Source organism: Apteryx mantelli, chromosome 3, assembly GCF_036417845.1.
Source record: "Apteryx mantelli isolate bAptMan1 chromosome 3, bAptMan1.hap1, whole genome shotgun sequence".
NCBI lineage: Eukaryota > Metazoa > Chordata > Aves > Apterygiformes > Apterygidae > Apteryx > Apteryx mantelli.
Window position 1 is genome coordinate 40,011,282 of NC_089980.1, and position 576,716 is coordinate 40,587,997.

Below are 576,716 nucleotides of genomic sequence, written 5' to 3' on the forward strand. Positions count from 1 at the left end.
ACTGTAAATACTGTGCCTTGGACTTAGTCTACACATCATGCTGTACATATCTTACATATCTAGTAAGATCAGAAAAAATGAGGTATGTGGCCCTCTGTACAGTTAGAGCCATACTGCTTTCACTTCACGTTTCTTACTTGGCTCGCAGATGATACTAGCCAGTATGTCACACTGAGGAAGATTCCAGTGCAAGGATGTGCCTCACTTCAAGTAAACCAGCAGCCTGAATTGAATTCAACATGCTTGCATACTTAGATATGCATAAATGCATTTTCTTAGTTTAGCACCTAATTTCTTTAAAACGTAGTTATTAGAAGATTGATGTATTGTAATAAAGGATACAAACCTTGCAGTCTTTGACTATGGATTTCAACAGTTCTGCTGAAAAATATTACAGGAGAAATAAGTGTTTTCCTGAATTAAAAACATTTCAATGTGACTCAAATACTCTGAGTATTTAAAAGGCTGTTATCCTGGCTATTAGAGAATATAAATGATTGTACACCACAATATATAATTTGATTAAAAAAGAATTTGATACCCAGGTGTATTTATAATATCTTAGATATTAGTTATCATTATTCTTTTTTGTAGAAGTCTCTTAAATTTTTTTTTTTAAATATTCAGCTGCTCTTACAGTCTATATTATGTGAATGTTATGGTGGTTTTGGGGTGCATTTAAAGAAGGCATTAGGGACCTATGCTCCCATTAGCATAAGCCAGTGAAGTACATACCTCACATCATGTGGTTCAGCTGTGGCTGAGCCACTTGCAACCCCTCCAAGCCCAGTCTTTATCAGACTGGAGTTGCATCAGCACCCACTTATTTTAATCCATGTAGTTTATATATATATTTACAATCTTCAGTAGTCAGCATATTAAAAACCCTGCTTTTCTGCTGAGATAACTGTCAACCCAAACAAAGATCATATTTAATCAGTATGATCAATTTTCAGTGGATTATCAGCCTTGCTACCACAAATATAAAGCAAGCTCCCATATCACAGTGTGCTGCAGTTCAGAATATACTAGGAATATAGGAAGGTCACTGACAAACATTTAATTATATTTGGCTCTATGGTATGTGGATTTTTTTTTTTCAAATAGGTGTAGCATCTTCATTATTTGATACCTTACAAACTAATCTGTCAAAAGTAGCAGATGACCAATAGGGCCATCGGTAGCTGCCAATAAGACATGTGTGTTTGGTGGTTAGCTCTTAACTGAACAGATAACAGAATATAGCCTTCATACAGACTTAGCTTCCTGTCAAGTCCCTCCCCCCATAGAAGTCTGGGCAATAGGAAAATATTTGCAGCATGTCTATGAGGCTATTTCTGTTCAGGGTGAGGAGCCAACTCCTCAATTAAGTGCCTCTCGCAGACAGCACTCTCCTGCCACCCCTTTTCTGCCTGCAGATGATGGCCAGTGTTTAGCATGCAGGCTTTCAAGAAATCTGATTAGGAAATGTTGTCAGAAAAGACAGTAATTCCATGACACAAAAGGGTCCTGCCACGAAAGAGCTGCAAACAACTATATAAACCATATAAAAATCATAATATGTAAACCCTAATTTCCGATTGAAAAAAAAATCTGAGATCACTGTCATAATCTTTGCTGTTGATTTAAACAAACAACAGATAATTTGTCTGCAACAGATAATTTGTTCCTGTTGTCTGTGAAAGATGTGCCTACTGTGAACGGGAGAAGGTATCCCAGGACTTGGGGTGGAGGGCGGTTTCCACCTGTGCACCTTGCAGCTGCTCCCTGCTGGGCTTTGCCCTGGTTAGGAGAGCAGGTACCACAGAGCTATCTGCCGCTTCCTCGTGGCTCAGAGGAAGCACAGCATTACTGCATTATCAAGACTTCAGTCCTGGCTGCCAATCCATCCCCTTGAGTGGTTTCATCACCACTTAGTCTCAGTTCTGAAAATCAGACTTGCCGCTTGCACCCTTACTATAGCACTCCACAGACTATTTGACTGTGAATATATATGTAGCTACTTTGTGAGTTCGCATAGGGCAATCACTTTCTTTCTTGGTAAGTTTTCAATGTGCATCTGAAAATAGAGCATAAATGCCGATTGATTGGTGGGAATGATCCTGGAAGGAAAGGTGAAGTCTAAATAAAGTAAGGACTGAAGAGGATTTCTGTGCCAAGTCTATGGGGCTGTCCATGGTCACAGCAGTGTAAGTACAAACCAGAAACTGTAAACACTGAGCTCTCAAACTGTGATTCTCAAGCTTGCATGTTTTCATATTAATACCAATAGAAAATTTAATACTGCATTGGAAATTCTGCAAAGGTCCTCAGAAAGTCAGATATAAAACATGCTAGTTGTAGAAGCAGACAGTACACATTTAGAGAGACTTTACAGCTGAGATGCTAAGCATCTGAGAAACTGCTTTGGAGTTGAAAATGTGGTCAACACTTGTGCTTCTCCCCCAGTTTCAGAATAAAAATCATCTTTCACATTTTGAAGGATGGAATGCCCGGAAACAATCATTCAGTTCATGAAGATAAGATGAGATTTTAAATAAAAATTTTGTTTTGACAAACCTTTTAATACCTATCTGGAAATTTAACCTGATTTTATTTAACTAATAAAATACAACTTTAAAATTCTGGATATTTGTATTATAGCTGGATTCCAATTTCCATCTAAATGTAGCTTAACACTAATCATGAGTAAAAAAATCAGCTCTAAAAAATCATTTGACCTTCTAACAAAATATAAACATTAGAAATCTGAATAAATACATGTCATGCTGAATAAGTGCTTGTATATGTAGAGAATGGGTCTTACTCATTAACAAAAAGAAGACACAGTTTAATGCAGAGGCTGTATTTTGCTATAAATCATCTTAAAGATTACCAATCAATGAGAATCAAACTTTTTTAGGGAAGTAACAAAAACATGGAAATGGAAAACAAGATAAAATGAACTATTCAAGTCAAGAATTTCCATTTGCTGAATTAGCAGGCAGCACTATCCTTGCACATTCCAAATTATATAAACTTACAAGGATTAGCCTGGTATAAGTACTAGGGGTATAAAAAGAGAAAGCTTTAGGTAAGTAGCACTTGTATAGACAAAGTGTATGGCAGAAGAAAAAAAAAGGAAGTTCTACAGGAGAGAAAAAGATCCACTGGTTTATTTAAATGTCACTTTAACAAATGACTGCAGTGGGAGTTTCAGCTGCAGAAGGATTTCAAGATTAAGCCAGTGAATGTAAAATTTCAATTAAATTTGTTGGCCATCAGCTTTCAGCTATCTAGCTGTAGAAGTAAATGTAAGTCTTAATCACTTTTGATGGATGTCTGCAGCAACCAGCTCTGGACTGCTTTACCATATAGTTACCCATGAATTCCCATTTCATGCTCCTCAAACTACCCACCTAGTAGACTATTGTTTTATATCTCTCTTTAAGAATGAGTATTTGGTATTCTGTTTTACTTTGCTGGGCATTAACAGCAGTACCACAGTAATAATTTTTCCTCCTTTATTCCCTTTACTATTATCTCCCATTTAATTCAACACAACATTCAAGACTCTGAAAAACACACCTTTACCATAAAATAGCTGGAGAATAACTAACTTGCCAAAGAAGAGTACTAAGCGGTGCTTATAAAGGAATAGCATGCCAATATCCTTGACAAATAGCATTTCATCATGACCTTCATCAAAGACAGAATCACTGAGTATACCTAAAAGGACAAAGATGAGCTCTCAGTGGAAAGGAAATATTTGACCTATAGAAAATTCTGCTCTAAAAGGATAGCATTTTGCCATAAGGTGGTATGGCAACAAATAAGCTGTACAGCCCAAAAAGCCAAAGAGAAATTTGCCTAATGGGAAATGCAGGCATACATTCCAACTCTTGAAAATAGCTTTAATAGAGATGTAATCCAAATGGAAGAAACCTGCAGTTAACCTGCAGAATAATAGGATTATTCTGAAGACTCAATAGTTCTAAGAAGAGGTAGAAGTTTGCATTCAAATCTGCCCTTTCCTCTTTCCATTCATTCAAGAAGGTGTGGATTCGAATGGGTTCAAATTCTTTGACTTGGGTGCATTTCCTGACTGGAACCATCCACCTGGATCTGAATTTTGCTGAGATTTGACCAAGTTTGAATTCTGACAAATTTCAATCCTAGTCACAATGTTTCTAGGATTAAGTATGTTTGCTTTACTGATTGCAAATCAAGGCACAGTGACATGTCCTTCTAAATGCAATGTCTTAAAATAGTCATAAAGTCATTTTTCAATATTTTGTCAAATGTCATGGATTTGTTATATAGAAAAAGCTTTTGAAAAATCAAACTAGAACCCCAAGTTTACAAGTAGTGAGAGTGCTGAGATGAGGGGATGAGAAAAAAGGTGTCCCACGCACACTGCAGCACTAGAGAAACCTTGTGCCAGACATTTGAATTACGATGAAAGGAAAATCCAGTTGACACAGAGAAGTCATGATCCCTGAATGAAATGAGAGTCATGGCAAAAGTACTGGATAAGTCATTACTTTCAGTCTCACAAATAAAAGACGGCAAACCAGAAAGCTGTGATAAAAAGAATGAGCATTTATTTGAGAGGTAGGAAGTGTTCCAGGATTAAGAGAAGCTGAGCAGAAGAAGAGGCAATTTATTTAAGTAGGTTTTGTGGGTAAAGCAATTTTCACATTTTCCATAGTGTAACTTTCTTTTGTGCGTAACTTCTTCCCTGCAGCTTGTCTGCCTTTTTCTTCATTTAAACCCTTCTTTAAGTCATTGCTGCAGTGTTGCCTAAAAATGCATTTAACGACTTTTAACAATGTTACACTGTCATCATAGCCTGAAACATACCAAAGAACTGTGCAGCTTGCCAGTGAAAACAGAGGAAAATGCCAGATCAGCTCAGGGAAAGAAAGGGAAGACAGAATCAGACTAAGTATAAGGGATAAGCACTGCAAATCTCTTTTCTCATCACCTGCTGAATGTTCATTTTTTTTTAAATTGCTCCTAGATACTCTTCTTGGTCTCAAGAGTGTGGGCAATGACTACTCTCTGAACTAATGTATGACCTGCTTCAGTGAACACTTAGACAGGAGTGTCACTTTACTCGTATTAGCTCAGGCAAACTCCACATGAACAGAGATAGTGCATATGTGTAACGGCTTTCAAGACCTGGCCTTTGTTTTTAGTATCAAATTATTGTACATAATTGCAGGGGAAGCCTATTAAAAGATGGCACTTGAAAGGATTCTCAGAATGGAAGTTATAAACAAAATAGTTTATGTGGCCGTTTGTTCTTATTCTCATTTCATTAATGACAAATATGTTTGTAACTACTTCTGATTTTTCTCTTTGCATGGAGATAGCACTTCTAGTTGGCCTTATCTAGACTGTCTCATAAAAAACCCTCCTAAAATCCCTGTCCTTGACATACTTTCACCAAAAGAAATTAACGGACCTTCTAACCTACTGTTACAGGTATATCCAGCATTGAAAACATAACAAGAGCAATGGTAGAAGTAATAATGCTTATAATGGATTTCTAAAGGAATATGAAGAGGATACTAGAGCATACAAATGTAATCTGTGGGAGTAAAATTCAGATTATTTATCATTCTTGTTATTAAAAATGGAGGAAAAGGAACTCTGGGCAGTTCTGGAAGCAAGATCTTTTCCTATTTTAAAAAAGAAACAACCTTTCCATTAAAAAGACACTTTACACATACATCTGATGGGGCAGACCCATCAGTTCAAATAGTTCATTATAGCAACAGGACATCTCATTAAGTAAAAATGATCTCTCAAGAACTAGAAATACGGTGCTGCTCAGAAAAGAAGACACCAGCCAGCACTTGGGCTGCATCCTTTGTATCAGGAATGTCTGTCTTTCCTGACCTTGGGAGGCACATACTAAAATCTTACTGTGGCTGAGATCTGTGAGGCATTTTTTGCATACCTTGGGAGCCCATGGGCAGGGAAGCTCCTGAAGTGGTTCATGGTTAGGAAATGACAATTACTGCCCAGGGGCTCTCCTGCCCTTTTGGAGGATGGGGATGTAGATGGTCTGAGTGTCCTGCTGAGCCCTCGAGTGACCCCAAGATATTAGCACCAGCAGCCCCAGTTGGCTCTCTCCCTTTTGCAGCTGGATCTTCAAGAGCCCCTGTGCCAGCACAGCTGGATGCCTACCACATGGCAGAGCTTTGGCATGTGCTATGCATAGCATAACATGCGAGAGCATATGCATGAGTGTTTTTGAGGTATATCTCAAAAGCTGTATGTTTGCCATTCCTGCTCAGCACCCTTCTCAATCCTCAAGCTGGAGACACGTGTTTAGAAGAAGTATAGATTTAACAGGGAATTTAGAAGCCACCTCCAAAAGGAAATTATAAAATGATATTACTGTCATGGACTAGCTGTTGCAAAGACATTTTTGGGTAATCAGACAATTAAGCAAGGTGTAATGGCTGTCTCTAGTCAGAGACCAGAGCATTGCTCTCTGCAAACAGACAGCAGGAGAGCAGAAAGAAGAGAGGCTCAGAGACAGACCCCACACTGTCCTAACGTTAGGACTGACCCACAAGGAGGCTCTGAGAGTCCTCCTCCACAACCCTGTCAGAAAGCATGTTTGTAGTTTTAGGACCTGACAGGGGAGAGGGACCTCTGTTCACAGCAACTTGACTAGCAAGGGAGTAGGTGGAAAAGAATCCAGTTATCTCAACTTTTGGGAATGCATCTCCTTGTTGACTAGTATTGAATTTTATCTTTTGGGGGGAAAGGATTTCTTTACACAAACTGTCAAAATGTTCCTTCAGAAGGTGCAGACCTTACTGGGTGAAGCATGACTCCATTTATTTGTAGTGGTGTGAGCCAGTAAAATGCAAACACTGATGAGCTGAACGATTAGTTTCCCATTACAGATGACAATTTCTACCAACACAGTCTAGGATGGAGAAATCAGGAAGAGGCAAGTCCAGAGGAGACATACTTGTCCACCAGTGGGCAAGCAAGACACAACAGAGGTAAGAGTGGTGTGGTGCCAGCAAGATGGGCTTGCCTGCAGCTGAGAAAAAGCCATGCTGTCCCGTAGTAGGTGCCTCTGCCTGGAGCATAGCCTGTCCTGCCTGGAGGATTTCCTGTCTGCCCCAGTGATCCCCCATCCTGTTAGTCAGATCTTGGGGGCTGTCAGCAGGGGCTCAGGCTGGCCCAGCATGACCCAGTATGCTGCGGCCTGGCACAGCACAGCATGGTGAGGTCTGATATGGCATGACCCAGCTCGGTATGGCCTGGCACAACGCAGTTTGGTTGCCTGCCCCTCAGCTCTGCTGCACACCACTTGGCACCTGCGGCCTCTGCGCGTCCCTCCCCACATCTCACATCCTGCTAAAGCTGCCTTTGGGCAATGGTAAACAGCCCGTCTTCATGAGTCTTGATTCATGTATCATGTCACTCCAACCATCCAGGCTTTTCCCAATGATGTGTTTGCACTTTACCTCATGTTATTAGGAAATCAGTTTTGCACTGTGTTTGGAAGATCTTCACTACAAAGTTTGTAAAGCTATCAAAGCAGACCCAGAACTGGTGTGGGCCTCCCAGTACTAGCAGGAGCTCTGCACACATCAGTAAGTAAAAGGCAGGTTTGCCTTCTCTGACAGCAGAGAGAAATGGCCAGGCTCTGTTCTGGTCAGATCAGAACAAGGTAAAGTCTGTTCATATATATTAATTTTGGGCAACATTGCATATACTTACAGCAGTGGATGTTCTGGATCAAAAGTAGATAATTTGGGGATGTGCTTTGATTTTGTTGTTCACCAGAAGTATGACATTATTTATTTTTGTTTTACTCAAGCCCATAGCTGAAATTAATCTCTGAACCATTGGCAATCTTCTCATGGAGGAAATGTGATATCTACAAGAGAGATAGTACCCATACCCTTCCAAAGAGGGGTCAGGAAATTATAGACCCATCAGCCTAACTTTGTGCCCAGGAGACTTATTGCATAAAACACAGAATAATGAATATGTGAGTATCTAGACTATAATAAGCTGATAAGCATGCATCCACAACACCCCTACATCAATCTGTCAACAGACAAACCAGCCTAATTTGCTTCTTTAGGAGGATAACTAGTCTAGCAAGGAAGGCAGAAACAGTAGATGTATATATAGAAAATAACCACCTATGTAGCAGTATGATAGAAAAGTATATGGGAACGGAAGTGGATTATAAACTACCTCTGAGTCAACTAAATAGTGTCATTCTAGGCTGAAAGGACAGGGCTGTCATATTTTAAACACAGGAAGTAATTATTCTGCTCTACTTGATCCTTTTAAAGACTCAGTGGGAGAACTTTGTCATGATGGCAGATTTTAGAAAACACAGTTAAAGGAAAAGCCTAAGGAATGGGTTTGTTTGCTTAAAAAAATGGAAGCTTATGGGTAGAGATTTCAACAGTTTTCCAGCACATGAATGGTTGTTATAAAAAAGGCCAACCTTGGCTGTTCTTCATCCTTACCATAGTAAAATATTTCCTTTATTAAGCATGTATCTTCTTTGCTGAAAATTACACCAATATATTTTCATCATCCTATGTTAAGTGCTAGAATGGATTGTATAGGAATGCTGTATAATTGCCTTTGTTGTAATTTGAAGAAAACAGACAAATATTTTTGCATCTAAGCATGCTTGAGCTGGCTTTAATGCATGGAGTTGGACTATACTGTTTCCTGGCCCTGCACTCTTATGGTTCAAAAATTCTGTTCTAGTTCATCTTTTAGACAAAAAACTCTTTCAGGCAAGGCATATCACTCATCATTATGTATGTGCAGTGCTTGAAACAATAATGTCCTGTATAGTCAGTACATCTGCCTGCATATTTATTTAGAGAGTAGTTGAGAATTAATGATTCAGATCACAAATGCTAAATCATCATTCAGCTAAAATATATACTATAAACAATGTTTTTACAAAGGTCTGTTTTTGGTGGCTATGCTATGGAAAAGAAAATTGGTCTAATTCTCCCAAAGTTTGCCTGCAGCCTTTAATCCACCCACATACGATTAGAGCTGGGTAGAGAAAATTTTCCTGTCTCACAGAACTTTCAAAACAATAGTCTTATTCCACACAGTGTGGAATTTTCACCAACTTTCACAGTTCTTCATAAAAAGCAGACCTAAAAACCCTACCGGTCACCCAACCACAGGCACCCTTAGTCCTAAAGGAAAAGAGAAGAACCCTTCCCAACCATCAAAGTGCTTTCTGCTCACAGCAGTCACCTGTGATGAAGGATGCTTATGCAGGGATGCCTGTTTTACTTGAATCGGACCAGCTCATTGAATTGCCCTTTATTGTACTTTAAAAGAGCCTGAGGGAGGAATGAGAATAAGAAGCATCCTTTCCCACCTCCAGCTGGGCTTCACAGAAACCATATGAATAAGAACTAAAAAAATGCTTAAGAGAAGAGCAATTGGAAAGAAAGATAGGGAGAGCCTAACAGTTCTTAAGAAGAGCAATCCTTCAAGAATTCATGTCATTAAATAAGCATGGCCTAATAGGCTTGCTAACCTAGGTTTTTTGCCTGTGAATCTAGGTTACCAGATACTGGTTTGTTTTAGAAAAGTTTTCATGCTTACCTCTTACTATTTCTGCTAAATCCCCATTTTAGTGCAGGTTTAGCTCATATAATTAAGCAGAGGTGTGGCTGTTTCCAAACTCAGAAATGAAAGGAGCCCATCTTTGCAAAAGTCACACTAAGAGCTAGATTCACAGGATACTTCCAGAGGTTTCATAAAGTCCTGGGCCTGCAGAAAAAAACTCTATTGACACAAACCTTGCCACTGACAGGCACATGAAGCCTGGACCTGAACATGGAGAAACCTCATTCAAGAGGCTCTGGCAGGCACATCTCCACCTCCTGGCGTAGACCCAGCTGAGAACAGCGCCTCTCTGCAGAGTTGGAATCTAGCCAGCCACTTGGAGAGGAAGTTGAGCCTGTTGAGAAAGGTAGGATGTATTTGATTAAATATAGATGTCAACATTGTAGGGGTCTACACATGAGCAAGTTAACCTAGGCTTCCTGTACATTCACTGGACTCTTACATTGCTGTCTTTTTTTCTCTTCCTTTGTGGTGATTCATCACACATAACCTAAAATTTAGATATTAAGTCTGAACTAATCACCTTGTGTTCTCCTTACTGTCCGTGGAGAGAAACAGTAATTTCCAGAGTGTGATTCATATCATCTTAGATGTGTATCTTATGTTCAAATACATCATCCTCTGGAATGACTACTGTAGGCTGGAAACACATGGTTTAAGCGTCCCTCTGAAAGTGACTGAAGATGGCTTTATACATGCCCAGTGCCTGAAACTTAGATGCCTAATACAGATGTAAATGAGGATCTCAGGGTCTCCGTGGAACCTTCATACTGAATTTTTAAGCCCCCTGTGAATTTAGTTCTCATTCCCTTCTCATTCCCTGCTTAGGTCGAGAGGTAAAACCAGATGGCTTTTAGTGTGTAGATGTTAGGGACAGATGTACAGAAAATGAAAATAAGTAATGGATGGACATTTAAATAATAATGTCAGACTCTGTGCATGTAAGCAGTGGTCAGTTAGCCAATGAAATCAGCTGGCAGTAGGCTGTAGGAATGGATTTCTGTTAAGTTGTCTATCATCTCTTCTGAACTTCAGAACCAAACATATTAATGAATATCCCTTAATTGCAAAACAGATCAGGTGCCATAAACAAAAGTTCTTTTTACTACTAGTGTTGTATCAATGTTTACTAGCAAAAATGAACCTAATGTTCTTGCCAAGAAGCAATGGGCACAAACTGAAACAAAGGAAATTCCACTTGAATATAAGAAAATGCTTTTTCACTGTGAGGGTGGTTGAACTCTGGAACAGGCTGCCCAGGGAGATTATGGAGTCTCCATCCTTGGAGTTATTCAAAACCCAACTGGACACAGTCCTGGGCAACGCGCTTGAGCTTACCCTGCTTGAGCAGGGGGGTTGGACTAGATGATCTCCAGAGGTCCCTGCCAAATCCAACTATTCTGTGATAATGTTATAGCATATAGATAACATGCAATAAGTTCCTAGAAATTCCATACATGATGCCTTGGTGGGGGGTTCTACATGCTCCTTATGGATCAGAATGCACTGGAAATGTACAGAAGTACAAATTCAGTCCTCTGAACACAGCAAGCACTTTTCTTATAAGAGTAGCATAAGACAACCAGGTATGTAGAGCTAATAAATTATTTAGATGTTTTTATGAGCAGTATATAATGTAGCTGTTCTTGAAATAGTCTCTAAATTGTAGAAATTTGGGTACAGTGGATGAGCAGTAGATCATATATGGAATTACATGGGACTGTCAGTAATCATTTTTGTAATACCAGTAACAGTGTCTTGGAATTTCAAATAGCTTTTCAAATATGGATAAGTGTTCACATATATGTTTGCCTAAGCTATATTGTATTTTATATATGACTCTAGAAAAAATAATGATGCATTCTTGTGCACTTTTGCAGAAGGTCTTCTAACATCTGTTTCAGTTCAATTTTGTACAAGGATCAAGGCAGACTACAAGGTTGTAGCTTAAACAGCAATTCTTTTATCCATTTGCATGTGCACTCTTGGTAAAATTAATTTTTCTAGCATGCTACTTGTCTTTTTCCCTTTTTGATTTTTGGCTTTTTGGACAGCCTCTGGTATGATGAGAGTGCTGATACTGTTGAGACTCTTTGGGAACTATTATGGCACAAAGAATAAATTATCTAGCATAGTGAGACTGAGGCATTAACGATACCAAACATTTAAAATCAGCCCTCCAAACTATGAAGCTGATTTAAAAATCATAGCATTTTGCCACAAATAATTTTGGGGCAAGGGGTTTGGCCTTTTTATATTTGAGCTCTTAGGATTTATATTTTTCCCCTTTCACTGTAGTCTTAAAAGCAGCTAACTTACTTTTCTACCTTTTTGTCCTTTTTTTTTTAATGAAAGCTGAGAGGTTTTTTTAATGAAAGCTGAGCTGGAAACCTTAAGTCAACAGATTACATTTCATGAAATTCGTGCAATAATTGCAAGAGTTTACAGCACTGGGATCCTACCTTCTATCCAACACGATAAAGACCCAGAAAGGGCAAAAACATCTGTTTTTTATATTAGGTTTTCACTTTCTGGAATAAATCTGGGAGTAAATGTAGCCCTGATGTTCAACTCCAGTTCAGCTTCCACTGCAGTAAATGAAATGGCTTTTATTGACTTCAGTGAAAACTGGAGAAGACTCTTATGAGCAATACTCTTTTTCATGTCTCCATGTTCAGAAAAAAAAATCAGTACTTTGTGAGTTTGCTAACCCATTTTAGATATGCGGAACCTAGTGGAAAAAAGAATTTTAATGTCAGATCAAACCAGGCACACAAACATGCCTTGATCTAAGTTCCTTTTAGGTCAATAGAAACTTTCCATTGGGCACTGGGCATTGAATCAAGCCAGATAAATCAAAGCCTAGCCATAAATTTAAAATATGAATGGACTCTAAATAAAACTGACAGCCTACAGGGAGATCCTGGGTAATAAGTTTAATACACTGCCAGACCAAAATTCAGAGGGCATGCGCACAGTATTATAACAAAATTTACGCAGACTGCATGGAAGTGGTGGGGTAGGGAGATTCCTTTGTTGTTAAAAGCATACGTGGGGAGATTTAAATATAGCAATAGGTCAAACCTAGATTAAATTATCAAAAAAATTTAAAGCTATTTAATGTGTAAGAAATTCTAGATGCATCTTTTGACCAGGTTATTGCTGAAAGAAGTAATTGTCCAGAAGCCTTATGGAAGTAATATTTGCAGATCTGGCTGTAGTCTTTATCAGCATATTCAATCAAAAGTGACTCAAAGCAGGACTTCTGTGATGTTGGTAATAGATGTGTCAAATCAGGGCCTGTGAATATCCTATGCAAAGGACATTCATTAATACTGGCCTCTGTTAAAGACACTGCATAGGGCTGTTATTTGGCAAGCAGGACAGATAAAATGTAGTAATTGTACGTTGACAGTTTGTCCACTTTTGTTGGGCTGTCATTCAGATATGCTCATGGCTTTCCTCATTTCAATCCTGACCCATGCTTTTGTGTTTCTTGTGTCTTTCCTTTTGAACACAGAGTTACTTGTGATGGTTTTAATAATGCCATATGGTTCTAGTGCAGAGGAGGTCTGAGTAACACTGAATTGTTAATCACAGTTCTTGCCTCCAACTCATCTCCGATTCCATCCAGAACACCCTCTAGCATGGCTTCGGTCCTCTCTTCTCCATTGAGACTTCTCTTGTTCTGCTCTCAAAACCCTCATGGCCATGTGTCATTGCCTTACTTCATCTTCAAATTCCTTGCCCTTTCTGCTGCTTCTGACGTGGCCCATCACCCTTTCACTGCAGTGCTCTCCCGGTGAACATTACTGAACTGATTGTCTCCTGCACTGCCAGAAAAATCAGTCCAGCAATTTAACTTTTGGGGATTCGTCTTCATGAACCTTCTACCCAAGCCTACTTTGGCTTTCCTGTCTTTTGGCCTTTACAGCCTTGTTTACGATACTACTACTTGCTTGTATAGATTCAGATACTGGCCCTTCCAGCCACCACAGGAGCAACCTTGGTTTCACAGGGCTAGGGATGCAGGAGTCCTCCACAGATCCTCCAGTCTGTCCCTCTTATCCCATTGAGGCAGGATAGGTGTACTGTAGGTCATTCCTAGTATATGTTTATCTCACCTGTTAGTGATAGAAGCCTTTGGTGTCTTCTTTCAGGGCTTCACTGTCCTTGTACTAGAACACTTATTATCTAGTATAAATCTCCCTTATTGAAAATGAAACCACTTACAAGTGATCCAATTCACAGTGGAAATGGAGAGCAGTTATTAAGTATCTTCTTATCCTCACTTTTGCATTCTAGAAAATTTATCCTATGCCCTACTCAGTTTTTGTCTTTTCTGAAATCTATTCTTTTAACCTTGCCTCACAGGTCACATTTTCCAAACTTCTTGTTACTCTTGTTGCTTCTTCTGTGGATTCCGTTGTTTCCCTGCATCTGTACTGAAGAGTGATACACAAAATAGAACATAGGATTCCAACTGAGACTTCATCTGTGCTGAGTATGGCAGATTAATTAGCTGTAGTCTTATATAAGGTATCTATTTCAATGCATCCCAGAGTGATGTTTGTCTCTTTTTTTCAGTACAATCATACCATCTTAGAATTAGTTTGGGGCAGAGGTCAAGATGTGCAAAGCTGTCAAGACCGCAGGGCTTCCATGCATGATCAGCAGCAGAAACATAGAGTCTTTACTAAGGTAAAGTTATTCTATGTCAGTTATTCTCCTGATCATTTGCAATGCTAGCTGCACTGCCTTCTTCTCCCCTCCATTCTGTGTTTGCCTTCATATATATTAAGCTTCAGGCTGACCAAGCTTATGGAGAAAGTTGCTTTGTCAGCTGTTTGGTATAAATGTAGGTGAGGACTCAGCGGGAGAGTGGTGGCAAGGAGGCTGTTGGTAATGCTACAAAGTCAAAGATCAAGGTGGCAGCCCCCATTTTTTATAAAGAACTGGTGGATAATGGCAGAAGTCAGGCAGTGCTCCTTCTGTTGGGCCAGGTAGTGGACACCAAGGTGTTCAGAGTAGTGGAAGGGCCTTGGCAGCATGCTGCATGAACTTGGGGTTGGTGCCCATGTTTCCACATGTACATTGTGGGAACTTGTGATTTGGTCTCTGAAACACTCAGAGAAACAATTGGAAGGGTCAGAATTAACCACAATTAGAATTTGCTGAGCAAATGAAGTTTTTCAGTGCAAAGTGAACTTTAGGAGAGTAAGTAGCACTCTGACACTCTAAATGAGAGAGAAAATCCAAAGTACTACAAAAAGATGACCCTAGTCCACAGAAAAAGAGGAAATGGAGTTTGCTGCCACCCCAAGCTGAGATACTGCTGTGTGTGGAGATAGATGCCAGCATTGCTACTGTCATTTTGCCAAAATCTCTAAGCACCAACAGAATGACTACATGTGACCAGAAAAGATGGAAATGGTATCACTAATCCACAGGGATCCTTTATAGAAAAAATGAATAACATTGCAGTAACAAACAAATATGCTGTTTGTACTGCAAACAAGTGGGATTCTTTGAGAAAAGTAGAAACCAACATGTTGCCATAAATGCCATCACTGCCAGAGTGCCAGAAGGAAAAAGAGGTAAAATTCAGGGCTGAACAGAAGTATTCTTATCCCTCCAAAGGGATAAAAAGATGTGAAACTTTGGTGAGGCCTAGGGATGGGGACAAATTACTAGGGAGCAGCAAGCTATTGTATGGTAGTCAGGATGCACCACAGTAGTTATTTGTATGCATTCACCCTATGGCAAATACCATGTTTTGTGGTACATTTGACATTTGATACACTTCTGCACAGCACAACAAATAGTTAAGTGTTGCACTGTACAGTGGTATTAGATATCAGAACATGAGTTTATATCATTTGTCAGGCAGCTGGCTTTGAGTGCTTGCTGAGTAAAGAGCTGGGAGTTTCAGTCAGTATTGTGAATGTTTATTTGGGTCTGCAAGTATTAATGAAGGTTTTAATATGAGTCATGAGAGCTCAGACTGTGATTCATCTAATCTCTGCTGAAAATTCTTTCCAGAGCCAGGTCTTCCCAGCTGAGAATGCTTTGTCCTAAGCTCTCGTGTGCTTCGTTCCTGCCTGTGTGATCTGGTTTATTCTCTTAGCAGAAGCCTTGAGCCATTTAGCTTGAATGGCTTTCACAATATTAAGATACAATTTACCTTTTATCTTAAAGTAGTTCTTCATGCGCTATTGCTATCATCTCAGTGTATTCCTGGTTATTTCTTCCTGCAGTTTATCCTTCAGATTACTATTCCCCTTTCTTTGGTGCTAGCCATGTCTTACAGTCAGAAAATAAAGTTCTCCTGTGACTCATATTCCAGGCAAAATGCCATTCATTCTAATAGAGAGAAGCAGTATCTATCTTCCTGCTATTAATTTACCCAATTCTGTTTTTTGTTGAGATCATTTTCTATACTTTTAAGTAGACCTTGTTTGTTCGCAACATCTTCTATCTGAGGATCTCACCACACTTTACAGTTTAATAAATTAGACCTTCTAACTTCACTATGAAGTACGTAAATCCTAAGATTTCTTTTCTGCAGATGAAAAATTCAGACATAGATAATTTAAGAAATTTGTTAATGGCCATAAACCATAACTGATAAATGAGCTGTGATCTGAATCAGTATGTCATGATTCCCTACTTGAGCTTAACTCTTATTTACTTTGTACAAAAACAGAGTTCCCTAGGCCAGCATGTGTGTAAAACTCCTTTTCACCCCCAAAACACTTTTGGGGGTGAAATATCTGGCATGATCTGTATCACAAAGTAAGTTTGGTTTTAATAAAAAAGAGAAGTTAGAAAATATAATTCTGCCATCCAAGGCCATTTTAAGGCTCTATGAACAATTCTATCTTGTAGGCTGAAAATTCTGATGTGGTCTGTACCGCAAAATGACTTAATTTTTTAAGCCAGCTGCCAATGTGCAAGAGAATGAGCATCCTCTTCATGGACTGCTCATAAACCAGCCCATCAGTTCATCTCTTTTGTGCCTGAACATCAAACTGTGAGTATAGTCACAGGAGAGTAGTGACTTGTTGTCTCAGCCAGCCCTGATAGCTTTTGGAGGAAGACTAGGATGGGTCTATTCCCAACATCATATTGGGAATGATGTGGTAGACCTGTGCATTATGTACTCCCCAGGCAGTCCAGGTCCTGGCAGTGGATATGGTGTTATTTTTCCTTTTCTCTTGTCTCCAGTAAAAAAGGGTTAAATTAAAATCATTTATTTGACTCTCTGCTTGTCAGTGAGGAAATCCACTTATTGAGCATTGCAGCAATATCTTTAGTTTTCAGATTTCTGGCTTTCAGCTTGAGCTGGTGCTGTGTAGGTGGTTTCGTAAGGACACTTAAAAATTGAAGTTGGCCTTTTGAAGGTAATCGGTCTTTGGCAGATGATCTGCAATTAAGATGTTGGGAAATGAAGCTCTGCTTATGAAGGACTGTTTAAGACAAGACTGTTCAACCTCTGGGCAAGAGGCTGCATTCAGCCCATGCGGGCAGTAGTACTCTTCAGCTTATGCTCATTCCTAGAGGCTGTGAATTCTAGTTGTGTGTCTGCAGCTTCCTCTGGGCAGCTGTTTTTTCACTCCCTGGCCCCATGGTGCCCCCACACACTAGTCATGGCGTTGCACACAGATTGAATGTCTGCAATGTGTATGCTCAATAAGCCACCCCATCATGGGCTATGTTGGGCTTATTGTGCACAAGGCACAATATCATGGGCACTTGCCTATGTGCTCAGGACTTCCCTGGGCTTGAGGTGCCATTATTGCAGAGTGTCAGTGACAAGGGCCACTCACATATGTGTGGGAAATGGGGACATGAATGTCCTGTTAGCAGTTTGAAGCTTCAGCACGGGTTTTTAGGCAAGATGGTGTCTATCCTGCAGATGGGAATATTTGGAACTGGGGCTATTAGTTTTGGCCTGCAAGCACAACTGATAATCAAACATAAAAACTAAACCCCAAACCCAGCAGCAAAATGCTATCTGCTTGCAACATTCCCTCTCACTGTCTAGATCATGTAACCAAGCTAGTAACAAACCCCAGCTTACTAGGCAGAAAATCATGTGGTGAAGGGATTGAAACAAGCCTCCGTATTGCAGCTCCTCCTTCAATAATCACAACCCTCTGCTTCAAGCCACCCACTTCCATACCTCTACTATCCTTCTGGCACAACAGCCCCCAACCCTCCCAAGCTGCATCACACCAGTCCCAGGCACCAGCTTTCCCACCATCATTCTCCCACATCACAGTACTGCCGGTTGCTCTATTTATCCGGGCTTCTCTGGGCAGTGGAGTCACGGCAATTAGCTGCTCAGCTTGAACCCCGAGGTGGCTGATTCTCAGAACAGGTTTTTTAACCAGTCTTTAGTTCCTTTAGATCCCTAATAAATGGGTAACAGACTCATTTGCTGTCACTGGCCCTCTATTCCTTTAACAATATTTAATCTGTCTTTGCAAAATGTGTGTGAAGTGGGGATTGAAAATGACCCATCCAAAGAACCTGATCTACCCAGGTACTGTAAGCTTGACACATTGGATTCAGTGGGCATATGAAATATAGCTGATCTGCAGAGCAATTGCACAGCATGTTATGGACTTATGCTTGTTTCAAAAGTAAAGCAAAGCACATTCCTGAAATTTTTGACTACAAAATATTTTTCATTTTTTAATGGCACTTGAGTGTCTTTTCTGAACCCTTTCAGTGTCTCAACACTGAATTAGTGGAGATCAATCACACAAATGTCAAATAGGGCTCTCCACTTTTGATCTATATGTACATTTATGGATTGCATTAGCTCTCTTGGCTACAGAATCGCATTAGAAGCTAATGCTTGGTAGACAATCCACATTATGCTCTGCCAAATCTTTTCTGGGTCACATCTTCTCAGGATAGGTCTTCCAGCTTCTACCTGTTCTTTGAATATGATCTGCATTCTTTCTTCCTAGACCTATAACATTATGGTTGACTATATTTTTCTGCTTGTGTCCAGTTTGCCATGCCACCCAGATTGTTCTGTATTATTGACCTGTTTTCATTCTTCACAGCTCCTATAATCTTTGTTGTATCTTTAAACATCATCATCAGTCAGGCCTAGGTGTACTAACGTTTTGCTGTCAGTATGTTTGTCTGTCCTATGCACCTTCCCACCCAAGCTTCTACACAGGAATTTGTTGAGGCAGCATAGTCCTGGTAAATGCAGGATGTACAAGCAATAGAGACACAGTGCCTTCTGTTTTGCTCAGTCTCCTTTATGGTGGCCTATATCACATCATTTCTGCTGCCTATGGACTGGGCCTTGCTTTTCATAAGCTAACAGTAGTCTTGCAGACTAGTCTTTTAAGAGAAACTTGATTTTTTTACACACATGCTGCTACCCCAAAAGACATGGAGACACAGCACTGTGCAGACATCGCAGCCCAATTCCAAGGGAACAATTCTATATCAAGGCTGGATACAAGAAACCTTCTGAAAGACTCAGGTTGGAAGGACTAAAAAATGGTACTCGCTTGTCCACTGAGAAAACAGACTCTCTGTGCCGCTACACTGACATGCATGAGATGTACCTTAAGATAACCCTTCTGATAGCAGGGCCATCTGTGCTGACAAATGAGTACATGAACTTCCCCAGAGACCCAGAAAAGCTAATTGCACCCTCTTGCATATTTGTGACAGGCAAAACTTCCTCTTTCCAAAGAACTTGAGTTGTGTACAAACAGGAAAATCTGTACCGGAAAAAGAGAACATTGTCAAGAACTTGAAACAATAGAATATCAGAATAGAAATGCTAATGAGGTATCAAATATTCATTCTCTCTCTGCCCTTTCCTGCTAGTAACTTAATAACAGTTTTCCTCCAAATTATCGGTGTGATTATCTCACAGATAATAGGAATTCCCTAATATGTGGTGGGCATTATGCACTTCTGATTTAAAATTATGGTAATTTGTTTCTCATTCACTAGTTAAAGAGTTTGGTCATGTAGTGAGACCAATAAGACTATTAGGTGAGCAAATATGATATTGCTATTCAAGAAAAAAGCAAATCTAGAAAAGGTTAAATATTTTTGTTTCTTTGATATTATGTGAGCACAGATCCTGTTTGCAGCCTTTTGAATTTTTAAACCTTGCAAACAGTATGTGTAGTTAAGTTATAAAAATGGTCACCTAGTATTTATATATCAAGCAAGAACATTCAATTTTTGAATTAGAAATACATTTTTGGAAAGTTTGGTTTCATATGCTAGCGCTCAAGCAAACCTCTAAGTGTTTGCTGCCAGGCTAAGACCTGAGGCTAAGACAGGGATCTGACTGTCTCCTTGCTACAGGAGCAAGCACTTTGTACTGGTCACTGTCAGAGACAGGGTTTTGGACTAGATGAATCTGGCCTATCTGCACTGGTAAGTAACATCCCTAAATTGAAACTTCATTTCTGAATTGCTGTACTCTCTGTAGACTTGGTTTACTAGCTCCCTGTATATAATTTTTTATGTCACTTCCTAGATAATGAGATATTTTAACAGTAGATTTTGAACTAATTCACAGAATCACACAGAAACCAAACTATGTCAATATTGCCATTAAATGGAACATTTTTGTTTTCTTTTTAAGTTAGCCTTTCTTTATATGTAGACTCTTGGCACCACCTAGTGTTTGAATATGCAGACCAACTCTGTAGATCTCTGGGCACAGAGTAGCTCTACAAAAGGGTTTAGTTAGCTATAGTAAAAACTAGTGGTGCTGGCAACCATCCCCTAATTAATTTCATGCAATTAAGCTTTTCCAGTTGCAGAATGCAAATATACCAGAGGAGAATATGCAAACTCCTTTCCATGGTTGTGGCTTCCAATCCCTCCTCTGTCTCATAATGAGAACTGGAACTAAAAAATCAGTTCAGGCTTCCTGAATTGAAATGGACATCTGTGTGTCCATTAATGACAAATGTACAACACTTATCATGGAAATAAGGAGGATGTTAGATGAAGCTTCAAGCACAGCTCAGATGGAGAAAATGATTTTGCTCCTCTTCTAGACTGGTGCCAGCTCCTCACCCAAGCCATAACAGCAGCTCTCTGCATCCTAAATTTAGCTGGTGTTTATCCCCCTTTCTAGGAGATGATGTTGACCTCCCAGTTCTTACATGGAGTTCTGCAGAAACAGAACCATAATTACAAATATATGTAATCTATAATTACATATGCTACTCTGCAGAAAATCTGCCAGCAAAGCTTTTCTGTCAAAAAAGTTTGGTTTGCTACCAAAGCATTGATTTTATTAAGATCAGTAAAAAAATGTATAGTTTAGTATAGAAATCTATGGCTTCTAATGAAGCTCAGAGAACGTAGTTTCTGATTTCTGATATATTGGGACCATAACTTGCAGCAGCTGAGTGAAAAGATCTGTGTGAAATGTACAGTGTAGTTAGCCAAGTGTGAAGGGGAAAAAATTGCTGTGATAACAAATTACGCTTCCTTCTATGTGCTGTGAGAAATGTGGTCAAGCAAGAAAATTACATCTCATTGTCAGTTTATGCCAGGCCTAATGAAAGGCAGGAGAGGCGATATCATTTTTAACTGATAGCTTTGCTTGTTTTTTGTGACTCCATGAATGTGACCCAGCTGCTGGTTATTGAGGTATTGACAGGAATGGCTGGGAAAAGACAATCTGCTATAGATAACTAGAGATAGAGGCAGAGGATGCGTAAAAGAAAGAACAGAGAGGATATTCAGCATTTAAACAAAACTTTATGGATTCTCCTACATACACTGAATTTGGCTATGCAAGGAACAGATTCTGAGTGCTTTCCTGGAAAGGTAATCAGCTGGACTAGAGAGCCTGACCCATTATTAAGGAAACAATTGTGATTTTTTTTCTGTGGCTGTGTTTTCTGAAAGAATTAAGCATCTGGTCTAAGGTTGTCCTTTATGCTCCCTCTCTAGTAAATGCAGAGAGAAAGCATTTTCAGAAGGTGATTCATTCTGTGTATCTGAAATTTATTTCAGCATAGATGAATCCAGAGCTCAAGGGGTAGTTTTTCCATTCCTGGATTGTAGAGGAGGCCTAAAGGACAAGCTTAGACATGATGCCAATTTTAGATGATTTAGGTGAGATGAATCCTGTACTAAGTCAGAGGTAAGAAGCAAGGTGAGGAGAAGACAAATGAAGAAAAATGCACCATTAATACTGTGAATCCCCCTTTCTCTCTCAGGTGCCTGTTATTTATTCAGCATATTGGAGGAAAAGGTGACAGGCCGGATAGTCTTGAGACCTATGTCCTGTGAGTGCATGAACTGATCTGCAGCACTTGGCATCTCTGTTCCTTGCTGCCCTCTGCCCATGGACTCCATCTATATCTGTTTTAGATCACTTTTTGTTGTATTAGATGATCTGATGAATGCATGAATCTACTCATAAAACAAATGGCAAGATTAAGCATTTCTCTGGGGGCTGATTCCACCCAGGTTTATGTTCAAACTAGTTGACAGAACCTTACTTGAGTTGTCTGCAGCTTGATTGTGGCTGGTGAATATAGGCCCTGAGGCTTTCCTCTCTCACAGCTGTCACAACATAATATCCTAGTCTGTCCTTTAGAGTGAGCACAAAATCCTTATGGAGGGTCCATATCAGCCATTTCCGTAGAAAAGAATCTGGGGTTACGTGGATCCATAAGCTGCATATGAATCAGGCATGTGATAGGATTGCAAAACAGACAAATGACATTCTGGGAAGTGTTAATAACAGGGTCATGCATAAGACAAAGAAGGTCATTTTTCTGGTCTGTTTGGCACTGGATTTTTATTCCTCAGCTGGAATAGAGTCTCTTATTTTGGACACTGTGTTTTAAAACAGACATAGAAAAAACAGAAAGAGTTGAGAGAAAAGCAATGGAAATGACAGACAGCTCAGAAAATCTAACCTCTGAGGAATGACAGAAGGAAGTTAGGCTAAAAAAAAAACAGAGAAAACTGAGGGAAGGGGAAATATAGCAATCTTTAAAGTATGTTTTCAGTTGTTACCCAGTAGATCATCTGTTGTCTGTGTTTGGTGCAGGTAAGAAGTTAAGAAGTTAAAAAGTAATTAGCTTAATTTACAACAAAAGAGATTTAGATTAGCAATTAAAAAATTTTTCTAGTTAGAAGGGCAATGAAATGGGGGTGAAGGAATGTTACCTGCAGTCGTTGTAGAATCACTTTCACTGGAAGCTGTTAAGAACAGAAGCATCGGTCAGGAATAGTCTGATATATTTCATTCTGTGTTGGTGCTGGGAATGGGCTAAATGATGGTAGGAAATCTCTTTCAGCTTTAGATTTCTAACTCTCTGTGGTACTGTCAAAATTCAGTAAAAGCTGTATTTATTTTGCTCAGATGGAGTGGCACATATACGTGACCTTCCCCATCAATTTAATCATATGCCTGCCTTTTATTCCTACAGCTTGCATTCCTTGGCTGTCTCTCTATGTCCAAATTGCAGTGGAGCCTGACTACCAGCCTGTCTTGGACCAGGACCTTGTTGCCTTCCTCCATGCGTTTTTCACTTCCATCCTGGATCACTGCACTCACTTTTATTAGAACAAAGGTAATCTGAATTAATACAAAAGAAGGCTGTACCTGTACTCAGTATTGTGTCATCCACAGAGCACATTTCATCTCTCTTATATAGACTGCATTGACTTCCACTTAATTTTCAGCTAAGTTAAAATGTTTATTTTGTCATCAAAAGCTCTATAAGGCTTGGGCTCTGTCTATCTAGGGGTATCTCTACATTAATCGTGCTAGGGTGACTGTCTTGTACCTGGGGTATTCCTGTTAGCTTTGGTGCTAACAGCAGTCTAAACAATAGCAACATGAACCTAAGTACAAGCTGTGGAATCTACCTAAGATGCTAATTACAAGTATGAGAGCAAGCTCCATGATGCTACAACTACACCTAGATGGAAATCCATACTATGCAGTTTACAGTCAATTTGAGTGTGTCTGTGACTGTACATAGATGTTTTTGAGGATTCTTTGAGGATTCTGCTCTTCTGGCTCTTTACATAAGCTGGTGAGATCAGCTCAGCTGGTTGCCTGAAACGTAAAGTTCTGGGGGCTAGCTGTTTTCAAAGGTGAGCTCTTGAATTTGAGTCTTTCCCTTAGTTTCCAAAACCTGTAAGACTTCCAGAACTGGTGGGAAGCTATTATTCAATTCTGATCTGGTCTAGAAAGATTTATCAACAGAAGATACCTTTTATCACCATTGGTTTGCATGTATTTGTATATGTTTGATGCTAGCCAGCAAAACCTATCCTTTCTGTCACCTAAATAAAACCATCTTCCTGAAAGACACCAATTCTTCACTAAAATTCAGCCCTTGGCAAAAGTCCAGCCTAGGTGTACTCTCAGGACACTCTAATGTCGGCCAGCATGAACCAGTGCAGGTTCTATGGGGCACAGGCTTCCAGTAAAGAAAGCCCGAGGCTTTCTCTGAGAGATGGATCAAGTAGGGAGGCTTTTGCTTTTCTTTTGTGGAATAGGGATTTCTATCATGGTCATTTTTTGACATCACATTAATGTCATTAGTTCATCTTCTGGGTGTTTGTGTTTTGTTGTATTGTACATGTCTGGAATGTCATAACAGGCAAAGTACAAACATCAGATAAATAATGGTGGGACTGAATAAGGATGTCAGACTACAGCTCTGTATAAATGAATGTTTGTTTGTAGTCCTAACTAAATTCTGATGGGTTATTTTTACTCTGTTTTGAGCTCTCTCTGAATATTTAAAGTTTGTACTATGTTCAATCTGATTAACTGTGCTCATTGCTACAATGTGAAGGATTAAATCTAGTGTTTCTAAATAACAGAAAAAAGATGTATTTTGAGAACTGCCTGGAAATAGGCCCAGACTGCCAACTTTAGCTCTGGACCCCATATTTTCATCATTTAATTGAATACATTTTGTTAATTGTCTGGAAAGTAGCTTTGATCTACTGTGTCTATGCACTTATTTACTTCCTTAGACTAAAAAAAAATCGTGTTTTCCTGCAGTTTATCTCCCTGTTAGAATAGGATTGAATGGTTTGAAAATATGAATGGACTGGCTCAGAGGAAGAGGGAGAAAGGTAGTTCTGAGCCTTTCTTCCACACTTTCCTCATTCTCAGGAACTGAAGGTTATTTAGAGAAAGATCATTTTCATACTGCTGAGTTTGAAAACAGCATATTCTGGTTATATTTCCTTGTGCTTACACTCATGACCAATCTAGGACAGGGCAGCAGATGGTGGAGAGGGGAAAGAAGGGGAAGCTGGTGGAATATGGCTGACTGAGCTGGCACTGTCAGGGAGCCCACAGCTCCTTCATTAGCATTGCTGTCCAGGGTCTTTATGTAGTATGGGGGCACCAGAGTGGATGAGACCCTGTGACCTCTGAAGCACTGGTGGTGAAGTCCTAGGTTCTGATTTTAAATTTAACACATGTTGGATTTCTAATGTTGCTGATTTCTAATGTGTAAGCATGCTGAAGGGCTTTTCTCTCTTCTTCTCCCTTAGGGTGTGCCTAAGAGGAGGTTGGAGATTGGTCACTCCAAAGCTCTTATTATCCCAAAAGGGGTTAATTAATGTATCTTGTCTCAGTCAAGAACCAGTAGAAGCTTCATGCAATGAACCTTTAAAAATGTTTATGTTGCATATATATTTTAATGTATAGACCAATATAGAATGTAAGATCCTGTGAAAGATACATTCCTCACTGAATTATGCCATGTAGCAACCACAGGGACAAGGGTTTACAGTTTATTGAAGCAAGTGCTTAGCAAGTGCTCCAGCTGTCCAGTATATCCTCCACTGTATCCGGAAGATAAAAATTAGCTTTTACGCTCAGATGCAGAAACAGAAGAGGAAAGAAACAGTGTGTAAAGGTAACTATCATTTGATAAGAGGAAGAGACAATGGAGCTGTAAGAATGAAACATGTCTCATGCTCCCATTCATCCATTCACACACCTGATGCCAGAGAGACCATGCCTCCAGAAGAATATAGAGATGAGAATCTGGTATTAAAAGGGATCTTTTGCCTCACTTCCTAAGGTGTTGACAACTGTGACTCATCCTGCAGATTTTAGTATCTGCAGGATACTAAAAAGAGATCAGTTTATTAACACATGTGACTTGAAGGTTATATATGCTTACACTTACACAATAATGACCTTGTCAGGTAACAACTGAACAAAGGGGGAAGACATAGTGGTTAAACTCATATTTCTTCCAATCTTGCTATATAGTATTTTAAATAGTAAGCTGTAATATTTAATAAACAGGCTTCCAGTTTGGCAGGAGGGATAAATAGTAGAAGAGCTAGAAGTTCATCCAGAAGGATACTTTCTTCTCTTTCTAATTGTCTTCTGCAAGGAATGTTCCTAAAACAATAAGCTCAGAATTCAATTGGGAAAATGGTAATTGTTTTCCACTCCTGTCATCAGGAAACTGAAGGCTGAGCAAAGCATTTAACTCTTGTTATTACAACCACAGATATCTGTAGAATTCTCCCTACTTCTCAAACCTCCTCAAATTGTTTGGAAACTGTTTGCATTCAATGAGTTTAACACTTCAGGATAGGTATGTGGACTGTACAATCAGTCTGAATGTGCATGTCTGAAAAAAACATATATGGAACTATTACAGGGGATTGTTTTTTCTGTAGCCGCATGGTACCTGCTAGCCACATTTACTTCAAGTTGTTCACTCAACAGGATTAGAGCTGGCAAAAAATCAGTTATGATCAAGAGGGATGTATTCAAAGTTCAGGACCAACTTTCTAACTTTAAATACTATTAATAGGTCAGGTTCTGGCTATTCCCTAAGTCATTACAAAGAAACAGAGACCCCTGCCTGAGCACCTGCTGCCAACTTCTGAGATACTGGAGTGATTTCCAGTCCCTCAGGACAAGAGTAGGTTGGGCTGGGAATGCAAAACTACTTCTTGGTTTCTCAAAGGATGAAACTTCTGTTCAGCTAAGTCAAAATGAGTTTCGCTATTGTTTTGAATCAAGACAAGAATTTAAACCTAGGAGTTTTATGTCTCTCTCAGTGGAGTTGGGGTCAGCAGGGAGTGATGTTGGCAGGGCAGTGTTTCTCCTAGCAGCGTCAGAGGAGGGACAGAGCCTGCCTTGCTGCAGCCATGCTGCATGCGGAGCAAGTTCAGGGGTCCCTCTGCGGCACCGCCCTGCCTGCTTCCATCTGGTCCCATGGCTTCAGCTCTGTCTCAAAGGCAAGAAGTGGAGAGGCTGCAGGTAGTCCTGCAAGGAACTTTCTCTGTCCTTTCATCCAGAGTATTAGGTTCAAGGAGGATCTTTAAGAAGTTCCTGCTGCTTCTCCTCTATGGTGGATTCCTTAGCTGGTATCCTATAACATCTTGCCTGGGTTTCTATACAGAGAAAAGAAGGACTGAATTCTTTGGGGGCATGCAGTAGCTTGCTGCAGAAGCCTGCCAAAGACTGGCTGAGCAGCTGCTTCCCTTTCATCTTCACGACCATACTGAGAATCAGCCTCACTGGCATGGGACATCCCAGAGAGGAAATGAGATTATTCCTGTAAGGACTTACCATCCTGCATCACTGCTTGTGTCTCCTAAGTAATCCTGTTCTGTCACATACCACCCTGCTCAGTGGGATGATATCTGAGCTACCTCAGTCGCTGGCTCCTGCCCGTGCCTTCTAACATCTTTGCAAGATTTCATGCACTATTGGTAGGAAAAATGTCAAGGACAGAGAGCCAACTGATCGACACTGGCTCCTGAACAAGACATGGTCCCTGAAATGTGTGTGTGCAAAATCAACAGCTCGTCTAAAAATGATTGCTTGCATATACAGATGCAGGAGTTGGTGAGCATCACAGATTGTATGCATTTTGTCAGCTATTCTGTTCAGGTGCACTTTTAAATGTTAGACATTAGGACTGGGATTCAATTGCTTGATCAGGGCATCTAGTGCTTTTTAGATCCTGCTTGGCCTCCTGCTGCCACTGCAGAAGGGCTCAGGTCTCCTGTAGATCCTTATCATATCTGCCAGCCCAGTGCCGGTGTCTTGGACGTCCTAGGGCATCTAAAATGGCACAGATCCCTAGTTGAGGCACCCTGATCACTACAAAAATGTCTGCCCCAGAGGGGAAGATGGAATATATTTGAAGTTCAAAGTCCATATTTTCTGGGTAGCATAAAAGGGTTTCCTTTGGAAGGAAGTAAGAACCATAATATATGGCTTAATTGTCTCAATTAAATGGATCATTAGGAGAACTACAAGCCCTTCAGGCTTTTGTAGGCAAAAGGAAAGCTGAAAGGTCATGAGCTGTCACATGCAACTAAAAACAGTGAGTACATAGTAAATGCATCTATAATTTGTATGTAAACTACAGTGAAGAATGCCTGTTTTGATGTCACTTGACTGTTTTCATGCAATCAAAGATTGTGTGGTCCTTTGATAAAGAATAATAATAAAAAAGAAATAAGATGTTGGGCTTTAGATTCTCAGGGATATGTCTTCAGCTTCTCATGGCTGTTCAAGCACGGCACACCGCATCTACACAGTAAACCTCAGTTTTTCCATTAGCACCAGGCCAAAGTTCAGCAGGCTCTGCTGTTCAGCAGTCACTCAACTGACGTTCACATCCATATTTACTGATCCGCAGAGCAATGTACATAGATGACAAAACTAGCAGCTCCGGGATTTATTGACTTCTTGTGCCTCAAGTCACACCAGTTAAACCAAACTAGCAGGGTCCTCTAAACTGGATGTTGAATTTGCAGTGTATGTAAATAAGTTATTGAACAGCTTCCTAATGGTCAGTCTTGTCTTTTTAAGATACGTATGCATTTTTTCTCTCTCAAAAAGCCCCATCACTCCTGATGAGAAAGAGAGAGGAGATCCTCCTAGCTCAGGTCTGGAGAGAGAAGGACCTGTGAAAAATCCCAGCAGTACTGAAAGAAAGGAGGGGCAGTAGAAGGAGTGAGGGGAGGACAGATAATGGAGAGCAGGACAGTAGGAAAGAAAGTTGCAGGTTGAGGCAGAATTGTGTATGTCAGAAATGGAAACTCAGAGCTTTGTTGTGGTCCCGTTTTAGTAAGAAGACTGACTCCACTGAAATCTGTGGAAAAAATTTCAAGGAGGTAAGAGCTAGGCCTGTAGTCTTTTTTTTTTTCCCCCTGCAGCTCTCCTACTTTATCTGTAGCTTTACTCTATATCTTTAGCTCTCCAAGGTGGAACTAGTTTGTTCAAAGCTTGTTCTATGTTACCATGAAGGTCAGATGTTCAAATACTGCAAAAATATCTTCTCATTTGTGCATGAAAAACTACTTCAGCGTTCATTGCCATCGCATGACCCCAGGTCTTTAGTTTGTTTTGTGGACAAACAGAGAGAGGAGGGATGGAGCATGCACTGAATGAGTGTGTTACACAAATGGAATGCACAATACCCGGAAGGTGAGCTTCAGCTATGTGCAACAAAGGTGCACTTGAAATGCTGCCACCAAGTCCTTCTCCAGGATCTGTACATCTAAAAGGAACTCTTAAATTTATATGGCAATTAAGCAGACGCACTTAGTTAAAACCTTGTTTTTTTCTGGAAAACAAAAGGGAAATTAACAAAACAAGCAAGCTAACCAATTATCTAAACAATTAGCTTTACTGCAAAAATATACACTGGGCCTCTAAGAGACAATTTCATATGGTGCCATTCTAAGTCCTAAAAGTAGTGTTAGAACATTGAAAAGCTGACTGGCATTTAACTGTAATGGAGCTGTAACACCGAGATAAGTTTATTTGAAGAAATATTAAAAGTGCCAGGATAATAAATGTACTTATAATGCTCTGTATGTTCTTGCAAAGCCCCATATTCTTCCCTGCTGATTTTTCCTCTAAAACAAAATAAATGTTAGCAATAATATTGGCTCATATCACCTTACAAAGCTGTAAAATCATATATCATAAGAAACAGGTTTTCTTTGCCAATGAAAATAGAAAAAGATTTTCACATTCTCCAATGTCTTGGCTTGTGGCATTCAGAGTAAAATCAGCCATTTTTGAAAAATAAAAGATTATTTTATGGAAAACTTATGTTCCTTAAGATGCTAAAAGCTATAAAAAGGGGCTTTCTTGAAATCATTGCAATTTTTAAAAACAATAATACAACTCACATCTTTTCTAAATCAAATATAATTAGTTTTAGTAAATATCTCACAAAAAGAATAAACTTTTCTAGCAAGCAAACATATCATACCAGACCTTGTTTTTTTTTTTTCAATGTCTCTTTTGTAGCATATTGATGAGATCAGTCAATAAAAGTTCAAGAAAATTTCAGAGGTGAAAAAATGTGTTATGACAGATTGAATGACACATGGGAATACTGCATCCGTACTGTCAGTACTGTTAGAGTTCTATGTCAGCACTACTCTGTCAGGAGGAGAATACAATTACTACATAAAAATAATAAATCTTAGCAGAGCATCAATCTAAATGTAGAGATAAAAGTGTCAGAAGTGTTCAAATTACAGATGAATTGCATGGGAAAGCCTTTACCTTAAAAGCGTATTAAGCAAAGTGTATGAAACTTAGGAAATAATATTTTGAAGGTCATCTAGGCCTCTCCAACTCTGTTTCCTGTGCATGTAAACATATATACTGTTCCTCACACGAGAGAGGACTCATCAGGAGCACAGGCTTCTCCCTCTATGCCTCTTCATCTCTTCATTTATTCATAAGCCCTGCAGCCAGACAGCACCATCGCGTGTCATCTTCTCTCACTCCAGCATAACATAGGCAGTTGAATTTAACAAATCAAGCCCATCATTTGTAGTAGAAAGATACCGAGTCTGGCTTTAGAAATGGCAAATGCCAAGGAGTTGACAATCCAGCCTTCTCCTATTTCCCTGCAGCCCAGGATCTGAGCCCAAGAATTCTGGCCCACAGAAGGGAGCTTATCTGTGTGGAAGGAGTTACTTGCAAAGCATAGGAAAGTAACAAGGATTCCCTCACAGACCCCCTTGTTGAAGGAAAGCTCCATTTATTGGGGCAGAATTTCCTTAAGTTGCATGCACAAGCAAAGACTGGAATATACAGCGTTGGATAGCTAGAAGGACAGACTGGTGAAAATTCCAGGAAAAGTGAAAACTCCTTTCCAAGCTTTTTAATTTTCACAATATTTACTGCAGATCACAGAAGTCACATCAGCAACCTGAGGACTAATTTTCTACCAGAAAATCTCAGATCACTCAGCAGTGCTAAATGAATAGAAAAGAAAAATAGTAATTTATTTTAAGTCCTTTTCTTGGCTTGCCTAAGTTTCAAACACAAGACATTTGTCTTGAACAGATACTACAAAAACCCTTTTTATGGAGTATGTATCTGCCAAATTTTAGCCCCAAGGAAGAGGAGAAGATGTTAAGAGATAAGAAATTAACAGATGACCTTTGAGATCACGAAGGGTTGTATTGCTGCAATATCAGGTATCACAGCTTGGTGCAGGAGCACTGTAATTCCATAGTGTGTGAAAGGAAGGCCAACAAAGTCAAAGAGATTTATAATGCATTCAGATTTGAAGGGAAAGTGAAAAAATCAGTTGTCTTTATTCATAGCATAATGAATTTCTGCAGTACTTTGAAAAGCACCCTTAATTACCAGCATAAGTTCAGAGCATGCTGAAAAAAGATATGACCATCGTCGTAACCATTCTGCAGTCAGTGTCTAAACACCCCTAGGAATGAACATCTTGCTGACAATGAGAGAACTGCAGTACTGGTTACACATTAAAGCACAAATTTTGTTCTCATTTGAACAGTTATTGGCAATAACTCCAGCAGTCAGCAGAGATCTTCCAGATTTACTTCTGTGAAAGAGAGGACAGAACCTGGTCCTGAATGACTTACTTTATTGGTTTCTGCTCTGCTTGCATAGAAATCATAAAGAGAAGAAGGATTTAGTTGATTTTATTTAAGCAGTTTGGTCACAAAACAAGTCTATTCTAACAGCTTTTTTAGAATTGTATGGATAAGTGGGAAAAGAATACTAGAATGAAACCAATCTTACAGTAAGACAAGTAAAGTTATATAAAAGTTCCCATGTTTGATATTAAGCACAAACATTTTGTGGGGATTAGTGAGACATGAAACTACAGAATCAAGGAAAAAAACAACCACTAAAATAGGCCTTCCACTACAAGGAAAGAATAACAGAGATTTAGAAGCACAACTGAACAGCTATGAAAGTTGATAACTAAACTGCCTATCTTGACAGTGTCTGTCACAAGGATACCACATAGCATTAGGAGGATGAAAGAGAAATTCATTACAAGCATTATTCTTGGTTGTTGAAAAACCTATGAAATCTCTTCTGTGGCACAACCTGTGAAGCTTTGGCACTTGGTACCTTAAAATCAGAATGAGAAGCTAGTGCAATACACTCAGAATCTCAGCTAACATTTTTCCAGCAACTCACCACCAAAATAAAAAAAAATTGAAGGCAGAGTTAAACAAACTGAAACACTGACAAAACTAAATGAATTCCCAGTAATATGAAAACTTTGGCTCTCTGAGCTGAAGTGATATTCCAGATGGAGATTATTTGGAGTTATGGTAATGAACTGTGTAAAGCTAAAGGAATAGTAATAAAGAATGAAAATGAATCTGATTATTAAATGGAGAGGACAAGAAAATGTACAATTGAAAGATGAGTGTGTTAGTCAGCAACATGAAACAGGATACTTTTTGCAAGAAATTGGCTCCAAATCCTGCAACATGTCAATTCTTTTTCAAAACAAAACCAGCAACTTTGAAACCTGACTTGTGCCTGCACCGTTATTTGACAACAGGAAACAGAGAAGGGGTAAAATAAGTCCATCCATCCTTCTCTTGCTCCTTAGGCTGGCTAGCAGAGCTGCTTTGAAGTATTTAGCCTGGGAGCCTAGTGCTGCGCTAGTGAAAGCTTACAGAGGACCCCATTGCTCAGGCAAATGGGCGCTGCAGCGCCTTTGCACTGGAGCCCTAAGTCCCTGAAGGTTAGTGATAGTGAACACTTACCACCTTCCTCTTCACTCTAAAGGGTGATGGGACAAGGGATAAAGAAGATATCTGGGGTGAGAGAGGGTTTGAAGGGGGCTCCCCAGTGCCATCAAAACTAGCCATAGTCAAGACCTCAGGGGCTAAGCAGGGTTTCTAAACTTTTATGCCCTGGTTGGGCGGCCAGTTCAGCACCGACGGCCTTCCTTCCTCTGGGGTAACAGTGATGGCAGCCCGGGAGAGGATGCCAGGGGCTCCTCTGCCACACTCCAGGGCATCAAGAAATCCAAATCTTTCTTAAAGCAGGAAGAGTTCCTTACAAATGCATTTTAATTCAATGTGATACAAGGCTACAGATGACATTCACACTTTTAAGCTCCTCACAGCTCAGTTTCCAGTTTGATCTCGCCTCTCTTTACCAGAGACCACCTCCCGCCCCTCCACTCCAGCTGGAGTCCTGCACTGTACTCACAGACATGCTCTGGCCAAGTTAAATATTTTAAACAGGGAAGCAGTGAAATCTTTTCCTTCTAAGGACTGAAAGCCTTCTGAACACCTTTAACAGGTCACAACCTGATGCACAACTTAATGTTATCTAATGATAACCAGAAAAATAAATAAACTATGTGTTGGCAAGTAGTATGAAATAAAATCACAAGCTAGGTTGGGGCCCAAACCCCTATTTCCTTCTCACTTGTTCTTCCTATCTCTATCCCTCACCAGTTTAAAATCTTAGTTTTCTTCCTTAAAGCAGCCATTTGGGGTTGAGAACAGGGAGTAAAAGCCACAGCCTTTGAACACTTCACTTTCTCTCAGCCTTTCAAGAGAAACACAGCAGCAGCGGGGAAGGGCCTCATCTTTCTGGACACTGTCATGCCCTGAACTCCGAAATCTGGACGTCTGTAATTTCTGCACCAGCCTCCCTTTGCTTAGTCCATTGCTGTTGTTTGCTGTTTCTCCTTCAGTTTATTCATCCTACTCTCACCAGAAGTCTGCCTTTACTCTCCATCCATTAGAGAATGCCCTTTCTGGATTTCACTCTTCACCCTCTTCTCTCCAGCCTCACGTGACATGTCCCAACACAGTTGCTCCCCTGTCCTCCTCTTCTTCATCCTCCTAAACCCCAAATGCCTCCTCCACAGCCCCCTCTAATATCCAACACTGTTATGTGCAATAACAGTATGTTCTGATCTCTCGCTTCATGCACATGTGCACACACTCACACACATTACATATAAAAAGATGTTCCTAATGCACAAGTCTATGATTAGTTGATCTGCATTCATTAGGTTTAGTAAAGAGATGATTTATACATATAGGTACCTGCACTTTTGAAAGGACTCACATCAGAGCAGTGGTTGGTTCCCAATTTTCTTGTTTGATTGCAAATTCAGGTTCATCCATGAAGGAGGGAACAGATTAGTTCAGGTCTGTCCTAAGAATAGCAAATTAAAAAAAAAAAGAAAAAAAAAGAAAAAGAAAGCAGAGTAGACTAAAGTTCTGACAGAAATTAGACCAGATTAAAGGTTTAGCAGTAGGAATGATATCAGAGAGGAGAACTTTGTATGCAAAATACCACTTTGTATGGGGTAAAAATGCAAAGTCAGATGTCACTGAATCTTTACAAGCCACTGAAATCTTTGGGGTAACATGTTCTGGTAGAACTCCTATGTGAAGAAAATATTTATATTTAAAGCCTTCTGTTTCTATATTGTTTATTACATTATATTTATTGCTTGACAGTGAAAAATTGATCTACACCTGTTATATCTAAATCTCTTAACGAGTTTGAAATATACCAGAGTGGAACATCTATTTGACATTTAAAAGAATGAGACAGTTGTGTACTGTATTTAACTGTGACACTGTCAGTCAGCTCATTTTTATGTATAATATGTTGTGCTCACAAAAATGTGTCAAATGTTTTCTAGACACAATGGAGAATGTAATCCTGAACTTTAAAAAAGAGTAAAATCTACATAGTTCACTTACATGTCTAGTATATTTGGCTGTTTAGACAGTATTATTTAGCACAATCCTAAAATGGAGACTTTTATCAGGGTAAACATAGAGTGGAAAGAAAAATTCATGCCCCTAATTTAAACAGTATCAGTCTTTTCCTCAGTTTCAGTGATATGTTCCAAATGGGTGGCAGAGAGATGGTAATTATAGATCATTGCTTTCAGTTCTCTAACTTGAGTGATATCCAAGAAAGATGGTGGACACCTCTGAAACAGCTTATACAGTCACCTCAAAGACTTCAACAAGACCTTAGAGTTGCTGTCATCCTATAGGACTTACATGGTAAAGTGTCTTCCCATATCAGTTTAAACTCTGCTCATTTTTCACTCCATTGCAACTTGAGAAGCCTTTGGACAGCAGCAGACATTGGAATTATCTTTTGCAGACTCAGGAAGATGGTATATATGTCATTCTCAAATCACATTTGTTTTTTTTCAGGAATAGTGCTAGAAAAATGAAAATTATTGGCATTCATGTGGGGACATCCTTACTCATGCTGAGTGAATTTTTAGACCCTCTTTATCAGATCCAATCTTTCTATCTGTCATTAACTTATGGAGATCTGTTAATATTGTTTTGAGGATAATGTATTGGAACTCTTGATCTCTGAAAACTACAGACTAGGTAGGTTTCTGGCTTGCAGTTTCTACTTGCACAGTTTACAGAATCCTGTGACATATTCCAGCAAATTCAGGCTGGAGTAATATTATAACAGCTACAGAAAGTGTTGGATACACAAAAACTGAACAGTGGGCTGTATTCACTGCATGGAAACAAAGGGTCCGTTAGAAAGCAAGGTTAAGAATACATAAGTGTATTTCAAACAAAAGTCCTAAATCTGGTGAAATTTGTGCAGATCCTGAATGTTCTGCACTGTGAGTAGCTCCATATAAATGAATGATGCTCTTCACAGCATGTAAAACTTCACACATGCATAAGTCTTTGCACAGTCAGGGCCAAAGTTTTTTCGGAGGAGTGTGACTTGCTTGGAAATATTCCAGAAGAAAAAAACATGTGGGGCTTTCTATAAAGTTGCTGGCACTGTTCTGCTTATCAAACAGACATGAATTCACTCATATAAGATAAGATCTAGACATTTATATCAAGTAGGTGGAAATTTGTACCTATTCCTAAATGAAAAAATTAGCAATAATACTTCTAGATTTGTATGCTGGGTTGATTTCTTGATACATATTGATTAACTTAAGAGTTTTATAATATTGCCTCTCTTACCTATTAGAGCCCTGCTACCAGGCAAAATTTGCTCTGTATTAGCCAATAAATTACAGTAACTTTCAAAGAGACTGCATGGAAAAGAGTTTCTATTATTTACTTTATGACCTTAGATGTGGCAAAAAGTAAATCTTTCTATCTTACCTCAAGCTAATTCAGCATGAAGTATATGAGACAAGAATTTATTGTTCAATTTGCAGCTTGCGGATTGAAGAACAACATATTCATTTCAGGAACAGAATCTAATTTTAGATCAGTATTGAAGGTGCTATGAAATGAGAATGCCGGGAGTGTCAGTAGGACTTTTCAAGAGCAATTCCAGTCTAGTTCTTGAACAACAATGACTGCAAGATGAAAGGAATCATGGAATAGTCTTCACAGGTCTAAATGGAAACTGCTATATCTGAAATTATTCACCCTCCTGTTGTTATCGTGGATGTGGCCTCAGACTATTTCAGATAAACATTTCAACATTAAAGCTCTCTTCAAGAAAACAAAAATAGTATTTGGCCCACTTGGTGCTGGACTGCTTAGTGATAGATGATGCCAGCATTTAAATAAGCAGTCTGGGAGACCCGTGGAACATCTGGCAAGAGCTGCTACTTTTAATCACACAGGCAAAGGTTCACATTGTATGACAGTGCACAAAGTCAGTGTCAGATTTAGCAAACCAGATTTACTTGACCACAAAATGTCTAGAGAGCAGATTTAAAAGTTTCTGGAGATGTAGACAGGAACCCAGTGGGATTTTCACAAGTGCCTAACTGCTTATTTCCCATTGGTTTCTTGCTAGGACCTTCTTTGTATTAGTACTTTAAAAATACTTAAAAAAATATGACATTAGGTGTCTCAAAGCACACTGCCTTGCCTCAGGTCACAGAAAGTTGGTAGCTGCCTGTCAGTAGCTGCCTGTTAGGTAACTCTCATTCCAGCTGTAGTTACTTTTAGGGCAGGTGCCCTATGTCTGTACCAAGTTCCTCTCAGGGCTCCTAGCCTAGGATTGCATGAGGCCTGGGTGAGATGACAGGGAGAATCACTACATGAATCAACTACATTTTAGTTAATCAAATTGCTTAAAGAGCCTTGAAGTCTTTTCCATCTCTCAGGGTGCAGTAATCTCTATGGATATTTCAACAGAGACTGCACCCCAGGTGTACAGGGAAAAGAATAGTTTCTTCACACTTTGGGCTGGTCTTCGTGCTTAGAAATCATCTTTGTATGCAAGGATACCTCCCCCTTCCTCTCCAGTACTCTCTGACCCCACACCCAGACTGGCCATGCCAGAACGCATCAGGTCCTGTCTCCAAGCATACTTTCCTGAGCAACTTCCTCATTCCTATTTTTAAAAGTCGCACATTTTGAAGATACTGAAACACATGCTCTTTGCGAGCCTACTCTCCAGTTCCTTCCCCATTCCACACAGTCACACTGCTTAGTGCCAATTTTTAGTGCATAGCATTGCTGGAAGGTCTGTTACAGAAATATATATAATCTATGCTATGACTTGCCTGAGAAAAAAAGGGTGGGGGGAATGTTCCTGACGAGACGGATTGCTGTTTCAGGATTTTGGAGGGTTTAGAGCTAGAAGTAATGAATACAAAGCAATGTCCTCAGAAAATTTTGTGCAGTGCATGCAAGGATCAGCAAAGTAGCACTAGATGGCACTACAGTAATTTTCAGTCAAAAAGAGTAGGCCAAAACCAGGGAAAGATGGACGTAGGTCCAGCTCCAAATGGGCACCTCTGAGTCACCTGGGCAGCCTAGGGAGATTCTGAAGAAGATGAGACACAGCGGTCTTTCCAAAGATTATACTATACCCTGCAGTAGGTCGATAAGTGATATATATGATGAAGAAAAGTGTCAAAATCTATCTGAATGCTTTCATTTCACAAAGACAGACAGACTACAAAGGCACCTGAAAAGCTGTTATGTTCTATTAGATCCAAGATAAGGATACTCAGATCCAATGGTAAGCCCGATATCTCTAAAATCATTTCACTCAAAAGCACACCAACAATTTTGTGTCATCCAGGTAATGAGATAGTTCAATGTCAGTCTGCACATATAAGCTGAGTGTTTATAACCACAGTATTTTGTGCCTAAAAATGAAAATTTGACTTAGTGGGCCAAAGCCAAATAGACTTTAGGGTCAGCCTCATGGGTTGCATCTTCTTTTCTTACAGAGTTAAATGCTGACTACTGCCAATTTCTTTTAATATTTCTCACAACTGTTAGCTAACATCAAAGCTTCATAAAAATCATGTTCATAACAATAGACAATGGTCTGTTCTCTCTATAAGCTCCTGAAATAAACTTATTTCTGAGTCTGATTTTAGAACTTTTCAGAGGTATAGTCTTTTATGATAACAAGTCAGTATTTCTGTGGCTTATATTATCAAATACATACGGGAGAAAATAGAGACTATTTAAAAATCATACCCATTCTTGTAAATAGCACTGATCTAAAATCAGTTCAGAAGGCTGTTGCTGTATAAATGACATGGTCTATCCCAGGTTTGAATTCTAAAATGTTGTAAAACCAGATTTATAAATCTTTTTAAAGGAAGCATTTAAGTATAGAGTATTCACTACAACAGCACTACAAGTTTTTTTATATCATCATCATTATTTTTCTATTATGCATTTCTGTGAGTTACATTTTGCCTTCTGTTATGCTCCAGGTTCAAATTCTCAAAGGGTAATTAGTATCTATTTCACTGTAGTCAGTGGGAGTTAGTTATCTTAGAGATATGCTATTCTGACATTTAAGTTTAAGGAGAGACTGGCATGAATGTTTAAGTTTCTAGAAGTAAATCCTGTTCTAGTCATATAGCTACATATTGCTTGGGAATATTTCCAGCTAAAAGGTTATCTACTTGTCAGTTATAGATAAAAAAAAATGAATAGTACCTTTCTTTACTATGAGAATGGTCTTTATTAATGTAAATAGCCTGACTGGAGACAATAGGATTGCTTAGGAAAATAAGCTCTAGAACCAGTATTATTATTGGCCATATGATGTGCTCCCACTCAGGCAATATGTGCAGGTTAACTTCCATGGGCCTTCAGTACATGGAGGGTGAAGGAGAAGGGTCATAGGGTCAGAACGTGAAAGTCTTGCATTGCACCATTGCTTCAAACAATGCCGACTTTTAAACAGCATAGTTTAACAGGAAATTAAACTCCTCTTGTGCTGAAATTGTACTGTTTGTCCATGCAAAGCTAAACCTGTGGTAAAGATGAGAGACACATGATGTCCAAAACCACTTTATACTGGCTCTTTTAGTCATATGCCACTGCTCTTTGAAATAACTCCTGTGAGCACATCCTGTGAAACAATTCCTGAGCACATCCTGAGAAAATGTTTTATTTGCCCTACTTCTTCTAATGTGTGCTCTAATAAGGACTCCTTTAATCTGTGCTTTAAATCTCCTTTAATCTGGTCACTGTTTTACACTTTGAGATGTACCCTTGAGGCCTTCTTTTGCCTCAAAACAGGCTTGAAAACAACCATAACTTGCTGCTTGCTTTTTCAGACATGTCTGTGTCTACATTCCTGAAGTCAATGTTGGTCCTGATAGACATATCACAAAAGCAGACTCTATCCTAGATGTAGAATTGGTCTGTGTAATTTGGAAGGAAGCATAGCACTCACAGAAATACTTGCTGCTGAAGGGAAGGTCTGATGAGACATGATGTTCAGCCCAATTTGCAGTCAGAGTGGCTTACCAAAAGGTGATCCTATCAACCCATTTGAAGTCCAGAAGAGCAGCTGGAGAGATTCCTGAAGAAGTTGTCATGACAGTGTGGTATGGCTGTGGAAAACAAGGGCCGTAGCCCAAAGCTCACTGTTTTCACTATCACTGCAACCGTACAGGGTGACATAGAAGTGGATGAAACAGTGCCTAGTCTTGCCTTCAGCAAGTACAGCCACAGCGGTGGTGTATTGCTGCCCAGCTGCTTAGGCTGGGGACAAGGTATGTGCTTGACAATGTGCTTGGTTCAGTGCTAACTACGCTGCCAAACCAAGGTGTGTGTGTACATGCGGGTGTGTGAGGAGGGGGATCAGGAAGTTTGCCTTGCCTAATTCTATTACCTGAGCACCAGATATCTTGTCTAAACTAGTCACCTATGCTCCCTTTCTGTCAATAGCAACGTAGGGTAATACATCCTGTTCTAAGGAGTTTAAGCTCAGAAAACTGATTTAGAAAATCATTACCTACTATTTAGTTAGCTAAACATGGATGTGACAAAAGTATCCCCATGTATTCAAAATATAACTCACATCATCAGGAAACAGTTTAAAAATATAACACATTTAAGACAGTTTACTTCCTTTCTAGTGTGTGAAATCCACATCCAAAACCTTTCTCAGCTTCTTTAGTTATTGCTATGAATTTACTTTAAAAAAAGAAAACTTCAGGTCTTTGTTGAGATGGTACTATAAGAACTATATCTTTTAATGTCCAGTCTGTAGTAAGTTCAGACAGTCCTGGTACATGAAACAAGTGCTAATTTTATCATAAACCTGGTTTACCCTGATGTAAATGACACCAAATTCAGATGAGTTGTATGATGACTAATATTCCATCCCTTTTATTCTCATTTGCCTTTAATTTTCATTTGCGCAGCTCTCTTCACTTATGTCTTTATTTGTATTTCTCAGTTTGCAGTTTTCCCCAACAGAAATATTCCTGATGGAGAGTTAAAATTCGAGACACACTCTTTCCTGTATTTACTATCTTCTTGCTATTGATTATTATCTATGCATACACACATGCACATGCTCACACACAGGATCATTTCATTTAAATCATTCAGGTGTTTTGATGTTGTATTGACTGTTTCAGTACTTCTTCCATTCTTTTAAGTTTAGCAGTTAGCCTTCAGAAATCACATTAGTAGACATTACCACAGAACATTACAAATTATAATCAGATTATTATATAGCCTAAATCCTCAGTCTGACATCAGTGACCTTCAGTGCTCTGAAACCACAGAGCAAGTTTAGAATTACTTTGCTGCAAGCACGGGAATCTCCAAGCAGCATGGAGCTGCAGCCAGGAGGTCTCCCATAGCACCTCCTGCCAGGTAGTGCAGCAGATTTAATGTGGCCTGGGCAAAGGGCTTTGGCTGCTTATGGCTTTCTGATTGCTGTCTTCCAGCGCAGACTCCTGGGGACTGACTGGCTGCTTCAATTTATGCTAACATTATGCTGACAGTCAAGTGACCCTAAGACCTGGGGAAAATAAAAATATTTTAAAGCAATTTTGTAGGTCTCCCATACCTAAATTATAAACCTTGGCCATCTCTTTTTCATTCATTCTTTACCTGTTTGCATCTAAATTTCATTCTACAACTCACAAAGTGAGTTATTTTGCATTATTTTTATACCATAGTTTGTAGCATCCATAGGTCAGGATCAGAAAAAAATGAAGAAGTCTCACAGTATAGGCTGTTGCCTAAAGACAAAGGCCAAACTTTAGTACCTATAGTTTTTTTTATATATATATATATATATACTTATATGTATGAACTTGCATACATATACACACAGATTCTCTTAGAACTCTATTTATTCTGGCGTAAGAATACGGCTTTTTAAAAACTGTATCAGTACTCCTAGGGTTATAGGACAATGTCTCCTGCAGATAGGAGAGATCTTTTTTGAGGATGTATGGGGCACCACAGGCACCTGAGCTCCACATCAGATTGCTTAGCCTCTTTCTAAAGAACTGGGGCACCTACAGATGCAGCGTGCTATGTCAGTGTTGAAAACTGGTCTTCCATGTTGAATATTGCCAGGCAGTGACTGCTAATCTTGCAGGATGTTGTAAAGTCACAGGGACCCAGTACTGAAAATACAAACCTAGCAGCATATTTGGGTAGCATTAACTAGGTTCCACCCAACATTCTCCTACTGTTATTGTAGCCTGAAAAACTATGCGAATGCATTGCTGCTGAAGAAAGGAGGAAAAACTAAACAAGTCCAGACAGCAGAACAGCCAGCTCACATTAGTATTCTGCCATGGTGAAATAAACCAGAACATTCAGACAAAATAGGCACAAATGAAGGTCTTATAGGGAATATAGCTAGTTGAATAGGAATAGCTCTAATCTCTCAGTGGTGCCACAAATCCCCTTTGAGAAAATGAATTTTGGAACACTTTAAATTTTTAACTGTTTTTCAGTTTCTCTGGAATAGTACAGTGCCTCAGGTCACTCTAATAACATTCCTGGCTTGCCTTGCTGTAACAATCTGTTTGTTAAAACTCATCCAGTCAGATGATTTGGGTTTTTATATCAAGTTGCTTTGGAGAACATCCGTAGTTGGAAGTGCATAATAATATGTTTTATTATTGCTGTAAAAAAAAGAAAAACTAGAAGAGAAGTAGTTCGCTTTTTCCCATTGGGGAGGTCTGGTTTGTTATTACATTCTACTCAATGAAAATTAATGACTCTGCAACCAGCATTGAAAAAGTGTTCCCTGGCTAAAATTTTCAAAAGTAATTAATGATTTGGGGTTTCTTTGCTTTTATGTGTTCAGTTTGAAATACCTTAAAAACAGACCTGGTTTTCAGAAAATGCAAAGCACTGACTTTCTGCAGATCATCTGCATTACTCCTAAAACCTTCAGCCTTTGTCATTTAAAGGTCATGGTAGATGTTGTTTACTGCTAACAAAATACAAGTATGTCATCCTGCTGATTAGTAATAGAACACTAGGGCAGACTTACATATCGCAAATAAATACATTTCAAAGGAAAATATTTTAAAATATAACTTCTTCCTTGCATCTGCAAGAACCAAGTTCTGTACTCTTGGGATGCTCTGCAGCATGAACAAGCATGTAAGAAAAGGAGGGTGGAGCAGGGACCAGTTCAAGTAGTCATTTCATATTGCTCAGTAAAGGAAAGATCAAGACCACATCCTGCAGTCCTGGGAGGTGCTTGGACATGGTGTAGTACTTTCGAATGTCTTTGATGGAGATGGAGCAAAATGCATCTTTATAAAATTTGTTTTGCCTCTCATTTTAGGATATTTTTAACTTTTCTTTTGCAAATGTTACCTGTAGCCTTGTGTGCTACTAGGCTCTCAAACAGAATCACAGAATAGTTGAGGTTAGCAGGGAGCTCTGGAGATCATCTGGTCTGACCCCCTTGCTCAAGTAGGATCAGCTCAAGAAGGTTGCTCAGGACCACGTCCAGTCAGGTTTTGAATATCGCCAAGGACAGAGTCTCCACAACCTCTCTGGGCAACCTGTTCCAGAGTTCAACCACCCTCACAGTGAAAAAGTGTTTTCTTATGTTCAAGTGGAATTTCCTGTTCTTCAGTTTTTGCCCGTTGCCTCCCATCCTGTCACTGGGCACCACTGAGAAGAGTCTGGCCCCATCCTCTTTACTTCCTCCCATCAGGTATTTATACACATTGATGAGATCCCCCTGAGCCGCCTCTTCTCCAGTCTGAACAGTCCCAACTCTCTCAGCCTCTCCTTGTACGAGACATGCCCCAATCCTTTAATCCTCTTTGTGGCCCTTCACTGGACTTGCTCCAGTATGTCCATGTCTTTCTTGTACTGGGGAGCCCAGAACTGGACACAGCGCTCCAGGTGTGGCCTCACCAGTGCTGAGCAGAGGGGGACGATCACCTCCCTTGATCTGCTGGCAACACTCTGCCTAATGCAGCCCAAGATACCATTGGCCTTCTTTGCTGCAAGTGCACATTGCTGGCCCATGTTCAACTTGGTGTCCACCAGGACCCCCAGGGCCCTCTCTGCAGAGCTGCTCTCCAGACGGTTGGCCCCCAGCCTGTACTCGTGCATGGGGTTACTCCTCCCCAGGTGCAGGACCTGCCAGTTGCCTGTATTGAACTGCGTGAGTTTCCTCTCTGCCCATTTCTACAGCCTGTCGAGTTTGCTCTGAATAGCAGCACAATCATCTGGTGCAACACCCACTCCTCCCAGTTTTGTATCATCTGCAAACTTTCTGAGGGTGCATTCAGTCCCATTATCCAGGTCACTAATGAAGATGTTAAACAGTATTGACTCCAGTATCAACACTTGGGGGACACCACTGGTGACTGGCCACAGCTGGACTTTGCACCACTGATCACAACCCTATGAGCCTGGAATGTCACTGCACTGGAAGGGCCCAAAGCTGTTCTGGAGCCTGACTGTCCTTTGCCCAGTGGGAGGAAAAGCTATTAAAACCTGTGCAGTGGGGGACCTACAACTGAATTGGAAAGCTGATGTTCCAGCTATGGTGTCAAGGCTTGTTCAAGTACGCAACAGTAGAGAAAGGAGCATTATAGCTGTTCTTATTTCGACCACTCCGATGACTCAACTTCAAGAAAATCCAGAAGGACATCTTGGTCCCCAGCTCAGCTGCACAGGAGCAGACAGAAAAAAGCAAGGGACTGAAGGAGAAAGCAAGTAAATGGCTTCCAGGCTCTTCCTCAGCCACAGTGATCAGACAGCAGTTCTGGATGTAAAACACACACTGATGTATAAGGTTATTTCACTCCCCTCTTTTCTGGAGATATACTCTACTTCTAGTCATGTCTAATTAGCCCAAATTAAAAACTTGCTTTGAATCTGTTTCTCCCCAGCTTGGTTCCACACAGTTAATGCAGCCTTGCCTTTTCTTTGAAGGGCAGTCCCCAGCCAGGTCAGCCATGCTGGATGCTCAGGTCAACATTTCAGAAAGTTCTTGTCTGATACCTGAGGCTTTCACATTTTTTAAGTGCAAATTTGCCTTCTATTCATTTGGGCAAGATTCAACTTTTGGTTCTGTAAAACTAATGATGAATACGTTTGCAAGCTACCAGATCACTATGCTGCAGTAGATTTTGCACTCAGGCAACGTTGTTAGTGGTCAGTGAAGGAAAGGCAGGGTACCACCTAGTAGTTTGAGGTGCCCAGCTACGTGGAGCTGACCGACCTGCTGATGAGAGTTTCACAGCTCTTTCTACTAAACCTGTGCAATGTTGGGATTATTTCTGTTGAATTAGCCACAGTGGCATCCAGAGACACCAGGCAAGGCTCAGCACTTGCTTCAGCTTGCTCTGCCTTCCCTGGGATTGTCCACTTTTGCTTTGCAGAAGTTTCTGTCACTGTTGCAAATCCCTCTTTCCAAATGCTATGGTCTATCTGGTACATGCTCATCATCCTTTTTGCTTCAGGGTATGCTTGGCTGACAGGATTTATCCATAGAAACCAAAAATTCCTCTGCAGCAGAATGAAAGTAGTTATTGTTTTCTCTCCAGCTATCTGTCCTTGCTATTACTTTAGAGTTTCCACCACCAATTCTTCTCTTCTGTCTGATTGAGGGAAAGAGGAGTGTTTTTCTAGCTCCAGTCTGAAGAGAAAAGGCCTGGACATAAGGAAGCAGCATCAGATGATCACACTGCTGATGACTACTCTGACTTTCATGGGCAATCCTTAGGCTAGAGGAAGCACTTCCTTATCCTCACCTGGGAAAGCCCTAATGCTATAAATGCATCATGGTACTCACAGACACACAGACTTTGGGATACAGGGCAGAGACACTTGGTCTGCAGAGAAGCCTGCTACTTCAGCCAAAATTGAAAGGGCACTTGCTATTTTGCTTTGCTGAACTGTGATTCTGTTTTATAACTCCTGACACACTAACTAAGGTTTGGTATGTGACTGATGATGTTGCTAGGAGTGAGGGGAGAACATGTGCACTGCCTAACTTTATCTCACTGTGTTAAGTTCTGTTTGGAATTTAAAAAAAAAGGTTGTTTTAACATCTATGCCTGCATTTGCTGTCTCAGAATTGCTGCTCCAGGGTGCAGACAGGAGAAACCCTGGATAGGGGAGTTGGATAAGGAACTAGGAGGCAGAGCTGCAGAGCTTGCAAGGGGCAGGTAGCTCCTCATGCAAAACCAGGATTAGTCAGGGGCACACTGAGAAGCAACAACCAGGGACAGGTGGACCAGGGAGAAGCAGTTAGTGTAGCAGCTCAGAGCAGGTTAAGCAGCCATGGTGGCTCATAGCACACAAAGTGGGCAGTCACCCAGGAGTGGCCAGCTGAGGGTACTGTGCAAGGCATGCCCAGCAGTGTTGGACGGCATTGTTGGCAGAACACACAGGAGCTGGCGGCAAGCCCAGGAAATAAACATCGAAAGATGAGAGCAGGCCAATGTGGGAGGTAGCAGCCCGCTCCAGACTGATCACCTTCTTCCAAGCCCTGTCTCCTCAGAGAGTTGTCCTCCAACAATGAATGGAACATTGTCCTCCTTCAGGAAAATGAATTGCCCTCTGAAAAAAAGGGATTCCCCATGCTTCCCCAGGGAACTGCTTTGCATTCAAGGGTGTATGCAGGACCTGAGAAAGGACGTGATCTGATTTCTTTTAATAGACTCAGAACATCCTCATAGTCTGGAGCATCTACTATTGTCCATGATGTTCTGGTATCCTGTCTAAAAGTCTTACTGATGCAGCTCTTTAAGATGTCCATACCAACAAAGCAATCCACAGCAAGCAGCATCATGCTTTGAGTTTTCAGTGTTGGCCCCTTGCACAAATATTTCTTCCTGGAATCTAAGTAGATCCCACATCTGCCTGCGTCAGGCAGGGTATAGGGTGGGTGATGCCTGAGGAACATAACCACCAGCCACACAGTCTCTGTCCTGCTGGGTTCTGGCTTATGACCTAATTTGGAGTCAGATTTTGATTTGATCTGAGGTACCCTGATGTTGTTCATATGAATATTTCCAGCTTATTGTTGAAAGGCTGGAGTTCAGGTGGTTTGGCAAGAGACAAAGAAGATCCAAGTCTGATATCTAAGTGACAGAGTGAGTGCATGAATTTACAAAGGAAGATATGGCATCCAGAGGACACCTGGAGTTTGGGACCTGGAGTTTTGAGAATGGAAGGAGGGCAAGAGACTGGTAAAAAGGCCTGGGAGGTCGTAGAGTGGGATCTGGTCCTACCAGAATACAGAAAAACTATGTGAAGTCTTACACAGTGCACAGAAGTCACATTACCCTTCTAAAAGATCTTGAACAGCTTTATACTGACATGTAATTTTGTCTGAAGTGGCGATGGCACTTCTGATCCATTTCTGCATGTCCTAGAACTGTATTTACTTTTTCAGGGAAATTAACATTTCTTCCCTGGACTTTAAAGATCTTTGTACTAGAAATACTATAGCAATGGAGAAATTGTATGCTTTTAGGAATGCTGCATATAGCAAAGTCTGACTCCATTTCACGAGCATCCTGAATAAAGGAGAATCAACTGTGCTAGTCAGAAAAAAATCTTCAGATTTTTTTCCATGTCAAATAAAAAACCTCCCAAAACTAATGAATCCTATTCTCTTGCAGACACAGGTGGGATTCTTTTCTATTACCCAATTCAATGAATGGCTCGAAAGAGTTATTTGGATTCCCAGTGTACATTGTTTGCTTTAGGAGTTATATATTTATCAACACTGCACTGCAATTCTCCCCCAGACATAGTAAAAATGCATCTCATGTTTCATTCTAATACAGCAGTAACTCTTCAATTTACAAATCAGCAGGCATATTCCTCTTTATTTTTCCTGACTTTAATAAGATGTTTGAAATACAAAAATGCTGAAAAGTAAATAAATGTGTGCAAGAGCACAACAAACAATAATATAATGTGAATATGAAAAAGCAAAAGTAAAAAAAGCACCATTATGTGGATTCAGAATTGTCAAAGAGACAATAAACTTTGACTTCAGCACTGCTATACAAGGAATGAAGCTGACAGATGCACAGAAAGCAGAGTGACAGCTGGTTAGAGAGTTCCCACACCATTCCCCTGCATGCCTCCACTTTGTGCACGCTAAGACCATCACAGTGGAAGGAACCAATTACCACCAGGCTTGGAAATACTAGAGCATATTAATTTAGAACATATAATACTGGGATTTTATATTTTGGTTTGACTGTTACTTTTCTGAAAAATACAGCAAGGGAATTCATTGGATATATCAAGCAGATGCTTTATTTATATATACTTGCAAAGTGTAAAGTGTTATTGAATAGAACAATCACAGTTTACACTTCCCTTCCAGATGTGTAAATAATTACACAGGACACAATGTACAAAATAATCAGGCTCTTCCTTTCATTCACTGAAGTCAGTCAATATGCTGTAATGAAAGGTTATAAAGTAAGACCTTGATCCTGCAAACACTTTCTCAAGTGAAAAGCTCTGTTTGTGTGAGCTGGCCCTGTTGACCAACACGTGGATCCAGCTACTCATGTGTATAAAGGCTTATATGATCACAGTCATGACAGAGCTCAACAAAGACAGCATGTAAAGGGTATCTTATGCAAATATAGTACACCACACATCTGTGCTGCCTTGCCAGTTGCCTGCTGCCTCTTGGAAACGAGAAAAGGTCTCAACTTTAACAGTTTCTGCCTCAGCATCAGTACTTGTTTGTCTCTTTCCTCTACGCAGCCACTAACTTCCGTGAACCCTACCGGAAACGTCACATCTCTGATACTTTTACCTGCATCAAATGCAGTTGAAACTGGCCCATTAGTTCAAAAGTTATCAGAGGGCAGCTGGCAGAGACACAAGCAGGACAGAACTGGGGACTCATTATGGCCATCCATGGCCCATGAGGGATGCAGGATTATGTCACTAGTCCTCCAAATGATAAAAGAATCAAGTTCCTTTGGTATAAAAATTCTTACAGGAGTGATTAAAAACTCAAGCATGTTCTTAGTCTTTGCCCTGACAGAGGAGATATAAGGAGAAAAGGGACAAATACCAACCTGCCTCCTTCCAGCACTTTATGGCACACAGCTTTATGGTTACCACTGGCCTCCTACCAACAACAGGTAACTCTCAGATTTCCAGCTCACTGTTGTCTAGTCCTTGTCCTCATTCCTTGTCCACAGTCGCCTCTCGGAGCACAAGGGGAGCTAAAAGCTGGGCAGTGCAAAGTCATGCTCTCTCTGTGAAACTATATTTTCTGTACTCTTTTTGTTATTGCTGATGAGAACTGCTTTTTACTCCTATTGATCAGAGAAGCTTTTTACTTTAAAGTTCACAAAGAAAGTTATGTACTTGATTTTCTTTGATAGCTGCAAAGTCAGGAAGGAATTTCCTATTCTTACGTTTGTCGCTTGGCAAGAGATGAAGAATGTTAAAGCTTCCGGGCGTGCCAGTCAAAGCTAGCCATAGTCTGGCCAACCCGTCCTAGTTGAAAATATTCAAAGATCAGAAGGGACCGTCTCAATAATCTGTAACACAGACCACAGGAGTGCCTTGAACTGATTCTTGCTTATACTGCAGCATATTTTTTAGAAAAACAATCTTGATTTTAGTGATGGAGAAAGATCACAAAATCCTTGTTGAACTGTTCCAAGTTGTTAAAAAAACTCTGGTTTTAATCTGAATTTAATGAGGTCCAAATTCCAGCTGGTCCTTCTTGTTATACCTTTCCATGAGAGATACTGAAGAGTCTTCATTATCTTAGTCTGCTCCCTGCATATTTACTTATACACTGTAATCAACTCATCTCATGACCTCTCCTTTGGTTAGGTAAATAGCTTGAGCTCCTGAAACCTCACAGTATAAAGCATATGTTCCCATCTCTAGGCATTTGAAGGCTCTTCTGTGAGCCTTCTCTAATTTGTCTTAGTCATTACCTCAGTCCAGTGGTCATTCTGCACTGTCCTGTTTGAGAAATTCATTGATTCAGGTTCACTTTGAATGCAATGATTTAAACAGAGGAGGAGGCAAACATAACTGCCATAAAAAAACATAAGTCTGACATGTAGACATGTGTGCAACCATGCAATACTACTGCCAGGCAGCAGGAGGAATACAATAAACCCTGCAAAGCCATGTATCCCTAATTATTCTAAGTAATATATATATATATATTTTTTTTTTTTGAACAAGCTTGTTCCCTTTCATTTCAATCTTTTTTTTTAAAGGAGTGAGAATATGTATATATATATTTGCCTTAGTGATGGTGTACCCCCTCTGGATATAAAAGTATACATATGATTAAAGTCGACATGTTTCCCTGTTTCTAGCCAAGATGGCAATGCCATGTTATTTTGAAAGAGAGGGAAGTGATTTCTACTGGTTTCTAGAGAATCTAATTTATTAACAACTGGCCAGACAAAAGGAGCTGTTCTTCATAGCCGTGATGTTTGCTAGCATGTGCAGGGAAGGATCCTGCTGTGATTTGGCTAGTGACAGCTCCACAGCTGCAGGGCCGGACCATCCCGTCCCGCGTGAGTCAGAGCATGCAGCAGCGCTAACAGGAAGCAGGGAAATGACAGGCCTTCCAGGTAAATCCATGACTGGCATATCTATGAACTCAGAATAAAAGTATAGTGCTCTGGTATGTGATGACTAGCTATATAAAAACTGGGGAAATGCTTGCTAAGATTTGATGTGTATTTGGTCTTCAAACTGATCCAGATTTAGGTAAACTTGCTCAGCTGCCAGTAACTTTCTAGCCATTGCACCCCCAGATCCATGCTGATTAGTTTATTCTGTTGGTCTTAAACATGATTCCATTAGCCTGAAGTCTAATATACCCTGATATACCCTAAATCATCACATGAGCAAACCCTGTCATGAATAATATCATAGAAAGGAAGAGCTCAATATATGTATTCTGCATGCTGTGTCTCAGGTGATTTTCTTGCCTACCTGTACTGCTAAATGCCTTTTTAGAAGCAGTGCCAAACACCATACCAAAATTCTCTAACTCAAACACTTTTATTTCTGTTAAAATTATATGAGAGAAATTTTACTTTTTTAAAAAACTTGATCCCAAGTTCATTACACATTTGGGACTTGGAGGCTGTGGCTTACTTTTGCCTTTTTTATTCTCAAAGCTAACACCGCAGGCAAGTGATTGTTTAATTAACTTTTATATGAACAATTTAAATTTGGGATAACATTTGACTGCCCCTTCTGCTGTCATTGGCAAGTAATGCGCAGATGTCTAGCTTAAGAACTAACAGAAATGATTATTAGTGAATGAAGAGTAATTGCAAGGAAATCACTGGACTTGAATCCTCTGAGGGAGCCAGTGCCATAATTTGATGGACAAACTGTCAAACCAAATAAAGACCTATTGCACATAATTGATTGGCAACAAGCAAAGGATTTTTATTGTAGAACGTCTGTGTGTTTAAACAAGAAATCGTAAAAGATGTTAGATTAGTTGCAGCAGAAATCCCTTGATGATAAATGCTTTTCAAGACTGTGCGCAGACACACAAAATTCATTCAAATGTAAAAAACTTCTTTTTTTAAAAAGGCCTGATCCTTTATTCTCTCCACTCTCTAAATTCTCTCTGAGACACGTTTAAGGATTAGATTTTGCAGAATAAACTCCATGTAAGTTTAATTTATATCTGCATTTTTGACCAGTTAGTGCTTAGTGCTAAAGAATGCTTTCTTGAAAAAATGAGAGTTTAATTAACTTCCATTCCAATGGATGGTGCAGATATTTTCGAATCTCCAACATGAATAATTAAAGCCATATAAGGAGATTTGGTACGTGGTATTTCCTTTATAGTAAGTAGCATCCTATTTTCTTTCTTTTCCTCCATCCCATCATCAGATCCCCAAAATGAAACACATGGTAAACAGAACAAAGCAGTTGATAATTTCCCTCTGTTTGGTTACTGGCTCTTTGGCTGAGTAGCAGACCAGAATAGAAGACCCTTGCTCCCAGGTTGCAAAATCACTATATATTTGAATTTCAGCTGTGATGGTGGAGGAGTAAAACAGGCCATGGAAAGAAATGGTGGGAGAGGCAGGCCCCAAGGGAAGGAGACTGCGTCACTCTGCTGTAGAATTCACTCGGAATAATCCTGTCACCAGTGCGGGAGTTCGCTGTCCTGTAAAAGCAAAACAGAGTCTGCTCCAATGTGCTTTCAAAGTCACAGGGGGCACGGAGCCATCCATTTGTAAGCCTTGTGTGCTTATGTCTCCTCTAGAAATAGCTGCCATCTCTCCAATTACTAGGCAAAGAAGCTGGAATGGGGGTCTGTTACTTGAGAATTGTGGAAAGAGTGGAAATCAAGGCCAAGGAGGAAGATTGGTAGAGAGAGGTTAACACCTTCTATTAGACCAAGTAACATAGCTGAGGAAACAAAACAAAACAAAACAAAGCAAAATAAACTGAAGACACAAAAGCCCTTCTGCAGGAAAGAGGGGGACATCATCCCCATGTGCAATGCTCTGCAATCAGAGAATGCCTAGTCCATTGCACAGATTTCCTCTGAATAACTGATTTTTTGATTTGTGCTTTTGGAAGGGAGAGGAGAAAGTGAGATAAACTTCTGACTGTCCCTTCTGTCCATGCACAGATCTCAAAATATGGAGTGAACACTCTGATGTCAGTAGGTTTGGCACAGAGGGCAGGTAAAATCTAAAAAGCAGCTTGCATGCTTAATACTCTTTCAGTTACACTTCTAGTTCTGACTGATAGATCTTTTTAAAATCAAAATTAAGTTTTTGGTGTGTTAAAAATGGGAAAAGAATCATAGAATAATTAAGGTTGAGAGGGTCCTCAGAAGATCATCTGGTCCAACTTTCTCTTCAGACAGTGGATTTATTTGAGATGCTCAGGGGGTTGTAGCTCCCCTAACTGCACTCTACAGTATGGTGCAGGCACTTCACATAGATCACATAATGTGGTAGCAGCTGCATATCTATCCTCTTCTGCCTGCTATCTAAAAAGCAACTGCATCTGACCATGGTCAGTCAATGGGAAGATTTGAAGTCATTAAGCTAGTCTTGCACTTTTTTTACTTATTAAGGATATGCTGAGGCTTTTTTTTTCTTCTTTTTTTTTAATGCAAATATATAAATGCAGTTGAGCTAAAACATTCCGAGGTGAACACTCATTTCTGGGTCCTCAGGATGAGACAGCAAGGCTCTGGTTTTTATAAGTGCTGAGCTTGAAATACAATTAAAGCAGTCAGACTGTATGCATGTGCCAAGACTTTACATTTGCTGATTTAGCTGTGTACTTGATGTGACAAAATCCAGAGTGTCTGGGAGAGCATGTGGAGGCAGCTGAGAATTTCTGAAAATCCCCATGGAACGGACAATCCCTTTTCTATATCCCAGAGTTGTTCTTTCCCTTGAGCCCTGAGGGGATTTGGGTGCAACTAATAAGGAATTCTACTAATTCCCCAAATGCTGATGCATGCACCAAATCACATTACATACCCTTGCCTGCTGTACTGTAAATGCAGCACAAATGAGTTTTCTAGGGTCACAGTGGAAGTCAGAGATCCCCAATTCCCAGTCCTGTAATCATACCCTTGCACCACATAGATCATTAGAGAATCAGAAATAAGAGAAACCTATCTATTTACTTTGTCAGAAGAGACTATTTAAAAAGCAAAATCAAAGAAAATCCTAACAGCTCTCAAAACTTCTGTGGCAGCAGTGAAACTCCCTTTCAGATGTTGTCTTCTGAACAGCAGTTTTCTGAAGCTTTAAAAGCTTTGGTTTTGTCAGAGTTTTTTTCTGACTATTGCCAACTTTAAGTAATGAACTATTCAGATAGATTTATAAAATGGAGCATAATGAAAGAACTCACTATACCCCCAGGAGTGCCACATTTAGGTTCACAAACAGTAAGTAACTTGATTGACCAAAGTTGAATAGAGGTTGTCAGTTAATAGTGGCTACGCTGCTAGCTCTGCATCCGTTCATTACAATCACATGGCATTTTGTTATTCATCTCTTTGCTCAGTTATATTGGCTTTCCTTTTTTTCTTCTGTGTTTCCATGAAGGAGTTAATCCAGCTAACAATTAAGAAAAGACCTGAAAATACTCCTGGCTGTGGAAATAAAAGGAAGAAAATAAGTGAGAAGGAGGTTCTTTAGACAAGCAGATTTGCAAAAGTAGAGTTGAAAGAAGTTGGGTTTTAGGAACAAGAAGTAATTATTAGACTGAAGGCCTTAATTCAGCTTGATAAACTGAAAAGGTCTGATAGTGAGTAGATGGGGGTTCCATTAAATGGATATAATCCTAACTGGGGGAATGTGATGCTCTTAGGAGTAATGATCTGTTTCACTGTAGTATATTAGTGCTTTGTTTTCTGCACAAATGGACTCACAAATGGACTTTGTTTTCTGCACAAATGGTCTTGAGATGCTCCTTTTTTTGACTAGGAAAGCATTGCTCCCGTGTTTGCATAAGGGAGGTAAGGTCCTCGTGAACTAAGGGGTTCCTTCTGGGTCATGTGAAAAGTTTGTAGAAGAGCAGCAAACACTGATTTCTGAGATGTTGGTCTGATGATCTTCCTACTGAACCATTGCTCCACACTCTATGAATAGCTTGAAATCTTTGGTCTACTTTATTAATCATTTCTGTCTCGGGCTGTCAAACTTTACACATGCACAAAAATATCTGCTCTATCAGATGAAAATATTTAATGGGGCTGAAGTGTGTGAATGATATTTTTGATGAATCTCTGGTTACAGTGACATGGCATTTGTGGGGATGCAGGATTAACTGATATTTTTCTAGCTGAAACTGAACCTTAATCCTGACAGAAACAGTAACATCAAGAGGATTTGCTCTATGAATAACAACAGATACAGCAAATCTGGGGGTTTATGTTAATAAAACTTCATTACTTCTGAGAAGTCTCTGTAACTATCTAGCATAAAAATATTTACTACAGGCTATGATTGGAAATGAATGCTAGTTTGCTACAGAAGTAATTACAAAGGGAAACAGTCTGAAAGTTGAAGTAAAAACTGGCTTATGCAACTGTCATACAAGTGAGTTCAATACTGCAGAAAAAGTAGGTTTAATCTTAAGTCATGCTTTTGAAGCAAAACCTCTCTGGTGATGTGGTGATGTTAACTGTTAGACTAACTAGATCCTGTCACAGGCTGGCTATATATGTATTTTATTTTGTCCATTGTTATTTGCAACCTCATTCTTTCTTGAATTGTTTACATAGGCCTGCCAGTGGCAATTCTAGCTGCATCTGAGCGGGGTGCACATGAATCCTCCATGAGTGCTATTCTATTCTAGAAATGTAAAATCACACATTGGCCTCATCAGTATCATTTTGAATGCAACTAACATCAATTATGTATGGCTCATTATAATTTTTATCCTCTTCCAAGGAGGAAGTGGATACTCATGCAGTGTACTGTTTCATCTTTGGGGTTTTTCCACTGGTAATGTATATACCAGACTGTGTTCTGTGTGCGGGAGGCAAGGTCAAAAAAGCACACTGTGTATTTAGAAGAGGTTGTTGTGAGGTGTGAAGTAGCCCTTGGTGTCCATGGGAGATTGTTCCACAGACTCAGACTGACCAAGAAACTTCTCCAGCACAGACTGTTCTCTTACCCCTCTAGAAAAGACAACACAATGCCTGAGGCAAGAAGTTGCAAACACTAGGTCTTTCCTAGATTTGGGGAATTTTTTTCATACTCAGCTGCTAGCACCTATAGGACTTTTACTTGCTGACAACTGTCAGTGCAGATTCTTCTCCCATCGCACTTCTGCTGGGTCCCAGTGAAGAAGTACAAGCTGTGAAGCAATTAGGAAGTAGCTAATGGAGAGAGATAGCTACAGTAACAAACAGTAGTGTGAGGCCAGGGATCTGTTATTTCCACTTAATTTCCTTTACCGCTTCCCACCATGAATTGTTCTGGGCTGTTGCAGCCACTTTCAACTAAACAAATGCTTCTAGGATTCATATCATCTGCCTAATGACCCAGAAGCCTACATTTGGTGACCATCTATTACCATCTTCAGATGTAAAGTAGCAACTTTTGGTGATGCCCCTGATCAGGAAGCAGTCTTGGTGATGGAAAGTAGATGGACTTCATCTAAAATATGGCTGTGACATTTTACACCCCTTAAGTCGGTGAAATTTTAATAACATGTTTGTATCATTATGTTTTAGGATCTTGCATTGGAAAGGACCTCAGAAGGGACTTCAGGAGTCACTCTAGCCCAACTTTCTGCTCAAAGCAGGGCAGCTGTGAGGCCACACCAGGTTACTCAGGGCTTTACCCAGTCGGGTCTTGAAAACCTCCAAGGACAGAGACTGCACACCCTCTTTGGGCAACCCATTTCACTGCCTGACTGTCCTCATGGGAAAAAAGGTTTTCCATATATCCAGCCTGAACCTCTCTTGTTTCAGTTTGTCTGTTGTCTCTCATTCTCCCACCATACAGCACTGTGAAGAGCCTGGCTCCATCTTCTCAATAACCTCCTCCTTGTAGGTACTAGGAGGCTGCTGTTAGTGCCCCCCAAACCGCCTCTTCTCCAGGCTGAACAAGCCCTGCTCCCTCAGCCTCTCCTCGCAGGGCAAGTGCTCCAGCCTCCACTCCCGCTTCAGCCATTGTGGTGCCACCTGTGGTGGCAGAGGGCCACCACGGCAACTTGCCCCTGTTTGCTGATGTCTTTCTTGTATTGGGGGACTCAAAACTGGCTGTAGTAGAGTAGATGTGGTCCTAGTAGAGGGGGATAATCACTTCTCTCAGCTTCCTGGCTATGCTCCTGGTGACACAGCCTGGGGTGCTGCTGGTCTCCCTTGCTGCCAGGGCACACCGCTGGCTCATGCCCAGCTTGCTGTCTGCCAACACCTGCAGGTCCTTTCCTGCAGAGCTGCTCCCCAGCCTGTTAGGTTCCAGCCTGTATCATTGCAGGAGCTCTTCCTTCCCAAGTGCAGGACTTTGCACTTGTCCTTGCTGAATTGCTCATCCTAAGGTTCCTGACAGCCCATTCCTCCATCCCGTCTAGGTCCCTTTGAATGGCAGCTCTGCCCTCAAGCATGTTGACTGGTCCCCCCATTTTGGTGTCACCTGCAAACTTGATGACCAAACAGTCCATTTCCTCCTCCAGGTCATCGATTAAGATGTTTAACAGAACCAGTCCCTATACAGACCCCTGTGATACCCCCTTGTTACCGGCTTCCAGGTAGAGTACAACCCATCAACCACTGCCTGCTGAGCCTGACTGTCCAAACAGTTTTTCCTGTCTAGTTGTCCACCCTCCACACTGAAATGTCCCAGTTTCTCTGATAGATGCAGAGGGAAGAGATGCACTCCATTATTTGGAATACTAAGTTGTCTTTTTGTACTGGAGTAGCAACAGGCAATTGTGTTGCTTGATGTGATTAGATGTACTTCATCTGTGCTTCAGCCAAGGAATGAATTTGTTCCCAGTTGTAGGGAGGGAGGGAAGGGAGGAGACTATTGTGAACATGGTGTTAATCCCTTCCAATAATAAACATCTTTCTTCAAGAATCTGAATTTGTAAGCATTTAGTAGTCCTTTCCGGTTACAAAGAAACTGTTTGACTTCTCCAAATACAACACTAGGGCAGCTGGAGGCATTACCTATATGAGAAGCAGGTATGTTTGCCAAGTAGCCATCTTTTTAAAAAGAAAAAAATCCTATAAATTATGCTGGGAACGCTTCTTAAAAGCTTTTGACCGGTGGCTGAGTGGGTAAGCATGGTAGCCTTGGGGAAAGCTGTCGGCATAAGGAGCGGGAGCCGAGCGGCACCACGGCCGGAGGACGGGCTGCGGGCCGGCAACACGGGTCACCAACACGGGTCGCCTCACGGCATGCGGCTAGCAGCCGCGGGAGCTGGCGGGAGGGCTCCTCTGCGGACAGGCGAGACCCCTCCTCAAGTCGCTCCGCAAGATGTCGTGAGCTGAGGGAGGGCCCATCCCCGGGGCCGGCGCGGAGGCCGGTGCGCGCTGACATGGGCTGGGGGCCGTCGGTGGGGAGCCGACCAGCCGTGACCCCCGCCATGGCCACAGCTCTACCCCGCTCGTGGCGCCTCTTTAAGCCGTGGTGACGGTGCACGACTTGCACTTACGCCGAGTTTCTAGGCCTAGAAAAGGCTTAGGAGGGAGAAAAAAGTTTCCAGCAGCACGCAGCTAACAACCGCAGTGTTTACTGTTTTTATGCCGGTCTCCGGCTGAGTTTTGGCCTGACCCGCGGCCTCCGAGCACCGGGGGCGGGCAAGGCCTCGGCTGCAGGCCCGTGCTGCCCACAGGAGCTGCCGCTGGGCCGGGCGGCCGGGCCGGGCCGGGCCCGGGCGGCTCGGCTCGGCTCGGCTCGGCCCCGCCGCCTCCTCTCCCTCCTCCCTCCCGCCGCCGCGGCCACGTGACCAGGCCCCTCCGCTGGGCTCCCCGCCCGAACCCAAAATGGCTGCTGGCGAGCCCCTTCCCAGACTGGGTATTGTGCCCGACTCCAAGATGGCCGTCAATGGAGGCTAGCAGGCGCCATCCTAGCGGGTCAGTCCGAACGCGGCGGCCCCATAGGTTGGGCGTGGCACCGCCCCAGCCGGGCTGCCGCTCCCATTGGCCCTGCGGCGGGCCAGGCCGGCTCCAATTGGCTGCCGAGGTGTCGCTCCCGCTCTTCCCGCTCCGGGGCCCGGGGAACTATTTTCCATTCGGCGGAGGGGGGCCAGGGAGGGGGCTTCGTCGGCTCGCACCGTCGGCGCGGCAGCGGTGGAGGATGCTGCGGCCGTTGGGGCCACCGCGACGGCGCTGAGGCGTCGCCGCCGCAGCAGAGCGGAGCGGTAGGTGGCTGCCAGCGGGGCTCGGTCCCGGTCCCGGTCTCGGCGGGGCGGGGGGACGGGAGCTGCGCCGCTCGCCCCCCGGTGGCCGCTGCCGCTGGCCCGCAGCGCGGCCCGGCCCCGCGCCCTGCCTGCCGAGGCCGCGGCCCCGGCGCCGGGGGGGAGGCGGCCACCGCCTCCCGGCCGCGGCAGCCGGCTACTGCTGGAGTCGGGGAAGGGCCGCGGCCGGGCGCGCGGGCGGGGGCGGGCTCGGCGCCCAACGGCCGCCGCGGGGGGGGAGGGGAGGGGAGGGGAGCGGGGCAGCTCTGCTCCGCCCGGCCCGGCCCGGCCGCTCCGCGCGGGGCGCCGCCGCCGAGCGCGGCTCTGGGCGGGAGCAACCCCGGCACCGGCGGGCGGCGGTGGCTCGGGTCCCCCCGGCGGGTCGCGGGGCTGGTGCCGGAGCGGTGGCTTGTGCGGCGGTGCCCCGCGGTGCGGGATGCTCGGCCGCCGGGAAGCTGCCCTTGCCGAACTGCCATTAAAGGCTCTTCGGGGCACAAACCCTACTCGTTAACCCCCTCTTTGTGGGGGTGGTGAATTAAAATGCCGTGCTTTTCCTCTCATAAGCAAGCGGATAACTAAAACTTTGGAAGACTTCTTTTTATGCCTCCAACTCAAAGTTGTGAACGGCTTCTTGGAACTGTGGAAGCTATAAATCATGTTATTTCTGCTGTTGTTAACTTTGTAATTCGGTGCTTGCGGGGAGTCACACTAGCTTAGTCCCGTGGAGCACGCTTGTGTCCCCGGTATGTTTGTTGCAGCAGGTCTGCCTTTCATCGGAGCGTGTACTCCCAGGAACACAGGATGTGCAATGGTTACAGTTTCATTCCCTGAATCGCTTACAGAATGCTTCTATGTTTCCCCTGTCTTCTCTAAAGGATCATTGAATTTTTATACGTTGTTTCATATGACTGTAAACTGTAAATCTTTGGCTGTGTTTACCCTAGAGGCTTAGATGGGGTATGATCCCTGGTCATGGGATGCTGCCATGCAAACCCTATTACAGATCTAGTGCTTTTGCTGCTGTAGCTAGTTGTGTTATGGTTTGTGACATAGCCTAATCTGGTAAAGGTACAGCTTTGCTTGCATAAATTGCAACAACTTCAAGAGTGCTTTTGCTGTAGTATACTTGTATAACAAGAGAACATTTTAGGATAGATGTAGCCCAAATGAACTGTTTGCAGGGAGATGATATGAATGGAAAGTACTGCTAAAGCTTGCATTTATATAACCTTATTTAAAAATAAATATGTTCCATAAAAATTGCACAGAAGATGACTGGATCTCATTTTAAATTGATCCGTCTCCGCTAGAAGACAGGTGAACTAGGTATGTGCACTGAATATTAAAATCAGAGTGAAAATCCTGGGAGTTTTTTCCTGACTTTAAAAGGTTGTGCAGAAGGCTGCAAACTACTTTCTTTCATGGTTATCTGAATACTACAAATGCTTCACATATATTGAAGTGTTCTGTATTCTTGAATTTTCATCTTATCATAACGTCTTTTGTGTAATTCTCTTTTTTTAAAGTTAAAATTCCCTTTGAGACAAGCAATTGCCTTTTATGGCACTTTTTTTTTTTTTGCCTTTATTTCTGAGACTGGCAATGAAGACCCTTCTGCAGTTGCAAGCAGCATGGTAAATATTTTAAAAGATTTTTAAGTACATTAGCATTTAAAAAGTAACTGTAGAATACTTTAGTTTTAATCTTGTTAATATCATGTGACTTATGTCCTGAGACTGGAAGGAGATTATTCCATTGGTAGACCCTTTTCTGTGAACTTCAGTATTGAATCAATGTCTGAACGTGACTTTCTGGAAGTGCTTTTATTTTTAACATAGAATCTTAGAATGATGATGTAGCTCCTAATTCTCTTTTATGTAGGCCTGGTTAATTTCAGTTTAGGGACATTATTCCAAGATATAGTACTCTTCCAAAAGAGTATTTCTAGCTCCATTCCTCCCCACAAAGTACATTTGTGCAACATTGAGATTGTGATTTATGTGCACCAGAAGTTTTGAGTCCTAACAAATTATCAAGGGGGATGGAATGTCCTTTCATAAGTCCATTTCTGGAAGGAAAATTGGGGTTGTGTCACTCAGTAATGACCATGCAGTACATCATATCCCCAAAATGCAATTTGTCTTATTGATTAAGATCTCATAACTTTTTTCTTCTGAGTTTCAATCTCTTGTTGTGCCACTGTGCATGCAGATGACATTAGGACAATTTCTTTGTTATGTCATAGGAATCTTGAGGCATGATTCATGTGATCTCACATCATTTTTGGAATGAGGCAAGTTTCCAAGTTGACAATCTCCTAATTCATTCAGTTGTTAATCTATAAACCCGTATATTCAAATACACCTGATATCAAAGCAACAGCACTAGTGATAGGGTCTACATAAGAATAGATTTGATTTTGTCTTTTGTGTCTTTTCATATGTTAATAGCTGTGGTAGAGTGAATTAACTATACTTTCAGGATGTATGGTTTGTCAGTCCAAAGAAAACTACAAAAAAAGAGAAGTTGAAGTCTCAAAACGGTTCTGAGACCTGTTAGACTGAGCTGCTAAAATTTGTTCTGATTTTTTAATTGGTCTAAATCTCTTGTGTCTACTCTGGTTTCAGAATTGTACTAGCAGTACAGTGAATTGGTGAATTCAGACAGCTGGGTAGCATGCAGTAGGTTGGCATGACTTCATATATGTGAGAGCTTTGAAAAAATGTCTGTTTTAGTCCTTGGAGGAATATCTGAATTTCTCCTCTGTAACTCTTTTTTTTTTTAATGGTAGCAGGTACATCTAAGAAAGAGAGAGAGAGCAGAGGGAAGGGATTAGAAAGGAACTGTGTTCTATTAGCAAGATTTTTTTAATCTTCTTTGTAACATGTGAAACCTGTCACTCTGAGGGCAAGGCTCTAGGTAAGTGACTGTTCTAGTTTGTTGTGGCAATCCACATGTTTTCCTAATGGACTAATTGTGCAAGGTGATATACCATGCATTTTTCTGATCTCATTCATTAGGTTTAAAGTTGAGTAGGAGATGAATTTTAGCCTAATCAAAGGAAAAATTAAGAATACTGATGATTGCTGTTAATAGTTGTAAACAACCTTGTCCTATGATACCCTGTTGCTAAATAGCTCAGTTTTTACTAGACGACTCCTGAGATTAAGATGACTTTCATACAATAGGCTTATCTATTTTTAAGATTCAGTTAAAGTGGTGATATTTCACTTCCTACTGTAAATGGTGAAGGCAAATGTAAAATCTAAGAAATACCCCTCTTTCTTCATTGGAAAGCTTAAATCACCTGATTTAATAAAGCCTATCTGACTTTGTAGAATGAAAAAGTAACCTTTGATGCAATGACTTCATCATAAACTCCTAAAACACTGATTCCTAAAATGGGATGCATAATTAAGTAATTCTTGAATAGCTGTCTATTCTAGGCTGATTTCCTTGCCTCGGTTTCCCCAAGAGCTATGCTTGGTAGTTTCTTCAAACTTAAGGGGAAATTAGAACTTAGTATTTATGCTGTGGTAGCGCCTAGAGGCTTCAATAAGGCCACTGTGCTCGTTTGTACTAAGCAACAGGCAATGCATCTCCTCCATGTGGTCATGGCATGCACTGTATTGAGATGCCTGCTCTCTTCTAAAATAACCTTCCTGGATTAAAAAGTGCATTTCAATTTGTGGGTTTTTAGGATCAGAAGGATCATCAACTTTTCTGGTACTGTTAACCTGTGTATTAGTCTGAAACAAACATGTAGTTGATCTAATAAATAGTGTCCTGAAACTATACATATTTATGTGGCTGGGTTGCTGGACAGCTTATTTTAATCTAAGCTATATCTAGTTAAAATATTATATTTAAAGTTTAGTAAATGTGTGCTATACCTTATGGAGCCCTTATACTTTGTCAGCTCTATAAATTAACTCTGACACACTGAATATTTTTCACCAACTAACATAGCTGTTACTTAAGTTAAATAAAAGAAAAAAAAAAAAACAAACCACATGCTCTTTCCATGCATACAGCTGGACATCTCTGTTAAACTTTTCAACAAAAATGAAATTTTGATCGCTTTTTAAAGCTTCATGAATACACTAATTGGTGAATCATCTAATGTGCAGTTTAGTTTCAGGAAATATGAAATGGCTCACTAACTTCATGGTTATAAGATTATGCAGACCTTCTGAAAATCTCAGTAAGAAAATGTGTGCAGTGCTGGTGGTTGATATTTTTGGCTGTGAGAGAGGTTGGCTAAAACTCAATGTAGTTATGCATAGTCTGTGATAGTTTATATAGTGGAAACTCCTTTGAAGAATTATCTGGAAAGAAAAAAAGAGTAATTTTACAGGTTTATCTGCTCTTGGAACCTTATCCATATTTTGTTAAAGTAACTTGCAGTCAGGAGCCTCTTCTGTGCCTCTAGCTGGTCGTGAATTCCTGGGTAACATGGTAGTAGATTCTTTCTTGCCTGTACTTTTACACAGCCGTGGTTGTTGAATTCTTTAGTCTTAATGTTGGACAGCTGCAAAACATTTAAAGCCTATCTTTGAAAGATTGGGATAAGCAGGGGGAGTTGGAGGCTGCCCAGATAGGTAATACTTCTTTGATGACTCTGTAGTATTTCTTTTATATTGCCATATAAGGTGTGTTCCTGGCTATCTGGATATTACTTGATTATGTACTGTGTTATCAGCTGATGTGTTATTATCATGTGAAGGTTTGGGTCTATGCAATAGTTGGTAAAGAATCAAACAATTCTGGACTTTGCTTTCCTTCTTGGTGCAGCATAATAAGAAGCTAAATTTCAGTGCACTACATAAGGTCTATATGTTAACACAAGGTTTTAATAACAAATATTCCTATCCCTTTTGAAGGTGCATGGAACATTCTTAGAATATTGTTATACTGCTTATTACTGCAATACTTATTATTGCAAGCACCAATTTCTTATAGCCTGAAGTTTTTGCTGTGTTTGGAAGTGCTTCAGAGATTTATGATTGGAGTATATTTACCAAGATGGTATTTCAAAGATTGTCAAAAAAATTTAAATACAGTAGGAGCAGTATAAAATAGTTCTCCTGTAATACTAAATCTGATTTAAAAAAAAATTTTTTTTTGCTCCTCCTCAGCAGAAAGAATTCTGGTAGTAATTCAAAAGTCATTCTGGTAGAGGAAATCATTTGGGCCTCATTGCTCAAAACCTACATGTTAATCATAGGATTAAGAATTGTAATTCTGGGATAAAAGGGCCTGGTACTTAGCACCTTGTAAATAATTCCATTAACTTAATAGGCGCTCAGGAGTGCAGTTGAATGAATTAGGTAGACTTGATGAAAACGACAATAAAAGCTAATCAAGATTGTCTCATAGAATATTTGGCCTTAAAAACAAATAGCAAAAATTAGATGGTAGAAATTGCTTATGCCAGTTTGACTTAATTTTCTTCAAGAAACTTGGCTAGCTAAGGATGAGACTTTTTGTATAAGAACATGTTTATTAGGACAGACCTCCAAGTACCCTACTTCTTGAACAGAAATTGAACACCATGAGTTCAATCTCTGAAATATCTTTAACTTTTTATACCTGGAATTACATATGCTTAGGTGCATCTGCTTCCATACCTATCTACATTAGGTTTTCATCTTTTACAATGTGGCTTTGAGGCAGAGCTTGATTCATTGACTGACTTGCTGATGGAAAAAGTACCCCATTACTAAATTTTTTTTTTTTTGGAGTACTTTTAAATTTGACTGGCCTTTATGGAGAAGGAAGTGTTTTAATCATTCCACTAGTGTAATAAGAGGTCTCTTATTCTTTTGAATAGCATATGGATAAAATGAATGAGCTTTGGATTGCAAATTATCTTTAATTTTCAGTCAGCTTTGGTGGTGTGGAATCTTTGTGTGATAGCTTTGGTTAAGCATTTATACTGCTTAATTCATGCTTTGTTTTGTTTCTCAGATCTTTAATTTTCACATTTCTGTTAGGGGATGATGAATTATGTCTTTTTTTAAAAAAAAAACTCGTGTTAAACCTCACTTGGATAGATATTATAATTCAATTAAATACACAAATAGCATTTTAAAATTGATGTGTACTTCAGATGTGCTGGATGAGTAGTAAACCCAGCGATTTTATCAAAACACATTTTCCATTTAAAATTTGCTCAGTAAGTAAAAAGCTCCATTCACTTGTATCCTGCAGTATTTTAGACTTGGGAGATCTCATTTCTCATTCATTATTCTTACTCATTCCTTGGAAGAGGAGAATAACTATGTATTTTTAAGCTGCCAAACAGTTTCTCAACTTATTCAACCACTTCATTTAACCCACTTAAGCAGCATTTAGACAAGATTGCTGAGATGATGTTTTCAGTAGAAGGGAGATATTACTCTTGTTTTCTCTGCTGGATTAACTGATGCTGGCTTGGTGAGCTAAATTGACATGCCAAGGAGATCAACTCTGAGGACTGAAGTCAGCTGGAGAGAGTGGGCTGGTGTGGGGTGTGTGTGTGTGGGGAAGGGGTGATGGAGCTGTGTTGTCCCTTCAGATTGCAGTGATTTGTTATTCCTTAAACCTGTCTCATCTAACCGCACCCTTAATGTAAGAAAATAGTCCCTTGGATCCAGCAAACAGTTTCTGCTGTTAGGATCTCATTGGCCATTTCAGTAAGCTCTAGCCAGTGCTTAGGCAGTGACTTTCACCCATTTGGTCATTTGACATTCTTTAAAACATTGGCAACAAATATGTTGGATTGGATTTGCAATTTCTGTATCAGACCAGTTTTATCTTTAAAAGTGTAGGTGTTTTATCTACCAAAGTAGTTGCTTATAATTATCTTGCCCGAAATCTGGATGCTTTGTCTCTGAAGGAAGACAAGAATTTGACGGCAGGGTCTCTCATTCTGGAAGTCACAGATGTAAGACAAATTATATATAACAATTTCAGTGAGGAGGGTTTTTTTATTGTTGTTGTTAATATGGTCTTGGAGAATGCAAAGGTACTTACCTCTGAAAGTCCCTGAATTGCAAAGTACTGGCACAGGGAGAGGATATTGGGCATGTATTATCAAATAGTTCACCTGTTCTTGTATTCTTTCCTATGCAGTATGTATTGGCCTGATAGGTTATTAACTTGGTGTGCCCTTTGACAGTCTGGGCCATTCTTGCGTTATATTCTGTTACTGTACTTCAGGAGTGCATTGTCTGCCAGGTTACTTACTGCTTGGTTACTTTATTAGCTTATAGGATGGTTTAACAAAACTTCAGTTGATTTAACAAAATTATCAAAATTCTGTCTTTTTAAAACCTGCCTTAGATATTAGAAGGCATGTTGGATTATGACATTGACTGTTGGTTTTCTTTGGTAAGCTACTTTACCTTTTGAAGAGAATATTTTATGAAACAGATTTTTGGAGAAAATCTGCATTTATTTTGGAAGTTTAATAGATTGTGCACTGGTAAAATCAGTGTAAAACTGAGTTTGTTATTTCTATCCAGTTTGGGGAGGATTCCCCCCCTCCCTTTATTATAAGGGTAACTTAGTAATTAATCCTCCCATATGACCATTTCAAAAAAAGTTATCTCTTGTGGTCTTCTGCAGTGGTTTCAGGTCTCAATTAAAATTTTTTTAAAGTTCAGTAAATCAACAAGGTAGTTGATAACCTAGCAGTATTTTTATGTTGGTTGAATTGGATTCTAGCAAAACTTATTTGAATAAATACAAGGGCTCTTGCAGACTGGACTGCTGAAATACTCCTTACTGAAGCTACAAAGAGAAAATCTGGGAATATGTCAGGTTAGAAGTTTTAATTTTTATAATGTTGAAATAATTGTGCTATAAGAAGGGAGAAAATTGCCTTCCCTCGGTCTGAATTGACCAGTGTCAATTTTTATGTGCAGATGATAAGGTTTTGTTCTCTCAAATTCCTTGGTGTCTGAAGCATCTGTTGGAGGATTTTAGCATTTTTGTCAGTAGGAGTATCAGTCCTATATGCATATGACGTGGTTTTGTTCTCTCAAACTCCTTTGGGAGTGAAGCATCTGTTAAAGGATTTTTAATGTTTTTGTCAGAAGGAGTGTGACTAAAATTCAAAGACTATCAAGTAATGTTCTCAGCTATATCTCAAAGTTGCCGAAATGGATGACTGATGACCACTGCATTGAACAAGTTTTTTATTTTGATATTTGCCTAGTGCACAGCCATGAACAGAATAAACAAGAAGTTAGGGCCTTAAGGTCCATACCAGTTAGTAATTTGTTTCTGAAAAGTAGTAGTCATCTTTTTATGTATTTTTGGTTAAGGTTTGGACTTGGATTCAGTATGGCATTTGGATTTGGAGCTGGAAGGACATTTTGTTCTGCTGTAGACCAGAGAAATGTATGTAAGTTGGGCAGAACTGACTTTTCATTGATTAAGCTTATAAACTTGTTTCCAGACTGAGTCTAGAAACTAGCTTCCAAAGGCTAAGTCTGGGCTAGCTTAAGTGGTCTGAAAGTTTGTAAACTCACTGTTCTTGTACTGTTTGGATCTTCCCTTCCCCAAGTCCACTGATCTCTGTATTTTTTTGTCGAGCGCTGCTTGGCTTTTTTGGAACTAGTTTTGATCAGGATTTTAAGAATGGAAGAAAACTAGCATAGCAGTGTATCACTAGTTGTCTTTTTCAGGCTGTTCATGTGTAGCTGATGTTTAGAAATCCTCATTGGTAATGAGCACTAGAGGAGCATTACATCCCTCTTTTCAGCAGTACAGTTGGCTTATTTGAAGAGAAAATACATTCTTGCTGAGCATTGTAGATGACCATACATAAGCTGAAGATTTGTAATGCTACTTCATTTGTTAGTTGATCTTAAGAAATAAATAACGGACTATGGTCTTAGTTCTGAAAGTTCTTGCTTACAGGCTCAAAAATTACAATATTATGAAATTGCAGTGTTTCAGTTATGTGGGTAATTGGCTTATTTTGTCTGGGCAGCAGTAGAAACAAAGAGACTGAAAAAGATCCATTTAGCCCAGGAATTAATTTTATAATTTTTAAAAACTTGCATCAAATTTGAGAGATTAATCAATTTTGTGATAAGCTAATCATTGTAACGCTACTAAAAAGTTAACATGGCATACTAATAGTACGTCTACATGTAGTCAGGAATCTATCAGCCCCTATATTTGCTTTAAAGCCTATAATAAGAGTTTCATAATTGACAGAAGCATGTATAATTTCACACAAATTTCTTAATGGAACATCTGTAATGACATTTTCTGTTTTGCCAAGAAATGTAAAGGCACTTAAGATTTTTCTTCTGTCCAAATCCCAAATAGCAAAAGTGAATAAAGTGAACCTGAAAATTGTGGAGAAAAGAGAACATTGTTATGTGAGTAGAAAAAATGCAGTGCAGCTGTAGTTTACAGTTTGTCCGTTACTACAAAATTTGATAAAATTATATCCCACAGCTTGAATACTATGCTCAATGTTTGACAAATCTTTGGCATAGCAAAGATGTAGAAAGAATTAGTTTTGCTTTTTTTGTCATTCAGTACAAATCTAGAAAGTGGTTACTCATGTTCAGGATACATTTTCAATTTTTTCCTGTAAATTCACTGCTCATGTCTCATTTTCTGAGTTTTCACAAATGTTGGGCTTCATTTGTTCTGTTACTCCCTAACTCACTTTTCTTTGTACGGTTAAGTTATAGCTTTAATGCCAAAAAAATCTACTTTGCAATTTAACATTGGCTGACTTGATGAGGGTCAGTAATTATAGTTCATGTTTCCAGCAATTTGAGTTTTTCCAGCAGTCTTTCTATGAAGAATGCAACTGTAGATTAATTTAAGAAAAAATGGAGTTGAAAAATGCATTTTCTGCCAAAGTCAAGCAGGAGTGTGCTAATAAGGTTTTCAAAACTCTTTGTTACTAGTTAATTTGTAGATCTACTGTGAGCTATTGCTCAAGGATATGCAAGACTGATTTAATATGGTGAGAAGGTTATTGGGATACAGCTAACTTGTAAAATTTGATAGTAGCAATTTTGTGGAAGTTTTTTAACTTCAAGCTTCCTGCCAACAGTGAGGATGTCATCTGTAAAGCATGGTACCTTGTCTTTTTCCGACTTATTCTGAATCCAGAGAGGACAGTAAGGTAACAGTTGTTGATTTAAGAATATGCCGACATCATAGATTACTTACCTGATAGAATTTTCTATTAGGTCTTGCTAGTTTGTGAACATTGCTTAGTACCCTGGAGAGGCTCAGGAGGTAACAGCAGTGCCCTGCAGCAGTAGGGAGACATACTTTACCCATGGAATAGCGTGCAGCAGTATTTAGGTGATGCCTCTGTTCTGAAGGGTATTTTCCTTCTGAAGTTTCATTAACCATAAGTTCTCCTAACACTCAGTGTGTGTTTTTTTTATAAAAACCCCGTAGTACTGGTATAAGAAATGATCTAGAGATAAACAGTTTGCAAATGTAGCCAAGTTTGTTATAGACATGGAAAAGTAGCCTTGATCTTAACGGTTGTTGTTATACTATCAGAAACCCTCATGGTTCAGTTGTAGCAGGCCATACAGTGGAGTTACAGATACAGTTATGCTGGCAAAAATTCTGGTGTTTTATTTGGGACAGTGATGGAAGCCAAACTGGGAACAGAACTTTGCACAAAGCTCTCCCTCTGTTACAAGATGCAGTATAGCCCCATTTGCAAATCCCTTAAGTATAGACCCATGCAGTGCTTATGCACTGTTACCTACTCAGTTAGTCGTGCATATATATTTGTTACCATCATCATTCCCTAATTTTGGAGTTGACCCATATATTTAGCTCTCTAATGGGAACGGATTGTACTTCAACAGGTTTTGGAAATTTTGGCCTGACCTCTGAGGGGTTATTGATAATGGATTCCTCTGTTAAAAGGAGGCACCATCTCCAAAATCCCACATAATCAAGCTCATATCCTCTAGCAGAGTTTTGCAGGCTATAATATGTGTATCACTAATGCCTTATGAAGCTTTCCCAAAAGATAGTCAGTGAATACTTCCTGACTCTGGAGATTTATACCTGAATCCTGGGATGTGTATTGCAGCATAGGTAGTGAAATGCAATCTGTAACTGCCTATATGCAGGAGCTAACCATGGGGCTCATCTACATGCGTATAGAGAATTACTGGTCAGAAGGGTTTGCAGGCATACCTTTAATGTAATATACGTGGGCAATATGTAGCTGGGACTAAGCTTTATCTTTATATGCTTAGGGTGGGAGCATGCAGCAAGCAGGTAGAGATGAGTGTTTGTGGTGAGGAGTAGCAGCAGCAAAGGAGTGTATTGTAAAATGGTGAGGGAGAAGGAGATAAAGTCCCATGTGTGTATGGAAGTCTCGTCCAGTACTGAAGCTTGCAGCTTGTCAGTAGTACCATAACCACTAATGGTGGTGGTACCAAAATTGTGTGCCATCCCTGGTCTGTAATGTATTGCCAGCAGGTGGTACTGTTAAGAGACTCATGCTGCTTTGCATCTTTCAGCCCTCTCCTCAGGTACAAAAGTCATATGAACATGGGGGGAAAAAATGCAGAAATAGCCTCAAAACCAAACCAAAAAACCCAACAAACCAGCCTACCAGTATTTGGAAGAAATTATAACTTTGGACCAGGCCTAGCTAAGTTCAAAGGTACTTCCAATTATAGCTTGGCTGCAAGTAGTGTATTCTCTTTTTTATTACCATGGTACTTCTCAAAGCTTTAAATTACCCGTTGTGGAAACTGAGCAATGGAAACTGGAAGTAAGAATCTGGTGGCTGTGGCTGTTCCTGTTTTTATTTATGTATGACTTGAAGTTAAATATGATATCCAGGTCTGCTTTGAAAAGTGTCAGAAAAATGAAGAAAACTCTCCTTTTTTTTTTTTTTTTTTTTAAACCATTGTGGTAGGGTTCTTTTTTTTCTCCAGACTCTCCAAGAAGTCTTACCTACTCTTTGTGGACTTTTGGAGCTTCTGCTTGCTGTGGGTCTAAAAGTCCTCTGTTTTCTGTAACAACTTCAGAGAATATTGTCTTCTGTGTATGTCTGTGTTGCTCAGTTCTTTTCCTTCCCCTCCACTACTCACTGCGCTTCCAATGGGCAAGATCATTGTACAAGATCAGTGCCATTAAGTCTTCAAATTCAGTGTAGTATCTCTGAGGCTCACTAAGGTCAGTATGATCTGTCCTTGTAATGAAGCTTGCTGGAGGAAAATGAGATGGCAAAAAGTGTTAGTGTTATTCGATCATTTATTATCTTTGTGTACGCAATAAACAAATGAATAGTTGGAATTTTTAGAGGGGAAGATAGACTGTTTTTTTCCCTTTGTTTGCTGGATCTGACTTCTCTGTCATTTCACTGAACCTGACATTGGCCATTATGCAGATCTCTGAAAGTATCTAGTTGCTTATCCATCAGTTTGCAAACTTTACATGGACTATTTGAATGGTAGTGATTCTGCATCACTGCCAAAGTGTTTCATTTTGTTGCACTGCTGTAAACCTCTGTAGCAAAGTGCATTGCTGCATAAGTGAGAATGGGGGTTCATACATGAATCCTTGTTCTCCTTGGTGATCTTCCTTCATCTTGTATTTCCGTTAAAAAATAGGAAGTGTTAGGAAATTTTAAAAGATGCTGTATTCAGTTGCTTACAGCTTTGCTGAACTCTAGTCTTTTGGGTCTGACATAATTTATGCTATTTCTTTGCCTTGGATTTAATTTTTTTTAAAACTTTCAGCCAAAATTGTTCATCTGTTTCCAGAAACAAAACTAGAATAATTGTCTGTTCCATTTTTTTATGGCAGTCTCTTCTTTGAAATATTCTAGTGTACCTCTGAACTGGAACATGGGTTTGAAATTTGTCAGTGGATGACCTCTGGCAGAGATGTAATGTTTTATTTTTATATGATAATCTGCCAAAATTCAGCCAGTTCCCATTTTGAAAATTTTTAATCTGCACATGCTGATATTTCTTTGTGGAATTCCCTGGAGACTGTCTGCACTCTGTGTGCGCAGCAGGATTTTCCTTGCAAGTACATCTCTGGACTGCAGTAAGCTGTGCAGGGCCTGGGAACCAGAACTGTAGGCGAGAAGTCAGTCCCCCTGAGCTAAAGGGGAACCGGAGGGGGGAGAGTAAAATGGCACAAAGCAAGGACAGAAGTCTCCTTGAGGCAGATCTGGCACACAGCAGCTCCAGACTCGTGGGCTCAACTTATTCCTCCTCCTTTCTTCTCCCTTCAGCTCCCCAATACCTCCAAATCCCAGCCAACACATGCACTTTTACAGTGATGGCTTCACATGTAGTATTGCCAATGTATCAGCTGAGATTTTTACTAAGGTTAACAAGGATTCTGCTCTTCATTCTAATGTGTAACGGTGGGTTGAAGATAGTGTACTCAGTTGCTCCATAAGAACAGGGTACATGCATTTGGACAGTACTGATTGCTATGACAGTCATCAAAAAGGCCCAATTCTGATTCTTTAGAGAACTTAGCAGGTAAAATCTGGAAACGCTAAGACAGTGAACCTGAAGTGTTTTGGTTTTTTTTCTCAGGGGTTCATAACTGGACTAAGTTTGTCTGTACTTCTGTAAGGATGGCAGAAGAACTTTTTTTTTTAAAGATAGGTGGAATATAACTTTTTTTGGACACTTTTCCTAGAACAGCCTCAACTTTGAAAAACTGTTTCAGGTAGCTACCCAGGCTGTAAAATCAGCCCAGATGGATAGGCTATCAAATGTGATCTGATAATGGGAAGCATTAGGTGATGTTAATAATTAATAAAAAAAAAAAAAGTTTTTTCAAGACATATGTCCATGTTGTTGGAAAGAATCCTTTGAGCCCAACCTGTAGCTTGAATTTCACTGTTGCTTTTGAGGTGTCTAGTTCAAGCTTTCATAAAGATGGCTTTGTCTGTTGATACTGTAGAACTTAAAGTACCCTTTTGTTTTTTTAAGGATTTCCCCTGTAAAGCAGATTTTTCTCCAAATTTAATTAGCAAAATCCATGCCAATTTTGTAGATGCCTGAAGTTGTTTGAAATAACCTTCCCTGAATCTTAATTGCTGTCCTTTCTACCACCCTTCCTTCCTCTGAACTAGAAGCAGAAGAACTCACTGCAGCAGTATGAATTTCATCAGAGATGTCGACCAGGAGTTCTTCTGTGTTCATTCAGCATAGCAGAAACCAGACAGATTTTGCTGAAAAAAGTTACACTCTGACAGGTTATCAGAGCTCTTACAAAGATGCGTCTTGATTTTTCTTAAAATCATGACTGATTTTTAAGTTACCTACCGGTTAGTGCTGTATGCCAATGTCACTGATATCAGTGCTATCAGAAATCTGCAATTTTATAAGACCAACTCAATTGTTAGTGTTCTTGGCTTTTCCTCTCCTTCTTCCCTTACCCCCACCCCAGCTCGACTGGTGGAATCTTTGGCCGATCTGTAGCAGACGAGTTTGAGATCTGTGCAAAGTTGCAAGACCTTTTTAGTTATTTGGACCCTTCAGCTTTATCTAACACTTTAGGATGTGCTCAACCTGTGGTTCATTAAAGGTATTACAAGAAAATTTCTTAGTTTTTGTCTACTACTAAGGAACAGATTTCTGCAATTGTCAGTATTGTGATGACCCTGTGCATTTTCCATTCAGGAATTTCTGTGTACTATATAACAATAGCTAGATGTGGAAACTGCTATATCTCGCCTAGTGATAAATTGAGGAAACTTGTATTTTCTAAACCAAGAACCAAATTCTTTTTCATCACACAGGGTGCTTAAGGATCTTAGCTTCCTGAAATCATTTACTGAAAAGTTTTTCCCTTTTTCCTTGAATATGCTTATGTAAGTGGCTTGGTTTCAAGTAACAGTTGAATCTTCCTTTTGGATAAATGAAAGGGAATAGTTCTTTCATTTTTATAGTAATTTTTCCTTTTAGCAGTTACATGGCTTATGGATCATTTGACCTTCTAAAATTTACGGTATTTTTCTAGATGAGCCTAGTCTCAAGGCTTCACTTCTACTTTTTGCTGCACAATTATGACTTTCATTTAATAAAACAAATGTTTCCTAGTATAAGGAGAACTTGGTTTCACATTGAGGGGTGAGGTTTCACGGAAGTGGCTGAACCCTTCTTAACAGCTCACTGTTAACAGCTCACTGGTAGAGATGGTTCTGCTTCCTCTTGCTCTTGATGGTAGACCCTGGAGTTTCTCCTACTCTGGCTCTGTCTCTTCTGGCTTCTCGTTCCTGGCTAAGGTTCTGTTTAGTGAGCCAATTCTACTTGAACACTGGGTAGTTTCATGGTGTTTAATGAAAATGAATCAGCATTAAGTGGTCAGATGAATTTTGGAATGGATGCAATGGGATGGGAATGGAAAGTAGAAATACCCCTTTCAATTAGCAGCAAAGTGATAGCAGGTTAGTTAAGGATTTTCAACCTTAGAGTACCCTATCTGTGTCTAACTTCTGCTAATGAGAAACAGCCCAAAACCTGTACTCTCTTGTTCATTTCACCTATATTCAGCTTGGGGTGATAGTTTACCATCCCTTTTGTGAAATGGCTCAGTCGCTCACTTTGCCTCTGTTGTGGTTTTGGGGGTTTTGGTTTTGGTTTTTGGCAGGGGGAGGGGAACACTTGCTCTCTGTCAAGTCCATCATCTGGTCATCAAGTTTAATTTAGTTAAGTTTGATGTTATGTTGCAGACTTTCTGCATGAAATGCAGTCTTCTAGCCCATCCATACAACTAAATCTCTGCTTTCACAAGTCTAATTTAGGGCCAAAAGAGAGGAAGTTTTACTAATCTTGCCCAGTTGGTAGTGCTATTGTAAAGACTCATTTTTCTAGTCCATTATTTCAGTGTACCTTTTTGGAGTTCCTGCAGCCTATAACTTATGCTTATCAGACATGAGACCATATCCATATCAAACATGAGATACTTCGTGCCTTCTCAGTACTGAATGAGCTGTTGCATCTGTTGGGCATTGAAGAGTTGTGTCACAAGCTAGTGTGTTGGACTTTTTTTCATGAGAAATGTACAGTAGCTAACCAATGAGTTACTGGTCTAGGACTAGGTCTTGGTGCAACAATATGAATAATCCTCCGGGAAGGTTGTTGGCAACTTTAAATAGATGACATCAAAAGGCAAAGCATTTATATAACTTATTTTCAGGAGAATATAGGAGCTAATCAAACCCATACACTTTTTTAAAAACTCTCATGCTGTGGGGGCTTACTCAGTTAACATACACAGATGTTTCTTTGCCAGAATAAGCATTTTATTCAAATAGTTTTGTTGCAACTGATTACATTATGTAAGGCCAAGAAGAAAGTTATATCTATGTCTTGACAAAAAATATTGCCTCTTTTGCATCCTATTATGAAATAGGAACCAGCTACCTACAGATAATGTAATAACATAATTGTGTTCTGGGTAACTCCTCAGTTGAAATGGATTATAAAGCAATAGATGCTCTTAAGATGAAGGGCAGATCTGACTTGCTTACCAATAATTGTTCTTTCTCTGATGTATTTCTTATGCACAGTGATAGTCTTACATTTTGGCTATGTGAAAAGTTAGGCTTTTTTACTTGAAGTTTTTATGGTGCACCCTGAGATTTAACCATTTTTATGTTTCGAGTCATGAGCATTCCTGCTTTGCATGGCGCAATAAAGTGTTGTATTTTATTTTCTGTTTAAAAATGTGGAAGTATCTTTAGTTGCTCATGAGCAACGACCAAAAGAGCCTCTAAATTTAATCACTGAAAAGTGTCTTGCTTATGCAAAGTTATAGAATACAAAAGGACAGCAAATACTGCAAAGAACGGTGGATTTTTTTGCCTTGCTGTCACTCTGAACAACACTTTTTGGTTAGAGCAGTAACTCTAAGCTTAGTAATTTATAATCTCATTACATTGAGCTTTTACCTTTTAAAGGCTACTAATAGATCTCTGTATTAGTACTGATTAACATCACTATCGGTTAAAGGAATGATGCAATTGTCTATATAATGTGCTCAATTGAAAACAGCTTCACTGCTATTTGGGAGGGTTTTTAGCAGTGATACTAGTGGTTTATTACTATAGAACAGTGCCATTATAACCTCTTGTTTTCACAAACTCTGTAATTCAGCATTAATACTTCTTGACTGAAACCTCTTTCAAACAAACTATGTACAAGCACTGACTTTTTCTTTTAACGCTTACAAATCTGCAATTATTTGAGTTATGGAAATATTCATCCTACTGTATACTGTTAGAATTCTTGACTAAAGTCAAAAGAAGTAAAACTGCTGAAATGTGAAACTTGGAAGAGGCATAGATATAGTCTCTGAGCACTTGCTTTAAGGAAATGCAATTTCAACTTTCTAATATTTATATTTAAATTGTCTTGCTGGCACAAAAAATGAAAAACTGAAATATATTGATGTGATGTATGTGTAATTAGACACTTGTTGGTTCAAAAATATAAAACTGCTGTTAAAGCTAACATACGTATTTTTTCCTTACTCCTTAAAAAAGGGGGGGAGTGGGAGAGAAAACTCCCTGCTTCAGAGGCTGAACCTGTAAGGTTCATGCCTTAAAACTTTTTGACTTGAGTTCTTGATCTTACAAAGAAATGGCAGGGCAGAATTTCAGAGAGCATCAGATTCACTGAAATCATGATTCCTATTGAAAGTCAAAATGCGTATCTTCACATTTCTGGAAGTCCCACTTGAGGTTGTTTATTCAGTCTTTTAGCTAGTTTCTGGAATGTTTAATTTTTTCTTCTCCTTAAAGATGCACTGTAATTTGCTTTGTATTTTAAAGATACACTGTGTTTGCACATATTTTATACATGTAATATACAGAATATCTTCTGTGCCAAAATCACTGCTTCCAGGACAGTCTCATTTTTGATTTCCTGAGATACAAGCCCTTAATTTTAAAGTCATAGTAATGCATTTAAACTAACTTTTGGTTTTCTTTGAAAACCTAAATTTCAATGCCATAACTATGTAATACTACCATTGATGTTGCAATTGGCTGTGCTGTAATGCGAACACGCACGGAAAGATTTTGGTGGTGCTCCATGGCAGAGCTCATGTGAACAGAACAATAAAGCGCAGGTTCCTTTCAGCTACAAAGCTTCAGAAAAATGTTTCTGATAGCTCTAACTGGGTCTAGTCCAGGATGAAGCTGCCTGTGGATCAAAGTGAAAACATGAAACAGCCTAGACCTACTGGCAGCCTTCCAGCTCCTTCCCTTTCTTTGCAGGGTTTATGTTCTTTTACTTACCCCTGCCCAGCCTAGGAAACCAGGTGCTTGCTGCCAATTAGTCTTGTCAAGACAGCCCAGAGCTTCTCTTGACAAGCCTGACTGCTGACAGCAGCTGTAGGGTGCTCTTAGACAGGACCTTAACTCCTTGCTTTCCAGCTATGTTGCAGGTTAACCCCCCCAGTTTCATACTGCAGTTATTCAAATATGCTTCTATTTTATGGAAGCATACATTTTATACAGAAATCGATCCAAGATTAGCAGCGGTACTATAGTGATAATGCTTACTTGTCTGGTTTCTGGCCTAAAAGAAAAATAAATGAGGAGTTAGATCACTGATTATGAAGGACATTTTCTATAGTTGTGGATACTTTCAGAACTATCCATCTCAGGCCACTTTTCTGCTTGATATCGAGTGTATCTGTAGCTGGATAAGATATCGGGCTTTTCCAGCACTTTTTTCCCCAACAGCTTAAAGTTTAATCTCATTTTAAGTGTTGCAGTGACACATGGGAGTTTGAACAAGTTTTTGAGGTCAGTCATTAATATAGTCATACTATAAATTACAGTTAAATGTCTTTCATATTTTTTCCAAGTCACTTGTGCTGCAGCAAAATAGAGCTCACTTTTAGCTGTGGAATTTTCTGAAGTTTCCTTATGTCTTAGATGCGCATATGACCTTGCTACTGTCAAATGCTTTGCTCCAGTAATGTTAACAGTGAACAAAAAATACAGATGCTATCCATAAAACCTCGTTGGATATGGACTTCTTGCAGCACAAATGTCAAATTTCTGAATCGAACAACTGAATTTCTGAATTGAAGTCATTGTGCAAGAGAATTTTTTTTTTAAGTGTATGCAGCAATTCTTCAGGAGAATGCAAACTTAATTTTTTAAATTTGTGATTCCTAATAAATCATAGCCTAGGCTGCCACTCTCTTTTCAGTTTCTGTGCTTCTAGAAAGTTTTGAACCTGTTGGTCCATTTCACTCAAATTTGAAAGGAAGACTTACCTTTTTTAAGAAATCTTGCAAATTGCATAAATGTCAGTGCTGCTTTGCTGCTTTTGCCTATTTAGTCACTACCGTAGATCTCCCACTAGAGAAAGAGAAGTAGAAATTTGTGTTTATCCATTTTAAGTGGTGGCAACTAGCTAGTCAGTGCATATTAGAAAATCTGTTTTTTTGCTTGGTTGGATAGAAAGTAAACATGAAAAGTAGCTGGGGGCATGGAAGAGCTCTGTGGGCAGGAGAGGTGCTTGTAGGTCTGAGGGGGAGTAAAGGGACTGTGATGAGGGAGAGGCATTAGGCAGGCTATTAAGGTTGTGAAAAATGTAGAATATTTGAGAAGAAATAAGACTGTTAAAACAGTGTGAGGTGATCCCTGAACAGAGGAACTAGCTGCTTGCAAAATAGCCCATTTGCAATTGAATGGAATGCTGTATTTATGAGGTATCTTAAATTAAATGTTTCTACTGAGCTAGTCAAGGACCTGCAATATGAAACTGGCACATTTTTTACTTCACTTCCGATTCCCTTTGCATTTAGTGAGGTGTAGTATATTAATGTCTGCTTTTCCTTAACTCGGAAAACTCCCCAGAATTATGTATGAGTAACAATTAGATCACTTTTTATACAAATTTCAGACCTATTTGTATTTTTTGAACTTGGTAGAGGAGGATACTCTTTAGTATTCCTAAAAGTAGAAACAAATTCTGTTCTGCTATGGGAGAACTCCTGTAGGCACTTTTCCTCAGAACAGTTATGGCTTTTGCAGAGGTCATCAAGAGGGCTGCCATGCTTAACTTGAACACTGACTGGAACTGTTTATTCTGCCCACATGAACTTAAAATATATTGGCAGCTTATGTTCTAGGAGACTTAAACAGAAGACATTATTTCAGTGAGTCATCTACAGTTCTCTTCCATAGCAGGTACCTTACTATGCTAACAATGCTTTTTCAGTTTTGGTTTTTTTATTTTTCATTTTTTATTCTGCACTGAGGGATGATTGTGGCAAAATTTCTGTTGTGTGATCTTATAGAAATTCTAAGTCATGCAATAATTGTTGTTCTACCATATTTAAAGGATGTGAATTTTTTTGTTAAGGTCCCTACTGGTCAAATGTCGTAAGTTCAGACTTGGCAATGTATTCTTATACAGCACTGAAGATTCAAAATTGGTTTAGCACTGTGAATACATATCGGAAATTTAATCTCAGTTCTCATAACACTGTTTTGTTCATTTGAATGCCTTTCTTTTCAATGACCTTTACAAGGAATTTCTTAAAAGTTTCTATTGAAACAAAGTATTTTTCTATATTAGAATTGCTAACTCTTTGAAAGAGTATCACTTTCAGACTCTTAACTTTCTAGCCTGACCTGAAGTCTAGGAGTTTTAGTAGTTCCTGTTTCTAGATGGAGTGCTAGATCTAAGAATTGTCTTTAGAGAGTAGCACAGGACTCAGGCCTCTTTCTGATATGTCAAAACAATTTAAATTATAAGATGAAGTTGTGCTCCATTTCCTACCTGACATCATTGTGAAAGAAACTCCATTTCCATTTAATGTTGCTCATGTGTATTTGTACATTACATCCAGTGGCCGTCAGGATACTGTCTAAATGACTGAGGGGTGGTGTCTTTCCCTGGAATTACTCTATGCCTTATTTACTTGAATTTATAGAGCTTCTACTGCAGATATCTACCAGTATGTGCAGTTCTCAGTAGATCTGTACAGCATTACTACTCTATTGTTATCTGGAACTTAGGCTTGCTGTGTGTTTCTTCAATCCTTATATAATTAGAAATACTAGCTCTGTTTCTGATAGTTATATTATCCACAAGGCTTGTATAAGTAAAGGGAAAAGAGTACTCCAGAAATAATTGTTCTCTATCTTGATATAATATTATTCATATTCCCTTCTTCATTTGAATTTTTCTCTTTTAGGGATTTTGGATTTTGTGAGCAGAAAAGAAATGGATAGCAACTGTATGATATTTTATAATCTTGTCTGTGAGCACATGTAAGTCCTGAAATCTTCCTTTTTAATCCCCAAAGCACAGCAATACTAACAAAGATGCATCCTGCTGTTTGGAATACTTCAGTATTTTTGAACTGAAGTTACCAGTGCATAGCTGGTTGGAAAGAAACTGGCAGAACATCAGCTGTCCAGGCTAGGACTGCTTTTTGTTCACTGTGAATCTGCAGCAAGGAGGGGGAGGAGATTACTTCCTACTTTCAGCTTGGAACAATGGCAAAATATCATTATTTTTCTTTGACTTGACAGTCTGCCAACTTTTAGTCCTTGAAACTTGTAGCTTTTAGTATGCTTTAGCAGGACACATCCAGCCAACTCAGCATTTTATTTTTGAAATAAACATTTTCAGTGGCTGAACTTTCAACATGAATGTTCAGAGAAATGGCTTAAATACAGTCCTAAACTTTCTTTGCAGCCAGAGCCACATATTTGATAAGTATATAGGTCTCAACTGAAATTCTCCTTTGAAGTAGCCATCTATAAGCCACCCTGAGCAGAACAAAACAGTACTGCTGTGGAAGGAAGAGGTCTTGCCCTGGCTGCTTCTTCCTACCTCCTCATCAGCTCCTCCCTTGTACTGGCATGAACGTTTGTATAGAAGTCATAAACCAGATTGAGCAAATGATTGACACTTGCACTTTTTCTGATAATTCATTTCAATCTGGATCAGTTCCTTGGTCTGGTTCCCTGAGCAGCCATACAGTGTACAGATACTGCCCTGCACCAGCAGGTGGTCATGAATGGGAAGAGGCTGAGACAATTTCTTTTGGCTGCAGTGCTGACTTATGTCAATTTTGTGTGTTGGTGGAATTATAGCACAGTGTCCTTTAATTCTTCTTGGCAAGTTTAAGTATATGAACTGTCAATGATCTGGAGCTTCAGATCTCCAAATATTCTTCCCGCACAACCATATTTCCAAGTTATCAGAGCCTGCTAGGAAAAAACAGTAGTACTTTCTGGCCCCAATAAGGCTTTCATGAAACCTTGAGAAACTTGTATACATCACCTTGTCTATTTAAAAAAACCAGCCAACTCTTCCTTCCAGCCCCCCAAATAAGTTCTTCAAATTGTGCATAGTGGCTACTTTTTTTGTGTATGCGTAGAGAAATGCATGTTCCATTTAAGCCAATCTATTCCTTGTGTGCATGTCTGTGGTTTCTTTGTTTTTTTTTGTTTTTTTTTTTAAGTTATCTCTAGTACTACAGTAGTAATTCATTATTTCTGGAATTGTGTATAGGAAGGAAGGAAACTGCTTTTTAAGCTTTAGTATTCCTCTTCTTTCCTCAAGTGGGTTACTTTAAATGAACAAACCTTGTTCATTTTGACTGAATAAGGTTGAGGAGTGCTTATGTGAGCAGCTCTGTTAGTGGATCTTCAGGAGCAGTAGCTGGTAGGCATTTGGCAATGTACAAATAGGACACTAACCTCGTCAGCCAGCGAACTTCAGTGGAAGAAAATGTCTTTAATAATTGAGTCTCTCTTGTCAGTGCTGAGTGAATCCTTTTAAAGTAAGGAACAATCCAAACAGTAGATGTGTAGAATCTCTCCATTCCTTTTACTTCTGCCTCCATGGTCCAAGGTGATATGCCATGGTGTTACTGAATGTGTTAGCCTGCTTGGCCTGTGTATGCTCATGCTAGCACTGAACTAAACATTTTGCAAGGAGCAGAGAGATTGTGATTTCCCTCCCCCTGTACCCCCCACTCCCTTCAGGTTATTGATTTTTTTGACTTATAAGAATTGTTTTTCCATGTTTTGAAGTGGTCATAATGTGAAAATACCTAAATAAAGAACTTCATAGACTCTTGTTTTTGCAATAAGCATGCTGTGCCTGTTTTTCTGGAGATGTAATATGTTTTACAGTATTTATGCCTCTATGAGGTAGATAGAAACTATTTTTAGTTGAAAACAGATTGTTTTGGGAATGTTAGCATAACTTTTTTCCTGGGGAAAAAAACAATCTACAAATGGATTAGTTCATTTTGGGGGTTTTGATGGAATCAAATTTCTTTTTTATTAAGATAAAATAACCACTGGCATTGCTGCTTCCTAAAATCAAGATGGCTTTAGGGCCATTTCAGAAGTAACTTGTATTTTGTCAACATTAGTGCTGCTACAAGAAATCCGTTAAAAGTGCAAGTTTGCTGTGCTTTGATTTAAACAAATATGAAATTATTAGATTGACTGTGAAAGACTTTAAGAATGACTGAAGTTTTATTCTGACATGGTACTGAGAGGTAACTCAGAGGTATTGAGAGGTAACTGAGACAGTCGCCCACATTCAAGAAAGCATTTTCCATTAGCATAGCCTGGTTCCTAAAGCAGCCGCTCCCTCAGGTGACCACCAGGCAGCCTGTCCAACAGGCCCTGTCAGCTAGCCAGCAAAGTTGATACAATGATAGACAGCATACTGACTGTTCACTTTTCTGAGCAGAACTGAGGAATAATGGAGTGACATGTGAAATTACAATAAGTACCATTAATTATGACATTGCAAGATAAGTGTCCATGTCCTTTTCAGACTTTCCTAGTCAAAATATAGTGTGCAGCCCCTTTGCCACCTGTGCTCGGTAAAACAAAGGCATTTTTGGTTTTGTTTGGAATGCAGGTGTGTCCTCTAAGCCTGAATGAACTAACATTTTAAGTAATGCTTATTGAAAAGTTTATAGTCCTTATCCTAGAAGCTTTACATCTCCTTTGCTCTGTTAAGACCCTTCCTCTGAATCAATTACAGTAGTGTTTGCTGTCTTGTATATTGTAGACTTGCTGGAAACATAATAGAAAAGAAGAAACTGATATACTGTAAATGTTAAAGTTGCAGAAGTGAAGTTCTTTTGCCTTTGGTTTAATCTTAGTTTTGTGTCAAGATTTTGTACTTGCAACTCTGCTCTCTGGAAGGGAACTTATCTTTATGGAGTTGTTCGATAGTAATCATAGGTGAGTGGAAACTGAAAATGCTTAGTGCTTTTCCGACATAATTTTGAAGTTTCTGCCTAGGAAAATTAACTTCTAATATTCACTAGTGACTGAATGTGACTAGTCATCTTCATAGTCTTTATCCCAGTAAGTATACATCATATTCAAATATTTTTCTTTCTGTTCTACATGTAAAGCAGCAGCATAACTTCTTAATGTTTTCTGTTAACTCTTACTATTGTCCTAGACTTGGTTCTAGGGTTGAGAAGCAAGTTATTCTTCTGTTCCTGCTATATTTCTAATACTGATGTGAGCAAGCTCTATTAAATCCTTCAACTGCTCTTGGATTTCTGAAAAACAATGCGATTATTTTAGGGAAGTGCTGACCTACTCTTTTTAATAAAGAACTTGTCTTGTATTCCACTTACTCTCCCATTTTTAGAATCCTGGTTCATATTCCTCTTGCTTCACAATCATATAACATCCTTGTGGCAAGTGCAGCAGTTGCTTACCTGGAAAAGTAATATTAGAAAAGTGTGTATTTTTAGCTGCCTTTTGATGTGAGGTAGCAGCTGGAAACAAGGAGGAGAGGCAGTGTGAGGTGATCTCATGGCACTGCCAACTGCAACTTGGGAACCACTGCTTTGGACTTGAGACCAAAATGTGTGGAAACCTTTTTTGCAGGCCTGAGTATGCCTGCTGTGTCTGTCACTTTAATGACCCAGATGCTGTGGCTTTGCTCTTCTTTCTCAAGAGCTTCATTTGAGGGTCCTCCCCTGGATTCTATTTCACAAATGTGGTTAGTGGAGCAGAAAAAGTTCCATGAAGCCTTTTGTTTATGTTAATAAGCAGAATAAATATAAAATGAGCAGGCTGTTGTATGTGCGTGTTTATAATTTATTTTAAAAAGCCCTTTGATATCAGTGACAAACTTAAAATATCTAAATGAAAAGGTATTCTAATAACTTACAAAAATCTTTTTTTTTTTTTTCTTGTTGTAGTAATCATGTCCGCAACTCAGAGAAGGAATCTAGCAAGCTCATGTTGAGGTATATTCTCAAGACAAGATACAGTGACTCTATATGCTTTTCTGGGTAAGAAGGGTATCTATATTCTCTTGAGTGTGACCAAAGAGTAGTTAACCTTTAAATTTAAACTTTTGGAAAGTGCAATCTGTGAAGTCAGTATCTGGGGGACAGGGAGGGAGGCGTTGGTGTGTATTTTGGATTTTTGGGTGAATTTGGGAAACTTTTAACCTGTATAACAGTCTAAAGACATTCTAGACTAATTGTTCAAAGTAAATGCAATAGTGAGCAATTTGAGAATAAATGTCATATTAAATAGAGTATGATTGTGTGGTCAGAAAAGCAGTTCTGGTTGATCGTCTCAAAGATATACACTTTCTAGCCTGATCATCCAAGGGGACAAAGGTTACATCATTGTTATCTATTATCTTTTCCCTTATGTCCCTCAGCCCCCAAATTCTAAACCTCTTTTCGTTTCAGCTGAATTTGACAAAGGGGATAGTAGGTGTCTCAAAGATAATTTAAATTTATACATCTTGGTGTCTGGATAGAGGAAAAGAAATAAACGGATATACCCCTTGAAAGAAAAGTAGATAGAACTCCACCTTATATATGTTGTGTGGACAGGCTGGTGGCCATCAAACATGTGCTGCCTCCCTGTCAGTGTTGATATTGTGTGAGACACCACAGCTACACAGTTATTGTGATGGGATGAAACACGGTTGTATGGTTCTTACAAATCTGCAGAAGATATGGCTTAATTCATTCTGCTACTCTGAGAACTATTCCTGCCCCCTCTCGCAGCTTGGCCTGGAGTTGCTAAAGAAAAGTCTAATTTAGGAATATTTCCTGATCAGGAGGACATTCCTTGCTTATGTCTTTACACGCTTTCACTTTTACATCTGCACAGCACTCTATAAGGTCTTTTAAATATAACGTTTCTTTTCTTTGCAGGTTTTTCTTTGTCTAAAACCTATTTTAAATATTGTCTCCCTCTTAAAAACTTCTTGTGTGTTGCTCAGATTATTATTAGCACTGTGTTCTAGGTAACTTGTACCAGCAATCTCCAGAGAATGTGAAGATTTGACTTTTCTTTTTTTTTTCCTCTCCTTTTATTCACTTCCCCAAGTCCACACTAAAGTCTTAAGGCTTTATTTTATGTTGTTGGATATAGATACCTGCCTTGCTGCTTTTGCTGGAGTATCTGGGGGGGGAGGGGTGGATTTTTTGCTCCTCTTGCTTTCTGCTCTCGTAACAGCTAGTGGGTGGTTCACATTCATTATCCTTTTATCAGGATTTTCATGTAAGCTATACCTCTGACTTTTTCTCAGTCTCGGTAGATATTGTTATAAAATCATAGGCCTATAGCTGTGCTTCTGTCTTAAGGGACTTCTAGACTGGATCTCTAGAGTATTGCGTACCTGTTTATCATCCGCCTGTTTATCTCATGAGACCCAGTGGGTTTGGTCACTGCTTTAGATTCCTTTCTAGCTGTGAACAGAAAAGTACTGCAGCAACAGAGGAATGCTTCTTTAAAATAATGGAAACTGTGTTCTATGGATATATATTAAGAGTTAAATTTAATAAGATGACGTGTTTTAATCCTTTATCAATTTATCACTTCTCTCAGAACTTAATTAGATCTAATTTAGCTTGGCACTGCCTGACTTTTTCTTAGTACAGAATTAGCCTGTTTCTGTGTGTCCTAGGGCAGTCCTGTGTTTTGGCAGTCTTGTTCCAATTATCAGACTTGGTTTCTAAAGTAGCAGTCGCAAAATACGCAGTGCTAATGTTTTTATCTTTTTACTGTATCTTCATGATTCACTGTCATCATGTCTCTGCTGCAGAGCTGCTCTCTTTTTAAAAGCTCTGGCTAAAAATAGAAGCTTCCTGGGCTTTTTCACTTGCATGACTAAGAAGTAATGCCAGACTGTGTTGTGTGTGTGTTTTTCTTCTTTTTTTCTTCTTCTTTCAGATGTTTTGTACCTATGGCTTTTACTAACGTATTATAAAGTTTTCCTGCTATCTTGCTGTCTGTCTTTGTTTTTTGGTGGACTACTCCCCCCCCCCCCAAAAAAAAAAAAAAAGTCTAACTTGTAGTACACTTTTTCCTCTTGTCAAGTATAGTTTGAAACTTATTTGACCTGTGGCTGGAGCTTTCACTTTTAGATTATGTATAGGGAAAAATTACAGTGGACTTTGGATTTCGCTAACTGCTCTCAGAGTTAGGAGTGACTTTAATTGTTCTTTTTCAGGGTTTGTTTTACTGCTGCTTATTGGAAGCTGATCAGGGAGTCGTACCATACGTATGACACCTAAAACGAAGAACTTGTGATTGCATAATTCCTAGTGTCCATCAAATACAACTGTGCAGTCCTACTTACATTTTTAATGATCCTATAGAATAATGGGAAGGCCTGTTCTTAAATAAGATGTTTGTAATCTCCCAAACATTTTCTTCATGCTGGTTTTCTAAATATCCAAATGATGTGATGCATGTTATATGCTACATAACTACACATACACTAGGGCACTTTTTCAAGTTCAATTAACAAAATTGTCTTTGTGTCAGTAACTTAATGGATAACTGAAGATGTATTCTTACTTTTAAAAACTGTATTTTAATATTTCTTCTCCTCTTGAATTTAGATAACGTAATCCATGGATAAAGTGGGAAAGATGTGGAACAACTTCAAATACAGGTGCCAGAATCTCTTCAGTCATGAAGGTGGAAGCCAAAATGAAAACGTAGTTGTGAACTCCAGTAGTTGTTCGTCTGCTAAAGAGAAAGCTATCCAGATAACTGATTTGACTCAACAACAACCCAGCAGCCCTTTGAGAGAAAACATTGCTTTGCAATTAGGTTTAAGTCCTTCAAAGAACTCAGCAAGGCGAAACCAAAACTGTGTCACTGAAATTCCTCAGATAGTTGAAATAAGCATTGAGAAAGAGAACGACTCATGTGTCACCACAGGAGCTAGACTTGCTCGAAGGGACTCTTATTCTCGGCATGCTCCTTGGGGGGGGAAGAAGAAACATTCCTGCTCTACCAAAACCCAGAGCTCCTTGGATACTGAAAAAAGATTTGGTAGAACACGAAGTGGTTTGCAAAGGAGGGAGAGAAGGTATGGGGTGAGTTCTGTCCATGATATGGATACAGTATCAAACAGGACAGTAGGTAGCCGTTCTCTACGACAGCGTCTACAAGATACTGTTGGGCTGTGTTTTCCCATGAGAACTTACAGCAAACAGTCCAAACCTCTGTTTTCTAACAAAAGAAAAATCCATCTCTCTGAACTAATGCTTGAGAAATGCCCTTTTCCTGCAGGCTCAGATCTGGCTCAGAAGTGGCATCTCATTAAGCAACACACAGCTCCTGTGAGTCCACATTCAACTTTTTTTGATACATTTGATCCTTCCTTGGTTTCTACAGAAGATGAAGAAGACAGACTCAGAGAGAGACGTAGACTTAGTATTGAAGAAGGGGTTGATCCCCCTCCCAATGCCCAAATACATACTTTTGAAGCTACAGCACAGGTTAATCCATTATATAAACTAGGACCAAAGTTAGCCCCTGGTATGACTGAGCTGACTGGGGACAAAAATGTGCCACCACCAGGAAATTGTGACTTGGAAGAGGACACGACAACACTTTGTCTGCAGTCACGCAGGCAGAAGCAGCGTCAGATGTCTGGAGAGAGCCATGGCCATATCAGCAGGCAAGGGGCTTGGAAAGTACACACTCAAATTGATTACATCCATTGCCTTGTGCCAGATTTGCTTCAGATCACAGGTAACCCATGTTACTGGGGCGTGATGGACCGTTATGAAGCAGAAGCACTTCTGGAGGGTAAACCCGAAGGCACTTTTTTGCTCAGGGATTCTGCGCAGGAGGACTACCTCTTCTCTGTGAGCTTCCGCCGTTATAACCGATCCCTACATGCACGCATTGAGCAGTGGAATCACAACTTTAGCTTTGATGCCCATGATCCCTGTGTGTTTCACTCCTCCACTGTTACAGGGCTTCTAGAGCACTACAAAGATCCTAGTTCTTGCATGTTCTTTGAACCGTTGCTTACTGTATCTCTGAACAGGACTTTTCCTTTTAGTCTGCAGTATATCTGCCGGGCAGTAATCTGCAGGTGCACTACATATGATGGAATTGATGACCTTCCTTTACCTTCAATGTTGCAAGACTTTCTAAAGGAGTATCACTATAAACAAAAAGTCAGGGTGCGATGGTTGGAGCGGGAACCGATTAAAACAAAGTAAATGGAATCCAGAGTCCCCAATAAGCTTATAGAATACGCTTTTTTGTGTGTTACAGTTTAACTGCAGCAAGTGCACCAACAACGTCTAGCTTTTTTGCAATATCCTATTTAAGCTCAGTGTTAGTATCCTGTCAGATGCTGCCTGCTGTTAATCAAACTAAATTGTGATGCCTCTTGGAAACAATAAGCAGACGCAATTCTGCACGTTTTTCATTTAGACCTAATTAAAATATTTTTGCTAATTTCTAAATATTTTGTTTCCCTTTTATAGCTGTAGTAATTGGATGAAGAAACTATGAGGCATTTTCCATGGGGCATTCATGCAATGCTAATAAAGACTTTATTAGAGGAGCATTTTTGCTAATATTTGAAGTATTTTTTTTTTAAAGTATCTTCTCACAAACTTTCCACTACTCAAAATACTAATTTAGCTCATAAACATAAAGTTTCCAAATACTAGAGGATAAGAGTATTTTCTTTTGAAAAATGAAGAGCAGTTCATTAGAAGCAGGGATGACCTGCAGTCCAGTAACAGTTAATGGTGTTTTGATGCTAACAAATGAATCATGCTTTTCTCAGTGTAGAAGGTTTCCTAATCATGAAGACTTGAATATGCCTGCTCAGTACTGTAATTCTGTTTAAAACACTTGGAGGTTTAAGTGGCATTGTTAGCAAAAATAATACTGTTGTGGACGGTTTAATACCTTCCAGTGTGAATTATTAATTTAAGTGGCAGAACACAGAATTAGATTATTGCCATGAAACAAAAGTTTGCAGCTTTTTATAAAAGAGAAATTGGTGGCCTGACTACTTGTAGTTTACGATGGAAGATAATAGTGAAGAGAGAAACTGTTTAATTACTTAAAGTTGTTTAATATTTTTATGGAGAAAGTTACCAGTGGTTGAATTATTATAATCAGAATACAAAACCTGATAGATATCTGAAATAAATGTCAGGTTTCAAAGGTACTGCTACACTTTATTTGTAAATATTTTTTCCATTAGCGCTTTTTAAAATATTTTTGAAATAATATGCACTGATTATAGTTTCAACAGATGACTTAGAAACAAAATTCTAAGTTCTATTTGCTTATTTAATCAGAGATGGGACTTAAAACAGTTCTGTCTTAGACATTTTTGCACTAAAATTTTGTTGGAATGCCCTGTCCCCTGTTAATGTTTTGTACCAATTATGAGTGCTCCCTAGTTTCTTTACCAGCTGCTACAGTATGTTATAACTTACTTCTCTATGGTGGTGACCTGTGCGAGGTAGGGAACACTTTGGCTGCAAGTACAATAAACGTTACTCTTGTATGCTACACTAACCCTTCTATTGATGTATTTTTCTGCTTGCTGTGCCTTGTTCTGGCTTTTTGTGCTAATAAAGTACAGTATGTTCAGTGTTATACTTGTATATCTGCTCTGTTTTTATATATTCACATAACTTGTAGCAGTTAACTGAATTTTTAATAGGCTTTCCTAGTACTTAGTATAGTTAATGCACAAATACTGTGCGGTAGAATATTGGTTGGTCAGCACACCGTATTCCTGATTTATGTTACATTGCTTATCAGAAACCTAACAATATACACAACTGAATAATGTTTCTGTGGTTGCTGCAAAACAATGGACTGTCTGCAGGCACAGAGCATTTTTAAGTTTTTGCAATGTAAAGGATAAATATTAGGAAAAAATGTTTCAAAATAATATTGACCCCCTATAGTGGCTGCTGAAGGTGTTTCAGCCAGTTATATAGCTGACTGGTAAGCTTAATATTTTGATACTCCCCACTGAGTTAGGAATGGTTATTAATTCCTGTAAATTGACAGTACAGCTGTGGCATTTGTTCACTTTTAGAATATTTTTAATAAATACATATATACAAATCGGTCAAATGTCCTGTTTTTACCAAAGAATATTGTCAATTTATGTTGGGGTATTTTTTTAGTGGAAAAGTTAGTGGAGAGGTGCAATTTCTGTTCTATCAAATGTTTATCCCAAATTATGATAAACCAAAGTATTTGAGAACTTCCTCTGAACCTAAGTAGTGTATTCATTTATGTTGGTAGGGCTGAAAACTTGTATGTCAACAATGTCATCGTTTTTCTTGAATTCACAGTGCACCTGAAGAAAAATGATTTAAATAATTCTGTAATGACTGGAACAGCACTACTACATAGAAGCTTATACTGAAAGGGGTTAATTTGAAGCACCCAGAAAGCACTTTAAAACATATGTTAATATGCTTGTGGAAAATCTGTGATCCCATTATGCATTCTTTGTAGTAGCTTTTCTTCTTCCATGTGTTAAAATACTTCAACTGTTAAATGAAACTTTGTTCGGAATATGTAAATACTTATCACCAAGTTTGTGTAAGTATGTGTACAAATGTGCTAACGGTCACTTAAGTTTTGAGTTGTGTGTGTTGTTGGATATGCAACTCCTGGTTTAAAATCTGCTCTAAGCATAGCTGCTTACATTAAAAAAGAAGAAAAAAAAATCACCAGCATGAAATTGCACCCAAGTGTACCTTCACTGTGTCGTTCTCACTGTTCCCTCAATTGGATTTCAATTCCAGATGAGTTTACTTTATAGCTTGCTTTTAATATTAGTATTTTACAGCCAACTTGCAGCCAAGCTTTGTCTCAATATAGGGATCTGGTTTTGTTTACACCTGTTGCAGTCGCTTGTCATAAACTAGCTGATGAGATTCTAGCTATAACAATACTAACATGGTCAGATTACACATTCAGTTAACTTTTTACCATGTGGCGAATCTTTGGGGGGAGGGGGGAACCATAATTTTAGAAAGATTGCTCTTGCATTTGTGTAAATAGTGTTTTTACAGAGAGGATCCCTTAAAATACAGAAACATTTCATACTGGCTTATTTTTGATGACTTTTTTGAAGCTTTGCTTCCCTGAAATATACAGGAGAATAACTTGCTAAAGTGATTATGCTAAAAATCCAGTCAAGCTTTCTTGATTATAGTAGACTTGAGTGCTGACTACTAGAGTTGCAGTGCATTTTTTAATCAAGGAGTTCATTCATCTTCAGTTTTAAAGGCACTAAAACTTTGGTAAGTTGAGAATGTAGATATTAAACTGCTTCCTTCTGTTTGTGGGGCATACTTCAGCGTTCTGATTTTCTTTAGAAAATCTCATAATTGTCCTCTTCCAAAGATGTGCACAAAACTGATTTTTTTTTTAACAGTAAGTTTCAATTTAATAAGGTTTGCTAGCATGATTCAAATCTAATCTGATTACGTAACAGATAGCTATTTGAGCCTTAATCTTAAAGTACTGTTTGGAGGTGATTCTCATTTCTGCAGCAATCTATAGAAAGGGCTTACTCTGTGGGATTGTTTTACAAGATCTTGCAAAGGTCTTTAACTGTATTTGAAAAAAGTGAAATCATAGTGCTGTGTAGGAATTAAGATCTTTGAATACCTAGCAGAACTCAGTTGTGGTGTTGCACATAAATACAAACATCATAATAGTTTAGGAAACCAGCAGCAGCTCTATACACTTTACCAAGAGATGGAAATTATAATAACTGTAATTTCCATATTACATGTTATCTAACATTGAAAAAATGTGTAAATAGAATAATGCCATGAATGCATTGAAATATAGTGCTTGGAGTTTATTTTTTACTATGTAACTGGATCATCATTTATAGAATACTGTTAAATAAAAATTAGGGCATTAAATCCTAATCTTTTTAGAAATACATTTTTTTTAGTCCTCTTGGAGTTAGGGAGAAATAGTCTTTTTATTATATGTGAGGGGTTATGTAGTTTCCCTTCCCTCCAATCAGTTTTAAAGGCATAACTTTTCTGAAAATACTCTTAAGGACATTTAGACACAAGTGGTCCAAATAACTTGCTTATCAGAATGAAATGTCTCATAGGAAAATAAGTTACAAAGCCATGTTTTGCATTTCTGTGCTTCAAATTTTGAATATACTGGAAGACTTATTTTTGCACTCCTTATGAAAGCAAGTGATAAATGTTAGAACCTTTATTAATTTATTGGATGGAAATGTAATGCTTCAATGCTTATTTCCCCAAGTTTCCATTAAATAACATACTTACTATATTTACTTCTTACTGCCTCCATAAATAGCTTTTCTTAAAATACAGTATTTGTTTTCTTATAGAAAATATCCATCACTTGCATTGTCAATAATAGCTCTTCAGCAGTGAAGTAAAATAAAACTCAAAGAGACTGAGTGTTGATTACAGTAGATGACAGATGAATCATGTCCAAGGGGAAGCTTAAAAAGCAATAGTCTTTAAATCAGAAGTGTGCAGTCTTTGAAAGACCTGTATCGTAGTGTTTGATAAGACCAGTTCAAGCCTTTGCTAGATGTTGTTCTGACATCATATCCACTAATGTCACGTCATTAAGTCCAACTTTGATTCTGCACTACTTGGAAACAAGCAAAAGATTCTGAACTTTGATCCAAAACTGGTTTGCTTTATTCTCCATATGCAAGCCAGATTTCCAAGAACTGTTTGCAGCATGCTTCAGAGCTTCATCTGCTGCAAAGTTGCATGTATATCTAAATCTGTAAAGCACTGAGCAATGCCAGAAGGTGCTGAGTGCCATACAGAGAGGAATCTGCAGGGAGGATGCTCCTTTTTTTTCCCCCCCAAAGCTAACTTGAAATACAATATTTAGCAGAAATATTAATGCAACAAGTTTGTGTCCATGAACATATTACTTGAATTTTCTGATTCTTTCTAAAATCACAAGATTTGATGTCTCATATTAAAACCATTCAAATTTAAAATAATGAAAGTGCTCTTTGAGTCTGGTTTTCCTAAAGTATTATGGTGAAATTACTGTATATGTGCCAAATCTGACAGTCTTCAAGAATCTACATAGTCCATATATATGTTAATAAGATGCCTCCAAGAACTTGTGCATTCATGGTTTTTTTTTGAAGCCAACTGAAGTACACCAATATGGTGGGCATTAATAAACTGCAATTTAAAAATCTTCTCTGAACTTTGTTCTATTTGCACATATTGCAGATAGAAGGACTATTTTCTTTGTATCTTAAGCTGTAGTTACATATTATCGCTAGTTGCTTGGTGTGTGTGTTTTCCTGCTATGGCCAAACTTACCTAAACAGCTATGTCTATTGACTCTGACTAGGGGAGTATTTTGTTTATAATGAATTTTTTTATATATATCTTACAATAGAAACCAAATCCATTGGGTTTTAAAGTGTTAACTCTTACAAAACATAGTATAACATTGCTAATTTCTCTCCCTTTTCACAATAATGGGGATATACAAAGAATCATTTGTCTTCTGACCATTGGTTGCATCTACCAAATACGGTTGACGTTAAAGGTCTGAATTTTATGTATTTTTTCTTTTGTTTTTATTAAAAATGCTACTGTTGAGGGCTCTGAAAAGAAAAAAGTTTAATGTTTTTGTAGAAAGATTTATAAAACACTTTTTGTGATGAGGCAAGGATTTTTTGAAGATTCTTTTCAAGAACAGTTTCTCCTTTCTTGCACAATTGCTATGTCTAAAAGACTCTTAAAAACAAAACAAAAACTCTTGATGACTTTAACCTTATAGTTGTTTCGGAATGCAAATTTTTAAAACCAAGTTATTTCAATGAACCATTGCCATTGTATAAAATATTCCTTTTACAAAAATTGTATATTTATTGGGTGTTAACCCCATAATGTCTCTAAATTCCTTGGAATCCAGGTAACTATTGTGTATATACTTTTCAAGCTGAATGAATGTTCACTTTGTAAACTTGCATAAAAATACAGCTGTTATCAGATAGGTTTCTTAGGGCCAACACAACGTATCTGTTATGAGCTGAAGCTCTTGGTGCTTGACTTTTTTTTTCTCTCCTGTCTTCAGTAGAAATAATACATGATTGTATGCCTGTGATGTATCTCTTGTTCCAAATTTGCATGTTAAGCACACAGTTACACTGACATGTATCTAAACTTCATTGTCTGAAGTAAAGCAAATTCTATGACTTCTCAACAAGAGTTACAACTTGGTGGCAAGTTGGGAAAGAGGAAGTAGTATTAAGGTTTGTTCTTCTGTGAGAAGTTGTTAAATCAAATGTTGTGTGTGCTTCCTGCGTGATAAGGTAGATTGAGTTTTAATGTCCTGAGAGTTTTAATAGCTTTTGAAAGGTACAAAAGTATTTGGCTGCTTCGTCACTTCTTGCTTTCCTACTTGTAGTTTTACGGAAGCATGTAGAGCTGTATTTATTAAAATCAACTATATGTAGTCACCGACTATACAAGCGCTGCTTTGTAAGACCTTTATAAAGATAGTAAATTCTTACATTATTATATTTAAACTGTTTTGGGAGAATGAGTAATGACACTGTGGGCACAAATTAATTCAGATTGCACTATAAACTTTCTTACCAGAAGCCTTCATTCTTACAAAACGATTTGATCACTGCTCAGAAAAAGTTGTAGCTTTGGTGATGCAGTCCTTGGTATGCATCCAAAAAAGTGGCGCCCAGACAGTCCTTGGACCTTTTCCCGACATTCCTTTTGAGCAGGCCCCTGGCAGTTCCACGGGGCACTCGAGGAGCTGGCTAACAAGTGTGTAACACAGAGCGCCGCGGGGCCGCCGGCGCTCCCCAGCACCCTGTGCTCAGCCCGTGATGGCACTTGCCGCACACCAGCACCTTGTGTAACTGTGCTTTGTTTTAGATCTTGCTGGCATAGATGGTTTTTAACCCGCTGCAGCTTAAATGTTTCTCCACCCTGCCTAATTTGTCTTTGTTAACTGGTTGCCAAACTGTCTTGCAACTTAATATAGTAAGAAAATAATGTGATTTATGGCTACCAAACCAGTGTATTAAGTAGTAGATGGCATCTGTCTTAATAAATGGGGTATAAACTACTGTATTGTTTTCTTTTTATGTTTGTTTGGGAGCAAAAAGTTGTGTTTTTAAGGAGTTCATTTTGAAGTCAAACTGTAACAATACATATTGTTACAGATATTTAGTTGTTGTACACATGAAAGGGAAAACTAACTGATGAAAATCATCAGTAGCTCTTATTTATTCCAGTCCATTTCTCTTGTATCTGAAATACATCAGCAGAGACCCAAAGACCGATAATTATCCTCTTTAGAAGTTTTATCACATTTTGAATTCCAACAGATTCTTAATTTAGTGAGTTTTCACTCGGATCTTAAGATTGCTGCTGCCCCCCCCCGATATGTGGGCTGAGCGCGCATGATTTTGTTACATGACATATGCGTGTGTTCTAGAGTACAACCCCAATTAGCACAAACTAAGGAACAGACATAGCTGTTTTTCAGAGAGGTTCTCCTTTACCCCTGCTGAGAGCTACTCCTAAAACAACTAGGTACAAACTCTATAGACTGTAAAAACTTAGCAAAATTCTCTTAGTAAACAGTTATAACTGGACACAAAGGCAATATAACATTCCAAAAAATATTGTGGGTTTTTCTGCTGAACTGTTTCAGTTTTCTTAATTTATTAATTATCTTTTTTCTAGAGTGTTCCTCCTGAAAATGCATTTAGTCTAGGCGCCTTTACACAAGCTTGGAGTCTTTTCCGTCTCCCATCACTAGTGAACTAATAAATTAAAAAATATAATTTGTCTCTCAGCATTTTATTTTCAGCTATTTGAGATTGCCTTTGTGTTTTTTAGCTTCATTGAAACATGCAGGTTAATTGTCTTGAACTCTACTAAAATAAATTCATAATTGATAATTTCCATAGCTTACATTTATTAAACTTACCTCTTACAAATTGTGTATTTGAAATATGAAGCTATAGTTCTGTTAAACTTATTACAGAGATCATTCATAATACTAATGATTAAATATTTAGAGTGTTTAGAGAAGTAAGGTGCAAGTGCTGCACTGAAAACAAATATCTCAAAATAGTTTCAAAGCACCTGGTGATCTGAAGTTAAATTTCTAGAATCAGTCTCTTATGTGTTGTCTTCTCTAGGGGTGAGTTTTGGGGGGAAAAAATCTATCCAGGAAAGCTATTGACTGTGCAGAATGTCAAAATGCCTAGTTAAACAAAATAAATACAGGAGAGCTCCTAGGATGAGCATGATTGTGTACAATAGCGCAAGTTGTGTAGAAGAGATGATGTACCTATACAGGATGTTTCTTAAGCTTCACAGAAGCATTCGTTTGATCACCCAAGTCAAACACTGAGAAGCAACATGCAGGTTTTTTCACAGTACAAAGATTCTTGAAGCAACATTATTTAACTGAACCCAGAAGACCTGGACAAATGAATTCATAAAAAGGGTTCTTGATGCCGTTTCACCTCAGAAGCAGCTGGTGGTGTGAGAAACATTAAAATGGTTCTGCATCTGAGCTCCCCAAAAGTTAATGGAATAGCTTAGGTGCAGGTGAAATAGCACTGACATGTCCTGTTGTGAGAGTGTTCTCACTTAGCTGTCAGAGAATTTAGTTGCAGTCTAGGGAATGAAAGTTTTGAAAAATACCCTTCTGTCCCATCAGATGTCCTGTGGAGTCAAGCAAGTCAGGTTACAAGACTTTAGTAGGATTCTCATCTTAAAACTTACTAAAATGATTAATAAATACTGCTTATAGGGTTTCTAATCTTTGGAATAGTTTTACTTATAGCTCTCATCTGTTAGGAGACATATGTAAATTTATCTTAATTTTAAGGGTGGGGGCAGATTTTGGTTAAAGGTCATAGAAGAAAGTTGCTTAGAACCAGAGCTGCTAGGTGAGGGTAAGTTAGATATGCTGCCACTTAGTATCTCAGGTTTCCCATTAGTAAAATAAGAATGATGCTGCTTGAACCCTTTGTGGAATACTTTGAGGTTTACTGATAAGTGGTATAATAGAAGAACTAGTTTGTATTATTTGGGAATGTCTGACTCCCTCCCTTCACTGAATGGTAAACCCAAGACAGACAGACATACACTGACAGTACTTATAATCAAACACTTTTTGCTGTGTGGACACAACCAGCTCTTCTTGCTCAGGATGTACACAGATGTGGAGTTTCGAGTGCCATATGCTCTTCATTTCCTAACCCAGCCTTTTTGTCAAGCCATAGTTTGGGTTCTTTCCATGCAAAGTGTTGTTTTCTCTTTGTAAGCTCTGTGTGGAGGCATTGTATTTGCCTCCTTACTTCTGTCATTTTATTTTTTGCATCCAGTCTGATAAAGTGGATAACCTGCGAGCAGTGTGCAAGGAGGATTTCTTGGCATGAACCAATGAATTGCTGAGATTATCATTCTGTACTACTGAAACACAGTTTTATTTACTCACCATTTGTCTTCAGTTTCATTATATGTCAAGAAGAAAAAAGCCAGACTTCTCCTTCAAGTGATTGCCCATATAACCATTCATGTTGTGGGTATGCATATGCCTGATACTTGAGCCAAATACTTTTATGCCTTAGTAATATTCATAAAGGTACTCTCCCTCCCTGTTCCCCAGTATGACATATGCACTTAGAGGATATCTTCACCCTTTGTTCTTTTAACTGTCCAGCTGAGTTGGAACTATTAATCTTTTTAATTGAAGATATGTTTTCTTCTCTTTGTGGGCATGACTTTGTACAAAGATGTAGCTTTAAACTGTCCTAATGTGTCAGAGCCGTGTCTGACCATCAGACTCATCACTATCACTAGTGTTTATTTTCTTAAGAAAAAAGCATGTGGGAAATGTTCTGCAAATAGGGAATTTTAAAGCCAAGAGCTTGTAAGAAGCATCAACAGCTTCAGCTGTTTTTCTCTAAGATCTTAGTTTCATCTTGATTCCAGACTTCAAAGTTTATTAATACTTATTCCAAGTAACCTCATCTAGATTCTTTTACATTGGAGGAGAAAGGAAAAGGTACTCCTAAATCATTCTAGCATAAACTTGGGAAAGAACCTTTTCCAAGATGGGTATCTGTATCACTTTAATACTGCCTAAATTTCTCAGATGTCTGGTATATCTTTCAGGAATTTAAACCTGGCAAGAACTCCAGAGCTACAGCTGCCAAAAAGGTTGAGTTGAAACACTACTTGGCTGCTCTTCTTGGTAGATGCCTTGGAAGCCAATTTCCAGCAGCTTGTCGCCTGTTGCACTACATACTTTGGTGCTCTCCAGAGCTTGCCTGGAGGTCTTCAGTAGTGTCAGGCGATTAAGACACTTTAACAAAGGTCCCATTTCTAATTCTTGCACTCCTCTCAAACCAATGCCACCTAATGAAACAAAATAAGATTGTCTGAGACTTTGAATGTGGCTGGACCTTCCTTTGCTTCTTGGGGAGACCCCATCATAGGTGGAAGCAGAAGGGCAGACACAAGAACTGATCCCCACCTCAGATCAGGCACGGAATGTACCTAGTGGCCAACCCTCCTTTTCCTCTGTAGTTATGGAGCTTTTACTACCTTCTGTAGCCGGAGGTTGCAGGCTCACAGGAGAAAATCTGGCTTGGCTCTATGTGGGCTTGCGGACCAGCTCCTTTGGTCCCAATAGGGCCATTCTGGTGGTGGGTTCTCCTCCATCATGTGTTCCTGCTAGTTGCAAGATAAGAGATTCTGCCCAGCTACCTTGTTTAACAGTGAGCGCAAGTACAGAGATAACATCTCTACACCCATGTCATCATCTATTGGCACTCTTTGAGCAGACAGCTGTCTTTAGCTTTACATAAGATGATTCTTTCTGTGATGTTATTGTTCCCTTAAGGTCATTTCAAAGGGCTTCTTTTGGGTTTCTCAAGAGAATGTCTAGCTCTCATCATGTCCATTGCAACCTGAGTCAATGATAGCTTATAGTTTCTTTGTTTTGCTACAGCAGGTTTTTTTGTGAATAGCTATGCAATTTACTAATCCATAACATTAATCAGGTAGGTACTGATGGACATTATGTTTTAGACATACTCTTGCAGGTTTTAAATCAGCTTCTCTGCTCAAAGCTTGATTCATTGCACTCAGTCCGGGTGGTGTATGGTTCTCAGCATTAGATCATGCCTTTTTCTCTCCATTGGGAAATTCTCTAATTAACAGTACAAATGAATGCCACAGTGTACAAAGCCAAGTAATCAGATTCTCCACTTGAAGTTTAGTCATCCCTTTCCCTAGGGAGGTGTTCCTCCCTTTTAATTCTGGCACACTGTCTAGTGTCTGAGCTTGACTTTGATAAAAGCTTGTCTACAGCCATCTTTGCTACTCAGACCCTATGAACTATTTTTTTTTCTGCTTTGCCTTCAGTGGTTAGAAATCTTAAAGGTTTAGAAACATTTCCTTTCATTCATTTTTCCTTTTCCCCTCCCCATATTAATTTAAAATCTGTTTTCTTAGGGGATATTTAAACTTGTTTAGATATGTGTGAAGATGGGGCCTTTGAATCCATACCTTTACATGTTGCTTCATTTTCTAATGAAGGCAAATCAATGAAAAGGGTAATGGGTACCCTTACAACTGACCTTCCCCATGCTCTGTCTGTCTTCACAAAGGTATCCTTTGCATTTGCTTTGCTTTTCTGTCTGAAATGAGGTGAGTTTTGACTGTGCTAATTACTCCTGTTTTTTCCCAAAACTACAGATGTTCAGAACTCGATTTTTCCATCATTATCTTGAATATTGAGGAACCTTTGGTTTTCTGTTTGAACACTATGAAACTGTTGGGAAGGACCTTCCACAATAGAAGTCCAGGGCTCAGCTACTTTATCTAAAGATAAACTAGCTCTGAAGAGCTAGTTGTGACACCAGCTATTATGAGAACGAGAAGATGGAAGTATCAAAGGTGGTTAAAATACCACTCACCAAAGCTTGGACAACTTAGATGTGACTGAGCGAGGAAAGCAGCTACCTGGAACTGTAGTTGCATCTTTACAAAGAGGGTACCATTGTGGAGGTTTCCAGGTAGGATGGGGTTTCAGCAGAGGGGTACTCTACTCACTGTGCTCATAAGGTTGCAAAATATTTAACTACATCATTTGTTCAGGTTCAGCAGAGACAGTAGTGTTATCTCCCATGTGAATGGCCAGTGTAAATAGACATTGTTCCCAGGAAAGTGACGCTTCTATGACTTGTTCTGAAGCATCAGAGTGACTTTAATGAGGGTTCAGTATGTGCACTACATCTGTTCTAGATGCAGGCCAAGCAAAGTGCATGCCCTGTGCATTCTGTAAAGGGTTGCAGTACTCTCATCCTTTTCAATATGGATGTAGGGAATACTGTCTTAAAAAGACTTTTTTTTTTTAAAATTTCAAGCTTACTGAAGTCATACTTGAGAAGATGCTTTTCTGTGAAAAAACAATTTCTTTGCATGGATGAGGAAATGGGTAGAAAATTTAAACAAAGTGCCTTTGCTTAAGCTTTTTAAATGTGTCAGTAAATATGAAAAAGGAGTTAAAACTCTTAAAATGCTTTCATGTACAGAATGATCTTCAAAAACTGCACCTTCATTCTAGGTCTTGCTTAATTTAATGCACTTGTGCATATATCTCTCTAGTCTTTTCCTTCCACCAACTTACTGTGCAATTATTGTTGGTTAACATATAGATCCCTCAAATTTGGAGAAGCTGCAAGATGTGCTAGGTATGTGCTTGATGGGTTAACAAGTATTAGAACTTGTTGGAAAAAAACTGACGTAATTGGAATTTCTTGTAAATTTTATAAAATTATGGAAGTGCCAATTAGGTCTGGAATGGCATGCTGCCTGCAGTTTTAAATGGGTATCTTTTAGGCCTAGAAATACATTATTTTAAACTGTAGATTTTAATTATTTGTGTATTGTAACAAGTGCTTTTTTTTACATTGATTAAATGTTGTTATTTGGGGTAAGAATCTAGGGTGAATTCACAATGGAACTTAAGGAAAAGTTTTGAGGGGATGTTTTGGTTTATTTTGGGAATGGGGGCAGTTACAGACTCAGAAAGAGTGGTCTACAGTGCTGCCTCTGTGTTTGAGGTTGGAAAGCTTTCATTGGTTACCCTCTTTGGTGCCCCCCATAGTCCTAGTTCCCTAATCATCCAGCCTGCAAAATTATTGCACTTTTTGACCTGCATGATGGGATTTTGTTTGCACAGAAGCCATGATGTGGGGAAGGAGACCACAGACGGTGCATGCTCACCTCCTTCCTCAAAATGCCCCACGAAATAGGAGTACTGCCCTGCACCCTCAGGCCATACGGTGCTTAAGGGACAGAGTTGAGCTTTGTGCTCTGTTAGCATTGAGTCACTCATCCAAATAAGAAATTTCTTGTTTTGCGCTCGCTGGAGAAAAGTCTGAGTCTCCATTATTCTCTGCTTACCACATCTGCCTTGGAACATCAGTGGTGCTTCATTGCCTGCTGCATTGCCTGTGTGTTCACTGTCTGTAATGTTATCATGTTACTGATTCAGTTCTTTCTGTGTCTTCAGCAAAACAATCCAGATTGCACTCCAGTGCTCCCTGTTGCTTGCAGGTCTTCCATGGGTTTTTATACTCAAACAAATGTTTTTAGAATGACACACAGTCATCCTGGAGCATGTTTGTCAAAAATAGTCATATTTGGCTACAGCAAAGGTCTCATGCTCAACTAATTCATTTTGGTATTGAGATGGCCAAGGGTTTAGTCTGACATCTTCCAATGAATGCAGTCTGAATCAGCTGTGGGGGACACTTTAGGTAATTGTTAATGGTATAGCTTTCTCCCTATGCACACACCCCTAAGGGTTTTGATTATGATCCCAGCTATCACTTGTGCAATAGAAAGGCTCTTGCGCAACACAAAGAATATTAAAACGGGTCATGTGAACATTAATCATTGTAACTCATCTACAGATGTTATCACTTGAATGAGGTCCTACATGTCTCTGTGCTTTATGTGTATGATTATGACTAAAAATGTAGGCATATTTAAGAATAAAGCTTTTTTTTTTGAAGCTGGCATGGAGACAAACAGTATAAGTAATTCATTTTGCTTCATTTCATGATCTGTTGAAATTTAAACTGACTAGACCTGCTCTTCTGGTGATGCTTGCTGGGATTTTTAGTTAAGATTTATGTAGAATTTACTTTGTCTGCCTAGATAATGTTGAATGGATACGCAAGAGAAATCCTTCAGAAATGGTGTGTTTTTTTAATTACAAATTAGTAGCTGTGACATCAGGGCTTTGCACTATAAACTGGGACGTACCCACATTTCCATTCATAATGAGACTACTCATGTTGGGACAAAACCTCTCCCTTAATGGCAAACACTTGAAAAGCTTAAACTGAGAGAAGGCACATTAAGATGAATGAGAGTGCTACAGTATTTTTTACTTAAAAAGGCAAAGAAAAAATGGATTAACCAAACAATCTTTCTATTAGCAGAGCTGGAAATAATAGTCTAAACATACCATCTTTACATCGTATTTTTGAAGCCTGTTTCTGATGATGAAGGAAGTCAGAATGTTTTAGCCTTGATTACTCCACAGAGTAGCTCCACAGAACCCTACTATGTTTTTCAGGTTTAAGTATTTTGAATTTATTTTTAGTTTTTTAAAGCAATCTGCATCATTTGGATGTTTTAAAGCCTCCTAAAGGCAGGAGGGACCAAAATTGACCACATAAAAATTACCTTAATCTCTAGGTTTGACTTTTTAAAGGGCAGAGTCTGGTTGGTTAAACTAGAAGATACTTATTTTAGAGAGACATACTGAATGATTTGATGCAGAGGAGAAAATATTTTCCTAAGTATAAGTGTGGAGATAGCAAAGACTTTATGTTGTTGTAGGAATAATTGCCTCAGCAATAGCTTACTTCCAAGTGACATGGCAGTCCCTCAAACCTCTATGCATCCTCGTATTCCTGACAATACCAGTCTCCTAGCACGTGCCTGGTTGCTCTCTGCTCAGGACCTTTGTTGTCTCAAACTATCCTGGTAGTCATCTATCTTAAATCCATGAGGGGAATCTCATCTCCTTCCCTCCAGGACCTTAGAGACGTGAGTTTTCAGGCAAGGGCTAGCAAGCAAGACCCATCCTCGTGACAGGGAAGGGAGCAGGGTTGGTAGAAGGTAAGAAGTGAGGAGCTGGTGTTTCTTACCCCACCAAGCCGTTGGTCCTTGATCAGAAAGTCACTGGAAAATGTCACATTGGCTTGTCTATAAGCAGGTGTCCCTGCAAGAAGAGACCAAAGTGCAAACACGGTGACTCTTCCATTTGGCTTGTGTTCCCTGTTATGGCAGCTAAATGAGCTGAATGCTGACAAAAAAACTTTTTTTTTTCCCCCTCAAAGCTTGGATAGAGTTCAAATCCCCACATGCCCAAGCCTCTCTGAGAAATTTTAACAGAAGCTAGGAACTGCCAAATGGGTGCAGAATATATTGCTCCAGCACAATTAATCTGTTATCAAGATGTTGAGAGGCAGTACACTGTGTATAAACACTGACTCTATGGAAACCTGCTGTGGATCCCTTGGAACAGCCTTTCTCCAAGTTTCAAGTTTTCTTTACCTGTCAGGTGTTTTATTCCAGCAAGTCAAAATCAGATTCTGGACTAATTTAACAGGCAAAAATGTCCCGCTGTGCAGCTGTTGTACCTACCTGGGTGGTTAAGCTAACAGGAAGCCCTCCGTAAGAGATCACTTTGCTCTTGGAGGAGACTGCAGAGCATGGTACACGCAGAACAGCTATTTCAGACGGCTCCTCCCTGCCCCACCCCGGTTTAATTGACTATTTAAAACTGCCAAAAAGCCAAAAGGATGGAGCAGTTATCAACTGGACAAGAGGCAGGTCAGCTCAGTGGGCCCAAGGTAATTGGATGCAATTGCTTCTTGATCTTGATTATCTCTCTTGATGTCTCTTCTTAACTGATAGTTCCATTTAATCAGCTGGATATGTATAGGACAACTTTTTTTCTCATAGGTGTGCCTGCTGGAAAGCACCTGAATGATAATCCTGCAATGAAGCTTTCATACTAGCCCCATCAAAGGAGTTTCCCAGATACATGTCTGGAAATGAGGCAGTTACAAGACTGTCTGCTTCACTTTGCTCCTCTTTGTTTTCTCAGAATTTGAAGCCACAATTGCTGTCAAAGGTTTCCTCTGATTCATCTGAGAATTTACTTCAGCTGCTATTTTCCTCAAAGTCATTGCTTTCCACCACTTTTATAACTTTCTAAGGAATAAAATTAATTCATAATTCTGCTAGGGAGGGAGTTTTATTCTCTCTGTATGTTAGAAAGCGGGGTAGATGGCTTCAGGGTTTGGTAGAGTGTACTTCATATAAGTATACAACTGGTCCAAAGCTTATGCTGACAGCTAGGGACTAAAATTGCATCTGTAATGCACGTTTCATAGCTCATGGATCTTCTAGTATGGATCAGATTTTTAATATCAGAAATGAAATTTGTCAGAAAACATAATTTCCCTTTTAGTTGAGCATATACAGCTGTTGCAAACACTGCTGCATGCTGATATCAAAAATACCACATTCTTCTTCTACAGTTTGAACGAGAAATAATTGTGGTTTCTCAGATCCCGCTTTGAAGCAGCAGTTGTTTAAAGCTGGCTGACTTTTAGTAACAGTAACTGGATGTGTAGTCTTATCTGACTGTTCACTGGGCACCATGAGTCACTGGCCTAAAACATCCGTTGGGTTCAATCCCCTATTAAAAGAGACCATTTTGAATTATTCTTAAATATCTTCTGCCCCTTTACTGGGGCGCCCAACGATGTTGTTACTCCTTCAGTGGCCGTTTTGATGGCTCTTGTGACATTTGCTACCCTGTGTCTGTGCTCCCAGGCAGCAGCCAGGGATGGAAGAGTGGGTGGCGTCCGAGGAGCGGCAGCTTGGCTGGCGTTGGGTGCGCAGTGGGCTCACGCCAGAGCACAATGGACAAATATCCGAGTCTCACAGGATCATCTTGGACCCTCTTCAGGGATGTCTCAGATGGGCCTGGAGAGCGACTGTTAAGTCCCCAGCTCTGCCCTGCACCCCTGTTTATGAGCTGACATGTGGTTGTGCAGAGCTACGTGCTCCTTCTGCCTCTTTGCTTTGCTCTTCATTGCTGTCACTCCAGCTTTTTTCATAGGAGATTAATTTACTATAAACACTGAACTAGAAATCCAGGGATCTTTATGCTTTGTCAGTAGAAATCAAAGTTTAAATACCCTTGTAGTTTATTGCTGTAAATCATACTAAGCTTTATAAATTCCTTTCCATCAACATATCTCAAATCAGTTTAGTAAACAGCAAAGTATTGCCTGGTGTAGCTGTAAAAATAAAGAAACTGAGGCAGAAAAATGGAGTTTGTCTCATGTTGCCATGTGGCCAGGAAGAAAGCTGAGGGAAGGAGGTTATCTAGCTCCCGTTCTCTTCCCAGTTGCTATTACCCTGCCTTAAATCAATTTAAATACTTAAATATTTTAAACATTCCTTTAAAATAATTATAATAAATGCCTTTTTATTTCATACATTTCCTGCCCACAGAATGTATTTACATACTGCATATAGTTAGGAGATATTATTAGAGAGCTCTGTTCTGGCACCTGAGTCATAGCACCTTTAACTTGACACCATAAATAGACATGCTGTTTGACTGAGCCTGCTTGGGATGTGATGCCTCGGGATGTGATGCCTCAGCCTGTGCGTCGAAGGCTCTGCCTCTTCCTGAGAGCCGAGGCAGACCTCACACTCAGAGTTATTTTCTACAACGAAATCCCCTGGGCCTGATCCCCAGCAGACGTTTGCATGAGCTGGGAGTGGAGCCTGGTGCTGGGAGCCTGCTGGGTGCCCTTATAGCCAGCCCCATGCGGACGCGGGTTCGGAGCCTGCCTTGCTGCCCTGGTCACGCTGGGAATATGTCCCCACGCCCAGGTGCATCTTCTGCCCTGGCTGCTGCTCTTCTGCCTGCCACTGTCATTGCTGCAGCTCTCGATGAGCCTTTAGACGGCTTTGCACAGTGCGGTCTGCCCAGGGACTGGGGTCTGGGCTCCAAGCTCGGTCACCCTAAGTGTCAAGGCGAAATGTCAGTGAGACACCCTCTAAGCGAAGGGTGGATGGACCCCAGGAATCTGTCACTGCGGTACGGACATAACTGCCTGCTCCGTCGCCTCTCGGGGATGCTGGAGGCTGAGACCTTGTTTTCCATCTGAACGAAAGTTTTAAGTGGGGGAAAAAGAGAATCATTTTTTTTCCTAGGGGATCCTGAATGTGTTTGCCCCGTAAACACACCCCTATGTCTGCTGTGGTTAAAAGGATAGTCTCAAACATTTTCCTGATTTTACAGATCATCAGATTTGACCCAACTGTTGGGACTGCAAAGAAATCTCTGCTATGGGCTCCAAGAGATCAGCAGACAGTCCTGGATGGTTGTTGAACTTGGGCTTTGTCTTTTGATAGAAAGCCATCTGAATACGACGCGGTATGGGATGTGGTTTCTCAAACAGAGTAGCCACATTCTTGCAGGAGACTACGGGCAGAGGGAATTTTAATTTTAGTTATTGAACATGGAATCACTTATGTTTATGTGCTTATGCAACCCTTAAATCAAAAGGGAATGAGAGCATGGGCACTCTACGCAGTCCTTTGTGGAAACGTTGTAATCAGCTTAGGTTATCCTTCAAATGGCTAAATGGGAAGGTGTATGTGACCTGGAAGAATTAAGTGCTGGGGAGACCTTATATTCAGAATTAGCCTGACCTCATGCCGCTGTCTCTCAAATTGCATATGGAAATCATAGGACTTTAATACCATTAGCACAGGCTCAACTGCATCTCAAATGATTATTTTCTATCAGGTTAGCAATCTATATAATGAATGACATAATAAAATTCTGTATAGCAAAAACAAGTGTGCTGCCACTGATTAATATTTTAAAATATCTACCAAGTCCTCTTCCCATTAAAACCATCTTGTTAAAGTTGCCTGCTCTAAAAGAAAAGATGTTTTATTGAAATCTTGGTTATGTGGTTTTCCTCCTCAGATTTCTGTGCGTGTGTTTCACAAGGTGTATTGAAGTTGTGTCACAGGCAAAAACATGCAAACAACAAATGTGTCATTTGCTAACTATCTCCTGTAAAATAGCGAGCAATGTTGCTTTAACCAAGCAGACAGTTTTCAGAGGTGTCTCAGAAAAGAAGAATTTTGCAGAGTCCCAGCCTGCGGCTAAGATCTAAGCTCTGACAGTGACGCTTTAGGTGACAATAGAGAAGTCACCTCAATTTTCCCATTTGTGAAACAGTGACTGTGTAAAGCATCAGGGGTTCTACTAATAGAAATTATAATACAAGGTCCACATATTGCTAGGCTGACTAGCTTGACATCTAGCTCTTAATAAGGGGAATGCAGGGAAGGAGAATAAGCTGTCTCATTTCTTGCCTTAATTTCCTGCCTGGTTGTTTAGGGTGAATCATTAACTAAGCACTTGTGTCCGTCAGAACAAAAATGTTTTTTGAGCTACTTTCGCAGACTGCCCCACTACATGGAGCCTTCTGCAGGAGAAACTGCTGTTCGTCCCAATGCAACAGCAGCAACGTGGGCTCTGTCTGCTTGCTGCCGTGCTCTGGCCAGACACTGCACTTCAAATGCATTTGTATACTGATGGATTGAGGATCTGGTCTTGCTTTTTGGGGTGAGAAAATGGGACAGTGGATGTACTTGGGGGAAAGGAGTAATGAAATATGTTAACTTTTCCTTTGATCCCTCCTTCATACTTACTTGTGAGTTTTTGGTAATAGGCATGGTGATCCTTTTCCCAGGGTCTACTAATGACCTGGAGCTGTTCTCTAAAGTGATGCCAATGTGCCAGTTCTCTGTACATGGAAAATTACTTCTGAAATCCCACAGGAGAGGACTGTATAGTCTGCAGAAGGCGACAGAAAAGATACCTTTCTGTGAAAGGTGGGATGGTTTTGCCAATAGCTGCTTCCCATATTTCCTCCACAGATCTTTCTGCTTGCGTTGAGACCATCGCCTTGCTGTGATGGGCTGTAATTCCTTGGGGTGGTGAGGAAGGAACAGCACGGTCTAGACAAACCTCTACTTAACATGCTTGTTCAGATAAAAGTTGCTTGCCTTTGTACTTTTTCCACTAGCCAATACTGAAGAATTACTGAAATGCTGCAACATTATCAAAAGGGTGAGTGCTCTCATTGTAAATCTGTAAGTCCTCTTAACCCTTATTTGTCAGAAACAAAGGGAAGCGGTGCAAGTGCACCTTCTCATAGAACATCAGTCCCATCCATACCACAGATAAAATGTAAATACTGATTTCTCCTTTTTAAATACAAGAGCATTTATCTGCCAGTCCTCAAGCCATATTTCCTTGGTAAGGAGAGTTGTCTGGATGTGTTACAGTTACAACTGCATCAGTGTGAACAAATGTTCTTGTCTGTGCTTTTAAAGTGAATGGCTTTGATTTTGCAGAAAAGTCAGTGAGATGTCATCAAAATGCAAGGGTTTGGGTGCGTGAAACTCATTGCAGAATGAGGGCCTATATTTATATTTCTCCCAGAAAGTCTTGCTATACTGCACACAACTCCATTTAGAGAGTTTTACTGAGACTGCAGATTCAAGCATTCAAAATTAGGAAATGCCAGCAATGAAATTGTCAGTTCAACGTTAATTCTTCCAGCTGTGTCTGTACATAAGATAAGTGTCCTGACTTACTTGATCACAGCTTATTTTTTGCAGTGGCCCCTTGCCTGCTCAGTGCTTGTGGCGCTGAGACCGCACGCAGGCTGTATAGCGAAGGGGACTGCGGTGTGCCAGACCCACACTTGGGCCGTCACGGGACCCGCAGCCGCCGGCTGAACCTGCCGCTCCTGTCGGCTCCCTGGTGGTGCCTGAATACACGTGTCTCAGAAATGTCAGCTCTAGTCCTGGCCCCTCCTGCCTTTCTGCCCTTCTCCTCAGTCCCTAGGAGCTCCTAAAAGCAAGCCCGTTTTCAAATAAGTATCCTGTCTGCTTTGCTCTCTCCTCTGCCACGTGCTCCTTTTGCTGAGGCTCCAGGCCATGCCTCATCCTTGCTCAAAACCTCCTTTTTTATCACTCCTGTCTCTTGCTGTTACGGGTCCATGTCTGTCCTCCCCCTCTGCAGCTCGAATCAAGCTGTGTCCCTGCAGCCATGTGGGAGATAAGGGGCTTCTTCCCCGCAGCACAAATAACAGGTAACTGCTGGTCTAAAAAGCCCTTGCTGAGCCCTTGAGTGCAGTTTTTCCTAGCTTTGTGATCTGGCCAAATTTGGGTAGATTTTAATAGGGATAGACGCACTTCTGTACAAAGGCCAGCTCTCTGCCAAATTTCAAGTTCCCCTTCTGAAGCTAGAACCCATATAAAAGGTTGTCTGGATTTATTTAACATGGGCCAAGCAATGTATGTTTCCCCGAATAATACTCCTGGAAATGGCTGAACCGTTTGGCTAGAGCAGATGCCTAACTGTTTGGAATCAAATTCTCAGTGCTAAAATTTGGCCACGCTTACTAGCGTGCCATTTGCTGCTGCTGCTGACAGTGGGGAAAGCTGAGGCACCTCGCTGGTGCAGAGGGAGGTGGCACTGTCAGAGGGGTCCAGCCAACAAGTGTCGCCTTTAAGAAGTGGGCAGCTTGAAGAAAGCAAGGGATCTCCCCGTGCTTGTACTCCTAATGAGCAGTGCAACTGCTGCCTTCATCCTAAGTAATGGACACAGCAACCCACTGCAGGAGTAGTCCCCAGCAGATGTTTTTTTGCATAGTTACAGCATTATGGTTACAGCTGGACAGGACTATGATGTGAGTGGGGACAACGTTCCTCCCTGGGGCATGGTGACACAAGGCTCCTGGTCTCATTCCTGGTGACGTATAAAGCCCTGGTACACAAACATGGCTCTGCAATGCTCTGGCACCCTTCACCAAATTGGCATTGCTACAAGGAGTATCATTATTTTGGGGGTAGAGATGAACTTCCTGTCTCTAAAATTGTGTTTTATTTTACAAAGAAAATGAATAAATAAATGAATGAATAAAGGAAATCAGTTCCACTCTTACACACTTGTTCTTACTGACCTTGGCATCCCAAGCAGGATAATTGTGCCTTTTCCAAGTTTGTGCTGTGAAAGTCTTTTGCATAACTTCACTTGCTGTTCAGCAAACAGTGCTGGTATCGTAGCATGGGCCCAACATTTTTATTAGCTGCAGAGCTGTGAGTATTTCCTTTTACATATACAGTGCTCATATAGTGTGGCTCTGGGCACAGAGTACCTCAGCCTTAGTGCAACTCTAGAAAGATAATTTCAGTAGTTGCTTACCTTTCTCCAGGGAGCAGGGAAAGCCTCTGTGATTTCCTAGCTTTAGATGCACAACCAGCTCATAGGTGTTACTACACAGTGAATGCAGTGTGAGACTCATCCTTGCTTATACTCTTTTTTTTTTTTTCTTTATGTTCTGCTTTGCCTGCTCAGTTGTTTTCTGCCTGTTTTCTCTGAGGCTGGTGAATTCAGTGTTGCATGTGACTGAGCTATATATTCTGCCAATCTGTGGCAAGTTATTGCTTCTAACCAAAGCAAGTAACAGTCAAACAGCGACTGCTGTGCTGGGTAGTCCAAGCTTACACTGCCGTTGCTTTGGTAGGAGGGAGAAAACCTTTCAGAAGAGCAGAGACTTTCTGAGTTGCCCTTGGGCTTGGTGTGCACAAGGCCTGGTCCAAAGAGCCCCTTGACCCTGAGCAGCTTCTGCAGCCTCTCCAGTTCTCACAAATACCAGTAACTGCAAAAATTGTGGAATAGTCCATGTTGGTGTATTATTCTCCATTCTCCAGAAAGAAAAATTAAGCTGCAGAATGACTAAGTGCCTTTTCAAAGGCCACATAATGAATCAGTGAATGAACAACAAAACCCAGCAGTCCTAGGCCCCCCTTCTCGCTGCAGAACAATGCCTCCTTCCCTATATTGAGATGTATACGTGTAGCATACATTGCATACAAAATTAATGTAGTTCAGAAGAAACTGGTATATTAATATTTATATTGTAACAATTCCACTGTCCTCCATGCTCTGTAAATAGCAGCACCACAACAATGTGAATTATTCCTTTTATGCAAAACCCTGTCCAGTGAAATAGCTTGTCAATGCAAAATAAAATTTCTGCACAAAAGTTTGACAGCTACATTCATTGTATATGTCAATCAAAGAGTCCTAAAGACTTTATTATCATTATACAATGTCTGAACAATCTGCTAGTCCAATATGCCACAAAGTTATTTTCTCACTACTTTTTTCATTTAAAAAATGTATAGCCACCAATAAGTTTTGTCAAACAGTCTGAGAGAACTTCATGAACAGCAAAGAAATCTTAGATTTTCTTGGGTGTCTGTGGTCTGGAAACTTTGCAGTCTTAACTTACCACGTTACACTAACGTATCACAACATGTATGGTAGATGAGAGCTGATCAGAAACACAGAACATACAAATTAAATTACTGCATACCAAACAGAGCAGGCTGAAGCTATAAAGATGGCATGGTAAGTTAGAAAAGAACAGGTTATGTTAAAAAGAAGTGAACTTAACCATTTAACCCTCTTTTTCTCTGATTTTTCCAAGTATCATACATTCCCCCTCTTTTGTCCCAGTTCTCCCATCAAGGTTAGGATTGGCCTTTTAAATGGTCATGTGTTATTTTCTGAAACGTGATTTCTTTGGTAAGGTCTTGCTCTAAATAGCCTGCCCTTAGAATTGGGTGGGGAGTTTTTAGTTTGATTTTTCCAGTACGGTCTCTTTACCGAACACATGCAAAACCAGATGCCTCTTATCACTTAAATTGTTGTAATTGGTGTGGTTGGAAGGACAAGAGCACGGCCATCTCTCCCGGTGGGAAAAGGGCTCCAGGTGCTGCTGCGGCCAGGCGTTGCGGCCCGGGCTGTGCTGGGCGGTGGGTGCCTGCTCTACGGCCAGGGTCAAGCACTGCTGCAGCGCGGGGTTCGCCCCTTTTTGAGGGCAGAAATAACAGCTGGGGAAGTCCTCTGCACCTTTCCAGCGAAAAGTCAAATAGCCACGAGAGGGAGCTTACACAGCTCCGGGAACCTCTGGAGCAGCAGCTGGTGCTGCACGAGTTAACTCCTCCCGCGCTGCCTGCTTTCTCCCGGCCTCTCTCACTCCTAGGGACCATCCCAGCATCACCAGTGACATGTTTCTGCTCGACAGCGCTGTCGCAAAAGACGACGGGAAAGTTAATGTGCAAGTTAATCAATCGGTGTCCCCCTCGCAGGCACATTACGGTATTGTGGTCTTGTGCCATTGCATGATAACTGGCCCTATCCAGTCTGATTTATGAGGGTTTTGTAACTTGAGCAACTTCAATTTATACTGGGCTGGAGCTTAAATTAAATTTCCCAGTTCTCAACGTATTTTGGAGGCTGGTTATTTCTTTTAAGTTGCCAGTTTTGCTCCTAGTGTGCATTTGTACATGTTTGGGCTTTCAGACATGGGTTACAGATACTGCAGGAGTAGTGAAATCTCAGAGTCGCGCTCCCTGAGCGCTCCTCTGGTTGCACCTGGCTTCACTGGCTTCTCGTGGGATGAGGTGCTGCTTCTGCCCTGTGCTAAAGCTTTTTCTGGGTGCTTTTCATCTGTTGACCTAAATAGGCTACAGGAGTTCTGCTCTCATGTTTGGGAACAAATCAAGGGGGTGTTCAGAAGTGATGCTCTTCTAGAGAGAATGTATACAACAGGAATGCTGGTCATGACAATTAATATTTATACAGAAAAAGCGTGGTGCAGAAATGGAAAAATGGAAACTATGGGAACTGTGTTGTTAATTCATGTGCTGAGGGAGCTGTGCTGTCCGGCCGAAAGCTCCGGGTCAGATCTCTGAGGCACGTTGTTTGCTGTTGCATCATAGGAATGTGCAGCACAGGCAGAGTTAAAGATGATTTTGTAGTCCACAAGCTCCACAAGCAATCCAACTACTTCAAGGCCAGATTTCTTCTTAGAAATCTGCTGAAAAAAGGAAGTTTATCAGTCCACATGTGAATTCTGAATTGGTGGGTCAAGCAGGGCTTATCTGAGAGAGAGGGCTGGGATCAAGTCCTTCTGGATGACAACCATGCTCAAGGGTCCTGGTACCATTTCTTTTTTGCAAGACCGTGATGCTAATGCATTTTTTGGTGGACACCAACCTGGGAGTTCTTCGTGGTACACAACTAAATAGAGCTAAATAGACCAACATTTTTGACAGGTGTGCTGAAGATGTTTGTAGTTTTTGGTGTGTTCTCGCCAAATACCATGTTACTCTCTTTTTGGGGCCTTGCTCAGAACCTTTTTTTTATGTTGTTAACAAGCAGTGCTGGTGTAGCAATGGAATAGAAATATTTCAGCACAATTGCTTTGTGGCAAGTGCCAAAAGTCATGCAACAGAGTGTCTGTCACCTGTGACAGTGCTGAGAGTCGAAACAGTGACTATCTTCCATTTCAGTTTTGCAAAACTGAAATCAATTGAGCCAAATTAAGTGATGTTGACAGGACATATTCTGTAAGCAGGATGGGCTGTGCTTGTCTGGTTCTTCTACCTCTGGCCAAGGACAGAGACTTCATAGTGTGTAGGTGCAACAGCAAAGACGTTGTGAACATTGTTCCTATAGCGGCAGGCCGATGAGCTCCAGTTACTATGCTTGGTGCTGTACAAACATAGGATGAACCTATTCCAGTTGAAAGTCTTCAGCTTGTACTTTCTGCCTCCAAAGTGAACCCTCCCAAAGGAAAGGAAGGGATGTGTCAAAGCACGCAAGGATGGAGGGAGGCAGAACTTTGGCCCCTCAGCTTTGGCATGTGCAGAGGGAGCTGTAACTCCCTGGGGCTGTACTCATTGCTTTGCTGTCTGGCTTCACTGCCTTCGTGGGAAAAAATGTTATCACACATTGCTCCGATAATTGCTCACACTTCCGCACATGAATACTTCAGCTGTAAACTTTTAACAGAAAGTAAGTACGGCTGCTTTTGCCAGCTAGGAGCTGTTTTCCGTTGTTGCTCACTTTTAGTTGTTGTGTGGAACTGTTGTGGCATTTTTTCAATGTTTAATGTGACCTAATTGTGCACTTCCACTGTCTGGGAGAATAAGCTGCTCTGGTGTGACTGTTGCACTGGAACTGGTGCCATTCTGGAGCCTTTCCTGCATGTGCAGCTGGATGCAAGACACAAGTTCCTTGATTTTGCTGTATCAGCCCAGCAAAACATTGCGTGGCTGTGTGTGCAGCCAACTGCTTTACATTATGCCTGGTAATGGGTTGTCAATTTTCAAAAGAAATATAACCTCCAGCTCTCTAATTTGCTCTAGAAAAAAAAAATAGAACTGTTTCTGATAATCCTCATTTTTACTTGGCACATTTAGTTTGAAGCAGATGGAGGTAATGGGTTGACCTAGAGGACAAATGACAAAGCAAGATGAGGAAAAGTGCACAAAGGCTGCAATGTTAAAGCAGGAACAGGAGTTTTTTGACACTGAGGCCTTGGTACTGGCCCCCTTCTAGCATTTTTTTTTTAAGTTGGCTTTGTGAAACTGCAACCTGCCAATTTGCCCCTTCCATGGGGAGCATGTAAGTCTGCACATCCTTTTGAAGCCTTCTTTAGCTTGCACTTGAAAACAGGCCTTCATAAATCACCTGTGTGGGCAATGGCACTGCACAGGCCTTTATCTTCCAGGCAAGTTGAAACTGAGCAGCTGCCATTGATTTCTGGAACATAAACGCTACAGCCCTGGAAGACAAATGCTAAGTTACAAAATAAAGATCAGGATAATTTTTATATTAACAGCTTATCCAGCTGTCCTGGAAAGGGTTAGAAAATAGTCCTAAAAAAGCAACTGCAATAGCTGTTAATGAAAGTTCTTCTGTCATATCCTTAAGTATTTATATGCGTCAGGAAAGAAGTGCATCATGTTCACTCTCTAGCAGGGTGAAAGAATGCAAATAATCTTATACAATCTGTACATATAAACTTGCACTTTGAGTAAGTTAAGCTGCAAATTCCAAGACTTAAAAGTTAGGAAATATCAGAAATGTGCTTCTTAACCTTCTGTATGTTCCTGATGACACTGTCTCCTGTTACAGGGTCACATACTTGCTTCCCACCTCCGCCTGGGGTACTCCCACTGCATTGCGCTGCACAGGTTGTTGCTCAGGGAATGAATCAGAGCTGTGTATGAGAGAGACATTGCTGCCGGCCGGCCCCCTGCCCCCAGGCCTCCGAGCGAGGCAGGGGCTGAGGGAGCATGGCAGAGGCCTCGCTAATGTAGGTGGCTGGATGGTGTCCAGAAGAGCAGGGTTCCCACCCTGCCACAGGTTTCCTGGGTGCTGCAGATTAAGTCACTTAAGCCAAACTTACTAGTTCAAAGTACAAATCACATTATGGAAGAAGCCAGGGCTCCCTCTTAGGCTCAGAAACCTCTATCGTGCGAGGTGTGCTAGAAGAAGTGGTCCCTGCCTGGAGGGGGATCTATGAAGAAACTTGGAGGAAAACATGACCTGCCATATCCACAGGGAAATGAGCCTTGTGGCAGCTCGTTGCATGGAAGGGGGTGTTGTCAGGCCACTTGCATGCATCCTCCCCCAGTCATGTGTCCTCAGAGTGTTGTGCACTGAATCATCGACATGTCCCTGGGACTCCTGTGCTCACCCAGAGTTCATCTACTGCGTCGTAGCAAAGCTTAGAGGCTGCGGCAGATATTGAAGTCCCATTGTATCAGGCATCATATACAAAAGAGCTAATCCCCACCTCAAAATAACTCCATCTAAACAAGCTGCTATTATGCTGTACCAGGGCATACTTTAAGATATTCATCAGACTCAAGCTGAATACGGAGTGCCAGGATACAGAACTCAGTGTTATCCATTTCAAAAGGCATCTGAATGTTGACAATCTACATGGTTTCACCTGAGGGTCTCGCAGTGCTCAAATCACTGTTTCCACCTTGGCAAACACATGTTTAAAATGTTTTTGAGATGGTCTAGTGCAGAGAGAAGACGGCTCCAGAATTCGCAGCTGCAGAGAGACAAACCCCAGAGGGAGATCCCTACTAGAGGATGCCAGTGCTCCCCATCACCAGTTGCCAGCGCTGCTGATCCAAGTGCGCTGTGAAGGCGAATGCTCCACTCTTTGCTGAGGTCAGAAGAGCAGCAAAAGGTAATTGCTAGCTAAGGTCACTAAGTGTTTCATTCTCAACTGAACCAAACGCTATCAGCTCCAAACTTACAGTGATAAAGACAGAAACTTCAGAACTAAAAATGTGCATTTCATAACTGAGATACCAAGTGGAGGAGATGGGCCTTTGGGGGATTAAAATAGAGATTAGTCCAACTCATCTTCGGAGCTGGATGCATGCCCATAGTTGTGGTTCTGAATTGTTTCTCAAGCTGGAAGGCATGTGGAAGGGAAATTGCAAAATATCAGATCTTGCAGGATTTCTGCCATTTGAAGCTAGTCATGTTGCAAGACTTTGGCACTGTCAAGACTTAGTCTTGTTTTTAAAGTGAAGACTAAGTGTTAGTTCTAAAATAAGCCTAACAATTAATTTGAACTGGATCTTTGCAAGCACCTCTCCCAGCCCTTACAGTAATGCCCTTTAGAACAGCTATAAATAAAAAGTATTGAGTATCATTTAAAAATTGCAAAAGCAATGTGCATCCCTAGTATTGAAGCACCGTATAGTCTCTCCATGCACTGTGTGTGCAAAGAGCTTATGGGAGCTTTGGAAGCATCTCTAATGCAGAGAAAGTGCCTGTTATGCAGGGATGCGATGAGGAAGGCTAAGGCCCGTTTGGAATTAAATCTGGCAAGGCTTGTCAAGGACAGCAAGAAGGGCTTCTTCAAATACATCAGCAGCAAGAGGAAGACTAGGGAAAATGTGGGCCCTTTGCTGAATGGGGTGGGTGCCCTGGTGACGAAGGATACAGAGAAGGCAGAGTTACTGAATGCCTTCTTTGCTTCAGTCTTTACTGCTCAGGCCAGCCCTCAGGAACCCCGGATCCTGGAGGCAAGAGAGAAAGTCTGGAGAGAGGAAGACTTTCCCTTGGTGGAGGAGGAGTGGGTTAGAGATCATTTAAGCAAACTTGACACCCACAAATCCATGGGCCCTGATGGGATGCACCCACAAGTGCTGAGGGAGCTGGCGGACATTATTGCTAAGCCACTCTCCATCATCTTTGAAAGGTCATGGAGAACAGGAGAGGTGCCTGAGGACTGGAAGAAAGCCAATGTCACCCCAGTCTTCAAAAAGGGCAAGAAGGAGGACCCAGGGAACTACAGGCCAGTCAGCCTCACCTGCATCCCTGGAAAGGTGATGGAGCAGCTCATCCTGGAGGCCATCTCCAAGCATGTGGAGGAAAAGAAGGTGATCAGGAGTAGTCAGCATGGCTTCACCAAGGGGAAATCATGCCTAACCAATCTGATAGCCTTCTATGATGGAATGACTGGCTGGGTAGATGAGGGGAGAGCAGTGGATGTTGTCTACCTAGACTTCAGCAAGGCTTTTGACACTGTCTCCCATAGCATCCTCATATACAAGCTCAGGAAGTGTGGGTTAGATGAGTGGACAGTGAGGTGGATTGAGAACTGGCTGAATGGCAGAGCTCAGAGGGTTGTGATCAGCGGCGCAGAGTCTAGTTGGAGGCCTGTAGCTAGCGGTGTCCCCCAGGGGTCAGTCCTGGGTCCAGTCTTGTTCAACTTCTTCATCAATGACCTGGATGAAGGCACAGAGTGCACCCTCAGCAAGTTTGCTGACGATACAAAACTGGGAGGAGTGGCTGATACGCCAGAGGGCTGTGCTGCCATTCAGAGAGACCTGGACAGGCTGGAGAGGTGGGCAGAGAGGAACCTCATGAAGTTCAACAAAGGCAAGTGCAGGGTCCTGCACCTGGGGAGGAATAACCCTAGGCACCAGTACAGGTTGGGGGCTGACCTGCTGGAAAGCAGCTCTGCGGAGAAGGACCTGGGAGTGCTGGTGGACACCAAGTTAAGCATGAGGCAGCAATGTGCCCTTGTGGCCAAGAAGGCCAATGGGATCCTGGGGTGCATCAGGAAGAGCGTTGCCAGCAGGTCGAGGGAGGTGATTCTCCCCCTCTACTCAGCCCTGGTGAGGCCCCGTCTGGAGTACTGCGTCCAGTTCTGGGCTCCCCAGTACAAGAGGGATGTGGCACTACTGGAGCAAGTCCAGCGAAGGGCTACAAAGATGATTAGGGGACTGGAGCATCTCTCTTATGAGGAAAGGCTGAGAGAGCTGGGCCTGTTTAGCCTGGAGAAGAGAAGGCTGAGAGGAGATCTTATCAACGTGTACAAGTATCTGAAGGGAGGGTGTTGAGAGGATGGGACCAGACTCTTTTCAGTGGTGCCGAGCGACAGAACGCGAGGCAACGGGCACAAACTGAAACACAGACACTTCCATCTGAACATGAGGAAAAACTTTTTCACTGTGAGGGTGACAGAGCACTGGAACAGGTTGCCCCGAGAGGTGGTGGAGTCTCCTTCTCTGGAGATATTCAAAACGCGCCTGGATGCAATCCTGTGCAATGTGCTCTAGGTGACCCTGCTTGAGCAGGGGGGTTGGACTAGATGATCTCCAGAGGTCCCTTCCAACCTCAGCGATTCTGTGATTCTGTGATTCTGTGATTCTGTTACACAAGTGTGAACCATGATCAAAGCGGGCTGTTCCTACATGTAGCTGCTTTGGCTGTTAATTACACAAGCAAATGGAATTCATATTTCCTAAAAGTTCTCTTTGTGGCATAGTTTTCCAAAGCTTGTATTTTATCCTGGTTCTAGTTAAAATACAGATATTTGCAGGAACATTTTGTTGGCATAGCGATTTTTTTTTTAAATACTTTTGTGAGAAGGCTCTGTTGGTGGCTTCATGTGATGTAGTTCATATCATGCCTGATTATAATTTAAAGTAAAAGAACTTGAAGATTGTGTAGTTAAGCATTCAAACATTAGGGAATATCAGACTGAAAGGAATCAGCTTAAGTTCTGACCTGTGTAAATTCACTCCCCTGTGTTGTGCCTTACAGTGCAGTCTGCAGCTGTGCAATGCACAGAGACCTGTGAAGTGTGTAGGTGTAGCCGCACTTCAGTGAACTTAGCCCCGCACCTTGTGGCAAGGGCCTGTTGAACATGTGCAAGCTGTGATTTCTTTTTTTAATTTTTTTTTTCATAAGGATCATAGCCTGATCAGACCTGGGAGGTTGTTTGTGGGGCTGCCAAAAAGCACTTTCCTCACTGTGGTAGCCTTTGCCAAATTCCAGTCCCAGACCGTTCGATATTCTGGAGGCAACAGAACTGCTTTTTCAATGAAATGAATTTGACTTCTTAAACCCTGGGCAAAACAGTGCATTTCAGAACCTCATTCTGGTGAGGACTGAGACCTCTTAGTTGATTATAAGGAAATATCTAATTGCATCAGACGGAGTATGAAAAAAAGCTGGTATATCTTGAGAAAGTTATGAGCAGCTGGAAATAAGATAATGTAACAGGATGTATCAGGCAACTTTTGATAATAGGTGGCCCTATCACTGTCTGTAATAATCCTTTCATTCAATCAGCTGGTTGAATGCTACCGTATCATCTCTCAGACGCTATTATATTTTAACTATTCAGCGCTCAGAAAATCAAATACTGAATGAGTTTAGAGGTGCAGATCTGGTGGTTGCAGCCTGCTCCCATCAATACTGTATGTTTTGCAGAGCCTCAGCTTTGTGTGTGTGTTAAGGCTTTGACTAAGATATTAATTTGGTTCAGAAAACCAGCCCTACTCAAGAAGGGCTTAAACACAAGCTTAAATTCTCATAGGTGTCTGGCTGACTTACCCTGTTAAGTCTTTAAGTTAAACCTGTGTTTCCTTGCATTCTTCAGTATATTTTAGCAGGTACTTACTAAATGTTCACATGCTGTAATATTAGAATGAAATTCAGAATTTTGCTGAACGTGGACACAAGTGTGGTTTTGCTTTGGTTTTCCTGCTTTGGGTATTTACAGCTTCTTGGGCCTTTTTGAACTAGGTGCTGTATACAAAATGATCATGTTCTATTTAATCTGTTTCTGTAGGAAAAAGAACATATTTTCCTACATATTATGGAGTGTTATAATGCAGAGGACAGTTTATTTCTAGATACACTTTTTCTGATTTTTTTTAGTGCCATCAGCCTTGTCCTGTGTTATTAGGACAGTAGTTTTCAACACTGCCCACTCTTAGCTGTAAAGCAGTGAGATCATTTCATTTTTCATTTTGTGGGAAGCTTTGCATTTGCAAATCTTTTCCTGATACAAGATGGAGCAAATCCCCCAAAACTTTCTAAATCCTGCTAATCAAATAATGCATAATGGAAATAGTTTCTTTTAGCAAAACTTGAAATACGTTTTTTTAATTTTCACTGTATTTCATAGAAATAAAAAAAAAAGTTTTCAGAATAGAAAATAGAATGTTCATTGTAGAAAGGTTGAAATGGAGCACATTAATCTTATTAAAATTCTCCTTTTTATCAACTTATAAACTGAATTTTTTCCCAAAGCTGTAATATTTCACTTTCAGCTGATCAGCATTTTCCAGCAATTTGCAACAACTCTAGTCCGTTACCATAGAAGTTTCTTGTCAAACAAATGAACCTGTAGAACTTCACAAACAGTAAGCTGTAAAAAATATTCTTCCTTCATCATTCATTCTCTTCTCTGTATGAGTGTTTCAGCCAATCAGTGTCTGTGTCCAAAATATGCTTTTTCAATAGTATAAGAAGCGTCCTGAAACAGGTGATTTTTTTCTGTCCCTCTTACCGCGGAATGGGCCTTATGTGAAATCTTGCTCAAACTTATTTTGAGCCACTATGGATAGAATGCAACATAGAGAAATGAGCTGCATTTTAACAAACAGTTATGTTTTATGAAAATAGTGCTGTCTGGAACTGGAAATTTAGGATAACAGATTCAGGAGCCTTCAATGAGTAGTCCACAGTACTACAGAGCACAGTTCTTGCATGCACAGCATCCAAGCAAGATGCAGCTTTGTCATTATAAAGAAACTGCTCAGGAATAATTTAGGACATTCTCTCAAAGCTTGGATAATATAACTATTGATTCCCAAAAGGGATAAAATTGTCTCTCTTCTGTGCTCTGACCATGTCTTTGAACCATTTAATAAAAATTCTTTACCTTACCCTGATATGTGTGTACATATTTTAAGAGTGAGATAGAAAGCACAGCAATTAGCTGACTAAATATGTAGGGCAATTAAGATCAGTCAAGACTGAGCACATCCCTAGATCCTACGTGTGCCTCATGGTTGCTTCTAGCTATTGCATGTCTTGAGTAGTGCTGTGGAATTATAGGGAAGGGGAAGAAAGGCAAGACACCTACTTCAGTTATGGTTTTTTTACAGCTGTCAGACTTTTTTCGTTTGTCTTAACTGCATTACTTACAAAGGTCTTCATTACCTAGTCGTTCTGGCTTCTAAGATAATGGTACTTTTAGTTCATTGATGAAGACCTTTTTTCAGCAAAGCCTTTCAGCATGTTTTACCACAAACCATGCAGACAGGTCATAGTCTGCAGTGACTGTCTAACCTGTATGGTGGAAGCCTTTTTTTTTTTTCGGCTGGGCCTCTTTTCCTGGAACTTCCATCTTTCACCATACTTTCCACACTGAAATCAAAGATGACTACTGGCATCACTGAAGTTTGTTTGAATCTGGACCAAGGAAGTTCCTGTAACATCAGAGATCTGGACCTTGTAGGAATGCCCCTCTGCACATAGGCCTGACTGAAACGCCCCAAAAATCATTCTCACCATTGAGCAAACCAAAAATGATACACTCTTCCACACTCCACACGAAATGTGTCATATCAAATGAGCGTGATCTTGGGTCTGAGCTTTGCCTGCATTTGTAGTAACCATGCAGGATGTATAGTGTTCCCACTTCTTGTCAAAAGAGCCCCTCATATAGGGGAAAACAGTCTTTCTTGCTCTGTAACCTTAACAAAGATTGCAGTATTCCTTCAGAGCAAAATATGCATGTCATCTGGAAGCAATTACTCCTTTAAAAATCATTTCTCTGAGTCAACATTGAAAATGCACTCAGCACTGAAAATGAAAACTAATAAACACTGAAGCTTCCAGTTATCCCACAGCCTGAATGACCTGCACTGGAACAAAGTCATTTCCAGAAAACCTGAGCAGAATAGGCACAAAGCCGGCCTTGGATCCCAAAGCTGTCCAAGCTGTGTTGAGACAAAGAAATAATGTTTGTGTGAAATCAGATGGCCAGGATGGATTTTGTTCTGGTATATTACAGGAATAGGAGTGACTACAAAAAAACAGTTCACACTAACAGACCTTGCACATCAAGAAAAATTGTGTTTGAAATAACTGAATACAGCGTTTGTTGATTTTGAGACAAATCTTACTTTTCAGTGATACGACACATGGCGATCTTGCCCTTTTAAAACAGCCTAATGCAGGATCGCCACAGAGGTGGAAATCCAGCAGTGGAAGCTTGTGTGTCTGGGGTCTACTGAGCTTGTGAGGGAGCCAGTGCTCTGGGGGTGCATTGTACTCTGCTGATTTTTGCCGATGGAGTGGGCCTCAGGGGGCTTCTGGAAAGGGCTGATGGCAAAGCAGAACTTGATTGTTTTAGGTGTCACCAGACGTTTCCTTCAGCCTTTCACCTGTAACATGGAAGGTGGCTGGGAGCTGTTTTCTCTTCCCCTGGGAGCACTGAGTTGTCCTCTCATACAGCTGCGCACCCCGAGGGTCTGCATGAGGAGACGGTGCTGGGAGCGCAGCTTGAGGCTGAGGTGGAGCACCCCCCCACTTAATGGCTGTAAATGCAAATTTTGTTCAGACTGGATTTTGTATCTCAAAAAGCAAAAGCACTTGTAGGAGTCTTTCCAAGACTTTGCATGATGTAATAATTCTGTTAAATTTAATACCAGCTGGAAATGCCTTAGGTGTGTTATGACAGATTCAGCAAAGTATGATGTACTAGAAAAATAGGGCAGCCTTCTCGACTCCTCTCTTGGGGCTGACCAGAAATCCCTAGGCAGTGTAAAACCAAAATAACCAGATCCGCACCAAGTCCTGTACCGCCACCCAAAAAGGGTAGAAAGGTGCTTTGGAGGTGCAATCCCACCTGGCATCACCATCAGGGGAGGCGGGAGAAGCCCTGTTCCTGCCCCGTGAGTGGCTCAACAGACCAGGGGGCACTCGTGGAGACCAAGCTTGTGCAGTTGCAGCCTGCCTTTAAGAAACACGATCTGGGCAGTTCTCATGCACGGACTGGGCTCCATGAGCAGCAGTTAGTGTGATTTCTAGATAGGTTATTTTATTTAATAACCAGGGAAGAATATGGGACCTTAGTGGGCCATCCTTAGCCTGGTTTCCTAAGGAAACATAGGTTTATCTGATTACACTGTGTCAGTCTGTCTTCTGGCCACACTTGAAACAAGAGGAAAATACTACATTCCTGTGAGTATTATGAAAACAAGTGGCTGAGTAGAGGAGAGAGATGCAAGTGTGAGCTCGGCAGTGTTCAAAGGCAGTAAGCTTTAAGTGCCTAATTTCCTGGTACCCTCTGCTAGCCAAAAACTAGCTGAAAGCAAAAGACATGCATGCGAACGTGCATCCTAAGCAGCAGCTGACTTGATATGGGGTATCCTAGATCAAAAAAGCACAAAAATATTGTCAGTAGACTGTGATTGGTAATACTTGGTAATTTGAGCGTGCTCTGTGTCCATTGTTTAGTCTCTGGATGCACAGATGCTAAGGCAATGCCAGCAGACTGAAAAGTTTTCCTGCCCTCCAACTGGAAGGGAAGATGGTGAAGGATACACAGGTACAGGAATGCTCCTTTGGGAAATGCAGCTACATCATGGCAAAAAGGAGCGAAACTATCCCACAGAGTAGCTGTCCCTGTAATTCCCAATGAGCAGGGTTTTCATGCATACAGCTCTTCTGAAATTTATTGGCTCTTGACCTTCTTTTTGCATGGTGTTTCTCTGACTCCTGGTCTTGATGCTTGCTGTGAGTAACCATCTGCCTTCACTCTTCCCCTTTCCCCCCCTGTTCACACCCCTGTTTCCCTCATAACGTGGTGCAAACCTCTCTTCACCTGTGCTTGTCGTCTCTGTAGGGCGTGTGCATCTGCTACCCACCATTGACAGCAAACTACTTCTCTCCCCAGTCCCTTTCAGCAGAGTCTTCTGCATATCAACATAGACATAATTACACGCCAACAGTAGAGGTATCAGAGGGTTCATTTGAATAGATTAGCTTGCATATTGTTTGTTTTTACGAGAAAGCTGTTGGGGATCAACAACCCCAAACCCGCTGTTGGCCCATCACTGTTCTCAGAGTGCATCTACTTGTCAGATGATTGTCTTGGGTATGTTTGTTTATGTGCAGATGTTACAGCGTGCCCCATCCAGCCTGAGACACGGTCTATGTTGAAACATGCCAGTGGGCCACAAAAGGGAAAAGGGAGAATTTTGCCTCTATACTGGGGCAAAGAATTGTTGATTAGCTAGTCAAATATGGGTGATGGCCCCTTGTCCAACCAAGAAATATTTTCATCTTGAAGGAAGTGGTGCACTTTTTCATTAGGAAGAATGGCCTGGATAAGGTGGGGGGATAGATTTGAGTTAAGTTAAATATGTCTGGATGTCCTAAAAAAAAACAACCCAAAACTTCAGAGGACAACAGACTATTAAAGCTAACATGCTGCACCACATGAACGGATAAGCTGAGAAAGGCTCCCGAGAGGTCGTAGGAGCTGTGATCTGAGATGGCAAATATGCAGAGGAATGGAGCTACATGATAGATGCTTAAACACTCTCTCTCATTTTACATAAGATGGGAATAATATTTATGTCAAGGGCTGCAGGAAACCCAACTGTTTAATGGTCAGGCAGGTCTTTGAGTACCTACAGTTCTCCAGAAGGACTAGGTGGTAATGCTGATGAACATATTTGTGCTGATAAACATTGTGCCCAATTTGCATGCCAGCTGGATCAGCTACTTACTTGCTATTCTTTTTGCAACCATAATTTTTATCATAAATATTTTCCAGACATACATCAGTAGCTCATATCGCTTGACTGGCAAGTCTAAGACAAGTCTGTCTTAGTAAGCCAGACGGTTTGTATAAAACAAGATGACTCTGTACCCTATAAAGTGGTCATTTCCTGTTTCTTTTGATTCTCTGATCTCTTTCTTACTACCTACCGTACATCTGCATGCAAATTACAGCAGGGCAAGAATGTTATCACTCCACAGTCATTAATAGAGGAAATGGTGTTTTGCTAGCTTGCAAGTATTTTCAGCATTGTACTTTTTTCTAGTGAAAAACTATTTTTAAAATAACTTCAGTCTTGCTGGGTTTTGAAGAGAAGGGTTTAGACCCCCGTTCTTAAGCTTTAAACTACAGTTTGCCGCTGTGGTAAAATGTGGTGTTGAAATGTAGGTGTCACTCTGCATTGCACTTTTATGTGGAGGTAATCCTTCAGTGAAGGGGAACTCCTGTGATTACAGGAGTGTCACTCATGCAGGCAAAGAGGACAAAAAGCAATATGGGGACTTGAGGGTAGGGGAAAGGTGATAAAGAAAGACAGAATTGTGAAGTGAAAAAAACACGGGGGAAGAAATGGAGCTGATGTGCAGAAAGAGGGAGGAGAAAGGAACAGAAGGATGTTAAAACAGCAGAAAAAGTACTGTACGCGTTGCAGTTCTCCAAGAGGCCAGAGCCAGGGCCCTGCTGGGCCAGGCACTGTCGAACATATTGCAAGTGACAGTCCTGGGGCGGAAGCTCGTGCTACAAGAAGTGAGGCAAAGGGATGTCAAGAAGGAACACTGTTCGTCCTCTTCAGGGGAAGGCTGAGGAAGAGATTGCAGGGGAAGGGCAGGGGAGGCATTTTGCCAGCTGGTCTTGTCAGACTGTCATGCTCACAGTGAAATTGGTGACCAGATCGTGAATCAGGATAGGATTTCTTCCTCACCTCAGGGTAGCAGGGAGCTTTTTTGTTGTTCTTAGCAGCCTGGAGCAAGGCTAGCTTCTTCAGATCATCTGAGCATTTCCACCTGATATTTGTTATATGCTGTTAAAGAGCACGTTGTGGCTTGGGATGAGAGCAGGAGGCACAGGTTTTTGGGGGATTTGCCTATATTTTCTGTCTGTTCGGTGGTTACCTGCAATGGTCCCCAATGGTCCCTTCGCACCCTGTACTGTGGCTTGTGTGAAGGTACCCTGAAGGACTGTGGTGGTTGTGTAGGAAAGGTAGGATTTCATTTCAGCCTTACTAAGCAGTGGGTTCACTGGCATATCTGAGACCCAGACTCCAAACTTTGGGATTTTTTTTTCCCTTTAAAACTTTAAGAAGTACAAAAAGAGTAGAGAAGTGGGAAGTATACTGAAGTCCTTGCAGATTCTTATCTGGTGGAGACTGGGCCAGATTACATTGTACCCCAGTTTCTTTTCATTGGGCATATTGCTGTAAAGTCATGTTGAGAAGTCCTCTAAGGGACAGAGTCTGCTGACATGAGTGCAGAGCATGGTCCTTAGTTTCACTGCCTTACTATCAACAGGGTGCAGCAGCCCTCCAACACCAAAAGGCTGTTAAACTCTACCTTTTGACTGCAGGGGGAGTCACAAATACAGAATCTCTCAAAAGACCTTCGGAGCCAGCACTGTGGTCCAAGCTATAACCCATGCAGGCAGTGCAGGGGCCATGTTTATTACACTACAGGCATTCTTCAAAGTTGCTCTTTGTGCTGTAGCCCAGGGCTCGGGGTCTGTAGTCAGCTACTCCCTGCCTTGCGTTAAGTGAAGGCTGGACACAGGTAGAATGAAGACCTTTGAACTACGGAGTCAAAAGAAAGGATCTGCAAAGGTGGTGGTCCCCTAAAATTAACTATCCTGGAAGAGACCATCAGTACTAGCCTTCCTTGCAGGTGATTAGTGGTTGCTGAGATGCAGAGTTCATGGCTTGCTTTCTTTGGAAGAGAGACAAAAGAGATGAACAGTTCTGCATTTCGGTTTGAGGACCGATGGCATCTGGTCATTATCTTTGGCATACGGTGGGTCCCAGAGAATGAGTATACTCTTATATGATGTGCAGTAATGGTATTTTTCCTTGTCTAGCTTTGGCATTCACAAGATGGATGTATAGCTTAAGCACAGGCTCAACGGTTGTCACTGAAGAGGGCTTTTTACCCCTATTCTGGTAGAGAAGAGAGGACTCACCTCCTAGACATACCCCTCTCCCTTCATTGACAGCAGAGGAAACCTAAAGGACTTTCTTAGAATAAGGAGATAGCTAAAGCTAGGTGAGATGAATTATTCCTCCTCCCCTTCCCCCCCTCCTTAGGATCTCTGAAGAAGCCTATCTTGGACTACAGATTCAGATGCAGACTAGTGAGCCTAGCTGGTAGGGGAAGCCTTAAAGCAACAAAAGTACCTCTGTTGTATAATTGCATTTGGCCACTATCTGAACAAGAAGGAGATGGGGGGAAGCTGTGCAAGCTTACAGCTCCAGGCAGTGCTACAAGGTGTATGACGTGCTGGGTGGTACCGAAGGGGTGACATTGCTGGTGTCTTTGACTAAGCTGGTTTGAACATGCTGGACAGTAACATCTTCATTCTTGAATCCCTTTGCTATACAGATGACTGATTAAAATGAAAGAAACTGCTTGCAGTCAAATGTTGTAGCAGCAATTTGTTTCTTGTAGCTAAATTCACTTGTTAGTGTTCTTGGCCAAGCTGATTTTTCTTATTGCCCCAGTCAGAACTGGACAACCCCCAGTCATCTCTGTTGACCCTTCACACTGCCAATGCTCACTAAGGATCCTATTTTCAAATCTGCTCCACTTTTCTTTCAACAGCTAAATACAAATCTGATTTTGAATGAAGACTGTCCCCCCACCCAGCTGTTCTCACCTTTGCCTTGTGGTAAGGACAGCTAGCATGGAGCCGAGCTCTTTTCAAAATCCTGCTGCTTATTTTGATGCCCAAACTAGGGGCTATGCTCTTCCAAAAATGTTGACAGTCTGCTGTGCAACTGCATTGTGTGGCTGGAAAGTGTTACCTTAAAGAAATTATTCTTTCTGGCCCAAGCTCTGTCTCAGTACAACAGGAGATCTTTTTTATACTGTTTACTGCCAATTTCTCCAAGATTATCACTTATATCACTTTCACATACGCTTTGCTCTGGACAGATGAGCAGTGATGAAAGAACTTGTTTTATTTTGGTGTCCTGACCTAAGTGATTCACCCAAATAATCTGATGATGCCTAGAGGACATGATTAAATATCTGTTATTGATTAAGCAATGATGACTCCAGCTATAAGTTATATGGACACTTCTTTACACTTTTTAAATCCTGGCCCTGTTGATAGCTGGTGTGTAATTTAAATTCTCTTTCACAGAGTTTGCCAAAGTGCAAAGGAGTCCATGTGAGAAATGCTGTGCTTGGTTCATTTTTTTAGATCATGGGTGCAGTGAAGAAACAGCTTGTCCAGTTCTAAATATACTGCCCTTGACAGACATGAAATAAGTCCACTGATTAAAATAGCTGCCTAGTTCCCAGTTGAAGATCTTACTGTATAACATCAGTGTTTGGCTGCCCTTCTGATAAACTTGGAGAAGAACCGATGTCCATTTTACTCCTTTCAAAATGAAAGACATTTGAGGATTGTCATTCAATAAGAATGTACCAATTCTAAGAATTTCTAAACAAGGCCTACTTTATAATGAGTGACAGCAGGAGCCTAGATTTATGGTAAGATTATTTGGTTAAATGTAGCCTGAAGGAATGAAAAATGAGCAGCTTAAAAAAGAAAGTTGCTGAATATCTTGGCAATGAAATCAAGTTGCCTGATTTATGAGAAATACTGAGTTATATCTCTGCAAACAAATTTCTGAGAGTGATTTTAGATCCATGCCCTTTGGAGGGGCAGTTCCTGACGAAATGAACATATGGTGCACCTACTCCTCAGGAAAGATGATGGGGCAGATCCTCTTTCTCTTTATACAGCTCTGAACCGCTAAGTGGATGTTAAGCTGCCTTAAAGGGGTGTCAGTGTTTCCCCTTTCTTAGCCTTGGACCTTTCTAGGTCAGTGGATGTGGAGAGAGGAAAGCAGGCTTGACTATGGGACTGCCGAGCCCCGGGGATCCCTGCTGCAGAAAGGTCTCTCAGGGGGGACAAGTTGCAGAGGGCTGGAGAAGCCCGAGGTCTGTGCTGAGGTGAAACGGGTGTCTGGTGGGTTCAGGGCTAGATGGTGAGATCAAAAGCCATTTTGGTCCCTTTGCCTTTGCATGCCCTGCCAGAGGGATGGTCCACCCCCTCATGCCTGGGGTGCCCCCTTGCCAGGTGCCCCTGTAGGCACACACACGGTTGGTGTCGGCTAGAACAAATGACCACAAGACTGCTGAAGTTAGAGGTGACGAGTCCCAGCTGACATTTATAACAGTTATGGATGAAATTATGGCTTCGTTGAAGTCTGTAAGAGTTTTGCTATTGACTTCAGTGGGATCCCTAATTTTCCTGCAATGATTTTTGCATATTTGTATGCACTGGCATACACATATATGTGAATTCAAGAGACGAACAGAACTGTTTTTTCATGGGCTAAGCATCCAGTGGGTGCCAGTTCTTACTAAATTTTCCATTCAGTTGTCTGCACAAAATTTATACTGTGTATGTCACCAGGAGTCTTGTTTTTGCCTACGAGCAGCTCGCTGTCTATACTGAAGTCATAATAGCTATTTGACTAAAATAGGAACTCAGACTTCAAAATAAGAAACCCAAAACCAAACCCACAGAAAATTTTTTCAAGATCTAAAAAAGCTGTATTTCCTTTTTAAATGAATCTCTCACCACTTACTCTGAACTTGCAGTCCTGCAAGACACCAAGCACTTTTTCAGCACATGCTAAACTTGAAGTCAGTGGAAGATCTAAGCAAGTGCTTAAAGCTAAGCATGTGCTCATGGACTTGCTGAACGGGGACAGAGCATTCAATGTTTTCCTCAATTGTATCTTATGTTTCAAAGGAAGGACCTTTGTTTTGCCAAATGGTTCATTTATATTTTGCTATGTGCTGAGAGCTCAGGATAATCCCATTTGGAGGGAAGCACAGAGCAGGGAATGCTACACTTGGGAAAAGCTATTTTCAGTAGCTCTGTTTTCTCTGACCCCATTTTCCTAATTATGATCAGCTAATGCTGACAGACTGGTTCACAGAAATTAAACCCCATTTTATGGTACAAACCCCATTTTATGGTACAAACAAATCAATGAGGCCTGGAGTTGGACCCTACTTTAGCATAAGTAAAATAAGGATCCCCTGCGGCTTTTAATTCCTTTTTATTTAGTTACTTAATTGAACCTGCACTGTTCTTCATTTGTAATTGATTACCACACAGAAAAGGTAATGAAACAGAAAACTCTATTTTCTCTCCAGTGATTTTTATAGTTATCATGGAAATGTTTTTAATGCTTCCTTTTGGGACATAAAAATTCTCAATATAGGCAAAGGAAAATCTATGTTAGTTAATTGAGGCTGTTTACATGGTTGGAAGATTAAAAGTTGTTTTTTTTTGCTGGTAACTCAGGTAAGGTTTTTCAGAATGAGAAATAATCTGGCATTTTATTTTTCCTTTATGTTTTCAAAGCTGGATCTGCAAAGTTTGGGAAATGAGGTCCAAAACCCACTGAAGCCAAATGGGAATCATTCCACCTATTTCAATGACTTTGGATCACGCTTTAGAAGCACATATTCAAGACATGTTTATATATGTATATATACACACACACGCACAGGTGCCTATCTGCTCCACATGCAATTCGTCACAACTTGGATTAATCTTTGAGCAAGATAAGGAAGGAAAAAATGATACCTTTAGCAGCTGTATTGTTTTTTTGGCTGGATTTAAAGAAAAACTGATGTAAATTCCCCAATTCTATTATTCCTTTTAAATCTCATTCCTCTCACACTTATCTCTGCTTTTTCAATTCATGAAGTTTGTCCTCCTTCATTTTGTATACATTCTTCCATTTCCTTTTCTCCCTTTTTATTTGTCGTATGCCTCAGCTACCTTCCACAGGGCAAGGACCCCTTGGGCTCAGTTTACTCAGTGCCAACAAGGTACTCAGCTTTTCTACCCTTCGTGAAGCTGTGGATATTTCTTCGTGATGCATAGAGCTGGCTGAAAGTTAAAGAACTCAAGTCTGAAAATCAAAATGAGTTGCCAATTTTCCCCACTCCTTGTCTTTGTGCATGCAGCTTTTTGCCTTGAAGCAATTTTAATAAAGACTGTGTAACAACATGGTGTTGGCATAGCATGAGCAACATTATTCCATCTGTTTCTAGGCAAATGTAAAAACATGTGTTAGTATAACATTAAGGTTCCAATTTTCAACAGTTAAAAATCAGGCAACAGTGAAGTTACAGACTGCTTTACAAAGTCATTTAGTGATTTTCATTGCCTTTGTTTTGGGGAACTCAGCTTCAGGCACCTTTAAAAAAGGTCTCACATTCAAAGAGTGCTGAGCACCCACCCTTGAAAGCTAAGGCTCTGTTAGCTATTTTGGTTTATGCAGCCAAAATCATTGCTTTTTGTTGACAGTGTTGCAAAGCTGATATGTTAAAGAGTCTATCCAGTCTCTCATTGTAGAGATGAATGAGGGCTGTAAAACTGTATTTGCAAACATTTATCTTAACTTTTATATGAATTAACTTTATACTATGCAGAGGCTCCAGCATACTCACTTCAGCACTTTGCCAAACCTAGATGGGTATAAAAAAGGAGTTTTAAAGGGAACATTCTGTGCTCTCCTGAATCAGGACCTTAACACCTATTTTTATTTGCTTTTTCATTAGTATTCAAGTGAATAATTATAAAGATACATCAAGCAGAGTTTTTACTAAACATCCCAATTTGAACAGTGATGATAGAATATTCTGTCAGTGCAATAATGACTATTTGTGCCAAAAGTCTCATTTTAAGAGTTATGCTGGTACAGTCAGGAAACAAAGCAATGTAGCATGTGGCTTGCTGGCATTCATACCTAGTGAGAACAGCTTTCACTGTCAGTGCTGCAAACTCAAAACAATGTTCATAGGGAGATATTCATCCACCCCGGGAAGTACGACCACATGAGATACCGAGCAAATAACGTTGAGCAAACATGTCCCTTGGTACAAATCATGCTCTCAGCTTCTGCAGTCAGAAATTCTGTCAATAAAGAATTAATAAATAATAAATAGTACAAAATTAGTAATAAATAATAAAACTGTTCTACCACTTCAGGGGAAGATAACTGGTACCAAACTCAGTTCAAGTAACAAAATCATCACTATGCTTTTATCCTATCCAAACCTAATCTGGTGGTTTGGGAACCATCTTTTGGAAATGTCATAGAGATACCATGGATGGCACTTGCGGAGTCAATTTTCAAAATAAAATTGCTTTCTGTATTTCTTCTTTCTTACATGGCCTTACCTCCATGCTAACTGAAGGACAGCCTGTGCCTGGAGTCACTGTAACACACAGTGGATCGCCCAGGCAGTTCCACGGTCAAAGATCCAAGCCTGGATATCTCCAGATGATCAGGCCTTTAACTTTCTCCTGCTGGCACCAAGGGCAAAAGTCAAATCTACGGACTGAGTCTGTAAGTAAGCACTTGACTCTGGGCACCTGCTTCAGTCTTGTTTATTCCTTTTGGAAAATCTTATTTTCAAAAGAAAGGGCTTCCTTTTTCAAAATGTCTGCCAAGCAAAGGGAAATGAAAAACAAGGAAAGGGAAAACATGAATAGATTCTGACTTTAAAAATCCCAGGCAACTCTGTAAATAATGAATAGTGACTTATCTGAAAGTTCCTAGAGAAAAGGTACAATCCTGTACAAGTGATCTGTTTCCTTCCTGTTTTAAATGATCATCAGTTCATGAAGCAGAAAAGGTACCATGCGATAGATGAGTGACCACGTAGCACAACTATTAAATATTTAACAGCAAAGTAGAGAACAACGGTAGTTTGAAAATTATTTTTGTGAAAGCTTTTTAGTAAATATTCATAAGCAAACACACATTAAGAGAATAAAGGTCAAACTATGAATGATCCATTAACTAATCTTAGATTAAATGTGTAATAATAATGATTCAAACAACCCTGCTACTGCTGACTTTGTGGGACTGCGTACCAGCACCCATGGCCTTTGGCTTGATACAGAATAACCAGCAGGAATTGGTTGTCTTCAAGTGACTGTCTCCTCTAAGATATTCAAAGTTTTGTGTAATAGTTAGAACAGTTCAAGGCCTTTTTGAGGTTCATCCTTCAAGTGACATTGTATTAAGTCCCCACTGAAAAATACACCTTTTTAATAGGTGTTACACAAAAGTAGTGGAGAAAGAAAATTCTTTATTTAGAAGAACTGCTGTGTATGCTAGATGTCAATACGACTCCATATCTGACGTGATAACAACTTCTATTTGTGGCTGCTCTATTTGGTGTTTGCAGTAAATTCAATGTTTGTCACTCTGCTTACACAAAACCTTTAGGCAGCCTGTCATTCGGAGAGGTTTGGTGGTGGTGGGGTGGGGAGGGAGGTTGTGGGTTCCTTTTGCTTTCTCTGTTTCCTCCTGGTGGCTAGGATAGTTTACTACGGATGCCATCATAAACTGTAGTAGGACACAGAAAAGCATAGTTTTAATATGGCTCCTGTGGTATCTGTTAAGCTTGTTTGCAAACAAATCCAAGCATATGCTGAGAAGCAGCCCCCCCTTTGTTGCTCTTCATCCTTTCTGTGTATATGGCTCCATCTGTGCTCTCTCCTCGTCACAAAGTACATCGGATTTACCCTTGAAGGGACCAGCATCCCCAGCAACTCTATACTGGTCTTCTGAGACTAGCGCAGACTTTACTTGCTGACCTTTTGCAGTGTTGTTCCATGAGGGAGGCCCCAGGAGACTGCTAATGTATAAAACATCCTGACCACTAGAACTAGCTGCTTTTGAATCTGCATTTTTTTCATGAGTTATGACTCATCAGAGTCATCAAGCTGCGCCCTCATAAAAATGGCTTTTCTAGAGCCATAGAAACCACAGGATCCCATTACAAGCCGTTTCATTTTCAGTGACTCCTAATAGAAGGTCAGCAGTAATCAGAATAAAGGAAATCTTAACTCTGTCTCAGATTCCCTTTTTCCTCTTTAGTAAAAACAAAACTCACTCACCAATAAATGCTCAGATGGGTATTCTTCATACACAAGGCACCCCTGCCTGGTTAGCTGGCAGAAGACTGCCAAATGTCCACTCAGGTTCCTTAGTTTTTCTTCCTGCAAAAACTATTTGCTGCTTGGAAGGTACATTTCAGCTGCTTCAGATGGCTCAGAACAGTTCTTTTTCATTCACATTTGTTATTTGATTTTGTGACTTTAATTATCAAGTGCTTTTTCTGTGCATTGGGGGTCACTTAGACTTTGGGACAAGGTATTGAATACAAATACAGATGTCTGGGGTGTAATGGCCTCTGTGTTGTGCTTAATGTTGAAGTAAGACTGTTGCTGGGGTCCGAGACCTATCCAGCCAGAGCTTGCTATATGACCTTGAAGTCAGCATGAGTATATGTAACATAATGCAAGGGATTACATGGGACAACTGGCAGAAAAATACAACGTATTGCTTTCTCTGCACTGTTGTAGTTGTTTTCAGCTCGATGGAGGCCTACAGGATAATGGCAGGTGACTCATGGCCTGGACACCCGCGGCAACACATTTGTTGGCTCAGTGCTACTGACTGAAATTACTGGCTCTGCCCCAATATGCAGCAGCAAAGTGTCTGGTCTTGCTTGGAGCTGCCTGAGAAATGCTACTTATTTTTCTCATCCACATTCTCACCTTATGAAATCTCCCAGTATGTGACTAACCCGCTCACAGCTTCCCTCCCCCACAAGGGTGAACACATTTGGGGACCCTCTAAGCAGCACACGTGAGAGGGCTGCTTCTGCTTTTTCTTTGAGCGTTTTATTTGCCTTTGTAAAGGAAAAATATCTAAAAATGGCTGGTAATTGCAGGTGAGGAGATAACTCTGAGACAAATGAGCGCCTCTGCAGTTCCTCTTGGGCACAGCCTGTGGGAGTTTAGGAAGTCGTGTAACCTCAGGGACGTTTCTTTCCCAGCTCAAGCAGCTGATGCCATTATAGGACTCTTTTTCTGGAAGCCAGAGTCAGCCAAAAATGTTCTAAAATCTTTCCTCATGGCAAGGACAAAGGGAAGAGAGGCTTTTAGTGCAGCCCTCTGCATCTCACAGTTGTTGAAATGGGAGAACCTCATAATTTAAAATGAAACATGGACTTAATGTTGCATGTCTGGTATTACGCCTGAGCTCTGGGTCGCTCCAAGATGTCCTCGCTTGGCAGAGCATGCCCCAGGCCCTAGCATGAACTCTCGCCTTCCAGGGCCTGTGCTGCGCCCAGCTGCGGTCACCAAACTGGCAAGACGTTACGGATACTACGGGAAAGCTGTGAACGGCTAACATCCCCCTGTGATGTCGCTTTCTGTGGGTGGCCACTGAGGAATGGATAAAAACACAGCCCCTGCTATCTCTGAGGACACGCATTGCGAAACTCAGGGGCTTCTTCCCAGGTGGCTGCATCTTCAAACCGGGTCACTAAATGAAAAGAGCATTACCAGAGGGCCTGAGTCTCGTGTTGTTTAGTAACCATGTACCTGTCACTTTCTTTTAGTCTCACCAAATAAAGAAAAGTGAAGAAGGAAAGGAAATAAGCCAAAGTGACTCCTTGCAGGATGAATTGAACATGGTGACAGACTAGAGGCAATGGCAGGCTCCCCTGACTAGAACAATACACAGCTGATGGATGATGCCTTGAATTACACAAATACTTCTGTCCTGTGGATTTTACTGGAGTTTAGATGTTTCCTGCCTGTGACAGGTGATGAGAAGAGATTTTCAGGTTTCTTATTAAAAAGTCTTTCAGAACGGCATCTTCTACAATGTTGTCAGTATCAACAGAATAGGTGTCTCTTAGAAGCCCTAAAGACAAGCGTAAGAACTTTTCAATGAAAAGAATACCAACTCCATTCACTTCTCTGTACATTGTTGTTGATCCTCTTCATGACCTTTATTTAATGACTTCCTTTTTGCAGTACCAAGGGATCACTAATGGGGTATTCCTTAATATTTAGGATCTAGAGTTTATTTGGCGAAAGCTGAAAGGAATTATACTTTCATTGGCTTATTTCTGTTGTTTTGCTTTCCACTGCTTGAATTTTCCCTAAAAGAAAATCACAAAAATAAATAATTCTGTCCCATACTATGGTGATGAGTCCTAAGGAGAAAAGCAGGCTGCCTCATTTTTAGAACAGAACTAAAACACTTAATCTGGGGACACCCAAAGGTATGCCAGGCTGCATCAGAGGTAGAATTAATCCATTCAAACTCAAGAGTGAAAAGGGTTTCATGTTGCTATTAAACAGAGCTTAGATATTGCAATCAGTGTTCTACCTGGCTTTAGAAGTAACTGCTGACAAAGCCAGTGCAACACATTCTACAATTAACTGTATATTAAAGTATCCTTCAAAATCCTAGAGCAAATACTGAGTATTTGAAGACTTAAAGTAACTGACACCCTGTCAGCTGCAGAAATGGGAACAGCATCAGCCTAGAGGATGTGAATTGTATCTTTTGTTGGGACATAGATTCATGAGCTTCAGTTTGGCACATCAATGAAAGTCACTCAAAAACAGTCTTACAGTGATGGGAGAATTTATGTTGGAACAATGTGTGTATGTAAGTGTATACAAAATGCATATAGTAGGTCACCTGAAGATAAGCAGATGAAAATATTCATAGAGATCAACTAAAAATTTTGCTTCTGGTCTAATCATCTTGCACAAATGAAGCACAACAATCAGAAATTGTTTTAAACAATTATTTCCTAAACTCCCACCTTGCCTTGACCTTTTCAAACTCACAGTTACAGGAAAAAGGTAGAGCTTGACTGATTAGGATTCTGCATATCAAGTTTTACCTTGGCTTTCCAGCTTCTGCAGGAAAATTGTACATGACCACTAAGAACCACTTGAATTAAATGTTACACAAATCCAGACTGAATACGTGGATCTTTGAGATATAATATTGTATGTCATGAGCTGCTATTGATTGGCAATCCTCAGAAGCTACCTAAAGAGATGGTTTGGTAGGCATTTGTTTAATATTCTAAGAGCTCTTTACTTTTTTTCAGTGTAAAAGTAAGCTCACAGTCTTCACTACTAAACCCATGAAAGCAGCTCCTTGAGTCCATTATGGCTTTGCTTTGCAGCTCTGGCATTTCAGAAGGGCCCTTGGCTGGTCCTTGGCTTCCTCCAACACAGCACAAATCCTGGGAAGCAAACGTTACGCACCTCTGGCTTGGTCCCATGTTGGATTTGTCTGGGAAAGGGGCAAGGCTGGCAAGCCAATGCATTTCAGCAAGTATCTTAGACATATGCACCAGACGTGGTTGCATCAAAGCTGGCCTAAGACATTCAAGGTTTAAAAACATTGAAGCTTGCAGGTGTGCTCTGTCTGTCTGTGCAGAATAGGTGATTCAACAACACCTGAAGCTGATATAGTGTAAGTACTCATTGGAAGGACTGGCATGTATGAGGTCATTTTGGCTTTCCCTGCAAACATCTGTCATACTTCATACATAACAAAATAGCCAGGGTTTTTTTTTGTCTTTGTGGAGTGCAAAAGGAGAACAGAAATAGAGGAGATGTATATGAGAAAGATATTTTTCACTCTGAATCAATGAGTGGTGGACAGGAAAGAACTTGAAAGTTATTGTTTATTGAGAAGTTGATATTCTGTGTGTTTTAGTGGGTACTGGAAAGGACAAAATCCTGCTCTCACCCTCCTTTCTTAAATGAGGATGATGGGATTCAGTTGCAGAAATTTTAGCATGGATTAAGTGCCAGGTGTCTGTAGCATACTTCTGCACTGAATCCCATTACCCCTGTTGCATTGGACAAACTGGGAGTTTACTTTCTATTTTTGCAGAGAGGCAACATGGTTACTCTCCTGCTTTTGCTTAACAGGCCAACAGATGAACTCAGAGTAAACAGGTCAGTTCAGGAATAAAATGGGCCTATGCAGATCAAAACAATGGTAAGTGTCAATGTGCACAACAGAGTTTTTCTCTACATAAAAGCAGCATATTATTCTCAGTGCTCTTGATTACTAAAAGCTCCATTTTATTATCGGACTGAAGTGGAATTTAGACTGCCTCTCTAGCCACAAACACGTATCTCCTTTGGAGATGGTGTAAACATGCACTGTCTCATGGAAACAGTGCAGAATTTTTTCCCACTCTTAACTTCATCTTGTGTGGAAAATTTGGATCTAAGAATTACATTAAAATTCAATTGATTTAAGAATATATAGAGATTTGAATCCTGATGTGAGTCATTTAAACAGATGCCACGTCATATTAAGTGCACAGAAGAAACTTGCTACACCACCTGTCTGGTTCTATTAATGGAATTTAACAAATTATTTATTTATTAAGACATGTCCTCTGGCATGTGCACATTCTGCTGGAAACTGTTCAGATGGCAGCTCAGAGCCACCAGCCCAGCAGAAGCAGTGTAACTCTGGCTAGAAAGTGTCTCATTGGTATCACTAATGGAGGTGGGAAACACAAGAGAAGTGTTCTGGGACAAGTTTGCTCTACTGCTGTTTGTCCAAACCTTGTAATTAATAATTTCCCTTTGTCTTGTACTGCGGCACTTTCTGATTAGTTTCCTGTGCCCTCCCTCTGTTACCTATGCAGCAGCACCTGAGGCTTTGCTGATCAACAGCTAGGGGCTTATTACCTTTACATCTGGTATACAATATAAAATATTTCTCTAGTTTACTGTGCACTTCTTTTGCATTTTTTGCTAAGTTACTTAATTTATGATCTTAATTTTAAGCATGTGCTTGAATTCCGGATTTTAGGCCATGCTTAGAGAAAGTGAAGAGGGAGAGATTATAGAATAGTCTTTAACACCTTTCTGAATTTGCCTTGCAATATTCTTGAAACCTATACACTTCTTTTCCAGGGCGTGTTTAACGCTAATATTAACAAAGCAAGTGAGTCTGTCCAGGTACACTGCTCTTTATAAAACTTCTGCTGTTTGTTGTTTATGCTTCCTTCAGTGTTTAACAGATTCCTGGATACCTTTTGCTATTTTCTGTCTCTTGTTTCCTTATGTGTCACTGGGACTGCAGGGGCAGAGCCCTCCTGTCCTAAAGCAGTTCTCCATCCTTATTGCGGAGAGGAAGAAAGGGGCAGAGCGAAGCATCTGGAGGGCATGAAAGTAGGATAATGAAACACATGGGAAGTAATTGCTAATCACTGGAGGCAGCCAGGGCACTTGGTGCCCTTATTACACCTGACTGTATCACTCCACCTTCTTCTCTGCCTGTGCGTTCCCTCAAGAGGAGTCTCCTGCATAACGACCAAGGTAAGGAGAGATACAGAAATGAGGCTTGTGCTCCGAGAGCTGAGCCTGGGCTCACAGCCGCCCTGCAGTACTGCTCTGCAGGCCTGACACAAGGAAGAGCAGCAAAACCAGGTTTTCTTACCAGAGTAAAGAGGCCTCCTGGCACAGAAAGAGCCACCCTGGTACATACAACCAGGACTGTTCGTAAGCAGTCCCTGTTCAGACTGAAGCTGTCACCTTGCAGACTGCCGAGCAGGGCAATGCCACCAGTCTGCTGTCCATGCGTGGCTGGTGCAGGTCCAAACCCATCACCCCTGCAGTGTGATACTGGTTTGCTCACTGTTGGCAGGTTGGTCCTGTCTCACCATCATTAATTTCTGTGAACGAACGTGGGCTACAAGGATATATGTGTGTATGTGGGTATACTTGTCTGTGTGTGCATGCATGAATACAAACAGGTGTATGTGCATGCAAACCACCTGCTGTGTTTTTGGTACACAACATCTTTTAAAAGGCAGGTCACATCTTAGAATAAGTATAGAAAATATTTATTGGTAGGAAGCTTAGAAAGTAATTAGAAGCATTTCTCAGTATAAATGCAGGGTTTTTTCCAGTAACTCACATCCCTAAAATTGCTTGATTCCTTAAGATTCGGCTTGCTCCATTTTGGATTTATAGTACTAACTAGAAATGCAAACTTTCTATCTCTCTTTCTTGGACATTTGCAATGCGACAGTCTAATTCTTCTAGATCAGCCTGGACAGCTGCATGCATCTCCTTTGCTCAGAGGTGTCCCACTGGCACGAGGGAAACTCAGACGCATGGCCTGTTCTCTCTGTGCCACCTGAGTTACTGCGGCCGCTGCCCGAGTGCCCCTTCCTGCACGGAGACTGGCTTTACCCCTCACCTTAGCAGAACTGCAGCATCGTGCAGGACAAGGCAGGTGGACGTTAGTGGATGAAGAAATAGGGATAGGAGGGAAGATGCAGGATATGAGCATTCCCTTGCCCAGGGCTCAAGCCCTTTACAGGCCTGGGGAGAGGCAAGCCCAACTCTGGTAAGACTGGGGCATTCAGCATGATGATAGAGGCTTTCATTTTCCAGCTCCAAGCTGCACATTTTATCATCATTTCTAGGACCACGGAGCTGATGATTCAGGCCATCCAAAATCACACAAAGATTTATCTTTTGTTGGAGCCCTTCAAGTGGCCCAAGGGCCACAGAAGTTGAAAACGATTGAATGAAGAGCTTGTCTTTCTTCTTTGAGTTTACCTGTTTCAAAAGAAGGATTTTTTTAATGTCTCTGAAATAGGAGTGTTCTGAGACTTCATTCACTAATGTTTCTAATATGGTTTTGATCTTCAGGTCAAAAGTCCAGTAGAAGGACAAGTCCCTGCAAATAATAAAGTAAAAACATCTCTAGTTTTAATGTTCAGCTCTTTTATATACATGATTATAAGAGCCAAATCATTCTCGCTTGTCTCTACCAATATCTAGTTTCAGAGGAGAAGGAAGCAGGCTGATGAGCAATGCAATGACTAGTTGCCATTTGGTTTCTTTACAGAGATTGGATGTGGCAGCATCTTGTTGTCATGATTATTGTATGAACTAGCTAAGAAGTTAAATATTTCATTATGGTGATTTTGTTATTTGTACTGATCTCCCATGGATTCATAATTGAAGACATCACAAAAAAAACTGAAACAAAACAACCCTCCCCCAAACAATTGTATATGTCTAGATGACCTACATATGTTTCTTGTTCCTAGTTATGAATGGGTTTCTTTTTAATATAACTCCTGGCACAACAGAAAACATACTACTGACATTACTGATACTATTGGCCTAGAATGTTTTTAATAACAGAGTTTTTTGGGACAGAGCATGAATTATTTGTCAGTTCTTGAAAAGTCAAAATTTAACTGCTGATCAAATGTTCCAAATATGACTTGTATTAATGATGGCCTTCCATATAAATTCTTTCTGTAACCATTAGGCTAGAAGCCAAAAACTGACAGTGTGGCAGCTCCGTTTAGTAGTTACAGTCTGGAATTCAGGCTCCAGGCTCCTATTCCTGACTGAATTTCTTATGTTTTTCAGAATTTTTAATTTTTTTCATTTTGGCAGGAAAAACTAAAAATAAGTTTAGGCTAGCCTGAAATAAATCCTCCTTCCATTCTATTTTCCTGGATAGCTGTCAGGCTGGCAAATCAGTTATTACATAGTTCTATCTATTATTCTTCTTATGCTTCTTATAAATCTAGAGTCCTACCAGAGTGTTCCTCATCACCCTGCCTTTTTCCACAGCCATCATAAAATGGGCATGGAATCAAAGCACTTCTTGTGGGCACCTCTGTGGATTCTACCTGTGAAACCAGAGAAGTAAGAGTAAACCAGAGGAGAAATTTTTACTGAGTTCAGCTCCAAATATGTTGCATTTTTACGGATAAATCTGTACTCCCTTGTCTGTTTGTGCTGGGATTATCAGCCCATCAGTACTGTTCTTCCTTCTTCTGACCTGCATATGACTCTTTTGACAATGTGGTGTGCAAACTGATTATTCACACGCCACTGAAGTACTGTTAATCTAACAGATAGGAAACTGGTAGGTCAGGGAGAGGGGAGGAGAAGCAGAGATTTGCTGTGGGAAGAAATAGTGGCTCTGAACAGGAGCCTGTGGCTGGTGGGGAGCCCAGGGCACCACTGCTTGCTACTCCATCAGCACTCCCAGGTCAGAGCTTTCCTTCTGCAGCTGTGGGAGGAAAAAAAAAAAAGGTTAATCCAGGATTAATGATGTCAAATTCCCTAAATGCAGAGTTATACATTCAGGATAGACATTCCAAGGATACCAAACCAAGTAGGTCATTTGTCTGTACTAGTATGGCAGTTCAAATGTCCAGACCTTCATGTCCAGCACCTTTTGCTTGCTCTAGAAGCAAAATGTGAAATCTCCTTGTTCCACTGACTGGCAAAGAAGTCTGACCTATCGCTACTATAACCTCCTGCCTCAGTGCTACACTTCTAACCGGATTTCCAGAAGTGTCTGTTAGAAGACATGCACAAGAGCTGATTTACCCTTGTGGATAACAGTATCTTTCTCCAGAGTAAATCCCTTTCTCCTTTTCCTGGCTCAATATTTCTCAATAGTCTTTTTTTTTAACCTATACTGTCATCATCTGGAATTTGCTTTCAAGTTAATCCTGTTAGTTAATGTTTGCACCATGCTTGAAAAGTCTGAAAGACTACAATTAATTATTATTTCATTTGTTTCCTTCCTGATACTCTTTCCAAGTCCAGATCACACACAGAAATATCACCCTCTAGCCTATGGTCTTACTTCTCACGGCTAATCCCTGTTTTCAGCTCAGCCCCTGTCTGTTTAATTCCTGTGTTGCTGGAAATCCATTGTGGAACTGGTGACAGTTAAGCACTGTTAATCACTTCATATTTTAATTATGATACTGGCTTTATGTGTCCTTGTAAAAGCCGGAGTACATCTAGTGCATTTCTAGTGTGTGTGTAACATCAAGAAGTTATTGTTACCTTGATGTTGAGAAGTGATTTGTATTGTCTTCGCCTTAAACAGTTTTCAAGGATTCCTTTTTTTTTTTTTTTTTAATCTGGAAGTAAGAACAAAACTAGTCTTTGGCCGGTGTGTGATATTCTGTGCTTGGACTTTTGCCAGGGGAGAAATGTCACCCTCACCTCTCCCCCTGCTCACTGTCACCACCCAGGCAGGTAACTCCCAAGCAGCTCTGCCCAGGGAGTCCTGAAGAGAAAATTCTGAATATTGTGATAAGCAAAACCTCCCTCTCTCTCTCTCTCTCTCTCTCTCTCTCATCTCTCTCTCTCTCTCTCTCTCTCTCTCTATTTTATTGGTCACAGACCTCCCAGGATCTTCTGCGTTTTTCACCAGAGTATCAAAAAGAGTGGAAAGATGTTGAGCGTGGGTGAAGTTCTGGAAGATGAATTTGTCCTGAGAATGTGTGAACTACTAGAGGAGGAAACTTGGTTTTGTAACTTCTTCCCCACCCACCCCCCAGCCCCCAAAGACTCATATTTAGAGGAGATTTTTATAGGAATAGAGAAATGTACTCTTCAGATACAAAGGCCATCACAGTGACAAATATCAGGTCCTTGATGCAGACCATGCAATTCAGAGTTGCTAATGCAAATATCTTATGGGGTAAAATCCCAGAACAACACCTTCTGCTTTGGAAACAACTATTTTGCTGGAAATATTCAAAAAAAGAAGAAATTCTAGCTGGACTTAGAGCCATTGGGTTAGATTCAGAATAAGTGGTTAAAGTTTGGAAAAAGTAACAAACTGAAAACAGGGCCCAAGAATAAGAAATGCTGAATACTGATGTCTATAATATGAAAAAAATTGGTTACAACAGTGCTTATTCTGGAGTGCATATAAGCATTCAAGAGTAGAGCTTAGCTAGGGCAGAGAGGCGAAAAAATACTCTTTAGTGGTAATTTTGCTTTCCGAGGGAAAGATCAGTTTCTAATCATGATGAGTTTAAGTAAGCTGTATCAGCATGTTCCAGCAGAAATGAACTGATTTCCGCTGAGTAACTCTTGATTTGCAGTGCTGTGAGATCTCTCAACAGTAAAAGTCAAAAGAGCTGGGGTATCAGCTGATCTTTTTCCAGCTGTCAACTCAGCTTTGCGTCTTGCTCTGATGAAAGAGAAAAAAAGCACATTACTGTAAAAATATGTAAAGCATTGCTGCTCTTGTTGTATCAGAGGTAGTATTTTTGGTGGGCACAAGTGAGACTGGTTGCAGCGGAAACAGCAGCCTTCCGGTTTTCTTTCTGTGTTCATTGCAGCTGGCGTTGGTGACACCCCGTGTTAAGTGGGAAGACCCAGTGGGGCATAGCATGGCATTGCTTGTTTTCTTCATCTCTCTCAATTTTCCAGGCTGATGAATGTGGTAGAGCAGATGCACACAACAATTAATCTTAAATTTTGCTGTTGCAACTGCTTAGCTACAGGATTTCCCTGCAGCCATGAGGACTCGGTTCAGCCAGGAAGCCTCAAGCCAGCCTCTGCATTGTGCTTTGCAGCCACACCAGCCCTCTCTGGGCACTGCATGGGCTGAGTTGACCCAGCTCCTAAACTTGGGGTCGAATGCCTGTTCCCCGGCACAGCTCTTGGCCATACTCTGCCAGGCCCATGGCCAGTGTATCCTGTGGGCCTCGGGGTACTCTTGTCCTGTCCAACAGCCTGTCCTTGCTCTGCCTCCTCTTTTCTTCCACTTCAAATCTTTCTTTTCACTGACCATCACATTTCTTGCTTCTCTCCAAGCTATCAAAGATCTGCATCTCACTTTCCCCTCTTTGTCCCTTTCCTTTCCCAGCTCCTACTTACGCTCATTTTGTTTCCGTACAGAGAAAGGCAACAAAGGAAAGGAGGCTCATTCAGCTGTGAGGATCACTGTCAAAGTTATTATTCAGGCCGTGAACTCACCAGGTTTCAGAAAATAATGAATGATTTCAAACATGATGCTTGGATAGATTGGGGGGAGGAACCACATAATGAAGGACTTTGACTTTATTCCAGGTAGTTTACTTAGTCCTCAGGTTTCACTTTTTACACTCCCCAGCAATCCCTACCTCTGACTTTATTCTCAAACTTTGGTATTTCACCTATGCTGTTGGCTTGCTGAGCTCCTTTGGTTGGGGAGAGGACCTGTTTATACTACGCCCATCAGATGAGTTTTCTTTTTCTGGGAGAATTGCCAGCTTTGGCTGAAATCTCTCAACCACTGTCCTACTGAACAAAAAGGGGTCAAAAGACGTTTGAAGCTGGTAAACACAATTACTTTAGTCTGTCCCTAGGATCTTCTGCACACATTGTACTTCAGCAAAATCGTCTTGTCAGACCAGAGCTTCAGCCCGCCCATGTTTCTGTTCTGCAAACACAACTTTGGGCCTTTTTCCATCACTTTAGAATCACAGACCCTCGCTGGCAGGATGCTTGTGCCACAGTGAATCCAGTCACACTTATGGGACCGGAGCCACTCAGAAATTCAGACTTCTGCTTTAATGAAAAATTTGAGTCAATTTCTGGTGGAGCAAAGCAGCTCATCAAAGCTACTGATCTTGGCTCAGTGACCTTTTTCCCCCCCTAAATGCAGTCTTGAACCTGAAACATTTCATGATACTTTCAGCACACACATGAGAGTGCTAGAGGCAATAAGGAATTTCCATGTATACTTTGAAAGAAAAAGGAAAACAGATCAGACTGTTCTTGAAATTGAAGGACTAACCAAAACATCCTGATGAGGCATGAAGGCACTAATGAGTCACATTGTGGGATGGGCTAAATAGTAATACAAAAAAGCTGCTTGTTTCAATTCCTTCTGGGGCCAGAAAGTTGATTCTTCACTACTGACTGGTTTCTTTTCCCTCTTCAATGAATTACTAGCTGCAATTTATGACAAAATAATTCCTTTGGGAAATGATTCCTTTTGGGGAAAGAAATAAAAAAAAGAAAAAGAGAACTTCCTCTACCTCGTATTCAGCAAACCAGAGAGAATAATATTCAGAAAGTTCTGATATCTTGGAATGGGCTAGCCTTTGCTTTGAATTTTATTTGACTGATATTCTGAAAATGGATGGAGCAGTGCCTGCAGGAGAAAGTTGTCTTAGGTTTTTTCCTTCCTTCCCTGATACATATTGGTGAAAAGCAAACTGTTTTACTATGAAAAACAGCTTACATTTCCCAGGTGTCCTATTGTCCTTGTCAAACATGATTTTGCCACATCTTTCTGCTCTTGCATTATTTTTGTTATGATAAGCAGTTTACCAGGACAACTCTGGATTAAATCAAATTCTAGCACAAGCGTCTGTCTTCTGCGATCTACATTCAGTGCTTCCATGGATGGATATGCCTTATTCAGGGCAGAGGATCAGGATTTTGGAACAAAATGTGCCAAAAGATGAGGTCATGGCAGAGTTCTGGCATCCACAGTCATGGTTTTCTACATAGTAAGAGGTATTGTGGGAGGAACTTGTTTGTTCCTAACACTGTCATGATTCTGCAAGTGTGTGAGTGCCTCTTCTGAGTGTCTCTCCTATACCCCCCCCCCCATCTAGGAAAGTCCAGAAAATACTGATGAAGGAATAAGGTCTTAATGTATTAATTTACACTGCATCTGAGAGCAACTAGGTCCTTGCCCTGTCTCCCTTCCCTTTTCCTTTCCTTTCCTTTCCTTTCCTTTCCTTTCCTTTCCTTTCCTTTCCTTTCCACAGGGACTGAGTAATGACATCTCTAAGACTTTCCTGACCACATTTGCCTTCCCCTTCAGCTCCAAGTTACTGAGTCCAAGCTGGGCTTGGAGAGGCCTATCCTCTAGAGATAGGGGTGGAGAGAGGGGCTGAGTTTTCCCAAAACTTCCCGACTGAAGACACGTCTGAGGGCCTCTCACTGTCCAGAGGAGTGTGGTCCCCAGGTGCATTGAGGTGCAGTGTTTGTCAGGCCACATGTAAAAGGCTAACATATCTGCAAAACCAGGGAAGGGACATATCAGAGTTAGCAGACACTGTCTGGGCAATAGGCTGAATGTTAAACTGTCAAGCAGAAGTAGGCAGCTCCTATAGATATACTACAAATTAGAACACCAGCGTGTACGTATGGTCATATTGAGGCACAAAGAGAGCAGAGTTAAGGCTGTATGGGTGAGTACTTTTTTCAAACTCAGCCTTTAGGAAAGACATATAACAGCAACCATAACTGTTGGAATTCAGGCTTTTGTCAGTGAATGCAAAGATATTTTGCTCTGAGACTGAGCTGTCTTACTAATATATAAATTGTTCCAGACTCCAAAAACATGTCTTGCTATGCAATAATATATTTGCGACTTTCATTAATATGTTCAGCAGTGAGTTTATCGTACCTGCAAGATAAATGAGATGTCTTCTTCCATCATCCACTGTTACGGTAAGCTGTTTTGCTGATACAACACAGAGAATGGAAACTTGGCTAACTCTAAATCTGAGGACCTAGACTACAGAGTCAGATTAGCAGTCCTGTAGCAGGCATGTTATTATATGGTATTAGAGAATATGAATGACGGCTATGTTTGGGAAAACTGTTTTCATAATTTAAGAGAGAGAGAATCAGGTCATTGTTGATCCAGATTTTGTCATAAGTAATTTGGAAGTTGTCTGTGGGTTCAGCTGAAAGCCATTTGGAGTCAATGAGAAAATGTATGTTGATGTGCATTGGATTTGAGTGAGCACCTACTTGAGAAAACAGTATTTTACGATCATCTTGGCTCTGTGGGCTTTCTGTATAAAGCAGTTCACAATTAATTTGCAAGTTCTGGGGAAGTTCAATTGCTCTTTTCTAGCTCATTTTTAAAAAAAACTGTGCTCCATGAATGCCATTAAGAGAAGTATCCTATCCAGATGCCGCCAGTGTTAGCTAAAACTTCAGAAGACTGAGCCAAACTAACAGACTTAATTTTTCCATCCTTCCTCCTTCTATTTTTCACTCTCTTTTCCTCACCACTGCAACTAAAAATAATGTGCCCTGCTTGCCTCATTTGCTAACTAAAACACATATACCTGCTTGTTAAACTGTAATTTTAGCTTCACTTTGATTGATGGCTCAAGTAGGAAAGGTTTGAATTTTTGTCTTGTACAGACACATTCAAATTACTTGGCAAGTCTGTTAGATGCATTGCCTTTGTAGTCATCACACAGACTAGAGCTTCCCAAGTGACTGAACAAAGTTTAAACGAATTCTGGAGTTTTTCTGGTTTGGGGTTTTTTATTTTTAGTTAATGCTTTAATAAGGTCAATAAAGCACTTGATGTTTTGGAAGCACGAACGCATACCTTCTGAGTGAAGTGCAGCCAAAGTCACAGCTGCAGCTCTCTTCCTATATGTGTCGTTCAATAGGCTTATGGGAACTGATGGAGCAGACTGCTAGGGTTGCCAGGCGGGAAGGTTAGACTGTTGTTATTGGCTCGGGCCCAGTTTAATACCTTATATGTGACTAAATGTAAGAGACATGTCAAAGTGGTGTTACTAGAAAAATGATGCTTTAAGATGGGTCCCCTAGAAAAACTTAATCATGTTAATGCTTGTTCTAATTGTGCATTCTGGAGCACCACGCTAATACCTGAGGAAGCAAAGACTGGTTGTTTTAATGGCTTCATGCCTAGTCGCAGTCAGTGGTTCAAGTGCTTTGCCTGTCTGTTAGTCCATGAGCGATCTGGATGTGTAGCTATGCACACGCATCCCGCATACTGCCCAGTGCGGGCTAGCACAGCAGGCCACTGAAAGTACAGATAGCGTATTGCTTCTCATACTTCTATAACTTACAGAGTTTCTTTTCAATACAAGTGGCAGGGACTGTTTTTTGGAGCCAAATGCTTTGAGCTGAACTCAGTCTGGAGAGGTACGGGGGACTCTTTCCGTATGAAGTCCTTCCTCTGTAAGAAGGCTAGAAAAAAGAAGAGAGAGAGAGAAAAGACAAAACCAAGTGGTCCAGAATGAGTCCAAAGCCACTATTCACTTACTATTACTTCTAAGTAACTAATGCAGAGCAACTCTGGCAAGGTAAAAATGACCCTGCTGCGTCAGGTTAATATGCTATAGGTGATTGTGGCTACTAGTGAATACTCAAAGAAGGTGTATCAAATATATGTCCTTTCAGCAATCAGAGGCTTTATCCTCGGTATCTGGACCATCATGGTCCAGCAACTAGGGACCTGCCCTCCATCAATGGTATTTCATCTCTTTCTGAACTCATGTAAACTTTTTGCTGCCACAACACGTTGTGTCAATGGTTACCAGGACCAATCCCATTCCCTTGGTCAGATACAGGAATGAGTTGCACATTTAATTCTTCATTGTACGAAAAGTTATTTTCTTTTGCCTTTTTTTTTTAAACTTGCTGCCAGAAAGTGTGCCTGGACACTCAGTGTTCATTTCACTAGAGGGGTGACTTTTTAAAAAATTGGTTTAGCTAAATCAGCTTGTCCATTTGAGGTAGACTTTCACCCAGCTCTGCTGATGAGAAAACTCCTTAATCCACTTGAGATAAAATTAGTTGGGAGATGTTAACCTCTCGTTAGAAATGTGGGTAGTAATATCTTCAGATGGTAAAACTAGATCTGGAAGAGAACATCTGTTCATGCCTCATACTGTGAAAAGCAGCTTTTAAAACACGTGAGGTAAGCGTTGAATGACTTTCACTGAACTGGTCCAGTTGAACCTGAGGGAGCATCTTTGTGTTGGCAAAGCTAGCTTGTTATATCTTATTTTGGATTTGGCTGGATTTTGCCCTCTTTGGGCACGCTTTTGTCTTCTTTGGGTACGCAGTCTATGTCTCCTTGTGTGTGTCTTTAACTGCAACAGTCATGCAAGTAAATAAATCCTAATAATAAATGTGTGAAATCACAAGTCAATTCATTTCCCTGCCCTCATTTCTTTGTAATCAGAAGATGAAATCACTCCTGAAAATGCAGAGGAGGCTATGCTATCCATGGTATGCCATGCTTGCAGTAAGCACACATTTTAAATCACAGTTCTAGAGCTTATTTATACAGCTAAATGTCATATGTTTAAAAATAATGAGTTTATTCAGCAAGAAAAATTCTCCCCGAAGTGATTAATTAATGGAGGGAGATTCATTCTCAGCATAACAGCCAGCTAGAACTATTCCAGGCATTCTCATGAAGTCAATTACCTGTTGGAAAATCTGTTCACTCCACCAAGTCAGTCCAAATTCAACAACTAGAAATAACAAAGCAATGCTATATAGCATGAAGCAGTAAATTTTTCATAATTGCTTGTGCATCTCTCATTGTAACATGTCAATCAGACTCTGAGACAACAAACTGCTTTTGAAATTTGAAGTTAAAAATAGTAGGGCTTAGGCAAACAGCGGCTTAACTGTTTTTCATATGGTTTGCTTTTTGCTAATGTATATATATCTCCCTGAAAAAGTGAATGACAGTAACATTCTTAACACCACATCTATGACTTAAGACTCAGTATCATAGTCACTGACTCTTTAGCATTTTACTTTATATTGAATTTAATGTGAAAGAAAACAGCTGTGTCATAGAGCATTATTACAAAATTGCAACTGCTACTTTTCAGGATCATCACCTCAGCTTGAGGGCATTTGCAGAGTACACACAGAAACCCATGGACAGTCTGGTCTCCCTTGAGCACTTTATTATTGTTGCTTTCTTGCTTGTTCTTTCAACTAACAGATTTGTGCAGGTTCCAACTGAGCAAAATCAGATGAACAACAAAGACGATGAACTAGTTTGCTGGACTCAATATCCCCTTTAGTTTCACTCTTTGCCCCCCGCTTTCAGAGTTTCATAATAGAATTATAAACACACATTTCGTAGTGAAACTTGGCAAAATGACAGCCAAGAAATGTTTTTTCCCCATTAATTCTACATGCATCAGTTTAGTCACACTTAAGATATTCTAAGAAACAGAGGATGGGGGTATAAAACTATTTGAAAAGCTTGATACCTCAATTTGATTCTGATAGGGAGATGTTATTTGTCTTGTCTTCATAAAAAGATCTGAGATCCAATAATTTCAAAATATTAATAGCATACCACATAAGTATTAAATGAATACATTGACTAGGGCTGGGACTGCCCTTTTCCACTGGATTCATAACATGTCTCATCTAGTAAAAAGAAAATTTCTAATTGCAGGTATTTATTCAGCTGACGGACCAGAAAGGCTCCAGTGGAATTGTTCTTGTCTCTGAAGTAAATTAAATGCACCTCGTAAAACTTTCTAATTACATATTTACCCGAGGAACTTTTCTGAAGTTTAGGCTAAATACTACAAGGCTTATAGGAAACTGGTTGAAAGGCATTTATTCTTTTTTTCCTTTTTGTTTACATAAGTACCAAACTTATGACACAACCTAAAAACAGTTCAGCCAGGATATTCAAAACTATGTTTGACCATGTGTTGTGGTATGTCTTTCCACTTAAAAAAGTAAAATCTCTGTCAGACATATAGTAGCTTCAAATTGCTTAGGTGGCAATTCTTGGGTTGGTATCATGAGGTTATTTGTAAGGTGCTTTCAATATTAAATTAAAAAAACTTTGTTTTGTTTTTCAAATATACCAGTTAGGTTTTCTAGCCCTTTGAGGATAGATCTTCTGCAGTTATATACAAATAAAGGTTCTGTCTGATCAAAAGTGTGTGTGTGGCCAGGGAAAATGAGATGGAAAGATGCCAATGAAGAGGTGGGGGTGGAGAGGCAGTTGTGGTTCGAAAAAGGGTGAAGCAGTAGCCGAGGGGATCTGGACTAGTGGTAGGGCAGTGCAGGGAAAGGATGGAGGTCAAGGGAAGTTTGTACATACTAAATATTTTTAGAGCACCAAAATCCTCAATTCTGCTAGGAGAAATACAGATAAAAAATCCTTATCTGCTGTGGAACTACTCCTATTAGTACTCCATGCTGTTTCTAAGATCCAGCCTTGTGCAGCAAAGAGGTTTTTTGGAGATATTTTTAACTTGTATAAAAAAATTGTGTCTTTTTTTGTTTTCTGATTGTGCCTGTAAAGGAAGAACCCTACTGATTCACATTGCTGTGATGAACAGCAGCATTTGTTTGTATTCTAGGCAGGGGGAGTGAAACAATCGTACATTCAGACGAAAACACACTTAATGAATCCACATACATAAATATGCCACCAAAAGAGATCCTTAGCAACAAAATGGATCATTACCCACACAAAGAAGAAAGACGACTGAAAACCATAAAATGCATACTACCTGCAGTAAGCATCAGATGAGACAATGCCATGCAGATTTCTGTGATTTATGGTGTTCCATTTTATTGTTTTCTAGGCTTGTACCTGATGAGAAAGGAAAGATCCAAGAGATGGCAAAGAGCTCTCTCAGTTTCATCTGCCCATTTTTTCAGTATTGTTTGAAAGAAGATTTCTCAGGCAGATGTTCTTTGTTTTGCAGCCGTGTTGTTCTTCAAATATACAAGAAATATACAGTGGAGACCAGCAAAGAAAAAAAGAGTAATTAATAATAAACTTGAATATATAACTTATTATTTTTAACTGCTTTTACAAAAGGATGTGCATTTAATAATAATCTGCTTTTGTAAAGCCTCTTTCATATGAAGACTTCAAAATGTGTAAACAAATTGTCTCAACATGTCTGTGGGGTAGGTAAGTACAATTAATCCCATTTTATAGAGGGAGAAATCTGAATATCAGAGATCTGAGAACACTGTTTTCCAGCTTTGGTGTTATAAAACAGCTGTCAGAGTTGAAAGTATTATGCTGCTCTTAAATTCCGCCCCTTAAGCCCAGTTTAGCCTTCTACTTTTCCATATTTGATTTGTCAGAACTTCAACTTTTCTACTCACAGATTATAAAATAGGCAAAGGTAGGGATGGGTGTGAGATATAGGCAGTCATTCCTGAGATGTACAACGTGTATCTGAAGTTAGTTGTAAGGTCCTAAATCAAACATTTCATAAATGTGTCAAAACGGACATAGACTTCTTTCTTAAAGTTCCTTTAAACCTGAAACTGTTTAACCTACCATTACACTGTTTGTCCAAGTTTACATAGCATGGGGCAGATTTCCCAAGAATTTATGTCCCTGATGACGTTAGTGTTTCTTCAGAAGTCACAGGTATGTTAAGTATTGATTACTAGGTACAAGTAGTCAGCAGCATCACTTCCAGTTTCTCTGATAGCTACTTCAGAGATATAAGGGACTATTAAGAAAATTACATTCATTATTAAAAGATGAACCTAGAAATGCAGCAGACTACAAGGGCTGAACATCAAAAAACAATTTTCAGTTCTCAGGACAAATGTCCTTCCTGCTGGAAGGGGATATATATTGAGGTAGACTTGCTTCATGGGTTGGAGACCTCAGCTCTTGGGCTGATCTGCACTTGACATTTTGTATGCAAGGGTTTGCCTTTGCCTTACCCATGCTAATACAAACCACACAACGCAACGTGTATTCATATAGTGATCATTCCACTTGCAGCCATTCCTGGGATAAGATGTTTACCATACCCTCAGATGCTGCTGTATACCACATGTGCTTTGGGTATGCTGCAACAACTAAACAGAATGGATTAAGATGAATAAATGGCATGTCATTTAAAGAAAGGGGTATGTTGCATGGAAAGGAAGAGGGCTGGAGCCCTCACTTGTTGTTTCATCAGTGCATGAGGCCTCTGAATGACACCCAATCACACGGCTGACAAATAATGGAAAAATGACAGCATGTCTTACATTGAGTTTGGACTCCTAAGTCCAAAGCTTTTAAAAAGACCTAGTGGTGCAGAGAGTTACCTGTGCAATTTTCTGAAAGAATCTGACTTTGGAAAAAGGCCTGTGAGAATATTTGAAAATCTCATTAGTCATCTGTTTATACTTTTGAGCACCAGCAATCTTCTGCTGACAATCTTCTTTACATTTGCACAACCCACAGAAGTTTAATGCAAAGGAGAATGCAGAACTTACTGTAGGATAGCTCAGATAGAAGTACTTCCCTAATTTGGTTAATAAGAGAGGAGGAACCCTATTGTTCCGGGCTGTGAGAAAGTGCAAACTTCAGCACACCACAGGTGAAAGAAAAAGAGAACAGGATGAAAAGCATCTGCAAAAAACTAAGCATTTGTAAAGACAGAGAAAATGGTAAAAATATTGACTGGTTCAATGCTAGATGAAGGTGAAGAAAAGAACTGTCCTGTATGTTTTGGATATCTAAGATTTTTGAAGTAAAAGTAAAAAAATAAACTGCAAAAAGCAGAAATTGTCCATAGAGCTACCAACAGAATGATGTCTGTTCGTGTGCTATTTGAGCTGGGCTCTGCACTTTCACTGAAAACTACTTCAAGTATCCTCAGTGATTATGCTTCAGAGAGGGGCAGAACTAGGGACAAGGACAAGAGCCCTTCTCTCCTCCATCTGTTTTACTTGTTCCTCACTTAAAATATGTAAATGAAAAGCTGGGAAGAGTCACCCTTTGGAGACAGGTTTTGATCTTGTGAGAACTACTAAATCTTAGTATTTGTATTAAAATGGGCTATACTAATAATTACTGTCTTTGCCCATACGCCACTCTTCAGTAGAGATGAACAGAGAAGCTGAGCAATAGGACATGGTAGTTCTGAGTGTTCTCCAACACTGGATGCCTAAAAAAGAAACTCAGCATATTACAAGTTATGGGAGGAGTTTCCTTGTCTTCAGGTGTAGTCAAAGAAGCTCTTAAGCAGAAAAATGAAAGAATAATTTGATTCTGAATGTATTATATTTTTAATGACTAATTTAGACCTCCACAGCACTTTCTAGGAGATGTGTAGTTCCTTGCAAAGTATGCTAATGCAAAAACACCAGAAAGACAAAGGTGAGCCATTAGCTTGAATTAATAGCACTAGGAGAAAAAAAAAAAAAAAGAATGAGCAAAGTTTATGATCAGCAGCCACAGCCAAAATAAATACCACCTCTGTGGAATTAGATATGCTGCTAACACCAAGAGCCTATGATAATATGACATTTTAAAAACATATGTTTCATAAATGGAAAAATGAACTAATGAGGCTGCTGGTGAAGCTTTTGAGAAGTTGAACTACTCATTTATCCATTAACATTGCAAAACCTTTGTCAGGTAAGCCAGGAGGCAGGGAGGACTAAAAGTTTTCCTTTTTATATAAACCTGTACAAAAGTTGATAGCAATGGGGACTGCTCACTGTAAGATGCAATGAGTGTACCTATCTGGTGCACAGTGTCAAAATTATTTCATAAAGTATTGCTGTTCATTGCCTTTGGTGCCAACTCCAGCTCTGTAGGTAGTGAGTCCGGTAGCAGTGCCAACGCTTGCCATCGCTGCTGCAGGGTATGGGAATCATAAGCCTGACACTCCTCCTACAGCAAGTGGAAAAAGCGCAACCGAGGAAATGGAGCTGTGCCTTGGAAAACGAGATGGATGAGAGGAAAACAGACTGCTGGCCTTTGCCATGAAGAGAGTTGTCTTAAGAACACATGACACACCAAAGCACATTGACAAGGGAAAGGAGGAAAAATGAAGGTAATGAGTTGGGGGGAAGAGGGAAATGCATAATGTGGCAATAACTGTGGTGGACCTGGGAGGAAATGGTGGGTGATGCAGAAGACTGAGAGGCTGAGCGTGTGCCTCGGAGACCTGCCAGCTCTGGCCAGGGCGGTGTGACTGCGGGAGGCTCCTGCTGTGCTCCTGCACCAGCCCCAGCACTCAAGGTACTTTGCACCTTTTGGGACAGGACATATTCGCAAGGTTTGGGGACACCATGGTGAGCAGGAGTTTCTTCCCATGACCTCCCTGCTGCACCTCACCCCAGGGCATGGCTGCGGGCTCGATGTGGGATGCACAGCCACGTCCTCCAGGCTACTGCAGCGAGCAGAAAAGGGGGGCGCCGGGCCCAAAGCCCGCAGGCAGCCCGTGTTCACAGTCACAGGGCCTGTGTGTGAGGCCATGAGCTTCAGATTCAAGAGCAGAGATTGCAAGCGCAGGGGCCAAGGCATCACTCTGACAAACAGTGATAAATGCCAGCTTTGTTAGTGTGCGTGGCAAGTTACCAAGAACTCAGCAAATTCCTGAGCGTGGGGAGCCTGGCATTGGGAATGAAAAATGAGCTGTGAAATAATAATGATAATAACAGGTTTCGATGAGGCAGATGCAATCCACTTTTCTTCCATTGATCCTGGCTTGTTGCACCAACACTGCTTGACAGACTTTTATCTGTAGTGATCTTTTCTATCATTTTCAGAAGTTGACACTCAAGTGGTGACTCAGGTTGATCTAGAGCTAAAATATAGCAATATTTTTTTCTTGGAAGCAATATTTACGCAGTATTTAAGTGAGGCAAGTACCTCAAAACAATTGCCCATGAGAATTAGTAGTTTTGGGAAAGGTTTCCTACTCATTTATAGTAAACTGAGTGTATTTGTGCTCTTCTGGCTTACTGTCAAGAAACCTTGGTGGTGCTGAGCTTCATGCAAACACATACTTGAGGCAAAACCATAAGATCTAGAGAACAGCAAATATTGACCCTGTTGTGTCAACAGAAAAGCAAGTGCAAAACTGGCTGTGGGCAGATCAAATTTCATTTTCAAAATAAATATTTGATGTATTCTTTCTGCTTTCAGCTCAGCTCTAGTTGTTGATGCTAAGAGGTTGAAATTCCTGCTCCTGTGGTTTGCCTCTATGTAAGACATACGTCAAATTCTCTGAGATTCTTGGGGTCCAGATGAGCCTCACACGTCTCTTCCTCTTCTGACCCCGATACCATATCTCATACTGTCTCATGCAGGTTTCTTGGGGCACATTGTTCTACCCTTTGGATACTCTGGAAAACAGCCTGGGGGGGGGGGTCTGGGCTCTTGTGCAGGTGATCTAGAGCACCAGCACACTGGTTCATGATACCTTACTACACCCTTTCGATGAGAAATGTCTGCAAGTTACTGTGAAATCACTCTTATTTCAGGTAGGTTAAGGTAAAATGCAAGTAAAAGTATTTGTTTACAACAGTAAGCAAAACAGTCACAGATATTCCTGGGAGGCTAAAATGGAAAAAAAGGCACATGGACCTTTCTGAATTCATCTTCATGTGCCATCTGGCTGGTGGTCTCCTGTCTCACACCTTGGTGAGGACTTTGACCTCCTTCCCCACTTTGGGTCCAGCTCTCCAACAGTTTTCCAGGGATTTAGCCAGTGCTGCTGCTGCAAGCATCCAACCTGCCACCCCACTGTCTGTGGCCATGTGGTCCTGCCCTGCCAGCTCCTCCATGGTGGCCTCAGACATCCTGATGGGGTCCTACAGTGACAGGGGCTAGAGCATCCCTCCGTGCCGAGACTCACCTCTATTTCCTGTTGCTGTCAGGTTACCTTTCACTGGATCATTTCTTTGACCTTGTAGCCCACGAGGCTGCACCAATGCTTGGGCCGACCCTGGCGAGAGGGCAGGTGAGGGGGAGGCAGGAGAGGAGGCAGCAAGACTGGGGCCACTGGCACGTGCTGGCTTGAAGTCTCTCTGCAAGCACAGCCTCGCTGTGTGCATGTCTGCCTGCAGCATCTCCACCTGCGGGGCCAAATACTCTGTGTCAGTCTGTTTATATCAACAATGATACTTGATACAACTGTCGAAATGAGTTAGCTGTGTGTAATCCCTGATGGGCTTTTCATTGAGACTTGACATGACAGTGATTAGGCACTTGGGGACAGCTTTTCTTCCAGGGATACTGCGATGGACAGAAATCTCTATGGTGCAAGCGTGAGTTCATAGGAGCCAGCTGCAGGACAAGGTTCAAACTAAGCATGGGGCTTGAGCTCTCTGCTCGCCCCAGAGACCTTCCCTTCCAAATAGATGTGAAGTGCGCTGGCAGCTGACACACAGTGAAGCTTGCGCAGAGTTTTAAACTGCCTACTGAGCGATTGAGGGGCATATATTTACAAACACAAGCATGAAATGGTAGCAAGATATAAATTACACTTCACCACATCACACATAATTTATTCAGCAGGCACCTAACCAGCTCATCTTTAAATGCTCATTTTGTTTTCCCACTGGACAAAAGCACTGAACTGGATTTTATTATTTAATTATAAAAGGCTTGGGCCTTATTATTATTGGTTATTTTTCTAGTTCTCCTTTTCATCTACACCTGAAGTCACATGGGTTCCTAAACTCTGTTCTTGGGAAAAGAGATGTCATGGTAAGTCTTTATTTTTGCCATCTAGGCAGTATCACTCAGCATCATATCCAACATTTTCCAATTAAGCCTATGAAACTATCAAAAAAACCCCAACAACAACAACAAGAAACAAAAGAAAGGAAGGGATGAAACAAAAGAGAAGAGACGAAGAGTTACTACTGCAGCACAGTGTTTGCTTTCTGTAATCAAATTGCATTCAGTGGAGATCTTTAAAATCCAGTTCTTTAACGTGGACCATGATTATCTTTTCTTCCAGGAAAACACGTATGTTGAACCTAAAAGGTGAAAAAATAGTAAAGGTACTATGAAGATCATAGTTTCATCTGGTTTCACATGGAATGACTGACCTCGACAAGTTTTGATCAAAAGCAGAAGTGCCCTAGCATTTTGTTTCAAATGTGTGGGATTCACAGAACCTGGCAGGAGAGATTTGGGGAGAGTTTTGCGAGAATCACAGCCCTCAGGAGAACCGCTCAGGTTCACAGCAGCTCAGCAGATGCACATATCCACTCCTTTCCCCAAATCAGGCAGCCTAGACGGCTAAAGGGGTGATAGCTATATAAGTCAATGTGAATCGGAGGTCTAAACCAACTACATGAGAAATAATCTCTCAGAAACGACAGAAGTTATATGCAAGGGGAGACAAACACATCTCTTGGTGACATATGTGTTGTCAGGGATTTGGAAAATAAATGTAGATGAGACGAGATGCACAGGCAAAGTGCACTGGAAGAAGGTGTTCCAAGAGAACCAATTTCACCTAAAATGCATCAGCCAGCAGCCCCAAACCCAAATCAGTTTGGTGGCATGGTTGTAAGGTAAGGCAGGCTCATTGCTGCCTGTCTGCAGAGCCCCGCTCTTGTGGGCCTTCTGCGATGCTCTGGCACCCTGTGTCTCCAGACGGGTTAGCTAATTTCCGGTTATGTAATTTTTTATATTTTCAATGAGTCAAAGTGAAAAGGCGAGTGTTGGCCCCAAGGATGCTGGTGGATAAATGAAATACAAAAAAATAGGGAAGTCATAGGGAATTAAGTCAAAATTCTGGTGAAGCCACAACCCATGTTGTTGTAATGGAGAGCTAAACAAAATCTGAAAAAAAAAAACTTTTCTTTTTCTTTGCAAAGGTTCAGCTAATGAGTGACTCAGCCTTATATAAGAAGAGAAGTCTGGATGGGCTTAATAAATGTGAATCACTACAATGAATTTAAAAATTTTCTGTGGGACTCTCTATTACAGGATCTTTGTTCTTTAAAAAGGGAAGGGAAAGGGAAAGGGAGAGGGAGAGGGAGAGGGAGAGGGAGAGGGAGAGGGAAAGGGAAGGAGGATTGCTTTAAAATTTATATAGCTATAAATACAGATGAGATTATGCAAAACACAAGTAAATGTCATTTGCCTCCCTTTGCATAAATACATGATAAGAAGTTGGTAAAAGCACATACGAGGCAATTTTCACAGGAGAAGCAAAGTGTAAGACTGGTAAAAAAAGACCAGACATACTACAGACTTGAGATACATGAAGATGTGGCAACTAGACCATGAATTTCATTGCTTTATCCTTTTGCAAAATGAGAGTTTCTAGTGTTGTTCAGCATGCAATGCCTGGGGCACACACAGATCACGCCTGTTTGAGGATATTATTCCCTATCCTGGGTACCCTTGCACTTTCAGACGTTACTTAGGCAGCCTTTGCAGTCTGCTGGAATAGCCACCCAAGTATGACAACTGGGTAGTACAACTATTGCTCCCAGTGCAGCCATATTTTATGGTGCCAGGACAGACACTGAATCTATCTTGCTTTTGGAGCTTGTCTACCTATCTAAAAGCTTTGGAGGGCGACAACCCTCTCTTCTCTTTCACTTTAGTCATCTCCAAAAGCCCTCTGATTAATCAGTTTTCCTTTCTCTTCCAGTTACCATGTTTGGAAGCTGGAATATTTCCTTATATTGGAAAATAAGCGTCAAGTTGCTTGGGCCACGTCTGAGTCATCCTGCAAAGTCCGTTGGCAAAGCAAGAAAAAAGAAAGAGGCGTTCAGGATCTAACCTGAATATCCAGCTATCACCAATCTGTTCTCCTTGAATCAGGTAATTCCCATTTGGTTTGATATGTATTTAATAAATTAATAAATGTTTGAGATTTTTCATGTCCCAAAGTCGATGTCAAGTTTTACCTGCTTTTCTTACTGAAAATCACAATCACTTAGGGGGTAAGTGGCTGGTGCTTTTGTCTTTGTCCCTCTCACAGATTGAAAATGATGGATCTGGTCTTGTTCTTAGAGAAAAGCCAAATATACCCTTACTGAGCACTCCTCAGATAAGGCCTACCAAAACCCTGCAGAGGCCACTTCAGAGAAAAACTGCAAGTCTGGAAACAACTTTGGAAAGGCAGTATCAAATCAACCAGTTATGAAGAAGACAATTGATTTAAATAACACCTGGCAACAAAATTAGACAGAAGTGAGAAGAAATATGAAGTGCCATTCAGAGGATCCAGGAATACACTTCATTCTTGGTTTTTGGTTGCTTTCTAACTCTGGAGAGCAAATGAAAATGTATCTCATAAAATGAGGTTCCTGGAAAGAAGCTCAAATTCCAGATGGCTGATACCATCCAGGCACCAGCTTTGAGTAGGTAGGAAAGTCTGCTTTTAAAAAGAAATAGGCAGTGCCAAGCTGCTAGTGCTGCACTTAGGGGTTTTGTTCTGCTGAATTCATCTAGTTTTAAGGGCCGTACGCATCCAGGGTTTGCACACAGCCCTTGGCGTGAGTCTCCTCTTTTTAATTGCCATTAGACTCTGTAGCATGTACCAAAAGAAATGTTATTTCAGTAGGAATGAAACCTTTGTCAAACCACATCAAGGAGCAGGCTGGATATATTTTCCATGAAGATGGAGCTCAGGATGCTTAGAGAGTCCACGGCAATCGCCAGAAGGTGAAAGATTTTTTATCTGGATTTTTTTTCATTGGCCAACATATACAGGGGCATGCTGTCCTCTGGATATTAATTTATGGGGGTAAAGAGAAGGGAAGGGGAGAAACAGGGAGGGGGAAGGAGCTGTTTTTGCAGAAGCTCCTGGCTCCTGCCCAAGGAGGTGCATGGGGAAGGAGGGAAGATGCTGTATGGTGAACCACACCAGCAGTGACACAGATGAGAGGAGAAAGCAGAAACTGAGGGCAAGGCACACCAAAGGTAGGCTGGACTGAAAGTGGCTGTGGTTTCAACAGCTGAACTTATTGAAAGGCCTCCTTGTATAGACAGTAGCTTTTCATGCCAGATCTCTGGCAGTCAGGTGTCAGAAACAGAGACTGAACCAGACTTCCAGACCCCTCTAAGCTAATAAAAGGGTTTTGGATAGCCTTTAGCTCATGGTGGACATAACGGTCTACTCTTGATGCTTGTGAACAGTAAGAAGTCTATGTTCTGATGCTGACTGGATTGGCACCTCCACATGACTTAGTCTGGAGAGCGTTATAGCTGCATGCTCATTGCCAGATGTGCGCCTGTGTGCTGAGACTCAGGTCCTGCAGTTGTGTTCAGAGCTGGGTGTGCAAACACCTGGGGACGCAACCAGCAGTGTATGAAACGAATGCAGCAACTAAGCACACACGCTTGTATCTATTTGCATGTGAAAGGGTCTCTCTCTCTTGTGTTTTTATCAAACGCAACTCAGCTACCGGGAAAATGGGTTATTTCTGAGTTATTATTGCAGCTAGGTTTCTACGGGACTATTTCGTGCTACAAAGGGGTCAGAGATGTGGGACAAACTCTTAGAGCAACTGAGATGAATGAAATTGTGAGGTTTTCTTGTTGTTGTTATTGTTGTCACAGAAAAATACAAACTAGATGTTGTTTGAATAAATGCGCATAACCCACCCACTCCCAAGTTAATACTAGATTGCCTGAAAAAAAAGAGTTTTTGAGGATCTGGAATTAAACAACACATAGAGTAGAACTCGGCCTGTTCTTCTGAAAAAAAGAAGTTTTCTCTGTTGTTCCCTAAATGGAATAATTCACTTCAATGTTTTCAAAATAAAACTTTACCTTTCCATTTTGTCACAGTACTGTTTGGCATAAAGATTTGCCTTTTTTTTTCTTTTTTTGAAGAGGGACATTAGAAATGTGTTGGGGCACATGTTGGGCCCCATGCACTCTTCCTAAATTTTGTTGTATCTGTAGCAGACGAGGCACTGAATGTATCATTTCGAGTTGGTGGTACTGGCGAGGATGGTTCTTGTCTGTTTGAATAGCACTAGCCTTTCTTTTGTTATAGCATTCAGCTATATCCTGAATTCAGCCTGTAGCATTCAGCCTTTTCTGAATTAACTGCAGTTATTTAAATGATTGAAATGATTTAAAATGACAAGCAGACTGGAAACTGCCTAAGGTTGATAATTTGCTGGGAATGATTTCAGATTATAGAAGAAAGTGAGGAATGAGGACTCCTGGCTGTAGTATCAGCTTGATCTCCATACATCTGTGTGAATTTCATGGGCAAATCCCTTCATAAAGACGAAGTCCTGTGATGTGCTGAGAATCGCTTGTCGCTTCCCCTCCAAGGAACATGGCAGAAGTCCTTTTAGCAGGATCACATGGAAACATCCCAGTGGTTTCAGGCATTCATGAAACAAGTGTAATCATGCTTATCTGCCTTGTGGGGAGGTGACAGCTGACGCTTCACTGGGGTTTTCAAGGTATTTAGGATCTTCACATGAAAATAAATAGCTAGCATGTTTATACAGAAAAGTGGGTGAGTACCTTTTGGACGCATTTATTTGAATATTTTGGAGATATATTGTTAGAACCAAGGACAAATTATTGAAGTGCTCAGCAAAAGCAAGAAGGATTTGAGGTTTTGTTGTTGTGGTTGTTGTTGCTGTTCCTGGAGTGCTTCTGCTTCCTCTCATTTCTAGGGAATGAGAGAACCAGCTGGCACAGAAATCTGTCTCACTCCTGCTTTCTCTATTTCTTTTCCATTTCTTTCTCTTTTCTCTGCACCAACTACGTGCAATTCTATTGAGTAAGCTGAGTAATGAGACTTTACCAAAAAAACAGGGAGTGAAAGGCAGCTTTGGGATCTATTTAATGTTAAGCTGTTATCAGGATATGCTTTTAAAAAAGAGTGTCTTCCTAACAGGCCTGGTACAGAAAGAATGTCTGAATCTGTGAATTCCTGCAGGCAGATTTTGATCCTTTATCTAATCATTGTTTTATCTGCTCACTACCAGACCATATTGCTGGTATGTAAGTGGATCGCTCTCATTTGGCCCTGGATAGTCGCTTCCTTGAGATCGACTGCTCCCTGACAGGATGGTACATGTTAATAGCTATCTCATCCACCTCTGGGTATTAGTTAAGAAACTCAGATGAAAACCATATTCATCTTAGGATGGTAAGGAGATATCATCTCCTTCTGTTCACATTTATTAGGAAATTGTATTTATTTGTTTCTAATAACACCTCTGCCCCTTGTAGTTTGTTTGCAGATGGTTGTTTTACCTGTAAGCCCACTTACGCAGGTACTGTTTTTCCACTTTCCAAATTCTTCAACTATATTAACAATACTAAGGGAGCCAAATATTCTCATATTCACTCTTTTCACTTAGATAAAACACTTGCTGAGATAAAGGAAACAATGATCTGAATCTGGAGTAAGTTTGGGGAGTTTTTTCATAGTTACACAAATTGGAGTAGTGGATATTAGAAATGTTACATTGCTCTGCCTTCTTTTTCATCTTGCTTGAACAATAACAATACTCTCGGAGGGGGAAGACTGGTTTCACCAGGATGGGGACCGAAAGTTTTCCAGTGTGTGGAAAAGTCTGGGTCTGCAGCACTAGCCTAGATATTGGATAAAACTGAATTTTAGTCAGTCTGGTAAATATGCTCATAATTCCTGCAACCCACATGGGTTGCATGACCCTGAATTTGGAAACTACTGGACTAGTACTCAGTGCCTGGGCAATGGAAGTGTCTTATGGAGGTGTGGTCCGGTCCTGCCAGTGACTTGAAGATGACCTGGCATAAGTCACAGGGACTTTTTGTTGTGATACAAACAGGGCTAGAAAGCTTTCATTGCTTTCCTTGCAGTGTTACAAAGCTTAACCTGCCCAAGAAAGCAGACAGCATGGGTGAAGGTGTTGCTCCTGACACAGACCCTTCGATTTTAGAAACTGCTGTTCTGCCCTTAATTGTGGTCAGAGCATTCCTCCGTGCCTATAGGATAAATAAGGTTTTTCTTAATTTTATCAGTTTACTGGCTATGCTCATGTTATGGTCTCTGCCTGGGGAGGGCTGTAGAGCCAGCAGCCAGGAGTATATCCTCAGAGGACTGACGTATCTGTACATCCCTAAGGAAAATTTTGAATGAGTGATGGCAGCCCACTTTCCAGTCTCATAGCCTATCCTTCATGCAAAGATCTTCAGGTGTGAATTTTCAGGTAAGAGACTGCCTTGTGGGATTTTTGGTGAATCAGACTTCAAGCAGAAAACATCAGAGTATGTGAGCACATGTAATACTTTGACAGCAAGAGAGACAAACAGGCAAAGACATCCTATAAAAACCCTGTGAAGTTGTCTGGTGGGAGCAAGATGATTCTTGCTTGATCCAAATGTTGTATTTTGCTAACTTCGCTAATCCACTTCTCTGCCTGCTGGCTCCCTGGGTCCCATGGGAAGTCATAGCAGTTGCAGGAGGTCCCCAACCCCCAGGCCTGGGCTGACCCTGCTTTGCTGCAGTGAGGGCAGCAGAAGGGCTCTTGATGACGGGCGTCCTCTGGGCTCAGTCCTGCTGAGCTCCATGGAAATTATGTCCTTGGCAGTAAGACTGGACCTTATTGCATTTCAGAAGTGACATCTTACTAGTGCAGTTGCCCCTTTACAGAAACCCTGGCCTTATTCAGTGCTCTGCTGTGTGTTCCAATGAACCTAAGGCTTTTGACAGAGGTTGCTTGCTTGTACAAGCCCTACTGCCTTTCTGCTCTAAATGGCTAATTTCTCACAGGAGAGCTTTTTAAGCATTAATAGCATTTTTTAAAGAAGATCTTGACAAAGAAACAAATGTCCCTTAAATGTCTGTCTTCCCAGCATCCTTCAGCGCTAAGGACATAACCTTGGGAGAGTTATTTAAAGTAATGTATTTTTAATTGCATCTTCTAACTAAGCAAAGCACCGGGACCTCAATACAATTCCTTTCAAGGTGACTTATGCACAGTTGCGTTGTCTGGACAAACCACGATGTCACTGCTAATAAGGGCAGTCATTGGCCAAATATTATCATCATGATATGTGTTATGGCTTCCTGTAAAACTGCGCAGTGTCTGGGAAGATGTTGGTATAGCCGTTCAATGAGATCTTGGTCCCATGGAAGCCACTGGTAAAGTTTCTGCTGGGCTTGTATTAGCCAGAACTTCTCTTTTTAGTCTTTAGTTGAGAAGCAGAAGAAATGAACTGTACAAGCGAGGGTTCCTGTTCTGCTGTTATGTCATGCAAGTGAAATACTGTGCTTATTAGTGTCCTACTGTCTTAGACAAGGGAATCACTTACAAAGTTCTTGGGTGTAAAACTGGTATATCTGTTGCTCAGGAGTCTATCACGGTATCTTAGAGACTGATATGGAGGCAGAATTAGCCTTTTCTATTAAGTGATTTTACATACCAAAAATCATAAAAAATATTTTACATACCTCAGAGCTGGTGTGTACCTGCTAGGAAGCCTAGTTTTCTTCAGCTGTTATTTTTGGCCAATCATTTACACTAGGTAAGGTCAGTGGCTATGGAGAGATTACTAAATCAGAACGGCACATTCCCAGGCTTTGTACACTCAGCTACAAAACAAAAGCCAGTATCAGGGAAAGTTTATGACCTCCAGGTTTCTGGCACCTGCCTGAAAACTGTCGCCAGCTGATGGCTGCTTCAGGAGGCTCTGTGGAAAGAGTTGGTGATTATGGTTCAGCTCCTGTTGACAGGCGTCCACCGTACAACCTCTGCAATTGGCAACCTTGGTGGCAGGCACAGCAGAGAGGTCCAGGACTGAATGAGCAGGAAAAATAAACAGTGCTCTCATAACAGGATGTGACTGCCTTGCTTCCATGATTCATATCCCGAGCAGCAATCCCCCGGGCCGGCGCAGCTCCATGACCAGATCCTTGGTCTACCGGCTGCTCTTCCAGTTCCAAGAAACTTTCTGATATTACTGCTATTTGTAAGGAAACTGCTCCGGGCCCATTTTTTCTGGAACTACCACTCCTGTCTGTCTTATGTCATGAAAATTTCTGGCTTCAGTGAGAGCTCTCAATGGGACTTTGTAGTGCTGCTGGTGCTACCTGCTACCTTTAGAGTTAACAGTCATTAAAAGTGGAGGCTGCCTCACCTTACAGCCCTTCCTCTGGATCTGGTCTGATCATTCATCAAGGAGAAAGATGGTGAGATTTTTGGTGAAATGTTCATCCAGTGTGCCTTTTCAAACATCTCCTCCCCACTACACCCTTTTCTCCCTCAGCTTTTCAGGCAAATTTGGCATTTTCTGGCTGCTGAACCATCTGGGAATTTTGTCAGTGTGCTTTTGGGATGGCCTCTGGGGACACCAGGCTCCCTTCTAGGCCTCTGAAATGCTCTGCTTTCCCTTACAGAGTCTAGGTGGCTTCCAGGTAAATTTAGATTTTTGAATTAGACTTTTGAACAACCAGAAAATTCCCAGCTGCTACTATACAAACTTGTCTGGCCTCTCCATGCCCTTCCTGAGGAGTTTTCATCACTATTTACACCCCAGAGAACATTCTGAGAAAGAGGAAGATGGAAGATACTTGTAACTGATGCCTGGGGAAAAAGAGTTTTTATGATATACTCACAGTGTCAGAAAAAAGCAACTTTCTCAGGTGCACACCTACCCAAACTCAAGTTCTGAAAGTGTACAGTTGTCTTCCCAGATCCCTGCAACCTGGAAAACTGAGAATTCTTCCATCTCCCTGAAAATAAACAATATTATGGCTATTTTCTAATTGCTTGCACTTCTCCTTTTAAAAAGACCAAACCCTGCAACTACCAAGAGGCTCCTCTGCACCTTACAACAAATTTTATAGCCTGTTTTCTATTTTCTAGCTAAGTTTATCTCCTGATTTGCCCTTTGTCTCATTCCTGAGGCAGATATCGCAAGTAGTTTCACTACTTATGTTTTATTTATGTCTTTATCAAGTAATTTTTGATAAAAAAGGGAAAGATGTTACACCATATTGGTGGGAAAAATATCAAAAGAGAACAGAAACCCAAACATCCGTTCTGAAGCTCTCATGTCATTGCAATACCTGCAACAAAGGAAGGCTTTGCTGAGGTTGAATTTATTCAGTACTATAGAAATGTTTCTGTGCAAGAATTTGAGTTTCTCACATGTCTCATGTAAGCTGTGTTCCCAACCAGTCCCTTAATACATAATGCATTGTTTAAAATGTAAGTCTTAATGTCCTTTTCCAGTCTGCAGGCGTCCAAGTTAAATATGAATAAACAGAGAGAGAGAAAAAAACCCACAAGATAAGTTTAAGAGATTTCTGCATGTCTGTTAGAGGGAAATCTTGACTAATGCCAAGAGGCAGTGGGAAAGGCTGTCTTTTGTCTAGGAATTTGGAGTCTGTGGCACCTCTCTGCAGCCAGAACACAGCACCACTGAGATATTTTCTATCAGAAAAGCAAACTGAACCTCTCATGCAGCAGTTAGACCAGTAAGAAGGTTAATGGACAAGTCTTTACAGTCAAGAAGCTTGTATGTTTATGTTAATTAAATCTGCCAGCCACTGTGTTTTCCTTCTATTTTTAGCCTGATTTTCTAAGGAAATGAGGCTTATTCAGTCACAGTGTCTGTCTGTCCATTTGTTGGTCTCCTCCCTTCCTCCCCATAACTTTCAAACTGTCAGCCAATTTCAGCCAATCTGGAAAGACAGGGAGATGCCCCAGAGACTTGACAATTTGCATGAATTTCTTGAAGACTGGTGGAAATTTTCCAAAGACTTGATAAATGCCCCATCAACGTAAAGCAATGTTCGTTAGGCTATTACCCTTTCCATTTGCCCTGGCCAGTCGACATACCAAAACCGCCTGCCCTGTCACCATGTGAGTGGTTTTAAAGCAGCTTCAGCATGTGCAGTCTCTTGCTCACACCAAAGCAATGCAGAAGTAAAGGTTTTGTGGCAGCCGGAGATTCCACAGGAGACCTGAAAAGGACTGGCGGGGAGCCGTAGGGAGTCAGATGGGAAATAGAAATAAGTGAGACTACTGTGGTGAATAGTGCTGGCAATATGGGAGGGAACTAGAAGGGACTGGGCACAGAGTTTTTCAGGGATTTGTCTGGTTTTGAGGGACTAGCAAACATCAGAGAACCTGGGAATTTGTGGTGGGCAGTGGGCTGAGGGATGCAGAGTGGACCCAGAGGTGCTCCTGGGAAGGGACACCGGGAAGGGAGCAGGCTAATTTCAGCAGTAATTTGAAGGGGACCATAGGAAACTGGGTTAGTTCATCTGCTCACAGAACAACTTGTTTTATTAAGCTCTTTGTTGGCAATGTTATGAGAGGGAATGATTGAAGTTATTCAGAAACTATGCTCTCATGGCTCCTTTGGGGCTGTACTGAAATTATACTGATACAGATAGCAACATTTTTTCATGATCAAGTATGGTCAGAAAGCATACCTACCTTCTGCCATCTGAGTTACTTAGAGCACCCACTGCTTTTCTTTGATTCCAGGACTTAGTTTTTCTTAAAAGGGTGATTGTTTTGCTGTGCCCACATCACTCAGATGAAGCCGAACTGATTAAATAGAGCCTTTGTGAGCAGTTCCTTGTACTATGTGAGGAGGATCCTTCTTCACAGCTATGTGAAAACTTATACTTACTTGGATGGTAACCAACATGCCTTGTTAGATGAAGCATAGGCCGTCTGTGTATCATTAAGGAGCTCGAAGAGTCAATTCAGTCCAGACAGTAAACAGTGAATCGCTGACACTTTCAGCTCTGCTGGGGCTAAAAATTACCAACACACACATCTGAGCCATATCAGTGGAAACACACAAGGATTAGATTCTTTTGGTGACGGTTGCATTTTTATTGTGAGTAATCTGATGGGAGCCTGATGGTGTCCAACACATCCATTCTTGCCTTGTGATTCTTTTGCCATCTGAAATGTTGTTAGTTTTAATGACATAATTATCCTTTATATATCCAGTTAGACATGTGGGTTTTTTTCTTTTTTCTTTTTTTTTTTTTTTTGGAGTTATAATTAGTTTCCCTGAGAGGCAGCAGCTTTAATGCTTGGGCAGTTTTCTGAGAAGCTGGGACTGAAAGAGGCTTTTGGGAAATGACAATTGTATGTCCATGGTTTTTATTTGCTATGCTTTATTTTAGTCTTTGTCTATGCTGAAAGCTCTTGTTGGCTGGCAGAAGATGGACTGAGTCAGTGAAATTAGGCAATTTCAGTACTCTCCCCTGCTCCCCAAACAAAAACATACAAAGAACTTGTATATTGACTGAAAGTAAAGTGGTTTTGCTGAATTTATACAGAGTACTGGCAGGACAAAATGAATACCCCCATTCCCTATACCCAGTGAGGGCACTGACTGGCCCTCACATGAACTTTTTTGCTGAACTTTTCTGAAAGTTTATCTCAACAGAAAAGTTTGTGATAGATGTGTATAGGTATGCGTCAACAATATCCTATAAATATCCTATAAAACAAGAACAGTATAGATTATTCATTATCAAGATAATTCTAACAAGATAAAAATGCTTAGTTATTATACATTGGAACCCCCCCTTCCAAAAAAATAGCTATTGGCTCCTAAATGACCTTATAACTATCTCCAGTTTTCTCCTTTCCATGGTCAGCCCAAGTTGCCACATGCCTGTTTCTGGGACCTTGGGGCAGCCTGCAAAATCCCCACCGGGATTTTGCATCCACAGGGAGGCACAAGAGCTGGGCAGGGGGTTAAGCATCAGTAGAAGAAAACATCTATGGAAACTTGTTACCAGTTGTACAGGTTGTCACATTTTGTGGCTTGATACAGGCTGTTAGTTACCTATTGCATTATGCCCTTGCTGCATGTCATGGTTGAGACAGAACAACGATTTTAAAGAGGTTTTTTGGGATGTGCCAAGGTAAAGGCTGCCCCAGCACCAACAGAAAAATCCTGTGGTTTGCCTATAGTTTATGGTGCTGTTTTGCAGCAAAAAATGTGAGCAAGATGATTCATACTGGGTTCGTCTGAAAGGTCTTGTATGTCCTGCCTGGGTGGGAAGTTGCTTTACTGAACATGGTCACTTGCCCAGCGTGCTGGGCTCTGCTCCCTGCACCAGTCTCCAGCTGTGTCCTGCTGGGGGGAGCAGCACGGCAGAAAGTCACCCACTTCCTGCTTGCAGGTGATGTCCCCGTACTGCGAGTGAGGAAGCTAGGCTCCTGCGGCAGAGCCCCTTCCCGGTCCCTGCCCAGCTTCTTCCCAGCTTCTTCCAGGACCCTTCCCAGCCCCTTCCTGGCTCCTTACCAGCCCCTTCCCAGCTCCACTGCCACTGCATACCCTGTGTCAGTGAAGCACCCAGCTGCCTCTCACCAGGCGGCATAGGTGGGAACCAGCGAGGCAGCTGGGGAGCACCTTACTTGGAATGAGGGAGGAGAGGAACCAGTTCTGCTTCTGAGTAATTTGCCCTTCCAGTTCCTCCCAGCAGCAAGCTACATCAGGGTGGGGGGAGAAACCAGGGCTTCCATCACTTATGGGAGACTGCAACTGGTTTCACTCCAAAAGAAAACCCATGGCAGCTAGAAATGGACACCCCCCCCCCTTATTTCTCTTGGTCTCTTTTTTTTCTTTTCTTATTTACAGTTTATCTGAGAATGATGTGACCATGCTAGTTTTGCCTGTCTCTTGCAAAGGGCTTGCAGTCTCTTAGTTCAAACAGATTCTTACTCCCAGATGGAAAAGCTCATCTACTGGCAAGGTCAGGGATATAATTTGTTTATATAGATTCAGTGCAACTTAAAAGGAAAATGAAAGGAGAAGGAGAAGAGAGAGAAAAAAATAATTCCTTCAGCATCTAGTACTTGTTACTTGTCAAGTTGTGTACCCTGTCAGAAAAGCTGTGGTCTTGAGCATTTGGGAATGGTGTGGCCCCAAATGACTGTTGGTGGGGAGGAGGAGACAGGGTGTCTGTCACTTGGGCTTGGAGGGAGCGTGCTACATAGTTTTCATTTTCTGCCTGCATGATTAAAATTAAAGACAAAAAAAATCTTGGCTCTAGCAGTGGGAACCACACAGATGTGGACTGAATGGAAAACTGATCTTTTTCTTTTCTTTTTTTTCTGCTATGTCACCCCTTCCTGTGACCTGAAGGATAGATTTGTCACATGGTTTTCTGCAGCACAGGCAAAGACATGAGTTACCCTTTTCAGAAATAACGGAGGAAGAGTACCATATTCGGTGTTTCGTGGTGTTCTTTCTGTGCTTTATTTTGGGTGAGTCTAGCAGCTTTTCAGAAGCCCTGTTCTGTAGGAGTTTTCCTCCATTCCTTTGTTTAAAGTTGGGGATCCCAGACTGACCTATACTGCCTTTCATAAAGCCCGTTGAGGCACACAGACGATGAAGCCTGTGTGGAAAAATACATACATGAGCCAGATGCGCGCTTGCACATGCTGTTTGGCAATCAGATCCACATATGCTGGCTGCCTCCTCAGTCATGGGACTCAGTGCACCTAGGCATATAGCCAGATGTATCTCTGTTGTGTGAGCAAATGTACATCAGCCATATGTATTTCCCGGAGAGGAGAGAGGGCAGCCTGGATGGGGCTCTGTGTCCCCAGGGGGATCCCATTGCCTGGCTGGCTCCCATTGCCTGGCCGCAGCGGGTGCCCAAGGGGTGTCCTGCCACTTGGCACTGCAGACTAGAGGCTGTGACCGCAGGAGGGTGTCTCCTGGCTGCCCACGTCTCATTGCACCGCGGCCCCTCAAGTGTGCTCAGGCTCCTGCTGCACTTACGTTGCACACATTTTCTTCTCTGCAAGGTGATGTGCTGCTCTTGCATCCGGTGCAGGTATGAGCATGCTGGTAGTGACCTCCTGTGCTGATCTCCCAGTTCATCTGCCCAAGCACCACCAGCACTGCAGCCTTCTGTCAACGGACACAGCAAACCTCTGGCTGCAAAGCCGAGCACTTCACGTGGTGCCTTAACACAAGGTTACCCAGGTGAGTAGAGTAGAGTTTCACTGCTACAGAACTAAGTTCAAATTCTGCTTTGGGTCATGAAGGGAGTTATGTTTAAAGATTTTTAATCCCTTGGGAAGCTTTCCAGTCCCTGGGGATATCTCTGCTTAATCACACCCTCCAGTACAGGGTCATTCTTGCTCAAGACACGGCTTGTTGAGGGACTTTTATGGATTTTTGTTCACTTGCTTGTTTTTAGAGTGAGACTATTTTCCCGTTTAATTTGGGGTTGTTTGTGAAAAGTGTCTCTTTTTGGATGGGTTTCTTTTTTTTTGGGGGGGGGGGCATGGAAAAACTGAACATCCTTCCATCTGACAGGACATCACAACACCTCCAGAAAATGTAACTTAGAGAGGGAGTAAGGTGTGCAAAGGAGTTATGGAAGCATGAGATACCTAAACCACAATTGTCATAACACACCCAGAGAAATTTCCAAATTGAAATAGTTCAGACCTTGCTTTTTCCATGAAATATCATTTTTTTCCTAGTGGAAGGACAGAGGAACATATCTGGGTCTGATGTAACTAACTCTTTGCTTGCCTATGCATATCAACTATACTCTGATGTACAATTATGCTTTGAAAGAGGAGTTCACCCAAATATGTAGGAAAGACAAATATATCAATCCTTGCCTGTACCTTTACATTTCAGTTTCAATCTCAACAAGCCTACATTTATGATACAACAGGAATATAATTTGTCCTGCTCCGATAGCAGCATTTGATTACATATTACTGGCTTGTTAGGAAATCTTATGATATGTCTAAAGTTTTAGGCAAGGGACACATTTTTTAAGCAAGTACAGAGTGTTCAAATGATACCAACAATAACAATCTGTAAACTACAGATGAGGTGAACTGAGTGAGCAGCACGTTATCTCTCTGAATGTTTAAATTTTTGCACATTTTGGCAACCTCCTTAAAGAAAGCAAGAGCTGGTCTGTCAGCACTGATTTCAGCTTTGCAGTGCTATGGCTTTCTATTTATAATAGACATGAAAGAGGTCCTGAAGACAGCATGTCTTGTCAGTGAATTAAAAATTCACTCATGTCTGCAGTGTTTGCTTTAATTTAAATATTTGTCATGTTTAATGAAAGATAGCCTGAGAAAGGGGGAGCAAAGCAAGTTTCCCAGGTCCCATCAGTTTGTTTGTGCCGCCTTCCTGTTTGTGGTCAAAAATAGAGTCTTGTGCAAATGGTTATGAAGCTCTGTGGATGGTGAAGTGGGCGATGGTCTGTGACTAAGGGGATTTGACTTCATGCAGTTATCCAGGAGCCTTGGATATTAATATGGAGAGTACCTGGCCTATCTTATTTATAGTGACTGTTAAAATGTAAAGGAAAGTGCCTACCTTGAGTGCTCTGCTTCTGTATTGAGACAGTTTCCTAAAGTTGTCTTTATGTGGCCTGAGAAACATGCACAAGGCAAAGAAACTCTGACCATATTTCCAGTTCCAAAACTGCCCACGGTTTCCTATTGCAGCAAGTGCGTCACTGTAAATAAAAACCAGACATGCTCATATCACTTAATAAGCATTACAGGACTCTCTTACTTCAATTCACAATGATAACTTTGGGCAAAATTCAGACTCTCCAGTGGCTGCTAATTAATTTGTTTTCTTTTACTTTACCAAGATCTGGATTGGCACCAAAGCCCAAAAGGGAAGAATCTAGCTGTCAAAAGTGAATGTCTATAATGAGCATAAGGTGTGGACAGAAACCACATAGTTGCCACACAGCAGCTATGACATGAAAGATGCTATTGTTTCTATACTGCTTCCCATAAGGGAGAAATATATTTTGGGAGGAGAGATGATTGTGATTAAGGGAGACAGCTACATGGAAAACTGTCATTGTATGCGCCACATACTGAAATGGAGTAGTGTGCAGGAACAAGGCTGTTAGAAATATTTTTAAAAATATGAAGTTCATGGACGAATAACAAAAATATCTAAGCATTAATTAAACACTGCTAATCTGTGCAGCCTTGTCCAGCAGGGAACACAGGATTCAGAGCAGAGAAGCTGAAGTTTTTTTCCTGACTCTGATACTAGTTTCTCTAGAACCTCAGCAAGGAATATTTTCCACTGATTTCATGTACTTTGGATCAGCTCTGTGCACCTCAGTTTCCTCATCTCTAAAATTCTGCTATTTGCTAGCATAAGTCCCAGATCATTGTCAGATATTGGCTGTAAATTATACTAGGACACTGGAGTGAATAGCTACAGAAGTGTGAGGTGTTTGTTAATCATTATTGTTTTTATGCACCTGGCCCTTTACTGAGGGACAATGGACTCTCTCTGCCTGTGCGCTTGTGCCAGGCTCCCGCAGACAATATCATCAGTTGAAATAGCTTGGGAATGAACTCTAGAGCAGTCACTCTTAAATTAGTCTTAATGCAGTCTAATGACCATAGAGAGTAATCCTAAAGCACAACATCTCTTTCCATACAGCACTGCACCATGCGTGCCTATATCTCAGGCAAATACTTAATGCTGCTTTTAGTCATTACATATGGTGAACTCTACTTGGTTGCTCTTGCAAAATCTTATTTTCCCTGTAACACTTCAGGGAATCTGTGACATCTTCAGAAGTATGCTTGAAAAGGTTCAAGATGAGGAAGTAAATTATGCTTTAAATAGGTTGCATCACTAGAAATGACTTGAATGGTGAAGCAAGAGAAGAGACTGTGCAAGTGACTAGTAGATGGCAAAGGATAAAAAATAGGAGGCTGATGTATGTCTCATTCGGCGACTGCAAGTCCCCTGCTTGCTTTCTGAGCAGAGGGCTATATTGTTCATTAAGCCTTACGAACCTTAGCAAGGCAGGCACAGAAACCAACAGCTCAAATGTTCTTGCAGCCGCTGGAGTCGCAGGGAGGTGGTAATGGTCATTCACAAACAGATTTTTCTTGTCCCCGTTGTGTAGCTGCAGAAATACCAAGCTGTAGTCTCTAGGCCTGCACCGGCAGTAGAGAGACAGCCCTTCCTCGGGATGCAGTGGGAGGTGTGGGGGCTGCCTCCTGCTTGTTTTTAGCAAGAGAACATCTCTACAGCTCCCCATACCACCTTCTGCAAAATGACAACCAACATATGACTTGGGTTTGAAATCCTTGCAGCTGATGGGAAAACAATTAAGATCTCATTAAAATTCTATGTAGAGAGCCAAGAAAAGGAAGATAATGTCAGAGGAAAGGTGATATGTAGGACAGTAAGGAGAATTCTCTTAAGTTAAGCCTGTCATTAGGCAGGAGCACAGAAGGTGCTAATTGTACAGTGCATTTCATTCATTCCACAAAGAATAATTAATGCTTTCCCTTCTGCCTTTCCTTTCACTCGCATGAATGGGTTCAATGCATATGCCTTCAGGCAGGAGTTGTCCTCTCCTGGATTCATATGTGCAGGAGAATTTTACTGCTGGATTTCTTCATCTGTTGACTGTTGAACAGGAATTGTTATTAGTCAGGTGAAGGAATGCTGTTTTCATTAATCCCTTTGTGTGTCTTCACCTCTGTTGCTGATACAGAAGTTATTGCCCCAAAATGAGGAAGCACTGCAAGAGCAAGCATGGACTTGCTTACAGGTAAGCACATGCTCAAATACTGCCCTGGATAGGGAAGGACATATCAGAAGGAGCTCATACCCTGAAAGTGTGCGCTGATGTGCTGATGGGAAGCGAGCACGGTATGAATGGGCACCACTTGGTCCCTGGCAGGGCTCTGAAGATTTTGCATGGAGATTGATTTCCTGCCTGGCTGATTGGGAACCAAAGCTCTTGCGAAGTGTGGACTCTGACCTGCCTTGCCTCTGTGAGACTTGCCCTGATCAGAATCAGCTCCCGAGCCATACTATTATGGTAGAGCTACCATTCTCTTGTAAAGCAGATCTTTGACGGGTTTGGATATTTGCCTGACCTCCCACATTCATCATGAAACTCATGAAAATCATGGAAAAAGCATGGATTCTTCACTTCACTTCTTCACAGAAGTCTTCACTTCCTTTTAAACCGGAGTGAGATATCACTGCATGTTGCTCTCTACCCCAATGGTAACTACACTTCAGGGTTGGGGTGAAGTGATCCGTATCCATTTGACAATTTCTATTCCATAGAAATAATTCAGCTTATTTAGTTAATGATTGTAAAGTCCTCTGACATTCCAGGTTGAAAATGCTATCTGCAAGAATAACAATAATACTTTCCACCTTTGATATTTTTCCAGGAATCTCTGTCAGAGAAGCTGTGCTTGTACAAGCTAATGTGCTTGGTATCGATTGAAGCACTCATCCAAATTCATGTTAGAGACAACCCAAAGAAACTCTCTTCCCCTCTCCCTCCATCTAGGCATCCTCAAAGCTTTGGGAAATTCGCATTAGGACACTACGTTCCTGATGCTTTAACATGGTGCAAGTAGGCAGCTGGCTCTGAGGCTGGCTACAGCTGTGGTGTGAGAGAGGGAGAAGTCCCGCTACAGAGCCACCCCCCTGCCCTGCTACCTAGACTGTGTGCATTGCACAGCGTGGCTAAGGGCATCCTTCCATCCCCGTGGTAAATTTGCCTCTTGTTGGCACTCTGGGAGAGTAGGCAGCTGCAAAATGCCAACTTATTTTCAGCATCCTAGACACCCGCTACCATTGTCATAGCACATGGACGCAAAGAGTACTCAGCTGAACTCCTTCCAAATTTCAGCATGGGTTCCAGAGACAAAGGTATAACATGTCCTTGAGGCTCTTAATCCTTTGACACAACCTGAGACTGTAGCAACCTGTTGTTGCCTCCAGCCCATTCCACCAAGGTGAGAACAGCCTTTGCTGCCAGCGGCCATGGGACATTTATGCACCCACATCTCACCAGGGCTCTCCTGCAGATTCCCTGGTCCACCCTCTAGCTCCATGGCTAGGCTACCTTATCCTCATGTCTTTCATGTATACGCTCTTCTGAATGCACCCAGTCCAAGTTTGCACTCCAGTGATCTCTGACTGAAATTGGGCTTGAGGGAGAAAGAATTGAGTTCTGGTGGGTAAAAGAGGATAAGTCAGGAACACATTCTCTCAAATTTCTATAGAGCACTGAGACTACTCCCCATCTAAGCACAACCAGCTGTATATGGAATCACTCATAAAGGGTGTTCTTCTTTGGGCCGGTCTACCTATGACTACAGTGTCATTACTTTGATTTTGCCCAGCTTTTGATTTCATTCACAGTCTTCACCATCCATCTGTGAAGCTTATGTTCCCCTGATATGAACCAAAAACCTAAAAGATCACTAAATGCAATATTCAAACAGGGGAAAGTAGGGAATGAGAATACTTTTGTGATTTGCTGACGGCTAAAATGGATATGGCTGCTGATAGCAACGTAACTGACGTACTGCTTGGTGCAGAGAGATGTGTGTGAGGTGAAAGCATGTGGAGTATTTGGGAATAAAAGGATGCAGGCTGCTGTTGTAGGTTAGGCTCTCTCTCCAGCAATGAAGAAATCATATTTTGTTAGAGTCAGGGAGCTGTTTGCTTATGGGATCAGTAATGCCTGTAGGTATAGATCATCATCTTACATGTCTCCAGACATTCATGCAGTGTGGTAAAAAAAGCTAGAGAAGCTGTCAGAATCCAGTACTCTCTGACCAGGTTCTTTTAGATATTCCACACACACAGAGCATAATGTTTAATATAAAAGTTTACTTGGAAGATATTTGATGCTACACAGGATTTTTGATTTAGCAGAGTAATATTGCAATATACTGAAATCACAATACAAGTGTATACACTTAGCAAAATATGACAATTGCAATATACAGTTCAATCACAATACCAATGTGATTTCCATTACTGGTCTCTATAATACACTCACCATCACAACACTGGGCATCACCAGGAAAGATTACATGGGTTGAAGCCAGCTCAAGCCTGTTGCTCTCTTCAAAATTCCTTTGGCAGTTGTTTAGGTTTTATACTCTGTGTTGGGCTGAGCCACATATACACCTCCCCCATGTTGGTTTGGCTATCTCCAGGAAAAACATTTACACCTGGTCCAATTAACAGCTATGGCCACTTATCTAAAACAAAGGTCACCCTCAGGTCCCCTTCGTGTTGAGATAAAGTCAGTTCTCTGTGCAACAGCTGTGATTAATGAGTCGCATCCTACACTGTTCCTGATCTTCATGGGGCACCTCTCCCTCTGAGCCTTCTGCCGTTGCAGGGGTCACTGGTCGGTCACAGAAGTTCCTGGACAGATAAGGAACAATTATCCATCCCAGCCTCTCCAGCTGGCTGAAGTGCCTGTCTTAGCTTCATTCCTTCATAAACTGAAATAGCAGATAAAATCTATCAAACTGAAAACTGCAAGTTAAGTGATACCAAAATAGCCATCCCCCTCATCCCCCCCGCCCTCTGGAAAGGTAGGCTATAACATTACAAAATCTATTGTGATTTTGACACAATTCCTTTGTTGCAACAAAGAGGCACTTGTGTAAGAGTTGTAAATGCAACTCAGAGTTGTCAGTGAAGGGGAAGGAAAATCTCTGTTGGTTCAGGAGACCATCAGCTTCCAAACTTTAGGAAACACTACTGATTTGGCATGTCTAAGAAGAAGATTCTCATGCTGGGCACCCAAATCTGGAGGCCGCTTTTAAACCTAGTTTTGGTTTTCCTAGTTGAAATGGAAGAAGCGTTTCTGATATGCAGTCCATTCTAACAGAGAAATTAACTTGAAAGTTAATCATAGTTCTGGCCCCAGATGGTTACAATGCATCTGCTTCTCCATCTGTGGGAGTCTTAAAGGATACTTGATAGCAGTCCAAATAAGTGTTTAAAAATTGTATCATATAAAGGCAAAATAACAAGACAGCATAATCCAGCCAGCCAAAGGAAACAAAGATGGGGTAAGTGTTCGAGGCCCTCAGCTACACTCCATAGAGCTCACCTGGCATACAGATTATTGTATGGCAGGCACAAGGTGTAACTCACAGTATTAGTACATTGAAAATGTTCTACCTATTCTTATTTTCAGCATGAAAATATTATAGAAATACACTCCCTGCTTTGCCATGGTCAGGAACCTTACAATTAGATAAAATGTAAGCAGATGTAAACAAAACATATTTCAGTCATATTATGTTATACTTTATTGCAACTTGGTGTGGCAGTCCGTAAGTAAGTTTGTTCTGCAATTTGATCTCAAAACAGCCAGCACTCTTTTCTGTACCAGAAGCCCTGGATAAGTCAAGAACTGCTTACAAACCAAGGCAAGATAAATATAGAAATCTCTAGGGCTGAGATGTGAGAGGCAGTATTGATGAGCAAATGTGTATCAGACCTCACTCAAAATGTCATTAGATCAACCGGTAAATTAAGATGGAGATGGAGCTAATTGAAATCCTGTTTGGAGCCTGCTGGGCCCCTTGGAGGCATGTAGAAACGCCAGTAATGATAAGACCTGAGAGTGTGGGAAGTTTAAGGTGCTATGAAGCTTGGTCCAAAGCTCAGTGAAGCTGAAGAAAGACTCCCACATTGTATGAATACTGCGTGTGCTATGGGACTTTTCTTTTTGCAGAACGGTTATCCCAAACACAGAGCCACAAGAAACCCACTAAGCCTCAGCCTTATTCTGTGCGACGGTTATGTGGGATAGCAGGGAGGAAGGAGCTTCCCACTCAAGCTGAGTGTGATGACAAAGTTAATTTCTGGACCATTTTCCAGAGCTACATTCAAGGGTATGGAGAAATAAGTACAGCTCTCTACACCGAGTGGTAAGACGTGAAGAAGATAGGGAGCCAGTACCGCACATCTTCCAAGAGCAAGCAGAGAAGGCTAGAGGGAAATGGGCATGACCCCTCTCCTCATCCTTGCTGGATCTGCTCATCAGAGCCAAGCCTGCGCGGGGCCGTGACAGCAAACTGCATCCCTGTCATGGATGCAGCAGCTTCCTTCTCTTCTGGAGCAAGCACTGAGCAGCAGACTATTGCACTGTAAGTAACACCTTTAATCAAGGCTGAGCTTTACAGCTACGCATATTAAGGCCCTATGATAATGGGTTACAAACAGGAATCATATATTTTGCTTTGTCATAATAATAATCAGCAGTACCTGGGAGCAGCTCTGCCATCACAGAGACTTCCTGCTGTAGCCTGAAAAAGCTTCTCTTTCTGGTATGAATCACACAAGGGCTGCTAATCATGTATGTGATTGCTCGTCAAATGATATGGCAGAAGTTCATTGAACAACAAGCAAAGTAGGTATATGTAAATCCAAAAATAATAACAACATGTTACCTTGGGAATAAATACCACAGTACGTAACACCACTGGGGACAAAATGTTAGTGCATGTTGCACTGTGTAAATAGTACTGCAAGCAATGCTAAGTACAAGCATCTGTATTTACAACACTCTTTACAATTACTAATGCCACACTCAGCAATTCTGTATTAAAACTTGTATTTGTTATTTAACACATTGCTTGGGCCTGATTTACAATTTAGTTCCAACTCCTAAGTGAATTGCAATTATTTTGGCAGTTATTAATTGTGTAAATTGATGTGCAGAAGTTTATCTCGTGGTATCCAATCTGTTTTTTATGGCTGCTATTTTATTGCTCTGTGATTGCTTTAGGGCTGGCTGTGCTTGCCAATCCTTACAAGTTAAAAACAAGTTTTAATATATTTGTTTGCTTAAATGTAAGGTTGTAATTTTCCCTGAATAAGTGACAAAAATTTGTGATGCATCTTCTATTTAGGCAGGAAGGAAGGACTCCAAGAAGGAACAGCGCTCTCCAGTGGGGGGGAGGCATGTCACCAATGCAACATCATAACACTGCTATGAGTTTCTCAGCCTAACAGGGTTATGGGATGGGGAGGCCTTGGCCTTTGCTAATACTGTATATCCTCCGCCCTCAAATCTCTTTTTCCTAGAGGGATGCCTCCTCTGCACAGGGCAGCAGTCAGAGCCAGAATCGATATCAGTGATCAAGGAAATCATGGGAACCAGGGTGTTCATAGCTGGGCCCCAGCAGAGTGAGAAGAAAGGGATTAGCTGGCCCAATTCTAGGTCAGGCGCTCTGTAAGAGACCATTAGATGGGCAATCCTCAGGGAGGGAAAAGACATTTTTAAGCTAAAAGCATGGCAAATGGTCATGACAAATGGTCATGAATATATGCACATTAGCAATTAGAAAGTTCCTAAATGTTACAGCAGTGACAGCCTAGAACAAACTACCAGTAAGAAAAATGAGAGGAAAGTTATGTGGCTTTAAAGTGAAGCTGTAACAGATGATCACAAATATTTCCAAACACTGCCTCTGACAGAGCCTGGACTATATGGCTTGTTCACACTCCTACATGAAGTTCATGCAGGTGCCATAAGGCCAAAGTAGCCACCTGTCTGTGTTGCCTAATCATAGGACTCTTAGCAATGGCTTTATGGTGACCGGGGATATTCTTAGAGGGAATCAGTGGGTGAGCTTACCGCAGTGTCCTCTCAGGGCACACTGACCTGCAGTGTGATGGGATCCTGTCACTTTGTGTAGTTTCCCGCTCTCCTGGTTGGTCTTGTGGTGACAATATCTGGCAGACAAGACTATCCAGATCCTACCTTTCAAGGATCCTGGGCCTCTCCAAAGGGCTTTGACGTTGCCTACTCAAGATCAGACTGAATTTATAGTCAGCCTGAACTCCAGCTGAGAAAACCTGGCTGTCAGATGCTGGAGATCTTCAGCTTCAAAGCACCCTCGGGAGCACTCTAGCAGGCACTGTGACCCCCAATCCCTTGTGAGCCCCTGCTTCTTTATGGGTAGTTATGGTGGGCTGATGTTTTGGGTCCTGCTGGTTTCCATGTACTGTGCTGCCTAAAGTCTCTGACCTCAGAGTGCTCAGGGAATCATGTAAAAGGCCCTGGGCTCCACTGAAGTGTAAGGTACTTCAGGTTTCTGCAAAGCCATGAGTGTCACATTACCCCTAGGTCTCCACACCAGTCACTAGCCACAGCTTTTGTGCAACAAAAGATCCTAATGTTACGTTAGAGGGGCTGGTCATTCCTTTATGATTTGGAGTGAGCTGGAGCTTTTGCCATGACGTCTGGTAGGTTTGAACTGCCAAGAAAGAAGGAAAACATGCTACCTTTTCTCAAAAGGTTGCAGAGTTTATCCTTAGTATCTGCTCCTTAGATACATGTGTAAATCTAGCTAAACTACCCACATCCTTTCCAGAGCTTCTGCAGCACTGAAGCACCCTCAAGGTTTTAATGCGGGCTTTGGCTTTTAGCCAAAATTACTGTTATTTCCAGTAATAATGAGCTGAATGATTACTACCATCAAGTCCTGGCTGCAACAGATAACAAAAAAAAATATTTCAATTATTTATCAAAAGAAACAATAGAAAACAAATAAGCCTTTCTGTTCTGGTCCCAAACTATGGGTAAGGCTAGTTCTGAAAACTAGAAAGTGGAAAATTCTACTTTTAGATCATGAAAATTTATTTTAAAAATATGTAGTGACTGTGTAAAATATGATAAAGTAGGTGAACATAATCTTAGTGGCTCAGAGATACAGAGCAAGCCTGTGATATAGTGATTAGTAGCAGCCCTTTGGGTAGATAGTGTTTATCTCACACCATATTGATATCTGCACTAGGTCTGAACTTGTTAGACATGACATCTAAGAGTAGATTAGTGCAGCAGCTTTTTACTGCAGGACATACGTACTCCATCCTACTAACACCATCACAGATAAATTTTCCTGATACCTATAAATTCCCTATCGTGTACATCAAAAACTGATCAAGCCTGGAATGGCAACAAGCAGAATGTGAGAACATTCAGTAATGCCTTCATATCTCTGGGCACGCTTTTGTTTCCCCACATTTATATACGCTTCTTATAAGGGGAGGAAACAGGAAGAGTTTCATCTTCGGCCGAAAGACAAGAAGACATGGGGATATTTATAAGTATTTGATCTAATGTGGTGCAGAATAGCCTTTCAGTCTTGAAGAGGGCCATACTCTTTTGTCTCAAGCAAAGGCAGACTCAACAAAGGAACTTTGACTTTGGGAGAGAATTCCTGCTGGTGGGAGCTGCACAGGAAACATAGGCTGAGGAGCTGTTTACAAAGTGAACAAGAGAGAAAAGAGTGAATTTGAAATGCCTGGAGGAGAGAACATCAAGAGGACAATATACCATCTTCTGCCGAAGAGTTTATTAAGTTTGGCCTGAACTTTCTGGCTTGAGGAACTTTGGATACTGTTGTCCAAAAGATTAGTCATGTTTGTTTGTTCAGAAAAGCTCACCTAGTTGTGGAGCACTGGTGATTGCCTGGTTTCTTTACAAGGGGAGGAAGACTGTTTCAGAGATGAACTAGGTAGCTTTTGTGATAAAGGCTAGTGAAGTGAGCATGGCTACGATGATAAGGGATAAGAGAAGAGTGCAAATCATGATGAAGGTTGGTAACAAGGAGGAATCTGGACATCCTGACTGAGCATTTTGGAGATGGAATAGTTTGTCTGACAAAGGAGAACATGAGAAGACTTAGGCTGGGAACAGGTAGTAACAGGAACAAACCTATATATAAGTATGGAGCCAGATCCTTCTCAGAGGTGCATACTGACAGGACAAGGGGCAAGAAGCACATGTTGCAATGCAGGAAATTGTGATTAGAAATTAGGATATTTTTTTTCTCACTGTGGGGGTGGAGCAGCACTGGACAGGTGCCTGGAGAAGGTGTGTGATCTCAGACCTTGGGGATACCCAAAACTTGACTGGACAAGGCCCTGAGCAACCTGACCTCAGTGGGCCCTGCTCTGGGCAAGTGGTTGGCCCAGATAACCTGCAGAGACCCCATCCAACCTGAATTATCCTGGTGATTCCTAAATTATTCCTGTGATTCTAATGAGTCAGACCCCATGGCTGGAGATGGAAGGACCTCATGCACGAAGATGGGGAAATGTAAGTGTCAGACTCATGACTAGGCTGGAGTCACTGATGAATTTAGTACATTTCATGACTGTATGTCAAATTTTATTGGGAACCTGACAGCTGCAAGCTTAATGACTGTGCAAGGCAAGAAATGATTTTCTGACTCTTATCACTAATAAATGCTGGTATTTATACTGTCCAGCACTGACAGCTGATCCCTTTGACCCTTTCGTAATGCTTTGAACCCCAGCAGAAGGTTAGTTCCCTTGAAAACTGCCTTTTTATGCATACTCTGACCCAAACTTCCAAAGCCTCCAGTCCCCCAGCCAAGACCTGGTCTGCAGAGGAGAAGCTTCAAGCAAATGGGCAGCCAGATGTATCAAGCAACTGCTTTGTGCTACTCCCTGTTGTTGAGGGATGCTCTGGTGAGAACATTCTTTGTTGGTTCTTCATCGCAATGGTAATGTTTTGACTTGCAGTAGATGAATTGCTGAATTACTGTTTATGTCAATATTCTCTGCTGGATAGCAAAATTCAAGGAACAGCTCTGGTACTTCATCTATTCTATGTGGAAACATGGCCACTGATGCCCATAATTCATATCATGTTATGACTGTGACGCTGGTATGTCACACAGCTTATCAAAATTGAGAGCAACAGCTCCAAACTTAGCTGTAGGCATGTGTTTCGGTAACCATCTGAAGTACATATAACAGCTTCTTATAAGAATAAGAAGTGGGCTTATTATTTAGCTGGAGAAATACCACTAACACAGGGGCAGGGGTACTTTAATTTGAACAAAAAGCCATGTTTCAGTCAGATATAAAGTACAGAATTTCATGGAGATGCATTTTCCTTTGCCCTTCCATAGCATGGAAAGGAGTCTGGAGGTACTAACAACAGTGCCTCAGATTCCTGCAGCAGCTGGTTGTATGTTTGTCCCCCAAAAGCACTTTCTTGTCTTGGCATGAGCAAGTGCATGTGTGTGTGCTGTGTGCAGTCTGTTTGATTACTCCTGTCAGGCATAGCCTGGCAAAGACGCGGTGTTTCCTACACGAACTGCCATCTCTTCCCAGCTCGGGAGTGAAAGGCTAAACATTAAGCAGAAACTAACAACATTCCAGTTCTACAGCACATTTTAATTTTCAGCAGTTTTTACTCTGCCATACACCCAACACTGTCTCTTAAGGGAAAAAAGCAACATAGTTAACATGGGATAGATTTGGTTCAATGTATTTTGTTTCCTTTCATTATTCCATTTGTCAGAGGAACTATTTAGAGAGAAGGATTTTCACAATATTGTGTATGGTCCAAGTTTTTGTTTTTTTTAAAGAAAGCACTACTTTAGAGGTTACATTTTCAGAAGCCATTGGATTTCAGCCATTTCGGATTCATAGTGAGAAGGGAGGAGACAGTAAGAACTAAAAAGAAAAAAGAGGATCATTTTCCCCGTTACCAGCAGGAACATCCTCTTCTGAGTCCCATTAGAGAGGTAACTGCCTCCATTAATAAAATAAACTGATACATAATCACTACAAGTCTTAATGCTGGGGCTGAATGACCCAATTTAGTACGCTCATCTATGCTATGTCCTAATCCTGCAGCCTCTCTGGTATTAGCTGGGTAAACAGACCAGATGCAGATGCTGGCCAGAGGTTCAGGTTCTCACAAACTTGTCTCTACAGAAGAGCCTGGATGTGCCTTATAAATCACTGATCTTCACTTCTTGGACTCAAGCTTCAAAGCAAGCATAAAAGTTGGCCATACAGTGTTTATACTTGGAGATCTAGTTGCTGTAACTCAGGTCAGTCAAACAGCAAGAATGACTTGGAGACGGAAACAAGAGTAGTACGTGAAGCACCTCTTTTATTAAAAATTTTCCATTGACTTTACTGAACCTGTCTTCCTTCAGTGTCTAAGACTTGGTGAAGACTGTCATTTTAGAGGTGTTTTCAGTCTCTTACAGATCTAATTATCTAGCTCAGTGACACCTGGTTTGGAGGTGAATAGGACCTTTTCTCTGTGGTTTGTCTTTCTTTCTGTGGTTGCCTCTTGGTTTTCCGTGTTTATTCCACATGGGTGAGTCCATTTCCAGTGAAAGACACCTGTGTGCTTTGGAGCGTGTTTGCTGAGGATGACGAGCAAAGTGTGTCAATAGCTGCAAATAAACGTGAATCCACAAGAAAATCCAGTTGTCCAAAAACAACTGATGAAAATAAACACGGTGAAGCATGTCACCCTTCTACCCCCGCACCAGGCATCAGGTTGGCCCAGCTCCTCTGAGGCTCGCGGGCACCCACCAGTCCCCGCGGGGAGCTGTGGCTGCCGTGGCTCTCTCCAGGCCCTGCTCACCAACCCTTTCCCCCAAAAGTGAGCTGCCGTCATCCCTTGGTGCCGTGTCCCTGCCAGCCAGGATTCACAAAGCTACTGGTGCCTGGGGCACCAGCCAAAGCCGGGACATGGGTGTCCCAGGTGAAGGCAGGCAGCACCTGTGTTTCTAGGAAAGCTCGCGTGGGTTGGTGGCTTGTCCGACTTGCGAGTTGGCATGGCACTGGCACGAAGGGCAGCTGGGGCACTGGGGGAGGCTGGGCGCCAGGGTGTCCTTGCATGCCTGCTGGTAGCAGGGAGACTCGCCGGGGAAGTGGGAATCACGACGGGGCTGCTCTAATTGCTGCTCTACACCATCCCTTCCCCAGTGGAAGAAATGACAGCGTCTGTCGCAAGACTTGTTTTTTGTTGTTGTTGTTGTTTTAACATTAACAATGTTATTTCTTCCTTTTCCAAAACAGATTGATCTGAAGCCCTGACTTTCAGTTGTTTTTCCATGAGCATATTAATTCTTTGAGAAAGAATTCAGTTCTTCCGGTTGCCTTCTTAATCTTACAAATCTTACTCTTTTTCTTCCCATCATCAAATACATTTTCTCAGATGATGGAGAGGTTCTTCTCTGGAGGAAGAGAGAGCATGGCTGACACGGAAAAAGATTTGCACCAAGGTTTTCAAGGTGCCTGGTGATTATGGGGTCCTCAGTGTTTCAAGCACTAAATATGAAACATTGTAAAGTGACAGAAAATGCTGCCCTCTAATCCTTGATACTATTTGAGGTATCCTAAATTGGCACACAAGATCACCACTCATTTTTGGTCTAAACCTTATCTCAGACCTACAAAAATCTTGTTGCCAAACTTCTGCTTCTTCTCCAGATCAGAAGATTAGCTCAAAAAGCATAAATATGAGATTTAAAACAAGCAAATAAATAAATACTTTGTTCTTTTTAATTGCCTTCTGCTTTTTTTTAACTTTTAGAGTTCATGTATTCAAGCATAATCATATGGAAATCTAATTGATCCTGGCTTTCAGAGGGAGAAATCTGCCTTCCTTCTTAACTAACTAATTAACTAGCTAAGTAAGGCTGAGGAGCTAAAAAAAATTGCACAGCTGAAGGAGCTTTCCCACAGGGGATATATCTACACTAATTTAGCCCAGGCCTGAGTAGAGAGGTTTGATTCTATATTTGTCTCGACTTTCTCTGTAAATTAGTGCTGTAAAGTCACTGCATAGACAGGGTTGCAGATCTTTTTCTGTACTTATCTAACATTGATCTTCTCCTTTTTGTCCTTCTGCACAATCTCTCCAGCCCTCATATGTGTGAACCTTGTGGCACCTGACTCCTGCTTTTCTGCTAGCTGCTCTGCTGTCTGTCTCAGCCTCCCCTTGGGAAAGGACTCAGGATGGTAACTGCCAGGCTTCACAGATGAGGTATGAACTGTGTTACTTGTGTCCTCTGCTGCTTGATGTAAGTCATGTATTTTCACTTTTTAGATTTACTGTTTAGTCTTGTTGGAAACTGAGGATGTTGGTGGAGACTTCCTCCCTCCCCAGACACGAACACCCAAAGGCACGACGGGTTTTTACTAAGCCTTAAAGAGTGGTTCAATATAGGGAATTCTCTCACAACTCCTGTGTGACTCCATGAAATCAGCCCTGCCAACTTTCTGAAGCCTGAAAACAGCTAAAGACAGGATTCCAAACAGTTAACTTCAAATAGCTCATTTTCTCTCAGCTCTGCACAAATTCCTGTCATGTTGCATTACATGTAAACAACTCAGAAACTTAATGACATGCCTTTCAGTCAAAAACTGATATGGCTTTTCAGTCTGAGCAGATTAATTGCAGTTTGTAACAATATGAAGTGTTGCAGTCTGATTAGAGTTTCTATTGCTTTTGGGGATAAAATATTTTATGTGAATGTAAAGCCAAGTTTTTTGCTGGCATGACTTTATTGACTTCTGCAGAAAAATAAAATACACATGTAAAATCCATAATACATTATTGTTTGCGTGCTGTTATAGTAAAGAAATGTTATGAGCTTCTGTAAATTAGATGTGTCAAATCAGATCCCAATCCCTATGGAAATGGAATTGCCAAAGAAGGGAGGCACTAGGAATACTTTATACTGGAGGAAACACTTGGGAATAAATCTTTTAGCATTTCATGGCTTTTTGAGGGGTTTCTTACCTTCATTTTCTCACTGTTCCCTGTTTTCTTTCTGAATATATTGCTCTTACAACCTGTGTCTTGCCATTCTCTTTGGTTTCATTCCCATGTACTCTAGTGCTGCTTGGCTATTCTGGCAACAGATATCGCATTTTGCAGCAACCCAATAGACCTCAGCTCAGGAGCCCTGTGACACAAGTCCTGTTAGCTACTAACAGGATTAATGTGAGGAACTTCCATGAAGCCTCTCTAAATATGTCCCTCTCTGAGAAGCTCCTCAGTACTTTAGGGCTGGGATTTTCACCTTTCTTCTCCCCTTTCCACTCCTTTCCCATCCCCCAACTCCTCCCCTCTTCTAAAGCAAATCATTCCAGAAAATAAATTCAAGTGGATAATTAACCCATGAGTTTTTCTTGGGGATCGGTGGGGGAGGAAGAGTGTTGGAAATCTCTCTGAGGCAGACATATTAACACGTAGCTGCTTGGCTTGATCTCTTCCTTTGTAAGATTTTGATTTGGTTGCATAAAGGCAATTTTCCTAAGTTGCTGTTTATTTTTTCCAGTTTGTAGAATGGTGTGACTGATTAGGGGCAATGATTGCTTGTCAAAGAGAGCACAGAAGTTTTTTGTGGTGTTCTGCATCCTATGTAACTGTACCAGTAGGGGTGACGTGTGTGTGTATATGAGCTTGCCAATGCAATTCCACCCTGTCCATGTTGCTGGACTAAAAATTGAAGGTCACAAACACTCTACAGAAAGTGCCAATGTATGGTTGTTTTGCCTCTTGCTGAGTTATTAGGATTCCAACAGTTTCACTTTTATAAGACTAGCCCATTTTATAGAACAGGAGACATTTAAAATGTAATATTTGCAATATTATGTTTCAATATTATGATACTGCCTGATGCTGGGGACCAAACCAAAGGTGCTAGATGGAAAAGTACAAGCTGCTGCACTTTGAAATAAAGCTGTGTGTATTGGCACAGGGGAGCATGTAATTAACATCACCAATGGGACATGTTACACATAGATCATTTTAAATCAGTCTACAGAACTGGAGATACTTAAATCAGCACTGTAAAAAACCCTCAAACGGTGTAAAAAATAAGGAAAAAATTAAGTTACCAAAATATTGAGTATTTTGTTTTATATGTGTAGGCTCACCTCCTACTTTTATAGAAGCAGACTCTTCATTCCTGCTCATTTCTACAAGGCATCCCATTTATTTTATGTGGTAGCAATACCCATGGTTTGTCACCTGAAAGTCTTTTTTTCTTGATTTATCCAGCCTATCCGTTGTCAACTATCACTTCTTAGGCAATACAGGGTGTTTCTATCTCGGGTTGTATGTTTATTTGTAACTTTTGCTTATTATGAACAACTTCTGATGAAATATTACTTAATTGTCCAATAATCGTATGCAATTGGAGGACCAATGAATTCCTTTTTGGGTGACATTAATTACTTTGTTATGAATATTGAGGCATGGTACAGTTGTTCCTCACATGAGAATGTTTACCTCTTTTTAAGACCCAGGCTGTTGGGAATATAACAAAGCATCTGACAGAATCAGATGTTTATTTAAAAAAACAAAACAAAACAAAAAACACATCCCTTATAAAGAATTTTTTTTAAGGGAAACATTAATGTCAGTTGGACATTACTGATCACTTGCGCAGCTGGATACCATCAATTCTTCTACAACTGTGGGCAGAGTGTCAGGGAACTGGCAGTACTGGAAAAGAATGTGAATCTTCCCTAGCTGAGCTTTCCCAAAGCAATGGGGGTTAACAGGTCACGTGGTGACTGCACGGGCAAAAAGGATATATAGCGTACACCAGAAAAAGATAGGAATCAAAACTAGGAAGGGTTTTAAAAACAACTGTGGTCATTTCCAGAGTTTGCCAGTTAAGAACTGTTCCTTGTAGTACAAACCAGATTTAATCAGAACATTTGTTGTAATTAGTAGTTGTGAGTATCAATAACTCTGAAAACAGGATTGTATTTCCTGCTTTCTTCAGACTCTATTCTGCACTGAGCCATAGCTATGCCCGGAGCCCCTCGCTGAGAGCGCACAAAGACTCTTTCATCTAGTGAAGGGGAAGTGGCATGTCTGTGAAGCATGGACACCTTGACCTCTAGTACACTCCTGCCTCCACCAGCAGTGGCCAAAAGCTGTGGCCACCTAACTGCTCTCTAATGTCCCAGATGAGGCACCTACTAGTACCTCTGCACTGTGAAATCCCCTGTGGCAAGCACTGCTCAGAGCTGCTGTCAGCCCCTTTGGACTTCTTCAGGCAAGCATGGTGAGGAAGGACGCCCATCCCTGCCTGTGCTATAGATGTAAGGTGGGTAAATGGGTCAGCTCAGTTACCCCATGTTTCTGGCCAACAAAAGCATTTAAGCAGCATCTGCAAAAGCGCACAACTTGGACCAAGCAGAGGTTGCTTTCCAGGAGATCAGATTTACTTTCTAATACTGGGAAAATTGGAATGTAATTTCCTTTTTCTCTTTTGTTTTCACCAGGCATTTTTCTTTAAAAGAGCTGACACTTTTTGTAAGAAACCTGTGAATTATTGCTTAAAATTAGGGTTATATCTAATACTTGCAAATCTCAGTATAAGCTGACATTGGACATGTTAATATATTTACCCCATTCTAGCATAGTAAAACATGGGGTTGCAATTCCCATGAATATTTAAAGGACATCTCTGGAGTAATTGGTTTTGTGCCCTCAAGGGAAAAGGTGAAGGAAGAAGGAAAAATAACCAGAAGAGTGTTACTGTTTCTGTACTGATTCATAGGGCAGTTTGCAATCAAATCTAGCATTGTAGTGATGACAAACTTATTAGAGCTAGAAGCAAAGAAGGCAGGAAAATAAGAGGCTTTTTTTTTTTTTTTTTAACCTTAAACCTTGAAATACTCAAGGTTCGTATTTTGAGTAAGGTGCTGATCCAAAACATGTAAAGGTGGTAGGAAAAAAAGCCTTTGACCTCAGTGGGCATTGAATCAGGCCTTCATGTGACTGGTAATCCATAGCCTTCAGCCTGTATAACTCTGTTTGAAAGAAGTGTTAGTTCTCTGAGGTACAGTCAGCCAAGGAGGTATAAGATGCTCTGTGCTGTGTGTTTGCAATTTATCCTTCTTGTCAGCCAACATCTCCACTGCTGAAGGCAATGGAGATGTTCCTACATGAGCGGTGGAAAGGCATCTAGCTGTGCTTTGCAACTGCTACTTCATGTTAAGCTGTTACCAGATAAAGAATTAACCCAGGCTCTGTTGTGACATACCCCAAATCTGAACCCAGGGTTACAGTGCTATGTTTAAACAAGCACAGGAAAGGATCTAAAGACTCAATGACCCCAGTGAATGGGGGATTATTTTTTTCCTAAATGGAAAGGGGAATGTCAGAAGATCAGGTTACTTGTGTCTATCAGCGTGTTTTTGCTGCCTGGTGGGTCAGCTGGAGTTCAGGCTCTCTGAACACCATGGAGGTGGCTCCAGAGCAGTTAGCACTTCAGCAGTTCGTAGCTCTGGTGGCCTGAACTTGGGATGGATTTCATAGCATGTGTGAAAGCCAAAAGCTTCTTTTACTGTTAATTCAATAAAGAAGAGTGAACCACTGGGTAAGTCTCTGGAAGGTAGACTAAATCAAGTTAATCTGTTATATAATAACTTTTCAATGTGGTGAATTAAGGTGACGGCAAGATGACTGTGTTTAATTCTCCAAATAATTACTGGTGGGTACTGACATTAAAGATGGGAGAGAGCAAGTTAATTTCTGTTTGTTGTTTTCAACATGTGCCAAACTCTTACTTCACACCAGTGAGGGAAGGCTAGAATTTGTGTATTCCATATGCATGAAGTAACAGTTGGCTCAAATCACTGAGGGGAGAAAAATAAAAACCACAAAAGCCCAGCAACCCAAACTGTCACTTGCTGACAATTTCTTGACTCTCACTGCTTAAATAAATTAGAGAGGCCTCACACAGGCTATTGCACCTGAATAAACTTTGGTTTCTGATCCTCTTTGAGGCAAATAATTTGCTGAGACAGCAATGCTAGCCTCAGTTTTCCAACCTACTCTTTTCTCCTTTTGGGGAGTGCCATCACGGACAGTCCCAGAGTGAGATGAGAAGGAAGAGAGCACCTGACTCAAGTTGGGCCCTTCTACTAAGGCTCTTGCTCATGAAAAAGCAGCTGTTCTTCTCCACTGCTAGAGCTGGAGGTGCTACAGGGACTCTGCATGGGTAACAATGTCTGTCCTGCTCGCGGCGACTCTCGCGTTGATCAGGGTAATGGAATTTATATCCTCCCTTCACCAGCATTAATGAATTTGCCCCAGAACAACTGGAGGAGTCTGTATCTGCACAGTCCACCTCTAACTCTACAAATCGTGCATGTTCAGGTTGTCCTGGGGTTTCTTTGGCATTTGGGCTACGGCCGTCCCTGAGGACACCACCAGCCCTCCCTGTCAGTGACCACAGGCCTAACTTCTTCCATAGGAATAGATACTTGCAGGCACCACTGCCCAAGTGAATATACACTATGTATAAAAATACTATGCGAGTAAATATGTATGTTTATTGAGAGTAGAAACATATATCTGATATAACACATGAAAGTGCTATATACTGCTCCTACATGATTTACCCTCTTGCTACTTGGTGATTGCCCTTTCTTTGTTTTCTCTAATTTGTGTACTGGAAAGAAGATGAGCTTAGGCTATAACTTTAGAGCCTAGAAAGCATGTAATGACACTGGGCAAGTTCATATCAAGAGTTAATTTCTGCATGTTTTCTATCAAATCACTCCAGAATCACACACAAATACTTTTCTTCTATTTTATTGTTGACTAGAATATTACTTGTAAGCCAAAGCTTGCTTGTTGAAATTACTTTCTCATTTTCTTTTTAAAGAAAGACATTGGTTTTGCAGTTTGACATGTTTCTTGTTTTCAGACTGTGTTGATTATCTGTATGGTTCACTCCAGGCTTCCTGTGACTGACAGCTTGTTATCTCACCTTATGAAAATCATGCATGACTTCTGGGAGCCATTGATCAAAAGGGGAAAATATACTGAGATACTGGTACTTTTTACCTAATTAACCGAGTTAATGGCTGTTCAATGAACCTATTAACCACTTGAAGTGACTTGCATCTTTACAGGTACAATACTGCATGGTCTTTCTCTGCAATATTTAAATGGCAAATGCTACCCCTGTGAGGTGTCCCAGCCTAGCTTCTCCTCTGGTTTCCTGTTTCCCAGGTACAGCTGGTCTCACTCATGTCCTGTGCCTCCAGAAGCAATGGCTGCAGGTGAACATGGCGGCCTCCTCTCATTTCCATCCTCTGACAATAGCTTCAGTTCAAGGTTCATGCTAGTCAGTACTTAAGCACACTCTTAGCTCTAAGCGCTTCATTCCTCTCATTTTATTGATTAAGGATGGATTTAAGTGCTTATTTGCAGTCCATGGCTAGCCAGCACTTCAACAGTTTCTTTTCCAGTAGCTAGATAAGAAAAAAAAATTAGGAGCCAGTCCTGACAGTCCTGCCCTTGGGGAATGGTTTGCTTTCTAGTAGTGATGGGCAACACCATTGAAACCTTTCGTGATGCCCTGAAGTGGCAGGGGGTATGGAGCATCCTGCTTCTTACTGGGAATGGAGGAAAAGTGCTCCCCAGAAGCCTGGCCCTGAGCTGCAGATAAAGGGGAGATGGAAAGCTTCCCCCCACTTTCTATGGTTGTGGCCCACAGGCAGCACCACACTCTGGGGCAGAACTCATGGTAGGAGCACAGCTGGGGAGTCTGGCCTTCCTGCCACAGCCACAAAATCTCACTTCCCCAGCACAGATCTGGTGGAGGCAGACCTGCCCTATATCTTCAAAATCCTGTATCATCACCCCCAGTCACCCACATGAATCTGTTCCCTGCTGTGCCTCCTTCCACGATCAGCTTACCCTTAAGAGTAAAGAATATGGATGCTTAAGGGCAGGTCAGGAAGCAAAAAGAGAGAGGAAGTACATCATTAGCTCATGCCCTTTGGGTTCTGACTGACTTATTAAATCTAAGCACTTTGTCCAGACTGGGACTCAGTAATAAGAAATAACCAATCACAAAAGTAAGAGAAAAATAAACAGGCCACATTCATCTGGATGGCAGAAACTCTCTGTGGGGATGGTGGCACAATGAAATGTGCTGAAGTGTGGCCAGTTAGACTCTGCTTTTTCACACCTGTTCCAGCACAGATGAGTATAGAAGCTATACTTGTCCTGGGAGGAGGGGTTGAAGGGTGGCGTGTAGTAATCTGTCTCAGACTGAGACTTTTCATAGAGCTTTTGGCTGGTATTTGGAAGTATTCTTGGAAGCTTACAATCGTCTCATTTTGCTTGTATTGGTGTGCATTATCATTTGTATTTATGGCAATGAAAAAGGAGGTTGGCTTAGGGCTAGCTGTCACTGGCTTCCTGAGAATTAGACAAGCCAAACTAGCAAATGACCTTGACCAGCTGGCAAACCTCAGTCTTGCCCCCTGTATTCCATAGCTGATTGAATCCAGCCAGTTTCTCTGCTGGGGGAGAGTGGACTACTATGTCCACCAGAGCCTTGGCAGAGCTTCAGCTGTAACCAGCTTTATTTAAAGGCTTATTTTGAACATACGATAGAGCATATTCTGCTCTCGGTTATACCAGGTGTAAATATGACATAAGTTTCTGGCCATGCTCCAGCCCTTTTGTGCTGCTGCAGCAACAAAGGCAGTGGAAAAACTCTGCTCACCGACCAAGTGTGAAGAGGTCCTTCTGCAAAGGAGTCATCTGGCTTGGGCAGCCCCTGCCCCTGCTCTACTCCTCATGCTGCCAGCGCAGCGGAGCATCCTTGGGACAGCAGTTGCTCAGAAACTCTGGGCTGCCAGCGTGGCCCCTGGCAGGCCTGAGTGGCACGGCTCTGCCGAGGAGCCCTGCGACTGCACTACCTTGTGCTGATAGCCACAGACGAGCTGTGTTCTTGCCTCTCTGCTTCTAAGAAGTGTGGCCAGCAGGCATGGCTGATTGCATGCCACCTGCTGTAACTGAGAGCAGAACTGAGCTCATCTGCTGATATGGGGCTTTTAAGTTGAGCATAGCTAAAAATTGTCAGGTTAAGTTGGGAGAAGGGACTCTAGTCGACCTTGGGAGACCCTCTTTCTGAACATAGATGGTATCTATTGTCATCCTGCTTCAGAAAGCCTTGTTGTGCAAACCCCTGGCTCTTTAGCGATCCAGTGAACTGTCAGACAAAAAAGAAAGCATCGTATGTCATTCTGGGTATGTACTTGCTGTGAATAAATACAAAGATCTATTCATTGCTCCTAGTGCTCACATAACTGACAGATTAAATCACTCTCTGGCTGTGAAGATGATGGTGGTCCAATAGCTAAGGCTGTCTAACACTTTCCATTAGATGGCCTAGTTTTTGATTGTTCATAATCTTGCCAGACTTTCGCTGTTTGAGCTGAAATTTCCCATGCCGTGTGTCACCACAGACTGAATTTTTGTGTGTGGAAGGACCTACATGAGCAGTCATGGCATTTCCAAGCTCGTGAGTCATCCTGTTCCCTGAAAAGTCACTTGAACACAAATTTTCAGAAACTAACTGTGTATATCTCCTTTTCTGAGTGACCAGGAAAGACATTCAGAGCTAGATGCTCCCCAAAGGTTAGCGCTCAAGCTGACGTTGGGCTCGTAGCTAAACTGAGTGCAAGGGAGTCCATATCTGAAACTCACAACCTGATAGATATTCTTGACAGTTTTAATCTTTTCCTTATCTTTTCCAGAGTGACAAAATCAGCGCTTGTCTTATAAGAGGCAGTACTTTGATCCTTTGATGTACCTAGTCCCCTATTAAAGCCTGTGTTGTTGACAAAGGTTGTTTTGAGCAGACTGAGATTACATTACCAGGGTGCAGTTTAGGAGGGTGGCTTTGATGGCTTAAGGCTGAGCATATCTCAGGTTTGACTGTGTATGACTACTTATAGCTCTCTTCAGTCTACCCTTTACCTTCTCCGCTACTGCCCATCTGCCATATCCTGGACCAATGTTCCCTGTTCAACAGCATCAGGACCAGATTTTTAGATCTCTGTGCTGCTCAGAGAAGCAGTCTGAAGTTGAAAGCTCCTGGGGTTGAATGAGCTCGGCAACCTTTAGAATGGCTTTTCTTTGGTCCGTTTAATCCACTTTTTTCCACTTCCCGCCCATATTGGAGAAGTCAACAGGAAGAGCTTTCAAGCTGAACTGAGTTGCCCCAGGTGGGGTGCTTGTGCTGGGAGCCCAATGGGAGGCCACTAGTTGACCAGAATTGGTGGCATGGGTGAGGGTCAGGAGTAGCATGGGGTTTAGCAGACAAAAGATAACTTTGAGGATGAATTGGTATTCATGGAAGTAGTATTCACCGATGACAATTCAACTGCAGATTAGAGGAACTGTGTTCAACGTAATGCAGCCTATATAACCCTTTTCCTACGAATATTTTTATTAGAGGGAGTTTTACAAGACCCTAGGAAGGACCTCCAACTGCCACAGGAATCTGAGAAGACTTGTGTTAAAGTCACTAGAGGAGTTTTGCTCTAACCATTACGCAAGCCAGAAAAAAAATCCAGATCTTAATAAAAATTCCCTTTGTACTATGTTTTCCAAAATGGGCATCAATGAGAGTGGCAGGATCTAGGAACTGTCTAGAGATAGACTTTACACTCGCCTAGGATAATTTTATTTAACTAGTCATGCTACAGAACCTTCAGATGAAAGGTACAATTAGAGCTTGCTTTGAAATACTTGAATTACGATTAAACTAGATAGCTTGGGTCCGGCTAGTAACATCATTCCAGGAGCACAGTGTTCAGCATAGCATGCAAAAAATACCTGTTTATTGTACTCAGCTTTTATGGTGGGTTTTACAGTTGTGCCATGTTTTGTAATGGCATTGCTATGGTATTAGCAGTACCTTAGCTGGCTAGTTCAAAGCTAGTCAGGTATGTCAATGCCATGCTGCAGTTTTAATAAGGTCTGTGGTAGAGATACACCTGCAGTCAGAAATCATCATCATCTTGCTCTGCCAACACCATGTAATATTCTGCATAAATCCTCAAGCCAGACCTTAGGAAATGAATCTGGCTCCTATAAACATTTTTAGGAGGAGGAAGCAAAAATATTTGTGTGACCTGCCAAGTCTTTTTCTCCCATAGGTAGGACTTCATATGTGGGTGTTTTTTTCCCTTTGTGATAGTAAAAGTCCTTTTATTTTTCTACAATGGAAAGACCATCCATTATATAGATCAAACTGAACAGTAAACTGCAGATGTCTAAGTTTCCATTATAAACATGATTTTATTCCTGTTCCTCGCTTTGCCGAAATTAGCCCAGTACATCTAAAACTTCACAGGCATAATCTTATTCTGGGATAGATTTTCTGGAAGAGTTGAAGGAAACTGGACAAGGTGTTTAAGAGATATGATGGCTAAAAAAATGAGATCATCTGCTTGAGATTTTCCTAAAGACTTTTTGGCTTGTCACATCCTGAAAATTCCTTTACCTAGAGATTCAAAAAATATTTTAAATCTGTTGGTCTTGGCTAGAATTGGTGCTTTTGAGTAGTTTTGGGCTGTCTGGTGACAGAATTATTTGGTTATTGAAAGCAGTTTCTGCCTCTGTGTGTGTGTGTCTTTATGCGCTTTGTGTACTTTGGAGATCTTAATTCCACTAGTCAATTCCAATGTGCTCATAAATTTGTAATGGCATATGTAAGGTTTCTAAACAACTCCACGTGCATCCTAAACATACACATTCCTTCTCTAAAACTAGTCCTATCTCCATGTTCTGCTGCCCAAAATTCTTACCTGGGTGTTTCCTAACTCCCAATCCAATCCATGCTGAGGCTGACAGTGTGGTTATAGGGTCACCTCCGCATGATCCCTGGAGACCTCTTCCAAAGGCAACAGCATTCAGATCTCATAGATCTCATTCTAGTGTTCTTTCTTCAGTCACAAAAATCATACCTGCCATGATCTGTGTCAATGTCACTCTCTGATGGCTGCGAGCCACAGACAATGATATTTAAGTCAATATTATTTTTCAGCATTTATGTTTTGTGGCTTATTTCTGCTTTTATGACAAAACAATTTCTGAGGCCGAATGTTGTTATTCTTAAAGAGGATTTATTTCAAAAGATATGCTTGAGGCTTTCTCAAAATTGAGTCATTTTTAAAATGTTTCTTGAAGTGTGACCAAAACCAGAGGCAAACAGAATCACTAGACAATTTTGAAAGTCTCTCATTAAATAAGAAGAATGTGACATCTGGAAATGGTATGGATGTGCTATACCGTGCACTAATGCAGCCTCCTGGGATAACTGCTTACATGCTGCATCATCCCCTTTGCTTATACAGAAAGTCATGGAGTAGCAATGTCAACAGTAATGTCCATATCAGTGACCGTAGGACATTGGCCATGTCCCGTAAGACCTGATTTTCAGTCAATAGTGTTACCAGGTCTTACCGTTTAAGTCTTGATCTTCCTCACTGCGTTCCTGACTCTAGCTGTTTTGTTGTTGTTGAAGTTAAGTCCCTGACCTACAAATTAGCTGAGCCTGTGAGTGTATTTGGGGGGAGTATGACAATATGTTTTCTTTGTTCTTTATTCTTCCCTCAGCATCTGTTCATGGCCACTATCTGAGACAAGCTGGAGGGCTAGATGGACCTTTGTTCTGACTCACTGTGGATGCTCTTACACTGTGTTCTCAGTGTCTACAAAAATAGCTCATTATTTGCTGAAAACAGGGCTAGATAGTCACTTGGTCATCTTAAAAAAAACTCTTAACAATCTTTTGTGTGTGTGTGTGTGTGTGTGTTTGTGTGTGTGAAGAAGCTCAGGTATCTCTGTGCTCCAGAGCTAGGACTTGAACCTTAGGGGAGACATTATCTTGGGGCCAGGGATATGCTTTTTTCCCCACTCTGGATCAAATCTGTTCACTTCTGGCCCTTAACAATCTCAGTTTGAACATGCTCAGTAGAAACGTGATAGGATTTTGCACTTGGACCCTATTGGCAGTGAGCATGCTTTGACAGGACTGAACAGGAGATGCCTGGTTGTAGATTGCTCTATCATGCAGCAGAGGAACTGAATGCAGCACCACTGTCCTCCTGGGAGTGCGAATGGCTATTGTCCTCTGGGATGGAAGCAGAAAGTCTGCCTGCCTGACTGGACAGCAGAAGTGAGAAACAAGTTTTTAGGGTGTTTCAAGAGGGAAGGTGGCTTATGATGGCAAGAAGCTGAGATGTAAAACTGATATCCAGATGGACTAGGGAAAACTGAAATGTGGCTGGGTCAAGAAGAGTCCAGGGAGATTACAATGAGAAGAGGAAAGGCTTATAATAGGGAGAAAGAAGGATGATTTGTGATCTCAGAGAAAACTTCCCTGAGGACCTGGAGCAGAGCTCAGGCTTTCTGTGTTTTAGCAGTCCTTGGCTCTTGGCTGTGCAACCCACTGGTGAGGAACCTCTCATCTCTGCACAGATACTGCATAGATTCATCAAGAGATTCATCAAGATTCATCATAGATTCATCAAGAGATAGGCTTTCACTGGAGGGGATCTGGAGAAGTCATTTACTCCACCCTTCTGCTTCAAAACCAAAGCCAGTTATAGTCATGTTAACCTGAGCTATGGTATCTTGCCTTTGACATTAAGATCCCATGTGTAATCTAAATCTCTCATGCTGTAATTCATATATGCTGGGTTATACTTCTTTATGTTTTAGTCTTTTTGATCCATCCACCAAGAACAGATTATTTTCCTACTCTTTGCAACAGCTTTTTACATGCTTGAAGACTATTATTAAACCTCTCTCCTCCTTTCTTCCCAAATGTCTCTTCTTTAGGCAAAAATATCCCAGTTCTTGCAGTCTTTCCTCATGTTTTCTGGACTCTGCCCATTCTTGTTGATCTCCTCTGGCCTCTTTCCAACCAGTCCACATCTTTCTTGAAGTGCAGGACATTGTCTACTAGGTGAGTCTTTACCAGTGGGGAGTGGACCAGAAGGCCTCTTTCAACTATCTTGAAGGCTCTTTAGACACCTCAACATGATATTTGCCTTTTCTGCAAAAAAACCATGGCTTTGCCATTCATGTTCAGCTTGTGATCTATTGCACTCCATCCATTTTCGATGACTTAATTTATCAAGACCATTTTAAATTCTGATCCTGTCATCCATCATATTTGCAGCCCTTTGTAGCTCCATCTGCAAGTTTAATTATCATCCTTCATATTACATCATCTATGCCTTCAATAAAAACGTCAAATATAACTAGATACATGCCCAAGACTCACAGAATTCCTTGCAGAATGTGTATTTTGATAATTATTATTGATAATTACTCTGTGGATACAATTATCTAACCAGACTTGACCCCCTGCCCCTTCCTACAGCAGTTTCATTTATATCATGATTCACTAGCTTGTTTACGAGGATATTATAGGAAATAACATTAAAGACCTTGCAAAAAAAAAAAAAAAAAAAAAAAAAAACAAGCTATATGATATCTGCGGCTTTCCCTGTATAACAAGATCATTTACCCTTTCATAGACAGAAATACTAGTGTGACTGAGTTTGTTCTTGGCAAATCCTTATTAGCTGCTACTCATTTCTTTCTTTTCTTCTAAAACAAACAGATAGTACACTAAAATTTTCCTGGAGATTGAAATTAGATTTACTAAATTATAAATCTCCTTTATAAAAAGGCAGGCATTAGGTTCATTTTGCCCAGTTTGTAATCCATCCTCCAGAAGATCTCAAAGATAAGCAAATGATATTCTGACATCACTTCATCTGCCCTTTAAGTCTCCTAAAGTGAAGGTGATCAGGCTCAGGCAATTTGAAAATATCTAAATTAGCTGGTTACTTTCTAAGCAGGTTTACTTATTTTAGGCTGAAATTTTAAACCTTTATCCCTGGTACTAATTGCACTGTCTGCTTGCTGTTGACTTTTTTAGTAAAGACTGATTAAAAAGAAAGAGAGATAGAGAGAAAAAGAAAAAAAAGGAGCATTAAACTCTTTGGCTATTTAATGTCCTCTGCTGATAGTGTCCACTATCTTTGAGTTGTGGTCCAAACTTTCCTTTGTTTCCTTCTTACAGCTGTACTCATTTCTCTTCCTTTTGCTAAGTAAGTGTTGCTAGTTGCAGCTTGTGCACTTTGTCTTTATGGCTGGTAGACAGACAGACAGACACACACACACACACACGAGTGGGGCATTGTGCTGGGTTCTCAATCATCTGACCTAGTCTCTGTTTAACAGACACAATTCTCTCTTACGCTCGAGAACAATTAAAAAAACTGTGAATTAGCAGACTTCTACTGAATTTCCTTGCCTTCCTCTGAACTGGTGTGGTTTTGCACTTGGTCTCTTAATAGCATTTCTTGAAGAAACTGACAGCTCTCCTTAGTTTGTTTTTCCCTTAGACTTGCCTCCTATGAGATATTCCCTACTCATTCTGAGTTTATTGACATCTGCCTTCTCAAAATCTAGTGCTGTCAGTCTCTCAGTTGGATCAAGTGGCAGAAGTTGACACTATATTCAGTGCAGCACCAATTTTTTATAAAATGTCATATCTGGCAGTATACTTTGAGTCATATGCTATGCTGACCTCTATTTAAGTGCAAAACTGCCACTCAGCTGAAGAAGATAGTGACAATTTGAATATGTATTAGCTGTTAAGGTTTAGGATGCAATTCAAAACTTAGAACAAAGAACAGGAAGAAAAACGTAACTGCAGAAAAACCTTCTGTAAGGCATTAACAGCTGCCCTTATAACAGACCTCATTCCACGTGAGCAGAGTTAACTGTGCTGATGAAATGTTTAGAACTCAAATTCTTTGTGGTAATAAATAATGTGTATGTAATGTGTAAATAATAAATAAATAAATAAAGGGACATAATGACCTGTGATCTAATTCATTTACTAAAAAACTAACAATTTTGTTGATAAGCAGCTGTTTCATGGGGCGATGGGCAGACAGCAAGACTGCAATGGGGGAGAGAAAGAAAAAAAGCACTAAGCTTTACTTGAAGCAAGAATTTCTGATCAGACCACACTGGGACTATGCCTTGTAAGAACAGTGACAGAAGCTCTTATCGGTATCTATACAAAAACAGTAAGACCTCAGGTTCTACAAAAAAAGTCTAATATTCCTTAGTGTTGGTTGTGAGCACTTAATGGATCCTCTCATGGCCTGACCTCTTGACATCAGTAGTTCAACCAAGTCTGGTACTCACACTGCAAAGCCTTCCTGTTACATAATTATTTTTACTGATAATATTAAAATGCAAGTTTCTTTACTATCACTTCAAGTACATTTGGACACCCTAAGCAATGAAAGTTAATTACCAGTAACCAAATCTCAACTATGATAAAATATTTTGAGAGTTGTAAACTAATCAAAATGCGGGCATCATAATGGGAACATGATATTGGAAGACAGAGGAGCAGGCGTTGGCCTATAATCAATGTACTGGTGATGCTATAGTGAAATCCACATTCTTCAATCACTCCAAGTTACATACTGCAGAGAATGAATGTGCAGTGTCAACACGCTATCTAGTGGTTGTATCAACTATGACATTAGTCCTGAATTCCTTTTACTGTTCTTGTGAATTGCTTGTATAAAAAAAATACCTCAGATGAAATCAAGACTTGTAAGTCTGTAACAATTCTGTAAAGAATCTAAGATATTTTGAGGTTATAGGTGATTAACAAAAATAATAAAAAAGTACTAAAATCTGTGTGAAGCTGCAGACAATCTTTTGCTGTGAAATTCTGGATAGTCATTCTTGTGATTAATAATATTCTGATGGCCACTGGATAAACAGTACAGATTTTTGTCTTTCATGTGCAGAGTATGTCCCAGATGACTAATAAACAAAGGTCCTGGTTCTCAATAGCTCAAGAAGCAGAGTCCTTTCAAATGTTTTCTTTAGTTGCTATATTATATGATATTTTGTGAGGTAAAAGATGACAATCTCGATACTTTACAAAACCACGTGTAGTTTACAGTAATGCAAGGCCAGATGTGTTCCACACTAATAGGGGGAAAAAAAATTCCAATGCTCCCCCTCACTCGCCCCCCCAGGATCATAGACTAGGAAGAAGAGGTGTAAATCATGCAACAGGCTTCTGGTTTTCTGTTTCTGCCAGGGATGCAGTTGACCTTCAGTAAATCATACCCCCTTCTGCTTAATTTTTCTTATCTGTTGAAACAGAGAAAGTATTACTCCACAGAAGCAAAAATAGTTTAGTTCATGAGTAATTCTGTTGCAAAGATCCACTTTTATATATATATTCACTATAATTATATAAAATATATATTTATATATGTGTATGGTATTTTCAATTTTATATGACTGGTACCAGTTTATTTAGGGTACTATGTGAGCTACAGATAGCACATAAACTTCTTATATTTTTAAAAATGAAAGTCTGCCTCACCAGGACTCTCAGAGATTTTGCCCTTTCCTACCTATTAATTGAGAAGTCTCTCTAGACAGCTTTCATCCCATTTACCTTTAAGTACACTTCAATTAAATATGTGTATTTGTTTTAGGAGGCTGAGTAAAGACATGATGCTGCAGGTTCCAGCTTGGACAGGATTTCTTGAACTGTTCTATCTTTCTAGGAAAGCAGAAATACTGATTTGGTATTTCTTCAAGCATTGTGAAATGAAAGGTCTTGAATTTGTTCTCCATTTTAGGTAAATAATTTCTGTATTTGATATTGTTCTGACTTGTTAAAAATTCAAAATAGTTGGAAAAAAATGTTGTCCACATTACCTATATTTATTGTAATTGTTTCTGATATAGAGCTTCTATTGTGCATGTCATTTACTACATAGTATAGTTTGAGAAAGTTGCTGGACTAAGTTTAAAGATTTATAGCTCAGTCTCTAAGACCAGGTCTGAGCCATCTCACGGCCATCTCTGAAAAACCATGATTTTTTCAGAACAGTGCAAAAATGTCAGTTTCTTGGTCTGGTTCTTTCAGCTGAAATAAATCCAAGGCTCAGAAGTTTATGGAATAAACGCATAATAGTTGTCAGGTTTATGGACAACCTGCTTTAAATGCTCAAAGCTGAGGAGCTTAACCTCCTTTTCCCTCCTACCCCCAAGCATTTTCTCTACTTACCTTTGATTCAACATTCACTCTGGACTAATTACCTGATAAATGGTATTACAAAAATGCTTTGAGAAAAACACTTAGCTGTTTGTTTTTAGATTACTGCCAGTAACAGAGCTAGGCTTAGAAACACGACAGAAAATTAGATACACTCCTTTCCAGAACTTCCTGCATTACACTTCCAGCTCCAAATTGCATGAATCCCAACTTTTTAATTGCTGTACAGCCAGCACAACCCTGACACAAAGTGTCAAAATAATTAGGTATTACAAGAAAAAAAGAATCAGACACTCAACATTCATTGCACAGACATTTAAACAAAAGAAATAATTTCTTTTACAAATGTATTTCTCTTGTATAAGAATAATTTTGTAAAGAAAATAGCTCTTTATACATTTTACAGAAATATGCTAACATTTAGATTCTCTATTCATGGATAATGATTGAATGTAATTTAAGATTTTGGTTATGCTTTATAGTTACCAAATATCAGTAAAGCAACAACACATCACTTTAATATCCTTAAGCTTCTGGACTTATCAAGTATTGAGTCAACACAGTGAAAACATTCCTAGGACCATGTTCATCTGTAGACATTCAAGTATCTTGAAACTGTTAGTTATGAAATACTTTTGTATTTTTCTAAAAGTAATACTGGAATTTAAGTGTCAAGGAATAGGAATGTAAACCTCAACAAGACAGCATTACTTTCTCACTTAGATTATCCTGCTGGCTAATACTGTAAGAACAAATTTGAACAGAAGGTTTTATACTAAACCAGTTTACTGTTAACATGACCTTCAAAACGAGATAGCATAAGCTACTCTAGTAAATGCTATAGAGCATTAACAAACATATAAATGTAATAAAAACATTTTAATTTTCTTTAAAAAAGACCATTCAAAGTAGAGAAAAATCCAGTAAAATACTACACTATAAAAAGTAAATCTGTGAAGGGTGGGAAGAAATTGAGAAACATGTACACATATTTATATATAAAATGTAAGGGTATGCTAGGAAGTACATAAATTTAAAAAAATACTCAATTTCTTCAAAGACAGTGTTGAAGTCCACATGGTATCATGTAGAGCTCAAGTATAAACCACATTCAACACATACTTTTCTCTACAAATGCTGTTTCAAGCACTTGTACTTATATGCAAATTTCCTTTGAAAATGTGTGTGAAATACAGAAATGTCTCATCACAATACAACTATATGTAGTCATGTTCTCTTGCTTTCCAGATATTTTGTACATTTAAATAAAAGATGCAAGCAAATATTATATAACCTAATGACAGAAAACTGAAATTTAGATTATATATGATCTATTAAGTATTCATACACAGCTACCTAAGAGTTTGCCAGCTGTAGCCTATGTGAGTACTGTTGATGTTTTCATGCTTCAAGATTCAAATTTGTAGCTACATTTAGTCAAACATGGCTCTCTCTCACTCTGAGTTAGCTAGTCTCCTAACACATACAATTTTTAAATAAATTCAGTTGGAATTGATGCACCTCTCCTTCTCAAAAGCATTGCAGCACAAAGGTTGATACATGAGACAGTAATGAATCACATTTTACTGGGTCACATTTCCACATAGCTAGAAGGAGAAACAACCTCCTTGAAAAACCTTATTCCAGTGATTTTGCAAATTCTGCATAGTCAATGTATCCATCATTGTTCTTATCATCATCTCTTAAAACATCATCTATTAGACTAATTAGTTCTTCTTCTTTCATTGCCTGGGTATGCTCACCACCTTCCTGGAAAAACAAAAACCACATTAAACAGTTTAGCAGTTTCCCACCTAGTGGCACATGAGAGATTACTGATAACTAGTTGCTTGCATTGCAAAACATTCTTGTTACTTAAATCTTGTTCCAGCTTACCATTCAACATCAGTTCACAAACATGTTGGCATATTACATAGATATATTATTGATACCAGAGGCATTTGCTATAGAAAAAGAAACTTAAGTTCAAAACTTACTAACTTCAGGTTGGCAGTCCCTCTACTGAAGGAAAACTGAGGTACAGCCAAGGGGCAAATTGTGGCTATGTAGAAAACAGTTGTCTTATTCTCTTTGACTGAAAACGTTCCCACATAGGAATGCATTATATAGTGCATGTTTTTAAAAGCAGTTAGGCTTTGGGGTGTAATCACCTTAACTCTCCTACTTTCCTAAATAGGAATTTCTTAAGCCTACAGAATGGTATAACTCTTTTCATAAAGCACAATTCTGCCTTCCACTGTATGCCTCAGACATCTTTAACTAGAAAATATGCTTTTGCTAAAGGCAAAAATTTGTTAAGCAGTTTGTATTAGGACAGTGCCAAATTAGGCACCAAAGTTTTGTGTAATTGTTTATACCAATATAAGGAACTTTACTAGATGCAAGCTATGAACCAAAGTTCTTTGGACTTCAAAACAAACACTCTGTATCCACTGAATTACAGTTTATATTCTTAGCCAAAAAGATCTAAAGGCTAAATAGCAGAGTGTAGTGATAGGTACTAATCTAACACATGTACTATTAATTTGGATCTTGATGTAGCACAGACCCTGTAGTTTCTACATAGTACAGAAACCTCTTCCTATGTGTCAGAACCTGCAACACAGAGTTTGACAGAAACAGACTAGTGGAAAAAAAAAGCAGGTTAGGTACACTGTAGCTTAACTTCAGCGTAATTCTTAGCATCATCTCTTAGGAATAAAGGGGTCAGCAGGTAATTATTCTTTTCTTGGCTTCATATCCTTTGACATGGATGGACACAAGAAGTTACATTACTTTGAACTTCCAAAAGCTCACCAGAAGATAACATGTTAATATTATTTTCCCAAGAATAGTATCTTCCCACTTTGTCTTTAAATGATCCTAGTTGTAGTGAGTATTTGTATTTACAAAAGGATAACAAAACAAAGGCAGACCGTGATCTGTTCTCCCAATACTAAGTGTGTGCAAGAAGTTTTTCACAGTTTGCGTATCCATTGCAGTGACATTTCTGAGTTGAAAGCAACATCCTTAGAACTAGGAGTGGCACTGTATTGTATGCTATTTCCATAAGCTCTTATCAGCAATACTCCATCTGGGCCACAGTTTTCAAACTTCCCTTTCTCCTCTCCCCATCCCTGGCTATCAAATCATCTTTACTCTACAGGATGTAAAGGATGTAAAGTTTAAACCAGGATGGAGTCATTTTGGAACACTGCAATGTGACATGAAAAGCCATGATAAAGCTAGTACATTTATAAATCGAACCAAAACTAACAGAGGAAAAGGTCTCATTTTCAGGCAAAACTGCTTCATTGTGACTGTATTGCAACTATATTGTAACTGTTCTATTGTAAGCTGTTTTTAGAAAGTCAGTACTGTTTCCAAAGACACATGCTGTTACAATGTTCCACTTACCTCTTTGTGGACATGTGATATAGCAGCAGCAAGCTCTAACCCATCTAGCAAATTATTGCCATCATAATCATGCATTTTGAAGTAATGAAGCTGCAACTCTTGTGGAGACATCTCAGACTCTGGTTTCTCAATAACACCTTCCAAATGTTCCATGATGTGGCTAAGGAAAAAAAAAAAATCAATCAGTTAATATTTAATGCATTATTTACATCAACTTTAGTCTTTGATCAGGTAGTCAAATACACAGGCAATGCTGTATTTCTAAAAGTACACTGGACAACCAGGAGGACTGAAAGCTACAACTTTAAACAACCTTTGTACCCCCTTCATCCTAGTACGTTACAGGTGCTGTACTGGCCTTTGGAATGATTTAGATAGCTATTCCTCTTTCTTCTTGCCTACTTATAGTGGGTTATCAAAACAACTGAAGTAGTGCCCCAGATCTCCTTTTGGCTGTCTTTCAAAGCAAAGGAACTGGAGGAAGATCTTTCCCAGTAAAACATGGAGTATACTAGGGATTCTGTTTACTGATAACACTCTTTTTGTGTGTATAAAGAAGTAAATGAAAACAAAGCTCTTACTCTAACTGTTCAGAATAAAATTTTGTCCAGAGTACGTTGATCGAGGTAAGCAGGATTCCTGTAAGAAATTCTATATAGTATAAGTAGGGCTCAAGGCTCCAGGGAGACCTTTCTAGATCCAGTATCTCTAGTAAACTTATTGAACAAACATAGCTTGGTATCTGATTCCAGCTACTCATACAACATCCTTAGATGAGAGGGTGCCCTGGGCTTAAGCCCAACTCACGTAACAAGACTTAGAAGATAAGCAAGTCACTGGGAAGTAAAGTTCACATTTTCAGAATACGAACACATACTCTTTATCTTGTACCAGGTTCTTATCAAGCCGAATATTTGCATGTTGACTTTCTCCTACAGACTCCTCAGCTAAAGCAGAGATGAAGAAAGCAGCCAGAAGGGAGAACAGCAGATGTTTTCTAAAATTCTGTAGGGCCATCGTGATCTCCTAGAAAAAGGGAAATGGATGAAAAATACAATCTATTTCCTGCAGACTTATAGTGCTTAGAAACAACCCTACTAAGTTCTAGGATGCAAGAACTTATTTTTCCCTCAACATTTCAACCATTTAAAGAGCAGAAATTGAGAGGGCTCCAATTAGGAATTTTTATGAGGTTCTGTACTTCAAGGGAACACACAGTAAGTAGTCTTCAAAGAATGACTCTTTTCACACTGTGAATGTGCAGTGCCTAGCTGTCGGGTCTTCAACTACTTTCTAGTCAACTTCATGCCCGTTTCCCTCAGACCTGCCTTACAGTTATGGGAACAAAGGTTGCTTAGAGTATCAAAGTGGCTGCTTCTAACTAGTGAATTTATTAAGATTTCACGCACTGAACAACCTTATTTATAAAACTTGCAGTATTTCACAGTCATTGCAGCTTTTACTTCACAGAGAAGTAAAGCGTTAAAACACCAGGATAAAAACGCGTAGCAGACTGCCATATTGAAACCAGCAAAACAGCTGTTAGTTTGGGGTGGGTTTTTTTCCTTTTAATTTTTGTTATTTCCTTTCCCCCCCCGCCCCGCAGCCTCCGGGGGAGCAAGCCCCGGCGCCGGGCCCGTCCCGGGGCGCAGCCTGACAGCTGGCAGCCTAGTCGCCTCAGCAGAGCCGTTAAACCGTCGCCCCGGAGCGCCCGTTACAGCGGTCCCAGGAAACCCCCACCGGCGGGCTAGGACGGAGCAGCCGCCGCCCCCTAGCCGGGCGCCGGCCCGAGAGCCCAGGGCGCCGGCACCGACCGCCGCCGCGCCACGCACCCGCCCGCGGATGGCCGCCGCCGCCGCGCCGTCCCTCCCCGCGGCTCCAGGTCACGAGCAGGCAGTGCGGCGTTTGGGCCAAGCTGGCCACCATCCCCAGAGTCACCTCTGACCCGGCGCACGCGCGCAGGCACGCCACACCTCCCCACGCCCGCCCCGCCTCTCCTGCCTGCCCATTGGCTGCGCTGTGCCCCAGAGCTGGCGACATCACCGCTCTTGGAATTCCACGTGTAGCAATAACAAAGGGACAGGTGGCGCGGCCACCCCCCCGGGGGCGGGGCCTGCGTGGGCGGGGCGGGGCGAGCACGTGCGGGCTGCGGCGGCGCAACGTGCGCGGGGCGGGGCGGCCATTGGCTCGCTTATACCGGCGGTTAACGGTTTTCCTGCCCTCGCCGCTGCCGCCCATGGAAATGCACCGTCGCGCTGGGTCAGGCGGCGAGGCCGAGGTGCGGGGGAGCCACTGGCGGGCACCTCTGAGCGGGGTCCGGGTTAACACTGAGACAGATAGGAAGGGGTAGCATATATCTTACCCTCAGTGAGGGTTTAGAGGTGTGATTAATACTGGTTAAAACGCCTGGGATTATGACTCTTTTCCTGTACCAGTTTAACCTGTTTACATTTTTAATGCTCTCTAATGGGTCTGCAAAAATGTTACTTTAAGTATGAGAGCTACTCGCAGGACTGGAAAGTATGTGGAATTTTGTGTGCTTAGTTTATGTTATCTCCCATTCTTTCCCTTTTTGTGTCTTATTTCTTGTGCAGCACTGAACAGTGCATTCCAAGACTGATTCACTTGTTTTTTCCCTACTCCACTGCTATTTTGTAAATTACTATGCTCCTATTACTGTTACGTTCAGTAATTCTCTTAACTGTTTGCTTATTTTCTTCTTTTCCCCTTTTAACCAAATGTTGACTATCTAGTTGCTTTTACATTATACTCTAAATAGCGGTTGCTCTCACCTGTCAAGGGTATAATCCTCAGAGTTTACTGACTTCAGGAAGTGGTTCAGACTTTTTGGCCTGTTCCTGCTTTAATAGGAAGTACTTTTGTTATTACTATGTTAAAATCATTGTTAAAGAATTATGGTGTTTTTCAGAAACAGCTGACAGAAAATATGTGGTTTTAACTGACAAAACACCTTAGAGGGAGTAGCTAAGTAATAACGAACAGTGTCTTTGGCTCTTCCTTCAGAGGTCTGGTGTTTCAGGGCTTAGGTGAATGATAAAGGGGAATCTTTCTTACGCTCCCAGTCTCTGCTTGCTGAGCCCAGGCAGTTGCTAGCCTTGCACAACATGGATGTTGCTCTTTGACAGATTAAGATGTAGTAAACTTCATGTAACAGAGATAATAGCAGTGTTTTTCAAGCTGTGGCTCGCAGAGGCCTGCAGGCCAAGCGTCTCACTGTGACAAGTCTGTGAAGACAGCTAAGAAAAGCACATCTGCTGTCAGGGCTGTGCATCTCTGCCAGACTGCTCTAGGGATCGGGAACTCAAAATGAATAAAACGGCTCCTGTTTAACAGCTCAGGCTCCATATCGATAAGAGGGGCTATAGTGGGAGACAGCGCAGACCAGCGCGGGAGGCAGAGCGCCCTTGGTGGGGTGGCGGAGGGCCGGGACAGCTTTCCAGCCCCCTGTGCCGCGGCGTGCGGCTTCCCAGCGGGAGCATCAAGCGGGAGGCAGTAGCGAGGGAGCGACGACTTGGGCTCTACTTGGCGGCGGGGCGGGGAAGCCGCCCCCGGGTCTCCCTTGCGCCTTCCGGGGGGCTCGGGGCCGGGGCCGGGCCTGGCTCCGGCTCCCCGCTGCCGGCTGCGCCGCCCCGCGGCGGCTGCCGGGCGCTGCCCGCCGGGCCGGGAGGGGCGCGGCGGGGCGGGGCGGGCGCCGCGCTAAGATGGCGGCCAAGGGCTCCCACTCCCACGTGAAGCTGGAGGGGGAGATCGAGCGGTGCCGGGCCGAGGGCCACTGGGGCCGGCTGCACCGCCTGGTGCGGCAGCTGCTGCCGGCGGCCGGGGCCCCGCGCAAGGCGGCGGCGGCGGCGGGCGCGCAGGACGCGGGTGAGCGGCCGCGGGGCGCGGGGGTGGCCAGGCCCGGGGCGGCGCGGCGCGGCGCGGGGGGCCCGGCGCTGCCTCCGGGCCGGGGCGGCGGGGAGCCGGCAGCCGGGCGCGGGCCCGGCGGGGCTGCTGCCGCTGCCCGCTCGCGGCGCCGGGACGGCCCGCCTGCAGGGGCGGGTCGGGTCGGGTGGGGTCTGTCCGCGGGAAGCCTGTCCGTGGCGCGGGGGAGCCGGCGCCCCGTCTGCTCCTGCCATCCCTGTGCGGGGCGGCGCGGTGTTTCTCCCCTGTGAGAGGGTCCGCGGGAGCCCGGGGGCAGGCACTCGAGGCTGGCTGCGGCTTCCTATTTGTTTCGGTATTTCCGAGCCCCCTCGGGCTGTAAAGAGGCATGCTCTCCTGGAGACTGTGAATGTGAGAGTAAGTGGTGGCAGTGCTTACTTGGTGCTCGCTCTGTTTTGGGGGTGCTGCCCTCATCCCAAGTCCGATTAGTACCTGAAGGCAGATAACGAGTAGGGTTGGTTACCGCTTTCTTTAACAAGCGAGCCTTGGTTGTGGCCGGGTTATGGTCTTCAGACTGGAATTTTCCGTGTCTGAAAACAAACCTAACTTCTCAAGGCATGTGACATTGCCTCTCACCCTCCTCTTCTGGACGCTCTTAAACTGTCTTGCTACATTTGTGGAGTACTTTATTTAAATGGCTTGTGCTCATTAAGTATCTTTTGACATGGAGGGCAGGTTTCATAAATAGCTAATGCAGTTCTCTGTTCTTATTATAACAGATTGCTTTGTTTTGTAATCAAATTGCTTGGTAGAAGGGAGGCACTCTAGTTTACAAATACTAAAAATCTTTGCAGTCATAATGTTAAGTTGTTCAGAGGACCTGATTCTAGCTGCCTTACTGATGCAAGAGGGTCTACCTTTAAAGTCAGGGGAGCTATTTCTATGAATAAAGCCACTTTTCTAGAGGAGTGTTTGTAGGAGTGGGCCCTGGAGTTAATCAAAGCTCGCTGGGATGCAAGAAGCTTTACGGGGCTTTCTCATAGCTGGGAAAGCGTGTGTGTGGGAGGAAGGGTTGATAGTTCAATATACATTTATTTACAAGGTTTTCTGAGTGCATACTTGAAGCTGACCTGAACCCTGTATTGAGAACCACACAGCCGATCTTTGAGCTTAGTTTGATTTCAGCAGCACTTCATAGAGGTGCGAAGAGCATCATGCAGTTTGGGGGCATTAATAGTGAATGAGTTCTTACTCATTTGCTTCCTTTTAATTAAGAGGAATAACAACAGTATGATTGCTCTAAAAACATTATTTGTTAATCTGTTGCTGTCATCATAATTTGCTAGTTATGAAAGAATCATGCTTTGTTACTGCTGCAGAACTTTTTACTCTGGAAGGAACTACCTAGTTTTGTGTTTCTAAAAACAGTAGTGTGTCTGGATGGGATTTTTTAATGATAATATTTCCTTTAGAGATCTTGTATGTGTGTGTATTTGTTTCTTTATTGTATGTGGTGTTCTTATGTAATTAAGTCTTGCAAAGATGTTAGTGATTTTACCTGAGTGCTCTTCAGCATTATGTAGTAATGATTGTATGCATAAAGAAAAACACCTTTCAGCATAGTGTGTGTGTCATTTTCTACTTTTCCTACCTCATCCTCAAAAATGTTTTCAGAGCCTACTTTATGTACATACTTTGTTCATAAAAGTTATTAGATGTATACCTGCAATTGAGCAGGTAGAAATATGGCTAGAATTTGATGCACAACTGAGCACTTTAGATTTTTTTGTTGTTGTTCTGGATTAAAAAACAAAACAAAGGTTGATTATTAATGCCTTATAAATATGTACATGGAATAACTGTGAATAAGTTGTCCCACAGACTGAAAATACAGAAATAGATAGACTATTGTTTTCTCTATGTTCTGGACTCTGAAAGAAGAAGTATATATAAAATGTAGCGCTTTGGTCTTTGATTTACAAACAAAGATTATTTGACTCTGCTTGACACACTAGGCAATTGATTGAGGTTCTAATTCTATGAATAAATGAACTGAATCGGACCCATCATACAAGGACTGCCAGTATACTGGCAGATGAAACACTTTACTTGCCTGAACCTTTGCACTGTATCCAGTGCTACTACCTGTGTTTGAATTACTCTCCTGTAGGACTGTGAACGGGCATGGATCTTAATGTAGAAAAAATTACATGCAGCGTATTAATTATTTTGCAGGGTCAAGCCTTAGGTTTGTCTTTAATAATGGATGTATAGGATATTTCTAAATAAAATCTTTATTTAATTCTTTCTGCAAACTCTTTCAACAAAATCCATATCCATAGTCCAAAGCATGCCTTTCATGCTTGTGCATTTGTAAATTTAAAGCATACACTTAAATGTTTGTTAAGAGTGGGCCTAGTTTTTAAACAGAATTTTGTGATGAAAATTCAGAACAGTTATATTGGTGATAACATGAGAATGAACTGTCCTGTCAAAATTAAAGGATCTGACCAGGGAAAAGGAAAGTCTTTTTATTTTTCATAGAAAATACAGTGTTTTCAATAGTTAGAAGTTAATGTAACTTCCTTTTTCTGTCCACTAGTTCTTCTTAGACCTTAGTTTGTGTTGCTGTTTGTCTCTAAAAGTTTTTTTTTTTAAATATTGTTTATTGGCAATACAACACTAAGTGATGTTTCTTCTTGATTGATGTGTGCTTTCAGAGGACTATGGGAGTATGCTGCTTGCAGAGGCTCTGCTGGAAGAATGCTTGAAGGAAAACTTTGCCAAATTGAAGGACTCTATTCCACTAGTAGAAAAGAATGAGCCAAAACTGAATGAAGCTAAACGGTATTTGACCAGTATCTTAAACAGAGGAAAACTACAGGTAAGTGTGCTATGTAGGTGTAATTCTTACCAAGCTGATGCTTCTGTTGTATGATTATTAGTCTGATACAAAGGTTCTGCATTGCTTGTTTGTGTTTCTCTGCTTTCTGTATGATGCTGTATTTATAAATATCAGTAACATACTGGTAATTCACTACCTCTTTGCAGTGTCATCTGTTGGGAAATTTGCTTTTTCATACTCAAAAAAAAAAAAATTATGTACTTGTTTTCTCTTACACATATATATATATATATATGTATATATATATATATATACACTCCTTTATTTTTGATTAGAAAGAAGTGGGCTAAATGTTCACTGTGGTGATAAGGCATGGCCCCATGACAGTGCAGTTGGGTTACCACAGCTGAGTGAGCTGCTGTTGTGCTGAGGGAATTACATACACCTGGCCAGCTCCAGGTCTCAAGCTGCTGTCAGGCTCTTGAGGTTGTGGTACAAGTCCAGGATTACAGCCTTGCATCATTTTTCATCCCTGCCAGAGAAGTTATGCGAAGGGTGGTTTAAATTGCTTCATTTTACTTTGCAGTCAGGGCACATAGTAGGTAGCTGCCCATCAACCAGGCTGCAGGGCTTTAGGGATGTTTTAAGACTCAGTGAATCAGTGACTATTGCTGTGTTGGTGTCCTTGGACACACTATTGCATAACTGTCTTTAAAGAGATTATGAATTACAAGAATCTCAAGTTCTAGATTTGCTATACTACTTTTGGACCTGAAACTTACTGGATAGTTAGCTTGGAAGCGTATGTTACACTTTCGTTCTGTTATTTTCTAGGGAGCATGTGTTTGACTGCTTTTCTAGGGGAGATCCTTGTTCTTAACTTATTGGAAGCTAGGTTTTTTTTTTTGTTTTTTTTTTGGTTGATTGGTTGTGGGTGTTTTTGTTTGTTTTTGAGGGGGAGGGGAGATTTGTCCAACCCCCCCCCCCCCCCCCCTTAGGCCCTGGGAGCAGTCAAAACCACTTTGAGTTCTTGCAGGTCTTGGTATTAGCAGTTGTCACAATCCATCCATCCAAACTTTTTTTTGTTAGTGGTGACTTGCCTACATGTGCAAGATTGACCCTGTGTTGTAGTCTATACTGCATGTATTGGAAAAAATGAGGGTGTAGGCTTTGGAGCCTTTTCATGCTTTCTGGGCTATGGGGAGGGTCTGAAAGGATTTATTTTACTGAGGTTTTTTTTTTTTTTTCTTATGGATTTGTCTGCATGCTTTCAATCCTTAAGAAACCAAACAAAATCTTAGAAGTAGCAGGAATACCTTCTGTTTTTCTGCTTTTGCCTGAGGATTCTTTGGGAACTTCAAGAAGATGACTTGGGAGCTTTCTCACTCATCGTTAAAAGTGCAGAGGAGAGGGGAACATTTGACTAGAAGACGATGCTTTCTGTCCAGTTCTTTAAAAACAGGGGAATTATATATGCATATGCAGGTAGTTCTGAGAAGAGTGGTCTTTTATGTGCAGTTCATGTTTGGTGAATCAATAGACTAGATCTGCTGAACCCAGTGAGGTGGCTTGTAAGCTGTGTGTTCCCAAACTGAGCTCCAGAGTAGTTGCTTGGTCCTTGTTACCTGCTGCTCTTGTGAGCATAGCACTAAGGTATCTAGACACTTAAGTCCTTCCTAATCTGGCCTGTGGAGTTGGCACGGTTCAGAATAAAGCATTTTGTGTCTGCGTAATGCACGGTTTGTTCTGAACTACCTCTTTTTTGCTCTTTGGTATCTTACCATGTAAACACTTTTTTTTTCTTTTTTTTTTTTTCTTCCCTCCCTCATTTCAGCCTAAGCATATGACAGAAGCTATGCTGATCCTAGGAAAGCTTCATTATGTGGAGGGATCCTACAGAGATGCCATCAGCATGTATGCAAGAGCTGGAATTGATGACCTCTCAATAGGAAATGAACCACTGTACATGCTACGTTTGGTGACAGAGGCTTTTGTTATTAAAGGTAAAGGACCATGTAAATATTTCTGAAATATGCTGTGTTTAGGTTGAAGATGAAGGTACTTCTCCAAGTGATTAGATTGGAGCGGAGTTAGGCCAATGCTGTAGCCTTTAGAAAATCCTACTAGTAAGGTCTGTGTAGTTTAAAAATAAAGGCATTATGGAGTCTTAGTCCATGGTTTTTAAACTTGGCTGACATTTAATGAAAAGTTTGAAAACGGTGGAAATCTCATAACTGTGGCTGTGAGTCGGCAACACACTTGAGCCTGTGTCCATTTCAGGAAAATCTAAATCAAGCACTGCTGAACTGGGGCTTATGCTTTTGCTTGGAAAGAGTTCATCTACCTGCAAATTTGAATGATTTCAATGAAATAAGCAGGTCTATGTTTCCAAGTTTTAAACTCTGGACTAACGGAATATGTGCTTTCAAAGCAGGTAGTATATCTTTGCAATGCATGTCACACAGTATTAGACACTATGTACAAACAGGAGTCTCTCCTACCTCTTTTAATTCTACAGACCTTGCACTGTTTGAGAGATCTTAGTGAAAGCTTCCTCTGTGAATAGTGAAATTGCATTTTGTTTTTGTCAGTGGGAAAGGAAGACCCCAGTCAGTTATTGACATGGGGGAAAAATGTCAGTAATCTTTTCCTTCGTTTGCTTTCAGTTCCTTTATAAATGCTGCTCAAGTACTGCTACCTATCTACTGCTTTCTACTCTTTTCAGCATGTCCACCAGCTAATTAGGTGAATGAGAACTCTGTGATGATCAGATACCTTCAACTGGTATGTAAAAAACTGAAACCAAATCAACCCCCAAAACTGTTTGACTGGGCTGTTAGTATTAATGATGATAATTTGGGTGTTTCATGATCTCACACAGTCATTCTGCTTTTTGAAAACCTGTTTGTGCTGCTTTGCTTGCTTTGGATTTGTTTTCTGTGGCACTGGATGGATCTGCTTTGTTAATAAGCTTTTGTGGAACAGAACTGATTAGTTGTAACTTGCACTAACACTTGGATGGGGCAGAGGCATGAGTGACTGCCAGTGCATTTTTACCTGTGCATTTGAGGGCAACTAATGGTGCACTCCAGAGTTTGCGGAGCTGCGCTAATTTCACTGGGTATTTGATAAGGCCCTAGATGAGGTGTGAGTGTAATGGTAAACTATGCATGAACACAAATGAAATAACACTGTTCCTGTAAGACTTCTTCTACGGGAGCTGACTTGCTTCACCTCCTTATGAAGCCATAGGAGTGAGGCATTTGCCTCAGAGGACTGGACCCCAATTTTTTTTTTTCCACATGGGTTAGCATGGAATATAAATACTCTTTTGCCACTGTGTGTGAAGTTTGAGGAATGCCTGTCATCCCAACATAACCTCTGTGCTGTTCCTGTTCCATACCCTTTATCTCTCATGATGATTATTTTCAGATTAGCCAAGATATCAAGAGCATGATAAGTCACAAAGTATTGCACCAAAGTCTCATAGAGAAAGAAGTCCAGCTGGGTGGAGCTTGACCAGCTGAGTTTGGAGAGAGAGCTCATTGCTGGGATCACTATAACCTTATTCCATGTGATGGAAGCAAGCCCCAAGTGCTAGAAGTTTGTACTGAGAACTATGGTGATAGTGAGGATTTAAATTTTCAATTCAAAATATGTCTACCCAGACTAGCTCTGTAGGGCAAATATCAGATCATCAGTTTGAACTACTTAAAATTTATTTATACAATAGTATATGCATGTTCTTAATCCACTTATCATTTGGTATCTATGTAGAAATTCTGTTGATTATCCATACTATTTTGTTGCCTGTTAACTTATGCAAGTTGAAACCAGCTCTAAAGAAATTCTTGAACATCACTGGTAGTAAATTTTGTGCAAGGATCATATATGCAATGATCCATAAAAGCCAGAGTTCTGCCTGTATTTCAAGGCAGAGCTTGGTTCTCCACTTAATTTCTTTTTCAGTTTTGGTAGTAGTGGGAGAAGGAAGTCTGTTCAATAGAATATTCTTGTTCATCCAGCATTAGTTACTTATTACAACTTCATAAAACTTTAGTGTGATCCTGAAACCACCTTGGTTTTGGGTAGCTAGTCTGTTACTACTGCTGAGTTGTGCCTATAGGATGAATGGCAGTGTAGGCTCTCCAGCATTCAAGATCATGCTGGAAAGGTAATGGAAGAAAGGAAAATCAAATCAAGAGTAGTCACCCAACTTTTTTCAGTTGGAAGCAAACTAAAATATAATGAGAAGGAGACGGATACCCTAGGAGGAACTGTGGAAGTGGAGAGTGTGGTAGAAATGAAATGAGAGCCAACAAAACTGAATTTGCTTTCATTATAGCACCTTTCACATTTAACGACACTGAAAGTCAGACATTGAGCTAAATCTCTATGGGCTCCTCTGAAGATCTCTAGCATGTAGTAGGTTAGTATTATGGTAACAAGCAGTCTGGATTAGAAGTTTTGTTATTGCACTGTAGAAGTTGCACAAGAAAAACAGTTTTCTTTCTGGCTTTGCTCAGACTTCCACATGAGATGAGTGTCGAGCAGTAAACATTTGAAGTTATTTATAAATGTTGGGACTTGACCAGCTAACAAGTTACAGGAGAAATAGCAGCAAGTGCAGGACCCTTCCACTATCTCGGCTGGCTGCTTCTGCCTGTCCTGTTTCTAAATCTCTAAGCTGTGGGGAGAAGAGAAGCATGTCATCTTTCTGTGGACACTGAGTGGAGCCCTGACAAAATTTGATTTTTAGCAATGACTAGTTCTAACCTCTATGGTTAGTTAATAGGTGGTTGGTCTGTACATGTCTCTCTCCGTCCTTCGTACCCGCCATGAGGTTAATTCTTAAAACCTATGCTCAATTTACTGTATTGCATATAGTCTCTGGTGCAAGCAATTCTGCCTGTTGCATAAAACAGAATTGAGTAAGCAAACTTGCTTGCATTTTGCTTCTGATGCACTTGGGACATGTGGCTTTGTTATCTGGTGTTATCCATTCAAAACAAGCAAAAAACCCAACCTCAGAACAACTGTCAGAGTCCACTGGTTTGTCTCTGGCCATGCTTGCTGCAGAAACTCTGTGGAGATCCCTGTCGGCTCTGGTGGATAGATCTTCCTGGAAGCGGAATAGGGCACAGCTTAACCCTTTACAAGACAAAGTACATCTCCAGCAGGACTTAAGCATGCCTAGATTCCAGGTTTGTAGTATGGCTGTGTGTAAATAATTTTCATAGCAATATAATGTTTAAAACCAAATACATCTCCATAAGATAAGTAGAGTTAAGGGCTCCTATCTTTGGTGTTTGTCTATGGCGCAAGAAGTTTGCATTCCCATCTCTGATCCCTACAGAAATGTGAGCAATGCGGTTTCTTTTCCTGGGTAGGTGGTGTTACTGCTGGTATTTGTCTTTTTAAAATGAATATCCTTGAAATAGACTTCATGTGGGCAAGTAAGATTCATTAGGTTAGTTGTACAGGTGGGAAGTCTGAGGTGCGGAGAACTAAAGAGAGTTGCTTCCAGTCATATTGTGAGTCTGTGGCGGGACTGAAGGAAACAAGGAATAAAAAAAGTCCTCCATGGGCAACTCATTTCTCGACTGAGTCCCTTTTTATATTCAGTTAGAGCCGTTGCAAACTGTTGGAGAGTATTTGCAAAATATATATATGACATGTTTGTATCTTAACCAGAGTAAGAAAAATCTTTTTGTTTGTCTTAATAATGGAGTTGTGCTCTGTCCTTGTTTGTTGTGCAGGCACTTGGTGTGAACGTAGGCAGGTGGGGCGCAGAGAGGTGCGAAAAGTCTCCTTTGTGCTACCCTGCTGTTTGGTGCGTGGCCATTCTTGCTGTGCAGTGTGAGAGCATGGCGAGAGCTGCTTTAGCCGAAGCTGCCTGTTGCCACGTCAGCCCTTCCCCAGCCTTCGTCGCTCAGGCTGGTGTGTGGGTGCCTTCCTTGTAATGACTGTGAGCCTCTCTGGCTTGCTGCAGTGCTTCCAGGCAGTATGTGTTGCGTTAGAGCTCCTGCGGTATGAGTCAGCCCCACACAGGGGAACACCCTGCACCCGGCAAATCAGCTCTGTGGCCGGGCACTGCTGACTGGACTTCACCCGTGTGGATGGGTGTGCCCAGAGATTGGTAACTATCTAAATCTGTGCGTGCAAATCAGTGATGACATAGGATTGCAAAGTTTTTAGCTGGTTTCCTAGGGAAACAGTCACGCTGCCTCTTTCTCTGCTTTTCCTCCCTGTCCATCCTCCAATAATTTTATTGTTGTTATTGGCCAATTTCAGCTCAGTGTAACAGAGAAGTAGGAATTTCAGAGGTACAGAAAGGATTTCATTTGTCCAGATGCAGTCTAAACTCTCTGCGCAGGCAGAAGTTGGCAGTTTTGGGGTGATTCATCGCCTCCTCAAATGGTGCCTGACATGAAGGAAGTGCATGGCGTTGGACAGTGCTGCCCCCTCTGCAGCACCTGGGAAAGGAGACTGAGCAGTAACTTGTTTGTGGGTGTCTAAAGTTGGGTGTGATGAATCCCTTGTAAATTTGTTTTTAAAAGTTTCGTGAAAATAGGTGGCAAAGCAGAGCAGAGATCCTCTCTTTTAAGATATCAAAAGGCTGCTGTGTCAGCTCAGCCTATGTTAGACACCAGAAAAATCCATGTGGAAGTGAATGTGATGTGATACTGTGACTGTGAGAAACTTTCATCAGAGATTGCATTTTGTTAATGATAAGTCCAACCACAAGTTGCATGGACAAGAAAATGGGCTTTATTAGTTTAGCAGCTTGGAGTGTTATTTATGTTGTTGTTCAACCCAGTCAAGTTGTTTAAAGATATTTAAAATCTGTAATTGACATTTTCTAAAAAACCTGTAAGACTGTGACACTAACTGCACTGGATTGGGAGTAGTGCATGTGCTTCAAGGGACAGCGCGAGTCCTCCTGGCAACTGTGGTTTGATGAAAGCAAAGCTCTGAAACCAGCATGGGAGGGTTATTCCTGAGCATGATAGTGCTGAACAACCTGGAGCCTAGATTCTGGGTTTGGTCTCTTTTTTTTTTTTTTCTTCCTTTCTTTTTTTTTCTTTTTTTTTTTTTTCTTCCCTTAAGCACAAACTACTGATCTTACATTTTTCCTGTTTCTCTGATTTTCTTTTTAAACTTCTATGATCATGAGGTCTTTATTGCTTGGAAGGATATTGCTCCTTCTGCTTTCTCCCCATGTGAAATCTTTGCCTTGGGTTTGTAATACTAGAAGTGGTTGTGTTGGAGGTAATATTAGTGACCTGAATGGAAAATGGTGGCATCTTATAGAAATAATAAACAGAAAAGTCGATCTTTTGCTCAGCTGACCTGAAAACTACCCACTTGGTTTTAATCGTAATTTAAATGGCCAACAAAAACCTCAATTTTGAATTAATGATTTTAAACTTACTTTGTGCTTGTGTTTCTTAATTTGCTTCTTACAAGGATGGTTTTTGTTGGTTTCCAGAACTATTAAAAACATGTGGGTTTGCATTCACTAAACGTAATCCTGGCATTAAATTGCTCTTTCTAGTTAATCAGCAAATATTTCTCCATTTAGTCACACACTTGACTAGTGTCTTAAATTTTAACATTTGTGTGTCATTCATTATTTTCTGATATGGTTTTCTGCAGAATGACTAGAAAAATGACTAGTTTTCCTGTGTATGATTTGTTCCAGGCTGTGTTTGTGTGCAAATTAGAATAAAATGTACAATGTTTAAAGATGTTTTTGTCATAAAGCCAAGTTCTGGGAAATGTACTTTTCTCCTCTGTCATTCAAGATTTTGATTAAACTAAGTAAATCTTTTCAGTTAAATGGATGTCACTTGCTACAGATAGTGCTTGAACTCGATCTTCACGGTCACTCTGTCCTTCAGCATTTTAGAACTAGTAAACTTCTAGTCATACCTGTTTTTGTTGCTTTCTTTAGTGTATGGATTAGAAGAGAAAAAACAGCTTGCTTGGGTGATTTTACTCAACCAAAACTTTGTTGGTTCATCATCTTTGGAAGTCTAATCATTGAACTAAATTGGTGGAGTGAACTGAAAGGGAAAAGCTTTCTCCCTTCCTCCTGGGGGAGGGATACTGTTATTTAAAAGACTGATTTCACCACTTCATCAAACTGGTTTCAGATCCTTAGCCAGTGACTTCTCCAGTTTAGTTTTTTACTGATTGGTAGTAATCCCATATTACTAGGATGTGTTCTGTTCACATAATGTTAAGGGTATATTCTGTGTTATGGGCTTAACTTAAGCAGCATTGCTTTTAAATAGAATTGCTCTAAAAACAGGATTTCTGGTTAGCTTATCTGACATAAAATTTTTGTCCACTCAGGTTTTTTTTGAATGCGATGCTAAAACTATTGAGTTTATTGGAATATAGACTGTGTGGAGTGAGTCTGAGTGCCAGCAGTTTGAACAATTTCAAGTACAGATAAACTGTTTCAAAACACTATGTAGCTTTGCAGGCTTATAATTTGTTTCATAATCCTCTTCATAATCCTCTTCAAAGTGAATTTACACTTTTAATTTCTTTTTGCAGGAAGCTATGTTTAGTCCACGTCATGATTTACAAATCTGTTGCAGACTATGTGTATTTTCTGAGCTGGCTCTCTATTTCGGAGGACAAGAGGTTTTGCAAGGTGCATTCTCCTTTTCCGGACTAGCACTTAGAATGCTGTTCTGACTGTTGGATGCCAGAAACCCCTATGGTTATGCATAGTCTTGTGCTTAGGATCTTTTCATAGGCTGATTTTCAGAGTTCTTGAAGTTCTCTAAGAAAAGCTTTGCTTAAAAAGAGATGATGTGGGGATCCTATTGCATAAAGGCATATCTGTCTTATCAGGAGAAGCAGGTGTAGGAAATGGATTAATGGCAGGTTGATGACATCTTTCAATGTTCAAATAAATCATTTCATTTATGTCCTCTCCTGGCACTAATAGGGGAAAGTAAAAGCATGCTGTAATTGCATATATCAAGATAACGATAATCCATTTCTGTGTTATTGTTCAGTAGTCACATGATTAAAATGAAGATTTCTGATTCTGCTAGTGCTAAAAAGAAGAAGGAACCCAGCTCTTCCTCCCTCCTTCCAGCACTCCCTCCCTCTTGTCCCCCTACCCCCTGCTCTCAGCTGGATTTGCATCCTCCCTGTGTTGCTGCTACTGACTGACCTGGGGACCACTTGCTATAATGCACCCATATAGCAGGAAGGAACAGTATGTTGTAAGGGGCTGGGAAAACCCTTAAGAGCCTGAATTTTTCCCTCCTTCTCCCCCCTTTTGGTTTCAGTGTCATGGTATGCTTACTGTAGACTTTTGCTTGGGGAATCTAAATCTTCTCTACCATAATCATCTGGTTTGGACTGGGAGGGTTGTTATCTTAAAGCTTGCTCCCTTAGCTGGGGCCCTGATACACCACTGCCTGCAACCTGCCAACCTGTGATGCTGTCTGATGCACCCTTGCACCTGTAGTGCTCAGGAGAGCATCTAGGACTTTTCTAAAGACTACAAGGAACAGTGATGGTGTCTATAGGAAGCTGCTGCTTTGTGACAAGCCAGAATTATATTGGGCACAAAGTTAAGAGAAAAGCATAGATAATGGTTAAAGGTGAAGAAAGATTAACTAAAACCTTGCTTTCAGTTTTTTAGTACAGATGTATCGAGAGCTTGGATGGTAATAAGCTTTTTGAGGAAGACTGACACTTGGCTGTATACAGCTGTGTTAACCTATATGTTTCTTTTGAGATGGTACACTGGCATGTAATATTCTCCGGCTAATCCTGCTCTTTCTCTCATTGAGGTTACTTTGGTCAGAATTTGCTGCTGCTGCTGTGACTAAATAGAACTGATAGAACAGTGGAGAAAAATAACTTGTCATTTGGTTTCTTGTTCTTAATAAAACTTTAAAAAAAAAAAAAAAAGGTTTGTTAGGGGCAGGAAACATTCCTTTTTGTTAGAATCCTTTCATTAGAAATTTGGCTTTTCTCTGTGATGGCAGTAAAAATGGGACAGACACATCTCTGAGCATTAAGGTATATGGGGAGATGGGTTCCTCTGAATAGAGCCTAGATAATAAAATTAGTTTTCTTTTCTTGCCTGACAGGAAAATTGAGTTGCAGCCACAAGGATGTATGATGCCATATGACACTGAAAACTGACTAACCAACAATAAGGCATTTTGTTGACAGAACTTATTTTCATTTTTGCTTGACAAAAACTGCATCTTTTAAATGTCAATCCACATCTGAGAAAGACTTTGTTCTACGCCTGGTATATACTTCAAAGTGCTGCTGTTTGTAATTATGCCAGCTAGACAGGAAGCATGCTGTTTATTCATGTTGGCATCAGAGTAGCTGTCTGATAGGCAAAAGCCCCGGTTTGTAGATGCTGATATCTTGATAAAAGGACCTTGTAGTAGTATAGCTTATTTCTAGTTTCAGAATAGACTTGAAATCCAAGTGATGTTGGAGTTGCTCTTACACTGTTATAGTGATGGCCTTGAGCTGTTGCATGTTGGTGAGCTGAGTGCCTTTGCTTTCCAGCTTGGATGTGAAATGTCAGTTTCCCAGGTCAGCCCTGACATTCTTGGTGTACTTAGGCTGCCTGTGGCAGTCAGCGAAGTTAGAATTCACTGCTGCGCTCCATGAACTTGTCTTGCTGTAGAATAGGCTAGTTCTGTTCCTTTTTTTTCCCTCTGTTTGCATTTTAGAAGTAGTTTAATATAGGAGCCATCAATGTTATATACAAATGCAGCATGGGGTATGATTTTTAGGCTTGTGAGCAAAGGCTCCCTGATGGCATCAAAGTGCAAATAACTGAATTTCAGGAAAAAGAAAATACCATGTTCTTCCTTTATTAATGCGTTTTGGTTTCTGTGATGGTAAGGTTTTGTGTCCTGTTATTCTTTCATGTCTTCCTACACATACATGCATACCTGCATGTGCTGGGCTCACACATGCATAAAACCTTCCTTACATCCTGTACTCTGGTGCCAGCAGCATCAGGAGGTAAAAGAACAGTCATAACTTGCTTTCCTGAGGAGTCAGAATAAGGAATGCACAATGTTTAAGTGCAGTAGCATGAGATAAAACGCTATGGTGTTATTTTCACTAAAATAAATGCAAATCTACTCTCTATTAGATGGCCTAAGCTAGAGGGAGCTTTTAGATGGCTCTGATGCTGTCCCTAGGCTGGGGCTGTGTAGCTGACAGTGGGGTGTCCGAATGTTGGGTATTACAGGTACTAGCTTTGGGAGTAAGTGAGCAGCAGTCACAGTAGCTGAGGCTGATGCTTTGTACCCTGTCATGGAGTGTTGTGGTCACTGGTGAGCTGTTCTCCTGTGGCTGTGAACTGCTTCCAGTTTTCTGCATCCTTCTGCTCTGTGAGGATGTGGTATGTGTCCTGTGGCTCTGTGGAGATTTCCATGTGTGGTTTACCCTTGAGTAAGTTCTGGATGCCTTTGACTGTCTTTTAAATGACAGGTGAACAAGCTTGTTAGTTGTCACCTAATAATTTTAAGTAGAACTAGCTTGAGAACTTGATGTGAATTAGCACAGTTTAATATGCATTGCCCTCCTCTTTGCTCCCTTCTGCTCCCAGAGTAGAAACACATAGTCTGTCTCGGTGGTTGTGATTGCAGCTACACTAGAATTTTCTCACAAATGATGCTGCCTGGCAGTGATACAGAGGAATTCAAACTGAATAAATCCTGATAACCATTCATCATCCGCTCCATCTCTCTCTTCCTTGCACTCCATACATCTTACTTTTATTCTCAACTTCTAGCCACTGAATTTAGACAAGGGGGAAAAAATGTGATTCTTGCAGCATGCCATGCAAGTGTATGGACATGGTTGGTGTTGACCAAGTCCTCTATGTGCAGGGTCATAAGAGGGAATGCCTCCTCCCCCATACCTGCTGTGGCCCAGAGCATCACTCCATCTGAGACATCTCTTTAACTGCTGTAAGGTATATCCTGGGAACAGAGGTGGCCTGTTATACCAAGCCACTTAATACATTGTGTGTTAAAGCCAAGGTACAAAGATCAGCCAGGAGGCTTAAGAGCAACCAGCTGATAGGTAAGAGGTTTTGATATGCTAATGAAAACAAGCATTTTGATACACTTGTGAAAATGAGCCTTTTGATTAAGATGGCTGAATTTTCCTACACAGTAAGATATGCAATGTGTTGCAGAGCCTACATAGAATTGATCAGGGACTGATGACTGAGATTGCATCTTGGAGTAGTGGTGGCCATCCTCTGGCTTCACAGGCGCTTGATCAAAAAGTTTTTCTAGCTTTAAAAATCATTTTTTTTATCTGTATCTACAAGTCTAAGCAGATAAGGTTCTCCACTACAAAATGCTACAAACACAATGAGAGTGACAGCATTAGGATTGGCTTGTAGGGCCTAGTTGGAAGGCTGGGAGTAGGCCTCCTGAAATGTTCGTTGATTTAACTAAGCAGCCATGCACACGTTATTTAAATTTTCAGGCTGTGTCTGCCCCTTAAAAGGGGGTGAGGGGAAAGGTCTTCAGATGAATGTTAGTTTGGGTTACTGGAGTTTTCTGCCCTTCCACCTTTGAGACTTTTAGATGAAAGCTACCCCAAGGTCATCATGGATTATTGTGATTATGTAGGGCTATTGTGATCATAAAGGACTATCTCTACAGAGGCAATGATGAAAGATCTTCTTGTGGCTTTCTCTTGCAAAACAAAACTTTTCTTTCTCCTCTCTTCCCCCTTCCAAAAGATATAGTATGAATGAATAGATGTCCTCAAAATCTAGGCATTCTAGGCCTTTTTTTTTTTTCCCCCGCCTTCTATTTGCATTGCAAGTATAGGCATACCTCGGAGATATTGCAGGTTTGGTTCCAGATCACCGCAATAAAGCAAGTATAACAATAAAGCGAGTCATATGAATTTTTTGGTTTCCCAGTGCATATGAAAGTTATGTTTACACTACACTGTAGTCTATTAAGTGTGCAGTAGCATTATGTCTAAAAAAACCAATGCACATACCTGAATTAAAGAATACTTTATTGATTAAAAAAAATGCTAATCGTGATCTGAGCCTTCAGCAAGTGGTAATCTTTTTGCTGATGGAAGGTCTTGCCTCAGTGTTGATGGCTGCTGACTGATCAGGGTGGTGGTTGCTGAAAGGCTGGGGCAGCTGTGGCAATTTCTTAAAATAAGACAGCAATGAAGTTTGCCCCATCGATTGACTCTTCCTTTCACAAAGGATTTCTCTGTAGCATGCAATGCTGTTTGAAAGCATTTTTACCCACAAGAAAACTTCTTTCAAAATTGGAGTCAGTCCTCACCAACCCTGCCGCTGCAGGGTACATTACAGTGTATGTAATATTCTAAATCCTTTGTCATTTCAACAATGTTCACAGCGTCTTCACCAGGAGTAGATTCCATCTCAAGAAACCACTTTCTTTGCTCGTCCCTAAGAAGCAACTCCTCATCCGTTAAAGGTTTATCAGGAGATTGCAGCAATTCAGTCCCATCTTCAGGCTCCACTCCCCATTCTAGTTCTCTTGCTACTTCCACCACATCTGCAGTTACTTCCTCCACTGAAGTCTTGAAGCCCTCAAAGTCCTCCATGAGGGCTGGAATCAACTTCTTCCAGACTCCTGTGAGTGTTGATATTTTGACCTCCTCCCATGAATCACAAATGTTCTTAATGGCATCTAGAATGGCGAATCCTTTCCAGAAGGTTTTCTATTTACTTTGCCCGGATCCATCAGAGGAATCGCTATCTATGGCAGCTCTAGCCTTACGAAATGTATTTCTTAAATAGTAAGACTTGAAAGTCAAAATGACTCCTTGATCCATGGGCTGCAGAATGGATGTTGTGTTAGCAGGCATGAAATGCGTATTGGCATGAAATGAGCATTGGCTTCAACTTCAAGTCACCAGCTGCATTAGCCCCAAGCAGGAGAGTCAGCCTGTCCTTTGAAGCTTTGAAGCCAGGCATTGACTTCTCCTCTCTAGCTATGAAAGTCCTAGGTGGCATCTTCTTCCAACAGAAGGCTGTTTTGTCTACATGAAAATCTGTTGTTTAGTGTAGCCGCCTTCATCAGTTCTCCTAGCTAGATCTTCTGGATAACTTGCTGCAGCTTCTGCATCAGCACTTGCTGCTTCACCTTGCCCTTTGATGTTATGGAGACGGCTTCTTTCCTGAAACCTCGTGAACCAACCTCTGCTAGCTTCACACTCTTCTTCTGCAGCTTCCTCCCCTCTCTCAGCCTTCCCAGAACTGAAGAGAGTTAGGGCCTTGCTCTGGATGAGGCTTTGGCTTAGGGGAATGTTGTGGCTGGTCTGATCTTCTATCCAGTCCACTAAAACTTTCTCCCTGTCAGCAAGAAGGCCGTTTTGCTTTCTTATCGCTCATGTGTTCACTGGAGTAGCACTTTGAATTTCCTTCAAGACCTTTTCCTTTGCATTCGCTACTTGGCGCAAGAGGCCCAGCTTTCGGCCTATCTCGGCTTTCAACATGCCTTCCTCACTAAGCTGAATCACTTCTAGCTTTTGATTTCAAGTGAGAGACGTGCAACTCTTCCTTTCGCTTGAACACTTAGAGGCCATTGTAGGGGTATTAACTGGCCTAATTTTAATACTGTTGTGTCTCAGGGAATAGGGAGGCCCGAGGAGAGGGAGAGAGACGGGGGAACGGCCGGTCGGTGGAGCAGGCAGAACACACGCAACATTTATTGATTAAGATTGCCATCTTATATGGGTGTGGTTTGTGGTGCCCCAAAACAATTACAATAGAAACATCCAAGATCACAGATCACCTTAACAGATATAATAATAATGAAAAAGTTTGAAATACCGAGGGAATTACCAAAATGCGATACAGAGACATGAAGTGAGCACATGCTGTTGGAAGAATGGTGCCAATAGACTTGCTCAGCACAGGGTTGCCACAAACCTTCAATTTGTTTAAAAAAACCCCAAAACACAGATATTGCATTTTTTTGAAGCGCAATAAAGAGAAGCAGAGTAAAACGAGGTATGCCTGTAAATGGTGCTGAAAGCTCTTTGCTCAGTAGCTGGGGAGAGGAGTATCAAGACCAATGATGTAAATTATTTAAGCAGCTGTGAATTCTGGCAGGAATAATACACAGTGCTGGGTCTTTCTTATGTCGAACTAATCCAGACTGCTACTTTGGCTTTTTGAAGTTCAGATTTTTGCTTTCTAAGACTCTATAATCTAAGAGCATAGTCCTCAAACAACCTATTTAGACACTGTTGGAGGTCTAAGATATGAACTTAGTACCACTTGTAAAATGGAAGTGATTTGGTTGTGCCTTTCAATTTTGTGGTCTTTGAGAAAGTTAAGTGTTTAGTATTCTGCTGAGCTTTGATGAGTCATTAAGTATGGATTATATTTACATATTAGTTTGAAGAGCTTGTCTTAAAAATAGTCTTGTTTCAATGCTAGCTGATTTCCTAGAGCCACACTTCTGAAGTAGGCTGCAGGCCATGTACTAGAAATGAAACATGCCCTTCCACTGGGGATAGCTACCTTGAATGACCTGACGTTCACCGGAGGATGAGCACGTGATCACAGTCAGTTTCCATGCAGTGGTTGCCATGCAATATATTCACACCCTGGTTTACCTCAAGATAAATTATTTATGTTCCTGTAGCTTGAATAAAGCCATCGCATACTCTCAGCGTAGCATCATACTCTGGCTTCTGGCCAGAGCTGCACATGAGCACAGACATCGTAACCTTGCTCTGTAGCCTGGGGCAGATGCTGTTGGTAGGACAGTAAGTTCCACCCTGAGCTGTCTCTCACTTTGAGTTCCCATGGCTGTGTTTGACACACATGTAACACCAGGACGCAGCATGCAGACTTCGCACTGTGCACTATGGAGTTTCTTTGGTTTCTTCCTTAGATTGCCAGATACCTCTGCTTCTGGGCTGTGGACATTTAGCAACTACTGGCTAACCCCGTGTGTGAAAGGGGTTTAAAGTAGTGTACTGCTGCTGACCCTGTCTTCTTGCACCTATAAATGCACTGTTTCCCAGTTGTTACATTAATGTAGCCACAAATGTGAAGCTAAGAGTCGATATTGACAGGAAAACGAAAAGAACTGGTGGGTGGATTGGTATCTCTCTCCTACTCAGAAGCAGCAATGCTGCTATTTGGTGAACTAGTTAATGAATTGGAGGAGAAAGAAGTAAGTTGCCTTAGCTTGCTGTTCTCCTTAGTGGTTATGCTGTCTCCATCCATGCTTAGAGGCTTTCAAGACCGGACTGGGTAAAGCCCTGACCAGCCTGATCTGACCTCATAGCTGACCTTGCTTTGAGCAGGAGGTTGGTCTACAGACATCCTGAGATTCCTTCCAACTTGAGTTTTTCTGTGATCCTATGTTGCTGAGAATCTAAGCCCCAATGTCCTGCAAGTGTGTGCTCCAGCTCTGGTAATAACTTCACCTCTGAGCATTAGAGCCAGATGATGTACTCTTGTCTCTTGGTGAGGACTGGGTGAAAGGGGATGAAAGCTGAAATAAGCTTTCATAAAATGTCCCCTTTCAGGTTTTCATGAATGCAAGCAGCACGTTTTAAGTGCAGGAAGAAACTTTTTCAGTCAATGTATGCTTCTTGTAAACCTTTTTGGTTTTATTTCTGGCATAAATGCAGATTAGCTTTAGAAGGAGAGAAGAAAGGAGGAAGATTATAGAGAGATCAAGGGAAAGAGATGAATCTATGGGAGAACTAGAGGAAGTGGATGGAAGCCTTATTTTTATTCAAGAAAGAGAACCATTATTTCTATACATAGAAGGCTACTGCCTCTGAAGTGGGTGGAAAGTAAAAGGGTTGAAAGAGCTTATTCTTTTAAAAGTATAACTGGGAAGCAAGTCTCTCATTAAGTCTTGAGCTTGGACCAAACCCCATTAGAAAGCTGTATCTTCACTATATAAAATATTTTTTATGGTATGTGTGTGTATGTATGTATATATATATAAAAAAAAATTTGGACATCTGATTCAATAAAAACTATATAAATGTAGGTAAGTTATAAATTAGTGTTATCTTAGCATAACTGACTGTGATATCTACTAAAGGACTCAGGTATTTACCCTAAGCAGCTACTGCAAGAGTGAATGGCTTTGCTTTACCCAGAGCTAACTCCATTGTAGACATGCTTTCTTGCTAAATCCAGCATGGCAGTATCATGTGCTTTGCAGGTTTCTGAGGCTTTTGGGGAACTGAGTTGAATTCAAAACATATTTTATGATGCAAAATATTTTTTGTACTGGTAACCAGAGGAGGGGGGCAGGGAAGAGTTTTTGCTCACAGGGCTGGACGGGCTAATAAACAGTGGTGTCCAGATAGACAATTGCCTACCAAGCAAATCTGTGGTTGCTGGGACTCTGTCTGCACTGTGAGAACTGAATTGGTGGCAACAAGAGTAGGGAACTCTTTATTCCTGTTATTCTTCTGTTCTTTACTTTGTTTGCTGGATTTGCAGTCTGCTTGCTCTAATTTCCCTTCTCATTATACTTCTGTGGTAGGGAAAAATGGCCCTGTCTGGGTTCTGTAGAGGATTTTATACTCTGACTGCATTGGCTCAGCACATATGGTATTAGTGGAAAGCACTATGACTAATGTTGCATCATGTGGGTAATTTTTCCTTTTTGCCCTTTACAAGTGGAAAAATGTGTGCAATGTAGCATAGTGTGTGTTTTAATATGTTATATACTGCTTGATGTTTACTGTGGCAAGGGTCTTAGTTGGAGGAAAAGTTGGTGATGCCAGCAGTGGTCTGTATTACCTTTTTGGAGCTATTTATTTCCCCATCTCTGATCAGCCCCAGCTATGTTCTGTGGCCCATGTGGATGGACATGTTTGCCATCAGTACTTGGGAATTTGAGCAAGGGTTGTTTACTTTTTCTCCCATATCGGAGCTTAGAGATAGTAGCTCCTGCAGTGGGCTGTAGCATGTATGTAAATGGCTTTTTATCAGGCTGTTCTCTCTGTGACATCTCCCACGATAACCACCCCCACACAGACTGTGCTAGGATGGCTCTTGCAGTCTGATTACATGCTGCATGTGTGTGAATGTCAGTGGGTTGTACTGGGTTTCTTTCAGGGTCCTCAGCCCTGCTTTGCACTGAAAGGGGTGGTGACTCTGACATAGACATGTTTTTGAATTTGTTTTCAATTGTGGGGGTTGATTAGAAGTTCAGAAGTAAATAAAACTGGGACAGATCAGAGAAGAATATTTGTAAGTTGATTGTTACAGCTTCAGCACTTGGTAGCTTCTTGTCTTTTTCTGTATAGAGGGTTAACATCCTCTTTTCCCCTTCATGACATAGCAACAGGGTGGGGAAATAGAAGCTTTGAAATAATAGAAAGAAACATAATCTAAAGCCCAAAACTTTGCAGATGGACTGGAAGACAAGGTCTGTTGGATGCCATTCCTCCAACACAAGATGGATATTGGTAGAAAGGTGAGAACATGGAATGGGGTGTTAGTTAAATTATCATCATACCCTCCCTCCTCCTTTTCATTTTGAAGTAAATCCATTCCCTCTGCTCCAGCCAGGTCAAAACTTACAAAAGTGCTAGGTGCTGACATGTATTCCTCCTAGATAGGTCCTTGGGGAATGTGCTTTGCACTTCTGGGGCATCTTACCTTCTCAACCCTCTGAATAAACTGCTTGTGTGTTGCTCAAATGCAAAACATTAAATTGGGTAACTCCAAGCACAGTTACCAAGGGGACAAAAACAGAAACTTACATTTGTTTACTTTTCAAGTTTAAGACTGCCTAGGAACCTCAAGCTCCTCCAGTGTGAGAGCTCTTACCACATCATTCATTGTGGGGAGATCTGGCATCTGTTTGCCACCTCATAGTAGCTTGTGATGAGACTGCTGAAGCGAGCTGTGCTGAGGTGCCTAGGATTACATGGGCTTAGGCAAGCATGGCTCCTGATGCATGTGGTAGCTCCTCACAAGAGGCAGAATCCTTTGGCTTATACTGCAGCAATCTAAATCACTTTTTTGGAGAGCCTGTTTAGACAGCTGAAATCTTTCTTCTTTTGCTGCATTTGTGGATCTGTGTCAAGAACAGTAGGATTTTGTCTTACACCTTGCAAGTTTTTCATTAGTTTTAGGGAGCGTTAATATATAGAGTCTATTGGGAAACATGTACTAGACTGTTTACAGCCTGTGTGGGCTACTGGGCATTTGTGCAGTTCCCTTTTGGTTTAAAAGGCCTGAGTTTCCAAGCAGAGGTATTGTGTGGATCCAGTATAACTTAAGAACCTGTGCAGATCAGAGTAAAATCAGTGTGGGAAATGTAGCCTCCCCAAGCAGGTTTGGAGATGTAAAGAATGTGGTAGCATGTTGCCAGATATGCCAGATGAGGATCTGGTGATAAAAGATTTTCATGTAGGGATAATAGCTGTGGGTCTCCAGTTAACATACTTTTTGTTTGCAAGAGGGGTTGGTGATGGAAGAAAGAGTTTGAGTAGTACAAAAAACAGTTCTTTTTTTTTCCTATGGAAAAGAGGGCAATTTGTAATTAAAGAGTCTCTTGTGTCCTGCCAAGAGCTTAGTGCATGTCCAGGTGCGATTCACTCGTGCTCAGATTTTCCAAAAGAGGCTTCAGATTTTCTGACTTAGATATCCAAGTTTGCTCTTAAACTGTTGAGCTTCAAAGCTTCACATGGAATAGTGGATGCTTAGAAAATCTCAAACGCAGTCCCAAGGTGTTTCAGGAATGGCACTTGTGTTGAAGCACCCAAAATCTATAGCTGTCTTTGGAAATATAGGCCTTAATTTCTCTGCTTACTTATTTGCACCAGAAGGATTGTATGTCCTTTCTTCATAAAGCCTTTGAAAGGTGCTATAGAAGTGTGCAGTGTCACTCTATGTTAGAGCAGCATGACATCAAATGCCTTGCATGTATAGGAATTTTATGTTCCTGGGGTTCCTGAAAGTCATTAAAACAAGGGGAAAATCCACATACCGAAAAGCTTTCCTGTTACTTGGTAAATGAAAGGAGAAAACAACAGTGTTGCTATTTGTGGACTCCAGTATGAGAAGGTGCTGCTATTTTGCAGGTCTGTCACTGGAGCGCTCAACCAACTCAGTTGCCTCACGTGCTCGACTGTGTGAAAGGGAGGAGGAAGTCATGACTTGTTTTGAGACAGCATGTGTCATTGCCCAAGTGTACTTGCAGGAGCTTGAAAAGGTAAGAAATGAGCTTGAGGTGTTTATTGATGAGCTACATGGAACTTCCAGGAATTTTGACAGCAAGAGTGGTAGGACAATGCCATGTCCTCATAGACAATAAAGAGTTTAAGAACAATTTTGCAAGAGTTAGGTGTCTTAGTATTTTCATGGGCTAAGTTTTTCTGTGTAAGCAGTTGTAAAACAGCTGTTTACCTTTGTCTCTGCCAGTTCCTCTGAGAATGAGGTATGGAAACCTGTTTTGTCTGCAGTAAAGCACTGAATGCCTCAGATATGCTTAGGTCTTATTTCAAGTTTAGCTCTTACTAAAGAGGAATCACTAACTTTATGTAGCAAATGCCACCTTGAAGAAACCCAGGACCTTTTACACATCTGCCATGTAAATGATACACAACAGTGGACACTGAGATCCCTAACAAGCTGATAATAAACTGCTATGGTTGACCCAAAGAATTAACTGCCAATGATTCAGCTTTAGCAGGTGAAACTGGAAGAACCTGGATCACTAGCAAGGAGTTGCTTACTCAGTGGTTGGCTAGGATGCTGAGTAAGCAGAGTGCTGTGGGCCCTTTGCTGAGTGATAATATGTGCCACTGATTAGCTAGAGTGTACATGCTTGATGGCCTCCATCTCTGTAACTTTGCCCAGCTATGTTTAATGGGTGCACACCATAAGCTCCCATGCCTTTCTTCTGCCACGTTTCATGCTTGGCATCAGCAGCATTGATGGTAATGCATGTTACCTACTGTTCTGTCAATTAACTGCCTTTAATCTTCTGACCAGCTGCTTTTGCTGTCATCAGCAACAAAGGTGCATGTCTGTTCCAGGTTTTGTTTTTAACTGCATTAAAACTAAAAAAACTGAGCTAAATATGTATATAGAAATCCATTAAGAAAACCAGCTAACAAGGTTTTGGTCTGTTCCTTTGCAAGAAAAAGCTAAATGACTTTTTTGTTTAGAATAATTTTAAGTACTGTCCTTTGCTTGCAGAAGGACCACCTCCTGCCAATAATGGGCTCAATAAATGTTTTTATTGATAGCTTGTGTCTGCCAAATACAAAAAGTTTGAATTGTAATTCATTCATCTTTTGGACCTGGAGAGACAAGGAGGCAAGATTCCTGACTGATGTACTCAAAGTCCATAGGTCTCTGGTCCTGGGTAAAAAAACCCCTGCTCTGAAGAGTCTATACAGGGCAACTTCCAGCAATGAAAGCTGTTTTCTACTAGCACTGGAAGACACAATATCTAAGGAAGCCAAAAGCAAGAAGGGTTTGATGGGAGAAGCAGAGGAAGAGCTAAGATTCTTCCATCAAGACTCCTTGTAAACATTAAGAGTCACTAAGCTGTATTATGTTAGCAAAACACGCTTACAAATTGCATTAATGCTTTGTGCGCAAGGTGCTGGGTCTATGTAGTTGGAGTAGTACTTCTGAGACACTCAGTGTTAATGTTTAGTTAATGTTAAGTGTTTGGTTTTCTATTTACTTTAATAAAGGTGCAAAGTAATAAGGAATGATGTTTCAAAACTCACATTGCATACAGATTGTGTAGTGGAAGTCATTGTATAGTTTCTTTTGAAGTTGCCTTGAAAGGTTTTTCAATAGCTAGTGAAGATAAAAAGTTGTCAGGTAGTCTAAAGAGGAATCTGATGATGGAAGATAACATTTTATTGTTTGAGTTAACTCTTTGGCTAATGAGGAAATGGCTAGTTCAAACAGTTATTCTGTAATTCCATTGGTTTCTTTCCTCCCCTCACAGACCTTAAACAACACGCATTCAAGGAGTATAAAGGGCAGCAACGTGACTTACTCTGAGTTTGAACTGTCCTACTTCCTGGAAGCAGCTCTCCAGAGTGCCTATGTGGCTCATTTAAAGAAGGGGTAGGTGAATGCAGATGTTTAATAAAAGTAGATAATAATAGATAGTATTGAATGTTTTGTCTTAGATCAAAGCTTATTTCTTTGTATCTGTATTGTGGTTTTCTTTCCTTCCCCCCCCCCCCCCAACTGGTTCAGCTCATGTTTCCTCAGTGTCCTTTCCTCCTTCCTATTTCTCTGTCTCTCTCCACCTTCAAGTAGGGTGGAGTAGAACAGTTTTGTTATTTTGGCTCAGCTCTGTTCCCTGTGGAGATGAAGAGAGTTTGACCACAGAGTTAGGAGAAGGTGGAATTTAATCACTGCTGAGTGCTTTTAGAAGTTTCAGCTAGAGGGCCTGGTTTAGAGCTCAGTAAGTTCTGGAGGGCTTTTTTGTTACCATTTGGTGTGGGTTTTTTTGTTTTTGGTGTCCCCCCCCCGAAGTTGTGATCAAACCCGAAAATCTGTGTGATTTTACTAGAGGGAATGCATCCAGGAAGAGCTCTACTCCAGAGTATTATGACCCTAAAATACAAGTCTCAGTGAACCTTAGAATGGCAAGAGGAGTTGGTATCTGCAGGCTTACAGCGAACTTCAGCTGAGAGAAACCTTTTCAAGAACAATAAAAAAGACTTAGTATGTGCCCGCTTCCAAATGACGTTGTCAAGGGTACCTCTGCCCCAAAAACAGAACATGTCTTTAAAACGTATCAGTTCTGTTTAGCTGATGAAGGGATTGCCGTGAGAGGAGAACATCCTTTTTACTATATGTGAATAGTACATGTAAGAATCCATCCTCCTTTAGTCCTGTGTTTATAGCATAGTATCTCATTTGATTCTTTGAGAATCAAATGCTGAATATTTTCACTCCTCTGTGTGTAGTGTCACTGGCCAAAGAGTTACAACCCCCCCCCTTTTTTTTATTATTAACAAACCATCTTTGAAAATACTTAATTTTGGTTGTGTATTCAGATTTTCTGATGAATGAAATGCAGAAGAAAGGGGAAAATAGGGGAGAATGAAAGGAGAAAACTGGAAAAAATCATAGCAAAAATCAGTTTAAATTCTTTTGTAGAAAATGATACCATTTTTGACTCATTTGGTAGGAAGGTTGCTCTTGTTTGAGGCTTTTTGTTTGAGTTTGTTTTTTTCCCAAGAATGATTTTAAATGCAATTATGAATATGCTTAGTAGTGCCCATTCTTTCATTTTAAGCCAAGATTAAAAGCCTGTATGTACAGTGAAGCTGTACTTGTAAACATATCCATGCAAGGTCCTTTCAAGTCATGTTTGATGCAAAGTAAGGCTCCATACCAAAGAAGCACAAACTTCATTAAATTACCCTTTCAGTCAAATGAGTACAAGTTCCTGTACAAAGATAGTATGAAGTTGTAAGTATGAGGTACAGTCTCAGTATCATCTGAATAATAGGGAACAGGTTATCTGAAATGGGGGTTGACCAGTGGCTGTATCACAGAAGTGTGCTTTACTAGCCTGTTGTCATTTCCATGGCAAACAAAAGGCTCAGGTCCTGCCAGTAAGCTCATTAGCTATGTAATAAAATAGAATCTCATTTAGAACATATGGCATTGAAGTCCTCTAGGCACCTTTTGAATAACAAACTCCCTTTCATTTTATTCAGCAACATTTTAAGTTCAGCCTTTATCAGTTCAATATATCCAGTGGGTTTTTTTTAGCTATTACTCTGGGCACTGCTTGCTCCCTTCCCACATTATTTTAATGACAGCCTTTAAAAAAGAGGAAAAAAAAAAACCCTGCAGTAAAGTAATTTGGAATAAAAATACATGTGTGAATTAAGCATCACTTTGATTGTAAGTTGAATTGCTGCAATAGCAACAAAACGTTCTCTGAATTTGTCTCCAGATGAAAGAACCGTCTCGTTATTGCCGTGGAACTAACTCGGATATGACAAGTGCAAAGTCTTATTCTCTTTCCACCTCTTCCGGCGCAGATCAGAAATCCAAGCCAATAAACTTAAAGGGTTGGTTGGGGGGGAAATGAATCAAGTGGAAATCTGCAGCTTGTCTCTGTGCTTCCGGCTTGTATTAGTGAGGCGTTTCTGCCACAAGAGGGCATAAGCGGCATTGGGATATATTAAGGGAAGAGGAGGGAAATGGGGGAAGGGGAGAAGAGGCTTTGTCAGATGTTTCATGTGTATGATGAATTTCTCTGCCTGATACTAAACAGCTCAAAGAAACACTTTTGTTCTCCTTGTTGCTTTCAGCATGTTCAGGTAGAAAATAGGCTCTTGATGGTGAATGCCCAGGCTGACAGGGGCAGGCCCTACAGGATGGGATGTTCCTTCTCAGTGGTACGTGTGTACAGAGAAATTGGAAGTGATTTGTTCTTTTTAGGAGAGCTGGTGTCAGGCAGATGAACTGAGGGATATCTGTGTTGTTCTGCTTTTGTGTTTGCTCCTGCTGGCAACCTTTCAGAGTGTGGCCAGGGATGCATTTTTCTCTTACAATTTTCAGTGAAAAAAGGCACCGCACCCCCTTCCTATGCATCCGTACAAAACAAAGGTCCCTTCTCCTCTGCAGATGTTAAGCCAGCTGTAAGGACCAGCAAGTTTTGCAACTGTGGAAATCCCCAACACTGTGGATACACATTTACTTAAAAATACTGTGTTGCTGAAGGCAAATCTGCAATTGTTTGCCCTGCTGCACCACAAAAAGGCTTTCTTTTATTCTTTCAGTGAGCAGTGTTGCTGCTGTGGATGCAGAATGTAGGCAAGCAGATGTTGTCTTTACTGTAGGAGGCAGCTTGCTGTTTTGTTAGCATCTGCACTGGGTTTGGTTTTTGCTTTTTTTGTTGTTGTTGTTTTTTTCCTCCTAATGTGAATGTCTGTGCAGAGATTAGGCTCATCTGTGACGGCCTTTCGTTTCAGAATATTGAACAGGTATTATTACCTTATACAGTTATGGGGGCTTTGCTCTACATGCTCTTAGTATTCTCTTGGGGCAAATAGAATTCACTTGTGTTGCTTCTATTTAACAACATTTGAAAGATGTATGGAGTTCACAGGCAAAAGAGAAAAGTCAGGGCTTTCCAGAGAAAGTAGTTAGTTTTGGAAGCTCTACATGGGACACTTCTAAAGAAACTGACTTTCTGAAAAACAAATATTAGGCATTTATAAGATACCAGATTTCTTTTTGGTCTCTCAAGTTAGGGACCTGAATTATGTTGGAAACCCCTGATCAAAATGCCTACTAAGGAAAGCTTATGCAATGCTGCTTCTTTCTTTTCCTTCTTCCTGTCAGTTGGCTAGCATCCTCTGTTTTGTTTTTGAAATCTTGTAGGCTTCTTTTTGTAGAGCGCTTGAAAAGAGCAACTCCACTTACGTGTTACTTTATAGTAGAATCTAATAAACAGGCAGGCAGGACAGTCTCTGCCAGACTATTCTCCTGAGAATCCTGCATGGGCTTTCTTGCCAGATTCCCTGTGTGGTTTATCCCTTCTTCAGTCCTCAGAAGCTAGCACCTTGTCTGGGACAATGCAGCTGGTAATTTGGGAGTGAGTCTTACCACTGGCTGGGTGGGTCTAGATAAGTGCTAAGCTTTGTCTTTTGAGAGCCTCACTTCTGTTAGACAAGCTGCCATCAGGAAACTCTACTGTGCATTGGTACAGTTATCTGACTTGTCTTGTATCTCTACTCATAGCAATATGAGGTCCACTTCTTTAGATGTGTTTTGTGCCTATATGTGAACAGCTGTTCAAGGAGAAAGTATGATTTTTTAGAAATCTGCTAAAGAGATGCAAAGATGCAAAGGCAACTGTGTAAAGGCAATGGTGCTGCTGCTGGCTGTGTGGTCTAGGTACAGCTTTCCTCTGGAGAGGTGGAGCTGCAAACTGTTTGTCAGGCAGTCATCTCAGGATAATCGCTTTCATCTGTTAGAGGCAACCTGTTTTCATGGCTAATGAACAGGGATTAAGGAAATGATCTCCTCATGCTGCTGTTGGGGGACTGTCTCTGCAGATCTGTGTTCCTAGGGTCCACTTTGGTTTATTACCAATAATTGTCTGGTAATTTGTACAAAAATGTGTTTAATCTTCCCATATTTTAAAATCAGAAGTGTAGTGTTAATCAAATGATATGACTTAAATGTGATATGACTGTTTTGATTCATGGACTGGTAATTAATTACCCTGTATTAATAGAGTACTTCTACAACCGAAACAGGTTCTCATGCTAAGGTGTTCCCTGACGTTACAGTTTTCACCTGCAATTTTCCTTGTTCCTCTTTATTAAATTGGCTATAATTGAATCCTAAGCCATATTTCATCATGGTTTTTCAAATGCTTTTTTTGCCACCTTTGTGGCTAAAACCAAGGCAGTTTTTTTTGCTGACCATGTGCTTTTCTCCTCTTGTTTTTCCTCATTTCTTTCTCTGGCATCTTAGCAGTGCAGTAGGGCCATATGGAGTCTTTCAGCTCATTTAATTTCTGTGGTCTGATGTTTGCTTATGATGCCCTGGCTTGCGCCTGCTGTACGTGGAATATCCACATAGTCCTCTATCCAAGTCCTGGGGAGGCTCAAGATTGCTTAGTTTCAGATCTAGATGAAATCAAATGGATTCATCACAGGTTGCCAAAGGTTATACATGCTCATCTACATCAACTTAGTTCTGTTCAAACTACCACTGTTCATGTACTTTTCTTTTTGTTAACTTCTTTAGATCCCATTTTCAAAAATCTCTTTAAGTGCATCTTTAACTTACGAATAGTCCCATGTGAGCAGAACAATTCACGTGTTTAAAATGAAATGTGTGCTCAGGTGGTCTCCTGGCTTGCAACACTGGAGCGTAGCAAGGTTTGTTTGCGGGCTCCTGGCGGTGTGCTCTGTCTCCTATCATGACTCAATAACGTTCAATGAAGTTCAAAATAAAAAGCTGCTAAACCGAATCCTTGGTCCTATAGAATCGCGTTGTTAAACGCTGTGCATGTTTCGAACTGTCCAAGTGCTCGGTGCCAGGAGCAGAGAGAGAATCTGACCGTGTCAGTGCCTGCCTGGGAGGTGCAGAGTGGTGGGTGCTTCTCCTGGGTTGCCAGTTTTGTCTTGCTACCTTCCTTTGAAGATGTGCCCAGGTATTTGCCATGTGGCTCATGTTTCAACCCTGACTAGTTGTGAAAGGGCAGCAACTTATTTATTTTTTTCATTCAGTTCAGTGTGTCTTATTTCCCTCCTTTTCCTTTCCCCTTCCCCACAGAGCAAACTGCTGCTTCTATGAAGCTTAGCTCAGTTTATGGCCTTGTCTAGAATGTGGAACTGTAAGGATCCCATAGTAATCAGAGAACAAACTGCTGCCTTTTTTTCTTGCCCGCATGTTCTTTAGGTTTTTCATCTCTATGTACTGTGCCAAATGTGGAATTAATTGGCTTTGCAAATGGTCACTAATCCTCTTTGTGACACTAGTTAATGGAATTCATCAACACCTTAAGACAAATACCATCACAACAAGAAATCTAAGCATACACGTCTTTGAAAATGTTGTAGGACAATATTACAGCATAACTGTTCTTTCCAGCCTCTTGTGCAGCCCTGGGATGTACAGGAAATGACAATATTTTTAAGTAACTGAGGGGAGTAATTGGGGAGCTGCTTTTTGCTTATTTGGGGGAATTTCTTGTTTTATTGCCAGATAGTGGAAATTGAAATATTCTGAGTGTTTGAATGGTTCTGTTGGCTTCAGTGTGACTACTCATGTGCGTAAAGATAACCATATGCTTAATTGCTTTCCTCAGTTTAAGGTTCACAATTGCATGTGTGTGTAAATATTCTATCTTCTACCCCCAAAAATGCACTTAAGGTCTTTGCCCTGTAATTGGAGAGCACTGAAACACTGAAGTCCAAATTATTTACAAAAACTTCCTCAAGCTTTTTATCTTTGATAAATCTCAAGTACATTTTTTACTTCAGATCAAGTGGAAGAAAAAAAAGAAAACAGATTTTCTCCAGAGGGGCAATGATTTTTTTTTCTTTCTTTCTTTTTTGTTGTTTGTAGACTATCCATGACTAAGTTATTGTGAGAATTCTTTATTCAAAGCTTAAAATTTTGTAATTAGTCTTGGTTGGAAGTAAGGCCAGACACATTTGCCTTCTGTGACTTGGTGACCGTAGTTTTTTGGATGACATTTTATGTAGCCAATACTCATGGTAAACATTATAAACTTTCAGTTTTTCCTGAAAAATAATTATATTTTTGTTGTTTCTTCAAAAGTTCACCATTAATTTTGGAATACATTTAGAGTACATCAAAGTGGGCATGAGCGCAGTCTGTACTGGTTATCTTCAAAATTTAATTAGATTCATGGAAATGGTCATCATTGTATGTGGCTTTTTTAAATGAAATCTAGATTTTGCCTACACAGAAAATTTTCCTGGAATGAGCTGAAGTGACAATTAATGTACCAGTACAACTCCCTATCTGGTTGTCATATCAGAAAATCAGGCTTTTCTGGTAGGTGGAAATTGCCCAAAGAAATACAAACTATCAATGAAAATGAGCAAAACCCTTTTGTAGCTACCCTGGTGTAAGGGCCAGGTCTTTATACTAGAAGAGCTTACAGGCTGCAAATGTGTTACCCAGTCTTTTCAGTGTTTATTTTTTCCTGTCCCTACCTCTTTTAGTGCTCAGGCATACGATTAAGATATCATTTGACAACAATGAGGCTGCTTTAACTGCTCATGGTGTATGCAAAGTAATGTGATTTTTAGTTTAACCCTCTTTTATTACAGGTTAAGCTATGCTTGCAGACAGTTACTACAGCTCAGCTGGCTGATCATAAACTGCTTAAACTACTGTAATTTCATCATGTATCTGGACCATCAGGCACAAAACGTTTAAGCACCACCTAAAAGGAATCATCATTTAAAAGCATCACATAAGCTCAGTATAATTCAAACAAGTACAATCTGTATGTATGACGAGGAGATGTGGATGCTTTTAAGAAGAAGCATCTGCTTTATAAATATGAACTATGAAAGGCTTCCAAATGTCCCCTCTGTTCCTCAAATGTGAATGTGATCTTCTCCTAGGAAGCCATCTGGAGTAGGCATGCTACAGTCGCTGCCTAACTCGCTGCCATTGTCCTATCAGTGCCTCCGAGTGACTTGTCTTGCTGCCGTGCACCCAGAGTGTTAGAGTAATTATGTTTCGTTGGTTTGTTTGTTTGAATGTCAAGTTTGTTGCCCAGCTTTGGCTCATTGTAAAAATATTTTGTCTCAAATGTGCTGGGTTTTTGTGTTCTTGTTTTTTTGTGCCTTCCCCTTAGAAATATTGTGAAAGGAATGAGGAGTCTGCGAGAAGTATTACGGACTGTGGAAACAAAAGCTACTCAGACCTTCAAAATGGTAAGAGGAGTGAATGGGAGATGGGAAGGTGGTGTAATCAGCTATGCAGGAGTTCTGTTTCTTAACCATTGCAGTAGGACAAAAACTTATTTTTCCTCCCTTGATTGATGCTTTTGTTGGTCTCCTGGGAGTGATGTGTGTAGTGATGCACTTAATTCAAAGAACTGTTCAACTGAAATCTCTGAGCCTTTGGACCTGGACATGTGGGTTGCTTTCTGTTGAAAACATTGTTGGTTTTCTCCAGTGCATTTCCTAGCCATGGTAGGAAGGGGGGTGTATTCAGTCTGACATTGCTGTCCCCAGGTGATAATGTCATATTTTTTCTCTCTTTTCAGTGCATGCATGCACACCTTTTCACATTAGCATATAGCAGCACTTAGTGCTTCTGCCTCTTGCAACAAGCCGGGTGTTTAGACTGATGTGCTTCAGTGTTCTTCTTGTAAAAGTCTTTTCAATACAGTGCAGTCCAGAATGATTTTTTTTTTTCCTTTCTTTCTTTTGGGGAGGGGAGTGGGCGGGCTTTGGCATTCTACCTCCTGTTGTTCTGAGTGCCTCTGGCAAAGAAATCTTAGAGAAAGTTATTTTTGTGCCTGTTTAACTACTTAGACCTTTAAGTGGATCTTCCGTGTCTCCCCTTTAAGAGATCTTGTCCTGAAGTTACTCAGGAGGTGACAAGATCAATAGCGCAGAGAATAGCTGTCTTAAGAACATGAATGAAAACTTTGCAACCTAAAAGGCATTGATATTGCTATATCAACTTTTGTGCTTGGTTCAGCTTTGTTTGTGGTTTATGTAATCCCAGAGAAGTTCTGAGAAGGAGGTAGGCATGGTTTTGCATAGCATTTTGGAGATGGAGAATGCCAGGTTCTAGTGGATGGACTGTCCTATGTGTGTCTAGTTCATATGCAAATCCAGTGCTAAAATGAGTAGTGAGCAAACAAGGTATGCTGGGTGCGTTTTTGCCTGGGTTTCTCGCATCTGTCATTTTTCTGTATTATTTTGGGGCTTCTATGCTGGAGGTGATTTTTCTTTTTGCCTTGGGATCACCTTATATGCCTAGTCAAGAATACAGATGCATGTGGAAGCTTGTGCAGGGAATTAGAAAAGGTAACTTAAATAATTGTCACATTCAGATGGTCACATCCTTTTCCAGATAGAGATCAGGGCTCAGGGGAATTTCTTGCTCGCCCGTTTTATTGTTCTGCTGAAGTGAATGTAACCATCTGCTGTTCCTGTACCATAACAGAATGTGGCACACAAATGCTCCTGTCCCTGTGCTGTTAGGGAGAGCTGTACAACATCCCTGAGGAGATTTATCCCTAAGGGGAAATTTGAAGGTGTTCATCCAATAGCTTTTCCTGCAGCCTCCGTTTTACTGGAAGTTGTATTTTCATTTACTTATTTATTTTTAAAGAGCTGTCAAGAGGGCAAAGGGAGGAACATGCTTAATTAAACAAGTTTTTTGAGCATGAAAGTGAAACGCACAATTTTTTTTCTTTTTTTTCTCATTTGCGGGATCACAGTGTACTCCAAGCATAATGATGCCTTTTTTTAGCCAAAGGCAGTAATAACATAAATCAGTCTTGGCTTGTTCTGGTTTGTTTGGTCTTATTCAGAACAAGAGCGAAGCTAATTTACAGGGCTGCCATGTTAAAGTGTATGTTAAAGTCAAAGACACTAAAAGTATTTGGTGCTTGTCTTGAAGGGTTGTTCCCAAATTGTACTCTTAGTTCTGTGCAAACCAGTAGAGATCTTTCTATTACTGCCACATTTTTTTCCCTTCCCTCTAAGGCTGTCGAAAAAAATATAGGAGAGTTGGCTCCTCAGGGTAAAAGTGACTAAATAATTACACATTGAGATGATAAAATGATATTGGCTAATGTTGCAGTGCCCAAGGCCATTTTGCTCATGGTTACTTGCTATAAAAAGCATAGAAAAGCCTAGTTAGAAACAAAGCTTTCTGTAACTTTCAGTTAACTGTCAGTAGGAGTACATGGAGGTCTCGGGATTTCCAGGGCCTGTGTGTGACAATATTTCTTTGAGGCACCACCAGACATTCAAAACAGTTTGCCATTTGCTAGGTGTATCAATGAAACCTCTCTTTCTGGTAGGTGCATTTTAGACTAACTTGGTGACTTCTTGGGTGAAGATGAAAATAAAGAACTTTGCATCAAAAGCAGTTATTTTTTCTGAATCTAATAACGGGAACTTTCTTTAACCTCAGTATGATTTATTTGGTCCTATAGATGTCACACGTCAAGTGATGTCACACTTGAGTTTATCAATCATACCCACCCTGGTTTTAAAAGGAAAGTCACTCTTGGTGGCTTCATGCCACATCTTTTATGTGTAGTTTTTCTTACAGGGTGTGTGTGTATGTAGTTCTCAAAGTGCAAATTGCAAATAAAATACATATACAGTAGTCAAAAGTGGGGTTCAGAAATAGTAAATATTAGGACAGAAAGTTTGTTTACCTCTGTTCTGGGCTATGTTTGGTTTACAGTAAAGTGTCATGATTTTTAGAATTCCCAAAAGATACCATCCATTTGACTTCTCCATGCATGTTTGCATACATGTCTATTTACGATGCAAAAAATTAGAAATCTGTTTGATGTGTCTAAACAGGGACAAATGCCAAAGATAAAGTTTTGCAAAGTCAGGTTAACTTTTGCTCCCTTTTTGAACCAAGCTTGTCAGCTTTGGAGTGTTATGTTATGGATATGAGCTGGAAAGCAGGTATTCAAGGACCCTTGGCCACTCACTGGTCAAGAAGGGGCATGTTGTATTGCTGTCTCAACACAAGGTTTCTAACCCTCTTCTCTCCTCCCTCTGTTATACTGAGGTGAAACTATAAAAGACTGCAGGAGAAGAGACACTAACAGCTAAAGGCTTGGTCTTTTAAGCCTAAGATAAAAAGTAGCCTCTGGGCAGAGACTTGCTTGCAAAATTCTGATGCTGAGAAAGCAACAGAGTGCCATCATACTCTAGCGTAATAACATTTGTGAGATAGTTTGAGCTGTCCATGTGGTGATCACTTGTCCACATTTGCTAATGTGTCCCTTACTCTCAGACCTTTTTTATATTGATATATATGTGTGTGTATACATATATATATATATATATATATATTTTTTTTTTTTTTTTCCCTACTGCATTGCAATAAGACTGCGTAAATGCAGAAGGCTAGCCTTTCCAGAGGATGGAAGCAACTGTGACTGCTGTTGACTTTTTATTTTTATCAGCAGTTTTAGCTACTCCATCCCTCTGAACTGAAGAGTGGTTCTGTAGTGTTATTGGTACATCTGCTTCCCAGGGTGTGAAGTGGGGAGAGGTTGTGTGTGTGTGAAAAGGCTTCACTGATATCTCTTTCATATGCTGTTCACTGATCTTTAGACTGCAGCCAAGCAGCTAGCCCAAGTGCTTCTTCATTCCTTAAGTGAAGACTGTTACTGGAGCCCTTTATCTGATCCTCTTCCTGAGTTCATGAACAAGGAAGATCAGTCTTATGTTAGCAATCTTCTTTGCCGGAGGCCCCAGCTATACACAGGAGATAAGTAAGTGTTCTTTTTTATTTTGTTTTATTGGCAGGAGGAAGAAGCATGTTTGAACACTCTTTGGTACTGCTAATTATGCTACCGATTTGTGTAGTTGTTTTGTGTGTTTTCATTTTTTAACTTCTCATCAAGAGGCCTACTGCAAAAATAAAGCATTAAACCTGGAGTGTTTGATTTTTTTCACAGGAAGGAAGAAAATCCAACCAAATAGCTGTCTTTGCTGTGAAATGGAAATAATCTATTTATGGTTCAGAATAACTCATCTAAGATATGTTGCAGAGCTTTTAATTGTGTGAACCTGCAAAAGAAGCTATTGCCTAGCAAATGAATCATGCATGAGATGTTTCAAGTTACTGCTGCTGTTGTGAAATGAGAAAGAGAGGCTGATAGGATAATTCTTGACCTCCTTCAAAAAAAATGTTCTGTCTTTCAGCCTGTACTGCCCTCAAGACAACGTAGAAGAGGCTCTTCTTCTCCTCTTAATCAGTGAATCTATGGTAAGCCAAAAATGAGTTTATAATAATAATGGCACAAAGGAATATCTAGCATTTCCATGTCAAGTCTTCTGGAGGGTTTTTGCACAGTACAAAGAATCCACGTTTACAAAATCTTCCCCAGATAGCCAGAAACGATAAGTTGCAGGACAGGAAATGCTATTTCTTCCTTATTAGTGATGCCATGTTTACTAAATGGAACTTCAGTGAAGGGTTATGGGAACTGTCAGGAAGAGCACATGACTTTTCCCATTTCTCTTGTGTTTCTGAAATAGTTTGTAGGGACTTAAGCTGGGGGGAAATTTTCTCTCTGAACTCCCATATACATTCTTTCTGCATGTCTTCTGCTTATAAATAATTACATTGCTTGTAACAAAAGAGCATTCGATTAATTAATAAGCTCCCTGTTGCTTCCTAACCCACAGAACATATTTGTTTAAAAAAAAAATGACAAAAAGGGAAGTATATCAGTTAAGATTATTTGTATGTAATCCTATGTTGCAATCTTTCATCATCTGTTTATTACACTCCTAAAAGTGTGTGTGTGTGTTTTTGGTTTTTTCCCTCAGATATGGTAGTGCTATTGGTAATTCTGTCTGATAGCTGTTAGAATGTGAATAGCTTCTTAGAGAAACTGTACAATAAAATGCTTTTGTCTTTTTGAAGGGGAAAATGTTACCAGGAAATGTAGAATTCAAAATGAAATAAGCTGTATGTCTTTAAGGATCTAAGAATGAGTAGTAAGAGAATGGAAGTGTACTACAGTCTTATGGATTTCTGTCTGAACATGATGAAATTATTCAGGGCTGATCCTGTAGTGTATCAACTGTTTTAGTTTGGCCTAGTCAGCCTCTCAAATATGTATTTAATTTTAAGAATCACAGTGGTGCTGTTTTCTTTGCTAGGACTGATGTACTTAAACGGAAATACATGCATACCTGGCCTTGCTGAATTTGGCCAGAATACTCTGAACCTTTTGAGATTCAACTCTGTAAGGGGAAATGTCTGCCTTCACCATAGTTGCATGTAACATCCAGATATATTGTCAGTAGACAGATGCTTCCATTCAAACATTCAAAACGTGTGGATTTATGCATCAAGAATGGGAGGAATTGGGAACCTTGGCTAATGCCAGGCATGATGGTGGTTCCTGCTATTTTGCATTTGTGATACAATAACCTGTTAATGTTCCTTAGTCTGCAGGGGTAACATTTTAGCTGTTTCAGTTCTGAGTGGCCTTTGCTATTTCTGGTGCTGATGATAAAGAGGGTCTTGACATGTGCAGGAACATCCATAATGAATTGCACTGAAACGAATAGATTTCTTCTATTTATAACATCAGTTGCTGAGAAAACTCTTTGAGAGGAAGGGGAAAAAGAGGGAAAAACACTTGTCCAGAAAACTACAAAGTAACCTTTGGTACCTTCCATGTTCTGAGAAGATGCAAATGTACAGGAAAACTGTAAGGATTTTTATTGGAAAATGTGTAAGGAATGTTGTTTTACTTTAAATCCTGGGTAGTCATTTGTAGTCAAAGTGAAGTTTGAAGATCCTGGAGCATCAACGACCCTGTTACTGAAATGCTTGCAGACAGCTTTTGGGCAAGGTGAAAGAGAGGATGTCATGCAAATACGACCTTTTCTTTTTTATTTTTGGCTTCTTTCAATCTGTCTCTTGTTTTTCTGGCTCAAAGCTTCTCCCTTACCTCCAAAATTCTGAAAAACTTAGCAATTTTAGTATAGTTTGTCTTTAGAATTAGGGAAGAAAATGAGAAGGCAAAACCCCACAAAACATTACACTGACTTAAAAATCACATTCATTTGAGCATTATTATACTTTGCACCTTTTTTTGCCTTCTGCTTTAAGCCTCTGCAGTACACTTGATTCATGTTTTCAAGGGCTTGTCTGCAGTTGGAAGGTCTTTCTGTAATTGGAAGTGGAGAATTTAATTTATTTCTTGGACTCTGGGAGCTGGGGCTTTTAGAATATCACAAGTAGTGTTAGACTTCTGATTAAAATCAGAAGAGCTCACGTCAGCATAGCTTGCCAGAGCTGATCCGAGCAGGAGGATGGTCAAGGATCTGGAGCAGTGACAGCACTGACTGCTCCAGCCTTCTCCAGCACTGGGCTCCCAGTCAGAAAGACCTTATGGGACCTTGAATGCTACAGTCTTGTTCTGCTGAGGGGAATAAGTTTTCCCTGTTTTATCCAATAGCATGTGAAATAGCAAACTGATCATAACTATGTTATGAAGAAGCAGCATAAAAATGCTGTTGCTAGAATCTGGACTGCTGTGCTCACTTCAAGGCTAAATAAGTAAGCTTGTGATTGCTTTAGTGTTGTCTTCTATATATAAGAACTTTCTGGAAGTAGATGCAAGGCATTTTGAACTGCAGCACATAAAGCAATAAATAATCAAAGATTCTATAGTGAAGTTCTGCAGGAACTATAAATAACTTTTCTGGGTTTTGGGAAATAGAACATCTGAGCCTTACTCTTGGATTAGCATTGTTTTTTGGCATTAGGCCTGCCATGAGTTTATTATTGTGTTAATGAAAGTACAGGACAAGTATATAGAAATACAGCTGCAACAGGAATGTGTTTCCTAGGTGAAGGAATAGAGGGAGCAGTCTGATTCTCAAATATATTTGCAATCCATAGACATTTGCCTGTAGCTCTGCCATTACAGTACCAAGAAGGGGAGATTTTTTTAGTTCATGACATAATGAGAGAACGTTTCCATGACGGCTTTGTTGTAGGCTAGTGAGTTTTCTCATGTATGGGTTTGTCGTTTGTTTGGGTTTTTTGTTTTGTTTTCCATAACCTTCAGAAGATTTAAAAAAAAAATAAGTTAACAAGAATCAGACTTCCAGTTCAGGTCTCCCTCATAATGTGATGTTAACAACTGAATAATACATATTTTCCATCCTGGAGAGAATATCAGTGGCAAGCAATAATGATATATTTCTGTAGGCCAGTAAGCAGCATGGCCAGTGTTCCTAGATTTTGGCTGGATTAGGCGCTCTTTCAATATTTGCAATAATGAAATCCTTAAAATTAAAGAAAAATATACGGTTAGGTTGACTTGCTGGGAACTATCCAGCTTCTCTGGCACTTTGATTGCCCTGTCCCCTCACTGCCATCTACTCAACAGAACAGTGGCTTTTTGGATGTGATTTCTAAAAAGACTAAAGAGCAACCATAGCATAGTCTCTTGCAGGACTGTAAGGCAAAACATCTGCTCTACATGCATATTTCTGACTTTCACCACTCCAAAAGGAGCTGAAGTGGAGCAAAATTGGAGGTGGTAGGGCACACAGAAGAACTGTCAGCACATGAGGGACAAGCAGAGCAAAGACCTGCTGGGGAAGAGCATAATCAAAGAACCACAAAGCAAATACAGGCATACCTTGTTTTAATGTGGTTTGCTTTATTGTGCTTTGCAGATATTGCGTTTTTTGCAAATTGAAGGTGTGTGGCAACCCTGCGTCACAACCCCCTGTTTCCAACAGCATGTGCTCACTTCATGTCTCTGTATCGCATTTTGGTAATTCCCTCGGTATTTCAAACTTTTTCATTATTATTATATCTGTTAAGGTGATCTGTGATCTTGGATGTTTCTATTGTAATTGTTTTGGGGCACCACAAACCACACCCATATAAGATGGCAATCTTAATCAATAAATGTTGCGTGTGTTCTGCCTGCTCCACCGACCGGCCGTTCCCCCGTCTCTCTCCCTCTCCTCGGGCCTCCCTATTCCCTGAGACACAACAGTATTAAAATTAGGCCAGTTAATACCCCTACAATGGCCTCTAAGTGTTCAAGCGAAAGGAAGAGTTGCACGTCTCTCACTTGAAATCAAAAGCTAGAAGTGATTCAGCTTAGTGAGGAAGGCATGTTGAAAGCCGAGATAGGCCGAAAGCTGGGCCTCTTGCGCCAAGTAGCGAATGCAAAGGAAAAGGTCTTGAAGGAAATTCAAAGTGCTACTCCAGTGAACACATGAGCGATAAGAAAGCAAAACGGCCTTCTTGCTGACAGGGAGAAAGTTTTAGTGGACTGGATAGAAGATCAGACCAGCCACAACATTCCCCTAAGCCAAAGCCTCATCCAGAGCAAGGCCCTAACTCTCTTCAGTTCTGGGAAGGCTGAGAGAGGGGAGGAAGCTGCAGAAGAAGAGTGTGAAGCTAGCAGAGGTTGGTTCACGAGGTTTCAGGAAAGAAGCCGTCTCCATAACATCAAAGGGCAAGGTGAAGCAGCAAGTGCTGATGCAGAAGCTGCAGCAAGTTATCCAGAAGATCTAGCTAGGAGAACTGATGAAGGCGGCTACACTAAACAACAGATTTTCATGTAGACAAAACAGCCTTCTGTTGGAAGAAGATGCCACCTAGGACTTTCATAGCTAGAGAGGAGAAGTCAATGCCTGGCTTCAAAGCTTCAAAGGACAGGCTGACTCTCCTGCTTGGGGCTAATGCAGCTGGTGACTTGAAGTTGAAGCCAATGCTCATTTCATGCCAATACGCATTTCATGCCTGCTAACACAACATCCATTCTGCAGCCCATGGATCAAGGAGTCATTTTGACTTTCAAGTCTTACTATTTAAGAAATACATTTCGTAAGGCTAGAGCTGCCATAGATAGCGATTCCTCTGATGGATCCGGGCAAAGTAAATAGAAAACCTTCTGGAAAGGATTCGCCATTCTAGATGCCATTAAGAACATTTGTGATTCATGGGAGGAGGTCAAAATATCAACACTCACAGGAGTCTGGAAGAAGTTGATTCCAGCCCTCATGGAGGACTTTGAGGGCTTCAAGACTTCAGTGGAGGAAGTAACTGCAGATGTGGTGGAAGTAGCAAGAGAACTAGAATGGGGAGTGGAGCCTGAAGATGGGACTGAATTGCTGCAATCTCCTGATAAACCTTTAACGGATGAGGAGTTGCTTCTTAGGGACGAGCAAAGAAAGTGGTTTCTTGAGATGGAATCTACTCCTGGTGAAGACGCTGTGAACATTGTTGAAATGACAAAGGATTTAGAATATTACATACACTGTAATGTACCCTGCAGCGGCAGGGTTGGTGAGGACTGACTCCAATTTTGAAAGAAGTTTTCTTGTGGGTAAAAATGCTTTCAAACAGCATTGCATGCTACAGAGAAATCCTTTGTGAAAGGAAGAGTCAATCGATGGGGCAAACTTCATTGCTGTCTTATTTTAAGAAATTGCCACAGCTGCCCCAGCCTTTCAGCAACCACCACCCTGATCAGTCAGCAGCCATCAACACTGAGGCAAGACCTTCCATCAGCAAAAAGATTACCACTTGCTGAAGGCTCAGATCACGATTAGCATTTTTTTTAATCAATAAAGTATTCTTTAATTCAGGTATGTGCATTGGTTTTTTTAGACATAATGCTACTGCACACTTAATAGACTACAGTGTAGTGTAAACATAACTTTCATATGCACTGGGAAACCAAAAAATTCATATGACTCGCTTTATTGTTATACTTGCTTTATTGCGGTGATCTGGAACCAAACCTGCAATATCTCCGAGGTATGCTTGTGTGAGAAATTTGATGAACATAGGAGAAGGAGACAGGACATGGTAGCTTTTTGAAGAAATATACAACTCAAATGTTTCCTCCATGACCACAACCAATCCAAGGAGGGAGCAGGAGTTTGCTGCATCAACTAAGACTTACTGTGCCTCTCTCTGTCTTGCTTTCCTAAGGTGAATCTACTGTCTGCTTCACCAGGACGTGTGTGACTCCCCAGATGATGTCACTGGGGTTACAAGAATCCTTCCTAAAAGGGGGAAGGGGAGAAGAGAAATCATATTGATGGTGTTGCGAGCCTGACCCTATGTTCCAGCAAACCTTCTTTGATTCTAGGTGAAGCTGGATTCTGCCTTGTGAAGCTGCCTTGACTCTTCTTTTTGTCCTCCTTTCCCTTGCATTTAAAGGGAGCCAGTTTGCATGTTTCAGTGGAATGAAATGAGTATCTTCTAAAGTGGTAATTAAAGGGTTCCTTCACTATTTCACTGACTCTGCCTCTGAGCCGAAGTGCATAAGGGGATTTTTTTTCAAATGGCCAAATGGCATAGTAGAATTCTTTGGTAGCTTTAAAAACATGTCTGTAGGTTCATATTAAAGAGGGCCTGTTTTCTCTCGGCAGTCTTCTGAGTTGTTTTCTTTATTCTTTCTGTCATGTTGAAAATGGGAACCTATTTTCATAAGCTAAGGCATCTCAGTAAACAATGAGAAGCATCCCAGTTGTTGTTTGGCAAGTGCTCCTGCTTAATGCCAGCTGTTATTTAGTTACCATGGTTGGCTATAGAGTCCTCATGAAGGAATCTAGTGAAACAAATCAGGCACCCTGTAGATTACCACAGTCGAGGTTGTGTTTAGGGGGTTTTGAGGCCTCCTGGCTAGATTCTCATTCCTTGTGCAGAGTCCAAATTACAATATGCATGTGGCTGTGTTTAAGGGGAGAAAATGCCTTTTCCTCAAACCCAGGCAGAGGCCAGTTTGTAACAGTCTTTATAAGCTCAGACTGTGGTAGAGTCCAGGATAGATGATATATTCCTATCAGGCATTGGCAAATGGACCAGCTTATTATTAAACTGCTAGTCCTGTTGCTTATTGCATTTAATCCATCAAAAGCAATGGCCCTGTGCATATGGCTGGCTGTGGTGTGGTTTCTCTGCATCATGGTACCAGTGGGAACGGCACTGGTTCTGCTGTCAGCGATTCTGGGTGCCTTGTGCTGCTGGGAGTAGGCAGGGGAAGTTTGACAGGACTTACCCTTAACTGCAGTTTTGTTTGTTTTGATAACCACTCTCAGAGGTGTTCTCAGAGTTGACTGCACTGCCCCTTTTAATCAGTCAGAAGTTTCTCAGAGCCTGGAATGGAACACTTGCTGTTAATTTCTGCATTTACTTTTGAGGTAAAAAAAAATATTCTTTATTTACGTTTGGAAATCTTTTGTTCTTGAGTTTGAGGTCTAAAGGACAGTCTAGAATTCCTTTACAGGCCTTGTCAATGCTGGCTCTTACAGCTAGGGGTTCTGGCTGGTGTGGATCCACCAAACATACGAGGTAATGCCGGTGGGTTTTTTTTTTCCTTTCTTTTTCTTTTTTTCCCAGCTCTGTCACTTAGGTCAAACTGAAAATGAAGCTTCTTTTGTCCAAAACTAAGAAATTCTGTGCCTGTGCAACAAAGATTAGAAATGTCATCCCCATCTTATCTCCGATTTGAATCCCTAAAGGCGATTTGACCTTAGAGAGCCCAAGAGCATAGAACAGATGGTGAAGGGGAAACTAAGATACTAGGACTTGTCCTATTCTTTTTACTAATGAGAGCAAACTCATGGTTGTGAAACTGCTCTTAAGGGAACAAGATTCAACCCCATTATTTTTAAACACAGAAATAAGTAAACCCCATCACCTGTACAGTTTCTAACTTTATAAGATCACACTGTCCAACAAATGGGTTGTGGAGGAAGAAAGAATCTTGTGTTGCTTCTGTAAGTCTCTTCTGGTTTTGTTTTTCTTAACAAGACCAAGCCTAGTGATGATACTCGTGATGGTTGTCTAGCTGTTTTATTTCTTTGAGGGTTATCAGATGATGGTAGCTGAAAAAGATGACTGGGAACAGGATTGCTTGCTCTTCAGGTTCCTGTCTTGATCTAGGCAAATTGTTGTGTTGCACTTCCAATAGCAAACCAAACTGTCTCCCTGACTGGTCTGCAAGGCAAAGCTATGCTTTTCAGGCCTGCAAAGATGATGGACTGCAGAATGTTTCCAGTGGGAAATACATCACCTCTATTAGTTTCCTCTTGAATAAATAGTTCTAATCTGAGTTTCTGTGATAGGGTAGAGAGCTTTTTTTCCCCTCTGCTTTGCATTAGTGAGTCTTGTTTCCAAACTTGCAAGGAGTATCCAAATACTTGAAAGATAACAACTTCCTAAATGCAGATTACTGATAGAAAATATTTGACTTGGGTACCCGAGACAGTACCCATATACCTGTCTTACTCTGCTTGTTACATTACTTTCTCCCTTCCCTCTCCCTTTTGTGTAGTTGTTTTTTTGTTTTGTTTCTGGTTTGTGGGTTTTTTGCTGTTTTTTTTGGGGGGGGGGGGGAGCAAATGGGTCTGGTCTGCTTTCAGTGATGCTTTCAGAATTAGTTCTGCTGCAATAGAAGCCATGAAAAAATACCCAGTGAAAGATAAGATAGTCATTTTTTTATTACCAAGTGTCAGAACAAGGGGAAAACTTAAGAGTATTCACATGCTGTTAACTTTTCAAGGATAATTCAAGTCTCTGATATGTTTTTGCAAAATGGCTACATTGTGGGAGTGGAAAATAGCCCCCCTTTTTTTTTTTTATTTGGGTTGTAATTCTCCAGTGACTTATAGTAGATATCTTTCTAATTCTGTTGTGTGTAAACTACTGATGCATTTTGTTCAAAAGAAAGCACTTACATTGAGTGAAAGAAGGAAAAATAACAAGATTTAGAATTAATACCCTCACACATGGGCCAAGCCCCCAGTAGGTTAGCCAGCCAGTGATTTCTTTTGAGGATATGGCTTGCTTATTTGCTTTGGTTTCATGAATTTGTTTGCCACCTTGATGTCTGTAGAAGCAGAGTTGCTTTCTCATTCTAAACGAGGTGCTGCTGACACAGGCAAAACCCTCTGCCATGCTCTGCTGTGTTTGTGCTGGAGGTGAGAGAGTAATTTGGCCTCCCAGCCTCTTTGTATCTATTAGCTGTTTTGCTGAGATATCTAAATGGGGTATGAGTCATTTGTGAGCTTTTGTCTACCAGAAATGAGACAGGTGCCACGTATTTCACAGTTTTCATTTTCTGTATTTCTGGCCTGAAATGGAGCCAGCTGTGATCCGTAAGAGCAATTTTCGGAGTGGTCAAGAGTGTACTTCCTGCCTGTTCCACCTGCTTCCCATTTTCATAGCAGCACAGCAGTCAGCCCTGAGTATTTTCTGTGTGTATATTAGTGAGGGAAGCCTTCAAGTGCTGTGTAGAGACCGTCAGTAACTTAGACAAAAAGCCTATAGCTTCTGCCTTGTGAATGGAGGCATGCCATTGCGAAGACCTCATTCATTTCATTGGCAGTACAGGCAAAACAGCTGGCAGAATGGAGAACCTATAGGGATATGGGCTAGATATTTCCCAGCCCTCAGCAGTACAGATGTGAATTGCATGATTTCAAAGGCTTGTTGTCAGTCTTACATACATGACATTTGTTTTCCCTCTCTTAACATTAGTATTGAACCACACCAATTATGTTATTACAGTACACTGTATAAAACATGCTGCTGTTCTATATATATGGTTGCAGTGGATGTGGCAATTATGTCCGTTATGAAAAGGCACATGTTGAACACTAGAATGCCCATGAGTTAGGGAGCAGGCAGCAGGCCCTCATTAAAGATTTTAATAGCTTTCTTAAAAAAAAAAAAAAAAAAAAAAGGGGGGGGGTGCCCTGTTTAAAAGTGAGCGGTTAAAGATACTTCATAACTAATTGTTTTGAGAACAGGCTGCTGCATGGAATATGCTCTATTGTAATTCATATGATTGCTTGATGTTGTATTAAGAAGCACATCTCTGCTGTGGTAAAATTTAATTTTCTGCAGTGTAACTGCATGCATAATAACTGCTGAGGTAATGGCTGTTTGGATTTGCTGCAGCTCTTTTCCTTTCTACAGATACATGTAATAAACATGCCATAAACTGTAATTGTCATGTGACTGGCATAGGAGTGTCAGTGATGTACAGTGAATCCTCCATGGATAGGTGGCTTATCTGGTTTGCAGGTAAGTATATCATATATGAAGACACAAGCTATGTGTAGTTCAGCAGGGCTGTTCGTTGTGTTGCAGGACTACATAAAGGCAGGCATCTTTCCTGCTCTCACAGCCAGCGTGGGTCTGAAAGTCCCATAGTGCTGCGTTGCCTGAGCCCGCCCTGAAAAGCCCTGCTGAACCTGGTCAGCTTGAGCACCTGTGTGTTGTGAGTTGGGACTGAAGCAGGAGATGGACAGCAGTATGGCTCTGCACGGCCATGGGTCAGCTCGGGGCCAGCAATCTGTGCTGGAGCCTTCTGGGTGCATGCCGCCTGCAGGCGGGCTGTGGCTCCTGGCTGGGCAAGAGGTGGCAGAGAGCTGAATGAAGGTGCTCGTGGTCCATGTGCTGCTTGGTGGGACTGACTGCTGTGTCCTCCCAGAATAGGTTTGATGTCATGTCTGACCCACCTCTGTGCAGAGCCACTTGAGTGTCTAATGCATCCCAAAATATGAAATGTGATGTGTGTCTGGGTTGCTTTATTACCTGGAAATACTCAAAATAAAGGAGAATTAACTGTATATTTTTCTCTGTGTAATGTAGGTTACACTAACTCCTGGTGCTGAAGCTCCTGTTGGTAATATTAGTGACCTTGTCTGTCCCATACAATAGGCCTTGAACAGAGGTTCTCTTTTTAATAGTGGTGTGACTCGCCATCTCTCTTAATCCCACTTGTGTACAGATAAGGCATGTCCATGTGACAATGGTAACAGCTTAAAGGGAAAAATCATATTGGTAGTGTTGCAAATGTATTTGTAGCTATATTTTGATGCTGCTTAGTAGTTGAAAAGGAGGAGGAAATAATGCAATGGGAAAAATTAGGAATTGCTACTTATGTTATTGATACACTGTTTGGAGACCACTGTTCTAGAAACAGGGCTTTTTGCATTTGTGTTCAGAAAAATTAGTGGCCTGAAAGAATAGAAATGCATAGATGTGGAAAAAATGTTGATGTAGATGGCTTATATGTTTGCATTCTCAAATGCAAAATGAAATTTCTCTCTGGTGATGTATCTGGCAACGTATACAATTTAGTCTCCATGAATACCAAAGGGAAATTTTCCCAAAAGATAAATAATGAGGCCAGAAATCCAGTTCTTATGATTTGTTTTCTGCAGTGAGGAGGTGTTGGTTTCATTGTATTATGCAGTATGCATTTCTTTTTCAGGTGAAATTAAATTTTGCTGTTAATGGAAAATAATTCTCATAATAGTAGGAGTTACTGTCCCTGTTGTGTAGCTGAAAGTAGGTAAGCCTAGATGCTATCACTAATGAGCACCTGGGTATAACAACTACATGCTTTATTGACAAATTTGATAAGTGAGGACAAAGAGGGAAGTTAGCTCCTGAAAGGTTTAGTGTCTAAAGACAGCTGAAGATGTGTGAGTGTTGGTAGATGCTGTAAGTACAAATGGAAAAAGCACAGTATCATCTGCATCTCTCTTTTTGTGTGTGCTTTTCAATATGTAAAGTTCCCTGTCGGACAGAATCTGTATACGTCATGTTGCAGTTGCTCTACAACTACTTAGCACCTGTACTTGCCAGCAGTTGTCAGGATTTTTCACTGCCCCCTTGAAATTAGCAAAAATGCAAATAAACAGAGGTTGGCTAATGATAATCCAGATCACAGTACCCTTCATTCTGTGAGAGACCATAGATACATTTTGATTTTTCCTGAGTGGATTTCCAGAAACAATGATTCAGATTTCCTTCCTCCACCCTCCTATATGTAACATTACAGTAGTAAATGGTCCCTTGAGCCTTGGGATGATGGCTGTTATTGCGGCCTACATGCTCCGCATTCTTGTTAATGTTCAGTGAGTTTATTAGGAGATTTGCACTCTTTGGCTCTTTTTCTTACAGCCCTGTCACCTGGAATTCTGTGCTAATGCAAGAACTTCTTGATTCTGAGCAGCTGCGATTAGCAATTGGAAGTAGGGTCAGTAATTGCATAACCATAAGAGCAATTGTCGGGATACAAATGACTTGGCGAGTTTGCTCAATGGCAACTTCTACATGTGCAAGTGGAGAGAGAGAGAGATAGAATACAGACCAGCTCGGGCTTTGAGATTTGAAAGCTTGAACAAAATAAGCAGGTTTATGATTTTTTTATTGGAATATTAGTCCTTCCTAGGAGCATGTTGTTAAGTGCTGTCTATCTAGGAAAAGTACAGTACGTTCCATATAACGGTCAATTTTAGCGTGTTGCATCCTTGCAATATGTGATGTGTTCCTGCTTATTGCAGAATATGGATGTGTTAGTGCATATAGTACCAATATTTGTTAGCAGAAATTAATGAACACTCATCAATTCAGACTGATTTTCTATCTTTGCAAATGCATCAACTTAAAAATCACAGTTTGATGCTAGATGGATGCCCAAAAAAGCATGAGGCTATAACTGACTGATACGAAGTTGATTATCAGATTACAGAGCATGGGGGTGCTATCTCAGTAGCTATTTTCTACAAACAATTGTCATAACAATAACTGGTGCAGAAAATTTGTTAATGCTGTTTTATATACGTAGGAGGATTCACTTAGCAATAAGGATCATTCTAAATATGCTTTTTCTTTAACTTCTTACTTTCTTTTTAGAGGAGCAATCTCAAGATTATTCTGTATATGCTTTTTCTTTAACTCCTTACTTTCTTTTATGGTAGCAATCTCAGATTAAGTCTGAACAAAGCACAAGCAAATTTTTTGTAAAGACAAATAAATTGTGTTTGTGTTCTGATTGCAAGATTTTTCTGTCTGAAGTTGGTTTCATTTTTTCATGCAACCTATTGTTCTGATTCATTTTTTTTAAATTATAAATTATGCCTTTTACAGTAACATGGAAAAATATTTTTGTTGCTACAAGAGTTGGGTATAAGTTTATTTGTATGCAGTCTAAACACTGGACTGAACTTGATCTGTTTGCCTTTAACTGTAGTCGCCATTTAGCTCTTGGTTGTGATTGTGTTAGTTGTCAGTAATTGTGTTTGCTGTCTCGGCTGAAGGCTGTGATGAAGAATGCTTGGAACTGGGGCATTACACAGATAATATCATGATGAAACAGCTGCAGCTTAATCATAATGAAATATGCGTGGGCCTTAAGAGCTACATATTCTGGAAATTTTTATTACACTTAATTCCCGTGTTTAACCGTTTTAGGAAAAAGAAAATCTCTCTGCAATTAAAAGAAATAGACATAAGATTATAGTAGTAAGTATTATGAAACAAGTCTTATAGCCTCCCTGCTTTAGGGAGGAAGCAATTTTTTGTTTGTTTTTGCCCTAGGTGAAACTCTTGGCAATCTCTTAATTTTTCTGATCTTTTAGATGTCTAGACCTGAATGTCTTGTGTTGCAGCCTTTTCAGCTGGGTAGCCCAGGGCAGTGTATCAGTGCTATCAATCAGTGCTGCTGCTCAGCAGCATAGAGCACTGCCCTTCTCAGAGGTTAAGTGGTCTGGGTGAGGTCCTGGGTGCTCTGAAACCAGAGGGACTTTTCTGATGGCTCTGGGATCAAGATTTCCCCCTTTGTCCTCAGAAAACAGAGGCTGGGGTCTTGACATGAATTTCAGTCTATGGCATGATATCTTGGAACATTTCTTGAAAAATGCTAAACTAATAACTTTCTGTGAAAAGTATTGTTTATTTTAAATTGATCTAGACTGAGCAATGCAGTGATAAATTTTGCGTAATAAATACTTACACAATAGGATATTTTAAAAATAATTGTTTACTATTGCTTTGGCCAGACCTCTAATTGCATTAACTGATGGCGAGAAGATCTGATTATTAAGGTAACCTTCTTAAATTAGAAAATAAAAAGCGAGTAGCAGAAAGGATTAAAACAACACGCTATTGGGAAGTAACCAAGGGCAGACACGGAAGACAAATATATATCAACTGTGGATGCAGTTATCACAGTTGCAGGCAATTATAATAATAAAGAACATGGTATAAGGATGGGCTTAGGCTTCTGCTTGTTGGAGAATCTTATATGGTAGGTTTGCTCTAATTGCTTTCATTCTGTGAAATAAATCAAGATGAGGTTATTCCCAGCAGTTCCTTTCTGTATGTACAGCTGTCTTCCTGAGTTTGCCTCTTGTAGGCAAATAAGTCTACTTTCATAGGGAAACATTTTCCTTATTTGGGGATTAAAAAAAAAAAAAAAACTTGATGATTTTAAACAGTATGCTGTGGATGACAGGTAGGACTTTCTGTGGAGGCGTTGGCTCTCTTGCCTTGCTCTTGTGAGGTTCTGATGCCCCAATTGTGTCTGTGCCCAGGCAAACCGGGATGCAGTAATCAGCCGTGCCCCTGACCAGCAGGACGACCGAGCTGTCAGCCTCCAGGATGCCTCTGCAGTCTATGACCTCCTCAGTATCACACTGGGCAGAAGAGGGCAGTATGTCATGCTTTCTGAGGTACCTCCTCCTGGTTTTTGCTGAAACTTCCACCCAAGTTTTGCAAGCAAAACCTGTCTTTTCGATAACAATTGTTGGCCCTTGGTAGGGGAAGTGAAAAAGAAGCGTAGTACATGGAGATTAGTAGAAATAGCTACTGACCTACGGAAGCACAAGCAAAAAATATACACAGAAATGTTAGAGGCACTACACTAATTTATATGTAGGCACTTGAACAGAGTGACTCTGATTTGAAGTGATGCTGTATACTAGCAGAGTCCGTTAACTGAGGAGAGGAAAACGGTCTTGTTTAAAAAAACAAAACAAAACAAAAAAAACCCACCTTTGTCACAACACGTCACTCCTCGTTTGATTGCTGAGCTATGCTAAGGCAGCAGTCTTGACAAAAGATGTCAAAAAGAAAAGAGTCTGACACTTCTTTCAACATCTACTTCTCAGTGCTTGGAGAGAGCCATGAAGTTTGCATTTGATGAATTCCACCTCTGGTACCAGCTTGCCCTGTCCATGGTTGCTTGTGGAAAGGTAAGATTCAAACCAAAAGAGCTAAAAAAGCGCATGTTTTCCTCTGCCAGAGTGTATCTGGTTTATTTGGATGTGCAGTCTTGTACGTTGTGTGGATAAGTGCCTTCAGACAGCCTACGTGAAAGGTCAGTCCTTTTAGACTGCAATTGCACTTGGTGGTCAGTTTTGCATGTGGTATTCTGTGTATCAGTTTTTCCACATCGTGTTTGCTCCTCATTATCAAGTGGAAAACAAACTTTGTGCATAGGTGTGGATTGCAAAGCAGTATGCAGTTGTCCGGTTTCTCTTCAGATTTATTGTAAATGTGCTTAGAATAAGAAAGATACTGTGTTTAAGAAAGTCTGTCATCAGCTTGCTCTGTGGCTTTGGGCAGTCGACTCAACCTCTCTCTAAGCTGTGGTTTCTCTATCTGATAAAGGAAATTTTAATGTATTTTTTTCATAGAGGGATTGTGAGGATTAATGTTTTTTTAAGTGCTTTAATCTTGGTACAAAAGATACTATAGAAAAACAAAGGCTAAGTGAATGCATGCACAGGCATGTGTTTTAACATGTATGTGTTTTTTGTTTTTTTTTTAATTAATATAATATTTCTTAAAGCTGCCACTGAGATGAGTAAAGTCTTCTTGCAAAAGACAGGCTGAGGAAGCATGAGCTTTTCTTTAACTGCCTTAAAAATGGTGACTTCTTGCAGGATAAGTAAGTAATGTTTTTAGCCTGTTCATTCTGGGAGTCTCCAACTACAATCTTTAGGATTTGTGAGCAAATTAATGCTGTGCAGTAGCAGAACACTTAACGTGCCCTCGTACTCTATGCCCATGGAATATAAGGGATGGGCAGAGACTGCCAATTACTTTAGTCAAGGGACCAGTTGTCTGCCAAATGATAACTACTTTTGACCTTTTATGGATCTAAGCTGAATTGGAAACAGTGGCTTTGGAGTGAAAGCTGGAGATGAATATACAATGTCATGCTTTTGGGAAGTCGTTGTCATCTTGTAATGTAAAAGTGGCAGCACAGCTTGCAAGAGGTCTGAAGGGATTCCTTTGCTTTTACAAGCACAGACAAAACCTTATCTGGAGCACTGCCTGTTGCTGTGCTTCATACTTCAAGAAAATAGCCAACCATTGAGAGGAAGTCTAAAAAAGGAGAGTGTAAAGGATGGCTACAGGTATAGGAGACAGAACTGGGGAAAGATTGAAAGGAATGGATTTTTTTTCCCTGAAGCAGGGGAAAAAAGGGTCCAAGACAGAAACAAGTCTTCAAATGCTATTGCAAAGGGGTTAATAATCTTGTCTGTGATGGATAGAACAAGATGTGATGGCTTTCAGTTGTGGCAAGATGAGTTCATGTTAACTATTAGGAGGCAAAAAAACCAGTAGTGGTACACTGGAGAAGGATCACCTGGGGAGGTTGTGTGGAGCCTGTGTTGCTGGGGGTCTGTGGAACACCGTAGACAAATATCAGTCAGCAATGATCCCCCTGTAAGGCGCCCCTGTAAGGGTGGACACGTGAGCCTGGACTGGGACCTTGTGAGCTCTGACTCTGTGTTGTGACTCCATGATTATTTCATAAATCAGCTATATCTGTTACAAGCAGAAAAGAGATACAAACCTCTGACAAAGCATAGTAGATACAGGAAGAGCAGGGAGCTGAAAGGGAATGTTTTGTAAGAGAGCCTCACAAATTCCTGTAGGAATTCAGGACAAGCATTTTGAAACTCAATTATAAATACAAAAATGATAGCTAGGCTCAATCACATACAGGGAAACCTGAAGCTACTGCTGGTATAGCTGAACAATGAGCTTGGTGCCATGGTGCTAATACCTTACACTGGCCTATGTCAGGTGCTGGGTTTAGAAGTCAGGTCCAACTCCCCTTGGCATTCAGCTGCAGTTAGCACGTAGCTGCCCTCTGGACCTTTGCAAATCCTCTGGATACCCGATCTCTTGGTCCTCAGGACAACAATGACAAGATCGGCTATGAAGGAAAGGCACTGTATCTTCCCTTAACACTGGCTTATTGGCCTTTCTGGTTGTATAACCTGTTTCTCAAGAGCAGACAAAGCTGTAGCTCCACTAATCTGCTGGAGAACAAATCTGGATATAACTGTTGATGTTAATCTTAGACTAGCGTGGATGAGAGAGATGGGGCATGATATTTAGCCTCTAACAATTACTGTGAGAACTGTCCTCTCCCTGTATGATTGCATACCTCTTCTGCTTCCCTAGTAGATATTGTATTTGTGGTATTAAAAAAAAAGGGGGGGGGGGGAGAGGGGAGAAGAACCACAAAGAGCAACACAAGTAACTGTCTCTATAACTGTCCCTTCTTTTTAGTTTTTCAAATGTCGTATCTCTCTGCCTGAACTTTAAATATTTAGGAGGTAAAATGGCCCAATCTTGCCAATTGATGTAACAGCTCTAAATGTTCTAAGTCTTATATGGGGCAGAGGGAATTCCCTTACCCAACAATCCGATCTGTGCAGCGTTTCATTTCTAATCCCAAAGTATTCCCTGAGGATTCCTGTCATATACTCTGCAATGCCTCATCTTGCTAATGGGAGATGTGGCATACATTTTTATACTGTTTTGCAGCTTGATAGCAGGACAGAGTTCATTTCAGTGTAAGTGCTCCAGTGCAGCGGGAAGAACTGATGAGGAAACAGTGTGGTTGGTCTAGGCCATGAAATGCAGAGCACACTTGCGCTTTTAAAAGATCTGTTTTCACCTGTCGCTCAGTCACAGACAATTCCTGATCTCATTTCTTGGTAATGAGATCTCACATCCTGCAGTGTTACTTGTTCTGCAGTACAGCAAATCATGCTCATAAATCTTGAGTATGACAGGAACCCTTTTATCAACCTGTAAATGCTGGAAACTTCACTTTTTTTTTTACATTTTTTTTTTAGTATTTTCAAAGTCTGCCCTTTAAAAAAGTGCTCCAAAGCCTATCTGCCCTCTCTTCCACACTACATTTGACTAGTTTTACTTTGCATATTGATCTTCTTCAGGTCAAGTCAACTGAATTGTACTTCAAACTATTTTCTCTCTCTGCCAGCCAACAAATTGCCAAATGGTGGCTGTCATTTTTCACAAGTGATCAGTCTGAATATCAAGTCAGCCACCTAGGCTCATTACTATACGTGTGCTTGAGTTTACACATTATTTTAAAAAGCACGTCTCTTAACAAAAATAGGCACATCACTTCAGAAAGTTCTTACAGAGCAAGTGATGCCTTAGGGCTTCATAAAACAGTGAATGAGAAAGCTCAGAGAAGCGTAGCCTTCCTATCTGTCTTCTATCCACTTAAGCAATAGAAATAATGGAGTGACAGTGATTTTGCTTTCCTATGCTTCTCCATGCTTTGCATACTGAGAAAGATAGTGTGACTTAGTTGTTTTTTAATCCTTGAGTAGGGGGGTATTCTTGGCAATGCATGTATACTGAACTGTGTATTTTCTGAACAAAAGGAGTATGTTTTCTTCAAAAGATTTAAAATCCAGCATGAAATTTGAAAGACTTTTATAGGCAGTTTTAGATAAAACATTGGGAAAGCCTAGGCAATGGCAAAGATGTCTGCTGTAAGAAAGAGTATCCTGAGAGACCCTTTATGGCCAAGTGCAATTCTTGATAGTCAAGGAAAAGGTTTAAATCAATCTAATGCAGCACCCTGTTCTTCTGCACTGATTCTGGAAACCTGGAGGCTGAACTTCACAGCTGCTTTAAGTTGCTCCTACTGGTAATAACCATCAGGATTTGGTAATATGACAGGCAGAGGTTGGGTGGATGTAACAGTTCCTTGGCTCTGCCATGTGCAGACAGGCTGGAGTCTGAGGGGTGAGCGGTGCGAGAACCCAAAGCTGTCCAGCAGAGTCCTCGGGCACTGAGACGAGCCACTGTCCTGTTGCCAAATGAGTGCAGCAGGGTTGAATCTGCTTCTCTCAGGACTTTCAGAAAGTAAAACTGACCTGTATTCAGCAGAGTGGGGGAAGGAAGGAACAAACTTTTACAGAGTGGAGAAGACCATGTGAAGAGAAAGATGGCAGTTTGGGGCAGGCTTGTTCTCTGCTGCTGCTTGTCAGCTAAGCAGCTTCGACTGGAAGTGGTGGAGGTTACCGGCACATGGCACTTCTGCAGACTTGGGCAGCTCTATTGAGGTATCTGAAGTTTGAGACAAAATTGTCAAATCAGAGTGTCTAGATGATGTATCACAAGGGATGCGAATAGAGTCCCTATGTGCTTGTGAGCACTTCCCTGGCCTCGAACCAGTTGGATCAGTTACATGTCCTGCCCCCTTTCACACCTAGCAGCCCCGCGTGGGATGCAACCGAGGTGTCCCGAAGTATCACTGGAGCCCTTTGGGAGCAGAGACTCAGAAGCACATCATGGGACTGGACTCCAACTTGAACAAATCAACAGTTCTTCAGAAAGTCTTCTGTACCTGCATCTGTAGCTGTCTTTTTATTTGTGATGCTGCTTAAGGAAAAGATGAACCGATAATGCAAATGACATGCCTTGAGCAATATAAAGCAATGTTAATGCCTCTCTTCTAACTGCCAATCCAAGGAGACAGGATTTGTGTTTAATGACAATGATGTGCAATTTTTCTGGGGTAGGGGAAGTGTCTTTAGGGGTATATGTGAAATTATTCTGTGAATGCTGAGTGTACCTGTTCTAAAAGCTCTGGGTACCAAAACTGAGTTAGTCAACTCACAACAGTCTTACAGTGATCTTTCATGTCCAGTGGGTGTTTATTAAGGCTTTTAGAATATTCAGTGAATAGAAGCATTTTTCATGCACAAATTTAATATTTCTGCCCTAAAAAAGGCTTGATTAGCGAGTTATAAGCTGTAAGATTGATTGTATCTGCTCTGTTGAGAGGAGGGGTGGGGCGCGATGCAGTTTGCGGCCAGATGTGGGAAGCCCAAAGTATCCGCTGGGAGGGGATGGACCTGCTCTCGTACTGGTGTGGGGGATGAGGAGCAGAGAGACGTGCATAAGGGAAGAGCTCCAGAGCAGCTGAAAGGGCTGTGGGGAAGAGTCTCTGCGAGAGGCCAGTGGAGCTGCAAGTGGTTACCTGGAGGCAGGGACAAAGCTCAGCAGGCCTTGTGATAGGATTGCAGACTGTGGTTGTGTGCTTATGGGGCACCTGGCACACCACTTCGGCCTCTTGTCCAGTGTGCACAGAAGACCATCAGCCTAGCGCTTGCCTTTAGGACAGCAATTGCATGAGTTAGGAAATGATTGCATCACTGCTGATCCTCCCTGGCCCCTGCTAGTCTGTACTGGGGACACTCTAGGGACAATGAGCAACATTACCGTATAAATAAGATAGGCTGGTAGCAGGAGGATTAAACTCTAAGCATGGCACCTTGCAAAGTCAGGCAAATAAAGCTGCTTTTAACTCCAGGAAATGCTCCTCTCTGCTCTTAATCTTCCTATGTTCCTTCATGTTTAAGGGAAGGAGGGAGTAAGAGCCACGCTCATCTACCTGGACGGTTTTCTTAACATAATGCTTCAGGAGGTGTCTCGTGCAATGCAAAGGGAAATAATCATATCCTTCCTGGCCTTGTCATTCAGTTGTTTTGCTGGAGGACTGGACTCCTGCTCTCCCAGAGTCAGCCTTGCAGTGTCACTGTGCTCCCCTTGGCTGGTTGGACATAATGCAGGCTTACCCAGGGCTTGTGCTGGCAGCATTTTTAGGATTTTGAAACCAGTCTTACACAGGCATGAACTTTGATTTTTGGAGCCCTTTGAATTGCTGATACATACCAGCTGCAGCCTAATAATGGAAAGCTAATATCTGAACTGCTCTCATCTGTGTTGCACCCAGAAAAAGGAATACTTCCCCTTATTTAAAACAGTGCAGCAAAAGCAGATGTATTTAACAGCTTCCAAGGAGCTTCAAGTTTGACTCAGACATGCCTATAATGCCAACATACAGCTTTCCAGAAGGTTAGAAGGAAAGTTATAAATATATTTGATACATAATTCTGCAGCAGCAGCAGACAAATTTTATGATTTAGGCTGTTCCTTCTGCTGGTTTCTTTGCAAAAGCTTAGGCTGGTTGCTAGGCAACTGGCATTAAAAAAAAAGTACATTTCTCTTTGCATTGCAGGCAAGAACCTTGGGAGCAACAGAGGCCTCAGATGGCTCCTTAAATAGCATTGCTAGGGAATGGAAGTTAAAATATTGAACCTTCATTGGTTAAAGATCTTGTTACAAAGGTCAGCCATCTAGGGGATGCTCAATAGTTTGGTTTCTTTTGGTGCAAAGGAAAGATTAGAAGGAGTGTGTGCATGTGCTGTAGATAGTACAACAAATGGAAATTTCCAAGGATTCCTGACTGTCAAGCAGATTACATAGGTGGGCTGTATAACTGCCTTCAGACTTAATTCTCTTGTCTTGACAAAAGTGTAAAGGGTGATGTTGCTCACATCAGGGACAAATTTAAGGTTTTTAAATCCTAGAATTTAGCAGGTACTTCTAAAAGTGAATATTTGAAGCTGCTTAACTCTAATGCTCCTATTAGCTAAACACAGGCTAAAAGAAAAGGGATGAATTGATCCCTGTGTTGAGAGAAGTAAATGCTATAGGGGAATCATGTTCATGCTGAGGGCTTCACAGAAATGTAGAAATTCAATGGGAAGTTATCGTCGGAACAAGTAATTCAGAAGTTCTCAATTGCTGGCTCACTCACTCATGTTGTCTTCCCTTGTCGGTCCAAGGCCATTATAGCTAGATGGCTGTGAATCTCAGGATGCAGGGAATACTAATTAATACTAATCTTGCATATTGATGAAAGATTCTCCCTGCTTCCCCATGATCCCTTTGAGATAGTGCAGCTTGTAAGATAGGACTATTCTGGAAATAAAGCAATTTTAGTTGTGGAGACTCATCTGTACCCTGAATTGCAAGGTGAATTGGGACTTAGGCTACTAAGTCCACATTCTTGTGGAAACTTTTCCCCTCTGGCTGAAGGTGTTGCCAAAAAAGCAAAAGGGCAGAAAGGTTTTGGGGACCTCTGCAAAAGTTAAGCAGCTGTTTGTGGTGTGTCAGGTCTGCTTGACATGATTTACTGTCTAGAAATTCCTCCTCCCTTTAACAACATTCATGGTTTCTTTATCTTCTGAATATGAAATAATTTCTCTTACATCCTTATTTTCCTTTGTTGCTTTGGTAGGGGTGGGAGAGAAGAGTAGGGGAAAGACTGATTAATAAATAGTGTTGGAGTGAGCAAGGAATACCAGCATTTGGACAGCATCCATACATTTATGTAAATTGATGACAAAATCTCTTTAGCCTTTTGGAAGGGTAAGCAAAAAAACTCCCTGTAAGCTGTTCTTCTTTCTATGCTGGTCATAGGCAAGCATCTTTGAAGTGTATGCTTGCACACTTCATTATATAATTAGGAAATGAGGAAGGAGGATTGTGTTTAATACTTGGATAGAAGTTTTTCCTTACATTACAACTCCCTTGTAGGATTCAAAACCATGGGAGATGTAATTACTCAGGTGAAAGTGTCTTTTTCTCCACCCTTCTCCTCCCTTTGATTTCTCACTGCAGATTGACAGCCCTGCCCCCTCATAATGAATGTGGTACACAGAGCTCTTTCAAAAGTCTGTATTGAAAGCAGCCATTTATCGGTATTGCCCATTGCTTCTCAGCAACTGTCTTTACTAATTTTCTTTTCAGAAATTATTGTGGAACATGCTGTTATCTCTGCAGAAGGAAAATATTGTATGCAAGTAGATTGGGTTTGGGAAAAATGTGATAAACAGCCTCCTATAGATATTAGATTTAAACACAAAACAGTGGTGCCATGTCATTCCCATGTCTCCACTGCAAAAACCACAAGGTTGTTGGTAAAAGAAGGATGGAGATGCCCAAATGAGCTAATAAAGATTCTTAAGATTCCTTACACAGTTTACTTTTTTTAATTGCTGAATATTCCCATCAAGGCAGTATTTTCATTCCATAACCCTGATTTGAGCTCTGTTCCTTGTTGTCCATAACAAAAGGAGACTGCTTATGAATCTGCTTAAACTTGATGAGGATCCTGAAGCTGGAACTCCTACATTAGACCTCCCACAGAAAAAGCTGAACCCCCCATGAGGCAGCTATTGGCGAGCTTGTCATTTCTCTTTAAGCTGTGTCTGTTTAATGGGTATATGGGGGGGGGGGGGGGGAGGGAATGACAGACTTAAAAGCCTTTCTCCCAGAGAGAAGCCAAATGAGACCCAGAGGCAAATTCCTGACTTCCTAAAATTCTTGGGAACTGGTTCCAGTGCAATGTTTATAACCCAGCAATTAGAAAGCCAAACTGAAAGAACTTAAATCCTGGCCTGAATTTTGATGTGAGCCCCTCTGAAGCTCAGAATTATTAGTAAGAAGCATGAACTCCCTTGGAGTTCAAGCTCTGCTCAAAACATGCCTCACCAATAAATCTAATTATTATTGCCTTGCAGTGCTTCTCACAAACAATGCACTTGGCTGCCTGGTCCACCCACACTAAGTGAAAGAATATGAACATTTTAATTATCAGATTATTTCAATGTTATACAAACACTGCTTCATATTAAATATTTTTACAAACCAATGACACATCTGTATTCAGTTCTCTGAGTGAATGATATTTGCTCCCTGCCTACTAATGCCTGTAATTAATATCTCTAAAGCACCTTGATATTATATTTTACGCCAGTCTCCTCTAAGTAAGGTCACTGTGAGAGTGGGATATTCTTTCTACTGCCATTCCTTGGCTAACATTTTCATCTATATATAATTTCTGCTGAGTAAGCTCCCAAGGTGAAATTAATTTTTAAAATGCAGCTGGGGAGAAAGACTTCATACCACCCTGTTTCTGAAACCATTCCTGGTCCATATGTATAACTGCAAATTTTATGAACTTGTTTCAAGTGACATAGCTCCACAAATGTTTTAGAAACACTGTAGAAACTGTAGCTCTCGCTTTGTAAATTAATGTTCAGAAGATTGTGAGTGCATGTGGTAAAGTAACTCTGCTCATAAGACATTTGGGCATAGACACAGGGCTGGATTTTCTGCTTTGCTGCATTCAGTAGTCGCAGTTGTGCCGTTGCCTCCTGAAGAGATTCTGGACAGAACTGACAAGTGCTCCGCAGTTTAAGGCTAGCGGAGACTGCATAATTGGCCTGTGTCCTAAGGACCAGCCTTACTCAATGGACAGACTGCAAACAAGGAGGAAACAGAGTTCAAGAGGAACTGGCAAGGAGTCGGGTTTTATCACTTCTGTTCTGGTATAGACCCTGAAAGATCTTACAACTATGGCCTAAATTAAAACAGGCCACTGGTGGCTCTGGCTTGTGCTAGTGCTGGCTGTGCTGACCCAAGGGGCTGTAACTAGCTCCCAGGTGCCTCCTGCTTTCCCTGCCGTCAGGCTGCTTACGTAGAACTGAGAAACCACCACCAAGTTTGATTTGTATCCCTTTTTTAAAAGGCGCAACACTATGGACAGTACAGTCTTTTGTATACTCGGCCTTCGTAGTTCACTTTTACATGATGAGGTAACAGGGGCTGGGGGTGTCGTTCAGCTGCATATACACTGACTGAGTATGATGCACATAGTGCTGCTACACTGCTCAGGCTCTCTGAGCTGGCCTCAAAATACCTGTGGGGCTGGAATATAGGCAGGAGGGCAGGAAGGACATATGTCAGGCTAGGACCCTTCTGGGACTAGTCTAGCTTTTATAGCTCATCCAACAGTGGTACTGGGAACACCACTTCCCTACAGTGCAGGTAGCATCCTATAAAAGAGGAGTAAAATGCTGTTGAAACCTGAGACACTATTTCTTCTAAACAAAAGGTGTCAAGAAGTTTCATTCTTGGAGAGATACTAGTCATCTAGTAACAGCAGAGTGCAGTGATGAGTTTGCATTTCTTTCTCTGCCTTTTCCTTACTACCTCAGGACTCATATAGTGGCTTTGAGCGGTGTGAGGTAACAATGTGAGCTCTAGAACAGAGTATTGGGTCTCATCTTTGCCCTGAGACAGACTTTCCTTCTGGCTTTAGACAAATTGTTGAATCATGCATTTGCAATTATAAAACAGCAAATATTTTGATACTTTTCTTAGTCTTATGCTCTACGTAGAACAGCCTTGAGAATCTAGGACATGCTGTTGCTCTTCCTTAGACCAAGTAGCAGGTACCCAAGCTTTTGGAGGAGGGTGGTTTGAGTTCTGCTGCTGTGGGGCTCTTATGTGTATTGTGTTACAATACTCATCTCTCCCTTTGCATGTGCAGGGCTGCTGTACATCTGTTTTTCCCTTTTCCCAGTCTCCCTTCCAAGCAAATTCTTACCCAGGCTTTTGAATCCCTTAGCAAGAACTGGACCTTCAGTTCTGTGGAGAAATGAGGAGGCAGGCTCAGCCAGCTCTGGTATGGTGTGAGGGAGGGGAAGTGCTGATAACCAGTGGGAGTGTGAAGCTGCAGTTAGGACTACCAATTGTATGGGATTAGAGCAGGCTCCAAACTCAGCATCGTGTGCTGACAGGGACTCTGGTGGGGAGGGCCCTTGGGCATCAGAGAGATGGCCAGGAGCTGGTACGAGTGGCCATTCGTGTGGCTCTGCAGGCTTCTATTAATGCATTTACTGCTCTCCTGTAATATAGAAAGGCCATAACTACTTAATTTGCTTCTGAAAGCGAGCTCTCAGAGGGAGTGGGAGAGCCTTTGGGTCTTGGGACAGTGGGAAAGAGTTTAGGAGGAACTGGGAATGTAAGGAGAAATTCTGAGAAAAGAAAACTTCCCCTGGAGCTCATGAATGAGAGAATTTGGGGGGCTCTGGGTCCTGTAATGAGGGTGTTGGAAACTTCTAAGACTGTGGTCCAGGTGGAATGGGGTGGGCTAGAAAATAGTGGTAGGGCAACTTCTGTCAGATCCCCATCTGCTGATCACACCTTCTGATCAGCATCTCAGACTATACTTTTCCTCATTCCCCTTTAAACTTTCTGAAATATGGCAGTCCTGAGTATGTGCTATAAAGAGCAGTCAATGTTTGTAGAGCACATTAAATATCAAAAGGGCTATGTAACTGCTAAGCTTAGTAAGCATTACTCATTAATGGTAACCTAACATCAGCAAGACAGCAAGAGTTCAATGGGCTTTCTTTCCAATATGCTACATAAACTACCCGCATGAAATTCATTCTTCTCCCTGCTGAACAATATACTGCTCTGCAGTTGCCTCCTCCACCCTTTACATGGTGGGATCTCAGCTGTATTGTTGCATGTTCTGGAACTGGAGAGGGCAAAAACCAAAATCTACAGAACAGAGACTAATTTAGCTGCACAAACCTCTATTTAGTTGGCCCAAGTGCAATGTACTGAAGGATAATCTCTTTGTGATCTTTTTTTGGCTTACCGGAAGATGATTGTGTGGAAGGGACAACTGTTGCAGAATTCTTGTGCATTGGGAGAACACAGTTAAAATAATTAGTGTGTTAACATCTGAGGAAAACTGTTTTTTGTAAAGTGCACAACCAGGACTGGTTCTTTGGCATGTTTCCTCTGGGTGTAGGAAGAGTGTGTGTTTGTGTGTGCATGCATGCACGTGTGTACATGTATGTATGAAGGTGGGACTAAAGTTGCTAACTTGTTGCTGACACATTATTCTTTACTTCACATCACCATTTTGTGCGTTTCACTGAAATATCTTGCTTGGGCTCTGTAATAGCATTGTCTAATCAGCCTTTTTTATTTCTACTACCTCTCTCCTCCTCCTCTAGTCAGCATATGCTGTGTCAGTGCTCAAAGAGTGTGCTAAGCTGCGACCTACCGATCCCACTGTTCCTCTTCTGGCTGCCAAGGTCTGCATTGGGCCACTGCACTGGGTAAGCAAACTGATGCAATTCTTATGTAATGTATTAGGTACTGCAGTGACAGTGCCATAGTGTAGTTGAGGGGGGTGGGGGAAGGAGGAGAAGGGGAATTCCCATTAAAAATCTCATAAACATGCACATGTATGCATCTAAACAAACAGAAATTCAGCAAGAAATTTTGCAATGAGTCTGAACTGAACTGAGTTTTGCTGACACATTAAACAAAGGTTGTGTGTGGGGGAGAAGCCATAACAACAGCCTGGGGACCGCTTCTTCAAGCGAATATCCAGAGTTGAATTGGCCATCCTTGTAGCCCCTGGAAGACAAAAGTTAATCATTGTAAGTGGATCTGGTCGTTGGACTGCTAGACAGTTCAGCTCTGCTGAACGACTCAATCCTTTGTTCTTGAAGCTGCTGTGTCAGTGTTTTCTGTTCTGGATGTGTTAATGTATGCCCCAGAAGCAGAGTGGGAGTGGAAGTCTGTGCCGGTGAAATTTTGATTATTCCAAGGAGCAGAAACATCTGTCAGTCTTTTTGCTGCTTGGTTTAATTAATTGAATGACAGCCTGCTGTTTTCACCTCTGTCCTCACCACAAGGTGTCCCTGCAGTCAGTGAAGGATTATAGTTGCTAATGTAAGTAAAACAAAGATGCAGGAAAGCATGAAAGAAAATACCAGAAGAATCTGCCCAGATTTTGGGAAAAATTGTAGAGACTAAATTTGTTGTTCCCTACCCCCTTCCCCCACCAATCACCTACATCACTATTTGATGCAAGTCTATTATTCAGCTGAACTTAATTGTGTTAGATCAGTGAGGAGATCTGGTCATGTATGTTTTTGAATGAACTATGCTGTTCTGAATTATAATGATCATATGTGATCATTATAATGATCATTATAAGATCATATGTGATTCAGCAAAAATTGGTAAGCCTCTTGCTATAGGAAAAAATCTTTCAGGTCTGAGGGCCTTGAGAGAAGCCTTGCTGAATTTACCCAACCCATCTCTGTTCTTCAGTGCGATTTTGCTCTCCTGTACCTTTAGCTCGGTATCTCTGTTTTGAGGGCTGAAAGTTTTATACACAGTGAATCTCTTTTTTAATGAAACAAAAATGGTTTTCCTTATTCTTAGATTTCAAAACAGTATGTAAGTCAGACAGAAGATCTGTGTTGAACATTCTTATTATCTCAATTGATGCAGTTTTCAAAGCAAGGTTGGCTTGTCATTAGTCTAAAACATCATCAAGAATGTTTTTAAATATTTCTCTGTAGGCTCTGAAGCTAGAGGAGCTTCATGGGCTAAATGCCTGCACTCACACGGAGCCATAGTGCGGGACTGCAAGGCCATGATGCCCCCCTAGCAGTTCTACAGTCTCAACTCTTGTCAGGAGAAAAAAAACCCAGCAGAATAGTCGTTAAATTTAGGGAAAAATCTTTCTCTGAGATCAGGCTAATTTTTGCCTAGGAGCTTGAATTTTGATAAGGAAGACAAACTTGGGGTCTTTGTATTGCAAATGATCCTCCTACTCTTCTGCCTTTCTGCTTTGTGAACATGGATCTGACAAGGAGGAGGCACTGGAGCCGCAGTGTGAATGAGGGGAGGAGCTCTGCTGATACTTGCAACTAAAGAAGAACTGGTTGGGAACCTGAAGGCTGGGGCAGCCTTGGCTGCAGACCATGAGAGGGTAAAGTTTCAGGATCCTGAGAGGAGGGAACAAGCCAAATAGCAGAATCACAATCCTAGACTTCAGGAGAGCAAACTTTGGCCTCTTCAGGAATCTGCTTGGAAGAATCCCATGGTTTATGGTCCTGGGGAGAAGAGGGGTCCAGAAGAGCTGGCTGATTTTCAAGGATCACCTCCTCTAAGCTCAAGAAAGGTCCATCCTGGTGTACAGGAAGTTAAGCAAGTAGCTGCAGCAGGAGGCCTGCATAGATGAATGAGAAAATCCTAACTAAAGTCAAATGTAAAAGGGAGGATGCAAGAGGTGGAAGTAGGGACAGGGAACCTGGGAGGAATATAGAGACACTGTCCAAATGTGCAGGGGCAGTGTTAGGAAAGCCAAAGCTTGTCTGGAGTTGAATCTGGTAAGGATGTGAATGGCAAAAAGAAAGGCTTCTACAGGTATATCCACAGCAAGAGGAAAACTAGGGAAAATGTGGACCTGGTCCTGAATGGAACCTGGTGACAAAGAACACGCAGAAGGCTGAGGTACTCATTGCCTTCTTTGCCATAGTTTTTATTGGTAACATTTGCCCTCAGGTATCCCAGACCTCTGAAACCAGTGGGGAAAGTCTGGAGCAAGGAAGACTTGCCCTCAGTGAGGAAGACTTGCTCTCAGTGGAGGAGGATCAAGTTAGGGAACACTTAAGCAGATTGGATGAACACAAGTCTGTGGGACCTGATGGGATATACCCATGAGTGCCAAGGCACCTGACCGATGTCATTGTGAGGGCATTCTCAATAACCTTTGAAAAGTCATGGTGATCAGGGGAGATTCCTGAGGACTGGAAGAAAATAAGTGCTACTCCCCTCTTCAAGAGGGGCAAGGAGGAGAAAAATATTCCTTGGAAAAAACTTCTAAATCTTTTAAGGACAAGAAAGTGATTGGGAGTAGTCAGCATAGATTTACAAAGGGGAAATCATGCTTGATCCACCTCATACCCTTCTACAATGAGATGACTGGCTTAGTGGATGAAGGGAAAGCAGCAGATGTTGTTTTTCTGGACTTAGCAAAGCTTACAGCAGTCTACCATAACATTCTTTTAGACAAATGATGAAGTGTAGTCTAGATAAGTGGTCAGGGAGGTGGATTGAAAACTGGCTGATCTGCAGATCTCAACGGGTTGTGATCAGTGGCATGAAGTCCAGCTGGAGGTCAGTGACTAGTGGTGTACCCTGGGGGACTGATACTTGGGCCAATACTGCTTAAATACTTTATGGATAAAGGGGCAGAGTGCACCCTCAGTAAGCTTGCAGATGTTGCAAAATCAGGAGGAGCAGTTGATAAACAAGATGCTTGTGCTGCTACTCAGAGGGACCTCAGCAGGCTGGAGGATGTGGCCAACAGGAATCTCATGAAGTTCAGCAAAAGGAAATGCCAAGTCCTGCCCCTAGGAAGAAATAACCAAACACTGGGCTACCGATCAGCTGGAAGGGAGATTTGCAGAAAAGGACCTGGGAGTCCGGGTGGACACCAACTTGACCATGAGCCAGCAATGTGCCCTTGTGGCAAAGACTACCAACAGCATCCTGGGCTGCATTAGGCGGAGTGTCACCAGCAGGTCGAGGCTGATGATCCTTCCCCTCTAGTCAGTACTGGTGGGGCTGTATTTGGAGTGCTGTGTCCAGTGCTGGGCTCCCTGGTACAAGAGAGATGCAGATATAGGGGAGCGAGTCCAGTGAAGGGCTACAGAGATGATTAAAGGACTGGAGCACCTGACATACAAGGACAGTCTGAGAAAGTTGTGATTTGTTTAACCAGGCGAAGAGAAGGTTCAGAGGGGATCTTATTAATGTGTATAAACACATGATGGGGAGAAGATGATGGAGTCAGACTTTTCTTAGTGGTACCAAGTGACAGCGTGAGAGGTTACAGTCCCAAATTGGAATACAGGAAATTAAACTTACACATAAACAAAGAACTTTTTTTTACTGTAAGGGTGATTGAACACTGGAACAGGTTGCCGAGAGAGTTTGTGGAGTCTCCATTCTTGGATATATTCAAAACCCAAATGGGTGTCAGAAACCTCCTCTAGTGTACCCTGCCATGAGAAGGGGGCTGAACCAGATGACTTCCAGAGGTTCTTTCCAACCTCTGTAATTCCATGATCTATCATGAACACTAGAGTCTCTGTTCCAGCTATTAAACTTCACAACAGACAGCAAATAACAAATCTCTGACCTCAAAGCCAGTACTCTAACCACTTCTAAACATAAGCAGTGGTTTCAGGAAGGCTGTGGTCTCTTAATACTTGCTAAACACGTGGTCTCTGCTGTAACTAGCCTTCAGACAAAATTTAAATACAGTGAATGCATCTTTTAAGATTCAGTGCTAAAATCCATGGCATGATCTTTAACAAGATCAGTGAAGTTCTAGTGAAGACACTCTACCAGAGTCATTGGTATTCATTGAGGTGAAAGGACCAGGTTTCTGTACTGTGAGAAAAGAAATGGCATAGAATCCTTCTTTCGCATATGTTAGCTCAGCACTTATCCAGTTCTCAGTACTAAGGGCTGAATTTCAAATTGTGCCCTTATACTGTGTCTGCCACCTGTGATGGATGAAGAGTTGAATGTACAATTACAAGCCCAAATTTAAGGTATTTCCATGCCAGGTAACTTATGATTTGTCCTCCTCATTGCTGTTTCTCACAACATCCTTTTGGATCTGCTAGCACAGCCAGTATGTAAAGAATACATCTTCTTTTTAATTGTCCCTATAGCAAGGTAATTCAGCCACAACTCTGTCCTCAGGCAGTCCAGTATCTCCAGATTTCATATACATGCCAGGTGATAAAGCAACCATGTAACCCTAAATAAATAGGAGAAAGAAGGGAAAAAGTTCTCCAACTACTGTTTTGACTGTGTGAAACACTCTTCAGTAGTTTTGGATCAGACCCTTGCCCAGAACTGGGGTGCAGTCTGAAATGCAAATGTTATTTCACAAGAGCCTCATCTTACTGCAGTTGTCACCTCGAGTAGAGTCTTACGGACTAAAACTGAATGAAAAATCCCTCTGCCCTCTTCCTTTCACTTAGTGGTTTGTGCTCTACCCTTATGCCAAACTTTTGATGAGACTGTACAAGCCTTATAATTAGAGGTAGTGAGAGGGAAATTTGAGCATTTTTTTAAGAAAAAAATGAAATGGTAGGTTCCTACATCTAATAGTTAAAGAGGTGCTTGTAATATTACTGGCAAACTCCTTTGCCTAATAAAGACCTTCCTGCTTAGGAGAGCTGTTTTTCTAAATGTCATCCTTACAGTAATTATTTGCATTTAAATTACATGGCAATCAAATCAGAATTGAATCATTTAAACTGGAAGTGAACAAGTTAATGCCAGTATAAATAGAGAACAGGATAGACAGGGCACTGGAACAGTTTAACAGTTTATATATTACATATTAACAGTCAAACACTCAAACATACCTTGCTTTTCAGAACATAAAATATGATTTCTCAATTAGGAAATATATCTATGTACTTGATTGCTGGCTAGTCAGGAAAAGGGTGAAATCTGATCATGATTTATACAAATGAAACAGCTAATTTATATCTTCTGCATCTGCCTGCTATATGCTTTTGGTGCAGTATTGTACGCAATTTGTTTATAGTCCACAGAAGAGCAGTGTGGTGGGTTTGTTTGTTTTGTTTTGTTTTGTTTTGCTAGTAGCTGACATAATTTAATCATTTATTCTGCTGGTTAGTTGCAGAATGTCATGAGGAGCACAGAACAGTTTCTTTCCTGATGAATCAGACAGTCATTTAACTTGTATTGCTGGTTTGTTCATGGTATCTCAGCACGCTTTAAGAACCAAAAATAAATATTAATTGAAATGTACTTTAGTGACATACAACATTGAGGATGCCCAAATCAGATGAAATAATCTTTCAGTGCGGAATAAATCAAAATAAAAACATACTTTCATAATGTGTCATGCAAATCGATATGTAACAGATCCTGATGTGGAAAAGAGCTGAACACCCCCAGCTTCTATTGTGACAGTATAACCAAATTATTAGCTGATGTAAGTTGGCACTGCTTCACTGGTATATTGCTGGCACCATGCTGGTTTACACCAGCGGCTGATCTGCCCTCACCAGCCCTAGCTTTCAGGATTGGGCCTGCAATAAACAGCTGAGTGAGATAAGCAATGTTTTGATCATCTTGTTTTCAAATTACAGATTTTCACAAATAAAAACAATGCAGGTGGAACAGCAAATCAATATTCCATTAGTTCTAAAGCTTATGCCGGTTGTCCTAGAGAAGCAAAAAAACTCCAAAACATGTGCATCCATATAGATCATGCTTGTCTGGCCAAGATGCAGCTGGATCTGTACTTGATAAAGTCCATGAGATATGGAAGCTTTCAGCAAAATTGGAACTTTCATTTTATACCATATCTAGCACATTGCACAGGTGTATTGTAAATGTTTTAGTGTGTTCAACATCACTTTTAAGGCACTATGCTCCCTAGCACTCCTAGTTTGCCAGAGTTTCAGCACAACCATTTTCCTAACTCGTATGTGAATGATTCTAGCAAGTGAACAGAAAGCTCATTTGTCTTTAGCCATCTGTTTTTTAGCTTTCCAGAAAGTGCTGTGAAATGTTCGACTATGGAAGCTTGAAGCATCATTTTAAATTTTCACTGGAAAGTTGATGTGGCCTGCAGTAGAATGTCCAAACTGCAGTTGTTCTGCCTTGGTCCAGTATAAATTCAGAGTGCTACTTACTGAAAGACTTATTGCAGTTCCCTAATTCACTCAGCCTTCCTTGGCATGGCCTCAGCTGAATGCAGACTTGCCTATTTTGGGAATGATTTTGAGTTGCAGCATGAGTTGTTTTTCATAGCACAGTGCTGCTAATTTGCACCTGGAGAACCTGAATTACTTGTGATTCAGGACCCAGTTGGGGCAGATATTGTGAAAATACTAAAATGGATCTTCTGGCTGCAGACAAGTATTAAAGACTGGTTTTCCTCTGTTTTTTGAGTCTTATCTAAAGGTATTTAGGGTTACTAGGATGCTTTGTTGTGCAGGTGTGTGGATTTTTTTTGTTTTTTTGGTTTTTTTTTATACTCCATTGTGATTTCAGTGGAGGCACACTTAGAGCTTTGTAGATGCACATGGAGACAAATGGACTATACTTAGATTCTACTTAGTCCTGGGATTACCTCGAATGTTCTAGGACTCTGTCCTAACAGAGCAGGAAGACACAAGTCACAAGTCACGTTCTTAATATTTTCAGTGACTCACAGTTAATACCACAGAAATAGCCTTGTGGTCCTGAACTCGCATACTACTGAGCAATGCCAATGCTATCAGATAGTATGAATTTGCTCTCTGACTGATGCAATGTTTTGGAGGGACTTCATCCTGTGGCAAAAGCTGCAGCACAAGATGGTGCTGTGCCTTCTAGCAAAACTACTTCCCTCACTTCTTTTAATTAACTCTAGTGTGTACAACCAAGTGCTCTGCTCCAGCACTTTGCTGGGAAGACAGACTGCCATCAGTCAGGGCAAAGAGAGAATGAAGTGGGGCCAGGCCACACCATACAGGCAGTCATAAAGAGTCTGTAAGACATACCTTGAGGTCAATACATCATAATACGTGTGGGATTTGGCAGGATGTAGCTTTAGGACCGTAGTACTTATGAAGCAATAGTTTATCATCCACTACTTTCACAGGCCTCTTAATCTGACGGAGCTTTTTCTATCTGATGTTGACCCTGTCACTATAGAAAAGAAATGTGTGCATGTGCTGATACCTGGTCACCTAGGAGCCCTGGAGCTGCATGGAGATGCTTAGCTTTTACTGCAGTATGAATAATATCGAAAGATCAAATCTAGTCCCATTACCTGAATTATTTGACCTGCTGAGCAGACTCTCTAAAGGACTGACATCGCTAGGGAGAGAGGCTAGTGAGAAAGCAAGGATAAGGAGATTAGAGATTTCCTCAATCCTCTAAAAAGGTGTTCTTGCTCACATCACACATGCTTTTACTGGGTCAATTCCAAGGTTTTAGACATCAAAGATGGCCAAGAATCTTGTCTTCTATGCAACTCCCTTGTGAATAAACCACTCCTGCTACAGTGGAGGGAAAGGCCCAGATATTCCTAAAGGCAGGGGCTGAGCTTACATGCTGAGTTAAGTTGGCAGGCTTAGCAGTGGTGACACACAGAAAACGCTGAATAGTCCAACAACAGAAAGCACAGAGATTTTTGTTTCCTGACATACAAAACAAGTCACACATTGTGTATGCTGTAAACAGCTGTGGGACACAGCCTTTGCGTTATTTTACACCTTACTGACCACTTTCTTCCTATGCATTCCTCCTCTTTCTCCTCTTTGTCTCTTTTACCAATATTTCATTCTTTTTTTCTGTTTGTATTAGTGTCCATACCTACAATCCAGTATACCAAAAATGATAATAAAAGAGGTCAATCCTTCTAGTTAATTCAACGTCACATGCGGTTATAAGGTGATATTTTGTGTAGATCCCCTTTCCATAGGATTTGATCCTTTATTTACTCAGATATTGCTCAGTCTCAGTATTATCCAGACTCCCCTGTTTGACTAACCTTCTTGTCTGCTGTCCTAGTCCAGTGTCACATGATGTGTTTCCTGTTTCCTCCCTTGCACATTCCTTGTCTTCAGTGCAACAAGCTGCCATTTCCGTGCTGCTGTACATCATCAGTTTGCTTGTCCTCAGTTGTTCTAAATCCATGCTGGTGGGAACTGACTGCAGCTCCCACTTACAATCCTGGAGGGTGTTGATTCAATAGGGTTGGGCGTCAGCTTTTCTAAAAACAAGCTGGGTGGTGGTTGAGAACCAGTTGGGTGGCGATAGGCCAGAGGACAGCACCTGCTGTTCCCCACTCCCTTGTCAGTATGCCCACGGGCTTGGCTCAAGCATACACCAAAACCTCCGGTCAAATAACAAGGATTGCTGGAACAGCAACTCTCTGTTTCAGGGAAAACATCCCTCAGGGTTATGCAGCTAACAACTGTTCCGTTTCCATCAAAGGTGTTGGAGGGAGTGGGAGGAAAAAATAACCCACAATATTACAGTCTTATCAGCGTCACTTTGCAGTTTGGCAATGTGTTTCTCTGCAGGTGCCAGGTGTGCACTCCTCTCGTGTGAAGGAGAGGTTACTTAGCTGGGGCTTCTGAGTGCCTCCTCACAGGCTGTACAGCTTGAGTTCAAAATACAAAAAGTTTATTTTAGGTTGTTTTCCCCAACACCTGCTTTCTTCCACCCAGGGTCTCTGAGTGCAAGGAACCTCTTCACTCTCCCTGCAACCTGTAGTTCTGCCCCTTTCTCCATGATCTATTCAATGTGAAATATGCAGAATATAACAATAGTAAGGGGGAAATCAGAGATATATCTTTGTGGCTTTGAGACTTTGTTTTCACTTCCTTCTGAGAGAATAACAAATAGTGATTCTAAGGAAGCTGAATTCAAATTGTTACCTGCACATGGATGCCCAAAGAATTCTCTTTTCAGTAGTGCTGGGAACTGCTGTTGGCGCTGTTAGCAAGCAGATTCTGTGATGCTGTGTCAGCCGTGCTCGGGGGGATGTGCCATCCTGCGTCTCAGAGCTTGCTAGCAAGGGTCTATAAGCTGCATCAGAAAGTTTCAATCCGTGTTCCTTACCCTTCTAAGCCAGTGTTGCGTTGTCCTAAGGTCAGAGCCCTCCTTTGAAGTGAGTGAACCATTTAGCTTCCTTTTGTATGGAGGCTGGGCCCCTGGCTGTGCAGTAGGCATAGGAATGGCCGTCTTTTCTCCTGATATGCCTTCTCCAGCTCAGCTCAGTTGTGACCACTGAGACCTCACAACTTCTAGGAGTCCTGCTGGGTGAGACTCCATGTGCCTGACACCAGATGGGGAAAGGGGCAAGGGAGAGTGGCTCCTGCTGACTGTGGGTCACATAGCTCCATTTGAAAATCTGCCCCCCTTTTCTAGGGCTGCAGCGCAGTGGAGACATCTCTTACACTTAAGCTACCCTACGGGCACAGCTTGACTCGCGGATCAGGCTGACTACTGGTCCCTTAGTGAGATGCGTGGGGAGGGATTCTTCCACCCAGAATGCAGGCAGGTTAGGGACAGTTTGCATCAGAGAGTTGAAACCTCACAGTGGGTGATGCAAGTGAAAGGTTTGGCTTTTCACACTTGTCCAGAATGATTGAAGAGTAGGAGTATTGGAGAAGAGGGGGCAGATGGCAGTCACAGCAGGACTGGCAGGGGAAGTGGCAGAGTGCTATAAGAAAGAAAAGTAAATGTTCTTATAAACAGAACCAGCTGCCGAGCTGTACTGGGGTTTACAAGGCCATTTATTTTTGAAGTAGTCTTCAGCTGACCAAGCTTGCATTTGTGAGAATCTTTGTGGCTGGTCAAAGTGCCATTAGTGTTAGTATGAATAAATGTTTACAAGAATGGTTGCACTAGAAGTGCTCTTTCAGCCATTCTGAAAAGTTGTGTTTTTAATTATTCATACAATAGATTAATCTGATGCTCACAGGTGGCCCTGGATAACCGGCAGGCAAGAAAGCTGAATGGTGTGCTACTGATTTATGCAGCATAGGCCATCAATCGGGGACTGGAAACACCATCAGGTGACCATTCAGAGAAACAATGGAGCAAAATCTCTCCAATTTTAAATGTCTCCATTTCAACTCCAAACCTTTCATTTAATCTCCTTTTTCATACGCTCTACCCATCCCTACCCTTGTTTGCTAGCCATTAAAATTCCTCGTATAATGCTTTTCTTCATCTAGCGGAGACTTCTTGGAGTAAAATATATGTGGGGAGAAGAGAAAAGGAAGAAAGAGAGTAGGAATACAGCTGTCTGTGGTGGGAAAAGAGGTGCATAATTAATTTTCTGGCTGCGGAGATTTCATGTCTTACATAAAAGTTCCTGGGAGCTGAAGAATTCAGTCATTGTTTCATGGGAAGTTTTTTTTTTCTCCTCTATGCTGAGTTATAGGTCATTCTTTTCTTCCATTGCCCTAGGCTCCAGTCCAGAACACGCTGCAGTGTGTGGCAGCAAAGTCAGTAGGGCTGCAGGGCTGCTCATGGGATTAAGAATTCTCCTGGAACAAACCTTGATCTTCTTGGTGTGATTGGAGTTTAAAGGTCTCACCTGAGCATCGTGAAAGCCAGCAGGACTATTTCTGCTGTTTTCAGCAGCCTTTGGATTATGCCATTATAGAGGGTCCTTGCTGTTTAGCTGGTGATCTCAAGTACGCATGTGAAGGGGTTTCCCCGTTTCAGTTAGTAGTTCCCAGATTCACTGTAGACTAGGCAATCAGCAAGACTGTAATGCCTGCATAGTGCTTTCAGTGAATAGTTAGATGATAAACTGCATGTTGGTCCTTGGACCGACTGGTGTGAGGGTTCAGAAATTTGGAAACTGTTGGTCTAGATCTAGTTTGAAGTGGTGTGGTCTCAGGGATCTGTGCAAGTGAGGAAAAGGCACAAGCAGTGGCGATTGCTTCTTTGCTCACAGACTTCTCAGCCTGTCTTTGTGTTTGCACTTCTAGCTAATGAATACCAACCCTTTGTTCGTATGGCTATTAGTTAATATTGTCAGCTGAATGTCTTGAAGTGATGTAAGTAGGCAGCCCCTTGATAGGCTAGTATATTAGTAGATTTCTGTTCATAAATAGAGTATTAACGTATTGCTGCAGAGTGGAAATTCCTGGTCTGCTGCTACATTTTTGGCTTCACTTCATTATGAGTGACTCCTTTTAGATGTTAAGGAAATATTAGGCTCCAAAGTCTGACAAAGCTGAGTGTTAAGATAGTGCATTTCAGTTACGTCTGCAATACTTGCGTTTAAAACATCTGGATCCCAAACAAAACCACGCCTTCTCAAAACAAAATAACCCTATCCCCAGAAATGAATTGCCTTGTAACAAAAGTTTCCAAAAGTAGGGTTTTTCAGATAGCGTAATGCTGTCTGACTCTTAATCAGAGGTGACCGTTGATTATGGCTGACAGGATCTGCAGACTATCTTGTACACAAATGAGGCCTTCCTGTAGGCTCTGTATCTGTCAAGCGTTAGCTGCAGCTTTCATCTGCACCTGTGTGATTTAGACCCTTCCAGATATTTAAAGCCTACAGGTCTTATTTTTTTCTACTTACAGAGAGTGAGCAATGTTAATGAGAGTTTAAGTTAGAAATGAGAAGTCTATTCTATAATAGAAGAATTAACTTAATTTGGGTTAGAAATTGTAATTCAAGGTGATTTTAAAGGTGCTGAAGCTTATATTTTTATTAGGCTTAGGTCTGTCTGCTCAGTTGGAAAGGAAGATTGGGGGAACAACAGTCTGTTCTGTAGTAGGAGAGACAGACTTAATATATTTTGCCATTTTGGAGGCCCATTCTAAGATGTGGCAAATGCTTTTTGTTCCCATTAAGATTTGTGGTGCAAAGTGCTATGTACCTCTAACAGCATTGTATCCTTGCAAAAGATATGAAATATAGCACCAGCTATAAAGGTCATACAGTATTTTGGATCTGAATTTGGGTCCTGAATTTGCTGCCTCCTTCCTGTGACAGCAGAACTGCAGGTGACAGCTGAATTCAGCTTACAGTGAGGTTTTACTCTTTTAATGTTTTAAAAGGAAGTAAATTTTGCTAAGGTTTAAAAACATTGTATAGCAAAACCAGACAGTTGCAAATTCAAAGGAAGACATCTGTTAGACCTGTCAATGTACTGCCAGGATGGTATATAAGTAGTTAGTTGGTCCAACATGTGTATTTAAGATTGCATGATTGGGAGGGAAGATAAAGGGTCCTTCATTCACCTTAAACATCTGGAAATGGTTTGGGGTGTATGGCTAAACAAAAAGAAAACTTCTGAAAACCGTATGGGAACTAAGGTCTGATAATCTGGCCCTCTGTGTCCTCCCTTCTGTGAAAGTTTAGTGTGAAAGCCCTTTTATGAATGGCTCACTTACAGACAAGTATAACGGAGTTAACATTATTGAAGCAAGTATAGTGGAAATGCCTGTAATTCTCATCCTACCTTCTTTTGCAGCTGGAGGAAGGAGAACACTTTGCTAAAATGGTGATAGACCTGGGCGAGGATGCTGGAGAGTCCCTAGCAAAGGGTTACCTGGCACTGGGCCTGACATACAGTCTTCAGGCTACTGATGGTGAGTTACTGTGTTTATCAAATATGTTGTAGAAAGCATTTGTATTGAAGCAATGGAAATTTATTAGAAACTTCTATCAGTGACTGGGCAAGGAAAATAATCAGATTGCAAGGCAAATGGGGACTATTCACTTTCTTTCAGAAAACCATCTTCCTTAGTAATAAAAGTGAAGTCTTTACGTAAAGTGAAAGCCCAAATCTCTTCTTAGGAAATGTTAGTCTTACTATAGCCAGCTGTTCTTCGTATGCTTTACTTGAATGTTTTTAACATGTTTCTTTCACTTACCTACACAACTGTAAGTCGAACTTTCCATCTGTTTTTGTATTTTTGTTACCCACTCATAAATCACATAAGGAAATACAATCCAAGAACTGGAGTCAGATATGCCTGACTTCAGTTCTTGGCGTGATACTGATTCCCCACAGAGATCTAACCTCTCTGTGATGCAGTTTCTTTCTCTGCTTAGAAATAAACAAGATAAAAATATCTACCCCACTGGTACCCATGGATGTTGACTACATACAGACCGCTGAATGTAAAAATTATTTTTTTTAATGCTGACTGCTTGGGTTTTGAGCAACTGGACAATGGGTTCCTGCAGATTTGGTGTCTGGTAGCCCAAAGGTCTTGAAGTCCCAGTGTTTGGGAGAGTTCTAGATCTGGCTTTCATCAAGCTCACAGCTGACAACAGCCTTTATTTTCTCTGTGACTCTAAAACAGGCCTTCTAACATAATTTCTTTGAACAATGGCTGAACTAGTTTGTTCCTGATCAGTTTGGCAGTCCTTCCCCTGTGCAAAGCAATGGTTTCTCTGTCAAGTGTTTCCCACAGAAACAAACCAACTTCCTCCAGCTAATGAGCCTGAAACAAAGCTAAAGTGACGACTTGCATGGTATCATGGAAGTACACTGGCCTTGCAAGTTACAGCAAACATCTGCAAGGCATGTATTTGAGAAAGTGGCTTGTGCTCTTCAGTAGTGCAAGTCACTGTTTTTTTTCAGCCAGGCAGCTCTCTTTAATTCTCCATTTCACTGCCTCAGAATAGTTCCCCATAGGAAGTTCACATCAAGAAATGCATGTCCTTCCTAGCCTGGACTTTTTTTTTTTTTTTTCATATTCATTAAACACTGAGTTCTGCTTAACAGCTTAGTTCCTTAGGGCATTTTGCCTAGATTTTGTTTAAATTTTCTCTAAAGCTGTACAAAATCCCAGAGACTATTTTCAGAGATAGAAGGTTTTGTGTGTTAACCCCATTACAAATTATTTATTGTCCCTTGTAGGAAAATTTTTTTGGAGGGTTTCTAAAGAATGGAGTTGTAGAGGTATGTATTGTACTCTGGATCTCTAAGCACTTTGGCCAAGCAAAATGAGAGTCATAAACTTTTTTTCTTCTGGAAGAAAGAGTTTTCAAGAGATTGGTTGGATGTCATAAGAAGTGGTCTTTTTAATATGAAGTACCCAGCCTTCACAATAATTGCCTTGGATTTTTATCCAGATTAGTATCTGATTTATGTTGTGAAACAGTGGAATATCTGCTTCCTCTTTTTCCTATTGCTAGGCTTTGATTCAATATGTCCAGTCACTCAATTATTTAAGGAAAACCTAAAAAGTTTGTTTCCATCTTTCAAGTATATTTTAATAAAATAGATTAAGTCCTTCAAAAGCTTACTTGTGATGCTCATGAACGTGGAACAGCATTTTTGCCAGAGAGCATTTCACCAAATTTGCACTTACAAGATATTTTCATTAGTGTTGTTTAAAAGAAGTAGCTTATCACAGTAAAGAAGTGGGAGTTGAACATGTTGAAAGGAAGATGGCAAAACCCTATGTAATTCTACTTCATATTGTCAATATTATTTATACAAGTTTATTGTTACATATGCAGACACACAATCAGAAATCTATTTATATATGTAATTTCCATAACTTTACATTTAAACTGATTTTGAGCGAGTCAGCATTTTTAGTGGTGCTTATTTGTTTCAGTCATTTGACCAGTCTTCTTATAAAACTTATAAAAATATGTCAAGAGGCCTTTCAACTAAGGTTGTGCTTTCTCTTTTTAATATGTACTTTGAGTAAATATCTAGCATCATCCTGTGTGATAAAGGCATTGAAGTGTTGTATTAAAGTCTTTCCCTTGTGACCACTTTTTAGCAAGTGCTTTCTGCAAGATTCAGAAGAGAAAATCCTACTGAAGGACAATTTAAAGAACTTGTGGGTGCATTTGATTAAAAAAAAAAAAAAACCTCTTTACAACTGTTGGATTTATTCCTGGATGAAATAAGATTGCTTGAGACATGTTCTGTGTACTGATATGTAGCTTCCTTATTGTCAGTCGATGTCTACTTACATGTTTCTTGAAACAAGTCTTGCTGAAATAGCTGAAAGATGTGTCTTCAGATACTTCTGCTTTACTCCTAGAAGCAAAAATCTCATGTTGGTTCAGAATGTCCATCTATTGCTGTGCTAGATTTTCTGGACATGTCCCAAACCTGTTCCCAATGGGACAATGCAATGTGAAACCTTTCTTTTCTTCTTGTAGTTCCAATTTTGACACAAGCTGTATTGACATCTTTGCCTCCCTTAGGTGTCATGAAGACAGGGGAAGGTGAGATGAATTTAACAAAGGCTAAAGAGGAAAGACCAGATTCAGACTGCATTGTGAAATACAAGTGCTCTTCTTGTCTAACATCACCACCTCTCATCTAAATGTTAAATCTTTGTAGGTGTAATAGACCCTCATATTCTTTACAGAGGTGAGAGAGAGTGAGTACGCTTCATCTCTGTTTTGATTCAGACCATTGGTATACGAGAACAGATCAGAAACAGAACTGGAAACTTTTTCTAACAGTTCTTGTAGATTTTATATGTGATCAGTATACTGAGATCACCAGTTAATGTTACAAAAACTGTAGATGTAGCTCATTAGTGAACAAATCCATCATTTTTGCATCTGGAGATCAGCAGTCAACACGTGCAATTTCTAGTTGTAATTCAGGGTGCAAAACTGTAGGGCTGTAGTATTAGTCCTCTTAACTCAGGGCAATGGTTTTGAAACCCATTGTTAGGAGCTAAAGGGTACGTGTACATTAGTATTTTAGTTTGAATCAGGAATGTACTTTTGAAGCTCATTTCTCCATCTTCCCCACTTACTATGTTGTGATTCACATCACGGAACAGTCTGGAGTACATAAACTGAATTGTTTTTCATAACACTAAACCAGATGATGTGCTGCAAAGATACCCCTGATGTTCTGTAGCTGCTAAGAGGTATTCGGACCATGGGACAAGACTAGAACTAGTCTGAATTCACCCCTGTTCACATGTATGTAGTACTGATGCTGGTCCACAGCATTAACTGTTTCACTTCATGCATTAACTCCTACTGTGCTACAGTACTGACTGACACAAAGCTTACCTCCCTCTGTTTTCAAATATGACTTTAGGGCTTTGGGTTTTTTTGTACAAAAATATTGTTGAAAATTCTGTTGAATTTTGGTAAGGCTTAAGGTCCTTTAAAAACGCAGAGTGCTTTAGAAAATAAATCTTGGGCTCCAAAGGTGACATTTGCAGAAATACTGTGTTTTATAGAAGTATCAGCTGATGTTTCAGAAACTTTAACTCCCCCGTGCTCTCTGCCTTACTCGGCTCAGACTCTGCTGCACAGGTTATTTTAATCTAAGTAATAAGCAGTCATACTGCCTTTTAGTTGGTAGAATTGCAGTAGCCATGTTTATAGTAGGTAAAGAATTTGTTAGCACTGTCAACCTCAGAGAAGGGAGTACAACTTTGGAAGTTTAGTCAGATTTTTACTAAACCTGCCTGATTCTGTCTCCTTAGTGCAAGCTTTTCTTTGTCTGAAGTGAAAGCTTCTCAGTGATATAAGCAACTACTTAGGAAAAAAAAATCTCATTCTGGTGGGGAGAGAGAAAGAGCATGTGGGGAGGTGGAGGGAAGGAGGAATTGGCACAAGGTTTTATAAAGCAGAACACAAATACTAAACAAAATGAGTCATATCATTGCTATATTTATTCCTCAAACATATACATGTGTTACCTATGATAGAGACTTAGCAATTCTCAGGAGAAGAAAGCAGGGGGAAGAACCCGAATGACTGCAATAAATACAACTCCAGTCTATTAACTAGTTCGACTTACTACTCTTGATACACTTACAGATATACTCATTTTTTATTTGTTCACTTTCTTAGCACTTAACTTTTACAAAATTTCTGCCAAGCTAATCTAAGTGTGCTAAAAATGCACTCAGCTGTTGTTGAGCTAGATGTGCAAGGGTGCAGAGTTCTTCAAAAATGACATTCCTAATTCAGCTACCCTGTCTTTCAGCATTTCATTTTAGCACTTTTTTGCCATGTTGAGGCAATGAACCATGACACAGCCTCTCTTGCAGTCATAGATTTTGTATAGAAATATAGATTTTCCATTTTAAAATAGAGGGGAGAACTTAAGGATTACTCTCCATGAGCTACCTCTTCCCCTGTTCTATTTATGGCTTTGTACTTGGAATCTATCATGAAGACTGTGGCAGAAAATTACAAGAGGTCCTCTGAAACACATTTTGATCTCTCTCTCTTGCTCTCTCTTTTTTTTTTTTCTTTAATTACAATCAAGTCATGCATTCACTGAACCTTCTCAGTCATCTCCTTAGCCTGCAATCTCTTTAATTCTCTCCCAAAATCACATCTCATTGGGTTTTTTTTGTTTTTTTTTCCAATTTATCTCTTTTAGCTGGAAGGCCCTTACTGTACAAATGGCATGGTTAATTTGGAGCATAAGTCCCCAGTATTGTCAACTCAAATTTTAACATATTTATCCAAGTCAGATGCAAATCTAGAGACAGCTGGCAAGATTTCCCACCTAGCTGCAGCTGAAGATGTGGTTCATATTGTCCATAAGAGGTGGGACTCACTTGTTGTTTCCCAGTCATGTGGAGGCAAAGTTGACTGTAATCGTAGAATAATCACTGTGATTTCCACAACATATTTTGTGCTGTTACTCTCTGACTGCAAGTTGAACAGCCATCAGTCAGAACTCTTACTGGGCTGAAAGTTGTCCTAGCTTTTCCTTTTTTGCACAGGGACAGTGGGGAGACAGTAAAATCTCTTTCTGTCTTCCTCATTGTGTGGCATCTCCAAAACTGTTCTGTAACTTACATAAGGAATCTTGTAGTTCGCGTAAGATCAAAATCTGACATATTTCTCTGGATGAATGTTTATAGCTATGATCAAATCCTTTCCAATGTCTCCTCAAGCATTTTTATGTGAATGTCTATCTCGATTATTTTAATTTTTTCTGTAAGTTTTCCTCCTCTGATACTTCTTTTCAGTATTTGGCAGTGGACCTGAAGATTCAATTTAAGGCTACTGAGAGTGAAGTGCTACCAGCTACTTCTTTAAATGCTGCATTTTGCATGAAAGCCCATATTTTCAAATTTATTCTTTAAACTGCCTTTTTTTTTTTTTTTTTGCTTGCTTGCTTTTTACTATTTAGGATGGACTTTATGGCATAAGCAATTTTTGATCTTTGTGTTTCGGGAAATCATGAATATTGCTATTCCTCCCAAATGAAACTGGTGTTTTGAAAAGTTATTGGAAGGCTTAGCGATAAAAAAGGACTGATCACTTTGGCAAAAATAAATTAATTTCAAAGTTTCACTCACTACTGTGTTGGAAAATCCAAAGAAACTGATTCTGTGTATGACTTTTCCAGAAGGATACATCTCCGTCTTCTCAATAAATTATAAGAATGCTTGAATTTTACCAGGTTTTGTTGCTTTAGTATATACTACTCAGTCACTTTGTTTTCTGGGGCTTCCATTTACTTGAGACATGAAGTGAAATAAATTCATTGGTGGATGTTCTCTGGTGGTTTATCTACTCATTGCTTCTTTGTACTATTGATCAGTAGCTCTCAAATTTGGGATAGGGAGAACAAGAAACAACTGCTATGTAAAATCTGAAAACTAAGAAACAGAAGGAGCTAGCCCATGTACTTCTGAACAGTATTGGTAGCTTTCCAGAATATTTTAGAGCTGAGAAAAACATGCTCCTTGAAGCTCTTCCTCTATTTTCCTTGCTCTTAATGATGGTATCTTATGACACCCCTGTGCTGGCATATCAAGAGTTTGATGTGTCTTCTCATCAAGACTTTATGGTTTTGGCTAGGAATTATTTCACGTATTAAGAAGTGAGCCTAGTTGGCAGGATCCTTAGTTAAGGAATAGGAGATAGCAAAGCAGGCATTAGTGGCTAATGCTACACCTGAACCAGCCTAAAAGTTTGCTGTTATCTTAACAGAGGTGCTGTGTTGCAACAGGGTTTGCCATAGAGCGGTAAATTTGTCCCTCTTCAACCTGCTACACACTCCCACATGAAGATAGTGGTGGAGACAGCCTGTATCTGAGTCAGAATACACTGCTGGTTGCTGCCTTTAGCACATATACCAACTTGGCAGAGAGATTGTTATGTTCTTAGTGTATCCCCTTCTCTTCCCAGGCCCCTTCAGTGGCATATGTTAATAAAAAGATTTCAGCACATCAGGAAAGAGAATCAAGAGTTTTTAATAAGAAAAATAAAATTACTTGAACAATTGCAATAAAATATTGTTTTTGTGCTGTTTGGCATGTTCTCCAGCCGTGAATATAAATACCACCAGATTTCTCCTGTTTTTATGAACCCTGTTTGAAATGTTCTGCAGATGCGTAACTATTTTTTAATCTGAAACATTGAATTCAACTCTTAAATGACATTGAGTCTTGTCCTACAGCTACCCTGAAGGGCACTCAGGATGAATTAAACAAGAAAGCACTTCAGACTTTGGAGAGGTGAGTAGAAATCTTGCTGATACTTGCATTATTTATTTCTTTGGGTGAATCCAGGGTATTTATTTTCTAAATGTTTTATTTTCTGCACAAGCTTTCCTGCCTAAAATTTTAAAAACAGTTCCACAGATTCCAGCAATAGTCTGTCAAAACCATTCAATGGCTTTCATGTCAAAATGCAGTAATTCTTTGGTTTGAATGTCCAAAATAAGTTTTGGAAAGTACCTTATTTTGCTACTAAAGAAACAAAACTTAGCTGCAGTGAGATCTACAGTGCTGGGTGAAGCAGCTCCCCTACAAAGCATCAGCAGGAGAATGTGGACTACTGGTTTTGTTTCCACTCCTGCCTCAAGTAGGCTTGAACCCATATTTCCCTCATAGTGTGAGAATACCTTCACCACCAGGGTGTAGGCTGCTGTGGGGTGAAACAGACTCAGCTTCTCCTTTTGAAGGTATTGTATTTTGCCTCTAGATCAGTGAATCTGCTTTTTTTTTTTTTTTATGCCCTGAGCATTACTCTGTGACCTAGCATCAGTGCGCTTTCCTGGGAGGGGCGGAGGCCTGGGTCCTGATCTCTGTCCTAATGAGTATTTATATGAGCCCTCGTATGAGAAGGGAGCTAGCAGTAAAAGGAGTTACATTCTCTTGTTCTTTGCTGCTCTATGTTGTGAGGAATCTGATCCAGTAGTTATGCCCTGAAAGTATCTGTGAATTGAACTCCTCTGGTATTACAGTTACCTTGAGTAAAACTCCTTAGGTAATGTGAGGTTAAACACCTTGTCTGTGAATTCTGGTGTGTTAGGGAGGCGAGGTGGGAGCTTCCTAACCCTGTTGCGATTAAGTCCCACCAACCAAAACCCACTAGATGTTTGGGCAGTTAACGGTGTAAATGTAGGTGCCTATAGACTTCAGATGGCAACTAAGCAGAAGCTTTGATGGTCTAAGTCTTGGGCTGAGGTATCTAATTCTGTTTTCGGTATAGGCAAAAATGTGTTACCAAAAGTGAAGAAAATTTGAGATCCCTGGTATATCAAAATTTTAAGAAGAAGAATCTGTCATATTCAGTGGCTTTGTACCAATGTAGCAGGTTGAACATGTTACAGATGTGATTCTGGATATCTACCCCATGGGGATCTGAAGGATTAAAATACATATATATATATATATATATATATATATATATACACACACACAGTCACTTTTCAGAGCAGGAGTATACTTTAAGTAATGCAAGTTCTTGGAATCCAGTGTGATATGTTCATTACTGCATAATTTCAATGTAATTGCGGTGCTGCATTGCTTTTAGACTATATTTATTTTTATCCTTTGACCTTTCCCACTGTCTGTGACTTGTTTTCTTGGTATCTTAATTCTAGCCAGGAAGAAGGCAAGCTTCTAGTCAAACATTAGGTACTCAAACTTCAGCCAACAGGGATATCATGACACTGAGCTGGTTACTAGTGTCTTCCTATATTGTCTGGGTTTGGTTTGGTTTGGTTTTCTTTTTTCTTTCTTCTTTTTTTTTTTTTTTTTTTAAACCTCTTTTTAAAGTACACGTAGAATCTCTCAAGCCATGGTTTGGCCTGTAGCCATCCTTTATTAAAAGTGGCTGGCTTTTCAGCTGGAAGCCTGGCTCAAATATTTTTCTAAAGCCTTTTGAGGAAGCTGAACAGTAAAGCAACAACCCTTTGTCTCTTTTCAAAAGCACTGTTAATCTCAGCTCCCATACACCCTTGTGAACTTTCCCCTTTTATTTGTTGTTGGAAAGGCTACTGAAGGTTTCACAGGAGCTATTTCAAAGAGGCAGCTCACCTCACTCCAACAGTTTAGGGCAAAGCTGGGTTCCATCTTATGTTTTTTAAAAAAGAGAAGTGAAATCAGTGACTCGCCTATACTAATTGTATCTTGATGTCTTCAGTGTTGCTTCAAAATCCCTTGAGTGATATCTTGACTTGTAGAAATATAGGACACACTCAGTCCGTATTAAACTAATTAATTCTAGAGCCATTAATTATGAGCATCAACTCCAACAGCTTCTTGCTGAGATGACAAGATTACAGTTGAGAGGTGGCTGCCATTAAAATGTTTTGTGGTTTGTTTACTGAAGCAACTCTGATTTTTTTTATTAATTAGTGAATGAATAGTTTTGGCAGGATTTTTAAACACCAGCCTTGTCTACCTCTTACTTCTCCCTCATAAAGTCTTTAACTTTATGGTTTGGACAGGGCAATGCAGGTGCAGTCTTCTCTGTTGTCTTGGAACGCAGCCCAGAACAAGGTCAGGAACACCTCTTTGGTATGAGGAACCTTCCTCTTCCCCTCCTCCCGCTTGTGAAAAGGCTTTGCTGTGAGATGAAGCCAGAAATGAGCTCTCTGTGTCAGCAACTCACTCCATGCATCAGCAAGGGAATAGTCCTCTGCTCCATGAGCTAGGCTGCCAATGTGGCACTAGCAAGTGCCCTACAGAGCTCCTAGCTTAAGTCCCCAAAGCACAGTTTTTGTGTCAGCCTGGCTCAGGACTTCTGTGCAGGCTAGTTAGCTCAGGCTGCAGTTTCGTGCTTAACTTAGGCTGAGGTAAATGGGGGTTGCTGAGAGAAACAGCTCTGCCTTTGCTGTCCCTTCCTGCTCTGTGCCTTGTACTAGCCTTCGTGAAGGACTTTCGCATTTGGTTCTGGAGATACAGCAGTCTTCACTAGCCAGGGGATCTCTGCAGTGTTCACCACTGCCTGCTGTGGACTAGAAGGTAACATTTGAGAGGCCCAAGGACAGGTCTAAGGTGGTCTATTAGGAGAAGCAAGGGTCTGGCCCTTGTTCTGGTCCAGGCTCAGCTCCTGGCCATCAAGTCCTCACTCTTCTCTTGGCATCTGCCTCTTCCAAATTAGGAGTCTGTCATCAACGGTTAGACTAGATGCTGTGGGGTGGGGGATGTTTTACGTGTTTGGGCACAACTTGGCATCATGCACACTTGATCTTAATCCTCTAGATAGTTGTCATCACAATAACAGCAGAAATGATTACTTTTTCAGTCCTAATTGTTTGAAAAGTGCAATATAGAAATGGATCAGACAACTGTCATCTTTGTCCTAAATTACTTAAAACAATGCCTTCAATGGTTTGTATCATGAATTAAGAGCTACTTTCTCCCTATCAGAAATCTAAATCCCAAAACATTAAATGTGATTTAATGAATGAGCATCGAAGTTGTATGAAATCCTGACAGTTGTGTTTCTTATACCTGTTTCAGCTTTTGCGAGCCTGACTTAGCCAGCACAGTGTTGATGTTTTTCAGTGTGCTCTCTTACTACTGAGCTAGAATTCTGTATAAATGACTGGATTTAGTTCTGTGCTTGTGCATGACTCGTGGCAAAGGGGTTCTGGAAAGTACAATCTAACAGTCGCTTTTCTTTTTATTTTGTGTGGTTGTCTATAAAGAGCACATGACTTGGCCCCGGAAGATCATCAAATCATCCTCTATGTATCACTGCAGCTGGCTCTTGTCAGACAGGTATGTGCAAAAATTGGCGGCCACTAAGTCATTAGAGGGTGGGAGAATGACAGTCAAATTGAGCAAGACTCGGCTATGCTAAACAGGGTCCCTTCCTTTCTGCATTTAATTGATAACAATCAGAATATGTTCATGGAAGATTTTTATTTAAAGCAATAATTCTACAGCACATGTGGCCCTCATGGAGAATGGCCTTCCCCAGGGTATACATTCAGCTCTGACTCCTAAGCAGGGTTGTTCCCACTTTGAGCAATTTTGTCAGGGTAGGTTGAGTGAGAGCTGTTTGTTCTTGTTCACTGGGTATCATGCTGCGTCCTGTTGCGGGCTTCTCCAAAGGCTCTCTTGTTACTTCCCGGTTCTGTATCACACCAGATCTCACATTATCCACATTTGGGATTGGTATATTCCATACTTGGGTGTGTTCAGCGTTAGGCTTTGACAAGTGCTGAAACTGTCCAGGGAGTGGGATTAGTTGGCATTTGAATGCTGCTGCGGGTGGTAAGTCATAAAAATTAAACTGATTTGTAAATACACTGCACTTCATTTAAGAAAAAATTTGGGCTGTGTTTTATTTCTCTGTCCCTTCCTTTTAAAAGCTAGAGACTTTGTTAGAGTAGCCCCTATTTATTAACTGCTTCTCTAGCTAGATTTGAAATTTCATCATCTTGCTTTCCTTCTTTGGCAGGCTTTCTGCTCGCTGCAGTTTTCTCTCCTTAATCTACACCAGAGTCAAACAGTTGGATCCTTCTTACTTTCCTGAGCTAATTAGGGGATCTGTTTGTTCATTAGGCTAAAGTAATTGTTCCAAGAGAGCACATTCCTGATAATGTCACTTTTGTAACCCTTTCATAATTAGAGCAGCGTGTTGTGAGGAAGCCTGCAATAAGAAAGGATAATTAAAATGGCTTATTTAACTTTGTCATCAGCCTGCTGGCTGGTTTATGATGCAGAGTGCTCAGGGTCTTTCATTAAAAATATCCAGCTACCCCTCTTTCTTTCATAGCTTTTGCCTCTTTTGCTCATTGCTTGAGTAAAAGCATTACAGCTTTTTGACTGGTACTCTAAAAATAAAACAAAGATTTTTGTGGTCATCGCTTCTTTCACCTTTTCACTGTCATTGGTCCATTGCATTTTAATTCATTATCCTTTCTTTTTCTCCAGTTGTTGCCTGTCCTAACAGTGTTGTTTCATATGTCTCATTTCATCGTTTCCCTCCCCTCCTATTCTTTCCATTCAGTCTCTTGTCCTCATGTTCACTTTGTCCTTTGTCTCCTATCTCACCTGTATATTTTCATCCTTGACAATCTGCCACTCGCCCCTGCTTCCCTAGATGTGTGAACTCCGTGTGCTATGTAGAATCACTGACCCCTGCTATGCTGCTCCTCCTCTTCCCCATCTAGTAAGATATAAATCTTTAACGCATGCTTAGAGAGAGAGGAGATACCTGAGACATCTTTATTTTTAGACTGCTGTAAAATAGCCTACTCTTCTTTTGCCAGTTTAGTTAATGATAAACATTTGGTAATGCATTTTTAATATCCTTAATTATTTAAAGTATCAAACATATTCTCTTTCTGATTAACTGAAAGATAAATGAGGCTTTTTTTTTTTTTTCGATAGATTGCACTAACTATTGAATGTCACAGGGCTTTCATCAGGCTGTGCAGCAGTACTAACAAATCAGGCCATTTCTACGCAGTAGTCTATAATATAATACCTGAACGTTCTTCTCAACAACAGGCCTTTTTGTTTCCATAGTCAAGGTCAGCAGATGAGGTACCTTACCCAACACTGAAAAATCTAGGTATCAGCTTGCACAGATAAGAGAGCATTTTCACAGAACAAAGCAAGACAGGCAGCTGACCAGTATCGTGCCAAGCAGAGTTTGAGCAATTCTTCATTCTTGGAAGACTCTGTGAAATATTTCCGATAGCACTTGTCTCTGTCAACACTGGGCAAGGGAGAGGGGGGAAAGGAAAAGCATAAGCTTTCCTCTGACGCATGACAAGAACATGAAGAGAAGAGGGATGGATGGTTATAAAAGGTTTTCCCAGGGTAATGGCTGAATACTATCAACAACCAAAATGAGAGATGATGTTGTTATACTAGTTGCTTGTGTTTGTGTGTGTGGCTCTATGTCTAAAAGACTACTGAACTCACTGGAAGGACTCCTGTGACTCCCAGAGGGCCTGAGTCAGCGCCACAGCATTTTAGGGCGTTTTTTCCACCAAAATACAGAGGAGTGTAAAATACTCTCTTCTGTAAGAAGGGTCTCATTCTATTTTTCTCCCAAAGTTGAAGTGCCATCAGGCCAAGGTCGGTATCTGCTGTGGCGGTTATCTACACTTGGCAGCCAGCCAAGCTGATTGACAAATGAGACTTCCAGCTCCCAGCTGCTAGTTCTGCTGCTTCTCCTGTTTCTGTGGTAACAGCATTTAGATCAGCAAAAACAAGGTAGAATGAACATTTTAAAGCTCACTGCTCTTAATGTCTTTCCCTGTTTTTTAGCAGGCCAGTTTCTATGGAAATGACTCTAAAGAGTCAGAGCTCTTGTTAATTTTAAGTGCTGTTCCCTCCCCCCCTTTTTATTGACCTTGAATGCCATGTAAACTAGTATCAGATACGTGAAAGCAACATATGGCTTTTCTTACCATTTTAAAACTTGTGTCAATGTTGTTTGATTTGATTTGACCTTTCTTTGCGTGAAAATAGGAGGGGAAAGGCAGCCAGAGGCCAGCAGCTGAGAATTAGAGGTCTCACTTATCAATTTCATTTGTGGGCTGCCAACAGACCTGAAGTTTCAAGTGGCAATATCCAAAAAACATCTACTGTCTTCTAGAGTGTCTGGATGTAAAAATAAGATAAACATTGGTTAAGAACACTGGAGAAAATATTTCACCTTTTTTTCCCACAGTTTTTATTCTGGTTGCAAGGAGGAGAGACTATTGTCTTTTCTTTGCCCCAGCAGAGGAACTCTGTTTTAGCATGTATCAAGATGTGATCCTTTCGGTGACTGTTGAATGTGGATAGCTCTGTTTTGTGTTTCTTCCAGACCAACTAGTCCCTCTTCTGCTGAACATCAACATGCTGCTTTTCTGTCTAGGTCCTGGCCTAAATTTTTCTGGTGATCAAAAGCAACTTGTACTAGGAATTAAATAAGAACTTAAGTCACAAAAATGTCAGTGCTTGCTTTCCTGAAGTTCTGATGGTTGTTGCAAGTCTATTTCTAATGGAAGTTTTTGCCAGTTCATAAAACTTTCTCCTTTCTGTAATGCCCATGCTACAATGAGAGGTGGAGGGGATTACCTTAATAGTTTTTTACCTATAACTCACAACTGATATGAAAATTTGCTGGACTGAGCCATGCAGAATAAAAGGCTTGAAAACTCATCTAGATTCACTGCCTATGAAATATTATTTCATTTACTATTCTAAATTTGCAAATGTATTCTACTGTTGTGATTTTTTTTTTAGCGCTCATACAGTTTTCCTTTTTACATCTACAAAGGTAACATCCCAGCATTGTTTGTAAGGAAACATATAGCATTGTCAATATAATTTCTATTATAAGAGGCAGCATCCCAAACAATCCATAGTATGCCATTATTTTGGTAGTGCTGCAAGATGCTATTTCTGGCTTATTGTAATATCTTTGCTTCTTAATCCGTGTGATTCGAATAATATACCTGTGCGGCATGCAGACCATTTGTGGTACATTCATTAACAGAAAGATGAATCGGAGGAGGGTAGCATCTTCATACTGTAGGCCCTGCTAGGATTTGTGGTCCAGCTGAAATAAGATTAAAGCACTTGTAGGGAATTTAAGCTGGCAGCCTACCTCTGATACAACCCTGAAGTTTCAAAGTACCGTCTGGGCTGCCAGCATCCATCTTTCTCATGTTACATAGCTACTTAAATAAATAAACTGTGGCAATAGATTGTTGATCTCTGCTTTTCGAAAGAAGTTTGCATTAACTGCTGCGAAATATCTTGCTTTTATTGTTCTAGAAATTTAGTTTGTGTTTTGTTTCGTCTGGTCTGATGCAGGTTGATTTGTATAATGCTTCCAGTAAAGGGATAGAGTCTCTTGATGTTATTAAAGGGAATTTTTTCTCATCTGTGTTTTGTCCTCTGTTTCTAATTATGCAGCAGGAGGAGAACTCTGTGTAGGCTACTAATGGTGTTACAGCACTGAGGAATCTTTTGGGGCTCAAGTTAAGCAGTCAGGTGTCAGGGAAGAGTGATTAACTTCCCAAAACAGCCATTGCTTGTGACTCTGATAATCTGATGGTACTAGAGGGGAAGAGTTGTCTCCCAGCACTGAAATGAGATGTAACTATTGAAAGCCCTATGCTACAGTACAGGGAAAAATTAGTTTAGACTACATCCGTTTCAACAGCATATGACTGTCTCCTTAGCAGGCAGAGGTTTGCAGGAGTGACCACAATTGACTTTTTGTGCTATTTCACTTCATACACATTGCACCTCTATGAGAACCTGCTGCCAGCTGGTCTGTTAGGAATATGAACTTGCAGTCCTGTGATTATCAAACAGACATTTGCCTGTGTAAAGCAAAATCACAATAATATAGTTTGCACATTCATGTGCAAGTCAGGTCAAGTATCTTTACAGTTTTTAGGTCCCGCAGTAAAGGCACCAGTTGCAGATATTACTCTTCCATCTGATTTATACTAGCAAATTAGGATTAGCTCTCCAAGTCTTTGAATCATAGAACAATTGAGATTGGAAGGGACCTCTGGAAATCATTTGGTCTAACTCCTGCCCAAAGTAGGGTCAAGTAGAGCAAGTTGCTTAGGGCTCTGTCCAGTTTGCTTTACAGATTTTCTTTTTCTTCTAATAAACTTGTTCTTCCCCCAAACTTGGAATTTCTTAGTGACCACTTGTGCAAGCCTGAGACAGTGGAAGTAAACAGAAAAACTGAGAAGCGTTTGGATTGTTAATCTGGAGTGTAATAAAGGTAGCAGCTTTGTTTTAGCAAGTCTAGTTGATACACCTCTGGTGTACCTACAGAAAACTATATGGGCTGGCACATCTGGGCCCTCAACAGTCTCATATCTGTTGTCCTGATTCGGAGTTGTTCTTGTCAGTGCTTGTGTTTTTAGCATAGTAATAAAAGTACAGAAAGTATCCTAGGAAGCTGCTGAGGGAGCACTGGTGATTTAAGCCGATGTGCTTACTTTACCCTTGCAGTAGACTATAATAACACATGCAATTGATTCAAGTAGCTCAGCTGACAAGCAGTAATTCATTAAAGCTGAGAACTCGGTTGCATATCCTAACCTGAATTTCAGCCAGGATAACCAGCAGTTTTGAAGCTGTGGGCTAGATGTCAGCCTGGGGTTAGTCTATGGGTCAGTCGCATCTATCTCCAGACTTAGATGGAGTCAGCAGGAACAGTGTAATTAAGTACCTTGGTATGAGTGTGCACAATAAGAATTAAAAATCATTTGGACGTTAGAATTAAATTGTCCCATGAACAGCATATGGACCACACTCACAGAAGTATACCTGGGATCAGCAAACTCCATTGTAGCTGCAAGCAGTGTAATTGTTTCTCTCCTTTACAGTGTGCAATCCATTTTCCAGAGTGATCCGTGGAAGCCCTGGAAATTCCACATTAGTAGTATGCCAAGACAGGAAAACGTCTGCAGAGGAGAGTTTTGCTAGATGAGAAGTTCTCATAGCAGGAAAGAAGGAACTGCATTTTGCACCCCTTAAAGAAGGAAGGGGGGAGGAAGATATGAAAAAAAGAAAATTACACATTTTTTTTCTGTTTTGTTTGCTTCAGACTTCCAGGATCAAACGTAGATCTGGAATATTTTAAATAAGACTAATTTCAGATGCTGGAGGGTCTTAAAAAGAAAATTCTTCATATAAAACTGATAACCAAAGGAAAAAAAATCTATTAAGAACTTCTCTTTTGAATAGCTAGCCTAAAATAGGGTATCAGATCACAGACAGCATGTGATATATTTGCATTCATTATAGATGTTAAGTTTTCTGCCAAGTGGGACTTGATTCTAATGACATGCTGCTGCTGTGAGTCTCAGCACTGTTCTATAGCTAGCTGCTAGCAAAGACGTTTCTTTTTCTGACAGCATTCTGAATCCTGACTCTTTTACACTTTAACATTCATACTTAGTTTTTATTTTATTGATCCAAATCATGAAAAGCCCTGTACAGCCATCACAAGACACAAAATGCAGCAGAAATGTGTATTGCTGTCACCTGGGTGAAGAGGCAGCTGCCTATCCTAGAAAATGGAGTTGAGAACTGGGCTTGTGTAGTGGATCTGTTTACAGCATAGAAGCACCATGTCAAAGTAAGAGGGGGAAGAAGGGATCAGGTCTGCTGCTCCTGTTTATAAACTGTGATTTATTAATCCTGCAGACTCCTTTCTTTAGAATGTGTGTGTTATTTCAAGCAATGCAGACTTTTAATTTTTGCAAACTGTTCAAATACTAACAGAATTCTTTCCCGTAAGGTGTCTAAGTAAGATTTCTTCAGAATTTCTGTTGACTATATTTGCTTTTACCTTTGGGAACGGGGTCTGATGTAGGATTGAAAGAAGAATGATTCTCTCTCTCTATTTCTACCCCTTCTCCTCCCAGATTTCTGATGCTATAGAACATCTTCAGGAAGCACTGAAACTGTGCAAAGATGACATGAATTCACTTCATCTGCTGGCCCTCCTCTTTTCAGCTCAGAAACACTATCAGCATGCACTGGATGTCATCAATATGGCTGTTGCTGAATACCCAGAAAGCTTTAGGTAAGAGTTATTACACATTTTCTTATATGACTTGATACATCCAGGAATGATCTGTTCACTAGTTCTGTTGTCCTCGGTTGTACACAAGGAGCCTGATAAGCCAAGCGCGTTACAGGTGTGTTACTCCACTCTTAGGTGGACTATAAAACTAAAATGTGTGAGGGTCAGGCTATTCTTTTGTTTTCTGTCTTCATATCTTTCTGTTTTTAAAATTAATCATTCTGCTTGTTTGCTTTTCCAGTATTTATCTTTCTGTATTGTGCTGATGTTTTTTCTTATATGTATATCTATATATATATCTCCCTGTACTTTTTAGTATGTCACTTTACACATGTGGAAAAATGAAGATGGGACAACTATGATGTTGTTTGTCTGTATCACAAATCATTTTATAATTTGGAAAACTTCCTGGTTGAAGAGGAACTAATTTTTCATGTTTTGACCATTCCTTTGATGCTCATGTATTACACAGTTTGCTATGATAGCACGGCTGGAGAAAAAGATCAGTCAAAAATCACATATTGTAATGTATAGCTGAAAAGATGGTTTGGTTGTTTAAGACCAAGTTTGAACCAGCAAAGACTTCTTGGAGCCAGAGTTTTCCACTGCTCTATCTTTGATTCCGTCCTTCATCCTCTGAGGGAGATAAATTCAATTCCTTGCAATTTACTGTCATGACCTTTCAAAACAGCGACTATTGTCTATTCTGTAGAAACGTTAAAGCTACTGTAATATTTTCTGGTGATTGCATACTAGCTGAGTTTCTCAGCCAAACTGCAGAAGAAGCTGTTGCATTGCTGAATGCCCAACTTATCTTCAGAATTGCTTGTATTTAACTGAAGGTTTTAAACCGTGTAACTTAGTTTTCAGATAGCTTGTTTTCTCAGTGCGTCAGTGATGAGAGGGAGTGGTGTCCTGAGGTGTAATCTAGAAGCTGAGTGAGAAGTCATCTAGACCCAAGCAAAAGGCAGGTCATAAGTGAGACTGAGACTATCTGAATGTGTATCTAGTACTGTGATGCTATATCAGCATAAAATGCTTTTTGTTGTAAGCTGCATGTTGCCATTTCAAATTGCACTCCTGCCTGTGCCTCTGAGGTTGCTTACTTTGTGTATGTGAATAGCTAAGACTGTAAATACATATCTTTGAGAATGAAGTGAAAATTAGTAATGGAAAAGCTCTTGAAATTATATTCTTCCACCAACACCAGTTCAGTATGTGAACATGGGTATGACTAAGAGAGGGAATACTCCAGTGGCTGCTTTGCTGTATTTTGTAGTTTGAAGATAATAAACGTAGTAAAAGATTTCATGCCGTACAGTCAAAGGTCAAATGTTTCTCATGACTGCAAACACTCAAAGATAGGTAAGACTTAGGTAGAACAAGAAAATGGTTGTTTATATGAGGAACAGAGTATTTGCCATGTCAGATCAACCAACAGGTACATCAAGTTCAGGATTTTTCCTCCAGTACTGCGTAATAATTTATGCTTCGAGGTAGGACAAAACAAACAAAGGAAAGAGAATGTACAAAGGCAGCTGGGAGGGCTGCTGGGTGGGTTCCTTTGGGGTGTCTGGCAATCTGATTTCCCTGAAGCAGGAAATAATATTTTCTCCTGTGCTTCTCCCAGTGCCAATCTTTGTGTATGGAGAGACCTGGCAAGGAATAGCAAAATATGTTGTTTCTGGGAAAAGCAGATTAATATTGGTATTGAAAGCCACAGGTTCATGCTTGCTCCTAGACACATCACAGACATGCTATAATGTGAGCTCTTGGAAGAACCCCTCTTTGCTTCCTGCATGAGCTGTGATATGTAACACAGCTGGCAACAAGGCTCATCTACAGGTATGCAGTGGCACAGGAGTCTGGCTTCTTGCCTCTGCTGCTCTGGCTAGCCTGCGTCAGCGTGGGAGTTTCTCTAAACTAGACAGCAAAGGACTGGTAAGTGAGGGAAAGGAGAAAGGATGTCAGAGTTACAAGACAGAAAAAAAGAAGAGATCTTAAAGAAAATTAAGAACAGGAATTCAGTGGGGGAGGTGAGGGAGGAAGCAAGAATAAAAGAACACATCTACAGTTTGGACCAAATTCGAAACAGTTCCAGACTTTCTAGAGGTCTAAAGTACAGTTTATGCTAGGAGGGCTTTAATGCCTTGTAAAACTTCTCTGAAGGGAGAGACATGATGCTATTGTGCATTTCTAGTTATAATTGCCTTAAAGAAAAATCGTAGTAAATTTTACTACTGCATGGGATGACTACAAAATACCTCATATAATAGTATAGGCAAGTTCAACTGCAAGATTTTAAAGCTCTATTTAAAAGTAGTTGAGCATTTTTCCAAATTCCTATTGATATGAACCAGGCAACTGTGTAATGTGGTGCCTGGGGGCTCCCTTCCTAATGACAACTCTGTTTGGAAGTATAGTTTGATGGCATGTATCACAAAAAGAAGATGAAAGCTGCATTAAGGGACCTCAGGGCTCTGTAGATAGCGAAAAATGTGAGTATTACCTGGATGTGTATTCTAAACAAACAAAAGAATAATACATTAAAAATTAAGGTCTTAGTTGGCCCAAACTACTGGTGACATCTACTGCTTCCCTGTCTCTAGCTGTATATAATTAAGCTGAGTTTGTTCCTGCTTTTTTATTCTCATATTAAATTCTTTCATATATATTTTAAAGAAAGAATCGTTCAGGATGTCAGAGAGTTGGTTAGAGTGGTTCAAGCTACTGGGAAAATAGGCTGCATTTCAGCTAGCGTGCAATGTCCTTTGGTATGAGCCCCATAACACTGACCCAAATGTGCCCAGAGGTGCCCCTTGTGGGAATCTTTACATTTGTGCATTTACTTGATGGTTCAGTGCTCTGTGTGGTGCACAGTAAGTAGGGATACGAAGACTGGACACTGAAGACACTGAGAGATGGCCTGGAATGTTTTGAATCTAGATTTTGGAGAAGAATATTGAAGAACAGCTGAATATCCAAAAGAACAAATCATTCAGAAAAGTGAACTTAGGAAAAGCACTTCTGCTTGGAAAGCTACATATATAACAAATGCATTACATTACAGTCAGCAACTGACTTGATTTGAGTACTTGCATATACTGTCAAGCAAAGACAGGGGTGGACTGGGTAGAGGAAGAATGAGAGCTAGCTATGTTGGAAACATTGCAAGATGGAGTGAACCAGAAGAAATACACTGCCTTGCCATGACTATAAAAGATAGAAGTAATAACAACCTTCACGTGGGAGATACCACCTGAAAAAGTGCTGACTCCTATAGAAGCAGAGGGTCCAGGATAAAATTTAGTGTTTTTATGTCTTGTCAACATTGGTAAGCTTTTACAATAAATTAGTGGATGCAGAACCTCCAGTTGCTTTTGGTTTATTCTTCATGGCATTATCACAGGCATATCTCAATAGAAGCATGTAAAAATATTTGGGCTTGGAAGCCTATTATATTTAAGACCTAATAAGTAGATCTGTTTTGAATTAATTGGAAGGGAAGGCTCCTGATAGTTTAAGGTATCTCGCCTCTAGGTCAAAGATGCTCATCATAAGCCTTTCTTAAAGTGGAGTCCTTGCTTTTTCCAACTCCCAGGCCAGGCTTTGGACAGTGTTCTACCTAGGACCAGCTGTGATTACCTCCCCACATTTTCATCTTTATCTGAAAGCAATAATACTACTGAGCGCGCCCTCTACCCTCCAAACAGTCTTCTTAAAATAGTGCATTGTTTATTTAGAATGAAAGAATTTCCATTTGTAAAGCCTGTATTCACGTCTCACTTACAGGATGTTCCATGCAGAAGTCCCATAGGTCTGACATCCTGTAGAACCCACCACAGAGACTGACTGACATGGTCCCTCCTGCAGCTGGTGATACTTTGTTTTGCTAGTGTAAAAATGACTTTGTCCTTCTGATTTCCCCATCTTTTCAGAGACTGTTTGGCTCTCTGATCACCTTTTAGCTCTTAAATGGGTTAGTTCCCAGCACTGGGGGGAAAAAAAAAAAAAGGTTTGTACCTTGTTTGAGGTTGGAGATAGGATATCAAGTTTACGGATACTCTGTTGCTTTATAATTGCTCCCAGACTGCTTATCAGAACTGATTCCATTGTTTCCCAGCTTGTTTTTCTCTCCTGTACGCCCCCCTGTTAAGTTAGAACAATACCTTCTTAGGACCTAACAACTTACAACAGCAAAACAGCTGACAGTAAAAGTTTCGTTAAATGATCGCGTCTTTGTATCTGTAGCAGTTCTGCATCTGGCGCAAGAGTTGTAACTCTTTTAAATGAATAGCTGCTAATATTCCTTCTGCTCCCTAAACTGTAAGTCACTGATTTGTTGCTTTCCATTTCTCAAAACTAGTTTTAAAAAGAAATAGCAGAAAACTTTCAGGAAGCACTGCTATTCCACACACAAAGACTCAAAAAGAGGCAGGTGGATTGGTGTTTCAGACCAAAGTAGCTGTCAAATACAAATTCTTTTCTTTTATTGAGATATTTGCTATTCCAAAAGTAAGTATTGTAAATGCAGTGCAAAAAGCTCAGAAGGCCAAGAAGTATTAAATGTATATCTTGGAGACCATCAATAAAAAGGAAGTAAATTTTGCATGAAGTATGCATTGTATAGTATAGTATGCATTTTGTATGCACTGTATAGTAGTTCTGTTGCTGTGGTTTTAGCCAAAAGCTTTTTTTGCCCTCAGCCAGCCTTCAAAATACAAAATCCTCTTCTAGATTAGGAGGAGCTTACTGACAGCAAATGTCCTTGGCTTCATCACTACTACATTAATTTTATTAAGGACAGGTGAAGTAATCTTCTGGCAGGATTTATTTGTCGTAGTCTGGTGCGGACTGTTATTGTGGGGAGAATTGTTCTATAGTGTATAAGCAATGTCATTTATCAGGTGCTTCTACTCATTACAGAAAAAAAACAATGTAAAATCAGGATCTTCAAATGCATGATTAAGCTGGGATCTCCAGTTTGATTTCTTTCCCCATTACTTGTCAGGCTTTTTCTTGTAGATTGAAAATAGACAATTCATGCCTCCTTTGAGCAACAGCTTTATGGGCACTAGTGGCAGGCTACATATTGTTGACAATTGTAAATTAGAACTGTATTTTTGCCTTTAAACCTGCATGGGGGGAAGGAGGCATTTGTCCTTAAGCTACTGGTTTGCAAACCTTTTTGCTATGCCTAGTCTATACTAGATTTTTTTGTCAGCAAAGTTGTAACTCTTTCTTTTTTCTCCTCTATGGGCAATGTGATCGTCTATGCTATAGGAATATTTTATCACTTTACTCATAAAAGTGGTACTTGGCCTCACTTAGCTTTCAAAGTATGGCTTTAGAGAAGCAGATCAGTATGTTTATATGACTACAGTTCGTCATTATGCAAAAGACAGTGAAGCCTGGTACATCTTGTGAATGACCACGGTGATAAAACAGCTTGCTAAAATTCTCAGAATATTGTATTGTATTCTGAATTCCTCAAGGGTGCAAAACCTGAGGATCTAAGGCAGGGCTAAATTAGTATTTTCAGCTGTAGCATGTGATCATGGTAGACCTTTGAGGATAGGATAGGATATTCAGATAGGATAAGGCATAGGATATTCAAATCTGTTAAGGGCACAGTTTCTACAGGTTGACTTCTTATAGTGGTATGTTCACACCATAGCTTCTGCAGGTGACCTGCAGTTGTTTTTATCTCTGTATTGATTCCACAGACAACAATGTGAAGTAATAAAAAATGGGGTTTTGTACTTGGGGTGATATGATAGTACTGTGCTACAAGAATGTAAAAAATGAATTAGGCTTATATGATTCACTTAAACAAAAAAGAGCTGTATAATGTGGAGTCAGAAGGGTTGTTCTGAGTTTTGTTCTACTAACCATGAATGTTTGCTTTTGTTGGTATATTATAATCCATTAATGTTTTAATAAAATTAACCTGAAAAACCCAACTGATATATTGCCATAACCATGGGTATAATCAAGGGAACTAGTAACGATGTTGAGTATTTATATGTCAAATATATGAAGGGAAAGCTTTAAGCTAGTGTCCTGATTCTTTTTAATGATTATACAGGTACTTAAAATAATTATAGTTTTGAATTTTTTTCCCATTTGGGGCATTTTTTTGGCCTGGATTATTTTCTATTCCTGGATGAGGAAGAAACAAAATTAATTTTTGTGTTACAGTATCCAAGATCAGATTCCCATTTTGGCAGGTGCCAAACGGATGTATGGGTCCTTTCCTAAGGTTCACAATCTGATCCAAGACAAAACTTCAGCGGATGAGTGTGATACCCTTCTGTGCACCACCCTAGTACAGCAGGAATAAATACCTCCCTAGCTGGTACCTATCTGTATATGCCAGAAAGGAATGGGTGTTAGTGTACATCTGAATTCATCTTAAAATTCCATGGATGGATTCAGTGGTAATTGAAGACAATCCCATTCCAACATAGCATGAATTTCAAAATACGACTAAAAGGAGTTAAATAGTAGTTACATTGGAAACCTACTGCAGACTTAATTTTTGGTGTAGTATGAAAGGAAGAAAAAGTCGTGCTGTTTTCCGACCTTAACTGCAATAGTTTGGGTCTTTACTTTAGATTAAAACAAAGTTTTGTTTCATAATAACTTCTTTCCTGCTAAATGGCTGCGAATAAATGGCTACTGTCTCAGTTCATTTAAGACCTCTGTAGTGAGCAACCCTGCTTCTAGATGCTTTTTTTTGGCATTGGAAAGGTAATACAAGGTCTGCAAATTCATAGGCTTCACTGTAGAAACATAGAAATAAATACTAAAATGCAGGAATAACCATGGTTAATTTGAGACAGTTAACATCCATGAGATTCTCTACTTACAGGCAATTTATTTGTGTAAAAGCAAGAAATTTCTTAAGGGAATGTCAGTAACTTGATGTTTGAGATTTCAAGTTCAGATTTTGCAGGTTTTCCTGTAGATTCCGTATATGTGTTTTCGAGGCAGGGTTGTTAGCTTGTTTTTAACATTATTTTCGGTGTTTAGTGACTGTTTATTGGCTGGCTGAAAACTAAACCTGCAAACCACTTTGTGATAGTAATAAGTGGCAAAGGTACTTGTTGATCATTATAATTTCTTTGCGTTTCCTTGATGGGTCAGGCCTTAATTCTCAGAATAAATTCTGACCATTCAGCAGAGGTTTAAGAAGGGCTGTTTTCTGAAAAAGCAGAATGTCAGTTTTAGTTTCCTCCAGTCATGTGTCCTGTCTTGTGCGGTTCACTTCTTGCCAGTACTTTCCCACTTGGATGGAGAAAAGAGAGCTTTTCGGTTCCTGCTGGCTTTCTTTGGTGCATTGTGTATTTCTGTCACATCAGTGAGTTAGTCCCCACACACACATTTTTATTCCTGCTAAGTGCCATTTTCTCTTGAACAACTGCAGGTGTTCTGTTTTATATTCAAAGGAAGTGGTTAGGAGGCCTGACTGACTATGCTGAATGCCAAAATACATTGAAAAATAACTTGTGTGTATTGACTGGGCAGCAATGAGTTAAATCTCCCCTAGGAACTCTGCTGGTTGAAGGTTAGCCATAGTATGTCCATATCTAGGCTATCCTGGGTGAGCAGGGACTTGGGGAATGGGATCACTGTGTTTTCTCTAGGCATTTTTTGTGCACTCCAAAGGTAGACCTGAGTAATGGAGGTTAGAAGGAGGAGTTGAGGCATGTGTAGTGCCTGGAAATCAAAGAGAGAACCAAGGGAGATGGAGGTGTGTGTGAGGGAAGCTCAGTCCTCAACTCCTCCTTCCTGCTATGAGGCTACGCCCATGTGTAGAGGGACTGTATGCAGTGCCTCCATAGCTAGCAATCACCAGAGGAGCAGGGGAAGAGAGTAGGTATTTTTTTCTTGTCAGGCAATCCTGGATTTTCTGAAACTGTTAAAACAGCTTCACATGCAAGGTGGTCAAGAGTCTCATTTCTGGATTGGGAATTCATATTTCAGAATGAAGAATATCAGCTTTATTAGCAGTCACTGACTGTACAGTCATTGCAGGAAAATGCAGGTCCCCCAATACAGAGAGGCATGGATGTCATGCTTAGCAAATTGCTCTTCAGTGCAGTAAATGACTTTCCAAGAAGTCTGCAATGCAGTCAAGCCATGTTTCTCTCAGAGGAGTATCATGCCCTGATCCCTCAATGAAAGGTGTTTTCATTTCCATCTGGAAATTTTGGATTTGAGCAATTTCTACTCTAAGGTCCTGGAAGTATTTACCTAATGAGAAAAGCACAAATGCTTTGATTTTTATTGTTTTCTTCTTCAAAAAGAAGAGGGAGGGGGAAGTATTCAGGCTTTCCGAAGAATTCACCAGGGAAAAGAAACTAAACACAGTAATTTTTCAATCACAAAAGTGGTTTTTACCTTCTGAAAATAGGGAAAGCCTATGCTCCTCACTGTCTCAGAAATACTGCTTCTGCTGCCATTGTCAATAATGTCTGTACGGAACCAAATATTTAAACAGACATAGTCATATTATTCGGTATTAGTCAATATTCATATTACTTAGTACTTCAGTCTCTATTAGTAAAGGAAAGAGAAAGATGAATGGAAATGAAATCAAGCAAGAGACTGTAAAGTAGAACTTCTGCATTATCAACATGTCTTTGAAAATAAAGATATCCAGACTTATTCCTCAATATGTTAACATTTTTACAGCACAAAACAGATAACATGATTCATTTTTTATCTTTACCTGAAGTTTTCTTCTAGCTATATTCCTTAGCAGTAAGTTTGTGATAAGCCTCCATATTTAATGAAATCACTGCTGGGTGGAAAGGCGAAGATAAGGATGGAGGGCTAAATGATCTGATCCGATGTCATTGTCAGTAGCAGACTTTCTCCTACGTACATTGGCAAAATTTGACTGAGAATCACTTAAGTATAATGTGGAATTGCATTTTTAAGCACTGTGGCTGGAAGTATAAACTGATGGAGATCTAACAGGTTAGAAAATGAATGCAGTGACCTCTGCTCCCTATGTCTCTGTCAGCTGGAGAAGTGGCAGGAGGCAGGTAACCAGCATCTCAAATGAAGATCATGTGAGTAAGCAGTTACACTGATGAAATTTGTACTGAAAGGATTCATAGACCTCTCAATGCTTTTCACCTGGAATCTGGCCGTTTGCATCTGCCCTCTGAACACTTGTGATGAGTGCGGTTTATTCTGTTGTTCTTGTATTGTGTTTTCTCAGGGCAAGGTCAGTGTCTTTTTGGTGTTGGTGGAGTATGTAGCACAATGGGGCTCTGAACCCACCTGAGAATAGACCATGCCACTGCAATACATATAATGAACAAGAGAGATGGCCAGTTGGTTAGTCCTTTCACAGATGGGCAAGGGAGCTAGAAGGAACTGTGTTACTGAGTAAAAGAAGCAGCCTCTCACCCCGAGAGTTCCTGCAACCAGTCATTTGTCTGGTTCTTCAGAAATCAGGTATTTGCTGTGATGGGGCAAAGGAAAAAATCTTTTGTTCGGCTTAATAATTTTTAGTAATGTCGAAGTAAAAATTTAGGTGAATAGGAATAACATAGATCAGCATAAAACAACAGAATACAGTACCCATGCTAGGATTGTCTTTAAGGTTAGCAAGTCTTCTTCAGCCCTCTCCAGATCATTACAATGGAAGTGTTTGAAGAGTCAGCTATGACGCAGTGTTACAAAAATGGCACTTGAGGAGAGGCATGTGTGGCATCTGCCTACCCCCCAGGTGTGCATGCCAAGCATCGCGGGCCCAGTCAGGAGGGACAGTGCTCTCTGCCAAATAAGGATGCAGAATCAATACATGCCTGCTGCAAGCCTGTCCTCACTGGGAGTGAGAAGCAGCTGGTGCATACAAGAGAGCTCCATTTGCAATGGGTATGTCCACACTGCCGGGGCTGCTCCTCAAAGAGACAGAGCCAAGGCAGCCTCAGCGCAGCTCGCTGGGGCACTGCTGACAGAGTCACCATGGTGACATGGGTCTCTGCGGGCGAGCTGCCCAGCTGTTTGCATGCGCGATCCCGAGTCTGCTGGACCTTGTAGGCTGCTCTGAACTATGCAGCATTCCTTAAGCTAGATGGATTAACTAGCCCAAATGTATCTTCACAAGCCGCAGTGACTGCGAGCTAGATGGGTAAAATAGGCAATGGTAACTAGGACTAGGTGGCAGATAGAAGACCCTGAGAGTGAAAAGCTTAATTGTTTCCTCCTGGTTCCTGGGATTCTCCTGGATTGCACAAACCAAGCATGAGCTAATGCACAGAGCTGTCCCCAAGGCATAAAAGTCCCTCATAGTGGGTTAAAACAAAACAAAACTACCATTAAAATGCACCTCAGGAAACCACTGGTAAGTGGCCTGGAGGCAGCATTCATTTGGGGTAGTTCATGCCAGTGCCTACCAGCTGGCTGTGCTGTTCTCATTCTTGGGTGACTTTCAGTGTATGTGGGATTGCTTTAATCTCTGTTCTTCCTACACCCTTCAGAAAGAATGGTTCCTGCGAGGGAGAGCAGGGAGGTGTCCTCTGCGTTTGTGAGCTGTGGTTATGGGTCTGTTCTGCAGAAAAAGCTGTTCAGAGATGTGTGCTGTAGTATTGGGAGTTTATTGTTTGGGAATTTTTTTGCATCCCAAGTGCTTGTGTGAATTAAGACTTTTCCATATATAATTGCACGTAGGAGTCAGGGTACATATGTTGAATTATCTTTCAATCAAAAATGTTCTTCTGAAACTAAACAGGATAGTATTTTCCTGTTTATTACTCTAGTGTTAATGCAGATGGAAATGCTTGGAGTCTCCTTTGTTGCTGGGGTATAAACAAAGTCATATCTTAATCAAAGGGCTGCACGTTGACAGTTTGGAAATGCCAGTTTGAAGAAGGTTTTATTGTCTAGTCCATTTAAAAAAAAAAATCAATATAGATGCACTCTTTAGAGGCTTCACACCGGATGATTTTAAATTTTAACTCCTGAGAAGCGGACATTTGCTGTTCCTAGTATAGGAGAGCAAGGAATTCAGGGAAAGAGCATCACAGATGTAGTTGGGGGTGAAGCCTACTCTACCAGCTGCCTTGGAATTCTTTGTTATTTTCTCAGGGATAACCAGCAATTGCCTGCTCCTTCCCTGGTCACCTGCAAATGTCAAGGGTTTGCTTACCAGGGACATAGTCCTGAGCAAAAATATTTGTGGGGAAGAGGATGGGAGATCCTGTAGGGTAATGACATCCGTGTGGTCAAGTGGGTGTGGGTGTGCCACACGTGCATGTCCGCATCTGTGTGTTTTGTGTGCACCATCTGTGGTATTGCAGGGCAGGAAAACCTGCATCTGAAAACCTAAGGCCTTTGACGTAATTTCTCCCCTCCCTTCTTCCTGTCCTCCCATACAGTGTGTATTTCTTGGTTTTGGTAGCCATGGTTTGTCCTGCATATCTAAAGACTGCTTTTGAGCAAAGCCCAGTTACATTTCTTGCAATTTTGTTAAACTTTTTTTTGCAGACACTACCCATCCGAATCCAACCTTCATTGTTTTAAAAGTATTAAATTGCTGTAGAAAGGAAGAGAACAAAGCAAGCTTGACTTAGCTCCTGAATTTCCATACTAAGTAGAGAATAAAGACTCGTCCTTTCAGTCAGATTTTGGGGGGGGGGCTAGGGAAAAAAAAGGCATATTATAAACTTCTGCCATTTTAGTTTATTTCTTAAGCCCTATAATGATATTGTGAAGGACAGTATCTAAATGAGCTGCTGTGGGGATATTTTATTCAGCTAATTCAACTGCAGTAATAACATTAAAAAGCATGTAGATAATTCTAGTTCAGATTTTTGCCGCTATAGAAGTCTTCTTCAAATTCCTTAAAGACTCAAAACTAAAAACACATATAATCCTTGCAATGTGTCTTTTCATTCAAAAATGTGCATCAGGTATTAATTTAGACTTTACTCCTTTCTCCACCCAGATCTCTTGCAAATTTTTAAGGCAAAAACTATGTTTTAGGTATGCTGATGTCTGCTTTTGATCTGATCAAATTGGCTTCTGTACATAGCAGAGCCAGTGTCTGATTTTACAAGCTATGTGTGCCGAGTCTGGGAATTCTGGCTATAAGCAATATTGTAGCTGAATGATAATTTCTTTTTTCTCTAACATAGTATAAGCAAAGGTGCAGCATAAATGTTGCAGTGCCACAAAAAGCAAGAAGCAATATTCACAAATTATGTATTCCAGCAGGTACTCATTATTGCCTACATAGGCTAGGCCATTAGTCTGGAATTGCTTGCAAGACGTGGGAGAGTCAGAAATCACAGTTTTAGGTGTCACTGTGAGCGCTGTTATTACAGGGAAGAACCGATGAAGCAATTCTGTATCCAAACAGCACCTTAAGGAAATCATCTTTCTTATGGGATAAGGCAGATTTACTCTTCAGCACTTAGGAGGCTGTAATATACTGCAAGACTTCTTGCAAATAATGTCGTGGCTGAAAAAAAAATCTGTGTTGCTCTATCATTAAAGAAAAAGCCATATACAGGTTCTCACAAATGAATGAATAAATTCTAAATGCTCCCTCTGATGTGTGAACTCTGGAATTAATACCACTGCTTTCTGCACTCTAAGAATAGTACAAAATGTCAGCACCAGCACAGGAAGGAAAAGGAGAGTAAATAGAAAGATACCCTTTCAGTCTTGTGCAGTTTTTGAATTGATTAAAACTTAAGCTGTGTAGCATATATGGCCTACATCTGTCATTTGGGAAATTAAATAAATAGCCCTATATCAGCACTGTAGTAGAAAAATCACTAGTCATTGGTTTGCCCCCAACCTGAAAGAGATGCTTACTGCAGGAAGACTGCAAGTGTACAAATAGGAATGCATTTGCTGGCCTCAGCTCTTACAAATTCTTATCTTCACTTACAAGCAGATTCTGTTTGGACTCTTGGCCTTTTAAGAAAAAGCTTAGTGTCTAGATTTCAAGATGAAGAGAAGTAAAGTCACATTGGTCAAGCTCTGTTTTACTCTACCCAAGTAGGGGAAAAATACAGCTGAGAATTGTGCAGATGGCCTGAATCTGACTGGAACATAGTATGAATATCAGCATCAGATGATTACCTTAACAAGTGAGGTCCATCATCTCTGTGTGTCCACTGGGGATCTCATAGACCACTTTTCCAGGATTATGCATAATATCAGTTTGTCAGGCTGAAAATACCCCCCAGCAGAGCAAGAGAAAAAAATTGTGAAACCTGAATACGTTAAAGGCCAAGGGAGGGAGGATATTTTATGTTTCTTACTGATGTTAAACTTTGTCAAACTAAGTTGATAAAAATGTGATAAAGCAAAAAATTGCAATGCTGCAAGATATACTTTTTTCATATACTCTTCTAACTGGGTACATACATTTTTTTCCACCAAATTCAGTGGCCTCTGAACAAATTTTATTAAACTCGATCACCAGTTTCTCTTGTGCATGACAGCCACTGCTAACAGCATAATCGTCTGGGGAGGAAGTCACTGCTTGTCTCGTTCTGTGCACAGTCCATCTAAATTCCTTCCGGCACTGACTACAGTTTTAGTATATATTTTGAACATTGTTGATTATGCTTTCAGGACTTAAACAGTGCCATTAAACTGTTTCTCAAAAGTACACACTAATCAGTATTAAAGCATTTTGGGTTTGGTGTGTGAATAGAATAAGCAAGCAGGACTGAATGCAGAGCTGGTAGTTTCTGAAGTTTAAGGCTGCAGTTGCGTAGTGGTTTTATATAACAAATACCTCATGCCTTAGTCAGGGCCACTTGTAGTGAAAGTAACTATAGTAACAAAACAAAGTTTCTAGCTAATGAAGGAATATTTCCAATGAGCAGGACATCAGGGTCTGATCCAGCCCCTGAAATACACTTATTTATCAGTTTTGTGTGCATTGCTATTTTAATACTTACTACTGTATTTTCAAAGGTTTTTAGACATGTTTGTTTGTTTGCTTTGGGTGTTTTTATTTTCCTTATGCCTAAAACCTGTGGAGGGGCTTTCTTTTTTTTTTTTTTTTTTTTGCCTTCAAATGGAAATGTTCTAATTATATTGTTTATTTTTTAACCTGTTTCTTAAAGAAACAGGCTTTTTATACCTTGGACACTTTTGAACATGTTGGCCAATTTGAAACATATTTTGACATTGTGATAGAAGTCCCAAAGATAATTAAGTTCCTACAAGTTTCCTAAAAGTAAATGGCTGAGTAGAGGCCAGAGCCCCCAGCTGAGGAGGGTGCAGGTAGAGCCAAATCATTATATGCCTGGGTTGGCTGCAGCCATTAGGCCAGTGAGCGCACATGCAGCATATGGCTGGGTACAGCAGGCAGGGGGACCTGCCAGCAGCGCAGTCACAAGGATTAGAGTTGTGGAGGAAGGGCTGGGAGGGGGGAACAGAGAGGGATCGCACTGGGGTGTGGGGGCAGAGGATGCAAATCCTTAGAAAATTAGATAGCGCTTGGGAGGGGGCAGTTAATGGAATTTAAGTGAAGGCATATAAATAAATTCTGCTTGTATGTCTGTTTTGTATGCTCATTTGTATATGTTAGACGTGATAGCAAAATGAGTAAGGAAAGTAATGTAGGATACTCCAAGTGGTAATCGGCACAGCTAACCAAATTTGCACGTGCCAAGGGTGCAGTAAAAGGCTGAGGTCTCAGGGTGACCCAGAGAAATAGGCCTCCCTTGGAAATTGGGGAATCAGACCTTAGGTTTTCAGGGAGCCTAAAAGTGACAGCCTGGTTATATAATGGCAGAAAGAATTATTATTCCATAAATAAAAAGGTATCATAAAACTTCAGCTGAGAGCTTTTCTGTTGCCAAACCAATGTTACGAGGAGTAAGAAGACAGTTTAAAGGAAGAACGGCATTTGCTGAAACAAGCTGAATCCATAATACTGGCCCCTGGCCCTGTCTTCCCAAGGTTGTAACTACATTTGGACAGTCTACCTGTAAGTTTCCTTATCCTGACTTGAAAGAACAAAGTTTTTAAAGAGGATCCTGACCCTCTACTCTCTTGTTTGTTAATAATTGCCATTTGCTAAACTTGTTTTATTCAGTAATTAGAAAATGAAAATGGATGAGAGACCTAAATTAACTATATGAACCCCCAATACAACCAAATGCATTATTGCACTGGAGTGGATTCTCCCATCCCTTTCCTCTTTCAAGCAACAGCTTCTAGCCCCTACTAATTCACTTGCAAGTGAATATCAGTGTTATTTAGAGCACCAGAAGAAATGGAGATGAGGAAAATAGAAGGGAAATTAAAGTGAGAGAAAGCCAAAATCTGTTCTTTGGAGTTGTGAGAAAGGTAGAAGAGGTATCTGAAGCATTTATGTGGTTTTCTGAGGCCAAATCAGAAAATCTAATAATGTACTTTTTCTGAGTAGTAGGACTTTGTCCCCCAGTAAACAAGAAGGAAAAATCCATTTTCTTGCAAAAAACATGTTTCCTTGCTGCTGTATTACTATAATAAACCATATCAAAGGAACCTTGAGCTCCTTCCAAAGACATTCTGTTTGAACTTCCCAGCATCCCTGGGATGCATAAAATGTTTTGGGATGACTTTGTATACCAGTGAAATGAAATGCTACTGTGACTGAGGAAGAACAGAACAGCTGTTTAACAAGGAATAACAACAGCACATGCCAGATTAGGCTGGGAAGTTAAGAAGAATAATCTACCTATTTGAAGTTGTTGAGATGGTTGAAGCAAGGTAGAAGTAAAGACAAGAAATTTTACCGTATCATACGAGCTAACACCTGTGTTCATGCAAAATTGTGACTTAGGCTCTGTAATATCTTCAGTTAATTAGGACTTAGGTTCTACATTTCATTTAAAATGAATTAATAATGCTAAAAAGGGATGGGATGGGTATTAAAAAGGATGACTCTTAAGGGGACAAATGTAATCTTTAAGACCCAAATAAAAGTAATTTAGTTCTACATATTAAGAAAAGCTGGCCAGATATTACAGAATTCATCTCTTTCATTTGAAGGTTGGGAAGATTTTTTTTTCTGCCTAAATCAGCTACAGCAGTAAATCCCATAATAGAAATGTTCTAAAATTAGTAGGACTGCCTGGGTTTTCCATTTTTGCTGCACAATTCTAGTTAAAGTTATTAATGAAAAACTGAACTTTTGCCTTTCTTTCTGTTTTAATAAATTAATAATAGAATGAGTTAATGTGGGCATTAAGTTTAAGGCCTCTGTTTACAAAATATCATTTTGTTTAGTTTTCTGAAGAGTTTATTTAACTTTGTGTTGTTCTCTAGCAGCTGTAAGGGTAGAGCAGTTTCTCCATGGTGTCTTCTACATACATGTGCTCTTGATTTGTGATCCACAAATGAATGCTTGCAAATTGGACAGATTCATCCTTTGGATTCTCTAGAACAAAATTCTTAAAACTGTAGATTACAATTCCCTGTAGGATCATTGCTGGGTTCAAAACAGATTGCAAAGCAGCAGTCAGCAGTAGCTCAGTTCCTGGGATACATGGGACTGAGAAGCAGCTGTAATCACTGGTTCTAAGGTTGTCCCTTTCTTTTCTGACCAGCCCACCACACGCATAAAAATTAGTCTTAGGTGCTTCAGGGCTGGTCTGCGCTCTAAAACTTAAGAAAAAGTGGCTGAGGCCATGGGTGGAGGCACAGCTTAGAGTGGTCAAATATTTCTTTCACTCCTGTAATTTAGACCTCCTTCCTGGGTGATAATAAACCATCTAATGACTCATTTGATGAGATTGGTTGCATCTAAACTATTATTTATGGCAGGAAAATAAAAACTTGTCACATAGTTGTGTCCTGAGGCACAATACCCTGTGGGAGAAGAAGGGGAGGCATGAAGCCAGTGCTCTAACTGTGTTTTTTCACAGTTACACAGGGAGTTTCATGGCTACACAGTTTCCACAGGGAGGGCTGGGATATCTAAACAGAAACTCGCCTGTCTGCTGCTGCAGATGCTGCCGACGCTGCCAGGGAAGTGCGGCATCTCAAGTCAAGGTGCAGTGGTTCACAGGGGTGCAGTGATACTAAGCTGTGCCAAGCCCCCCCATCAATGCAATTAGCTGACTAAGCAAGAGAAAGACACAGCTTATGCACACAGAATAATGCTAAAATGCTAAATGCTTCGATGGTTCAACCATTTTCCTGAGTTAGTCTTTGCTAGGTTAACTTCTATGGCACTGTATTATGAATCAAATCAAATAGATTATGTGTTTCTCAACTTCAGTGGTGTCTAGATGGTAACTTTTATGAGCTTGGGAATTTATGTGCTAGGGTGCCTTGCAGTGGCTTTGCAAAGGTGATATTTTTGTACTTGGGGCTTCAGTTGTAATCCTGAATATAAAGATCAGAATTTGCATCCACTGGAAACAGCAAATTATGCTCAGAACAGATGGCAATCTGGAATATGTGGACCTGTAAGATTTACTGGAGCATAGCTCACCATATTTGAGTGAATGAAGTGCATTATGTTACTATTTACAGTATTCACTGGAGAAATGAAGCTGTTTGGGTAACTGGAATGACACTAAAAAACCTGCATTGAGACTGACTGAATGGCAGGCATTAACTAAAAAATAAATTTATATCTGAAGAGACCTGAGGAATAAAGCTGTAATCTTGGCATAAAGTGGGAGGACAAGGAGGAGGATGGGGAAAGTGTAATGGAAAGACCCTTGTATATGTATCAAATCTGCCAAATGCAGCTACCCTAGAAACTTATTGTAAGTAAGGAAAAAGCAAAAGGAAAATAAACAGGGAAAACATTAGTTGTGCCATAAGCAATCACAAATCTGATGCATTAAAGAATCTACATCAACTTCCACCAAAGCTGCTGGTTCTCCAAATTAATTCTTTCTGTGTCTAGTTCATGCTAAAAGTGCCCTGAAGTTCATGTGTCTGGCTTTTACTAACTTCTCTAGGGCCTCCAGATAAAAGATGCCAAAAAAGTTTATTGACTGCCTTTCTGAGTACTCAGTACAGAAATTTACCTCAAGGACACAATTCACAGTAGTCTTTAGTCAAGCATGTTAGGTTTAATGCTGCCGTTTCTGTTTGGGAGAATCAGCTATGCAAGCTGATGCAGGATTTCTGGAAGCACTGGGTGGCAAACACTAGATACCCTGAGTAAGGGGGAAAGTAGTATAGTCACACTGTCCTAGTACTGGACAAGTAAAATATTCTTGTGTACCTCCTAAGTCAGATTTAGCAATAAGCTATGCCATCTCTGTATCTCACCCACTAATTTTTCCTTCTCTATTAGTTCATGTCCCTCAGTAGCCACATACAGCAGCTCATGACTGAGTCAGAACCACAGGATATGTGAAAGCATTAATTCTCCGCTGTAGCTTTGAGGAACTGCCTCACTCCAGTCATCCCCTCACATCTTCCCCCCCCCCAAGACCCTTTTATATGGTAGATGGAATTGATGATACTTTTACATGCTCTTGCCCTGCCCTCACAGGGCCCTGTGGCTTTACAAAAGCCTGCAAAGAAGTGCTCTCATCACCATTCAGTTTGGTACATGTATCTGCTGAGGTTTTTGTAGCCAGTCTCCCCATTTCCATTCTGCTTGGAGTCATCTTGTGCTGAAGCCTGAGGAGCAGGGTAATTATTTGAAAAAGGATTACAGTTCTGAATCTTTTCCACTCACTAAGGTCAAAGGAAGCTATTATTTCATCTTACGTTAAATGGTACATGGTAATTTTAAAAACCTTCCGGATTTCTAATGAATTAAATCTTTTGAAGAACAAAGTACACTGATTTTATCTCTATGTTTCAACAGTTTTTAAGCCCTTCTCATACAACAGGATTTAGTTATGGCATGTATCTACTGTCGAGAAAAATATAAGTGTCAGATATCCGTGGGTGCATCTTGGTGTTGGAAGTCTGTTCCAAAATGTCAAATTTCAGGTGTACACTGCTTATTGAACTGTTCTTCCTCTGTATGTCATTCCCTGAGGGAATTAATTATGGTAGGAAATATCACATATATAATGACAGGCTCTGTTAAGCCTTCCTGAGGCAAAACTACCAATCAGGTTGGTAAAGAGCCTGATCCTAGGAGAGCTTGAATACTTTCAATTGCCTTGGAATAAATAAGGAATTCTGCACTGTGTCTTTGGATATCCTTTCAGTAAGATACTTCAGGAAAGGTGCAAGCATAGTAATGTGCCTTCAATTTAGTGGGATCAAAGAAGAATGGTGTATCTGTGGTTTGGATAAATCAGTTTAGAAAGTAAGGAAATAAAAATGAAATTGTGTGATCTGAATTACAGCTAGCTTGCATGCCAGCCTCATTTAAGAGGGAAAGCAGAGGCATATATCGAGGATCTTTTATGCCTAATGGTAAAACACAGGACAGTGACAATACTATTATGCTTTCAATTTGACATCTGTTCCTCCCCTTCAGACTTATTTCAAGGAAAAGATGGTCCATGCTGCTAAGCTATCAGAAGGCACAGATTATAAATATACGCTTCTGCTTTAGCCAAGTATGCTGTGTTCTCCTATTCTCCAGAGAGCTCTGTACTGAATTAACAGGGTGCATGAGACAGAATAAATATGAAGATTTCATTGTGTCATGTCAGCAGGGGCCGGTGTGAAAGGGGTCAGTCCGGCCTCTTTCCCTCTCCCTCCTTGGATTAGACATAGAGATGCAGAATTTGACCTCAGGCACCTTGCAGATCTGCTGCAGGGCTGCTCTGCCAATCAGAGTCGGCAGCCCCTCCGAATCGGCAGTCCCACAGAAACAAGGCGTTTTCTCACTGGATGTCTCTGTACAAAGAAAAAAAGGAAAGTATAAAGCTTTTCCATGTGAAAGGCTGGTGCTTGCTATTTGTCATCTGTTCTGTTCATTTCATTTTTTCATTTGCAGTATCCTTATGGAAGAACTTAACACTTTTATCTTTCTTTTTTTTTTTCGGTGAGTCACTGGCTATGTTTCAAGGAGCCCTCCCCCCCCTTTTTTTTTTAATTTGCAGGACAGAATTCTGAAAATGAATGGTTTATTTAAAGGGATCGCAGGGAGTCAGCTGGTATGAGCTGATCATACTGCCCTGACCCTGCACTTCATGTCTGGGTTTGTCTGACGCATGCTTGCTTTTGGGGAGTTGAAGACAGCCTGCCAGAGCTCTTCTTGAAGCTTGAGTGCCAGATCCCCAGCTGGCTTAAACTGATGAAAGTCTATTCATTTCAGCTGAACAGAGCTGCTTCCCTTCAGCTGCGCTTCTGGCCCTGAATGTTTAGGTCTTTGTACCTGTTTCATTGCAGCTGTTAGTTCTAAGCTTGGAAATTGGTAGAACTTGCAGTTTTATAAAGCACTGTGGTGTTAAAAAATACAATAAGGTCAGTGGCTGCTAAGTGCCTGTCCATTTCTCAACCCACCTCCAGTAATCTGTGGGTGAAGAACCCATAAGTAAATGCAAGAACACTAATCCTGTCACCTGGACTGTGCTGTATCAGCGAGACTGTTTTTAAATGAGAAAGCCTGTTTTGTTTTAGCTAACATTTAAATTGTATTTACAGTTTTCTGCTGAGGTATCTTTTCAGGCTATTCCTAATAGAAGGCCAAATATTGCCATTTTTGAAACTTTAAAATGTAATGTTTTCCCAAAGGATTTTCTTCATTACACTGGCAGTGCTTGGGATCTATAATACCGTGTCTTCTTTTCCCAGCATATCTGAAAGAGCTGTCATATTGTGCAGAGAATGGATGTTAACAGGAATTGCAGAAAACTAATCCATTAATCTGATTTTAGGCTAAATCCTCCATGGATTGCCTTTTCTTTTTTTTTTTAACCCGCGGTGTATTTCTCACCTTTCTCTGGAGTTTTTTGTTTTTGATGGCAGTCCTTACTGAAATATGTTAGGTGCTTCTGACAGGCTGAGAGACACTGCTGATTTTTCTTTGTTGCTAATGAGCAGTGACTCAGCTTAGCTGTACAGTGTAGCGTGCACCTGCTGGAGGCACACGTGCCACAGGGAGGTTCCCATTTCTAGAAAGCCTAAGAAATTAAGTCTCACCTTTAAAAAACAAACCTACACGATTCTAACCTATATTAGTGTTCAGCTGAACTGCGCATACCTGTCTGGTAAGAAAGCCTTGCACTGAAGTAGTGGTCGAGGACGCAAGCTAGGAACCGTATTCTGTAAGCAGGCAGTGTCCTTGGGTTGAGGTGTGTAGTTAGGAAATTTGTAGGAAGGAAATCTAGAGAACTGTTTTATGTTTAATTATATTTGTGCCAAGAAGACAAAGAAAAGTTAAATTGAAATGCTTAAATGGGTGCACACACACCTTAACTCAGAGAAGCGTGTTTGTACGTATACTGAAGAAATTGGATTTATTAAAAAAATACAGTCAGTTGGACTTTGGTTCTAGTGACCGCTTTCGATATGATTGAAAATATGCAGAACTATTCACTGCTATGGCTTGAGTTTGATTTTGTCCCATATTAATAGCTAAGGAGAGTAGTGAAGATATCAGTTCAGCCTGCTGGGCTGACACCTATGGGAAACCAGAGTGTGTGGGAAGGTATCAGCATGACAAGAAATGCCATCATTGGCAAGGTCAGTCTCCGTGGCCTCAAAGCTGACAAAGAGGTTAAGAGCTGCAAGTCCTGACTCTGCAGTTAGATTTCTACAGGATGAAGAAAAAATAGAAAGGAATTTCGGTAATTCTTGGTTTTGGTTCATCTTCAAAACCACTGTCTACAGTGAAAAAACAACCCAGCACTACCATAAATACAATTTTATCTGTCTGATTTTCTTAAGACAGTGTGCTGTACACAGCCAAATGGTAGGCACTGGTTTTGTTAGGCCAACTTAATCTTGCCAGTAGAGGTTTGGGAGAAATTGTAGCAGAACAATCTTTATTTTAGCACGGTCTAACTGTTGAAGTACAGACCTGGGTCTGTACACTGACTACCAACTTTGCGTTAAAGGTCACGCTCCTACATCTTTCTGCTGCTGTTACTGTGCTAACTGTTTTCAGCTGGTACCAGTGATAAATAGATTACAGTTACATCGTGGTTTTGCTTTGCAGACATAGACAAATATGATTCCTAATGGTAGCAAAATATACATTTCTTTCTCTAGAATTCTTTTTTCAGTGAAATCAGCAGTTTTGTAACTACTTAGCACAACACAGGTTACTTCTAGATTCCGTAGGTTTATTCCTGAAATCCAGGAGCTTTTGCCTGTGCTTTCTTCACTTCTGTCACTTCTTTCACCTTTTAAGCATGTCTTTCCCCATCTTTTTTTCAGACTAGCTTAGAAGCTTGCTCCTCCATTTCCTGCTGAACAAGCTTCTCATATAAAAAGCACTGCCTCTGAACTGTCATATACTATATGATGGTTTGTCTTAGCCAGAACATAGATTGAGACATTGGTTGCTCACATGCGCCTCAGAACTGATATCCTGTAGTGAAATTCAATGGCATTTGGCAGATTCATTTCCTTTTTTCTCACCTCCATTGTGACGTGCAGACTGTGAGGCCTAAATATTCACAGGCAGGTTCTGGCCTTTCTTGTGTTATTCACATTTACACTTTGTGCTCTGCAAAGTTAAGCAGTTAGAAAAGACTCTCATAATCTCTGTCCTCATAAAGAGCTTGATCTACCAAGGTTTTTAAATACATGCTTAATTTTAAGGAAAGAAATAATTGACTCCTTGTTGACTTCAGCAGGATTATTCACAGGCTTAAAGATGAGATCCTTCTGTAAGTGCTTTGCTGGAGTAGTGCCAAAGCGGTGTATAAATCATAGTGCCCCAAAATAAAATGATGGAAAGAGTGAGGTCTGTTTGACAATATTACATAATGCATTTCAAAAAAGAAAAGCTTATTTTAAACTAAACCTATTGTTTGTGTAGCAAAGCCAAATTTTGTGTGGTTCTAATTTACTAATATAGTGGGTATGTGATGCAGTTTCAGACTGGTAGCTCCAAGTATCAGTAATATGCAAGATTTCATAAATGTGTCAAGTTGGGTAGAAATGTTTTATTAATCCTACAGGGGCTTTTATGTGTTTTACTGTATTTTGTTGCATAATTTATACGACCATCTTATGAGTATATGATCACTTTTTATTACCTTAACACTAGGTTAATTAGAAGGTATTTTACTCTATTTTAACTATGTGAATCTGGATTCTGACTTATTTTCCCAGACCTGAAGTGTTCTTGGTTGCAGATTTAAGGTGACTTGGAGGTTGATGTTAAATGTTGTTTTATGAGCCAGAGTTCTAGTATCATTTCCTCCAAAAGCTGCCTAAACTACACATGTCCTAAAAGCTTTTCTGAAAAATACAGCAGCATTGTGAAGTATCCAATTCTGCAGTCTTTGGGAACAGTGAGTATTGGCAGCACATTAAGTACTCTAACTTTGTCTTGTTAATGCTCTTGTCTTGTCTGACAGGATCTCAGCTAAGCAATTAGAGACCCTAGGCCTGATTTCCTTTTCTACTTGTGTAAATCAAGAGTTATTCCAGTGATCATGACAGCATCATAGTTCTCAACTTTGCCCTTCCAGATGAATTCCCATTTAATCAGGGCTGGGTGGATTTACCCAAGGGTACATCTGGTGAAATTCTTAAGAATCAGGTCCAACAGATGAGAAAATACTGTAAAAGTGATGTCAGTTACAGGAGAACTTGACCTGCTTTCCTTCCTGTTTGCAAATAACAGCTCTGAAGTTGAGAGCACCAGTATTAAGAGATTAAATGTAAAAGATATGGGGAAGGTGACGACAAAGAACCTAGTTCTCTGAATGCTTTGGAAAGGTCATTGCCATCATCCCTGTTTTACAGTTAGAATTAAAGCATGGGGAGCTGAAGTGTCTTGCCCAAGGTTGGCAGAGAGGCCGTGCTAGAGCAAGAAACCGAATTTGTCTCTCCCGTGTTCCCAGTCCAGGCTAAATGATATTGGTCAAACTGCCACCCCTGAGTGAAATACAGTGGACCACAGTTTGCACTGTCTCTGAAGCTGCGCTGACATTTGCACATTTTTGTGTAGGTGTCAAGTTTTCACCCACAAACGAGATACTTGACCACATAGTCACCTGAATTTAAGTGTCAGGGATCAAATCTGCTGAAGAAGCTGTGCATCAAATTCCTAAGTAATTTATGGTTGAAATTAAATAGGAGGTAGACTTCTAAGTTCTCAGCCCTCAAATGCTTGCGACTTGGCCCCTAATTTCAAACATGCTCATGCAGTGTCTAGTGCAAAGGCGTGCTCCTTGTAGTTGGAGCCTATCAGAGAAAAAACAATTCACAGACAAACATGGGGAGACACTTGAAAATTAAACCTCAGTTTAAAACATACAGAACTGTTGCAAGGGAAACTCCACTGTACTGTCCTAAGCAGAGAAGTTACTTATAAAAAGTTGATGAAAACACTCTGCATGGCCAAACTGTAGACTGATTTTTCTGTTTAATGTGAATGCAGTGATTTGGCTGTATAATTAGTTAATGTGTAGTACAGTGTGATTGTAACTGCTTGATGGCAGCCTCTTCATGGTAGTGAGAATAAAAAGAAATAATGAGCAACTTAGACCTGGTAGCTGCATGTATGTAGGTAATCAAATAATCCTAGCAAATTCTGTCAAACTGTACATGTGAGTGAAGTGCAGATTGGTGGGGTCGAGGTTGATGTTCTTCATTGATGTGACAAAGTTAGCATTTCTCTTTAATGTTGTAACAGGCATTGACAGTATAAAGATTCTATAATAGCCTTGTTCTCTGCTGCTGTCTGTGCATTTGCGTCGCCCACACTTCTGGAAAACAGTTTATGTTTGGATGTGTCTTGTTTCCTGTTGAGAAGTTTTGTGGGGATAATGACAATGTCATGGGTTTTAGCAGTTGACCATTCCGCCAGCTGAGACATGTGCTTTCATTCACACAAAGTCATGTTGTTGCCAGTTCCTCATCAGGGCAAGAGGAAGGTGAAAACTCTTTTCAGGTGCATCACCCTAGGAATCCTATATAATACGGGATGAAAAAAAACTCAGAGTTTTTATCAGCTTTGCTGATGATTAGCTTCATTCCTACATTCTTAACAAAGGGCGAAATATGGCAACTCTGGGATTCCAAATGAATGATCCAATTGAAAGGAAAAAAGCATGCTGATCGCCTGCATTTTTGTGCCTTGTTTTTTTGCATATGATTAGGCATGGCTTAATTCTGAGGAAAGATGAAGAGAAGGAAGACTTTCAATGCTTTTTTTTCCCCAGCAGATCAATGTGCTTTTTCTTCAGCAAAGACTGTTAGTTCTTTGTTATTTTTCCTTTAAGTGCCAACCTGCCTGAATTTAGCAGATAAAGGGGATTTGTTACAAAATCATCTTTCAGTGTAAGTGACAGTCACTGGATGGGCCATATTAATGTTGAAACATATTTGCCCTCTGCATTGCTAGTGAGTCTTATGGAACCGAGTGCTAAAATGGGTATATTAGGTTACCAGACTGGCTGCAGACATGTTTGTCTTGAGAAGTGAAGTTTGGGTCCATGCAGAGTTATGCACCATAGCCCATCAACAGGACCTTCACCTGATTGACAGGAAGCCTGTCTGCTAGCAGGCACATGCCCACAGCTTACAAAAGGAGGCATTTCAAAAAACACCACCCAGGACTTGAGCTGTGCCAGTGACCGCTTGTTTGTTTTTGCTGTGGAGTCTCTGAAAGGTCAGTGCTGCAAATTATCTTTTCTGACCATCTCTTCTTCCATTTCCTTCCTACTCTATGTGCAGTAGCCTTCCAGATACTGTGTATCATGAGGGCAGGTCTAGAAAATTATCTTCATCCTGTGAACTTTTATATAGCCAAAATCTTCCTCTGGGAAAGCCGTTCTTACCCTATACAGTGGTGTCACAGTTGCAGCTCACAGAGCAACATTAGCTGAATTTCTGTTGCCAAGGAAGAGCTTGGCTCTGAGCGGGATGTTCTTCTAAAGGAGATGTCAGCTCTGAGTCTGCTGGTTTTCCTGGGCTGAAGCTTGTTGTTTTGTGGACATACTACCAAGCCTCTTGTTTTTATTTTATTTTTTATTCATATTTGTGAGGTAAATGGGCAGGGAGCTGTAAGAACGTGCTGTATGTCTTTAAGTATCTGATCAATTTATTTTTGTAGGGAAAGTAATAGATAACATGGCACAGCATGAAGTTATAAAAGGAGGTTGCAGTCAGTACTGCTGGCGTTAATTTAACTAGAGAATGTGCCCTTAAATGTCAGGAGACTCTGCAAGAAGCACAGAGTTATTTGAGAAGACAACAACTTTGATGTTGATGTTATCAACAAAAATGCAGAATATTAAAAGCAGTGTTCCAATTTTGCCATTTTTTTTTCTTATTGATAAAACAACTAGTGCTTTAGCAGGTGCTCTGGGAAGGCTAATGAAACTATAATGGTTATGGTGAAAGAGTATACCTGGAACTAATTGCCTCGTATAGGTGACTCGCCACTGAAGTTAGCTCACAACTGGTAAACTGAACAGCTAATTTGATGTGAAGATACCGCAGTTACATAGTACCTTGTCTTCTTGTACCGGCAGATGAAACGAGACCAGACAATCTGGGCTATAAAAAGAACATAGGCTGCAATCATATTTATGCTATATCAAAATATAAGAATGGCCATTCTTGATCTAGCTAAGAGCTTGTCTGTCTTCAGCAGGGCGACTGGTGGATGCACAGGGGAAAGCACAGAGAAACATGGCAGTAGGATGATCCTTCCCCTCATACGTCATCCCTGCTTCTGTCAGCTGAGTGGCTCAGAGGCTTTCGGAGCCAAAGGTTGCATTAGTTTGTGTTTAATACCCCTGATGGGCCTGTCATCCGTGAATTTATCTAATCCCTTTTTGAACCTATTTGTGTGTCTGCTCCCAGAACATCCTGTAGCAATGAGTTTCGCCCTTTACTTACACGTTGTATGAAAAAGCACTTCATTTGCTTATTTTAAACATGCTGCTTGATTGCTTTGCTGGGTATTCCTTAGTGCTTTCATTAAAACAACGCAGACCACTTTGATTTCATAATTTTCTTCACACTATTCATGATTTTATAAATCTCTGTCATCTCTTCTCTCAGCCTACTCTTTTCCAGGCTGAGAAGTCTATTTACTATCTTCATATATCAAAAGCATTCCATAACTTTGATCATTCTTCTTGTCTGCTCCATCCCCTTTCTAGTTCTGTTAGATCAGTCCATATCCTGTAACCATCTGTGTCCTCCTTTTGCAGCCATTCCCTTAAAGGGGAAAAAAACTGATTCAGGAGTGCTTCTCCCGGCTGTGGGATACCTGAGCTCTGCAGCCTCTCTTGTGAGTAGGGAGTTTGAATCCACCCTTCCCAGTTCCTCTGAGAGCACCCTCAGGCCATCTACCCATCCGGGTCAGGGCATTCCCCTGTTTTTATTGGAGCTGGCATAGAGTATTTATCAGGGCTCATAGGAGGCAGCCAGGGTGAGCTGGACTCGGCTGTGCTGTGGCACTACGATGCACTCATTCTGCTCCAGGACTCCACTGAGCAGTCACGGGGTAAACTGCGGTTGCTGTCCTCGGAGCTGTGACAGAGAGGACTCTGGTCTCTCTCTCTCTCTAGACACATGGCTTTAAACACGCACACACACACGAATGCATATCCTGTCATTTAATGAAAGAAAGAAACAAAATACGAATATTAGTTGCAAAAGTTCAGTGACTTCATTATAAGGTGTATAGTCATCTCCATGAGTTGGAACGTATTACTACTGTGGTGTTTTTTTTCCTTCAGTTTTCAAAATCCAAAATCAACACAGCAGTTGTGTGTGTAGGTTTAGGAGTTAAAGAATCTGAGTCAATAAAGAAAGGCCTTGGGAAATGATGGCACTGATCTGGTAAAGCTCAAAGAAATACAGATCTTTGAGCAGCTGCTGACAAGCTCTGGTAAACCAGGGGGTAGGAGGGTGTTAAAAGCAGCCAGTGAATGGCAAAACATACTGATAAATGACTACATAACACTCATTATTCCTAATTTAGTTTCTCAAACTCAAAACCAGTGGAATGTGTTATTGTTTATTATAATGTTATTATTATTTATTGCTTGTCATATAGTAGGGCTCAGAGGTCCCATGATGACGTTGTGTAAATGTATAGTTAAAGGGCTACATTTCTTACTTCCATTTTAAAGTAGCTTAGAAAGTCCTAATAATTTACTGCTTAATAAATCTTTATATATTCCTGTAGCATCAAAAACTTAATAGGTTATTACTAAACCTAGCAACTTATAACTTCTTCCATAGATGTGCTCATAAGCATTTATAGTACACAATATGCACATCTGAAACCTTCTGATAATAAGTATTAATCACTTATTAATTGTTCACAAATTATTAATAAATGAAAACTCAATAGATTTTCAATGTTACGAAAAAATTCACTGTTATATTTTCTTCAAGGGCAATATAAAAAGAACTTAACAGCTGAGCATTTAGCCATATAAAATTAGAAATCTTTCAGGAAGACTAGGTGTACTTGTTCAGTCCTTGAGACCTGTTGAATCTTAGCAGCTGAAATCATATTTATGAAAACAGATATTGAGTACCTCCTGAAATCAACCAATATAGCCTTATTATTGCTGAAAGTTTTCTTAGGCATTCCTATATTTCAGTCCCTGATTTTTTTGTTGGTGCTTGGCATATTATAGCAACTACTTATGTCATGCATACAACTGAAATAATGATATGTGTAAAACCTAATTTTGAATTTTCAGAGCTTCATACGAATTAATTTGTCTCAGCAAAGTCATCTATATAAAGATTTCAATTTGACAGAATTCACATAATGAAATGATAGATAGATATGTTTGCTTGTGACAGTAACATGAAGTTACATCAGGGATTAGAAGCCCTTTTTTCTAGGTACTGTCCACATACGCGATTAAAAAAAAACCTGTTTTGAGAGGGAGCTTAGAGTCCAGTATCAAGAGTAAGCACTGGTTATTTTCCATTGTAATTGTCTCTGAAATTATACACTTTAACAGGAATGATTTGTGGATTTTTTGCTCTCTTTTCCTACGCATATGTACTAACAATTTATACATTTGCTTTAGCCAAGAGCACTTTGTTTTCATTTTCAGGGGCTAACAGAATTACCAATGACTGTATTGATAATCTCAGGGCTATTTTTATATGTTGACTCTCTTACAAGCCTGCTCTGCTTAATATTAAAAGCATCCTGCAAAGGTACAGTAAAATGATATTAAGAAAATTTAATAAAGTGAGATCGGTGCATACATAATTTTTATGGGGAATTTTATGGGAGTTGTGTGCACACACTGATATGATAGTAGACCCATTAGATTTATTTGTAGCAAGAGTGCTGTCTCTGTAATAAAATCATGAGCTTGAGGTAAGAGTGATACTGCGTCACATGCTTCACTTGAGAGTTTTCCCTGTATTCTTCTTTATCTATTTTTATTGTTGCAAAACTTCTTAGAAGCTGTGGAATACATATAGCATGTACTGCCTAATGTACTGGCTTTATTTCCACCTTATAATTTTCATGTTTTATTGCATTACTTTTGTTGTCAGAATGTTTTGATTCCTTTTGCTGTTTATGCTCTTCCCATTTGCACTTTTGTCTGGTCTATTTATTATATATAAGAACATGAACAGCATCTTTCTGGAGGGGAGCTGCCGCAACATCCAACCACACCTGGTAGCTCAGAGATTTGGTAATGTCCCACTGCAGAGGCGATTGCTAAAGTTACGTGATTTCTTTTTTAACCTTTGTGTGCCTGTTTCTTACGACTGACGATAATGTCCTGCTGAGACATCATTATGTTTTTGCAAGGGATTTGTTTGTTTTCTGTATTTCGCTAATTATTCTCTCTCCTGAGACAGAGCATTGCATGTTCATCCAAAGAAGTTGTCATATACTCACTGTAAACAGTAGGCATTAGAATAATGGAAAGAAACATGTTTGTAATGTGTTTGTCTTTTTAATGTTTAACTGCACTATTTGAATTATTATGTAGTTATTTTAATCGCCCGCACATAACTAAGCCATCTATATCCATACAGATAGGAGAGGAAGGAGGAACACTGTTAATATATCCCTACTATATAGTAGTTGACTGTTACCCAGTTCTTCATTCTTATGTTCTTCTATTTCATTAATATTATCACTGGTATCTTACAATGTCCATTGGTGTGGAATTACTCAGGGATGTGTTATGACTGTTTTCTTCTCTAGGCCCTAGGCTCCTTGATCACCACTCTCCTGCCACAAGGGAGGTCATACAGTGGTTAAGAAGGCCTTTTGCTTTGAAAGCTCATAGTGATTTAAAAGATATTCAGTACACTTAAAATAGCATAGATCGTTCGATGTGGTAGTTTCATAAACTAGTAGAATATTTTTAATGGATTCATTGCCAGAAGGATGGTAGACAATCATGTACTTTCACCCACCTGCACAGCACAGTCCAAAGCATCTCATTTATGAACCTCTACATCAAACCTATAGCTTCTACTTGTGCGATATCAGAGCTCTTCAGAAGTTACCCTGTCTTGCTGAAAAGACTTTAAGGACTACAGAATTAACTGTACTCAGGGTAGTTGCTACAAAGGTTATTTGCTTTCATGGTTATGTCTTTGCATTTATTTATAATCTCCAGTTGACTAGTTTCAGCTTCCAACACATCCTTGGATCTTCTGATGCCTTTTCAGTTAGATCAGAGACTCACAATTAGGAATCTCTTCTCCATGTAGGTGTTTGCAGACTGGAGTAGAAAAATTTCTTTGCTGTTTCTTGGATAAACTAAATCAATTGAGCTTCTTAAGCCTCTTATGAAATATGTTGTTCTAGACTTCAGGTCATCAGCCTAACCTTTTACTGAACCTCATCCAATTTTTAGCCTCCTTTTAGAATTTAAAAACAAGAACTAGACTTTGGATTCCAGTGGGTCTCGCTGATGCTGCAAGCAGAAATAATCACATCTTCCAACTCCTACTTGATAGTGTTTCTGTATATAAGTACTAAGGATTGCTTGACCTCTTAACTATATCACTGTTCAGGAACTTCACGTTCATGAGACTGTCTTCAATAATACTATTGCACTCCAGGGTATAACCTCCCATCCTTGTAGCGTGACATATATTCTTTGCTCCTAAGTACATGAATCCTATGTTTTGTTGTATTAAATCAAGCCTCGTTCATACAGGCCCAGTTAACCAAGGGATACAGAACCACATGCATCACTGGCCAGTTTCCATCGTTAACAACTCTTTTGAGTTTTGTCCCATTTTTATTTTTTAGGAGAGCCTCCACGATCACATTTTTTGTTCAAACTATCCATGAATCTACCCCCCAAAATAAGTACCTGAACCTTAGTGAGAACACCTCATTTCAGGTAGAAGGCTCCGCATCTCCAAGAGCAGGGGCTGTTTTTAAAAGCTTTTTTTTTTTGCTCCTATCAGTAACAAAAAAGCAAAGGTAAACACTAGAGTAGGTGTATAAAATAGTAAAGGGGACAGACAAATTCCCTTGGTTCTGAATGTTTATCTTCCTTTTCTAGCTTCAGTGGTAAGTTGTGTCATTACCAAATCTGTCTCCTAACCTCTCCTTAACCTAACTGTGCTAAATTCCAGTGGTCTGTGAAAGTACATATTCTCTAGGTATAAGAATAGCAGCTGCAGTTACACTAGCCAGAACAAAAATGTGCAAGGGCTATCAGTTGTCTTGCCTGGAGGCATAAGATGATTGCCAGCTGGAGTTAGGAAGATGTGTTTCCTTCCTGTGAGGCATTACATAATTGTGCAGGTTTATTAAGTGTGTTGGGCTTTTTCCCCCATGTTTGTCCAAAATTTATTATACAAGCCAATGCCATAGGAAGATACCAAGCTAAAAAAGCAGTTTGGCTTGTGTATTATGGCAATTCCTTTTTATTTTATTTTTAATGCTGTCCAAAATAAAATGAGATTCACTGTGTGTTTTACCTTGTTAATTTTGTAATGTATTGCTTTTAACACTGCCCTGCCAACTTTGTGACGCAAATTTGACTGCAGCTGAGGAATATTGTTAATCCTCTCATTTCCTTGTGGGGAATCAAAGTTGAGCCAAATGAAATGTTTTGTGTTACGGTGTGGGGATTCTTGTTTTCTTGTAGCGTTGGACATAAAAAGCAAGTAAAAATGCTGGCTGCCAGGATCTCACTAGAGTGATACTGATTCTCCACATCCCATTTATGAGACACCAATAAAGCAAAGTTATTCTTTTTCATCTTGCAGCTTACTCTTCACCAAAGTAAAACTGGAATGGGTACATAAAGGACCTGAAGAGGCTCTGGTGACTTGCAGACATATGTTGCAGATGTGGCAGATGGTATATAATGTTTCACAGCACAGGTGGGCTTTCTCCATAGTCTAACAAGTTCAGATTTTATAATGAAAATGCATTTTTCTTCTTTAATTGTCCAGATACTGAAGTTACTTTGCAAAAAGGGTGATAAACAGAACTGTTTAAAAAAGAAACATGTAATATTTCCAGCCATGATTTAAAAAATAATAATAATAATAAAGCAAGATTTTAAGAAGCAGTTTGAACCAAGAGTTTCTGATCTGGATGTTTAAATTGAACATCTCTATCCTTATTCAGATGTCTAGAATGGAGGACTGATTTTCTTTTTTTTTCCAATAGTGCTGAGCATCTTTTTGCTGTTGTTCAGGTGAATGAGTCTGTAGTGCTTTTTACTACCCAGGAATGTGGAGGGGAGGCACAGTCCTGAGCTGAATAAGTTAAGATATGTGAAAGTTACCAAGCTGATTTTCCTTCCCACCCACTCTGGATGTTGCTCCAGTCATGGTACCACAGTACAACTATCTTGGGAAAGTTATCCTGACACTGTACTTACCTCTTACGTGTAATGTCCAGAGAGGTTGTGTCTGATGGGAAAGAACAGCATATTTGATGGCAACAGTCACGTCAGCAAGTTGCTGAAAGTTTGTAGTATTCCCCAATTTGTGTACGTATTTACATAGGCCTTATAAACACCAGAACTGTATGTACAGAATGATGCATATCTATGTCTGTGTTGACCTTGAGGTATTATTAGAAATTCCTTGTTGGTTCAGCTTATCAGCAGCAAACCAAGCACAAAAATCAAGACACTTACATAGCAGAAGAGAAATGGCCTCTTACAGGCTGGAATTGTTGATTTCCATAAGCCCTAGACTCTTTATGTAAGGATTCAGTCTTGTACCTCTCATGCGAATAATCTTTATGCTGTAAGTAGTCCTCATGATGCTGAGCAAATCCAAGCTGAACAGACAGGACTGAGTAAGACTTACTCTTGCAAGGGAGGACTGCAGACTGGAGAGTGAAGAGAGTAAGTTGGAGAACACACAAATAGTTCAGCCATTTGTACTGCATTTGGGTCCCAAGCTGTGTTTTGGCCCTTACAGTTAAAGAGCCAAGAGGCAACAGCTTTAGGCTTTTGATAAGCATCAGCCATACAAGCCTAAACAAAACAAAAATGAGGGTTGTTTTTAGGAACTCCAATGTATATTTCACTGTTATTCCCAGAGGGACTTTTTGGCTTTCTAAAAAAAATTCTTCACGCCACATTCTTTATTGGGAGGTACTGCTTGAAAAGTAACAAGAATGAAATTGGTACCTGCAATATTAAAGACTGAATTCAGTGACCCAGGAAGCCCCTTCTTTGAAGCAAACTGCAGCAGTATCAACTAACAGTTACAAAATACTCTGGGTTGGGTTTTCACAGGAAATTAAGGGAAATTTTTGTCAGTGGGACTTGGACGCGGACATTTTTTAGAGCCTCTTGAAAAAGAGAAGCCTGCATTTGTATAAAGAAATTGAGATCTGGTGTATACAACACTTCACTAGTTCAATCAGTAGCTAATCACCCATACTGTTAAGTTGCATTTTAGTTACATTTGGTTGCATTTGTATGACTTCAGTTTCCCAGCTTTGCAATCTTTATTATGACTTTCTCTGTTGGACTAAAGAGTCTTTCAGTGCCCAATATTTTCTCCCCAGGCAGGTATTCATATGCCATGCTCCAGTCCTCTCTTGTCTTCTTTCTGATAACTGAATAACAAACTAAATAACAATAACAATAAAGTGTTTCCTTCAGCTCTTCTTGTGACTCTTTTATTCACTTTCTCAACTACTTTTTAAAACATGGACATTGGAGCTGCATTTGGCATCCCACTATCAGCCTTTCCATTGTTGTATGCATGTGGCAAATGATTTGGCTACTGTCCCTTCTTTGGTGTGTGGAAAGGCATTCTTGGTTTAAGGCCTTGTGCTGCAGTTTTGAAGGAGGAGCTCATGTTCAGCCCTTTTCCAGGGATTATTAAAGCCTCTGGGAATTATTGTTTTGCAGGATATGCTCCATCTGCTTATTAGGCTGGGATTTCAGTCTGTTTTTCCAGTTAAAAGGCCATGTCATGGGCTGTATTAAGATGCATTTTGTTGACTGAGGCCATCTCATCAAGACTACTCTGAATGCTGATCTCCTGTTGTCAGTTTTTACTACTGCCAAACCTATGCTATCCACCAGTCTCCTCAGCTGTCCTTTATGTAGGCATATAATATATAATGTATATAGGCATATAAGTCAGTGTTCAGCCATGTGCCTACACACTGACATCTTGGTGCTGAACTAATGCGTCAAAACATGTTTTACCTCACGTTAGTTATATTTTTAAGTGCCTCTGCCATGTTCCTGTGTACATAATGCACCAGCAATAAGGGGATATTCCTGCAGTTCCACGAGTAGTCCCCAGCCAAGGCAATAACAGTTGTGCAAATTCTGGGTAGGCAAGACAGAGGTGCAGTACAGAGAATTTAGTTTTTCCTTACGTCTGCCACAGCAAGATAATTTCAAATGGCATGTCAATGTGTAAAACAGTACAGAAGTCAGGGAAGCCCAGTCAAGGCTAGAGGTTTGTGTGAACAAATCTGAATGGCCAAGAATTCAGGGCCCACTAACAGAAACTGTAATTTGGATTACAAAGCCCAAGTAAAAGGTTAATTAGCTATTGTAAATATGATTATGACTATGATGAATGACAATAAGTAGCTTTCAATCCTAGACTGTATAGCTGGTAAGGACAAGACTTGTTTGTTTTTTCTGTTGTTCTCTATGATAACAGAATAATCATGTTTAAAACCAACTAGCAGTCCCAAGCTAATTCTTTTGCTAGCTTAATGCAAATTCAAAGGGAATCTTGTACAATCCATACCAAAGGACTGATTAGACTAGAAAACTAGACATCAGAGCAATCATGAGTCTGTGATAACTTTTTTTCCTGGGGCAATATTGTCTAAAGGCTGAGCTGCACACTTGGTAGTGTGCCAGAAAAAAGTAGTGAGGACAGTCACTTCTCCTTTTGATATTTTGTCCCTTAATGGATGATGAGAGGAGATATCATCACCATCTGATCCTAGGGGAATGGCAGTCTATGTGGTGACAGGAAGGCTCAGGAGATCTGCATTAAGTGATTTTCATTTAGGCACCCGAGGTTTTATCAGAGTTTCCCTTTGGAAGACCTCTGCTGAGAACAGAAGTCAAGTCAAAGAGCAAACCAGATATTCTTCCTTTCATAATGCAGTACTATGTAGTAGCTTTTATTTTCCTCCTCCTCCTCTTACACAGGAGAAGATAATCCCTTTGAAATGAAGAAATTAGCACCTGTATGGAAGATGGTAATTGGTCTGTTTTGAAAGGATTAGCGTAGCAGACCTGTGAACAAATCCTTTTGCCGATAAACCCAAGGGACAGTGCTTCTTCCTGGTGTGTGTTGGGGGGGGCGCTGGTTGGCCTTCTCTGATCTGGCTCCCAGCTGGCAACATGGTCCTTGTGCAGTGGTTCATGAAGACCTCAACAATTACATAAATCAGTGGTGGCGCACCTCCTGGAGCCCTTGCTGGGCACTGTGTCTCTATTTGATTTCTGCTACATTTGGGGGGCTGGGGATGTTAAAATGACACATTCAAGAAGATGATTGCCTGCACCACGAAGGCTGAGTTTTCAGTTCCAGTAGAAGTTAGATGAGATTATTGCCTGCTCTGAGGAAAGCATGGTCTCTCTGCTGAAAGGTGACTAGATAACACGGGTTTGTTTCTTTACAGTGGCTCTGAGAAAGAAAGTAGTGTTACAGAAATGCCGATGATCAAAAAGCATAATGGAATGCATCTCTCACTCCCGGATGCTCATGACACTGATTCTGGTGAGGAAACAAGATTTTTGCTTTCCCATCCTAAGTATGTACTTTTGTGAGAGAAGAACGTGTTATTTTCTGGTGGGGAGTCAGAAGGTATGGACTCTGCTCTTGGACCTGTCTCCAGGGCCGCTTCTGTGCTGCTAAGTGTGTCACTATGGTTTATCTGTACCTCGGCTTCCCCATTTATAAAAACACAGACAGACATGGATTCCTACTTTCTTTTACAAAGCTCTCTGAGACAAGCATGAAATGTATTAGAAGAGAGTTTATTATACTTCTGCAATAACTAATTCAGTCCCCCCCCCCTTTTTTCCCCTCAAATTTAACACTTTTAAGTGTCCTGTTCATGCCAGCTAATAATATTCTTGTTTTGGAAAGCTGAATGTGAATGTCATTTTCTGTTAGAGGATGATTGGGTCTTGGATTTTTACATAAACTGTGTGATGCTTACTATATGGTAAATATATAGCAACAGTAACACATATTGTCGGATGTAAGTAACTGAGACATCAAAGCTAATCTTGGCAGGAAGGGTAAAGGAGACTTTCTAACAGTGCTTCTGACTTGTGATTTTATCATGAGTCTCATGATATTTGGTGTTTCCTTTAAAACCCCAACTCTCAAAATCAGATAATTATGTGAGAAACTTGCCTTTTATTTTATTTTATTTTTTTTTAGGGAAGCAACTTTCTACCCTTATGGATATAGAGAAACACTTGGGAAAAAAAAAGAACATTACTGGTTCAAAAAATGGACAAAAAATATATGAAAACTTATTTATTTTTAAAAACTTTTAAGCAAGCTTCATGCTTCAAGGTCAGGAGATTATGGTTTGTTCAGGTCTTAATCTTGAACATTTAGTACTGGCAAAACTGAAGTCACACACTCAGCATACATGGCTGAAGAGGAGCCAAGTTCCTCAGTGTTAAATGTATGACTTTTATTCAATTATATGTGTATAGCCCCCATTTACACTCCCCTAATGTTTAAAATGCATTACAAGGTTAGGTCTTGAGCACACCAACACTCAGGCACATTATTCACACATTATTCAGTGTGTCTGCTCTTACTTTTGTTTGCAGTGTTGAGCCCTTAGGGTCTGTATTTATGATATTGTAATCTTATTGATTCTATATACATATATTTATGTAATTTTTAATCTGCTTATGCCACTTCTCTTGTATTACCCTTTGCTGAGGTGAGTCTCTGTATTTTGTTTAAATCCTTTTTCTCATTGTTTGTATGTATCAGTGTTCTATAGTATTTGGCTTTTAAAGGGAACAGGACAAATACAGCACAGGTGAAGGACAAATACAGCACAGACAGGTAAAGGGGATATACTAAATAAATTACAGATGAATATGTGCAGTTTGGCATGTTAAGAATGATCTGGAAAAGTAAGTGAATGTGACAGGAAGACGTTTCCTGGTGATACAAAATCATTTGAAGGTAATTGTGAAGATTTGCAGAAATATCCCCTATCATCCCTGATACTGGTCAGTAAAATGGACTTTCAGTTTCAATGGATACATGCTGTGAAAATGGTTTGGAAGATACTGTAGGTAGTTTGCAGAAACATCTCACTAAGCATTACTGGAAAAGAAATAGAAGACAAAACAAAATATTATTATGCCACAGCACATATGTTATCCATCTAGTTCCTGGTCTGCTACTGAAACAGTGCTTGGCTTTTAGTGCTCAGACTGGTTGTATCCTGGATTCATCCCTGCTCCTTCAGCTCTAGCTAGTGTTTAATGCTATGTACAGGATACACTTGTTCTTCGAGGAATCCCTTGCCTTGCTTTGTAATTGTATGGAGAAAGGAGTGTGGCCAGGCTTGAGCTACACCCGTCTTGCAGCATGGTTTGAGTTTTTTGAGAATGCTTGTCACCAGCGGAGCCTGTAATATTTTGATGTTCTGGGGTGCCACCTTCCTAAGAGCTCACTCCCACGAGCATCTCCTCCCCAGTCCTCTTTTGTAGCTTCTTCCAGCTTTCCTGCCTCCTGCTCCCTCCTCTGCTGCAGACCTGTAGCACCTCCTCCTGAGCCAAAGAAGACAAAGCTCAGGCACGTTCGGTCTCCATGTCATGCCCTCTTCAAAAAAGCATCTAGGTTGAGTGTCTGTCCCAGCCTGCTCTTATCCCAGTTCTAGCAGCTAGCATGCAATGGAGCAGCTGTAACTCAGCACAGAGTGCTGTATGCCGTGGTGCTGCCTGCCAAAAAGAGCAAATAAATGTAAAGTACAAGCTTTAAAGCAGCTTTTCACACACATAAAGTGATTTGCACTGAATGCAGTTTATCTGTAGCCAAGAAAGGTTTTCCTTCCTTGTCCTTTGAGAATCTAGGTTTCAGTGCTAATGCACTTGCACCCACGATGGAGGTAAGGATGGCACGTGTCCCTAAATTATGCCATCCGCCATAGCTTACAAGTGGAGCTGGCTGCTGTAAGCCGAGGTGCGTGGCTTGCTGCTTTGCAGGCTCTGCTGCCACTGCTGTTCTCCATCTGCAGAAAGCAGGCAGCTGGATGTATTGTCCCGGTTGGGGCCCTCTTTGAACATAGTAGGAGGTAAGATCGGAGAGTGCAGCTCTAGCCCCCGGAGCTGCATCTGCTGCTTACTGCTTTGAAGGAGGGAGGAGATCTGATTTTTGCATCATCCTGGAACAGGCTGCAGTTTCCATCGTGAAATCCCCAGGGAGTGTGTGGCAGTATCACTGTAATGCACAGGCGCTCTGTGATCTCTGGGCTTGTCACTGAAGGGGGGGGATTACTGCGTCTGGGTTTGACACTGTCCTCTCCCTCAGTTAGACCACAATGAGATTATTTGCTGTGCTAGAATTTTAGTTTGGCTGCCAGGATGATTAATTCCTCTCTATTTTCTTCATCTCCTCCTGACTGAAGCAGCATTCCTAGCTAAATTCACTGATTGCAGGCAGCTGCTTTGCTCTTTCATTCTTTTTGTGATTTAGTCTTATCTTATAATGCTATTCCTGAATTGATTTAGACTAGGGAATTCTGTGTTTCTTATAAGCCTAGTAAATCTACTGAGGTTCATTTCTATTTTGATTTCCATTTTTTTCATAGATGTAAAATGTTAAACCTGGCTCTTCTTGGTCTTATAACAATCTTAAAACAATGTTTTAAAATTTTTAGATATATTTTTGTATAGCTTATACTCTGAGCTCATCACATCAAAAACAATTTTGTTATGTTTATGATTTTTTTTCCAAAATGTGTGGAGGACTTTATTGCAAAATGTGAAGTTTATACTTTGTCTAGTGGAGTTGTTAAAAAGAGAAAGAGACTATACTAAAATAACAAATTGATGTGATATCTTCTTATGCCAACATTTGTGTGTATTTTGAGACATGACATTAAAGTTCTGTGAGGCAGGTTTTGTGGGTTTTTTTAGCATAGAAAGATCCATATTTCTTTAGGAAGAGACATTTTGTAATGAGACATTCAGAGACGTTTTTTAATGTCGCTTGCTGTTTTTTTGCTCTCTCTCTCTTCCTTCCCCCCCTCCAGATCAAAGTGATATCAGTGTGATACATGCCTGCCTCCTCTCTGAGGAGACTGCGTGTTAGATGTATAATCTCTTTTGGCTCCAGCAGTGTTGTGTTGAAGAGGCTGCTGCCCGCAGTTTGCCCCCGGGGTCACCATATTGCCTTCCTGCCATTCAGATCTGTTGCTGTGCCACCTCCACTCAAAATAGGCCAGGCTGGCAAAGACCTTCTCTTAAAGTGTTTATTTGGGCAGACAAGCATTCAGGAGTGTTCCTGTGAGTGGTTCAGCAGGGATGGGGAAGAGGAGCAGTAACAAGCTTATGTGTGTAGGCTGGGATGGGGGGAGCCTTTTCAGCTGTCATATGTGCGACTGGAGCAAGGAGTGTATCTGTGTCTGATACCATGCAAGGATGGGAAGGGATCCCCTCATCTCTGCCTAGTGTGGTTACCTTCCTTGCTTCAGTTTGAATAGGAAAGAAAATAAACGTCAAAGGACTGGAATGCCAAAGGCTGTTAAATGCAAAGAGCCACCACTTTAAGTGCTGCATAACTTGGGTTCTCTCTTTATGGCTGTGCATTTTGAAGCACACAGCATTGAGCAAGATCATCCTCAAACTGCAGTCTTTCTGCTCTTGGAAACTACCTGAGTAATGAAGAGAAGGGAGGAGAGGAACAGCTAACTTGTATTTCTTGGAGGGCGACTAACTCAGTGATGGTCTTTTAAAAGCCTGCTTCATGCAGGAAGGATGCCTTGTTAGATCCTAAGTGGCTGTTCAGCCTCATGGTAATGTGTGAACTTCTCCAAAATGCACAAAGTTGCCTTATGGTGGCATAGTCTCCTTGGATTGACTTGGAAGGAGAAGAGGGTTTCCCTGAGCTCTAAGGGTGTAAATAAAACACCACCTCATCTGTCCATCTAATGCAGTCAGAATAATTCTCTACGTTATGTACAGGTACTTTGAAGAAACATGGCTCCAGAACGCCTCTCTGAAACAGGGCAGTCTTAGCAAGCTTTCAAAGCTTACTAACATGATGAGGAATGCTAATATGAGAATCTGGTTAGATTGGCTGCAAAATCCCAAAAGCCCATGTAATTTAAAGTTTGCCAATTTAGAATGCAGAAGGCCAGTTCTAACTTTGAAATGCTCCTAAACAACATCAGCAACCATTCACGTGGCAATTTTCATGTTGCATATCCAGTGGAAGAAATTCTGCTGGGGCTTTGGATTACTTGGGATGACTGCCTATTAGTTTTTCCTATATAAAACAACCCTTTTCTGACTTAGAATTCCTTGGAGTCATGTTTCAGTGAAATATCTCCTAAATGGAGGGAGGGAGAAGAGTATGTGTGGGACGGGCAGGGGGAGGAATTCCATACAGTGAAACAGGCTGAAGATTGATCTGTTAAATAAACTGTTAAATAAAATAAATTCTCTGTACAAAGCTGAACAGCTTTTACTGTACCATTAAAGCCATAATTACTACATTACTGCTTTGTCATCTCTTGGAACATTAGATCAGGCATGTCTTTGAAAACATGTAGGAATTTTAAAAATGCATCTAGGAAGAGCACATTTGCATTTTCCAAGTGAGCTGTGGGAGGCGCGTGCACTGAACACTGCAGGGCTGTTTTGAAGTTCTTCTGCTTAAAATGAATGGCATTAGTTAACAGTGAGATAATGGAACAACTATTTCCCATAGGCTGGGAGTTGCATTTGTGGCCTCTCCCTAGACGTTACTCTTTCTCACAGGCAGGCAGCATTGCCTTGGGTTACATAAAAGCTATGAGCTATATTCTGCCCTGCGCTGTGCAGGTGTCTTTGCAAACACGCGTGCACAGGAAACAAGCCTCCCCTCACGCCCAGCAGAAGGCTGGATTCTAGCTCAGCGCTCACACGAGTGCGGGCCAGGGGACTGAGCTGCTTTGCCTGCTGGCCCCCATGGGTGATCGTCTGCTGGCAAGGAGGTGTGGTCTGGCAACGTGTCTTCAGCGCTCTCCAGCTGGAAAAGCATACAGTTCCTTTTAAAAAGACCGTTTCGTGTGTGTGTCCCTTGACAGGTTTTTTGCCCTTCTGTCCCTTCCCTTTCCCAGAACCATCCCAACTTCTCCAAGTGCCTATTCCAGGATCTACTACTTCTTCAATGTTGGTTCTGCAAGAAAAAGTAGGATTTTAACTCCAGGATCTTGTGGTCTACAAGGTCAGCCTGTAAGAATAAATTGAAGAGTGATGCTAATCAGGGCTAGTGCTTCAGTCACAGTAACTCTCTAGAGAGAGCACTTGTCAACCTTAAAGTCATGTTAAACCTATGTATATTAAATTAATTATTTCCCAAAGCTGTAGAAAACAAACTCTGATATCTCATTTTGTAGCTTCTTGCTTTGTTGTTGCTCTCTTGGTCTTCCTTTGAGAGGCTGGCTCACCAACATGATCCTGCATGCTGTACTTGAGACTATGGTCTCTGTCCAGGCACTATTTCTGGGAGCAGCATTTGATGTGATGTTTTGTTCTCAGAGATGTGGGTGCCAAATATTTTATTCTTGCGTAAATGTTATAGCGCATAGTAAAGGTTAATATAGTCAAAGCACTGAGTTGCTCTGCTCCCCAAAGTTAAATGAAAAAACAAGCTGTCTCTAAACCAATATAACAATATTGATGTCACTTCAAATCTGTGCGCTGTGTGAATGGTACCTACCTACTTTGTAGTGTTTTACTAAGATTTTACATTAATGGGCCATATTTTGTAATTGTATGGTGACGGTGTGCTTATAAAACAGGTTATTAATAGGTATTCTTAGGATGTATTCAATGATAGAATTCTACTTTCCAAACAATAAAAATACGGTTGCTTTCCCAATGGATGTTAAGCAGACCTTTTTAAATTACTGTCTGTCTCTTAATTCAGTTGTTTGAGCTGCAGCCTTTGGGTAATTTAGCAGGGTTTTGGGTTTTGTTTTTTTTTTCAATAAATCTACCTTTTATAAAGCCAGGTTCTCCAACTGGTTACACCAAATGTCAGTGGAGTTCTTATGACACAAAACTGATGCAGTGGAGTGAAGAATCAGACCTGTTGTCTAATGAGCCAAAGAAATATTATAAAGTATAAAATGCACTGTTCTTTTGAATTTGTTTGGTCTGTAGGATCACAGCGAGCCTCTTCTGTTGCTGCATCAAGACTGGAGCAGGCTATGTCTGAAATAACCATGCAGAGCACTGCACTGAAACAAGGACCTATGCAGCTGTGGACAACTCTTGAACAAATTTGGCTACAAGCTGGTAAGTCCTGGTGTTTGTGTACAACCTGGAATTCCCTTCTCTCCATTCTCCAGTGGCAGAGACCATGCAAAAACTATTCTTATAATTGAGTTGCTTGACATCCTCAGCAAAGGCTGAGGAAGCTCTAATTCTGAAGAGGTTATCATTTTTTTTCTATTTTCTTCACACTTTAAAATACTGCTTTGTTGATACTGTCTGTATATCTCATATTCATGAAATTCGAAGGTGACAGTGTTTCCCACTGGGATTTTTGGAATCAGTTTGAATGACATGACATAAATATTAACGGAGTAGTTGAAATCAGGGCTGCTTCCCCGTTTTATACCAGCATAAAATCTGCCCGTCTAACCCAGTTGTTTTTGAAATAGCATTTATGTCATTCAATCTAACAAATATGTAATTGGGGTAGTGTGATTTTTCAGCTTCTTTCTGTTTTTTCTTAATACATGGAAAACTTCAGTCATCACTAAAATATGTTTTTAAAAGAAGAGGCTAGGCAGTTCTTCATTAGCAAATGGTAGTTGATAGGGGTACTTATTTTCATTTTGCTTCTTGCTTCCCCTTAATAGGAGTGGGCAAGCCATGTATTAAATGTTATTAGACTGGGAATGTTCCAGTCTTAGCTGAGTTTTAAGTGAAAATCAGTAAATAAGAAAATCCTCCACTCATTTTTTCCATGGCTGTTTGTTCCCAGGGACTTGTAGGTCATGACTTGCATGTCAGTTTGAGACAGTCTTGCAGGGATATCACAGCAGCGTTCATAAAGGAAAAGAGAACAGTGAGAAATAACTCTACCCAGGGGTGACCTCCAAACTTGTGAAAGGGTTTTATGTAGGACACTCGGTGAGGAACCAAGTTACACAGCATATTCTGCCATTTGCATTCCAGCATTTCAGGACTGATTAAATATTCTGACCCTGCAATTTTGCTCGTAGAGATGCAGCTTTTCTTCCACGACTGGGCCCACTGTTGTGTGATTGAAATTACGTTTGAGTGCTGTGATTACTTCTTAGATCTCTCTGCTACCATTTGCAACAAGAAAAGAGCAGAGCCTGCTAGGACCTTGCTGATAATTTGCTATTCTGTATGCAGGAGAACCTTTCAAATTCTCATTTAGCTAATCTGTACAATTGACAATTCTCACGTAAAACCTGGCAGTCTCGCCCTACTTCTCAGTAAAGATTTTTATAGCTGTTTTTGTGGGCCATTTTCTACCGATTAGACTTCACTTCTTGTACAAAATACATTACATTCTTTCTGTTATAATATGGCTAACTATTAAAGCCTATTTAAAGAACAAAAGAAATTACCTTATGGAATGAATCCTTTAAATTAATCACACTTGTTCACTTATTTGCTTGTGCACAAGCAAATTTCAGTGATGTGCTGTGGGCTTCAAAATCACTAGTAAGGCTTTGCTTTATTCAATCTATACTCCTGATTTAAGACTGGAGAGGAGGTGAGTGGGAGAAGAAAAGCTGAGTTTATTGTGCTGAGAAGTCAGTGTCTGTTGTCCATCATCCTGCAGATTGCTGTAGGCAGTTTACGTTTTTGCTGCAGAGTGAAAAGACAAAAGCAATAAAGACCCAGTGCTTGCTGTGACTTGGCTGTGAATTGCTACGGTTACTTTTCTCTGTGAATCTTTGAGTACCTTTCTCAAAGGTGTTAATTAAATTCTTTTAGTTCGGATTCTTTTTATCTATTGTAACTTTTCTGTCTTAGTCTATCATTTATTTAATCTTTGCTTTGTTTCATATTTACTCTTAACTGATCTTGAATCAGGATTGATGTTTTGAAAATATATACTGTAACTGCTGTGCGATTTCATTACTAAAGTCAGTTGTTTTTACGGATGCAGTTTAATGAGCTCTTCTGAGATACTGCCCATTTTCTTCTAACAGTACTGTGGAAGTCATTGCATTCTGATATTTGCAGGGGTGGGAAAAGAGGAAGGTATTTTTAGGTAGTTTTTACTCTGTCCAGAGAGGGGCAAAGCATCTGGATAATAAGATGGCTTCTTTAAAGCGAGTGGGATGTTATACTGGGTCTAGCGAACAGAATAGTCCAAGAGTATCATTGGCCCTGTCTGCTCATTGGCCCTCTCTACTAGAATCTCTCCCATCCGGAAGGAGGGGAGAGGAGGAACGTGTATGTTCATAAGAAGCTAATTAATTCCAAAATAGAAATACTTCATAACAAGTTAAAAAAATATATGTGAGTAAACACCAGTTGAGGTCACTAAATGCTTTTGTATTACAGCTCACCCAAAATGAAGAGCTATGTAAAGCAACAGGTGATTAGCATAACATTCTGACACCTGCATCCAGAGCCCCTTCATATTCATGAAAGATCCACACCAGTATGCTGGAAATTTCAATTGGATTTAGCTTGGACTTATCCTCTTTCGGTCAATGACTCATCCTATGACTTTAGGCAAGCTGCCTGACTTCATACCTCAGTTTCCTATCTCTAAAGGGAGGACAATGTTCATCTGCCTTTGGGAAATGACTTGTTTATTGTTTTTTTGTTGCTGTTGTTATTAATACTGTAACCTTTTTAGGATGAATCATAAATGTTTAGATAAAATCATTACAATTTCCTAACCTCGTACAGTAAATTTATACAAAGCATCCATCTTTTCTAGACACTAACAGGATGCAGCTGGCCATGCCTCTGTGTGTAGGTATGGATTTAGAGCACTGGGCTGTAATCCTCTCTGTGTTCCATTAAAGCCATTACAGTTCCTGTGCCTCTTCATATCCCAAGGCATGAAAACTAATGGTACCAACCGACTGATCCAGTTAGAGCTCTCTGTGCTTATGCTGGAAAGAGACATACCGAAAGAAAAACTATCCCATGGCTATATGAGGCTGTTCTTACAGCCCTCCAGCAGCCAATCCAGGCCACAGAGCCAGCACAGACAATTGCATGGGGACCGTTTGTGTGTGGTACGGTTGTTAGTTGGAGCTGACAGAGGATTGGTTACTGCATCACCCTCCACCTGCAGCTGGATTAGGAGTTCTGGGCTAACCTGCCTTAGGCATAAGCAATCCTCAGCTCTTGGAGCTGGAAAACCTTTATTGTGCTCTTAACGTGTTTCACAATTAGTGCCCAAGAGCTTGTGCATTCCTTTAACAGTGGCTGAAGGCTGAGCTTGTGAACTCTGTGCAAATAGTTATTCTCTTACATGCTGTGATAAGGATGCTTATCTTGCACATAAGTGGGCATAGACTTCATGTTTTAATCTGTAACTTTTCTGTGTTTACAACCAGCACAGTTATGTAGGAAAGATAAAGGATGTAGAACGATAAAGCAGTGGCTTTGGAAGTGTAGCTGTTATTCCAAATGTGCTGTGCCATAATGAACGTTGCCCCTTGGCTTTCACTACAGCAGTGCCTAGTGAACTTTGTCTTGGCTGTCTGCAAGCTAATATTTTTGTAGCTTCTAATAAGCAACCAAAGAGCTGCTTGATGCATCTTTGTTCTCTCGAAAGAGTCCTCTTCTCTTGCACACATCTAAACTAAGCTGAGTTCTCACTATTAATCGTATGTCTGCCCATCTCTTGTAAGACAAGCTTGGAGATGAGTCATCTGAAGGAGGGAACATAGCACATTTCACAGAATAGCTGGGGTTGAAAGGCACCTCTGGAGATCATCTGGTCCAACCTCCTGCTCAAGCAGGATCACCTAGAGCAGGTTGCCCAGGACTCTGTCCAGTCAGGTTTTGAGTATCTCCAAAGATGAAGACTCCACAACCTCTCTGCACAACCTGTTAATCACCCTTACAATAAAAAAGTGTTTTCTTTGTGTTCAAGTGGAATTTCCTGTATATCATTTTGTGCCCATTGCCTCTCATCTTGTCACTGGGCACCACTGAAAAGGCTGGTTCCATGCTCTTGACACCCTCCCATTGGATATTTATAAACATTGATAACATCTGCCCCAGCCTTCTCTTTTTGAGGCTGAACAGTCCTGGCTCTGGATCCCTCTATCATATCTTCAGTGGGCTTCCTTATCTACCTGTTCCCCTGGAAGTAGCTGTAATTAGCTTTGGAGGTGTAAGAGGTCTGCTATTCCCAGTGACCAGAGAGGTTGCCCAGTCTCTGCCCCAAGCATGCTTGGAGTGTTGCTAGCAGGCATAACCTGCCTGTTCTAAGTGTTTTGCCAGGAAGACTGTGTTAATGCCTGTCTCATCCCTTTTAACAATGTGCCCTCTTGTCCTTTTGAAATGAGATAGCTTCTTTAAAGGAGGGAATTATCTTATTAGGCTTTTGCATTAATAAGCCCCAACATTATTCTTGGCCCCAAGTCTGAGAAGCAGCCCTTTGTCAGGGCCCCATTTTGGGGGAGTATTCAGGAAGGGGGCTGCAGCACACATTCTGCTGTGGTGTGGCTCCAGGCCAGGTAGTCTTTATGTGATCCACGTGCCCATTTCTTCTCATTGTTCTGCTTTCCATGACTGATGGCTTGAACTCAACTTTGAGAGGAGATAAGGAACTTTCATGCCTTCAGTAAAGCTCACTAACACCTTCCACTTCTTGTTGCAGGAAGAGCTGCAAAAGAAATCTTGGAGATTACTGGTGACAATACTGCTAATGTTCTAAAGACAAATCTCTGACCTAGGAACTGCTTTTACCCCTTTTTTTTCCTGTTTGAAATCATTCCAGTTCTCCTCTTTTCTGTTTAGAAAAGACAGCCATGCTTTTCTGCTAAGGAGTATGTGTTTGTAATGGTTTGAATTTATGACCAAAATTTACCTTTAATCCACATTTTTACAAGATCACTTGTGACCCAGAGAGCAAAGCATGTCACTACTGAAAAAAAAGGTTTTAAGCTCTTTGGGTAACTAGAGTGATTTCTTATCTGAAGTAGGTGTGATTATATTTCCAGGCAGTAATAACTGTATATGCTATTTATACAGCATGTTTTAGAATGCTGCAAGCCAGTTTTAATAAGAGTTCTATTACTCCAGCTCCTGTTGCTATATTATTTTAAGCTTTACTTTTTACTACAATGTCCATTTTGTTTGTCTTTACCAGTACTTTATATCTGACAATTTAGCTTCTTGACTAACCCAATACTTTACCAAATATGGCCACTCACAGCAAAGTAGGTCTGGTAATTTGATCTAAGATTGGCTAACTGCCTGCTAAGCATAGTCTTGCAAACCTCACCAGGTAGACCTAAAGCTGATTTAGAGGTGCATTTAAAGAAAAATGACTAGGATAACTGTTCCATGTACTCACAGCAGGGGCTGGAGAGGGCTACCTGCTGTCTCAGTAACATGTTAGAAGTTTACCCTAGGAAAAAAATGTTATAATGAACATGCCATAAATGAGAAATGTAAAGAGATCCAATGTAGCAGAGAACAGTGAGCTAATGGAAAAACATCTGCTCCCCCGAGTTATGTACAGCAGGAACTTTTTTTTCCCCTTCACAAACCGCTTGCGATTTATTTATTTTATTCAGTATGGGCCAATTCCTGGGAAACAAGCTGTGTTAGAGGAGACGGGCTTTGTTCCACGAGAAAATGTCGTCAGGGCCAGTAGACTGGAATCTGCAACCCCAAGTGGTCTGTGTCCACACAGCCGCGCAGCGGACGCCTCGGCAGGGAACAGCCGGAGCAGCAAAGGGCAAGGCCTGTTCCTCCCCTGCTCTCCTTCAGCTTTAGGCTTCCCTTCAGCTCACCCAGCACAACTTACATTTGCACAATTTGCATGTGTGTATTTAAATGTTTTTCCCTCCCAATACTTTTAGCAACCTTGAGCCTCCTCAAATTATTAGCTCTGATACTAAAGGTGTTTATCAGGTTTGGGAGATGTCTTTACTGACATTGCTAGAATAGGGGTCGGATACTATCCCATGATGCAGCACTGGTTATTGAAGCAATTCAAATATATTTTTTTCTTTAAAAAAAAAAGTGCTTTCAAATTTTAGAATTCCCCATTCACTGCTTGAATGCTTTAGCTCCATAAGCGTGCTGATTTTTGTGGCTCTTTACGGTGATACAGAGCAGTGCAAGAAGGTGGAGCCTGGAGAGGGGAAAGAGGAGGGAGTGTTTTATTACAAAGCTAGTATTAAGGGGAATGAAGGTATACTATAAAGATGGCTGCCCTGCAGTATTTGTTTACTAGGAGGGGTTAGGAGCACTTCACACTGGAGGTAGAAATGATAAAGTGAGGTTAAATCGCTTTTGATATGTTATTGGTGAAGTTAATAAGCCAGCTGTGGTTCTGTTAAGCCTCCCAGTTTAGCAAGCTCTGTCCTAGTCTTTCTGGTGCAGGCTAAGGATGATCAAACTCCCCATTTCTCCTAATCTGACTGTCCTCAGGGGGATACTAGGTTTTCATCTACACTCTCCAGGTTGTATTTATTTTCTGTCAACACTGAACTAAAAAAGCCAAAATGATTATTTGCCTCATATCACTACTGGGCATTCTGGATTGCTTCCTGATTCCCCTGAGGCTTCTGGATATTTCTCATTGCTGGAGCAGGATGGGAAACTTTGTGGACTGATAATCTAATGGCCTGGATGATCTTCAAAGCCCATATGTGGTTTCTCAAGGTCTGGGGCATGCAAACATGCATGTGTGTATGAACACCCACATGTGAAGGAAACAGCTAGCAGTGCTCTGTTAAACAGTCTGTAGCTCCCATGCTGAAAGATGGAGAGGAATCTGTTTCACTGCTGGTGGTACCAGGGGGATAACAGAAGGTTCCAAATCCTACCGTTTCTCAGCTGCTCAGTAATTTTTGGGTGAGGGATAAGGTATACTCAGTCTTCAAGGAAGAAGCCAGACATCTATCAATACCAGGGACAATAAATGTCTCTGGAAGGAAAATGGGAATTTATACTTGACAGGGCTGATATGCGAAGACTCAGAAGACCTTTCTTTGACTATAGCCAGTAATAAATGTTTCAAGAGAGGATACAAAAAAATGCAAAAGACACACCCTTCCAACAGAAGCGTTTTTATGTTACCTGTATCAGTGGTAGCCTGATTCCCTAAAACATGGCAGTTTGCTCCTCTTGGTTTTTCTGAGCTTCCTCTTGTGAGCAGTTCTGCAAGCCAACCCTACCTTCCTAACTGAGAAACTGCTGTTTTGTCACAAGTGAGCAGCACCCCACTTTACTTAAAGGAACCAGGTATCTTGTGACAGGCTTTGTTGTATTTCAAATAATTTTTGACTGCACCATGTAGTAAGAAAGTAGCTTGTGGTAACTCTGTGCCACTTCTAAAGTCTTCGCTCTAATGCTGTGTTTGTAAATGTAGAAGCTCAGTTGCCATTTCAGCCCATTTGAGACCTGAAACTTGTAATTTTAAAGTAGGTCCCTGGATTCCAGTTAACTACCAGTAGTAGTTCTTGCCCTTTTGCTTTCAAAGACAGCCTCTGAGAAGGTAAATCTGTTGCCTTTTTCAAAAGAGCAAGTGGCTGAGCTCATGCGGGCAGGAACATACAGCAGTTTCTGTCCTCCACCTTTTCTGTATTGAAGGTATGTATCCAAGGAAGTGATTACAGTTGGGCTATAGCTTGAAGACTCCTCCATCTAATCTGCCTGCAGATTATCAAACTACTGCATGCAGAGTTGTGTCATAATAAGGGGCAATGACTAAACCTCATCTGACAGAAAGGAAAGACGGAGGGAGAACCCTTTGTCTTGGTAATAGCTCTGAATGCACTGATGAAATCTCAAAGGAATGGGCCTTTCTAGCTAGCTAAGGGCTGCTGCACTAACAAGAATTAATAGCTCCTGAATGCTGATGAATTCTGTGGAACAGAAAATACCTCTCCACACACCCTTGCGGGCTGTATCACCTTCTTAAAGGGTGAAGGGCTTCTCCCCAATGTATATTGCTGCTGGTCATTTGGCTACATGGCGTTTGCCATGTCATTATGCAGTAGCATTTTTGGGGTGGGTGAGAGCAGATCAGCACTTTAGATCCAGCTGACATACCGAATAGGATGATGTGAAGCAGTCTGCTTGTGGGAGTTAAGTGCTGCATCTTGGATAGCACTGAACGTGATTTGCAAGGAATGAGATTTTAACTCTTGGGTGGTTCACATCACAGAAATACACTTCAAAACCATTTGATTTTTTTGGCTAGAATTACAGTTGTTGCTGCTTCTGTGATGACAAGTGCAGTCACTCTTGACACCACTTTGAAACGCTTAGGAAACTGGGAATAGCGTCAGCATTTAAGGTGATGGCAGGCAAATCTACTCCTTTGACAAGCCCTGTGATGCAGACATGACTAGATTATATTGTTGTTACACCTCAGATGGACTCCTTAGCAGAGCTCTGTCAAATAATTTATCTTGGAGAAGGAAAAAGGAGTCTGTATGCAGGACACCCAGCTTTGTCAGAGTGCTCTGGGAAGTGCTCTTTGTCCGTGCATTTCCTGCTGATCTTTGGAGAGCAAATAGATAATACAATTCTGGCACTTCTCACTTGATTAAGGATCTTCACTGTAGATGAGCTTAAATGCCAACAGCAACACGTCTGGAAGAACTTGGAGCTAATATTAGGAGCTAATGATACATCTGAGTGGAAATGTGTGTCGCTGTCAGACACCGGGCCCCCCAGTATTAAGCCTGAAGTATCGGTGGGAGTGTAGCTGCAAGTCAGAGCAAAGGAGGCTATAACCACAGGAGGAGAGGACAGTTCTTTGGGAGAACTGCCGAGCAGGCTGGACAATATGCGTGAGAGGAAGCGTGAAGTGGATGAGGAAAAGAAGTGAATCACACTAAGGTGGGCCTTGGATTCAGATGGGTAGCTACTCTTGGTTTCAGTGGATGCAGGCCCATGTTTCAATTAAAGAATGAAAGGAGACAGTGCACAGTTCTTTCTGTGTCTGCCCATCCACAAGGTGCACTCTGTCTCAGCCCATACCTGTAGGTAAAAATGCTCAAATATTTCCTGCTAATCATCTGCATTCACAGTTTATAGCACTACTCCAGAAAGGCTACTAGAGGAGGTGGTACATCCAGGATGATCATCTTTCTTTGCTCTATAGCATTCAGAGAGCCTCTGGTAGTACCTAGTTCAAAATAGTTTGTAAATTGTTGAAGCTTTTATAAAGATGGTATAAGAGATCACAAGGAAGCCTGCAAATATGGCCTTTAGATTCAAAGCTGCAGAGAATGTTAGTATCAAGAACTATGTAGTCCAACAGTTTGAGGTTCATAAATGTTTTCCCTGAATCATTAAACCTTTCATAGAGTAAGAATTACAGATCCTATATACCTGTTTAACCCTGAGGAATTACCCCCTGCTTTGGTTGTCACATCTTCTCCTATCAGAACTTCCTTGTGTGGAAGAAAGACCAGAAGTTCATTTACAGCATGATTAGGGGATACAAGGAGATATCTAAAATAATCCAATGGACAGGGAGCTGCTAACACAGGTAATGCAAAGACAGGCATTTCAGTACAATGGTGAGGAGGAGTGAGTATTACCATGGTAGATTTAATTTTTTGGTTTTGATTTCTGCCTCTAGCTGTGTTTTTATTCCATGTTGCGTAAGCATATCTTGTTCATCTGTAAATAAAATGAGCATGTAATAGAAGTGAAAAATGAGTTTACAGAAAACCTATTTTAATGCAGGCCTAAATGATTTCCCTTAATGTCTATTTTTAGCTAGGTGGGTGTGCTCCTTTCCTTTCCTAACCCAAAGGCACCTCTCTCATTCTTTTTTATGCAAATTAGACCTCCCACACCATTAAATAATTTTTTATTGACTATTGAGTCTGCAAAGAAATGGACTGAACTTTAATATGCTACATTACCATACCATAAAATACAATTTGTAAATCTTATTTAGATTCTGTGTTGCTGCAGTTCTCTAAATAATTGTTATTACTGAAGAAGATATACAGGCACTGTTGAAAGAAAGAATAAGTACTCTCCATTTTGTATGCATTGAATCACAGGCTGTACGTGATTTCACATCTAAACCCCCTTGCTCCTGGTTCTTTTCTGAAATGAAACAAGTCACATTATGCTGTTAGTTGCTAATAGAGCTTTTAATATGGCAATATCCAGAAATTCTCTTGACTTCAAATAGTACCAGGATTTCACCCCTTCTTTTATGCTGCTATGTTTGTTCTAACTTTGCAAATGAAGTGTTTTTCTTCAGCCTGGGAATCGGCACTTTCCACATCCCCATCCTCATTATTACCACAAGCACAGCATCAGCTGCCATGCAGCACTTGGCAGGAAAATGCTCTATTCCTTGGGAAGTGCAAGCAAAATACTGTCCTCCCACAAACTTTCAAATAAGGCTCAGCACATACTCGACTTGACAAGATACATGGCCTTGCTTTCTGTTATTATAGATAACTGCACCCTCTTGGAGCCAAGGGAGGGGACACGTGCTGAGATTTTATTGTGATTAAGCAGACAGAAATCCATATGAGTCACTTTTAAAGAGTATAGCTCTTACTGAGGAACTAATGTTGTGCTCGTGTTGGCAACCTTAGAGAATGACATTAATCTGTAGCACAGCCTAGGGATGGCTAAGAATTATTTGAGCATATTCTTCATGTCTCACCCTTCTTCCAGAAGGACCACTTCAAATGTGGAAGGGTGTTTAGCCACAATGTCATTTCAGTACATGATCATTTTTAGTGTTCCAGTAGAAGTGCTGCTTGTGATCCCAGTCTCATGTCAGCCAGGCCAAGGAGCAGCCTTTACGTGATCAGTGCCGTTCAGGCAGGACTGTCTTTGAGATGCTCTCCTGCTCACCTCCACCCAGCAAGCTCCATGTCAGCATACCAAGTTCCCAAAGTCATCTGGGTCACCCAGCGTTTTGAAGCTGGCAGAGGTAGATAGCTACATAAGATGCCTAATTTTCAGACCAACTTTCTTACTCACAGAGGCTTTCCTAGGATACCCACCACCTTTAAAAGTCAGAGGATTTAAGCTTGTGCCAAATTCAGAATTATTTATCAAACTTTAGAGCCTGAATTTGTCATTTTGAATTGGATTCTTGAACCATCAATACTTGCTGCATTACCACATCAGAAAAAAAATGAGACTTTGAGCATTTTCAGTGATAGCATGTAGAGCACAAATAGGTTGTGGGCCAATGAGTAACAGCTGCTCTATGAAGAGAGAGAATTATTTTTTTAATGTACGTATAAAACAGTTTCCTGTTTCAGTTATGTGTCAGTGAAAATCGAATATCACTTCTGAAGCCTTTTGCAATAAGGATTAATAAATCCTGAGAAATGTTAGTGTTTAACAGTGAAGAATGTTATGAAATTTATGTTTAACATGAGAAAAGATTTGATAACAAACAAATTGACAAAGTCAGTTAGGCACATTAGTATGCCCATTACATTTTTTTCTTTGCAAGAAAACCACTGGGATAGTTGCTGCTAGTTCAAGAAAGTAAATGACTGAGTAGGTTCTTCCAAGAGCTCCCTTTTATTTTTCTGTAGAGTATATGTGAGGAAGTAAATGTATGTATACACAAAATAAATAAGCCTTTATAATGCAAGCCTTTTGATTTTAATAGAGATGCTAAAAACTTAAGAGACAGCCATCTCATAAACTAAGCACATGAGCAGAGAAGAACACTTTTGATCAGCTTTTAAAATGTGGAAATGCTCTTTTAAATAAGTTATTTAATATCCAGCTCAGTCAGATGTATCCTATTACTCTGACATGTTTAAACTTCTCAGTAGACAGTGATGGCTTATTGTGTTCTTTTTCCCCCCCCCAGATTATTTGGAAATATGTATGATGGCTCCAAGTAGCTACCAGCCCTGCTTCCTTAGGGATCGGTTCAGCACATGTTTACATCCGGATTGAAGAAGCACTCCGGTATATCTTCAAGGCTATCCTCTGTCAGGACAACACCTAAAAATGTGCATAAACATCTGTATAGAGCCCTTAACATTACAAAAAAATCCATTCAGTGAATTCACTTATAATAGTAAGCGCTATCCATAGTAGTAAGCACTTTACAGGATCATGCCCTTGCGATTTAATATGTTTAAGGAAGGAGTGTAATTAATGTTAAGAAAGGTGTCTGAATTACTTCAACTAATGGTAGGGTGGGGGTTTTTTTCTTTTTTCAGCTGAACTCTTCATGGAGCAGCAGCATCTCAAGGAAGCAGGCTATTGTATCCAGGAGGCAGCTAGTCTTTTCCCCACTTCTCATGCTGTACTGTACATGCGTGGGAGGCTTGCAGAGATGAAAGGCAATTTGGAGGAGGCTAAGCAATTGTATGATGAGGCACTCACAGTGAATCCAGCTGGAGTGGAAATTATGCACAGCCTGGTGAGTTTGCAGGGGCTCAGCTCCATTATAGTATTTATGTTCCTGATTAACTGTAATAAGAGGGGAGAGGGCTCATGCTTGCTCTGGATGCTATTGTCTTCCTAATCCTGAGAGCAAGTGACTTTGTTCCAAGAATAAAATGGGTAGCTTAAACCTCTATTTTAAGGCTGGATTGAATGTTTTTAACTAATTAGGATTTGTGTCAAAAGTAAATATTTTAATTGATGAATGCTGATAGTTTTGGAAGTCAATTCACTGCTTTATTATTGTCTTTGCTGCTTTTCCTGCTAACTGTTACACATTTTAAGTAATCAGTGCACTGATGTTTGTAAGAAGATCTGAACTAAATAGCTATAGAATAAAGATATATACAAGGTTTTTAAATCTTGGGCTGTTGTGTCTACCCAAAGCAAGCCAAACTGTTAGTTTATGATAAAATTCATCTCTTACTGTCTTAAGCTAAGGCTCTGCTCTAACCTTGTGTAGGGGCAGTGGCTCCACATTTGTTTTTTGGTAGCGCTCCTATCTAGCGAACACTTTTTCTGTTGCGCCATCCCCAAAATAAACTTCTTTACAAACACAGGGCCTATAGCTTTCAAACTGTATTGTACAGGGAGCTTGGTGGAAGGCCAAAACCCACTTCTGTTACAAAATCAGAACATTTAATCATATTTCATCAGTTATGTGTCTTGTTAACTCTAGCCTCTAGGTCTCTCTTGGATTTTAGAAGTCTCATAGACTTTCTCGACCAATTTAATTTTTACAAGAATTCTATATCCATATGACACTTTGTGTCTTTGCTAGCAGATCTGTATTCCCTGGCATAAATTTAGTCTGGATAAGATTGGCAGGCAGCTCCAGAACTGAAGGGGTATGAGTGCAGGACAAACACTATAAGAGGACAAACATAAGGTGAAGTGATAATTAAGAGAAAATAGTGGAACCTACAGGCAAGGAATGAGAGAAAAAGATTTGGTAATAATGAATGATCAGTGTTACACTGCAAGTGCAAAACCAGCAAATGAAGAGCTGGTGTCTGGGTTGGGAGGAGGTTACAAAACAGCTGTGCATGTGCCAGGCTTATATGCTTGATGGGGTGATAATATTACTTTGTTGCTGTGATCCAACCTGTACAAAATCAGTCTGCAAAAATCTGGAAAGATAGAATGATATGGTTTGTTTGGTTAGTGTCATGATTGCAGACAAGTCACCACTGTCAGAGTAGCCATCAAGTTAGATGCCGAGATAATACTAACAGTTTCAATTTTTGTCTTATTCTATGGGCAAAACCACATATTGTGTCTTCCCATTTCAGTTGCTTGTAATTGTCCCAAACTATAACCATTTGGAATAAAATTTTCTGAGATGCACATCTGTTCTGGCCCAATTTACTTCAGAAAATGCCACCCCTGACTTAACTGTTTCTGAAAATGAGGCTAGGAGACATGTTGTTTGGCCCAAGTGAAAAGATTTCTGTGGCATCCTCCTTAGTGTGCTTTACTGTCTCCAGGTTCTGTCAGGAAGGGGTGGTCTTTGTGACATTAATGTGCTTTTTACTATCCCTACGAAAATCCTTCCAAGGTTGTTCAAGTTACAACCTTTAAAAAAACATGCATGTTATACATGCCTAGTAGAGATGTATTTCTAAAACCTCCAAAGACTCTGAATGTTCATTCCCCTCAAACCCCAGTAAGCTCCATCATCTCTTAGTGACGAGATGGAAATAAGACCCAGGCAGAGGTAAGGAAGACAGTGAGATGGGGAGTTTTGGGGAGAGAGACTGAGTCCATGAGCAAGTAGGGAAAAGGAAAGACAAACTTGATAACAGAAAAATAAGAGCTGACTGGATGGTTCAGAAGAATGAGACTACGTTAAGGGATAAGGCTCAGGTTGGGAGGTGGGTGTGTTGGAAAGGATGAATTAGAAAGGGCCAGTATTACTTGAGATGCGAATAAGAGTGTGTACCTGTGAGAGTACTTTATAGCCTTCGATCTCCTTAAAATCCTGAGTCTACCCGTCCCTCTGGTGTCAGCAAGTATCAGTGAAAATCACTTGCTTAGGTGTGTACCTCATCTCCTTTAGCTTGGCCATGGTGGCAGCCTGTTGTTCCCACCTGTTAGCTAAGATAGCAAAGGTCTGTTCTATCCCTGCTGATATGATTCATGGCGGTACTTATAGGATGCCACACGATAGCATTCCTTTTTATGCTTTTCCAAAAGCTAGGAAATTGCACATAACAAGTTAGAAGCATCTGATGAGCACTACAGAAAAGCCTGTAAAGAAATTAATCATTCTGTCTTCAGAACAGAGTTTGAATAATGTGCAGTAAACAAGGCTTTTAGAGCTATGCATCAAATAAAAAGGGCAAAAATAAAATACTGAATGGCTGCTAGCTAAGCGAATCTGTCCTGTATACTGAATGAGTTAGGGTCCCCATTGGAGAACTTAGACTGGACTTATGCAATTGAAGGTATAGCATAACAAGTAGTATATTTTGCATCTCCTTGAGGCCATCAAAGGAAGACTGGGTGCCTTTCTGGAAAGTATATATTAGCCAAGTACAAGCCATATTGTTATTAAAAATACAAGTTCTTGAACACAGTTTGTTCAATTGCCCACCTGAGGGAAACGGTATATAAAATGGATTGTGCAAGATGCCAGACTGGATTATCAGCTGGTTCCAAGTGACTTGAAGAAAGCCATGTAAGACACATATAGAGGCAGCTGAAATTAAGTTCACACAAGCTGTTTCAATGCTGGTCTCCCCAAACATTTGAGCACTTAGTTTTCCCACTGTAATAATATTTTTGTGAATGTGTAATCATTTAGGGAAAAACGGTCTGCTTAGGAGAATTACTGTTTGACTTAGTGTAATTGCCATCCAACTGACCTAGTCCACTTTAAGGGAAAACTGCTGTAGACAGTGCTGATTCTCCCTGGTGTATCAGCACCAATTAGCAAAGTAGTTGTGTCTCTCCCCCTAGGCTCTCAGAACTAGGTTGTCAAGGCTATATTTGGAAAATTCCAACTTGAAGAGCATTGCTGGCTTTAAATGAAGGGCACAAATCTAGCAATGAATGAGTTCATCAGGTATCAATAACTTCACTTTGACACAGGGTAGAGCCATCATCATAATAAACACAAGTTCTTTCTCTGCATAACTGAAAAACAGTTGTGTTTTACTGTGATTGTGGGTGTTCACAATAGCTGTCAAATTTGAGTGCTTTCCATATAAAGCCCACTGCGGCACAGAAATACAGCACCATACAGCAGGTCTGCAATGCTGAGTGTGTCCGATGAGATAGGTAGCATACTGTGCTTCATAGCAGGGGGCTGTTGCTGGTGGGTGTCTGATACTGTGGTAAGCAAACCAGAGGCATGTAGAAAATACCAAATAATAGTTATATTGGTTTGTGTTGGCACTTGTATTTTGTGGCAATGCCACAGAATCCTTAAGCCTTTATTAAAAATCCACACATGATCTTTATAAAGTAAGTATTAATGGCTTTAAAACTAATCTGAGAAAGCATATTTGTAGAGGAGGGGCGTTCTATTTTCTTTTGGAAAAATGCGTAGAATCAGGTTGTGGGGCTACTGGAGAGCATACTTAATACCAAAGTATTCCTGGTGAGGTGTGTGGAGCTACTCCACTGGCTGAATAGCTGTTTGCTCTCAGAAATGACCAGCTTGGCTTGACCCTTAGAAACTGTGCATACTGTTAGACCCACAGCTCTCTTTTGGAAACATGACTCTTGCTAGGGCTTTTTTGACATTTCTGCTCACTCTGTCTCATGCATTTCTGTCTTCCCTCTCTCTATTAGAACAACCCAGTTCTTCTAGTCAAAATAAGGCTCCTTTCTGGGGCCTGCTTGCAAAGATCATAGAGCACTTTCCCCTCTGTTTGAGAGGGTTGATGGATCCTCAGCTGAGTAGGTATCTCTACTGGTCCAGAAACAAGAGCTTAACCCATATCCTCCCATTTCACACTGTGACTGAACAGCCATGTCAGATGCTAGTCTGTGTTTGCCAGCATGTTTCTAAATCTAATAACTAAGGCTTACTTCCTTTGGCATGTAACCAATTTTGTCACATAACTTTATGATATGTGGCTGTGATAACAAAACTGACATGTGCCCAACCAAGTCAGAAAATATGACGTAAGCCAGGGCAGATGATACCTCCTTGTAAAGTGTTGCACAAATCCACCTACCTGTATGTCACTGGAGAAAGAGGCTGAAATTTGCAGGTTCCCTACCACGGTGCATTCAGCACTATTCTCCCTTTTGATCTGGAGGAGGAGAAAATTCATGCCAGCATGTTGGATTTAGGTCCTGCAGCTCCATAAATAACACTGCAGGCTAAACTAAAAGCATATTGAGGTATTCAGAAGACTCCTGCCCAGCAGGCATCTCACAGCACTGTGTTGGACTAGACAAATTCTCAACATGTTTTAGTTCAGGAAAGGAGAGAGAGAATCATGCATTTAAAAGTAAGTGGGTACCCTCATCTTGAACATTGTGCCAGATTTAATGAAAACAACAAAAAATACCCAATAAACAAAGAAAAAGTAAACTATTTGCTTGACTCACACTTGAGTTTTATTGATTGCAATGAAAGATTGTAATGATTCTCTGCTTCTTCTGAAGCCTGAGGCAAGGGTGATAAGGTTGTTATCAGAGTGCCATATAGCACTCTTCACTGCATCATCCCCATGTTTGATAATGAAGCAAAGTGAAATATATATTGGGGTTTTTTTGGTGAATTGTAAAGGTTAAAATGAAAGCAGTCTTTATAATGTGTTCTGTTGTGACCACATAAACAGGTGGAAAACATAATTAGGGAAAATCCATTAGCTCTGTTCCACAATCAAGTCAAATAGAATATGACTTTACGTGTAACGCTGGTTGTGCTAAACATGAGAGTTCTGCTTCTTCCTAGAGGAACTGCCATCTGCACCATAAAACATAGATTGGCACCCCCACAAAATTGCTTTAGAGTCATAAAGTGCTCTCCAACTGAAGTTGGAAAAGCAAACATCCCACTTACCTCAGTATAAGTCAGCCAATCTGGGCGAACAAATTGACCATAAGCTGTTCTGTGACCCTTATTTTCTGAGATCAGCATAGATTTTGGTCTTTTTCCAGGAAGGCCTGATTATTTCCTGTGGAAGATCCCATGTTATATGGAGTTTGAGAGGTATCAGTCACATACCAGAATCACAGAATAGTTGAGGTTGGCAGGGAGCTCTGGAAATCATCTGGTCCAACCCCCCTGCTCAAGCAGAGTCACCTAGAGCAGGTTGCCCAGGACTGTGTCCAGTTGGGTTTTGAATATCTCCAGAGATGAAGACTCTGCAACCTCTCTGTGCAACGTGTTCCAGGGTTCAATCACCCTTCCAGTAAAAGGCTTTTTCTTATGTTTGAACAGAATTTCCTGTATTTCAGTTTGTGCCCATTGCCTCTTGTTCTTTCACTGGAGACTACTGAGAAGAGTCTGGTTCTGTCTTCTTTACGCCCTCCCATCAGATATTTACACACATTGACAATATCCACCTGAGCCATCCCTTCTGTAGTCTGAACAATCCCAGGTCTCTCAGCCTCTCCTTGTCAGGTGCCCCAATCCCTTAATCATCTTTGTGGCCCTTCACTGGACTTGCTCCAGTATGTCCATGTCTGTCTTGTACTGGGGAGCCTAGAACTGGATACAGCACTCCATATGTGATCTTGCCAGTGCTGAGCAGAGGGGAAGGATCACTTCCCTTGATCTGCTGGCAACACTCTGTCTAACACAGCCCGAGATACCATTGGCCTTCTTTGTCATGAGGGCACACTGCTTGCTCATGGTCAACTTGTGTCCAGCAGGACGCCTGGGTCCTTCTTTGCAAAGCTGCTTTCCAGCCAGTCAGCCCCTCAATGTGAATCTGAAGCTAATACCAGGAATTTGTTGTGCAAGTAGATACTAACCATAATGTTGCCATGGCTGTATTGGGTCACACTAAAGATCCATCTAGCCCATCTCTCCAACAGCAACTATAAGCTAATGCCTAGGAAAAAAGAGAGCAGGGTAAGCATATATAATACTTCCCCAGGTTTTGTCTTAGCTCAGAGATTTCCTGAAATAGATGCAGTTTTTACTTGCTTAGACATGCTCAGTGGATTTCTCCTTCATGAACTTGTCCTGTCTTCTCTTAAGCCCATGTTCATTTTCAGCAATCATGGTATCCTTTGGCAAGGAGACTCACAGGTCTGCTCAGTGCTTCACAAAGAACTGCCAATTTTTGTATGTTTTTGATGGAGCCGTTCCTAGCCACACTGATGCATTTGATGTTCCTCATTCTTCTTTTGGAAGAGACAGTACACCATTGATTTTTATTCACCCCTTCCTTCCCATTACTGATTTCATAGATATCTATGATATCCCCTTTCTCCCCAAAGTTGTCACTTTTCCCAGCAGAAATGTTCAGCTTGGCTGTTCCTTGTATAGAGCCTGTCTCATTCCTTTCATTATTGCTGTTGCGTTTCTCTGACCTTTTTACAGTTCTACCGTACCCTTTTAAAGATGAGAAAGCTAGAACTAATAATGCAGTTCTTACAAAGAATTAGCTTAGCTTCAAAGACAGCATTGTGGACTCAGTGCTAAAACACTTATTGTCCCATGGCCTTCTACTCATATAAATTATTACCTGTATACATTTTCATACAAATATAACAATCTATTTCAAATGTTTTATATTAACCTGATCTCATTACCATGGCTCTGTTTTCATCTCCTTGGGCCTATAGGGGCTGGACCTATTCTGAATGATTGGCAGCTCTGGTAAATAGATGAATGTGATTTATAAGAGCAGGCAGTGTAACAGTGTTATCTTGAGTCCTTACAGAGGTGTCAGTGTCCCAGTCTGTGAATACAACATAACCAGCAGGCATGCAATTATAGTCTTTGATATATATTCCTGATTTCATTCTGCTTGTCAGAGACATCTTTTTAGCTGATGGAACACGAACTTCTCTGCTGGTAATGCTAGAAGCTGAAGAGCTTGATTAAGAGCAAGTTTTTGTGTAGATTATGGTCCTTTTGCCTAAGATAAGTATATTCCTTTTGATTAGATTTGAGTGTTTAAGAACTATATGTTGCTTTGTTTCAATCTTACTCTCTTCTTAATTGTTCAGTTGGATGCAAGAACTGAAAAAAAAAACTTTATGAAGAGACTTGGAACTGTTTCATTTGGCCGTCATTGTGTGCTTAGGATGCAATTTCATGTTCATTTTAGTAGGAGAGTCGACCTATTGTCTCCAGACTCGCTTTTGGTAGCATCAGGATAATTTGAAGACTACAGTTTCCACTGATTAGAACATGGAAATGAATTATTTCTGTTCATTTATTTCATTTTAGCTCACAGCATGGATGCTTGTTTTCAAAGGCATCCATTCACATAATAAAAACATGGCTTGATTGCTTAATATTTTTAAGGATGACACGCGTTACTTCCTTGGGGATTTGTGTCGTGCTGGTATGAAGTAATCATATAAATCATGGGGCAGATTCTCAGCAAGGGTAAATTATCGTAGCTCCGTGATACCAAGGTCCGTATGTCTTGTAAAGTAGCTAGGCCACTAATTAGAAGCATTTTTTCCTTGAAACCTGAAGTTAGAATGCTTTCTATTCTTAAATGTGGGAACAAATGAGCATAGTTTTCACATTAATACAATTGTTTATCATCTAAGGAGTTGCTTTGTGCCCGTAGTTTATCCACTTTGCTTGCCGTTTTGTAGATAAGCATGCCACGGTCTGTTTCCATTTTCTAGTGACATGTCTTGCTCAGTACTTTATATTTGTGTACAGAGAATTGAACATCACAATTAAAATGCATCCCTCTGTAGTTAGGGCAACTATGTATTTGTCCTAATTGTGATTAGGTGGATAATTGTGTCTAAAGACACAAAGCGCTACCTGTTTTTATGTGTTCTGGATATAGCTCTTCCTAGTTGCATTTGATGCCCCCAGGCTCTCGTTTTGGGGAAGACAATAAGCCAATTAGACAATTAGAGAACTGTTAATTTTAATTAAGTAGGCAATTGTATTACTTTTGTGATAAATTCTGAGAATATTTTTTATTATCTTCTATGTAAACAAATACATAGAATCTTTAAGAAACTGCTGTCCTAAGAACTTGAATTTCAGTGGACAATGAATACAAAATGAATTTCTAGCTGTTCTTTGACATACAAAAAAATGAAGTTTTACCACTAAAATTATTTTTAAAAATTGGAGGGAGTACATGGATACATCTCACTTTCCCGAAGAGCACTGCATTTTAAAATTATATTAAGTACTTTTCAACATTACTATTATTTAAATATCTTGGGATGGTATAAAATGTGTTATTTATATTTATTTTCCAGAATTTCTGCATGTAAAATGTGTTTCAAGAGAGAGTTTTCTTTTCAGATTTTGATATATGTATTGCCTACAGTTTTTAATTACATTATGTCGATGTGATCCCTCACTGGTTGGTGTAGCTTCTGAATTGTAGTATAGTAAAATGCAGGTAAACAGAAAAATAAAAACTAACTTCACAAATTAAAGTACTTAAGATATTCCATATGCCATATCCTCCAAACCTGAGAAGTCATGAGCTGTGTTATTCCGATTGTTTGTGGGGAATCCGCACGAAGAGGCTCTCTCTTGCCGTTTCCGAAAGAGTGTGATAGAGCACTCAGAGCAAATGTCCCGAGAGTCAGAGCTCCTGGTTTCTATTCCCAAGCTGAGCACTATTCCTTTTTTTTTATCAAAACACTTAAGGCTAGGTCTTTGCTACTGTTATGCAACAGGGTGGGTCCTTCCTCTTCCAGAGAGCAAGGAACGGCAACTCAGTCATTTTCCATTGAAGGCAATTCACTGAACAGGGCTGGAGAGGAGGTGGAGCCCTGGCTCTCACCATCCCCTGTGCGGCCAGCTCTGCTGCAGATTCAGCTGTGATTATATGTCACAATTTACCCTGAATCTCTGTAAAACAGGGATGAAACTACTAATCTGTTTCATCTGGGGGTTGTGGAGCTTAATTAATATCTGTACATACTTTCAGATAACAGGCACTCTGTAAGCGCAAAATCTTATTTATTCTAATTATGTATCTTGACTCCTGTGGTGCTTCATTCATTTGGGCTTTTGGACCACAAATTATTTTGGGCAAAGTACTGCAACTGCTCAGCACAAATGATGTGCTTTACAGCTCTGGGTACCCTTATGTCCCTAAATGTAAGTAGTGATGAAAACATTATTGCAGTGGGAGTGGGATTTAGCAAGCAGATCTGTGAACTACTTCTTCCTCTCTCAAGGATTTGTTTTCATTAGAGGAGTCTGCCTTGCCTGTATGTTGTGACTTGCCCTCCATTGTATTGATAAATTGTTTCTGTGGTGCTGTGAAGGGCAGAGTAAAACAGGAGCAAATGTAATTCTGAAGACTTTCTAGCACAGACCTCTTCTCTTCCTGGGGATAAGACATGACAGCGCCTGCAAAAAATAGCTTTTTGCGGAGGGGGGGTTGGGGAGTACTTCCTTTCTGCTCTGACAGTGAATGTATCCTTCTGTTCTGCAAATTCAGTGCAAGCAGAACATCTTTGTACCAGTACAGTTCTGCAGTTTCCCCTGGTGAGAACAGTTTTGGATTTATAAGGCAGAGATGACAGAGCTAAAGGTAGAAAAAGCATTAGAGAAGACACTTAGTCACTCATTACAAGCCTTTCCAAAAATGGAGCAACCTGGAACAAAGTGCCTTTTTTTTTTTTAAAGTAAGTAAGTAATAGTGACAGAGTCAACAGGAGATTCTAGCAACCCAAAGGAAGACCAGTGACGTCTTCTGTGATGCAGCTTGGAGAGCTACAGACTCTGGGACTCTTTAGGTCTACCTAATATGGAGTGTAGAAGAAAACACTAGAAGGGTGAATTAAGAAACTGTTTGCTATATCCTAGGCTCCAGCAGGGTATTTTTTGGACTACTTTCCTAGTACAAAGCATTTAAGCAGTTTAGCCCACCCCGTGGGTATTCCCTGGATGTGGAAAAATCCCTCTGTGCTGTTACCGAGTTTTCCTATGACATTGTTTCTGTTCAACACACTGCATTTCTCCAGTGCATTTGGAGAACAGACAAATGGTGATATATATGTGTTTAAGAAGGGAAGGGATGGGAAAGAATTGAGGGGGGGAGTTATATAAGAAACAGCAAAAAAGCAAAGACTGATGCTTATTTTAAAATACTGAGGTAAAACATTGACTGCTCAGAGAGACTGCTTACGCCTTTTCCATTATATGCTTTCCACACAGCCCTTCAACAGCTTGGTTTTCTTCCTTTTCCATCCTTCTTTGCCTTGTAGGTTTCTGCAGGAGAGGAGCCCAGCCCTGATTTACTTCAGCAGGCTCCTTCAGTGCTCTTTATTTACTATTTTATCTAAGGTAAAATTCACTACAAAGAAACTGAGAGCATGCCTCGGTCAGAAGCTTATTCTAGTGGTGTTGAAAGAGTGTCTGAAAACACAAACAAACCAGGGCCAAGAATTGGGAGGAACTCCTCAGCACTTTGGAAAATAAAACTTGTTAGGAGGGACTTAATATAGGTTTCCTGTTTGTTCTTTGAGCCATCTAAACCTGTGCATTTTTTTTTAGGTGTTGAAAAGACTCCGCTTGCTTGCTCCTTGTTGCCATTTTCCTCTCTTCCTTCCCCATGCTGTTATAAAGTTCCAGTCTATCAGTGAGCTGCCCTTTGATATTGCTAATGTGACTTCTGCCAAAGTGCTCAAGAGTGAGAAACCCCAGCTGGAAAAAGCAGGAAGAAACCCTATGATGGTCAGGGACAGGAGAGAGTAGAAGAGCTTGACTTGTCAGGGTAGCAAAACAGAAACTGTGAAGGGATACATTTGCTCTCTGCAGGTACACATGGAAATAAATAGGAAATGCTGTGGAGACGGAGAGAAGCTGTGTGAACTAACGGATGATCCTTATAGTTATCTGCTATAAATTGGTCCTGGAGCTTGAAGAAGGTTCCTGGCCATCCATGCGGCGCAGTTCTGGGGCAGCCTCCCAGCAAGAGGCATGGGAAGGGCAGTCTGACTCCTCCTCTGATGGAGCCTGAAGCATTTTTGAGAGGGTTCTTGGGAGGGAGGGAGCAGGCCAGAAGGTCCCTGAGAGCAGGGTTTAACCAAACCCAAAATAGCGCTTGCCCACTCTGGCATGCAGTCTGGACTACCCAGACCTGGATTCATACTGTTCTCACATTTGACCTGAAACCTAAAGTGTCCAGCTAAAAATAAGATGTCTTGCAGGTCTACCTGCAGTGCTGTCTTCCTATTTCCTTTTTCTATTTCCAGAAGCATTTTGTAATGTATTATTTTGAGCTGCATTATTTTTTAATTAAATGTGGAGTTTGAATGTTAGTAGCACTTCCCTGGAACACAGCCCTGACCTCCATTTTTTATATATATATTTAATGAGTTGCCAAGCGGCTTGTGGGTATCATGGAGTGGAATGGTGGATGTAGCTGGAATCAGGAGAGTTGCATTAAAATTCTCTAAAAAAATAAAAAGCATTGTGGCAGCTCAACTCTCTTGACAATAATGTCAAGTCAGGTTTAACAGCATAGTTCCTTATTGAATGAATCCACCCTGTAGGAAGCAGTATGACCTTCCTGTGTGTGTACAAGATAAAAAATCAATATTAATCCCTTGGGAGGAAAAATATAAGATTAACAGAGCATTTGAGTGAGTCTAATGAGAATCAGATGGCAAGAATGTTAATTTGGAAAGAGATACTCATATAAGCTGTCTGAAGACACAATGTAGTAGTTTCCATATATCACCTATTGCCATGCATTCTCCTCAGTCATATCTGCAAGATGTAATTTAATGGATTTGCAAGTCTTTTCTATGGCTTCCTGACAGAACAACATGGGATTTTAATCACCTTTCAGTGGGGAGATCCATGACCAGCGTAGTTAGCTGAGCCTTTCCTCCAGGAGGGAGGGAGACAGACTGGAGTATTTGGGAGCCACATACCAACCAAATGTGGGAACTGCGTAATCAGAACCAGGCTCGAGCATCTCTGTCTTGCAGTTGCTCCCTGGAGTCATGCGGTTGGCAGGCATTGTCAAATATAATGTTTGCCTAAATCAGTTCTCATTACTAGTATTTTTGGAAGTTGTGTGGGTAGTAATTTTTCGGTCGTGCTTTACTCAATAGCCCTTGGCTTTATAAGAAATGAAATAAACAAAACAATGGTTTTCTGTGCTTCCCCTTTGCCTCTGAGACTCTGCCGTGGCAGATCCCTTTTAAGTCCTTTTAAGTAATAGGTAAAAATTCACATAACCCAGTTCTCAGCATTTAGCTTAGGTAAATGAGTTGGCTGCTGTCTGTCCAGCTGTTGCCCAGAGAGGGAATTCTCCAAGATTGATGCAGAGTCCCTTTTGGTAGGCTCCTGCTCTGCATTGCCTTGGGGAAGAATCTGTGTCTGTCTTTCCCCTGAAGATATAGGGAGACTGTGTAATTAAGGTGGACATCTGTGTCGGTGTAGCTCAAATACCTCTTTGAAGTAGTGACATGAAGCAGTTAAGTGTCTCCTAGTGCAAGGTCTAAGGCAGGAAAAGAGGTGAAATTACATTGACTTGTTGCAGAGAAGTTATTGCTTTGGTGTTTTCATATTTAGCCCAGTTCTCTCATTGCTTGCATTCCTCTGTTCAGCATTCATTTTAATACAAAGAGTAAGTTAATAAAAACATGTTTTCCAGTTGCATTACTTAACCAGAATGTATCTGATTTCTAAGCTTGTCTCCAACATAAGAGACAGAATAAAAATCAGCCAGAACACAAATGGCAGCATCTCAGTAGTGCGAGGCTGTACAGTGGAGATTATTTGTTTATGCTGTTTTGCCAGCATTGGCTAGACAAAGGTAAGACTATAAATGTTACAGTAGAGCTTCCCAAATAGGATTACAGGAGTGATATTGGAATGCTAAGTGCTAGCTCCTAATGGGGCCATTGTGGGAGAGATGTCATCTGCCCACTGTTCCTCTTGTATCCTAGGAGCAGAGCAATAAGAGAAGAGGGAGGGCTGGTGAGCTCTCTGTGAGGTTTGCTGCTTTATTCGGGGGCATTCATCTTTTAAGTTTTGATTCATTAGGTCTGTACTGTGTGAGCTTCACTTTGATTCTCCCCAAATCCAAATTGTGGCTGATGTGACTCTGAATGACGGACTTGCTTAGTGGGCCTTAGTAGGTTTTACAACAAACCAGGCAAGTCCAATATAAGCTCTGAATTGAGTGGGGAGCGGGTCTCCGAATCAGCTAATTCTGAATGCTAACATGCATGGTACAAGGCTGAGACACACAGAAACTACCATGTGCTTTTTTAATTGCATTCAGACAAGATGTACAGTATTTGAGTCAGCTCAGCAGTGTTCCAGCTGAAGAAAGTGTTGATGATAACTGACACAAGTGATGATATATTAAGTGTGCTTACTATCTTAGCATACATGTCATGAGGCATGTTAGAATCATAGAATTTAGGTGAGAAAGGACGTTTCCACTGGAGGTCATTTGGTCCAACCTCCCACTCACGGCAGGGCCAATTTCAAAGTTAGAGCAGGTTGCTCAGGGGCTTGAGTCAAGCATTGAATATCTCCAAGTATGAATATTCCACCACCTCTCTAGGCCCGTGTTCTGATGCTGTGCCATTCTTTATGAAGAATTTTTTCTTAATATCTAATCAATCAGAATTTCCCTTGCTGCAGCTTGTATCTGTTGCCACTGTGCACCTCTGAGAAAGTCTGGCCCAGCCTTTGCTGTAATCACCCATTAGGTAGTTGAAGACAGCAGTTACCCACTTAGCTTTTCTTCTGGAGAAGGCCAAATAAACATCTCCCCCACACACCCCGCAGCCTCTTTCCATAATATCTCTGACCATCTGTGTGGCACTCCACTGGCCCTTCTCCAATTTGTCAACAACTTTCTTATGCCAGGGAGCCCAAAACTGGACTCCAGGCCCAGTCTCACAAATGCCAAATAGAAGATCATGATTACTTACTTCAGTCTGCTGTGATGCTTTACCTAATGCAGCTCAGTACGCAATTAGCTTTCGTCCCTGCAAGGGTGCCCTGCTGACTCGTGCCCCAGCATCTCCGGATCCTTTTCTGCAGAGCTGTGCTCTCTCACTAGTTGGTGCCCAGCCCATACAGTTGCATGGGGTTACTCCATCCCAGGTGGGAGACTTCACTGTTCAGCAGATACACTTCCCTGTCAAGTGACAGCTCCAGAGAGACTTGGCTACAGAAGTAGCAGGCAAGCCCTGGGTCGCTAAGGGCCAGAGGCAAATCACACATACTGATCAGGTAGCACAAGCAAGACTTTTGTATTCAGAATAAGTAAAAGGCAAGTTTGATCAATGCTTAACTGAAATGAAATGTAGAGCTGCCATCTCTGAGTTATTCTGAGATTTTGGCATAGTACCAACGGTGAATTTTTCAGTATCCCACAGTGCCCCTTGTACAGAAAGGCACACACTGCTCTGTGGTTTGTTTTTCTTTTTTTTTCTTCCCACCTTGTAGGCAATAAGGAACGATGTTGCCCAAGGCAACATGAACAGAAGCAGAGAAGTGTGATAAAGTTATGCCTCTTGGGAAATCACTAGTCATTGGAAAGCTATTAGAGGAGGACACCTTCAGTAGGAGAGACCCTGAAGTGACCACATGATTTTTGTGCTTTCCGTGTTTGTTTGTAAACAGCCAGCCTGCTAGAATGGTTCTGGCATCCTCTCTAACCTACAACAGGAGTATGTGTGTGTGTTTGTACACATGTATATATCTCAGAGCTGCAAGAAATATAGCATCAGCTGATTTTAGCAGGCTCCAATTTGATTATGAAACCCCAGGCAGAAAGAGCATCTCATGCATCCATTGAACAGTCTCCCCTTGTGCTTTGGAAAGGGGACTGGTCCCCAACAACTTCTGCTAAGTGGGCCATGCCCCAGGACAGGGTAGAGTAAGGCAGTGAAGAGCCAATTCATGAGAGGACTTTCCTCGCAGAATTCACCAGGCAAGGGCAGGAGGGCTCCTCACTTGTTCAAACAGTGAAGCCTTGTTTGTAAGCAAACAGTTTGTGATCCTGAAGCTGGCAGAGCAGGAGGTTCAGTTGAAGGCCCTGCTGGATACCCAAAATGAAAAGCCACCAGCAAAACAGTAGCCATGCCTTGGTTGTGCCTGGGGTTGTTAGGCCTGGGGATCATGAGAAGCTGCTACGCCATTTATTAGTGTGTCAAACGCAGTTGCTGTTCTGTGGTAAACTTACCCTGTGGTCTCTGTCCCTCCCTGCATTACGAGCAACAGCTTCCTCTTCTTCTCCATGACTTGTCAAGCCCATCTGGGTATTGCAGCCTTCAACACCTGCATTGAACATGACATGAACCAGCACTAGAGAGGCTGTGCACTGCCAAAATATAGCACTTGTTCAGCACATCTACGCATAGCATACCAAGCAGGCCAAACTTAATTGGTAACAAAGGTTGAACTATGAATTGTGCTTAAAATACATTGTCAAGCAGCTCTGCGATTGTGATTATTTTTTTAAACAAGAAGAAGAAAGGTTCCTTATGTAAATATTCCCCTGTGCAGCGTTGCGCAAAGCAGCTAAAGGTGAACAGATTTGTTGATTCCATTTGTAGGGTTTTTAATAAGAGAGCAGTATTATTCCCTTGCATCTAAACAAAATCCCTAGAATTTCTGAACTTTTAGTTATAGTAATTTTTGTGCCAAATTGGCAGGCAGTGGTATTTTCCCTTTGAGGCTGTCACTTTCAGCTCTGCAGAGCACAGGAGTGAGTAATACAGACAAATGATGCTAGGTCAAATTAAAAAAATGCCACAGTAAAGCATTCTTAAAGTCAAATCTGAGCCCTTACTGCATCATGAGGCTCAAAGCCTGACACTGGAGGAGAGCTAATAGACTTGTTAACATACAGCCAGACCCCACAGCTTTTAAATCTTTTCTGAATGTAGATTATGCTAAGGATGATCATTAAGGACAGACTTTTGCAGGTAGAAGCAAATATCAATTCTCCTTTGGGCTTCAGTGAGAGTAAGAGATTCTGCACGTATTTCATGCACATTAAGAGCAAAATTGTCTACAGTACCTTCAACACCAGGTTTGTAAACTATTTGGTATCCTGTTTGCCTGAAAAGTTTCTTGCCTTGAGAGCAAGAGAAGTAAATAAATGTATGGAGAGACTGATTAAACCCACAAGCTCTGGAGATTCCCAGACTTCAGAAGTAGCAGAAACCCTCATTTCAGGATTTCTTGCTGTTGTTCCTAGAATACCGCAAATAGGTCAAACAAGCAATCTTGAAAGCGCAGAACTGCTGTTCACTAATAACAAATGGTTGTACAAGTATTTGGGATACGTATTAATTTCAAATTTATGCAGTTGGAAATTATTTTTCTTTAAATATCACCATAGTTACCAGTACTTAGAAGTGTCTCAGCTCTCAGATTTCTTAGGTTTCTCTGAGGAGGACTCTTATATTTACACATTATTGGTTGGCTGACACAGCAAATCAGTCAGATGGGAAAAACCACATACACCATTTTAAGCCAACCTCTTTAAATAATGAATGAGGAGCAATCAAAGGAAACAGTTTGGAAGTAAACCATTACTTGAAATTAATTTTTCCAAATTAGCAAAACCCTCAAAAATAGCAGCTTCACAAAGTAAAAATGGCATGTACGTGAGATCCCTGAGACAAAGAGCAGCCTTTCTTTTTTAAACTTGGTCAGCTATACTAAGTGATTTTTGTCAATGTAGCTATTCTCGGGAATAAGAATGGTTGCATAAAGTAGTGTTAGTGCAGGCAGCTGTGACAAGTCATGATATATCCATGTCGCACAAACCCTTTCAAGTCAAAGTCATGCAATTGGAATTCTGTAAATGGATTAAATCTCGATTTTCTTGCACCACTCCCTTTCACTCTCACAAGGTGGATCTGCTGGCATCAAAAAGGAACGGAAGAGGAGCCTTGTAGGAAGTGCAAACCTGCTATTTTTGCATTCTTTGATCTAGATGAGTGTTGCAAACTTTTTCCATCTCAGTGGTCACAGAGCCTGTCATAGTTTGAGAAGAACCAGAGGGACTGCTGCTCTGCATCTTTCTTTAGAAGAGAAGACCCTTTAGAAGACACTTCTCTAGCTCAGATACCACAGAGATGATGGTGAATAGGGAGAGAATTTCTAGACCATTACAAATTTCCTTGACTCTTTTTCTTTAGTATGCTCCAGCTTTCAAGACAGGCTGGGCACAGTGGCACAAAATATGAAAATACCTGAGGCAGGAAAGAGATCAAAATTAATCTGAAAAAACAGCAGGATAAATTATGATATATGTAGGTTACTGACCTCCATCCAGCATGTATTTATTGAAGCTGAAATGGCTACATCTTCATTTTCAGGAATATCGTTAAGGTTGGAGAAAGCGAGAGGAAAACTCAAGGGCAAAGAGATGAGGCAAAAAAATTTTGCATTGATCAGAAACATCTGACTTAGAAGGTGACAATTTCAGTAAATTTTTAGTGTGAGACAGATCTTTATCCAGGAAGCATATATGATGAAGTATTTGCAGAAACCTTTAAAAGTAAAAGGGATTGTAATGGCCTAGGTATCTATGCCAGCATATCCCGGTGCTTGGGACAGAGAGAAAGAAAAACCCCTCCTAGGCCTCTAACACTGCCCAGACTTTAGGAGATGTTAGGTAGGATTCATTAGTTAAAGGAAGGGGGTGGCGAAGTTAAGGAAGCAGTGGCGTAGGCACGTATGGGTTCCTCTTCCCCAAGTGGCTAGCACTGATACGCAGAGCTTTGACTAGCCCAAGCTGCTGTGCATTGCTCTCCCTCACTTACTGCACATAGCACAAGAACCTGATGCTTCCACAGCTGCTCCACAAGGTTGGGAAATCAGCACTTCGGGAGTTAAATCAGGGAAGAGGTGAAGTGTAACCATCCCAAACAAAGCTGGGGGCTTCCAGTAATTCCCATCTGCAGGAGCACAGGCAAAGATGGCACTGAAACAACTGGCTTTCTGCAATACTGCAAGCCCTAAGTACTGCCCCTAATGCTCTTACAGTATGAGCATCTAACAGCAATCTTGATCAGCAACCCCAGCCTCAACAGTGAAAGACAGGAGGTGGCAAAGGGTCACAAGGACAAAGTATTTGATAAGCAGCAAGTCTAATCCCTTAAAAAGGGTGGGGGAGGCTATGGTAGGAATATTTAGACACTGCTGTCCAAAAACCTGTAGGCAGTTTTTCAACACCCAGCCAGCATACAGACTTAAGGGCAAACAAACTTCAACTGCAGGAAGGCAGATGGGCATGGCATAGAAGGTGTAAAGTTAGTTTAAAAATAGAAGAGAGAGAGAGAGAGAGATTTTTTTAAAAAACAAAACAAAACTGAATGATGGAATGATTTTGATCTTGCTAAAGTGTCTTAAAATTCAAGTTGATGTGTCAATGGAACAAGCATCTCTTCTTTGAAAGGCAGCCAATGCAAGCTGCAAGGGCTGCGTTAAAAGTTGATGCCTGTTGGCTTTTCCTCTAGGATCTGCTCCCCCACTGCCATGTGATCTTTAGCCTCTCCAGCCACAGATTCAGGTCAATACTACCACAACTGTCACCTTGGGCTCCCTATTTTCTGCCCCTCCCCAGGCAGCAGCAAGTGGCAGAACATGATATTGGCATATTGCAGTTTAAAAAATAGTCAGTGGGGTCAAACTGTGCAGCAGCTACAATGTGAATGTGACCTACCATGGCTTCCTGTATATGCTTCAGATCCACTGCACCATGAGACTGTTTATGAGCAACACAGCATATTTATGTATTCAACACAGTCCCTGTTCTCCTCCCTGTCTTCACCACCCCTAAATCAATATTCTCATCGCATGTTTGGCACAAGCATCTTATGCTAGTTCTGTCTGGAGTTATTTAGGCTTGCAAGTGATCTTGTGAACAAGTTTGTCCAGCTTTTAAAAAACAAACCCCAGAAGTACACCTTTGCAGACTGTTTTTCAGACAGAGCAAAGCTAGTGCCTAAACAGAGGTGAAGAAAAAGAAAAAAGCCTATTTTCAGACTTCTCCAAAGTGCAGCCTGCACCCCTCCCGAGTGTTGCATAGATTTCTGCTTAAGAAACTCCTGCAACTGCCCATCAGAGTGAGCCAGCAGCGAATGCCAGAAGCAGAACAGAGATTGCGGGGAGGGATTTCATTCTCCTACTCGGCCAGATCCTCTCAACAATAAAGCAGAGTGGGTAAAAGCAAAAGACATGTTAACTGAAGCGAGCTGAACTGTTCCTTCATCAGTGCCTGAGGCTTATTCAGTTTATCCTGCATTAAATTCTGTCATTTTAGGCCCTGATCCTGCACTGATATATAGGAGGGTGACTTTCTCCATCCATGCCTTAGTCCGTCAAAAAAAAAAAGACGTAAACATCATGAAAACCAAACTAGCTACTCTGAAATTTTGTTTAACCCAACCCTGAACAAATGTGTTATTATTTAACTCGAATTTCCAGTTAAAAAAAAAAAAAAGTCCAGTACTGCACACAATCAACTTTAGACAGTTCAGATATACCCCCAAAAAACACAAAATGGAGATAGCATTCAGAATCCTCAACCAGCCTTACCCCTTAAAGCTGGTGAAGTTTTCCCAACATGTCCTAGCTGGAGCTCTAGCTAAGGATTTTAAAGATCCATGTTTGTTTAAAATTGTCTCCAGATTACCTGGAACTGAAAGGCCCAGGATCTCCACAGAGCCTTTGGGCATTGTTTTATTTGTTTTCTTTTGTGCATGAATTTGTTTGAAAATACCCAACCGAGCAATAAGAAGGGATTGTTTTTAATCTTTAGAGATGATAGCATGCTGTTTTGTATCAAGTACATGCAAAAATAAAGCATCAGATCTCTTTATGTGAGAGAGCAACTGGAATGTATTGAGCTGTGCCTAGGGGTGGATGAAGAGCGAGTCGAGAGCTTATGGGTAAGGATCAAAGGGCAGGCTAACAGAGGTGACACTGTTGTGGGTGTTTACTACAGGCCACCTGATCAGGATGAGGAAGTCGATGAGGCCTTCTACAGACAGCGGGAAGTAGCCTCACGATCCCAGGCCCTGGTTCTCGTGGGGGACTTCAACCACCCCGATATCTGCTGGAAAGACAACACAGCTAGGCACAAACAGTCCTGGAGGTTCCTGCAGAGCATTGGTGACAACTTCTTGACACAGGTGGTGGAGGAGCCAACAAGGAGAGGTGTGCTGCTGGACCTCGTACTAACAAACAAAGAAGGACTGGTGGAAGATGTGAAGGTTGGGGGCTGCCTTGGCTGCAGTGACCATGAGATGGTGGAGTTCAGGATCCTGCGAGGAGGCAGCAGGGCACCAAGTAGGATCGCAACCCTAGACTTCAGGAGAGCAAACTTTGGCCTCTTCAGGGACCTACTTGGAGGAATCCCATGGGTGAGGGCCCTAGAAGGAAGGAGTGTTCAAGAAAGCTGGTTAATATTCAAACATCACTTCCTCCAGGCTCAAGAGCGGTGCATCCCTATGAGTAGGAAGTCAAGCACAGGAGGCAGGAGACCTGCATGGATGAGCAAGGAGCTCCTGGCAAAACTCAACCAGAAGAAGGAAGTATACAGAAAGTGGAAAGGGGGACAGGCCACTTGGGAGGAATATAGGAATGTTGTCAGAGTATGCAGGGATGCAGCGAGGAAGGCTAAGGCCCGTTTGGAATTAAATCTGGCGAGAGATGTCAAGGACAGCAAGAAGGGCTTCTTCAAATACATCAGCAGTAAGAGGAAGACTAGGGAAAATGTGGGCCCTTTGCTGAATGGGGTGGGTGCCCTGGTGACGAAGGATGCAGAGAAGGCAGAGTTACTGAATGCCGCCTTTGCTTCAGTCTTTACTGCTCAGGCCAGCCCTCAGGAACCCCAGATCCTGGTGGCAAGAGAGAAAGTCTGGAGAGAGGAAGACTTTCCCTTGGTGGAGGAGGAGTGGGTTAGAGATCATTTAAGCAAACTTGACACCCACAAATCCATGGGCCCTGATGGGATGCACCCACGAGTGCTGAGGGAGCTGGCGGATGTCATTGCTAAGCCACTCTCCATCATCTTTGAAAGGTCCTGGAGAGCAGGAGAGGTGCCCGAGGACTGGAAGAAAGCCAATGTCACCCCAGTCTTCAGAAAGGGCAAGAAGGAGGACCCAGGGAACTACAGGCCAGTCAGCCTCACCTGCATCCCTGGAAAGGTGATGGAGCAGCTCATCCTGGAAGCCATCTCCACGCATGTGGAGGAAAAGAAGGTGATCAGGAGTAGTCAGCATGGCTTCACCAAGGGGAAATCATGCCTAACCAATCTGATAGCCTTCTATGATGGAATGACTGGCTGGGTAGATGAGGGGAGAGCGGTGGATGTTGTCTACCTAGACTTCAGCAAGGCTTTTGACACTGTCTCCCATAGCATCCTCATAGACAAGCTCAGGAAGTGTGGGTTAGATGAGTGGACAGTGAGGTGGATTGAGAACTGGCTGAATGGCAGAGCTCAGAGGGTTGTGATCAGCGGCGCAGAGTCTAGTTGGAGGCCTGTAGCTAGCGGTGTCCCCCAGGGGTCAGTCCTGGGTCCAGTCTTGTTCAACTTCTTCATCAATGACCTGGATGAAGGCACAGAGTGCACCCTCAGCAAGTTTGCTGACGATACAAAACCGGGAGGAGTGGCTGATACACCAGAGGGCTGTGCTGCCATTCAAAGAGACCTGGACAGGCTGGAGAGGTGGGCAGAGAGGAACCTCATGAAGTTCAACAAAGGCAAGTGCAGGGTCCTGCACCTGGGGAGGAATAACCCCATGCACCAGTACAGGTTGGGGGCTGACCTGCTGGAAAGCAGCTCTGCGGAGAAGGACCTGGGAGTGCTGGTGGACACCAAGTTAAGCATGAGGCAGCAATGTGCCCTTGTGGCCAAGAAGGCCAATGGTATCCTGGGGTGCATCAGGAAGAGTGTTGCCAGCAGGTCGAGGGAGGTGATCCTCCCCCTCTACTCAGCCCTGGTGAGGCCCCATCTGGAGTACTGCGTCCAGTTCTGGGCTCCCCAGTACAAGAGGGATGTGGCACTACTGGAGCAAGTCCAGCGAAGGGCTACTAAGATGATTAGGGGACTGGAACATCTCTCTTATGAGGAAAGGCTGAGAGAGCTTGGCCTGTTTAGCTTGGAGAAGAGAAGGCTGAGAGGAGATCTTATCAACGTGTACAAGTATCTGAAGGGAGGATGTTGAGAGGATGGGACCAGACTCTTTTCAGTGGTGCCCAGCGACAGGACGCGAGGCAACGGGCACAAACTGAAACACAGCAAGTTCCATCTGAACATGAGGAAAAACTTTTTCACTGTGAGGGTGACAGAGCACTGGAACAGGTTGCCCCGAGAGGTGGTGGAGTCTCCTTCTCTGGAGATATTCAAAATGCGCCTGGATGCAATCCTGTGCAATGTGCTCTAGGTGACCCTGCTTGAGCAGGGGGGTTGGACTAGATGATCTCCAGAGGTCCCTTCCAACCTCAGCGATTCTGTGATTCTGTGATAAACTGCATTAGGAGATTTTTTTTTTCCCTCAAGGCTTTTCCCAAAATAAAACCTATTCTGCATGGAGCTTGCTGTTGATAACACATCTGTATGTTTGGTTTGTCATCTCAGAAGCATTAACACCACCGTGCTTCAGCAATGTACATGCATGCAAGTGTGAAAATCTGGCTAAATTCTGCCCTTGCTCAGAACTGCAAGGGAGGGCACTCACAGTTACATTGACAGCTGGGACCTGGCCAGTGGTCACTTAACACCCGAACCAGAGAGGACCTGGCCTTGATTCAAGCCTTGTTTAATACAATCAAAAGATTTCAGTGCTACAGAGCAGATTTTACATCATGTTCTCTGAGGGAGTTGCTAAAGCCTGAGTTTTATGCTTCCCGTGCCCTGCTGCTGCCTGAGTAACTAGTTTAAAATTAGCTTGTGTATTTTTTAATATTACATTGGACAACATAGATACTGGAGAAAAGAACACCTTCTGCCATCCAAATTTCAATTAACATTAACAACAACTACTCCTGTGGCTGCAGATCTATCCCTTCTCTTGTTTTATGTCTCTTCAGCAATATCCTTCCCTGCCTGAGTGATTGAGGTTATAAAACACAGTAATTATAAATCTCATTGAGTGCCTTGCATTCAAGGGCATGTTCCCTCTGAGCACAGCTGTGAAGCATGTTACCCAGGAGACTGTCCTGCAGGATTCAAAACAGAATTATTCTGACCGAGCGAGCTTGTTGTAGGGGAGAACATTTGGGATGCTGACCTGCTGCCACAGCACAGTAAATGCATTTTTCTCATTTCATAGCAGGGCAACGCTGCAGTACAACAAGGCTGATACACTCAAGTATTCTTCTGAGGCATGACTTACATCTCACTGACAAGTGCTAGGTCATTAAGGATGTAGCAAGGGAGCCTGAGACAGGAATCGCAAACCAGAAGTCCTGCTGGCCAACCACGCAATTTCAGCAGCTCTCTCTGAACGTTTAGTTGTCTTAGACCTTGCTGGGCAAAACCGTAAATATCTCAGGCAGTATAACACAGTATCAATAAAACACCTTCTTAAAATGTTCAAGTCTGGTTGTGCTAGTCAGACAGACTAAAAAGCATTTTAATGAGTGACAGCTGAATGTTCTGCCTTGCACCACTAACCGTAGCACACTCCAATACCATCCTTTTCCCCAACGATCTGATTTTAGAGTCAGGATCTGTACGGGTACTCTCCTCAGTCCTGAGGTGTTTATTCTCAGTATCAATCATGATGCTCTACAATTGAGAAACTACGCAAAGCCCTGCCAATCCCCCAACCTCTCAAAGTCATTATAAAACCTGAGCAGTCTCTCTCATACTCCCAGAAAAAAAGAAAGAAAAAGAAAAGCTTCCTTGAACAATAGCAAACCCAAAGCGCTGCTGTTGCCATCCGTTTTATCAATTACTGTGAGTGCAAAAAAGGAATACTTAGTGCAACATGGTAGCCTCAGCAGTTGCCTCCTCTTTATGCTCAAGTTGGAGAGGGAATTGAGATGCAGAGCAGTCATTCCCAGCAGGTGTGCAAATCAGTTAAGTTTAATTGGAAACATCCTGCTGAAAATGTAAATGTTTTACAAGTACATCATCGCCATCAGGGTGCTGGAATGGGTGTTTTGTAAGAGGCTTTGACACAACAGCAGCTAAAGATGCCCCTCTCTCTCACTCTCTGTATCCAGTGATCCCCTGACACATAAGTGCTGGACTCCTGTCAAACTTTACTGCACTGCAGGTCTTTTCCACATTATTGCCTCCCTGGGCATCTGAGATACATGGGCAGGTAACCATGCCTTTCCCGCCTAGCACAGAGGCAGATCAACTCCATTAAAGTAAAAGCTTTACTAGAATGCAGTGCTAAGGCTTGGGCTGTTATGTAAATGGCCCCTCCACTCCATATGTATTAAAAAGACTTCACAATGCTGTGATTCGACCTTTTTTTTTTTTTTTTTTGTCTGTGAGCAGCACTGCAATGTATCTTAATTGCATATGCTTTTGTGTGATTGCAGGAGTTACTCAAGCAGTTGAGTTTTTCCACTGGTTTGCTGAAAATCCTGAGAGATTTATTTTACCCTCTTTCATGGTGATCTGCTGTTTTTCCTGCAGCGGTTCTCATCATTTGCCCTCCTCCAAAAACAAAAGCCATCATTAGACTACCACCAAACAATACCACCATGGTCTAATATAGTGTAACTGGTCTGCGGTGCCAGCATCTCTGGTTCTGTCTAAACAACAGTTACTCTGCAGAAGTTTCCAGTCAATTCAAATCTGATTCAGGTTACTAGTCATTAGGCTTCATCCCTTACCTGTTGTCTCTGGAGGGGTTGCAGCCATTTTTTCCACTCTCTTCAATTAAGTGAAGGGCTCTCTCCAATTAAGGGCTGATGAAGCCAGCTGATGAAGCCAAGCCTGCAAACGAGGTATTCAGATGCTTTCAGAAATCATGTTCACAATTTCTATAGATGGCAGGCTGTCTAGAGTCAGTCATTAAATAAAAAGTGAAGTAGCTATTCCTCCCTGCACATGGTTTTAGACAGCACTGTACTGCTTTAACATCTTTCAGAGCTCATGTAAAGTCATGTTCCTGCCAAACTGGCAGTTCTTGTGGTGCTTCCATAGGAATGAGGACTTCTCTGAATGGTGAAGTGCAACTAGATAGTTATGCTGTTTTAGACCAATTCTGCTACAAGTCTCATGTGCATATATTTATATAAGAATAACAGTACCTTTTCTCAGTATACGTATATTGCTTCTGAAACTAAAATGCAAGTATTATGGTATGCAGCTAGGTACCTTAACAACATTCCACCAAAAACAATTCCTGACTGCTATATTTTGGCTAAATATGTTGAGCTCAAGTTTCCATCTATAAAAGAGCATCACATCACTTTAGACTTTAGACTTTTAAACAGTCACAGAAACGCAGCCAGATCTGTACAAATTGTGCTTGTAGCTGGGATGAGTAACAAGTTTCTCATGCCTGACTTCCAGAAAGATAGCTGCTATAGAAGTGTCTGGTGTGGTTATTACAAGACAATTGGCAGTTGTTTCTCACCTGACACATCAAAAAAGCAGTAATTGTGTCTTACTAGCAGTCTGAGAGATGCTGTGATCAAGTAGTTTAGATCATCTCCAAGAGGCATGATCCTTTGCACCAAAAGCACAGGTTCATTGCCCAGGTTCACACTGGGGAAGGTCAGATTGTAAACTACTATAGCAGATAATTTATATTAAAATGTGAGTCCTTTCTCCCAGTACAGAATTCAAAAGTGCATAGGTCTCTTAGCCAGGATAGGTGTACAACTCGATTTCAGCATTTTGTTCATTAGTGAACTGTTTTAACAATGAAGCAATATATAGTACGCACATATACTGCAATGGTGACATTGCTTATCTGGGGCTTGGTAACAAGCTGAGTAGCAAGAGGAGAGAAATGAAAGATTTGTAAAGGGGAGAACTACAGAGAATAAAACTTCACCCGAACACATGGTGGTGAACAGTTATGGGCTTTTTTGACACCTGCAAGCAGAAGTCATTTGAATCAAAAGATTCCAGAAAGCAGGATGATTTCTCATGTCAAAGAAAGTTCGTGATTTCTCTTATTGCACAGCTATAGCAGAGAACATGTTTCTGAAAAACAAAACAAAAAAATTACCCTTCTTAAAATGTCAAAGATAAAATAGTTGTATCATTCAGATAATTCAGGGGAAAAAATACCTGTTTTGCACCAGTGCTGAAAAGAATGCAATGCAAACCATGACCTAAATGAATTTCTCTGCCTGTAATCCAGAGGCCTGTCCTCTAGCCTTTCTCTCCTGCACCCCACTGAAGTTACAGAGTCCTTGTATGAGGGTTTTTGCCTGAGGCAGGGTTGCAGAATGACGTGCTGTGGCTGGCAGGGTGATTTTGAAACATTTGCTAGCAGGCAAAGGTCTGTGGGAGCAGACATGAGACTGGCAGGTGGGATTTGATAGCAGAGATCTTGTGCAGCTGCCAGAAAATCACAACCCAGATGCTGGGGCTGAACACATGCTACCTGATAAGAATGATGTTCAGGGGAAACCAGGAAGCTGGCAAGTGTCTGACAGGAAAGAATTTGATTCTGATTCCCGTGCAGCCCTACCTATTCCTGCTCCTGTGGTCAAACAAGCCACAGGGTCTTCTATGGACGAGTAGCCACCTAGACATGGAGATGTACAGCACTTTTTAATTAGCCTGCCCCCCAGAAAGCACCTTACTGTATCAGGCTTCTCTTTGTCTCTCCAGAAGCTGTCTTAAATCCCTTGCTTATCATCTGCCTTTTTTTTCCCCCTCTCTCCTTTCCTCCTCTGCATGAGCTGTCTTCTTTGAGCTACCTTCTCCTCTCACACATTCATTCTGCAAGGAACATTTTTACTCAGCTCCTCAGAGACCATACTCTTCCTAGGGCATTGATCTTCCTTACTTTCCTCTCCACCCTTGCTGTGTTGGAGACAAGTTTCCTCTCTGAAAAGTGCCAGAACACAGAGTGAGCGTGGAAGCAAAGCAAAGAAGCAAAACAGCAGACCAGCCATCTTTTACCACCCTTCCACAACCACCCTGATCAGTAGGACACTAGGTCTAGCAGTGTATCCAGGCAGTGAGGATATTCACTGAACAGTGGCTGACACACTCCCATACTCCTGAGTAGGAGAGAGCTGAGCAAAACCAGCAGCCTGCAAACCAGGCTGAGTACTTCACCCTTTCTGCCCAAAGGACAAATTTCCTAAAAATACATGTCCTGACATACCACTGAACCGCATGGCACAGTGAGTGCAATCCTGTTTTCAGCCTGCTCAGCAGAGTGAGATAGCTCCTCCCAAAAACAGCACTTAGCAGCGCAACACTTGCTGGTGGACCACCAGTGCAGTCTCCTGTGGAACAGTATTCTTTGCTGGCATTCCCCATCAAGCGATCACATGCTCGTCGCACGTGACTCTGTGGTTACGGGACGCATCCACAATCCTGCTGAGCTTTATCAGGACAGCTGCTTTCTACCTGTTAGTACAGCAATAGCAGCATGGTGCTCTGCAAGACACAGACAGATGGGTTACTGGGCTTGGGGTGGGGGGAGTGGGAAGAACCACAATCAAAGCAAATTCTAATCTGACCCTAAGAAAAGCTCTCCCAATGGATATTATGTCTGTTTGGCACGTACCTTTTGCAGCCCCACCAAACAGGACAAGGGCAAACAACGTTTGGCCTTTGGAGAAGATGGGTAGTGTCCTTCCAAAACCACAGCTGGTTAGCAGATTCTGTTTTCCCAACTCAGAGGCTTATTGCAGAATCCCAGGAATGTTCCTGTGCTTCAGATATCCCAAAATAACTTCTCTAAGCTCTCCTTAGGGAAAAGCAATCCTTAGAACAGGCTCTTAACCCAAATTTTTTGTGTTGAAGCTGCTGAGCTTGAGGGAGAGAACTTATCTTTTCTTCTAGTCATTCTGGCTCCCACAGGATAAATGAGCATTTTGGATGCTCACATTAATAAGTTTGTGTGTCAGCTCAATTTACCATCCAAGGAATCGCAAGCACTTTGTTTCCTGGGTTCTGTTTGCCCCAAAAGAAACCCCCCATCACCACCTTCCTCACTGCAAATCCATTAGTTAACTGGCAGCTTCGGCAGCTGAGCCGTCAGAGCAAATCCCTGTCTGTGCAGCAGGATCACAGCTCCTCAGCAGCAGCTAAGGGTTGACAGAGTTGTTTTGCAAGCTTGTTGCCAGCTCTCTTCCTCTGCAGTTGCCAGGCTTCCTTCCTCAATCCAGAGGAGACAGTGGAGCCATCATAAACAAGGTGATAAGTGATTCTGTGAAACTGAAGCCATCATTTAGACACTTTTGGTAGCCATTTCCTCTTCTGGGGGAGTTGCGCATTTCCCTCATCATCTAGAGACCGGACCTGCTCAGATGTTTGGGGCCGCTGTAAGGAACAAAACTGATCTACTGTGCAAGCACAAAGATTTCAGTGAAGGTCCATTAGTGGGAGAACTGGTGCTCTGCTGGTCAGAGGTGGATTATCCTGATTTCCAAGGAATCTCTGTAGCTCTTGTTTATCCATGTCAATCACTTGCATTCCTTTGTTGTGGTAAGTTATCCTCTATGTCCATGTGGTGCTCATTACCAAATTATTTGGGCTCTGTTTACATAACTTTAGAAACCACAGTAAATTCCTGAAAGACAAAACTCCCCAGCTCTTCTCTGTTTCCTCCTCTAAAATGCTTGACAAAAGAAGAACCTGATGCATTTCTTAAAGCCCTCAAGTTCCTGGGGCCATTCAGTCACCTCTGGAGAATAAAACTTGCATCCAGGCCTAAAGACATTGTGCTTGGCCTGATCTCTCCCTAAGGCCAATTTTGTAGCAGACACCTCTCCCCTGAGATCCAGCCTGATCTTCCAATAAGTTATTAGCTTTAGTTGTAGTTTCCATGGACAGCCCTCTAGATACCATGCTGCTATACTAATCAGTATGGTCCTCATGCTGCACCTTGCTCTGAGATCAGATTAAAGTCTAGAAATTCTAGCAGGCAAGTTGCTTGTCTACAGCTGAACCCGTAAATGATATTTCAGAAGGTACCCAGGGAACTGTTGAAAGGGAGAAGGGATGGAATGATTACTCCTTTTATACTTCAACTTTCAAGCACTGCTTTTCACAAACAAGCAAACCAGTTAAAATTAGTTTAAGTTCTGTGCTATTTAGGCTGCCTGTTAACACTAAAGACAGAACACACTGATAGACTACAGCAATATAGTGTATAGAATAGTATATAATATAGTAACAGGATGTATTACCTTCTGGTACATAAGAGACAGCCTACCAATGGAGGGGACAGGAATTAGCAAGAATTCTAGATTTTCAGCAGACTGTCATGATGGATTGACCTGACCACACTCAGAGAAGGAAGCAGGAGTTCATTCTTGCCAGACAAATGGCAAGCCTGAAACATCACAGCTCGCCCGTATCTTTGGAACATGGACCACAGAGCACCGCTTCCATTAATGCATGTGCAGTACTTATCAGAAGGCTTTAATTCTTTATCTTCTCAGTGAGTTTATTCACTCATTCTCTTTTGTGCATGTAACAGAAAATACAGTGGTATCTATAATTCAGCAAAATCTCTTCATGTGTGGAGGTTCATGGTTTACGAGACGTTTTATGTTAAGAGAAGATAAGGAAACACGTTCCCTGTGGGTTCACAAGCGTTGGAGCCGGAGCAGGATGCACTAGCTGGAATGCAGTAGTGCGTCCCTGCCCAGCTCACTCTGCATTTCCTATGGCAGCTCAGCTAGCTTCGAGTAGAACTGAGACTGCACTCTGAGGCTCTGGTTGTAGCTGTGCAGAGGATGTCATTCATAACACACGCTATCCCAGAGACTGCTGGTAGTGGAAAACCAAGCAAGTTAAGATTTTTTAAATATCTCATCTCTCCTTTCAGGAGACATCTGCTGTAATCTAGATTGGCATGCTATGGGCTTCTGTCAGCCATGTCCTCACTGTGCTACACCCTTCCTCGGAGACATAAACGCTGTGCTTACTCTGGCGATTAATTCAGCCAAACCATTCTTTGGTACCAAGTTTTATAGAGAGCCTTGGCAGAGCTCAGGTTATTATTTATGAGAACCTGTTCATGACTCGTATGTTGAGACAAGATTTACTCTGTACATAGAGACAAAGATAACATGCATGGGAAATAAGCACATCGGCTCCTCCTTTCCTGTAAACAAGTGCATTGAAAATTGGGGAAAGGTCCAGCACTGTTGCTGGAGGAAATCTAAGCAGCCAGAAATTCCTTATTCATCAGCCACAACACACAGTGGTCACTCAAATTAATTGACTGTCTGAGTTTTAAGCCTGGACAGTCCCCAACTATATGCAGTAACATCTGGCTATGTGTGACAGCATAGGCACCTGCTTGTTGTCAGAATAGAGGCAGAGCCGCTCAGGTCTGCAGGGAAGGCTTCATCACTGCCGTCATTTTAAAATACTTTGCTAGAAGTTACAAGGGCTCACTGTGTACACAAGAAAGGCAAGTTCTAGACCTTCCTCAGCCTGAGGACATTAAACCTGGGGCTTCTCATCCCCAAGCTTGCACCTCATCCCCGCCCCTGCTCTCTGAGAAATAATAGATTGTTGAATGCAAAATGCATTCACAGCCTGTGAAGCACGGTCTAGAACAACCACTTTATAATCAAGTGCTCTAGCCATCAGGTTAGCACATTTAGCATTTTGTAAATACGTTGCATGCTTTTTCTCCCATGCTGAGGCTGTTCGGGATCAGTCTTGCACATACTTTGAAATACTTGGACATAGCTAGGCTGAATCTCACTAATTTCAACAGGGCTTTCTGCCAGGAAAGCTAGATATCACTGAGAATTGGAGCCTTGACTTATAAATTATGTATTATAAATTATTACAAATTACTGGGTTCGGACCTCTGAGTGTGTATTTTTACAGACAGCACTAGGAGCTTGAGTCCTAGTTGAAGCTACTGTGCACTCTGCTGCAACATTACTATGACAACTGTTAAGATATGGGCTTGGAGAAATCTTGCCTTCCCTAGTAAAACAGAGTGTGAAACAAATACTGCATTTTGTTAGTCTCAAACTTGTGGTCAAGACATCTTGCTAGGCTTCCTTGCTTGCTGCTTCATCTCCATGTAGGTCTCAGCAAAGGAAGAACTATCTGGAGAATATTTAGAGTGCTGCAAACAATTCAGCTTTGAATGAAGCTTAAGTGACAACAATCCAATGAGGCAGAAAAACATTATTCTTTTCATTCTTCCTGGGCTTATATGAGCCTCCGTATGAAGAGATCAGAGACTCTTGGTTTGAAATGCTGCCCTAGAGTTTGCTTTTTATGTCAATAAATGTTTTATCACATTTAAGCTTCAAACACACTACCAACGTCCCTGCTAACATTTGATGAACTGAAATAGATACAACAAGTTTGGGCACGGGGCAGTGTGCAGCGCAAGCCAGCACATCCCTTTTGCATAGAATGGGGCTTGCCTTGGATTCACAATATGGTCTCTTTGCAGTTATGCACTGACTCGAAAAGCACATCAGGCAAGCTAAGGAAATGGGCTGCTCCTCTCTTTGTCTCTTCAGCACGTTCCATCTTTCTTTCTTTTGCTTTTTACTCTCTCTCCAGTGATATTTCCCCAGCTGCCGCTATGTGGTTGGCAAATCATATCTGTATGGACAAGTCTGTGGTAGGCTTAAGGTATCTCTGATTCTTCAAACTCACCTAGTCTCTCTCCCATTATGGCTTTGCAGTTTCATTTCTTCTTTTTACCCCATGCTCATCCCTAGCACACAAAGAGGCTTAAGCAAAGTTTCAGCAGCTTTCCACTGCTAGGCTAATTCTGGTACCTGAAGTACCAGAGCTGAAATCTCTGAGTTGAATCTACTGAGCTGAAACCCTCAGAGAGAGCACAAGCGCTATGAATAGTGATGTAGCATCTTGGTGTTTGCTGCTTCCAGCACTTCCCAGCTCCCCTCCACCTCGTGCCATTCCTTCCTTCCTCCTTCCCCCATGCTGGAGTTGTCAGTGGCCCTGCCTGCCTGCCTGCCCTCTCCACCCCCTCCTCGGCTTTGGCAAATGCAGCACTTCAATGTCACTGACTGACAGGGCATGCAGCTTCAGCAAAGAAGTTGAAAGAAATCACAGAGAAATTAGGTCTCTTTTTTTACTCTAGGAGGCCTATGATTTCCAGACCTAATATCTCTGCTGTTTTCCAGAAGGTCTGTCTGATATATCGTGATTTGTGCAACAGCTTTTGCTTACAACTTACTCTGATTGCTAAATAATCACAGAAGTGTGTGTTGCCCTGTAGCAATGTGGATTTTTCCATTACATGAGACTGTTATCACCAAGTGCCAAATGCATCAGAAAGGCTTTTTGTAGGATTCTGCTGAATAAGCACACTTTTGAATGAGCACTTTTCTGCACTATGCCCTGCTCTTGCCAGTTCCTAATTACCCTTCTAGAAACCACTAGTGACATGTCCATCTTGCAGACTGTAATAGAGAGTAAGGATACCTGATTTACCTTGAAGTTAGTTAGTCAACTAATGCACTAGAAGTAACCCAGCAGCAAGAAGTCTGCATAATCTAATTTACTCTGGTTACTTCTTAGGGTATATTGGCAATAACGGGGCAAAATAGCTCTGCTCCATTGAGAAAAGTTGCAAAGAGGACCTCACTGTGCAGTTCATGTCTCATGCTGCAAAGAGAAGTTGCATTCAAAATACATATTAAAATCAATTTTAAAGGATAAAGAAAGATTCTAGTCTGTCTATAGAGGTTCTTCAAAAAGAGATGGTCATGCAGACAAAACAAAAAGCAGCCTTCTGGGAAGCAAAAATAAAATGTTTTTCTGGACATCTCTTTCCAACGCAAGTCACCAAGGAAAGAACAAATCTGTGCCACCTTAGTGCAAGGAGACAAGGATGCCAAGTCTATCAAAACAACACCCTGTTGCTTGTTAGGTGTCCAAACTAAACATTAGCAAAACAAGTTTTGATTTTCATTACTAAAAATAACCTCCCAGTTGTGCATGAAGCTTGTTTTATAGTCTTCCGTATTGTCTTTTCTGAACTATTTAATGAGAATTTTATGAACCAAAAAGCTTTAAGGAGGTTTATTCAAACTGTAAGGAAATACAGGCACAAATCAGGAATTTCAAGACCTCACAGTGTGAATTATGCTCACTTTTCTTGATGGAAATTGAAAACAAATCACTTTTTTGCCAATCTAACTTAAATTGAAATATAGTTCTTCTATTCAAAAACAAGAATAGCCTCACTTCCCTACCAGTTACTTAGTATCACACCACGAAAGCCAAGGGAGTCCAACCCAGTATCCTTATAGAAGTGGTTTTGGGTTTGTTTGTTTGTTTGTTTTACATGCAGAAAAGGGCTAAAATACCTTTGAAAAAACTTCCCATAAACACATCCCCTCCCCTCCTGTCAAATTAAAAAAAATACGTTTAGGAGTGCAGCTGCCAGTGTAAGGCTCCCTAAATCAGAAAACTAAATTCATTATCTCCACTCTGCCTTCATTCATGGCTAGACTGTTTCGGTTTCACTTTGCCACAATCTTTCATTATAAAAGTATTTTCTCTAATTGTTTCAGCTCCTTCTTTTACGGTCTGGATTGAAAGCCCAGCCTGCACTAGTCCGTCTCTGTTTGCAAGCTCTGAAGTTTATCTTCAGACCTGAAGAAGAAAATTAAATTAATCTGCACAAATTACCCTCAGTCCTCCTAGAGTGAATTAGCATCCAAGCTCTCTACAGATATATTGACACAGCTAGCACGTGAAAAGCATACATCTGGTTAGGAAGGCCTGGTGCGAGCCCTAGCAACATGCTGCCCACGGGAGCTCAAAAGCAAAATGACTCCCACCCACCTTTTGTTTTGGTTTTCCTTTTTTTCCTTTTTTTTTTTCCAACTATTTATACAATGCTTCAGTTTAAAAAGAAGCCTCTCCTCATAGCTTATTAGGGCCTGACGCAGTACGAGGAACACTGACAGAAAAGACTATGCTTAGGGGTACTCACCATCTTTGGGAGGAAAATAACCGGGCAAAAATAGAAGTGCCGGTGATAGCCAGGAGGTGGCAGAGGAGCGAGGCCACCTTGTTCACTGGTTTCTGCATTGCTTTGGCAAAAAAAACACTACAACCCAAAGACAACAAAACCCAGCCCCACCCTCCTTCTTCAAGAATAAGAGGATGAAACCCGTAATCACTTTCCTGCTTGTATTTATACTAATTGCTCATCTTCCTGAGATCTGACTTTATGAAATTATGCATGCACAGCAAGCAGATGAGTTTCCATAGAAACTCAGGAACTGAACTTTCATTAGAAAAATCTTTTTTAAAAAAAATCTTCCAGATAAAAATGCAAATTGCCTGTCAGTGGGTGGCTTTCTGAATTTATATGTAATTTTTTTCTTTTGCACTGTAGGCAGATTCCAGCTGGACCTACATAGCAACAACATGCAGGCATTGTTTATAGCAAGCCAGACTCCACGGGGAAATAAGAAATTCAGTAGCAAGGAGCAGCTCTCAAGTGCAAATACCTCGGGGAAACAAAAAACAAAGTGTTCAGTGCTGCATGTTCGCGTAGGCTTGGGGTTGCTGCAGCCTGCAGCTCTTAGAAAATGCTTGTGGTTGGCAGGGAGTGGGGGAAGGAAGGCAAGGGAGGAAACCCAAATCAAGAAGCCCTTCTGCGCACACAGAATTAATAATATTCAACCTGTCCTTTAAATATCTAGGGACATATTACTGCCCGGTCAAATAGGCTTCCCTGGGATGGCTGGCGCCACCTGCCCCAGCTTGCTGTGAGCCGATGAGCTGATCCAGACCCTGTGGCTGAGCACGTTTCCAGAGTCTGGGCTGTGTTGAGACCTGAAACCTGACTTCTTTTGCCGGCACCACACGGGCATGGTGCAGCCCTCGGCAGCAACGTGAGGGAAGCGGGGCTGCGGGCACCCCTGCAGAGGGCCTTGGCCACCGGTGTAGGTCGGCCCAAACAGCAGTGCACCTCAGCAAGTTGAAAACTTTAGCCCTTCAGTCGGCTGTTGCCAACCTTTCTGCCTGTGTTTCTCCTCCAAAGCATACCGCAGGTTTTTTTTCCCACTCATCCAATATATTGCAGTCTACGGAGTCTTTCCGCTGGCTTTGGGGCACACGAGCTAGCCTTTCTGAGGGTTCACAGATGCTTTTTCAGGTTAAACAGGCATGCTTGCAAGCACTCGATACCAACAACTTATTGGTGGGCTACACTTAGTACCTGCCCCGGGTGCGCAGGGTACCTGGGGTTTACATACCGCCACCTCCTCCCAGTGCTGCAAAACACCCACAGGGACCGTTAGACTAAAAGATGCTCTGCCCTCTTCAAGCACAGGCAGAAGAAGATGCAGCAGACCCACAGCGGGCAGTCGCAGAGAGAGGGAGCCAAGTCAGCCTCTCCACTCCTCGCCCAAGGGTGCAGGCACACCCGTGGGAGCCGTGCTGCGTGAGCGCCGCCGCAGCTTTCCGGAGAGGCGGATTTCATGCGAGCGTTGCCGAGAGGCGTGAGATTGCCAGGCGGGAAGGGAATCCCCGCCTCGGGCAGGAGGGATGACAGGCAGCAGCTGCAGGGGCTCGCTGGCCCGCCTGCCTCCGGGGCAAGCGGCCCGAGGAGGCTGCAGCACCCTCAGGACTCGATGTCACCTTGTGCCAGGGTGAGGCGGGCGCTGGGTCCCCAGCCACCAGGGAGCAGGATCGTCACTGCTCCATCAGAGCGACAGGAAGAATTTTTAGGAAGAGTGGTTTTGTGGTCGGGGACAAACATGAGCTGAGAGCGCTCTCGTCTATTCTTAGCTCTGCGGCAGACTTGCTATGGCCACATTACTTGCCCTTTCTGTACCTCATTATCCATGTCAAGCTAGTGACTCAAATTATAATTGCACAAATTCCTTCCAGTCTGTTATTACATGCTTGCATTCGTTTCCAAGCAGCTACCTCCACATCGACCAAACTCTCCCATTGGAGTACCTTTATACAACCTGCGTCTGATCGCAGGGGAAAAGCAAGGCTAGGCCTGTTTTCTCATCATTTTTCAACAGAAAGATAAACCTAAAGGAAAAACATCCTCACTAAATCTTTAAGTGATCAGATTTGATATTGAATTGATATTCAGGTCAAAGTTATGTGCAAGGAGGAGCCACCTTTATTTGATTAATCACATATTTCTTAACCCTTCTCTGGCGAAGTAACGTATTTTTATAGTTATTAGTAATATCTTGACTGCATGGTTTTAGTCGTGCTGATGCACCCTGCATCCAATGGCAGTTTAGGAAAAGCAAACAAAACAACACAAAGAAACATCTTTACTACTTGCAAAAATACTACCATTCTTTCATGAGAAAAATTACTTTAGGTTCTAGTTGCAAGAGCTTTAAGGTTTCATACATCTTTTGATATCAACTAAATGCAATTAGGCCCGTTAAAGACTAAGCTAATGCTTTTCTTCATATGTATGATTTCCTGAGACTATGTAGTTTGTGGATGCAAAGCATGAAGTCAGGCAGTCATCTCACTTTCTAATATTTCCATGTGTATCTGCTAAATTAAATTTTGGTATTTCCAATACGTGGCATGAATTTACTGTGGGCTGATATTATACTGTGGACTGTTCTAATATGGAAACCTTTGAATTGCTGAGCCCCTTGACTGAGAAGTCAGTGGAAACAGCACATTTATACACTGGGATCCCTCACCCAACATGGAGGAGGGCTGTTGGCTTTGTAAAGGACATGGACATCTTAGATGTGAGCTCATGCATTGCATAATCTTGATCCTAGGAGTGCAACCCTTATGAATTGCAAACCATCAGTTACTTGTATTGTGGTGGTGGTTCTGACAATGTAGCAGATATTTGATGGACCCTGCTGGGGCATCCCTCACCCAGCTCATACTGCCAAAAGGTCCCTAGAAAGGTCACCTGCCACTGGTGGTGGAATCTGTGAGATTTGGTACTGCAACATGCAAAAGGACTGGATGTAAGCAGAGGCCATGTAGGGCTCAGTAGGCAACATGAAAATATTGGCTGCTGCTTCCCGAGGCCACATCTGGATGATACTGGTGAGAAATGCAGTGCTGGCAAGAGGCTTATCCTGGTGCGTGCACCTCGAGGATGAAGCAGAAAATTGGCACTAATACCATGTGGCATGCAAAGCCCAGTGCAGTTGACTGCAGTGTAATTAAAAGGGAGCCTGGCTCATTAGATGCTGTATGGGTTCAAGCGCATCCATGCAAGCCCTATAGGAAAACATGTTCTTCCTACCACTTCTTTCATCCTCCCCCTCCTGTTCCTTCCAGATGGTTACACCCACTTGTGTCTTTTTTTACCCTAAGGACAGCTTTTTAAGCAAGAATTCTTCATCCCTCTCCTCCCTCACAATACTTTAGGATTTACATGGAGCGCAAATAGCACTTGGACAGAGTGCACTGATGCTGTTACATACGGTCAGCTCTAGAGGTCTGAAAGGGGACCTCATCCCCCTAACTACATTTTTTCGAAAGGAAAGGTCTTTCTATACGAATGTCAAGACCTAGGATCAGAGAGACAGACAAACAAACAAAAAACAAAAACTTCACAATTGCTCTTTTAAAATATATATCATAATCAAAAAAGCATAGCTTAATAGCCAATTGCTTCTCTTCTCCATGAATAGGGGGAGATCTACCTCATAGGACTATGACACCTGCCCTCTTTTGTCTACCTAGACCATTAGGAGCTTTCATTCTCCCGTTTTGTGCCGTTGTTAACTGCTCATCACTTGTTTATTGACAGGGCCCAGTGCTGAGCAGACTTGGGCGGAAGGACCTGGCCCAGAAGGTCCTCCGAGACGCCGTCTGGACGCAGAACACCAGTCACAGAGCCTGGAACAGCCTTGGGGAAGTCCTGCAAGCACAGGGGAAAAACGAAGCAGCCGTTGAATGCTTCCTCACTGCTCTAGACCTTGAATCCAGCAGCCCTGTCATCCCTTTCACTGTCATACCCCGGGAACTCTGAAGCTTTGCCCTTCAGCTAAGCATCTGCGTTCAATGGACAGGCACAAAAAAAAGAAACAAAAAACCCCCCAACAAACAACAAACAAAAACAAAAAAACACACACAACCACAGAGAAGAAACTCTGGATTCAACAGAAAAGTGCCATTGCAACCTGGAATTGGGCAAAACAATTCCAGGATGGGGCTCAGGTCTACATGATCTAGCTGAGAAAAGCCTAACTTTAGGACAATATGCAACAGGCGGGAGAGGAAAAAAAAAAAAAGCCTTTTTTCTTCACAGATGCCTGGCTAACCTCCTGTTCAAGTTAACAGCAAGACTTATTTCAAAGTGTTGGTTCAAGGTGACTGACTGTAGAATAGTTGATGCTAGAGCATAGCTGTTTGAAGCACTTGCACCGTTCAATTTTTATTAAAATTGAAATTCCCAAACCCTGAGTTAAAGCTCAGGCCTGCTCTAAGCAGGAGTAAATGTACCAACTAACTTGAACCAAGTTGTGCTTAAGTATGTGACTGTCCCCCCATGGGTCTGACAGGATAGGAATGACAATTAGACTATATAGACAAGTAATATATACTGTTTACAAAATTATTTCAGCTATTCTGATAATCCTTTTTCCTGCCTTGTTCGTATGTATTGCATATACTTGCTATATTTAGTGTGGCATTTGCCTAAACCAATTTAAGTTAAAAAATACCTTTTTTTTTTTTCCAAGCTGCTATTATAGCATGATTTGCAGGAGCAGAAAGACCAAAGACTGATCAGTTCATATTTGGACTAGTATTAAAAACACACACGTGTATGTATATCTCTCCAATTACATATTTATTGCAAGGACTTTCATGAACTAGCTAGTTACAAACTGTCTGAGCTTCATTCTTACTAATCACCTATTCCAGCATTTTTAGTAAGGAATATAGTGATTATCAGTATATACTGCCTGAACTCTGTGCTTTACTTCACTACTGTTCCTGACACAAAGCATTTTCATATCCATCTTCTCATGATGTAAAAGATGGCAGCAGTCTTCTAAGGCAAAATATGCTGAAAGCAGTATGTGTATATATGAATTACCTTTATTTTTACTGTACCTTGGATTTTCTATAGAAATTTTACATTCGCGGTACAGAGCTGGAGCCTTCAGTAGAGTGGGATCATTTTGTGTCATATCAGATGCAAGAGTGATCTCCAGAGCCATCTGAGGAGCTCCTAATCCACTCACCCTCCCACCTGCTGGCATTGCAGGCAGAGGGGACACAGCTGGCATGCCCCATGCTAAGCTGAACCTTAGCTGTATTTGACCTCCATGTGGCCTTTGCAGCAACTTAGAGCTGTAACATGACACACAAGAACCAGCCCTGTCCAGGGCAGGCCCAAGATGAAGATGGTGCAAAAGTGAGCTGTGGGCACTTTCTACAGAAGATGTTTGAGGCCATGTGCACATTTCTGTCCAGAGCAGATTTCTGTCAGTGCACTGTTTCTAACTATTTCATAAATAGATTTTTGCACTAAAATACGCTCAGCAGTATAATTCTACACAGGACTGTGATCAGCAACTAGATCATTCCAGAAATATCATCTTCAGGCAATGAGCAAATAAGGTTTTGCTTTGTTTTTTAAAGACCCTCAGGCTATGACGGCAGACTTGCAGTCAGTGTTGTTTACAGTTATTTGGATATCTACAGCCTACTTGAGATGTGGTTTCCACTCGGTCCCTCTCCTGCTGCTCCCAGACCGCACCAGTGCCGGGCCCTGCCCACATGCAGCTTTTGCTCCCGCTGCCCAGCTTCCCCACCAGGCGCCTGTGCCAGTCGTCTATGGCAAGTTTTCTGTCAACATGCTGTGGCACTCCCAAACCTTTTCTTTTTATTATTTTTAATTAGATGAGTGCAACAGCCCAGATTATTCCTCTATTCACCAAGGCATTTGGAGTGAAACCAGCATGGTCTGTGAAAGGTGGGCAGCCCGGGAGGGCTCCATCTTTTCAGCGACATACAAGCCTCAAGCTAGGCATCTTAGGCCAGAGCCCAGTTTCCAAGGAAACAGTGTTACCCAGCCACATTACTCATTTGCAATAGCACCAGCAGCCGAGGAAGGAGTAGGTGTTAAAGTACCAGAATTAAATGAGTTTCATGGAGATGAAAAGATGCAGCAGAGACCATTTTCCTATAAATGATTCTATGAAGTCGGCTGGCTCTGCAGTGCAGGTGGGAAAAGGAAAAGGAGGAAAAAAGATAGTATTTTTGACATAAGCTGTAAATTGTTATCCAGAGGTTTTGGACCCAGTTCCATTGTCAGATTTAATCTGGCAATAGACTTTATTCTGATACTTGTTCTGGCCCACAAGCACAGTTTCCAGCATAGCAGCAAGCCCTCTGTATAAAGCAGAAAAAAAAAAAAAAGAGTCACAGTGCCCCAACATCACCGTTTTCTTGTATTACTGGTGTCTATAAAGCACTGCCATAGTAACCTCCATGTACAGAGCAACTGTTCAAGCTATGCATCACTCTGACTGATTAACCACTGTAAGAGGTCGGTAACTCAGCTGGCTGATGACCTGGCAGGAAGGTACCCCATTCCCAAACAGCAAGTGAGAAGGGAACGCTTGCGCGCTTACTTACTTCTACGTGCCTGGCTTGTAAACAGCCACCAGCACATCACATTTGCTGCCGTCACGAGAACTAGACTTCACCTCAGTAACGCCAGAACTGGCGCAGCAGTCGCCTTTCCCAGGAGGGGGGAAAATGCACGTGGGTGCCTCGTGTGATCAACCAGCGAGATGATCCCAGGGTCGTACTAGATATACGTAGTATATACTACATATATATTGTAGATATTAAGGAATGTTACCGGCATTGGAATCACAGTCATAAGGGTCTCTGCTTCAGTTGCTGCAGAGAAGACAAACAAGTAATTCCCGTTAATGTCAACAGGAGTTACACACCGTAAGGTACTCACTCTGGCAGCACAGCACACCACAGCCCTTACATTAATTGCAGGCAAAGTTCTGTTTCAGTGATAAATTTGGACTCAATCCCAAGCATTTCCCAGCGGGCACGAAGCACCCGCTTGCTGGAGCGGTGTTAAGGGCACTGATATGTTTCTGTGTTCTCTTCTTAATGCTTAGGGGTTTATAGCCTGAGATTATATTGTCCTAAATACTCTGCACGGGGCAGAAAAGAGGGCAGTCATTACAGATTTGCAAGTATTCTTTCAGTAAATCCTCAGTCTGTATTTGTTACTAGTGTTACCCAAAACAAATCCTCCAAGGTTGCATGCTACCTGTGCTCTTAAGCATGTACTTTGTTTATCCTTCCAGATACAGAAAAACAAAAGACGACTACTACAAACTTGCAAGTCTAAGAAATGCAAGCATATGTATTCATATACATATGCTTCAAACAACAGAAAGTTTGTACACTGTAACAAAAACAAATCTGCCTCCAAGATAATATAGCGAGAAGGCCGACAGGCCGGGGATCAATCCCCCTCCCTGCCTTAGCCTGTGTGAAGTGTCATGAGCTCCAGTGAAGTTACTGGTATTTCTGACAACTTCCTCCAGCTGCGGATCTGCCCACTGGTGTACTCGCTCTGTACAGAGAGTACAACAGAGCTGCCCTGTTCCTGCCTTGCACAAGTACCCCAATCCGTTTCTATTGGTAACAGTTCATGCTACTGATTATCACAGCATTTCAGAAGTGCTAATTATCTTTTCTTGGTAATGACTAATAAATCCAAATGCAGAACAGTCCCGGAGGGTGTTTACTTTAAAATTCACTGGCTGGGTACCAAAGCAGGCACAGCACTGACTGCTGAGGTTTGAGTTACAGAATTATTTTATCCAAACAAAGTCCCATTTTCACCGAATCTTGGTGAAGACAGAGTTTGGCTATTTTATATTTCTTTTTAACGATGACAGAGTGGGAACCATAACCTTTTTTAGTGAAAAGGGATCACTGCCATGATCTTTTTTCAGCCAAACCAACTGAGATTTGATAGCTGCTGTTCGGCCTAGGAAAATAAGGCTTCTCAGAGCGGTCTCAGCACAGCGGTGATTGCTTTTGCTGCAGTTGTATTATAGGCACAATTGACAGGCAATGAGCATGTGAAGCTGAGACCTCTCTCCCTCCCCCAGTGCGGTACATGTTCAGCGAAGGTGAGCTGCTCGATATGCAGAGGGTCCCCGTCAGCGCTGCCCCAATGCCTGCTCCTCCCTACGCCATGGTTACCACCGCCATCTGCAGTCTGGTTCCTCAGCACCCCTTGGCTCTTGCTGCTATAACCCATCCTCTGACTGCTCCCCAAGTCCATCTCCAGAAGGTGATCTCCCCCACTGTTACGTTTTTGTTCTGTTTTGTAGAGTGTTAGCAAGTGGTCAGATAAACAGTTATTTTGTTAGAAATGAGAAGCAGCAACATTTGTCACTGGTAAGTGGGAAGTCACCACTTACCCAGCAGCAGCCAGGATCGTTCCTCTGACTTTTGCCTTCAGTGAACCAGCTCCTCCCTTCAGCTCCAGCAACCTAAGGCAAGGTCCCAAGTAGCTGGATACTAAAAGATCCAGCTCATTTCCCGTCTGAGTGCACCTCTTAGCAGAGAAACGTGCTAGTTTGCAGCTAAAATTGCCGAAAGGGATGGTGTCACCACACCATTGCAGAAGGGACTGTGACGGTGCAATCTTGCTCTCTCTGAGACATGGTATGCAGGCGGGCGCTCGTGACTTTGGCACTGTGTGAGTGTTTCCTACTCGACCATGCCATTCGAATATTGCTAACATAGGGTTAGTGGGATCATTTTTCTTTGTAACTTAACATATTTTTTCTTGTAAGATGTTTCCACCAGATGAATAAATTGACCCTGTGGAAGAAAAAAATGCTCTTCATACATAATTATTTCCTGCCAATTTCAGTACTTTTAATGTATTCATGCCACAGATATTTCAAGCATTATGAAACAATTATTTGTTATATTAATTGGAACCTAGTGTGCCTAGCAAGTTACCAGTTGCAAAGGGTATTTTGGCCTATACTCTTGTAGTTCATGGGAAAAAGCATGAGCGAGTATGCAAGCAGCATGCTTTCAAAGAGGAACAGAGCCAGGAAAAAGGAGTAAATGTAGCCTCAGATGTTTGGATTTATGGGGATTTAAGAAAGCATCCTACTTTTCTTGTGCTTCTTCCATTAAAAATAAACAAAGGTAGTGTGAGAAACTCTATCATCAAGTAATACGCAACTACTATGCCATCAAGTTTATGGACTCACCTTATTTTGTTCACAGTATCATTAATCATCTCTTTCTACAAACTGTTTAATTCCAAATAACCACAGGAGTAACTTTTTCATTCAAGAGCTTCCAGAGAATTCTTAGCATTTATACATGAATCTTTTGGGCAAGTTTCAATAGGGCCTTCTTAAAGAGCCAGACCCTTAGTTTCGTACTTGAATGAGACCAAGCAAAGGGTTTTTGAAGAGCATTTCTTCATAACTAACTGTTGTGGCTGGTCTGGGTTACAAGTGCATTCAGTATAACTCAAGCAGAACATGATTCCTCTGTAGCAACAGCAGAATTAAGTCCTTCAACTGATACTACAAAGTCTTAAAAGTTGGAAATCGAAGCAAACTAAAAACTAGCTAACTTCTCCCCCCCCCCCCCCCCCCCAATCCCCGCTCTCTCCCACAAGACACACAGGCAATGAACAGTGGTTGCTTTGGGGGCAGAGGGAGGAGGAGGGCTCTCAAGACCCTACTGAACAGAAGCACAACTGAACCCAGACTAAACCTGGAGAATTTCATTGTTCAATCCCCTCCTAGGAGTAACTTGCAGAGAAAAGAAAATACGCTTGACAGCTCCTCTTTGCTTCCATACTAACCACAGTACATTGCTTCTTATCCTCCCTGTGTCGCACAGATGTTTAATAGTCCCTGTGTGTTTAAATGGGAAGAAATAAGCCTTTTTTCTCATTCTTGTTGGAAGGCACTTTGGATGGCTAAGGTACTCTCAACCTTAAATCATAATCACTTCTTTCCTTGCTAGAAAACCTAGTTGTACTTTGTTAGTAATTTTGACATGATATTCTTACAAGTTAATTAGGAATATTTTTAGTAGCCTATTCAGATCACCACTTCTGTCTTTCTACTGCAGAATGGGGAAAACCAACTCAGATACCTACAATATATTCCTGTCCGGTGTGAAGCCCAGATATTTAGAAGTCCCTCAAACAACGAGGGAAGAGATGAAAAGCACTGCTGCTGCCCAGATACTCCCTTCCACACAGGTGGTCTTACAGACTCTGGCTATCAGGTTTTTCTGGAGTCACCACAGCAACAACATTGATTTTCTCTCTCTCTCTCTCTCTCTCTCTCTCTCTCTCTCTCTCTAACCACATCCCTTGGGAGATGTCAAATCCCAGGCAGTGATGCCTGAGACAGACTTTGGAACTAAGTAAAAAACACACATAGCCTACTAACCTTTAAAGACCAGTGTTAGAGAAAGTCAAAGTCAACATCACAAAACAAGTAAGTTTGTTTTGTTGCGAGTAGCAGTCACTATAGTATTAAACTGAGTCATGGCTGTCAAACCAGTTTCTTATGATGTATGTTGTCTCCAAAATGAAGAGCAATAGCTCACCGGCAAGAAAGTCCCTACAGGTCCACTGACTGAAGGGCAAAATCCAAAGGTTTACTCAGTGCTCCAGGTCAACAGAATAAAGTGTCAAAACACAGAGGGGGGAAAAAAACCCTGCAGGTCAGTCATCTGAATTTGCAGAACTGCCATTTTCAGATCTGATCCCATTTAAAGCTAATGCAGCAGCTGTGGCGATTTGGCTGATGAAGGTAAGCTAGACCTGCTCGACACACAGACGTGGCAGAACATATGGTTTTGTATACAGCAAAAACAGCAAGTGCTGCAAGCTGTCCTAAAGAAGCAAAAGAGCAGTCGTGAAGTTGCAAAATGGGAAAAAACATTTACCTTACTGAAAAGCTCTCAAGGAGGCAAAGGCCAGCTTTACCGGCATCGCTGACAAAAACATGCAAAAAAAACAGACTGGGAGAGTATCAGCAAGTGTAAAGCAGCCCCTCAGCAGACTCCTGGCTGCAAAAGCCTTTCTGAACCTTATACTGACACCACCCTGCACCACAGCTAGACAGCCAAATTCAGCATGACAGCACCGGGACCACACACTTTCACAGTGTATTTAAGGCAGATGCCAGTCCTGTGTCCAGCTCTCATTGACTTTCAAAGGACACCACAGTCCTTGAAGCAAAAGATCCATTACATTATGTATGACAAGTCAGACATCTTTTTTATAATGCAGTTGCTTACGATATCATAATTAGGTCTGGAAACTAGTATGTTTATAAATTAATCAGTAACAAGCATGCTTGTATTTTGTTGTCCGGTGAGAGAAGCCGACATATGCTCTCTGCATCTGCAATAACGGGTACTGTTTCAGAAGGATGGAAGTTCAAGGATATAATGATTATCTGGTCAGTATAGGTTAGAGGTGATTTTGTGATCAGTGTAAATGGCATTGTCTGGCAGAGACAATTAGCAAATGAGCCACTGCCTCACAAGCGGATTTACAGCCTTAGAGCCTCTTCTCCTAGGCTGACAACAAATAGGAATTTGAGATGATATCTCGGGTTTCCAAAACAGGAAGCCGCTAAATCCAGAAAGCAAGCAATGCATTTCCCAATTATAATGATGCTGCTCTTGTCTCTCCTTGGAGGATATTGAAGTGTTTTTAAAAGGGTAACAAGGGAGGCATTTCATCCCCATTTTCATTGCACAGAAAAATCAAGTCTGTCAGGAATTGAGACAAGAGAGGGCTTTTTGTGTGTGTGTGTGTGTGTGTGTGTGTGCGCGCGTAACCAGTTAAATTGCTATTACTGGATCCTCACTCTTTCCTCCAGTCCCAGGGCAATATTGCCTCTCTCCCTTGCCTACCATGCTCTAGTGGAAAAGTCCTTCAAACCCTACAAGGGGTTTGTGCCCTGCATTTTTCAGGTTTCTTCTGCAGAGGGGAGCTAAGGTAAATTCCCGCTCACTTGTTACATTAATGCAGTATATATGACTTCTTCCCCTGTAAAGCCATCCAGGTAGCCCATGTTAGACTCCTGCTGGTGGAGCTATGTGGGTACAGTTACCCAGCACAAGTAGTCCAGGTCTGGACTTTGAGCACCACTGTATCAAGGGGTTGACTTACCACAACTGAAATTTTTATTTTTTAATTTCTTCTGTTCTCAAATTTCCCATCATCCCCTCTTGTGTACTTGTAAAGAGTTTTCTGTTCAAACAGCTAACTGAAAACTAACAAAAGGAAAAAAAAATTGTTTCCAGTTGCATTCCAAAGGAAAACTTTGGAGATTCTCAATTAAATAAAGAGCTTAAAAAGAAACTTCCAATTAAATAAAATATTGTTCTGTCTGACAGAAGTCCTCAATAGTATCTTCAATAAGATTTGTGTGACCAGAAGTTTTGAGAGAACTGCCAGAAGGGAGAGCATTTTGAAAAAAAATTCAAGATGTTTAATCCTGAAACAATCTACACAGAACATTTAAATTTTCCATTTTGTCTTCCTGGCAAGAACTTCTCAAAGTTACCTCAAATTTTTACATGGCTCCAGTTTTCTAGAACTTTGCTTTTCAGCAAATAGCACTACCCTACACGTGTGCACACACACACAAGGATTGTTCCCACCAAAATAAATATCAGACCAATATCAAGTACTTCTGAAAAATCCCACCCGTGTACACTTCTACAGTTGGGGCAGCGGTGATGAAGTCCTGTGACTGGTTCAAACACACACTGGGTAAAAATGAGTTCTTAAATATTTGAATGTTACAGCTGCTACACAAGCAAGCACAATTGGATATACAGCAAAGCACCAGCTAAGTCCTGTGGCAGCGGCACACGCTACGAGTCCCCAGCACCCGCCGAGCTCTGCCGTGCCGCGGGTGGACTGGAGCGAGCTCAGAGCCAGCCTGAACACCTTGACACAAACTGCAGCTATCGCTTCACACGTAGACACTTCTGTAGACATGGTCCCGCTTTCAGCTCACTACTCCGCCTCATTACCCACTGCTTAACGGCAGCCTATTACAGAGTTTCTCAACTTTTTGTAGGAATTTTCTGGTGGATGTGTGGATCCATAAGAGGTACCTATACAGATTGCTGCATCAGATATGACCTTTCCGGAAAGGACATGTTTAGGGTCCCTTATGAGCCAGCCATAGACACCCAGGGATCTGTAGATCACACTTTGAAGACCAGCGATTTAGACATTTTCTCTTAGATTCTATTAATTAGAGCTTCTTAATTAAAAGTCCTCTTCAGGGACCTAAATTGAATTGGAAACCATGGTGATCACGTAGGTCAATTATGCACGGAGATGACTGTGTTTGAGAGAGTGAGGTGGAAGATGAGAGTGTGCGTGTGTGTGTCGAAGAGCTTTAAGAAAAAAGAAAAAACCCAAACATCTGTAAAAGCAAAGAGCATGCACATTTTGCAAAAGAACAATTATAGGATCTGCTTTATAGGGCCCATCTTCTGCTATTGAATTAGATCCACGTTTCACTGCTGAATTAGGCAAAAACAACTGTCTTAAAGTTGAACAATTTCTTCAACTTCCACCTCACTGAACATTTGATCAATTGGGTTGATAGTTTATCCAATTTCTCAAATCCTTGCGTGCACATTTTCACTCATGTTGATAACTGTACCAAGAATATCAAAATGCTAACTAAGCAGCTATGCTTCCTATCATCCCACATGAAAGAAAGAGGTTGGTACCAACCTAATATAAAAATAGAAAGATTCAATCAACATATAGTTGGCTTCATTACTTTATTGTTCAAAAACTAAGGTCTAAAGAGATGAACAGAAACAGTTCCCCGATACTAAACAAGAACTGAATTCCACTACTATTATTAGGAAATACTCATTTGTGATCTGAGAATGCTGATGAGATATACAGAGTTATGCTTTAATCTCAACTTACAAATCATTGTACTCTAGCTATAGGACAATAAAGTTAGTTTTAAAACCAAAACTGTTTTGGTTTCACTGAAAAGAACAGCTCTAAAAGTCATATTTTTCTTATAGATTATTAAATGCCATATGATGAGGAAGTAGTAAAAGATCACTTAACTCTAATCTACTATACTATAATCATCTTCTCTTTTTTTCCCATAAAAAAAAATCTAAATAGGTACAATATATGTTCTTCCTGTAAGTCTCCACCAGAAATAAATTATCTTGCTTCATTTGTCTTTGCAAATTACAGCTGTTGGACTGGGAGTTTTACAAACTCTACACTTCAGTTGTTCAAGCCCGTGTGTGAAACACTTCATATTGTTCCTGAGAAATCTTATGATCCTGATACGCAGGGTTAACCTGCTACAACCTCCAGCAATAAATAAGAATGTTCACATAATTCATAGGAGACTGGAGTCTGTTGATCCATAACCTCCCTAAATTAGCAGTTTCTTACAAGCTGCATCCTTTTTATATGCTGAAGATGAAACACCAGAGCATGGATGTTACAGGAATTTCAATCTTCTTTCCTCCATCATCTTGATTTCCACTCCCTTCCAGATCTCCTGCTTGCCTCATTGGTAGTACTTGTAACACCTTCCATGCTCAGTCTTGCTTTCCCAAGCCAGCAAGAATGCCATACCAAATTCACAAAACATAGATATCGTAGATAAAACAGTAGATGATGCTGAAGTGCAGAAGCAGGAGAAACTGGGTTTCTCCTTCCCCCCCACCTTCTTTCTCTACAGTTAACTAATTACAAAACTGATATATGCTGATGCCTAGGACATACTAGGCTTCAAGACCAACACAACCCAGATTCCAGCCTTTTCAACCAGCTCCAGTGCTTCAGTGCTGTAAGAAGGCTAAAATTTCAGTCAGGTTAATTTTGCTTGCTGTTTCATTTCAGGATGACAAGGCTTGTGTGTTAGGCTTAATTATTCCAAATAGCCTTTTACTGAAACTTTCCTCTCAAGGGCAAAACTTCATGCCATTTCTATTAATAGCACCTGGAATATATCAGTGGTCAATAGCCTTCACTCCCTACTAACTAGTCATAAATACAGCTAGATAAGATATAAGAATGATATAGAATCAAACCTGGGTAGCAATGGCATCTACTTTTCCAATAAAAGCAGAAACAGCTCAATGCACCAGGAAAGCAGAATCAAACCCCGCAGATCCTGAATACAACAGATGGGGGGGGGGGGACACCAGTCTGTTCCAGTGCTTACCAGAATCATTGCCTGCTTTTGTTTTGACTAGTGTGTCCCTGAAGTAAGTCTATGGACTTCAAACCTATTGAAGCAATTTTTTCCATTGCCTTCATTTCACAGTCCAATACCTCCATGCTAAGCAGTCAGCAGCATGATGGCAATTGAATCACAACAGTTTCCACCTGCAATAGCTTCTCCTCAGATACCAAGATCACAGCTCTTCCAACAATCAGTGTAGGCCATCATCTTGCCACAGAATGAGTCAAATCAGGTTAACAAGTTCACTTGAAAATGTTAATGATTAATTACTAGCTTTAGAACTGTTATCGCAAAGAAAAAAAAATATATGTAAGCTTCAGATGCTGTGGCAATGAAGATATCAACCAGTTTAGGTCTATACACACATGACTTCCTGTGGTAGTCCATTTATGTGTGGGCTACTCTGTACTGAGAGTGCTATTCCTGATGCGTCCTGTTTCCACTACTTGCAAAATTACTAGAGCTGCCATACTCCTGCTAGCAGTCTTCCGGACAGGAACATGTGCATACTGAGCACTGGTTTCCTAACTAAAGAAGACCTTTTGCCAGAGAAGTTACTCTTCTCATTTTCCTCATCTCAATTTACTGTTGGAGAAATAGTTTCCATGGCAAAATGTTAGTCCTGTAGGCAAATCTTGATAAAGCCTATTTGTTGAAGCTTTCCACTTGCAATCAACATTTGCCCACTGAAACCAAAGCCCTTCCTTTTCAACAAGAGTTTTGCCCTCCATCATTTGGTTCTGGTTTTGAAAGTCTTTGCACACAGGACACATCCTTACTCTTTTATAGGTAGATGTGTGAGAGCATCAAGAGAGCTCACTTTTTGCCATCTATATAATTAGTACGTTCAGTGGAAACGTAAATGTTGTACATTAATTCTCAGATCTGGAGCATGTTTTTAGATAACACAGAGATATTACTTCCAAACAAAGCAACAGCATTAATAAACACAGTACCAGGAAATCTACAAAGGTTAAGTGATTTTCTACAGAGTAATTCATTCTGCTAATGAGTTTGTTACGACAACGCTCTCTGTGTGCGGTTATTGCGTATGTATCTTTCATTTGTGTGTTCGTATAATTCATGGTGGTGCAAAATAAATTTCTGTGTGAAGTGTCCTAATAGATGAAGTGAGGCTATAATATTCTTCCAGAGCTTGTTCATTACCATATGCACTGGCACGGAGTCCAGAGGGAGAGGAAGACATTAAACATTAAGCAAAACAATTGCTGTCATCCTCCAGAGGGACTAGCTTTGTAAACTCTTGTGTTAACACTATACAAAAGACTTGAGTATTAGGGTAAAATTAGAACGATAAAGGGAGGCAAACATCTCATCCTCAACTTCATGAGATTTGGTTGGATAACTAACAATATGTGGATTTTCATCCTAAAAGGACAGAACTCGTCCTCGCACAGCTGCAGATTGTACACCCCTGAGAACTAATTGTCACTGGCAAACATAAAAGACGACAAAACAAAAAAACGTTTCCAGTGTTTTCTATCCACAAAGCTGAACCACTCCCCTGTGTGTGTTTTCAATTTAACTAAAATAGATCACTGTGTGTAAACAGCCACTCTATCTGCATCATTCATATTTGATGGACTAGTCAGTATAACAGATACTTTTATCCATCCCGTAAGCAATGAGAAACTAGACACTTCAGTGCCTTGTGCTCCTCTCAGTTAACATGAGTGGCAGCAGCTGTTATTCTAGGCTCCTTAGCATGTAATGTTTGATGGAAAGACAGGAAAATTGGAGATGTGTTTAGTGGAATCAGGTATAACAAAAGTAACTTCCATGACCAAACACTCCCAGGAGGGTACATAGGAAAGCTCTTGCCAGGTTTGTTAACAGCAGCCCAAGCATTTTTTTCTTAGGCTTTAGAGGCCATATGATAATAGTACTCCTATCAGGTTAAAAAGTAAATTACAGAAGAGATACCACATGATCTCAAGATGACTTCATTTATTTTGGCAGGGAAGCTCAAAGGTGGCCTAGAGCACTGTGACCAGAGATGATTGTAAAATATGTATTGGGTAGATGGGCTTGTGTTTCAGATTCGGTTTTACATGTATGACCTCACATGCCTATTAAAATAAGAGGTATGTGAGCAGACATTTTAACAGTTTAGAAGCCAAGAGGAGATATTGCCACTTCCTTCTGCTTGGAGGGCAAGAGTAGCTAATTGACATGAGAACAAACGTAGCATTTAAGAAATGGCAGGTGAAGGAAGGCAATCCCTCCTGATCTGTGCATGTACCAAAATAAAGGAACTCCTGGCATGACCTAGTTGAAGGGTTTGCTGGTGGTTGCAGTGCAGTATAAGAAATCCCATTAAACATAAGAAAAGTGTTTTTTTATAGTGAGGGTGGTCAAGCACTGGAACAGGTCACCCAGAGCGGCTGTGAAGTCTTCATCTTTGGAGATATCCAAAACCCAGCTGGGCAATGCCCTGAGCAACCTGCTGTAGCTGCCCCTGCTCTGAGCAGGGGATCAGACTGGACCATCTCCTGCCGTCTCTCCCGACTTCAACTGTTCTGTGAAAGGGAAGTTGGCAAGGCAAGGCCAGAGACAGGAAAGGATATCACTCAAGCGTCACAGGTGTCTGGCAGCAGGCTAGGGAGGGATCATGTAGACAGACCAGGAGAAAAGAGCTTCCTTTCCTTCTTTTGAGTTTCCCCCCTGACCACAGGCACCTTTGGTATTAGAGTTTGGGGATGGAGGGAAAGAGAAAGAGACTCCATGGCCAAAGTTTTGAAGGTCTGAGACGTAGAAGCAGCAGGTGAGAAGGAAGCCGCCTAGCCTGTTTTAGGACATACCCCAGGGAAGCTCACTAGACCTCCCACCAACTGGAGTTTTAGCGTGGCCCACCCTGAAGACTAAGGAGTTAATTCAGTTTCTTCATTTGTGGCCTTGCTAGAGAGGGCAGTTGCAGCCCGATTTTAAGTCTCTGTTCTGAAGCAAGAGCTGACAGAAAGAAAACTGTAACTTTTATCTTCTCCTTTGGGAAGAAACTGGAAAAGGTTTGCACGAAGGTCATTTTAATATTAAGCCAAAGCTCCAAGAGCCACCAGACAAACAGTTCTGTTTTTCCAAATAAAGAATTAGTAACTACATGGATATAAAACTTTCTCCTCTCATTTTAGCTAGCTGGTCCTTCCTTATTCCCAAGGGAATACAGTCATTTCTTGGGCATGTTTTTACACATGCCACTGAGATCGGAACAGCAAACAGCCTGTGCTCGCTTAGAGGTTTTACAGCATGGGGCCTCTGTAAGGACTGAAGGAGCAGAGGATGAAAATACCCAGTGCAGAGTGGGAATGGGCCTCAATTAAATCCACACCTTGAGGTATCCTGAAGCCAGGACTACCTTCAGCTTCTGAAAGTCTCTTTGGTGGGTGTTATAACTTGCTTACAGCTAAGGTGGGAAGATCACTTCTCTCAGTTACTAAAAATACAGTCAGGGAAACATTACCCTCCAAATCACTTTAATATGCATCACGCTGCCACATATACTTCATGACTCCATTTGCATCCTATGGGTCAATTCAGTTCAAATCTACTGCCACTGCCAAGTTCACGCAGCTAGTAGCTTTTCCCTCACACACCCCAGAGAAACAGGGAGAACAGAGGACAAGAAGGTTTTCCGTGAGGCTCCTATTGAAAAGCAAAGATGCAGCTCCTCTTCTGCCCAATATCATTGCTTGCAATCACTGAAGGCAGACCGTAAAGCAGAGAAAATTGCTCGGGAGGCACAATTACAAACTAGTCGACTTAAAGCTGCATTTTTAGATGAAATCAGCCCGATCTTGAGACATGATCCATGAGATGTAAGCAACATGGCACCACGTTGAAGGGTTCCCATTTTCTTGCAAAGTGAATCAGTAACTGATGATCACAAGGCAATATGGATTACAGAAATACCACTGAGGTGACCTCCAGCTATGAAGGCCACATGGAGGACATACACAGAAGCACCATGAGAGATAAGAAACAAGGGGCTCTGGCTCCTTCCCCTTCACCTCCACATGCAAAAGTCTGCCACAGATAGAGCCACAGGTAGAAGGAGTTGCCCTTTCTCTGTACCTTATCCCCTCCGATGGTAAGTACAGCTGGAAACTCATCCAAGCTGCACATTCTGCTGTGCACTACAGCTGGCTGGATACAGGAGGAGGAGTATACTGCAGATTCTTACAAATATGATGCTGTTCCCAGACTAACAAAGCTTAAAATTCCTTTTGGGTGCTCCAGAAAAAAGCAGGACCTTTCTATTCTATATGTCTCTCCTAAGAGTGTCTAAAGCCCTGAAAATTAAGCCTTCAAGGATTTGTATGTATTCCTTATCTTAAACTATTGCTTAGCAACAGACTTTAACCAAGGACTTGTCTGTGAAACTGCGAGGTATATCCACATATGCTAAGTGCAAAGCCATAAACACACCTTTCCAAATTATCTCTGCTAGGATCACATATGTAGCTGATGATCAAACTGAGCAGAAGGTTATCAGTGGTATATGCTCTCGGTGCTTTTGCAATGCTAATAAAGTGATCTTGACCCGAGTGAATCCAAGCCTGTTCACTGCAGAAAAGGTATCTGTGCATACCAAGTAGTCTGCACACAGAACAAGTGCACAGCAGGAGTCAATATGATGCTGTTTTGTGACTACTCCTCCCACATGGAGCAAGGCGATCTACGTGTTTATATAGTAAGCATTAGGTGTTCCACTGATAACATTAGTATGTGCACGCATAGCAAGAAGAACTCGGCTTTAAAAAAAAAAAAAAAAAAATCTGTCTTAAACATGACTTTAGATATCATCTAGGTAGCTATCAATCCAGCTATTCTATTAATCCATTAGTAGGGCAAAGCTTAATACCATTAGCATATCAGAAACTGGATTCATCAGATAGATAGTCCTGAGTTGTACTTTTCAGCCATGTTACACAGGAACTAATTTTCTCTTCCAGCTACCAGGCCATAATCTACCACTGTAAGCCACAACATAAATATAACCCACATCTATATGCAAGATTGGGCCTGGAAAGAAATGTGAGCACAGGGGGCCTTCTTACCTCTCTGCTAAAAGTTGTATCAAACTCAAGAGGTTGGCAATGTGCTTAAGCAAGGGTTGTACTGTGGAGAGCTCACAATCACCCCTGTAGTTAAAGGATCCTTTCCTTTGCATAGTTTTTTTTCCTATGACACAGGAAGAGGAGATGAATGTCACTTTATATTTAGGCTCAAGGGAGATGAACCACTTTCCTGCACTGAGCAGGGGTAAGAGGCATTGAATAAAGCAAGTGCAACAGCTGTGAAATAGCCAGTCCAGATATAGGGAGAGAGTCAGGTAGGGAGTCTGCAGCCCTCCTCCCACATGCACTAAGGAAATGCAGGTACAGGTGTGGCCCACCACACACTGTAGAAGCACACACTGCTGTCCTCCTCTCTCCAGTGGGTACCCACTGTCCCCAGTGCACCAGCATCACAGCTGCGTGTGCACATTTCAAAAGGGGAAAAGACATGCAAGGCAGAGTTTCAGAAGTAAAGAGGAAGTTCATCAGACTCTTGAAGTGGTTTTGTTCAGCACTGGCTCTCCCTCTAGTTTCACAGTAATTGCTAAACTACCTTTTACGTGACAATGTTATAACAGCCTACATCGTCAGAGTGCTTGGGGAGGCAGCAGGTAACCCCAGATGATCCTTATCTTTGCTGCCACATGCCTGTAACACCTTTGCCTAAGGCAAAGGCAAAAGCAAAACACACGACACTCCTGTTGGTGCGGTGCAATGTGTTGCTTGGGGTCCAGGGTATTTCCGAAGACACAGAGTAAAATCCTTAATGTCCAGTCAGAGCTACTGCAAAGGAAGAAAAGCCCTTCCAGTTGGAGGAAATGTGAAGCGCTGAACAGTAAAGAGCAGACAGCATATTACAGTAGTCCCCTGTGGGCAGCCCTGTTGTAAACAGTATCATCTCAGAGCTAACTTACAACTGAGCTGCACACTAGATTTGCGGCAGCTTTAGAAATTCCAGATTTTGAATGATTCATCTGAGACCCTTCATAGGCTCTAAGCACTGAGAGCAGAAGCTGCAGAAGTGCAACCCTTCTGCACTCAAGAACATAACAGCTTAAGACATGCCCATGTTCATGGCCATGTTTGCAAGAGTGAAACGGATACTCAGTTCTGAGATGCACTGAACACCCACATCTCATGCTGACGTCAAAATCGTAGGTGCTCCAGCTTTACTCAGTTTCTCACCAATTAAAAGGAGAACTGGGAATAAAGAGAGACAGGAGAAAGAGCAGGATACCCCTTCCATCCCCAAATCAAACCTCAGTGGTTGCGGCTTACAGCCCAGAAAATCAGATTTAGCCACATTTCCAAAACATAGATACTTTCCTGGTAGCCCACCCAATCTGGGAAGGAAGCGTATAGCCCTGCTTGGGATGGAGGGGAAGAAGAGATTGTCCTATGCCAGCAGGATCAAGCCACTCTTGTCAGTGCTCAGTAAACACAAGAAACAGAGGGGATTAAAATCCTTTCTGAAACTCTGATGACAAAAGGAAACAGCTATCCCATTATCCTTGTGCAGGTAAATATTTGAAAGCACCTATAAAGAAAACTCAGTCATGCGTCCCCTGCTACCTTGAAGGCAGCTGCATGAGTACAGTGGCAGCCACATTTATCCAAACAGCAACACAAGGAGGTTGAATACACCAAGTTTACAGGCAGCGATATCTGTTGATTCCTACTGAGTGCTACCATTTTATATAGATACCTGTTTTTTTAAATCCATGAAAGAATGTATTTTGCACTACAAGATGGGAATGCCAATATCACAGTGTCTGTCTTTTAAAGGGAGAAGAGGGAACAGCAAAGCCACCTACTCAGAGGGCAACCCCAGGGTTACATCAGCAGAAACATAATTAGTGGCAACAAAAATTACAAATGAGATATTGCTGGTTTTTTGAGTTATTCATCAGTCTTTTCCATCCATTCAGGGAAGAAAGAGAAGACAATGTAACTGCTTCTCACAGCAACTCATTAAACCAGGCACCACAGATCCACTTACAGAAAAGGCAATTTGAGAGCAAAGGCCAGCCCTTAAGCTGACAGAAGTCAAGAATTGTCTTCAGCGGACACTAGCTGAAGCGTTAATTGTAGGGCACAAGCACGTAAGCTGCTGACTTCTCCACACTGGAGCAAATGGGGTGGGGGGCAGGAGGGCTCCAGGATCAGGGTCTTGCTTTGAACCTTTCTCAGAGAGCTAAACTAAGCCAACGGACAAATACCAGGAGTGATAGCTGCTTGCTGGGCTGCCTGTCTCCCTTACGTGAGATGACACAACAAGCAGTAGGCAGAAAATGTGCTTTGGGGGCTCCTTTCTGCTCCTACTGGCTTTGCAATGGTAACACTGCTGACCACAGTGAATATGCACCTAATAATTACCACTATGGAAAGCGAGCAAAGGAGCAGGTCTGCTACAGCATTCAGAGAATGATAGTTTTACTTAGGAGTTAATTTCCTTTCCTGAACCAGTATTTCCAAATGCCTCTCAAAACCCCTTCCAGGTCCTTTCTGTGCTGAAGGGGGGGGTGGGGAAAGGTCTTCCCAACAGACCTGTGCTACCAGCAACTCTGTTTGGCAAGTCTGACACGGTCCAGTAAAACAGGCAAGAACCCTTTACACCTTCTCAAACTAGTAAATTGCACGTAATTCATCTGCCCAAAAGGGCACCTACGTATAATTAGACTCCTCAACGTGCACTTTATCACAGTCATTTAGATGGCGTACAGAGCAATCTATTCCTTACAGAGTTCTACAAAAATGTGGTATCAGACAACCTGCACATTATGGAGAGCTCACAACACAGAAACAGATGGCCACTTAAGCTCTCCTCTACCTTAGGATGCAAGTTTCATCCAATCTCTGCAGCAGCAACGACCTTTAGATTATTCAGATCGCAAGGGAGTCCGAAGTCTGATCTGAGATTGGATTTCATCTGTGCCAGGCACTGTAAAACTGCAGGGTCCTTCCCCGCAATGTTTACAGTTTAACTAGGTAATGGCTGGGATTACTAACACAGAATGGGGATGCAGCTTGTCCTTGGATGTGCAACAGGGCACAGAGGGGGACTAAAATAGAAGTTGCGCTTCCTTAATATCTCCACAGAACTGCAGGCAAGCTAGGAAGCATGCAGTCCCTAACAGCAGTCTCCTCCCTCACCCCTCAAGAGGCCTGTGCTGCAAAGATTGCAAGCAGGCCACTGGCAAAATTGGTTGATACCCACTAGATCACATTATTGCCAATATTTAAAATGATTCCCATGTGCCTAAGTGCAGTAAATCACTATTTTATCTCAGATCCTTAGCTAGTTACTGATTAGCAGAGCCTACAGCGTCACCACAAAGAGTTTACATGGATGGCGCTCACAAGATGATGCTCACCGCAGGCACAGGTAGCATGGGTACTCGAACGTTTACCAGTCCCACCTAACATGGAGGTCTCCTCCAGGTGGACGCAGCCCTTTGGTGACAGCCTAAAGTCTTCCTGTAGCAAGAAATACCGGAAGATATTGCAGCTTTCTGCTCTGATGTGTCTCAATCAAAGGGAGATTTATCATGCCTGACAAGGGTGTCTCTCCCACCCCTGCATTTCCCCATTTGTCTTTACCTCCTTTGAGGCAGCTACACCCATCTGCTCCACCCTCTTTCTGCCAATATCTTTCCATTACAAAAAGAAACAACACAAAATTAGTTTTCCCCTGGGTGTGTAGCAAGGTGGAAAGCACCACATGAGCCATGAGGAACTTCACAGAGAAAAAGACGTAGTTTTCCCCCAGTTTCCTTTGTTTCTCACAGCTCTCCTATTTCTGTTACGCCATATCTTGTTTGCAGGGCTCCTTGCACAGGGTGACTGCCGCAAACCGCTCCGCTCGCAGTGGCAGCTCGTCCTCCAGAAGGCGACCCGAGGGCAAGAGCACACCACAGCCACCACGTGCGCCTGCTTCGGCTCCCCTTCTTTCAGCGTTACCCAGGTACCAGGCCTGGTGCAGGCCCTCTTCTCATCTGCCAAGAAAGCAGCACCACACAAGACAGCTGTAAAGCAACAGCTGAGTCAAGACAGGATTTTCCCTCTCTTAGCAACCAGATGCTGCACTTACGCAGTACATCAGCATAAGCACACGCATTGGTAAGGCCAGTCAGCAGATGAGACCGTGATGTGCAGGACTCCAAAGCTACCATACATCTTCAACTCAAACTGAGAGGCAGCACATTTATTGCCTTTCAGAGCTAGTTCAGTGTTTCCCAAGCAAGTCTCAGCCACAAAACTTTGTGGAAAGCTTTTCTTGTCTGAGGAGCACCAGGAGCCATATGGATACAACACTACCAGGAAGGTCTCTGCTGATGACAAACAGCATGACATGCCCCCATTCTACCAATCCCTCTCCATTAACACAGCCCCAGATTTTCCACGACTTCTCTTTTTTCTCCTCTATGTCAGGCTGAGCAGTCAAAAAAGCATGTCACTTCCCTAATCTTGCCAAAAAGTTTCTGGTCCCTATAAATAGCCTCAGCAAGCTTTACTACCCAGTTCCTGACATATTTCTTGCAGAAGCTCAGTGCCACCGGACATGCCCAGTCATTGGCATTTGTTTCACAGCACACCTCCACCTGCGAGGTGCCCGAGTCCCACACCGTGCTGGGCAGCTGATGCCGTTTGCTCCAGCATCTCTCTCCTTCCTTCTGCCTTCCCTCTTCTGAACTGCACTACTGGCAGCAGGAAACAGCACAAACAAAACTAAAATACCCCCCCCACACACACCAATGCTTCAGACCAGCAACCCAGCAACCATTTGTTAGACTTCAGATCTAATCTTGAGCTTAGTGAAAGTTAGTAACGCTTCCAGAATGGTTACACACATTCAGCAAAGAGCAACAGTGACGAATTTAATACATTGTGGATTTATATACTTCCTTTAAACTTATTCCACACTTTCCTTTGACTGTGCCCTGCTTAACTTGTAGTATTAAGGCCCTATTATTTATTTCACTCATCTAAGCAGAAACATAAAACTTCAGCCCTCTCTGGGAACATACTCCAACATATCTACAGCACACATGCAGCATTTAATGAAGAAACTATCCTGTATTTTTAGAGCTACTTTAAGAAAATCATTAAAACCAAAAAAAGTAAACTTTGCATCCCTGTGAAGTGCTCAGTCTTAGAAGCCTCAGGAAGGAGGGTCCTTGCACCTTGCAAAGCAACTGTGTTGGTTAGAAAGCATTTCTGAAACATTTAAAAACAGAACAAGGAAATAATGGCCACTCCTGATTTAAAATGGCTGAACTGGTTTTCCTTGAGTCTACATGCATGAAGCCGATTTCAAAATGAAACTGTCTGGAAGAGTTCAGCTCAATATGTTGAGTTTCAAAAAGTTGTAAGCAATTGTAAGTGCCAGAGAAGGAGCAAAGATAGAATTAAAAACACTTTAGCAACCTTAACCAGTGCAGAGAGCGCTACTCCCATCAGATCCCCCAAATCCAAAAGGTGCTTAACACACACACATAGTGCTCACTACTTTACATTATTCATTGACCAAAGTACAATACTGAATTAGTGACATATAATACATTTCCATAGCTTGTTCCTTCTTTTATTGCTGTTAAATTAGGGTTTTCCTTTAGTTTTTAGAGCCTTCTTTTCAGATGAACATTTAGCTAATCATTGTTTGTTTGTTAATCAAGTTTGTTTCTACTTGCCCTGCCACAAGGTTGTTCAGCTTTGGGGTTTTTTTTTTTTAGAGCAATTCTTCAACCTCTCCCCCTCCCCAGTTCCTAAATGCTTGCCCTTCCCCTGAGCCTCCTGGCCTGTAACTCTCACTTCACTTTCCATTTCTCCCCAACTTCCTCTCAGATTTCCCCCCTTTCTAGTCCCTCCCCAGCTCCCTTATTTCCCTTCAACCCTCAATGCCGAGCAGCACAAACACTGGCAGAGCACTGGCCCGGGCTGCCCGCACCAGGACAGCCTCTCCAGGCAAACACCTGAAGCTGGCTGCCTCCCTGCTGCAGAGACAGCTCCTCTGACACATTATCACCACACAGGCCCTCTGCTTCATCCCTTGTGCACGGCACACACTGCCCAACCTCACAGCTACTCACCTTCTAACCACACACCTTGCTCTGAGCCATGACTCTTTACAGCCTCCTCTTGCCTTCAGGAAGGAGCTACCCACCAGAGCCTCACAATAAGAGCAAGCCCTCCCCCAGCCAGCTGAGAAAAACAGGCTTTTTTTCTTCTCCACTTGCTCCAGGCAGAAGGAGTCTCCCTTCATTAGGCTGAGCAGACCACACACCCCCCCCCCAGGTGCCTGGCTCCTGGCGAAGGCTGGATCTGGCCTGTTATGAACAGGAGGGTCTCCTACTGTCAATGTGTTATGTGGCACCACTTCTCACAGTATCCTTGCACCAAGTGTACTGTCCATTAAAAAGTCAGTTTTTGTCAACAATGGCCCCATTTTTCTCTGGATGGAGAGCAGGAAATAAATATGCTCTTTTGGGTATTCCTTGATTTTTTGGCAAAGGTAGATGGTATACAGCAAGTCCAACGTGATCAGAAAACGTGTCTGGAGAGAGGGGACATTGCCTTCCCTCAGAATCAGTAGTTTATAAATTGGCACACTGATGTTTTATTCTAAAACCCAGCTGTAGTGCTGAAGATGATGCTGTGCTCCTTACCCAAGCTAGCAATAGTTTGTGGCTGCTTTGGAAACTTTGTGGGCTCATAGGCTCCAGGTCCTGGTGTATCCTGTACAGATGGAAAAAACAAGAAACATCAAATAAATGAGGGAGGAACAAACAGCAAACTCCCAAATTAGGACTCTTAGAAAAGGACCTCATTTTTGAGTATTGTGTTGCAGAAGTGCCTGAAACCTCCAGAGAAGAACTGAGCCTCCATGCCATGTATCTTTGAATAGCCATTTTCACCCAGAAATCTCAAAAGTAGTCTTCAAAGGATGACAGTATCATTATTTCTACATATGAGCGGGGAAAATGAATTGCAGAAAGATGAAATGACTTGCCCGTGGTCAACACACCGTTTCCATTCGAGCGCACTACTGAGCCATGCTGCCTCCAGAGCCCAGAAACGATGTCCAGGAAGATCTCCAGAGCTCGCATATTTACAAGCATATACAATCCAACTGATTCAGTTCAGTGATTCATGCACTTAGAAGGAAGCACGGGCATAAATCTCTGAAAAATCAAAGTTACGTATAAGAGACAGGGTGAGAGTGAAGTGACCGTGGCCACTGATACACCCAGTGAGAGAAGAAAGAAGGTAGATGGGTTGAGAAGTCCAGAGAAACCAGAGAGACCCTTAACATCGTGGACCTCACTCCCCAATACTATCCCATCCAATTATCTGCTTTATCCCCTCTCGTTCCAGCCTGTTTCAGTCCCTTGCAACTGCCTTGGCCCAAATTTAGGTTTTAATAAACTTAAGGAGTGAGGAGAGAGGCCTCCAGAGAGAGGAAAAGGAAGGGAATGGCTGCAGACTGAGGAGGAGAAGGCTACTATGTCGTTTGCCCTGGGGCCTGAAAGAGCATTCGGCACGCCTGGTCACAGCACAGCTGCCTACTCATTGCCAGCATTTTATACAATGTTGCATGTATGTTATTGAAAATACAAGGCCCTGCTATTGATGGTATGTTAACCCAGAAAGAGAAATGGTGGAAAGGTGCAAAATCTGTTCCAGAAGTTAGTTAGTTAGTTAGTTAGTTTGTTTGTTTAAAAAGACCCACTATTTTCTTTCTTGTTCCTAACAGTTTCATTACATCAAGATTGCTATCCTGATATGCCTCTTCAAGCATCCAGTGCTTTTCACTGTCTCCCATAGGCTATCATGGTTTTTCTCAGCCCCTCCTGTTCCTGAAAAGCAACAAAACTGAGTTGCCTTCCTAAAAAGATAAATTTGTCTGCATGCCTCTCTCCTCCCCCTTTCTCACATATACCCAGACCAGAAAAATCTCTCAAGCTCAATTGTCACAGCCAACCTATTGCTATATACCATGCTGATAACCGTGACTAGGATGATTCGAGTGGTTGCCAGCCTCAGCTGGATTTACATAAATGGCTGAAATGCTTGCACCAATGCTCAAAAACCTCAGTGCCAAAAGCCCATTGTTTCTGCCCAGGTAACCTTCTTTAAAAGTATTTTCTTTCCACAGCCAAAGTCTCACCTTTCTCAGCCTCAGGAAATGTTTCCGAAACTGATTCTTCGTAATTGTTTCTTTTAGAGATGACCCTGAGTGATTAATTTCAGGCTGTTGAGACACACTATTTATCGGATAATATTTCAGATTACTCACTGAGTGTACTGGCAGCATCCTGGGTACTTTCAACTGGAAACATGAGCACAGAGCGCGAGATGGTTCTTTCTTTATTTCATAGTGACCTGGTCCTGGGCCTTCTTTCTACAATAACAAATAAAGACAGATTTCTTAAGCGGTAAATTCCTATTATGTCCCTTTCTCAAGTAACTCACAAAAATTTCTAGGTGGTCTCAAATTAGGGTGAAACATTTTGCTTAAAAATTTACCCAGTTATAGTAATGAGTGGTGCTGCATTACAGATACATACGCATCATCTATTCCACATCCTGATCCCTGCCACTGCTCACAAGGAGCCAGCCAGCACGAGGCAGGAGCAAGCCCCGCACTCAGCCGCACACGCAGCACTGAATGGCTCCTTGGGTACTTCTGCCCCAGGTCTCATCCAAGCTGTGTCAGCCACTGACTGGCCTCTCTTTGGTCAGCCAGTGAGTCAGGGGCAGAAATGGCACAAGTCCTCATTCCCAGCCCTGCAGACCACTGCAGTTTTGAAAAGAGGTCATGAATCACTATTTTGTAATTTTACAATATAATGAGTTCTGAGACAACAAACTGCAACCCCATGATCTGCACTCTGCTCTTAGTATCACTGTCGTCTTCTAGTAGCTAGCAACAGAAACAAGAGTAATACAATTGATTTTTATTTCCCACTTTTTTCAGGAATACTACTCTAAAAAAAAAGAGCAACCATCAGTCATCTCTTTTGCAGTGATGGTGACCAGAGTATGGAGCAGTGCGTGACTGAGGCCACACAGCAAGTCACTTTCTGTCCATGACTTACGCACCAGATGGGGCAGGATTTTGGTCATTCAGCAAGGCCAAATTCTCATTTCAGTTACTTATATTTTCTAACTTATTTTCTTTTACTCATTCCTCGCTCTTGGCAGTTAGCAGGGCCAGGATTTCATTCTTTGATATTGAAAGGGATTCCAAGCCAGAGCAGCAGTTTGCCCAGGCATCTATTACAATATCAGGGCCTACATGTTAATGGGTCTGTGATAAAGGCTAGGATCTATCAGCAGGCATGAGCAATTTAAACAAATTTCAAAAGAAACCCTGTCTTCCAAAAAAAAAAAAAAACTTTCTCCCTACAGGATTTGCAACCACTCAACCATTGAAGAGGTATGCTAGTGCAGAGGGAGCCTGGAGTGAAATTCAATATGAAGTAATCATAAACCATTTAATTGATATTATCCAAGCTGAAAAGTAATGCAAGTAAGCAAGTACAAATAAGTGACAGTGGATTTCTTTTTAAACTGTTTAGCTTTAAATGTGCAAAGTATTACCTATAAAACTTCCGTATCTATATAGGTATATAAGCGTTTTTCATGTTATTTTGAATTTTATAGGATTGTAAAACAGAATGTTTTAGGAATAGGATATTGAAATAAGATAATGATCTCCCGCAGCTATAGAAATTAAGAAAAAAAACAGAGATGTGTATACATATTCTTCTCCAAGGAACAGATAAATGTAGTGTGGTCATTGCTGTCTTCAGAGAAAGAATCATTGTGTTGCATTCTGTGGTTTTCTAAGTAACATTCATCAAATGGAGGGGATATGGACAGAGATGGAGTCAAGCATGTGCTAATTGGCCCCAGGGCTGGCTTGAATGTCCAGACACCTGTGACAATTTAAGTAATAGCTGATAAGGAACTCTTCATAGTACTTATTCTTAGGGAAACTGAAAACAGTCTCCCTTCTCATACATATTTCCTTTTCACCACTGTCTAAATAGACTGAAGACAATGGTCAGCAAGGTTTATTTTTGCTGGATGTAGATCATTATGATTATCATGTTAATCGGGTTGCTTGCATTTAAGATATTTTATATAGAAGATAAATTACATCAGACGAGTGATAATGAGTAGAAAGCAGAGGGAATAAAAATCTTTTTTCTCCAAATCTAGGCAGATGGGAATGACAGGTTAAATGAATGACAGGTGCCAACAGAGACACATACAGCTCTGGAATAGAAATTCCATGATCTTAGTGGGGAATTCTTGGTCAACTAAAGGCAATAAATTGACACCCTTGCATTTGTCAGAAAGACCCTACTTTCCTCACAGACAGAAATTTCAAGCTACCATTTCAAGTTTTTGTGATTTTTATAACCTAAGCCTATGAGATCCTTCCCTCATGAAATGAAGGTTGACGCATGCTTTGCCTTTGCAGCCTATGATAGGGGTCATTTCCCATTTTATCTCCCATAACTGCATGCTGGCTGTTTGCATCTTCTCATCTCTCCAGCCCTCTAGCTGTGTGTCTTCCACAATTTAGTTGTAGACCTGGAATATTACAATGATTTTGTTTCTACTCACTAATATATTATCAGGATAAAAACAGACCCATTTTAGAGAGCTATTATCTCCATTTAAGAGGCAACAAAACTGAAGCACCTAGATATTAAGCAATATACTCACCTTTACACATTTAGCCAAGAGGAAGAACAAAAGCCATTACTCAAATGAAGGAGCATATTTCCTACCCTCTCTATTCTGATGCCAACTGACCTTGACAACACAGAACAACATTTTCTCATATGTGGTTTTGCTCTTTACATTTCTTTTTTGTTTTGCTTACTACCATAATTGTTTACTTGAAGTGTTTGGTGTTAATTACAGTAAACATTTTTCCATTTCTGTGCAGATGGAAAATGCACTAGAATATAACTGCATGGTTCAAGTTTATCATCTGCTCATCTCTTGACAGAGATCAATATAGATTAGAGGTAAGTCTGTTTATCCATATTTATTTTCAAAAACCAAAATGATATGCAACAGATTTATAATTAAGCTGAAGTGATGATGTTTTTGTATAGCTTAGTTAAATGGATTTGCCACCATGCATTAGAGTAGAAGCTATAAAAGCAGACCAGATGTTGCACTTTTTTTTTCCCCTTCTGTGCTGCAGTTTGCGTGAGAATCCTACATCCTAAACAAAGCTTGAGGTCAAAGTTTTCAAACCTGGGGATCTAATATTAGTCTTCTAAAGTTAGGTGGCTTGATTTAGAAAAGGAATGAACAGCCCCAGCTAGCATTAAAATCTGAATTTACTCAGCGATTATGTGCCCAAACACAGTGGTATCTTTAAGTTCCCAAGCCTGTTGCACTCAAAGTTTCTCATGTAGCTTTTGACTTGTTGCTCAGACATTTACATTTAGCCATGAGTAAAATGAGCAGAGCTGTAATACTGTTAGGCCTATTTTACAGGTGAGCTGCAGCAGGACTCCTGCACAGTATGTTGCTCTACCAAACTAATGTAAGCCCTCCCAAGAATCCTCAGTATACACAGCCTCCCTTGCTACACACAGAAAAGTCAGCAAGGCACAGCTTGGCACTTGCACATACCTCAGTGCCGTGGCCTGCAAGCTGTGAGATATGCTTTCATATCCCCATACTGCCTGGTTTGAAGGAGGGACTGGAGCTCCCTAGCTACTTGCAGTGTGTACTAATGCTGCCTCCAAAATCATTTTCTCTTTCTTCTCTGTCACTCTCCCTCTCTCTGTCCTTAGAAACAAGCAAGCAACCAAGCAACCCCCAAAACCCAACAGCGCATTGGTAGCATCTTCAGGGGATCTCAACAGAATGGTCCCAGAGGTGGCTGGGAATGCTTTAAAGCTTTCCAGCTTGCTGAGATAATCTACCTCACCAGTTCCACTTGGAGATCGTGGCCTAAGCACAAAGATCAAGCAGGACACTTTTTACATCAGATGTCATAGGTCCAAACAGCTGAAGGCTGCTTTACTTCCTTGCATGGCAGCTAACGCTGACAGGATAAAAGCCCTACAGGCTCAGAAAATTCAGGAGATGATACTCAGAAAGTTTTGTAAGAAGTATCTCCTATATTCTTCCTTATTCTCTCCAGTATCAGCTCAGGGAAGGTCCCGCTGACTTTGCTGGAAATATTTTGGTGAAAGCAGGAGTCAGCCTGAGGTATAAAAAAGATAGATTGCATAAGACAATACAAAGCACCTGAGACTCAAAGACATAAACAAGTATCTTTGTGTTCAAGACTCTGGTATCAGCTGGTTTGGCAAGCATTTTACCCTGTTCACTTACTGAGGACATAAGAGTACACTGGGCCCATGATTCTCATCTTCTCACTTGCTAGAGTTGGACAGAGCTAGACTTTGCAGGTAAAATTTTGTCCTCACTGAACAGAAAGGGTGTTTTACCATTGTCTTTGGTGGAGTCAGGATTTCACAAAATTTCATATTCCATGCACAATGAAATCACTCTGGTTAGTCATGAGACAGAGACGCCAGGAGTGTAGTCCTCACATCATGGAAAAAAATAGACTTGGGCAAGGACGTATTAAAATCAAATTACACAATTGCTTCCACGCAGAGCTGTTTTCTCCAATTGCTAGCCACAGTCATTATGTGCCCTGGGTGACTCATGGACCTTACGTTGCCCATCAACAGCAAAAGCCATTTGGAGTTAGATAAAAGCCCTTAAAACGTATTCCTTAAAATGTATAGCTCACAATATTTTGAGCATCAGTAACTGTGATGTGAATCATCTGATGCATTGAAAGTTTGTTTATTGCTACTTCAGTTTTTAAACAAACAGTATGCCTAATAGCTCTTAGAAACTGCAAGATGGACCCAATCAAGCAATAAAGAATCTGCACTGATGTTGATTGAGAGTGTTTTTGCTCAGTGCATTCAGACTATAGCAGCCTGGCTTTGCAATATGCCACACATCCAGCACTTCCTCAGTTCAGCCAATAGAATGAGCATGTAACAAAGGAAAATGTTCTGCAGTGCTCATGTCAAATTATTATTTTTAGAATTAAAAGGAGATTATTTCTCAGTTCTGGGGTTTCTTTAATTTCAATTGGCTCTTTAAAACAATGACTTACATTTTGAGCTTCCATACTACTCATACTATTTTTGCTCATGCAAGCACTTTTAGGGAAGTTAATACACAACAAAGGAACTTCTTATGAGTAATGGTTTCAGAATAAGCAGGGATTTTTAAAGAAATGTAGTTGCTTGCTCTACACTAGGATTTTTTAAATTGCCTAAGGACATCATTAGCATCTTTAGGCAGTTATATATATATATATTTTAAAACTGTCCTTTAGTCTCTTGGACTGATTAATGGAACATTTCTTATGGTGAATAATTCAATGCCTTGGAACAGTATTCCAATCACAGCTGATTATAAATTAACACTCATTTTAACTGATGCAGATAATCATGCCAATGTCACAGCAAATACATTGTCAAGCATTACGTATGGATAGTATAATGTAAACAAGAAGCTGAGAACTCCATTATCTGCTGGTGCGTCACTATCAGTGATTTCTAAATATATCATCATTGTTTAGACCGCATTCAGACTGCCTAGAATAACGTGCTACTTATAAACAGCAGATGCAATTGTTTTCTTAGGTGGTGTAATTAGCAACAAAAAGTAGTAAGGTCTTCTTTACTACCAGTCTAAATGCTTGCTCAGGATATTGGAAAACAAAGTATCTTCCTTGGACTCCCATGATAGGCCATACTTCCCTTCCAACAAATAAAGAAATTTGATTAAGAGGAAAGAAACAGCACAAAACTAATAAATAAATTTGCATTTTTATACAGAATCAAAATAAAACATGAATTCTTGTAGCACTGTGGACCTTAGTTTTCCCTCCCTGCTGTTGTGAATGACCAGTAGAGATACAGGCCTTTTTGCACCACTTCCTTTCTTTTCCCCCTCCAAGGATTCACATCCATATTTTGTGAGATAACAAAGTCCCAGAGTAAGCAAATGCATGCTTGCATGTTCTTTCCAGTCTTCAGAGCAAAATGTTGCCTGTCATCTTTTTTTACCATAGTCCCCCTGTCTTTGTTCATAAATAGAGCTGCTGTGGGGCTCTGTGAGATTCTTCTTCTCATTTCTTTACAGCTTTTTAACTAGTAGCCTTTCAGCATACAAATGAGTTTAGACTTTTCAGAGCAGAATTACAAATGGATATTTCATTCCTGAGATACTCTGATTCCTGCTCTTCATTCATAGAAACAGATGCAAGGTAGTATTTTACTTGCTATGTATAAAATAAATACAGACTCACACTGCTGAGCTAAAGTACTGTAGTATATATAACATATAGTGGCCCCATTTTTTTTGTCAATGTCACATTAAAGGCTTATTTCTGATTAGACTTGTTAGAGACTCATGTAAGGCTCTTACATTATTTCAGGATCTCTGTTATTTCCAGGTGACAGGAGAGCTAACTAGGAGCACTAATTAGGAAATTCCCTTCTGATACGAAGCTCAAGTCCTATTTATTTCACTTGTTTGCAGGACATAGACCTCGCAGTGGACTATTCCGTGACTCAAGTTTTCCTCTACATATTCACATTTCACTTTAAGCCCAAACAACCAAAACCCTCACCACAATCAAAGCAATTCAGAAAAGACATTTCTAGTTATATTTGGATGCTGATCTCAGCCATTAAGAAAATATATAGCAACTCTGTGGAGAGGAAAAACACTGATGTTAAAATAGCCCTAGCATATTATGTAATGCATTTTCTTTGTATTTATATGTTTGTTTCTAATAGCCATTTTATTTTTACCAGGAAATGAGCTGGAGTCTATATTTTTGGACAGATTATTCGATCCTCAATTCTGTTCCAAACCAAAAATAAATAATATTTTTAGCCACATCAAATTCGGGTAATGTTGATTAATTATGACAGCTTTGCCTGCTTCTCCAGAAGTTTCAGGTTACAGGTCACATCTAGAATGAAAATGTACATTTTCCTGTACAAACCAAATGGATCTTGGAATACCCAAGTAAAAAAAACAACTTCCACTAGTCAATTTTGAATTATAATTTTCCATAAAAGCATCTTATATGTGTCTCCAGAAGTAAAACCATCGTCTTTAAAAGCTGTGGTCCTAAGTCTGTTTATAACCATGAGGTAGGTTAATGTATATCTATTTATTACTCTCACCCTCCCCCCAACCTTATTTTTGTTTGTTCTGTTTAGTCAGGCATAGAATGACATTTCTGTGCATTCAGAACATCTCAGGCTTTTTCATGTAGTACTTCTAACAGGTCATTTCACTCAGCGATCATATTTTGACATTTGATAAGTAATTAAGTAAAGGAAAGAACAGCTGTTAAGAAAATGCTTGGTGACAGTCTGTAGATGATTTAAGGCCAATTCACGAATCACATAATCCCCATTTAAATCTAAAATGTCATGAGATGAACAGCAAAAAATTGCATGATGCTTTTGTAGTCTAACAAAGAATTAGTCTTCATCAGCTTCAATATCTGAATGTGCCATCAAATACTCATGTGATCCTCTATGAGAAGCTTAGACTCCCATATCCTACAGAACACATAATAACCTTACGACAAACAGTAAATACAATAAACAATTACAAAAGAAGGAAGTTTACTGGATTTCTTTCTTAAACTCCAGCAGCGTTCTTCCTTAGCTTTCATGCTATTTATTTTTGCATGTCAATAACTTAGAACAAGAAATCAGATAGATCAAAGCTGGTATATTTGAGATAAAAATGATTGGTAAGCTAAGAATAATACTATGGTCAAGATAGAGAAGAGGAAAAAAGAATAAGCAACATGGAAAAAGCATGACAAAAGTGGCAGAAGACAAAGGAAAGCAGGTTTATGAATGAAAAGCATTCTGAAAAGTCAGCTGACCAGAGTTTTGGCAGATCTCATGTACACAGTAACTGTTACTTGCACAGCAGCTAAACCTTGCTGATACTGACCCAGTGATGATATAATGACCACCAATAAAAGTGGATTTTTGGTTTTCATAATATGGAAGGGAAATATACAATTTTACTCCTCTAAACATACCTTTTTGAAGATTTTCTTAACCGGGTCTTAGCCACAGTATTTAGAATGATATTAATAGATATCTCTTAGCTCTTCAAGAATTTTGACCTCAAATGGCTGTGGTAGTAGGTGGAATATGTGCCAACCCACATAATAGCCAGCACATGCCATACTGTCAGTACAAATACTGCCCTTCTACTGCTACAACTACTTCATTGAAGACTGATTATTCCAGGAGAAGGATTCAATTTGTGATAATTAATAATGGCTATAACATATGAGCCAAAAGAGAAATAAGAAACAAGGTACAAGCACCTAATACCATACCCAATAGACACTGACTGAAACAGAGTTGTAGCAGTCTCCCAGAGAAGTGGAAAGGCTTGCCATGTGTCTTCTGTGCTTGCAGATGCATTCCTGCCTACATTTGGCAAATTCAAATATCCTGGTCAGAGGAAGATATGAACAAGTCCATTTGGCTGGATGCTGTTACGCCACATGGGAATGCTTTTTAAATTATTGAGATGTTTTCCCCTTCCAAGCTTCCAAAAGGAAGCTTGCCATTGGGCAGGCATGGGCAAAAATTACATTATGCTTTTAGAACCAGGAAGAGTAGCATGGTTTTCCAGCACTGAGTACATGGACCATGTGGGGAAGTACCAAGACACCTGCTAAATACAGGGTCCTGGTGCACAGGGGAAAGAAAACAAGGGAACTAGTGAGGGAAGACAGACATGGGCATAATCCCACTCAGGCAAGCACATCGCTGAAGTGGTAGAACAAATGCTACAGTGTCAGAGCACTAGAAAAAGAAGTGTCAAAACTTCACTGAAGAGGACTGGAGTGCTCAAGGCAGAAGCCGCATAATGTCCATGTCATTATGACAACCACAACTGGATTACAGGGAAGGGCAGATGGGGACTTCATGCAAGGGACCATGTCTGCAGCCTGCTCGAGTGATGGAGAGGTTTCTCTGGGGCAGTGCCAGGTCTTACCCTCATCAGCAATTCCTCAGCTTTCCTGAAACTGTAATGCCGCTTCAGAGACCAAGTTAGGCTTTCAGTGTTAGCAGCAGAGAAGGGGAAAAGCATAACCAGACTATGTTTGGAGGCCTGTGCTTCCTCCCACTGTGCTAAAACAAAAAGTGTTGATACTTCCTTAAATAAGAGTTGGACTAATAAAAGACTGGGCCCCTAAATTATAAGCCTTAGCAAATTTGACTTGGGAGTGATTAGTTAAGCAAAGATGATTAATGGGGAAAGGCATTTCCCGGCATGTTCAGGAGATCTGAGGACACCAGGTAAAACCTGGAGCCCTTAATCCTGACAGTCATGAACCATCAAGATCACTGTTAAAGACTGTTTCTTTTTTTAGTGAAATGAATGTTGGAAATATGAAATGCAGAAGGTGACATACAGCAATAGACTGTTAATAGCAGCCTTCTCCTGGCAGTTAATACCAGGATTAAAAAATTAACTGGAAAGTAGGACTTGTGTATATTGTTATGTTTATAATTCAGAATTAATGCAGAACTCAGAGACATTGCTTTTACAAAATCCTTTTCCTGACCATAACTGTATTTCAAGCCATTCACAGGATGCTGATATGCATTTATGAAATTGAAAAGCTAGCCCCCATAGATAGTTTGTGTTGTTATTATTATGATGAGATTTAGAAGGAGAGCAATCGCTTTTGAGATTACATAGGGTATCTGGTATAAATATCAGCATGGACACCATTTATAACTATGTGTTAGCTTGAGGTTAAATGAGAAGGGTTTCTGGCACAGGACAATTATACAGTAAAATAAACAGGAAGTGTAAAGCCATTCTCCAAACCAGCAGCCAAACAGATCTAATCTGTCAATAAAACATACCAGATTTGGGCTGAAATTCCAAGGCTGGAAGTGCAATTTTAAAGGATGCTACAGCTCATTTGTTGCAAAATATTGTAAAGTGGCAGTATCAATAACTCATTTAAGAAGTTGCTGTTTACACAGAATGACTCTCCTATCAAAATAGGCTTCCTGGCATTGAGCAGCTAATGAGATCCTAGAGGATTTTCAAATAAAAGGTTAGCATTTATTTAACTGAGAAAGTCTGTCCCTTGATAATTTGTACTAACACAATCCTTTGCTATACTTTCAAATAAACACTGAGGAACTGTACTGATGTTTATTTTATTTCTTAAAGGTACTGTTCTTTCTAGAACTATGAATGTGACAGATACAACACAGATAATTTCTTTCACAGGATAAAGTCCTCCTCTCATTTCCATCAGACATCTAGAAATTAATGGTATCTTCAGATTGTTGATTGGCAAATAGATTCTCAAAGGAAAAAGGGTCTATCTACTGCGACAAATACAGCCAGGACCATGGCTGAGTTGAGCATGAATTCCTGACAGGGGAAGGACAAAATGTACACAAGCATTATCGCTGATAATTCTGGTTTTTAAAAAGTGAATTAGCAGCTATAATAAATTGCCTTTTCCAGTAGGAGCTTCTGTATATATATATTTGTGTATATATTTCCAGATTCATTGCCAAGTATACATCAAATGATCCCAGGAGACATGTTATTAACTACTCTGCTTATAAACTGATGAGAGGGGCTTTAGCTGGAGCTCACCCCATCTCCAGCTGCTGCAAACTTCTCCTAATCAAAGATGACAAATCCTCGGACCTCATAAAAAGCCTTGCAAGGAGCATGTTGTCCTTGAAATGCACCTGGTTATGCCAAACTTGAAGGTGGAGGGTAGGGGGGGGCAAAAATGCAGAAGTGTTGAGGGAAGTACCACCCACATTTTCATATTTCAGATGACATCCAGCGGAGTACTCTCAGCAGTGTTGTTTTCACTTTTCAGTTGTGCTGGGGGAAGAGCAATCTGCCAGGGCTCAGCCTACTCACTGCCTTCTTTCTACCAAGTGTGCTCCATGGGGAATATGTGGGCAGCAGCCCCTGAGCTCCCCAGAGCAGCAGGACTGCACTTCAGCCCTCCTTTACATGCCCTGTACTCAATGAGTGGCTGCCTAAGGGGCAGTGCTGCTATGGTTCAGGCAATAATAAATATAAATGATCAGTTCTTATTGGGCCATACTGATGTTTGAAACACAGTATGTGTTTCCAGTTTAAGAGTGAAGACTGTTGGTTCGGGCTGCCTGATTATAAAGTTAATCATGAGTAGATGTCCAGTAAGTTTTGACATTTCATCTGACTGTGAATTATCACCTTGCTTTGTTTCAAGCAGCCTGCCGGAATTGCTTGCTCTGAGACTGAAGGTTTTCCTTTTATGGCTTACAGATTTTGTGGCTAATTGTGAAGAAAGCCGTTTTTGGAATGCCTGGGCAATACATGCGTGAATCACAGCAGTAAGCCATTGCTTCTGTCTCCTAACATGTATCATGGAACTATTTTCTTCCATTCCTTTTGTAGTACAGTACATTCCACACTGTGAATCATTTTCATGCAAAAATAGAAGCCAGTGATGACTCTATGTTCACTTCATAACAGAAAATCAAGAAATGGCATCCCATAATTAAAGTGCCAGGTTTAGTGGAGTTGAAATGAACTGCTGTGCAGACGGGTTTGAGTGTCAGCTGCAGAGAGATTAATAGAGGCCTAAGCAAATGTTTCCTAATAAAATGTGATTTAAAAAAAAATCAAGTTCTGGTCCTTGAGCAAGATCTAAAATACCACATAAATGCTTAGTGCCAGGTCCAAAAAGGGGCTTGGATATTGTAACACTTAATAATGACATACCTAAAAGTAAAATGAAGTGCTGTCATTTACAATGCAGAGTTAGGTGCTTATGTTCCCTGTGCAGTGAAAGAGGGGAGCTAAACAGCTAAGAATTGGATATACAATCTAAAACATGCTGGGGTGGGGGAAGTGAAATGCTTAGGCCAGGCAATATTTTGGCTGTCTCTTCCACAGACCCTGTCTATTTTGCAAACTGGTTCTGCTGAGCTTTGCCTCCTGAACATGAGCCACTCTGAGTGTAGTCCTCAACAGTGGAGTGCCAAGCCTGAACTAGTAATCCTCCTGGGAGTCTGAGTATATTAACTCAGGCTCATTGCCACCCTAATATGGCTAGTCAGCTTCTGGTCAGCCTGGAGCTTGCACCTGCTTGGGATGAGAGCAGAGAAAGTCTACGCCTTCCTGCAAAAGATCATGTAGACATTCCCTTAGGTACCTAACTCAGGCCATGACAGATGATCATTTTGTAAAGACTGGCACTGACTGGAGACTTTACTGTTTTCCAGCTGCTCAGTGCGGGCCATTATTTAGTTCTGCTGGAGGAAGGGACTGCATTAATGCTTCCTTTTCCAATTCAGCAATTCAGTCAGGTCAACTTAGATACCGACTGTTTAAGCTCAGTGACTTTGTCCAAAGTAGTTGCCCCTGAGGTAATACTCTAGTGGTAGAATAACTTGGGTATTCTTCAGTGAAAATTCATCCAACTGGCTTTTTTTACAGGAAGTTCTGTAACTGGAGGGTTATTAAGTGAGGCACAGGTGTGAAATATAGCTAGCTCAGAGTTACACAGGTTGTCATTGTTACCATAGGTCTAGCTGGCAATTTAATAAACAGCATACTGAATATTTTGAGTGAAATGCTAAAATGGAGCTGCAGTGGCCTTGATTCTGATCTCTTGCACTAAAACAGGAATTGTATTACAGAAGCCAGAGAAGTCATGTGATAGAGTGCTATTACTGATGATCAGCCTCAATACTGCAAAGGCTGAAGGCATTTTAAGTTTTATGGAATTGCAATTTAAGCAAGAAAGGAATTTTAGCCAATCATTTTCCTGCCACATGGATATGACATGCATCTAGTCTACTCACTCCTGTCTTAAGCTGAAGAAATATTCATACTTTGAGTCATCTTTGATCTCAATTCATCTTAACCATATCTCCAAAATATACCTCCTCCTAAATCTGGTAGATGCTTAGATGCTGCTCAGTTCTTTTAAAACCTTACAAGGGAAGAAAAAAAACATTGTTTATCTTGTCTATTTTTTATAGGATGTTTAACAATAGCAACAACATACATTGCTTTTCAGTATGCACACCACAAAGGGCCTTCAAGATTGAATAGTCACAACAAGAAAGCTGAGGAGCTTTAATAGCTTTCCTGAGAGATTTTGGCCAAAATCCTGTAAACATAAGCCCATGTGTCACTCTTCTTCCATGAGCAGTCTCATTAACACTACAAAAACAATCACGCAACACAGTTCTTCACAAGCTTTGCTTAAAGGATCAATGCCCTAGTGTACTACAGAATACAAATTGTATATGCTGCAGGCATATGAACAAACTGTCATGAGGGTAACAGGATATCATGCATCAGCTGAGATGAAGTTACTATTGATTGTTATGGCATTAACAGATAAGCTTATTACATTTTTCTGTAATATTTTAAACAGTTACTAATGCCATATTTGTGGTTGTCACTCACACTGAAGTCAAAAGAAGGGAACATCATCAGTGCTTGAACAGCTTCTAAGTCCATCAGCTTAATTTAAACTCAGCTTCTCCTGCAGTTGAAATTAAGGAACTAGCTTTGGCAATGAAGCAGCTGCAGTGTGGGCACAGATTCTGTTCTGCTAGCCTTGCTGCAGGAAGGGGCAACCTCTGGGATAGGATTAGAATCAGTACCTGGGGCAGGTAGCTTCTTCAGCCACCACAGCTAGATTGACTTGTTGAGCTGATGTGGGGGCTAAGCTGATGTGAATTACTTTGCCTGTGCTCACACCATACATACAAAGTTCCTACACCTCAGCTGACACATGGCAATTTATGTACGTGACTTAAATGTAAGGTATTATTTTTGCATTTCAGATATCTGTGCATATTTTATTAGTAGGAATATTAATTTGCATAGTACTTACTGGAGTGAAGTAATTATTTGAGAACTTCTGGACAGCAGAATGAAACATAAACTGCCTAGGTTTTAAAAAAGAAGCAAGTATGGTCATTTGAGTAACCACTGTTACTGTCACTCTCAGTTCTTGCAATGGTTTCTACCATTTTTATATAACTATACAAAGTTATATGCATATGTATATATATACTATATATATAACAAAATGACTTTGTTTTTCATTCTGGATGCTGTCAGGCAATACAACAGAATTTACTGCAAACTGCCCACTCATGTACACAGACAAGCCTGAGGTTTTTTACCTTCAAAATGGATTTTAGCCAGCTCCGGTCTGAAAGTTGTGATCACTGTGATATCTACCTGAGCTATGTGCTCTGCAGAAGCAGAAGCCCTATTTTTTCATGGTGTTGATTGGAGACAGCCTCAAATGGAAACTACTATTTGAGTCCCAGTTCAGCAAAGCTCATGCTTGACTTTCAGCACAGGCTTCAACCTCTTACTTGAGTTAATCACACACTTAATTGTTTTATTGAATGAGTATGGACTTAAGCATGTGCTTAAAAATATGCTGAATCAGGACCTATCCCAGAGATGATCAAGATACTGGCTTAGGGCTTAATCCAGATACCACTGAAGTTAATGGGGGACTTCAGTGGGCTTTGGTTGAAGTGTACAAATGAGAGTCACAGGTGTGCTCTAATGTAGAAGTACACAAATCAGTTTTCCTGTCATGTAATTTGAATCTGATTTACTTACTTGGAAGCAAATGTGGAAACTGGAGGAGAGCTGATGTCATACTGTCCTGGTGCAGTGTTGATATCCTGGAAGAAAAAGTCAGTATAGAAAAGAAAATGATAGGACATGGAAGTCTGACTTTAAGCTACTGATTTCTTCCCCAAGTTCAGACTCACAAAGAAGGCCCATCATTTTGCACAGATATCTTTCAAAGTTCTGATCTTGCTTAAGCACAGTTCCCAATAAAGCTGAGATTCTAACACTTCCCTAAAATGTGTTAACACTAACTGAATAATTTCACAAAACTTTTCTGAACAGTGGAATAATGTTTATATTTATTTACCATAAGCATCCTTTATAGGACCAAGCTGGGGAAAAAGAACTTAGACAGAAAGTAGGTAACAGTCTTCTAAGGGTCACTGAGAAGAAGAAAAATAAGAACAAAACAAGGTGAATGAAGCAGCAGCAGCAGCTATGCTTTACACAGAAGGAAGTGCAGAAGTTGCATATGCATGAGTGTTTTGGGATTGCCTGTACGCACAAAGGGGAGGCTGGTGGTAAGGCCTGGTGAAATAGGGCAAGTAGACAACAAATGGGCCTTTGACTATGCCACCCAAAGCTCTACCTGGGGTGAATAAAAAATAATTTTATATAAAAAAAAAGTTAAAACATAGAAGCAAAATGTTGTAAGGAACACATTTTAAAACTCAGGTGTAGTAGACAATACAGGCCCTGTATTGTCTACTGAATAGTGATCCCTACAACCCTCACCCACTTACACTCTGAAACATATAAACATATACATCTATTTGTGTATATATCATATACATAAATATTTACCTTGTCTTTAAAACATAAGGTGCTGGGACATCTTCTTGGTAAGTTTTTAAATGAATATGTTGCTAGCTTTTTCCCTGCCAAATCTATAAAAGTAGGAGGAGCGTATGCAGAAACACTTGGTAGTGAGTTATCAGCTGTTCGTTCGTAGATGGGTATTCACCTTCTGCCTTCTCCTTTAAAACTGTATGTGGGCTTCATTGGGTTGAGCTGGGCTTCTTGAAGAAAATCTCGTACTGCATAAGTACCTTGTATTGGTGTTGGCTGGTTAGGACAAAAAGTAGGGGAGATTTTTGTGCAGCTTATTCTCCAAAGACATTGTAAATGTAAACTCTCATTTAAATTTTGTGTTTTAATTAAAACATTACTCAAAGACTGATGAAAACACATACTGATATTGGATCCTAATTGTTTCACTGGCGAATTTTTGAAAATGGAGGGGTGTGTCTTCTAATGAAAGTTACTGAAATAGCTAATCAGTCCAGAGCTATGGTGTGACATGTTTACAAGCTAAGAGAAGCCTCTTACCTGGAAAGACCTGAGCCTCTTCCCCAGAGCTGTATCAGGTCAACAATGAAATGTTGCCGTTCAGTGTCACTGGCCAGAGAAGGTCTGCCTCTCCGCTTTGCGGAAACAAAGTGCAATTAAAGCGGAGGACACTATCTGAACGACTCCTTTCATCCTACTTTGTTAATAGTGAATGAAACTATTGGGATTTTCAGTGAAAACTTCCTACTTTGATTAGGTACAGAAGAGAAGGCTGGGTAAGGGCTGAAGAAAATAAACAAGAGAGTTGAATATTGGATGCATTTTCCCCCTGCTTCTGATATAAAATGTAATTGTGCCAGATGTTCTCTGAAAACTACCAGTTTGCTTAAGACTACTCAGCAAATTACCTCAGCAGTTGCTTGCCTACACTCCACAGACACAGATTGCAAGGAGGCGCTGTTCTCTGAGTCAGCTGCAGCATGGGGGCTTTGGATAGACACTTCCAAGGTGTTTTGTTAGCCAACAAGTAAAAAAAAAAAAAAAAAATTTAACTGCTAATATAGGAGACAGCCTGATCTGTATGACGAGTAAGAACCACAGATATGAAACCTTCCCCTCAGACAATATACCCTAATTTCCCTGCTTTTGTAGCAAAGATTACTTTTCAACAAGGACATTTAATAATCATTTTATACCTCTCTTCAGTAGCCAAATAGAATTTATCAAAACCTTGTCAAAAAAACCCCCATCCTTAAGTGTAATTTATGTCACATAAATGTTAAGTCTACAGCATGGTAATTTGGGCCATTCTGTGGTGGACCTCCACCCTAGATCACATCGAGATTTCTTCAGAGTACATGGGTATGTTTCTCCTTACCTAAACCTTCCGTAGAGAGGGGGACGACACAGGCAAGTTCAAGGGAAAGGTGAGGGGAGGAAGCTACCAGAGGGAAAAGGAGATAGCAGTACATCAAGTCCTGCCTGTTCCCATCTTCAGAGTTTATAATACAATGCCACATTTCTGCAGCGTCTCTTCCAAAGCCCAGTCAAGAACCACAAAAGGGTTTTTAAAGGTTTTAGGGGAAGCCATTGTCTGCAGAAACCCCTCACAGCATCAGTGCAATTATGCTGAAGTTATGCTGCTATAGCATGAGTGTTCAAAGGGGATGGAAGAACTAGCACAAAGGCATAACTTTGCCTTGGCATTACATTCCATTTCAAAAATTAAGAAAATGTTTCCTGCTGCTGGAATAATGAATGATTAAAAGAACAGGGAGACTCACTTAAGGTGTTTGTTTGCCACTGCTTTCAGATGAACTTGCAAACTGGCCTGTAAATCTGGCTGGCAGGGATAGCTTCCTCATGGCAAAAGTCACCAGAAGACACCTTTAATTTTGGGTAGCTTTTTAAAATATAATGCATATATATCAACATTAATTCCAGGAAAATGCCTAGAATTCCCAGACTTGAAGAGGCAAATCAGTTATGCAGTTCATCTCAGTTCTACCACATTAAAAAAAGAAACTTCAAAAAATTCTTATGACGTAGGAATGCTTTGTGAATCAATCCCAAATATTATTGGAAATTTTCATACACCCTAACCCATTAAGAAGCTTTATTTTTAAGCATATTTGAGGACTTTTGAATCAATGGGAATACTTCACTGAATTTAGCACTTCAGGTTAGACTTTGAATGAGTGCCTAAATTATAATTTCCCTATTCTATGTGAATGATTATTGGTAACAGAAGCCTTTCCACTATGAATACAGAAAGCTTCAAAGGAATTTTTCCAAAGGAATCTTTCAAAGGCTTCAAGTTTGATTAATGCTAGAAAAACTAAAAGTGCCTTTTTTTTCTTTTTTAAGAGAAATGAACTTACTTGTAGTAGTTAGAGGTTTAAATAACTTAGAAATAGGAGAAAAACAAAAAAAACCCTGCAGCCTTCCTGGGTTTGCTAATGATCTAATGCTTCACACAGGGGAAAAGAAGATCTTAACAATTCTTTTTGCCTTATTTATTTCAGTTTACTGTAGCTGAGTGTGAAGAAGGCTTATTTTTTTATTATATAGTAGGAAAATAAAGGTCTCATTCCAGAAACAGCCTTTTCTTATAGAGTCCTACCCAAGGAGAAAGCTAGCAGAAATGCCTTCCCTTGAAGGCTGGTTAGTTGCATTTTTCTGATTGCTGAAAAGCAGCATATGACTTTTAAGATGGTACTATGGGACCAGGCATGTATTGTTGTAAAGACACGGCAAATTGGTGATCTGCACTCGGAGCTTCTCAGACAGGGAAGAGGAACACTTGGCTGAATGATGACCATGAGGTTGTCTATCATGCAAGTAACCAACCAGCACCATAAGAAGATGGCCAACTTAATGACTAAAGGGAATGAGGCTGTAGGTCATGCTGGGATTGTTTACTGATCAAGACGTCTGTTACTACTGACAAAAGTAGCAGTTACTGATAGAAAAGTTAATGTAATTTCTGAGTAAGTACTTGCCTACTCCAAGTCTCCAGCTCTTAGCTGCAACATGAGGATTGCACAATTGGAGCAATCGATATAAAGAGCAGATTCTATCCCAAATGCAGGGGGTACTAGAAATGTAATAACAAGCTTAACTAGCATCCTTTCAGTTTGAGACCATTAGGACTTCCACAGCAGGCAACCTTCAGGAACCAGCCAGGGACTCAGCGAGTAAGACTTCCATTAAAGATGGAAGTCTCAGTAATATTCAGAGAATGGTGTTGGATTTTGACTTGTAATGGTTATTAGATGTTTGCATCATTTTCTTTTCCTCCCAGATTCTTCTCCGAGCTTTATTTTATATTCATTCATCCTCCCTTTTCCCTGTCCCCTTTTCTTTCATTCTTATTTCCAGCTCAGCTCCTCCTAAGAAAAGCCAAACCACCATGTGCTGTCATTACATGATACTGCATGATATCCTGTGTCTGTTTGTATTATTTTATAGCAGGAACTATCTGCTACCACTAAACTGGAGACCCATTCTTGATTAGCCTATTCAAACTATGGCTAGTGCTTATTAATAACGTAGAAATTGTCTCTTCTTTAGGCTATTAGTGTTACAGCTGTTTTTACCAAATCTTTTAGGTCCTTCAAAAATCTGATCTTAAGGTATTCCCTTTGGACTAGATCTTTGTGCAATTTCCTTAAGTGTTATCTCAGGGCTCTCTCCAGTTCAAGGCACCAATATAAGTGTTCTGTTCTGCATAATTCATATTCAGAAAGCAATAGGAGGGTTTTTTTCTGTTTTTTTTTAAAGGAACAGCCAGAAAGGAAGCCTCGATTTCAAAATAAAAACAGCAATTTATATCACCTGAAGGTGATACTGTCTGCCATTAAAATTGCACTTAACGGAAACTGGAAATTCAGGGTTCCTCGATATCTCCTTGTGAATCTTAGTTCGCAAGTTTATTACAAGTCCTTAAAAATGCATTTATTTTAGTGTAGACATACCTATTTGAGACTCAGTTCTTCAAAAATACAGGGTAAATAACCTGACAAAGTGTGACTATTGTTGTGAATAATGATTAAGAACTTTTTTCAAAATCAGGAAATGAAGTAGTCGTGCGATGGTTGTTCTCATTCCAGTCACAAGTCTGTATTCATGATAAAATGATAGGTAAAAGTAGAAAAAGATAGCTGAAGAGATACATATGAGCTAAAAATTTACATACTTTGAGGTAAACTCTCCACCATCTCTCTCTCTGCCCCAAAGTTGATTTTCTCTCCTTTTCAGTGTTCTGTTAAGAAGCACAGATTTATTATGCAGCACTTACATTATTTCAACCACTATCCCTTTCGGCTGACAATTTCTTACTTAGACTGCACATCCCAGTGTATTTGTACCTCACTTGTCATGTCAAATATCTACTTTTCTCATTTGAAAAAGAGTATGCTTACTTTTAAAGATTCACTTTACAGAAGTTCTTTGGTAAACTGAACACTTAATTAAAAGTTTCTGTATTACTAAAATAATTTCACAGACTAACTTGGAATTAGAATTAAGCTTAAGTATCTATTAAGACATGAAGACTCTGATGAGAGAAAAAAAAATGCAGTATTTAAAGGAGAAATTTGACAGTATCCCTAGTCATTTTTTCCATCTTATACTGTCAATGCCTGGCAACGATGACTAATTCTGAGCCAAGGAAACTCTTAGTTATACAACAGATACTGTTTTAGTAACAGTTCACTATAGCTTGTCTCTTAATTGGACAGGATTACCTGAGAGACACAGTACAGCTATATCATAAAAGTATTACATATATCAGGGCAGTCACTTTGCTACTCCTTACATCCAACTTATTAACTAGCAACTCCTGAAAGGGACCACTGTGATGTAGCACAGATTTATCTACGTTACCCCTGCAGAGCCAAATCCTTAGAGATCAACAACTCTGAGACTAAACACCCAGTCAGCATTACTTCACACGGGTCCAAGCAGCTGTGCTCCTGTATTATGCTCTGCTACTTCCCAAGCTATGGTCTCCCTCAAATGGTTTGCCTTACCCTTACCTCATTGGTATGCTCTTAGCCTTCAACTTGCTTCTTCCCTGACCCATTGGCTGTCCCTAGTTTACTAGCTACATCTCAACAGGCTACCACAAGCTCATGAACTACTATTCCTCATACAGTAAAATATTTTCCACAGGAAATTCCACATAACCACAACTGATTAGGAAAGTACCTTTTCAAGAAAGCTCACAGACTCTGCTGCTGAAATAGACCTCAAGCTGAAACTTGGCTTGAGGTCCATAGTGTCCCAGCATCTCCTCTCATTGCTTCTTTACTATCTATAGTCCTGTTTGATGATTCCTATCACTACTTAGAGCAAGTTACAGGATCCTTGTTAAGACTTGTCAGGCTGAAGCAGCAGCTGCTTAGCTGCTTTTGCTGGAAAGGACAACCATATATAAGCACCCTACCACAGTCATCCTTCTATTACACTAGTAGGGGCATTGTGACTTAGCACACATCACACCATCACTTAAGGACAGTCCTTAGCCACAACATCTCACACAGCCTCACCCTCCAATTCAGAAAACAAGCTTAAACACCGCTGGGGGTTTTACCACAATGTTGTACAGGCACACCTCGTTTTATTGCGCTTCACTTTACCGCGCTTCGCAGATATGGCATTTTTTACAAACTGAAGGTTTGTGGCAACTCTGCATTGAGCAAGTCTATCAGTGCCATTTTTCCAACAGCAGGTGCTCACTTCATGTCTCTGTGTCATATTTTTGTAATTCTCACACTATTTTAAATTTTTTCATTATATCTGTTATGGTGATCTGTGATCAATGATCTTAGATGTTACTGTTGTAATTGTTTTGGGGTGCCATGAACCCACCCATATAAGACAGCAAACTTAATTAATAAACATTGCGTGTGTTCTGACTGTTCCACCAACTGGCCGTTCCCCTGTCTCTCTCCCTCTCCTCAGGCCTCCCTATTCCCTGAGACAGAACAGTATTGAATTTAGGCCAATTAATAACCTTACAATGGCCTCTAAGTGTTCAAGTGAAAGGAAGAGTTGCATGTCTCACATGAAATCAAAAGCTAGAAGTGATTCAGCTTAGTGAGGAAGGCATGCCAAAAGCCAAGACAGGCTGAAAGCTGGGCCTCTTGCGCCAAGCAGGTAAGTTGTGAAGGCAAAGCAAAAGGTCTTGAAGGAAATTCAAAGTGCTACTCCAGTGAACACACACATAAGAAAGCAAAACGGCCTTACTGCTGATATGGAGAAAGTTTTACCGGTCTGGATAGAAGATCAGACCAGCCACAACATTCCCCTAAGCCAAAGCCTCATCCAGAGCAAGGCCCTAACTCTCTTCAGTTCTGGGAAGGCTGAGAGAGGGGAGGAAGCTGCAGAAGAAAAGTGTGAAGCTAGCAGAGGTTGGTTCATGAGGTTTCAGGAAAGAAGCCGTCTCCATAACATCAAAGGGCAAGGTGAAGCAGCAAGTGCTGATGCAAAAGCTGCAGCAAGTTATCCAGAAGATCTAGCTAGGAGAACTGATGAAGGTGACTATGCTAAACAACAGATTTTCAAGGTAGACAAAACAGCCTTCTGTTGGAAGAAGATGCCACCTAGGACTTTCATAGCTAGAGAGGAGAAGTCAATGCCTGGCTTCAAAGCTTCAAAGGACAGGTTGACTCTCTTGTTTGGGGCTAATGCAGCTGGTGACTTTAAGCTGAAGTCAATGCTCATTTACCAATCTGAAAATCCTAGGGCCCTTAAGAATTGTGCTCAATCTACTCTGCCTGTGCTCTATAAATGGAACAACAAAGCCTGGATGACAACACATCTGTTTACAACATGGTTTACTGAATATTTTAAGCCCACTGTTGAGACCTACTGCTCAGAAAAAAGATTCCTTTCAAAACATTACTGCTCATTGACAAGGCACCTGGTCACCCAAGAGCTCCGATGGAGATGTATGAGATTCATGTTGTTTTCGTGCCTGCTAACACAACATCCATTCTGCAGCCCATGGATCAAGGAGTCATTTTGACTTTCAAGTCTTACTATTTAAGAAATACATTTCGTAAGGCTAGAGCTGCCATAGATAGCGATTCCTCTGATGGATCCAGGCAAAGTAAATAGAAAACCTTCTGGAAAGGATTCGCCATTCTAGATGCCATTAAGAACATTTGTGATTCATGGGAGGAGGTCAAAATATCAACACTCACAGGAGTCTGGAAGAAGTTGATTCCAGCCCTCATGGAGGACTTTGAGGGCTTCAAGACTTCAGTGGAGGAAGTAACTGCAGATGTGGTGGAAGTAGCAAGAGAACTAGAATGGGGAGTGGAGCCTGAAGATGGGACTGAATTGCTGCAATCTCCTGATAAAACCGATGAGGAGTTGCTTCTTAGGGAAGAGCAAAGAAAGTGGTTTCTTAAGATGGAATCTACTCCTGGTGAAGATGCTATGAACATTGTTGAAATGACAACAAAGAATTTAGAATATTACATACACTGAGTTGACAAAGCAGCGGCAGGGTTTGAGAGGACTGACTCCAATTTTGAAAGAAGTTTTCTTGTGGGTAAAAATGCTTTCAAACAGCATTGCATGCTACAGAGAAATCTTTCCTGAAAGGAAGAGTCAATCAATGCGGCAAACTTCATTGCTGTCTTATTTTAAGAAATTGCCACAGCCCCCCCAACCTTCAGCAACCACCACCCTGATCAGTCAGCAGCCATCAACATCAAGGCAAGACCTTCCATCAGCAAAAAGATTATGACTGGCTGAAGGCTCAGATGATTGTTATCATTTAAGCAATAAATTTTAATTAAGGTATGTACATTTTTAGACAATGCTATTGCACACTTAGACTACAGTATAAACAACTTTTATATGCACTGGGATACCAAAAAATTAGTGTGACTCACTTTGTTATACCTGCTTTATTGTGGTGGTCTGGAACTGAACCTGCAGTATCTGAGGTATGCCTATACTACACAAGTTTGTTCTTGCTGTTGTAGTAGGGAGCGTAAGAAGCTTCACCATGTTTAACAGAACTAGATCAGGGTTAGTATTTTAGCAAGCTGTCAGGAGCTGAATTTGCAATTTTAGAGCATTCCTACGCATCTAGAAGTTTGCCTAGAATGACTTAAGGACTGTAATACCTAGACTGTTTCACAGTATTGAAAATATCTTCAGATGTGCCTCCAAAGTATTCAAATATGAGATCAATGCCATTAGCTGCCACCATTTTACTAATGTATGCCTCAAGAGATATATTATTCTATTAACAGGAAGCACCAAAAAGTATTACCCCCATTCTGCAGTTAAAGTACTATGTAAAATAGGGCTAGAAGACTTCAATATTGACCCCCCCCCAAAAAAAATCAGCCATTGCATTATATCAGCAACACAGACATTAAACAAAGATAGCAACTTTGATTCTTGTGACCAAACACTGAATAGGGTGCAGCTAAAATGGGACAGTAAATAAAAGGTGCCTTCCTTCAAATAAGCTTCATTTATTCATCATGTGAAAGGCATCTGTCTTAGCCAAGGCAGTCTCTAACAGAACCCTCTCCCTCTCAACCCGTCAGACACTTTCAAATCATGCTGAATTGAAGGCAAGCAAATGCACCCTCTTGTCAGATCTTAGTTTGCATTACTTACCTCTAAAAAGGTAACATTCAGTACTCCCAAAATTTAGAATCTGAAGCGTTGGTTCTTGTACCCTGTCAAATCCTTCTCATCCTACGCTAGTTTAAAAGCAGATGTCATATGTCCAGCCTGCTAGGTTACAGGAGGAAGACTGGATAAGAAACAATTGGTCACTTGTTTGGTCACTCATTTTATAGGAGGCAAACCCTAACCGGTATTGTATTTAGATTACATGAACTTTCCGAATCCAACTGCCAATATGCAAGGTACTATTCTAAGAAACTGATGCTAGCAAATGAAATACTTTCAGCATGCATCCCCTGGAAGATCAGTAGATCTACTTATAGATGTTATAGAGCAGGGCTTTCCAGGCTCAGTGACCATAAATTCATTTTATCTAGTATCTCTGAAATCAGGGTTATCAGCTGCCCAATTTCACTATTAAGACCCCACAGATGTTATAAAAGCTGTAAAACATTAGCAAACTGCTCTGCTGGGACCAGTGAGGGCTACCAGAAAGCAGGGGCCAGTGCTTTGTTTAAAGGCAGCCAGAAGCCCCAATTAAAATAACAATATCATGTAAGATTAGCCAATTCTTGCACAGAGTAAAGAGAAGTGGCACAAGTCATATCTGGCATGCTGTTGAGGTCTTTGATTTGTCCTTGGTCAAAATAGGTTTGATTAAAAAAAAAAGTTCTGAAAGCTTTGACCACAAACTAGTGCTACAGGCACTAGCAGATCAGTAAGAGAAGGTTTTTCTAACATACTTTGAGCTGATCGCATCCTGAAAGGCAAAGCACTGACATAGTTTCAGAAGAGTCTAGATGTGATACTAAGTTACCCCAATGTACCAGATGATAGGGAATAAACTCCAAATAATTAAAAGAAAGCAAACAGGTTTAGTTGTCTGAACAAGGAATTTTAATTTTAGGTCAACTATTGAACTAGGTCAACATCCAGTTCACAATGTCTACAAATAGTGGGCATAACCAGTCACTACGGTAAGTTTATTGAAGCACCAAGCTCCACACAAGACTGTAAAATACATTTTAAACTACTAGTAAGAAAGCTTCTCCAAGTCAACAATACTATTAAGGGCCAGAGTTTAAGGTCTAAGTTTTCACCTTCCAAGCTATTTTAAGACAGCCAATCCATTGCATAAGCAAACCAAACTGCTACATACTGAAATATTAGAGCAGCAACTGTATTGAACAAATTCTGTAAATAATTCAAGGATACATTGAAACAGTATGGGTAAATTGTAATTTTTTATTGGAAAACAAATATACAACTTGGAATGGATCTGAGGCAAATCGTGCCATAAGCAGATTTTTGAAAATAAGTGGCTAAACAAAGTTTAAAAAGCATAGTAACAAGAGGAGAAAATGTTCTCTGGTATAGGACCAGCAGTACAAAAAAATTGTGTATGAGTACCTGGATAACACACCCGTTTTGCATTAGTGCAACTTTTAAGTTTCATATTGTTGACTGTCAATCGTCCACAAAGTTAAGACTCCACATTTCAACAACATGTTACAGGTATGGCCACAAACAAGTTACCATGAAGCAAGTTAGGAGAGATTTTTTTACAGTGCATTAGCTGTTTCACTATGTACTGTTCACATGGTTTTATCCTGCAGATGAGTGCAAGAGTCCTCATCCTCCATCACAGAAAGCAGAATAAACTATCTTGTATGTATGGGAGAACTAGAGCCAGCACGGTGCTTTAACTAAGGAATAGCTAATGCACAGTAAACCCTAACTTACTTTATGTAACTTGTTACATTAGTCATACCTAAGTCTCCTAAAGAAAGCTTTTTTTTTTTTAAACAGACAACCCAGATGTTCCCTCATTTAACCAACTCCATCTAACTTTAGATGTGCAGAAGGGCTTAAATATCCAGAGTAAGCCACATGCAACATTTGTTACTTTGATCAATTTTCCAAAAATCAGAACAATGACAGTAAGATAAAGGAGAAAAACATGGAGGAATGGCCTTCTAATTACTATACATGCATATTCTTTTGACAGTAAGGGAAAAACCTTTTACAGATAAGTTACAAACAGAGAAAAGGCAAATAAACAATTTTGTACAAGAAATTTAACACATTCTGTACATCTTCACTTCGCTGTCATCATTTGTACAAACTCTGTAAAAGGAAAGAGTTGCAAAAGAGTTATTCAAAGAAAAATCTGAATTGCAAGATTTAAGTGATCTGTCTTACCAATTTTGAGACAGTGTTTAGCACTATATTATCAGTTATATTCAAAAAAGCATCTTGAAGACATTCCCTTTTTCTACCAGCCATGCCTAAAAACCTTTAATTTTTTTTAAATGGTGAAAGGCCTCTACTTTTATCAGTAAAGTTGGTCCCCACTGAACTGGGGAATGGCCTTAGTGCCGAAACAAGTAAGACATTTGTGTCCTCTCCTGTTTCTCAATGAGCTACAAATAAACACTTCTGGTTGCCTTGCCTATAAGGGATCATGCTGACATCACCATCCATTAAATAAATGTTCAAGCAAGGCATTACCTTGGCTTGAATCTCTTCAAAGCAAAATAGTTTAATTATTACTATTTTGCTTAACTGGCTTTAAGTTTTTGAACCATCCCTATTTCACAGTACATGGGAAGTTAGTAAGTGAAGACTCATAGCTTGTGGGAACTGTGCCCAATATACTTAATCTATGGCTCAGCAAGTTAACATCCTTTCAGATTCCCAGATTCCTTTTAACTGGCTTGTTCACAAGCTCCAGAAGAGCTATTTGAAACAAGGGTTGCCTGCCCTCTTTAATGTCAGCTTCCTCACCTGTGTGTTTGTAAGTACAATTATGTAGAGGTGGTCTCATTTACAAAAATGCCTTTTTATCCTCAAATGAGGGGTCATCCTGAGGTCATAACCAAAAAGTTCTTAAATGAAGCTAGACTTACAGCCTGGGAACAGTAAGGGGATTATCTGAAAACACCCTAGCTCATGTTTCTACTCAAGTGTTTGGAAAGCTAAAATGAAAGCCAGCTTCATGCTTGAACTGCAAACAAATGTCTAACAGAAGCCCTTCTGCTTCCATGACTTAAGTTTTCAGTATCAGAAGAACAAAGCAAGTAAAAAATAAGTTATTGCTACAACTGACTGCAGCCAAATTCTCCATTTTAAAAAGGTCTTCTGAAGTTCTTGAAATTGCTAGGTATTTTAGAGGCTTCCTCCCCCTTTTACTGGTAAGTTTCATAGTATTCAAATTAAAGACTTGCTAGAGGTCAGTTGATTTCCTTTCCTAGTTTGCTTTCTGATCAACATTTCAGTGCAGTATGTGAACAGAATACACACATCATCTTAACTTCCTTATTCTAACAATCTTTACCACAGTTAGATTTAGAGAACTATTTCTTACATTACACAGTTCAATAGCCATTTTTGCCTTATGCACAAGGTAGCAATAACTCAATCTTATGTAGATGTACACAATGTATGCACTAAAAAAGTAAAATATTAGCTTAAAGGAACACTAACTGCTGAGAAAACCTCCCATCTGAACATTGCCCTATTTAAACTTGATATAAGTACCAAATACCATTACTGTGGTGTGGAAACTGCTACACAAAGAATCAGTTCATGGCTCCTTACCTTCATAGTTTACTTGACCATCACCATCAATGTCTGCTTCCCTAATCATTTCATCAACTTCTTCATCTGTTAGCTTCTCCCCAAGATTTGTCATCACATGGCGAAGTTCTGCAGCACTAATATAACCATTACCGTCCTGGGAGGGAGGGAAAAAAGGAAGTCTGGAATAGACTTGTCTAAGGCCAAATGATTTGCATAAACTTGCTCAGAAATATTCTTAAGCTGTAACATTAAGAGATTAGCATAGTTTTATCCACAAACATTTGCACAAGGCAAGTGAGAGCTGTAAGGCTATCTTCAGTATTGTCAGGTTCTTAGTCTTAAGACTAGACATTAAAAACAACTTATCCAATATAGTCCACTTTTGCTGTCCTATCCCAGGATGCATTTCTATTGCTGACAAAGCAATCCGCATTTTTTACAGCTTCTCAGGTGATGGATGCCACCAACCATGTGACAATCTGCTTCAATTGTCTATTCCTTAGATCAGAAGCTGCTTTATTTCACCTGCTTCATAAGTACAGCAAACAACTGAAAGGCCTTCACAGGCCACTGTTACATATTCTATTCTAGTTGATATGCTGGATACCAAAGTACTAGTGCGTACAGACCCAAAATTGACAGCCCCCCTGCAAGCTACTTAAAGCTACATATTCCGTTTAAAAAATGCATCTAGCTTAAGAAGCTGACTAACTGTAGACTCAACTAGCATTTTACATAGTAAACACTAAGACTTAAAGGATTACCATTTTTAAATATTTAAGCAGTTCCCCTGCTAACCTTGTATCAGAGTTTTAGTACCATAGCAGCGAGGCGATGTAAGAGCTTACTATTACCGAGGAAACTTAAGTGCTTATTTGACTTTCAGTTAGTCCCACAGTAGACTGAATTTTATGCTGACTAGTTAACCTAGAAATTCTAGATGGAAGGACTGCAAATATCCCTCAGTTCAGTGAGAAAGTTTATCAGAAGTCAGTTTGAGTTTTTGTAACATGAAGATTTGTTAAGGTAAGCATTTTAGTACCTTATCAAACACACGGAAGGCTTCTCTAATTTCTTCTTCACTATCTGTATCTTTCATTTTTCTCGCCATCATTGTCAGAAACTCTGGAAAGTCAATTGTGCCATTGCCTGCAAGATACTCAATTTGTTAGAAAATAAACATGGTTTTAGGTATTCTACCAAGTAATTACCCATTAGCAAAGTCTTACCATCAGCATCTACTTCGTTGATCATATCCTGCAGCTCTGCTTCTGTGGGGTTTTGACCAAGCGATCTCATCACCGTCCCCAACTCCTTTGTAGTTATAGTACCATCACCATCCTTGTCAAATAGTGAAAAAGCTTCTTTGAATTCTGTACAACAGTAAAAAGGAGTCAGTACCTTCAGCTCTGAAACATCAAGTTTACTTAACCTTATAAAAATCCAATGTGGTTTATAGTTCTAAATTACAAAACTTTTCCTACTCTTAAGAAAACTTCAATATGGAATTCAGTTTGCTACAATTGCAATGCCAGCATGCAAGCACCGGCATTTGGACAAACACCTGCCAGCCTACCAATAACAACATTTAGACCTAAAAAAAAACAAAACAAAAACACACACAGAAGGATCATCCACTTCAGAACTGCTTAGATGTCTGCAAGGTCTATCTAGAACCAGAATCCCTAGTAGAGAGCTGAAACAACTAGCTATCTGCAACTAGAATTACCCATATCATTGGTAGAAATCACTTCCTAAAGGCATTTCGCACTGGAAGAACATTACTGCACAGAATCAAGACCCAAATATTTCTGCGAATTTGAACATGATAGTGTTCATGCACTTAGGTTTATGCATCTTCAGTTCTCTAGTTTACTAGCAGCATATTCTGTACTCAAATTGAGTGTGCCCATTCTTGGTAACCTTCGTTTTAATACTGTTTCTGCTAAGCAAGTAGTTGAAGTGCTTGGAGAGAACACACTTTCATTTGTAAAGGAGAACCAAGTTCAGATTTTATGAGCAGCAGTCCTACAACCACAAAAATAGCGGTTCTTACTCAAGTTGCTCGTATGGATGCTTTTCTTATGAGAAAGCAGTAAGAAATTACTGTAAGAAAAAGCTGAAAAATGGTACCCAAATGCTACAGCTTAATAGCACTTCCATTGCTAAGAGCTCCTAACATTTGACCATACTAGCTAAAAAAGAACTTCTCCGTGTTCTTCCATCGGACTTCAGTCTAGGTATATACACAACACTTCAGTAATCATCCTTCAAGGGGGAATCATTGCCATCATACCCATTTCTGAAAAGCTGCTCAGAAAGTTGCTTCAGCCTTACTACATCCTGAAGCAGCCTTCACTAAAACTAGTCAAACACAGCTGTGGTAAGACTGCATGTTTCCATGTTACCTCTTAGTCCCCTACAATGGCTATATTGTCCCCAGCAGTATTAATACAAGCACAACATGTTTAATTGTGCAGTCCAAAAATGAAGATGATTTTAATCCATACCATCTGTTTGTCTTTGGCCACAGACACCCAAACCTAGTTGACTGACTGAAACAGTTCATGCAAAAAACACAGGTAATCATAAGTTTTTAAAACAAGAAATATATTTCATTGCATAGTTCAGATCCCTTTACAGCTTCCAGGACATCTGAGTTCACGCCTTTGGAGGATTAATTAGCTGAAGAGTACTTCTACATCAGTAACTCTTTCCACAAATTAAATCCTCAACAGTTCCAAGCAGCAGCCAGCTTTCCAGATGGTGGGTTTCCCAGCTCAGAATTAGTCATAGTAAAAGTTTTATTATTGTCACATGAACAGCTTCAAGTCTTACTTCATCCATTTCATACTCTAACACACTTGAGGTGAGTACAAGCTATCAAGTGTTAAAAATGCAACCACAAAAATTGTTTTTTTTGTTCATGGACATAGCTATAATAGCAGATCCATAGCTATAATAGCAGATCCACAGTTGAGTCTCATCAAAACAGAGGGGAAAAACCACACTTTTGTACCTAACATGCTTAGTGTCCTGAAAGACAACTCCTGCTGTTTAGTGCCTAAGAATTAGAACAAGGCTAAAGGACGAAAGGAAACAGTTTCAAGCCAGTGCAGTTTCCACACTATGCAGAAACAGGCCTAGCCAAACAGGCAGTCAAATCTTGTACCCAACATAACTTTTAAACATTCTTCAGAGCCAGTTTCAGTTAGCTTAGAGGCAAATAGGCTTGAAGGAAAGTTATTCACCAGAAAAAAGGCTTTTGGGTCAAGGCTACTAGAGATGATCATAGCCTGTTACGGAAGGACCTCAGAACAGGCAAACACTTGACTACTTGACTCTTGACAAGCACTTATTACAACCAATTGTCTGTTAACATTCAAGCTAAGGCTGAAGCTGTTAGCTGTCAGTAACCCCACCATAAAGCAGTACTGCAGCAACTCCACTTAAACATAGCACTTCTACCTTCACACAACTCAGACTTGCTTTCTAGAAAGCAGAACCATTGAGTAGCATATTCTGGATACTTGAAATGGATCATTCGGGGACAACTCTATCTTTGAATGAAAGATATCACAGGCTAAGAACGGACTGAAGTTAAGATGGGGATCAGCAGCATGTTCACATTTGAAATGCTGCACTCAGGGATATGATTAAAACACAATCAGTTAGCTCTTCAACCACTTCTAGTAACCACCTCCAGTAATTAAGAGCATAGGAATCATAACCTAAGCAGGTATAGTTTACCTCAGAACAAGAATATCCTAGCATAGCTCTGGAAGACTTGTGGTAACAACTAGCAGAGTAAAGGCATCTATGAAATGCTGAAATTTAAAGTGAGAAATTCAATTCTTGTTTAATAAACTTAATGTTGCAGAAACCATCTCCCATGCCTTGGAAACACCTTTGACTCCATGTTATGGACAAAGCAAATCCTCCTAGCTACTCAACACCCCATATCAAACTGCTAAAACTCTCTCCTGAATCCTAGATATGGCTAGTCTGTCAGAGGCATCTAAGGATGTAGTGCCAAGAACAGCCTCTTCAGGCCCACCTACAGTGGTTGAGCTTTTCCTTTCTTCATAAGGGAAGCAGTACATCAAGGGGAAAGTTTACTTCCAGGCTGCACAGGAGGGAGAAAGTAGCCCAACAGAACATTAATTCTGAAATACCCCAGCTCAAAATAAATCTAGTAACAATTGGTTCTGAGACATCTCAGCATCACATCTTACTAGATGAAGTGTCAGTCTTAAGTGACTTCATGTTCCAAGCTAGAACTACTATTCCTGCTCACAAGCAGTTTAGTCAACTACATCTAACTTTAGGAGAAGGTCAATTGTTCTCTTCACAGTCATCAGGAGCTTAAGATCTAAACACAACTACTTCTACTATGAAATAAATTCTAAGTAACTGCTGTGGTCAGATCCCCAGAGAACTACAATACACTAAGTGACAAGGCATAACAAAACACCCTGCACAAGCCTGCTAGTTCAGAAAGTTGCTTTAGTTTAGAGGCTTCTATTTGAAGTCTAGGGGAAGCTCACCAGACTAGTAGTTTTGAGATAAAAACACCCTTCAAATTTTCTTACCACCCACATTTACTAGTCCTGATCTATTTACCTTTTTTAATGGAAAGCTTAACCAAAGGGGCATCTATTTGTCTTGGTAACTTCAATCCTTACAGAATGTGAACATTAGTTGCAGCTTCATTCAGTACCTATCCAACTTTCAAAAGCAACATTTTCTATGAAAAAGAATAATCCTGGGAAGTCTTTCACCCTGACCTATAAAAACAAAAAACTTCAGTCTCATGACTAGTGAGTTCCAAAGTTAGCCTATGCAGCAGGAAATAAGAACAAACTTACTGGAATCTACCTGTATTCTGGTGCCTCAGAACAAAGGTAGAAGTAAAGGTGGTTCTTTTTTAAACCCAGGAGAAGCAGCAGCTTTAAATACTTAAGGAAGTGAATGTTGTCTCTACCTTATAGGTTGTTGGTTTTTTTTTTTTTTTTTTTTTAAAAAACTTAAGCCCACCTTCAAGTCAAAAGCTAAACTGCTTCAAAGAAGCTGCAATGGATTAGCAGGAGCTCAAGTCTTTACCACACAGCTAGGATCTGTGTCATACATCCAAACTACACCACTGACAGTTTGGATCTTTTTCCACATGAGACTCGGGCCTACAATAGCAAAACTAAGCAGAATGCTTAGACAGTTGCACCCATTCCTAAACAATACTGAGGAGTTCCCTAATAAACCTGCAGTGGGTTTACATCTTCACAACAGAGGTATGTGGTTTGCTTGCACACACACATTTGCTTAATGAAACTCTGTAGTTGAACTGAAAGTGGCAGACTATGCTACACCAGAGACTGACACTAAGTTATAATTCTTTTCACACAGATGAAAATTCTCTATTCAAGTATGAGAAGCTGATTTGTATTCACTGTCAGCTCTGAGAATTAACACTACTTCAGGGTTAGTCCAAACGTTAGCTAATCAATAATGACAGTATAAGCTTCCTGTTTATTATTCCATAATCAGCTACATTAATAAAGCTTCTACAGTTGAGAACTGAAACAATGAACTATCACTGAAAAGACAGCAGTGACAATCAATAAAGCCTGTTTCAACTAAACCGATCACAAAATCTGTAAGATATGTAAGGCACTTACAGAAAAATCTCAAATTGAACTAGATTTGGCTTGTGCTTACTCATAAGGCAGTACCATGGCAACAAGTAAATAGACTAAGGACTTTCCACACAACCATAATTAGTCTCTTATGAGTTAAAGCTACCTTCTAAAGTCCAAAAGCTAGAGAAGAATGTTCTTACACTTCAAATTTGGCTATTATGATAAAAACAAACCAGGTCATTATGACACATTATGACAGTGTTTAATACAGTGTTTAAGAGTTATACCATCATTAAATAGCAATATCTCTTAAAGTCTGTGATTTGTATACCTGGCTGGATAGTATTAGATTAGCTGAATCCTAACACCCTCTAAAGTCATTTCACATGACATTTATGCACACTAAGATTTGCCTGTATAACTACACACTTGTCAGATCAAAATCCACTGAAATGTATATATCAATCACAAGGCTGAGTTCTGCATCACCAATGTACTGCAGCTTTAAGTCACACCAATTATTGAAGTTGAAATCGACCTTTGAAAAGCAGTGACAGATACTAGTTTGTGCAGCCTGCATGGGCAGATGTGATAACCAGGTTTGAGCCACTAGTAGTACAGTTCTCTGTACACTAAAACCACTGTTTGGGGGGCAGGGGGAACAATACTAGAACTTGGGAGTTGCCTATTTCAGTAAGCATTTCAGAGCAGTATCAGGCCCTCAGAAGAATGTACAGGACATTTATGGCCAAGTACACAACACTTCTGATTATGGCCTATCAGCTGTTGGCCATCATGAAGCCAGTGTCTTTACTATCAGAAACAGCCAGAAGAGTCTGACACACCTCCATGGACAGGAGAGTGCAAAGCAAATTAGTTCCAGGGTTTTTGCCTTCTGCTAGAAAGAAGGCAGAGTACTTCAGATTCCAAATCTTCAACACAGATTTCCACCCTCCCACACACACTTAGTTATCACTTTAGCAAACTTTAGACCATTTTGTAGTTATGAAAAGAAAGAATCCCAAGAGTCCATAATCTATTGAAGCATTAGATATCCTTTACTAGAACAGTTCAAAAAGCAGTTTCATTAGATAAACTGCAATGTTAATAGCACCATCCAGTATAATCTTCACAGGAAAAAAAATTGTCTTCTCATGGCTGATAATAGCTAGCTATGAGGACCATCTAATTATTCTGGAGGACAAAACATCAGATTCACTGCATCCAAGGTTGTTTGATGAAGGCAAGCCTTTAAGATTTAGCTGATGAATTAAAACATTCTACACTAGTTCTTTAATTCTAAGAAAGCTAAATATCTTACAAACATGCACTGTCACTGGATTAAAAGATGTGCCAGGTCAAGCAGGACTATCAACACAGCATGTAAAAGCCTTACCTGCAATCTGCTCTTCTGTCAGTTGATCAGCCTGCAATAAGAAGAGAATATTATTACAGATGTGCAAAAGTTTGAGCCAAGACCAGATACAGATTTGTAGAGGCTTCCGAATAAGGTAGCTGCTCTTCAGACTTAATCTTTAACATTCAAAAATAGTCCTAACCAACAGAGCTCAAAAGTCATCAGGATTGCTTGCTAGGAACTGGCAACCTGTCCTCATTTACTGATCCTGTAAATATCAGGTACACCCAAATACTGAATTACCAAGAATATAAACAATTGCCCAACCAACACTACCAACTCCAAGGCATGCAAGTCCCTCTAGATAAGTTAAAAAACCCCAACAGAAAACATACCTCATCAACACATCAGACTAATACTTCAGTAAATAGTCTCAGCTTTAATATTAAACACTTCAGGTTTAAGCCCTTTGGCAGCAACCCCCAAAGCTGAGGGGGACTCTAGTCTACTCTGCCAAATTATAGAGCCATAATTATAAAAATATACTCTTCTCTAGAATGAGGTGATCCCTTGATTGACATGAAGCTTCCTGTTCAAGACCCAGCAGTAAGAACAGAGTCCATATAATCAGTGCCAACAGCTTCAGAACAATCTGGTAATTTTAATGCATTTTAGTTGTCTATACTACTTTTTTTTCATACCATCATAGACCTGACTAGTGTAAGGGAGTTTACAAAGCCACTGAGAGAGATTGAGTGGTATCAGATTTATCATTTTTGCATCAGTAATTGGGTAAGCACCAGCTCATACTGAAGACTTGAATCAACTGCATTTGTCAGCAATTAAAAAAAATTTTTTTTGAGACCAAATCCAAACCAACTCTTAGAGTATAAAACTGCTTGAGGAGAGTAGAAATATTTCTGTTTTCAAGTCAGATTTTCCAAGTCAGTTGATTCTTCAAGCAAATTCTAGATAGCCTCAGTTGAGTTACAATAAAGGTCACATGTTTCTTCAAGGAGGCACCTTTGAGCTTTCTACCCCACAGAACCCCACTGAAAGGTTAAAAGACTAAGGTGTAGAAAACACAAATGCACTCACTCAAACACTGGTATTTTAGTTGTTCTTATGACAACCACCTTACAGCAAGCTTTCAGTTATAATTACTGCAATATTGACAGTTGGCATTATTTTCAGTCATTAGTTTTGCCTATGGAAAGGTTTATCTACACATACCTTTTCTCAGTATTTCTTTAGCAGATGGCATAACTCATATATGCTCCATCTGTCAATTTTAACTTGACTAATTTCAATTTGGATTACATTTCTATATTGAATACAATCTTGGAAGTTACTAGCTTCTGGTCATTCTGCTCAACAGGAATGAGGTTAACACCTCAGGCAACCATAGAGGGCTAAACTGCTTAAAAAAAGCTATGCATACAATACAGTGACAACCCAAGATTAAGGCAATAATCAGCCATTTCTCAGACTGCCTATGGCTCACCTACTCTATAAGAATCCAGGCCATACTAGTGAGCAACTTCTAAGAGAGCAGTGAATGGTTATACCACAGCTATATACTCCATTCATTTTAATCTTTGCACCTGTAAGAAGTATTCACATACAGGTCCAACATCTTTTAAAGAGATATTCAAGAGTATCAGCAAGACTAGTCAGAATCAGTCATCAAATCAATATTAAGCTTTGAGATACAAGCATACAGCTGGTCACTCAAGAGAGGACTCGCATGTTGTTTGTCTGGAGTTATCATTAACACAGGCTCATACCTTTACATGCTATTTCATTTTTATTGCTCAAGTGAGGAGAATGGTGTACTACATTTCTATAGGATATTTATATCCACAGAAAGCTGTCAATCAGATTTAAGTAGCAAGAACCCAGTTTGTTCAGGTCAATACTTATGGGTTATCAAGCTGAGCCACATACTGCTTAATATAAACATTATATACAGAGACATGACATTATGCATTATTTAATCTGTTAAGGGTCCCCAAACTCTTCCTCTCTAACTCTTCCAGTGACTTAAAGCATCCTGTAGCCACTAACCATAAAAATGGATAAGCTTTGTCAGTACCTGTAAGGGGTACAGTGTTAGAGAAGAGCATGAAGACTCACTAGAAGCCACCGGTAAATGGCAGTTGAAAGATAAGCTAGGAGGTGGGGCAAGGTTGAACAAACACCATCTGTACTCTGCAGTGCTAGGCTCTGCAGGGACTGCTGCGCAACAGCAGTAAAAGGCGGAGCTAACAAGTCTGCTAGATAGCTGCCTTATCCATCCACCTGCATGGCATGCATCAGCCCTGATCCATGCATGGAAGTCACAGGCCTCTGTAGTCATTACAGGGGCCTTTACAACCTCCTTTTCCTGATTTTAACCTAGTTACTCACGCAACATATGTGATAATATACAGACATTCAATAATTCAACATAACTTAGAAACATACATTTAAACATCTAAGTTATAACCATAACCTATGCTGCCTTATTATAACCTTGCCTATGCTGCAAAAGCTTTGATAAGCACCTTCCTTTTGTCAAGATCCACCTGAAAACCTTCTCCTTTGACATCTTCTGAAGAGTCAAGTTGTAACTATTATTGCCAAAGTTTAAGTGTCCAAAAGGGTTTTTTCCCCCCCTCTTGATCTGGAATCAAGGAACCCATCACAGCTTTGACAAGACATTTTCTCACCTACTTTGCTGCAGTTTTGTTTTTACTAAAATAGCCCCCATTCCCTACACAGATTATGCTGAGTGCCTGACAAAGCTTCCTAGAAAAGGGAAGCTGTTACATGTGCAGCAATTTCAGCAGCATATGCAGCCTCTAGAGGAAGTGTTGCATTTAAGTCAAAACTGCTATGCAGTAGTCAGTTCAGAAGATCCTCAACAGACCCAAGTCCAACACTGCCCAATAGAGAACTACCAGCAAAGCACAGAACAGATGACACTGTTCTTTCCCCAAACTTGGGGTTTTGCTATATTTCACAGGTACTAAGATCTGAATGGACAGTTCTGTTCTGGCAAGATTAACTGAAGAATAGGAACTAGACAGACTAGCATATACAAACTAAAAATTATGCTTATGATATGCTGGCTTATTTTGAGTGCAAAGCTTTCTGCTCTGACTAGCATATGCAGCATTGGACAACATATATTCACAGGTTTAGCCAGTCTCATCTGTCAGGACTAACTAAAACCACATTCAAAATGCCACTCTGGCTTTGGACACACCCATTTCTATATAGATCTTGCTTGAAGATACTCCATTTTGGTTCTGTATAGATGACTAGATGACGACTAAAAGCAAAATGAAAGTCTTCTGCTGCTAGATTCACTGCTTTCTTTATAGATGGTTTGCTGTATAGGTTCATAATTCAAGATCAAATTCATGCTTCTGTTCACCTCTCCTCCTTACCCATCAAGGAGGATAGTTCAAAAAGAGCTTAAAATTTAAGGGCCCATCTTTCACATTAGACATTTTGAGTTCATGGTGATTTGATTCCTTAAAAAGAATGTAATGAATGAAAAGGCAATTCCACTATACTGCATCTTCCCTTATTGCTGGGATAGTACCAAGTGGTCACTAGTGTTGCTTTAGTTACAGAATTGCTCCTTTTTGTACGTTTCAGTGTCCACCTGTTTTAATCAAAAAAGCTAAACCCATATCCTTTAGACCAAACAAAAAAAAATCCTCCAATTCCACTCAATGTGTTCTAATTCGACAGAGTTGATCAAAATCCTAAACAAACATATTGCTATGAAAAATAAATCGGGCTTGATCAAGAAAATGCAGTACTGTCCATCGCAAAGGCCGAAACAGGAGACAAAAAAAAAGTTCAAAAGTCCCTTGTTCAATAGAACCACCGACAGCGAGGCAGTATCATAAAATCGGCAGGGGAGAGCGGCTCCAACGTGAGCTGACAACAGGTCTAGCAGGGAGGGAGATGGTGCAGTGAGGCAGCCAGCCCATCATCATGCTGCTTAGAAGCTGCAGGGCTCCGCACTGCATTATTACCAGGCGCAACACACCTCGCTAGCGAGCCAGACATCTTAAGCGCTCGCAGCACCAGTTGCCGCGACGCCGACTCCCCGGCCCCATTCAGCCGCACGCTCCGGCTCAGGGGAGCAGGGGGAAGGAAGCGATAAGAAAGTGGAGCTGGTGCCATCGTGGCAGGCTTCCTTCCCCCTCCCGGCACCCCCCACGCGGGTCCCCTCCCAGGAGGAACCGTTATCTGCCGCTCCCCACCCCCCCCCCCCGACACACACCCCGACAAAGCGTCATGGCGCTCCAACCGAGTGGCAGTTTGAATTTTGAATCCGCACCAACGCCCCAGGGCGGGAAAGGGACCCGGGCGGGACTCGTCCACCACCATCTCCTCCCACGCACACGGCGCCGCAGAGCGGGACCCCCCGCCCCAGCCTGCCCGCGCCGCCGGACTGAGCCCACCAGCCGCACAAGGGGGGCTTTCTCCCCTGCCCCTACCCCCACCCCGCCGCAGGCGACCTCGCCCCGCACCCGCTCAACGACATGCGCCTCTCCCCCCCTCCCGCAGCTCACCACAAGCGACCCCCGCCGCCACGCACCCGGCGGTGGCGGCACCCGCAGAGCCCTGCTGCTGCCTCATCCCCACACACTCACCATGGTGGCTCGGCCTGGCTGTGGGGTGTGGTGGAAACTAACGGCTGCACAGACCACAGCAGCTACCTGCCCGCTCTACGGCTCGCCTCACACTGAGCCCTGCCCGGCCGCCAGCAGTGCCTCATAAACCTCCTCACAGCCCGCCCGGATCGCTCCGCGGCGCTCCCTCCCCCTCCCCTTTCCCCCTCAGTGAACGGAGGTGCGAAAGAAGTCCCGGCTCGCCGCGCTCTCCACGGCAGAGCCTCCCGCACCCCGACTGTGCCCCCTTCCCGTCTCCAGGCCCCCGGGCCTCAGCAGAGGAGAGGGTGAGATGCGGGAAAGGGGCGGTTTTCACCCGCAAGGCGGCGCGGAGCGGGGGGGCAGAGGGCCGGTTGGGGGACTATTTCTCTGGGCGGAGGAGGATTTTAGAAAAAATGCCGAGGAGTGCAGAGACTCCAGAAGGAGGGCGCTGATTGGCGGGTTCGTACCTGCAATGCGTCACTTGGACATGCACGGTCTGGGCTGGGAAGCGGTTACCCCTCCCCCCGCCCGCAGTGCGCGAGGTCCGGCGCGGCAAGGCCGGGCCGGGCCAGGCCGGCGCCGTGCGGCGGCCCGGGGGTGCTCCCGCCTGCCCTGTCCCCCCCCCCCCCCCCCGCCCCTGCGAGCACACAGACGGGGGATGGTCCGGGCCAGAAATCCGCCCGTCCGCACCGGAAAGGCAGGCGTTGCAGCAGGGAGTGCCGGGGTGGGTAGAGCCCACAGTGCTCTGCTGCTGTTGACACACGTGTGATGAGCGGGAGTGGCGGCGGCCTTTGCAGAGTTGCGGGGCGGGGGACAGGGGCCTCGGCGGCGGCGCTGCCCAGGGCTTTCTGGAGCGTGACTGCCACACGAGGACGAGGACGAGGAGCCCTCCTGAGCCGCAGCGAATATAAACGCTGCGGCTGACGAAACGTGCGGGCTGCGCTCCAGCACGTCGCTCGAGGCGGCAGCGGCGAGTGTTGCCGCCGCTGTGGTGCGGTCCCACCGCTACCAAAGCGAGGAGAGGGGCTGAGCTTGGAGCAGACCCCCAGCGCAGGCCCTGCCAGCGCACCATCCGGAGCCGCCCGCCCTGACGGAGCCGTCCCAAGGCCTTGGCCCGCCCCGACGGGCAGAGGGACGAGGACCCAAAATTGGCTCGCGTCTCCCTTCGTGCTTTACCTTGAGACTTCACCAGAGTATATCTGAGAAATGTACCCCTGAGAGCACATTATCATAAAAAATTTCAAGTCTTACCTCACCATGCTCCAGAAAGCCTCACCCACAGAGTTACTAAATGAGACTCCCTCTGTATCCAGCATAGTCCAGAAAAATTCTCACCTCGCTCTCTAAGACAGAGATGCTTCATCACTAGTAGCATTGTTTAAAATAACAGATTCCCATATTACAGACCAGAGAGTCTCTTTGCACACGCACCGTGGTCTTGTGCCTGGGAACGACAGATGGCCAGCTACTTTCTCAGCTAAGATCTCGGGTCTTTGTAAGGGATTTCTCTAAGATATTTACTTACTTTTACTTACTTCAGCCAAAATTTCCAAACTGGCAAATAAATTTTCAAATGCATATAATGCAGCTAAAATCAACAGATAAGTCAACAAATAGCTGTCACTTTTGCTGAATTCAGTAAAACTAGGGCTACCCAGCATCTCTGAAGATCACAACACTTATTTTGGAATCATAAAATTTAAGTTTGAGGGCCCAAATCTGAATTTTATGAATTGTTGAGAACAAATTACCAATCACAGTATGATAAAAATGATCCCTTTCCATTCTATGGCTATTGCCATAGAATTGTCTAGCTGACATTTGTACAATACTTACAGATTTATTCTATACCTATCCATGCGTTATTACAAAAAACGAGCAATTGCTCTCACTTTATAAACTAAAGATGTTTCATTCATCACTGCTCTTTGTAGTCTTTATGGTTTATAGGCCATATAAATAGGATGCACTTGGGAGAGGACTAGCACAAACAAGCTCTTTGCAAAAAATTCTATGAGTTGTTCCTTCTGAATATTAACTGAAATTCTCAGGCCTGCTCTCTATTCAGAATTAATCTCATGTTCACTGAATTCAGGAACAAAGGAGAAAAACAGGACAAGGCCTTGTTTCTCAAAGTATTCAGAGACCCCTTGTTCAGTGTCAGAACCTCTCATCCTCACCATCCTACATTGTCATCACAGGGAACAGAGAAAACAACACAGTAAATTTTAAATTTGGCTTTCAGTCTTGAAATCTAAACTTACCATTTTGTGATACTTTTGCTTCTTAGCCCTCCTTTCCACTTAAACATATTTAGAGCTGTCCAAAAAACAAACACATCTAACTATTGTCTTTTCAGACTCTGATAACATTTTTAAATGTAAAATGTATGACTAGATAAAAAAATACTTTCTAGAGAAAGCAATAAATGCTAAAGTTAGTTACGTATGCCTCCTTATACATCTGCAATATAAAACAGTAGTAATTCCTTACCTATGGTCAGACTATTCTCAATGCAGCTAGATTAGGCATAAAGATAGTTTAAAGCTATTTTACTCCTCCCCATCCCCCCTTTTGTACAGCTTTACGGATTGCTCTGGTGTTCCCAACTTCCCTACAATCCCAGAGGCGTGAATCACTGCTGGCAAATTCTTGACCAAAAATTCATCACCCGCTCTAACTTTGGAGTAGGACTCAGGGGGCCTGTAAGCCACACAATCAAATCTAGAGCAGAATTTGCGCTAGCACGAGCCCAGAGAGTGCTGCTCTGTCTACGTGGAGCAGAACAATCCTGTGTGGAGACACTAGCTTGGGTCCGAGGAGCAATACAACCACATTTGCATAGTGCTGTGCCTGACTTATTAAGGTCTGCCTGGGTAAACCTAATTAGCCCCGCTGCAGCATTGCACTGACATAGCGGCAGTGGTTCCCATTCCAGAGCTACCCTTTGTTGTCTTTGTGCTTACAAGTTGCTCAGTATGGACATGTCTGCAGCCATTAGCACTCCACACTGAACACCTATTTATAAGCACGGTCCATAAGGCAGTGCGTGCACATAGCAGCACATAGGTTAATCTTAATATTTGGGGATAATTGTAAGTATCTTGGCAATAGAAAATCTCTCCCTTTATGGTACTCATTTGCTTTCCATTACTGTGTTAAATAACTGCCTTATTCTTATGTGCATTTATCCTCACAATATCTCAGAGTGACAAGATATTGTAGCACCCAGCTTTACAGGTGGGTTATTCAGGTACCACGACTCAACTCAGTGAATCAATAGAAATCAGGTATACACATATTTCTGCAGAGCAGGTCCTAAGACATTTGTCCAAAAGTAGATAGAAGGGCTGTACTGAGACCATATGTTCTGTCTAAGTCCTGTGCCTGGAATTTCCTATTGGCTGCCTCTGTGTCATCAGAAACACTGAGGCAATAGGAGACATGAGGCCTAAGGTTTAAATAAAATTTCTGCTCTCTAATTATGGCCTGGAGAGTCTGCAACAGAGCAAGGACTTGAGTACAAGTATTTCAGGTCTCAAAACCTGACCACCATACCTTTTTTTTCTGTCCATTAAACTATTGGATATGAGTCATTTATGAAATAATTCATACTTTTTTAGTTATATTCAGTTTGCTTTACAGGTTGAAGAAGTGGTCATTAAGATAATCCTCTTTCTGCCTTGTATTTCCTATGCCCTCTTCTTCCTTGATGTATTTCTTTCCCCTTTCCCTGTTCTTATGTGTCTCTTTTTTTCCATCTGCATTTTCCTTGAGCAGTACCCATTTCCTGTGGGTTTCATTACCACCCCCATCCTGATTCCATCTGTTGAAGAGATCAGCAGTGAAGTTAACTTGCAATTACACTAACAGTGATTTACACCAAGAGTTAAAGTGGCATCACTCGGTATTAACATGAACATCCCCATGAAATTAATGGGAGAGAGGAGAGCTTGTCCCTCTCACAAACAGGTTGTCACCAGTCTCAGGTAGATAAAGCAGCAGCTTCTCAGATATTGAAGGCCGTGTCCTTTCTCTGTAGCCACAAGGAGTTGAATTCCTTTAAAACAGCCTGGCTGACGTTCTGTAGAATCTGCATGTGCCATGTGAGGCACAGAAATACATCAAATGCCTGGATGCAGCTGCAGGCTAGAAGTTTGACACCTCTGACAGAGCAATAATGAGAACTGACTGTAATTTCTCTGTCACAATGGTCCAGTATAGCTCTACTGACTTGGACATTTTAATGTGATCATTTCTCTCTCAGGTACGTAATTTAATAGATTTGTCAATGCTTGTGTGGTGTACATTTTTTTCATGCAGAAATACAGTCTTATATAAGTCCAGTTCCAGGACTGTGGCAACAAATTAGAAAAGCAGGTTGAGGTACAAGGTTAGGTGAGCTGTATATGCCAGCAATTTTCGCAGTTACTTTATATGGTATATTTAATATTGTGTAAATTCAGTTTATTCTATAGTTTTAAAAATACTTTAATGGGTTATGTTTAATGACGTATATGGAGCACTGTGCAACAGTATAAAATGCTATATTTGCCTCCTCAAGTTTTGCTATGTCATTTTTATATAGATTATAGTAATAATCTGAACAACCTAATTAGAAATTATTTGCAAATTGTATATGTGAATTTCTCTGATAAGGAAAAAAAGGGTTCTTTACTTAGAGTGAGTGCTAAAACTTAACATTTAACTAACTTCTACATATAGAAGGAAAATAGCTCATGACTGATTTTGCATAATCAGTCTAATTTTTTTCAGCTTTGTCTATAATAGAGCTAGAGAACCTGCCACCCTGAGAAAGGGCTTTATCTCCCATTCCACTTTAAATCATACAGCCAATGCCTTATTTGCGTAAAACTAGGCTGTAAATCAATATATAACCACTCAGATGTACTTGGAAGGCCCGTTCAGTCTTCAACAAGGAAAAAGGTCTTTGCTATATTCAAAATTTTAAGGCACTAAACGAGAAGTTCTTATTTCCAGTATTCTGATAGCACATATTGATCATACACGATCCAGATTCTGAGAATTTGAAGGAATTGGGGCAACTGCTCGTCCAGCTAACCTTGCCTCACCTGGATGGTAGCAGCTATTCAGATAAAATACAGGTTTGTTGACTGTATTAAGTGGAAGACACCTCCTCTAATACAAACATGGTTGTGAGAATAGCTACACTTCCCGTATGTGTTTTAACACCTGGCTTTATCCATTGTGTATGATGAATGAACCATTCATACCTAGACTGCATAGTTTCTTCAAGCCACTGGGAATGCAGTCTTTTTAATATGCAATAGTGCAGAGGATTCCTCGCAACACTTTGACTTCAATAGGAAGCACATAGATAAGAGCACTGCATTTAATCTCAGGATGGTATGAGTCCCAAACAGAAGGGAATTCATCAAATGCCTTCAGAATATCATGGTGTATAGCTATGTCAATGCTGAAGGCAATGCAGACGTCCGAATTAGCATTTAACTAACTCAGGCATAGATAGCAAGGTAGCTCTAGCAATGTGCGGCTTAACGTGAACCCTCAGACCCACTCGAGAAGCCCTTCAGCTTTGCACTTGGTGAGTTCAGAGCCCTACTGTGGTGATTACATGGCTCCTCTACTCAAGGCTAGGTATTGTGAAGCTGATTTAGGAGGGTCTATAAGACTGAAGCTGTCCTTAACTATGAAGAAACCATTTGCTAACATGATACAGATACCAGCGTCCAAAAACATAGACAGGCGCACTTACACAAAACTGAGGGAGACTAAAGGGAGGTATGAGGAAAACGGCTAGTTGACTCCAGACTATGATTAAGAGTAGAAAGCTAGGGGGACTCAGACCCCCACCCCCGTCTTTTTTTTGAATGAGGATAAAAAACTGCTTCCATTTTATGAAGATTTCTGGTGGAACATGGTCCATTAGCCTACAGTATTCTATGGATTTCTGCAGGGAAAACATAACTCCAGGTTTTCATCTCACCAACATATAATTCTGGAAGCTGGTCCTCAGAGATGCAGAACGTGGGAAAGCAGGCTGGGCGGAGACCATAGGAGATCCCCTTTCAAAACCATGCCCTGAAGTGCAAAAATTGATGGCCGTCAACACAACTTATGAGCAGCATCTTGCCTTTCTCTTGTTTCAGACTGTAAAATACCTTAATAAGAGGGAAAGCATAAAAATTATATGTGCTCCAAGGTAACAGAAATGTGCCTACTAGAGATCCCACAGTTGTTATTTATGGGACAGTCCTGATTTCAGGGACTGAATAGCATAACAGTTACAAGAGGTAGTATAAAATGCAGCATATTCCAATTTCTTCAGTTTCTGCCAAGGCTTATTTTTCTTTTGTTTGAAGACATCTGAGAGAAAGTCTTCAAGTGCCACCTGCACTGCCACATGTGGGCCAGAAGCCTTCATCCTTGGCAACTGCTACACGGTTCCTATTGCCACAGAGCTTACAGCTGCGCTGACTGGGTCGTAAACTGTCTGAATTGTGTGCTGCATGTCCGCCGGCACAGTGACCAACCTTAGTATACAACGGACACTCTCTTCACTTTGGGGAATACAACTCACAAAGTACTTGCAAATGAGCAGTGGCTAGAATTTTGCCATTTTCTGGGGGAAAATGCATAAAATATGCTTATTCACTAGACAGACTATGCCATTGTTACAGATTGGTTTCAGTTTGCCTAAAGCTGAGCCCACAAAATACAGAATGAAGAAAGAATACAGTGGAATTAACGAACTTGACAAAATGCTTCCAAGTAAGTAGTGCTAAAAGTCTTACTTAAAACTTCCCACAGTGTGGAGAACTAGGAAGACAATGATTAAGGAAGAATGTGGTAATTCTCCATTTTGAAGGCAAGCAATAGCAGGAGAAAAAAAATGCTTTTCCAGGTCTGAAGACAGTTAGTTTTGGTTATTTTCTACATGGGAGTTTTTCATTCTACCATTTTTTTTCTTTACTAGCAAACAAAAATAACAAAATAATAGCTCACTCCTGTTAAAAAACTACTGGGGGAGGCAAAGCAGTGCTTATAAGAGAATTATTGCTATAACCTGAATTAGGCCATAGTGCCAAATACCTCTGTGATGAAAACCAATATAATAAATTAAATATGTAAAATATTATAAACATATATATAATATTTAAATACAACAAATCAATATAATAATGTTTTCTCATCACTTTTTGTTGGGGAAATGAAAACTCACAAAATATTTTGCACACTTCATATTAGAGACACATGACAGATTTACAGTAGAACATAAAAAAAATTTGCTTAAAACTGGTACAGCTATACAGACACTTGCTGGAACTGAAGGTTAGAAAATGTTTTCATTTCCTAACGACAACAATGAATGAAGCATTAATGCTTAGTGACTATGCACGTTTCAAATATAATAGAGTCTGACTAGACTAAACACAGTATATCTGCTTCCATTTTTCACCTAAATAGTCATTCTGTTTCACTAAACTGAAACTGCTCTAAAAATTCAAAACATGTCTTTTATTCTTGTGCTGTAACATCCTGCACTTTGGAAGTGATTTCTTCCAAGCGGTAACAGTTGTAGAACCCTACCTCTCTTGAAGTCGGTAGGAGTTTTGCCGGTTTTCTTTCAGTGGGTCACATCTTGAGCATCTTACTCAGTTTTTCCTTTATCTGTAATCAGGTATGCTTTCATAGGAGTTTATCCATTTAAGGACTGACTAAATGCTGAACAAACAGTTCAGAATTTGGCTGTCTTTTACGAATAATGATTCAAAGGTTTGGTTTAGCTACAGATGAGCCTGAGCCACAAAATCTGAATCAGGATCCTGCCTTTGGCAACTTTACATGGCAGAGATTTGTTTCCAACATCTTTTATTTCAGCCAAAGCTTGGCCTGAAAGTTCTTGCATAAGACAAACTGTGGAGCAGAAGCATATATCACTGCTCAGGATGAAGTGCGTACCAAGATAGTCTGCAGCCATATGCCAGCTTGCCATTGACCTTTATCTGCATAAATAGTCGTGACCTTTGGGCTGCTCAAATTAGTGCTAGCTGCTCTAGCAGTCAAGTATCACAGCCCTGCAGTGTTCAGACCACATCTCTTTCTCTCTAACCACTCACACTATTTCCTTCACTAGGAGATGGAGGTAGACAGGGGCACAAGGCAGCTTTCTTACTTCTGTGGACATCCTCTGTATCAAAGGAAGTCCACAAATGGCTGTCTAAGACCATGCTAAAGCCTCTGCATTGACTGAACAACATGGAGAAAACAGAGTGAAGGATCTGCCAAACAGCATTTAGACTCTCACTTTCCTGTAAAGCACAATAAGAGTTCACCCTCATTCTTGCTTAAAGTACTCATTTATCATGTCCTTTCATTATCTTATATTACTTCTAAAATAAGTCCTAAAAGAGTTTTAAAATCAAAAGAAATATAATAGTTTGCTTTAAAACTGTAATAGTTCACTGAAACACAGATCTCTATAACATTTAAAATCTACTTTTTATTCAGTGGACTGTGAGTTGTATATGTCTGATGCGCATTATTTACTCAGTAGACCAAAGCTAGAATGCTCTCTCACGTAAATAAACATTTAGTTCCATTTCAAAATACATCATTTGTATCCCTGAAACCATGGCAGTTTTAGTAATTCTTTTTTGAAATAAGTATTTGCACAGCTTTACAAGCACATTTTTTCACAGTGTTTAAAAGAGACCCTCTGGCTGCATAAATGACAACATTGACTAGGCCTGAAAAAAAAAAGAATGTGATACTTTTAAAGGTATGAAGCAGGAAAAAATACAAACACTTTCATGGCTCTTTAAAAAGAAGACTGCACAGACATTTCAAGGGGAGTTTTCTATGCCTAAAATTTGCTCCAAAGCTATTGTTTTCTGATTTCTTAACTAAAGATTTTTTTCTTTTTGGCTATTTTAGTCATGGGACAGCAGATTCGAAGCATATTTTTCAACATGATGTAAATTTTACTTGCATGATGCTGTAATAATTCAATCTGACTCATATTAAACATTCTAGAGACTTTTTTAATTGCACCAAGGAAAACTGCTAGGCAAGCACCAAGATAACGTATACGTAATCCCCCTGTTTCTGAAATTACATTTAAGGAAGCCATCCTGCAAATATGAGTGGGAGATGTGTGCTTAAGCACATGCTTGCATTCTTTGGCAAATGTGTTGAAAATTAACCACCAGTTTTGCTGCATCACGTCCTTCAACTCTGCATGAATGTCTAAACTAGAGTGGTGATTTGGGATGAACTGAATTTCAGTCCAGGTTTTAGGAATATCTTTCAGGAAGGGCTGTTATGCCATCTGCATGGTCCTTGGTCAGCCATCCAAAAAGCAAGTGTTCAGCCACTCTCCCAAGAGGATGATGTGGATGAAGGCCATTGAGACCTGGGGGGATGCAAGACCTGCAGTTATGTCTCTGTGCTGTGCGTTTGGAGTGGGCACAAGAGAGCATAAAGGCTTCTTGCTCCTACTCCTGTGAACAGTTGCATGGAAACAACTTTCAAAGTCTGTCTGCCAAACTAAGGTGTCTCCCTCTTTACTTATGCCTAAGATAGGGCATTTATGTTTCAACAAGGGAGCAAATCAGTAGAGGCCTGGTCTACAACCTTCTCCTCTACAGCCACAGAACCCTTTACCCACAAGCCGTGTTACAGCTGCAGAGAGGAAGAAACGTGGGCTACCCTGGTTGAAACACTGGCAGTACATCACTGCTTACAGCTGGAATTCTTGGTGCCAGCTTTCACCAATGACAATTTGGGACAGGAACAGGAAACCTCACATGATTATGAGATCAACTTTTTTTTTGCTTGTTTGGTGCCCCCAGACTAGCACAAAGCTGCTGAAGTTAAGATTTATGATTGCTTGCAAAAATTGAACTTGAGCCATGACTTTTAGCTGGTTCTTTTGTGTTATCTTTTATAGCAATTCCAATACCACATTCATTTGAATTTTTTTTAAAAGCAATTTGGTTTGCTTTCATTTGTTCTTCATTTCTTTCAGCTATCCCAGCTTGATTATCTGTGACTGTACCAGGAGCAATTTTAACTTGAGCCATTTTTGAGTAAATGAGAAGTCAATACATGTGTTTGCAAAGCAGGTTTAACATGTGTCTTTCATCTGTGATTAATATGAAATCTATTGAGCTACATAAATAAGTAATTCACTTACAAACTGTCAAACCAGTAGTAATTTCTTCCCCTCAGAATTTAGAGCACTGAGGTATCCATTTTTATTGTTTTATTTCCTTTTGTTTACTTGGAGATAAAAACAGACTGCTAAACAACTTTCTCTCATAGACAAGGAAGGGCTGCTTGGTTACTGTTCTCCTTTGTCCATAGGCCACTACGTACAATGTACATCTGCGCTGGATCTGCATAAAAATGTAGAGTGGGAATAAAAGAACCACTTTGCCTGTTACTTCTGTTGTGGTGGTTTATGCATGTGAAGTAGACTCCTGCTCGGCCTTCTGGTTTGGATCAGAGCCCTGTGAAATGTGCATCATTTCTACCGAGAGACTATGAATCTGTTTCTGCTCTCATGCAAATGAAATTAGCAGAGTTATATGAGCATAAAATCAGGGGCAAATGAGAGGAAACTTGTTCACTCTTTTGTGCTTTTATGGAGTTGTGCTCCTTAAATACTAACAAGGCAACGCTCTCATAAGAGATTGAAAGCATGTCATCAGGCACCTGGCCTTGAGAGAACTATCCACAGCACTTAAGACTTGTAAGCTTTCTGTGCAATGCACATGGATTGCTAGGTCTCAAAAGGATGGTTTAGAAGAAAATAAACTCCCCAAATTGGAAAGCCCCTTAGAGCTAAGAAAAAGCAAGCATTAAGCACAGGGGGTCTAGATGAAATCCCATCCCCTCTTCAGCTCACCCCAGGGGCCTAGATCAGTGCTGTAGGAAAGAGTCTCCTTATGACCAGGGATCCTTCCCTAAAAGTAATTACTCAGGACTTCTCTTTGGAAGAAATGATCAGAGTGCTTTTCCTCACAACCCACCCAGGCATCATTTTCAGGCTGTGTGCTATAGGTGGAGATGCTGGTACTGGGCTAAAGCTCTTTACCTGTGGGAATTTGCCTCCCTCCACCGTATGTAAAGCCCTGCAGAAGCCATTGTAGTCTCTGGGAACTGGGGGTGGAGAGAGAAATGGAAAAAATCTTGTAGCAGAATATATTTAGCTTCCATCTCTTCCAGAATGATCCTTCACACCTCTCAGTTAAGCTTATCCAGCCCTGTTTTGAGCAGTGGAAGTGTAGAAAGCTCTGCCGGGTTTGGTGCATTGGTGAAGGGGCCTGGATTTATATTTCAATAAAGCAGCCTCAATACTGAAAACATAAAAGGGACTCCCCAGTTATTTGATAAAAGACATTGTAAAAACAATCCATGTGAGAGAGGCTAAGTTAATTCCTAATATTATTTAGCTATACTGAAAGGAGAGTAAAATTTTATGGCTGTGCAGAAATCAAAAATGGGATCAAGATCACTGGCTAAAAGGGCAGAAATCACATTCACTAAGTGGCCTTTTGCCTGTGATGTTTGTTCTTTACTGTTTTTCACTTAACAAGACTGCAAAACACATTACTTAAAGAGTGCTGTTGTATGCAGAGAGTAACCAGATCGTGGTTATCTGCTGTAACCAAAATGCTGACATTTCTAAATGGACATTATTTATTTCAGCTACTTTGACTAAGGCCATTTCATATGGAAATAATTAAGAGGCAGAATGTATATCATAACAAAGGAATGAGAAGAAAGATCAGGAAATACAAGCAGATTCAATAATTCTCTAAAAGTGGGTACAGTATTTACTGTTAGTGATTTTAACAAATCTAAGACCTAAATTACCACAGGAAAGCAGACATGACTCTGAATAGCAAATAATCTTATGCAATCTAAGAGGAAACAGTTTACATTAATGTTTAATTTAAAATTTAGGTCCAGGATGAAAAAAAGATGCATCTTATTTCATATGCATACAAAATGGTAGGAATCTGAAAACAAAGAGTTTAAAAAGTGGCCAAAACTGAAAATTACAGAGAAATAAAACGCCAATAGGAAATCAAAACCATGTAGTCTGTATGGATTCCCTTAAAAGCAAGGGGAAAATATAAATGTGCATAGGAGAACTTTCACAGAGATTTTCACATTCTTCTTGAGATCAATTTAAATGCAATTGGAATATAAAAAAAGGGTAATGAACAAAATCTATTTCTAAAGCAGTCTTGCGTACAAGAAATATCGGAGTGGGGGAGGAAATTTTTGTCACTACTACCAGAGAATGAGTAAGGTAATTATCAGAATGCATATATTGTAATAAAGAATTCTGAAACACCATTTAATACTTTTTTCTGGTGAAGTAATTAAATGAATAGAATATCAGCACTAAACTATATGAGATAGACAAGACACTGCATCCATCATTACAGCTGAGGAGCCAAGATGTCCATGTCATTCAGTTCCTAAAATAGCTATCTGTATTTGCAAGAAAGCTTGGAAATCACTTTTAGTAGCTAACACTAGGTCTCTCAGCAGCATAACCACTATACATCAGTGCTCTATACATACGCACACACAGAATTTCAGTATGTCCCAAGACATGAGAAAATTTAACTTGAGCTTGTACCATTAAGTGACAGCAAACTGCCCTTAACTTCTCCCATTTGACCCCTGCCTAGGAAACTAAATTAGTCTATTGCCACTGAAGTCAGTTTGAGTTGTAAGACTGACCTCAGTGGAGCCAGGATTTGGCTTAATGTCTAGATATAAGCAGCTAATGGTTCAACTGACAAGAGCTTGGAGCTGGCATCAGTCAAGAGTAGAAATATTTAATGCCTTGAGACTGGGTGAAATATCACATTCATACTGTCAGTTTACCTGCAAAGGGACTATCAGGTGTTAATGCATTATTTCCTGTTAAATGGCCTGTTTTCCCCCTTAATAACAGTAATTTCTAAGGAGAAGGCATCTAACCTCTTCAGGAAGCTGAGAATTGTACAAATGCCAACTAAAATTGGCCCATATATACAGAACAGAGAAAAGGTAGAAGGTACTTCATCACCAACCTGTGAAAGGAGCACTGCAGACCTGGGATTTTACCTGTGATACCATCCTCTGCCATCCTGCCCTCTTCCCTTTCCATTGCACCTCAACTACCCTCAGAACTTGCAATATTTAGCAACGGCACTTGTCTGAAGATACCACGGCTTCAAGAAAGCTGTGCTGCCAGGGTGGGTGGTATTTGCCAACAGCACTGTCATTCCTGCTGCTTCTCTCTTTCTGGAGCTTCGCTCAGAGGCAGGGAGCTCAGCCTCAGCACAGCAGAGGGTCCTGAGCACTTTCTTTGCACCTCCAGTGCTTCCTCTTGAGGCCTCAATCTTCAGTCATGCAGGGCCACCGCTGAGGTTTCCAACTGGAAACACATGGAATTTCCATCCCATTCCCAACTTTGGGAAATACTTTTGCCTAAATAGTAGTAAAGTGGAGTATCACAGGAAACTAGGAGTTGGAAGAACAGGTAAACAAGCACAGGACATGAACTGTATTAATCTACTGACTGGCCACAAAAAATAGCATTGGTATAAAGAGTAATCTTGGGTGCCACTAACATTTTATAGAGCGCTGCACATTTGACATAGTTTCTACAGAAGATCCCTTTAAATAGCAAAACTTTCGCACATTTGTATCCAGAGCTCTTACAATTTTATTTTTAAAGGGAATGTAGGTGTTCATGAACAGTGGGTGTGAGACTGACAGCACTAGACCAGAGCTCTCTGTTGCAGAATAACTGCTGCATAGACTACTATATTGCAAACTCCTGAAATGAAAATATCGAGGACTGAGAGGGTCTTTCCATCCCTGTGTTTGTTTTGTTTTTGTCCTCACAGCTGAAGCTGCCCCAAAGGGAATCAGCTGCTGAGACAGGGTGTGTGTGTGTGTTCAAACACTTGCTCGAACACGCACAAGATTATCAAGCCTTCCAGACAGTAATTACTTTCAAGCTTTAGCAATGCATTTGGATTTTAAACTCCATTGCCACAGAAGTAGCTTTTTGCATGACGTCACAAGTTCTGTGACATGCACTTAAAAGCATGTTTGGTTTTATTTTTCCTTTATTTGCCTGTGGTTTGTTCTTAAAAATGAATAGCTTAGGCTCAGATACCTGTCCCCACGGTTGGAAATATAAAAGGTTCTTATCAGGTTTCTGAGTACTGGGGAAACACCTGAAAGCACAAATGTTGATCTTTTAAAGAGATCACCCTGCAATACCCTATTTTCCATAGCTGGGGATAGCTTATGCCTCTAAGCATCATTTAATAATGGACTCTGCAAATGAGAATGATCACGCTAGGCTTCTGAGCCTTTCTGGCACTCCAGCCGACACAGAAACAACTCGTGAAAAAAATTCCATAACTGAATTCCTCCAAACACTTTAAAAGCCTCTTTTTACTTCTTACCTGTTCCTTGAGCCATCTATTCCTCACATGCTAAGGTCAGTGGTGGTACCAGTACAGTGTAGAAACTTACTCTTCCTTTCAATATGCCAAGTATATCTTAAAACTAAATTAAGTGACTTCTCACATTTTCCTCCAAGAATATAGACATGCGATTTCCTTCGATCTGTTTCTCTGAATCTACCAGTCCTCAGATGTTAACCAAATGCTTTAGTTTTTGGTTCGAGTTATTACGAGGAATTCTTCTTTAGCCTACATTTTATTTCTTTGCTCCCTTTGAATAATTTAGGATCAAGTTATAATTTTTCTCTCACTGGCTCCATCTTGTACAGAGAAGAGCAAAATTTTTTTTGTGAGATCTTTCCCCAGCTAATTGGAGCAGTCTCATTAATATTCTATGTTTGTATGTTTAGCCCTCTGCTAACCATCTTAATAGTTTTCTTTTCCTTGCACATTCAATAGGTAAAATCATAGGTGGATCAAAGCACTGCACCAGCTCTGAATGCTAGAGAAGATATAGGCAGAAGCTCCCTGACACAGAGTCTCTTTGAAGGTGTCACCTGCCTGTCAGATTACACAGGGATATTTCCTTAGCAGGTCAATCAGGTAACACCAAGGAAAGGCCAATGCCTCATACAGAATCACAGAATGGTTGAGGTTGGAAGGGACCTCTGGAGATCGTCTAAGTCCAACCCCCCGCTCAAGCAGGGTCACCTAGAACATGTTGCACAGGATCACATCCAGGTGGGTTTTGAATATCTCCAGAGAAGGAGACTCCACAACCTCTCTGGGCAACCTGTTCCAGTGCTCTGTCACCCTCACAGTGAAAAAGTTTTTCCTCATGTTCAGATGGAACTTTCTGTCTTTCAGTTTGTGCCCATTGCCTCTTGTCCTGTTGCTGAGCACCACTGAAAAGAGTCTGGCTCCATCCTCTCAACACCCTCCCTTTAGATGTTTGTATACACTGATAAGATCCCCTCTCAGTCTTCTCTTCTCCAGGCTAAACCTTCTCCTGCCTTTTCACATTCCATGTGGAAAATGTGAAGACTTTTGGATTTAAATCTCCCAAGTTTGCCTGCTTTCAGTGGTAGAAAATTCTGGTAGACAGACCTTTACGCAAACAGATCAGACCTGAGGCAAGCTGAAGTACTAGACTGAGGATGATCTGAAGGCTGCCTCTGCACAGAAACCTTACACAAAATAGCAACACAGCCTCTTGTGCTGTGAGATCATCTAAGGCTCCTTGCTCATTCTCTAGAATTTATGGTAGCATCTTTTGTGATGAGCTTCAGCTTTGCCTTGCTTCTGTTCATTTTTCAAAGCACTTCTGATTTAGTCAGTTCTCTGAAGCACTATTCTTCTCTTTGAATTGACTGAGATTCTGGGTTAAAGTGACTGAGTGATGTGGCAACAAAGGAGTGATTGTCATCAGATCTAAAGGATTTGATGTGCTGTTGGTTATGAAATGTACTCGGAAAGCCCAAGTTCTGTGCCAGATTGATATTGGACGTCACTGGACTTGACTGGCTGTAACTGAAAGGGCTCAGGCCACTGTTGGGAAAATGGCCATCTCCCTTTCCCCGAGAAGTTAGAGCTCATAAAAGTTGACAGCCTGACAGTCTGATCATCCATTCACCCATAAGCGCTAGTCAGAGTGAGCACTGACGATGCAAGTTTCCCTGTATTTAATCACTAATAAGTCAAATTATCTTTTCAACCCCTAGGTACTGTGCAGACTTTATATTACCAGCAACAACTTTGTTTCTAACATTTCAGAAGATATCTCAGCCGTAGCTTTTCTCTCTCCCTCCCTCCCTCCTCCTGCCTCTCCTCATCCCCCTGGCACCAGCAGTCGCCCAGTTTCTCTAGGTAAGACAACGGCACTCATACAACCTGCCTCAGACTCCTTCTCTGCTCATCCAGCAGTGGCCTGTTTCTTTGTGGCAGACACTAATATTCAAGGTCACCGACTCACACACTGGATAAAGGCAAGCTGTTGGTGCAGGTGGAGTGTGTGGGTGCTTGTGCAATTGGTGAAGTGGCCCAAAACCAGAATCCAGTCCCAGTATCTGCCTTTCAACACAAGGAGAATTCCTGTGTGATGCCTTGCAACACTGTTATGGTCACCATGTAGTATTAGGAAAATACAGGGAGACTCACACTGGAAGACAGAATTTGTCCCAAATAGCATTCATTTATTTGTTAACATTATGGTGCTAAAAGTCATTAAATAACAACTAGGATACAGATGTTAAGCTCTGGCCTCAACCACATGTGTGTGACCTCCTTTCTTAGTCCATACAGCTATGTAGTAGTCCAATGTGCTCAGAAATCCTAAATTCTCTCACATATGTGTTGGAGTTAAATAAGAAGAAAACAATTTTGGGCTGCATCATCAAAACTGCTCCACACGGTACTGTTTTGTTCATCTTCTGATCCTTGTCTTAACTTACCTAAAATGTTGCTAGGATAATGAGGACCAAGTGCCAGTGACATTTCATTTAAAAAGAAAAAAAAGGAAGTTGGCACATAGATATTAAAAAAAAAAATCAAATAAAACTTGGCATTGTAAATTGAAATCAATGGACTGCAAAATTGTATTTGTTCTAGCTGGATAGAATACTTGCTGAGTTCCAAGCTGTTTATCCCTTTCTTAGAAGAGATAGAGTCTGCTCTGTTTGTACTGTAATTGCAAGGCAATTGTGAAATAAGACTTGGACCTTTTTATCTACAGAAGAATTTGTGCATACAAAAAAAAATTTAATCTCACAACATCCCAAGAGACACAAATATTGGCCTTCTTTTACAGAAAGAATGAAGGGGAAATGGATATTTTGTCCAAAGCCATGGAGCAAATCACTAATAGAGCTGAAATTTTTGGCCCTCAGTCTTATACTGAGAACATTTGACTATATCTGTCTTGAAACTCCTTTCAGTATCTATGAACTGCAGGCAGCATAGTATCTGAATAATAATAATACTTAATAATAAAGCAATGCAGTGGATTAGGATAGCAGGTATATAATTGCACTCTATTTCCGTGTGACATCTGACTAGCTGTAACTTCTGGCTGAAAGACTGAACATCACAGAGGACAGTATTGTTCTTCATCTGCACTACAATAAACTCTACTGCTTTTCTCCAAATCTGATTCTTGATCTTTCAATAAACCTTAAGAAAACAGTATATGACCTAGAACTCTGCTGAACTGAAATATTTGCATATTACAGTGTGGAACAAATAAAAATGTTACTATTCTGAATAGCCTCATCGACATGTAGACAATATCTGCTTTTTTGTCTTCTTACCCCCTACTCTGAAATGTTGATGATTAATCATATTACACATCTAAACAAATACCATTTCTTATACATTCTCATTGACTTACAGTGTGTGTAATTACCATATAAAAGCCAAATTGTTTTAAGGATTGTTATCACACAGAGTTGCATGGATCAAAAACCCTTCAATACTCTTTTCCCAGGATTTTCACAGGTACAGTACTGAGAACTAAAGTTTTCATTTCACCCTCTAAAGACCATGGGTTTTTGAACTCAGGACCTTGAGGATGGGTAGCCAGTCCAAAGTACCGTGAGAAGCTGAAGAAGATTGTTTTCAGTTTGGAGAAGGTACAGCTGGACAGGAAGCCTGGGAACCAGAATAAGACTGGCCAAGTTCTGACAACAGGATAAAGCGAAAGCTAGAAAGAGGAGAGAGCTAAAATGAGCACATTTTATTCTTTGAAGTTTGAACTGGTGATGCTTGAACTGAAAACAATGCAGTAAAAGATTTTTATAACTTAGTCACACCAAATATTTTGCTGACAAAAAGCCTGGAACTTGCAAGTTTTGGCTCTACGGCCTTGCAGTGTTCAGTTTGCAGCAGGTGCCTGTTCTAGCCACCAGGACTGGCCTACCACAGTGACATATCTTCTAAAACAGTTCTCCAAAAACTAACCATATGGAGTTATGCTATGCAAAGCAGTTATCAAAAAATAGATACCAGCTTTGTCCTTGATATTAACTAGGATCATTTGGATTACTGCAATCAAATATGAAAAAATAGCATTCATTATGAATGTGAATTTACATCCTCTCAATTGTTGAAATTATCAGAAGAATATCTTATTTAAATCAGCATTCTTTAAATAAGTCTTAAAAATTAAATTGATTGGAGAATAATAGCCTATCCAGCTCTTTGCTGGCTTGAACACTTGCATGTATTTCCAAGGTCTTTAAAATAAACCATTCTTCTTTTCAGCCCATATCAGCTACTCAGTTTGGGGCAAGAGTTAATTTGGGTTTGGTCCCTTAGGATGAGAATGCGGAGGGAGTCAGGTAATTCTTTAAATCTGTCCTCTTGATTAAGGAAGAATGCACAAAGCCCTTTTTCCTTGAACATTTCAAGCAAAGGTTGAACAAGAGGTGGGAGTTTTGCTTGCAATTCCAAGTGTCTTTCGTTTGAAAGCACTGTGCCCAATGCCGCCCTCTCAGCTTTTGTTCAGGGTGGGGCTGCCAGGGCTCCTGAGCCAGGGCTGAGACCTCTTGGCTCTCTGTCCTGTTTGTCTGTCTTCTATCCCACAAGGAAATTGCTGTGCTTAAGTTGATCTCTACGTTAATGGGTACATCAGCCCACAGTCAAACCACCCTGCTTGCTCAGTTCAGATCCCTAAAGAGCCTGTGTAGCTCCAATTGTTTCAGTTATCTGTAAACAAAAGAATGGTTAATTATTCTGTCTTCATGGGCATGGAAGTTCATCCCATACATCAGCCTCAGCAAGGCTGCCCCAGCCCAGAGGATATACTGAATACACTCTGAAGCACAGTAATATTCAATCATCATCATTTTAAGTGCTGCCCCACCGCTACTGCCACTTCCTGGGTTTGTAACCTGAAAGCTGAAACTCCAGAATCAATCACTTTTGTGCACTTTTATACACATGACTGTCATTTAGAATCACTACTTCTCAGAATGAGAAGTGTTAGGCCATGGGAAACTATTGGGAGCTTGACTTCACTGCTCACGCTGTTGTCTTGGCTATTAACTAGTATCACCTGTGATGGCTTTTTGTCTGTCTACGTCTCCCTGATGTGCATAGCTGATACCAAGGTGGAAACACTGGTAAATAGGAACTTGTCTCAGAGTCTTTCTACTTAGGCTGCATCAGGGCCAGATGCCATCTGCCATGAACTCATGCACTCCTGAATGCTGCCATCCTTGCCCAGTGCTGCCCAGCCTGGGGATAAAGCTCTTCATTTTCAGTTAGCCTGGGAACAAAAAATGAGTTTTTCTTTTTTAAAGGCTATGTGCAGGGAAATATGCATTATTATGTTAAAAAAAAAAGGTTTATCTACAAAGTATGGACAAGCTCTGGCAGTCAGCATGAAACATTCATAGAGTGTTTGTTGAATGGAAGGTAGATCATTTCTTAGCGATCGTGGTGCTTCCCCCCCAGTGGTTTCCTGTTCAGTTTCTTGTCCATTAACAAACTAATTTTTCTTATATATTTGGAGAAAATGTGCTGAATGACAGATTTCAGGCCAGTCACTCAGCTGATGGCAGCTGACATGGCTCCACTCTGCTTTCTCTATGTTAAGCCAAGCCAAGTGATCTTTGGCCCATATACAACCACATGTTGTATGTACACACACAGTGGCAGCAAAAAAAAAAAAAAAAAAAAGGAAAAAAAAGCAAACAAAGAGCCCTAAACTACAGTACTGCAAAGATGATAAGTAACTAAACAGAGCAAAGGTCTATCCCTAAGTGGTAAAGAGCAGTGTAACTTTTGCTTTTATAGCTGATAACATTCTGTCACCCATTGTTAGGCTGAAAACCTTTTCTAGCAGAACAAAAACTAACAATCAGCTTTTACGTAGCAAATTTGATGAAGAAAAGCCAGAAAGTGCTTTACAAAGAAGGTCAATATTGTTATCTCCATTTCACAGAAAGGAAAGCTGAGCAGCAGAGAGTTGAGGTGACTGGCTTAAGACGTCTTACTTAGAATTGTATAGCAGGAGTGTGGAAGAAGACTTAGGTCTTTTTAGACTTCCTGAGTTCCAGTTCAGAAATCAGAAATAACTATAAAAAGGCCAACCTTGCTTTACTCCAGCAGGTATGCACACAGCACTGTTTATAGTAGGAACATTTCCTAAATGCTGTGAACACTAATTCAGCTCCACTGACTATGTTAAAAGTGCTAGCAGCAGCCAGGATCATATCTACATTAAGGCAATGGGCACATGAACCAGTTACTGCACAGTCAGCTAGTGTATGAAATTACAGCACTTCAGCTGCTTTGCAGTAAGCGCCATGCGTGCACTCGTATGCCACAGCACCTGTGAGGCAGCACACCCTTCAATGAAAGTGATGCAAGCCACAAAGATGTTGAGGGGAGCTGCAGAAAGAACACGATATGAAGAAAGCCAGGAGAGGGAATTTACTGAATTTCTCCCTGTTCAACTATCCCAGCCAATGCTTGCTTATCACACTTCTTAAACTTTGTTATAAAGGTGGGAGTTGGTGCACTGCGGCCACCAGTGGGTAATGCAGATGCAGGGCAGCCTTTGTACAGGGTCAGTCCTTCTGCAGAGCAGCCCCAGGGGCAGAACCACTCTCCTGACCCCGCCATGGGGTTGCTGCCTAAATCAACGGGGCTTTGCTCAGTGACCCAAATCCTGCTCCTAGCTGCTCCGGGAACCAAGTAAGCCACACGGGGACATTTAGTGTCTGCTTTAACATGAAACTTACGGAGCAATTAAATACGGCACAATAAACACCAGGGACTATGAAAGAGGAGATAACCATACACACACAGAGTGAGTGGCAAGCTCCTTTTTTGGTCCTAGTCTGATTCCTTGCCTCTGAGGAATATAGAGCCCATTTGGAAAAAAAACTGTGAATATAGGTTGTATATGTTACTTGCTAGGCCTGCTGAACCTGATTTCCCATGCATTCTCGAGGAGCAGAAAACACATGTATTTCTATAAAGTTCTAGAGTTTCTATAGAGTTTCTATAGTGTTCGCTACGTGGAAGAGAAGACAGGATTGCCCTTGCCTTTGTTCTGCATGCATAGGGAAAAAACCTCAGCATAACTCATTAACCCAAATTATTGTCGGTTCTTATCTAACTCTGCTAGTAAGTCATACTAACAGCCTTTCAGGAAGACTTCGAGAACCCCGCAAATGTCCTCCATGTGACTGTTCAGACTCATTGGAGATGTGCCAATGCCTATTCCTTTATTTGACCAAGCAGCCTCAGCAAGGAAAGCTTTAGTGCAAGGCTCACCACTTTAATAAGGCTGCTTGAATTGCCTCCGGTTAACCCTACATGAATCATGAACTGCAGTTTCCACATTTAAATCCAAGCAACATTCACTGTAGCCAGATACCCTGTTGGTCTGCCTTTCAGCCCTAAATTGAAAAAAATCTAAGAGCAGTTAGTCTCCAGATCATGATGTATAGCAGAATGTGCATCTATATGTTGTCATGGAGATGCCATGGGATACATCTTAGGTTTTTGCTGGTTGGAGTTCTTCTGTATCACATATTCTAACAGAAATTTGGTTTTTACTGAAATATACTATTCAAGATTCTCCAGAGCATAAGTGGAACACAAATCTGTGTCAGATCAGATCAGGTCACCTTATTCACGACAACTTGCATGGGTCTTATTTTTTTATTTTCCATCTATGTCAATATAAAACCAGAAGCAACATAACATCATTGAGTTCAGAGAATTAAAATAGTCTAAAATGATTGAGACGGAGAAGAAACAGGCCACAGGTTTTAAAAGCAACAATTCAAAATGCTAGATAAGAGAATTTAATGGACTTCAGCAAATACAATGGGTCTGGAATAACCAACTGGAAAATTGCCTTTAGCAGTTAAACCAAGACAACTGAAGCCTCCTTAATTTTCTGTCTTTACCTGATGTTTTTAAGGGAAGCAGTTTTATTGCTTGTGTCCATCTTATCTTTCTATTAATAGCCTAACAAATTTAATAACAGGTATTTTCAGTGAAACTGATATTAACTTTAGAGAATATATGCTAATAATAATAAAAAATCTTTAAAAGGAGAAAGAATTATCCATTTCTAAATTACAAATTGTCCATGAAAATAAACCATATGGCCAATGAAAATCATTCTAAATAGTGCAGTAAATGCCTACAATCAAACAGGCCAAGGACCTATCTGGTAACTGCGTAATCATAAGCAAACTTCAAAAGCCACTGCCAGCTGACAACCTGAACACCATCTTCTATTTGAGCATTTTTTAAGAGATCATCTTAGTTTTTCTACATAACATGTTTATGGTACAGCCTTTTCTATCTATCCACACAGTTAAACCTCTCACCTATCCAAGCTCTTGTCTAATTGAGCTAGATAAATTTTCTAACTGAGCTTGGAAGTGACAGTCAGCCATTGGCCTCCTTCTGAAGTTATTCAGAAGATTTGAGATTACTCTAGAGAACCTGCTGCATTTTCATACCACTGCTACTGTAGATCCACTGGCTGAGAAAAGCTCCGTTGTCTCTGTTGACACGAATAATCCCCAACGTTTTTAATATAGGCTGTCTTTGCCAGTTGGCTGACACTTGTGCTATGCCATGAATAAAAGCTATTTGATGACAGTTGAAAAATGGAAGTGAGGCACTTGCTGCTATATTTCCTCTGCGACATGGGAGATACTCTCTATTGTTTGTTATGTGCAGGAATGTAAAGATGTTAAAGATTGCAGCCAATGATGATACGATGGTGCAAGGCAACAGAAAGAAGTGAGACTCAAATCCTATGCTAACAGTCTGCTTCTTATTTATATTCCTGGAATGGCTTTGTTGCATACAGGAACTTTAAGTATCTCTACATTTAAATAACATGCATTTTAATATCTTTACCTAGCTAAAGTGGCCAAGTTGTTCCCTAACATCAACACAGAAAAGATTCCTCTTATTGCCTGGCTAGAGGAAGTTCAGAGTGTTTGATGTATCATATAAACAACAGGATTAATAATGAATGATTACTTACTAGTGAAAGTTGCTCTTTGAAAAGGCCCTCATGTATTTGTATTCTGGGGCATGCACCATAAGAAAAATACAAATTCCTGAGATGAAGAAGGTAGAGTCTAGGAAAAATCACATGGGACAACAGCTCAGGCAACTCAGTGCAACTGTGAGAGTGTGTGTGTGAGAGAGAAAGTGTGTGGTGGAGGGTATTGTGGGTATTATTAGCAAGGAAGAAAAAATTAGGAGGGATTTAAGATGAATTTGACAGAATGAGAAAATGTTTGGCTAATAGGAAATGAGAGAAGGATCTAGGTGTCAGAGGAGCCTGAAGAAAAAAAAAAGTTGAACTATCCAAGAACCAGATAAAATGAGCACAAAGGAGGGATGACTGGGAAAATAAGGGCAGGAGAAGGACCAAGAGGAATGAGATCAAAGACCAAGTAGCATTATGGAGGGTGTTGAAGGGGAAGACAAGGAGATTTAACTGGATGTCAAGAGAGACGTGAAATTAGTGGGATTTGAGAGTGGCAGGGGATGGTGTGTCAGAGCTGTGGGATTTTAGCAGGAGAGTTCTGAGCAAACAGGAATGAAGAAAGTGAGAAGAGGGGAGGGAGGACACAGCATAAACATCTATGGCATGGATAAAAGTCTTCTGAAGATGGGTAGCAAGGAAAAGGTAAACTTTAAAGAAGATTTAATAAATCATAATATCTTAGGAGATAAAGTTTACAGATAACTAACTAAATCTCTTTTATAAAAAACACAGTCAAATTTAAAGGACTAACAAGAAGAGAGTGTGCATGGTATACTCAGCAGCCAAAAGTGCTGAAAAACATTTATCCAGTGGATTGCAGGGAGGGGGGGGGAGTAAGATAACACCTGTTATCTACAAACAGAGCATTCACTAACTAATTACAGTCCAAGCTGATCCTTGCCCTGGGTTTTGCATTTACTGATAACTTAAGTAAGAATAAGCAGATTTACAGGGTAGTCTAAGTTTCCTCTCCCACTTAAGTTGTTACCAGGGTTTTCTCCAAAAGACTCCCTCAGCCTTGAGAGGCACTCCAGGCTCTCTTATTGTTGGATGAGAGTTGGAGCTGACACACTGCACCTGCTGTAATGACTCACTAGTAATGACCCTGCACCTTCAATATAAAGTTTCAAGCACCTGATGTTAGAATGACACGGGCAAGCTCTGCAATATCTGCATATGGTCCTAGGGTTTTGCAGAGCATTAAGCAGGGCAGTTCCAACCTTAGTAGCATTGCTGTCTGAGGCTTCAAACAAGAAAAGATCAGATTATGATGCTTCCTAGCTACCTCTGAGAAATTAAGGCCTGTTTTCTCCAGGAAATGGTTGAGTCAAGCATCCCCAAGAAACCAGCTGAAGCAGTCTGATAAACATCAGAAGACAAAGAGAATTTGCTTCTCCCAAAAGAGAGGAAAAAATGGTGTGCATACATAAGCAGCGTCCTGGTGATTACAAGGGGAGACAGGGTGACAGAATGATGGCATAATTTCCAGATGACATGTCAAGCAAAAGATGTTTTGGAAAGCTCTGTTAGCCAGATGAGCTTTGGGGAAGTCTGACTAACAGAAATGGTCCATAATAATTATATTTACATGGCACTTTAAGTACAGTTTTCTCCTGATTATCACTAGAGCACATTTCTGGCACAAAGTACCTTTGTACAGTATATCTTCATAGTATCTGAGGCTAGCACTCAGCTCCAAGCAAAGATGTTAAAAAAACAGTATATCATTTTGCTGTTGCAAGGGAGAATCTAACAATTAGGCCATCTGCTACATTCTGCACCAGTGACAGCTCATGCTCGTATTTGGTGATAGATCTGGGGCTGGTGATTAAACAGCAGCCCTTCCTCCCCACCCTTCTCTAACCTCAACAAGCATATCCATTCCTGCTGCTCCGCAGCTCCCCTCAGGCAATTCCCACCACAGATTTCCTTCTTGGCCTGAAAATCAGCAAGCTACTCTGCTTCCTGACATGTATCTCCCTACAGTCTGTTTGCACCCCACAGCTGGTCTATGCCCCTCTCATTTTGCCCCCATGTTGTCTCACCTGGGCCCTTGCCCATGCCCCTGCCCTGGGTAGGGGTGGAAGGTGGGCTGATGTTGCTGAGGACTGAACTGGTGCTCCCTGTTAGCACCAGCAGGAAACGTTCAGTCCCACATCGTGTCAAGCAGCAACAGCCAGGCACTTGCCTGGCTTCCTCAGTCAGGAACTGCCTCTGCACTTGTCATGCCTACTTAAATGTAGGTTGAGCCTTCTTGGGACAAATCTTCCATTTCAAAGAAGACTGAGAAAGCAACTAATAGGCCACCCTGATTTCAGCCTTCCTGCATACTGGAAGAGAGGCTCTCATAATACTGCATCTCTACAAGTAATTGCACCCCTGTACAAAGACACCCACACTACCAGGAAATGCAGTGGTCAGCTGTGGGGGCATGGGGCTCAGCACAGCTGAACCTGAGCAGACCAGGTTCAGATCTCTGCAGGGCACCGCAGCCTGCAGTGCAGGTGTCACGAGTCCAGTAGCCCTGCTGCTCTTCCTTTGCCTGCTCCCTGCAGAGCAGCTAGCCCCATCACATGCCTACCATGGCTACTAAGGGGTTGCAGGTGGTTAGTCTTTCCTTCCCCTGCCCCGACTGAGTGCTCTGCCCTGTCGCACCTGAATACGCAGATATGCATCAGGCTTCTTCCCCATTCCTCCGATCCTCCACATCTCCACGAAAGACAGCTCTCTTTGGCAGGCTGCCGGAGGGTAATCTGCCTGACTCATAAGGCTTTTCTTTGTTTTAAGAAAGATGGATGTCTCTAGAATTCATAATTTTAATGTCACTAAAATTCATAATCCTGTGATCAGTGTGATAGTCATATTCAGCATTTGAGTTACTACATCATACAGATTCTATTCCGTGGCATTCTCCAAGGCTGAGTGCCAAACTGGAAGCAGATAAACACATTGCATACAGTTTATAAGCCACAGAGATCCAGAGCAGCTCTGTGCTCTCAGATATAACGATTTGCCGTCTTTTGGCACATCAGACATATTAGTACATTTCCAACAGGAAGTACAGACCCAGACACAAGAGCATAGACCTTGGGCTTAACTTCATAATTACTTTTCCTCTGATAATTTTGCAGAAAGCTAAATATTCATGTATGCTAATTAGCATGTGTTTCTTTAAAAGGGCTTGTTCTCTTAGTGCTAATCTGTGCTGAATTGCCAAGTACACTGGCATTTCACTTAACAGCACAGGATGAAAATCACCTGTGGGGCAGTTGCTTAGCACAAGAGTCTCTGCATCACTTAAACAATAAAAAAAAAAAACAAAAAAAACCATGGCTGCTCAGTTCATTTTAGCAAACTGCGTTTTCCATTACGGGCTCTCCAGGTTGGGCAGATATTTGAAATGGGAGGTGGTCCGGGTCGATGGAGATGATGTTTGTCATGGGGAAGAGGAAGCGTTTGTGCTGCCAGGCAACCGTCTCTGCAGCGCCAGTGCCAATGGCTGGAAACACCTCTGCAGAGGCAGGTCTTGCAAAGGAGTGGCCAACCCGGGGCGGCTTGCTGGTGGGGGGCCCTAATCACCACCTGGAGCCCAGGGAGAGATACAGCTCCTCCCGAGGGGCCCCCATGGAGGCAAAGGAGGGCTGCGGGAGCTGTGCCCCTTCCCCTGCCTGCCAGGGAGAGGGCAGGGAAAATGGATGCATTTCCAGGGACTGGAGCAGCGATGGCAGCCCGGCACGGGCTCTCTCTGGAGCCAGGTACCCGCTACCCTGCTGACAGACTTTCTCCTGTGCTTTGGTCAGTGTTGCTCACCGACAGCTGAGGAATATGCCCTTGCAGCCCAGATCTGGACTGCAGTCTGCCATTTTACCCTGCTTGAGCAGGGGGGTTGGACTAGATGATCTCCAGAGGTCCCTTCCAACCTCAGTGATTCTGTGATTCTGTGATTTGTGTAACCACGGTGTAGGGCCTGTAGGGGTGGGTGCCTGCAGAGACCCTGCCCTCCCTCAGCACACATCCTTGTGCACACAGGGCCATGTCACCAGGGGCTCTTCACACCCGCTCTGGAGGAAGCTGCAAGCTCACTAGCCCTATCTGCTCCTCCCTCTCCGTTATGTGGCACTGCTTTACTAGAGAGCTGGCACTATCCAGTCGCTCCTTCACTCGCCCATGTTTCACACTATATTTGTGCCCTGAAGAAACAAACCTCATCATCCTCTTTGCTCAAACTGCCAGATGTGTCTTCACTTTTCCACTTGCCCCAGGCAGGGTAAAAGGATGGGAAAGAAGAGGGCCAACAGACCTGTGTTTGTATTGGCATGGGGAGGAGCTGCAATTTCTATTTCAGCTCACGGGCTGCGAAGGGAAGTCCAGTGCTCTAGTCTTAGTCTGTAGAGACCCCGATCATTAATTTCTTCCTCCAAGCCCTGCTGCAATCCATCACATGCAGCTCGACAACTGAGGATAAAAAGGATTTTCCCATGACAGATATGTACCTATATGTATATATATACATGCACGAAAAATTCATTCAATAGGATTAGGTAATATTACCTTAGGGTGTGCAAAATAGCAGTGCCATCCACTGCAAGCATTCCCTGTGCTTACTCTTTATGATAAACTACGTTGATTTCTTCCAGTCTTTCACTCCAGGAATATTCTTGTAAAGACAATACGGAGGCCTTCAGATTAAGAGTTTAAAGAAGTTTTCATGCAGTGCTATAGTTAGCACTCTACTATTTTATATCTCCTGGGGAAGATTATTAAGATTTTTATTTATTTTTTATTTTACAGTTTAAGCGCAGATGCCTAGAATGCCAAGGAACAAATCTCGTTCCATCCTGCATTGTCCTTCATGGACAGGGGTTGGCCATAAGTACAGTGGGAGAGGCATAACTTATTCAGAGACATGCAGATGACATGTACTCTTGGCACTTCGCACAGCTCAAACCCGAGAAATGCCAATGCGAAGTGAGAGCAGGTGAAGAGAAAGGCAAGACTAGATAATTTATGGCAGCTCCCTCCTATGGCAGTTACAGATAACTCTTCAAGGATGAAATACTGTTTTCAGAAGAAGTTTGAAGCTGGGGGATAGGAATCATGTCCCTTCCTGATCCCAGGAGCAATTTAATTGCAGTGCAGGGGGTAGACCCAGGATGCAGAGAGCACAGGGAATGCTCCAGAGGCACAATGGCGGTAGCCAAGTGCTGTTCAGAAACAGCATTTGTCCCTGGAGCTGCTCCTAGTTTCCCTGGGTTTCATCACTTCTGCTTGTAGCTGAGCAGGTGGCATGTCTTCCCAATACAGATGGCTGCAGGAGGCACAGCACTGCCTCCTCCAGCGTCCACGGATGCAGACAACCAAGCCTTTACTGGCCTGAGCAGCCAGAGCTGGGAAGCAAACTTTGTCTCAGTCATGCAGAACACTGCCTGGTGATTCACTCCCACTAACTCTTTTCCCTTGGGAAAACAGGAGAGATGAGGAAACTGTATCAGCACCCCACAGGCACGATTTTCCTATACATAAGCTTACTCTTTTAGAGTCCCTATGCTCCTACTTAAGAGCGGCATGGAAAACCTGCCAGAATAAAAGCCTTTAAGGATTGGTGTTAGGAGGTGCAAAGCAAGGATTTAGATTCCTGCCTCTATCTCTTTGTCAGTCTTAATGGGAGGTGGGGGGTGAGCTTAAGGGCTGTAATGCAAACTGGGTCTTACCATGGCAATGCAGAATGCTACCAGTAGGCCACTGGGCTGGCCTGGAAATAGCTTTTTTAGCAGAGTAAAAATACCTGACTTTTTGACAGCCAGCATGCTGGTTTGTTTATGCATAATTTGCTGCGATCATGTTATAAATCAAGATGAGACTGCTAAAATTATGTATGACCTCATTTGATAGATTATCTAATAAGGAATTTGCTAATGCAGTTTATCACTTAAAAAGCCATACGACTGCTGAGGATGAGTACTTTGCTGCAGCACATTTAAACCTAATTGTCAGAGGAGAAAAGCAAGCGGATTTCAGAGGTGAGTTAGAAGAGCATCCTTATGAGGATGATGTCTTCACTAAATCAGTGGTGCAATGCAGCAAGCAGGGTGGAAAGGAGTCTCCTCTGGATAAAGGCACAGAAAGCTGCTAGACAAGGCTGTGCTGTGTGGGAATACTGCATGGAGTCACTGACCAGGAAAGCCTCCATAAGTGTAAATAGTTCTATCCTAATTGGCATGCTTGATTTTATTGTTTGATCTAATGTTGTATTTTATTATTACAACATTTCAGTTCTATATCACTGTCTTGAAAGCAGATCTAAAATCCCTGATACACTGAAAGAAACTATCAGCCTAGATCTCTAGCTCTAACTAGCTATTCTGCTTATCATGTCTGTCAGAATGAAAAGAGTAATTGTTTTGCTGCTGTATGTTACCATCAAATATTTTTGTTCCTCCAGTCCTGTGACTCATTTAAAAAAAGACTGAACATCAGTACCACATACACAAACAGAACTATAAAGCAGCTTAAGGCCAATGAAACAGAGCTTGTCTTGCTGGTTTGTTAACCAAGTATTCTGTTCCCACCTCAAATTTATGATTAATACAAATGCCTTTTTATTTACTGGTGATTCTATAAAGCTCATTCTCACGTCTGAATGCCTAGATACATTCCCTGGAAATTTGACACTATAACTGTTTAAAGCATCAGAGGTAAACATTAAACCATCTCACAACTCAGGGAAGGGGGGAGAGAGAGTTAGAAAAATGAAGATTTTGAACTTCAGTTTAGGTTTGAGCAAAATGAAATGGAAACATGAAGCAGTTTACAAAAGGCCACACTAAAAATCATTAACAGCTAAAACTCAGACTTCCCTGATTCCCGCCTAGTCTCCAGACCTCCCTAGAGCAAAACTGATGAACATCCTCTTTCTCCCCACCACTGCAGTACACACTGCTTCATTTGCAACCATGCCCAAAAGATATTGTTTGCTTTTTCATGGAAAATAATATTTTATGACAAAAATGGGGAAATTGGGCATTGCTTTACAGAAAATAGGACATGATCATTGGCATAATAAGGCAGTAGCTAATTTTACAAAGAGCTACTAGTAGATACACTAGGTTGACTTAAGTGAGTAAATAATGATTGGGGTTGTACAGGAACTACTGTTGTCAGAAGAAAAACAAGATAAAGATACTCATAAAGCACTGTAAATCCCAGAGACTGGGATCAAGGAGTTGAAGAAGCATATTTTGGTTGAGTTGTAAACTGAGTGTCACGTAGGGGGAATCCTCATGATATTTGCATAGGAGGCCCACCTAAATATTATTATGCCTATACTAATAACATAGTCCCAGTTGAGTAGCTGGGACTATTCCTGAGAGAACTGGAGTCTGCGTTTCTGCATGAACAAACAAAACACAGCTGTGTGTATACATCTGACTGGAATGATTTATCTACAGAAGAGGAAAATGCAAAGTAATGGCAATATCATCTGCCTCATTAAATGGCCCAGCTCTAAATTGGAGAAGCCACTTCAGGGGTAAGAGTGTAGTTCATCACCATGCCACATCACCATTTGTGGTTCTCCTCACTGACATTAATTGAAACAAACTGAGTTAGTGGATTTTACATTGAAGACACATCTCTTCAGTAAGCTGGACTCAGGGCACCTGCTTATTCACCCTAGACTGTCAAATAACCCTCCAAAGGTAATTTTCAGTCACACTTGACATAGTTTAGATAAGTTTCATCATAAAGCATTCATTAGTCGTTCCTTGAACCATCCAGTTTCATGAGTTCTTACTACTAACAAGATAAAATCTCTCAGTAACAGAGACCTACCAGCGGTTCTGTGACACAACCTGCAGCAGCCAGTGAGAATCTCCTCCTCTGCATTTCATTTCCTGACAGCCATCAGCAAGACAAAGTAGAAATGGCTGTTCTTAGCCCACATTATTCCTATCACAAATAGATTCCAAGGGATATGATGATGAACCTCACTGAAGACAAAGGAAGAGCTAAGAGAACAAATAAAGGTCCTAAGCTTATCTCTTTGAAGAATAACACATTTTTTTCCAGTACACACCTATATAAAATACTTGCTCTTCATTCATACTGGGCAATAAGCCTTGCCATGCACTATGCTTGGCCATATGGTTGGTGATGCATTACGAAGCTATACAAGTTGTAAAAATAGTACTTTGTTGAAGTCTCCTTAAAACATCGTTTATGGGCTAAAAATATTCTCTAGAAGAAACAGACTGTGAAAGTACATATTGAGGTTGCTATCTGGTACAGCAGGCAAGTTCTCCTGCTGTGCAAATCAGAAAGTGCATTGCTTTGAAAACATAAGGTAAACATTCCTAGAAGGACAGAACTAAAATGCATCACAGGAACTACAGCTAGCGTCCACTGATCTGCACTTAGAGGTTACTTAGAGAAGTCCAGGGACACAGGAGGAGGGCAAGGCCACACCTGAGGACCATGTTACACAATTTCAGAGGACGGCAATCCCACCCCACCATGCATTCTTCCAGATCATATGGGAGATCTGCAGCTGAGTCACCTTAGAATAGCAATGTAGAAATTTGCAAGGCTGTAAGCAGTGAGGTTTTACAGACATTCTATTATTCTTAACTTACATAATCTGGGTACTTAGCTGCTCAGATAATATAGTGATAGAGCTGTATGGAATTAAAAAATAAAACACTTCTCTCAGATGTATGGCAGGAATGGAATTAGATTGCTCCAAAAAATCCATAAAATAGCTCTCATTTTCTATTAGGCTTTATAGGACATTTCCAAGAGGGACTTGCTGCAGCAAAGATGACACCTCAGCCCCTATAGCAATGACACCATTTATAATGAACTTAGACTTCTCAAAACACTCTCTTGCTTTTGGAAAGAGAAGCCTCTAGTCACTCAGAGCCACAGAAAGGCAAGGGTCGGGGTTCAAATAGTGTTCTTAAGAGCTTGTTATTGTCCCGTTGAACTTCAAGATTTTTATTGACTTCAATGTGGATTCTTATTCTTGTCCATATGTTACATTAAAATTTTGCAAAAGACAAGCAAATCTTATCTCCACGTACCCTAAAGATAAACATGAAAGTCTTGCGCAAGTGTCTGCAGCAAGGAACTGCAACTAATGAGAAAGACTAATGATGTGAGCATGTAATATACAGAAATATTTTTTCTCTGATCACAAATTCTTGGGTTTATGTTTATGTTACATAAAATACCCAGGAGTTAGATCCTCCACTGACTTAAGTCATAGCTCTATCAAAGCATGTGGAATTATGCTGATTTGTATAAGATGATCACGTTTGAAAAACATATTTTAGCCTAGACGGCTGATGGACTCTCAGAGGGGCTCTCTAGAATAAGATAAAGGAAGCAGAACAAAATAAGCCCTTTTAGAAACTAATACTGGCATAGTTTAGTAAGAAAAATGTCTTACCCAGCGAAAAATGTACCCTATTTTTACTTGCACAAGCCACATGTTAGCCCTAACAAAATAACAACTTATCCAGAAACAGGATGTACATGTATTTGAATAATACAAGGAGGTATTTACCCCATAAATGTTCCCCCCCACACACTGCCTTTGATACATTGTCTGCTGCCTTTTCTGAATTAGCAGCACTGCTGGTTCAGATTGTCTGGAGGTTATCTGAGGACTCCTTTTAAAGTACCAGTATACTTACAGGGATGTGGTTTATCTGAAGGCCAGACTGCACAAACGAACATACAGTAAACTTTGCAGTTCCACAGTTTTTCCACTCTGAAGATTATTCTTCCATTGCCTGACCATTTGGTACAAAATGCATCAGCAGTCTTGAAGCTGGTATGTAAACTTAACATGCCAAACCAAGGGAAAGCTAAGGACATCTGTAGCTGAACAATTTCCATGTTGGTAGAAAAGTATATTTAAGTGAGGGTGGAAAACCTGGTTTACCAACAGTCAGGCCATTTGCTGTGTACTGGCAGTAGAGCAACGACTATGTGGTGCAACCGTTCTTTGAAAAGCATAGGTTTCCAGCTTCTGCAACCAAACACAGGACTGAAAATGGCAAGGAACGATAACAAAGCAGCTCAACCTGCCCACTACCAGAGGCAGACCTAACTTCCAACCAAATATCTGGCATTAAAAACTAGCTTACAACAAAGCCAGCATTTCCTCTGTGGAGTCTCATATCTAAGGCTAGCTAGGGATGAGAAGTGAAATACCAAACCATTTTGCTTATTGATAAGAAAGATCTGCCAGTTCTTTGCAGTGATAGTAACAAAAGACAGCTACCAGTGGTGCTACTATTGCATTATTTTGAGACTTTTGCTCAGGATATTGTATTAATTTTTGTATTTATTTCCAAATGCTATTTTTTTGGCAGTAGAACTCTTAGATTTTGTGATGTGTACCAATCCTTCCAGCATCTGTGTTTTCACAGTGATGTTAGTACTCAAGAACACTGGAATAGATCAAAGATAGATGTCCTACTGTCACCCTTGTTGTGTCCTACACATTAACTACTGTGTTAGGGTAAAGAAATGTTAGATATTCCACAATCAGATGGAGAGCAGGCAAGGGAGATCTCACAGTGAAATAGTGGGAGCTTGCTGTATACAAACAAAATGGAATATTAATCAAAGCTGCTCTTTAAGCCTGAAATTCTGGAGCACGTTCTGCTTGACTTTGCATCAGCAGACTCAATGAAAAAGCAGACACTTAGAATCACAGAACTGCTGAGGTTGAAAGGGACCTCTGAAGCTCATCTAGTCCAATGCCCTGATGAAGCAGGGTCATTGTCCAGGACCATGTCCAGTTGGGTTTTGAATATCTCCAAGGATGGAGACTCTATAACCTCTGTGGGCAACCTGTTCCAAGGTTCAACCACCCTCACAGTAAAAAAAGTGATTTTTAAGTTTAAACAGAATTTCCTGTGTTTCAGTCTGTGCCCATTGCCTTGTCCTGTCACTGGGCACCACTGAGAAGAGTTTGGCTCCTTCTTCATTACACCCCTCATCAGATATTTATACACATTGATGAGATCCCCCCCCCAAGCCTTCTCTCCTCCAGGTTGAACAGTCCCAGCTCTCTCAGCCTCTCCTCATATGAGAGGTGCTTCAATCCCTTAATCATCTTAGTGGCCATTTGCTGGACTCGCTCCAGTATGTCCATGCCTCTGGTCCCAGGTGCCTAAGACTTCTGAAGCTGGTCTTCCCAGTAAAGACTGAGGCGAAGAAGAGATTGAGTACCTCAGCCTTTTCCATGTCCTTTGTCACCAGGTCCCCTGCCCCATTTAGCAGCAGGCCCGCATTTTCCCTAGACTTCCTTTTGCTGCTTATGTACTTGTAGAAGCCTTTCTTGTTGTCCTTCACATCCCTCTCCAAATTCAGCTCCAAATGGGCTTTGGCTTTGCTAACCCCATCCCTGCACACTCAGACCAGTATTCCTCCTGGGTCACTGTCCCTGATTCCACTTCTTGTCACTTCCTTTTTACGTTTGAGTTTAGCCAAAAGCTCCTTGTTCATCCATGCAGGCCTCCTGTAGCCTTTGCTCTATTTCCTGCTTGCCAGGATGGACCATTCATGAGCTTGGAGGAGGTGATCTTTGAAGGGGGGGGGGGTGAGAAGAACACACACACACACACACACACACACACACTCTCTCTCTCTCTCTCTCTCTCTCTCTCTCTCCCCCTCTCTCTCTCTCTCTCTCCCCCTCTCTCTCTCTCTCCTCTTGGACCCCAGGGCCCTATCCCATGGGATTCTCCCAAGCAGATCCCTGAACTAGCCAAAGTCTGCACTGCTGAAGTCCAGGAGTGATATCCTGCTTTCTGCCTTGATTACTCCTTGCAGGATCCTGAACTCCACCATCTCATGGTCACTGTAGCCAAGGTGGCCCCTGACCTTCACATCCCTGACCAGTCCTTCCTTCTTTGGAAGTATGAAGTCCAGCAGAGCACCTCTCCTCAATCACCTGTGTTAGGAAGTTGCCATTGATACTCTCCAGAAACCTCCAGGATTGCTTGTGCCCTGCTGTATTGTCCCTCCAGCAGATATCAAGGTGGTTAGAGTCCCCCACGAGGCCCAGGGCCTGTAAACGTGAGGCTTCTTCCAGTCGTCTGAAGAAGACCTCATCTACTTCTTCCTAATCTGGTGGTCTATAGCAGACACCCACTCCAGTGTCACCCATGTTGGTTTGCCTGCTAATCCTGACCCATAAGCTCTCAGCTGGCCCCTCACCTGTTCCCAGTCAGAGCTCCATGCATTCCTGCTACTCTTTCACATAAGGGGCAAATCCCTCTCCTCACTTTCCCAGCCTGTCCCTCCTAAAATGCCTGTATCTATCCATCACAGAACTCCAGTCCTGTGAGCTATCCCACCATGTCTCCATGATCCCAATGAGATTGCAGTCCTGTAATTGCACACAGACTTATCATGCTGAATGCATTAGTGTACAGGCACTTCACAGAGGCACTATGGTGCACTGACTTTCTAGTAAAGACATGAGAGCTTTCCCCATAACGGTGTCCTGTAGCCACTTCCCTATTTACATGCATACACTTGGGGTGATTCCACTTCAGCCTTGTTTTGTTGATCACAGAATCACAGAATCGCTGAGGTTGGAAGGGACCTCTGGAGATCATCTAGTCCAACCCCCCTGCTCAAGCAGGGTCACCTAGAGCACATTGCACAGGATTGCATCCAGGCGCGTTTTGAATATCTCCAGAGAAGGAGACTCCACAACCTCTCTGGGCAACCTGTTCCAGTGCTCTGTCACCCTCACGGTGAAAAAGTTTTTCCTCATGTTCAGATGGAAGCGTCTGTGTTTCAGTTTGTGCCCGTTGCCTCGCGTCCTGTCGCTCGGCACCACTGAAAAGAGTCTGGTCCCATCCTCTCGACACCCTCCCTTCAGATACTTGTACACATTGATAAGATCTCCTCTCAGCCTTCTCTTCTCCAGGCTAAACAGGCCCAGCTCTCTCAGTCTTTCCTCATAAGAGAGATGTTCCAGTCCCCTAATCATCTTTGTGGCCCTTCGCTGGACTTGCTCCAGTAGTGCCACATCCCTCTTGTACTGGGGAGCCCAGAACTGGACACAGTACTCCAGATGTGGCCTCACCAGGGCTGAGTAGAGGGGGAGAATCACCTCCCTCGACCTGCTGGCAACACTCTTCCTGATGCACCCCAGGATACCATTGGCCTTCTTGGCCACAAGGGCACATTGCTGCCTCATGCTTAACTTGGTGTCCACCAGCACTCCCAGGTCCTTCTCCGCAGAGCTGCTTTCCAGCAGGTCAGCCCCCAACCTGTACTGGTGCATGGGGTTATTCCTCCCCAGGTGCAGGACCCTGCACTTGCCTTTGTTGAACTTCATGAGGTTCCTCTCTGCCCACCTCTCCAGCCTGTCCGGGTCTCTCTGAATGGCAGCACAGCCCTCTGGCGTATCCACCACTCCTCCCAGTTTGGTATCGTCAGCAAACTTGCTGAGGGTGCACTCTGTCCCTTCATCCTGGTCATTGATGAAGAAGTTGAACAAGACTGGACCCAGTACTGACCCCTGGGGGACACCGCTAGCTACAGGCCTCCAACTAGACTCTGCGCCGCTGATCACAACCCTCTGAGCTCTGCCATTCAGCCAGTTCTCAATCCACCTCACTGTCCACTCATCTAACCCACACTTCCTGAGCTTGTATATGAGGATGCTATGGGAGACAGTGTCAAAAGCCTTGCTGAAGTCTAGGTAGACAACATCCACTGCTCTCCCCTCGTCTACCCAGCCAGTCATTCCATCATAGAAGGCTATCAGATTGGTTAGGCATGATTTCCCCTTGGTGAAGCCATGCTGACTACTCCTGATCACCTTCTTTTCCTCCACATGCTTGGAGATGGCCTCCAGGATGAGCTGCTCCATCACCTTTCCAGGGATGCAGGTGAGGCTGACTGGCCTGTAGTTCCCTGGGTCCTCCTTCTTGCCCTTTTTGAAGACTGGGGTGACATTGGCTTTCTTCCAGTCCTCGGGCACCTCTCCTGCTCTCCAGGACCTTTCAAAGATGATGGAGAGTGGCTTAGCAATGACATCCACCAGCTCCCTCAGCACTTGTGGGTGCATCCCATCAGGGCCCATGGATTTGTGGGTGTCAAGTTTGCTTAAATGATCTCTAACCCACTCCTCCTCCACCAAGGGAAAGTCTTCCTTCCTCCAGCCTTTCTCTCTTGCCTCCAGGGTCTGGGGTTCCTGAGGGCTGGCCTGAGCAGTAAAGACTGAAGCAAAGAAGGCATTCAGTAATTCTGCTTTCTCTGCATCCTTCGTCACCAGGGCACCCACCCCATTCAGCAAAGGGCCCACATTTTCCCTAGTCTTCCTCTTGCTGCTGATGTATTTGAAGAAGCCCTTCTTGCTGTCCTTGACATCTCTCGCCAGATTTAATTCCAAACGGGCCTTAGCCTTCCTCGTCACATCCCTGCATACTCTGACAACATTCCTATATTCCTCCCAAGTGGCCTGTCCCCCTTTCCACTTTCTGTATACTTCCTTCTTCTGGTTGAGTTTTGCCAGGAGCTCCTTGCTCATCCATGCAGGTCTCCTACCTCCTTTGCTTGACTTCCTACTCATAGGGATGCACCGCTCTTGAGCCTGGAGGAGGTGATGTTTGAATATTAACCAGCTCTCTTGGACCCCCCCTTCCTTCCAGGGCCCTCACCCATGGGATTCCTCCAAGTAGGTCCCTGAAGAGGCCAAAGTTTGCTCTCCTGAAGTCCAGGGTTGCGATCCTACTTGGTGCCCTGCTGCCTCCTCGCAGGATCCTGAACTCCACCATCTCATGGTCACTGCAGCCAAGGCTGCCCCGACCTTCACATCTCCAACCAGTCCTTCTTTGTTTGTTAGCACGAGGTCCAGCAGCACACCTCTCCTTGTTGGCTCCTCCACCACCTGTGTCAAGAAGTTGTCACCAATGCTCTACAGGAACCTCCAGGACTGTTTGTGCCTAGCTGTGTTGTCTTTCCAGCAGATATCGGGGTGGTTGAAGTCCCCCATGAGACAGTGTGCCTTCTGTTCACATCACCCTGGACCCTTTACTTGCCAACCCCGCCCACCACTTCCTCACTTGATTGTTGGTCATTTTTTCCTTCCCTTGTCATTCCTAGTTGAAAGCTCTTCTTACCAGCCTGTTACCAGCTTTCTGCCCAACCTGTTGGCAAAGATACTTTTTCCCCACTTAGGTGGATCCCATCTCTTCCAACCAGTTGTTGATCCTCAAAGAGGGTTCCATGCTCTTAGAAACCAAAACTCAGTTGCTGACACCAACTATGCAACCAATTGTTGACCTGCAGTAGTTGTCCTTCTCAAGCTCTTCCTCCCCTCTGGCAAGATCAAGGAGAAAACCACCTGGGCCCCCATGCCCTTGGCCATCACACTGAGAGCCATGTAGTCACACTTGATACTTTCCAGGTCTCCTCTAGCAGTACCATTGGTGCCCACATGGAAGAGCAGCAGGGGGTAATAGTCTGAGGGCCAGATGAGCCTCAGCAGCCTCTCCACAGCATCCCATATGCAAGCCCCCAGCAAGCAACAAACCTCCATAAAGGTCTGGTCAGCACAGGGTCACACCCCCCCCACAGCAGGGAGTCCCCTACTACTAACACTCACCACTTTCTCCTGGTGTTCCTGCATGGCTGAGGCTCAGTCAGCATAGACACTGCATTCAACAGCGTTCCCAGCTCCCCCTCAGCTATGATGGCAGTGAACCTGTTCCACAGGAATAAGCCTTCCTCCCGCTGCCAGAAGCCACCAGCTTCCAGCCTTCATCATCACAGGAGTTTCCACTTTCCAACCTGATAGGCACAGACTCTGTTTGCCTCTCCAGTACTCAAGCCCCTTGTCTCATGCACTTACACAGGCATAAAGCGTTACCTAGCCTTCCTATGCAGCAAAGGGTTGTTACAGCATTAAATAGGTCAGGATGAACATGTGCAGGACAAATAGGATTGAAGCTGTTGTTCCATCCCAAGGAACAGCATAACAAACCGCTCCCACAGGAGCAGCCAGCCCTGCTGCTCCATATGCTTCTGATGACCCAGGTGCCTCAACTTCAGCACTCATCGTATTCCCCTTCTGCTGCTCCCAGAGGACGTAAAGGTGTTCCCTCAGATGCTATAATTTAGCTCTTTCAGGCCTCAGTCCCATTCACCCATGCGAGGACAATGGAGTATTTAAAGCTGAAGCAGCCAAAGAATATATTCAAGAATCTATGATAAAAGCTACAATTTTATGCACCAAGGAGCATCCATCAAGAAAATGCACAGAGCTAGTGCCACAAAATAATTACATGTGCAGAGTCCATTGTAAACACAGCTTTTATGTGCATCAGCACAGCTGGGGACAGTGTTTAAAAATATAATTATGTAATGCATTTATGTAGTCTGTGAGCCATTCAAGTGATACGATCAGTTCAGCAAAATTTCATGCAGCATTTCTGTATCTATTGGCCTAAGCAAAGAAATATTTTCTGAGCGTGTTATTTTTTTTTCCTGCCATGAAATAGATTTGTCTCTGCCTAAGGGGAAATTGTGTCTTTGTCATTGGCCACTTACTCTCCTCTTTTAACCAATGAAGGAGAAGAAGTGGGGAGTTATTTTTGGCCTTGTAACAGACTCAAGCATCTAAATCAGTTAGTTCTGAATCCACTTGGGCTGCTGTTGGTTCTGTTTAAACTGCTTTATAGATAAGGAGTTTGCACTGTTTGGCTGTTAGAGAAAGGGAACAAGAGGCTGTTGTTGGATAGAATAGCAAGGTAAGGTTAAGACATTGTATAATGAAGCAGGGACCAGCCTTTAATACGAGCTGTGCAACAAATAATGAGTCATGGCTAGGGCAACACAGACAAAAGAGGCTATTACTAAGCCACATATAGGCTTTAGTGTAATGGGTGACCTCTATTACCATGCACAGAGAAAACAGGCTTAGAGTTATACATATTTCTGAACCTCCCTATTTATTTTATATCCTTGTAATGCTTATAGTGTATTAGCCTCAGAAAATGTAGAGGAAGCTTTGCTTTTCTCCTTGTTTAATCAAGTTGCAGCTGAGTTGAGGGGATGAAACAGTAACATTTCTGAGACAATGCTCAAACCACTGCTGCTAAATGATAGCAGCAGCATGCACAGACATTTATCTGAGACAAAAACAGAGGTTCATAGATGCTATGTGATGGCCATTTTAAGGCCCCAAAGCTTTCACTGCTTCATACACAGTTGTTTACATGTCTTAGCCAAATCCCACCTGGAAAATTACATTTGACCTATCAAAATCTTCCTAGGAGACCCAGCAAATTGCTTTCTCTTATTTAAAGACACCATTAAAGAAATCTGGACCTAGCTTCATAATATGAGATCGATAGTTAGGAGTGGCTGGGATAGCTTCTTCAGCAGAAGAAGCAGAAGCGAGGAGATGCTTGGCACAGAATAGGACTTGATGCTCGTTTCTAACTATGGGATCTGATATTTGAAAAGGGATTTCATTTTCTCTGTCAGGTGCTGGGTCATGTGTAGCATGCTGGATCACATGAAAAGGAGAGTGGGGACCAAAACTCAAGTGTCAGTATTCCTGCCTGTGTGCTAGCATCATGGAGAAACACAGGCATAGCTCTTTGCTTGCTCTCTTCCTCCCTATGAATACTGTATTTCTTTTGCTTAGTGGCACAGCATCGATTGGAAGATGGAAGGTATCACAGCCAAAAAAGTCCATCACCCGTTATGGTATGGCAGTGTCCAGTGAAGCGAGAGCTGTGCATTTGTATCTTGTCAGGATGATCAGCAGTGCTCAATAGAATAGTGGCTTGTCTGAAAGATGGGCATGGATACTATTCAACTACATTTTTAAAGGGAAGTATACACAACAGCACTCTGTGAAAATCTCAGAATTGCCATATATTTGATTCCAGAGCTATGCAGCTATTTAGGTGCTTCCTTCCCCATTGAAAACTATGTAAAATGCCTTTTGTAGATGCCTTTACAGGGAAAGCTAAGGGAACTATCACTCTGTTGCTTCCATTGCACAGGCCTACTGTAATATATGTATGCTGGGTTACATTAGGTGGTGGTCGACACAGAGCCATTTGTAAGTACGCAAATAAATGTCTTTACTGTATGCACAAAGGCTGTATGTAAGCCATATTGTACACAAACGAACTGTATTTCATGCCAGTTTACACAGTGAAGATCCATTTTTGCATTTACACTTACACATACAGTGCACGGATACTGAGCAGAATTTTTATATAGTATTAAGAAAGATTGGTTTGGGGGAGGTCTGAGTAGATAAATGGTTTCTGTAATTAATTTTTAATAAAAGCAAACTTTGCATTTTTTAAATTATTCAAAATGTGATTTTTAAAGTTGCACACAGCAGCTGAATTTTTTGAGAAAGGTTTTATCAACTGAAGCAATTATTGCTTTGCAGCACAAGGTATATGGTGTAGTCAGTTAAAATTAAAGCACTATTATCTCCTACCATGCAAACAAATGGAAGATAAAAATAAACAGCATTTTTAAATTAACTTGCTAAACAGAATTGGTCAGAGTGGCCCACTAAGAAATACTTCGGTGTGTGGTATCAGCAGTGAATCTGAGCGTTTTGCATTTTTTTTGTAAGATGCAACAATTTATTTTCTTATGGGAGTTTGTAATTGTCAACTTGAATGTGGTTGATAGCCTTGGAGAGGACCTATTTAACACTATACCAATACACAGTGAGCTGGATTTTCAAAAACACACTCTTGAGCAAGCACCTTCATGAGGTTATATCTCTGCAGTTTGTTCATGCAGAAGATAATACCTTTGAAAGTCTAGCTCAGGATGTGTAATACCAACAGGTAAAGACCAAATTCTTCTTTATATGTCTAGTCCAATCCAACTGGAACAGTATCATGTAAAATGAGTTGAAGGATTTACAGTTTTGGAGCCTAAAATACTATATTTACTGTATTTCAAAGGAAACAAGTTAAGTAGAGTACTGTCAGCAGATAAAACATGGGGAAGAAGCAGGAATAGACAGGCAATGTGACTTCCTCGGGATCACATAACAGATTTGTAGAGGAATTCACAACAGAGCCCCTGACTAGTGTTGCAGTCATTCCTAACCGCTTCTCAGCAACAAACTGCTTGCAACGTTCATTTCTGTAAAAATATAATAATGCTACACTACCACAGGAGCAGCAAAGAACATTTTGATTGAACATTTGTTAAACAAATGTATGTTTTAAGGATCTTAATGCAAAAGTTACTTATAAGAGTATGTTCTATCCAAGTGCATTCAGCACAAAACTATGGACCAAATGCTAATAGAAAATTGACTGTTTGAGAAAAAAACACATTCAAATGGAATCTATTTTATATGGCTAGAGTGAACCTTCAAAATGAAAAATCTAAATAATTCATTTCATTACTTTCCGAGGAAGTTGTAAAATTGGTTGGCCTTGTGGCAATACAGCAGATTCCCATCTGAGTGAAATGCAGGTGTGAATTCTGAGATAAAAACGTGCAGGCAACACATTGTGTCCTGGAGAGGGAGGAACAATGCCACCTCTACCTTTACCATAGAAAGGGGGACCCCAGCACTGACACTTAAGTGTGGGAAAAAGTTAAAAGCACAAGGAACCCTTCTTCTAACAAGCTAATACATAAAAGTAAAACTATGTCCCCAGGTATTCATGAGCAGCCACAATTAAGTTAGTGCTAAGTATATTTATTGGTTAGCAGCATTACCTAGGTGTAAATAAAACTCTGATCCCTTGAAACCAATCATTCTTAAAATATGGTACATATGTGAAATTATTACCTCTTCCAAAACAGACAACTGTCTTGGCACAGCAGAGCAAGTAATACTGCAGAGTAAACAGTGGGATTTGGTCACAGGTTTGAAGGAACGTGATGCTCTCTTTGTAAAGAGAACCATCAATCCCATGCCCTTAAATTCCTTCAACGCTCTTCCTTTAATCCCTCATACTAATGTTATTTATACAGTGTTTATTAAGGCCTCAATTTAAAAGTGGTTTCTAATTTCAGGTGACTCACTTAAGTCACCCAACTGCTAGAAGTATTGGATGCTGAACTCCATCTTGATTGTAATGGAAACAATGGACAATGCATACATAATCCTATCTAATTCCCTGTGATCATAGTAACATTCCCACTCTTTCAAACACCACTGCTCAGCCACATGGCTAATCAAGCTGTGCTTCCTTAAAAAGGTGGGATTTGGGGAAGCAGTGAATATTTGGGACTTCAATGCAAAATTTTATAGGTAAGAAGATATCAGCATATGGACTTTATGAAGGAAAAACATTGACCAAATGCCATAGCCATTCCAAATAGTTACAGAGAATAAGAAATGTGAAACTAAGACCCCAGCTGTAACCACATCTTGGTGCCACACAGTTTCAGGTAATAATTGCATTCATAGGCCAAATTCTCATATGCTTACCTACCCATGAAATAGAAAGTTGAGAACATGATCATCTTGACTGGCAGACGGAACAGGTGGATAGCAGTTTCCAACTACTTAGAAGCTACAAAAGAGACTTGGCCTTTGGAACAGTAGCTGCTGGTCATCTTCATCTGTGACAGCCCTCCAAAGCACCTGATCATGAGGATATTTCCTACTAGTCACTATTCACAAGAGAAGTGGTGGTATGTCCTCCTCTCATCAGCAAGGGGAACTGTTTTAAGGACAAGAAGAAGGTGATGATAGTCAATTTTTACCTGAAACATCATCTGAGAGCACTGGGAATGTTTCTTTCCCCCATGCAAAGGGTAGATAGATGTGGTGAAAGGTGTCCACAGAAGTTCCTACCACCATCATATCTTGAGTTTTCCAGAATTCATGGCTGTTGGTCTAGACCTAGACCCAGGTTTGAATTTGCTTGATATTCACTCGTCTGGCGCATGCAAGTGAGAAATTGGTCTGTTACAGATTAACAGAGTCTAAGGCAAGAAAGGACCATTACAATCACCCTTTCTAACCTACTGTATATCACAAGCCTTTTAATTTCACTCAATAACTCTGTAGAGAGCTAAAACCCCATCTATTTAACTAAATATTTGGCTAAAATGTGTCTTCTGAAAAGTTATTCAAACTTGTTTTAAAGATAAGGTTACAAAGAGTCAATCCCTAGGAGGTTTGTCTTTAGAGATGTACCACCTTTTCAAAGTATAACCAAATTTCTAATCTGAGCTTGCTTAGCCTCAGGTTCCTGTTCGCTGTGCCACTCTCCACTTAATTCAAGAACTTTTTGGTTACCAGTACAGTCTTAACATGAAGGTACTTTATACTAAGCAAGTCAGCTCTCAGTCTTCTTTCTGATAACCTAAACAGGTAGAGCTCCAAGGCGCTCCACTAAAGATTCCAGGCCCCAAATCCTTTTTGTGGCTGTCCACACCATCTGTAATCAATACTCAGGTAACGAATGTATCTGTTATAAACATTCAGCACTGCATGTCAAAAGAAAAAGAAAATAAAGAAAAGAAAAAGGGAGATTGGAATAAAAAATGGACATAGGAGGAAAAAGAGTGCATGCCCTAATTAGCAAGTCAGCAACATTAAAAAAGATAGATAGCATCCAAGCCTGGACTTCATCTGCTTTGCTTTGTTTCCTTAGGTTCAAATCTTAGCTTTAGATCTCCTGGCTACATAGGAAGAGAAAATGAGAGAAATCCCTGCAGTTTCATGGCAGAAGAAAGATCCTGGACCTCCATCATTATTCACAGAACTGCTAAGCCACTGTGCCTGACAGCACTCAGACAAAGGCTATGACTAAGGAAGTGTAAAGCGTATAGCCAGGACAGCATGGACTTGCCAGGATGCACCCCTGCAGGGCTGGCTGTAAGGGTGGTTGCAGCAGCACTCTGCATCCTGCTGCCAAGTGCAAACTGGGACTGCTTCCACTCAGTCCTTCTGTAGGTCATCTGTTTTAACCTGGAACAGAGCACTGATATTTAGGATTCAGGCTGTGGCTATTCAAGGACTGAGTTCATATTTGCTAAGCCGTTAATTACTGTGTAGGACTTAGTTTAATACCAATGACACAGTAGGAAGTCTCCCAAAGTCTCCTCTTTGCCATTCTCCACCAGTATCAATGGGAGTGTATACCAATCTTATTTCACATTATTTTTAGCGATACGTCTTTAAAAATTATCAGATCACAGTTTCAAAAAGAAACCATCTTAGGAATGGAGTATATTTAAAAGAAAGGCATTTTCCAATTACCACGCTCTGTAAAAGCCAGAGATCAGATTCAATTACAATGCACTTTGCAATTTGCAATCTGTTGGTGCTCATTCCAGCAGAGGTTTGTTAAATGCTGTCCTGCTGGAGACCTTCAAAATGTGCTTACCTACCAAAAAAAAGAGGTTCTCAGTACAGAGCCTCACCACAATTTAAGCCAGCAAAAGCCAGGCCAGACACCACCCTCCATTCAGAAACTCCATTAAAGCAAGGATGGCACATGCCCAGCTTTTGGCCCATAAAGGAACCTCATGGGCTACTGAGCGTTGTTAGTATGAGACCAAACTTGAAACATGAATTCACCACAATATGCAGATCTGCTATTCAGATGCTGGCAGGCACACTGGCCTATCATTTACATGCTTCTAAATCCAGAACTTGAACGTCCTCCTTCAATTTCCCTTTTTTGAAAATCAGGTCCTCCTGGCTTCACAGCTTGGTTGCTATTGCTGGGCACGTCAAACCTCTGGAGGTAACAACAAGCATGTGCCTGGTATGTAAGAATTTTGAGGCATGCGGTAAAAGTGCTTACACCAGTGTTTCCTAATGAACGTTCAGGCACATTGTTAATGGGAATAGTCACAAACAAGGCAAGATGCAAAACAGGACCATAAGGGCAATGAGATTCCCAGGCGGGTGTCCTTTACAAGCCTCTTCTCATATGTACAATGCAAATCATCCCTCAGGTATGCTGTTATAAAATCAAGGAGCAGTGCTAATGCCAATAAAATTGCATCAGTTCATACCAGATCAAAATTTGGCCCTCTCTAGGAAACCATAAAATAGTGATATATGATGACGTGGTGGAAGTCACCAACACAGGATGCCAAAAAATCAATGGCTAGGGTGAAACACAAAGTGACTTGTGACCTGTTACAACAAAGCAGATTCAAAATGCACCATTAGGAGGTATAGCAAAAATATTTGCAAGAATGGAAAACAGTTACAGTTCTAAACTTGTCCCAGAACTGAATTCAAACAACTCAGAGATTCAGTTCTTCCTCTTTTTCTTCACATCTACTTATATGGACCTTGTCACACACCAGAAAACATGAAAATAAAAGCAGAGGGCAAGAACAACAGAAAGAGCAGCGCACATCTCTGTTAGTATTTACAGATGAGACTAATTTTCTAACAAGAAAATTGCCAGAAACAATGAATAGATCCTCTAACAAGGCAGATCAAAATGATCTAACATTTGTTTAGTGGACTAGATACCAACAAGAGTAATTTCCATTAAATCTTGCCTATTAACAATAGCATAGCGTGAAATTAGCACATGCTTGAATGGGCCATTGACCTTATATTGTGGTTATTTAACCTACTGTGTAATGGTGCACTGCACCATGAAAAAATGCAGTTCAAAGTGCGCAGCTGCCATTGTAGATTTATCTTTTGTCCTCAGATGAATTTGTATGTTTAATTTACATCTATTTCCTATAAATACTGTGACCTCTTTGCTCCCCCTTCTGCATTTCCTTTTTTAAGCTTGCCTTATTGGGTGTTAGTAAGTTTTCATTTTTGTTTTGTTTGGGGTGTGGCGGAAACCAAAGATACTTATCTTCTATTGTTCTCACTAATAATGAACTACATTACCAGTAGTTGGCTAAAGGGGTTCTGTATAATCAGGCTAAATCAGAACCATTTCAGAGCAAAGCATGGAGTCAAGCTCAGATTGCGTAAGTTACTCCCAAGTCACAGGAGGAACCAGGTCATATAGCAGACAGCAATCTAAAACCTCGATTTGAATAGATGCCAGCTGACCCTCCTGCCATGAAAAACAATCAGAAAAAGCAGCCAGGGAGGCTGAACAAGAATATGTCCTGAATGAGCGGTAAGTGCAACAGCCACGGTTCACTCAGAAGTCTAATGCCTGCGAAAGAGCACAGCAGCTCCAAGCCTGCATGATCCTACCTTTCCAGCCCTCAGGGAAACACAGCCAGAGCACCAGGGCCGGATCTGAAAAGGGTTTTTGTCCCTCAAAGATGGAACTAGGCATTTCCAAAGAGGAGGTGAGGTTGCTTCTGGCAGCCTTGAGGAGAATCTCAAGGCACTTCTGGGGTAAAATGAGGGGAAAGCTAGGAGTTAGACAAACTTGGAAACGCAGCAGCTGCCTTAGCCATTTAAATGAAAATCACATATAGACTAAGTATGAACTATGACAGAGCTTCTGAGCTACAAGTACCATTAGGAAAAGGAGCCAAGCAATTGAGTACAAAGGGAGCTTAAAAACTGCATATTTTTAGCTAAACAAACTAAATGTTAACACAAGAAACTGACATGAAGCTGGCTTTTAAAAGGAAGAACTTTCCCTTCCTCCTCCCAACAAGGCAGCAAGCCAAACCAAAAGCTGATGATCAAAGGTCAGTCACTGCTCCTGAATCTCACTAGTTATCAGGATCTCTGCTGGAAACAAATGCTTTCACACTACAGTTGGGCACGTTTATAAGGGTTGCTGAAAGCTGTGTTTCAATTAATGCAGAGGTAATGCGCTTCGGGTTCTGGACAACATCAGTATGTGAGATATTTCAAGTGGCAGTGAGTCAATCCTCTATTACTAGCAGCTTGGCAGGCTAAGCACCCACTGGGAATAGGGACTTCGCTATGCTTTCCCCTCCCAGGAGGGGGCCAGTGTGGGGAAGTGCGCAGTTCTGCCGCTTGTGCTGTGCTAGGCTTTTGAGGTAAGCTGAACACTTTGGTTTCCAGGATTATTGGCTCAACACTATTAGAGCTCTACAGTTATTCTAATAAAAATACATTTTAAATCTTGCTTTAGAAAAACCCAAGCTTCTGCAGATGAAAGGCTCCTAACTTGAATTTTGAAAGCTGGCTTTTGTTCATATTACTCAAACGTCTCTCCTGACAGTCGTAGAGGCCTGCCTATCTACATTCCCCATAAAGTTAGCATCTCTCCACTTCTGCTGAAAAGTATCATTTATATCATTTATAAAAGACCATGCAAGTAAGGTCACAGAAGTAATTACTTATCCTTAGGGAAGGAAACACATAGCATTTCCCATATCCTGCACGAAAGACCCTTTGGTTTTTCTTGATTTGCATCTTGGCTACAAACTGCCTTCCACTTCTTGACCTTGAGCTGTTGGGAAGTAGCGTCAGGATTAGACAGTTGACAAGAAACTGAAATGGTTGCCTCTATTTGAGTATTTGTGTGGGGTTGTGCACCCCTTCTGCAGAGTGTCCCTGGCCTATTGCTGGAAGATAGCCCCCACTACCTATTTGAATTTTTCTGCATCTCTCAAAATTTACCCTGCTATGAACTGGGACTTTCATCACTGCCCATAAAAGCTACTCATGGAAAACCCTAGAAAAATTACTTAAAGATCAGTCTGAAAAGCATCATACTGGTTAACAGAAAGGCAGGGAATAGGGGATTTTGCCCATGATATTGTGCCTGGCAACTCCATCCTGCTAGTTCACATGCATCTACCAAAGGCCTGTTAGCAAATCAAGTCAAAGAAAAACAGAACAAGAAAAACGTTCATACAAAATCATACATCTCATACAATTGGGCTAAAATGAAGCTGAAGAACAAAAGAGGAAAGAAAAGGATGATATATCCACAAGCACTGGTTAAGTTGTGGGTTTAAATAAAAAACAAAACTATTCTTCACTGAAGTAGTTGGGACTGAACATTACCCAAATTTAATATGCAGCAAACAGAAATGAAGATGTATTTTTTTTAACAAGTGAAATTTACTTGGTAGAGGGCCAGCACAAACTCTAAGCAGAAATCAGGACCCACTTCAATTCATAAAATAGGACTTAAAGTCATAGACTTCTCTGTCCACAAGGGCTCATTTCATCCTTCAACAGGCAGAGAAAAGAATGGAAGAGAATGGAGGAAACCAATGCAACAGCTTCAGAAAGAAATCTAACTCACAAGTTGGAAAATTGCAGCTCAGCATGCTTCATCAATTTTTTTTTCTTTTAATTAATTGTGGCATTTATTCCTCCACAGTGTATTCAAGTTCCTTGAATGTTCATCACTTCAGAAAGGAATTTGACAGAGTGGAGTGGGAGTGCATAGCAGAGTATGTGATTTAGATTACCTACAGCTTTCTCCAAAAATGTACATTTGTTTCTACAACAGTTGATTTTGGAGACATGCCAGTTAAGTAGGTAACACATACAAGAAAGGCAGCAGTCCCTTTTTTTTGTCTTAGCAATTACCACTTTAATTAAAATGAGCAGCATTTTTTTCTAGTCTTTGTCATACTGCCGAAATATGTTCAAACACAAAATTACTTGGTGTGTGGCAAATACTCTGCATTTTATGCAGTGTTTAAGGCCCTAAGGTAGCAGAAATCTCTGCACAGGACTCTCCCGCACTTTTATAGAGCTTTCTGGCTTCACTGAGCACTCCTGACTTCACTGTGGCTCTGGAAAGATGCGGAGCTTGCTGCAGACAGAGCCCACATCAGCAAAAAGCACCAATAAAAGTTTGCAGGTCAAGGATGAATAACAACAGAGCTCTATGTACCTTCCTTGCCAAAGCAGTGCAACCATGGAAAAACTGAAATGAAGGGGGTAAAATTTGCTTTCCTGCTCTGTATCAGAGCAAGGAAAAACTGGCTTTCACTTGCTGCTTTTCTCCCAGGTCTGCCTATTCAAGCTGATCTTGAGAGGAGCAGAGATCACAATGCAAAAAGCAGCATTGTAGTTCAGCTTTCCTGAGTCACCTGGTTTCCATTTGAAATTTAACCTCATTATCAGCGACTCTTCACTGTCACCCACAACAGAAACCTTGAAATCCACAGGCTATAAGTTAATCAGTGCTTTAACTCCCACAGAGTACTTATCATTGAAACAAAGATGATTGCATTTCTTTGAAGGTTGAATTGTCACATTTTATTCTGCAGATCTGAAAATTAAGCCATCATACATACCAAATTCATCCACTATGGTTAGTTATTTTGCATATAACTCTTGATTTCACTAGCTGATGTGTATTCCACATTCGTTTGTGCACAAAAATGAAAACTCCAGCCAGAGTCAGGTCCTGCTGAAAGCTCTGACTCATTCTTATAAATTCTTTTGCTTTAGGGCCTACCTTTCTCACTAACCCTTATATTCTTTAAGAAAGACTGTCTAGAAAAAAATCTTTTCCCTCCATTTACTGATGCTAGTGAGACAATGGCTTTTGTTCACAATCTTTATATAGCATCATCACCATTCTCCTCCGGGTTTTCCATGAAACAGCCTAATTTGTTTCATCAGTACCCACCAAAGTCAGTTGAAACATTTCTATGGATTCCAGTGGGCATTAAAATAGACCCTTAGAAAATCAACTTTTGTAGTTTTACCAAAATCTGTACTTTCTATCAGGAGATCCTTTTAAAGGAAGGTTTTAATACTTAGGTCTATTATGTAAGATACAGAAAAAGCCGTAGGCCCACAGCTGCCAAAGTGAAAATAAGTGGAAACACTCTTTGAAATCATGCCTGCCTCTCAGAGCTCTGTTTCCTCTAGTATTCTACAACATGGTGGGAAAGTACTTGTCAGGTTCAATAGACTAGTGACCAGCACTAAAATCTTTATGCATATCCAGTTAGTCCGGTGGATAGTCGGTCAAAAGGAGAAGACAGTCCTCTTAGCAGTCTACTCTCTGTAGTGTTGGCTGTCATAGTCTAGTGTATCTGCTAACCTCTGACAGATGCATCAAGAGCCTTCTCCAGAGTTACATGATGGTTAACCTTTTTTTCTTGTTTATCTGTTAATCTGTTCTAAGGACAATTGCTGTATTTCAGCCACAACATGCCAGAAGTACTAGGTTCAGATGATAAAGTTTGTTTCAGATGAAGGCTCATGGAAAAGGGGGGGTTATCTTTTTTTTTTTTTTTTTTTTTAATCTATTGGATTTAATCCTGTAATCTCAGGCAAGACTTCTTGCTCATTGTGTGCCTGTGAGATTAGGATACTAACATTCAGTCTCTGTTCCCTCTGCCGGCACAGCTTTTCTTTTGAGTGTTCTTACTGCCACTGCTCATCCTTCTCCCTGTTTTAAAAATGTAGTTGCTATCTGCAGCACACAAAATAGTTGTTCAGCAGCAGATCAGCATTTCAGGAGGCTCACATTTTTTTAAACACAATTTCCTTATCACATGTTAAAGTACTTTTTTCCCCACTTAGCTTAGCAGAATTTTGGATACGGTGATTACCACAACTGCTATAGCAGTGCTCACATAGCAAGGTAACTGCACCAACTTGACTTGGTAAAGCATAGCCTACTACTCCACTGAATAGAGACAAGTTTTCCTAGAGCGAGGGATGACTGATACTAGCCTTAGGTTCACTCATGCCCAGTTTCCTTATCAAAGGGACACAACCCAGCTTGGTTAACTTAATGTTGATCTACGACTTCCAGTACCAAAGTCCCAGCAGAAAGGAAAAACAAACAAACAAACAAAAGTCACTCTTCAACTACAGACCCTAGATAGGCACAGACTTTTTCTTAGGAGGGAATTCCAATCTTCCTCACTAGACTCATTTTCCTTGCTTCATCCCTTTCCCTCCTTCCCAGCAAGAAAAACAGTGTCACCTTCTCTGGGTGCCACATAATAGAAACCCTACCCAGAGCAGACCCCGGCAGCCCTTATTTCTAAAACATCAGGCTCATCACCCCTAACTTCACACTATTCCCAGTGTCTCTTCCCACAGCTTCTACCTAAAAGCCCAGCCTAAGTCTTTCAGGCCCTATTTACAAAATGGCCTTGCTTCATTAACACAGTCCTCACTGTTAGATCTTCAGTCCTAATCCCTAAGGATGTCCGTATCTCCAAGCCAGCATATTTCCCTTCTCATGTGAGTTTATATCCACTCCCTTCATCTGGGGTAAATAAAGCAGAAGTAAGTTTGAGCCCCCATTCCCCAGAAGGCCCAGCTCCCATGTAACATCAACCTGAATGCAGATCCACACACGGGACAATTTAGCCCAGCAGCATGGAAGTGCTCATTTCACCTGAGCTTCTGCGATATTGACTGTGGATCAGCAAAGCAGATAGACATGTTTAACTTTAAGCATGAAAACAGCTCCAGTGAAATCAAAGCTCTGTTTCTGAGTAGTGACATTACCTACTCACTTACCTACTTAAATGCTTAACTGCATCAGAGCTGATGTGACCTAGCTTTGGCTCTGGATTTAAACTCTAGAGGCTGGATTTGTCACTTGCTGCTTTAGAGGAGCATAGCAAACCTCCTTTTTCAGAGATACTGAACTCCAGCAGGTCTAGCCTACATCAGGGGAAATCAGGAGTCCTTCGGAAAAGTCTGAAATTTAGACAAATTATGTGCAAAGGAAGATTGTACACATAATGCAGCCAAATAAGTAAATTTTGGCAATAAAACAGTCATTTACTGAGGAAACAGCATTCAGAGAGGAGAAATTAACTGGGAAGTGCTCTTTCGAAAAATTACTTTATTTGCCCAATTTCCATGTAAGCCATCAGCCAATCTTGGAAATGACCATAGAGGTTTCCAGTCACTGAAGCACTGTTGCCAGCTATTTCCATGCCACAGAGATGACAAAGACCCATTGAACAATCCTCCCTTCTTCCACGCTGTTTTTAGGCTCCTCTTCTGCTATTTTCTAAGTGGTGACATTTTTAAACATGAAAATTCCATCTGGCACTCTGTCCCTCTCTCTCTTTCTAAAGCACTGTAGGATCTGTAATTCACCGTTGCTATATGCACAGTACAGAGGGGCAGCAGACAGGCTCCTGGAAAAACCTCAGGCATATGGGTCCTCTACAGACGTAAAGCCAACACCACCAGCTCTGCACAGCCCCTGCAGCGCACAGTTCTCGATACAGGAGAGAGTCATGAAGGGTTAAAGAGAGATAGTACAAGGCTGCAGTTCTGCCAGTCCTCCTGAGATTCACTGGAGCAAGATCATAAGTTAGGTCACTATTTATTTCCACATTTGGTCCACTGAACAGGAGCAGGTCAGACACAAGCACTAATACAGGAGTAAGCCTGGCCCTCAACCCAAACCCTGTGACTTGACACAAGCATGAAAATGTAAAAGTAAATATCTTATTGAAAAGGTTCCATTTCTTTCAAGTATATAGATGTACTCGTCTCCAGGGCAGCAGCTGCCAGCCATAATCTATCCATCTCAAGGGATGAACAGTTAGTGTGATAATGAGATCATATCCACTGAAAAGATATTTGGTTTGTCCAGCTTTGATTCATGAATTCTGCACAAAGTGTTTTAGGGAACACAATACATCCTAGCTAAAGATGTCTTGTTAATGAACACAATTGTTTTATGAACAAATAAATGGTTCTTGGGGAAATGGACCTTGGGGAAGGTCAGTAAATAAACTCTATTTTAATAAAATAAAATTTTCCCAAGAGAACCAGAGCAGCAAGTGAACTTGTGTTTGTGTAAAAACTCCAGCACCACATACCCTGCCGGTATTAATCAGGGCCCTTACTTGCTCTAGAGTTAGCCTATTTATATGAGCTGAGGATGAGACCTCCCCTGGATTTGATTCATCATTGGGTATAAAAGATAACTATGCTAACATGAGCAACATTAATACTGATACGAATCAGGAATAAGGTAGAGGAGAACTTGGCCCTCTCCAAGAAACACAAAGTGCATCTGAGACAGGTTTTGCATTTTCAAAAACAAGTCCTAATTAAATCATCCACCAGTAAGTGGGTGAATGGACATTTTTTTGGCTGAGCAATAGGCAGAAGAGCTTAACAGTCTGTTAAAACATTTTATCCCCTGCATGGCCATTTTCAGTCCATCTACAGCCTGCCTTTTGAGGTATCTCAATGTTAAAAATATTCTTCCCTGAAGGTATTACGACACTGCAGCAGATGTCACTGACTTGGCACTATTTGAAGGATCTATTAAAAGTAATGCAATTAATTACTTAGATTGTTATCACAGCACTACTTTTGAGATGTTTAAAATGGTTTATTATTGATAGTCTAATCCTGGAAAGTGCTGCGCACCTTCACTCTCAACCATAGAAGTTGAGAGAGACAGAGGGCCTGTAGCAAGCTCCCAAGTCACTTAGCATTCTCAGGTCCGCTCCTGACATTACTTCTGAACATGACACTAAGTATCAGGTATGATGCTACAACTTCAAAGAGACCTGATCCAGCACTAAGCACTTTGGCCAGCCCTAGGTATTTGGAGTACTGAATCCTTTATTTGTTAATGATTTAGGAAAGGGTTTATCTATTTTGTATATTCTATAGGAGGAGACAGCAATCTTTGGTACCTAAGATCTCATGCAGACAAACATCATGCACAGGGAAGTGGGAGCTACAGCATCTACAGAAACCTCAATGAAAGGCAGTGGCTCCTAGTGTCTACTGAGTACTGAACTCAACTAGGGCTGGAACTATACCTTTACTGCTTGGCTGCATCTTATTTCTTCCTGAGGAAGCATCTCTTGGATTTGGCTAAATTTCTACCAACACATTTGACTTCCATCTTGGGATAGAAAACACAATATAGCACAGCATCCTTGAAAAATTGCTGAGCTCTGCTCAGTAACAGTAATGACAGCATCTATTGCCAATAAAATGAAAAGGAACAAATGCTGAAAGGAAAAAGAAAATCTATAGGCATGCAGAGGATAACAGAAGTAAGAGTAATCTACTGTCTGGGTCTCTAAAGCACAAATCTTTAATTAATTTTAGTTGCTGATATTGCTGTTTGTTTCATTTTAGACATACCACTAGCAGATGAAAGAGAAGCATCTGATATAGGCTTAGATTATAGAAAATAATTTACACACAATTTACGCTCAAAATGTATTCAAATTGTCTCAGATATGAGCCAGGTCATGCAAGCTAAAATCTGCCTAAGCACTGTTAACAGGGTGAGAATAAATATGAATCTGAAATATGAAAAAAGGTGGAAGTCTCCAGGCCCCTCCTCCTCAGCATCTTCAGTGATATGAAAGAGAGTAAATGGCACATTAATGACAGTCACATTCAGTATTAAACTGGAACTTTTGTCAACTGCTACCAATGGCTGAGAAATATTACAAGAGAAGTAATATAAGGAGTGTGGTTAGACTCTAAGGAAAATATAATACAAGCAAATTTAGGACCTCACCCAAAGTCTGTTGAATTCAGGGTAAAAAGCCCTCTTGACTCAGTGATGCTTTAGATCTTTCTAAGATCAGGTGAATTCAAACTAATATTTTTCTGCAGGAAAAAAAAAAACAAGCTGCAGATACTCAAGATCAGAGACTGATCTGAAAAGCAACAAAAGTGAAAATGTACTAGAAGTGAAAGCAGGTAGCTAGCTCAGCATGACTATTGCATGCAGTTTGGCAGCCACACAAACTAATATACTTCGGACTGCAAACACACACATACATGATGTAGTGTTGCATGAAGGCACCCAGGCTAGCTCTGCCTGAGGTAGTTGGGTCACCCAAACCTCTATGGCCATGCTGGCTTGGCACCCCATTTAATCTCACAGAGGTAGGATGCATGACCTCCCTAGCACAGAGTGTTAGAGCAACCTGCTAGCATGACTATACTGCTCCCAGAATTCAGGCTGGCTAATTTTCAGGTAGGATGCTGGATTAGGGTCTCAAATCCATAGAAGTTCTCCCAGCTGTTGAAGTATGGGCTGTGAAAAACAAAAAAACCAGGAATCATTTATTTATATGGACTGTCATTACTGGCTGCGCTCATTTGAAGAGCTGAAAGATTCCTTGCAGCTGCTAGAAAAGCTGCCAGATGCTGCCTGCCAGCCACAGTAGTGTCCACAGTGAGGTGAACTCTCTCCTGGGAATAGGAAAAAGCTGTACTTGATCCCAAAGTAGAGACTGTAGATGACCAGGCTGAATTTACTCTGTTTCAGCTCTATGAAACTACATGAGAAGTCCCCATTTGAGTGTTTTTCTGTTCTGCACTGATTTCTTTTTTTCTTCCTGTGAGTTGAAAGAAATGATTAACAGGAATTCAGTTGACCTTCTGTTGTTTAAGACTGAGTCTTGCTTGTTATGTTCATACAAGGTGGCACAGAACTAAGCAGACGTCTAAACTAGACAGGCAGGATTTTATGTTATGCAAAGCATAAGCAGATTTCAAAGCAAAGCTACCATTAGCTTCTACTTAATTTCTTCTAAAAGGATTTTTTTTTTTTTTTTTTTAAGAATTTTAACGCAAGGGCAAAGTGAAAACTGTATTTCAGAATAAGGCCTGTTAAACAAAAGCTAGTGAGATAATACATGACTCTAGCACACTGCAAGTCTTCCTTCATCTGTCTTTTTCATTTAGGTTGAATCTTTTAGCATCAGGTGGTCCCTCCTGCCCTATGTACTGCAGTCTCTGAAACAATGAATCCTTGATCCCAGGAGCCCCTACATATTTATGTAATAGTAATAATCATAACTATTCTAAGACAGCAGAGGGAGTAACTTCAGGGAAGATTAACTCATGCTGTTGATCTTGAGTTTATTACTTGGTTTGGGAAACATCTGTTGAACATAAAGGAGCAACTGTACTGCTACTTTCTTCTTTCTTAAAGATGTGCTAGAAGCTTCTTATTCAGGATATTCAAGTGACCTGTGTGACAAACTACGGCCTGAATGCTTTTGCTTATGGGCACTGCTATAATGAATCCTGCCATCACAGATCCAAGTAGTAATATTACAGTCCGATCTCTGTAAAGACATCTCAGGACCCTGCCAGGAGCAGACCAGAGAGTGTACTGGGACAGATAAGAACTTAACTGTTCAGAGGGAAACTGAGTGCAGGCAACTAGCCTAAACAATGACACAGATGGGTACAGAGCCAAAATTCCTTATTTCTTGCCCAGTAGGACAAATCAGGTAAACACTCCTGCTTTTCCCAATTCTATTTCATCACCTGCCACTCTGAAGAGGGCTGACTATGGATCTCAGAGACACTGGAACCAGGAGGACCTACTTAGTAATGTAGCACCTCTCTCCTTTTATAAGAGTAGGACTGTTTCCTCTTGGTTACTGTAGTTTTAAGTATATGTAACGAGGCTACCACCACACTGTTGTCTGATCCTCAAGAACTGGGTGCTCTACTGCTGTCAAGCTCTTTCCCCCTGTATTTGGATCAATCTTGTCTTTCTTGAATCCGTCTTGAATCTTTCCTCAGATTTCCATATCCACGAGACTTGATCAAAATTCAAAACTTCCATTATTTGGGGAAGTCTGACGGTGATGGAGTCCCAAGACCCTGCACTAGGATTTTTAACATTTCTAACAAGCTTCTGGTTCAGAATAAGCTACAAGTAGGCACCTTAAAGTAGCTGTTCATAAAAGGTCTGACCAAGGTTAGATTAGACAGGCTGTGCTGCTTCAGGGTGATTGTTTCTCTATTTCCTCCTAACTCCTCCATTAGAAAGTAAGTAGGGTGGTGACCTGACCCTAGTACCTCCACAAGATATTGACCAAAGGGCTTTAGCTGGTATTGACTTCAAAATAGACTTTCAACCCTCTCTGGAAGAAGTCAAAATGTTCAAGTTTACTTTACAATTAAAAATACAAAAAAGGGCAAAAGAAAATACTGAAATTACCTTTCAAAATACCTTGTTCTGACTTAAGTCATATGCAAACATCCATAATAATAATTGTAATGAGATGCTTTTGACTTGTCAAATTAAGAAGGTTCAAAAGCTTTTCTCCAAGCATTAATAGAATGTATCTGTTTGTGTGAAATGCTTCCATTTTATTGGATCAGAAATTTTTCAAACTTGTTTGTTTGAAAATGTTCAGCTGTTTTGCCTAAGTAATTTTGCTGTTGTCCTCTGAACAGCTGATTATTTTCAACATTTTCTGTTAATAAGAGGCACTTGAACATAAGCAAAGTACCACTGCACTGTGATTCTACAGGAGAGGAATTACCTTACCACATACCATGCAGCATATGCAGTGCTCTGAATTAGATAAGAACAACATGATTTAACTTTTCCTCCACTGTTTCACTGATTCTGGTCTCCCCTAGAAAGACATGAACAGAGTCAGTGCAAATATTCGCACCAAAAAACTATACCAACAAACAAGTAAGTTCAAATTTAAATCCAAAATTATGCTTTTCTGTCTGTGTAGTCCTACTACATCTCACATGATGAATCAATCAATCAGTCTTCTGACACCCCACAGAAGAATATAGCCTTTTGGCACCCACCTGCCCAGCAGGCTAGGCTGAGAACAGAGGTTTGTTTCAAGCTGCACTCTTCACATCTCCTGGTGGAACTGCAATACTATACCATGCAATGCATATTTAAGGATTTCTTATAACTACACAGTGTTTTATGCCCTTTGTTGTTCCTTGAGGCATAAGTATGAAAATTGGGTTTAAATATATTTTCAATACATGACTACATTTTCTGTCCACATAGCTATATTTTAGAGGAACAATCATTAACTAACTTGCAGTTTCAGTCATGTCACTGATGTCTTGAGTTGTCAGTTTGGGGGATTGTTTTATAGTTTTGTTAAAGCAATCTTTATAGTTATGCACAGCGAAGCCAGTTTCCAAGAGGAATTTTGTAGAGATATTTAACGTCAAAAGTATAGAGAGTCTAGATTTTGTATTTCCCTGATCAGACAGGACATTATTACAATACCCATTCTTTATAACAGCATCTTAACACCCAAGCTTCACGTGTGCTAGTGACTTAGCCTAAAAAACTAAAGTGTTTCTGTGCAAGAGATATATCAAAGTGTTCTGAAGATATGGACTTAAGTTTTAAGACAGCAAAATGTACAGAAGCATTTATCTCATTATGTAAAATCTTGGTTTACAGATTAGGGGTTCTGTTTTGATCTCACATGCACTAGAGCAAATCTGACTTCTACAGTGTCATTCTATCTGTTCACCAATAAAAAGGAGGACAGGATCTGCCCTTGACTGATAGCTATCAAAAATCATTGTCTAACATCGGGCTGAGGATCTGTTCGCTGAGGCAGTGATCTCTACATGGTACCTAGCGGGCAGTTTCCATATCAGAGCATCCTGGGTGTCATTCTCAGAGAAGCAGGCAGACATTCGAGTATTCCCTGATCCCCTGAAGCACACAAACAGGGCACAAGGGGGTCATCTGAACATAGAGAGTTGCAATAATGCAAGGCTGGAGTTATGACAATGTGGCAAGCTACAAACACTACCAAAGCAGAAGACTTAAATAATTCATTTCCCTGACTCGCCTCCTGGTGCTTATCCTACAAGACAGTGATCTTTCCAAAAAGGGACTTTGGCTGGCACTTAATCTCAGTAATAGGGAAAGGAGGGCACCAGAACAGGATATAGGGGGTCTTTGCAAGTTGCATCTCACCTCTGTTGTTTCTTGCATTTCCCACCCCTTGGATAGCTCTGAACAATCACACAGTGAGCAGCCTGCCTTTGTCCTCTATGGATGGGACTGGTGGGTGGGTCCCAATTTCAACATTTCCCTCACATGTGTATGGGCAAGAGGGAAAAAAAAAACAAAAAACCCCACAGCCTGTATTCTAACATCCACATATCCACATTTCAGTTTAACAAATGTAACTGTGAGAACTATGCACTTCTACAGACAGCCATGTCCACTGCATCCCTATGCACAGTCTGTGTAATTAGTAGTATGTTTTATCTATCTTTGAATAAATCCATCTGTCCATATGTTCTAGTTATCAGAGAGAAAAGTTAAAAATACATCTTATGTGTAGCAAAACGTAAGACAGATCCTCACCAATAAACTAGGAAATGAGTAAATCCCCCACTCTTCTGAACAATTCTTTTGCAGTGACAGCTCCCTCCTTCCCACACACGTACACTTTCACACGCCTGGAAAAGGCAGGGGGCGGGGGAAAGAAGAGCCTTGCAATGTTGTCTTGAAGCTCCTCAGACCTCGGCTACTTCCAATCAAAGGAGAGGGAGCAAATTTCCAAAGCCTCTGCCGATCTCAGCCATGAACTGGCACTGTGCTCAGATTATTGCATGCACTGCTGAGACCTGAGTTCACTGAGCCAAAGAAGAGGGTGCATGAACATGTCCCTCAAAGACATAAAACCAGGACAGGAGGGAAACCCCAAACCTACTGAAACGGCTTGCAGTACTGGAACACTGATTTGAACCGACAGGAGGCAATGGCAACCAAATCCAACAGAACTATAGTGGCTCCAGAGCACTGACAGAAGATGCTGAGCATGGGTGAGGAATAAAAAGAGGAGATACACAGAGCAGAGGTAATCCTGGTACTGTTGACACTATTGTGTTGTATAGATCTGAAAGGTTTCCAGCTGATGCTGCTTTGCAGTATTGGCTCTCCCCTCCCCTGCAAATGCATGCACTTTTAAAGACTCTGTTTTATAGATGCTAGATACTGTACTGGGGGGTAGAGGGAAAGGCTCCTTCCAGGAAAGGCTGAAGATACTTTAGTGAATGACAAATAAAACATGCTTGAGAATGTATAGTTTATCACATCATTCCCCCTCTACTAAGTGTTAAAGGATTCAGAGTCAAGATAAAAACTGCCTAGAATTCAAGGGCTGTTTCAGTCATCAACTTGGGCCCGAATTCTTTGCAGTGTACATCACATCTATAGAATCAGTTCAGTCTCTAGAAACAGATCTATAAACATAGATCTTGCATTCACAAAGACTGTGACAACAGTTGTGGCAGCTCCCCACTATCATCTTTATCTAGCCTTTGAATATCATTATAGAGGGGAAGAGGAGAGGGGAGAAAACAGGCAATTGCATGCTTCTGATGCAAAAACAGCTTTAAGCATAAGTAGATTCTTACTGCCCTCTGGTGTAACATGCTTATAAAACCTTTGAGAAGAAGGGAGTATCAAGCAAGTCTAACATACATACTAGATATTAAATTCAGACTATATTAAGACTGTGATAAGTGGAACAAGACAGCTTAAAAGAAAACAGGCTTTGATTTCTTGCTTCTTCTTTCAATTCTTTAAGTGTCCTAAACTACTTTTTTGTACATACACAGAAAATTGACTTTAGGCTGATCCCTTCTTGTCATATTTTGGTTATGAGACTATGTATTTTGGATTATTATGTGTCCATAGTTTGCAGTCCCACAAGATACAGCCTTGACTGTATCATCTTTTGTTTTTCTTCTTTTGCTTTAGGGCTTATCAGACGTTGACCCAGACTATCAAATTACCTGTGAGTCTCCCAACTAAATGCCTCAGTGAAGCAGGCTGGAGTGGAGTGTCTTTCACACTACGCAAGCAGCGCCAAGAACACACCAAACTTCTAAAGTGTAATAATAGTTAGGTTGTCCAGACAAAACACCATCAGGCTATGTAGTTTATATACATGTAAAAATAAAAAGCCCTGGCCTACAGAACCTATAATCAAACTCACTACCTTAAAATCAGATGGTGATACCACTTAGGTTATAGATAAATAAAGGGGGCTGGTCACTGCATAATGCTGATGCTCATTTTTGCAGGTTCATTGCCAGACAGAGAATTCCTCTCTGCTCTCTTATGTCCAACAGTTTTTAATGATCCTCTAAAGCTTTGTAACTTAAGAGACTTTTATACCAAAACTTGAGTAACTTTTTCTTCCGCTTACTTTCTTCCATGTGTTTTTTCCTTTTATTAAACACTAGCAAGACTAAATTTACTGCAACTTGCTCAGATATATTGTGCTTTTTCTCATCTCTGCTGTTCATGCAAACAAAAATCACTTCCAGTGTAAGAGGAGTTATAATTAGAAACAATAAAATATCTATTCAGTTTGATTTTTTTTTCCTCCTGAAATAAAACAGACATCAGTATAGGAGCACTACCATTATATGGAAATTTTAGTTTACATACACTGCATGTGTGAAAGAATGTGTTTATATACATATATTATACACACACATATGGGCATGGAGATATTAGATGACTGGTTCCCATTAAAAGGAAGACAAACTGGACATCCAAATCACTTAAGCAGATTTGAAAGTCTCTTCTATAAAGAGTGTGAAATGCCAGTGTTTACTCTTGCTTGTAATTTCATTCTAACAATCTTTCAATTTCCCTACAAACAGCTATATTTAAGGAGGAAGTAGAACTTTGTAGTCAAGGCTGCAACACATGGACACAGCACAGGGAATATTCATGCAAGGTACTGTCCCATATATAAGTCCACGCTTGCACATATCCGCAACACCGTTAGACTAATGAGATTCAATGCCTTTCTATTACCCTCCCTGAACTTTGGAACAGTTTCCTATATAAGCTGCTATACCTTCAAAGAGAGGACTAACTACAGCTCTCAAATGGCTCAGGTCTGTTTGTCTCTCTTTTAAGGCTGCAATCAGTTTTCATGCAAGGCACAAACAGTAGCTAATCAGGCATTCGACTTATGGGAAAACCTGAAAATAGACTGCAGAGCAGAGCCTGCAGGCAACTGCACAAATGTTAGTGAGATCAATAACACAGAATATATTGGAAAAGGCCAGAGACTCGCCTACAGGACACAGGAGTCAGAAGCTTTGCAGAATGTCCAATTCCTGTTTGACTTTGATTCTTAACTAGTGGCACGCATGATGGAAGATCCCCTATCCCTATGTCATAGTAGATATATTTAATTGACCTCAGAACCAAGTCTCTTGTGGTGAAATAGTAGGTCAAAAAACACATTCTGTTTCCAAGTGCAAACCTGTAACTTCACTGAAGTCAAATAACACTAGAGGGGGAAAAAAAAAACAAAAAACAAAAAACAACACCCTGATTATTTTGAAGGACAGAGATGGGTGAAATGTGTGACAAAACACTGCTTTGCTAAGCCCAAAGGGACCACTAAGCTATTTAAGAAAGGATCAGACAGGTACAGGCTCAATCTACTGGCTGGAAAAGCTTGCACAAGCAGGGGATAAAGATGAGAAATAGTTAATAAAAGACTAGGGCTGGCATTAACGTACTTTGCTGTCATGTCAAAGAAACCCTTCTTATGATCCTGATTTGGAAAAGTGCCTGAACTTTTCCTTAAAGTTTGGTATGCAAATAGTCCTACTGATTGAAAGGGAACTACTGCTGTGCTTAAAATTAAGTACACACTTAGGTGCTCCACTGAATCAGTGTTTAAATGGATCAGGAACTGCTAATCCATTTAAGAAGGTTTTTTTTTTTACCTTATTTACCTGGAGAACATCATCTAATAAATTGATTTGAAAGGCTAATGTATACTACTGTTCTAAACCTCTCTTCAATAGTGCAAAACTATCTAAAGTTAATGGAACACCAATTTGAACCCTAACATGAATAAGACCTATTGGCTTTAAGAAGCAGTACTCAAAGTACAGGACAGTAGTATGGCTTGAAATTATAGAATGTTTCTGGTTTCATTTTAATCTCCAGTTAATTCTCAAGTTTGCACAAAGCCTCCTCATTTGTAACATCTATTCTACCTTCTAGAAGAAAGAATGTATATATAGCAGAACACTTCAGATGTTAAATTATATACTACTCCTTTTGGCATACAAATGATTTCATAGAAGTTGATTAACCAAGTGGAAGGAAAGGTCTGCCCTCTCCCTTTCACAAGTTAGTCCAATTGATTAAACATTCATCTTAGAATCTGATAGCTACTATTGTTTGCAGACTCCGCAAAAGGAAAAGGCAACAATACTTCTTTGCCAGCAAATTATAAAGACCCTAAACGATGATGTAAGAGGGCTGCAGGATACCATGTACACAATCTCCAAGCGCACTTTCTACTTCCACTAGCACAGCTCTATTACATCAATGCTATTCCATATCACCCATCAAAACACACTTTCATGTCAAAGGAATCCCCTTCCTTTCAAAAGGAGGCAGTTGGCTACTCTCTTATGAGACCATTGCTAAGGAGGAGATACCAGGATAACTACAAGAGGAGTTGTTGACAAAGGCTTGATGGGAAGTTGCAACTTGAAGACAATTTATAACAAAACAGACAGCATGGGTTTGGTATCATCAGATTATGCACCTGCCTTTTGGATGCATCTATTAGTCTTGCAGGACTTAAAGCTACATCTGTATTAGTAAACCAAAGAGTGCCAGGGAATGGGATCAAGCACTATCATACAACTGCTATACTGTTTAATTTTTAGGACACATTCTGACACAATCTTTCACCTATCTCAAATAGCTCTTTACCAGACAATGTCCGCGGGCATCCACTCTGTCTTGCAGTAAAGAGATCTGGCAATGCACAAAAACTATATCAAGGGCAGAGGATTTCTGTGATTTGAATTTCATACTTCTTGCTACAGACAGACTTTCTGAATACTTGACAAAACATCTAGGACAACAAAAAGACTGAGGTGAATGCTTGATCTGAACAGATCTATTAACTATTAGGGATATCTATGAGGGGAACTAACCACTAGGGATAGTTTATTTCACATCTGTGTACTAAATGACAAATTCTTCTCAGGCATGCCTTCTCACTGAAATCAAGAGGAGCTGAAAACATGCAAGAGGACTCTGACCTACCCACTAGAAAGTTTATGCTTAGCTTGCTGATTTGCCTCAGTGAAAACCTAGTTAGAAAGGTGATGAGCAAAGATGTAGCCGCAGCAGTGCGGAACGCATCAATATCTGTGGCAAAGCAGTAGCTCAAAAAGGAAGATGCTGTTTCCAGGGTAACTAAAGAGCACAACAGTTCTGGGTGTCCCCACAGAACATCCCCTGCCAGGACTCCTATACAGAGATGGCTTTTTTTCCTGGCATAGACCAGAGGGAGGACAGGAGGCATCACCACTGTCTGCCTTCCCATAGGGTGAACTAGTCCTCTGGGGAAGGGAGATCAGATGCCACAAGCAGTGTAATGTGCACCTCAGCTGGAGTCGACCAGACCCTGTTTCCCTTTAGCAGAAGTTTCAGCTACTTTCAGAAATCCCTGCAATAAAGTTCAAGCCAAAAGAAAGGAATCCAGATCCTTTTAGTTTTGCTCCAAATTTGCAATTGTAGCCCTTTCACTTGCTGCTTTTTTGCCATTATCCATGAAAAGAACAGTTGTTTGGCATGCCTCAATTTATAAATGACCTGACAGGCTTTTCACTGGGATCCAGTAAAAGATAGTTTGCAGAAATTAATCATCAGACAGACTTTAAGTCAGACTTATGTTTGATAAAATGTTGATTTCACCCCGTAGTGGATAAACCTTCAGCCCAAATAGATGGCTTTTGTATGGTCTGAGAGTGGACCTTTGCCTTCCTGATTTTTGGACATCATTCGTTAATCATCCATGGTGAATTCCGGCCAGAAAGGTGACTCACTAGCCTGGCCTACCTCAAATTATAAGTATCACAGCTTTCACACTGGGGAATGTTTCACACTGAAAATGAGTATTTTTCAGTGCCCAGGGCACTTTGCGTAGCATTCGCTTCTACTTAGCTAAAAGACTTTCATCCATGCCCCTTCAACAGTACATTTTCTGTGTGCTAGGGATCAAGAAATAAAATACAAGTTCACAATTTACCTTTACTGCCATTCCTTTTCATGCCATTCAATCAGGGTAATTCCTCATAACTTCAAGACTGCTGTGCCTGTGGTTTCTAAAGTGAGAGCTGGACATGAATGTTCCCTCTGTTTAAGAAGTAATTACAGGAATCAACATAAGCTCCTTGCTTTTTGGAACAATATTTGTTCTTATTGTTAATTAAACAGTATATCAGAAGAGTCAATAACTACAGAAATATTTTGCTTTGGGATGAAGATATGGTGTGTAGTGTGCATGGTATGTGCTGAAATGAAAGCTTCATGATTCTGAAATCCATGAGCGCTTGATACATCTGATAGAGAAATGTCCAAATTAAGACTGCTACAAAGGTAATAGTTTATTTGGATTAGACTGGCATGCGATATAGGGCAATCTCCTTCTAATGCAAGATATCACTTGCTTAAAATCAATACAGTATGATGCTTTGTCAACAAAGAGAGTTAAATCTCTTGACCTAACAAACCTGGGATATCGACACGGGGATCTTCAGGAACATGCTTGTGTGCCCAAGAAGCAGCAATAGATGGTACATGACTGCAGCATGCAACATTCTCATCTATGACAGTTTGGGGTTCTAGAAAAAATGGTAGACAACATGCGACATTTAAGACATTACCGCTCCCAATTATTCATCCCCCTCAACATCAGACCAGGACACATGTCTGTACCTCAGCTGCTTCAATTCACAGTTCTGCATCTGAGTGCTACCCCACAGCAGTAATGGGGTGTGAACTATTTATGTGTTTAGACTTGTGGCTCAAACCTCTCTTGTCACTGCAGCATCTCTATAGTTTCCTAAGCACATCACCCTAGGAGGAAGAAGTGTTTGGTACACAGATGACCTGCCACTGAAAACAGCCTTGCCATTTACTTTGTTTCCAGAGGTTCTTATGCAAGTTACTATTCCTGTAATACCTACTATTTCCAAGAATTCACTGTCTTAATAGAAGGGGTCAGCATTTTGCAGGATCAAGCCTTCCCCAGTGGAGAAAGTCCCGATGTAAGTTATATTAATATCTTTGTTTGTACAGTCTACAAAGCTCAACCGAATAATTCCTTTTAGGCAGCAACACCTTTAGGCAGAAGCTTCTGTATGCTATTTTCCTAAATTATTACAGCTCAAGTTTAGGTGAGAAAAGGCATATCCCTTTCATTCTTCATATGAAAGGCCACTTTATATCAACTCTTGTGGCCAGGAGCACAATTCATTTCAAATATGTATCTGTTCTCGAGGTTGTTTGCACTGAGTTGTATTGTTGATAAAAATACTACCATCATAAACAATCATAACCACCTCCAGCACAATAGCTTTAAAATAGGTAGCTTGGGTACCAGTAATATACTTGCAAAAGTGTAACAGAGCATGCAAACATCACAGCAGGGTAAGTTATCTTTACTTTGTTATTGCAGTTAGACTGCTTCTGACAACTGTGTTTTTTAATGAGAGTGGGTCCCTAGTGGGAATTCAGGGTTGATGGGGATGGCCCATTTGAGAGTCAATTCTCAAATACGTCTGCTGACTCCATTTCTTGGCTTCCCAATACCTGTAATGAGAGGACGTCAGCAAAAGCCACAAACCAATAAACATGGAGCAGAGGTAACAGAGGTATAGGCAGATTTTCCAGGAAGGAGGACATGGGTACAGGCAGATAAAAACCAAAATCATAAGTGGGTAAGGAACTACACAAGCAGTTTATTTCCCACCAGACCTACAAAGCTTAGTATTCCCAGAATGGAAATTCTAAAGCTGGTTGAAGTCTTAGACATAGACAATTATCTTGCCAAAAATCAGTCTTATTGAAACAAGAGGTAAACATCAACTGCAGCACACCACTTCTGTTTTTCCTTTAGGGAAACACAGAAAGACAATTGACTTTGAAATGGTATTTCAAAGAGAAATTTTGAGTGGTTTCCAGTATGAGCTATTTGTGGGCTCCAGATGCCAATTTCAAAGGAGCATGTGTATCATTCCTACCTTCTGTACTCTCTGAAGTTCTTGTTTCCCTGGTAGGCTGTACAGGGCAGTGTCTGCCATCTCCTATACAGATACCTGAGGTCCTAATATCAACAGGTTACTGACATGTAAATTAAAATAAATATGCTGTTTTTCTAAAAAATGTGGACATATGCGGAAAAAGTGCAAAAGAAAGTTTTAGAGAATTACAGCCACACAAAGCTCATTGACTGGAACAACAAAAATCGTTTCATCAAGTTTCAGAGGTCCCCCAACTAATAGCTTATGGACAACATGTTGACATGGGATCCTCCAAAGCTGCTAACAGTCACAGGATATTATCAAATGAGTCCAACACCAAGAACAAGGAGGTGATTTCCTCTCCACCCTTTGTACAAATTATCAGTCCTGTGCATGTTCACCCTAGCATACCAAACAGTCATCCCACCATAGTGCTGGTCATCCTTTGGTAGGTGCTGGTAATAAAGCTGAGCAAGGATGGTGGGTTTTTTTCTTGTCTCATAATGGTACTGCTTCTTCCTCCATCGAACTAACTCTACAGATTGAAGATAATGGTTCTAAGTACGAACGAGAGGTTAATGTCTAGTAGTCACCAGTGAAAGAAGATCAGGAGCCAACTAATCCAGGGCAATTAGAACACTGTGTATTAACCTTGTAGTAGGTAAGTCCTACTGTCAATATGACAACACCCTTTTGAAGGAAGGACTGCAGTTCTCCTCAGCTACTTGCTTCATAGCATTATTCCTGGGCCAAACACGTGTGAACAAAGTATCTCCAATATGGGCAGAGAAAACGTTTTCCTCATTTTTCTAAGAGGTTGGAATAAAAAAGGAAAAAGAAAGAAAGAAAGTAGAATAAACCAGACTGAGCATGAACCAAAGTTTTGGAAGAGCTCCAAGCAAATAAAAATACAATCCCTTATTAGGAAATGCTGGCCACAGCTGCCAGCATTGCATGCAAGACATTAACTACTGTCTTCAACTAGGGAACCAACCCTGACTGCAGGCCTGAGTCAGGATCTTTCATATTTTAGCTCCTGTTCTCACAAGCACTCTGAAAAAAAAATCCTTTGACTTTTTTTCTACAATACTTACCTATCTCAAAAGATTGTGAGGCATGTATTGGGTGAACACTTGTAGATTGTAAACTACTTCGACATGAGAAGGGGTAGGATATACGTTATATTTGCAGCACACAAAGAGCAAACACTTCTTTATTCACAGAGCACAACAATACCAGCCACTCTAGTGTTCTAGTCTTCAAACTGAAGAACACTTAAAAATTAGATTTCCCTGAGAGAGGGATGTCAGTGGCTTGTTTTTTTTTTTTTTTAAACCAACAAAAAAACCCACACAAACAAGAAAACCCACTACATGCAAAAATTTGTAATCACACAAATACAGTTTGGGTAGTTGTATATGTAAGTTAATACATCCAGTCATCCTAAAAAAACCTGACCAAAATGCCTGCAAATAATTAGTTCTTGACTGAGATCAACTATATAAAAATACTGCACTTCACTTAAAGAAGTCTACTTTTACAGACATGGGTGACTAAGCAAGCACTGAAAGAAAAAAAAAAATCACTATTTGATGCAAAAGGTTTTATTTTGTGGTACAGGATGCCACCTCATGGCCATTTTGATAACTCACATACTTCTATACCAACTAGCGAATGAGAGAACTTTTCCAAGGAGAGATAGCAATTCATCTGAGTACTGAAATACTTAAGCCTTATATTAGGATTTCTGTATTTCCAGTTGCAAAAAAGAATATGGGATATACTCACGCCTGGCAGGTTATGTATATGACAATCTGGTTCTTGCATGTGTTACTGCCTCCAAGCATGATTCCCCAAGGTGCCCAACACAGCACCTGGATACTGCCACCCCTCCCAAAGACAGCCACACACTCAAGAGCTTCTCCCTTGCCTCCCAGCCTGCTTCAGAGCCTCGGGTCAGTGTTCCCAAGCCCTAAAGACACAAGCTGTTATTTGCTCTTAACCACCCAGATATGACTATAAAAGCTGAATGCATGCTATATATCTGAAATAAACAGATATGGTACTCATACCAGACAAAATTCTGGACCAATAATTCAACAAATATAGAAGTGTAATAGCTGCTGTTACTAATAAACCAAGGCTTTCTGCTTCTTCACAAAATTTTGACTCTCACATATTTTTTATATATATATATATATATATATATATATACACACACACAAAAATATAAAAAACTTCTTGGTAACATTCTTAATGAGAAACAAAGGATGAAATAGATGTAGAAACTAACCTAAACTTAAACCTCTAGATACAACTCCTCTCAAGTAATCTGTAGGCAAGTAAAAGCACTGATTTGCATTCTTTGTATTGCCCCTGTCATTTAGATAAGCATGGTGCATTCTTTGGACTTGTAAGTTTTTTGTTTGTTTTAACATAAAATTTAATTATACCATGCTGTTGAAAAGTTACTGAAACTAATATTTCCAGAGGCAGGTAAGAAAGATGAATCAAATGAAGAAAACATTCCTTGTGAAGGTAAGGTATCAGACCTTAACACAGATACACAAGTTATGTTTCCCATGGAAAAGTCAGAAGTATAGGGAGTTATACAAGACAATCAGGTCAGGGGGAGCAAGCAGTCTTGCCTACTCTGGTATGTTTTCTCCACAAGCTCCTTCGGCTTCAGTACAAATGCTGTCACTCATATAGAGAAGTCACCATTAATTGTAACATCAGTCATCCAACTCTGCTCCGGATGGGGCTGGATAACAATACAAGAGTGCTGACAAGTGAGCTCTGCTAGCAGAAGCACACTGACACTATAGCCACACTAAGTGATCTTGACTATTACCTACATTACCAAGTAGCGCAGTACAAGAACTGATCAGTACACTCAAGCAGTTCTCACTAACTGCTGAGAATCCTGCAACTACACTCGGTATGTTTCAGAGCAGTTTTTAGACTTAAGTTAGTCTGGTTCCCAGAACCAAATATCCCTATTGTGTTTTGGTTTGAAGATGTTTGAAGAACAACTAACTTTTGCTTTCTGGACTAAGGGTTTCTCAACAGATTGCATAAAATGTCACACTGCCCTTATGCCTCACACAGATGAGCAGCATATCACTAGAGATGGCAAAGAAGGGGAAAGATGTGGGGAAAGGAGAGTGTGATGAGGCCTTTCAACTGCTGCTGTACCTTGGAGGAATGAGACTCAAGAAGAGCTTGGGATGAACAGCCAACTAATCAGGTCCCACAGGACAGAGGGTCCTCACGAAGAAAGTCATGTCCTCCCCTCCTCCCTCTTCCTCCAGTGAGACAAGAGCTTCTGCCTGAGGCCTACCTCTCCTTTCCAGCCTGTAGCAAAAGGAATACATTTATTCTGAGCCTAGCTTTTGCTGAAGCACCCTTTTCAGAGTTATCACACCCTTCCAGCCTTACATACTGCTTACAGTCTGTACCCTGAAAAAGGACAAGTCAGAAAGTCAGGTAGCTTTAGGCAAACTCCCAAAATCTGAGTGGTCAGAACACCTGAGTTAAACTGGAATGGCTCAGCAAGTGTCCTAAGAAAAATGTGTTCCCTGAGAAGTGGTCCATAACCCATAAGGGGATGAGCAGTGACAGGGCTCAGGGGAGCCAATGGGACCTAGGACTCTTGGGACAGAGAAAGAGATAGGGAAGGAATGAGTGGGCCAACACAAAGCTTTCCTAGTGGTTCAGTGTGGCCCACCAGGGACTAATAACACAAACTTGCTAGTGTGGCTTAACCAAAGGGGCAAACATCATTCCCACAGTTTTGAGGAAAATGGGAGAATCAATCAGCGCTGTGTGTAGAGTCTACTGTCATGCCAGACTCCACTGCTTATACTTACCTAGGTAAGCGGAAAGGGTCTCTGAGGACTGGGCAGTGTATGCCAGCTGTTGCAGGGATCAAGCTGACCTTTCTCTTCATCTCTTCTTGCAGTTGGCCATGAGTCACTACCAAAGAACATGAGGTGGGAACTCTGGAGGGAGATGAAAGGCCTCCTGTAGATACTGAGTCTCCAGCTCCTGAGCTTCAGTGTGTGCAGTCTGGCACACAGGCTGCCCATGAACTGCTGTTGGGCCTGCTAACAGCTCTAGGTAACTCTGACCATGGCTGTCTCCAAGGTCTTCCTTCTCTATTTCCTCCTCACTTCTGCCTTAGACATTAGTTGTTAACAGCATGCCTTCTAGCATTGCCTCCCCTTCGTAATCAACCACCTGAAATTCCTGCTGACATACATCCCACACCGGACTGCTAAGTATTTGGAACATTCTATATAACTAATGTTATACTTGGAACAAAAGCATGCTAGCAAGCAGGACAGAGCATCCTTTTTCTTCTGCCATCCTGGGGGTACACGGCCCACAGACAATCCACGACTGCCGGCTTTCTACTGAAGTAGCAGCTCTGTACCTGACACCCAAGCCACTGATCCTGAAGTGACCACTCAGTGTTACAAGGTATTGCCTGTAGAACAAACTTTATGCTGCTACTCACTCCCAGAGTGTGACTAAGGAAGAGCAGCCAGGAATCTTTTTAGGCTTGTTGGAAGATGAAGAGGGAAAAGGGGAAGAACATTACTGTAACATGTAACTGCCTTTCATACCAAGCACACTGACACCTCAAACAATATTTGCCATTGTTATTCCTTGTGGGGCTGTGTGTAGTGCCATTAGCTCATACCCTACTGCATTTGTGGAGGGGAAGAGGCTGTATAGCCTCTTGGAAGCCTAAAAAGGTTGCATGAGCATGTCATCCTGGCTGTGTGACTTGCTAAAGTTCCTGGGACAGAGTCAAGTACTCACACAGGGCAGGAAATCATCAGGCAGTTTCCAAGATAGATAATTGCCACATGGAAGATTTCTCCTACAGCTCACAACTCTGGAGAACTGCTTTTAAAAGCCTAAAACAACCCTCCTGCTCAGACTGGCAACATTCACTGCCCCTCCCCACACAGCTGAGACCAATGCCCTACTTCCACCTGAAGCTTCACATGCCTCTCCCCTCTAAGAACATGTATAGGAAAGCAGTACATTCATCTGGATTGAATCAAAGTTATTACTAGCAAAGGAGGCTGTACACTCCCACCAAAAAAATCTGTTCAATATCACTGTAGCAAGGACAAATCTTCTGCGCCACCTCAAAATCTGGTTGTTGCCCTGATCTTCAAGAAATCTTCTTGAACTGTATACATACACCAATTGCAGGGCCTCTCATAGTCAGCAGCTGTCATGAGGTGAACAGCCTCCTGCCACTAGGTTATCCAGCCACCAGAGATTTCAGCCTTCTCATAACATAGGTTGAAAATGAGTATTTCCTTGCAGCCCAACATGCCGCCATGCGTGAACATCTGGGAAGTCAAAGGGACTGTGCCACCATCAGGAAGAAAAGCACTCTGAAAAGTGGGACAATTAAAATCAGCCCTTGGTGACTGAAGAGGTTCAGAAAGGGCAGAAAGCAAGACAGAAAAAGGGAAAGGATATTGATGAAAAATGATGGGCAGATGAGAGAGAAGCAGTAGAGCAAGACACAAGTGTGATTGTTGACAGAAAGTATCAAAAGTACAGATGTCAGTTTGCCTTTATATGGCATGAGAAGCACTGTAGAGTGTCACATGAGCTCCTGATGTTTCATACTATTCTATCAGAGCACCCATGCTCACCCATCCATCCAGCTGGGGGACTTCAAAGAAGTATGGCTCACTCAGTAGTTGGGATCCATCACCCCATTCATTGGTCATGCACTGGAAACGGATTCCTTTTATATGAAACTAAACCAAAAGATCTAATTTGTGTACAATGGCATGAGCTCTGCAAACTAAACCAGTAAGCAGGGACAGAGGGATTCATTTCAAAAGCACACAACTGCTCCAAACTAGCACTAATGTAGATACAGCTCTTCAAGCACAACTCATTGTAGGCAACCACTGGGACTCAGCTAGACCAAAGTATCAAGCAATTCTCCCAAATCAGGTCTAAGGCCTACAAATCTTTTTGAGGGTATATATGCCTGCAATGTCAAGTCATAGATGGAGCAGAGGAAGAGAGGCTTAAGTTAAAAGCAATGCAAAACATGTAAAATTTTGGGTAGAGAGGGTATTCACAAATTTAATGCTAGCCCTATTCTGATAGCATCTATTAACTCTCTACATCTAAGCCAAAACTGAATTAATTTTTTCAATGGAGTTAATACTGATTTATACCAGAGGTAAACATACTGTGTTTCTTACAGACTTTCCATCAATTCTTATCCAATCACTGGAAACTTATGCAAAGAAGCCTGCCTTACTTTAAATTTAGACTTGAGAACAGAAGATTCCAGACTTGGGAAGAAACCTGGAAACCATCACAGAAGACAAAGCCTATGGTGGCTGATGCCTTTCTATAATTTTCATGGCAGCCCTGATTTTATTAAAAAAAAAAGAATCCTTTAAGAGACTCCATGAAGTTTGGCAAATTTAAGTGAATTTAATCTGAACTTTTCACTGAGGTAAGCCTAGTTTCAACAAAGAAAGTTCTGAGCTATTATGGAGCGTGTCCTATGAATATATTTCAGTACTGAACAAAAGAGACAAGGTTTCCACATCAAATTGCAGAATAAACATGCAATAAAATGCCAGTTCTGCAGTAATAACTTTTCATCCGCTGGCCTTTAACCACTAGATGGCATCTATATGCTAGATCAATTCTAACATGAAAGACATGGTTGTAGTAACTGGATTAGGTCCTTTTTGTAAAGTAAGTTTTTAAGCTCTCATATGGATATAAACTAGACAGACCCAAGAACAGAAAGGGAATGATGCACCTTCTTACCCTAGCTGGTAGAGGCAAATAAAAGCCTCTAAGACCAGAGTGTTAATTTGCTGTTGTACCCATTAGGCAAGAGCCCTGAGTAGACAAGATTTAAATAAGGTGTTTGCTCTTTCCCTGTTTCAGCAGAATAGGGCCTTAAAATCTTACGCCCCCATCCTCTTAACAAGGCCTCCTGTAAAATAAGCATGGTGCTTCTAATTTCTTTTGGAAACTTTATCTGTTTGTTTGTAAAGCACTCTGAAATCCCTTGATGGAAAGTATTAGTTGCCTATTTTTCTTTCTAGTTTTATTCACTTATCCATTAAGACATAATTCTCATTACATGCTCCCTTTCTCAAAATTTCATGAAAGTGATACGGTCTATTTTTATAGAAGGTGCAAGAAACCACTCAGGAATGGCAACCTGAAGTGTAAACATAAAATATTCTGGAGCAGCTAACAGAATTATGGATTTATATACTCTCAAAGAGTATACATAAACAAGACATTGAAGAACTTACAGAACTGTAGAAACACTGCTAGGAATTGGCCAGAGGGAACAATGTAAAACCCTTGCAGCTTTCACATCACTATAGGTTTGCTGGGAGTTCAAAGCAAAGTGACAGGAAAAACATCACACTGGAAAATACTTACTAGCCAAGGTTAATGCCCTTTTGCATTATCAACTTCAGGTGCTTCTCTGCTTCATTTCATGAGATGCATCAGTTAGTTTGTAAGATACTATTAAGCCTTTTTCATAATTAATTGAACCTACTTACAGTATTCTCCCTTGTACCCAAAAGACTCAAACCTTTAAAGTGCCATGAACACGCAAACTTCCATAGTGGGGAGAAATCAGCAACTTAAAAATACTTTGCTTTTTGTAAACATTTTAACTTACTATTTTTGAGTATCAACTTAGTTGACTATCTGTAAGAGACTAGAAAAATTGTAGTCCCATCTGTTCACTTTACTTCCTGCATTTGACAGTAACTTGGGTTAAGTTAAAATATCTAGGCATGCCGATCATTTGTCAACAGGATTTTCATGTGGTGCTCGTTTCACAAGTTCTGCCTGGGAGTGCTATGCTTTTCTACTCTAACATAAAACTTAAATCCCTGCCTGAAGATACCAACTTGCTTTTGTCAATTTTAGTGGCTGGATCCAGTTAGCACCTACTTTCTGATATGGCTGCTCCTACGGTTTGAGTTTGCAGTAAGCTAAGCAAAAAGCTCAGGCTGCAGTTTGTTAAATAAGGCAGGAAGAACCCAGGAAAGAGGCCATGCTAAGTGACTTGTAGTACATCTACGCTGTTTAAAGCCCCACCTATTTAGACGATTTTGGACAGCAACAAGAGAGGAGTTTTCCTTGGAAGATACAAGCCATACATTGGAAAGGGCTGGTGGAAAGCAGTTATTTTGAATTCTGTTTTTTAATTCTCAGGTTTTGGGACATAGGGGTACATAGATTAATCTGAGTTCAGACAGGACACAGAACAGAATGAAATGTTGTCCCTGCTAGCAATTAACATGCTGAGATTATTACTATTAAGTATTTTAGCATGGCAGACTAAGATATAAAGCAGGTATCTAGATAGCTTTGCTAGTTCTCCAACAACTTCAGAGATCTGCAAGGAAGATGCTCAGACACTACCAGTTCCAGAAATCTACTCAAGACAAGAATCTGTCAGACCCATAATAACAAATTGTACAAAAACTTATGTCTTATCTTGATAACTGATTTATCTACTGTTCCAACACCAACTTACTGTCACATGGTTTTTCAGTGTTCAGTCCAAGATGGTTTGAGGTTCCTTCAGTTTTGATCATCTGATACAAGCAATGAGAAGAATGCTTGGTTATATGCCCACGAGTTGTATGCAGTCACCTGGTTAGATGCTGTCATCAAAACCTTGGCCAACCTTTGGAACAAAGCAAGCAGAATCACTGTACAATCCAGGAGAGAAAAAAAGTGTCCAGCTGCACTGAGAGATAGCTTGAGAATTGTTTCTCATTAGCAGAATCAAACAGATGACAGCAGAGAAAAAATATCCATGGCCATGCCTAAATATTCCAGGTCTGTCAATGACTCAGAGCTTTTTTTTTTTTTTTTTTAAAAACACTCACACTGATAAGCAGGACTACATGCTTAGTAGGCTGTTCTTACAACAGCCCAGGATGCTCCAGACAAAGAACTGGAACTTAAGTATGCACCAGAACATGAGCTTCATCTCCAATCTGTTTTGTATAAAAAGACAACGGCGCTCTCTACAGCATAGCATTAGCCCACATGATTCAGAGGCATAGACAGTTGACAAGTGTTGTGCTGTAGTCATCTCTGCTTCAACATAAGACGACACTCTCTTGCCCTTGCTTTTTCACCAAACCATTTGAAGCCAAATAGTCACATTTATCCTCATGCACATTACAAAGTAGACACAATTCAAGTTACAGTTCCAACAAGTTTAAAAGAAGTGCAATATTGACAGTATCAGTTTGCCTTTGCTCTTTACTAGCCGTAATGCTACCTGCCAGGTTTGTACAGATATGTTCATCTCCCACAAACCTGACAGCAGGGAAGTTTCCAGGCAGAGCAAGAAAGGATACTACACTGGCAGTTTACCAGGAAGGAAAGACACACTAGTTTAAAGGCTAGGCTTCTGCAACTATTATCTACCTAGGTCTTGAAGAGCATCCTTTTCCGTTAACCTTTGAGCTTAACTCCAAACAGCAAGCATAGGGTACTCATGTTTGACATATGTTCTGCAAGCTCCACCTGTTCAAAGCTGAGTTATTCTCAAGTCACTTTCAGATTAACCATATTGGATAGCAATAAATACACACCTTTTACAAATCTCCACTATTACAGAGCCGAAAGTGTGTTTGTCAACCCTAAACCCACCACCTAAAACTCCAGTAATTTAGGCTGACAGCCTCCGCAGTATGACCGCAATATCCTCTTTGACTTATCTAGATCCTCTGATACTCAAAAGACAAGGCACAGACAGGGACTCTTCCTCATAAGGGATATTAGCCTGCTGCTCCTCAACTATTTCCATCATCTTGTGGCAGAGGCACAGCAGAGGACTCCACAGATCCCAGGAATTGTTGATGCCAACTATTGAGGTGAGCAGGATCTCCTTCAAACAATCTCAAAATAGGGATGTAGCATATTAACAAGAAAAGCAACTTCAACAAGTCTGAAGAATTTCCATCCACAATGGAGCAAGGCCCACAGCAATGCACTGCACTGTGATATGATAAGCCATGTCATACATTCCTATTAATTACTCTCTTGATAGAAAATACAGTACAAATGCAGTCTTTGTAATAGGATCATGAGACTGACACCTTGCAATGCACTGGTAATTAATTACAGTAAGCTAAAAGCGAAGAGACCAACTCAGGTTTTAGTGACCATCGATACTTCTATATGTCTAGATGCAGCAAACTATGTGCAACCCAGTAGTATTTAAGTCCCTTTACAGGGTTTTCAGTGACTATTTCTACAGCATTTTCTGGAAATATACCATCAAATTTGTAAAGAATTCTACCTAAACAGAAGTGCTCAGGGTGTTAGACCAGCATATTAACCGCAACTGCATTTAACACTGGAGAAGTTTTTTGTTCCTTCAAAGTAGCCAACAATTATTCCATGCTTGGAAACACTCCTGACCACTATGAAGCACACAAACCCTCCCCTCCCCCCAGCAAAACAAGAATCTCTGATCAATGATCAGTCAACATGAATGACACCAAAGTAGTACTTCCTACAGGAATATTTCAAATCTGATGAAGGCAAATATTCCTCTAGTGCTTGAGAATCGGTGACCGGCAACCAAAAAGGAGAAAAATAAGAGGTTATGTGCTATGTTGTACTCCACTACAAAATCAAAAATGGATATTACTGTCAGAAGGAGAGAGGTATTTTTGTCTGCCCCCCCCCCACCCCCCTCCAAACAGTGTACAGTCTTACATATCTCTAACAGCTTATTTAAGCATCCCCTTCTTTCTTCCCAGTACACTCTGTTAATACTGTGCTACTTAGTAGCATTTCAGGCTTGCATGGACAAGATGTTTACATGGAAAAAATATTAGTAATTAAACTATCAGCAATTTCCACAGAATGAAGTTTTGAACCAGCATTGTTAAGGCAGTCTGAGTCTCCTGGAGAGTGGATAAGGTAACCAAAAATTGTAGAAAAATGGCACGCAGCAGGGTAACTTCTTCCCCTCTCCCCCCCCTTTTTTTTTTTCCCTTTCTCTTCTCCCTCCATAAAGGCAACAGTTCTGACTATGTACTATGTTGCCTCTACACAACACTCACACCAGTAAAACTTCCACTGGAGACACTTTTTTTTTTTAAAGAAATTTTTCTAGCTTGCAAACAAGACAGTTAGAACTCCTAACCGTTTCTGAGTAAGAACAATTAACCTTTAAAATATACCTCGCTAATAAACTTCTGAAGATAGCAATATTCACCTCACCCTGAACAACCTTCAGAAATGCTGTCAATGTTTCTCTTGTGGCAAACTGAGCAGTGTTCCACCACCCCAGCACCTGCACAAGGAATGGACAAGGCAGGCCACCAACCCCATCTCCCCCTGCCAACCCTCCAGTCTGTCATTCCTTCAACAACTGACTCTTTGCCTAGTCTACACTTGAAACCATCCACATGGCCAGCAAACACAAGGTCTTACTGTTACTTCATGAGAGCTAGTAACAAAGTTTTCATCAGCTGCTTGTGTCTACCAGCACTATCCTAGCACCAATATTTTCCATTACCAGTCTTGCTTGAAGTAGGGAGAATTACACTATTAGATGCCAAGATGTTGTAGTATCAGTGGCATTCATTGCTTTTTCCAAAGTTTTTTAGATTTTCAAAGAGATTTTTAAACTTCAGGATTAAGATTTCTGTGGTCCATTTTGTCCAGAAGTCAGTATGTCAGAAGCCTACATGTTACGCTTGAGACTAACTCCCAAACTCCTCTGGCAATTTAAAAGCTGGGTAACTCACAGCTACTGGCTCACAAGTTCTGCCGCTGTGCCTTGAAGCATGATATATTAAGGCAAACCTCGCTATCACACCACTCAGTGTTGTGAGCAAGATTTGCTGTTCCCAGTTGATGATTTGTCCCATCTGCAAGCTCAGATGAAACATCTTAAGCTGTAAAAAGCTATTGATTTCTGGACCATTTCCCTTACTTTACAATAGCTAATTTTATCTGAACATATAACTAATTTTAGTTTTTCCTTTCTACTTCTTCCAGAATGGGCAATGGTAAAAATACGGAAGGTCCACATTAACATTGTAAATATAAGCTGAAGTGGCATGATAAGTTCCATTATAGGTCAAGATTTATTATTTTTCAAAGTAGTATTAAGGATGGGATGGCATTTTAGGATAAAGATATGCCTTCATACATTCTTTTTAATTGTTTTTAAAATTTCCTAAAGAACTGAGAGTGTCTATTTGATGTCTGTGATTTGTTTCTAGTATGGAACAATATTTCCCCCAGTACAGGATGATGAGAGGGGTTAGCTAGTCCCAATCCTCCAGAAGTCAAATCAGCACTCAGATACCTTGCAAGCAATTTCTACTATACAAAATAAATAGCACTTCTCCAGAATACCAGCAGACCTGAATTTCTAGTGTAATAAAATAAAGAATTTCCTATTTCTTTCGGACACATAAGAAGGCCTGAAGACTTCATTTTTCTTTTGAAGGACCATCTGTAAAACAAGTGAGCATGTTAGCTGCTCATGTAACAGTTCTACACACAGACTTTTTATGATACAGAAGGCATTGTTTCAGGAACTAAAGAAAAAAATGTTATGTTACCAGGCAGCTGGATTAATACATCCAGTTCTTATAGGAGATGCTGGCACACAGCAAAACAGCATTTCCAAAACTTGTACAACTACATCTCAAAAAAAGTAATGACTTAGAGCAGGAAGTTACCTTATTAAGGTTTACTGAATGCATTTCATCAATTACCTTGTCAAAAACTGAACTTATTCTCACTTACACAGCTGTCATCATTGAATTTCAAGAATAAATACCTTTGAGCAATAGCAGAAGAAACCTATCTCTACATTTCATGCTATACACTGAAACCCTGGTGCTTTCTTCAAAAGGGGGTAAATCAAGCCATTGTTCAAAACCATACACCAATCCAATAAAAATCAATAGCAGATACATACATTCTACAAAAGCTTTTTTGTAAACAAAAACTCCACACGCTTGAGTAACAAAGAATGTTAAAATAACCAGTCAGACTTCATTCAAATGAATTAGACAACTTTTACTAAATGAAAAAAACTACATTTAAAATATGCATTTAAAACAAAATGGAATTAGAAAAGAGACTTAAATCCATTTTAAAGGACTTGTTCACTGTCAGAAATCAATATATCTCTTGCATTATATAATGTGCCAGTTCATAAAATGTAAGTTACCAGAATCCTCAATTTAACATTTTCAAAGACGATATTGAAGTCAACAGTTTTACATCTACTGATGCACATTTAGAATGGTATAAATCTGAAGCCTTCCCCCCAAAGAATCTTACAAATTTTAAAGTATTCAAAAAAAGCTTTTATAGTTATATTCAATAAGTATTGCATCCTAATGCATCACAAATCTGTGCCTTTCATTTATCCTACTACAAACTTTATCTTCCCTATACCTTGCCATTTGTCAATGTTAACCTTTTTAAGGAAGGGGAGAACTGGAAAGAAATACTGCATAACTCTTGATCATGTACAGAAATTATTGCTACTATAGTACACTACAAAGCAGAAGTCTATACAATAGTATACGAGTTTTGATCATGAAAATCCAAAGGATATAATCTTTAGTGACATAAGCCTTACGATCATGTAGGACATTCACATAGCAATATTAGCTCACCACTTGTCAGTTAACCTATTGTTCACTGATGAACATCCATTTAAATACACTCTCTTATGAAGAAGAATGTCAGCTTTCAAAGGCTTATCAAATAAGGATCTTCATGTTCAGTGGAACTATGCAAGATGAATTTTGATGCAGGTAGGGAGTTACCTGGAAGCTAGGCATGCCAGAGGTGTCTCATGCTAATAAAACCTAAAGCCAAGGTACCACATAATCAAGTTACCAACTAATAGGCAATACCATTTTTGTCCTATCTAAGTTAAATGAAGTGCCATAGCACAGTGTAATGTCAATAATTTAAAACAGTGTAGTGCACAAATTCATTCTGTGGCAGTTTAAGTTAAAAAGTCAAGACAGGTTTTTCTGTCTCAATTTATGTTGGCTGTCAAGCTGTCCAGTCCAGGCATTTTGGACTTAGTTTGCCTTTTAATCACTACCATACTATAAACTTTGTATTACAATGGGGCACACATTTGGGCAACAATATTATTAACAGGGGGTAAGGGGGAGGATAAGAAGAGATCACTGGCTGTTCTAAAAAGCCCCTTATTTCAATTCCAAAAAAAGAGCCAGGGAATATGACTAGATACCATATTCGCATCATTCTAGCTACAAAAAAACAAAGTAAAAGCAATCAGCAACAATAAGACCACATTACACAAATGGAACATCATGCTCTCATCTGGTTTAACTATTACATCAAGTTTTAACTGGGATGTTGGTCAACTTTAAAAATCGTGGTAAGTGTGAATATGTAGTTGCAATAGTTTTTTTTTTAATTTTTTTTTTAAACTTTATGCTGGATATTAGAACTTGGAGCTATACTTGTTACAATACAGTGTCGCACATCTTTCTACTAGAAAAAAATTAATAAAGATCCTTTACCCGTCTCTTTAAGTTAAACGTGTGACATCATAAAGGGTGTCAAATGGCTGGATGGTTTTACAGTGCACACTTATTATATACTGTAATATGGAGTTTTGTCCTTGACAGATCTGATGGTGTTTCTACGTTACTCCTTTCTTCACCTCTTCTTCGGTGGATTAGCTGTGCGAGGTGGAGTGACTGGGCGCCCAGAATTCAGTCCACCATACTGGTACTTGGCTTTCTTTTCAGATGGTTTCAATATCTTAGGGAAAATAAAGAAGTTCTTTTGAGTCAGTGCCAGCTGAGAATACGTCAGATACTCTTAAGCCAACATGAAGTCTCATTCAGTAGAAACAAGAGTGGGAGGGAAAAAAGCACATTACCATCCTACAGATTTCTTAATCTGCCTGCATCACTTCATGTACAAAGGCAACAGGTTATGTTACTTCTAAATCTTTCTGGTTCTGCTGCTGTACATTAGGGATGGAAGGGGGAAGAAAGGTGCTGAAAGCATCATGTCCAAGGTGAAGGAGGGAATAAAATCTGAGCAGAGGAATTTAAGTAAAAGGATGCCCTTAGACTGAGTAATCATGTATTCTGACTACTAGGTAGGACTAAAAAAAATTTCCAGTTAAAAAGTTTGAATTAACCATTTGAATAGAGGGAATAACTTAGTATTCAGGAGTTTGGAAAATGGCAAACCCCACATGGTTCTCTGAAGAATAGCTGGTTTGCAGCTGTATTTTTTATCTCCCTAGACACCAGCCTGCTGTGCAGCATTTTCTGTAGCTCAAGTATTTTAACTTAGACTGACCATAAGCACATCAACAAGTAAACTAAATCAGTTCATATATTCCAGCATCTTTAGTGTACAACTTTGTACACATTTAGTGTGCAAATATATCATACCTGAAAGGAACACATCAGAGTTTCATCCACACTCATCATGCCCCCAGCATTGTCAAACTCTCCACAATAATTTGGGGCTGAGAATAGGGTGACCAACTGTCGTTTAGCAAAAAATTCATATCCATCTTCAACCACCTGTTAACACCAGAGAAATCAATATAGCTCACAGAAAAAACAACAAAGAAAAGATGCATTTTGCCAAAAAAGGCCAATCTTAAGGCAAACAGGATTTATATTAAAGAGATGACAAGAACGCATCAAAAAAGTATTTAATGTTTTGACTTTCAGACAGGACTGGTTCAGTCATTTTGTCTATCTGGATGCTCAATGCCAAATCAAGTAGCTTAACCTGTGACATTTCCAATGTTAAATATGCATCAGTTTGACTGCTTAATACTTTCACACTAAGTCTGATTACACACTGCCAGTTTGACTATTCCCAGTATTTTATGGCTTATATACAGAATTTGGATACGTTTGAACTATTAGCTCCCAGCACACAAGGTCTGGGTAATCTACTTTATCACAATTGTAACATTTAATTTTCATTTGCAGTCTGGTGTTAATCAGACAACCCTCTGAAGTGTAAGGCTTTTTACAATTCTGATGCTCTAAAAGGAAAGTGGTTCTCCCATATTTTCTAAGAACACAATTTAGCTTGTAAAATAGTGAAAGTAGAATGATGCGTCAGCTCAGAATAATCCCTCTTCCCCTCATGTTATAATGCAGCAAAATCAGTGTACAACAGGAAACTGCTTTAGTTTAGTCACCACATTATCTTCTAAAGATGCCATACAACTTCTTTTATAAAGGACTAAGGCAATTGCGTGAATACAGGAACATTGGTAGCAATCAAGAAATCTTAACATCCATTCCACACACTGACTAATATTGTCTAATATTTAAAACAGTAAATGGCAAGGAGAAACACTGAAGTGTTCTGAAGAAGTACCCATGCCAAACAATAACACACAAGAAAGTATTTTTGTTTCACAGCAGGCCAGAGCTTCTAAAATAAAGAAACAAAGAAACTGAAATGTTTTACAGGAAATTGAAACCTGATGATCACCTAACTAGGAGACTTGCTTAAAATAACTTCATAAAAACTGCAAACAAAAACGTGTACTTAAAAGATTCTGTTCATGCCAAAGGTAATCTTTTCTGCACATTTCAGTAAGTCAAACAAATCTGTGCCAAAGCACTCTAGATAGCTGAACCAAAACATAGGCAGCAGTGAAAGATTTTATGCACAAACTTGTTTGTAAAAACATTCAAAAAGCACTGAATGTATGCAAGAAGTCAAGCAGAGAATTTAAGCCAGAACTATCAAATGAAACTAATACGGAAATAGAAAGACTCTGAAGCCTCGGCCTAAGTCTTGACTTTAAGTCACCATGCCGCTTTAGATCTTGACACTTCACTTTTAATGTTCTTATATACAGTAGTCTAACAGTGAAGAGATATTACAAAAGGAAAAGATCAGGTCAGATGGGAATCTAATGTTAATATTTTACTTCACTGATATTAGATGCTCAATAAGAGTCAATAGAAGAAAACAGCGCACAACAGCAAGCTTTAGAGTCCCTTTACAAGTAACCTTTTTCTTAAGATAAAGCTGCACAACATAAATTTTAAATGCATCACGAGCAACACCAACGAAGAGGCAGAAAGTCTAGAAGCAGAGGTTTTAAGAAGCAACAGCAGTATAACTCATACCTGGTGAGCTCGACAGATCAAATCCAGATCATGACGGTTCAGAAATTTGCTGACCACATCAGCACCAAAAGTGAAAGAGACACCACGATCATTTTCACCCCAACCTTGCACATCTTTGTCTGGGTCTGACCACAGCAGGTCACACAGCAAGCCTTTGAAAAATACAAGATGCTAGTCTTAGAAAGTATCATCCTATAATATAAAATAGTTAAAGATTACTGTATAATTACTGGACCAGCTCTCCTTTAGAAAATAAGCCTTGGCACCAAATTCTGCAATATTTAAACTGTGACTCAGATAAAAGATGCGGTCTGCATCAGCCCAGAGAACACAGCAAGATTATTTCCTCACAACTGACTGCATCTTGTGGAACAAATCAGAGACAAATATGACCTCTCTGAAGTATTACTTAGTTGGAATATTTAGTGTATTTACAATGATCTTTTGAGAAGTTTAAATATACTGTAGTGGATGCATTTTAAAAGACAGCCACCCGCATCATAGCTCATAGAGCAAAGTTCATTTGAAAACTATAATAAAACTTTAAAACCCTATGCAAGACTAGTCAGAAACAGGAAGCTTGTACCAAGAGCTTCTGGAAACTGATTCTTACCTGTGTATGTGAAAAGCCTTATATGACTAAATTGTAAAATTTAATATAAGGCAAAATTCTCAAATATTGTTTCAGCTAGCACTTTCAGCTTGGTTGGATGGCAGCTGACTTTCAAAAAGCCTTGTGCCATCCAGTTTGGATTCTAATAAGAACAATTGACTTCTTTGGCTTTTTAGAACTGGTAAAGGCCTTTTGCTGCTACAACAAAAGGTCAGCTAACCGAGGAGTTAAAAACAGGTACTAAAAAAGACCCTTTAATTTAATAGCTACGCCTTTAGATTTAGAACCTTCTGATGATTTTGACACCAGAAAGAACCTAGTCAATTCAGCTACAATTAAAAATAATCCTTCAAAATGTATTTCAGTTTTCCATGAAATTGTACTTTTTGCAACTATGATTATCTCATAAGTATTTAAGTACTTCAGGGCACTGTTTCAGAACCTAAAAGAGATCCCAGTAGGATTCTTTATCTAGCACTCAAGTTCAACTTCCAATTACATCTGATTATTTACTAACAAAATGCTGAAGACATTATTTCCTAAACAACAGATCATACAGGTTGCGATCTAGTAAAATTAATGCCCAAAACTGTCAGGCAAATCTGTTCTATGACCTTTAACAAAACTCTGCAACAAATTTGTTCCATTTATGCATGTAAAATAAAACCATGACATGTATGTTTAGATTTCAGACATGCGATGTCCACCATTGCAATGGCTCAGGTTGCCCTTTAGTGTATCAAAACAGTTGACACAAGGAATTCAAGATAACACAAAAGAGGGAGCTATAATTTCCTGAAGAGTGAATAACTGGTAATGCTCACCAAAATAAAAAATTCATACCTTGGCCTCACATAATGCAAATATTAGAAAGTTACTAGAGGCAAGTGGTTTAAGTTAGAATACAGAGTTAAACTTGAGCAAATGGCTTTCAAAACCCATAAAAATACCACCAAATAAAAGAACTTTTAAAATTGCAATTGAGGTTGCAATGGCTTTTCTCTAAAGTACATCAGGCCTGAAGAAAACAGCATAACAATCTAATCTCCTCAGCACAAGCCTCCTAACAATTTCTGTATCAACACAAGTGTTTGCCAATTGACACCCCTCCACAAATGGATACCTTCTAAGAAATCAGCCTTTCCAGCATGCAACACTTCAGATTATTTTTTTCTTTTCCAGAAGATTTACTTCCATTCTCTAATTCTAGCTGCCTTCAGTAGATCCAAAAGGCCCCGTCCTTCTATGTCACTGTACCACATGCACACTTGCCTCTCAAGGCACATTTCATTTTACCGCTGCTGAAGACAGCAAACCACACAGTGGATCAAAAAGTCTATTTATCTCTATACTTAATTTTATTATTATTTTAGTATTAGGAGCACATATGATTTCAGTGGTGCATCCACAGAAACTAGACTAGATTCTGAAAGGGCGTTGCTGAAGAGGGATTGGCTCAAGTTGCAATATTAGCCTGTTGAGTAAAACTACCTTTTCTGAAAGCTCTGATAAAGTTTGACTAAAGTTTGTATTCTGAAATTTTGATATGCACATGTCAATTAAAAATGCACAAAAAGAAAGAAATTAACGCAGTCATTTATATTGCAGAAATACCCATTTACCAGTCTAGTAATGCTTCTCAGTGTCAATTATGTATACACTAGCTTGCACAGTAATATTGTTTATTAAGGGACAATAGATATTAGCCCCTGAATTACAGCTACAGATGAGCACCAAGAAACATTACAGGAAGCATAATCATTCTATTCCGAGGTTTAACTGTAACAGTGTTTCAAAAAATGGTTTAAATGTGATAGTCCTTTTAAAAGGCAAGTGAACTTCAGACCACCGTTGAAAGAAATGCCTTAAAAAAATACCGCACTGTGCTGTTTGACAGTTTTCTCAAAACACTAATAACAAAATCTGGAATAACTGGGACCCTAAGGAAGGTGATTACTTAAAACCATCATTAAAGAGTATTGTACACACACACACACACACACCCTGCCCCAACAATTAGCATTCAACTACCATACACAAAGTATTAATACATCAGCAGAAGAACATTTCAGGACTAGCACATTGATATAAGCAAATTTAAATCCTGATCACAGCAAAGTAATTGGAGAAAGAATTATACTTTACAAGCTAAAAGAGGAATGAGACATGTTCCTACACGGGGTCAGCAGTAACATGTGAAGAGAGGCCCAAATACCTCAGCAAGCTCTAAACTGCTGTGTTCTCTGATAGTGTAAAAGGTTTGGATGTACCTAACCAAGGCAAGAAAAAGAACTAGCTGTTTAGTTTCATCTGATCTTTCACTAGATTTCTAAGTTCATTTTAAGGCATGCTTGGATGACCCATCTTAGTTTGTTATGACAAGCAATAACAACACGGGCAATAATCCCTGAGAGTATCAGATAAGTGAGTTAAAGAAATACAAGACTAATGCCCTGCACAGAAGTCAGAGGGACAAACAGGGAATATTGTACTGCGAACAGAGATTGCCTTAAGTAACTGAAATGCCTGTACAGAAACGGATATCTGTTTCATCATCATTATTTTTAATGCCCATTTAGAGGAAATTCCATGAGATTCACCTGTGTCAGGAACATCTGTAGGTCTCATAATTCTCCGGATCTGCTCCATTGATTGAAGATCTGGAGACAGTCCTGTAAATACAAGGAAACAAGCAACTTATCTACATATTTTACTTGTAGAAAGGGTTCCAGTGAACACACAATTAGAAGTTCAAAGTAATACAGCATTCATTGCTCTCACTGTAATATAAACAAATGACAGTTTTCTATAAAACAGTGAAGTTCCTGAACACAAAGGGACACAATAACACAAGCAAAAATAGTAAGGGTCTTTATTTTCATACCATCTTCTTAGTCACACAGCACAGTTATGTCTGTTCTTAAATTACTATAGAAGTACCCTGTGAAGAATGGCATTTCCATTATATTATCTTTAGCTTAGCTGGTTGCACAGGAAAAAACCCACCCAGCTCTCAAAGACCACATGCTAAAGTAGCCTGTGGTTATGACTGCAATCATGAGCAAGTCGCACTGTTGTATTTCAGTGTGTACCACACACCAGTTGAGCTGCAGTCAACAGGATGTTTTAAATTAATACTTGACTTTGCACCTGCAATAGATCAGGAACACAAAGATGGTCCACTATCACGGCTCAACTGTCTAGTCATTTGTAAAAATCACAGTAGCTTGATTACTCATAAAAATTATTTTACCACAGATACAGTTTTTATGCATCGTTTTTCCATATTAACATGTAATTACAGTTGAAGTGTGGGATACCAAAGCCACTCTTAGAAAGTTAAAATACATGCTCCAGAACTTTTTTTTTTTTTTTAAAAACACACTTGAAGCATATGGACATGAAGAGCCTACTTGATGCTCTAGCATCTTTACATGACCTTAATTAAAGGTCACGGCACACTATCAAAAACAAAATTAGGCGATCTTGGCCTAAGTCATTTAAGTGAGTGGCAAATTTTAAATTTTTTTTAAAGTGAAAATGGAACATGAAGTCATAAGTTGTAATGGAACATACTCCATATTAGCAAGTCACACCTCTTTTACTCAGTCCAGAACTTTAAGCATGGCAGAAGCAAACCTGTCACTGGAGAGGAGTCACTGTGCAAAATAATTTCAGCTGACATCCTAGTTTGGACAGTGGCAGTGTTACATATCAAATGCAATGAGTCATTGTTCATAAATTCTTCAAATATTAAGTTTTCAGACTGTGTTAAAGTGGTCTCATTATAAAAGCCTTCTATTCTGAGCAGGTTGTTTTACTCAAGGTGATAATGAAGTTAGGTTTAAGTTGTGAAGGATGGCAGAAATTAGATATTTAATATGATATTAGCTATTAAAACATTAGATACTGTATCAAAGGAGTTTTAGTCAGTTCTACTCATTAATGAATAGTATACATGTTGGTATAATCAGTAGATTATCAGTTTTAACTTTGACCAACCTATCACTTATTCTTCCTCAAATCTGACCCATTTGCACATAGATTACATTAGCATGAGTGTTCCTGGATTCTACTCTGATTCTGCTGAGCACTGTAGCCTGAGATACAGTAATGGGCAGCCTCAGCAACACACAGTTTGTGACCTTTTCAGACAAGAGCTCACAGCATTTCAGGTTACATCCAAAACATGAAGTTCTTTAAAAGAAAAATACACTATTGCAAACAGTGTCTCAATCTCACAGCAGTTACAATTACTGCACTATTTTCACAGCTGCAAAATACTAACCCCCCCACAAAATTACCTGCATGTTTGCAGACCTATCTTTCTGCAGCATAAGAGCACCTCTTCCCCAAGAGAAAACAGGAAATGAGTTGTCCTTACTACTGACAGGTTCAAATTCAGGCCCTACATCTGAACCACACTCTGATCAAGCAGAATTGGTGAAATAGAAGCAATTGTTACATATTAATGTAGGAAGCTCCTCAGGTCTCTTTAGACGCTATGCGAGAGTATCAAGCAGACACTTCCCCTTCAAACAAGATCCTAGCATACTTTTCATGTCAGTAATGTCACACAAAAAACAGAATCTGAGCACTTGCAAATGCTACATGTATCTACTGTTCTACTAAACTAACATGACTCCCATCTCGGAGCTTAAACCTAATGTGAGCAGACCAATGTGTTCCATCAACGTGACACAACATGAGCTTAATTTGTAAAAATATGAAAGTAATCACAGCAAGCCTCTAAGGATCAGAGCCACAGAGTGCTGTCATGGACAAAAGGAAAAATATCTTGATCTCAAAGAAACTGCACTGTACAGAATACAAAATAAAGCAAAAAGGGGAAGTTAGGAATGGTTATAGAGCAAACTTTAACGATGCAAGTTGAAGGGCAGAGTCAGAAGTAAGCTGAGAGGACAGTTTAAAAAAAAAAAAAGGCCAAAATACTGAGCTGGATGAGTAATATGTTAAGATAGGAACAAGATTTGGCAGGGAGAGGAGGGCAGGAAGAGTACAGTGAAAGATCCTTTCAGCAGCTTAAACAATTTGGAGACAGTGTTGGCAGGGGAGGTTTGATTTGAGTTGAGGTGATCAAAACGAGATGCCCCAAAAGTCTACATTTAGGAAAAAAAATTTGAATGAGGATTTTAGCCATTGTAGATAGCCTAATGGGGTAAGTTAGGTGCCTTTTGTTTACTATGTTATGCGGTTTTGCAAAGTTTTATTATATATCCCAGAGGACAATATTTTTAAAATAAACTATGCAAAAATGCGCAATATAGTAAAAAGGCACCTACCTTATTTCTATATGCTGGCTTCAACCTCCAGCAGAGTTGTACGGTTTGTGTTGCTGCCTCAGTGTTTATTATGGTAGTAACACCATGAAAAGACGTTGGTAATCCATGACTCCAGGGAATCTGGAATGCAGTTTGCATAGTGTTGGAGAACAGGGGAAAAAGGGTAAAACTTATCTAGATGTGCTGAACATCCATTTTCATTTCTTATGAGGCACACACTGCACATTCATAAGCTTTCCAGTTTATTTCACAGCTGCAAATCAGTTTTAAGTGTTAGTAATTTCAGTTATAGCCAAAAGCTTTGCAAGTTTCAGGGACAATCAATATTCATTAAAGAAATAAATGCTACTTTTCATATGGAGATCCTTAAAGCATACTATGCATAAAATAAAGTTTTTGTACTTCATTAAAGGAGAGGTTAATCCCCACCCCCATTACATTTATAATGAATCTCTTGGAAAAAAATGCGGAAAAAATAGTCTTCTAGGCTTCTTGTTCATAACTCTCGGGTCCTAAGTGCACATACACACAGAAGTATCAATTTTGTTTCAGAACACAGTATTCTACTCTACCTGTTAAGCATCTCTGATGACTTCCCACCACCTGTTTGCCTGAAACATCCTAATATTTTATCATTCATCCTCTACTGTATTTTGTTTTCTTTGGGAGACAAGAAACTGTATAAGAAGGATAAGCAAAGAAATATTTCCTTTAGCCAATTTTGGGGGAAACAAAAACTCATTATATGGTTTTAGCCACTGATAATTTTTGTATCCTTACTGCAGAAGTGATTTCTTATTTTACATTAAAATTATGAAATCTAGCTTCTATGACAGGTACCAGTCCTAAAGACACCCACATACACTGAATGAGCTCAAGGGATACCCCGTGAGAAAGTATTTTCTCTAACATGCCAGTGCTACTTAAAGACTGGCACTGATTCAACTATCTACCACTGCATTAATTCTGTATTTACAGCAACAAGATACTTCAGAGGATGCTACCAGTCTTAAGCATAGTTTACACTAGTATGCACTGAAGGCAGAAGTTTTCAATACAAGACACAAGAAAAGCCAGAATCAGTTTTACTGCATAGCATTCCATACAGGCAGAGCTCTTGTGAAGATGCTTGTAAACAGCAAAGGCAGGATGACAGCCATCAATACAGCCTCATGGGCAGGAAGAGTCTGCTCAGGTCTTTGAGTAAGAACTATTTCGAATTCCAAACGGAGCTGTTCAGTCAAACTAGGAGCAGTGCTCATTTCCACCGATCTCCGATCATCTCTCACAGCCAATGCAGATATGACACTTAACAGACCATCTCTGGATAACTCAGTGCAAAGCAGCAGGCTACTTAAGAATGGAGGCAGTTGCAAAGACAGCTGCAAGAAGGCAGGATGGCTATGACTTCTACTACAAAAGGAATTTGCAACTAATATGACAGGACTCTGCCATGTCCTGAAAAGCCTGTGAGCATTGCTGCCTGGAAAAGCATGGGGAGTCCTTTCTACAAAGGAGGACTCCTGAGTAAGTTCCAATACGTGGAGAAGTCACAAAAGCCTCCAGCAGATCAACACCAAACATCTTTTTCACTACAAGATTAGTGCAGCACTGGCACAGGTCGCCCAGAGACTGCAGATCTTCCATCTGTGAAGGTCTTCCAGATTCAGATCCACAGAGCCACGGCTGACCTGATCTAATGTTAACCGTCCTGTTCCAGTCCAGCAGGAAGCCAGACTAGGTGACCTCAGAGGTACCTTCCACCAACATCTTATGAAACCAGCTAAAGGGGCCAAGATTACAGATTTGGAGTACTTGCAAAGACTATTCTTTGACTTCACCAGTAGAAATCCTAACATTAGCTAGGACTACACTGATGGATGTTAGTTGGACCTGCACTGAGGCAAGAATTCTAGCATTCAGTATCCCTTAGAGAGGGATATAAGGATGGAAATATTTATAGATGCACTTGCCCCTCTGGCACAGTGGGCATATATATCACAGAAGAACATCTGCTTCCAGGTGCATACGGAAGTACAAGGCATAACAGTGACCTTTACAGACATCAGGATAAACATCTCCAGCTAAATATCAGGTATGTATGCTCACACTGCACTGGATATAATATTAAACTCCAAGAGCCATTTAGATACAGCCTTTAAAAGCAGTTATCAGCTTACCTCCATGGCAGCAGAAAATCTTCTCATCCACAATGGCTGCAATAGGCAGACAGTTAAAACAGTCTGTGAAGGTCTTCCAGAGCTTAATATTAAATCTCCGCTTGCCTAGAAGAATAGTGTGACATTAGGAACAAAAGCTTGTTTTTTAAAAACAGCCAGCCTGCAATACATATCACAACCCGACCAAAGATGTTTGCAAACTTTGTCTTCATAAGGCTTTATTTCTTTGAAATACGCTCAGGTTTCAACCTTCTGCTACATCATTTCAAGGACATAAGCACAAATAGTAATACTCTACAGTGACTTTAACCTCATTTTGAGATGTACTTTTAGAAAGTTTCAAAAGTGAATCCACAAAACACTGAAATCCTTGCAGTATAGGAGTCACACCTAGAAGTGCTTGCAAAACACATTATAATATTACTAAGATGAAGTCATTCAGAACAAGTAGGTTTTGCTTACATTCATCATAGAATCCATAGATCCGATTGATGCTAGCACACTCATGATTCCCTCTTAAGAGAAAGAAGTTTTCCGGGTACTTGATTTTATATGCCAGTAGTAGGCAAATTGTTTCCAGAGACTGTTTGCCTCTGTCCACATAATCTCCAAGGAAAAGATAATTAGCTTCCGGTGGGAATCCTCCATATTCAAATAATCGAAGCAAGTCTGTATACTGACCGTGAATATCACCTGAATAAGAAAATGTTTACCAAGGATTAGTGCAACAGTGTAAAAAGTAGACAAACCAAAACATTAAGCTAATCACTTTTTATTACTGGGTATTTTAAGGAAAGTGTTAACATTTCCTTTAAAAACAGACTTGCAGTAGGCATCTGATGGGTGACAGTCACATTAACAATTCAAACTGAAACACTCACTACAAGGAAATAACTCACACAATCTTTGCAGAACTGCCATGTCAGTTATGAAAACAGTCTGAAAACTAAAGGCTACAGAAGTTCCAATTGAGCTGAAGCTTTCTAACGAAGTCCTAATTTGTTCAAACTAAAACAAGGGCAGAAAGACGATCTGTAACCAAACTGTTACATGGTAAGGAAACCAATGTATTATAAGAAGTTAAGTCACATTACTTACTGCAAAAGCAGAGCAGTAAAGAATCTAGACAGACTAGAGAGGAGCTGAACATTGTGCTGGCTGGGAATGCTTACTTAAAAGGTCAGCTGCTTGTCCTCCCGTAACATTGCAGCGCTATGATTCCCATCCCCTAACATTTAGGGCAACTCCTCCTTTGAAGGAATTATTTATATAAGAACAGTACAGAGACTAGAAGACTGGTGTTCCTTACAAGTTACTCAATCCTGCAAGTAGATCTTAGGAAAAATAACTGTCATTCATATTACTCCACATGAATTTTTGCAGTGCTTTCCAAACAGATTCACCTGCTACCACTCATCATACTGCCACCTTTCAAATTAAGTAAGCTTTCCATGAAAGAGCTCTGTGTAGCAATTGTGACACCAGAGCATATCATATCAGACTAACCAAAAGTAACCATCTGTGAGCTGCATGTAAGGACAAAGAATATTCTAAAGCTACTTTACAGTAACTTGTACAGTAATGCTATGTATTCCTGCTGCCTGTGGAATTCTTTACCAAAATGACTGAGTGCCAAAAGACTACTCAAAAAACCTACAATACACGCTGTACCCTGTTTAAATTTACTACCTCTCGGTCCTTTAGAGGAAGTGTTCTACAAGTGCATTTTCACTTTTGCTACTTGTTCAGTGATAAAATATCTGTCTTTGTTAAACGCAGCTATCCTCCAGCAGAAAGCTAGCTTCCACAGCCTCTTAAAGAATCCCTACAACTTTTTTCATAATCTAAAAAGAAAAAAAAATCGTTCCCAGAACTGTGTTCCCTCTGGTTCAAAGGTGAAAGCATAAGGTGGTAACAGGTGTACATAGCTACACTCCTCCTTATTCTATCCATGAAAAATTCAATACTTCCTTCTTTAGACAACATTCTTCCATAACCATTTCTCGCTCAGCAGAGAATCACTTCCCAACTTTCTGTTTCTAACTGGAAAGATTATCTACTACCCAATTCCAGACAGTCACTGAAGTCTGGCTGGCTAAAACCATTTCTGTATATGTGGCAAAAAGGACAACTGCTATTCTACTTCATATTTAGAGATATCCAGGTCATGACATGAAGACAATAAGGAAGACTCATCAACAAGTCACCTTTGAGTCCAGTTCTCCAAAACTACACTATCAATATTCCCAGAGTTAATCACCACCAGAATTAGCTACCAAGTAAACATATTACAGAAAGATTACTACAGTTATTCTGTTCATTGTCTGGAATTAGTTTCAGTTACACACATGAGCCAGAGACACCAAAGTCCTTAAAGGCTAAACAGACATTTTGTAGAAGCAATTTTGTAAAGGAATCAAAGCATTTAACATTCTATTCAAGTTACCTAGAATTTAAAATACTGCTTCATATAAGCACAAGCTGGATTGAAGTCCATCAGATACAAAGCCTTACAGTAAAAACTGCAGTTATTTTTAAATGGAAGTTTACATAAGAACATCTTTCATCTTATGTTAAAACACAGCATTCAAGATGTAAAAGCTTATTTTGAACTGACTTGATTGTAAGAAAAGACAATCCTATAATGGTTCTTCAGGCATTGCCTCAACACACTAAAATAGTAGTTCAAAGCAGTACAGCTGCATATTTTGCTTTTGGTGCAAGTGATCCTCTCCCCCTCCATACCCCTTTTATCCAAATGTTTTTGACAACTGCTCCAATATTAAATTTGGATGTATCTGACAGTTCCTGGTGCTACCACTGTGTTTGAAAGCTAACTTAACAACAAATGCCTAATTTCACTGTACATTTGCTACAGCGTTATTGTGCATCTAACAGTCCTTTCAACTGTCTGGATGTAAACGAGTGAGAATGTGAGAATCTAGCTTTGTTTGAAGGAGTCTAAATATACTTTGCAGACCTTGATTTTGAACAATCTAAACATTTTGAGCTTTCATTTTTCTTTATCTAGGAATACGATGAGACCATTGTAGTCTTTTTTCAGTGTAGCATAAACACAGAAAGTGGTAAAGCTGGATTTTACCTTCAGCTTCATTCTTTAGGCAAGCTGGTCTTTTTTCCCTCCCCACTTCACTGATCAATTAGTCATATAAAATGACTTTGCCATTAGTAAAGTTCTTTTTTTTAAAATTGGTAATATCCTCTCACTGTAAAAAACATTGCTACGTTAGGTCTGCCAGGAAGCTAACCTATCTTTGGGCACACTGATATGAGCAAATTCAAAGACTGCTTCAGTTCTAAGACTATGAAAGTTTAAGCAACCTAACTTAAGAAATTTTATGTTTTCTAAGAATGCATCTGCTGTTAATAACTTGAAGGATGATTGCAAACCAGTATTTGCAAAACTCTTGCAAGTTTTCAACAAGCTTGCATACTAATTAACGGTATACTTTAAGCTCTATAACATGCTAGATGTCTTCAAAACAAGTAAGGAAGAAGTAGAGTTTAGGTTTATCCATATTTAATCCTAGTTTTAGAGTCCACATCCAATTTTTTTTTTTTTAGTTAAAAGACTAACAGCAAGTGCTGGCTATTCATTTTTTAAAATTAGCTGCTTACAGAAATAATGATCTGAAGTAGGAATAACTGCCCTTGCAAATAGTCCCTAGGGATGTACAAGGGGCAGGTTGTGAAATTTGCACTAGAAGAGACCACAAGCAACTCTTACTGCCAAGAAAACTTAGTCCTAAACACTGCTGAGAGCATCAGAAATCCACCATTAGCTGCCTTTTCTTGACTTAAACCCAAGTTGAAGACTACATTGAGGTTGGGGAGACCTCAATCACTAATCTGTTATCATTCAAGTCAAGATCATTCCCCTATTCCCAAAGTCTTCTTCACTGACCTTTTCCTTCGTACCCAACTACATACAATTAAATAAATAAAAAATCCCAAACATAGAACACATACATATGAAGTCTACATACCACAGATTTTCAGAGGTGCCTCTAGTTCCAAGAGAATAGGTTGGCTAAGAAAGATTTCCCGTGATTTTATGCACAAACCCCGAACTTCTGCTTCTGTCATTTGAACAATCTTCCCAGGACGACATCCTCGTACTGAAACGAGACGTATAACAATTGAAGAGAAAATACACAGCAACAGACAAGTGCGGATGATCTGTATTTGACAAAATGCCAGCAACACACTCCAACATCCAAGTGTTGTGGAGGTATTCCAATAAATTTCAAAATTACAATCTGATGCTGTGGTAACCAGTGTTTAAAGGTTTGTGTGCATTCCTGTTAAATCAACTTCTCAGAAGATAACAATTTGAGCTTTGCTTTAGTCTATATTTGTATAAATAGCAACTTTAAGTGTTTAAATCAGCAGTCACATTGTTATTCACAATAAACAAAATCCTGAGAATATAAAACCTGAAAACACTTTCACACTACAAAAGCACATCTTTAGGCCTGCTGAGTTCCACATGACTAGCTAAAGACAATGAAAAGACAGAGATATGCTTGCGCTCCTAGCAGATGAAATTGCTCACATTAGGAACTTCACACTAAAAACAATTATGATTTCAGTGTTGATGAAATTTCATCTCTATATAATGGATCTAGAGTTATTGGAACCTTTACATCCAAAGACATTCTAATTAGTGTAAAACTCTATTCTTAAATCCACAAATCAGGTACTCAGATCTATATTTAGCACTCTAAGTTTTGAGAGCATTCAGATGTCATTGCACTCCAACCAACATCCTCTGGCAAGTCTATCTGCAGCTGTTTCTTTCCACAAATATCTATACAATTCCTCTGTCAGAGGTTTTAACGTATACATGAAGCTGCAAAAGAGAACAAACATGTCTGCACTTTGGCTGATCCAGTTCAGTCTAACATCTCAGCATAAATCAGTCTTCCAAGTTCAAACTAATAAACCAGAACAGTGTCTAAAACAGGTGAACATCCTGTTCTGCCATCTGCTTAGGTGTGGTAACATTCAGCATTAAACTATGGTAGTAACTACAAGAGAAGATATATGAACCTGCAGCAGTCTGAATCCAAATGATTTCAAACTCAAACACAGTAAGATATCACCTTGTAAAAATTTTAGCAGCACCTTCAGAAGTCTAATAAGATAGTTGCTGACAGAACAGCAAAAATTAGTTAACAGCTAGGAGAAGTTCCTGGACACTCTGCTTTCCCCCTCCAAAATAGAAGATTACCTTGCAACCTTAATTAGTTAAATTGGGGGGGGGGGGGCAGGGAAGAGTTAAAGAAATGAATGTAAACTCCACCCCCCCCTTTTCTTTTTATTTCAGCTTAGCTCCTAGACAGCTCAAGATACTTTGCATGGGAGATCAGTATCATTAGCAATATTTTACAAAGGGGAAAAGAGTATATGAGAGGAAACAACTTGCCCTAGGTCATCTTGTACTGCAGTACAAAATGTTATGCTCAAAAAGCTCTGCTCTGGTATCATTGCATACTTTTCCCAGTGTAACTGTACATCTGATCATTTCAACACTGCTCTATCAAATACCAAGGTTTAACATCCTTGTTTAGAACTGCTTTTACTGAAGAAAAAAACTAAAAAAAAAATCACTTCATCAGCTTGTCAAGCTGAGGTTAGGAAGCAGTCACAGGAACAGCTGAAAGGCAGAAATGTAGAATGGTTATCTCTAGCAGTGAAGAAAAGATTTGAAACTAGATCCTGGGACAGCCAGTGAGTGCCACAATAGCAGGAGGACTAGACTATCTGCAGTGAGGCTATACAAAGGAGACGCTCTGCTCACTACAATCCCACAAGAGCAAGGCCTTTTTAAAGTGGCATAGTGAAACTCCAAATTAATGCCAGGTGATATTTACCATATGATAAATCACATATCTTTTGCTAATTAAGTTTTCAACTATATTAAAAAAATGCAGCTATTTAGTAACACTTTTTTGTTGTCATTCTTAATACATTAGCATGTTGACTAACACATTGAAAGAATACAAGGCCAGACGTTAGACACAACTAAAGGGGCTGGAGAATAAATGCCTACAGGCTTCCATGTCACATCTCAAATGTTTGCTAGATGATGCACTTAGATATGTCTTCAGCCCCAATGGGATTTCTGGTGAAGAATATCAGACTCAATAGCTTTGCACAAGATTTTATCCGATTTGTGGACTCCAATCCCTACCTTTTCAAGCCCTAGTATTCTGGTAGTTTACAGACATCCCATTCGTAGATCAGAACCTCATTATGCTGGGCACAACAGACAGTCACTATACACAGAGTTCCCACCTGAAAGAGCACAGTCTAAATAATTGTTTCAATAAAAAAAATAGTCATTGAAGGTCTGTAAAGTTACATTTTAAACTCATAGCTGTGAGATGCTTATAACATCAAGGTCTCCTTGAAGAGGCATACTCTACATACCTAGCTTTTCAATCACATTTTTCTGCTAAAAATTCTCTCAACCTGTTTCAATAAACAATTAAAGTTTCCACCATATTTAATTACTGGCATAATGTTTTGCTGTTTTAAGCTGCTTTATGTAGTTTAAAACCAAGAAATGAACTGTAGATTTGCACACATCTTGCATCCATACTAGTTCTGGAATTCAAATCTAGGAAAGCCCACCATATACAAAAAGACGTTAATGTAAGTAGTACTAGACCAGGCACAGAGCCCAAACCCACTAGACAGCAGTTCAAGGAGGGCTCCCATAATACTTAGAATAACTTTGACCCAGTCAGCATTTCTTAAAACACAAGTCTTCAGCTATGGCCAAAGGGAGCTTTAAGCCTGGGACAATTGCTTCAGGAGAAAAGGATTGAGGCTTTAAGTGCTGCTGGATTTTTACACTAGAAAACATAGTGAAGATGCAGCTTATCCCTTGAAATTCAGCTGCTGCCGTAGCTGCTGCACCCAGTCTCTGGATACTGGTTCTTTCCTTTTTACACTACATTGCAAACCCATAACAGGCAGACCAACAACTCATTACAACACTTCGGATTCTCTAGATAAGAGAAGTTTCTAGAACTATGGCAAGTATGTCACCCTCAGAAGGGGGGACAAAATATACCTAATGTTTGCAGTTACTTCCAACTGTTGGGGAGGGAACAGATGTGGGGTACTATATCTATATAGTACCCCCTTGGGGTACTATACCCTACCCCATCTGAACCAGTCAGCAGCTCCACACTGCAGACAGGTAAGGTCAGTTATGTTTGAAGAGGTTTAAAGCCTGTAATTTCATAAGGAACCATCATCAGTGATGAAGAGAAAAGAACTTTCTCCCACAATCTTCTGGTCATCCCTAACGGTACTACTACATATTGAAGAATAAGAAACTACCATGACCATGGAAGCCTCAGCACTTAACTGGATTCACTTTCAAATGGACTGGAAGGTTAGTCAACTACTCATTATAAACAGCTGTGCCATAGCTGTGGCTAATAGTACATAAGTAAGAATAAGCACATCTTTCGCCAGCTTGCACTACAACTAGAATTTCATCTGAGTTTTCTTGACTCAGCTGGGTATTCTAAGGACAGCAAAAGAACATCTCCCACCATATCTAGTTTTTCAAAAGAAACAGATTTAAGAAGAGGTTATAAAAAACAGAAAAAGAGGGTAAGTAGTATTTTTCAGATTTGCAACAGTTTGCTATAGCAAAACTGTTCTTTACTGTTCTTAACTGTTAACTGTTCTTAAGGCATGCAAGTCATAGCTGCATGCACTGTAAAAACTGAAGCTCACAAAAAGCCTTGAATAGCATCAGGAAAACCATTTACTTCTAACAGTTACCACTTACCCAGGGCAGGAACAGCATCTCAACATTAGATATAAATTAATTCTCTTTTGTCCAAGATACAGATACTGTAAACAAGCTTCAATTTACACAAAGGTCTTGGGTAAGGACAGCAACTCCTATTGTAACACCATCCCACGTGTGCAGTGCTATGCCAGAACAGATCTTTGCTGCAAGGAGCTTATAACAGAGTGGCACAGCAGGGAACAAAGTGATTTAAAAGTAACTATATGCACTGTACTGTCAGGGTATTATTTTAGGACAGTAGTTCTGAGAATAATCCAAGAACTGCTCTAATCAATATTAAAATAGTCTCAGCATCTTCATGACCTTTGATAAGCAACCTTAACACGTCTGCTAAGAACAACCAGCAATCTAAGACATGAGTTACACAGTAGTCAGAAGGAAAAACTTCACAGAAAAATAGATTTTTATTCCTCTAAATTCATGCCACAGAGTAGTAGATTATGTAAGGCAATCCTGGAGAGGAAGAATAATACTAAAAAGTCAGGAACTGGCTGTTGGTAGTTCTATGAACATTACTCCTTTTGCCATACTCTTTCATGAACTGGAGGAGAACACGTATTTAACTATGCTGTCATACTATTTCTGTTACATCTCCCACTAAGTAACTAGCCTCTTATTTTGTGGCTTCATAATAGAAGTAACTTCAATTATTAAATCAACTGAGGCATGCACAGCTGTCCTAAGCATTTATACCATGTTTTCTGATACCACTTATATCCCATTTACTGGGCAAAACACTTGCAGTTTTAGCATAACATTTAAACCCAGAGAGACTTCTCTGAAGTTTCATAAATAATTTGGGCCAGTATTATTGCTAAGTAGCAGCCTCTTTCTTCCCCCAACTCTTTTGTTCACATACACATTTGCATGACCACAGAATAAGCTGTATTAGGGAATCAATCTTATTTCTAGCATGAAGACACAAAAAAAGAATTTAATCTAGAGAGTCTCCCAAGCTGGTGAATGCATTCACAGTGAAGGTGGGCTAGTACCAGCGAAGGGGAGGGGGGGAATGGGACAAAAAAATCTGTGACTGCAAGCATGCTCCCCATAGCATTCCCTGCAATGTTTAACAATCGACTATTAACTATGACACTTAACTATTTCTTTCTTGTATTTACAAGTACTTATGAGTAAGCCTCTCAATAGCAGGAATAGAATGGGTCTGGAAAGCAGAGGTGGTATTACCTATGCTCTGGAAAGTCTTTTTTATATTTTGGGTTTTAGAAACATGTTCTGACAATACCTACTTCCAGCATCTTGGAAATTTAAGAGATACGCTTTCACAATTTTAAGTTAGGAATCCAGGGTTGGATTTAAACGGCATCCTCCATTTTGGAATGCAAAGCTTCTACCCCTTTAAAATATTTTCTGGGGGGTTTTTTGTTTGTTTTGTTTTTTTAAGTTGTACAGCTGTCATCCAGAAGTAACCACTCTCCCTATTTTACAGCAAAATATTAAAAGCTAAGCCAGCAATAATAGTTTTTGAAGTTTCAGAATAGCTGTAACAAAACTGACCTTAAAATGGCTCTCATTCATGTGTGACACTACTGGACAATAATATAAAAAAGATGGAAACAAACCCCTGACAGAGCTTTGCTCAATCTAGTAAGAAGCTGAACATGCAACATAGAATTTCAGCTTCTTTCTCAAAGTTTAATTTCCTTTTCATCTAATGCATTGCTAACAAAACTCCTAAGACTGGAGAAAGGGAAGGGCAAATTACAAAGTTACTTCATAGCTCCTGCAAAGTAACAAGGAGAAAAGTTAAAGTTGTAATACAAAAAAGCTAGGGGTTTAACATGACTCTTGCACCTCTTCAATTTCTTAGGCATTGAAGTTGACTAATATGCTTGTTATGTTGGATATATACATACAAAAGCTTTATACCAAGCTTGCTATTAAATTGTCCAAAAAACCCCCATAAATTGGCACTGTAAAACTAAGATGACCCACCCTATGTTATCAAGACAAATCATATGACAAGAGTATGAGAAGGCAATAAACAGGGTTATTTCTATGTTAAAATTATGAACAAGATGTACATTGCATTAGAAGTACTCTGGATTGCAGTTATGCTTAGACTCTGCCATACACACACTCTTCATGGTGTACAGCATCTGACCTGACTGAGCAATAGCCAAATATAGTATGCTTGACTGTTGGACGTAGCAGTGCTCAACCACATATGGCTTTTTTTTAATTAAAGTTAATACATACATTTGTAATGGTCATTGACAAGTGTTTCACTGCAACTACAAAAGAATTAAAAAGCATCTCACATTAAATAAAAGCAGTGCTTTCTTTTATACTATGATTTAGCTGTACTCTGAGCAAGACACCAAAAGAGTCAAGTCAAAAATGCTCTTTATGTGCTGCAGAATATCTAAATGAAACAGTTACTGAACCCTTTAGGTTTTAAAGTAGCAAAATAAGTGGACAAAATAAAGGAACACCAATACATTGCCTGACACTGGGCTCCTGGCCTTTGGTACAACTTTTTCAGCCAACTATCCAATTCGTCCTACATTTCTAAAGCCAAGGATGAACTGGCTGATCTCTGCAGTGCTGTGCAAACCAGAAACAAATGACATTCTTCCATCTCTTTTTCCTGTTTAATACAATACCTACCCTCCTAGCAACATACAATGAAAACTACTAATTCTTCTCTCTCTCCAAAATAAAAGATTCAGAATATTGCAAGTATACATCTTTTTCCAGAAACTCCTTGTTAAATTACTCTTGTTTATTTTACTAGTAGCATGTTATCCAGTGATTCCATACTAAACCAGGTGACAATCTTTGTTTCTTGCAAGGTTCATTTCTATGGTTTATTTTTTTCATTGTCCTGCAATGGACCATTAAAGTCTATTTTTCTTCTCTACATCTCTCTCTCCTTTTCAATATCGGTTTTGAAGCTTGTAACTGCATGCACTACTACTGTAGTATACCAGGCCACCAGACTGGCTAGGTAGGTTTCTGTTTTTAAGACACGCTAACCAAATCAGAAACAAATTAATCAGCCATAATACATTAGCCCAGTAACTCTGTAGCAGCTAAAACTAATAAGGAAAATCACAATTATTTCATTAGCATTTCAAATTCAACTTCATTCTTCACTTTAAAACTATTCTAATTTCAGTCTTTATCACAACTTGAATCTCCAATACCTCTGAAATCAGAAGGCACTGAAGGGTGGGGGTTTTGTTTGTTTTTTTAAAAAAAGGACATCACAACACAACCAGCTTTTATTAAGGCAAGCATAAAAAAAAAAAAATCATGTATCCTTTGCTATGTTTAATGAAAGTCTGGCAACTCTCTTCGTGGTTAAGTGTTTCCCAACTTTCTTGGTGGATTAGTATTATCACCACTAGCAGCCATCCTAGCCTCACTGAAAATAGCTTAGTTTTAGAGCAGATCCAAATTAAGTTCCATCAACGGAATTCAAGTTGTTAATTTTAAATAGGTTCAGCCAGACCTAGGCAAGCAAGGGGCCTTCTCTGGACAAGGTGAGTTTGTACAGCTACATAAGCAGACTGTCATCACAAAAATCTAGCTTGTATTTAAGGCTGCTACATATCTACGTTTCCCCAAGTACGTCCTCTCTTCCATATAGTAATTTCCTCAGCGTTTAGCAGGATAGATTCAGATACCTATATTTCTGGAAATGCAATCCAGCTCATCTGAGCTGCCTGATACTCAGAAATTTTAGGAGACCTTTACAGCATGCAAACAGGAAGTCCGACACCCAGTCAGAAATACAGTAGTCTTATTTAACACCATCAAGAGCATTCTGCACAAGAGAAGGTGCACGTATTCCAGCATCCTTGTAGTGATACAGACAGACCATTCCCACACATCACCAAAGCTTAAATTAGCTAAAATTGAATTAGCCATTTATTGGCCTAGACTTGGGCCAGTTTAGCTCAGCAGACTCAATGTGCCTTGCTGGGGCAAAATCACAGCATATTCCACATCTGTTTTCTTAATACTCCATATGCATACTTCTATGCTGTCCACAGCTAGGATGGACTGGGAAGATCTATCCACCAGATGGCATAACTGGAAAGGTAGGAAGAAAAAAAAGGTTTGACTAGAAAAGAGTCAGAACACTGAATGAAGCTAAAAAGAACCAATAACCTTTTTGTAAAGTGTAATGCAACCATGGCTGACCCACTACTAAGAATTCTGCATACGTACGAAGGAAACAGTCTTAAGTGTAATCCAGTTTATTCACTTGTGTGGTCACATCAGTCTAAGAGTATTTTACCTACAGTTACGAAACTTTGTGCTTATATGTCCCCTAAATCTTTGCAATTCATTTACGAGTGATTTCTATATCAAATGAGATCTTACTATCCGCAAAAAGTATCTCCAAGATCAGTCAAGCATACATTTAAAAGCACCAGTATCTCTTCCAGTAAAGAAGCATGAATGGGAATTTAAGTCTAGAGGTCGAAAAAACAAAAAGGAGAAAGCATTGTTATGTTCAGACTCTAAGCATACACTGCTCAGTTTTATTTTCTCCAACTAGAAGTTATTTATAGGGTACCAATATCTAAAAACCATTTACCAGACATTACAAAAGAAAGTAAATTCCAAACAAGCTCTTATCATTGCTAAGTTCACCACTCACATAATAAAGAAAAAGTATATGAATTTTGTTTACGTGAGAACACAGAAATTAAAAGTTAATGCCTTAAGAGACTCATCATGCATTAGACTATGGCTCAACTGAGGCTTTCTGAAACTTGTCTCCAGTTTCAACTCCAGTGTTAATAAATCTGGCTTCTAGCACTCAAACGATCTCTTCTAAAATAAGAACACATTTAGGATAAGCATGCATTCACATGTACTGAGGGTCGGAAGGATATTTCCAATGAGTTCTCCTAAGTGGCCTTGTTACAGGCCTCCTTATACTGATAACTAGGAAAAAAAGTGTGTGCATGCGTGCACACACACTCACTCACAGGGTAAGATGATCTAAGTAGGTAATTCTGATCAAAAGGCAAGTTAGTGTGTCATATAACCCAAATTGTAAGTGGTCTTGAGCAACAAGGGTAAAACAGTTAGAGTAACCTAATTAAAGTAGGAGCAAAAGGACTCATGACAGCTAGTATCACACATAGCCTAGAAACAGGTGTCCCCAAACAGCAACCCAAGAGCAGTAAGGAAATTTCCTGTCACTGTGGCTTTCGATATGCATTTGCTACACTTTAAAGTTTTACAAGCAGCAGCAACTGAGAGACAATCGTGGACTGATGTTTAAACTTAAAGCCATCCATTTAACACTACCAAAAGGACTAAATATATATCGCATCCCAACATTTCATAAAAATATCTTTTGAATATTTTATACAGCTCAAAAGCCACAATTCCTCAGCATTTAAGTCAAAACTGAAGTGGGGGAAATGCAGCCAAAAACTTATTTTAAATTAATTAATTGCTCCAGAGTAACGGTTGATGGAAAATTTTCCAGGCTACTGGGGGGGGGGGTGCATGCACTGACAGGAGCAATTTCTACTCGCTTTACCAGAACAAGTCAACTAAGCAAAAGCATGAACTCCAGAATGTGAACTGTCCAACTGTACAAAAAGCTTCACTGTGAAGACTAATATTTGAATCACAGCTTAAGCTACAATACACCAGCAGTACAGGAAATAAAAGATGTTAAGTGCAAGCAAAACAAATTCATATAGAATGCATATATTCTTTTAATAGTTTCTCAAATACAACCTAGGAGAATCTGTTCCCTTTCTGAGATGATGAGGTGTTGTAAGAGGCACTCCTATCAGTTAGTAGGTGACAAGCAGAGAAGAAACATGTCCTGTTTTCCTTAAGAATCTTCCTAATCTCTGCTCAGAGAGAGAAAGAGACTGAGAAACAGAGACACAAAATTAAAAGAAAACTTGATTCAGAAGTTGCACATACATATCTTTAAAGTACTACGGAATAAAAAGTGCAGATTAGGTTGCTCAGATTCAAGGTACCCAACCATAACTCAAAAATGTTAGATACAGCAACACAAAGCATTATGGTGCATACAAAAGGCAAGGAATAAGTATTTCCAAACTCTTTCATTAAAAAAAAAAAGATAAGCAGTGTAGCATTTACAACAACTGGCAGCAGAAGAATACAACAAATTGCACAGCAAAAAAATGCAGAACCACTTATTCTTAAAGCAGTCTTTATTTAAATATCTACACAGATGAGCAAAGAGAAAAAGAGAGGGAACGGTACCCTTCAAAGATTTTTCAAGCCTCTCTCTTTTTATAAAGACATACAGATAAACACATTCTGAAAGCCTGAAAAAAAATACGCATTAGGAAGTCAATATTTACTAGGTTACTATGTGGTTTGTCCTGAAAAACTACACTCATTACTAACCTGGGTTTTGAGGTCCAAAAAAGGTGAGGTTTATCGGTATTAGTGAACAGAGATGCATTTTGCTGACTGATGATACCTGCAGGGTCTCTTTGCATTATACTACACTGCATACCTTTCTTAAAACACAAACATGAGCACAACTGGCCAGAGCCTCATGTATTTTTAAAATACTGACTTTTATCGTTTAAGTTAATTAGCAGTTTCACTTAAAAAAAAGTGATTATCAAAAAAAAAACCCCAAAAGCCACAAACACACTACAGTAACTCAGTTAAACAAAACATTCAGAGTTTTTCTGTCCCAGAACTGCACATGCTCCATAAGTTACTTTCTGAAAGCCTTCTGCTAAGTGATCCAAATATCCAAGTACAGCAACTAAATAAGTGGATAATCACTGCCAACATACTAGGTATTTGTTGAATGTGGAATGGAAGATTAACGTGAGAAGAGGCCTGAGACCAGATATTCAAGACATCATTTGTATAGAAAAAAGATACTAGGAATAATTCCTCAGCTTCTCCAAAAGCTGAGAGGTGGTCAATTTTCTCCTTATTTTAAAGGAAAGCATCACTATTTAGCACACACAAATCCCTCATAGCTACTAGCCTTCCACAAGAGCAGACTCACAGCTATCCGGCCACCCGAGAGCCACCTCTAGAGCCGGGCGCACAGGCAGGCAGAGCAATGCCAGTACACTCAACCCCTCTGCTTCCCCGGCACACACAGAGGCGCAGCTCCACACCTCATCTCGCTTACACGTACAGTGGCACGCACGGGGGACGGGCAGCAAGCTCACTGAGGAGGGAAGGGATGAGGCCGCCCGCGAGGCTGCCCTAGCTCCCCCCTCACCCGGGCAGCTGTCGCGGGGGGAAGAGCGCTAGCAGGGCTTAAAAAATAAAAACCAAATAAATAAATAAATAAAAGCCGCCACTTCCCCCCTCCCCCCCCCCCCACCGAGGCCCCGGCGGCCGCGGGCCCGGCCGCGCCGAGCCCCTCTCCACCGCCCTCCGGGGCCGGGGCTGAGGCCAGGCGCGGGGGAGGCGCTGCCGCTGCCCCTGCCGGGGCCGTCCCGTCCGCTCCCCCCGCCCCGCGGGGAGGCGGCGGCGGCCCGCTCCGGTCCCGCGGTGGGCGCAGCCCCGACGGGCGGCCCGCTCACCTTCCAGCAGGCGGGTGATGAGGCTGTCCACGTTCAGCTCCCCGTCCGCCATTTTGTGGCCACCAGGCTCGGTCCCGGGCGGGGAGAGGGCGGGGTGGAGGGCGCCTCACAGAGGAGGAGGAGCGGGGAGCGCGGGCGGCGGTCGCGGCACGACTGGCTCCCCCCGCTCCAAGGGTCCCCTCGGGCCGCCCGGCTTCTCCCGCGCCGGCACCCGAAAGCGCCGCTCCCGCTCCCTCAGCGCTAAATGGGGGGAAGCGCCTACCCCTCCTCCCCGCGCCGCCTCCCCGCCTCTGAAGCCGCCAGGGCGCATGCGCCCCCTCGCCCCTCCCGCCGCCGCTGCCCCCCCGCGCCGCGCTCCAGCCACTGCGCAGGCGCTGCGCGGGCTGGCGGCGGCGAGTGCGCATGCGCGGAGCGTCACAGGTCTTCCCGCCGCCCGCCAGCCCGCGGGTCTCCTAGTAACCGCCGGGCCCGCGCCGCGGCGCTGGCGGTGGCGCGCGGCCTGCGGGGTGCCGGGCAGCTCTACAGCCGCCTCGTCCTCCGGCGGGCGGCGTCAAAGCAGCGTCTCCGCCGCTGCCCGGGCTGGAGGAGCTGCCCAGCAGCGCCAGGCAGGCCGCGGCGGCCTGCGCGTCCCTGCCGCCCTGGCTCTCGCTCAGTCCCGTCCCGAGCAAGGAGCAGGGCGAGGAGGCCTTCCTTCCCTGCCGCGGCGTCGGCCCGGGCGCTTAGCCAGCCTGGCCGGCGTCCGCTCCGAGAGTTTTACCGCGGCGGCAGGGATGTTTGGTGCTCCTCGTGGTCCCCCACCACCCTGTAACATGTCACTGCAGGAGACGGTGTTTTTACCTCAAGGAGAGGTTATGTTTCCAGGCATCAGTTACAGGGGCGGGAGGAAAAAAAAGGGCAAGAAAATGAGTCCTAGTAGGCTGCATGTAACCTGTGTATCACCTGTTCTGCTGCTGAAACTGCCTGTGAAAGCTTGCGGTTTATTAACAAAAAGTCCATGCGAACTGGGATTACAAGCTTTGCTCTTTGTAGCCATGTTTTAACACAGCTGTCAGGAAGAATCTCCTAACTAAGATGGTTTATGTTTCATCGTGGCTGGAACTGCTAAAACTACTTTTTTTCTGAAAGATCGTTTCTGAATGATTTCTGAAACTCTTTAAGAGTGCTCAAGAGCATGTTAGCTTACATGCTTTTGTCAGTAGATGCTTGCCTAGATGAACAGAAAAGTGCTTTAAAAAGTGGTTGATGAAAGCTGCTTGTGAACTGGGACGGCAGATTCAAATATACATATGCTGACAGAATATAGCCAGTCGTCGTCCCTTTTGCCAAAGACACTGCAGATGTTCTAGAAAAATCAGGCCACTTATTTGTATGCCTAAATATAGATGTTGATTTAGAAACATCTCTAAGAGCTCAAATTTGAATTTTTCCATTGGCCTATACAAGCCAGCAAAATCCTCTCACCTTAAATAATTTCTAAACCCAGTTTTTATCTCATGATTAGGAGAAAATGTGTATGAGCAAAATGTAAGTAATTAGGACAAGGTGAGGCAATGATTAGGCGTCAGATGATGCTAAGTGGCCGGATAGTCCGGTACAAGAACACTCTTTTGAAATACCTAGGCAATGATAATACAGTTTCACTGGATACATTGAAGGAAGAGGAAGAACCTCTGAAAAAAAAAAAAAAAGATGTTGTATCCCCATTTGTTGCCAGCATATATGAAAATAATTCCGACTCATCTGCTGAAAGGATATTCTTTTTTATTTTTCAATTTTTGCCAGTAGTGAAAATCTAAATAATGCTTTAAATCTTTTCTTCATTTTTTGTCAAACTAGGAAAAGTAATTATTCAGCTTTTAAAAGGATATTCTTTATATTAGCTGTTTTATTGCTGCCAAATTTAGTGGAGGTGCAGTCCCGCTTGAGTTTTTAAGAATTGTCCCATTTTCATTTCATATAAGCAAACTGCCCTGAAAGTTATTTTAAGCCAACATAACATCAAGTTCAGACATAATATACAGTCACAGAACATTCTGTATTGACAACAAAATGGGAATATGCAAGAATCTTTTGCTATGTCATAAAGATACAATGACATTATTTCCAAGAACTGTGGAAGATATTAAACTTTGAGATATGTTGAGCAAAACATAATCCCGTAATAACTTTTTACTAGGCGTGTCAGCATGTTCCAGAAACAATTCAGTGGCATATCATAATATCAAAATAATTTAATAAGCAGAGATGCTGTGGAACAGAACACACTGCACAAGGGTTGAAAAAAATACCTTACTTTTTCCTTTCTAGATTCTGTGCCAGTGTCTTATTTAATTTTACCACATCACATCTGAACCCCCACTGACGTACATAACTCATGCCCTTCCATTCTTGAGGGACTCTGGTAAATACATTGTTTGGTTTTCTACTCTGTTTCACTGATTTTCAGTTTTCTCAATATTCTTGCGTGAATGAGGTGTAGTATTACACTGGGTCATAGGATGAAGAAAGACCACTCACGCCACTCAAGATACTGGAAGAATGAAACCTTACAGGACTCCTTCCAGTTCCTGCCACTGCTGCATCTCAGCTGTCACACCCCGCCAAGGCTTCTTTCCTTCTCCGTTAACTCATGCAATAGGAGCCTAGCTGGATTGCAGAGTTCCTCCCCAGCTGTATTTGGATTGTGAAAAGGGAGGGTGGCCACCACGCTGTGCTGCGTAACTCTGTGAAGTCTGCCCCTATGTGCTTCAGAGCTTGAGCAGGGAAACGAGTATGTGAGTCTCTTACTCAGCGAGGAGAACTTGACAGATCTTGTGTTTTATACCAGCATAATTCCATTACAACAAATAGAATTAAAAGATCAGAGAATGAGGCCCATTGTGTCTTATGATTCAGAAAGAAATATTTAGTGGACTGAATGCATTTTCTTTGATCAAGGAGAAACATTAAGTAACTTTTGACATTATAGCATACACAGATACAGACCAAAGATATCTAGCTGGTGATTTAAGTAGCAGGAGAAGCTGAACATTGCAATGCCTTTGGCAAATTCTCATAAAAAATGCTCATCTTTCTAAACTTCCTTTCAGTTATTTTGAAATTTCCTGTTACATCCACAAACATGTCTTTGTTTCTAACTTTCCCCTGCTTGGTTTCAGTGCCATTTACCCTAAATACTCCATGTGTCAACTTACCTCTCCTTACCCACATGCTGTCCTGAGGTGTCCTTTAATTTGCAGTGGCGTTCTGTAGAATTTTTAAGACTTGAAGGACAGAGATTTCCAAAGGAGGTGGCAAAAAATTGTATGTTAGTAAGTGACATTCTCAAAAATGTGGCTCTCTACACAAGTTCGGAACTTGCTCTGCTACCAAGGCTGTTTCATCCCCAACTGCAGAGCACTGTTTCAGCATCTCTGATGTTATCTGCTCTTTCCTGGACATGCTTCAGCCAGTATGTCCACTACTACTGGCACCAACTATGTGCTTTTTTAAGTTACCTGCTATGCCATTGTAACTGCAGTTTTCAAAAATCATGGCCCCAGCTACATCATCCTCCTAGCTCTATCATCAGTTCTCTTAGAGAAAACACACAGCAGTACTTTACAGCGTTATTGAAGCACTGTGGCTTGTTTCTAAACTACTGTATCACTTTTGCTGAGTGTATCTTATGGCTGACTGCAGCTTTTATGCAGATGGGAGAAGGAAGCAGGGAGAAGTCATATGGCCTGTGGTTAGTTTTCCGTCATGTAATTAGGAGCATGTTCTCACTGGGCAGCAGTAGCTGGAGCCCTGCTGCATCCTCAGTCTCCCTGTCTGTCCAGTAACTGAGCCACTGCAAGAGGATTTTGAATGCCTTGCTCAGTTTCCCACTCGACTTAGTGATCAGAATCTGTAAAGCTGTGTATTTCCTTAGGATAATTTATGTACACAATGTTCACAGGTCCTATTTCTTTGTAAAGAAATGGTAGGAAATTGCATCAAGGTAATCTCAGAGTATGCAAAGACTGCAGATGAATTATAACTATTTTTTTCCAAAAGTTTAGATTCAGAGACAGGTGCAGAAAACCAAACAGATTCCACGCTTTAACACTTTATGTCTCTTTTTCCTTGCTCAGTATTTGCACTAAAGCTGGGTAGAGACTAGGTTTCTTTATATATTTTTAAAGATTTTTTAAAAACACTACTGCTCCACACTGAGCTGAAACTAGGATTTTTATCAAATTTCCTGAGAAATTAAAGGAAAACGAATCCAAAATAGCCAGTGGTTTGGGTTTGGAGGCAGTTACCTAGGATGTGGGAAACTCTCCTCTGAATGGCTGCATCCTAGGCAGGTCTCCCACTATCGCTTTTTGAACTGCCACACTTTGTATAAATAACTAAATATCCGTTGGAGCAAATATTTGAGTTTGGATCTGTTACATGTCAGATGCATGCCCTAATCATTCAGCCATAGAGCTGGTCCATCTCTCTTGATGTAGCAATTACAGTTTCTATAAATAATTAAATATTAATAGAACCAAAGAGAGGCTATTATTAAAGTAATACACTGTAAATATTCTACTTACATTTTACACTTACTCTTTCCACTTCAAACAGCTCATAGGTAACTCAGATTCAGACGCTCCAGATTCTTGTCATACATTCGCTCATGATTACCTCGGCAACTTCAGTGAGCTCTCAGTTTTAATTCCCACATTTCTAAAATGGCAATAATAACATATGTGAATCTCTCCCAGGAGTCAAGAGACGTAACGGAACTATTTAAAAAACATTATGAGATCTTCGGTTGATATACAAATGTGTCTGCTATAATCATCGTAGCTTTAGTAATGATATTTTGGGGAGAAGAAGAATTTTTTGTAGATTAGTACTACCCCTTGATTCCTGTGAATGGCATATGTACTGTTTGCCTTTAAAGGATATTTAAAAAGCAGGGTAGGTCTAAATGTTCCATTATTTTCTCTGGAATTAAAACAAGAAAAGAGATTGTTACTGTCAAGG

The 576,716-nt window shown here is 40.9% G+C and overlaps 6 protein-coding genes and 1 long non-coding RNA gene across 11 annotated transcripts; 3 read left to right on the top strand and 4 right to left on the bottom strand.

Annotated features, from left to right (window-relative positions):
* The first annotated feature begins 9,774 nt into the window (after window positions 1-9,774).
* LOC136991664 (uncharacterized) lies at window positions 9,775-57,140 on the top strand. Its single transcript, XR_010883874.1, has 3 exons — window positions 9,775-9,991; window positions 23,109-23,252; window positions 55,880-57,140. It is a non-coding gene; the product is annotated as an uncharacterized lncRNA (long non-coding RNA).
* A 1,297-nt stretch (window positions 57,141-58,437) lies between these two features.
* SOCS5 (suppressor of cytokine signaling 5) lies at window positions 58,438-94,969 on the top strand. 3 transcript variants are annotated; one of them, XM_067293167.1, is made up of 3 exons: window positions 58,438-58,515; window positions 83,767-83,859; window positions 86,440-94,969. In XM_067293167.1, exon 3 carries the CDS (start codon window positions 86,452-86,454, stop codon window positions 88,060-88,062), a length of 1,611 nt encoding a protein of 536 aa, XP_067149268.1. In that variant the 5' UTR covers window positions 58,438-58,515; window positions 83,767-83,859; window positions 86,440-86,451; the 3' UTR covers window positions 88,063-94,969. The 3 variants fall into 3 exon arrangements, with proteins under 3 accessions (XP_067149268.1, XP_067149269.1, XP_013799410.1); XM_013943956.2 differs by lacking the exon at window positions 58,438-58,515 and adding an exon at window positions 59,780-60,185; XM_067293168.1 differs by lacking the exon at window positions 83,767-83,859.
* A 110,254-nt stretch (window positions 94,970-205,223) lies between these two features.
* MCFD2 (multiple coagulation factor deficiency 2, ER cargo receptor complex subunit) lies at window positions 205,224-210,388 on the bottom strand. Its single transcript, XM_067293172.1, has 4 exons — window positions 210,278-210,388; window positions 209,323-209,471; window positions 208,446-208,605; window positions 205,224-206,798 (listed from the first exon to the last, which is right to left on the bottom strand). The coding sequence occupies exons 2-4, from the start codon at window positions 209,460-209,462 to the stop codon at window positions 206,667-206,669; spliced, it is 432 nt and encodes a 143-aa protein (XP_067149273.1). The 5' UTR covers window positions 209,463-209,471; window positions 210,278-210,388; the 3' UTR covers window positions 205,224-206,666.
* Window positions 210,389-212,167: 1,779 nt separating this feature from the next.
* Window positions 212,168-404,096, top strand: TTC7A (tetratricopeptide repeat domain 7A). Of its 3 annotated transcripts, XM_067293169.1 has the most exons (20): window positions 212,168-212,330; window positions 215,045-215,208; window positions 217,004-217,172; window positions 235,285-235,415; window positions 237,174-237,295; window positions 244,560-244,638; window positions 248,032-248,192; window positions 248,626-248,689; window positions 262,822-262,959; window positions 263,398-263,481; window positions 275,248-275,352; window positions 288,106-288,223; window positions 295,012-295,069; window positions 298,498-298,570; window positions 305,203-305,363; window positions 337,650-337,766; window positions 341,518-341,615; window positions 348,254-348,388; window positions 360,475-360,677; window positions 398,690-404,096. In XM_067293169.1, the coding sequence occupies exons 1-20, from the start codon at window positions 212,168-212,170 to the stop codon at window positions 398,909-398,911; spliced, it is 2,565 nt and encodes an 854-aa protein (XP_067149270.1). In that variant the 3' UTR covers window positions 398,912-404,096. The 3 variants fall into 3 exon arrangements, with proteins under 3 accessions (XP_067149270.1, XP_067149271.1, XP_067149272.1); XM_067293170.1 differs by lacking the exons at window positions 360,475-360,677; window positions 398,690-404,096 and adding an exon at window positions 350,648-350,919; XM_067293171.1 differs by lacking the exons at window positions 212,168-212,330; window positions 215,045-215,208; window positions 217,004-217,172 and adding an exon at window positions 217,928-217,953.
* A 17,798-nt stretch (window positions 404,097-421,894) lies between these two features.
* Window positions 421,895-446,004, bottom strand: STPG4 (sperm-tail PG-rich repeat containing 4). Its single transcript, XM_067294565.1, is given in 6 exon segments — window positions 421,895-422,008; window positions 423,441-423,674; window positions 437,301-437,355; window positions 438,050-438,114; window positions 438,869-439,129; window positions 445,915-446,004. Coding segments are annotated over 6 exon segments (819 nt in total).
* Window positions 446,005-448,742: 2,738 nt separating this feature from the next.
* CALM2 (calmodulin 2) lies at window positions 448,743-462,872 on the bottom strand. Its single transcript, XM_013943792.2, has 6 exons — window positions 462,751-462,872; window positions 458,132-458,162; window positions 452,329-452,472; window positions 452,142-452,248; window positions 451,118-451,253; window positions 448,743-449,644 (listed from the first exon to the last, which is right to left on the bottom strand). Exons 1-6 carry the CDS (start codon window positions 462,751-462,753, stop codon window positions 449,616-449,618), a joined length of 450 nt encoding a protein of 149 aa, XP_013799246.1. The 5' UTR covers window positions 462,754-462,872; the 3' UTR covers window positions 448,743-449,615.
* An 81,221-nt stretch (window positions 462,873-544,093) lies between these two features.
* PPP1CB (protein phosphatase 1 catalytic subunit beta) lies at window positions 544,094-572,013 on the bottom strand. The gene is made up of 8 exons (XM_067293174.1): window positions 571,716-572,013; window positions 560,321-560,452; window positions 556,776-557,006; window positions 556,314-556,418; window positions 551,431-551,502; window positions 548,218-548,369; window positions 546,502-546,636; window positions 544,094-545,854 (listed from the first exon to the last, which is right to left on the bottom strand). Exons 1-8 carry the CDS (start codon window positions 571,765-571,767, stop codon window positions 545,750-545,752), a joined length of 984 nt encoding a protein of 327 aa, XP_067149275.1. The 5' UTR covers window positions 571,768-572,013; the 3' UTR covers window positions 544,094-545,749.
* Window positions 572,014-576,716: the final 4,703 nt, after the last annotated feature.

Bases quoted from the DNA above. Each gene is read 5' to 3' on its own strand.
- TTC7A (XM_067293169.1), top strand. From the start codon at position 212,168: ATGGCGGCCAAGGGCTCCCACTCCCACGTGAAGCTGGAGGGGGAGATC. The intron at 235,416-237,173 runs GTAAGAAATGAG...CTCCCCTCACAG, and splicing joins ACTTGCAGGAGCTTGAAAAG to ACCTTAAACAACACGCATTC. The intron at 305,364-337,649 runs GTAAGAGTTATT...TTCATCTTGCAG, and splicing joins GAATACCCAGAAAGCTTTAG to CTTACTCTTCACCAAAGTAA.
- SOCS5 (XM_067293167.1), top strand. From the start codon at position 86,452: ATGGATAAAGTGGGAAAGATGTGGAACAACTTCAAATACAGGTGCCAG.
- CALM2 (XM_013943792.2), bottom strand. The intron at 452,473-458,131 runs GTAAGGCTTTTA...ACTGTTGTACAG, and splicing joins GACAGAAGAGCAGATTGCAG to AATTCAAAGAAGCTTTTTCA. The intron at 449,645-451,117 runs GTAAGGAGCCAT...TTCCTTTTACAG, and splicing joins TGGTCAAGTAAACTATGAAG to AGTTTGTACAAATGATGACA.
- MCFD2 (XM_067293172.1), bottom strand. From the start codon at position 209,462: ATGGCCCTACAGAATTTTAGAAAACATCTGCTGTTCTCCCTTCTGGCT. The intron at 208,606-209,322 runs GTATGTGTTCGT...TTTTTTCCTTAG, and splicing joins AACCTGGTACAAGATAAAGA to CCACATCATGGAACATTTGG. The intron at 206,799-208,445 runs GTAAGTGGAACA...TTGTTTTTCCAG, and splicing joins TATCACATGTCCACAAAGAG to GAAGGTGGTGAGCATACCCA.
- PPP1CB (XM_067293174.1), bottom strand. From the start codon at position 571,767: ATGGCGGACGGGGAGCTGAACGTGGACAGCCTCATCACCCGCCTGCTG. The intron at 560,453-571,715 runs GTGAGCGGGCCG...GTCTCGTTTCAG, and splicing joins CATCACCCGCCTGCTGGAAG to TACGAGGATGTCGTCCTGGG. The intron at 548,370-551,430 runs GTGAATCTCATG...TATTTTTCAAAG, and splicing joins TACAGATGTTCCTGACACAG to GCTTGCTGTGTGACCTGCTG.